Source organism: Buteo buteo, chromosome 15 (genome assembly GCF_964188355.1).
Source record: "Buteo buteo chromosome 15, bButBut1.hap1.1, whole genome shotgun sequence".
NCBI lineage: Eukaryota > Metazoa > Chordata > Aves > Accipitriformes > Accipitridae > Buteo > Buteo buteo.
In genome coordinates, this window is record NC_134185.1 from 4,186,180 (window position 1) to 4,762,895 (window position 576,716).

The 576,716-nt window shown below is 39.2% G+C and overlaps 6 protein-coding genes across 14 annotated transcripts; 4 read left to right on the forward strand and 2 right to left on the reverse strand.

Moving 5' to 3' along the window:
• The first annotated feature begins 1,772 nt into the window (after positions 1-1,772).
• On the forward strand, positions 1,773-206,169 carry COL19A1 (collagen type XIX alpha 1 chain). 2 transcript variants are annotated; one of them, XM_075046427.1, is made up of 54 exons: positions 1,773-2,148; positions 2,743-2,827; positions 3,227-3,412; positions 3,822-3,994; positions 6,003-6,132; positions 14,664-14,738; positions 15,237-15,336; positions 36,768-36,891; positions 37,292-37,567; positions 39,301-39,381; positions 41,458-41,583; positions 42,095-42,157; positions 51,626-51,679; positions 70,908-70,961; positions 76,098-76,142; positions 99,356-99,409; positions 108,944-108,997; positions 109,690-109,725; positions 122,835-122,888; positions 136,888-136,941; positions 145,006-145,059; positions 149,282-149,344; positions 150,137-150,181; positions 151,165-151,200; positions 152,111-152,146; positions 152,251-152,304; positions 153,501-153,554; positions 158,039-158,092; positions 159,257-159,346; positions 159,693-159,737; positions 159,835-159,912; positions 161,232-161,267; positions 161,374-161,427; positions 161,516-161,569; positions 164,365-164,406; positions 165,541-165,594; positions 166,327-166,380; positions 169,490-169,543; positions 170,492-170,545; positions 172,634-172,678; positions 173,305-173,355; positions 173,437-173,481; positions 174,430-174,456; positions 176,674-176,727; positions 179,810-179,854; positions 183,045-183,089; positions 183,198-183,260; positions 184,843-184,878; positions 185,034-185,078; positions 190,557-190,727; positions 191,666-191,732; positions 193,566-193,721; positions 200,342-200,419; positions 200,657-206,169. In XM_075046427.1, the coding sequence occupies exons 5-54, from the start codon at positions 6,039-6,041 to the stop codon at positions 200,791-200,793; spliced, it is 3,420 nt and encodes a 1,139-aa protein (XP_074902528.1). In that variant the 5' UTR covers positions 1,773-2,148; positions 2,743-2,827; positions 3,227-3,412; positions 3,822-3,994; positions 6,003-6,038; the 3' UTR covers positions 200,794-206,169. The 2 variants fall into 2 exon arrangements, with proteins under 2 accessions (XP_074902528.1, XP_074902529.1); XM_075046428.1 differs by lacking the exons at positions 1,773-2,148; positions 2,743-2,827; positions 3,227-3,412; positions 3,822-3,994 and adding an exon at positions 4,526-5,037.
• Positions 206,170-208,994: 2,825 nt separating this feature from the next.
• On the reverse strand, positions 208,995-278,688 carry COL9A1 (collagen type IX alpha 1 chain). 2 transcript variants are annotated; one of them, XM_075046429.1, is made up of 38 exons: positions 278,675-278,688; positions 278,279-278,352; positions 276,805-276,882; positions 276,532-276,664; positions 267,783-268,179; positions 259,279-259,356; positions 258,588-258,608; positions 257,360-257,434; positions 256,777-256,812; positions 256,605-256,667; positions 254,166-254,219; positions 253,518-253,553; positions 248,926-248,949; positions 248,555-248,608; positions 246,781-246,834; positions 245,026-245,058; positions 244,842-244,898; positions 244,068-244,121; positions 242,730-242,783; positions 240,348-240,401; positions 238,844-238,897; positions 238,052-238,105; positions 237,820-237,873; positions 237,642-237,695; positions 237,363-237,416; positions 236,222-236,266; positions 235,361-235,414; positions 235,203-235,256; positions 226,364-226,417; positions 225,524-225,595; positions 221,061-221,096; positions 220,908-220,952; positions 219,077-219,109; positions 216,800-216,946; positions 215,920-215,974; positions 213,680-213,868; positions 211,881-211,958; positions 208,995-210,627 (listed from the first exon to the last, which is right to left on the reverse strand). In XM_075046429.1, exons 1-38 carry the CDS (start codon positions 278,686-278,688, stop codon positions 210,443-210,445), a joined length of 2,760 nt encoding a protein of 919 aa, XP_074902530.1. In that variant the 3' UTR covers positions 208,995-210,442. The 2 variants fall into 2 exon arrangements, with proteins under 2 accessions (XP_074902530.1, XP_074902531.1); XM_075046430.1 differs by lacking the exons at positions 258,588-258,608; positions 259,279-259,356; positions 267,783-268,179; ... (2 more) ...; positions 278,279-278,352; positions 278,675-278,688 and adding an exon at positions 258,645-258,751 and having other exon boundaries at positions 208,996-210,627.
• A 59,332-nt stretch (positions 278,689-338,020) lies between these two features.
• FAM135A (family with sequence similarity 135 member A) lies at positions 338,021-424,257 on the forward strand. Of its 5 annotated transcripts, none has more exons than XM_075046433.1 (22): positions 338,102-338,154; positions 352,114-352,199; positions 356,604-356,724; positions 375,884-375,963; positions 379,171-379,310; positions 379,427-379,497; positions 379,806-379,979; positions 382,571-382,697; positions 383,068-383,221; positions 385,697-385,774; positions 387,994-388,043; positions 389,777-389,932; positions 395,830-395,903; positions 396,209-396,363; positions 397,032-399,348; positions 401,304-401,464; positions 403,788-403,879; positions 405,953-406,050; positions 411,700-411,851; positions 413,848-413,958; positions 421,132-421,245; positions 422,003-424,257. In XM_075046433.1, exons 3-22 carry the CDS (start codon positions 356,648-356,650, stop codon positions 422,206-422,208), a joined length of 4,587 nt encoding a protein of 1,528 aa, XP_074902534.1. In that variant the 5' UTR covers positions 338,102-338,154; positions 352,114-352,199; positions 356,604-356,647; the 3' UTR covers positions 422,209-424,257. The 5 variants fall into 5 exon arrangements, 4 of the variants coding, with proteins under 4 accessions (XP_074902536.1, XP_074902534.1, XP_074902535.1 ...); XM_075046434.1 differs by lacking the exon at positions 338,102-338,154 and adding an exon at positions 351,921-351,970; XM_075046435.1 differs by lacking the exon at positions 352,114-352,199 and having other exon boundaries at positions 338,021-338,154.
• A 2,905-nt stretch (positions 424,258-427,162) lies between these two features.
• SDHAF4 (succinate dehydrogenase complex assembly factor 4) lies at positions 427,163-448,783 on the forward strand. 2 transcript variants are annotated; one of them, XM_075046432.1, is made up of 3 exons: positions 427,163-427,269; positions 429,914-430,066; positions 448,016-448,783. In XM_075046432.1, exons 1-3 carry the CDS (start codon positions 427,230-427,232, stop codon positions 448,078-448,080), a joined length of 258 nt encoding a protein of 85 aa, XP_074902533.1. In that variant the 5' UTR covers positions 427,163-427,229; the 3' UTR covers positions 448,081-448,783. The 2 variants fall into 2 exon arrangements, with proteins under 2 accessions (XP_074902533.1, XP_074902532.1); XM_075046431.1 differs by lacking the exon at positions 448,016-448,783 and adding an exon at positions 432,755-436,593.
• Positions 448,784-456,251: 7,468 nt separating this feature from the next.
• On the forward strand, positions 456,252-544,955 carry SMAP1 (small ArfGAP 1). Of its 2 annotated transcripts, XM_075046437.1 has the most exons (11): positions 456,252-456,493; positions 481,463-481,596; positions 482,283-482,368; positions 486,341-486,416; positions 501,029-501,106; positions 504,826-504,906; positions 524,211-524,295; positions 534,600-534,727; positions 540,443-540,611; positions 541,248-541,576; positions 543,967-544,955. In XM_075046437.1, the coding sequence occupies exons 1-11, from the start codon at positions 456,376-456,378 to the stop codon at positions 544,099-544,101; spliced, it is 1,419 nt and encodes a 472-aa protein (XP_074902538.1). In that variant the 5' UTR covers positions 456,252-456,375; the 3' UTR covers positions 544,102-544,955. The 2 variants fall into 2 exon arrangements, with proteins under 2 accessions (XP_074902538.1, XP_074902539.1); XM_075046438.1 differs by lacking the exon at positions 501,029-501,106 and having other exon boundaries at positions 456,253-456,493; positions 543,967-544,954.
• A 157-nt stretch (positions 544,956-545,112) lies between these two features.
• On the reverse strand, positions 545,113-563,440 carry B3GAT2 (beta-1,3-glucuronyltransferase 2). The gene is made up of 4 exons (XM_075046439.1): positions 562,814-563,440; positions 551,263-551,407; positions 545,628-545,776; positions 545,113-545,549 (listed from the first exon to the last, which is right to left on the reverse strand). The coding sequence occupies exons 1-4, from the start codon at positions 563,360-563,362 to the stop codon at positions 545,463-545,465; spliced, it is 930 nt and encodes a 309-aa protein (XP_074902540.1). The 5' UTR covers positions 563,363-563,440; the 3' UTR covers positions 545,113-545,462.
• Between the last annotated feature and the right edge of the window lie 13,276 nt (positions 563,441-576,716).

A 576,716-nucleotide genomic window follows, 5' to 3' on the forward strand; every position in this document is an offset into this window, starting at 1 on the left:
TGGACTGATGTTTTACTGAATTCTACAAATCCAGCTCTATTTCAGGTCTGAATAACTTAACTGAATTTTTGTACTAACACTTTACAGAGTAATATATGCACAGAAATGTATTTTTCTGGAGTGGTAATGAATACTTTACAAATCATATGATACAGCTGTTGATATGTTCGCAACTGGTAAATATAAGCAATAGATCAAGACATTGATTTATTTACTTTGAAATGTATGTATTTTGGATTAAAATGACATTATTAAAAATAGGAACACTTTAGGACCATATAGCACTAAACATTGTGAATGGTACACCTCCACATTATTTTTTTGACGTTGGGATTGTCAGTGGGATTGGAGTTGGAGGTAAAGTATGGACTTTTTTTTGTTCCTGGACCATTACATGTATTAGTACTTGGTTATTTTAAGGCATGTTATAAAGTGTCAAGAGTGTGGAGAAAATGTCCAAGCCAAGACAACTAATACCACAAAAGTATAGCAGGAAGTATTCTCTCTGCATCTTTTTGACAGTTATTTTGGCCCCTTTACTGAAAATCTGAGTGCTTCCTAAGTATTCAGTAGCAGTTGGGGTTTTTTCCTCTTTTCCTCTCCTATAGAAGATATGAAGTGACATCAAGCTTTTCTGTTGGCTTTGCTGCTTAGGAGTGCTTAGTGTGTGTGCACATGCATATACATAATTCCTTTTTGGTGTAATTTTTGCCAAAGTTCCCTCATTTGAGTGACATTTTTGCCCCATTTACATCAATGTTAAAATTTCCATTAACTTCCCCAAGGCTGGGATTCCACCTGTGTTGTCCAAGTTCATTCTAGTTCAGTCTAATGTATTTTAAAGCATTTATATTTTAATTGCTTCAGTGGAATGCAGCTGTCATGACCAAGAAATCTTGCAGAGGGCAGAAAGGATCATCTAGCAAGGAACAATCCCACATAAGGGCTTACACAACAGAATAGAGATACTAAGCTCTACATTCAGTGAGAAATAGCATGGTAAGGGGTGTTTCAAATTAATCTCCTTTTAAAAGACTGATTTCAAATAGAATACTGCTGCTTTTAAAGAGTTTTGTCGTTTACAGCTTCATTCCTGCATATGCGTTGTCGTAAGAAACACACGTTAAAAATGTGGGTCTAACTAATGAGATGGAGACAAATCTGTTAGCACCGCACAGACAAGAGTGAATTATGCTACTTGGCTGGTTTGGATATCTAATTGTGCCGAAAAAGAAACAAAGATTGAAAGTGAGTGTTGGCGATAACAAAGAATTTTCTACAAAAAAAAAAGTCTGTCCCTTTGCCCCCCAATCCTCTCACCTTTTTCCCCTGCATCTTGCCTGCAACTGCAGTTGTAGGAAAAGCTGTTCAGTGGAGCAGTTCACCCTTGGCGCAGGAGATGGAACATGCTCTGCGCATCTGTGCCAAGTACGGTTTCAAACTTAAGTTTCTCTCTTTTCTGCTTCTTGGTGTATTTGCCTTGGCTCTTGCCTGGATCTGGGTCTAGTCCTGTCTTCTGTGTGCAAGTAAGTGCTTTAGCTAAACTCTGAGATAGCTGGAAAACTGTGTTCCTGCAAAGATAACATGGGATATCATCCATTTGCAGTGGGTGCTTCAGCTCCTATCATTGGTGTTTCCAGTACTTTCTGGGTACAAAGGAGATGAGGTGATGTATAGACAATGTTTCCCTGGCGTGCACCGGTAACTGCGCAGGTGAACAAGAGTGCAGGCTGTTGGGATTTCTAAGCTGTTTATGGTAACAGAGATGTTTTGCCAGTTGTGGCTTTGCTTCTTAGGCAGAGAGAGAAGCCCTTTTTTGGTTCATGACAGAAGTTTGTAAACAGTAAGGTTTTCCTTGTTGCCAATTTTCATGTCACTAGATACTCGAGACTGTATTCGTTAACGTGAACAGCGTTGGCCATAAATACGTATGGTGGCAGTCCCTAGTGTCGAGGTCCTCAACTAGTATAAATCGGTGCAATTCCTTTGATTTATGTGAACTGGCATAATCCTGTTGAGTTGAAGATCTGGGCCAGAGTACAGGAAGCATATGTGTTAGCCAGGGAAGGCTGTAGTTGTTTCTAATTCTTCTACTCACTGCTTTCCTACAGATGTGGAGTGTTTTGAAGTTGACGTGGTCCAAATAAGGTATATTTATTTTTCTATTTGGAGTGTCAATACCTCGGTAAGTGGAACAACATCCTTGGTTTAGGGGTCATGTTTCATTATTGTTTCACAGGAAATGAAGACCCAGTTTGGATCTGGACTTTTGAGCAATACTGAAACTTTGAGGGACAGAAATACAAGGAAGAACTGATTGTATGTGCGAAGTGTTAAACAATTAAAATGTTTAGCTAATTCAGAACTTAAATTCACTGAAATTAGTAAGACTCTGTATATTCATGCAACAACAGCTGAATCCAGATATTTAGGGCATGTACAATGAAGTAAACCAAAAAGATTTTAAGAATTTTGTAGCTTGAGAGAGCAATGAGAAATGCAGTTCTTTTCAAACCAAAAATGATAATGCCTTTCACTAGGAGCAGAGCTTTTACAAAGGGTCTTTCAACTGAGGATCTCGTAACTGTGCTTGAAACACTGACTTAGGGCTCAACACTGAAGCCTTTATCAAATGAACAGTCGGGAGGGGAAGGGAGTGCTCCGATGATTTGTCAGCTGTAGGATTGGGCTCTTGCGCCTCGCCCTGCGAGGTAAGGCAGCTTTACTTTCTATAATTTACAGAATGAGCAAGCGAGAAGTGTGACTTGCCTAAAGTTACACCACAAGTCTGTGGCAAAGTTGTGGAATAAAACACTCTAGCAGACATGTACGTAAGCTGCAATTTCATCTTTCTCTCGTGATTCTAAGTTGGGAAGAACAACAACTGTTTTGAAATTTAAACCAGAAAGATAATCATGTCTTTCCATGTGATTTGTTGGTTATCCTGGCTAGCTACCTTGGTTGAAATGAGGAAACGCTTAAACACTTTTCAAAACGGATGGGGGGGTGGGGAGGGGTGCAAAATGCTAACCCTATGAATTTTCTGACCTGAAGACCAATTGGCCTAAATTGATGTTAAGCTAATGAATTTTCATATAATAGTCACCACCTTACTTTTTTTCCCGTCAGAATGATTCTACTAGAAAAAGATAAAATATGTCTTGGATATGTATAAATGTGTTTAATTAAAGCCTAGTCTCTCTGTCTTCTGTGTATCTATTTCTAGTTGTTTTACTTTCGCTGTCCTTCTATCTGGTTTACATCTTTAAAATGCAATACGGAAAACTGCCACAAGCACAGTTGGAGAACCTGAGAAAAGTGCAGTTTCACACATTCAGATGAGAGCCAGTGGCAGTGCTCAATCTCACCATTTCATCACAGACAGATGATATTACAGTGCAAGAGCGTTGAGGTTTGTAAATGAGAGATTTTAAAAGGCAAAACAAATGTCAGCGAACTGCTGTGCTTTGCAGCATCAGTGCCATAAATAGGTGCACTCTCTTGGTTACTTGGGTGGCTGTTTTTTAAATTTATGATAAAGTATGTAAAATTAATGATGTGTGCTTACACTTAAGTGATAAAAGCTAGTTTCTGCCGGTGTGCTAATGTACATAATTGGTTCTTTACAACTAGAAACCAGATACTCTTTCATTCATGTGTTCATGCTCTGGCAGTTTAATTTATGGAACTGTTTTTTGGCGGGGGGGGGGAGTAGGGGGAAGGAGGAAAAAAACCATTTCTTACCTTGTTACTGGACTTGGGATATACAAGTATGATTATGTAAAATCTGTGTCTGGGTGGCTGTTTGTCCTTTCTTGCAGAGTATTCTGTGCTCGCTGAGTGGGAGGGTCACACTGTGAGACTAATAAGGACAGAGCTGCATCCCCCTCTACCACTCTTTGGAGACTCACTCCAGCAACTCCTCGGCACTACGGCAGCTCTGTACAGGCATTTTCAGTGCTTCTGGGGGACACGCTAAAATAAAAATTAAAAGGTAAGCTACTCTTTATTTGTAGTCAGTTGGCTAAACATCTCACACGCGCCCACGCGCTACGATATTCCTGGGCTGTTTTGTGGCAGGGTTTGTTTTTTCTTCTGAACTGCCATTTAAGTTTATCACTGATTTTGCCAACGTTAACTGTGTCCTATACAAACATCATGTGCACAGCAAGCTTTCGATGTACTGTCACCAGTCTGTGCTGTAGGATTCTGCTGGTGGCTGTGTAAATACATTGTACGTGTTTGTGGGTGACTACAGGTATACGCTAATGAAAACGCTCCTAAATTTGCAGTGATTTTTTCCAAACCGGCTGAAGCGTTGCGAACTGCCACAATGCTGAGCGTGCCTATTAAATGCACGCGCGTCTTTACATTTAAAAAACCAATCTGTTGGTGTGGATCACTTTAATTAGCAGCCGGACGGCGTGGCCTACGCCCGCCCAGCTGGAAGGCACTCGGGAGCCGGGGCAGGGGCGGGAAGCGGCCGGCGGTGCCCTCCGGGGAGGGGGGAGCGCGGAGGCGGCAGCTCTCGGGCAGACGGCGGGGACGTCGGGCTGCCCGTCCCGTCCCGTCCCGTCCCGTCCCGCTGCCCGGCGCGGTCCGGCGGCAGAGGGCTCCCTCGGTCGCGGTGGGCGCTCGGCCCCGGGCCCGCCGGGCTCCCGGCCCCGCTCCGCCCCGGGGCTGCGGAGGAAGCGTCGGCGGGCGCCTGCCCCCTCGCTCCGCTCGCCGCGGTGGGCCGGCGGGTTCCGGAGGGACGGGGCGGCCGAGCCCGGGCCGAGGGGCGGCGGGTAGGAGCCCGGGGAGGGGGAGCCGGGCGCTGCCGCCCCGGTCCGGCGCCTCGCCGCTCCCCCCGCCCGGCCCCGCCGGCCGAGCGACCCGGTTGCCTTCCCGCCTGGCGCTGGAAACCCTCCCTCCAGCAAACCCCAGCGGGTCCGACAGAAACGCAACGGCCCGTCCTGCCGCCTTCGGGCCCGAGGCGCCGGTCGGGTGAGGGAGCCGAGCCCCCCGGAGCGGAGAGGAGCGGAGCCGAGCCCGGAGGTGCGGCGGGGGGCGGGGGGTGGCGGTTTAAGTGGCGAGAGCCCTTCAGAAAATGAGACCGCTGGAGCGGCAGCTCTAGTGAATTACTGAGGGCTGCTTGTAGAGCAGGTGCAGGAAATTAAATGATAATGTTATCTGAACGTGTATTCACTCCGCTGCTGCCGGGGAGGTTGGAAAAGTTAATGACGGTGTAGTCGCTGTCAGTACGGGTGACTGACAGAATAGCTCTGATGATGAATAAGGTGCCTTGCAAAAATAACTGTAAGAATTGCATCCTAGGTATGCCGTTTGGTTTTCTTACAGAAGATGCGATTAGAAAAATATCTGTTGTTTTCTCCGTTTCATTAAATTCACGTGTAGCTGTACGTTGCAGTCGGCTTAGAAGAAAAACTGATGCTGTCTTTAGAGGACAAAAGACACCTTGTTCAAGCCAGACTGTATTTTTGTGAGATTTAAGCTGTGAACTCAATACGGGCTGCTCTAGGCGCTTGCGTATTTAGCAAGGCAGAGAAATACCGTGTTTGGGGTCTTTTTTGCACTTAAACAATTGCGTGTTGTCCTTCTTCGCTTTGAAGACTACTTCGGCAGTCGCTGGCAGTGTTGTGACACCAAGCAGTTTAGCTAATACATTTAAAATTGAAAACCTGGGAGAAAATCAAAGAAAATTAGTCGTCGCTAATGAAATGAAAATTTAGTGCCTTTACAACTAATACCTTTGAGTTAAACTCAGAAGTAACACGCTAGAAATATTAATAAAGAACTAAAGGAGTATGTTTGTCATTTATTTCTAAATTTACGCAAGTCTCTTTGTAGCCCTTTACAACAGATAAATGATACACTTTGCATGTGACTAGCGACTTCCTCTTTTCTTTACAGTTAAGAAATTCTTGTTTGTAGCTTTCTGATGGGGTGAGGGGGAAAGGATAAGACGACATTGTTCTGAATATGATTATTTTCTGTTTCAGATTTGTAGCTGATTGTTCACATGTGTCCAGGGGGAGATGATGTACGTTGGATCCTGCATAGTTCGGCTTTGTATGGCAGTCTTCCTCCTCCTTCCTGTTTCTACTTCTGTGGCTGTCAGTGACCAGACAGGTACTTCCATTTGTCTCGTCCATCACAGACCAAAGGCATAAATCTCATGACTGAACAAATTTGAACAAATAATGATGGTACATGGAAAATAAGCAGTGTGAGCAGATAAAATGATACGAGACTTTTTTTAATCTCTTTTTTTAACAAGTCTAAGTTTGAAGCAGTTCCAAAACAGCCTTTCTGTTTCCTGTGCTTGGAAGATTCCTGTTTGGAAGCAGCTGTAGTTCCTAGGAGTTTTGTTTTGTATTTTTTCAACTTACCATACAAAACAAGATTCTAAATCAGATCTTGCAAAACTTTTGTGAACAAAATTATGTGGCTTTATTAGAGCGGATTGGTGACCACGTTGACCTAAACAGCCTAATGCTCATGTTAACCTCACCTAAACTTAATCCCCTGACCAGGTCGTACATTTCACAGATGTAGAGTTAGACAAAACCTTGTGCCTAAAAAGACGGGGAAAGGAATATAGTGGTATTGTTTAATCTAAAAGCTCTTACCCATCTTCTGCAAATTTTCTCATACTTCTCTGTTTTATTCTTTCTCTTATTGGTCACGTGTTATCTAGCTCTCTCACTTAAACTCTACATTGACTCTCCAGAGTGTGGTAAATTCTGTCATAAAGGCACGACACGTGTGCTTGTAGAATAAGGAATTGTCAGTTTTCTAGAATTGCTCAGCGTCAACACATACTTCAACTTTCTAGAACTTTCCTACAATTATGAGCAAGGAGAACATACTTGTTGCTATTTAAATAGAAATACTGTTGTTGGTTTTTTTTTTTTTGAAAATGAAATTTATTTTTAGTAATGCTGTTTTTCCAGAAATGTGATGAAAGATAATAGATGCTGTACATATGCAACAACTTTGAACAACATATACAACACATTTGAAACTCAGACCCAAGAAATGTAAAAAGTCAATGACTAGGATAATAATCCTTTTACTTCTCCTGGAAACAATAAATAGTAACGTTTAATAAATAATAACCGTAATGTGTGGGCTCTAAGGTAAGAATAATGCGTTGTGAAGAGTCTGAATTTAAATCAAAGACTTTTTTGCCTTATATTTTTAGGGCAGCAAGGCTAAGTGCTCTACTGATGAATTATTCTTAACCTCTGTGAGACAGTGAGCCTACATCATAGCTGTGCAATTATTCTCTTCAGCTGTCTGAGAGAAGCGGAACGGGTTGCCTTCTCAGTCATTACTAGCTGGTGGATTGTAGAAGGGAAGTTTTAAAAGTGCTAAAAGGGTGTGAGTGCACCTAATAATATAAATTAATAAATTGAAACTTGAAAAATTTTGAAACAAAATGTCCAGGAAGCATTGTCTCTTTTTATATATTTTTTTTTCCTAATGAAAAGGTGTTTTAGTAAAAGGTGGACCAGTCATAGAAGATGTGACAGATACACTGAACTGCTAATAAACGGTGTATCTGAACTGTATATTACATTCTGTTAGAAGTTTGTGGCTAGGCGGCCAGCAGGGAAGCTGCAGTTTTCCTTAATCTGATTGCCACAAATGGATCAAATATGGGTCAAATTGAACCGCTGGAAAGAACAGGAGAGATTGAACCTCTCCTGAGAATAACTGATGGCGTGCAATTGAAAGAGGCTTCTGCAGTTTGAGGTGATACAGGCAGATGGTGAGAAATAACAAGTAGATAGCTGCCAGATTGAGCTGCTCTGCCGACAGCAGAGAATAGGCTCAGAGTGAAGCCTCAAGTTGATAACAGGAAAGAGATTCTTTTAGAGACTGAAGGGATGGTTACTGTCCAAAAAAGAAATACAAATTATAGACGAGAAAGCAGGCGCTGAGAAAGTACAGACCCTGCCACAGTGCAGCAGTAAGGGGTACAGGTATGTTTGCAAGCCTTTTATTAATCTGCCCTGTTCAGCTGAATCGAGGACTCAGCAACTCTGCAAAGTTGTCTTGTACTAGTTTGATAATTTGTATGCAAATGCATCTGTTACAAATTGGAAATGTACTTATTTCAAGAAAAGAGTAATATCTACCTTTTTTTTTTTTTTTTTTTTTTAGTTCTTTCTTTCATTAACTGGCTCTTCCTTGGGCCTTTGTTTTCTCTCATGTACCAGTTCTGTTTGGATCAGCATCTGTCCTTCAGGATCTGCCTAGGCAATCTTTTTGGTTTTCTTCCTTCAACAACATACGCATAGCATTTACTTCTCACTGTGTTAATATGAAAGCTTTTCCAGCAAAGCCCATTTAGATAGGATCTTGGATTATTGCATTTACATCCTGAATTTTCTCAACTGATTTACTTGAGTAGCTTTCAAAACGCAAGGAAAAGTGTAAATTAAAGTTAATTTGAAGGGGAGGGGAGCGGGCTTGTGTTAGGGGAAGGAAATATCTTGTGCAAGAAAAAGGATTAACTTGTGTGCATGTGTAGGGGAGAGCCTTCTGAGCTGGCATTCCGAATATACTTCGGGACTTACTCATTGGGTCAATATTGTAATAAATAAATACCAGTATTGGAAAAAAATGTCAGAGAGTGACAGAGTATGCTGGATCTTCTCGGAGCAGTCCTCCTTAGGCTCTGAACGTGTGCCAGTAACCATTAGATTCACATCAAGGATTTCTTTCAGTTCTCACTTGTCTGGAAGTTTTGATACGCTAATTCTTCATCAGAAGGAAGCACTCCCTTCTAATGACAGAATATAGCAAATGTGAGGGCCAGGGTTCAGGAGTTCTCCACAATCATGTTTTTGATCTGACTTCAAGAGTATTTTCTTCATGTTGTCAACGTTTTGGTTTTTCTTTTTGTTGTTGGGAACGTTTGGGTTTGGAGTGTGGGCATGTAGCGTGGATGTGTCTTTCTGTAGTGACACATGGAGTTCTAATTTGATCATTCCTGAATGCTTCATATTAAGAATATTAATACTTTGTCTCATTCCCAGATCATTGCTGCTTTTTCAGCTTTCTTTTACAGTTACTGTTTCTGAAAGTCACTTGCTAACCCATGAAAAATGTAATATAAACAAAGTCCTGGGACTGTCAGGCATGGTGAATTTCCATTGCCTTTTGACGTGGAATGTGTTGTGAAAAGCATTGGCTCTAGATCATAATTTTAGATAGGCACTTTAACCCAAATACAGTGAGTGGTTTCAAGTATGCAAATCAGTTCAGCTTTTTGGTTTTCATGTTTTAGTACGGCTGGATACTTCTCCAAATCAAGATAATGGCTCTACAGTAACTCTCATATACAATGTATTCACGTCCTTCATGTATACAAGTATTAATATTCTGAATATTTAAGGCTGGATCCACAAACTATTGTTAGCATTGCAGTATTTAAGTGATCTTGCCACCCTTGGATTCCTTAACTTGTAGTTAAATACTAAGTCTTCTTGGGCAGTGAATAAGGAGCTTTAGGTATCTACAAGAATGTGGGTCATGAAAGCCTGCACACTGTGGAAAGCCACTTCAGCTAGTGAGTAAGCAGTACATAAGAGAGATCCCAGACCACGAAGGGGAACTTTCTCAGCTACACACATTATCCCAGTGTGAAGCCTGTAAACTAGATCAGCCCCTTTTTTTTTTTTTTTTTTTTTTTTTTTTGTAAGGTAGAGGAAGAAAAAAGCATCAACTCCTACAGCCAAAATATTCACTTGGGATGTCATAGAATCATAGAATAGTTTGGGTTGGAAGGCATATTTAAAGCTCATCTAGTCCAACTCCCTTGCAATGAGCAGGAACATCTTCAACTAGACCAGGTTGCTCAGAGCCCTGTCCAACCTGAGCTTGAATGTTTCCAGGGATGGGACATCTATCGCCTCTCTGGGCAACGTGGGCCAGTGTTTCACCACCCTCACAGTGAAGAACTTCTTCCTTATGTCTAGTCTAAATCTACCCTCTCTTAGTTTAAAACCATTACCGCTTGTCCTACTGCAAGAGGCCCTGCTAAAAAAGTCCCTCCCCGGCTTTCTTGTAGGCCCCCTTTAGGTACTGGCAGGCTACTGTAAGGTCTCCCTGGAGCATTCTCTTCTCCAGGCTGAACAACCCCAACTCTCTCAGCCTGTCTTCACAGGAGAGGTGCTCCAGCCCCCTGATCATCTTCATGGCCCTCCTCTGAACCCACTCCAACAGGTCCGTGTCCTTCTCATGTTGGGGACACCAGATCTGGATGCAGTACTGCAGGTGGGGTCTCAGCAGAGCAGAGGGGGAGAATCCCCTCCCTCAACCTGCCGGCCACGCTGCTTTTGATGCAGCCCAGGATACGGTTGGCATTCTGGGCTGTGAGCACGCGTTGCTGGGTCATGTCCAGCTTTTCATCCACTGGAACCCCCAAATCCTTCTCCGCAGGGCTGCTCTCAATCCCTACGTCCCCCAGCCTGTATTGATACTGAGGGTTGCCCCGACCCATGTGCAGGACCTTGCCTGCCAAAGCTGTTATGTTATTTCCATAACCATCTAAATAGTCACCAGACTTGAAGTTGACTTCCTTCCTATATCAACAAAGTTGTAGATTCAGTCTCCTTCATTCTTCTTCCTACCCTTGTCGTAATTAACATGTATATTGTGATGTAATGTGATGTGGCTTACCAAGTAAAAAAGGAAAACAAAAAAATCACATCTGACTTTTTGGTACTTCTATACATGAGGTTACAGGTATGTAGGAAATCTGAATTCTTGACCCTATTTGAAAGCAGGCCGGGTGGGTTTGGTTATCTTCAGTACAAACACCTTTGAGGTGGGCTCGTTGGATTTCATTGCTGACACTTGCAGGTATGTCACACACTCTGAAGAGGTCCCCTATGCCTATATATTTATGAAGCCTGATCCAGTAAGTGTGAGACAAATCCTAGCTAATACAGGTTTTTGCCTGCAGCCTGAGTCCGACATAGGATGTGGGTATATGTTAGGTGGGACTTTGCTGTTTGGCCACGTTCATTTGGCCGGTCATGCTTACTGATGGAAAATTCAGTGCTCTTGCAATGTGCGTGTGAGTGGTGTTAGATGGCAGCTGAAAACTTCACCTGAACATCAAGTTTAATTATAAAGTAGCAGATAGGTACTTGTAAAGTGAATCTAGCTGTTACAGGTTACACTTGATCTGGAGGAGCCAAGAGTGCTTATTGGAAGCTACAGTTCCCAGTCAGGAAGTGCACACAAGAGATGTCTGTAAGAGTGAGACAGAAGCATGCACCAGAGACTCCTCTGTCCTCGTTTGCACGGAAAGGAAAACTGGGCATGGGGCCTAGATGGAAGCTGCAGTGTGCTTCAACAGGTGCCCTGATCGTTGCAGGAATTCAGAACATGCCATTGCATGTTGCAGCAGATATGTCTAGATGAAACGCCCTTTCTTTTTTTTTTTCTTTTTTTTTCCATAATGCTATTAGAAAACAAAAAAAATGCTTACAGGCATCTTATGGCAGAGACAAAAGATGAGTGGGGTGTGATATATCTGCTTGATCTGCATAAATACATATTTTTTAAATTATTAGGTTGATTTTATAATAATGAGCTCCTATGTAGAGCTCATTGATTTCTAAAGATTAAGGTCTGTAGTTTGTCCTATGGATAAGTGATCTGATTAACTTATATGTATGTTAACTTTAGGTTTGACATCACTATTTTAATATGAATTGTTGACTTCAATCAGACAGACCCAGTTTTATCACATGTAGAGCAGTATAGTGTATAAATGTAAGCTTGTTCTTTTTATTGCTTCATTAGTTTTATAGTAATGTATACTAACAGGGCAGGTAGGTGCATGGTTTCCATGACTGGATTAGCAGTAAGGGTTTGTCTTGTTCTTTTTCTTTCCTCAATGTCTTCATGTAGATCTAATTCAGCTATCCACAGGATGAATGGGTAAACTGTTTTGTCTCAGGCCAAAGAAAATTTAAAGATCTGCCAGCAGTACTAAAAATCTTGGAAGAGGCTAACTACTTGACTGTACAAACTGTAACTTGTAGAAAGAATTTTCATCAGTCTATAGCAATGACAGTTGTCAGTCTTGGTATGGAGAAATTTGGGATTTAGTATTTTAAAGTTTTGCCTTAGCTCTCTGGTAAAAAGAATAACATTGAGCAAAAGGAGTGCATTGGCAGCATGAAGTAGGAGAAGATTCATACTAAACCTTTCAGTTCTTCAGGACATGTGGATTACAACCAAAAAAGTAACACTTAAATGGCCTATGCTGTGACTTTTATGCCACTGATAAAAATAGGTCCACAGAGTGCTGTGGCATGTGAGGAATCGTTGCTATCATCTGGATAACACAGAAATTAAGGCTTGAGTCTTTATTTGGACTTGGAAGAAAGTGACTCAGGAGAATAAGCTAAAACTCCCTAGTCTTTCACTGCTCAGCCCTCATGAAAGTTAATGCTGAAAAAAAAAAAAAAAAAGCATGGTTGTGTCCCAGGTGCTCTAGAGCTTACTATAGCAGTTGAAGGTAAAATCAGCAATAAGTAATATCTGGCTTCTCTTATTATAAGTACTGTAAAGTAATTTAACGAAAAAGGGAAGCTGCCCCATAGTCTTTATATCTATATTAAAAAAAACTTGGTTAGAAAACATGTAGATGTAAGAGAAACGTTTGTCAGCGTGTGTGCGATATGCTGTTGTGGCTTCAGCCATAACAGGCTTCCTTTACACCAATATATTTCTTTTAGCTATACTGTGTAAGTGATTGAAGGCTAAGGTTTGTAGATTGAAGGGTTTCTAAGGTGAGCCTGTTTCTGTCCCATAGCCTCTGTGTGTGTATACCAAATGGTGTGTTGAAATTGCTATGTTAGTATGTAATTCCAGTGAATGCTTTTTATGCTACATAAAACTCCCTGCAAACCAAGAATGATGAAAGATTTCATTTCAGTTTCAGAGATTTCGACATGAGTATTCTTTATAGTTCTGTGTCTTTTCTGGGGAAAGGGAATTTACAGTGTTTTTAATGCATATGTTTCATCTCATTTGTCATGAAACTTTGCATCTATCTACCTGTATAGGTAAATGTGTGTATACACACATATTTATGTATATATATGAAGGAAAGAAAGAATACATTCTCTTAGACCCTTAGAAATAAATTAATTTATGAGCGATGTTACTTGTAATTGTAGATTGCAGTTTAGATATAAAGGACATGGAACGTGATGAATCTTATGAAAAAATGTCTTACACGTGGTCTGTTCTTTAAATAATTGACATAGCTTTCATTTACCATGCTGTCAAGAGGTGTCTTTATAACTGTATTATATAATTTAGTTTCACTTTTACTGGTTATTTTTAATTAGCCATTCTTAATCCAGATCAAATACTATAACATATTTAATAGAATTTAAAACTTCTGGAGGGTAATATGCTTTCTACATTACTACAGAATGAATGACAGATTTCACATGCTTTAAGATTACAAATACAGCTATTTTGAATGCCAATGTTCAGTCTAGATGCTCTTGGAAATGTTTAAATATAGATGATTTCCAGGTTAATGGTTGGACATTCGTCCTTACTTTTTTCATTGAACTGACACTTCAGAAAATCCCCTTGACCTTCTCTGTTCAGCAGCTTCAGATATACCTTGGCCATCTTTTTAGTTGCGTCGGCTCATCATGGAGCTCTGTGCTTGATAAGCACATGGGCCAAATCCTGCTTGTAATCTTCCGTTTGATAGTTTTACTAGGGTTTAGCGGGGCTATTTGTGAAGTTTGTTAAAGAAAGAACCCTATTTCTGACCCACACACAAAAGTGACATTTTTCTGTATTTGCTTCTTAGAAGTGTGTATTCCTGGTTATATATAACAAAAAAAAGAGAAGAAAGGGCTTTATGCAAGTAAATAATACTGCATATTAATAATACAGTGTTTGCTCTAAGTGCTCAGTTAGATTTGACCTTAGAATTTACCATGTTCCAGATTTTAGAACATTCTGTTTTTTTACCTAAATACTTTAGTTCAGATTTAATGCTCTGTAAAGCTGCTTAATTTTCAACCATTTTTTTTTCCAGAATATAAGTATTGCTCACATTGTTTATTATATGACATGATTATATCCTTGTTAATCCACATTCTGAAATTACTGTTCACTGAAGTAACAGTAGATTATTGTCATGGTAATTAAGCATTTATGTGTTATTGTTTCATATTCATTAATGGGGGGAAAGGAGATTTTCTAATAATATAGCCAGAAATACAAAACAAAATTTAGAACAGTTGTTATTTCTTTATAGAGTATTGTAGATGGAAAGAGCTTGGTAAGAATTTAGTGTTTTTCTTCTGATTATATTGTTCCTGTGAGCTTTAATCATAAACACCTGAATTAAAATGTGTTAAAATTTCTATCTGCTTATATTTTCATAAGTGTAGTATGAAATCTGAAATATCATTGCTCTTATTTTGATTTTGTAATTTGGTTTATTGGTGTTTTTCATATCCTAAAGAAACAAAAAAACCCCCATTCTTGTTAATATTACTGTCACTGTCATGATAGTTTGTTCTGATTCATTTTTGTTTGATAGAATTTTGTTTGGTAGAATTTTATGATAGATACTAAGCTGTATTCTCTTGAAGGTGCTGTGTGTCCTTTAATGAAAACAGTTGTCCATCATCTCAAAAAAATCAACAGAGACAGTCTTGGTGTTTCAGGTAAATGACTGCGCTAATAGGGATATCTAAATTTATTGGCTAGTAGTGGATGTAATCGTAGTCCTGCTAAAGCAGGCTTTAAAACTGAAAGGACAGTACAGAATGCAACCCTCATGGTACAAAAGCTGTTGTTTTTAGGAAGGTGGGGTTAAAACCAGAACATGTTGTTCTTGGGAGGTATTGGTTCAAGGTCTGCATTTCTGCAGATGCTCATTTCTGTTGTTTTTCCCAAACCTCCTTCGTTCTTATCAGTTCAGATGGTAAAAGGAAATAACAAATGCATTTCTCAGGTTGCAAAGTCATCTACTGAGTGAATTTTGCAGATAGCTTCTTTGTTGGTAAAATGAATATTGGAAGTTCTCTGACTAAAAGTACTAGATTTCAAATTGGCTTGTCAATGTGTACTCTAGAAAGGCACCAAGCATGCCAAAAGTCAGTATTTACCTCTGTTTTTTAAATTCCATTAAATAAACTAAATCGTTGTATCATATTTCACAGGGTTTGATCTGGCAGAAAGCTTTTCTTTGAGGCAAACATCTTGTGGAGGGGAAAAAATCTGTTTTAAACTGGGAAGCGCACCTCTTGTCAGAGAGACAAAGTAAGTAAGATACTACTTTCATCCTAAATCTTTAAAAGACAGAACTCAAACTAAATGCTACTAATGAAATGAAACACTGAGCAGTGTATGCAAAGGATGCCACAAAGACAAGTCTGTCTGCTTTCAGGCATTTTCATCTGTAACAGTACTTTCTTTGGGAAGCTTTTTGATTCAGGTGAGTTTTTCTTCTGGAATCTGGTAGGAAGTTAATTGTGAATATCTATTTCTCAATTTTTGATTCTGATACTGAAAACTCTGCTGTTTATACATAAATATTTATAAAACAACTTTCATGGTATGACAACAAGTGTTATTATAATCTTCCCTACATGAAATTGGCTGTTCTCTCTCTCATTACTGCTGGCAGGATTAAAAGAGAGAGAGTGTGTCACCATTTCCTTAAATGCTATTTTTTCATGATTATTTCTACACCACCACCACCACCCCCCCCCGTGGAATTGGCATCTTGCCTTTGAGCAGCAACAGAATGGTGGGTACTCAGTGCAGAGGTGAAATGAGGCAGCATCCTGTTTTGACACAGAGAGGGATGAAAGGCAGAGACTGCATGAAAAATCAAAAGGAAGGTGAAAGAGAGTAAGGCACAATAGGATTGGATGGATTTCGGTTTGCACGGGGACAAGGAAATGGCAAGAAGCAGTTAGGAATGTAGTTTCAAGTTCCCCATGCTCAGTAGAGAGAGAGGATCACCTCGGAGCTTCTTGGTTGAGATGTGCTCCAAGTCATGGGACTGTGGTTTCTGTACAACATGTTCCTGTGATGACGAGGGAAGCAACTGCATTCCCATGCCTTCAGGTTGGGTATTCTCTGTTGCAAGAGGTTTGGCTCCAGCTTGCCTAGGAAATAATACACCCAGCCCTCGGACTTCCCCTTTGCTTGGATGCTGGGCAGAGCAAAGAGGGGCTGTGGGCAGCATGTGGCCGGGGAGGGGGAGGAGAGATGAATTGGAGGCACCTAGACACAAAACTAAGTGATCTTTGGGAGAAGAGAATGATTAAAGAAATAGGACCTAAATATTCTAGATTACTAGATAGATTCTACAATTTTTCTGACATATTACATACTGTAAATGCTAAATTTTTATCCTGCAAAGTTAAACAAAGTAATTGCTGGGTTTTTTTAAATACCTTGGACGTTAGCTATTGAAGGAAAAATTACTAGATAAAATTACTTGACACACAGAGAGTGCCCTATTTTTATTAGGGTCTTCTCAGTATTATCAAGATGGTCTTTAGAAGAGGAGCAGGTAAAATTAGGTGCCACCCATACATGTCTATGCTAAAAATATTTTGGAAGTTTGATAGTAAGAAAACTTTTTTTTTTTAAATCCATTATTCATTTTTCAGAATTTTATGGATTTTTTTCAATGGATGGGAATCTGAGGGAAACATGAGACTACAGAAGAGTAGACAATCAAGGCAAGAACAAAAAATGTGGGGCAATTTTCCTCTAGGAATAAGAAGCTAAGTAATGCTTTGTATGCAGTGAAATGCATATTGCAAGCTGACTTACTTTATTCTGAAACTAAAAAAATCAATGGCAAAAATGGAGTGAGAGGAGCTAGAAATTGGAGAAGGGTGAATTATTTAAAATTCATATTTGAGGGAAAACTCATGATTCGAAGGGATTGATTTCTAGGAATTTGGTGGTATTGCAAGGGGTCTGACAGGTGATGTTGAAAAATGTACAGCTTTTTTCCTAGCTTTTACTAGTAGGTCTGAATGCTAATGTCTGTGTTTCATTTTCTTCTTTTAAAAACAGTTCGTTAGTGAAGGCAGTGAAAATGGGGAATTCACATCGTGGCTGATAGCTGTGGCTTAGCAAAGCCTTAACTCTTAGCAGTTGCAAGGAAAATAATTGAGAAAGACAAAATACTTCTTTTTTTTTTTTTTTTAACTTTCTTTATGGAGTGGGAGAGAAATCTGACATCTTTTTCTCTATTTTATCTTTTCAGGTTTTTGGGGGGAGGATGACTCTTTGAGACAAAAATGGCTAGTTTTTCATCATTTTCCACATAACTTGGGCAGGGGATAAAGAATTTCAGGAAAGGCTAAACCTGGAAGGCAGGTGGTTTGGCTTTAACGGTCTCTTGCTTCTCACGTTCCTCTCCCTCCCTATTGTTTTCTTCTGTGTGTCCTCATTAAAGAATTAAAGAGAAAATCTCTCTGGTTTCCCCTAAAAATATGCGTATCTAATGGATGAAAACTTTAGCTGGATGAAGCAACTGAGATGATTATTAATAAAATGCGTAACAGTGCTAATGTATAAGTATAGTTAGGCTGAAAATTAATATCACGTTCTTGATGTTAATAAGGTACAAGATAAGTTTTTTTCAATCAGCTTGCTGTGGAAGTAAATAGTACCTCTTACTGGTACTCCCTCCTGAACAAAATATATCTTCCTGAACAAAAAAAAGGGTTAAGTTGTTTTCAATAAAATTCAAGCACTGCAGAATTTCCATTAAATCCTAGCTCTTCATGGCAATAGTCTTGCTCATGCTTTTTGAACCTTTCTTCATAGAGAAATGCACGTCGTAATTAAGAATAGAATTTACTTTTTTTATTCACTATGATGAATATGTAATAGCTTTCTGTTGTCAAGATAACACTTCAGACAAAATTTTTTAAAATTATTTGTTTAAAGTATTTTTTATACTCTTTTGAACTTCTGAGCTAGTTTTTAAAAATAAGGACAGAGGGCAGTCAGGAGCACAAAGTCAGGTTTTGACGCAGTAGGGTTACAGTGAAGGATAGTCAAGAACTCAGGTATCCGTCATCATAACCTTATAATTTACTTTACCTCAGTTATCCATGTACAATGTCTTGTAAATTATTATTTTTATGTAAATCTCCTTCTCTTACGTTATGTCAGGTTGTGTGGTTCCAGACCCCTTGTGTTATTAGATGCACAGAGGTTTTTAGGATCGTTCTGCCACAGAAAATATTTTAGTAGACGTGGTGCGCAGTAAGCAGCAGAACAGAGTTTGTTATCCATCCTGCAGGAAACTGAGAGTATCTGATTAAGCTGACTAGCAAGTATCAAGTAACTTGGCACATCTCCTCTTGCATTTCATTCATTCAGTTGTAGTGTGGGTAATAGAAAGCTATGCTGTGCCATTTTTCTTGTGTGATGCCATTTTGGTTTTTTTTCAATGGACCTGGAGTAGTGTTGCACCTATTTATATGTTGTAAATAATTTACAATGCAGTGTCAGCTTGGGAAATTGATTATGTCTATTTATGCTGGATTTTAGTTATATCTCTTACCTTTATCTCTTTTTGTGGGGTGTTCTGTAGGCATTTTGTCTTGTGATAGGAGATGGATAATTTTTCTTATACTCCATGTAAATGACTATTAAATATTAATTCTAATAATATTTTCAGGATTAAAGAGTGATTTTTAAATTAAAAAACTCTGAGTTACTTATTGCAATTCTTATATGGACATTAATAGAAGTTATTCCTAGATAAAGTAGTATAACCGAGCCTTTGAATCCTAAAGAAATTCACAGTAAAATACCGTCATGCAGACAATCTAATTATATAGTCATAATAATAGAAATTGTATAATGTTTTAATTTTATTTCAATAAATACATTATGGAGTCATCTTTTGTTCTCTAGAGTTTAACATATACTGCCTATGCAGTGTATTCCAGTTCGGCATAGAGTTTGCTGGCAGAAGGAACACACAGCTCTGTGCTGATGGCAACTCCTTTAGGTCTGCCAGCAGTATTCAGTACTTCTGGACATGAGGCCTTGTAGGCTAATCTTTGTTCTTTAGTTGCCTTAGAGTAAATAGCACTATGATGAAATAATTTCACTGTCCTTGTCTGAAGATGCATCAGGTGTCAGTTGTTTCTTCATTCTCACTTTTCTGGGTTGCTGGTGGGCCATTTTTTTTCCTCCTTTGAAAGCGCCAATAAAGGAGATAGTAAGTTGATTTCAGCTGAGTTTCAGAATGGTTTTGAAATGGATATTTATGATTAGCAAATCTTAATGGCACAGTCATGACTTTCTTATTTTGTAGTTTATTTGGCTTGACAAACCATATTAATTTACTGAGGAGATTATCATAGCTGGCTGTTAAATGATCTCAGAGTTATAGCAGTTGGGATTCGTCTCATGGCTTTTTTGGGAATTCTTCCCCTTTCAGTGTAAGATACTGCAAAAGAGCTTGGGTTTTGACTGTATTTGGACTACTGAGCTCCATCAGCAATGTTATCACTCACTGCTGCCAGAAGAGCTGTGGCTGTGGCTTGGGCCATATTTCAGAGAAAGTGTTTCATCTTCTTGTGATGTCTAGTTACTGGATGCAGAAATACTGTTCCCATTTCTGTCAGTATATTCCAGGCTGGAGGATTCTTTCTGCTAAGAACAGAAATCAATGATGAAAGGATCTTTATGTGGGTTTTTTTGTTTGTTTTTAATGCTAACCTTTTTAATCGCAAAAAATGCATAGGGAATTGCATTTCCTGGGGCATAGGTGGCATCAAGAGAGGCAGTTTCTGTGCTCACCGTTAGAAACCTTTTCATAGCTAGTACTTTGCTCCCCAAAGGCACCTGTCTCTGGGTGGCTTTGCAACCATTTACTTTGCCATATGTTCTTTGGTTGTATCTGCTGAGACTTCTTTCTTCACCAAAATAATAAATACCGAGTTCCTTGCATGTGACTTCAGCTTTCAGTGGATGTCCACGTGGGCATCATTTTTGATTAGTTTTGCCCATGGCATGTGTTTTGGACAGCAGTCGGGTTCAGCAGTCTTCTTGAAAAGTATTATTAAGATATATATTAAGAAATAGTATACCTATTTCTAAAGTACAGTATAGAATGGATAGATGTGAAAATCACCGGTTTCCAAAAGCTCTCATCGAAAACTTTTAAAACATCTACTGAAAATGGCAATGAGGTGGCATCCCTGTTTGGAGACAAGTAGTTACAGTTATGCTAACCAGCTTTCAACTGTGCTTACACAAAGTCCTGCTAGCCTTTGGTCTATTAAAATATTAGATAGTTATGTAAGAAACCACCTCACCCTTCCTATATCGCGTATTTATTTGAGGTCATTTGAGCTGTTGGAGCCAACAATGCTAAGACTGAAATGTCTGGTATTTTGGTTGCAGGGTATTTTCAAGAAAAGGGCCTTGTCTCTGGAATTTGCTTCCTGAGTGTGGGAGCCTGAATTTAGTACAAATCCTGATACTTTCTTCAGGTCTTTCAAAGTAGTGGATCAGAAGCTGCAGTGATACAATCTTTCTTTTTCCGATTCTGGTTGAAAGGTACTGATATTGTGTACTTTGTGTTTCTTTCCAGAAACTTGAAAACTTCCTGCATTTTATAAATTAAAAAAGAAGGATAATGCAGGGATTATTGTTGAAAGAATAAATTGGAGCTGTACCTACCATGTAAATACCAATTATTTCATTTCATAACTAAGGTGAAAACTGGGGCCTCTTACCATGAAAAATGATAGGACAATGCTTCTTTTAAAGAATGAACACATGTGGATGTCTTTTTCTGTGTATTTGGGCTTGTTTCTACCTGACAATTTACAAGAAATATGCCAAGAACTTTTTATAAAATTTAAAATTCAGGCATTAATGGATTTTAATTGCTATATTGGGCTTGAATCATCATGTAATTTAACATGCAATTTACTGTGTGGAAAGAAGTGGGAAAGTAAAAGTAATGGCAGAGAGGAGGCAGAGGGGAAGAGTATATATAAAAATATATAGTACTTATATTGAAAGCAGACTGTGAGGGAACAGAGAGCAGAAAAACTATTTTAATTATGCCACTGGGTGTAGCAAATCTGAATTCTTTGATTTGTAGTGTGTTCTCCTGACAGCAGAGCACGTAGTGTGGCAGCGTCATACCAGTTGAGCTGGTAAGACAATGTAGGATGAAGCAGAGTTTCTTTACCTTTTTTTCCCCAGCAATGTTGTTCTTGCCGTAACGCACTTGCAGATAAAGGGAAGAAGCTTTTGGGAGATGTGTACTTTAAGGGCACTGGTCCACAATGAGAGCGTGCAGGAGACCAGCAGTGTTTGTGTGGATCCCCCGTGTGCCTCACAGTTCAGGATGAAACTTAAGGCAGGCAATAAGCAAATCACAGAAGCACTGGAGGAACAAATAGCAAAGGCAGTTTACTTTTCTTACTTAAAAAGCTTTCCTTAATTTGAAAAACATGTATTTCAGTTTAGAGTAGTGTTATTTTTTCCTGCTGCCTTTGTTTTAAAGGAGAAATGCATCCAGCCAAGATTATTATTTGGAAGAAAATAAAATTAGGAGTTCACCTTCACAGCACTCCTCTCCAGCTCTCCGCCTCATCTCACTTCCTCCACATCAGCATCAGCCTCTCCAGTCAGCGAGGCTGGCAGTTGATCCCCGTGGCTGTGTGATCTCCAGCAATCACAGCGGGAAAGGAGCAAGAGCACACTGCTGGGCAGGGAGCAGCCTCCTGTTAGCTTAAGCAAACCCTGAAATTGCACCTTCAGTTTAATGGTTTAACCTGCCCTGTGGAAAACAATTCCATTGTTCTGATTAAGACAACGGTATCTGCAATATCTAAGCGATTTCTCTTTTGTGATATAATCCTATATAGAATTCCTTTTTATTTTCATCTGATATGGATGCCAAAACTATTTTTCAGTTTTCTTATTGGATAAGATAGCAAAACTTAAAACGTATACTGTCATAGCACAATTGCTAGACAAAGTTACTGTGTTATTAGATTTCTAGATTCAGCACAAGCGATATACCTGCACCCTTCCCTATGGCCTTTGTTCAAAAAATTGGACACAGATTCTGCCATGGGTTTTTCAATTTACCAGTATGTTAGTGGAAGAGAGCCTTAAGTAATGCCAAACTGTGGGGAACTTTCACAAGAGTTTACATGTCTCCTACTCCCTGCCAAACATGCTGACTTTCAAAATCTTTGTAATGCTGTCTTGGTCTTTCTTGGACATCTTTTTTGAAGAAAAAAGTCTCCCAAAAGTGAGTACAAGATAGTGCTATAAATCAATAAGGAGGATGCAGATCTAAGTCTGTAACAAGACCTGTGTTTGATAAGAACACTAGTCAAAATAGTTTTAGAACAAAAATACAGTTGCGGGTTTAATACGGTTGAAGTTTCTTAGAAATCCAGAGTAAACATGGGTATATACAGCAATGCTGTATGCAGCCACACAGAATTCAATGAAATATACTGGATATAATGCATGCAGCTGAGGATAGACTTTGGCCCCCATATGTTGTAGTATAAAATTAGAGATTGAAAGATCCTTTATCAGTTTTGCTGATTGGGCTGAGAGGATTGAAGTGTCTTTGTAAAATGCATATAATTTCTCCAGCTGAAGCAGTGGTGCCATGTGCTTCAGAAGTCATTTATCAGCAGACTGGAAAAAAAAAAAACCCTCTGTAATAAATCAGATTTTTCTTTTTTTTCCTGGCTTTTGTGATTTAACACTTTGTGAAATGTAGTTTGCATTAGCTGTGCTGTCAGGCGTTCTTCCTCTTAACTAAAGTTGTACCTACAAAAGATGTTTGTGCTGATGCATCTGTGTCTACACTGGGGCTTTGTTGTTTAAAGATGTCATAGAGATATTATTCCCTTCCCCCACCTTGCCTCTGAGTATTTAGTTTTTCTGTCTAAAAATAGTTCATGGGCTTGCTCACAGCGAAACTGCCTGGTGCTTTTTTCATTACATCGATTTTCATTTATTTTCAGTTGGTTGTGAAAGATTTTTGGCCTATAGCATTTCTCTGTGATTAGATCTTTGCAGTTTTTATCATCATTCAATGAAACATTTTTTATTTATTGCCAAATTTTTGAATTCTTTAATTCAAAATTAATTAATTAATTAATTTAATTTTGCATGAATAGTACAGTCCATGCCCTGGATTTTTCACTTGGACGTCTGGGTATCAACAAGATTTCAGTCATAAGTGTACAGAGTTTGCTGGTTGCAACCTTGTCTCAAGTGAATATTTGTCATGTCACAAACTCATTTCAAAACTTGGAATGATTTAATAAACTTAATCATGAAGAACAGTCTGTAATCTATAGAAACTAAGTCCTGATGTACAGATATTGGCATATTAACAGGACCATGTGCAAGAGATCGTGTTATTTTGGGGTTTAGTCAATGTGACTAGTTGCAGAATCTCAGAATTCTATTAAAAAAAATAAATCCTAAAAATACCCTGGGATTGAGCATGACAATACAGGCCTTGAATAATAACTTGTTGATTGTTCCTAATATGGCATTAGGCTTTTAACTGTCGTACGAAAATGCATGTATCTCTTATTTTAGGGATTAGGCTGCTGCTTATTGCTACACCCGTATTAACAATGTTAATGTTGAAGCCCTTGATAAACTTCGATTTATCTCTTGTAGTCAGTTTTCTCTGTGAACTCTGCTGAGAGTTTAGTAAGAAATCTGTATGTTCATAATCTATGGTGAGCAGTGTTGATTACTCAAATACTGTTGAATGCATATCCTATAAAATAGTAACAGCTATTTCATGGCTAAGGAACGTGAGGTTTGCTTTGGACCACTCCTGAGACGTAACAACACAGGTAGCATCATCAAGGTGCTGTGACTCCACACACCGTATTTTTTGTCTTACTGGACCTGTCTCTAAGTGAGCAGGTCAGAATGCTAGATGACTGCCAGTTTAACTTAATCTGTGAAACTAAACAAAAAAGATAATAGTATTCACTAGGACCACATACAATAACAGTCCTGTTTGTCAAGACTTGGGGGGAAGAAGTGCACTTCCAGGTCTAATTCTTGCACTCACGACCCACCATGCTGGGTGTGCTTCCTTTGAAGTACAACACATGCAGTTGCAGCATTAAATTATTGCTGTTGCTCAGGATTGACATCTAGCAGCTGACTTTTTGTGGGATTAGTAGATAATGCTCACTCATTTTATAGGTAAAGGTGTTACTTGGAAACAAGGTGTTTTGGGAGGGGAGTCTTCTAGTGCAGTAGATTGGGTTTGGGTTTTTTTTTAAATATCTCCTGTGAAATTAAGTCACTGAGGTTTTAGCATGTGTAACATAGAATGTTTCATTCTATGTGAACTGTGGACAATATTGATAAAGACAGTAACTCGTAAGAATGATCATATGGACAGAGACATTGGAAAATGTACCACAACAGGACCAAACATAGAAGATAAGTTGTAGTGGTAGTTCAGTAATGAAACTGTGTGTGATGACTTGAATGTCTGAAAACATTAGATGCAAGAAATGCCATCTGATGTCTGTGTTTACTCAAAAAGGAGCATAGACTTTGAAATGATTTCTCGTTTTTTATTGGTTACTTTCCTTTCTGCAGGACTTACTTTAAATTTAGGAAGTTATAAATGATTGTATTACTATTAGTACGTGGAGACAGATATGCTGTGCTACCAGGAAATTACACAAGCTTAAGATTGGTTTGTTGTGAAAGTGTTAGGAGCACTAAAAAAACACTTTGTGATTCAAGATAGCTGATATGATTTCACAGAAAGGAAAGTCATGACTCATTAACTGGTAGAGTTTTTGAAAGATTGAAGGGTTATAACACAGCCTTGCTTCATTGCTTTCCTTAAGGACCAGTTAGCACTACTAATATGAATCCTTATTATGCCTAAGATTACATTTTTTTACAGCATCCTAACTTTTGTTATCACAATTAAATTTCATCTCTTTAGACAGCTTATGTTGGATTGATTTTGTTCTCATACACAAGTAAATGTGTACTCCTATCCAACTGGCTCTAGGTGGCCCTGCCTGAGCAGGGGGAGTCAGACCAGGTGACCTCCCTTCCAATTCTGGGATTCTATGATTCTATTATAGACTGTACTGTTAACGAATGTCCTTCCTTAAGAATATAGATTCCCATAATATGAGGTACTTAATTCCATTGTCAGCCAAGTAATTTATAGGGTAAGAGTGAATTCATCAAAATGCTGTTTTCGTCACAGGACGGTGAGGGAACAAAGTATTTCCTTTTTAAAACTTCCAAAATATTTCTTGCATTTCATTGCGTGCTTAAATGTTACAATTTTATACAATGCAAAATATTGGTGATATTAGTGATATTTTCTTTACTGTCATAACTCTTCCGTGCTTCATCTACTAGCCTGGGGTTTGTAGTAAGTAATGTGATGTTCTCAAGAATTTTCATCAGGAGTAAAGACTTCAATCTCAGCCTTACTGCTGAAAAATAAGGTCATTGTTCATTCTGGTTCTGTTACTTTCGCATAGAAGTTGGATAGATGATTCAACCTCAAATGAAGTTATAGTTGATGCATTGTTTCAATGCAGTTTTTGTACTGTGGAGCCTTTGCTGTTTTGAGAAAAGTTTGTAAATTCCCAGCATATCAAGCTTCCTTGTTTGGATACAAGGCATCTGGCCTGTTTCCCCAGCCTGAGGAGGACTCCGGGCAATATCCAGTGTTCTTTCAAGTTGGGTTTGTTGGGTTCTTTTGGTGTGAAGCTTAGGAAAAATCTAAATAAAATGTTCATTGACTTATCCAAAGCTACCACTGCTTGAAGCCTCTTTTCAACACCTCTGTCTTGGGCCTAATGCAAGACCCCATTTCTCTTTACAAGCTTTTTTTTGTTTCTCTCCTAGCCTTTTAAAGGGAATACCTGGCCATTTCCCAGCTGGGTCTGATAGTAACAGGGTTAGCAAGGTCCTTGGCCCATCCTGTTAAACATAGTTATGACTCAGCAGATAGCAATGCAATGTTGATATTTTTGAGCTTGATATAATTTAACCCCATTTAATCTGTAACTTACCAAAAATCTCATTATTACAGAAAATGTGACAGATGCAGGCTAAGCTGTATGTACTCTTTTTTTTTTCTTTACCTTGACTTTAATTAGACAACTCATTTTTGAGTCCTGAGACTTCATAAAAGTGATAATTTCCAGTTTCTGAAAATGCTATTAGGTCTTTCGATGTGATGCAAATGAATTTTTTTTGATCTTTTATTTTCGATATTCATTCGTTTAGAATTCATGAATGTTAACAGTTTTTACAAACTGCAAAAGAGCACGTTATTTATCTAATTATCCTTCAAATAGTAAGCAGAACACCAGGCTTAAATATTCGTAGACTAGTCATGCTGTGTGTAGGGGGTGTTAAAGCAAAAGCATGTTCTCTCTCTGTAGCTTCACTCTTGCAGCTGACAGAGCTACTTATTTCAGGTCAGACCCTGGTATCTGGTATCATTAACCTTCTTTCCTACTCCGTTCTCTCCTGTTGGTAACTTAATCTTCACCACTTACTCCTTCTTTTTTGGGGGAGATCAGCTGGAACTGAGATGGGTGGATATATCCATCTGTAACAGTGTTGTAAGCTATAGTACCTTTGGTGTTGCCTGTGCCTTTTTTCTCAAGCAATTCTTAGCATGTCATGCTTGTGACTTTAGCCTGGAATGAATTTATTTATAGGCAGTCCTGGATGCTGAAGAGGAGGAGGCTAGTTATCCAGGCAATTATTTGAGGAGGTCAGGAAAAAAGCATCCCTTAGTTTAGTTCAGCTGCACTCCATACAGCAGTCCTTCTAGCTCTCCCTTTCCACTGCCAGCCATGCTATTATGTTTACCGTGAGCACTCAGCATTTTCAGAAGAGGGATGCTGGCCTGTGAGATGGTTTGCCTTTTACCATCAGCTAGGGTTGTCTAGGACCTTACAGAACAAACCAGGGAAGGAAGTGGGGAGCCTGTTCAAGTGTAATCAACAGTTCACTTTGCTAGCGCTTGTTCCATTGATTCATTGTAAAAAGCTACTAAAAGTTTGGGATGGGGGTGAGGGGAGACCAAACAGGAAGAAATTGAGGGTTCTAAGGAAACAACACATTTAGGTTGGGTAGCACGATGTCATGCAGAACTACACAAGGTAGCTCACACAAGACCAGCGTGAGAAGTAGGAGGGTGTGAGTCTCTCGGCATGCAGCTCTGCTGGAGCTGACCAGCCCTCCTGTGTACCAAACTGAAAAGACCATTCTGTTTCTGGAATCAGCTGGTGTCTCTCCATGACCGTACAAATGTCTGTACGGTGTTGGTAAATTGGCTGTGAAAACCTCCAAGGAGAGATGCGTACTTAGATTTCTTCCCCCTCTAGAGAAGATTATATGGATATATAGGCCAAGAAAAAAGATATGTCATTCCTGATTTCCTTCCTCCTTTCCAAAGTATGAAGTGCATCATCTGTCTTCAGACTAAATGATCATGGCCTCCAATAGACAAATCCTTTATTGTAGTCTGCATCTGCTTTGCTTTTCCAGACAACAGCAACCAGAGATCTACAAATAATTAACACTGTACCATAGATCTTGCTTCAGGGTAGGAAGCATGTAAAAATGCATGCAGAGCAATTTTCGCTGCCAGTTGACTTTTCAGAGGTTACCGTAATTATTTTTTTCTCTAACATCTTCAGAGGGTTTCTTGATCAGCCAAATAACTCCATTCTGTTGTAGATAGTCATATTTAGCATAAGAATTTAATATCTCATTGACTTTAGAGACTGCCAAATATCAGACTGCTCTAATAACTAGACCTGTTGTCTTTGTTCCATTTCTGGGAGCAAACTAGAAGGACCACATGAGTTAGAGCTGCTCATAAAACATCTAAATAAAGACATGGGTAGGTGTTAAAAGAAGCATGTAAAGTTTCTTTAAAAGTATTTAAGTTCACGTCCTCTTCTCTTGATGGTTGCTGCACTTGAAAAAAAGAATGCCACAATTCGATTTTAGGACGTTCAACAAAGCAAAATGGCCTTGAGAGATTATGTAGAAATGCCAAAAAGCTTGATACAATTCTTGACTGACTTGAAGAAAACTTAAATCTCTGCCATTCTTATAAGCACATCTTAGCTTTAAATTTTGAACAAAGACTGTATCTTAGGAGACAATCACAGACCCACCGAAGAAATGGACAGATCATCACGCTTCTCCAGATTCTGCCATTAATCTCCAAAGAGAAAGTTTTGTTCAGTTTTTGTGGATTGCATATCAGAAATGTGTCAGACCCTGAGTAAGTTTCCTTATAGAGGCAATTGATTTATTAGTGTGGTTCTGAATACGGAAAACCACTGAAGGTTTCTGGGACATTCATGCTGGACAATAAGAGCATATTTGCATGTGTACAGGGAGGTTTCATTCCCTACAGTGGATCACAGGAGCAGAAACCTGTTAGAAAAGTGGGGATGGGGGTGCACATGTGTGTGATGTTCTACATTTAGCTGCAGAAGGGAAAGCAGGATGAGGTATACATCCAGGAAAAGCATGATTCCTGACAGGAGATGGTGAGAGTTCAGAAGAGTTGCTTTTCTTTTGCGTTATTTTTATATTTTCGGTGTAGCTACGCTAGGGGGATGGATGCTAGTACTGGAAGGAGCTCTTCCTAACTGACATTTCTTAATTTTGATACGTGAGCAGATTTAGCATTCATGCAATGCGGAGAAATGCTCGGTGAAAGGGCACTTGGTATGAGAAACATCACCGTATTCACGAGACTAAAACCAGTAGACTGAATGCAACTTCTTATTGTAACGTCCTTGTGAGGAGGGTCTGATGGAACTGGAGGTATCGGTTGCTGATAGATCAGTACCTGCTACAGAGGTGTTACCTGACTGCCACAGCTACTGAAAATATATATGAGAAGAATCAGGTTGAAAAAACAGACTGAGGCAACAGAGGCTGGTTTTGGTCACTTTCTGCCAGCAACATTAGAAAGTCTCTGCGTGTTTCTCAGTCAGTAAGTGGTGCCAACACATGGAAAACCAGTCTGGTTTGAGCAGCACAAGGCAGAGGAACAGCAGAAGGTGTCATGCAATTGCATGAATAGAAGAAAGCAGATGCAGAGGAAATGTTTTTCCCCTTTGTGGAAGACCTAGAGTTCCACGTTTTTGTCATCTGTGTTCCCTGTCTCTCAGACACTGAGAGCAGTATGTTTGCTTGTTCTCTGGTCATCTCCTAAGCAAAAGAGACAGTTTGAATGCAAGATCTGTATTTAGTGTAAGACCTGAGTGAATCATACAGATCAACTTCAGTCTTTGTGAGTCACAGGTAACCATGCCTTAGATGTTGAGCTCAAAAGCGCCTGGAGGAACATCTCAATGCCTTTATACTGCAAAAGCCACCCAAATCTTTCTAGTACCCTATACATTTCCTTTACTTGCTTTGTACATAAAAAGGCAGCTTACTGTAGTATATCCATGCCTGCATCCACTTTGTTGCATTTGGTTTTCTTGAGTCTATACCAGTGCAGGTGCGGAAGGATATTTTGGAGTATGAGATTTCTTTGAGTAAAGTTTTAGCTTGCTGAAGTAGTCAGGCTCTGGCTTTCTCCTCTTCCCTCACTTATCTTCCTTCATAACGTTCTCTGGTGGTACGGCTGTCGTTCTTTGCCACGGCATGTGCCTCTACGTGGAAGGATGCTTACTACTGATTAGAGCAGCTTAATTTACTGTGCAACATTCAGGGTAAGGTGTGATATTTTGGAAGGGGAAGCATACTGTTTGAATATAGTATTTTATAATGTGATACTCTTGCAAGTTTCTGAACCCATTTTGTCATCTTTTTACATTTTAAAATATATTCATTATTAAAAAGGGGAGAGAAGGTGAATGTCTGTGTGCCCAAATCACATGTTCTTGCTTTTTGTAACCTTTGGTCTTTGCTAGGGCTATTTTCATTTTCCAGGTACAAGGAAAGTTCACTGATTGCTCTGAGACCTCTTTGGTTCACAAAACAAATATCCAAGTTGAGGCAAGTGTATAACTGTATCAGAAATGCTGAAAGTTGCCTTCCACAAGATAAGACTCCAAAAGCCTAAATGTTGACCTGAATTTTCTCAAAACTTTGTCAGGCTGCAGAATTCTGCTTAGGAAAATTCGATGAAAAATTATTGCATTTCCAGTGTCTGTTATTATATGTTACTACTTTCAGGTCTGTACTTCTTATTGCTGCTGACGGCTTTTTTTTTTTTTTTCCTGAAAAACTAAAATGCACAGAAATTGGCCAAACTTGGAAAGCAGACATAGTTTAGTTAGCTTGACCTCTTTAAAATCGATGGAAGACTGGCCTTTGATTTAGTTAGGGGCAGGAGTTCACCAATAATTCCTGTAAATAAGGATACAGAATACTGCTAGAAACCCTAGGGGAAAAGTACTCTGCGCAAACATAACAGTTTTGGTATTTCTATTTCTTTCTCAAACCAATCTTTTTTAAAATGCCCTTTAAAATTTTGATAGCAATAACATTGATTTTACCAAAAAAAATTTCTAAACCACCTGTATATTAAAAGTGACAGCTAATCTATACCTGTTTAGTAAATGAAAGCAGAGGTATGTTGAAGTATATGAAATATTAGGTAAATCCCTTTTCTCAGTGTTAAAATAATTTGCAGCTTTGCTTTCAGCAGTACATTTTCTGAGTGGGTTCAGCTCTCCCTAAGTAATTAATAACTCTTAAGCTGTCTGAATAGTTTCCCTTGAGTTGCATCATATAATGTGTCATATGAAAACAACTTGAGGCCTAATGTAACATGAAACAGTATAGTGCATCTTAATGTGATTTGAGGAAGATGAATGAGAAGGAAATTATTTCTTATTCTGAGTAACAAACAGCTGTTCTTAACTTTTATTTTAAAAGAATTTAAAATACCCTTTCTAGGCAGAGAATGGTAAATTGTTCTAGCTAGTTATTTTCCCTTCTCTCATTGTACCAGTCAAGTTAGGCAAAAACCTAGAATCAATAATATTGTAATTTGATGTAGAAATATTGAGAATAATGTGGAGGTTTTTTTACTTGATCACCTGAACTTTACTTTTTTATTCATAACATCTCAGTTTAAATCTCTTAGCAAACATGAAAAGGTTAAGATTTCAGTGTCTCCGTCGATGTCGTACTAAATAAATCATTACCCACCATAGGAAAGTTGTTTAAACTAACTCCTTGAGCTCTGGTCACCAAATTATTGTAACATTGTCAAGTTACAAGTGACATATACCAGGTAATGGTATATGTCAGCTGGAAAAGATATGTCTTGCCATAAACTCTAAACATCTCTCACTTCACTCTCAGGAAATGTAAGTTGGCTCATCTTTCTCTTCTTGGAAGATACTCAGCAAGCTGGAGGCTTCATTGATACTTGTAAATACGGAAGTTTATCATATGCTGTAGTGTATTCTCATTCGATATGGAACAATTAGAGTTCATAAGATTTAAAAATAGATGCTGCTTTTCCATTAGTGCTTTTTTTTTTTTTAATAAAAACAAAAGGTAAATAAAGGATTGCCTTACTAAATTTGATATGGGTAACTCAATGCTGCTTTACAAAGATAGAACTAAAACTGTTTATAGCACAGTGAATACACAGTTAATTCATTCATAATTACTTCTTTTAGTATACTAGCAGTAAGAGAACCAGCTGGTATCTGCATTTCAGAAATTTTCAGAACTTTTGAGGAAACAAATGAATAAGCAAATATTTTGCCAAAAATCAGTCTATACTTGATCATTACAAACAGTGGAAGGTATGCACAAATATACTGGTAAAGTTCGTGCAAAATTCCTGTAACTGCTCTTCTAGTAACCTCATAACATACAGTCTGTGCTGTGCTTGGGCCACAGCACCTGTTTTTAGGAAAAATTATGGCTACATTTAATCCAGTAAAAAACAAGAGAATGCAACAAAAGCCTTTGCAACTCTCGGTATACATATGCTTTGATAGAATGGCATGTAGTTGTTGCAGGAAGGTCAGTGTGTATTTATTAATTTTCTGGATGCATCTGCCTGATGCTTCAACCTGTGGAACATTGAGAGATACCTGAATGTCTGGGTTTGTAACATATATGTGTATGACATAAACCCTTGTATTTTTAGGGATTTTCCTGCTTGTTATCCTTGGTGTCCTCAATCTGCCAGCTGGGGCCTCTGTAATTTACAGTACACCTCAATCCAGCAGGCTAGGGTGGTGTAAATTCAAGCCTGTGGTATTCAGTTCATGTGCTTCAATTCCTGCTATTGTTTTCAGCAGTTTCCACCAAGGGTGTGCTTCGCTTTGAGAACACAGTGCTCCATTCATCAACTTTAATTTTTTATTATATACTACTGACAATATGGACAGAGGGAGAAAATCAAACTGTTTAATTTCCACCTAAAGTATAATTTAGTCAGACTGTGGGCGCCTGGGTCTCAGAGAATGATTCAAATTGCCTCTTCTCAAGCACCACCTAAACCCTGGTGGCACCTAAAATGAGTCATTTTGGACAACAGATTTCCCCCGGCGTCTGGGCATAAGTTGTAGGGAAGCTCAGAAGCACCAGGCACGTTACTCCCACCCAAGTTTCATTGTGACTCAAAGATGTGTGTAGAGATGCCTGAACGCTGCCAGTGTTCCCAGAGGTGCCTAAGCCATTGACTGTGCTTAAATCACACATAATAAGCTTGGAGAGCATTGAATTCAGCACAAACCACAGCAGTCACGAGCGCTCTCAGTGTCGAAGAGGGAGAGGAAACCTCTTCAATAGCCTTAAAGGTTAGAGCAGTCGTCCAGGAAGGATGTCTGGTTTGGATTGTCCTAAGCTAAGGAAGCTCAACAGGAATGAGAGAACTTGACTGTTGTCCCACTGTTAAGGATAATTCCTGGGAGAGGAAAATCTCAGATCCATGGTTTTGCTCCCAAGTCTGATGATGTATTTTGGTTCGGACACTCTTGTCCAAAAAACCATAAGCATCCACTGGTTCAGAGACCAGATGCCAAGGATACCCTCCTTTGCTTGTCTGTTTGAACTTGTAAGTTCTTTCTTGTCATCTTTATAGATGAATTTGCACCCTTATTAATTGATACCCATATTTCTGTAATGTTAGGGCTTTCTTAAGACCTGTCATCTCTCTTACTGCTTTTGGCTTGGACACCATGAGGTATTACCCTAAGTTAATGTTCTCTGTATTTGTGCTTTACATCTGTAGACTTTGAGGTGAGCTTGGTATAGGTTTCTTTCATCCTTATTCTCTCTCCTCGCATGGAAAGGGTAAACACTCTATGAGGAAGTACTTGTTGAGCTGTGGACATGTAGAACAACTTGCATTTGTATTTTTCATTAACATTTAATGCTGCTTTTGTACTGTTTTCACCCTGCACATGACGTCTCATTAGTTCTCTCATTAGTTTTTAAATGTGTGTAGATGCAGTCAGGCAAAACCGCATATTAAAGAACTTCTGAATTTCAAATTCAGTATTCTGCAAAATTGTGTTTTGGCTTTTCTCATGTTCCCATATGAGGTTTTGTGTCCATGCTTCTGTTCTGCCTTTTTTTTTTCCCCATCAAGTGTCATTATATATTTATTGTTTAAACACATGCATACTTTGCCTATTTGTGAGGAGTTTTTAACTGAGCTTTACAGAGTTGAAGGTAATGTGGCAGTAATACTTAAATTTTGCTATAGTATCTTAGTCATTGTCTGTGCCTAAGTCACATCAATGCTAGATACATGCTTTTTATTCTATTACGTTCACTTGAAGCCATTCAGGGAGCAAGAAAATAGGGGAAATTGTGCATAGTAGTAGATAGCATGCTAGTTTTCTGAGTATTTTATCCTTTAACTTTTTTCCTTTTAGCATTCATCATCTGGCTGGGAAGGGTTGAGTGTTAAGTGTATACATTAAAGCATTTGTTAATGAACATTCCTTGGTGACCAAAAAGGCATTTAGTTACACAATGAGAACTCTTCTCAGAATAAAGATATTGCTTCTGTTAAGTTATGTCTTTGGTATACAGTAGTTGGATACCAAATTTGTGCTGTTTATTGGCCAGACACTGGAACAAGTTTCCCAGAGGGTTGTAGAATAATCACCATTCTTGGAAACTTTAAAAACTCAGCTGGACAGGACTTATAGTAACCTGATATAATTTTCAGGTTGGCCCTGCTTGGAGCGGGGGGTTAGATCCATTGGCCTCCAGAGGTACCTTCCTACCTAAATTATTTTGTGAATCTAACTGAAGTTATCCTTGGTCTGATTCTGCTTAAATCTTACCTCTTTAGTTGACTTCACTGAAATCAGTGTAATGCTCTTAGGAATTAATTTGACGTTGTCTGCTTTTCTCATTTCCCCCAATACAGTTTTCTCTGTCAGTTCAAAGGTAAGAGAAGCTAGAGTAAATTCCTGCCCTGTTTCATAATGCTGGTCCACACCTTAACTCTTGTCCTGTTTCCCAAACGGTTTGATAAACAGTTAAGAAGGATAATTTTATATCATGTGCACTCACACACAACCGAATTTTTTGGAGAAAATTCTGAAAGAAGCACTTAAAATTTTAGAAGACTAATACTGTCATTCATTTAGATAGCTCTTAAAGTGTCAGGGAGGCTTAAAGTAAAAAGCAACGATGGTGAGAAAAAAAAAAAAAAAGAAAAAAGTGCTCCATGTTTACTAGAATACCTATCACGTCCAGAAACTACTTCCGTTTGTTTTGCAGACTTATGATGGTTTCCTCTCCTTTCATTTGATCAAGATTTCTGATTATTGCCCTTCCACAGTTGTCTGCCCTTTGCCCATTAATGTAGACTCCTCTGTGCTTCCCAATATGGAACTTAGCTGGGAAACTTAATTGATTTTGGAGAGCTAATCAGATGCTCTGAGAGCCAGATATCCTGTCTATCCAGCTGTAAACCTGAGATGCCATCTCTGTAGCTTGCATGGGGTGCTGTAAACCAGAGGGCTGATCCCATGTCCAGATAGTCTACTGTCCTGCAGAGACGCGCTTATGTGTTACTAATGCCCACTGAAGGTATTTTCTTTATAAATCATAGACGTATTCTTTATGCTATAATTAAAATACAGAGTAGTATGAAATCTAGATCTAAGTCCTGCAAAGCCTATTCACTTTTGCCTTGCCTTTTGACATTGAAACATCTATAGCTGTACAACAGAGCACGTGGGTCCACTAACAATGTGGGAAAGCAGCCAATTTGGTCCTGGGATAAAACAGGAATCAGCTGTGGGAAATAAGCCAAAGAAGTCTATTCCCACATAAGGGACTTAAATAGGTGTTAGTCCATAAAGAAGCTCTTTGGCAGGGTTTAGAGCAGGCTTCTCTGCACAGAAGGCATTTTTCCCGAAATCCTGAGTTAACTGAAGTGCGCTGATTTCCAGGAGGCTTGTGGGGTTATTGTCTTGTCAGCTGGTGCTTTCCTCTTTTCTTTTTTTTTTCCCCTTTGTTTTGTTTTGGTTTTAGGGTTTTTTTTAATAAAGCCTTTATAGCACATTACTGTGTAATTATAATTCCATTTGTGTTTTTTTTTTTTTAAACTAAACCATTTACTTCACATGATTGTGGGAACTAAAATGGAGGAAGTTTTTCTGCTGCATGGGGCCCTCAGGTTTCCTTCGCTCTGATTCAGGGATTGCCTTTTGCAATGTGTCTAGCTGGACAATCCTGACGGTTTTCAGCAAACAGCAATGTTAACACTTCAGCTACTCATATGTTATGTAATGTTTGCATCTGTGGTTTTCATTTGTCTTGCCTCTGTCTTAGAAAACAAATCATTTGAAATGCAGAAGTTCCAAAGGAAAGAGGTCAATTGCACCATCCTAATTTGTTTAGTACAGAATTAATATATATTCAATGATTACTAAAGTCTGTAGACTTGAGTTACAGACTAATTTTTGTTTTTTCTGAAATACAAACTTTGCAAATAGTTCATAGAAGTGGTGTTGTACTGTGTTTGGTGATATAGGTAGCAAGTCAGACTTTTTTTTTTTAGAGGTGTCGACATATCTTAGGTAAGAAAGGAATAACAAAATCAGACAACAGCAAGTCATTCATTCAGGAATGCATTCCTTATTTTTGTTTAAGCCTGCTAAAGTCCAGTTGTTCTGATACTCAAGACGTCCTGAGTCATTGCCCATGGAGGTGACTGGATCTAAGCCCCTGCTCAAAGCAGGACCAATTTAAAAGTTAGATCAAATTATTATGAGCCCTGTCCAGCTGTGTTTTGAAAGTCTCCAAGGATGGGGATTATTGACAAATCCTCTGGGAAACTTGTTCCAGTATCCCAAGCAATAAATTGGAAAAAAAAATATTTTAAAACTTGTTTATGTGTGGCATTTACTTTGCAGCAGTTCTTTTAAGACTCCGATTTATGATAATCACAGATTTTAAAAAAGTTAGAACAAAAAATTAATTAGCAAACTCTTCAGCCATTTATTCTTATAAATAGACTGAATTGTACTTTCGGTAAGAGGCACTTCTGAACGCTGAAGCCTGTAAATTTGTATGAGTGTGAGTGAGCGTTTGGCTCCTTATTTTCACCAGTTATTATTTCTGTTCATTCCTTTTAAGCAGTGTTTGTGTCTGTAAGAATAACAAGAAATCTTTTTTTTTTCTCCCTCCTACTGTAGGCAAGTATTTCCAAATGGGCTTCCTGAAGAATACTCTCTAGTTGCTACGTTCCGTGTACGGCGAAATACCAAGAAAGAGCGTTGGTATATATGGCAAGTTTTAAATCAGTATGACACACCTGAGGTTAGAGTCATCTTTGATTTATTTTTTTCATTAAGTTTCTTTTTTTTTTTTTTCCCCATATAATACGGCAAATATAACTTAGTGGATGTTTCACCACTGGATTTAGCTACAGTTTATATGGAATAGACAGACTGCTCTGAAATAATTTGTGATTTATTATAGGAATGACAGAAATTTAACAAAATGTATTGCGTTAAGACTGCAGACTAGGATAAGAAGGCATGTTACGATTTATAGCTGATACATATTTACAAAGTTACGTAGAAGATTGCTTCATAACATAATTCTTGCCCAATCTATGTAGTTGAAGTATTTTTATCATACGTAGTTTATATATGTGTTTAATTCTTATACTCATAAGATTAAAATGACCATTTCTTTTATTTTATTTTACTTTCAGATCTCTGTCCTTCTGGATGGTACAAAAAAAGTTGTGGAGTATATGACCAAATCTGCTCAGGGAAATATACTGCACTACACTTTTAAGAGTCGAGAAATTTATTCATTGTTTGATCGGCAGTGGCATAAGCTTGGTATTAGTGTGCAGTCGGGGATCATTTCCCTCTATTTGGATTGTAATTTAATTGAGAGAAAGCAGACTGATGAAAAATTCACCATTGACTTGCAGGGAAGGACTCTGATTGCTTCTCGCGCTGCAGATGATAAGCCTGTAGATGTGAGTAGTATGAAAGGAAAACCAGATAACTTGAAATCATGTTTTAGCCATGCTTTTACTAACACCATCGTAAAGAACTATGTAGATAAAAGGTTCAAAACCGGCTATTAATTTTGAGTGTGTATTCTTAATTTGAAGTCCTTAAGTCTTTTTGTCTAAACAATATTCAGTGCTGTAGCATCTGCTAAGGCAAAACTTCTGTTACCAAAGTAACTCAGAAACTTGATCCTGGTTTCAGGAGTCTGTTTTTCTGTATTCGCTTTGAGGTAAGAGCCACATAGTTACTGTAGACCTATTATTACTACATCTAGAGATAACTTCAGTGGTGGGGTTTTTTTTCTTTCAATTTTTATGAGATTTATTTATAAGTTTGTATCAGTCATCTGTTACACTTTGTCTTTCTTTGATAAAGGGGAGACACAAAAAAATTAAGGATTACGTCTGTATCAAGATTGTGCCACATTCCAGGGTAATTCAGCTATGCAGAAATAGGGGCATGTTGTTCATAATTGTTTCTCCCTCCTCTGAATGGGAGGGATTAGGAAGTAGCTAGAGGTGTGTTTCCTGCAGCCTTTGGTGCAAGAATTACCCAAGGCGACCCCATAATATTCTGGGCTGTTCTGTCCCAGAGATGCTCTCGTCTGTTTCCTCATCCACAGAGCTCACAGCAAGTAATTTGAAAGCTCCAGGAAATGTCGGTTTATTTTAAGTACGCTGACATCCATTTACCAGGTTTAAAGCATCTGGCTTGGAGTTTATAGTGACCATCTGAAAGTTTCAGCTATATTATGTAGGGTGTACAGTTCCAGATGAAAATAGCAGATTGTAACTGCAAGCTAGCATTGTGGGAGGAATCAGTCCTGTGAAGCACTAAACACTTTGGCCTGGACTTGGAGCTCTTATTTCATGGGGCAAAGATCATGCTTCATTTTATTTTCTAAGACTGAGTTCAACTTTATTTGAAATGTATATACCATCTCTTCATTTCAAAGTAGCATGCAGGAGAAAGAGCAGTTTCTTTTTATCTTGTGTTGGTTGCATGGAATTTGTCAGTCAAGATTTCCATGTTTGCAGGAAAACATGGGCATAAAGCTGATGAAAGCAACAGAGTAGATCCTGTACCAACAGTCACTCTTCTCAATGCCAAGTGCAAGAGAGAGAATAAGGATACAAAACAGATGCAGAAAGAGGCATACAAGGGCAAAATAAGCTAGTTAAAATTAGATGCTGTTCATCTCAGCAATCCATCCAAAAATCTCTGAAACAGAAGCTTTATGTACAGAGTTTGTGTTTTTCTTGCTCTTCAGGTGATTTAGTGGCAAGGTCCAGGCAAAGGTCTGTCCAAAGTGATAGAAGGTATATGTGAGATGGAGCTTATCAAACCTTTAGCTCTAGTTCACTGCAGGAGAAAATCACGTTCCTGAAAAGAAGGTTTGCAGAGGATGTCTAGAGGGCTAAAATGCCTATGTAGCATTGCAAGAGCAGTACAGAGGGATCCAACTTACATGAAGATAAATTAAATCTAAAATGTGATTTACATCCAAGTAATAGACTGCACAATTTATTCCTTAAGTGAGGAGCTGTGTAATTGTTCTGGATTTGTCTGTTTTTCCAGCATTTCAGAAATACACAGTGTTTCAGAGAGTCAGTCTATTATGCCAAGATAAGAAAATGCATGCCGTCACACACGACTTTTTACATCTCATATTCATCTCTTTTGTATTTCTTAATAGATTGAACTTCACCGCATAACAGTTTATTGTAATCCAAAACTTGCAACGGAAGATAGGTGTTGTGAAATATCTGCAGACCTGGTAAGTTATTTGTTAAAATGTAAATGTTAACACAAAAGAAATTGCTTCATTGTTTCTTTCTAAAGAATTGTAAAGAAATTTCAATAGAAGTATTAGATTAATTACCTCCTAACGATGAATCCTGTGTCTGGAGTCATGGTTTGTTGTTCCTTGCTGCCTAACTAAATGGCACAGTGGAACTTCAGTAAAAGGCACTAGGTGCTGCTAGTGGTTTTTAAATGCATTTCTTAACATTGATTAATATCTAGTTAGTAACTGAGGAAGTCTCAGACCTGAGGGATGGCTTCAAATAACAGAGGCCATTTCAATAACAGTTGTGCGTAGTGAAGCATTACAGATGATAAACAAAGCCCATAAAAGAGCCTGCATGACAGTGGAAGGGAAGAAAAATAGGAAGGTGTTGAGGGTGTTTCCCTCATTTCAGTATACTAACATGGAGGAATGGGTGTTTCATAATTAGCAAATACTTTCTTCTTTATAACACACATACTCAGATGTATATATTGTTTAACAGAAGGGAAAATGCTGATTTAGTTTAGATGGTTCACTTTTCCCTTTTGTTTTGATAGACTGAATCAGTGTGAACTGGAAGATGCTAGAACTATAGAAATGCTTGAAGTTGTGGATGTGATTGTTTTGCTGAATTAAGCCCATTTGGAGAAAAAAAAAAATTAAAAAAACCCTCAGAAAATATGTTAAAATATTGGTCTGCTAGTTATGAATAGTCTCTAAGAGCAGGCTCCTCTGAGATAGCGGGCAGTAGCATTACCACCCGGCCCGCAGTTGGCAAAAAAACCCAGAGCATGCGGAATGACTAACTGATTCCATCTACAAAGAGATGGGAGAAAAGGGTACCTGGAATGGAGGGTAAAGCTGCCCAAGAACAGAGGAGCAGAAGACTTTGTGGGAACTGACAACTGATAGGTGCACAGAAGCATGGAAGTGTCTGGATCTAATCTATTAAGGGAAATTTCAATTTTATATAATAATTTATTGTTCAAATATATTTCAAAATATATTCCTGATAATGGTGCAGGCTTTCTCTTGAATGTATAAGCTCATCGATAAGTGAAATGAATGGATTTTTTTTTTTCTGTAGGTTCCACTTTGTGCATGGAAATACAATTCATTCAGCAGTTATGACACTAGCAAAAAAGTAAAACCCAAATAAAGCCTAATTATATATGAACACAAAAAGGTCAAGGATCAGCTTTGTTAATAGCATCTTAAACATTTATTCAGCTATATAGCTAAAAGCTCCAGCAGTTTCATTTGTACATCTTATGTTGAAAATGTAAAAATTGGTGGACTACTTGTTAATGACTTTCATACTGTAACCAGCATTACATTTTCTGATTTATTTTTTCATTGCTTCCTTACCAATTATAAAGGCTACATTTTCAGTAATTTAAGGGAAGGAATTTATCCTTGCATACAAATTTCTACACTAAGCTGTAAATCCTGTGGGCATTTCCTTGACAGAAGGCTGGCAGGAGACCTCATTACATCTTAATGAGAGTTCTGAAATTTGTCAGGTTCTGTTGACTTGTCTTGTAGTATATCTTCAGGTTGGCTCAGCTCTCATGAGTTACAGACAGCTGAATATTGGCTTCAGGGCTTTTTGTTTGTTTCCAACTTGTGCATGCCCAAAGTATTTCATTACAAAAAAATGACAGAATTTTCCCTTACACTCACTCTGACATTTTGCATTTTGGGTCAGGGGGCGAAGGACGGGATGAGACTGAGAAGTACCCTCTTTTTTTTTTTTCCCATGGAGATTTTCTGCTTCACTACTTCTAATTTTGGGAGACTTTATTCCTCTGTCTGGGCTCTTTTGGAAGAAAGTGGGACAGTCAGAACAGTTTTAACTGGCATCGATTTTAGTACAGAAGGATCACAATGTCTAGACTTCATTTTACTACAGCTTTTTCCTCGTTTGGCAATTGTTGTGGCTTCTCTGTAATATGGTGTGTACAGGAGTACTAAAACAGAAAGTAACTTAAAAATAGTGTTTGGATACTATTTATCTATTAACTAAAGTGGACCAAAAATCAGAGAATCTTGGTTTTGTTTTAGTGCCCACGTGAGGAGAGATTGCTTGCTACAACTTCATCACCAGTGACTGTTCATGCCAGCAAAATATACACGCTTCCAGGAATGCAGCAAGAATCTAGAGAGAGATGCCACTGCTTTCCAAATAAAGTATGAGGTTTTCCTATTGCTTTTTAGTGCATCATGCTGTTTAAACCTGCTAGGCATTAAAAAAAAAAGGTTGATTTTGTTAATTTTTTTTTTAAATGTATGAAATATGAAAAATATCTTACTGGTTTGTAGTATTGTACTTAGATTGTATTTCCCAGTTAAGAAACAGTACATTTTAGATTTAGTTATTTTAAAGTTAGAGTTGCAGAGGTCTGTAAGGTTTAGTTGTTTGAATACACACCCAAAAAAAAATCCGTGGTAAAAATGAGAATTATATTTAGGCATTATATGTAGTGTAAATGGTTTTGCTTAAGAATAAATTATTTTCTACATAATCCTTTTGGTTTTTTGGTTTTTTTTTGTTTTTTTAAAATCCTTCTCCTGAATCTTGCACTATATTTATTCCAAGTCATTTGCTTTGTTAGGCTTTTGTGATAAAGACAAGGAAACCAAATCAAATACATATTTTGGATCTGCTTCTTTGTTGATTTTTGGTTTCTTTTAAAATCAGGGAGAAGCAGGATTGCCAGGAGTAGCTGGTTTGCCAGGCCAGAAAGGAGTTAAAGGTGAAAAGGTAAAATATCAGTTGAATTCTCTCTTTCAAATCTTTATCTTTGGCTTATCTTACTTAAATAGAAGCTTTATGGATTTTGTTATTCCTTAAAGGAATCTGCCTATACATGGGTTAAATCCTTTATCAGTCAGTCTCTGGTTCTGTGTGTGGGCTTCCTGCCTGGCACCTTACAGCTGTCTCACTTCAGGGTCCCCTCAGCGACTCCATGGAACACAGTTTCCCTGCCTGGGAAGTACATGCCCACCCAACCCTGTCAGCCTGTCCTACTGCCTGTTGCCCTTATCCAAAAAAAGAGAAGTCACATATGTCATCTGTGACAAGGATTTTCCTGTATGATGCGTGCATGTCACTGTTGAAGGACAGAATCCTATGTGGTGGATTCATCCTTGCATCATCGGTAGGAGGGTATGAATTCACTCGTAGCACCTCAGCGCTGTATATTCTTTGACATCATTCTTACCTGAAACTTTCTGAATTGTGAAGGGAGAGGGACCTGACATTGACAAGCCCCCAGGACAGGCCAGTTGGTGCTCCTTTCCTTGGGCCTATTCCTTTTTCCTAGGTGGAAAAAAAGTTCACACATGTTAGTTTCTATAGCCCAGCTGAACCTAGAGGAATTGCTGGCAATTTCCAAATATAATAATGATTTTTTGCTGATCCTAGGTCTGAGTACATAGAAAAGTTGTCAGTGTTGGGGTTTGTCCGTGTTACCAACATAGGGAGTTTCCTAGCATTTATTTGGGAAACTGCTCTTCTGCTCCCCATTTAGACTATTACTGCTACTAAGATAAGAAAGGAGACTTCAGAAGTCTAATTTTTTTACCATTCCATCTCACAGACAATTAGCAGTATTTACGATGTTAAGCATAGTACCTCTAAATAAAGCATGTGGGTGCCTGCAGTCACCTCCAGTTCTCTTGTTCTGTTTGTTTTACAAAGAAACCCTCATTGCATTGATTCAAAAACCATCCAACGGTCAGTGAACCCTTTCAACTTCCATGCATCATTGATACCAAATTGCATGGGGCTATGTCTGACATGGTTGGTAATTACAAAGTACAAAATTTTTGGTTTAGGCGTAAAACTGAAAATTGTTAAGCTTGAGATTCACGAAAAAGAAATCTTTCAAGATTTATACAAATCGAAAAATTTTTTGATAGTGGCCTACTACCTATAAGTCCAAATTTGATCTGTTTGTCACCAGCTACTCTGATACTTCACTGAATGTTTAAAGCCTGAGCAGGACTATGTGCATTTAGCAGCTTAGCCTAATGACAGTAAATTGGCATCTGTGAATGTCACTTCACAAAATTCAATGAATCAGCACATTAAAGTCAGAGGGAGTATGGCAAACAGCTAGAAAGCAGCTTAGTTTGAACCTTCCTTATAATTGACCAATACTTGCTGCTTCCTAGCTTTGGGGTGGGTTTTTTTTGGTTTTGTTTGGGGGTAGGTGGAGGGCACATTACTACTGTGATTAAAAGGATAGTCTCAGCATTGACCTTTGGGAGAAAACAAATACTGCCTGGAATAGTGCCTACCACAATGGAGCTGAATGCCATGTTCTCTGAGGATTTAGTACCATTTTTTCTTCGCCTCTGCATTTATGCAAGTTTTCAGTAACACTTGCTCGCAGTAATGGCCTTGTTACATCAATAATTAGAGGTGGAGAGGCAGCAAGACCCCAGACCATTCCAGACATGCAGGATACCTGATTTATTGCCAGATGACATAAAGGAGAGTAACAGACTGTGGCTGGATGGTTTGTAACATGTTATACATGAAATAAGCAGCTTATTGATGACTTTGCTGGCCAGTAACAGAAAAACGGTGTAAGTCGTCTGATGGCTCTTCAGCTTAAGTTTCCTATTTTGCTCATGCTCAGCTCCTCATTTTATTGTTTGCTTTTGCTTCTAAATCATAATATTATTAGCATCCAACTAACTATATTTAAATGTCTTTGCCATGGCAGCATCCAAGTGAAAACAAGTTAATGTTAATTTTTTAGCTTCTTTCCTGGGAAATTTCTGTATCTGTTGATATTATCTCTGTTCAGCACAATATTCCTTACCCTTTTACTGTATGTCATCTCATTCCAATTTCCCATCCATTGTAATTAATTGTATGACTGAATTTACATGTCTTTTTGTTGCTGTGGGATTGGCAAGAAAGTCTCTACATACACAAATTGGTGTTAGGCGATATTCAAGCCTCCCAAAATTGCCCTTCTCTTCAGTCTAACATAGCTGTTCCCTAAGATCAGACTCTGTTTGGCATGTTCAGGAATATCTAAGCTATCACCAATAAAAAGCATGATACCTGATAAACCATTTTTAGGCATTTTGAATGTAATTATTAGCCTGTTTCCACTTCATTCCTGTACACTTGGCAGTACCGTTGGCAGTCCTGGACTCTTGGCTCATCTTAGTACCTCTGAACGGGTCTGAGCCAAAGTCCAAAGTGTATTGTGGGCCCAAATGACTAAAGTGCCGTATTTTCATTGGAACAAGCATTCATGCAAATACTGATGCATCTCTGCCAAGCTATCCATCTGAATGTACAGGAGGATCACTGATCAAAATTATTCCATTTGTGTGAATGACCTTCCTATTTGTATGCCTGGCCTTCTGTTAGGGCTTTGTGAGGACATTATGAGAACAGTTCTTCACTCAACAATAGAACTGTTACCTCTGGTGCTTCAGGGGTGAAGAAGCTGCTCAGTTTCAAGTCTGTCTCCCTTCTTGAATGACCAAACCATTCAGTTCAGTACCATACACCCCTTACTGTGTAGCAAAAGCCGCCTCAAGGGCGGTAGTCCCCGTCCCTTTTGTTTCCTGTGCAAGCTTGCATCCAGGGGTGTTTGCTCTGCAGGATTTTATTTGCTGGAAGATCAGTTTCTGCAGCTATCTGCAGCAAGGGACAACCTCCTGCTCCTTAATGTCTGAATAATTAAGACTCAAAAAGTCACCAGGACCAACCTTCTTTGTTGCTTACTGGTCTCTGCCCTTGAAGCACAGTTTTTGGACTGCCTGATAGCTTTTTCCCATTGGATGAAAACTGGGAGGCAGCAGCAGTCGAGTGTACAGTTTAGGTTATCCATGAATAATGTACTGTGTTATTCTCACTGTAGCTTGATTCTTAGCACAGTGTATTTCACAAGTTGCAAGCGATCACAAGTCAGGTGGAAGTCTCCTGTGATTTAACACATTTTGATACCTGTTCTGTAGAGGGAGGTTTCCTCTTCTGCTGAGCTGAGTGAGATAGTTACTGTTTTCTGTTTTGAAAGCAATTTCTACTACCCAGCATGGTATACAGCTACTCAGACTCTTAAAAATACATTCATTATTAGCAAATGCCTTTTGATCATAAGGTGAAGGTCCTGTTTTGTCCTCAACATGTACAAATTATTCAGAAAGACAGAATATGGATCACAGTAATTGGAATGATTACATATATGTGGAATATACAAACTAATTTTCTCTAGCAAAGAGGCTAAAAAAAGTAATTGTATGTAATCTTTTTTTTTATTTCTGTTAGGCAAACTTAGTGCCCACGAAAGATTTTAAATTGAAATCCAAAGAGAATTAAATATTTTGATATAATATTAAAACATTCCAAGCTGTATTAATAGGTCATTGGTTAATGCTGTAAGTACAGCAGGGAGCAAAAAGCCAGAGGCAGAGTGCTTTCAAATGTCTAAGTGCCTGTTGATGCACACTATGGAGAAATTTATTGATATTCAAGTGAGCTTCATTAATTTAAATTTTACTTAAGGAAAACGATGTTTAAAAGGCTATTTTAGGATTGGTGGAGATAAGTTTATGCAATATATTGTTGCGCTAAGAAAATATTTATCATAGAATGATAAGAAAAAAGAACTTGTGGAGAAATGAGGTGTCTGACTGCTCTTTCTGCCGATTTTCCTTGCTAGTCTCCCTCTCCCCCTCCTCTGCCAGTCCTCTTATAACCCAGGTCCACCTGATTCCACCTAAGGCATATCTATCATATCATGCAGCCTTGAGAATGGTTCCTTTCTGTTCCAATTGTTGTTGCCAAAGTTATTGGTAGGGTCCTAGTAACTGGTATGCATGAAAAAGAAAAAAAATTGGGGGCAAAATGCGGCTGGCTGTCAGTGATGACAAAGTCAGGAATTGCCAGTGTACTTAGACTAAAATTTTATAATGGGCAAAAAGGAACGCTCCATGCCTACGGAGCTAAGAATTTCTTGGTAGTCCTACCTAATGTTTTACCCATCTAATAGTCCAAGTTACCAAATTAATAAGGAAAAACATTAGTAATACAGTTTAATTTGTTTTCTTTAAAAAAAAGTCTTACAGCCAGGGGCTTCTACTGAGAGTAACAGGGATGGTGCTTCCTGGGCTCCATACTCCCTGCTTCTCCTGCAGTGCCAGGGAAACCCTGGAGTGATGCTGCCTGTGGGATGAGTTTTCCTTCTCACCCTTGGCAAATTCTCTGAATTTGAATTTATTGTATTCATCAAATAAAAGTTCCTAATGAGGTGGGGATTTTCCCAGGTCTTCTAAATAGTTCTATCACCATTTTATAATCCTGAGAACTGTTTACCTGTCTGTATATCTAAGTTTTAAATTTTAGCTTATGTAATTTCTTACAGAGACTGCCTCTCACGTTAATCGTATAGATGACGGAACTAGTATAAAGTGTGAGTTCTCTACATTACCAGTTTCACCTTCCAATTCATCACTTTTGGAAATCCTGTCAGTACACTGCCTGCTGGGAACAACTCTTTTCAGAGTGTGCTGGTATTTCTTTCTTGATAATAATACGTATTTTCTTACCTGGACATTTCTGATGCTATTGGCATGCGTAACTACACAGAGATGAAAACCAGGAAAGCTAATTTACTTAATGAAATCTTAGAAAACCAAAGCTAATTTTCATTAAGGAGTGTTTTGACAACTGGCGTAGGTTGCTCATTTTATCTGAACTAATATGTCCCCGTTGTAAGCAAGAGCAATGTTGTAATGCAATTCTCTAGCAGTGTGTGCTCTAGGCTGCGTTAATGTCATTCTTTCTGTTTATTAAGTGCATTTGCTTTTATCTTAGTATTAAAATAATCATCTGTACCTGGTTAGCACAGAACCCTGCTGAGAATATTTTCCACCTCTCAAAATTCCTTGTAGACTTTGTTTTCTAGATTAAATATTAATGTGTCAAGTTAATCCCACTCCATATCACAATGTAAATACATTTTAAATAGATATGCAATTTAAGAGACAAAGTAATGTGTTTAAATAAAATACTTTCCTAAAAGAATTGGTTTTGGTTTTATACTAGAAAGGACCGTAATTTGTTAACTTAAATAATTATCACTTTGTCATTTTCTTTATTGCCACATTTGGCTGTAGGCTATCTTTGCTGTAAATGACTTCAATAGTAATGTGTGGTATAGGAATCAAGGTGCTGTATTTTGTGTCTGCTACTGCCATATTATTTCTATGACAGGTGCATTGAGTAAAGGCTGCATGGTACGAAGAGGTACCAAAGGTCAAGTGCTTTTGAAACTCTGAATCATTAATGTCAAAAAATGATCACAAGTGTAACACTGCAGGTGGTCTCCGATGTGCAAAATTGTTTCCGCTTCAGATAGAAGGCTGATTGGTAGCATTGGAAAGAAGCATGTCTGCTATTTGTGATATCTTTTGAAGGATTTAGTTTGGCTTGGCTTTACGGGAAGTTGATAGAAGCTTGCTTTGCCCCCCGTCCTGACTTCAGCCTGCTGAATTTCCACCCTGTCTGCTTATGATTTTACCAAAATAAACATTGTCAAAAATATAGTAGCCATCCCATTGTTTGCAAGAGATCACCTTCTGAAAAATGTGCTATGGCTTAAATATTTTATTCAATCAGTATCTTGTGCTCAGTTGAAAAGGATTTTCACTGGTACCCTTAGCAGAAAATCCTAACAGTAGACTTAAAGCTCACGGTGCTACCTTTGAATGTTGTTACACTGTGTGTTCCTTGTAACCTATGAATGCCAGCATTGTACTCCTAGTGTTCACCAGCTTATGAAATTGTTCTTCTGGCAGCATATATTGTTGGCTTTGGTAGTTATAAGTAAATGCAGTTCTTTATTCCCATTCTTACTAATTTATTTACATAAACTTAAAAAGTTCAATTACAGTGTGTGTCAGGAGTTAGAATATTCTTGTTACGGCATAGAAGAGATTTATTTAGGGGTAGATGTAGGCCTGATGGTCAGGAACCCTGTTTTTTCATCTCATTTCTATACTTTTGGCATTTACTACATAAGAAAGAGAAAAGGGTGCCTTTTCACTTTTGTGAAGGACTTCGAGGTCTACAGAAGCAAAGGAAAATGCCATTAAACAAAAAGAATAGGCAAAAGCCCCTTAAAAATGCATTTGCTCTTCTTTTATTCTGCCATGCTGCCTGTGTGAATACTGTTATAGGTTGTACAACCTATAGTATCTGATCTTTAAACTCATTGAATAAAAGCATGAAAAACTACAACCTTTCAGACTGTGGCTACTAAAATCACAATTACAAGATAGAAGCATAACTTTATGATCTAATTTGCAGTGGAAAATAATTGTCTTCAAGGTGGGGAGTCTGTTGGCAGTTAGTGGAACAGAAGCGTAAACATACCTTGGTTAATTGGCTCGTAAGTCATATATGCTAAAGGCTTTCTGGCGTGTAGCAGGCTGTGTAATTTTAGACTATACAGTATATAAAAATACACTGCTGGATGTAACAAAGTGGTTCTGGTCTATTAAAATACTGGCAAGTGCCATAAGGGAACAGAGCGTGCATAGATAAGAGAGTCACTCTGTGGGTGATAAGGTAACCAGGGGCCAGTCCTGCTTCTTTGTCCCTCGTAGTGCCAGTGGGTTCATGCTATTCACATGAATAAAAAGGACATAGGAGATGGCTCGTATGCTCCTCCAGAACATGGTTGTGTCTGAGCAGTGGTTTAAACTTACGGCTGGAATAGTACTCTGCACCTGGGAGTCGCTCACTTTGATTGATCCACTTAGCTCATGTGTTATGAACAAAGGAGTTTTGAGCCAGGCTGTACACGTGCAGTTGTTTTATGATGGTTTCTGTGAATAATTGTTAAGAAATTAAAATGGGGGGCAAGGAAGGTAGGTAAGTTTTATGGCAGGTGAGAAGCAACAGATATAGTATTAGGGCATGACAGCTTACTTCAAAATTGTGGCGACAGTCATTAGGAGACATCATTTTGCCTTTAGAAAAAGGTAGCAAGGAAATTTGACCTGTAGACTTTGGGGTTTGGGGTGGTGGTGTTTGGTTTGGTTGGTTTTTTCCCTTCTGTTTTTTTTCCTTGTCTTTTTTTTTTTTTCCTTGAGGCTAGAGACAAAAATATTGAATTGTCAGAACTTAACTAAGAGTGCCATCCAGGGCCCTGGATCTGATCCATAGACTCCCTGGGTAGAGCATAAGGAGACTTAAGCACCTCGGAGTACAGTGTGCTGAGTCAGCAGCTGCTGTGTGCCAGCCTAGAGGGAATGCTGAGGAAAAGCATGTATTGTAAATCCTTCCTTTACCAGGGATTAAATGTTTCATAATGGCTGTTCTGGGATATAGCAAATACTGTTGTTATGTACTACTTGCCAATCTTACTGCTCCTTTCTTAGCTTCAGAAAGGTTAATAACTTCATTTCAGGACAGAGGTATTACATTTATGCTGAAAAGATAAAGGTACTACAGTATTCTGTCTATGAAGCTTTTTCATATTTTTGGTTTTGGTAGGGTTTTTTGTGGTTTGATTTTTAAAAAGCTTTACAGCAGTGTTGTTTTCTGATACTGAATTCTGGGATGCCTAGCTGCTGTTATTGTACCATAACTACATTAATTAAAATCACTTTAAACCTGACGGAGAGACTTAGGTTGTAACTTAAGAAATGGTTATGCACTTTACATGGGGACGGTCTTATGTAAAATGCAGGAACGGTCATCTGGATAGGAACCTGGTCTCCTTGCTCTCAGGCACGACACCAGGCTGCTGGGATGCAGTTCACTTGTCCAGTTCCTAACGTTCCTGTTGTGAACTTTGGAAGAGCTTTAGATCCCATGACCACCAGTGCGCTGGCAGGCATCAGCCATCCAGGCAAGTGGGGGTGCAGGCGGGGAGCACTCATAGGCTGCGGGGGGCACAGAACATGGATGTTCTGTGGCCGAGACAAAGCCTTTCTGCTACGCCGTCGAGTTAAGCATCTCCTGTCTTATAGGTAACAGAAGAAGAAAAAAATCACTGCAGCACTGTGTGTGTATCCTATTGGGAAGATCATGAGAAACTATTTGTTACTGCAGAGTGGGTTTATTGACTAAACTATTGAACTTTGCCTAATGCCGAGAAGTTTCTGCATATGCCGAATGTCAGAATTAGGAGTTTCCAGGATCCTGCTATTTAAAAATTTACACACTTTGTGAGTTTAGAGGTCTTGGGCACTAATTCCTCAGCAGGGACTTTTGGGTTTGCAGTTTCAGATTTGGGCTCCAAACCAAAGTTTACAACCTGTTTTAGGAACCAATTATTTGTGTAAATGTGGCTCTTCTGCTTCTTGGTTCAACCGTTTCTCTCAAAGAACAATTTGATGGTTAATTCTTTTCAAACCAGTGACATTTTCTTCATAAAGAATTGGATTACTCCAAAAAAGGCTGCGGCATTTTCTGTTTGCTAGAGGATGTTCTCTTCTTGGTACAAGTAGACAAACCTAATGTTTTGTTTTGTTTTTAAATTAAGACTATAATACAGTTTCAGTTCTTTCATTATATTCCTCTAGAGTCCACCCGATTTTTATTTTAAATTTTGTAACCCTTGTGCTTGACATTATTAAGCAAAATTTCTGTGTTTTGTTTTCTTCAATCATTTTGAAGACTCATGGTCCAATTTGCAGCTGCTGGGATCTTCCATACCTCTCCTGATCAGTTGGTCATTTGTCTCTTAAAACTAAAATTTTCTTATAGAGTGCTTACGGTTTAGGATTTGGTTTCTCTGGGGGGGTAAAAGACAGGGAGAGAGGAACTGAGCTGAAATAGTGTCTTTTAAAAATATTGTGGGCATGTGACTTTTAGACAAAAAAATCCTGTATTACATAGTGAGCTTCACTGTAGAACACACTTAGGCCAGTGAAAATGGACCCCTTGGTTTCACTCTGCTGTTGCAGTGAATTCCCTTAAAATCAGCAGACCTGCTTTTTATGGAAATGTGCATGTGCCAGTATTTGTCAGATGTGGGTCTTAATTGACATTATAGGTGTTTTAAAATGTATTTATTTTGTCCAATTTTAGTGTTACATATAAGGCATCCTCCTCCACAGTGGTTACATTACGAAGCACAACAAAAACAGAGTAGAAGGTGCTTTTCTGTTGAATCAGATATGACCTGAGTAGTTGTTTTTAACCTCAGAAGTCTTTAAACTTCTAACAGAATAATTTGTTTTGTAGGGTGAAATGGGCGCAAAAGGACAGGATGGCGTTGCTGGTACTCCTGGCGAAAAGGTATGTTCACATATATTGATTTGTAATTTGACTCACAGGAAGTGTTCATTTATGTCAGTGGCTAATCTGTAATCATGTACAGAAATGGGAGGATAGAACTCTTATGTTAGAAAATTAACTTCTCTTACCTGCGCTGCCATGTTTTTGTAGCACACTGAAAAATGGTATACCAATAGTATTCTCTGCAGATGTGCTTGCTTGTTTAATTTTTTTCTGGAAGGGGAGCTATACAGAACCAAAGGAATCCACTAGTTCCACTGTGCAGTTTGTGGTCTGCACACCTAGAAAAGAGCTCTTATGCTCTCAACAGGCCACTTGGTAGAGCTTGAGATAAACAACACTGACTTCTAAGCAAAGATTTGGGAACAGCCATGGCTAAGAAACATGTCAGCCTACCCGTGTAGTCAAGAGGGTAAGTTTCATTTCATTTCAGCATGTTAGTGTGCAAATTAAGGCAGTTGTACATGTTTACTGAGTTTAGAGCTAGTTACCTGTATTAGAGGAAGTCTACTAGTCTAATATTTAGCATCTTCATTATAGAACACAGCCCTCATAACACTGAGGAAACAGTGTGTTGCTGGAGTTTATGGTCGTTTGGCCTCTTGTGATTTTTTTTCTTTTTTTTTTTTTTTCTGTTCCATAGTAACAGTTGAAATAATAGTGGATTTTCTGCATATACATGGAAGTCAGTCAATATATAAATGAATGAAACTCTCCAGATACATGTGTTAGTTGGTTTTGTTTTTTTTTTTTATTTCAGTGGTATCTTTAGCATCACAGTTTAAGTCCTCAACCCTCAATTCTGTCAATTTAGGTTCTTTTTAATCATATACTTCAAGTTTCTTTTCTTTCAGTGCCTTAAACAAGTAAGCCTTTTAAAGGCAGCTGTTGCTCTGAGAGGCTCAGAATTTCAGTGTTGCGCTTTATTGGTTGACATGCTGCTTTCATATGTATGCAACATTTTAGTAATGGCACAGGGTTTGGTTTAATTTGTAATTATCCAGATTTCTAAGTACTGAAAGGAGTAGAGTTTCACTTCAACTGTCAGGTTTAAAATTTGTAAGTAACAGGATACAGAATTATGAAATTATCTTTCGTTTTTACTTACTATTTCTGTCTCAAATTGTGTTTTGTTAAAAATGGGAGGTAGACATGTAATATTACCAAAGAGATGAGTTAATGATATTTGCTGCTGATGCTAAGTTATATGCGGTAGAAAAATGGAGAGCAGGCTGCAAAGATGGTCAAGAGACTTTGCAATGTTGAGCGACTGAATCATAGAGTGGTATGTAAAATTCAGAGGAAGTAATAGTAAAGTGATGAAGAGGAAAACCAAAGCAAACATTATACATTTCATGTTGGACCCTGGACTAACTATTACTGTTCAGGAAAGTGACCTTGGAATTACAGATCAATGAAAACATACGCTCACTGTTAAGCACTGGTCAAATAAACAAACGGAATTTAGGAATGATTAGGAAGAGAATAGGGAACAAAGCAAAAGCATCTTAATGTCACTGTTATTAATGAAACCGTATTGTGCTGCATCCTGAATGATGTATACAGTTCTGTTTCCCACATCTCAAAGTGGATCCGATATTACTGGAAAAGGTTCAGAGGCCCAATGCTCTTGATAGCTCCATCTTCCAATTAAGGTGTGACAATGTGGACTTCAATTTGAAAAAGACACAACTGAGATGAAATATGTCCTATTCTGTGCTCTATGCGATCAGGGATGGAACAGAAAAGGTTAATAGGGATTTATTTTTTTATTTTACTCTCCTTTTCAGTGTGCAAGCTAGACCATCAAACCTATCTGATAGCAAGTTCAAAAAGGATAGAAAGGGCTCATTCTTCCTGTTACATGACTACAGTTCGGACACTCTGGCACAGGGTTTAAACACTCTGAAAATATATTAGAAAATTGATGGAATAAAAATCCATGGAGTGTGTTAGACAGACATTGCTGCTTGTCTGAAAATTCTTGAGCTCCAAGACACTGAAGTGTGGGAAACCCACTGGAGAAGTCTTTATGGTTGCCTTGTTGTTATACTGTTCTGTAGGCATCTGTTGTTGCCACAGTTGTAGTCATATACTTGACTAGAGAAACCCTTGATTTGATTCAGCTAGACAGTTTTTACTTTTCTGTGCTCCCAGATGTGAATTAATGGGCAGAGTTATTCTAAAACATTGTAGATTGAATGAGATTGATCTACAATGGCGCTGTGTTTTCCCTTGGCTCTTTCTGTAGCTCCTTCTCTGATGTTATCTTTCTTTAAAATTACCAGGCTACGTTGCTTTTCCAGTACAAGTTGTTATTACAGTTTCCATGGTTAATACTGTTTGGGTTTTTTTTGCTTAGTGCCTCACAGATTCACTGTCAGGCCAAATCCCAAAGCTCCTGTTAGTTTACGTAAGGCTCAACAGTCAGATCATATTTAATATCAAGACACTGTACTTTTCCTGAACATTATAACTCTCTTAATAAAGACTAGATAAAAGCCATACTATTGTTGCAAATTAAAAATGAACTACCATGGAATCTGAAACTGGCAAAACCAAAAGCTGTTTAAAAAAAAGGCAAACAAAACATTTTGTACATGCATAGCTAAATGAAGAAACTGAGATCCAGCCACCCAGGTTCTGCTAGCCAGCGTTGTCATGTCTATGCAGAATAGTACAGTGCTGTGTGGAATTATTAACTCCTTTCTGGAGGTAGAATCACTATTTTCCTCCTGCTGTGAATGGTGTTAACATGCTCTGTCTCTTGTTGAGGCATCAAGAGCTATGTAAATTTGTGTGCGTCTGTTATTTTTGTGCTCCTTTTTCTGGGATGTTCTAGATGCTAAAAATGTACGTAGATTCAAAGACAACTGAATGAAGTAAAGGAATAAAAATACTCTAAGCACTGTTATATACAAAGGCGTCTCCTATGTTTCAGACTGTGCAATGCTGGGAGAGCATTCTCGGGAGCTACTGCTGTTTGTTTATCCTCTTAAACCCTTCAATATGCATTATCTTTTGTTGGAGCTGTTACATCTGTATGACTGGTCTGGCTATTTTTATGTATTTCTGCACTGTATTTTTCTGAGCTTTGTGCAGACGTGCCCCCTGAGTCACTAGTTAAAAACAGGAAAAAGAACAAAGAAACGATACAATTATTTTTTATGTAAATGCAGTTGGAGGCTTCAGAGAGCAGAGGAGCTCTTTCTGATACACCCAAGACCTATTCACTGCAATGCTCCATTGTCCATACTTCTTTCTCTGGGGAAAGGTTCAGAGAATAAATATGTGGCAGATCTTACTCATGTTGCTATGAGTAAGCAGCAACATCAATGCATTTGACCTATTTTAGAAGTTTACCTTAGAATGAGATAAACTTGGCTATCAGAAGGCCTGTTTCTGTAGAATTGATTAGCTCAAATGTACCTGACACTGTAGCAAAAACCTAAAGTTAAAATAATCCTATCCAATATGCTTTATTACTTGAGAGAATCTTACCAGGAGAATCTCCCAGGAAAATGCTCTGTGGTTGTATACTTAATTTTCAAGATCTGTGTAAATGGTGAGAAGCCTGTAAGGCTTCATATAAGGCCTTCATTTTCAGGGATTTAAAGTGTGAAAATAGATTGTGTACCTCACGTATCTTCTGTCTGTCTTTAAATGTGACACTTGGCCTTCTGTCATTTGTAAGATGTATTACTGCTGACAACATAATTTCCTATTCACTAAATGCTGCAGTGGTTTTGCAACAGTTGTACTGGCTGCTAGGTGCAGATCTAGGTGGTGATTTCTAGGAGGCTCTTGCCATTTGAGAGGTTGGATCTGCTGTGGGCTAATACAGAGAGCAAAGTTTAAGTCTTGATGACTCTAGGGTGACATAAGAATAGCTTTAACCCCTAGAAGAAAATGGATGAGTATTCAGACCATGGTTCTGCATTTTTTGCTGATTTTTCTACTGCAGTTCTTGTAAGCTGCCAAAGTAAAAAATGAGGTTTCCATTGACTGGCAACACACCACAACATGCCTGTCATCTCATCTGCCTTCACAGCAAGAGCAGTCGGTGTGACGGTGCTGATGACCGATCCAGAGAGTCAAGAATCAAATGCAGTCCCTGCGGAGCCCTACTTCAGGCCCCAAAGTCGCAGCGCAGTAGGTTGTGGACACCATCACATATAGGACTCTCTATTTGATGTCTAACTACCTAGTTCTTTCATCCCTGCCCTTTTTCAGGGAACAGTCTTAAGAGATATTTTTTAAATAGTAGTTCTAGGGCAACAGAAGAAATTCTTGAGAGTATCAGAGTTCTGTGGTGTTAGTTAATAGCTTGAAAAAATAAGAGGGTAGTAGTCCTCCCTTTGAAGGAAACTCGCTTCATTTGCAGACTACCAGAAGATAGGGAATACGTTGCCGTGATCCCCTTCCTGCAATCAGGACTGACTTGCAGCTCAGCCTTCTGGGGTCACTTCTTCAAGATACCTGTCAAATCATGATACAAGAAGAGCTAGAATGTTGTGGTAAATCAGAATCACTATGCATGTGAGACCTTATGCCTCAGTCTTCTGGAGGTGTTCAGCAAAGTCTGTGAGGACAGAAGAAATGCATGTCAAGGGAAGCACTGTGTTAGCCTGCTTTTTGGTGATTAGCAAGTGAAATTGTCTCTGGATACACTTCTGAAGCCATTTAGTATAATTGGATTGCAGCCAGACTGCTGGCTGTATGGCCTGAGAAATTAAATCTGTCCCTGAAGCAGAGGTTTGAGGTGACTGGAGTGCTCTAAGGTGTAGGATGACAGTCGCCTGTCTGCTGCAAATCAGGCTCCGCAAGTTAAGCAACCCTGATCTAGCGGTTAGACTAACCTCATTATGACAACAAGAACTGATTGCTCTGCCATTAGGAATGGTCTTCATGCACCATTGCTGTGTGCAGGGTCACACCACTGGTGTAATCTGAGCAAGGTTGATACACCGCTGGAAAGTATTCCTATTAAAAAAGTTTGATTATTTTCCTAGTCTTCCTGTCATACTGAAATGGCGAGAGGACTCTCCTGTTGGTGAGACCCAGAGGCTTCTCCTTTACTGAAGTCATAGTGTCTTATTACTTCCATACAGGTTGCACGTGTGCAGCTCGTTTCCATAGCACCTACTGGGAGATCAATACAGATAAGGATGGTCAACATCCTTAATGCTATGCATTTTGTGTCAGGAGAGAACAGGGTTAGTCTCTCTGCTCTTCCAGCCCAGGAAACAATTAGACTTTACGCGAAGCGTATTGTGTGTTGGATCCTCCTTTTGTAGTATCCTTCTAGGCCTTCCAAATAGTTGGACAACTTAAGGAGGTGTACGCTTTGAACCATGACTGGAAGGTCAACTATTCCAGCCTTAAGAATATGTTCTTAGACCTTTTCTGAGGAGAAGCGGGGGGGAACCAAAAAAACCCACCAGATCTTTTTGTTCTCATTTACAGGGAGTTCATCTGTCCCTTTCCTTTCCTGAGCTTTTTGTAAACTCGAACAAGCTGGGTTTGATTTGCCTCTGTATAGCTGAGATTTTACTGTTTCCTGCACTACTCGTGTCACTCAGCTGAATAACTCAAGTCCTTTCCTTCTCTTTGCTTTTGGGTCTATAATGCCATGACAATGAAGCTCCAAATTGGAAAGTTTATTTATGTCCTGGATGCTAGGTGATGTAGTCCTGTTTGGGGTTGGGGTTTTGGGGGGGTTGAGGGGGTTTTTTGCTGGTCTGTTATGCCTTGGCAGTCAAGATGAACCTCTCAACTGTTTTGGCATATCACATTTTAGGGGATGGACAATCTCTGTGTACTTGAAAAGTTTAGTGGGAGAGTTTCTGGTTCTGAGAGATAGGTTGCCATCACTTTGATACAAAGTACTAAGCCTCTTGGGGAGTTACGGCTTATGTGTGTTGCGGGTCCTGCTAGCCAAAAATTTCTTAAGCTTCTGAGAACATGCTGATTGCAGCAAGGCTCAAAGGACTCAAGCTGCTGAAGGTGAATAATTGGCTCTGTTCTTGACCACTCCATATTTGTCTATTTTTTTCTATTACAAAAATATTTTTTCTTCTTTGTCAGTAGCTACGTTCTGAAAAATAAAACTGATGTACCCAGAAATGTAATTCGGAAAACTCAGAAGACTTAACAAACTAAACTGTTACTGTCTGTTCCCCTTTATCCGAACCTCCATAGTAATTGCTTTCTTATGGTTCATGGAATACAATTCACAGTGGTGGAGATGATGCTTCTATGTTTCTTGAACTACATTTTGTGAAATACTTGTGACACCATTCACTTTTAATACTTGACTTTCTAACGGCTTACCTTTACTGTTGTAGTTTTTTTTCACTAATTTTTTGCAATCTAGATTATGAACAGACATGCTAAAATATTAAATATATTGCATAAGCTTTTAAAAATACGTGGTTTTGTACAGTAAGCATGAAGAAGCAGTGAAATATTCAATAAGCTGTGCATTTACTGCTGCGCTGTACGGGTGCTCCTGCAGTGTATTGATAACATAAACAGTTTAGACAGACTGAAAGGAGAAAGAAATGCTTATGCAAATAAAAACAATGTTTATCACTACACAACTTACATTTCTATTCCAAGTCAGACTAGAGAAAAAAAACCTGAGTGTACATTTCAAGAGCTCTACCAACTGTATGTGTGCTATTTGTACTTCAAGAGTCATGAAAATGAGACTGGCTTTACGTGAAACTGTGTAGTAGGTATCTGTAAAAGGATTGTTCCTTCTTTTGTTCACTTGCATGTATTTGTGATCATAGCCCAACAAAGTGTGCATGAACTCACATATATTGTGAGCTTGAAGATAACTGAACTAGAATATATAATGCTGTTTGTGGTGGTGTTTTTCTCATTTAACTCTGAGATGCTTGTTTGTAACTTTGTTTTCCCAAGTCCATTTTCAGTGTGCTGTCTTCAGTCTTAATTGACTCTGAAACCTAACCTGATGATTTTTATTCTTGTTAAATTTGATTACCCTTTTGTAATAGGGTTCTCTTTATATTTGGTACAGGTAAGGAAATGATTAGTAAAATGGTTCCCAGAACGTGATACAGATACCATTTGTGGTATGTGTCCTGCATCAAAACAGCATGTTAACGCTTCCTGAACAGCCTAGTTTGCATTGCCTGGTGGGAAGAGTGGTACCTGAGAAAATGAGTTCGAAAACTGCTGTATTATAAGATTTTTTTTTTATTTTTTTTTTTAGAGGACATTGAATTCAGAAGCTCAATATAAAACATGGCTTAGAAATGTCCAGTGCTTTGTTTTCCAACATGATTTAAATATATATACATTATATTATACATTAACTTAAAATTTTGGAAAAAAATTATAAATGACATGCTAGTATAGCATGTGACTTCAAATTACTTTCAGAGATGCTTTTAATACCCGTCTCCATACTGAGTTACTCCAGGGTCAGGTCTTCAGGGCCAGCTATGTCATAAAATCCACAAACGGAAACTTGTTAAAAGTACATCCAAATCAAATCACGTTATCATGAAGATCCTTGTGACCATTGACCTGCTTTCCCCATTGCTCCAGCTAGACCATGGAAACTCTGTCTAGAAATTTCTAAGGCATATTTGACTTTGCAGAAGAGCCATGGATATATGGCCTATTATGCCAGTTCAGCATATGCTCCTGGAGCATCAATCACTCATGCAAATACACAAATCTGAGGAGACATTGGTGTTGGGCTTACAGTAATGCAGTCTTTTCCTTGCAGCTGTCTCGAAAGATCTCTGGACACAGTGCCTTCCACATTTCATGTGCTGTACAGATCCTTGACAGGGGTCAGGATATTTCCGAAGTAGCTCATCAGCATCTCTGAGAAAGCTTCCAAAAATGCATGTGGAGCACTGGATAGGTACTGCTTAAAGCCATCTTACTCAGTTTGTCTGTCTTTTATTCAGTGCCATCCAATTTCTGAGCTCCTGGCATTGCTGATCAGCTATATTTCAATATTTTTAGATCAGGTATGGGCATAAATTGTGCAAGTTATGCAGCTTTTGAAAAATCCTTGTAGTGCTTTACTCTGGAGTCTCCCACAGAGATAAAAAGAGTATGATCACTAATATAGGAAAAAGTATTTGACATCAGAAAGCTTTTCAAAGTAGGAGAATTATAAGCTGTAAGAATGCAAAGCTGAAACAACATTTTAATAGGAAATGTGGTGCAAATTTTTAAAAACTAATTTTTTATGGGTAAAGAACTTAATAGATAGCCTCAAAAAAGACAGACAGTGGTTTTCCAATTGGAGACTTTATTACCACTAAGTTTAAAGCCTTGGGTTTGAGAATTGCTGGCAATTGGAAATCAGGCGGTTGGACACCATCTATTACAGCAACAAATTTGATATGAGTTTTGTATTTTTTTGTTTGTTTTCAGTGATGTCTTTATAATTAACGCACATCTGATTTTAAGAGATGGATGTATATGAAAACAGTAGCTCTCAATCACTTTCTGATGTATAAATGTGCTTTCTAAAAACCTTACTGGGCAAATACACTTCAGACCATTATGTTTTCCAAAACTTGTTTCATTGCTTCAGCATGTATAGTTCTTGCTTGCTTTCTCTCGCTCTCTCCTTAGTGTTACAAGGAAGTGTTTTGAATAGCCTTTGATCATAAATTTGATTCCAGAGAGCTGTCTGCTGTGCTGACTTATTTTTGCCTTATTAGGTGATTTTTGCAGTTCACAACTCCAGGAACTCTTGAGCTCCCTGGTTTTTCAATTCCTAAAGCTAAACGACAGCAGTTCAGTTCGGTTCTCAATCGAAAGCTCCGTGGAATCAAATTACCTTGCGTGCAGTGACACTGCTTGGCTGTTATTTCCATTCTGGAGGGAACAGTGCTAGTGACCACTGTAGGTTGTGTAGCTGTTGGTGAGCAGAGACTTCATTTTTAATTAAAGAATTGTTGCTTTTTGAGGAAAAAAGAATTTATGCTTCAGTCTGTCAGCTAACCCGTTTGAGGAAAGTCGTGGCATTGTCTTCTGTCCTCCTGTGGTTTCCCTTAAAATCAGATTAGCGCAATTGAGTAGAACAAAAGCGCAAATGTGTTTTGGGAGCCAGACGCTAATGCTTGTATTGCTCAGCATCAAAGCCATGGGCTCCTTCAGGCGAGTGACACTGGTGAGATAAGAGCTGGGGTGGAAGGGTATACCCGCTGGTATTTGCAAAGAAACGGTAATAACCAGCAGAACGTGGCCGGTCACGGGGGCCTGGCGTGCAGTGGCTGCTATTGTGGTGTGAGGTGTGGCCAAAGAAACCAGAGGTCACCGTCCATTTTATAGGGGTCTGGGCTGCTGGGAGCAAAACTGAGGGTGGCACGCTGCCATGCAGGACAGGCTTTTGTTAGCGTGTTGTGTAACGTGGAAGTAAAAAATAATGTGGCTGTGAAATAATGCAGTCATTAAATGCAGCTCTTTGTTCCCTAATCAGAGAGTCATGAATACTCCAGCTGTGAGCCTGCCTGGCTCTGGGATTCTTAACTGTGTTTGAAAAGCCTCAGTCAGGACCTACGGTCTTCGAAAGGGCAGGGGGAGGCTTGAGGATTCTTCTTCAATTGTTCGTAAATTATATTCATTGGGTTCTTTCTGTGAGGTTTCTGTGGCACACAGATTTTTTTTTTATTTTTTTTTTTTCCTCCTTTAGTTGTGAGGGCTAGAGACCACAGGTTTTGAAACTAATATTCTGAGCTTTTCACATCTCATCAGAAAGTAGGGCTTTAAGAAACATACTCATTATTACAAGACTTGGCGTTATGAAAGTTAGCAGCAGCATGTTGCAGGCGATGGACTAATTGGGGAGGAATAAACTTTCTCACTGTACTGCAGCATTGTACAGCTTGTCTGACATGTTTTGCTTAGTTTTGTTTGTCGTCTTTTGAGGAATTAGGTGTTGGATTTCACCAAATACTAGATTTTGGAGCTGATGAATCATTGATCTATATTAGGATAATAATGGATAACTTAACGTTACTGTACTTCATTTAATTTATATGTAACAGTATTTTCTCCCTGGCTAACAACTTCTATTACAAGTAGTGCAAGAGATTTAAAAAAAAAATTTTTAGCTTCATGCAGTGGAAAATTTATATGTAGTACAAATTGTACAGAGGTTATAGATAATACTGTTGGCTGCTGTGACTTGTGACCTATTAACTATTAACTCTTCTTTGCCCTTTTTTTGGTGGGTGAGTTTTATTAGTCATATAATTATTTAAATAAATCCAGCTCAAATGTGCTTTTTCAATGTCAATGAATATACTTCTTCCAAAAAAACCTTAAAAATTATAATGTAGGTTTTATATTCCAAATTCCATGTAAATTGCTTTTCTTAATTTGTAGACACTAAGTTCTTGGACATAAAAACTGCTTTTTATTCATAAAGTAAAATCATTCATAGCATTGCGAAACAGAATGTATTTATTTTTTTTAATTCCCACTGCTAGCCAGTATTTATCAACACCTAAGATCCATACTGCATGTTTCAAGTCTGAATCGATTAAATCAATGTGACACGCCGAGGCTGGGCCAAGTCTTGTCTAATCACCAGTCAGCACTGTTGCTCTGGCATGAGGCTCCCAAAAATAGAAACACAAGAAGTCAAACAAGTAAGTGGAAGGGCACTAAAAGAAAAAGTGCTGCTAATTCCACTGTTGACTTTCTGTCTAATGGATTCTTGTTCCCAGGCCATGCTAAGTAAAGCAACTGGCGCGGGGTGTGTTTCTGCAGATGGCTCAGCAGTGACACACGCGGCCCAGCTGGTTGACAGGTGTTTGATTTGTATTTAACAAGTACCTCACACAAGCCAGATTTTTTTCTTTTTTTTTCTTTTTTCTTTTTTTTTTTTTTTTTCAGATACTGAGATGCTAGTCAGCTGATGCTCTTTCTTCAGAATTAATACTCCTTTCACTGTGCTCCCTTGTTGTTGTGAATGGCAGTTCTGATTTTCCATTACAAATGAAGATACTATTGTTTTAGTTTGTAGTAAGACAGACACTAAATAGGAGCAATTAATCTATAGTTAACTTTATTTAATAGTTGTAAGCTGTTACCTTTACATGTGGAAGATGCACAACACTTTATTTATGGCTATTAACACTTTATTTATAGCTATTGACAATAAGATCTCAAGAAATGTTTATTTAGCTGTCCACATCTTAGAATGAAAATTCTCTTAGGGAGTATGCATGGAAGGAGAATGCCAGACTCCTGAGGTATAGCTGTTAAACTCTGTGTTCGTGTGTCTTCCCATAACATGAGAAGGTCTTGGGACTTTCTTGTACAGTGTAGCACAAGCCTGGAGTAAAAGAAATTCCCTGCCCAGAGGAGCATACAGTATTGATAGAAACGCACCCAAGGCTGCAAGGGAAGAGCGAAAGTGCTTAACAGATGAGAATAGATAGTGTACAATGCTATTCCTTACTGATTTTCTTGTAAGCTACATAACAGCACACTGCGTAATGGGAGAGAGATTGTCTCAATGGTGGCCTGTTTATTTAATTCCACTTTGGGGATTTTGTTTTGTTTTAATAACTCTGAGTGGAAGAAATTATGATCTTTGTGGCATTTGTTAGTCAGTGCGTGATAGCAACTCTGCTGGCAAAACCAGCAGTGGAAATAGTAAACTATCAGGATGCTCTTACAAATCATCTTTGATTAATGTGAACTCTCAGAGTCTTAGCTGGTGGGATGTGTAAAGTCATGGTGCCTATGGCCACTTTGTCTTCCCTTGCCCCATTTCTTCATACTTTAGTCTGAGCATTTTTCTCTTCTGGTATCAAGTCCATGAGATGGAAGAAGGTGAGACTTCAGGAACTGTTAACAAAAATGCGTCTCTCTTTGCAGTGACAGACTTATAATGCCAGTGTTGTAAAATAGCCAGAAGAAATGCCGCCCTGTAGAATATAGTGTACTGGCAGTACTTCTGCTGAACCTTGGAAGAATGAGAAAGGAATGCAGCTGGAGAAATGGCTGTCAGAGCAGTGTTGATTCTCTAAATAAACATTGGGGTTTAGTGAGAGGATGATTAAAAACTCATGCAGAGAGAGCCTGTGTCCCTTGGATAGTGGACTAGCTTCTTTCTGTCAGGCATCCCAGATGTGGGGTATGGAGTAGACTAGTAAGCCTCAAAGAGGTTAAGCAAAGGGCCTGAAAGGAAAAGTGACAACCCTACTAGGCTGAGATGTTGCTCTTCCCCACAAGGCTGCTCAGAATTTATAGTCGTGGGGTACACCTGGAGGGTTAACTTCAGGGAGCAGTTCCTGGGGCTCCTGTGCTGACGGTAGATCTGCTGACCCCCAATTCATGGGTGGGGAACTGTCTGTTGGAGTCCTAGATACGTGGTCCGTATATCCTCTTCATCCAAACGCTAGCCCGTCTCTAAAAGACATCAAATATCAGAAAGCATTGTTTTTGAAGTGAGGAGATATATTTCCTGGGAAAGCCTTAAACTTCCGAGTGTAAATGGAGACATGGAAACTGTATCTTGAACTGCTTTACTAGTTTATAGGAGGTTTGCAGCTACACAAGCACACCAACAATATGGTATTTCAGAAAAAGTACTCATCTGAGCTAGTTCCTAGATTAGAAATTCCAGTCTATATGTGGTCTATTTATTGTTGATTCACCATAAATCCTTGCCTTGCTACTGTTTTTTTACATTTCATATCTGTGTGGCTAGACATTAGACTTAATAGTGTTTAATGGCCTGTGGGACAGATCTTTGTTAGTGTAAACTGACATCTGTACCAGCTAAGAAAGTACCTCCTGAATCTTCAGGTTATGGAAATGGATGATGATAATGACAATAATAATTCCTGGACTAAAAATGCCTCTGACATCTGAGAGGTTGACCAATGCTGTTTACCTTCCTAATATATACTTGGGGCTCCAATTATTATGGTGAATATAATAGTCATAATATATTTTATTATTTTGAAAAGACCTCGGCAATTCATTAATATTGGATAATGCTTTTTAATTTATATTTAACATTACTGCATTTCAAATAGTATTTTAGCAAGGCTAATTAGATGAATTTCCAGTTCTGTTGAAACTTTAATAGGATTTAGATTCACTTTAACACCCATGTTATGGTTGGGTTAACAATAAATCAATAGGTGGTGTGTAAGTCAGGCAATTTTTCTTTTGACAGATCTACTGTAAGGGAAAAAACATAGTTACAAAAATCTGTCAGTTGTCCATGAGTATAAGATTACTTCAAAAGTTTTCCTACTGTGTTGCTTCAGATGATAGAAATATCCAACTGGCTAGGCTTAATTTTCTAAACTGTTCATCCATAAGACATTATGAATCTTTGAGAACCTTTTGCAGCCAGAAGCCTATTTGCCAGTTGCAAGTACTCTACAGTAAGTGTTCTCATGGTTTTTGTTTGCATTTTCTTTACACTCTCTGTATCATGTTCTAGGTCAAAGGAACTGGATTGTTTTCAAGTCCATGTTCAATTCATGTCCGCACTGCATTTTCAAATAACAATCTAAAAAAAAATAAAAAAAATTAACATTATCCACTTTTATGTAGTACAGTGTGCTCCTTACCTTTCTTACCTAAGGAATGTACCTGGGTGGTGGGCCATTAAAAAATCTGTTAGTTGAGTCATTTGACCCAGGCTGAAAAGTAGAGGAAAAAATTGCAAAGGCCCTCAGGCTCTAGGACACAGTGAGGCAAAATGAGGAGAAGCGGTCATGTTCCACTGCTCTTCCACATTGCCTAGAACTTGCCCCTTGCTTGTAAAGCTCCATCATTCCGGGCCCTGAGTGGCTAACGAGTTTCCTGTCACAACCGAGGAACTACACCCAGAGTACCCAGGGTCCTGGTTATGTGCTGATAATATGTTCTGCCTTCATTTTTCTCCTCTATTTGCTGTTTAGTTCCTTGCAGTCCAGTTCTGTTCTGTTTGAAATCAGTGGCATTTAGGGGTGGTGACTGGAAATGTGCCTTTGGCTTGGGGAAGAGTGGCTGGAAAGCTGCCTGGTGGAAAAGGACCTGGGGGTGCTGGTCGACAGCCGGCTGAATGTGAGCCAGCAGTGTGCCCAGGTGGCCAAGGCGGCCAGCGGCATCCTGGCCTGTATCAGAAACGGTGTGGCCAGCAGGAGCAGGGAGGTGGTTGTCCCCCTGTACTGGGCACCGGTGAGGCCGCACCTCGAGTCCTGTGTTCAGTTTTGGGCCCCTCACTACAGGAAAGACATGGAGGTGCTGGAGCGTGTCCAGAGAAGGGCAACGAAGCTGGTGAGGGGCCTGGAGCACAAGTCTTGTGAGGAGCGGCTGAGGGAACTGGGGTGGTTTAGTCTGGAAAAGAGGAGGCTGAGGGGAGACCTGATCGCTCTTTGCAACTACCTGAAAGGAGGTTGTAGCGAGGTGGGTGCTGGTCTCTTCTATCAAGTAAAAAGTGATAGGATGAGAGGAAATGGCCTCAAGTTGTGGCAGGGGAGGTTTAGATTGGATAGTAGAAAAAAATTCTTCACCAAAAGGGTTGCCAAGCATTGGAACAGGCTGCCCAGGGAAGTGGTGGAGTCACCATCCCTGGAGGTGTTTAAAGGCATGTAGATGTGGCCCTTAGGGACATGGTTTAGTGGTGGACTTGGTAGTGTTAGGTTTACAGTTGGACTTGATGGTCTTAAAGGTCTTTGCCAACCTAAATGATTCTGTGGTTTTGTGATTCTGTGATTCTTGACGAAGAAGGTCAAGAAGGCGGCAATTGTCACTTCTTCAAGGACATGCGATAATGGTGAATACCACTTGTATTTGCCAAATGCAGAAAGAACACCTACTGGCAGTAGAGGCTCTGCTTCTGCTGATACTTTTTTTGACTGTATAAAAACCACTCCTTGGCATCTATCATAAAGGCTTCAGTCAGTTCCTTACCAGTTTTCGAAAGAAAAAAAGAAAAAAAAAGCAATATACCAGCCTGTAGTTACGCATGAAAATAAATTGAGTGATCCTTTCATCTTGGGTTTTTCAGAACAACTTCTCTGACTTCTCATGTTGTGTGAAAATAATTTGTGGGAGCAAAATATAGAAACAGACTTTTGACTCATGCACTTTATTTGTGAAATATGGGTGCTTTATGTATTTGAATATAGAAATTGTGCAAGTTGCGTGCTTTTTAAGACATGCTAATAGCAAAAAAGGAAACAATGCCAACTGAAGAGAATGCAGTCTGGAGTAAGGAGCCCTGTGGCCATATTCTCTGAAGCTCCAAGCTGCCTCTGGCTGCTGACTCATTAGTTTGCATGCAAAGCACCAAAACCTAAATTTTCAAGTGTTGTTTAATTTGGAGTGTATTAACGCCTAGTTGCCTGAACAGATGGGTGAGTCAGAGCTGTCCCAAAGGCTGGTATCAGGAAGGGTTGGGAATGAGGAAAAATTGATGCCTCCTGAACTCCGATTATGTTATGAGGTGCAAATGAGAACAGTAGGGTTATTCTAATTTGCCTTTCTCCTGAGCAGCTACATAAAAAAAGCCACAGGAGCCCTGATCACTAGGACACAATGACACAAGAATCCTCTGACCAGCCCTTGCCCACTTGGCCAAGCCGTGGCGTACCTGCTCTGCGGGGGCTGCTGTGGAAGCAGGACAGAGCAAAGGAAACAAACCATCTACCTGTCACAAGCACTTTTTCATCAAGTCTTTTTTTAAGGGAGGATCTTACGCTTGCTCACATGGGTCAAGTTTGTATCAAGGAGCACTGAGCACGTACTGAGGGAATACTGGTAGTTCAACAGAAACCAAGTGGGAACAAAAGGATCAGTAGATGCAGTGAAACCAAAATGTCGTAACGTTTAACAGAAACTTCCTGACATGACTAATCCAGGAGATTCACAGGGCGAGTCTTAGTAAATATCAGCTGAATATATTTTTATGTGATTAATATTCTATCAGGTGGTCCTAAGCATAAACAGGAGCCTGTTTAAAGAAACAAGGAAATATTCCAGCAGGCTAAGGAAGGTGTCATATAATGGAGTATAATTGGTGTGGGATTTTTATTCGTTAAAGGCGAAGCTCTGCCTCCGCTGGTGGCTCTGGACTGGCTCGGTACGTGCTCCACAGGGGAGGATGCTGCTCAAGTCCCCTGACAGTACGTTGTTGAACATTCCGCTCCATTTCTGCAATGCTAAAAATAGTTGTCCTCATTTTAAAACACCGGGCTATTAGATTATTCCAAGGGTCTGGCATACTCAGAGTAATGGAAGACACGTATCCATAAATTATCAAAACAGTAAGTAGTGTCTGACTGTGCTGATTTTACTTCTAACAAGATGAGTTTCCTTGCTAATAACCCTGGAGTACCAAGCCTATTCTGTAAATCAGGCTCCTGGCAGTGCCCCAGTAAATTTAAAAATAAAAGGAAAAATGTTTGGTTTTCATATTGAGGACGGAGAAGCATCTGACTGCTGCTTGGTGGTTTTCTGGCTTTTTTTTTTTTCTTTTAATTTTTCAGAATCATATCTGCAAAATGCTTTAAGTATTTTACAGTAATTGTTTCTTTTTCCCAGCCTTGAAGAGACTCTCACAAAGTTCCAGCATGTGTGCCATTATAAATCATGTTAATGCCAGAAATGTTCCAAATAGCAAAATGCATTCCAATTGATTGATATAAGTTTCTCTCAACTCTTTTTTTTTTTTTTTTTTTTTTTTTTTTTAATTAGTGATTAGTTAACGTGATGCCTAATTCATTTTTGGCACCATATTGTTTAGTAGCACAAGTAACCAGTGCACTTAATAAAGTTCACATACTTGTATGTTAAGATAGTCTCTCCTTTTTTTTTTTTAATCTTTTTTAATGTGAAAGTCTCCTATTTAGGGGGAAAAAATAGCTAATTGTGGAAGTCAAGGTATAAAAATTAATGTAAATGCATTCTAAGGAACTTGCTAAGTACACAGATACAAAGCATCTTATTTATCTTGAAAACCTTCAGGTATAAACTGAATTTCTAATTTTATAGGGTGTTGCAGTGCTATTACAAACTGCAAAATCAATAAATGATAAATACATTAAGAACCATGATTATAAATACACTGCACGTTTCCGAAGTAGGTAAAGCAACCACAACGTTAATAATTTTAGATTTAATAAGAATCAGTATTGATGTAGGAGGTTATTTCTGCATTGTTGTGTTGAAGGGATAATAATTTGTAGAACACTGATTAAACAGCGCAAGGCAAAACATCTATGACTTGTCTCCACAAAAAAAACAGTGAATGTGTGTGTGTGTGTGTTTTTTTCCTAGTTTACAGTGATCCAATATAGCAGGCAAGATGAAGTATTAATATCTGGTAACTATTAGATTATGAAGAATTTTTTTGAATTCACACTGCAAATCTGGAGAAAATGAAGGACTAAGTATTACTTGTACTGATTAATTAGAATTTTTCCCCAGCACGCTAGCATCTATTTTTACAGAGAGGAGCTGGAAGGAAGATGTTGCAAACTGTGCCATGAGTGGAGTTAGAAATATGCCATTTTAACAAGCTATTTTAAGCTGTATTTTAATTGTTGTGTATCATGAGTGCTTTGTATTTATTTGCTTAATTACTTGTATCATTTTGATGAGTAATTGTTCTTTTATTGGCTCTTTCTGTTGTTAAGAGAGACTGGAGTTTTTCCTTTGTCTCTGTTCTTTTTTTTGCATCTCTGAGGCATTTGTCTTCTGCTTGGCTTGGACTCAAATGAGTGAACTTTCAAAACTTTCTTTTGTTGCTGAATTCTGGCTTGGCTAGAAAACTGAATTGGATGGTGTGCAAATTACTAGGGCAAACTTCTGTCAAGGAATTAAGAGCCATGAATGGAATGGAGAAAGCATTTGATTTTAGATTCCTTTAATAAGTCTCCTAAACTCTCACCCGAAGTCATATGAGCACGGATGAATTCTTCTAACCGAACTTAGCTTGGTAACTTTAGATTTAAGACCAAAATTAACGTACTTCATGGTAGCATGTTTCATGAATCTGTAAATGGACAGTGGTTCTTAGCTCTGAGTGGCAGAGCCTGTTTCTCACTAGGTCTGTAATTGTTTAACATGCTTTGCTAAGAAGGAATGGAAAAAGAAACTGCTGCAATATTTTGTATTTTAATTCTAAATGAGATATTACTAGTTTTTTAACTGTACCTTTGCCTTGGAAAGCCCTATATTAAATGCAGGATTGAATTGTCTGTAGCTTTCAACTAAGAGCTATTGATGTATTTTTTTTCTTTTGCTCAACTAGCCCTTATTCAGATATTGAAGATGAAGTTTACCGTGTTATGCAGCTTGGATGGATACCTTTTAAAAACATTTTTTATTAACAAGGTGCTTCTTTGTACTTATGCTCACTTGGTGAGCACAACTTTTAAGCATCTGGTTTTGTGAATGGAATTTACAAACCCAAATCAGATTCTTAATTTTCATGGGCAGTGCAAGGAGAAAATAATTTGGGGGGCAGGGGCTGATGAACAGTCAACTGTACAGGTGGCTTTTTTGTTCTTTTAAAACATGGGGTAGACGAGGCAGTAATTTAGCAACATATACAGAAAATTCACTTAGGAAGTAGGAGCAACAGATTTTGTGCCTGGTTGCACAGGACCAAGAACTGCATTTCCTCCTGCTGAGTAGGTTGGGACTCCTCTAGAGATGGGGGGAAGATCTGAAACTCCCCTTTGAGCAGAGCCTAGAAATGAAACCAGCAGTCAGCTTCGTACGTACTACTCCCTGTGGGACCTAATGGTTTAAGTGTAGATCCCTGTGGGCTCAAGCACCTAATAGGTATTAGGGAGAGAGTGGGGGCTGTGACACCCTTGTTGGGATTTTAGGTACTTGGCTAGTATGCAAGTGTCTTCTGAAGTATTTTTTTCTGAATCAGGGCCTGAAATAAAACTTTAAAAAGATTTTCACGTGAACCAAACTCTCTAATCTTTTTTTGTTGTCCAGTTGTCTGTAGGAATCTACAGCTATATCTGCTGCATAATTAGATAACCTTTAATTGTTAATTACCTAGTATTTTGAAAGTGAAATGTATTTTAACCAAATAGAAGGCAACAGACATAAACAACCCTAGAAATCAATTTAGCTGTTCTGTAGTAAATGAATGAGAAGTAATACATGTCTAGATGTCTTTTTCTCTGAATTTAGCTCAGTCATGAGTTAGGTCTGTAAAATGATGGCTATGTACATTTTGTTTCAGGGGGAAGTTGGCTTAGTAGGTGCTCCTGGCATGCCTGGTCTTACTGGTTCAAAGGTAAAAAAACCAAACCAACCAGTCTCATTTTATGTATTTTCATTCTCAACATCCTTTTTGCTAGCTATCCAATATGTACATAAATCGTACTTGAATTATATATTCACTTTCTGAGTTGTGTGATGTGACAGAAGAACTTTACTATTACCTTCTCTTTCAAAAGAGAAAGGGCGTGTGGTACGGTAGCACAAACCTGCCTCTCAGTATTATTTTGCAATAAGAGCAGTCGCCTAAGTCTCAGAACTGTGCAGATCTTACAAGCCGCAAGATAGCAGATTCAAGAATTTGAAATTTGAGTCTCATTGTCTCAGCAAAATGAGATGAGGGATGGCACCACTTCTTCCACTCTTCCATTTTGATCTTTTGCTCCTCTCCAGAGGTGGAATATTGTAGGAAGGCTAGAACTTGCAAAAAGAGACATCTGTATTGTAGACCTTGCTGGTAATATTTGTTGAAGTTGCCTGACTCTTTTCATGGTCAGATTTTGTTTTCTATTAATTGCAGCTGTGTTTAACAAGTATTTGGAATGAAATCTTAATGTCACATGTGTCTGTCCAGCTAATTCCTTTTAGAAATTTATAGGGGAAATAGTTCTGCTGCTTCCACAAATTAAGGGACTACACAAAAATAATCATTATTTTGTTCATATTAAAATTTCAAGAAAGTGTTCTGCAGCATGACCTTGATGCAAAGGGCTGATTTGTGTATCTTTAGGGCGGATGCTTCCTGTAATATAGCACGAAGGGAAGGAAGGAACTTATTTTCTGCAGATGAGGTAGCCAGCATTGAGTTCCACAACATGCTTACCACAATCTATCAATTTGTATGTTCAAAGCCAGGATCTCATTGACTTGTACTGCAGGAGTATTTAAAACACAGAAAATCAGATCACCAATCCTGCAGTGAGTATCAAGACGAGCAGTGATTGTCCATGAAAAAGCTTGTGTGAAATATTTTGCCTAATTTAATGTGAGAATTCTGCCACAGAAAGGAGAATTTAAGTCAGTCATAAATGTCTTATTTTGCAACTTTCACGTTTTTATTTCTGCAACATTCAAATTCTTCGAAGTAACTTACCAGTGGCTACCGTTGTTATATTTTTTAATGCTGTCAGGTGGAAATTGCATAAACTTCTTTCTCTGCACTTTCTGTTGACTATTTTTCTTATTTTCTTTAATTGGAAATAATTTTTTAAAAATTCAAATGTGTGCAAAAAATCTGGACACTTAGACTGTATTTCTGAAAAAGAAGGAATTTGTTAGTCACCGCATACATTGCTACAGGCAGAGAACTGACTGGCTGAGCAGCAGCATTGCTGAACAGGACCTGGAGGTAGACATGAGGCTGAATTACGAGCCAACAGTGTTCTCCTATTGGGAATAAAGTGAACCACATATTGGACTATGTTAGTAGAACTGCAGCTGGCAGATCAGGGGAAGATATTTTCCCTCCTTTGCTTGGTGGTGCTGCATCTGGTGTGCTGTATCATGTTTGAGGGGTCTTCATCTTCCACCCTCACTTCTTCAAGAGATGTGGAGAAACCAGAGAGGGTCCAGCAGGTAGCTAGTGTATGCTCAGGGAACTAGAAAAGAAGACCTTTGAGGAGAGTTGCAAGGAGCTAAGATTGTTGAGCGTGGCAAAGAGGAGGCCAAGGAGCAATCAAGACTGTCCTGCAGGCCTAAGGAGCCCAGCTGGTTGATCTTCAAGGACAGCTTCCTAAAATCCTAAGAACAGTCCATGCTGATGTGCAGGGAGTTGAGCGAGTATAGCAGAAGGCCAGCATGGATGAACAAGGAGCTCCTGGCTGAGCTCAGATGCAAAAAGAAAGTAAACAGTGGAAGCTGGGGTGAGCTACCCAGTAGGAATATAGCAACATTGCCAGAGCATGTGGCAATGGAGTTAGGAAACCAAAACCTCACCTGGAATTGAAACTTATGAGGGATTTGAAGGGCAGCACGACGGGCTTCTGTTAAGTGCATTCGTAGCAAAAACAAGGCTGAAGAAAATGTTGACCCACTGCTTAATGGGGTGGGGGACGTGGAAAAGGATGAGAGTACTCAATGCCTTTTTTGCCTTGGTTTTCACTAACGAAGTTTGCCCTCAGGCCTTCCAGGTTACTTAACCCTCCTCGCAGAGTATGTGACAATGAACCATTGCCCACTGAAGGAGAAGAGAGTGTTAAGGAGCACTTGAGCTACTTGGACATTTGCAAGATACCAAAATGTATGCATGCAGGGGTGCTGGGAGAGCTGGCTGGTGTCACTGCAAGGCTGCCCTCTCTCATTATCAAAAGATCATGATGACTAGGGGGAGGTCTCTGGTGACTAGAAACAGGAAAACATCACGTTCATCTTCATGAAGGATCCAGGGAACTGCAGACCAGTCAGCCTCACCTCTTTCCCTGGAAATATTGTATAGCAAATCCTGGAAGGCATTTCTAAACACATGAAGGTGACTGGGAACAGGTAGTATGGATTCACCAAGGACAAATCATGCCTGACCAGCATGATTGCCTACTCTGATAAGATGACTGTCTGTGTGGATTAGGAGGGAGCAGTAGATGTTGTATACCTTGACTTCAGCCAGGCTTTTGGTGCAGTCTCCAGTCATAACATTGTAGTCAAATCTGTGAGATATGGACTGGATAAATGGACAATAAGGTGGCTGGAAGATTGGTTGCATTGTTGGGCTCAGAGGTGTAATAACCGCTATGCAGTCCAACTGCTACCTAGTAACTAGTGTCATCCCCCATGGGGTGACACTGGGGCCAGTATTATTTAGTGTCTTGATTAATAACCTGGATGATGGGATTCTCAGCAAGTTCATGGATGTTATGAAATGTGGGCAAGTAGTCAGTGCACTGGAAGGTAGGGCAGGAATGATATTCAGTGGGACCTCAACTTCCTGGAGAAATGAGCTAATGCAGAAGTCATGAAGTGTTAAGCAAAGGCAAACATGAGGTCCTGCCTCTGGGAAGGAATAGTCTCATGCGACAGTACAGGTTACGTGACAAATTGCTAGAAAGCAGCTCTACAGAAAAGGAGTTGGGGGTCCTGCTGGGTGCCCTTGCTGTGGAGGTGGCCAACTGCATCTTGGGCTGCTTTAGACCATGGCCAGCAGATCAGGAGGAGTGACTGGTGCTTGTGAGACCGCATCTGGAGTTCTGTGTCCAGTTTGGAGCTCCACAGGAGAGGACAAGGAGCAGCTCATTGGAGCGAGCCCAGTGGAGGCCCACCAAGATGGCCAGGGGCTTGGAGCCCGTGATGTATGAGGGGAGGCTGAGGGAGCTGGGCCTGTTCAGCCTTAAGATGAGATGATTTGGAAGGGAGGTGTGGAGGAGCCAGAGCCAGACTCTTGTAAGAGGTGTACAGTGAAAGGACAAGAGGCAATGGACACAAGCTACAACCAGAGAAATTTTGACCCTATCTAAGAATCATTTTTATCTAATGAATTGGGAGTTGAGTAAAGACAAGATATGTAGTCTCACAAATAGGAAAGCTAAATGAAGAAAACACTTGGCTTCTAGGAATTTGTAAAAAATGAATGTTAGCTGTGTTGCATGTCCAACAGCTGGAGAATGGGAATTGCAGAATCATAGAAAACCCAGGTTGGAAGCGACCTCAGAAGATCATCTGGTCCAACCTTTCATGAGAAAGGGAAATTAAAAGAGCAGAACAGAAGTTGCATACATTCAGAAATTATTTCAGTAGTTAACCGCTCATTTTTCGGTGAGGGCATACGGAAGGTTATTTCACTAGATCCCATTTTCCATGCTTTGTCTTGGGTGTGCTTCTAAAATTGAACCCTAAGCTATTGATTGCATGAGTCACCCAGCCAAAGAAACAAACAAAAAGCAGCCACTGTAGGCTGAGTCCAATAGTCCAGAACTATTTGATAATCTAAACATCTGCACATCTCCAAAGCTTTGAATTTAATTCCCAGATGTGTAGTACGTGAATGCTATATGAGTTGAAAGGTTTGACAAAATGCTGCTAGAAATTTTGCAAGTTGTAGCCTGCTGTTCTAGTTAACCTTACTTAAACTTTAGACTTCTATGTAAGGAAATGACACTTTTTGAAGGGTGAAAGAATGTTTAGACGTTGCTCATTCTAATTTTTTGAAAGTAATTTAGAAAACACTATATGCTTTACTTTGGAAATTTTCCAGTCTTTTCATCTTTAGACCTGTAAAAATCATGTGTGTTGTACTGTGGCAGTGAGACTGAATTCTAGAGACTGGCAAAGACATGCAAACCATCTCCTGCTAGATGATTTGAGGGAGAAAGAGAATGTTTGGAGGTTTTCTATTAGGTAGTTTTTGTGCTACAAGTATATAATTTTGGCTGTATGTCTGCTGTATGTCTCACAAAACATACAAGTATATATTAATAAAGATCTAAAGCAGGTGTTAGTCTTGTCATACTATAGCCAGGCAGCAGGCTATTTGACGAAGACATTAACATAGTAAGATTGTACATTAAGACCTTTTTCTGAGCTACAAATTATCAGATTGGAGCTGGAAGAGCATTATGACAGGTCTTTTTATTGAAAGATCATCCAATAAAGAATTCAATCTACTGAAATAAGCTGAATTAAAATTAATATTTCAAAACTCACCCCTTCTGTTTTTTTGGTTTGGGTTGGGTTTTTTTTAATACTTGGGTAATTGGATGTGGTTTTCAAAGGGAAAGGAATGAGGGGGTTTTTTCAGTAAATTGTATCTGTATGGTTTTTTCAATTGTTTTGTGTTTTGGAGGCCTTCACAGCTGACTAGTCATATTTAAAAATTAAAATGAAAGTATTAATAGGAATAAATGTATTAAAACTGGTTCTGCGGAAGAATAGCAGGACTGTAATGAGCAGGTTTAGCATCAATGAATAGTTCCGAATTTTTAAAGCCAAGAAGATCCCTTACACTGAATGGAAAAATGATTGACTACTGTTAACAAAACTGTGGAAACCCATGTAATTTTTTTGCAGAGGTTTCACACCTTTTTGCATGAGAGACAATCAGTATCCAAACGATTTCTTCGGTTTTAATCCCATAATAAAAATTCAGTGCAATAAAGCTATTTGAAAGAATGCAATTATTTGAAAATGTTTGTGTTTGAGATTTTTATTTTATTTTGTGTTCTAGGGTGAACGTGGCTTTGCGGGTAGTAAAGGTGAAGAAGGTGAAAAGGTAAATTATTCTGTCCATGTTATTTATTTTTTTGGTTTAACAATTTGATATATGGCCAACCAAGTTGAGCTTCATTTGGAAGGTCTTCCTTAACTCTTTCATGAATAAAATTCTTGGTTTTGCTATGTAAATGATTCCTGAAATGCTTAAGAACAAGGAGGGTTTTGTGCGTGTTAATCAGTGTCATCAGTGCTTCTTTCAGAAATGCTTTTTTTTAAAGAAAAGATTTAATAATGAAGCCTAGCAGAACCAAACCCACTGGACTTCAGTAGTGTTTACTGTTATCTTATTTCTATGGTAACTAGTAAGTGTATATTTGTAGAGTATGAAATGTATGATGAGATGATGTGTAGGTATTTATAGTACTTAATTATTGCTTTTATACATTACAAATGCACTTTTGTAGAAACTTATTGCGTTGATCGTAACTACTAAATGTTTTACACACTTCTTTCCTAAGAACTTAAGTTTGCTGCCATAGCAAAATCTTAACATTTGCTACAGCGTAACTGACCACCAATTTAAAAGGGTTAATTTTCATTTATATGCTTCTGTGTACCTATGCAGTAGTTAACATGAATTTTGTCTCCTGTACGCATCTGACTCAGAGTGAATTGACTTCACGGCCAGTGGCCAAGCTGAATGCAGGTGCATTTATCTCGTCCTCAGACTGGAAGTTCAGTCCCTTTGCCTGATGGACTGGCGTGTTGCCCTAAGGACATTCTTAGTCTCCCGACAGCTATAAAACATTTCTGAGTGTAAATTCCAGGAGCAGCCTTTCCTTGTTCTTCACCAGTGGGTATCGGAAATGGAGCTTGAAGCAGTTTGTCCTAATTGCAGATGCTCTGCACTGGCCAGAAATAGTTTGAAAGCATGTGCATTAAAATGTGAACTAAACTGGCCCTGTGGAAGGCTGTCTTGGCTGACAGAATGCCAGCTTGGGTTGCTCTAGGTGATGCAACCTAATCTTATGTGGCTTCAGACAAGGAGGTCTTCACAGGTCATCAAAGGCAAGTCTGTGTTGAGGGACAAGTGGAAGGAAGAGCCTGTTCTTAGCCTGCCTAGTGGGAATTAAAGTAATAGTGGTGATAGTTTATGGTTGAAACTTCAGCTCCTAACCATGTTACTTCCTGGTTACTGCTTTTTCACTAGTTTTGGCTGATTTGGCTTAGGCAACCTGGATTAAGAGTCTTCTCTTGCATCATAGATAGTTTCTCTGTGCTTTAGCTCACTGTCTGAAAAAGGTGCAGAAAAACATCTCTGCTGAATTTATATAACATAAAGATGAAGACCGACAGGTATTGCTATTCTGTCAGTATTTGGATTGAAGAAAATGGGGAGTAGGTGGCAGCTTCTGAATTTAAAAAAGTGCAATGTATTTGTGAGTTAGGCTGCTTTGGACATGGGTACATTCACTCGCCCACCACACCTCTTCAGAAGTGTCAGTCAGCTTCCTAGTGTTCATATTTTAAAGAAAGCATGTTATGGTTTAACAGAACTTAAGCAGATTTAAAATTGCAGAGGTTTTTTTAGAAGGAAGTATTCCAGTAACCAGGAAGGAAGAAGTATCAGAAGTAAAAATCAGCATCCATAGCAACTAACATTTATAATGTGAAGATTCAGCCTCCAAAAAAAAAAAAAAAAAGCACTTGTTAGGCTTGAGTGTTTCTAACTCCCCCGACAGATCTTATTTCCTCAGTAGCATCATTATTCATCAGTTCTGAAGGGCTTGTGGATTTTTTTAATTTTTTTTTCCAAAATTGCTCTGCAGCTGTGCTGTGCTTTCCTCAAATTTTATGAATAAATTGTGTTTGGACATAGGCACATGGTTCCAGCTGCTGCTGCCACTCTCTTTGCTTGATTTCCCTTCTTTTAAAGCAGAGATAAAATGACTCAATCACTGATAGTCATATTTTTCTTATGTGGAAGCTGAGTCAGCACGTTTAGACCATTTTTTTTCTTTCTGTCTTGTAACTTCAGAAGTTAGTTAAAAGATTCCATTTAAAAGTATTTCCAGTGTAGCTATTAACAATGGATTCAGCTGTCCTTCAAATAAAAGGAAATACCCAAATGGAAGGATCTTTATTTACCAATGATCACTCAAAAATAATTTGGGACAGTCTCATCAGAAGCTGCACATCATGATTTGTGAGGAAAGAGTGTGTTTTAAGATTATGGGAAGTAGGTCTCGGCCTGGGCTTTAGTAGTTACTCAGTTTAGCCTTAGTTCAAGTAATTATGGAAGAACAACGCCAAGTTTCCAGTTACTGAACTCCAGTGTTAAAAATGTATCAACACCTTTGCATTTTAACATAGCATCACAAAATAAAATAGTTGTAGTAATTGGTGCATAACAAGCATGATTAAAAAGCCTGGAACTTAAAATTTGATTTTTCCTAATACAAAAAATTCTGCCTTATCTTGCATATTAAGGAACAAGATAGTGTGTGCACACTCTGTTTTGCAAATCCCCTAGAGTGGGACACAGCTGCCTAAATGTGGGATATTTGCCATTCCAAACTGTCTGCAGAAGTATGTTAAAATGAACAATATTTTTGTTTTGGTGACCATATCATTCCATAGGATTGAATACTTGAAACCAGCTCAGCCTGATACCCTCAGTTCACCAAATCCAACTAGTTGACTTTGGCTTTTATTGTACTACATTCTGCTTTGGCAGAGCAAGTGCTGGGGGTGTCAGGGAGACATCGGCAACTGAGGCGAAAGTGAGTGATCGTATGTAAGTTAAAGACACAGGAGTCATCTATAATTTAAACTATTGAGGAAAATTCTTTTAGGCTGTTTAAAGGTTTCTTTGCTACACTTAGTTCTCCTTGAGGAATCCAGAAGCCTTGTTCTGCATTCCGCCTTTTTTTTTGTTTTGGTTGAACTTGGTTCTCTCTTATAGAAGCCTGTAGTGGTAAGGGAAGCTGCAGACTGTGTGTGCAGGTGTTATGCTGCAAGTTTTCCCTCCGTGGGAAATATACTTTTATTGTAAATTTGGTTTAATTCTCCCTTGTATTCTATTTTCTTTGTGTTACTTAGATAATGATGTTGTCTTATATGATAGTCTTATAGCTGCAACAGAAACATTGGTCTACCTTTCTATAGCATGACTGAAAAAGTATATGTTGAGAGTGGTTTTAATTGGTTTGCTGCCAGGAAGGCAGACTATATTGTTTGGATCTATCCTCGTTCTGATACTGTTCAGAATTGTCATATTACAGTATGGAATAGAAAGTATGAGTATTACACTTTATGATGATAGGAAGTCAGGAGGGACTGCTAATAACTAGAAGAAAGCTTTAAAATCCAGAATGTTCTTGGCAAATCAGAGATGTAGCCTGAAAAAAATAGGATCCAACACAGAAGGAACAAGTGCAAGGAACTACCTGTAGGGGAGAACAGATCTGAGCTGCGAAAAACCAAATCAAATAGTATCTACTCAGAAATTAAAATCTGAGGATTATTTGGATCAGAAGCTGGATCCAGGTAAATGAAGTCAGGCAGTTGCAAATGAAAGACTCTTACTAAGATGTTTTAAATTGGAATATTGTCTGCAATGCTAATTAAAGCCCTGTGCTATTTGGTATTGGTAAGGCTTCAACTTAAAGGATTTTGAAAGGAGAGTACTGAGAATGACTGGTGCTCAGGAACACATAACCGTTGAGGAAGGATTGCATGAATGAAGATTACTTAGTGTAGAGTCAGCTGAAAAGAAATATGTAAACAGTCTTCGAATTCATAACACTGCTGCGAAGAGGAAGGGAATGGTATATTTGCTGTGTCCATAGTGCATGCAAAGCAATGGGCTGAAAGTGCAGCAAGGAAGATGCTGTGTAGCCATTAGGAAAGGGGTTTTAATTTTAACACTGTTGTTTATTATGGAAGTAATTTCCTCTTCCTGTGGTCTGCACTTTTTATCCCACTTACAGAAAAGGAAATAAACTAAACAAAGGCTTGCTTCATGAAAATACAAGAGATCAAATTATCTTAAATTATTTTATCATTTTCTGTTAATAGCATCAAAATTATGCAAGGTATCACACTGATTTCTAATTGGATAAGCACAGAGAATAGCAAGACAGTTTCTTTTTCGACGTATATCCTGGTTTGTTTTTAATGCCCAGTTAATACTTTTCTGTGATAGGACAGTAAAGCTCTGGAACACATTGCCCAAAGTGGTTTTGCAGCCTCTTTTCCTTGATGTTTTCAAGACCAGCCCTGAGCAACCTGGCCTGACCCCATAGCTGAACCCTGCTTTGAGCAGGAGGTTGGACTAGAGACCTCCTGAGGTCACATCCAGCCTCAATTATTGTATGATTTTAGGAATAGTGAACACGAATGGGATATTTTTCTGATTTGGCACAGCTGTTCTCATTATAAATCCACATTAAAAAGTAGAACAATAAAAAGTGATAATGGTTTGGGGGATTTTCTTCAACTATTGGTATGGGTGGGATGTGAATGTACATTTAATTTACAGTATGTACTAATATTGTTCACCAGAATATGTTATAGGGAGATTTTTTAAGATGCGTATATAACATCACATCTGGGGGTAACCATTGCTCTTGCTTAAATATCCAATCACCTGTGGGCTGATGCTGTCACCCTCACAGAAGCTGTCGTGGAACACTTGTTTGAGTAGCATTGTACATGATTGCTTGGACGATGGGGTGTGTATGCCTTCTCTGGGATGTTTTTAGCTTAGGTTTGCTGAAACTCTATGAAACACTTTATTTTCCAATACAAATAGTTACAAATTAAATTGTTCAGCATAACTGAAATCTAAAGGTGTCTTCAAAATTTGTAAAGTACCAAAAAAAGGAGAATCTTAAAATTTATTAGTATGAAAATTGCCATGCAGCTGTTGGGTTGTCTGATCGCAGCTCCATTCATCTGAGCTGTCGCAATTCCCATAGCTGAAGTTCTGTCCCTGCATCTTCTAAATACAGTTTTATTTACAAGGTGAATCCTCTGGTTTTATTTTTACAGCCTTCTATGTATTGCTGGTTTCTTCTTTCTTTTTCCTTTTTTTTTTTTTTGACTGCTTTCTTCCAGTGTCCCAATGTAAAGCAATTACTTTCTGAAAAATAAAATCAGTGTAAGTCTTTGACAATTCAGCGTATGAAGAAGAGCCAGGCACTGAAATCAGTTACACATAAAATAAAACCTGCCTTTCTGATCAGCTTGTGGTCGGAGTTTCTGAGACAAAGTTCTAACAATTAGAGATCTCTGATCCTGGTTTTGATACCTCTGGGAAATACTATACATACAAAATGGTAAAAAAGTAATAAAATATGGAATAGGTTGATACAGAGGAGTACACGTAGAGAATTTCTGTATAATGCACCAACAAGAACTTGAGCCATATAGAAATTGCAGTGCAGTAAAGTTAAATGTGTTCCTGCTTTGAGCATGTCACAAGCCTCCAAGTTGGAACAAAAAGCACAGAACCCCCAAAACAACAGATTTTAAAGGCAGGGGAAACCCTGATAACAAAAGAGTCCACAAAATGGTCCTCCATTCTAACAACAAAGTTAGAAGCACCAGGTTTTCTTAAAATATATGCTTAAAGCTATCTCACAAAATTTGGTGCATAATTCAATGACTGTCAGTTTACTCTAAATGGAGAAAGCCAAAGACCACCAAACAAAAACAAAGGGCAGATTCTTAGCTCAAGCAGCACTTGGTTTCATTTGCTTAAATGCAGCTGTTGCGGGGGAGATAAGTTACCTAGTTATACCTCATCACTAGCAACTCAAAAAAAAAATTAATGTCAGAAATCTCAATACCCAATTATAAATGTTGTGTCTGTCTCGGGTAACCCTTGCCTCTCCAGCAGTCATCTTCTATACTGAAATTTGTAGCTGCTTAATTTGCTGAGGCAAGATGTTTAAGTGCTTCAGTTCAGATGAATGGCCACATACAATGTTTAGAGCCTGGCAGCTGTTATAAGCTTAACCAAGAAATAGACTTTGAGTTAGGCCTGAGATCTTGAAACCTACAGAGGTTGAAATCTTATTTTTTATTATTTATTTTGATGCTTGAAGTACGTGCATCGCTTGGGAGTTGGAATTGGCCCAAAGGCTGTTAGTTTATCAGACAAATAACCTCTGAGATGCCCTTTTCCTTTGTTAAATCTGTAATTCATTCTCTTTTATCTCCTGGCTCTTGCTTTCTTTGGTCATTCCAGCTAGTACTCTTTACCCAGGTCCCCCATTTTTCTGTCGTCTTGTCTAATTTCTTGGTTAGAATATGTATTTGCTGTAGTATACTTCACAGATACGGTTCTTTCTGTAATTGAGATAGAAAACTGAGAATTCAGTTTTGTGGGACACATGGAACGTGAACACCATATAAACTTCATTATAATTTGACAGCATGTGTGGAGCAGATCTATATTTTATTTGGAATAGTGGTGATAGAAAAGCCAACACATTTACATGTTAGTTATAGCTGAGCAAATGTGACTGGATTATCACTAGTAGATAATAGTGATTTCACAGAGCTGGGAAGACTAAATTCCTTGCCTTGCTTAGCTGCTTCAAAATACTAGTATAAAATCCCTGTTTCTGTTTTAAGTCAGAGAGGCAAGTAAGATATGGTGTTATATAGACTAAATCCCAGTATGGAAGACTTAGAAGTTGTGAGCGATAGAGTAGGAGGATGGCTGTGCTCTGGAGAGGGACGACTCAGCTGCAGTTTTCCGTGACTGGTTGCTTTCCTTTATAAAGCATACTGCCCTCTCATCTCACGCTTGAAATAGAGGATTTGAAAAGTGGATGTCATTGGAGCTGAGCTATGTAGCAGTGTATGTCCTGTGATATGCACTTGTAAACACTTGATCTTTGGTGAAGTTATTATTTTACTGTAATTCTTTGATATTTTTCAGTAAAATGGTATAAATAAAGTTACATGTATTTGACTAAGGGAAACCAAGAGTAAAAGCATAGTGATAGTCATTCATTATTTCTAGTTTCATCCTTTTATCTTTACTTTCTGTATGTTTTGATTGTGCTTTTGCCTGTGTATATATGTGAGAAGAGAGAAGGAATCTGGGGCTTGTCCAGCCTAAATGTAGAAAAAATTGTCATCTGCTTCATTTTCTTCTGAATGCAGGATGTTCTTTGTATATATTTACTATTTTGTGAAGTATAATTTGAATTATCCCAGGAAATAGGGCTTCCTCTATTTCCTTTAGAAGAAAATTCCTAATAGATCTTAGTGTCAAGAAGATTTCCTGGAGGTTCAACATTTTCTACTTCATCCTATCACACCTAATAAAATACTCCTCTGTCTATCTTCCATCCATTCAGAACATGCAAGGCTGTAAACTTCCAGTGTGTACCCAGGTGTAGTCTTTTATTTCACAGTCTTCAATATGCTTTTGTTAAATAAGCATAAGTAAATGAAGAAGGAATCACCTTTCCTTTCTAAGATGCTAGTTGAAGTTAGTCATTATTTAGTCTTTCTAATATTTTGATGTCTGTACCATAAATCTCAGTGATGAAATCAGTCCACATAAAACAGCTCAAGTACTGAGGAAGCTTCCAATCTACTTGAAAAATAGAAGCTGTTACTCATGGATAGAAGACAGTCGTGAACCTCAAAGGTCTATAATTAAAAATAATAAAAAATGACAATTAAGAGAAGCAGTTAGTACCCCTCCTGTGTATTAGTACAGCACTTCTGTTTGTCAACTGTATGTTCTGCTAGAAATGCTTCAATCCAAACAAAATATTAGAAGATTAAATTCAGTAAGCTGCAAATCTTGATATGACCGTGGCCGCTGCATTTAGAGACCTGTGAGTCTGAATGTTTTTTGGACTAATGGAAGAACTTGCATTTTGCATTATACACTAAGGGTCAAATTCCCTAGTTTGCTTGGATGGTGGCCAAGTCAGTGCCACTGTGCTGAAAATGTGGCTCCTTACCTTTGCTAACCATCAATACAGATACTTTATTGGGGCAGGGGGAAGATTTTCTGAAGTCCATTAGATCCTATTTTATGCAGTCAAGACTGGGTGCTTTACCAGCTGGATGTAGATATGAACTGAGTTTTTTCATATTTGTCCCCTAATGCTATATAGGGAAGTATTAGAGTTTTCTCTTTCTCATCTTGTAACTATTTAGTCACCTGTTAGCACCTTTTAAGCTTTGGGGTTGGAAGGAATGTTTTTCTTTGCTTTGCTTGTACAATTGTTCTGCTCTGACACTGTGGATAGCATTTTAGAAGTTTTTTCATGAAGTCATATGAGGTTAAACATCATTTACAAGATAGCCATCTCAATGAATAGGCATACAAGTATTTCTATTTGATAGAATTTTTTTATGACCAAGTAGATCATATACAATCACAAAGAGAGACACCTGTACACAGATATTCTAGGGGAAAAGGAAAAGCCTATTGTTAATTCTACAAGAAGTCTCTACCTGTAATACAAGCAGTCACATTGGCATTTATCCTAGTAAGCTGAACATTACCAGGGCTTATCCTGTAGTTCTGTGGTATTTGGCGTTATCTGGCCATCTTCATACTGTTTAACTCTCTTGCCCTTTGAAACAGACTTAATCAAAACTATCTGTTGAGAATAGTCCCTAGCCTATGCTAACTTTTGAACTGTGCCTGGGAATTATATGGGGAAATGCTAATTAGACTCATTGAAATGTCTGCAAAAGACCTTCAGAGCTGGGGTCTATCACTTTAATGAAATAGATGACCAAGTTCCAGGTCCCAAGTTGTATCATTGTTTAATTCACTTACACGTGCCCATTTGGTCGGATTAAAGGTTCATCAGGCTCAGCATCCTGCTTCTAATGATAGCCCAAAGTGGTGCCCAGGGAAAAGCGTAAGGGCAAAGTAAGCAAGTAGACTGCTTTTCCCCATGTACTCTTCCAGCCTCCAATTATTTGAGACTGTGATCTCAGCCAAATGTGTTTTCAGTGAATTTAGTAGCCTTCAGTGGACTTGCCTCCCATTAGTGAGTGCAGCTTTCCCTTGAATTCATGTAAACTTTGAGCATCTGCAATATCCTGTGGTAAGGAATTATGCTGTTTATCTTTGTGTTTGAAGAACCACTTCCTTTTGTTTATTTGGAACCTGCTTCCTCTTAATTTTGTGTCCCCTACTTCTTCTGTTGGAAGATTCTTATTCTCCTTTTCAGTATCAATCAAGAATCAATAAGCATGTATCACACATTCCTGAGCTGTCTCTTCCAAATTGAAGAATACCAGCTTACTTAGTATCTACTACTGTGAAAACTGCTCTGTATTTGGTCGTCCTTACCCCCTGCCTCTGGATGTTTTTGAGTTCTGTTGCAGTGTTTAAAGATGGTAGAGGCAAGAACTTTAGCATATAAAATATCATAGTGGCTTGCTTTGTTTCTTTCTCTATGCCTTCCTACTATCTCCTTTTTTACCCTCTCTTTAGCTTTGTGTGACCTCAAGATCTCACTTTTGGTCCTTTTGAGCTGACCATTACCAGTCATTGCATTTAGAAAGTTGTGATGGTGTTCACAGACGTTATGGCTACATATGGGACATAAGGATTTTACCGTCTTCCTCATTTTAGATATTCCTACACCGAACTTCATTTGTCCTTTTGCCATGTCATTTCATCTCTCATGCCCGTATTCAGTTTGTCACAGTTCATCCTCATCTGTTTTATCCTGTATAATTTGGTATCATCACCAGATTTAGTCATGTGCCTCAAAATGGTTTTCTTTGTGAGGTTTGAGTGTAAACAATTCATGTCTTGCTGAGAACAAGATTAGTGGAGGAGGGAAGTGACTTTGCCAATACGTAAATGCTGGTGTGAACTCTCAAGCTCTTTCTGCCTTGGATTAGAAATATAATATTTCACAGGTGCATTTTTTTTCACGTTAGAAAGGTATCTTTTTCAGTCTGACTTCTCTCCACCAAGATTTGGTGTAATCTGGAGATCTGAAAATGGCCATTTGCACATACTGAGCACAATTTACTTCAGTCCACAAAGCTCTCCAAATTCCAATTGCTCCCACAGCATAGGAAGCCTCTTGCATGGTAGGCCCAGATGTGGAGCTCTGGGCAAGAAAGCACACACTCTGTGCTCTGCAGAGACAGCCAAGCCTGTTCTGAATGAGCGACCTGGGGTATGCAACTTCATTAGCGGGCACTCTGTTGAGATGTAAGGTTTAATAGCATGAGCAGAGTGCCAGGTCATTTGGATGTACTGTTTCCAGTAATGATTACTTCTGTGCCACCTTGGAGATTTCTGCAAAGACATATCCAGAGTTGGATGACCGGGTGTCATTACAGCTGTGGATGCCTAGGAAAGATGTACTTGTTTGGAAACACCTAAGGCTGTAAACCTGTTGAACGGTAATTTTGACAAATGGTAATTACTTTAAAATTAATGTAACAATTTTTATCTATAAGGAGTGCTGCACTTCTAGCATCTGAGAAAATATTCTGGAGGAGCTAAGAAATTTCCGCTGGCAGTGGTAGAGAGCACAGCATCATCCTCTCTCTACATAGACATGTTGAGGTCCCAGTTTGCATTTAACAACTCCGAGAGTTGTGTAGCACCAGTGGGGTGAATGCTGGGGCTTGGGTCAGGGCACCTGGGTACAGGAGAGAGGGTAGAGATGGGCATGGCCCTTGAGTGGGCTGCTTGGGGAAAAGAAGAAGAATGAGTGGCATATGTACGTGTATTTCTGAGAGATGGAAGAGACTGAGAGTAATTCAGAAGCCAGAGTGGAATACATCAGTACTGGTGTGGGAATAAAACCAAGATTTCTAGTGTGTCCTAGCTCTTCCATCTGACTGCACTGCCTTCCAGAAGGTGTGTGGTCTGGATGTCATCTGTAAGTAGTAAATCTTACTCCTTTTTGGAGTCAAAAGTAGAATACAGAATTTCTGGTTTCCTTGCTTTTTGTTAGGCTGGCTAGTGAATTGTTTGTATTCTGTGATGAGTGGAAGGTGTCCCATGCTCAGCCTGTGCTTTTTGTTCACCAGAAGAGAGGGGTCATCCTCTGCTGCAGCTACCTAGTCTTTTAGCTCAAGTGATGAAGCTTATTGCTGTGAATTGAAATATTTTCTTTTCTGACTCTACAGACGATCTTTGGTGAAAGGCCTTATAATTCATTATGACAGATGATTTTTTTGTTGTTTACCATTTAATAATCTGAACAGACTGAACTTAAAGAAGATGATTGCTGAGTCAAAAGATAAGAAATGGCAGAATAGAATTCATTTGCAAACTAAATGTGACCTCAATTGGATTAGAGAGAGGCCTGGAAATAGCCCATCATATGAGTGTTCCCACAAGATAGTCTCAGAGAAATAGGCCTGACTGAAGTTCAACATCCAGTCTTTTTTTTTTTTTAAACTTATTTTCTTATCACTGTTTCTGGATTTTTTTTTTTGTCTGCTTGCTATTTTTGTTACTTATTCTTGATTATCTGTGTCTTCTCTCTTCTCTTTTTTCTGGCTCATAACTTATTTTTCCTGCTGTGCAGACACCCACTCATGCACATATTTGTCCATTCTCTTTCCCTATTTTACTTTTCCAAAAATCTCTTTACATTTCACTAATACCTTTGCGTAATATCTTTGAGGAAAGAGTTGTCTTTAACTGGAAGTGCTGTGAGAAGCATTGTAGGTAGAGTGTACCATAACATGAGTACTTCAGCTCCTTACAGATCTCATGGGTTCTGGATAACTTCAGGTAGTATCATTGATCTGGTCTTATAGTTAGCCAGGACTAAAAATTAAAGTAGTTTCATATGGCTGTAATTCTCAGTATTTTCTGACAGTGTAGTCCAGGTGGGATATTTTTTTCTTGATCCCAGATCTGGTGACAGGTTTAACTTTGAGTGTATTTCCTTGACTTCCAGGTGAAAGTGGACATTTACACTGATACGCTCATATGTTTACATACATATTTATGTGTAGTAGAATAAGTCATCCCCTTCTAGGAAATATGATACAATCATGAAAATATTTAGTAACATACCAAGTAATAGATTTCTAAATTAAATCACTTCTGACTTAATTCTTTTGATTTACTGCAGTGCAGTTATTAAAGGAAAGCTTTTGTTACCAAGAACTTTAAGCCAGAAAGGAGGCTCTGGAGGAAGAAGGCATTACAGCAATAGAGAGTAAGCACAACTGAATCCTTGCTGGCAGGTGCAATGTATTACTTTAACATAGCGAACTGAATAGAGCTCCTGACATGTGAGTCTCCTTTTTTTCAAACAGGAGGCAGTTCTTGGGAGCTGCTGAGCAAAGATATGCTGTAAGACAGAGCTGGCAGGGTTCCACAGCAGGGAGGCCATCAGTACACTGCAGCTGCTACTATCAGTGAGATTATGTTGTATGCACTGTTGCAGAGGATTATTCTTTATGAAAAAGAGAGTACTGACAGGTATCTAATGAGAAGAGGCAATAGGATAATCTAATAAAACAGTATTGATGCTGCAATATTAGAAAACACCATTTAGCATAAATTGCAATTATGCTTATGCAGCCTTGTAGTTTCTGTAGTTTAGCCTCACATTGTGAGACCTTTTTAAAAATTCTTTTATGTGATATTTCTGAAATAGGCATGAATGCGAGGAAGTAAATTTGCAGATGAAATACATGTGCAAGTCAATGGACTCCCTAAACGGGCTCTTGCAATTTTGAGAGTTGTTTGCAATTAGGATAAGGATCAGAATTCATGAGCAGTGTGTGATGAAAGAAGAAACAACAAAATGGCTGCTTACATTGGTCACTGTAGATCAGGAAGTGGCAGAACCTTTGTTCATGAGTAGACCAAAAATAAAACTCAGTGTGAGCAGGGGAAGCTTTCCACAACCTGCGAAGACAGATGTGGATGTTACTATTGAAAAGTCAGCAACATACATATTTAAGTGTATTTAAGTCTCCAGAGCACTTATTGGTTTGTTGGTTTTTTTTCTCCACTTAGCAGTAGTTGATGTTTGTTAAGGTAATACTGTCAATGATAAAAACAGTCTTCTTCCTCCATCTCCTCCTTTCCAGCTTCTTCTTCCTATCCCCAGTGTCCCTGTGCACTGCTATTGTAACTGTTTGTGTAATGCATAGTAAAGTAAATCAGGGAACAGTTCTGACCCAAAAAAGCCTCTGTTTAATGGGTTATATCCCAGCAGATTCTGTTTCTCCAAACTACTGTCTGGCTTTTCTTCAGCAACTGAGGTATTCCAGAAGAATAGGCATATTTTAATGACCAGAAGGTGTTGCACTCCTATAGATGATTTTTGGGGCTGGAAAAGAACAGTATGATTCCTTTTGAATGAAGGTAAACTGAAGAATGTGCTCCATGAACAAGCCTAAGGTGCTGCAATTGCTAGTGGCTCTTGAGTTCATGAAAACAGACTAAAGATACTCCAAGGTAGGTTTGGAATAGCTCCAACAAAATACGTATAGTCTGAACTAGTACTCTGCATCATTTGCTCCATAGATCTTCTTCTGTTGTGCAGCACTGTTTGCTAACGTAGACATACCTAGAAAATGCTTACTTTGAAGAAGACCTGATGTGGCAGGCACGCAAGTCAAGGGTATTAAGGCTGTTATCAAAGATCTGCACAAGAGTTAAAAAATGGTAAACGGTACAGAAGTATGTGTCTCATGTAGCTAACCCAATCAGCAGCTTTATGCTGGTACTTTGTACAGTACACTCATTGGCCATCTTTGTGTATTCTTAAATTTTAGTTTAAAAAACAAAGAAGCTAGCTTAGAAGAGCAGCTAATTTACAACAGAAGTTCAGAGTTTCTGTGACAGTAAGTAGAGACTGAGTTGTCTTGGATGTCTGCAGGGAGCATATCATTGACCTTCCTCTCATGGTGAGGCCAGTATATATTGTGCACAGATAAAGAAGTTTTGCCCTGTACCCTTTTATGAGTTTTATGTACTTATTGAAGGCCAGTGTTAACTTTAACCTGCTTCTGTTGTCAATAGCCAGCCAGCAGATACAGCTCAAATTTCCCAGGATGCCTTTTCTAAAGATGCTTCCTTCCCGTCAGTAGGCTGCAGAACATTCTCTCACCTATTTAGTCTAGACCAATTTTTTACACTTCACTGCACAGTGCTCCAGCTAGAACAGAAATAAGACAATTATTTTCATGCACAGTACCCTATGGGCTGGTTGTATAGAGAGTTGCCAGGGAAGTGGGAACTGTGGATTTTGATCCTCTCAAAAAGAGAGTAAACTTCCTGCATTAAATCTACAATTACTAAGTTTTATGCAAAAGGCAGCCATTTCCTACTTTTCTGTCTGTGTTTTGAACTGGCCCTAGTGAAGTCTGAGCAAGGTATGCTTATTTTGAACAGGCATCAAGCTGCCTCCGCAGATAAATATCCATCAGAAGACTGAACACATCACACCTTTAGATTGAACCAGGCTTCATCAGAGCTTTACTGAAACCCCAATTTCCTGGTCTAAAGTATGCATTTCTATGACCTTAATAAACTACTTGCTGTAGTCTAAGAAAATAGCAGTAACCGATACTGCTCTCTGCGTGGGCCTGATGAACACGGTTAATAGTCACAGCTACAGAAAAAGCCATTATTTCGGTTATCATGTGACAAATAAAGCTAGAGGTGCAGCCTTTGCAGAAAAAACATAGCAGTCCATCAGCTTGCACAAACACTTGATGTTGCTTTAACCACCTGCAGAACATCTTTTAGAGTCTAAATAACAACAGCAATAGCCTGCCAAAAGCATGAAAGCATGAGTGTCTGAAAAATACTACGTTCTGTGAAAACAGTACTATTTGTCAACTGCTGACAAGAATAGATTGGCTTTAGGTTGCCTTAGGAGACCAGCCTTGAAAAGAAACTAGTTTATTCCTCCTATGGAAAAATCTTTATTCAACACTAACACTAAGGCAGTATAAATAGAAACCTTCCCACTAAAAGACAGAATTTTAAACAATTGTAGCTGAAAGTCATATCCATTTGTAGTATTTACTTAAGAAAGGGAAAAATAATGTACTCATTAAATGAGGCAGTTTTTTTCTTTTTAGGTTTTAATCTCTTGATAGATATGGAAGACACTTAAATTCAAAATTGTTGTGGAGTTTGGTGCTGGAAACTTAGAGCAAAATTCAACTATTAGTTTTGTTCATGAGTGATGCAAGAGCAAAATTCTGTAAAAGCTCAAGTATTTGTGCAAGTCAAAATGTGTTAAGATTCCCTTGTGTTAGGCACAGTACAAAGACAGAGCAGATCATTTATCTCATCCTGAAGATATTATAATTAAAATATAAGACTTAAGACAGAAGATGGATGCCTACAGAACAAGCAGACTTGGTTGGTTAATTAAAAAATAAATAACGTGAAAGATGATGCGATGATGCTATTGTGTAGATTTTGTGCTCGTCGCACCAGAGAAGAATTGGGCTGAAGGGAGAGGTTATTGAATGGGGATAAATGGTATGACTTTGTGTGAGCTTTGCAATGCTGAGTTGTACACTGAGTTTAGTACTTAGATTTCCTAGTATTTAAGTATGTGTGCATGAGAACCAGCAAAGAAGATAAATGATGAACAGAGTTTTAGCGATGATGTTCCTAATGGGTGGGTGAGAGCAGGATGAGGGAGCATTTGTGAAAATAGTATGATCAAGTCCGGCTGAAAGTGGTAGCTCTGTAGATAGCTGAAAAAGGTTATGTCTATGGATGTGGTTTGTATCCGAGACTCACTTCAAGATTATTGCAGTTCTTGGTGACCAATAGAATCAGTGTTTTTTCAGTGATGAAAGAGGAAGCTTTCTCAAGGAAAAAAAATGTTGAAAGAAACATTTAAAACTAATTCAACTGGTTAGATATCAACAAGAAAGTACTGGAAAGTTAAGATGTTCGCTCGGACAGGAGGCAAGTCTGGAGTAGAAGTGTAAATGATGATTCATAGAAAAGATTGTTGATTTTATATTTGCAGATGAGATTAGCAGAGACGCTGTAGAAGGAGAGGAAAACTGGACCATGAATGTACCCTGTATAGCCTTTGCATGGAAAGTTGCATGTATGAGTTGTCTGACTGAATTAATGAGTCTTTATAGTTTGGAAAGCCTTTTGCTTTTGGATTATGAGGAAAGGTATAGCACAATAAACGATGTGCAATACAGCAGTTTTTAAACTGAAGTGATATGCCATGTATAGCATGTATTGTAGAACTCGGCCAGATGGAGTGAGTAAAGAATAGAATATCCATTATTATTCACAGTGGGGGTTTTATAGTCTTTAAAATATATTCTATGATTTCTTTCTGTAGATGCAAATTCTTGAAATAAACATTATATTGATTTTGGGGGGAAGCTTTGAGTTATTTTACAAAGCTGTTTACATCCACTAAAGCCTCTGAACGTAAATGCCAGTAGCATTTGCAAATGAAGATCACCACAAAAAAGCTTAGTGACTTTTCCTTATAAACACATTTTACCTGACTGATTGTACTTTCTCTGAAGAGAGTATTAATATATTTTAGTGGATGTTAAGAATACATATTACCTAGGATACTGAAACTCTGCTTTCAGATAGCTCATGCTTTAGGTTGTATTATTTTTCTTATTTTTATGAATAAAACTTTAATCTTGGGTTAAGAATTTTTCTTTCAAGTTAAGACTCAGAATATATGATTAAATAATTACCAAAAAGAGTGGAGGTTTGGTTGTTGATTTTATTTGTTTTTTCTCCTTGACATTGAAAGATTTGAAGAAAAAAAAAAAAAGTGAAATGGTGATGGCAGGATGAGCCATGGCAGATTAGCATACAGAGGAAAGTTTGCAAACCGCAACATCTAAATTTTATGTGGCAAAAAGCAAAGCCAGCGTGAGCATCTTAAGCCTGAGTACATTCGTTTGGGGCATTTATTATCAAATAACAAAGCTAAATGTTAGATTATGGTTAGTCTTGTATAAACTGTAGCAAGCAGGAGTTATCCAAAATCTCAGTATTTTTTTTCTTTTTGTGCTGGATAACACCTGTCACCCTAAAGGATGAAGTTGTGTCTTTACATTTCTTTTACCCTAACAAGTCTCTTAGATGAAAAGGTATGTTATGTACTATGCTACATAGATTGTTTTTTTCCGCTTATCACAGTATTATTTAATGCCTTTTAGTATTTCATTAATGGTCTTAACTACTAGCTCTCGTCAGCATCAGGGAATGTTAGGCAGTCTTTTAGATTTCCACAAGATAGGGTTACATTGCAGATAAGGACCAACGTGAGATTCAGAGATCTGTACAGAACACATTAAGAGATCAAAGGATTGTTCACTTGTGTTTTCAATAAGGTGTTGCTGGTAGTCTTGCTGTGGCTTTTTCTAGATGTGAAAGAACAGACTTTGAGTTTTCTGAAGGCTTAGTTATTAAGTGTGTCATAGTTCTGTAGGCTATGTAAGAAAAGATTTCAATAACTCAATAACTGAGAACACTTTAGTGCCTGCCAGAGTGCCATGGAATTGTGTTAGAAATCGGTGTTCGTGGATGTTGCAATGTGAGGTGGATGTTGCCATGTGAGAGTTTAGCTTTCATGAAGAATGTAAAAGTATGCCTAAACTACATGACTTGATCGAATGCGGATACAGTCCTTCAATCTAAAGAGGTTGGTAACTCTTCAGAATACATTTATCTGTCCGCTCCTGTTTCATCTGTGTTATTTGTTTTGATTTTTATTTTGCTGTTCTTTATCTCTGAACTGATACTATTCAATCACTCTACTTGGTGATAATGGCATGGTGACAGGGCAAACAGCTCAGTCATATTTTTATCCTATATATTGCTGGCATTTGAATTAATGTTTGTCTGTCTTTCAGTGCCTTCATGAAAAAAGATAATTTATTTATTAAATGAGAGAATTTTGACTCCTTAAGACATGTGCCTCCTGCAAAAACTGTAATCATTACTTAGCAAGGACATCATCCTACGAAAAGCTAAAACTGTTTAACATGTGACTTTGTCACGTTTTCCAAGAGAGAGCAATCACAGCAGAGCCAAGGAGCAGTCTAGAGGAAATGTTATCCTGGAAGAGTGTACATGGCTCTATCTGCCTCGCCCCCATGAAGACACACATACGATGAAGTATTATCTAGTCTGTCTAGAACATTCTCAAGCAAAATCTACAGTTAAGGCAATGTCACTCTATTCTTAGATCATTACAGTACTTCTCTGCCCTTTTAACCCCAATTCCCCCCCCGTCCCCCACCACAGACCTAAATCCCTTTGGCTACAAACTAAACCCATTATTTGTGTATTTAGTATGGAAAACTTATTGTCCTGTTTATAGCATTCTTTCCCATATTTGAGATTCATCAGCGTGTCCTATGTTCACTCTTTCCTCCTAACTTTTTTTTTTTTCCAAACTTTCTACCATTCTGATTTGGAGAAGAGCAGATACCTAAAAGTTGTCACAAGTTCCATGAAAAAGACGATGCCCTGAACTAGACACTGTTTTTCACTGTTCTCATCAGTGTCAAGTAAACCAGAATAATTGGGTTTTTTCAATTTGCATTTGGCAAATGGAGAATGGAGTTGAGCCTTTTAAAAATAGCTGTGTGTTACAGACTCCCGCTCACTATGTGGTCCATGATAATCCGCAGATCCTTTTCTGCAGTAATGCTACAGCGATTCTTCTTTACTTGTTATTTGTGTGTTTGATTTCTCCGTTTGGAGAGCACTAAACTGTAACATTTATTGGACTTGGGTTTTGGGTTGTTTTTTTTTGATTGCTGTTCTGATTGATCTAAGACATTTTGCATTTTAAGCTTTTTCTGCAAAGAATAAAAATGGATGGCTGCCTCATTCCTGTTGACAGGAAGAAGCAATTCATCAGTGCAGTTTTGGAGCCGTGGGCTGGCCTGGCTTCAGATCATTCTGTGCCTAAGATTTTGGACTCAGCTGAGGTGGCAGTTTGCCTTTATATAGCCTCTCTGGCTTAGAAATGCCTAGAGCTTGCTTAGAAACGCGATGCGTGACACTAAGCAGTAGTTGGCCGGTATGAACGTCTTCAGCATTGCTCAGCCTGTGTATGTGAAGCAGGAAAGAAAGATCTTTCTCCTGACATGTTATCTGGCTTACTCAGGCATGACACCTGTAGTCTGGGGTGCTTTCACAAGACAGCGATGGTGCAGTTTGGAATCAGAAGGGTTTTGGTCACAGTTTCTTGCTAAGCGTGTCTACTGAGCTCTCTGAATTCCTGACGCCTATGGAGCTTTGGGATCACTTGCTTTCTTGCTGTGTCTGAGTATCCTAAATAGGTGGGTTTGGGAAGGCACAGGCTTCACAGTGACATCTTTCCAGGTCATCACTGTTGATTTTAATTTACTAGAAATAGAAGTATATTTCTGCAATGTTTTACGCTGTTTCTTTCTGACCCTGCTTAGGTAATAGTCTTACGTGATACAGGGTTACAGTCTGTTTGGAAGTAAGCTTCTTGTGTCACTCTTTTGTTTCCTTGCATAGTTCCTCCCAGTCTGAACTGAGACAAGATCATTAGTCTGCCTTGATTTCCACTCCTTTTAAATGGTATAGTGTCTCAGCAGTCCTGAGGTGCTTCACCCTGAGTATTGCTGCTTTCCTGAATCTATACTATCCCACATTCTATCCCATCCGTCAGTGAGAATGTTATTGGGATGGAGTACTTCATAACCCCAGCTCTCCAGACACCTATCAAAACCAGAAAGAGTTATAGCATCTTTTTTTGAACTGAAGATTCATAACTTATTTAGGAAAAATCAATAAGCATTACTATGAGCTGGGTTCAGTTTAAAAGAAGCTATGGAGAAGTGGTTGCAAGAAAAGAAAATTCACATAGAGCATTCTGCTGAGACAGAGCTGTACCAAAACACAGAAGAATATTTACAAAAAAAACCAAACAAGAAGCCATAACTGTCTTACAGATATGTAGGGTAAAATCACGGAGTTTCAGAGGTTAGAGATTATAAGATATCTGCACTGAGTTAGTGTTATTGTATAGCTTGTGTACTTTAGAGAGTATTTCAGCTATTGTTAATGATGGTACTTTAAAATGCTTGGGACAAAGGATATCAGGAATTCCTGATTAGTATCATTAACAGGGCAGCGCTGTAAAAAAAACCTTTATCTTTTTAGGAGAATTTTTAGGTAGGAATGCATTTTATTTCCAAATACATTACTTTGCCTTTATAATAAGGAGGAAATAGTACGTGAGGAAAATGAGGCAGCCGTAAATTGGAGAAGCGAGTTGAAGGCTGGTACTCTTGTCTTGCAGAGGCCATGTGTGAACCCCTGGATCTAATTAAAGAATGTTACCACTGAATTCAGTGTGTCCGCTATTACACATATCAGACTGAATACCTCCCAGCTTTTATACTGGAGCAACCCCATCAGCTTGTTCCATTGGGGTAATTGAAAGCAGAATGCACCCAAAGAAATGCAAATAGTTCAGTGTTATATTGGATTAGTTTTAGTTATCTAATAAACAAGGCATGGCACTTCCAGAGATTTGTCATCCTGGTTTTGCAATAAATAGTCTTTAATTGTCTCATCTGAATATAGCATAAGCAGGCAGGAACATTAGATATAGAAGGGCATTAACACATTTTTCTCTCTTTTTTGTTAATCTGTGAGGTAAGCCACAATGTTGATTATTAACAGCCTACTCTATGCTGCAGAGTGGCTTCAGCGATTCTGCAAATTGGCTAGATTTGAAGCTGTTAATTATGCAGTATAGTGTGCTCCATAAAGGCAGAAATGAACGTGACTTGGCTCAGTTCTCATGAGAATAAATTGTAAAAATTGGACCTCTGTTTGGTTTGAATTCTGGCTTCACAGAGGACACGGACATTCTGTACAACAGGCTTGGTAAGGACAAATCATTTACTCCATTAAAAAATCAGAATATGTTCATAGTAAAATTGCATACCTGGCAGAAAGCCCATGGCTCTTGGGACTCTGCAGACGTCCGAGGCTCATTAGCACGGGGTGCTTTTTATCATTATGTCTAAGAAACTGTCAAACATCTTAAATCTGAGTATCTTGTAAATTATAAGGAAGACCCTGCATTCACCAACCACACTTGTGTGTGTCTGGAACCGCCCGCTGGTATTTTAAAGTTACTGTCTGCCTGCTGTAGAAGAGAAAGGCATGGTCTCCAACACATGCTGCTCATCTAACGTCAAGGCAAATGATAAGCGAGGGTGAGGGGAGGGTTGTCTTTTGGCTTAGGCTCTCTCTTTAGGTTTTTATGTAAATTTAGATGTTGGATAACAAATTATGACAAGATACTTTTACCTTAAGTTTCCACCTATACATCAAGGAATTTACAGGATGTTACTACTTCTGAAGCAAATCTGTACATATTTATATCATTTTCTCTTAAAGTATGAAAGCAGATAAATCAGAAGAAAAAACAGCTCCATAAATTGGAATGTTTTTTAAATCTTCTAGAAATATATTCACATAAGGAGATATTATGTCAAATATATGGCTGTACCTTTGTAGCTGTTGCAAGATTGTAGCAGTGTAACTGATACTGGTTGAAAGATCCTGAAAGAAGTATTAAATGTCCAGTGTGTCACAGTGATGAAAAGTAAAATGTCATTTTTGCAGTTTCTTTTAAAAGCTTAAGTGAGCTATTTAAAAAAGAACAGTAAGTTTGGGGCTTCAACTCTCATGTTTTTTTAAACTGACAGTGAAAGAAAATTACTATCTCAACCAATGCCTTAATACGTAGAACAAAGAGGACTTTATAGTTTAAACCTACTGAAATAACCAGTGTTAAATTCCTGTAACTGTTTGGTGTCGTTTAAACTTTTGCAATAAATGCATAGATTTATCTGGTTTAATTTTTTTTTCTTTTTTATGACAAGCAAGAAAGGCAATTCTTGAGGAAAAACCTTAACGCTATGATTCAACCTAATGCATAGCATTAGGTTTGTTATCAACGAGATGTATTAAAATGGAAACACTGAACTAGCAAAGCCATCTTGTGCATGGGATTATTAAATTCACAGTTTGCTGTTGCTAATTTGTTAGCAGGCTTCAGTTGTTTGAGAAAGCTCATACAAACTCATTTTGCAAAACCGATTATTAGATGAAATGCCCTCTGTCATTGCCACTGGAGGAATAGCTCTGAATCAGGGCTGTGTCACAAATGGAGTTATCTGGATGATCTCAGTTCAATACCATTTACCTAACAGAATTACAAAGATGATGCTGCCTTAATGAATAGGTTCTGCTCAGACAAATGGAGTCCCCTGGAGATAATGGAAATTCAGTGCAGGGCTGTTCACTTTCTTTGGTTGACAGGAAGAGCTTGGACTCTAGGATAAAGTCAGTCCTTGTGCTTTTATCAGAATTATGTTACTTTTATGATTTGACAAAGTTCAGTCTAGTGACAGGGATGCAATTACAGAGCTGTTTAGACTTGTTGGTTCTGGAGGACATTCTCCCTTACATTATGCTTCTTAAGCAGGTGTATTTTGTTCACTTTGATGAAATATGTGTTAACTGGAATAGCATGGTAGTTAGAGGTAATCCAGAACTGAATCCTTTCACCTATCCTACACAGAATATTGTGTTTTGTAGTCAGTGTTTCATGAGCAAACACAGGAACCAGCCTGTATAGTTGATTCTGAAGGATCATTCCCACCATTTTTTTCTTTTGAGTCATGATGTTGTTCATATTCATACTTATGAGAAAATTTTCAGAACAAAAATTCTTTCCACTTTTCAAATACAATCTGTGAACCATATACTAGTATGAGTCAAAGACAAATGATAATAATGAGGACAGTTCTGTTATCAGATATTTAAAACAATAATTGTTTATTAAAAACCAGTCTCAGAATGAAAGCAATTAATTTAATGTCAATGTTAAGATTTTGAAAAGGAAAACTGTTCCCCAGTGTAAATTTCTGTTTCACCACCATGTTCTCAGAGCACTGTGAGAACCAAGAATATTTTTCTGTGGTGATTCTTTATGCATGTTCAGTGGCACTGTGAAGTACAGAGAACTGTAGCTCTCAGCGCGCTAGACATTTTTCAGAGGCATTTATTTGGAAAGAATTTCTGTTGGAATGTAAGAAATAGTTTTGCTTGTGCAGCCAGCAGTGTATATGTAGCATTTCATGTAGAACAGACCAGAACCGTAAAATATTTTTCCTGTTAAAAAGTGTCACGGGTTAGTATTTGTCTTGTATATATAATGAAATAAATATTCATTCTTTTAGGGTGAAAAAGGAGATAAAGGAGAACGAGGACCAGAAGGCATTCCTGGAAGAGAGGTAAACTGAATGATGATGAAACAGTCAAGTCACAAGCGTCTGGGAGGGTGGTTAAGCAAAGAAATTCAGAATTTATGTAAGGAGAGTGATGGATGTGTATGCCTGGAGGGTTAACATCCACAAGATGATGGGGCAAGAAAAAGAGATGCATTCAGGTGAGATCCAAGTTCTTAAGCCTTCAGGTTGGACAGGAGAGCTGTGGGTAAGGATGCGGTAGGTTCCATGATATTTCTGCTGAGGGCTCATGAGATAAACTGACACAAGCGTGGGGAATAAAGCAACACAATATAGGTGAGAATCATTCCTGGTTGGATAATCTGCTGGAAAGGAGGGCATTTCTGGAGGTAGGGTAAAGCTAGGCCTGGAGCCTTGGTTTCTGAAAGGAAAATGCACAGGCTGTTAGGCATTCCTGCGTGAGAGCCATGGGTCACTCACTGTGCCATGTGGCTCATGTGATAGAGAATTTGAGTTAAAATGTCACTTTTTTTCACTGCCTACTTAGTTAATTGGTCTGGTCCATATTTGAGGTAGAGCATGAATCTGTGTCTAAAAATACTGGATTATCATGATGGCTGAGTTCACATTCTAGCTTGAACCTGAGCTAACACTATAGACACACCCAGTAATAAACCTTACTTTTGCCTAATTTATTTTTAAATTTAAATTTATTTTTGTATCTATTAAACCCAGGTAAGAGGACAGAAAATCAGAATTTGTTTCAGTGCAATACTAAAATGGCCAACCAGCATGATTTGAACAGCAAGATTTTTTAAAAAAGAAAATAAAACCAAGCCAGCAGTTTTCTTTATCCCTCTCTTCCCCTCCTGTCTGACTTTGTGAGGGTCAGCCTGGGTTTAGGTTTTAACGCAGGATACTGTTGGCTCTCCAATTGCAAAGCATCGCAGTTGAAGGCAGAGAGCATCTCACAGAGGGATCTGAACCTGACTGTCCAAATTCTGTGGGGAATGACTGGCATTAGGACTGAAATCCAGATACAGGATTTGAAAAAAAACATTCAGCAAAGCTTTTTTAAGCAACTGTACCGAAAGAGTAAAAGGGTCAACATTTGACACAAAAATGCTACGGCAGTCTAGCTGGGTCTGCTGAAAATGCAGTAAAACAGACTACATAATTATGACACTTTTTATGTCATCTGGCCTTCTACGCACACCGTAACCATAAAAATATTTTTCCTATTTTAGGTTATTATAATTTAATGCTAGATAAATCAGGCTGGTTTTGACTAATACTGGATGTCCTCCATATGAAAACATACACTATGTACTGAGCTGAAACTATGTTTAGGTATTCGAAGAGGTATTCTCTGGTAGCCTGCTTGTCTGTAAAGGTGAACCGTATACTTCTGTCATGCATACATATATGCTGACAGCATGGAAAAAACACATCTGTGTTTCTTTCCATAGCTCTGGGAACATTTCTGTGTTGGTCTTACACGATCTTCTTTACTACATGGGATCTTGTTCCATAAACCTTTTAGGAAGAGTAAGGTATACCAAGTATCTGGTGAACTCTAGAACATATTTGACATAGTGGCACTGTGAAAGTGTAAAATATCGAACCTTTATATTTTGAAATATTTACTGAACTGTTGTAATGTGTCAAGAAATGGTAGATTATCATCATGGGGACTGTCTAAAATATTTTGGAAGTAAAATTGTGCAAGGCAGTATAACATTATATTGTTTGAATCCACACATAATTCCTTTTTAACAACACTTAGATAAAATGCTTTGGATTCAGTTATCACTGTGCATGGAGATGCCAGTCATTAAGTTTAAATTTAAAGGACTGTGTATCATTGACTCTTGGTTGCTATCAGTGTCTCTCAAACTCATTCCGCATACAGAAATGTAACATCTGATATTTCTGCAATAATCAAGTTAATCTGCTTACATGGGTGTAATCTGCAGCGCTGTATAAAGAAAGCCTGAAAACACTTAAAGCTAGCGGTATCGGCTGCTGGCAGCTGTTGCCTCTGCCTGGGGGAGTGAGGGTGTCCGTACTCACAAGTGAAGAACTTGAAAATGATGACTGAACATTTTAACTCGCACAAATGGTAGAAACATATTTGAATTTATTTTAATCAAAATCAGGAAAGTAGGTGTCACAGAACAGTTTTGTTTGCTGTTACTACTTGTGTTTTCTTAGCTGTACAAAAAGTTCTTGCTAGGATGAAGTAGCATGACAGAGGGGAAGCCAGACGTGATTTGGAGACTAGGCTTTCTGTAATGATGAAGAGAGACCTAAAAATTTTAATTCCCTCATCCCTCACTGGTTGTGCTAACTGAGTCAGTTAATCTCATTGAGAACCAGGTTTGGAGGCAGGAACTGTGAATATATTTAACTGCTCTGCACATCTCCAATTTATTACTCCAGGAATCTGAGCCAAGATCTACAATGCCCGTGTCCCAGTCTGGGACATTATTCAGAGTCCATCCGACAACATGAATACTTACTATAAATACTAGTAATGTGGTTGCCATTGTTTTTAGCTTCTTAAGGAGCAGTTATTTATAACTTAATATATTACTAATGTAGTCCTCCCATGGTGTGTGTTCACATTACATCTGTAAGCAGATATTTGCCTGTATAATACAAATAGCCAGTTTGCTTGAGTAGTATCTCTGTTTTATCCCTTGAGACTTTTTTAGCCACTTGATATTAATAATGCTGTCATTTGCATCACTGTTACAAGTGGAGCTTCACAGACACACTGTCTGAAAGAAAACCTGATAAATACAGTTTCTTCTCCATCACACTCGTATCCCGTATGGAATAAGGACAAATTTGCAATACAAATATCCATGAAACTTATCTGTGGAGTAAGAATATGTTCTATTCATACAGTTGCCAGTTGAACTGAAATTGAAAGAAAATCTTTATCATTGAAACTTTTAGACTCTTTTTGGAGTCATGTCATTTTCTTGATCAGTGGTGCAGGTAGGAAATGAATACCACAGGATACTACCAACTAATGTCTTGCTGACAGAAATGAAATACTTCAGCAAAAGTAAGTGAAAACAGAAAGTTTTGTCATATCTGTCAGCATGTGTTATGCATAGCTAGGGGAAGAATAGAGTCTTTCTTGTAAATTGTAAAAAAAAAAAAGAAGTAAAAAATCTGAAATTAAAATTGGGTATATAATCTCTACAGCATTAAGCCAAGTGATTCACTAATTATTTTTTTTCTCCTGCTGGGGAAGGTGATACCCTAAGTGACTTTTTAAAAACTTTCCTACATAAAATGTTGCTATTCTTAACGTACCTGAAGTCAAAGGATGGACCTCTCAAGTTCAGTGAGCAATGAAAAAAATCCCAGGTTTTCAATGGACAGATAAAAAACATATTGGACCTTTTTAGTTTTATGCTTGTGGGAAAAGGGACCCAGTGTCTCAATATGATAGTAACAGTCGTTTACCTTCACACCCTCATGGCCTGTCTCTCTAATCTTGAACTCTCTTAGTATTAGCATTGTAAGGAAATATTTGGATAGGAAGGGAAGAATCCTATTGCTTGAAACTATGAAGTTGGTAATGATATTTAACTATATCTGAAGTTTGAGGATTCTGTTACGAACAAAAGTATAAGGAGATAGTTGGCATTGCTCAGGACCCAGAAAATTCTAGTAGTGGAGCAATTTGAAGTTTTTGAATGACATTAGCAAGAAAAGAGCAGTGGTAATATTTAAAAGTACGAGACATAAACTGAAAAATAGTATGTTGTTTGGAGCTTTGAAAATACTTTGGTAAATTAGAAAAGTTATCCCAGCATATGCAGCTTGGTGTTGTACAGCTGACTCTGAAGCTGTTGTTTTAATTTAGATTTTTAAGGCTGCTCTGTGGAGAAAATATAGTTCTGTTGTCTTACTCGTTAGAGTATTCCCAAGTTTTATTACTTGGTAGAGATCGTTGGTTTGATCTATAATAATTTGGTTGCACATTGTTGGTTAGTGTGTTGGATTGTTTACTGTCTTTTCAGTACTTTAGATAATACATGTTGTTGTAGGAGGTTTTGACCCGATATGAGGTTGAACCAGATTACTCTAATGCAGGGCAGGGAATTGTAAATAATGAATGATGTTTTTCCAAATAAATATCTTTTACAGTGAAAAACCTGTTCTCCTCAAAAGATGATGCCAGTCTTACAGCGTTTTCCATTGCCACATGCATGCAGTGTAGTATATGCGGCACAAATAGGTGCATTTCCAGTGCTGCAGGAGCTGCTGGAGTCCTCTGGTTAAGGTCCAGCTGATCTTTGCATTTTTTCATTGGGAAGAGCACCTGTTGGCAGCTGCCCGTACATTTTACCTCTTTCATCTCTTTTCTGTGATGATGTATAAGCAATGTCTGCTGCTCGCTTGCTCTCTGAGAAAATTTTCAGTGTGCGATACACTTTTCTCAGGCCTCGGTGAACTTGTTAGGGCATGTTAAGTCAGAATTCATTAAGTGAAGTGTTAGGGCACAAAAAGCATGTTTTACTTGGAGGGAACACTTAACATAACAATTTTCCTAACATTCCTGAACTCTAGAAAGAGTTTTCTTATTGATAATTTCATGCAAAGCTAATAATTCAGTTATTTTGGTACTCTTTTTCAGACTTCTCTGATCGAATCCATGTTTGTTACTATGGTAAAAATTTTGTCTCAGGGTGAGAGGTTAATGCACTTCTCAGCTATTTCCCAGCTGTGGATAAGTAAGTAACTGATGGCAGCTGAGAAGAGGCTGTGGGCCCTGTCTTCTAACACTACTGGTGAGGTTTGCGTTATGACTGATAGCTGTCTCTTGGTCTTGGTAGTTTGTCTTCAACGAGCTGTTGAACAGAGCCCTGACTCTCGATGCCCTTGGTGCCTCTGGTGTCCAGTCCGTGTGGAAACCCTTCAGTCCAGTTGTCCGCTGCCAGGCAGCATAAGCCTTAGAAACTCTGGCAGCTCTGTAAGAGTTTCCCAGTAAGCTTCCTCTCCTTACTCTAGCTTTCTGGAGGCTTCTGTGTTTGCTCCCAGATCAGCTCATTGTGAGTCTACTGCTGAAAGGCTTCCTCAAGCTTCCCTGGCCTGTCACTCAAATCCCCTTGTTTGGGCTGCAGAGTTTTTATGACAGTCAGCTAGTCAGTCTCAGCCAGAGAGGTGTCTGCTCATTAAACCCTTACAAATCCCTTGTGTGGCTTTTAAACCCAGCTGAACATCACAGTGTCAAGGCTAAAAGCAACAGACGAGTCTGCAAGAAAATCTAATTTACAGAAGCAGACTCCTTTAAATTACAGGATGCTTTCCCCATCCTGTGCAAGCACCAACACACGTTTCCTTTTTAATATAACCCCTGTATGTTATATGGGAGTACTCGGAGAAGGTGTGTACTTGGTTCAAGTTGTTGCTGTCATTTGATGTCATTTGTTACTTGATATTCCTAGGGCTTAGGAGTCCTTGGTAAGGTAGTTCCTGAGACACTACAGGTGTATGGGATGTGACTTCCCAGCACAAGCAGCAAGGCGTGAATCCTCTGTTCTCTTCATATTCTGTCCTTTTTGCTAGTGATGGTAGTAGTACCAGTTTGCAGTTCAGCATGTTGACCCAAAAGAATTGGCTTAGGGGAAAGTGTTGTTTGGGTTTCCTTTTCTCACAAAATCTTTGGCTGTTCTGATCTTATCCAAATGACTGAAAACACAGGCAGTGAAAAACTGTTTCATTTTCTGGTTCTGGTTATATATGGCACTCCTTTTGAATGAATAAAATGTTCTCAGGCTTGGTAAAGAACGTATTTATCAAATCACTAAGTAAAGTTATTTTTATTTCACCGTGGAACTCGAGAGCACAGCAAATATTGTATGAGATTGTCGCTGGATTAAAAGGATAATTCAAATAGAAAAACTGTAGCCTTTTATGCCAGTAGTGTTGGGACACAATTAATAAAATCCAATCCTTTGAAGAATTTGTGTAACCATGGTCCTTTTTAGAGCTTTAAGGCAGAGTTACTGTTTTGTAATTGTTTTCTTCTCCTAATTCAGTTGGTTTTGTAGGCTGGCTAAGACTCCAGTAAACTAACATCACAGAAAAGTCTGGTTAAATATTTATCAAAAATAGTGTCAACCCATATGGTAACTTCTCCTTTAAATTCTTTCCACCAGAAGAAATACGATTGTCATCCCCTTCCAAATAAAAAGCCTGCCTCTAGTTTAATCTTTCCCCCATTGGCCCCAATTTTGCTGACTTTATGCCCTTGTTGAAATTTGTGATATACTTGTTCCAGTAATTTCTCTATTGGTCAGAAATTGTCTTACAGTAATACCTGTTTTATTATATATATAAAAAACATTTATCATTTTTACCATTTCTCATGTTATCTTGTTAGCCTTGAGTTGGCCTTATACATGCATATCCTAATGTTTACTTTACATTTTGCCATCCATAGAGGAACTGTAATGTAAGGATTCTGACCTGTAAAAAGACCGAGCTGTAGTCCTTACAGAGGAGAAAAAGCACCAGCTGAAGACTGTTCATGAACTCACAAATGTGTATTATTATATGGCTCCCCAAAAGGTAGAATTAGATCAGGATAGAATTCAATAATTCATTCACCCTCTCTCATGAGAACTGCTGGAATTTTTACTCAGTTCTTGAATTTCTGGCAAATCTGGTAACAGACTCCTTAGATCAATAAAAATTAGTTTGTTATTTTCAAAACTGACCTTGTTCTCCTAAAATATTGCAGAAAACGAGCTTTTCTAATTTAAAGCTTAATCTAAAATCATCCAAATTATATCTGTTAGATAACCACATCCATTTTACTGAAGCATCCTGTTCTGGTTTCTGCCAGAGACAGGATACTGTACCGTACTGTGCTAGAAGGAGCTACAGATTTGACTTAGCACAGGAATTCTTACTTCTTATGTCATTCAGAGACAGTCAGCAGCAGCTAAACCTCTCAGCAGCTTTAAAAAGGTGGCTGTAGGGAAGAATAGGCATGGTGCAGTACCAGATGTGGTTTTGCAAGCATTCACTATGTCTGGGACTTAAGATGATATTATTTTTAAAAGATATAGAATGTGTAGAAGAACAAGAAATACTTCTAATGGGATAACCTTTTAAGCAATTTTTTTTCCTGATACTACTGCTCTTTCTTGGGCTTTTAAACTGCAAAGGAAAGCTAATTCAAGTATCGTAAAATAAATACTTCCTATGAAAACCTTCCTGGGCACTCAGAAATCCTGCTTCAAACCCTCTAAGGCTTGTTGTCAAATACGTAGTTTCCCCTTGTCCTTTTTATGTGAGGTCGACCTCTGTGATCATCATCTCTGCAGTAGCTGTCAAACTGCATACCTCACCGAGGTGCACTGCAGGAACACTAGTAAAAGCTTTAAATACACCAGTTAGGAAAAAATGAGGTTCATAGTTTGACAGTACATGGCTTGGGTTCAGTATCTCTCGTCTGCAGTTGTCTTTTCTATTCAGTAGAGACACACAGAGATACATATTGCTGTCTGTGAGTTGCAGATTTTTTTTTAGCCTTATCTTTTCTCTTCTGTAAATATGCAGCCTAAGAGCTAATTCTTAAACTGAAACCTATTGTTTCACTGCTGATTTGTTAATGCTGATTTTGAACCAAATACATACAGTTTGCATACCTGAAAAATCCCTAAAATGTCTTTTTAGAATATGGAGTGGATGTGTTTTATGCAGTCTTTCAGAAGGAGGTGAAAAGTAAAATGCAGTAAATGGAGACAATACTAAAACTATGTCATACATATGCAGATTGTATAAAGAAAGCAATTTTTTGGCTTGGTTTTTGAATCCATCTGCCTATTACATTTTTTAAGTTCAAACAGCAAAACTACTTCTGATTTAACTATTACATATTTGGCAAGCTTAATAAAGGACAAATCAAAGCTAAATCAGGGGTATTTACAACAACCACAAATTTAATCCAAAGTGGGTACTTAAATGCTCATATAGTTCTAAATGATGTTCCTTCCAGATGGTGAATTAATGTAATTTTAGCAGGAAGTGAAGTTGCACAAATATGCAGTATTTAGAACACTCACTGATTTAATGTTTCTGTACCCACCAAGGCACAGATGTTACTTATCATTTTCATGGCAGTTGTCTCTATCTTTCCAATTATCGCAAACTGAGGAAGTGAGTTTGCAAGGGCAAAAAGGGGGCTGGGAAGAACTTAAGTTAGTAAACCCTAATCCAAATGTAGATGAATCTTTTGTGTCCTCGACCTATCTAACCTCCGCAATAATAACGATGGTGGCCTACTTGTAGAGTATCTCATTATGATTCGGTCCTTTATTGCCTACGTTATTGCCATTGGGTTTCTAAGGAAAATCTTTGAACCTGTAGAGCGCTCTCTGACTTACAATGTACATGGTCTCCTGTCACATGCCTCTAAAGCAATGATCAGAGGGAAGGCACAAGACAAATCTCTTGGCTTAAACAAGGAGTTCCTGACAGGTTGGTCCAGCATCAGGATTAAGTTCATTCCTTATTGCAGAATGGCTTGAATTTGCTGGGCATATTTCAAAACCTCTCGCTTTTCCATGTGTTTTGCAGCAAGGAGAAGACAATAAAGAGTATGTGCTGGCTCTAAAGATTTTTTTGGGGGTGCTTTTGGTGAGAGATGTTAGTGGCAGAGCTGTATCGTGGACAGTCTAGAGGGTAGATTCAGACTAGATAGGAGAAGGAAATTTTTTACGATGAGGGTGGTGAAACATAGGAAAAGGTTGTCCACAGAGGCTGTGGATGCCCCATCCCTGGAAACATTCAAGGTCAAGGTTGGACGGGGCTCTGAGCAACCTGATCGAGTTGATGTCCCTGCTCACTGCAGGGGGCTGGACTAGATGAGCTTTAAAGGTCCCTTCCAATCCAAACTATTCTATGATTCTGCGATTGCAAAATTGCTGCGTATGTAACATGTTAAGACTAGGCAGTATTATCTGCTTCTCCAGCTGAAGGCAGAACTAAGAAGGGACGTATGAAGGACTCAATTATTTCTCTAATTGCCTTTTCAAACACTGCTGAAGATGGGAGTGTGAGAGGATGTGCAGCAGCTCTGAGCTATACCCTGCTGTTGCTCACCAGCTCAGCATTGCTACTTGAAACATAGAATCCACAGCTCTCTGTCCACCTCTGCCTCTCCCAATTTTAGCAGAGGTTAAGTGAATGTACTCATACTTTCTCTAGTATTTTATTTTATCTTTGTTGGCCATGCAAGACACGGACCTACTGGGACTGCAAAGGAACTTTGTATTTCTACACGCTACTTGCCATAATGAGGCACAATCAAATAGATAGTTCGCTTTGTATGTTTAATTACATGTTGAAGACAGATGCAGTCTTTGATAGATGCTTCTCTGTTCACAAAATAATCAAAATAAAGAATTATGAGATAGCAGTACTAATAATGTGATAATATTTTAAGGCTTAGTTGGTTAGTCTATACTAAATCACAGCACTACAGGATTTTGTCCAACGCTTTTCACAGATGACAACAAATACGCATTTTTCTTCTTTGCCCAGGGACTAAAAGGTGACCCTGGTAGTCCTGGTGTGGCTGGTCCTAAAGGAGAAAAGGTACTTTTTTTATCCATAAAGTTGTACGTATATGCGAGTATGCATGATATTTCTTCAATATTGAACACATTGTCTTAACTACATGTGATGAACACCCACTGCTGCCATTTGTGTAGTTTAAGGGTTGAAGAATATGAACACAGACTAACTGTAAATATGGAAGACAAGTACTCTTTATCACAATAAATTTTGAATGGAATTCAGAGCAGGAGGCTGAATTCAATGTTCTGAATTGTTCTCTGGGTGCTCTGATTTGCTCCCACGGACTGAACCTGAAGGTCTGAGAGTGTAATTCATGCCTCGGCGACCTAATTCTGTGAACATTTTACACAGTCAGATGTCATTACATATGTGAGCTGTCACACTGACTTCAGTGGCCACCTTGTGCATGTAAGCTGCAGCTTGTAATTTAACATATGCAAATATGTTTTGAAGGATTGCTTTTTTTAAGCTGTGATTCATTTATGCAGATGCCTGCCATTTTTATTCCATTTAACCTGTGGTGAACTGTGTACATCTACGCCATTACTGAAAAAGAACATTGCTTTACTCATATATTTTCATAATCGGAGCATGTTTGATTATTATACTGAATTTACTTCTGCAGTAATGCATATCCTCTAAAATGCCTAGAGGTTAAATATGTATAGCTAGAGAGATTGTTGATTTACTTACTCTTGTATTTTAACTAGGGAGATGCAGGACCTCCGGGACCAGCTGCCTTGAGCGTAAGTACATGTAAAACAAAAACAGACGAAAGAAAATCACTAAGAGATGTTGCAGTTTTTAGCTTATTTGCAATGTAAATACTTTCATTATTAAATTTAAGAGCCAAGTACTTTTCTTTAGAACGCCTCTGCATTTTCTGTATGAATTGTGAAGCAGGGAAAAGGGAATTTTATAAATATAAAGAAAATAAGCATATTTAAAACATCTTGTTTCCCACCAAATGCTAACAAGAATATTGGTTTTTTTCTTCTGTGTATAGATAGTATAGGCTGGTTAAAGCGAAATAATTCCCTTGTTATTTTTAGTGAAAAACACTTTTCAGTAAAAGCTTGCAAAACTACTTAATGCTTTTTCAGATATTGTAAATACTCTATCGTCAGGTTGTTCTATTAAGTACTTAGTTATGCGTGCAATGCCCTATATATGACACAGGTTTCTATATATAACAGGCATATGTTCAAATTTGACACACAAGACCCTATTTTCAGGAAGTTAAGAACATGGGGACGCATCCAGCAGCCAGATAGATGTGAGGCTGCCACAGCTCCTTGCCCTCCGGTCCCACAGGCAGCGGGGCTGAGCGTGCACTCCCAATTGGCATGCAAGCATACATACAACACATATAGACGGGTCTGGCCACACAGGTCAGCACAGATGGGGACACTCAGCACTCCCACAAACACAAACAGCACCAAGGGCCTCATCCTGGTACTCTCTCTGGCTGATCATGATGATGGTCTGGTACTGGGAAATATGGACATATATACAATATGCATTCCTCTAGCATCTGAGCTGACACACAGCCTAACCAGTAGATGCCCCTGCTCCTGGTCTTTCCAGTTACTGGGACCTGGACCTTCAGTCCCCCCCGAGGCTCACAGACCCACTCCAGCTGCGGGTGCAGACCTCCTCACTCACAGACTCCCACGCAAAAACACACGTGTACACACACACACGTATATTCCCCTGGTTTCCAGGTCATTGCACCTACTTGCCACCAGTCCAGCTTGACATTTGCTGTTGATCACACACACAGTCGCATGCTTGTGCTCACTCCATTTGTTGGTACCACAAAGACGTAGACCATTGTCTTTTATGAAGCACGTCATATGCTTCTGGTTCCTTGCATTACACAGTAACGCTGCTACCGATAATAAAAATAATTGAAATAATTTCAGTATGGGCTTAATTGTAGTCCATTTAAATTTCGGTGATTGGACATGTCTAATAATATTTGAGCATAGCATATGCTTCACTATGAAGCATTCTCTACCCAGAAAAAGAGGTTATAAAATTCTTTTCACACAGAATAAAAAATTGTTTAGTTTGTCCTTTCAAACTCTTGCAGAGTTACATGTTGTGGTCTTGACATCCATACAATCTTTTTATCTTACGTAATGATCAGATATGCATAGCAAACACAGACTGGAAAGGAAAAAGAAATGTAATGTTATAATGATGGAAAATCACTTACTAGATTTGTATGAAGAACAATATTTCAATAATTTAGGGGGGGTTTATGGTTTCTACAATTGTCAGAGGGAAAAAAAGCAGACAGGTGTCTGTCTTCTGCATTATCAGACTCAGGAAGCTGCAAATTTGGTCACCAATTCATTTATTCCTTTTCTGTAATTTACCTGCAAAAAGGAATATGTGAGGGCAGACGTGACAATTAGTTATCTTTCAAGTACCGAGGAAAGACTTCTTGAGTACGGATCTAACAGTTTCTTTGTGAGGATTTGGTACGTGCCTGTGCACCAGAAAAGAGAATTGACCTGCGTATTAGTTATATTCTGGCTAGATAGTGCCATAGAGATGGTGGAAGATGTTTTTAATTTCCTTGCAGTGAGATGGTGGAAGATGTTTTTAATTTCCTTGCAATGATCTGTGCCCCAAGCGCGTAAGAAGCCTAAAGAGAAATTCCCCAAAACTCTCCAGGGCAAGTTTTGCTTCATAAAAGTAATGAATTCTGTCTGAACCAAAGTGATTTTTCTCACAAACTGAAATGAGAAGGCCTCCCATTAAGGACAGTCCATTTGAGTAAAAACAATTGAGAATGGTGCAAAAGAGCGTGGCAAAAATGAAAACAAAGAGAAGAGCTCCCAAATTCCCAGGCTGTGGTTCCACAGCATGAATAGCTCTTCCCCCAAACTCGATGTTATGAACTACTTCTACGCTATTCCTATTGCCCATATAATCCTAAATAAACTTCATAAGAACTATCATTCATAGTGTAAATTATTATAGATTGTCTTTTCACTCTCTCCATTTCCAAGACTGAGCAGCAAGGATCTCCATTAGATCTGACAAACATTGAAGGATGTAACCAGAGACCCATAACATAAAAATAAATTCTACTCTAAGGTTTCAAAATTATGTTGCCATCTTTTATGGTACTTGTTTTTGGATTAGGAAATCTAAATATCCGGTGTCTTGATTTCCTGGAGATAAATTAGTACTGTGTCCCAAGATCAGTGTCTGTTTGCTACAGTTCATGTCTTGCTGGAGGTAAACAGGACCATTTATGTCCTTCAGCTCTTGAATATACCACCAAAATGTGTGTTGAAAGAGTTAACAGTGAAATATTTTTAGTAAACAACCTTGATTCTAGGATTGTTACTGCAATAGATGGATTGGAGTAGATCTTGCTTCAGACAGATTCTTACAGGCCTTGAAGGGATCATTGAAATAGTAATAGGATACTTCTGAAGATAAGACACAGGAATTAGAATTGAGGATGCCTATTTTCTGTGCGCTATAGAACCATAGAATGGTCCTTTTGAGCATTTCTTGTGTAAATGATGGAAAAATGACTACATCCATTCAGATAGCAGCAGCTGGGTATGTTAGGCCTGTTTCAAATGCATTCATTGCCTTCAGTTGCAGTTGTGGACACTTAGCTTTCCTAATAGTCACATTCAGAGGTTAGTAGTATGATATCGAAAATCAGACACTGCTTTCAAATTGACTGAACTTACTCTTTCTGTACCTTCAGTGATTCACTTTCATAAAATGGACTGTCAAAGAATTGCATTTCTTTGATTATAAAATGCTGTGCAAATGTTTCAGTTCAGTTGATTCAGGCATAGCCAGGTGTCTCTGCATTGGTACATCCACTGTTGGTCATCCTCATGCTTTTTAAAAGGAAACATTTTAAATTTTAGGAAAGCAGATACTAGTCTTCAGAGGGATGTTAGTAACTGATGTACTGAAACATTTTTTTCATGTAGCTGCTAACTGGGAGAAGAGACAAGAGTGACTGTGAATTGGTTTAGCAGTTTGAAGACAGATTACAACACTGCGGGAATATACGGCCCAGCAGGAAGGCTTTCTCTCTCCACCACTGTAAATGGTCATGTGTTTCTGTTGGCAAGAGCTAAAAGAAGATAAATGACATGAATAGTGGTGGCTCGGGGAAAATCCAGTCTTCAGAGTTGTTTTATTTGTGTGACTTCTGTGTGGCCGTGACTCTTAGGATATATAATCATGAAAGGAAGATGTCATATCTCGCTGTGAATGAGTAGGAGGTCAGATAATATCAAGATTCATGTGTCACTGGATGAGAACTTACTGTGTTGGGACCTTCATGCTGTTAGAGCCAAAATGTGACATCAGTGTTTCAGTTATGAACGCTGTTAAAGCAAAGTTTTTAAATGTTCCATTCATTTGGGACTCATGCATGATGTCATAAAGTTATGCTCTACTTACAGTCATTTTTAGTTTTTCTTAATGTGAAAATGATTTATTTCTTTTTATCAAAATGCAAAATGAATTATTATGCTGGGGGGCAGGGAGGCAAGAGGAGTGCAAATAATGACACACTGTTAGAGCTAAGTCCAAAGCGCATTTGGGCAGGGAGGGAAGGAATATTGAAAGGCACTTGGTTTTGCTCGAACTGGACAACAGGGCCTGGGTTGTCGACCTTCTGCCCCAGTGCAATTGCATATTGAGACCGGTGGGAATCGATGGCATTCCAGAGCTCTGCTGCCCTGCGCAGCTCTTCCATTCCTATGTATTTCCATCAAAATCATACACCGGTGGAATAAGCTGGAGAAGGTCTACCATATATGCTGGTCTCAGTATAAACTAGAGCATCAGCAGCGTTGCGCGGGGCTGGAACATTCTGCCCACGCACAGACCTGCACCCTGGTCTTGTCCTCAGCACGGGGAGCGTGAAGGTGGCAAAAGGCTGAGACTGCTTCACTGCAGTCGTTCCCAAACAGCTGGGTGGTGGTCCTTCGGTCCGCAGAGAGTTGTCCGTAGGTAATCTACAGAAGCACAGAACAGTGAGTAGTATAAACTCTTGGTTTTTCATTTGTCTGTGCTATTGGTACCTGTGAAAGTCTAAAAGGTGTCAGTGACCCTGTGTCTAAAAGTGCTCGGGCATCCCTGATGTGTAGGAAATCCCGTGCTGCTCAGAAGCACGGTAGGCGTGCTCTGTCTTCCAACATGAAAAAATGCAGAAGAGAATGAAGTTATTGGTACTTGGAGGAAAAAGCTGTATTTTTAAAAGTGTTCGACTGACAAATACAGCCATTATAGTCTCTGTAGAAAATGAGGGATACTTGGAGGCAGTATGTGTGGCCGAATTCATAAATACCCAGCAGCTGTAACAACCTGTCAGGTGGGTGAGCATACACCAAACTGCAAAACGGGAAATAATACCACTGCTTTTTTAAGATGCGAAATGATTTTATGAGTTTGAAATGGAAATTTCACAGCTCAGAAAGTGCATTGCTCTGAAAAAAATGGTAGAGCTCTGAATACTCCTGGTTGATGTCAGTTAACAGAAAATCTGTACCAAAATCCTAAAGCATGCATACTTAACAAAACACCTCACTTGCAGCAATAGCAGAGAACTCAGAAGGAAATTGTGTATGCCTGACTATACGTTTCTGCAGTGAAGAGCATTAGAATTGCAGGCCATGTGTTTCTGTACATTTCTTTAAGGCAGGTATGGAAGTCTTGTTAATACAATTTCATCATTCTTGCATGATGAATTAGAAGGAAAAAAAGAAACAGCATTGTAGCGCAAAATATGCTAAGCTGTAAAAAGAAATATATGAGAAAATTCATAGGCTTTATGTAGAATCCTAACGAAATTAATGATTTCAGCAGTTCTAAGTATATTTGATTCATGCATTATGCATACAAATACATTTTAGCGGCTCAGATCATTAACTCTTGACATATATGTGCATATTTAAGCACTTTTAGTAAGGATGTAAAGCTTTTCTATGTTTCCATGGAGTCAGTTAACACTACACAACTCAAGATATACCTATGTATTTTGTCTCCTCAGTTATGGTAGTAGTTTTATGGGAGTAGTCCAAAGTCATGACTGATTCTCATCTTTTCTTTATGCTGTCTTTAATTTCTCTGGTATGTTCTTTCTGAATTGCTCTGTAAGTACTAGATGTCTCTTTTCGTTAGTACTTTTCAAGTTTTTATAATGCATGCTGGGAATATATTTTGAACTTTTCTCCCTAATTATGCCCACTTTGTGCAGGGATATGTTTAGTCTTTAAAAGTTCCTTGATAAATTGTACTGTAGCCGAGGACCCTTCAGAGAATAAACAGGAGGGATTATACTGCTATGTTTTGTGGGTTTGTCAAAATGTGGAATGTGGTGGCAGAAGCTGGGGACTGTTTTCTGCAGGGGCACAGCTGGCTCCGCAACTTGCCCACTCTGGTATCCCCAGCTTAAGGCCGTGCGTGCCGTGTCAGAAGTGCGACAGGTGAGGGAAGGTAGCGCAGCCATTTCTTGTAAAATATATGATAACTATTCCTCTTGACACTCGATACACTGCTTTTAGTTCCTGAGGAAAATGAGCGTCCATACGTACGTTCCTGCAAACCTATCCCTTTCGGGAGTTATAAAATAGTCATCCAGATGGCACCAAGTGTTTACGCAGAAGCCGAGGCTTAAGTCGGTCACAGACAGAAGTCCCCAAGACTTGCTTACTAAACAGATAGTTGGAATGTTGGCTCCTACGTCTGGTTAAATCGAGCCAAAGGAAGCTGGCGCACAAGTGCGGCGTGGAGGCGGCTGCGGGAGGAAGCTGCAGATTCAGGCCCGGGCAAGCTCTGCCGTCACTTTTGGCTCTCCCCTCCCTAAACAAACATCAGCAACAGATTACGCAGCTTTCCCCTCGGAGCCTTGGCAGTTATTCGTGTAAAGCTAAAATTCACTTTCGGCAGCATCACCTAGGAATTTCACAAATTCATTTGATGCAACGCTTTGGTCGTAGTGTAATTATTTGGCATTTATACGGAACTCCGAAGAGGAGGCGTTTGGTATCCTGGAGTTCTTGCTCTTGTAATGGGCAGCAGTATTTTGGATGATTCTTCCTGAAAAACCATGTGCCAGTTTTTGCTTGACTTCTGCACACAATTCCTTTCTTTTCTCACAGTGGAAAAAATAAGTCATCTGAATAACTTGTGTTACTTAAGAAAGGGGCACGTACCCCCATTAGTAAGCATCTCAACTAATATTATCCTCTTTCTTTTCATGTAATCACATAAAGGAGAGCAATTTTAGTTAACTACAGAAAGTATAGACAGAAAATTATATTTTCATTCTCAGTCTTTTCTTTTCATATACACCCCTTGAAGAAAAATCTGAAATTTATTTTCTTGAGCTTTTAACGGAGGTGTATTAATTTCATGAAAATACTGAACTGTTCAGTTGTTTTGCATGAGATACAGTGATCTTTAACTCTCACAGTATAACTTGCAAATATTCTCTTCTTTAAAAAATGCTTTTTAAGTATGGAAGCAGATCCTATTAAGATTACCCTTTTAGCGAAATAGAAGATGTTTTAGCAGTTTCAATCTGTTTTCTATCTTCTTTATGCAGTAATACTGATACTGAAGGCACAAGTGAAGATTGATGTCTTAGCCTTACAGAAAATTTCTTTTTCAAAAATTTGCAGTCTGCTAAATTGGCATGAATGTGATTTATGGGTCCTTTATTAGAAGAATAATTTGAGAATAGTCCCATATGCAGTAGACATCAATGTAAAGAATCATTTCAAATTACGCCTCAGGATTTTAAATGATACTTTTTTTGCTTAGAAAATACACCCATGTCTATTAAAAGTACTTGGTTCATAAAGTGTGAACTTCTATGAAATTACTCTTCCAATTTCCCTTTGAAATGATTGTCTTTGAAGCAAAGTAGATTTCAAGATAAGTTACCAGCGAGAGCTACAGAAATGACCCAACCCGAAGCATAATGAGATCAGTGAGAACATATTTTCTGTTTGCTTCAGTAATAAATTATCATGAAAATGTAGCTGATCATGTTTTCTGGCAGACTGAAATACTTCTGCTACATGCTGTCTCCTTTCCCACAGAAGTAAACGGGTTGGCAGCAGTTCTGAAAGCAAAATTGTGGCCTATTCCACTTTGCACTCCCAAGAAAACAGTACAATTACTGCAGGAGCCGTAAGAGGCCAAACATGGGGTACAAATCTTTCAACTTGCCATCTTGACTGACTTCAGTAAGGATGTAAATGAGACCAGGTCATGTTTGGATATGCTGAAGATAGAGGTATTTCAGATAAGTGGTGCTCTAATTTCCCTCACTAAACGGTAATACAACAAGAAATTAGTCATCCATCTGTGATTTTCCTGTGCCGTTCTTCCCATTCTAGCAAAATTTTGTAACGGTGAGGTGTGTCTGCAGGCTTTGTGGGTTTCCACGTGGGTGGTGATGGGCAGTCTTGTGGACAAGACGAGGAAACCATCGTAGTCATATTTTAAGATCTCTCTTTTCCTCATCCTCCTGTTCAGGCTTCGAGGTAGGGCGGCAGGACAGTCACAGCAAGTAAACTGGCTTGAAGATATCTGGGAAACCAACACTGTCACTGTCTTGACTGCAGGGACGGTATTTATATTTCAGCTCCTTTGATTGCTGAGGGTAATAGTCCACTCTTACATGAGAGGAAGCCATTCACTTCCCCTCAATGTGGTACAAACAGGCCAAAGAGGAAAATATTCTCAAAACAGGATAGAAGGATCACAGTGACAGTCATGACCTGCACAGCAGAACTTGTTGTCTGGTAACACCTTGAGATAAGTAGATGAATTTAAGACCGAATTCAACGGCACCTTGATGCGTCCCGTCGGGGATGCTGGGACATTCTTGCATGAGTGCAGCCACCGCAGTACCACCCATCCCACGAGCAGTATTTGGGTGGCTGGGGAATGCTCTTCAAGTCAGTCAGGCTGCAGCTCTTTCCCGTGATCAGACACTGTGTTCCGTCAGGAATTTGGAAATCTGTGGTCACTTTTTACCTGACTATTGATTTGTGTGATTCTATGCTGCTCAACTTGTGGGTTTTACAGAGGGATCATTGCATATTTAATTCTTCAGTGTGACAGCTTTTCTTTATCCTGGTGAGAACTGTGCGTTGCACTAGGTCAAGCGCCTGCAGTGGGAATTGCCCACCAATTCACTTGTAAAAAGGTTTAAGTGTTAATTTTGTTTCAGTAGGGCTATACCTTTCTGTTTATAAATATATTGTTTCCAAATTGCTTAGCCAAATCATGCCTCTTATAGCTGGGTCTTTTTAAAGTAGCAAGTTTTATCATTATAAAGGCTCATATATTCAAATGGTTAAAAAATAACCTATTCTTACATTACCATGAGGTGCTTCTGCATACCTGATTTTGTCTTTGCTTGACTCATCTCACTAAACTACATACACTTTCTCCCTGTCTAGTAGCATTTATTCCATAAAAATTGAGGTCATGTGTTTGCTGGAATTCATAGCAAGGAAAAAAATGGATGAGAGTAGTTTGTGTATAGAACATAGAAACCAGTCTATAAAGGTTTCTAATGAAAAAAATTTTGTGCCTTAATTAATCTGCCTTATTGTTGTTAGCATTTGTTTTCTATTTCTAATTTGTGTTGAGAAGGAAAGGCTGCCATGCTCAGAACCTCTTTCAGCAACACTACCTATGAGTATGTAAGGCAGCTGTCTACCCTTCTGCTTCAAAAACTATCAGCTGTGTTTTGAAGCAACTTTCTGAATACTGAAAATATACTTATTTGTCTAATATTTTACTCTTTCGGCATCGGCCATAAGCTTGTGGAGGAAGTAATACGAATAAGAACTTTAAGTAACTTCACTCTTCCACTTCAGCCAGGATTTTTCGTTTTGTTTTGTTTTAATTCACCAAGAGGTCACGATAAAAGCTTTGCTTTTGTTCAGAGTGTGTTCTTAGGCAGTTACTCTGAGCTATTAAATTTATGAACCAAGTCTCCACCATGTCTCTGTGGATGCTTGTTGTGATATATCAGGCATTTAAAAATGTTTTTGTACCTGCAGGGTCACATGACAGGATTTTAGCCCGTCTGTAATAAGCAGCTTCTGATAGCTACATGCCAGCTAATACACTTTAAATTGATAGCTTATGAAACTTGAAACAGCTTAACTGGTTGAACTGTTGGCTGATTTTCTATCACTTCCAAACACATTCTTCTTCCAGCATCTCAAGTTTAATAATTCTTATTAGCTTTTATCTCCTGAGACTTGCAAAAAAATATTAACTGTTAAGTATTAAAATGTTAATACCTACAGATATTTTCAATGACATGCAAGTTCTTTTAAAAGCTCACTTATTCTACTGTAGCATTTTTAAACCTGTCATTTCTCCTGTATTCCCTCAACTAAAGCTTAGTCTAAGTTTTGACAATATTTTGTTTAAATATCTGTCAGCATGTGCTTCATAGCATGCTTGCTTTTTCTTTATCTAGCTGCACAACCAGCATCTTTTCCCTTGCCATCACTTCCCTTTATGATTTACCTCTTATACAGGAATTCACAAGTTTCCACTCTTAACTTCATTTTCAAGATTTTGTACAACCCTCTTGTGCCTGCCTGTGCATCATGTTTCTTCTCTTTTCGTAGCCATCCTCACTTATTGTAAGAGATTTTCTAAGTCTCAGACGCACCTGAGCCCATCACCGACTGGTTTTTTTCCCCAACCTACATGGTAATGTTTGAGACATTTCCACTTCATGTTCCTCAAGATCCTTCAGGCATGTAACTCCAAGGGGCTTGCCTGGTCCATGACAGGTACAAGCCCTAAAGACTGCATATGTCGTTTTATTTTGCTTCTCCATGAAGTAGGTAGAAGGATATCACCTTCCAACCTCAAAGATGGCCTGGCAGAGTCAGGAAAATCCTGTGCATATTTGGCCAACTGTAAGGATGCATTATATTTTCCTGCCAGTCTGATGCCACAGGAATAGACTGGTCTTGTACCTCACTTTGCCTTGTGCTATTCTTCACCTCCTGCTCATTGCCATACCCATCCTTTTGCCAGTGCAAGACTATCAGGGTGACACACAGTGAATCATTTTAATTGCTTTGGATGATTTTTACATGTTTACAGGAGATGGTACCTGTAAGATAGATTGTCTTCTAGACATAAATGTTTTCAACACAATTGATGGCATATCCCGTGAGACCACCTGTATATATTCAGTCCATATTCTGTCCCTTTCTGTCTGCGGTGGTGGGCTCCTTTGGTGGGGTTTGGCTACGCACTGTGCCATCCGTGATTTGAGGGAGTCGAGTATCCGATCTTTGATCTCCAAAGGGCGGTGTCCAGAAGTTAAATAGGGATAAAAGCTAAGTAGATACTTTTCTACAAATACGTAATTCTTTTTTGTGCTAAACTGTCACATTTATTGCCATGTTTTATAGGAGTTCAGCAGGGGATGTTTTATTCATCCCTTTAGACAGATTTCACTGTAGACAAAGTTTTCTTTTTCATTCCTCCTGCAGGTTTCCTTTTCGGTTGTTTTTCCAGGATCTCACTCGGTGAATTCTGAAGAGGGATAGCATTGCTAAGTCATTACTGTTGCCAAGATATCAGTGTTTTACAGCCGTGTTAGTTAACGTGGCCCATGTTATGCTATCACCTTTTAAACCGAAGATCCCACTGAAGTTAGCGTGAACTTTTACCTCAGTTTCAATGTCAGGATGTGGCTCCTTGTACAGGGTAGTCCTCCCTGCCTAGTTACCAATTGTAAGCTGCTCTCCTCCCTTTCCTCGAAGATAAACCTCCTTATCTGGTTCCTTTTTCTTGACAATAATATTGTAGAGGGAAGAAAAAGAATAAAAGTAGGTCTTGGACAAAAATGTTGGCTATTAATTATCATTATTGTGCAGTTACATTCTTGTGTAATTCTTGTCCCCTTGGAGCCTTATTGTACAGATATGTGAGGCTAAATATTTCCTCCTCCATAAAACAGACGTTACAAGTTTTCTTCTCATTGCCCTGCATAAAGTTGTCACTAGAAATGAAATATTAACAAAAGAAGACTCCATCTCTTCCTGAATTCCCAGAATTTCTCCAGAAAGGCAGAATATTGTTATTGTAAGTTGGACAGACAGAATTCTCTGCATGTTCCAAACTACCTTGAGGAAAAAGTAGAGAAGGTTTACAGAGGTCACATTCCCTTACTGATTTATGGGTTTGTACATGTATAAGCTACATAACTGCACTGTAATTAACTTACTGTGATTTATTTGTTGGACACAACATTGTCATGCATATTCTAGTCCCATAAACTTTGGGGGAAAGGTAGAAATGGTGCACATCAGTTCTGTAAATGATCCTAAAGCTTATCTTGTTTACATTATAAACTGAAGTGAAAGAAGAAAAACCTTGTAGTGAAATACTGTCTGAGGTACTCTCCTAGCTTCAGTGTTTGAAAGTAGAGAAATAATAGGAATAAAAAACCCCTTGAACTGACTACTTTTATTTAAAATTGAAGTCAGACTTAATTCTAATCAACTTAAAACATCACTTGAAGATATATGAGCTAGCAACTTTGGCAAGCCTGCTTACTTTCTTAAGTTTATCTTGGGAATTAGAGATCATAAATGAACTTTTTAAATTAATTTCTGGAAATCTGGACACTTCTTAAAAACATGATTCTCAGTTTACCCTTATTGGGGCAATAAATATGTGTAATTGATTCTAAATAAGGAGCTCAGAATTTGACCAAAGATATAACTCAAGGTGAAGCAATACCTGAGTCCAAGTAATTTAAATGCTTAATAATTTAATATTTTAATATTTCAAATTCTTAAATAAACTGAACACAAGTTCTTTAATTTTGTGATACCCTGTAAGGATGTGCAACGTTACATTCAAGACTTTTTTAATTATACAAAGTAGAGCTGTTCAGTGCTCTTTGCTGTTTACATTGAAACTGATGTCATATTTCTTGTTGCTATAATGGAAATCAGTTAGCTTCCTCAAAGTAATTTTTTTTAAAAAAATGTGTTCCAAAGTGACTCATAAAGGCGGGGGGTGTGGGGTGTGCTGTTCTGAGTACAGAACTGTTATTTGAAAGCTTTATGATTGTATCGTACGTTAATCAGATATAAAATTAAAGCCCCAAAGCATCGGAAACAGTCTGTGACCGTGAAGGCAGACCTTGCGCTGAGCTCGGAAGGAAGGCTCGCAAGTCGAGGGTATATTCGGAACACCCAGATCTCCTCTGCCTGGTCAGGAGAGAGGGCGAGAGCGAAGTGGCTCTGCAGGGATCTGAAAAGGCGAGCCAGGCACACAGAGGAAGCTGCACAGGGCTGGTTCCTACAATACAGCGAGCATCAGGCCTTCTGCTAAATTTAGTCCCTTTTCCCTCCCCTCCCTTCTCTTTCCCTCCCCCTTCAGTGCCTATATTTGAATTTGAGTTGTAGCGTTAAGTTATCATTCATTGAATATAACTTTTTTTGTCTTTTTTCTTATGGGATCCTAACTTAATAAGATAAATCACTTTTCATATAATACCATAGTTAAATATAAGTATGCTTAAGTAGTGCTGGCTTACCTCTTCTTTTCCAAATGATTCAACCTTTATACGGAGGAATGTGATTAATCGTTATTGTTTGCAGATTTTTTTGCACCTGAATATAACATTATCCTGAAAGAAGTTATTATGAATAACCTATTTTTATTACTAGAAATAAATGCTTTGTCCTGACATCTGGCTCTTTGGCTTCGTCTTACTTCTATAGAATAATAGAGGATGAAAATAACACTGAATGTTATATTTGTTTAATGCTTGTATTTTCAGGGTTTGCCAGGGCTGGAGGGTCCCCAAGGTCCACCTGGCAAAGAAGGTCAAAGGGTGAGTAAACTTGGTGAACAACTGGTGAGTGTGCTAACTGACCTTGATGTGTGACTTCTTCCCAAGCACTAATAAAAAATGGGAAGGTAGCAGCTGAGTATGAAGCATGCTGACAACAAACTGAGCTTTGACACTTGAGGTTTCTCTTCAGTTGAAGGAGATTTAACAATTTCAACCATCTAAAGTGTTTTAATGACTGGCAGCACAGATGTAGATATTGTCACTTGTGCGACATATTTCCGCTGTAATTTTAAGTGAAAGGATATTAAAATGGCCAGAAGTTTTCATTTTATTGCAGGGATAGGCCATACCTTAATATGTCTAAGATTTATAAAAATATGGATTTAGGGTCGTTATCTAAAATATTAACAGAAACCAGTACTAGTGCTCCAAGTTTTGCTGTAGATGCTGTTATGCAAGTGTCAGAGCCTAGCATAGATATACAAAGAAGAGAGATACAGTAAGGGGCGGTGGAGGGGGAAGAGATTGTGCCCAAGACATGAAAGAAACCTTTGGCTATACAGAATTTTAATATAATGAAGTAACTGACTGACAGGTATCTCTGTGTTATATTTTTATTTTCCCTGACTTACTGAATTTGTTAGTTCGGTAGAACAGATAACAAATATTTATGATTGTGGTATCGCAAGAAATAATTCAGTTTTGAGAGTTTATAAACTAATCTGCTCCTAAAAGTTTGGGAAGATATTCAGACTCCAACATTTCAATAGTTTTATGAATTAAATTGTGCCCGGTTTGTAGTTTTGAAGTTGGGTCTCAATAATTCTTGGTCTGTTTAGGCATCTTGATATTTAGTATCTCGGTTAAATTATCTGAAGTGGAAGGATTTAGTATTACTCATCATTGATCAGAGTCAACTACAGTGAATTATTAAAGGCCAGTTTCATAATTCCAGTAATAGTAATTACAATAACAGAAGACTAGTTCTTGAACAAAATGAGTAATGACGTGTAGGTCCTAAAGCTATGTTTTATATTGGTTTTTAAGTTATAAAAATAGTACTAAATTTCACTTAAGCTGAACATGAAAATTTGAAAGCTGAAGTTATTTAAGTTTTACAGGAAGGATTGAGAACCTGTTCAGAAAAAGTCAGTGTAGTAAGGGAGAATCAAAAGTTATGTGGTGAATATGCTATTAAAACATATTTAATATCATATTTAAATGCTGTTAAGGATTTTATAATTACTGTGACTCATACTGTTATGCAATTAAATATCCAGGATGCTGAAAAGCTATGGATATCCAGTTTTAGCATATTTTTTAAGTGTTTTTCTGTGGGGTATTGAATCTGCAAAAACACACAGTTTATTAATAGTGTATTCACAGTTTTAGGAACTGTTATAAATATGGCTGTGTTTTAGAGACATCACTCTTTGGACTTCTCAATTTTTTTGAAGGCAAAGATTCAGAGTTGACACCCTGTATTATATATAATGGTGGATAAATGAATTTGGAAATACTTTTTTTTTTTTTTTTCTTTTCCATTTTGCAGTGGGAATTAGGGGGTTGATACAGTCATCATGGACATTTCCTATTCGCACATAAAATTGAACTGCTGTCTCACTCCAATATCTATAAAAACAGGAGCGCTGATTGTTTTATAATCTTGGCCATGCACACAGTTGCCTTGAGCCAAACAATGGGAACAGCAGAGCGTAGAGCCTCAGCATCTGTCTTTATCTTCCTACCAGTGAGATGCTCACTACAATACTCTTTCTGCTGGCCACCCCCGCCCAAGCATTAATAACATAGTTTGCTATCTTAATTGAACTCCCATGTGCATTTGCATTTCCAATACATTTAATTACACAATAACATACTGTTTGTAGCAAGATCTCTGCTCTGTTTAATGACAAACAGGACAGTGCACGCCTAATGGCTATTAAATATTCCTTTTTATTTAATTATAGATGTCATGTTCCTCTGTACTTCCAGCAGATCCTCCAAATCTTTCACATTATATTAAGTTATTGGGTTTATCATGGACTGTCTTTTGAGGATTAAAGCATAATACTGAGTGTGTAACTAACTGATGATTTTTCTTCAACATATTGTTCAGACCTAAAAGTGATATTGTGCCCATTTTGCAGACTGGAACTGTAAGATATTAGGGGGAAAAAAAAACACTCCAAAACATTTGAAAGTATCTATTCAATTTGGATGCCACAGTTTGAGAGCCTAATTTTTTGTTTAAACTTTCCATTCGTATTGTACTTGTTATATTCAAAGTTTTAATTCCCACTTCCCTCAGGAGCATTTTTAAGTGTTCAACTCCATTGAAAATTAGGCTTAGATTAATAAGGAGTTGAGAGGAGAATCATAAAATGTGTAAGTTGGAGACCTCTCAACACACATTAAAGTAAGGTGTAAGGAGCTGAGGAAATTAACAGTGTTAATGGTGATATTGTCAAAAACTCAAAGAAATGTGTAGAACTCTCATGTTAGAGCTAGTGACTTAGGTAAGCAACAATACAAAATGAGATAGAACGGGAAGAAAAAAAGCCATGCCAGTGGATTTCTTCCCTCTTTGAACTGGTCTGAGCCAGGCATTTTCATTTTCGGAGTGTTTTAAGTGGGATTTTAAGATATCATCCAAGATCAGAGTAGAATATTAGAACTTCTAAGAAATACCAAAGGTGGGACCCTGTCCCAGAGAGGGCACCTGTCTCCCTGTGTTCACTATAGAGGGCACTAGGACAAAGGTACCCTATTAAGAGGAATAAGTCTGGGTAGTAGTATTTCTTTCACATCACAGGAATAATCTGCATCAAAAATTACATAGTAAAAATACATATAGTAATTATTATGGAAATAGAATAAGTATAATTGTATAACATTGTATAATTATAATAAGCATCAAGATCAACTGAATTGTAGATTTCTAGTGCAAAGTTATGTCAACCTCAAAATGCTTGTTGACGTATATGTGAAATTGGCTTACAAGCACAAATTTACAACATCATTGAATTAGATGATGACTGTGTGTTATTTCAAGAGTAAAGGGGGATCAATACATTATTTCAAATAAAGTGATAACAGCTTTTGTCCAATGGATACACTGTAGATTGAGTTACGTGGTATCATTTGGGCCAACACATGATTATTAAAATACTGACTATGTCACTTTCTGTGGCTTGGTGTCTGCTGTATTACTATCACGTGATCATGCTGGGATATGATCTTGCTCCGGCATCAAAGAGCAGTTTAGGTTTGTACACATTTAAATGATGGTACGCAAATAAGTCAGCAGTGGAAATTGATGACAGAAGTGTGTGAAACATCTTCTGTCCGAGTTGGTCTTCCTGGATGCTTTCCACATATCCCAAAGCACGAAAGAGTTTGCAGAAAACAGCGTACGCTAATGTGACATGTTTACAGAAATGTGCTATAGGGAGATCATTCAGAATGAGAGAAATGAAGCCCTGAAAGCTCTTTGACTAGATCTGTGCAGCATTGAAGGATCCTGTATCAGGATGCATGTTCTATTTTTTGGCTTTGCTTAAGAGAAAATTCCAAACTTACTAAAAAATTCAAGTAGTGCAGTCATGGAGAACAATAGTGCAATGATAAATAAAAATTGGATTCTTATGCTTATTACTTCTTTCATACTGCTGTAGTAGCAAAATGCATAAATATTTCTTTTCTAAATAAACAAACACATTAATAGTCTAGCATTTAGCAAATCTACTGGTTATGTTTGTAAGGGTAAACTCATTAGTTCCCATTCTTTCTTCACTTACTGTGACACCTTTTCCTCTCATCTCCCTTGCTATGTCTTCTCATTCTGCGTATAGCTGGCTTATGCAGAAGAAGAGAGCAACCTTCATGAGCAATGAGGTAGTATAAGTAGTGATCTTCAGACTTATATAGCTTGTTTCCTTTGCAGAGCATTAAAAAAGGAGGAACAGAGTTGTGAGCCAAAGTGAAGCAACTGGCTTGCTGTTTACTACCATGCTTCTGTAACTACGCAAAAGAAACTACTTAGCATTTACTGTAGCTCTACAAAAGAAAAAAAAATCAATAATTCATCATACATGGTGCATCATTATTTAGGGTGTTACTTGGAATAGGAAAGTAATGGTTATGGCAGAATAAATAGTAGCTACATGATAATTTGGCAATATCCAGAGACCACACAGTGAACTTATTCCTGATTCTTCAACCAACCTGGGACATATACAATACTCACTTAAAAGTTGTCTTTGTTGTGACAACGTCTTGAGTGAACTTACTTAAATTTTGTATGAGCATGTACTGCCCTTATGTTTCTCCTTTTGCCTTGGTACCAGCTTCTATTCACATGTGTTAGCCAGCGTTGTGTTTTCCTGTGGGTGCAAGGAGTCCTCAAACCTTTGCTGTTCTTACAAAAGGCCAGTGTTTCTCCTTGCTCTACCACTACTCACTTTGTATATTTTACTTCTGTTATCTTTAGTGAAGTGACTCATGAAGACATGAGACCTTGCTAAGTAAGAGCCGTTGGTTTTAGTTCTGGTCACTGTGAGAAGTGGGCCAGCAGAAACAGCTACTCATTCCCTTTTCCTCATTCCTGTATGAGAAACATTAGACCGTTCTGTGGGCACTACGTTCACACATAATTATTCAGTGTCCCTCTTGTTGGCTTCAGGCATTCAGAGCAGCACGTTACTGCTGCAGCAACTTGATACTATTACACCAATGCTCAGAATGACATCAGGATCTTCAGAAGGTAATTAGATGTTACTCAGAAAAGTCCCTGGTCCAATATTACTGACCAACAAAAAATAGAAAGATTGGGTGTTAACCTAGCATTGCGTGTAATTTAAACCACAGTGGACAACTACGCCATCTTCCTGGCTCCCTGTGTTATGCAGGACTTTATTTTTCTCAATATTCCTGCACTTTAGTTAAGTATATCTTTCACAGAAGTACAGTTTCCACCTGAAAGACATCAACAACAGAGACTTCACAAGTCTTGATTTCTTTGTTCCAGTGTTTCTTGTCAATCCCACATTTCAAAATGTGCTTTTTATTTTATGCTTGTGCATGTAGTTTAAGCCTCCAACAACTGGAGTTTTTTTTTAAAGTCTGCTTTACATTAGAGAAATATTTAAAGTTTTTTCTCTGTAATCAAATCACCATTCCATTTTTTTTTGAGAAGATTCAGCTAAGGTCCTTCAGCTCCCCATGTAAAGAATTTTCTAAAGTCTTCAAATAATTTTGTCATGTTGCCGTACTTACTTAAAAATTTGTACAACTTATAATTAAAGACTGCGTGGAGTTTTCCAGACTCTGCCTTTACTATGTTAAATGCAGTGAAATGAAATTTATATTTCCAAAATATAATTCCAAATGTTTGGAAATTAATGCTTAATTTCAGTTGGGTATCTTTGTAGCAGGATTTTCCCTGAACTTAATGCCTTTTTTATAAATACTGTTTTTTCTGAAAATTATTTCATTTTTTACTGTGATATTGCAGTGAATTCCAAAAATTCTCTTAATGCGAAGCATCAAAGCAACTTGTTAGACAGCTATACTATGAAATCTAGAAACAGTCATTTTTCATTCTCGGTTGATCTGTAGAAGAGCCAGGCCCAGCACTCAGCTAACATACACAGCAGTTTGTGCGGCAGTGTCTGCTTCTTTGAGATCGTCTTGATATCTTCTTGACCTTCTGGGCACTTTTTCTGGGATTTGGGCAATTCTAGGAAACCTCTGAGGAAACAGGGTGCCTGCTGGTGCCAGGTAAGGCTAAGGTAAGGGTAGTTCTAGCAGCTTCTAACAAACTCCATCAGCTGTCCCTGAGCAACGGGTGCCTGCAGCCTTTCTTCTAGCTGACCCCTGATTAGGGAGGGTCGAGCTCCCTTTTAGCCCATGCCAGGAAGAGGACTATATAGCAACCAGGCGATGCAGCGGTTTGCGCAGCGATAACAGAAGCAGCCAATGGATGTGCAGCAGTTTGCACAGCAGTTCATGCAGAAAGGCAGAAAGAAGAGGCCAGCAAACTTTCTCTGTCCAGCATACGCATCCTTGAAGACGACCCAGGCACCGCCAAAGTAACTGTTTGCTGTTGGACTCTTGCAGCCAGGTAGCTTCAGATGGAGGGCACAGCTCTGTAAGTTCATGGGGCCTGATGGGTTGCATCCACAAGTGCAGAGGGAGTTGGCTGATGTCATTGCAAAGCCACTCTTGATTATTTTTGAGTAGTCATGGTGACTGGGAGAGTTTCCTGAAGACTGGAAGAGAGCAAATATCACTTCTGTCTTTAAGAAGAAAGATCCAGGGAACTACAGGCCAATCAGCCTCACCTCAGTCCCTAGGAATGTGGTAGAGGAAGTGTTCCTGGAAACCATTTCCAAACACGTGAAGGACAAGAAGGTGATTGGGCTAGTCTGCATGGATTTATGAAGGGGAAATTACGCTTGACCAACCACGTTTCCTTCTACAATGAGGTGACTAGCTTGGTGGATGAGAGGTGAGCGGTGGATGTTGTTGACCTCAACTTTAGCAAAGGCTTTGATGCTATCTCCCATAACTTCATCTCGTCAACTTCATAGATGAGCTGACAAGGGACACGTTAGATAAGTGGATGGTGAGGTGGATTGAAAACCAGCTGAACAACTGGGCCCAGAGGGTTGTGATCACTGGCACAAAGTCCAGCTGGAGATGAGTCCCTAGCGGTGTACTCCAGAGCTCAGTACTGGAGCCAGTACTGTCCAGCATCTTCATTAGACACAGTCCTGGAGAACTGGTCCTGCTTGAGGAGGGGGATTGTAGTAGATGATCTCAAGAGGTCCGATCCAAACCAAATGATTCTGTGATTTTTATTTAGCTAGCTCTAGCTTATTCTCAGCATAGCTGCCAACAACTTCATTTTTATGGATTAATAGGGGTTTTTTAAATGTTTCATATGGATCTAAACAGACTGCTTCTCCACCGTGGTAGTTTCCCTAGTTCCAATGATGAATTCAGTCCAAACATTGACAAATCGTTCTAGGATACCACAGCCTTCCTCTTGACTCTGTATTCATTGGGAAGTTGCAGGTGTCTTGAAGTAAATATTTTTGAAACAACTTCCTTATTTCCAGTTGTTGTGTTTATAATACCAAATACTTCACTTAAGAGGAAGTTATTTTAGCATTTTCTTAGTAATAAATTAAACACCTCATAAAACTGAGTCCTTTGGGTTGTCATAGCTAGGGTTTCAGCATTGCTTTCACTAGAATTATGTGTTTGGAGGGACCTTGTGAAATTGCAATACTTTCCTTATGTTAATAATCAGTTTACTCTGTGACATTACAAGTTTTTCTAATCAAGTATGAATAAAATTATTATGGCACAGTGGAAAATAAGTAAATAAATGGGCGGGGAGCTGTTAGATTTTCTTAACATAATTATTTAGAGTGACATCAAAATTAATTTAAATTCAGATTGCATTTATCTGGTTTATGGAACTTAAATATTTCTTTGACATAATTTGTTTTCTAGTTCAGTGAGTAAATGTTATACTCAATCAATTGTAAAACAAGCTTTACAGAGCAATGATAATTACTGCATAGTAGGTCAGGCTCCTGGCACAGTGCAAATAGTATTTTTCACAGCTACAGCTCTGGAGTTCTGGAATCTCTTTTAATCTTCTCAGTCCTTCTTGACTTTGATGTAAGTTGTTTTTAAGTATGTAAAGCTCCAGCCTGATTTTATCTTTAAGTTGGAGTGATGTACATTCCTTCACTTAGGTATTTAGCAGTCTAAAAATTATTAATGTAAAAGAGGGAGGTAATTTTCAGTTTTTCTACCAGAATGTCTCTACCTTAAAAACAAAGTAAATAACAAGTAAGGTAGGGTACAGCTTAAAAAAAAGTAAATTATATTTTTCCCACTTTGGTATTTAAAAATGGGATGAAAAAGGTTGTAATTTAGAATGCTGAAGACAGATTTGTCAGTTAGAAGATAGTTCTAGAATTATTTTTTTTTTAATTTCTATATTATTTTCCATTGAAGAAATTAAAATCTAACTTCTAATGGAGTAGCAGAAATTATTTCACTTTTAAGATCACATTTAGAATTTTCAGGCTCCCCTCCAAATACTCTATTATCAATATTTCTCTCAATGTCTCTTGGCAAAAGGTATAGCAACATGAGAGAATAGGAAATTATTTCTCATAATTAAAAATTAAGGTGTTCATTATAAAATTATCTAAATGCAGTTGAAAAATATTTCTACAAGTGATTTTTGAATTTAAAATATACTTTTGTGAATACACTTGAAAAATTGGGATGGATTTTGTGTAGGGATTTGTTGGCAAAATAGGTTGTGGCGTTTCACTTGTTGGCATTGCTATGCCTGTTTAAGGACTTTTTTTGACGTTTGTTACATGCATTTGAATAATACATAGTCTGGCTAGGCAGTCCCTTTTAGCATTTTATTAATATCAAAATGAAGAAACTAGAGTTTATTGAAAATCATTCCTAAAACTGGAAAGCCAAGGTTGACTGCAGGAATGCTTCTGCATTAGCGAGGAGCTCCCTAGCGACTTTTCTTCCAAAACGGGGGATTAAGGTCTGTGTGCTCTGTTCTTCTGTGAGCCATGTTTCTGTGAAGGGCTTTAGTGGGATATGAGGGACAGACTTTCACTTGTTTTCTGCAAACGGCTTAATTTCTTGCCTTCTGGCCTTATTTCCTGTGAGTTTATTCAGGTTTAACATTTAATACAGAGGTTAATTTGTAATACACTGGTTACCATAATACATCCTCAAGGCCAAGGTTAATAGGATTGAAGAAGGAATTGTACATTCAAGTCCTAATGCTGTATTACTGAAGTTAAAAAGGTTTCATTGACTGCGACATAGATTTCCAATTTAGGAAAGCGAATATCCAAACTATAAAATTTCTAAGGATTAAAAAAAACCCATGTGCAATTCTGACACTACCAAAGTTAATGACAAAACTCTTACTAACAGCACTTGTGCAGTCATGTGGTTAAATGTCAAAGCCCTCTTTAAAAATTACCATTTTTGGCTAAATGCATGACAGAAAATAATGACTCTGTATTCAGGCTGTGCGTTTGTTGTAGATTTGTAATTTTCACTTTGTGATCTGTCAAATAGTTGACTGGGATCCCGGAGAACCTTCTTCTGTCCCACAAGCAATCGGTAGATGCGCACTGTTGAGTGACTGGGTTGGATGGGTGATTGCTCTGATTTTTGTGATTCGTTCTAATCTTCTGTTTCCAATTAACTCTTGAACTGACTTTCTTAGTGATACCACCATGTGACGTCTGCCTTCGTTGCCCTAAAATGGCAGTCTGGCAAGCTTTCCCTGGTAAAACGTGGAGCAGAGGATTGTCACCAGCTTTGGGCTGGGCTGGGTTTCCCTGGGGTCAGAGGTGGTTGGAGCTCCACAAGCTCCAGGTGAACTGCCAGGAGCACCGGGTTGTGACTACAGACAGAGGGGGGAACCTGGGAAGTTTATGTGGACCAGGCATATCATCTGAGAGGACCGAGATGACCGAAAGCCTCTTTTCTGTACTCTGAATTAGTATAGGCACTGGGACTTACCTGGCTGCTTGGTGGCAACTTTGGGCGTCTGGAGAAACAGTCTCTTAACTGCCCAGCGCTCCAGTCGCACGGCTGCGTTCTGGTGCCCCAGGGGTTGGCGGGGTGGCCGTGGGCTGGGTGCTCCGAGACGGGGGTCGTGACTTTCCACCTGCCTCCTGCTTCGGGTGTATCTGTCCCTTTGTCAGTCTGGTTTTGAGGATTATTCGAGGGAATCTTAGTTTAGCTCAATAAGCAAGTTACATAAGCCCCATTAATCTTGCATAATAAATATGGTAGTTAAGACTTTAAAGCCCAGCTTCCTACTTCCTCTAGAACTAGTTCCTGTTTTGCAATGTGATGATGTGTTTCAGGAACCGCTAATTAGCAGTTTCCCTTGAAAATTCACACAGGCTTATTCTAAGAATTTTTCCCTTCATACTCAAGTGTGGGTTCTTTAAATTATTAATTCCATGAATCATGTCAGCGTTCCTACATAACTCTGCTCGATTTTATTCTAAAATAATCCGCAGCTTATTTTTAGACACTAGGATTAGCGATCTTACTCTTCTATAGTTAGAGATACACGAATAGATGGATGCAACATGATGCAGCGGGGGATTACAATATAGACTTTGAATTCTTGCATTGTGTGTTGGACCTGCAGCGGTGCCCAGGGGCAGCAGTCAGAATCAGAGCACAAGCTTATGGAAGGATGCACAGAGCCTCCCTTCTGAACAGCTCTCTGTCTAATGTAAGGCAAAGCTCGTCAAGTCATTTCGATTAACAGAAGGGGCGAAGGAAGAGAGGAATAGAGTGCAGTTGACCGCGTACTTCAGCTAGGCACTCAGCTGGGATTTGCTGAAGCATATAGTTTCTCATTTATTTTATTTTTAATATTTTGTCTTTTTTGCCCCTAACCAAGCAGTCGTTATTTGACTGATTTGCGTGTGTATCGTAGCTGAAGTTTGTCCTATGGAAAAGAGGAAAGTAGCTGACTGTCCAAATTAGTTGAGGGCAGGCGTTTCATGAGTCAAGGGGAGAGGATACAATATCAGTAACATTTAGACAACTTCTTATCACATTGATTGCCAACAAAAATGTGTGCAGCACAAAGGAAATAACCAGCAACTGTTTGGGTTTTCTTTTCTTAAGATATTATTCTAGGTAGCTTTAGACAACTTGTTGACACCACTTATCCTTTTTAAGTTAGTGTAGGTGGTATTGCGTTTTTTATTTAGTTAAAGGAAGTATGTGATGCCTAGAACATTTATTTATATTATGAGTGGTCTTGTAACCTCAATATTTGCTCAGTGAACTCAACTAAACAAAGGTAACAGGTCTCCTGTGCCGGCTGCCTGCCCCGTGCAGTGCAGCATCAGCGGTGCAGCAGCGAGTAGAGCTCTCATGGGGCTGCCGAGACCCGCTTCCGAGCAGGAGGTGGGAACTGTGGCTTTCCGCTAAGCCCGCTCTGTGAACCAGAGAGGACACCAAGATGTTTTTCACTTCTTCTTTCTTGCCAGAAGGAAGACTCAGAATCAAACTGTAAATATTTAGTCATGGTCTGGCTCATGGTCTGCTGAAGGCAAGGCCATAATGGGCTTATCAGAAACATTCTTCTAATTGTTTTAATTATCCTAAACAAAAACATAAACTACTTTTCTCTACTTACACTCTTACTGTAGTATATATTTTAATTTTTTCCATACTGATGCTGGGAAGTCATAGAGAAGCAGGAGTGCTGGCAAGTAGGTGAAGCTGTGTGTATCCCTAATGTTTAAATCTCTGTATCTGAAAGGCACTGCTGAAAGGTAGTGGCCTTTTATGTATTTCTGTGTTAGAATTCAAATATCAGACAGCCTAGAAGGGTGCTTGCAGGAAAAATAAAAGTACTTTTGTTCTTCTAGAAAAAGCTGACGCTTCATACTGATCTGTGTGATTGTTCTACAGGGGGTTTTGTGCACATGGCACATAGTATAATGACTAATAATATAATGATTGGATAAAAGGTAGGGCAAGTGTTTCTTCTGTGTTTCACCGGGTAAGTATTCCAGTAATTAATAAATGACAGTGAAAAAATAACTATGCCCAATTTTTATTTTTTTTTAAATACATGGTTTTTCAGAAAGTTTGTCAAGTTTTGACTTTGCAATATGTCATAAATCACATTTTAGCTCATCTTGTAAATAGAGATAAAATTTCCTTCCCAACATATTCCATGTTTTCCTGTGTAATTAACACCTCATTCACAGTTGTGTCTGCCAGTCAAAGCCCTGCCTTCTTCCCCCTGACACTTCCTTGATACTCTGTTTAGACTGCTGAGATTTTCAGTGTCATCCTCAGGATACTTTAAATAAGTCCAAACAGGAAAAGGAAGGTGCTTCAAGAAGTCAACAGTGTAGATCATTATAACTCAGAGGGACTATTTAAAAAGCATGAAGCTATTTATCTTTGTTTATTACTTATGTCATTACCTTTCAATCTGGTTTTCATACTTTCTAAGGAAAGTTTACTGTTTTTCAAAAAAGTGAGGAAATACTAGTTTCCATCTGTATTTCTGAAATAGAGCTCAGTCCAAAAGTCCAGTTCCAGCTAACAACAGCCCCCTTTTCTTGTGCATGTGTGCTTTTCCCAGTACTGTGCCTTCTGTCAGGCTGGGCAAGCTACTGGGTTGCCCAGTGAACTACGTCAATGAACTGGTCAAAGTCCAAAACAGCTCTACTTTTTTGTGGGCCATCCTTAGCCCGGATGAGTTCCCAGCTCTGGCTCGTCACAGGGCTGCGTGGAGAGTGTTACCACTGCGGCAGAGGACCTGCTGGGGGTGGGTGGTAAGGGGTGGCAGAGCCTTGAGCCCAAGAGAGGCACCTAGTACTGTATTTTGGTTCTGAAAATTTACCCTGAGCTGCCCCAGTTACAGCCCTGCATGTGCGAGTACTGGCGGGATTAAACAGCTCAGCACATAACACATGTCTCAGCTAGTTAAGACCCAGGAATTTGGCACTCCAAATATGCTGAGGTGGGTTTTTTTTTTTCACGCTGCCCTTAAAACACACTGACTGACTGACGACCTTCGTAAAACCGTGGTGGCACTGAACGTGTTATGTGGCACAGCCCGGTGAATGAAACATCCCCGCAGCCCTTGTTCGGTTCTTTCTTCAGCATGAAGGGCTCCAAATCCCTACCTACGTCCTGCTTCTCGGGAGAGCCCCTGGCATCTAGGATACCCTGGTGAGCTGCAGGGTGTGAGGACGAGGGGCTTTCCGCCCGCACTGTCATCGTCTTGTTTCCCCTCAGCATAGATCAAGATAAATGAAAGGCAGAGCATGAGAGTGGTTTCCTGCAGATCACGGCTCCCAGCTGTGAAGAGAGAAGCTGAGATTTCGCTTTCTGTTCCTTAGATTGCTTCTGCAGTTTGTGTGAGATCGTCATTTAATGAAACACAGAAGCAGGCTTAGAAGTAGGGACCATAGCTTACAGAAATACCCCTATGTGTTAATTGTGAGCTGTCAGCAAGCACTTTGATTTTTTAACTTCTTAAGCCAAGTTTTCACCAGGACATCCCCCAAATGCCTTTTGTTAATTTATGTTTGCCATATGCAAAGGAAAAATTTAGTCTTAATGGATAGAATACTTTTTTTTCATTATTGCACCTAGATATTAGTTGTCCTCAGCTGTTGTTTCTAAAAAATGTGCATCAGATTTCAATTCAGCAATAAAGATGTAAATTACTGTAAATTACTTCCATTTTTATGTTGATCCTCTTAAAAAAAAAAAAAAAAAAGCATATGTGAATACAGCAGTCATTCAGCCGAGCCCTGTAGTAAAAAATTGTAATAGTTACATGCGCATGTTTTTAGAATCTGCGTGGAAAATCTCCCATTAACTTAAGTAGACTTTTATGGACCTTAAGTTTTAATGCAAATGATTTTTCATGTGCATTATATACACAGATGGTAGTAATTGCACGAGGAAGGTGAATTGGTTTTGCAAACAAATCTCTGACTTTTCTGCTTGTTATCACATCCTGGAGAAGAAGGGTATGGGTGTTTGTTAATTGGGTAATATTGCACATATGTACTTACTGTGCAAGTCAGGGTGACTACTGCAGCACATTTAACATTCCAAGCTCTGGTATATTCAGATAAAATATAATTCCTTTACACCTCGTCAAGATGCTCTGTTTATAGCCCTATCAATGTGCACTCACATTTGAGACAAAGCTTTAAAATGCGACAGTAAATGTTACAGTGATGCAAATACAGTTTGTCATAATTATTAAAAGCAATCCTAAAAGTACTCAAATTAGTGTTGCAGTGACTGATACAGAGTATTCATTTTGGATAGTTTTTAATATTTTTTTTTTTTCAAATAAACAAGGCAATAAATCTTTCCTTAAACAAAATTCTTATTCCAAATCAGTCACTAGCCATAGCATTTATAAATGTCTGTTGTTCTTTTTTGTTTCCAGGGAAGACGAGGCAAACCAGGCCTCCCAGGAAAACCGGGGCCACCAGGACCTCCTGTGAGTAACTAACGAGGGGAATGGGAAATTTTCCCTCTACCGTGGAACTTTGTTAGCATTTTTGTAGCAGGTTACTTGATCATAATTAGAGTTGAAAACAATTGATCTGTGTGTAGTCTGCCGTATCAAACAGCTACTATTGCTAGCCTTTTGATACAGCAAAGAGAAAAGGGCTGGGTCCACAAATACGAGGGACTGCCCAGGAGGGAAAGAACAAGATGCACACTTCAGCAGAGGAAGCAGAAATTGTCTGGCGTTTCAAAGAAAGACTGGCCATGTATGCTAAATGTGAATACTGTGCATTCATTCACTTTGCAAAATGCGTAATGCTCTGTAGAAGATGGGATAATTTCTGTCTCAGAGGGGTAATTTGAAAGATGAAGGGCTGTGTGAAGCATGAGCCAACTGTCTGAATGGTGGGGAGGATTATACCCAGCACTGGAATGAGCACTCAGCTGTAGTTCAAATGAGTTTACTGAAGAATTAAAAAGATTAAGAAATACATGACTCTATGAAAGGATTTGTAATATGAAGAACTAAAGCGTTTGGCTCAGATCTAAGAGGTTTGGGATTTTAATTATTTATTTTTTTAATTGATACATGATGTCAAATTTGAAGTCGGGCACAGATATGTTAGTCTAGAATGAGTGCAGCCTTCCTTTGGTAGAGGAAGTCTCGGTCATATTTGTAAAATTCCCTATATATTGTCTTGTAAAAATGCTGTTGTGCACATGTACAAAACAGCGATTTGTTTGTGGGTTAAGTAAATTTCTACTGCTTTACATTCTTAATATCAAACAAGGATTTCATAATTCCTTTTTCTGCTTACCTGAAATAGGTAAAGGCCAGTAGTTTATGCGTCAGAACATTTGATTTGTGTGCTTCAATGTCACTGCAAGGGAAAACTCGTCATATTTGTAGAGAAGAGAATAATGCACTGCTGCATGAAATACAATGACTAAAATTTTATAAATATTTTTCCCCTTTTTCCTTGCAAAATGTGTTCAGAAAGAGGAGTTGATGATGGAGTCCGTTTATCCTGCATAAAACTAAATAGCTAAAAATCCCTCCCTCTCCCCCTTCTCCCATGCATGTACTCATATTGAAGCCTTGCTTATTTGAGTCTTTTCTACAGTTTGGGCTTCCTAATGCTGAAATGGTACTGCAGACTGCGGGAGTCCAAACAGAGGAAAGGAGTGATGCATAATCTTTCTTAACACAAATGCCAAAAATGACCTTTAAAAGAAAAAAAAAATCAAACCATGGCAGAGGTCAATGTTAGAGCTAATCTACTTAGCTTTTTGTGAACAGGTGAAAAACTCTTTCTCCATTACAGATTTCTGCCATCATAGATTTGCTGGCAGGTCAGGTTTGTGAAGATGTGTGACAGACATACCAGAAATCTTGAGTGGAAACTAAATTGCACCTTTATTACTGAGACCTATTTCAGATTCTCTTACAGCAAAGGGAAAGCTCAACTTTGTCAGCATGGCAACATCCGTACAAGGAGCTCTGTATGGGTACTGTAGCCTAGCACTACCTATCAGAAAAGCATTCCTCAAGCAGTCATGGCCTCAATATTAGTTAAAAGTATTTGTTTCCCATATAACTATCTTGATGCAGTCCTTACTTTGGATACAGCTACACCAGCATCTTGTGTTCCTTTTCCAAGACGGAGAATATAACACGTAGAAAAATCATATTCTAAAAGCAGTAATGCCTGCTAGTGTGCATTGGCAGCATCCCCATGTTTAAAGTGCTGCAGCTTGTACATACCAAAAAGACTTTAACAGGATCCATTGTTCCTTTGCTCTTTTTCAAGGCTCAAACCATATTAAATTTTGCTATATTGTGCTTCCAGTTACCCCTTGTCTTCTAATAGTGAGTAGTGGCAGCTTCCTCATGCACATGGATCTATTGTCAGCTTTTACTTTGGCCTTTCCGAAGTGCAGCAGAACTATCACACCTGCAGGGTGGTTCTTGTCATAAGTTTGGCATATACAGGGTACAAAATGCTTAACAGATTGACTGAACATATCAAAATTAGACTCTCCAGCAAAAGTAAGTTTGGTGTTTGGTTGATGTTTTGGAAGAATACGAAATTTGTCTTTGAGGAAAAGGAGATTCAGTCATTAATCGTTAGGGTAGCTACAGTACACACTGCGTGTTTGAAATTAATAAATTTGCCTGATTTATTTTTCGGTTTATGCCATGACATTAAGTACTTAATTTAGGTATTAGAACAGCCAGGTGTTCAGTAATGACAAAAAAGCCTGTGAGAAAGAAAATGCCTCCTGGAGGAAGAAATTGGTGAACAGGATACAATACTCGGGGGATTTGGTATAAAGGGCAGCCCTAAAAAAAGTGTGTGCGGGGAGGGATTATGAGACTGCATTCTGAACAGCCGAAAGGGCTTTAAATTGGATACTATCAAGTGATGTGAGTTTTGATTAATTAAACTAATAATTTTTTACCTTCTTGTCGCATGGCAGCATTTAAGACTTTTCTAACCCTTTCTCAATACCTCATCTTCAACGCCCTCCCCCACCTTATTTCTGGGGGGGGTCAGTAAAATTGATGCTTGTAGTATGTTTCTAGCCCCTTAACATCATTTTTACATCTTTGGTTAAAAAGCTGTATCGGTGTCAGAAACGTAGATTGATTGGCAACTGGTGATGAAACCACTCAGTTAAAGTGGGACTCTCTGTGCAGCTTCTTCCAGGTATCCTTTCTTTTGTGTCATTTTTCCCTTATCCTTTTTTTATGTCATTTTTTCCCTTTGGAGCAAATCCTATGCCCACAAAAAGCAAGGAGTCAATGACGATTTTTATTGATGGGTTATAAAAAATACTTCTGTAAGCCTATGCAGATGATTATCCTCCTTTGAGTATTTTTTAAAGTTTATTAAATATTCTAGACTTTTAAAGTGTTCTGTTATTCCCTTCTGGTTCAGAATTCATGGATTGCATCCTTGCTGTCTGATCTTGGTTGTGAGTACTGTTCTGTTATTTCAATACTGGAGAGCTGAGATGTGTGCTCACACTTGTCTCACTCCAGCGGATAACAATTTATGCTGAAAACAAGGAATCCAAACAGGTTAAGTAGAACAGCAGCTCCCTCTAGTGCTTTTTGGTCCCTTCCCCCCTTTTAAAGAGCCTGGAAAGCAGTTTAAAGCTTCTGTTAAATACACTATTCATTTCACTCTCGGAAGCATTGTGAAAATTACGATTGTGAAATCAAAATCTCTGTGCCCTTCAAATGTATTTCATACATTTTCTTGCTTGCATTTTCTTCTAAAGTCTTCTGAAAGCGATACTTTCTTTCACATGCTGTTATCCTGCTCGGCATGGCTCTTCACTGAAATTGAAAGGCCGATTTTGTGAAACAAGAAGAATACTGTGATAGTAGGATGCTGTGAGGTTGTAAGTACAGCAGTTTGATCTGACTGCAGAACTGAACTGATAGGTTTTTTTCTGCCATAGCCGCTATCAAAAGTATCTATAAGACTTAGCAGCGCAGAAGGGGTTACTGGCAGACCATAGCTTGTTTTGCAAATGTATAATGCATTGGCTTTCTAGTTCCCACACTGGTTTTGGGTTGGGTTTTTTTCAGTACTTAAAAGCAAATATATGGAAGGTGTTTGAGCTTAGTATTTATATGCTGTTGGCCCAGTTCTGCTGTCTTCACTTAGGCAAAATGCTTTTCTGCTCTGGGGTTGTAGAACTACTACCTGACTGGTTTTTGTGGAGTTCTGTTAAGAGGAGATCATTTATTTTTCTGTTTGTCCTGCTTAGAAAATAGCTGTGTGATGTCTGGCACTGTTTTACGTATTATGGTCAGTTGTGGGAGGTTTTGGGGTTGGGTTTTTTTTTTTGTTGTTGTTGTGTTTTTTTATTATTTTTACTTTTACACGAATCAGCAGCCCAGTATTTCTATTTACATAGGTGGGCTAGAGGACAGACAAAAGAGTTTTACTGGTTTCTCCATTAAGGGTTAATTTTATCTTTTCTGTCCCAATTTTCTCTGTCTCTACTGGAACTGTTATGACTGGAGGAATTCCATTTCTTGATAGTTCCCATTTTAGTGGGACATCAGATTGTTTTTAAAATAAGGAGTGCCAAGCTGGAGTTGTGCTACAGACTTCCACCAGTATAACAGCATGCTTTGGGGTGACTCCAAGTACAACTTCTGCCCGGTGGTGTTTGGCAGAAGGGAAGAGCTATCAGTACTGGTTTTTAAAGGTAGGAAACACGAGGACTACCTGATGTGGCCAAGTGCCATCTTGTCCAAGAAGCTGTCTGTAGCAGAGGTGGGAAAGAAACTTTAGGTCTGCTAAATCACAGGTTAGTAAACTGCAATCATGATTATTCATCCTCTTAAACCTGCTATTTTCTACCAACACATCCAGTGTTATTGTTTGCAACCAGAATAGATTTATTCGCGATTGCTATAGCCCTTGAAGCTCATCATTCAGTTCATCATTTATCTTTGCAAAGGGCTGAACTTCATATCTTTTATCTTCACAACTATTCTTGCTTGGAAGATTAGCTTCATGTTACTCCTTAAAGTCTTAAATTAAAATAGGGTTTCATTTTTGTTTGTGTTGCATGTGAGGCACGGACTACTTGAATTTCTTCATTTAATTCCATACACTTTTGGTCTTCTGTTATTCAGTGTGTATGTCAGTGCCACCAAACTAGTTATCTTAAGTAGCCAGCAGTTTGCATTGGAAATCTAATTTCCTCTGCCTCAGGAAATACTGTCATTCCTCTACCAGTATTTTGAAAGTGAATGAATGTTATCAATTAATTACAATAAATAGAAAATTAAAGCAAGGATAAGTGAAAATTGTCAATATTGGAAATGCTTTTGTGGTAGGATGGAAATGGCTGGCAAAGGTCAGTCATATTGCTTGTTCCTGTGCATTTTTTTTTAAATCCATATCAAAATGTAATTTATTTAACGTATTCTTCTGTGGCAGACGTCATGCCTTCATCATTCTTTCCATTTGCTCTTTGGAATAGTTATACAATATTGCACATCTGCACTGATGAGTTTCACTATTTTTTACATTATAGTAATCATAAGAAGAGTATTTTATTTTAATGGGCAGGCACAGATCTGAAATAGATGGATAAAGAGATTACACTGAGTCATTTGCAGTGCTGTGTTCTCCAAAATGGCCTGTTCTTGAGATACAACCAGTGCAATTTACTTGTTACACATTTTACTGCATGGACTCTGAGATTGGGTAGACCTTTTCAGCAGTCTCATCTTTACAGAAATGCAAATGAACTATAGAAGTTAAGGGAGAAAAATACATTTTAAACCCAGTAATTTCACAGTTTGGAGCCATTTACTTTTAAGCACTTACGTTTCTATTCCTTGTCTGTAGAAATAACATCTGAAACCTGTTGGTAATTTTGGAAAACAAGCAGGATGCACTTTCAGTTCTTTTCTTATTCATACAACTGTACTCTCTGTGTGCTTCACTTGTCTCAATTACACAACTTAATATTAAAAAAGAAACCCCGCTCAAGTGAGCTTCAAAGTGGCAGATGTGCAAAGTTCTCATTCAAAAGCTAGAAATGGCCTGTACGATAATTCTTCAGCTCCTGTTAATTCCATTACTTCTCCACTTGCAAACCAATACTACTGGTTCTTTTTTTGTCTTTAGAGACTTCAGAGTAGATTATGCAGCTGTATTAGTGGAGAGAAACAGTGTATAAGGGAAGAAAGAGACTAGAGTTTAGGAAAACACCCTTGAGTAAAAGTATTTTTTGTTCTTGTACACTCATTTTATTAATTTTATTTAAGAAAGAATGATGGAAAGATAAAATCATTAATTTCATGTCAATTTTTGAAAATGGAAAGACTAAAACCAAAGAGGTGGTTTACCTCTGGTAACACAAAGACTGTGGCATAGTCAAGAATGCAACCCAAATGCTTTAAGTTCCCCTTGACTGCCTTTGTCATGAGACAGTTCTGGGGGTTTTTGAGGTTATGTCTGTTTTTCAAAACCATGCATATACAAAGGCTTTCCATTTGTCAAAAATTATTTATTTGATGTACAAATAATATCTGAGAGGTTGCAGTTGGTGGCAGATACAGCATTCAGTCCTTCCTGGGTTGTGTGGTTGCAGCAGTTTCATTTGTGGAAAAACAGTAAAAGAAACAACATGGTGGCAAAGAGAAGGGAGAATAAATTTTTATTTTTGACTGCTTGCAGGATGACAGAATCCTGCAAGGATTCTGGATTCAAGGATTCAACACTGCAGCATTACAGCATTGAAGTTGAGACATCTAATAAGTAGGCAGTGTCATCACGGTTCAGTCCCAGTTCTGGATTGCCATCTTTAATATGGATATCGAAGTAAAATTTCTGCTGTTAACTTCAGAAATGAGAGTTGAGTGAGTGTCTCAGTCAAAACATCATGACTATGTTTATCTTATTTTTCAACACAAATGAAGTGACAATTCACTTTCTAAATAAAGTGAATGGAAAAATCTATGGCCTTTTATCTCTTCCAGCGTTGGAAAACAAAGAGGGAGTGAGGCACCTGTGATGTTTCATGTGGCTTCCAAATCTTCCTGTAACAATGTAATCACAGTAAAATACATAGGATCATATTTCCTAATGTAGTGATGATGTCTCAGAACACGCCTGTCTTGTTCTTGTATGCTGCAATAATGTTCTGCCAGGTCTTACTGATCTATCCATCAGTTTTAATAACTTTTGCCTATTTGACTTTAATTTGGCTTTACCAACTTCCTAGTTTTTTTCACCTTCAGACTCCATGGGAACTTTGCAATTGCCTCTCTTTTATTAGTTACTTGCCATCAGATTGGAAGTGTAGAAAGCTGTTTTCTTGTTACAATGCATAACAGCAGAATATTTCTGTTGTGTGATGTATGTACAATAACAGTGCACATAAAACGATTAACAAAGACCATATACAAAATCGAAATGTGCGATAAAAACTCTGCCTAATCACTGACATAGCATCTTTGACTGATAAACAACCTCCATTTTTTTTGAGGAACAACCATTTTCAAAACTGAATAGAATTCCATTTCCTAAAGCAATCTTTAGGGTGCATGTATGCCAGCTATGTTTTCCCCACTCACACAAAGCTGCAGAGGGTAAATTGTCTGTAAGCCCCAGAGGAGGAGAGTTGCCTTTGTGCCCTGTTTCTGTTAAATGCAGGTCATTCAGACCAAGTGACTTAATCGAGTATGTTGTAATCTTGTTAATGTAGTCAAATGTTTCTTATAGCCATCATGAGTGGCTGTAGTTCACATTGCATGATGTGAAAATTTCAACTTAAAGAGAGATATATGCTAATTTGTAAATTTAACTGAGTTTTAGTTCACAGGATCTTGACTGAATTTTTTGTGTTTTGCCCTGATTTACAACACTTAAAAATCTCACTGAGGATATGGTTTATGGCAGATGATGTCTAAAAATGTTTTATTTTTTCCGAAGCACATGTGTTTTAATCTCTCCATCCTAAGCCTACATTCGTGTAGGAAGTTCCTTCTCCGTTGTTGAAATTCTTGATGAAAGGTGTGTGTTTAAGTATAAACTAGCAATGCTAACAGAACTGGGAAATTAGTCTTTTGGAGAATTCAGGAATTCCTCAATTTCACTTTCTGTACTTCAAATTAAAAATCTCACTGTTTACTTACACTAGGAGCTGCTTCTACATCAAAACTTGTGCTCTGAGTTCGTGGAAAGAGTTTTAAAATGCTGCAGAACAAAGATGCTGCTCATACCAGAAGGGATTTATATTAAAATTGATATGGGTGTCACCTCTGCCCTCTCTCCAAGATCGATTCACTCCAAAAGAAGTTGCCAGTTTTCAAAACTCAGATTTAGAAACTGACTCTCCTTCTCCACTGTGCCTGAAAAAAGATATAATGAACTTACAGAAAATAATTTATTGTATAATCCAATAAAAAAATCTAAACCCATTTACATGACCACTGCTCTTTGAATACAGGAATGTAAACATAACATTAGTTAAATTAAAATGACCTTCTGGTGCATGTTTTTCCATATAGGGTCCTTCTGGACTAAAAGGAATTCTGGATTCATTGAACAAGCATTACAATGAGGTATGGAGATTTCATATAGTGTCTCTGTATGTCTGTTTATGACTAAGAAGTATGTAAGGTAGGAATGACCACACCTTTGATCCCTGTGAACCACATTCCAAATTAATCCAAAAGGTAGATCCTTCCATGTCCCCTTTCTGCATCCCTGTAGAGTCTCAGCCCACACTCCAGTCATGTACCTACTGTGTCATCTATCCTGCTGCCATGTGTCTTACCTCCTATCCATCTTCTACTCACATATTTTTGCCTGGTATAACTCAAAAAGGAGGTGGGCGGACCACCTAGCTGTTAGCCTAAAGCACCAGCTCCCCATTTCTAAACCTCATTGCTCTAAACCATACTTGACATTTCTTCTTTCTTGACCTACTCTGTTGTGATCCTAAGAGTAGAATAAAAAGACGGGGAGGCGTAATATTGAAAGATCTGCTAGCAATCCATGAGAATTGTCCTGATGTTTTTATTATAGACTAATAAAAATACTGTCTTAATTATAGAACGTCCTGCAGCTACAAGCACTTCATAGAAAAAAGTTAAAATTGCGTAGGACAGTGTTCCACGTGACAGAGCTTTCAAATTCTTACCACAGATTTTTCAAATCATTTAAGTGGTGGTAGTGTCTGCCATTGTAAGGGATCGTAATTCAAAGTTCACACAAGTTTTCTTAATTAATGCCAAAGTGAGTATGTAACTTGTCTGATTAGAAAATCATATTTCAAAGATTGATGAAGCACTATTACAGGAATATTTGCTTAATACAAAGGTCACTGTGTGTATCACACCTTAAGTCATGCAGGTCAAGCCTGGAAGACATGCATTTCTTTTAATATTAAAATACAAACTGTAAAGAGCAGGTGAATTCTGGACATTTTTCTTGTTTAACATACCCAGATGAGTACTAAAATCCTTTTTTGAGTAGGGATTCTGGAGTGAAATTTATGTCAAACATATCTTTCCAGTTGCTTTTATCACAGAAGTGATTTCTTTGATATTTCTGATATTTAATCCATTCCAAATCAATATATAGCACCTTTGAACATGCATTAGGAATTCGGCATAGTTTTATATGCTGTCCTGGACAGGGCCATTTTCTTACCTGGAGACTTAGTTTCTGGTTCAGGTCTGCCATTTCATATGTATTTGTTGCAGTTTTCTGTATTTTGGTTTTATACCTTTCATTTTCTTACCAGTTTCTTTTTCCTGCCAAAGACAGCTTTCACTGATATCAACCCCACTCCATCTGTCAATACCATATTTATTGTAACTCGTTCCCCACCTCTGAACTATTAATCTCTTTTACCCTGATAGACCCTTTAAGGTTAGTTCTGCAGGAGGAAATACAAACAGTGGTGATCTTCAGGAAGTGGCAAGCATCTGTCCCCAAAAATTATGGGGTTTATCATTATAAGACTCTAGGAATTCCTAAGGTGTCTTATATTTCCTAATTAACAATATTCTGGAAAAAATGTAGACCAGCTGCTCTGTGTCTATAAATTAATCATCTTTTAAATCCTGTACAGCTTACCAACTTTATTCTTCCTTCAGCTGTCTAGTTTGAAATTTTTAATGACTCTGCCATGAGCAATTAACTGTTCAACAAGGAAATGCTGTTTAGTTTCAGATAAGAGAGGAGATGGCTTTCTGATTCGAGTAGCAGGTTCTACATATGCAAACTTTCTGTAACTACCTGTTCGGATCTTCCTAGAGTCAACTGAAGTCTCCAACTGCTACAGCAAACGTATTAGTTTCTATACATTTTATGATGGGAATGGGATATTCCCATCAAGGACAAGACTAAGACATCAAAGAGGTCATCGAAGACAAGGACAGCTTGTCTGCTTTGCCATTGATTATTCATTAAGGCAGGTGTATGCACCAGTAACTTTCCTTTTTTCCCCACACTATTATGTGGTATGATGAGTGCTGACTTTGTTCACTGCACCTTAGAGGTACCAAGCAATCCTTCACATTCCAGTATATAATTTGCAATGTGCCTCAATTATTTGCATTTGTAAGATGATATTTCAGTGATATTCTGAGGTTTTTGAGATTCCTTACACCACAGGAAACGGTCTTGTCATTTTCCAACATTTTATGCAAGTTCTCAAGGATCTCACAAGGTCTTCTTTCAGTTTTGTTTTTTAAAGTTTTTAAATTGTGACCACATTTTTGTTGCTGTAGAGATTTTAACATCTTTTTTTTTTCTGAGGATGTTAGTATGGCTTCTTCGCATTGGTGTTTCTAGGAATCATGAGAAACTGCTACCAAGAAATGTGGGGGATTGATGAGAGATATCTTAAGGCCCATCATAATTAATAATGTCTTCTTTTCTATAATTTCTCTGTTTCTTAGCAGATTATTTGTGATTCTTCTGATTTCTTAAGGGCGGGAGACAGTGCTGGAGCATTTCTTCCCTCACTGTTCTTCCTTTGTGCCTGTTCTTGCAAGGCGTGTGACTATTTTTATATTCCTTTATATTCCTTCTTGTTATGTCTTTTGTGCTTTCAGAGTAAATTAGATGCTTTGTGTGTGTTCGATACATGCATTTTGTTCTCTTTGTTATGCCAAGAAACTGGTTCTGCCCTGCTCTGTAGGTTACATTCCTTCAGTGATTGGTAAATGATGCCTCATGATTTGTGTTTATACACTCGCAGGCCTCTGTTATCACCCTTTACCTGGGCTTTCAAGGCCTCTGCTTGTCATCTTTTTTACTTACCAGTTTTCCGTACGTAGGTATAAGGTCACTTCAGTCAAACCTGCTTCTAAACATCTTTGGAAAGGGCATACAGATCAGTTTAAAATGTTCTTCAACTCGTAAAAATAAAAATGAAACTGCAACACAAAACAATTGAAACTACATCACGATCTGCTCAGGAAATGTATCAAAATCATTATAATTCATAATAATTATAGATTATTCTTGAATAATTCATTATCACTTTTCTAAGATGTTTTTCTTCAGCTTATTTTACTTACATTTTGTTGTAAAGAGCAAATGACCTATAAATATGCAAAGAGCATAAAAGTAGTTATTTGGTCTAATACCCATTTTTTCCTCCACGTATGTAAAAGAAATGCACAGCTCAGAATAAATCATAACTTCTAGTATGCTCATAATAACAGACACCTGGATTGTTCTCAGTCAAGCAGTAGTCAGCTCCTTCTCAGCAATACTCGGGTTCCCTTCTTCGGGTATCTGCCTCTTGCTCTGGAGCTCATTTTGATAATTAGGGTAGTAACACTGCCCTAACCCTAAACACTGAAGATCCTTCAGGACATTAACATTTATAAAATAATTATGAATTTTATTCAGGTTATATACATTAACAGAGGGTACATGGCACTTTTATTCGTCGTGATGTTTTCCCATTTTAGAGATATGGAAACTGGAACTTGGCGAGGGGAGCTGGTTTGCTCAGGGTTCCCGTTCCACTCAGCAGCAGATGTTCTAGGACTTGGACTCCTTGGGTCCACGCTCGAGCTCATTTTTCAGGGTCATTGGTTTTGTTGCTTTTTCCATTGTCATTAAAAGAAAACATGTTCCCCTTAGGTAGTCTGAGCCTAGCTTTGTGAAGAGGAAACAGCTTGCTTTGTATTTTATTGTGTCTTTACCTTGTACGGAAGAGTAAATAGATGCAGTGCAGTAATACCTGAGCAAGTATACAACCTGAACCCCTGGTCCTCAAATCTGTCTGTTTTCTTTGAAGAGCAGTGTGTGGAGCCTGTTGATCATATGCATTCCCTTTCCTTCTCTCTCACTGCTATAGTAGACTTAAATGAGTTCTATTTTACATTTCATGCTGCTCAAAAGTAAAAAGCTTGTGTTTTTGTCATATGAGAGAAATGGTTTTTACTGTTCTTTTTAACATACTTGAGAAATGTACTGTAATAATGAGCAGAAAAATATATTCTTTGCATTGAGTTAAGACCAAAAAAAATCACAGATTTGCATAGCAGTATTCAACATAGACATTTCCCTTTTATACTTTTGTTCACCTTCTGCTAGTCTGACTGGAGTATGAACGCATGACAAAGGATGTGTTGCTGCAATACATTACTTAGATGTACTGCACAAGCATTTAGTATACCTTTCTAGTAGTAAATGAGGACCTCTGAATTCAGATACTAGTAAATTACGTGACATTGTTGTGGTAAATAAATTGTAACTGTAAATAAATGGTGACATGTTCTTTTCTCTGATCTTTGTGGTAATATTTCTTCGCAGAGTGATACAAGACTACTAGGATTACTTGGGACCCCTGGACCTAAAGGCCAGAAGGGAGATGTTGTAAGCATTTTGGATTAATTTGGAGAAATTTCTAAGTGCCTATCTAACCTGGCTCTGCCACCCTTAATGCAGTATCTTTTATTTGATTTATCACAATGGTCTTTGAAGGAATAGATTTGTAGATACACCTGGCTCTTTGATCTGTGTAGTCCAATATCCAACTCCTCGTGCTATCCTGCAGGTGCAGCACATGACTCTTTCTCCTCTAATACATGATAACCAGAAAGGGAAAATGCAGGAAGAATTGTATGTGGTTTCTATAACATTGAGGAGAAGTCAAATGAGCTGGCCTGCCAGTTAAGGAGAAAAGACTCTAAAATGTTGAAATTCAGAAAATACTTTTAATAGTAAATCATGAATATTTAAAGCAGTTTCTCTGTAATGATGGGACTTGCTATACCAAAAATACTTATACTTGACCTCTAAAAATTACGTGGAGGTCAAATTCTGAATCCATACCATATGACAGTGTATTGTTTATAGGCGTCTGTCCTGTTTAAACACTGGAATGAATTTTTAACAATTGGAAGCCTTTTAAACTTGGAAGAAGAGAGGCAAGTGCTCTGGATGTGTCACAGGATTGACAATGGTTTTTATTGAGAAGCCTGCAGGTCTGCTATAGAAAACAGTCATTTAAATTAATTTGTAGATGTTTAAAGCTCAGATTTCCATTGCAATAAAAGCTAAGATTTTGTGCCCTACACAGAAAAAAGTACAGTTGAAGGAGAGGAGGAGTTTATTTGCATTTGTTAGAATATAAAAGGTTTTAAATATAATTTATTTTGTGAAAAGGGTCAGAAAGGAGAATTGGGAATGACCGGCACAAAAGGAGAAAAGGTAAATTAACTCCTTACTTCTGTGCTTATGTGTGATAGTAGAATGTGGCTGAATGTACTGATTATGAATCAAATCTTGGAAAATATACTCAGGATCAAGAAAATATATTTGGGCATAGGAAAAGCTGTTAGTCTCTCAATGTCCTTAGTAATTTACTCAAGCCCCTCCTTGAGAGAGTATTTTCGTACGCAAATAAATTTCCCTGTTCCAACAGCTCGCAAAGTCCTTAACTGTAAACACACTCAGACTTTTACTGAATACCAGTTTAAAATTATGTTTATATAAGTTTATGACCAGTGATTGCCTCATGAATTAGACGCCATTCATACTTTTTCAAGTTACAAATGTGATCTTCAATATCTATATGAAAAAACAGGAGTCTTTAAATTATTAAATTTCATAAATAAGCTTCCTAATTTATTATCTTTTGGTTTAAGTTTAAATTTTCCAGAAAGATGGCAGGGCGGGGGTGTTACTGGGGAATAGGTGTGTATTGTGTTTTTCTAGGAACATGTGATGTACCCAGTTCTTCATCCACTGAATAACAGGCATTTTGCTATTCAGCTGTTAAGCTTCCAGTTGGTTTCTTTGGTCATATCCTTGTGTATAAACCATTTTCATGCAGGCAGAAACTGTTTTTACTCTGTCTATATGACAGATTCATGACTTTGTGTGTTATAAAGCACTTGTGTTTGAGAACTTGTCAGATTTGTACGCAGCATTGCTCTTTTTAGTTCACGTTGCTGACCCTCCCTTGTGCTCCTGCTTGAAAGGATCACGCATGTCACGGTCTTGCAATTAAATCAGCATCATCTGTCAAGTAAACTTTTGTAGTCCACATACTTGTATTTTATATAGGTTTAAAAAAAAAAAAAAAAACCACCACCACAACATTTTTCAAGGACTCTTCACCGAAACCAGACATATGTACTATTTACCGTTTTAAATAAATCTGTGTTAACCTCTTCCCTATGTTTCCATAGGGAGAGCCTTCTGAAAAAGGGGACAAAGGAGATCCAGTAAGTATAGCTGTTTTTTACTGATGATATGAGTAGTTTACATTTGATATGATTTTCATACTGTATTCATGCTGTAATTCTTTTCTTTGTACACTTTCATTAGATTCAGTGATTATGTAGGATAGCGTATGTATTGTCTCCTTCTTACACACATATCAGGTCCACACAGGTTATAAATAAAAACCAGAAATCCCCTGTTCTTCAGCATTTCTGTAGTTGGTATAGTCCATGAACTGAGTTTAAAGTACATACTTTTTTTGTTCCCTGAAGGTTCTTTCTTTCAGTTATTGGACAAAATTATATGTGGGCTGAACTGCATTATTTTAATTGTTTTACCAGTTTCCAGTGTGGCATTTAACATCAGGCAGTTTTCGTATAGCCATTTTATATGTGCATAATTTTTTTATTTTGGGGGATATTTTCAGAACACTTATTCTGTAAAAGTCAGTTTACATGTGTTGCTTATTTTTAATTAACTATTGTCCTCTCCTATGACATTTGACAAAAGCTAGTTATGTTGTTTAATACACAACTGAAGGTTGCTCAGATACTTGTGATTAACATATTATAATGACCAAAATAAGGCATACTGTAATAATGTGTGGTTTTGGAGACAAATACTGTGTCACTAGTAGAGACTTAGTGGTGACAAATAGGCTTTAGACTGGAGAAGCTCTTAAGCAAACGTGGTGTTTTCAAACAATTTTTCTTTAAAACACTAGGAAAACCTGCAAACAGAATTAGTTTGAAAGAGGAATGCTTTTCAGAGGTTGCAGAAGGCATCAGAAATTCTTTAATGCTTTCTCAATATTTAAGTTTGTAAACTATATTATAATATTTTAACGTAGCAAATTAAACTCTTATTTAAGTTAAAGTTTTAACTTCTTGCGGTTGTATCTGCTATTTTCAGGGAGAAACTGGAATAGAGGGATCAAAAGGAAATAAGGTATTTTTTGACTTGTACTATATACATCACTGGGGTACATAGCTGATCCTGAGGGACATAACAGTAAATTTGGATTTTTTTATTTTCTCAAACAATATCATTAGGGTGAAACAGGAGACCCTGGACCACCTGGTCTTACTGGAAATCCAGGATCAAAGGTAGGTGAAAGGTATTTTAGTAGTATTAACAGCCATTACATTCTATGCTGTTGTATAAGAGGACTCTGAATGCTATCAACTCTTTAGCTGGTATTAAAGGGCAGAAAATGCAAATACTTTGTATCAAAAGTTTGTGCTTGGATCATGGCAATTTTAGTTCATAAAGTTCTTGTTGATCTCGGCATCAGTCAGCAAGGAATATTTATGCAAAACTTAGATGTTATTTGGTCACTCAAGAGTATGAGTACCCATTTTGCAATTACAAATCCACCAGCAGCTGGGTGTATTCTCTTCATCCATCAGTGAGGCAGGGGGTACCACTGCCAGTACATTAGCGGTTCCTATGTTGAATCCTGAGACTGCAGAGTCATTGCCTCTCTTTGAAGAAAGTAACTGAAGCACAAGTGTTCTTGAGAATCTCTCATGATGCCTTGAATTGTATCAAATAAAGGTAGAATTGGAAACTGTGAAAATGTAACCTCCACACAATACTATACACATTGGATGTGATAGTACCCAAGTTCCTTAGATCATCAAAAGAAGTCCCAGGGGGAATAGATGCAGCTACAGGGTCCATGAAACTGTGGTCTTAAAAATGATTCTCCACTCTAACTCCTTAGACTGCTCTTTGGAGGCTAATGTCCTTCCTTGGTAGGAGCTACCGAAATAATTGTTGTTACTGCACTGGAAATCTAGGTCACCCTCACGCTGTATACCTTCCAGAAAAGGCTCATAGAGATCCAAAGGATCATTAGGTTTCCACCAAGTCATCCTTTTATCTCTACATTTCAGTCCCCCTTTCTTTCAATGCTCTGGAGTCCTTCTGATGAGATCTGTTCCAAAAAGAGAAGGAACACCTACCACGTAGTAAAAAAAATCACTTCTAGATATCTCCCTTGAGGGAGGAAATGTTGATTTACTCCTTTTGTTTTGTCTTTCCCTTTAGGTAGTGCTTTTTTATTTACTTGTATTTGCTTTGTATACATACTTTGGATTTTGTATGTATCAGTCCCAAAGATTTATTGGACTAAACGTTAGGTTAAGGGAGAATGAGCAAACTCTGTACTTCTTACTCCATGTAGAAGATAATTCTTAATGCCAGATGTTTTGATCTATTTATATATGAGAATGCTTTACACCAAGTTCCAACAGGTGTATTGACTTTAACCTCAAGCGTGTATTATATCATTTCACAGGGACTGCCAGGACCTCCAGGACCTGTCGGACCCAGGGGACTGCCAGGAGAAGTTGTATGTATTGTGCAGTTTCACCAACCTGGAGAAGCATGGTGTGTGAACAGTTAGCCGGTGAAGCAGTACCACAGAGGTTATCATAGGTGCTCCTCTTGTGCGTGGTACTATAGTAATCAGGTCTTGAAGCACAGTATTATGGGATGCCGCAGGATAGAGTTCTGCCATTTGCTTGTGTTCTTTTTGTCCTTGTGTTACCAGCTGAACAAGTAAGAATGATAATACTAATCTGTCTGATTCACAGATAATTAGCTCTACAAAAATCACTCTTATCTCACAGGAGTAGGTGAAAATTTAAAAGATCTCCAGCAAAGTTTTCATAGTGTTACATCGTGAGCTGGAAGGGACAGTGTGTGTGGAGCAAAATGAGAAGAAACAGGGAAAGTAAGAGTACCCCAAGGATTTAAACACATGGCCTTCCTTATTTCTGTCTATGGTTTTGTATTATTCTGAATTGGTTTACTTCCTTTAAAAGGGGTAAAGAATAATAAGGTGAATAGAATAAACAATTATGTTTATTATCTTAGAATTTAGGTCAGATTTATGAGTAAAACTCATATTCAAAGCAAAATGTGATTCCGTTAAAACAAGAGACAATATTAAAATCCTCAGCCAGAGTAAAAGTATTGGTTGGAAATAATTTCATAGAAAACTCCTTTTTTAATTACTGTTTAATAGATTAAATTACTAAAATACTTATGCAGAAAGTGGAATGAGAGATTATTCTTATGATTGTTAGTTGATATTCCAATTTAATTGTGCAGAGCCTTACTGACAGTCATAAAGCACCTAAAGCCATTATATGGTTGCCACAGGTGAAAAATAGCTTAATTTGTGAACACTGACAGGTGGCAGATAATATGTGTTTATGCGTCCACGCAAGAATGTCAAAACCTGAACAATTGACTTGTCAAGCAGAAGCCTATTACTTGTTAGATGCAACAGTAGGGGCTGCTTTTTAATTTTGATAGCACCTGGACTAAACAAAAGTGGCACATCCCGGGGTCTCCAGTTAATTTAGATGGCGGGAACCGAGGGGTGAGGGCACCCGGAAGAAAAAGTGGTGCCAAAATAGAAGGTTTCCTGAAGGGAAAGAGGTGTTCTCTCCAGAAAGAAAGGGAAGATCTGGTTGGAGGAAAGGTTCTGGAAATGGGGGAAGGTCATGGAGATCAGGGAGATGCATGGAAACAATTGCCAGGGACCTGAGCTACTAACACCTGAGACTGGTAGCTGTGAGCAGCTGCACAACACAAACCAAGAAAACTTGCTGCCCAAGTTGTCCATCCTGGACGAGCAACAATCTCCCGGCTGGAAAGGGAAGTCAGGACCCGACGAACGTAACTCTTAACAAGGGAACGAATGAGAGCGTGAGATAATCAAGGAGGGTAAAAGCTCTCATCTCAATGCTTCTTCAATAAACCCCAATATCCAGATCCACTACAGGCTGTCAGATAGTGTCAGAAGCAGGATACAGATGGTTCATTGAACCTCCAGATCATGGCCTGTTGAGGGAGGCCCTCCAGGAGGAGCGGGGGGGACGGGACACCTCACCAGAGATGTAGTGTGCCCGTAACCTTTATGCATGTGGGTTGCGAGCCGATGGGTTGGGATTGTCGCGGCAGTGGGGAGTCTCAGCAGAGTTTTAATGTGCCTGTAGTTATTATGCTTTCAGGTGCCCCACATTGAGGTCTGCCAACCGGTTGGGGTTTGTCAAGGCGTGTCAAGGCCTCCTTCATGGGGGGTTTTAGTGTGCCTGTAACCATTACACCGCTGGGCAACAGACTGATGGGTCTGCTGGCCGGTCGGGATCCCCCAAACTGGTAGGGGCATCCCCCGAGATCCAGCACATCTGTAACCTTTGTGCCTCCGGGCAGGAAGAGCGCAGGTGAAACTTCAATCCAGTCTGAATACTCTAGGAAACATCTTAAACTATTAGGCATCATTATGCTAAGCTTGAAAATTCCCTGGGCATTTGCCTTGACACCCTAGTATAGCAGAAGGCCTCTTCTGAGGAGGTGGCTGCCTGTCTCCCTTCCAAATTATAGCGCAATCTCTTTTTAGGCATGCAGGCAACTATATTCTGCCTAATCCCCCCTGTAAACTGAAATTAGGTTTGGGTCCACAACACTGGTGGTGTCTCATAACCTAACAAGTGACACCTGGTTCTCCTCCCTCCCTTCCTCCATAAACCACAAAATGGTTTTTAAGTACCATTTTGGAGGTTGGAGATCCAAGAAGTGGACCAAGAAAAGCAGACAGTGGAGAGGTTAGCTTCAGCCTAGCAGTTAAGCCATTCACCTGAAAAGAACTGAGATTTTGATCTTTGCTGTGTGGGTTGGTTTTGGTTTTTATCTTATTTCTACAAACAGAAGCATCCAGGAGCTGGCATTGCTGCGTTTTGTCTTAGGCCTCTCCACACACACTCTGAGACTAGTTTGTGGAAGAGAACTCTTAATTTGAACAGACTTTTAAGTCATATACGTTATTAATATAAAAATACAGTTCTGAGTGGTACACAGCTGGCAGACTTTTTATTGTTGACCTGTTAAAACTCTTAGGGATATAAGCAAAGTGACAGCTGGAGTACAGCATCTTCAGCTCCTGGCAGGGAAAAAAACTAGTATTCAAATCTGCATGTAATCATTTTGTACTGTGTTACTTATGGACTGTTTCTTTATACCTTATTTTCCTACTCAGTTGAGTCATGCATTTTTTAAATTGTATCTAATCTACCTGTCTTCTATAACAATAGTTTGTAAGCCTTTTCTGGTGTGCTTTTCTTTATATATAGATCCCCAATCTTACTGTGAAAGATAATGAAATACTGCATTTCTGGTTTGCTTGTGTTGCCATCATCTCTCTTGAGTTCATAATTGCTGCTTTTGAAACTGCTGTTCTGCTGGATCTTTGATCAAGTGACACTATGAACAAATAAATACTGCATATAATACATGTAGATCCTAGATGTAGATGATCTTGGAGACTCATTTGTACACACAATTCTAGTATATAAAAACATATATTTAAACACATTATAGAAACATGTATTTAGTTTCAGGCTCATTTTTTATCTTCTGAAGATGAAACATGGATTAACAAATATAATAATTCATCTTATGTAGCATGATAAAAATTATGAAAGGTTGAAAATTGTTTTACTTTCATATACATCATCGAAGAGTCATCCAGCTGATCTGATTTGCTTCTTTCCTTTCCTAAGATACCCCTTAATCTTGGTCCAACCAAAAAAAAAATAAAAATCAGAGAAATCCTTAGGAAAGAAGATAGACTGTATATATTTTATGTCGATATCAAAAGAAGATAGGGTATGATGCAATGTCTGACCCATAATCAGTAAATTTAAACTTCCGTATATTCTTATAATGATTTTGTGTTGCTATAAGGAGAATATTCTTCATTAAGGTACTTTCTTTTTTTTTTTCCTTATGCTTTTAATTTGGGTGGCTGGGTGAAACCAGTAGCTGTCTGTCCATATTAAGGAGAAAATACAGCAGAGAAAGCAAACACACAGCTGTTGAACCCTCACTACTGGCATGAAAATGTTGTCATCCTTCATATGTCTGTTCACAAAACTCTTTGTCTTTTTCTCAGAAAGTTCATTTTCCATTCCGGATTAAGTATCATACTTAGATTTTACTGTTCAGTTTTGGCAATGTTATCATTTACTGTGGAAATTACTGGTATTCTTAACAAACTGCTCAATACAATAGTTGGTTGAATAGCATTGAAGGGTTATGGAAGAATTTTTCTCTATTTGTTACAGCCTAATAAGAGAACACAATTTAACCTTCCCTATTATTTAAATAGTTTCTATTTAGATTTTAATCTATTTCATTTCTCTGCATTTCTGACAAATCCTTCATGAAAAGGGCAAGGGATAATGCTGAAGTTAAAATCAAAATGTGAAAGATGAGATTGAGACAAAAGAAAGGATGGCATATATATATTTTGCTGAAAATATTTGACTGTCCATTAAATATCTAAAACATTTTAAAGGAATTTGGTGGATTAAGTAATGTGCAGGAGTAGAAATTCATTGAGGCTTTTAAGGTACAAATTTGAATAATTAACTAGTGTAGGAAGTCATGCAGCCCTTCATAGGCAAAAAAGATGAGACACTTATTTAAAACTCAAGTTTGTACCTGCTACCACCTTCCTTGAAAAAATGATTGATTTTCAAGACTTGGAATTATTTTGAAATTGAAGACATAAACCTGTCAGTCTCTGCCATTCTGCCCTGATAGGGTCCAGAAAATAATCTTGATTATTACATTTCCATTTCAAGAAAAATAATTCACATAGTTGATTAAAGAAGCATTCATTAACTTGTACTGTTTGATGTTTTGGGTCGATACTAATGCACAGTAAATAATCCAGTGTAAACTCATTTTCATCTGTAATTTTAGATAATCTGTAAGGTAATAGCTATAAAAATGTACAGTTATATTTTTTCTTAATACCAGGGCTTACCAGGAGAGCATGGGGTACCAGGAAACCCAGGAGTAAAAGGAGACAAGGTATGTTTTAAGTGGTTTTAATTAAGCTTGATATGTTAGAGCATATTAGACTGTCATCTCTGAAGTAACCTTTGATTCTTCTGTAGTGCATCTCTGTGGCTGCTTTATGAATTGATTTTAAAATGTACAAGCAGCAACCCCCTGCCTGCTGCAGGCCAATTTGGCAACCCAATTGCTCTTTAGATACATAATTTAAGTAATATTTCAAGGAGGTTGCATTGGGCTCTTACATTAAATCTGTGCAGTGCAGAAATGTCAGTTTGGGTCCTGACCACAGAACAGCCTTTTCAGTGTAGTGTCCTAACCAGACTAATGTGTAAAATCCCACTTCACAGTCAGATATATTCCTCTTGGCAGAGCACTGGGGCAGCTGTACTGTCTCAGATGTGAGCCAAGCTCTTTATGGCATTGTATTTTGCTGTGGAGAAATCCCTTAGTTAGAATTCAGCTACATCAGCAAGAGTCAAAAATGGTACGTGTGTCTATATTGAATGTAGAGAAGGGGAGAGAAGAGGATGTACAGGCATACTGTGAGCTGTGTGATGTGTTATGGTATTTATACATTGTGGGGGGTACAAGGGAAACAAATCCATTAACAGCTTGAAGAAATGAGCTGATAAAAAGGTGGGAGAAGAAAATTCAGAAAGAATCACAGAGAATGATGCAGGAGCATGTAAAAGACAAAAGGACAGCATAATAAAGGGCATAAATTCACCTGTGTAAGCAGGAGGAGTTGTAGAGCTGTGGAGTAAGAGATGCTGCATGCATCGAGGTAAGAAATAGAGATGTAAACAGGAATATGGTGAAGACCAGGGGTTTAGCACTAGGGATAGATAGCTGGAGAGAGACAGTTTAAAGCTGTTACTATTAATTAGTTGGCAGGGTTTAATGACGACCTGCGTATTAGGGGCTTGGGGACAAAGAAATGTAGGTCAGATGTGTTGCAAGCATGGAAAACGAAGAGAATGCTAGTTACTATTAGTGGTTGTGTAATCCATGCCTCCTCCTCTTCTGTAACTTTTTGGAGGAAAATGGCAGGGGGCGGTTCTTCTCTATTTCTCCTCAGAGTACTGGCACTTTCTAGGATAACCTTGATAATATTTAGAGTTTTTTCATAAGAGGAAATTCTGACATTTCAATTAGCAATTCAAATTTATCTTGTAGGGGGACCCTGGTGGGATTATGGGACCGCCTGGACATCCAGGTCCAAAAGGTGATGTGGGACCTCCTGGACCAAGTCTGCCTGGAAGACCAGTAAGTCCATAATCTGAAAAGGTTTTTATGACTTTATTTCTTGTAGGGACAACTGTTAAAGAATTCTCATTGTGCAGTGAAAGAAATCAGAACAAGTATTTTTTTGGATGTAATTTCAAAATTGAAATATATGTTATAGTGGTATTGTAAGTGCACTAAAATATAGTCTAGAAATAGTGTAAGGCTCACACATGCTCCTAGTGACAGTGGTATTAACAACAAAGACATATGTAAATCTGTCATAGTTTATTTATAAAGGCTGACTAACTTTGGCAATAAAATTCAGCTAGTCTCTTTGATTTCAAAATGTAATTTGTTTTTTTTCCTGGTTTTGTTTTTTTTTTAGGGTCCCACTGGTATTCCTGGAAACCCTGGTCCACGTGGACCAAAGGTACAAAAAAAATATTATTTCTGTTTCTAAAAAAAAAAAAAAAAGATAGTTTACCTTTTCAGACCTGTTGTAACTGAAAGCCTTGTACCCTTCTCAGGGAGAAAGAGGACTACCTGGTGTACAAGGAGCACCTGGGGAGATGGGGCCCCCGGGAATAGGCATTCAGGGATCACCAGTAAGTATACCAACGCCCAGAATTTGGGCTTTTCGCTGTGCATTGTGGAGAAAGCTGCAACAAGTAAACAAAGGATAGTAAAAAGCCATGCCACGAACTCCCTTCTGACTCGACTCCCAACTCAGCGTCTTTTCCCTTTATCCGGACCCAGAAAGATCTAGTGCTAAGTGAGAAATGGAAGCCTTGGAGAACTGAAAGAGTCATTGGCTACTCTACAGATGAGCTTCCTAGTGATGGTGTTGAGACATCTTCAGACTAACTGTGTCTGTCTGTCAGCAACAATTGTTTGCAGTTGTCAACAAAATCCAGCCTTAGTACTGGTACAAGAGAAGAGGTATACTCGGCATCATAGGCGATGGCATTTTGAAATCCATGCTGGTACTGGAAAAAGCAAAGACACATGGAAGAGATGTGGAAGACTTTGCATCAGCTCCTAGCTTTTGCATTTGTGATGACTGCTAATTACAAGCTTGGGTCTACTGCTTACAAATAAGAATCTTACCGTGCCAGGTACTGGGCCAGGAAATAGTGAAGTCCTGATTTTGCACAATTTGCTTCACACAGTTCTGTGCAGTTATAATTCAAACATGAAGCAAGTTGATGCAGTGTACCTAGAGCATTCGTACTAAACTTGTATAATAGTAACTGTTTCAGTTATTCAGCTTGTTTCCCAGGTTTGTTTCTTTCTTTCTATTGCCTTTAAATAAAGCCATCTCCAGTGTCTTCAGAGTATTCAGTAAAAAAATTGATGATATTGATGGTGTAGATGGTAGGTGGTACATGTTATTACATGAGTTCTACTGTGGTGAACAGGGCAATCTCTCTTCAGTCCAGACCAATATAGTCAGCCGATACAGTTCAATTTATTGGCAGGACTCAGGTACAGGGAGAAAATGTTTGACAAGGTGACTAGAGTTTCACAGTGAGATCTTAATCTAAAATAATTATCCTTAAAAACAATTCATTCAGTTCAAATAATTTCAAATCTGAATTTTAAAAATTACCCATTTATATTTAAACAATCTAATTTGTTTTTATTCAACTGAATATCAACTTTTCTTATGAATCTCCTAGCTAAATAGCAAGTTTCACCACAGATCATTATTCTTTGGTATTACTTGCCCATAAAAATGGGCCTCAGCAAAATCTTGAATTCTCTGATTTTGGGAAAATCAGATTTGGATTTAAAGCCAAACCTTAGAGCAAGTCTTTCTTGCAATGCGAACTGCACCAATATCCCACATTCAGTATTTTTCTATTACTTTCGTCTCCCTTGTCCCAAAAAGTATAACTACTGATTATTTGGAGTTTTCTTGCAGGGTCCTATAGGCCCAACTGGGTCCACAGGTGTGCAGGTAGGATATAAGTTTTCTCTTTAATATTAAAAAAATAATTTAGTTTAAGATGTTTACAGTAAAACAAAAATATTCTTAAATCCTAAATGACCTTTCCTGCTCTTAGGGCCCTAGGGGACCCCCAGGATTACCAGGAACTCCAGGTACCCCTGGTATTAATGTAAGTGACAGTTATCTATATAGACAGCAAGAGGTAATGTGTCCCTCGACAATGATTTAAGGCCATCAAATTTTACATTTGTTTCTAGGGCACTCCAGGAAGAGATGGAAAACCAGGACTACCAGGCCCTCCAGGTGATCCTGTACGTATACACAGAAAGCTTGGGCATTTGCTTTGGTGCAAATATTTTAAATTTAAAGGAGGTGAGAGAACCTACCAAGTTTAGAAGTCCAATTGATGAAATTAATTTGATTTTTCAATTATTAGATCCTTTGTTTGTTTGTTTACTTGATTACATTGCAGTATAAATTAAACTTATTTTAACATATACAGGATAAGTACCTTGTTTTCAGGTGTTACAGTTTGTATACTAGAATTTCTGCCAGACTATAACTTGGCATAGTGTTCCTCAGTCTCAGAAGCAGTTCTGTATAATGCAAATTTTAAGGAGCATACTGTGATAATTCCTGTTAAAAGACTGAAGAGAAAAGTTTGGGGATTCCGAAGCTAATTTTGCTGTGCCACAGAAGAGAGACATTAATTTTTAATGAAATTCTGAGAATAGTTAGTCTCTAAAGCAATAAATTCCCTTTAGCACTAAAGAAAATTTAAGTGGCTGGGTTTGAAAACAAAAACACTAAATAAATTCTGATCTTTCACCACACTTTAGAAGTTACCATCTCCTCTCGGGTATGTATTACAGCAGTGATTTTTATTTAACAATGCTATAGCTTTACTGATTTTGTGAAGTCCAGCACTGCAAGATCCAAAAAGCCTTAATGTGCCTCAGACCAAACCGTACTCTTAAAGATAATTGATTATTTTACTTGGGAGTCAGGAGAGTCTAATGTGCATATCTGCAAAATTGGCATAAAGGCAAAACTTCAGTTGCTATTCCTGCTTCTGTCTGGAGTCCCAACAACTGGAGACCTAACTCTTGGAAAGAGTGGTCTCTCCCATGCCTGGTTCTTGTCAGTGATTTAATTTCATTAGCATAAGTAGATATAAACACTGCAATTGGACTGGGAAAGATTGCTAGCTTTTTGAAAATATAATCAAAACTTAAAATTCAGAGACAGTCTGAAGTCAACAAGATTAAACTCAAGACAGATGAGCATAAAGTGCTTAATAAGAAAAAACAATATCCCTAAGTAGAATAGCTCTGGAAGGCACAGTGCACTGTAAACTAAACGTGAGTAAAAAATCTGATGCCACTGTTAAACAGACAGATCTAAATGGTAAAACTTACTCACAGGAGAATTACTGCCTTTTGCTCTCCTGAAATAGTCTTCTTTTTGGAGAGAACATTTTTAAAGGAAACTCTAGCAAGCAGGAGCGAGTCCGGAGAATTAAGGCCATTTTAACATTTCCAAAAGCCCATCATGTACCATACACTTACTCGGAGCTCAGCATACAGAGCTCTGACTCTCCGGTGCGTGCGGACTTGCTGTGCGTACAGAGCAGACGGGCTGTATGGCACAAACGCAGCAGCCTTGCTCTCGTACCTGGTGTGCCCCTGCAGCTGGATGTTAGGACCCTTTCAAGCTGAGGGTTTGGGGGTCTGTACCATAAAGTGCTGTTGCAGCTAAAATAAGAACATTCGAGAAGAGGAGAGACGGGAAATTACACTTGTGTAGTCCAGCAGAAAGACCAAGAGGTGACGTGGTAATGGCCTGCCTATCTGTAAAATGTTGCCGCAAGGAAAAGGATGAAAAGCCAGGCCACGTAGGGATGTGGTGGTTGGTTTTAAGCCTTGTTACAGGTTTTTAAGAGCAGGTGACACTGTCTACGTACAGTCTACCTTTGTGCAGAGGATGGACTTCATAGCTTACATAGTTACATCCTTAGGTTGTGTTAGGTGCCTATGTCTCACCCCAGAAAACTTCTCAGCGTGCTTTCAAAGGTGGTGATGCTACCCTGTAAATGGGGTACTCCTGATTACACCTATGGTTAAGTACGTTCAGCAGTGCTTCTCTTGAGCTGGTATTTGACACCTATTGCTACCAACCAACAGTTTTTCTAATATGCTACAAAAGTGCTTACATTTTATTTTTCTTCTTCAAGATGGGAATGATTGAAACAGACTGAACAAAAGCGGTAACAAATTTTGAATGTGTCTAATTTTATAGCGTGCGCGGGGCTATTTTTGCTTTAGTAATTGCAAGAAGAAGAAATCAGCATTGGTAATTGAAGAGTCTGTGAGTGAAGCTGATGATAACCAGTGCAATCAGTTTTTACAGGGAGTCTTTAAATATAGGTTTAATGGCAGCATTTGGAAATCTGAGATACATTGCAGTACAGTGTAAACCTATTGATTGAGCTTTGAATGAGTTAGCTTTAGTATTGGTGGCATTTTAGCAGTGGCACCACAGAGTTTTGCACTAATTCTTAATGTTTAAAGGCAGGACAAAATACTGCATACGTTGCTTATGTTGCTGTAGCTGGATTATTTCCAGTATCTGAGCTAGTTTATTGAAGTTAGCTTTGACATCTCCACAAGTCATGCTACAGTTCACAGTAGAGTCAGAGCCTAGGAGAAAGCAGAAGGAAAACAATTGAAGATAATCAGGTGAGAATAGTCTGTGAGACTTTCCAACAGCGGTAAGTTGTTGCTGGTATGCTACAAAAACAACAATATATTATTATTATTATTTTAAAGTGAAATTTACTATGTTCTGGACTTACGCTGTTGTCATGGTTTAAGGAACTTCATTGGAATTGTAAAGAAGAATTACATTGTTAGGTTGGATAGAGAACGATATTTAACTATATTTGAAACCCTGATTTTTCTTTTGATTTTTTGTAAAAAATAGCTTCAACCAATATATATGTAATCAGCTATGTGTGCAACAATATAAACTTTAGAACCAGTGACAACCCATCTGAATCGGTAGTGTTGTGTAAAACATTAACTGCAGCTGCCTTTTTTAATTTCAGATCGCACTGCCACTTGTGGGAGACATGGGTGCTGTACTGAAGGTAAGCGCTTTCAGAGGTTAAATATCTTTGTTTACTATAAGCATTCTTTTTAAACCAGAATATACACTTGAAAGTTTCTATAGGTTCAATTCTGACCTACTTGGCTAGCCTAAAATAATTTTGAGATTTTTGTTGATTTTTGTTTTGCTTTTAAAAAATACTCAAGAAACGCATTTTGTAGGAATTTTGCAAAATAGAGTTTGAACGGTATGTGATGTAGTAGCCAGCAAGTGCCTGTTCAGCACCTCCAGTCCACAGTATGAATTGCTACAAGTATACCCCATTCTCTGCTTTACTTTGTAGCATTAAGGTTGGTAATACACCGAATGGGGAAAATAGTCTAGAATTTCTAAGGTATTATTTTGAAAGATAATGAAATTTGAAGTGGTCTGCCATATTCCAGAATGAAAAGTGTGCTCAGGAGGATTTCCATATGAAAAGCACACATCATTTCTGAGGAGAGGGATTATCCTATTCTGCTGTCCTTTATTAATACATGTACTTAGGGTTTATTGACTTTCGCATTCACAAATTTGATTTCTTTTAGGTCTACCTTTGGGCTTTTCCCTGATTCTTTCTGTTTGCAATTGTATTGTCTTTCTCCTGTACCTGCTTTTCTACCTCTTTACCAATTCTCTCTCTTACTGATTCTTTATGCTCCATTCTTCATTTCTCTGTGGTTCGTAGTTAGCACTTCTGTAAGATTAAAATTTAGCTGGAAAATGCTTCTGTCAACAAAGCAGGAATCACATTTAAAATAACTATAAATTTGAAGATGGTGAGAGTAAGAATTAACTTTCTTCTCTACCTACCCCTTGAAAGGAAGATGGTTCGCTCAAACCTGATCAGAGGTGTGTCTGGGACTATCCACAATGAAGGCATTTATGAGTCCTCTCAAAATGAAGCTAAAAATCTGTTAGCATGGTTTGAGCAGAGTGTGAGAGAGATGGGGAGGGAAGGAAGGAAGGCTATCTGAACAAGTACATCGTGGAGAAGAGAGAAAGGACTGAAGAGAAGGCTTTGGGGTAAAACAAAGGGATGGTCACAGAGGCAGGAAGGAAGCGGTCTGCATCGATCAGACCTTCTGCCTATGTCCCAAAAATGGTTATTTGTCACTTTCTCTCTGTTCCTCAGGGTGATCCTGGCACAAGAGGTCCTCCAGGCATCCCTGGTAGAGAAGGGCCAAAGGTAAGTTTGAAGAGAGTACTTTACATGGCTTTGTTGCTTGTTAAAAGTAAAAGGCCAGACTCTTGCCTCTGAGACTTTTTTGTCTGATCCCTATCCCTAGCATCTGAGCAGCCTAAAGTTTCAAACAATTTTTACAGTTCAGCCCTTTTTCCTGTGTCGCTTTGCCGTTTAACTCAGGACAGTAAGCAAAATAACTTGAGTTGGGTCCCAAGCCAGGATAGCTCTTCTGTGTCTTGCGCCCATTAAAGCTAGCTCAGATCTGACTGTCCGGTAGGACCTTGCAATCTGTAGGCTCGTTTTAGGTGAGTCAGGCACGCAAGAATCCTGCCTTTGCACCGTGTTCCCATGGGACTTGCAGTTTCACTGTCCTCAATCAAAATTCTGCTTCACTGTAATCAGATCAAATGCCACATGGTTTGATGTATAGATATCTCCTGTAGTTGAGCCTAATTCCATGAAAGTGCACTTTCTCCGTTTCGGCAAGCATTTAAGCTCGTTGGCATTAATAAGATGTCTCCATCAGGCCTTTGGGCTGGTTTGCCTACTGGGTAAAAACCACTCGTTTCCTTTCACCCTGATGGGAGGCATATTTTAAAGTTTCTGGTTTAGGCACTATTGCTGTAAGGGCTTCATACTAGCATATATTAAATATAGGTCGTAAAATGCCCTGCAGAGCGTGAAATTCATTGTTCTCTAATAGAAAATATTTGTTTGAATGTTACATTTTCATAGGGAAGCAAAGGTGAACGTGGATTTCCTGGGCTTACTGGAGAAAAGGGCGATGAGGTAAAATTACTTCATTTCTATAGCGGTTGCATTCTTATCTGAACCTGAGTAAAGATCTAGACTGAGAATGAAATGCACAGAATGTTATTCAGTTCTTTAAAACTGCTGAGATAGTAACGTATTACTATAAATAGCCCTCAAGTCTGAATTTTCAACAAGATTAAATGTTATTACTCAATTAAATAACATATTTTTAATTTTTGTTTGAGGATTTCTGCTCATTTGTACATTTTAAAGCCTCACAGACATTTAACTGCTAATTTTTAGGTGTATAGGATAGAGCAATAAATAGGCAAATGCCAAATATTTTCAGAAAATACTTCATGTTTTATAAAATATTTGCTCTCATTGTGTTAGTTCCCCTTTAAAATTCACCTTCAAAAACATTCCATTAGGCAAATACTCTGATGGGAACAGTCATAGCAGCAATTACTATTAAGTGGAAACTGCAAAATATTTGAAGAGACTGAATTTAAAATATTTAAAGTATTTTGCATCATATACTGCATTCTTAGAGTTATTTTTATGTCATTATGGAGAAGGAAAAAAAGCCACGTGACTTGTGGTGCCGAATCCAAAATAGCTGTTGTAGCTTTCATTTTATATTGAAATATTTGCAGTTAACAGTTCAAGAGCAATCTCTGTCCAAAAAAAAAAAATTTAAAAAAAATTACCAAAGCAGAAGCTATTAAGCAAATGAATCTGAGTAAATAAATGAATTTCCTAGTGACCTTAGCCAACTGAAGGAGTTAAAATAAGTAGTCTGTTGCAAAATATTTGGTGAACACTTCAAAATTCCACAATGCTTAAGTGGCACTGTTAAACATGTACTACTCTCTTGTAATTTGGGAGTGCTGGCTACAAGAGAAAGCACCTGGAAAATATGAAAGGAATTTAGAGCTTATTGATTGAGGGTTTTGTAATTCTTTATGAGCGTTTTACATTTCTTTGGCGCTATGGCCATAATAGAGTAAGAATATTCAAACAGTAGTAGAATGAGAATAATTCTCAAAAAAATCTGTGTTCATCAGGATCCTTGGCTTCCTAAAGTAAACAGTTATATGAGGAAAAAAAAGATGCAGCAGAAGCATTAGATATGTATTCCTGCTACTGCTTTGCCCCAGAATTTAGCAGATTGTCAGACTAAAGTATCATGCTTATTTTTCCTCTTTGTTTTTACACAATCTGTAGAGCTCATAATGTCTTTGCTTCTTAAAAGCAAGTGCTTCCTGAGGTTGGATTTAGAACATTGACCTTAAAATGATGGGGCAGCCATATGCGAAGCCCAAGCAGAATTTTACTTAAAAAATAAAAGGGAAAATAACACATCTTTCATGTGCCCTATAGGGTACCTCTACAATTCAACTCTAGCAATTTGAGGCATTAGCAAAACAGTTTCAACAATTAGGATACTATTTGACTGCTGAGAATCAAGTGAGATATTAGAGGCAATTAAGAAGCTAATAAAGGAAAGGCAAGATTGTAACTGGCAGTTAGGGTTTTTTTAAAGGACTCCGGAGTAAATGCATTCTGAATTTTTTTATTGATTCAGTAGGGTGCTGTGCTGTGTTAGCAAGTTAGCTTTTCACACGCTTCTTCACCATTTGATAGCTGGTTAGCTGCCGTAGCTCTGATACTTCCAGTGTTTAGCAGCAGCTTTTGATTATGAATTTATGAGGGTGCAAGCGAATTTATTTTCAGAAACACATATGAAAGAGTTTACAAAGTTTAAAAGTAACTTTTTTAAAAAATTTACAAATTCTAAAAGAATGCATTTATTTTAATTTTTATGATTTGGTTAGCATGGGAACGGGAAGAGAGATTGAGAAGCCCACCTGAAGCTCTTTGAAATACGCTCCTTAACTTCCATGTGCCTTCAAACAGCCCTTTAGTCTTTGTTGAAGCTTAGTTCTCTTCCTTTATAAAACATTCCTTTTTTCAGGGGAGGGTTTTTCTAACATCAGTAATAAGAATTACAGAAAATGTTCCTTTGGTTTAACATTCATTTTCCAGGTGACTGTGCTGTCAGAGTAAAGTAATTCCAAATGAGCGGAGAACACATTAGCAGTTGGACCGCCACTCTGAAGAGCTGCAGAGGTGGATCTGTGTCCTCTGTGTGTAGGAGCAAGAAAGGGAAATCAATGTCTCTCTCCATCTCCACACCTTTCCTGATTTATTTCTGTCAGGAGTTTTTCTCTCCGTCTCTCTCGGAGCCCTTATTTCAGGGTGACTGACCTCTGTGGTTTTCTAGACTACCCCCTTAGCCGTGCCTTCTTAAACACTGCATTTAACATGAGAAATACGCCTTTTCTGAGGTGATTCCTCGTGTCAGAGAGTAGGTACCCTCTGCAGATAAAATGAATCGCTGCTGGGAGGGACCTATTTCCCTTTGTGGATGATGGGGGGAACTGAGAGCGATTAGCTCTCATTAGTGCATGACTTTTACGTGTCTAAAATTGCACCTAAGCCTGCTGTGACAGAGGAGAGATTTCAGTGACGTGCAGGCTTGTCTCAAATCCTACCTGCATCCACTGTAGTAATTTGCACGCCAGTATGTTTAGTAAGTGGATACCAGAATCCATCGACTTCCAGGCAATCAAATAGAATAAGAGCAGGGAAGTAGATCATTTAATACTATGAAAACTGCCATGTTCTGTTATCAAAAAAGCAAAATCTATAAATCAGACAGAAAGCATCATTGCATTTAGATATCAGGTAACATTGAGAAGTCTGAGTAGACATTTTCTCACCAGCAAAAAAAAAAACTTTTAGTGATAGAAAATAGAAAATTAATCTCTAAGGAAAAGCCAGATGTCCTGCTCTTATCTGCACAACTAAAGAGCAAAATTGATGCAGGGCATAAGCTAACAGCGTGAAGGGTTGAAGGACAAGCGTTTATCAGTCAAGCAAGAAGTTGTGTCTAACCTTGTTCAATGACAATCTCCTCCCTGCATAGTGGGGCTTTTTTTTACATTCCTAAAAATAATGCCGACCTTTTAGATGAAAATGCACTTTAATATAGTTATAATACTGCTGGACATGCTGAATACAAGTAGTTTTTTGAGGTATGAGTGGGGGAGGAAATAGACATGTGTTTTTTAATTTCCAGGGCCTCCAAGGTGCTCCCGGACTGCCAGGCGTACCAGGACCCAGCGGACCGTCTGTAAGTGCGTGGCATCGCCTGTGTTCTCATCTCTCCCTGCAGAGGTTGCTACAACTATCTAGTAAAACTTCACCTTCTTAGTTTCTCGTCCCTTCTTTTGGCTTTTAGGAGAGTGATAATAAAATCTGACCCATATTGGCTCTAATAAAAGAAACTATGTTGTGAGTTGATGTTACTGAAAATACTGTCATTGTCTGGGCTCAAGGTTTATGTAACGTAAACGAGTTTGCAGTTTTGGCATTACTAGAGACTCTGTGAGGTTACATGACTTATGATGTGCAAACTTGCAGTTAATTATGTATTTGTCCCCAAGTTACAGTAATAATGTTAGTAATAAAAATCTAAATATAATTCCAGCTAGGCATTCCGAAGACATTTAATGCTGAAACCAATTAATCACTTGGTTTCACAATAAAAAAAGTATGAGAACAAGCTGACAATATTTAAAGTTACTACAAAATATCTTTAAAAAATGTTGGTATTTCTGGGAAAACTCCTCTTGGAAATTTTTTAAAAATTTTATTTTCTACATACTGGATGGGATCACATTAGTTAGTATGATCATTATTCATTCCTAGGTTGCTGACAGTACTAATGTTTCCCTTCTTTCAAAAACTGTAACACAGTTAGGAAGTTTAATGTGGCATATGTAAATTGGCATTTTAGCAGTAAAGCACGGTTCTTCGCAGTATCAGAGATGCCAGTTAAGGTCAGTGCATTTAGCCTGCCAGGGTGAAAATGCAACCGCAAACACAAGTTTTACCCTTCAAAGGGCTTATCAGAAGGACACAGCTGTTGTATCAAACAGAAGTATTTAAACCTGGAGGAGAAGCATAATTAGGTTTAAATGACCTTCAAAAAGTACAACTTTTAAAAACTAAGCTGCAATGCAGAAATACTGTGTTTCATTGTTTCTTAACTAATATAAACTGATACTGTGTTGTGCAGGGAGTCACAGGAAGACCTGGACATCCCGGTCCAGCAGGGTCAAAAGGCGAAAAGGTATTCCTTCTTTTTAGTCTTGGTTAAGATCTGTGAAGGTTTTGCAATCCCATTATGCTCCTATGTTTTGGGGTTTTTTTAACATAGAGTGCAAACAAGAACTTGACATATGCTTTCAAGTTAACTTGTATTTGTGTCTTAATACGAGTACTTTCCACAAACAATGCCATGTATATGGGCTTATATTTTGAAGCATAGTCCCTGTGGTGTATGTAAGTTGCAGAGAATGTTCTCTAAGTATCACATATTATATAAAATTTAGGAAAGTGAAAATACATTTGTGAAATAGTATATGACTAGTTACTACTTGCTCTGCTTCTCATTCTTTTACCAGTATTTTAGTCAAAAGTAATCACATACTTTGCAAGTGTTTCACAAGTACTGAAAGTTATTGAGTATAAGTTATTCTGCAAAAACGTATAAGCTTCCTTTTTACTTAATTTACACTGTTACAGCACTCCTATCAATGTTTTATGTGCTCTTTTATCAGGCACTCGAACTAAGAGGTCAAATTCATTTCTTGGGCACCTCAGATCAGTGAAATACCGCAGACGAACTTACTTTGCTGTAGAATGCTTTCTGGGACAAGTTCTCCATTTTGTATACGAATACACTTTTCTGAAGTTTTTTTTGGCTGTAGCCTGGAGTTTTCCAGGCAGAGCACTGCCACATTAATGTATGTGATCCTACTAATACTCTGCAAAACCTTGGCTCTGGTCTGAGTAAGAAAGGAAACTGTTTTGTAAAGCTCTGAAATTATTTCAGTATAAAAATTGATTGAGAGCTGTCACCTTGCAGACCATAATAGCAAAAACTTACCACACTTGCCTCCTTTTTATGTAACTGAATGCAAAACACAAGTCTCTGTTAGTTCCTTGTTTACAATTCACACACAGGTGGGAATGAGAAGCCACTGCTCTGTAAGTAGTATCTCATAGATCAAAAAGGGCAAAAGTCAAATGGCTGAAGAGTGATGAAGTAAACTGAAATACAGCCAGAGTAATTTCCTCCTCCTTCCTTCACCTGGGGAACATGTTTGAGGAATGATCATATAATCTACTTTCTAAAGTACAGTATTTTTATTTCCCGTGAAGTACTCCAAATCGCTCTTTGGAGGCTGACAGTCTCTATCAATTAGCAGGACCATTTGGAAATTATCCTAGTATAAACATTTAATTACAATTATATTTTTCTGATGAGCTAATTATTGCTATTGAACACTTATCTTGACTTTTGCCACCTTAATAATTTTAAAGATGCAGCCGAAGTGTCTCACTGACATATGTTTAATAAGAGCCAACAAAGTCAGTGAAAAATTTTGGCAGACTTGTTCCAAATTATACAGTGTTTTTAACTGAATCATAGTGATGAGATTTTGAAAAGATCTTGTTTGGGAAACTTGATGTTGAAACCTTTGTAATTCTATACTGTTCTGAGACCCCGCCATTCTGCTGGGACAAAAGCTCAGAAGCATTTTTTTTAATGTAAGCAATTCAGTGCATGTCAGCGGAACAGACTACCGATGCAGGTAACCACAGACTAATATTTTACAGTAAAAAAATAAAAAGGTATTCATTATATCTCTTAATAAAGAAGATCTTCAATGTGTTTCTAAATAAATGGAACTTCTGAAACTGTAGCTCTTTATTTACCTGTGAATGATCAACTGAGGATTGGCTTTTGCAAAATAATACACAAAGCATAAAATGAATGTTAACTTTCATCTGCCAGTTGCTTAGAAATTGATATTGAGAACTCTTTTTTTTTTTTTTTTTTCCCCCTTCCTCTCCTTCCTGGTATATATGAAGTGTTTCACAACCCAGGTTACCACTACTATTTTACCACAAGGAAGTTACTACACATAAAGCATCGAGTAACTAACAAAATAAAAAAACAGTATAAAGTAATGATTAATAACTTGCCTAAAGCTCAAGCAGGAGCTGGGCAGGAGAATTTATTCTTGATATTGCCTGTTCATATTGACTGTATGTCTTGTTTATTGTCATTATGGTCATCATAGCTTGGGTATGGAATAGATCTGGACATCAGTTACAGTAAATGAGTTATATGAATCTCTTGCTGTACTAGGGTAGTGAAGGTTCTCCTGGGAAACCTGGACCACCTGGGCCTCCGGTGAGACATTTTGATTTATATTTTGAATGTTATTTTAGGAACAATATACCTGTGAGTAAAACGTGACGTAATATGAAGAATTGACTGTCAATCTAATACGTATTAATAGTGCAGGAAGACAACAATGTTTTTTTGCAAAAGGTTTCTGTATTCCTTTTTTTTCTTGTGATTCATAGCTGAGTAAGTTCAGATCACTAGACCCATCCCAGAAATTTGGTCAAATAAGTTAACCTTGGTGTCCAATGTTATTAGAGGAATTTAGACAGCTTGGGTACGTGAAGTCAGGGAACTCAAGGTACCTAGGGAAAGTCCGTGGAGTTCACTGGACTCCAAATTAACTGGAATAGTACCTAACACAAAACCAATTCTGGAGAATTCTAATAATAAATATCAAAATTTAACGTACACTGAAATTTACAGGTTTCTGGTTTCATAATTCAAAAAAAAGTCCCAAGCCACAGTGGTATGTATCTTATGTTCTTACTGAAATGTCTGGAGTCTTTGAAAAATTGATTGGAAACAAAAATGATACCACAGCTTTGCTCAGCTGTGGGGCTTGAACAGGGCAAGGGTTCTGCCTTTATAATTTGTAGTTGTGACACTTACTTGGTTTTTATGTTTTAAAGGGTATGCCTTACAATGAAAGAAATGGAATGAGCAGCTTATATAAACTCCAGGTATTTTTCTTTAATGTTAATTTTTTTTTTCAATCAACACCTGATTTTGGCCCAACTCAACTTTTAAACTTGCTGTTGCAGGGAGGTGTGAGTGTCGCTAGTTATCCAGGTCCACCAGGTCCTCCAGTAAGTATTAACAGAAACATAATTTCTAATAGTTAATTAATGTAGTAGCAAAGGGGTTCGTTAGTTACATGCAGTTTGGTAAGTGGCATGGAATTTGATTTTACATGTGAAAGACAGAAAAAATAAGGGTCTGATTGGTATGTAGTAAATTATAAAAGTACATGCTTTTATGTGTTTATCAGGCATTTTAGCCCATTTTGGAAAGTAGTTTATTCTGATTTAAGTATTTCACCCTGGCAAGTAAAGGCTGTGAAAATGGTACATAATTTGATATTGGACTCTTTATTGAAACTATCCTAATATCTTAAAATGTGTAATATAGTATTTATAGTTAGCGGTGGCATAGTTTTATACTGGTTTAAATTTAGTGCTAGAAATGACAAGCTCATGAATTCTGATCTCAGTTCTGTCACTGATTCACTACGTGTTGCTACAGTGCAGAGAAATGTGTAAAAATGAGAATTATATTGTGGCAATAATACAGGGCTGGTGTCTCCAACGCTGCAGAGTGCAGATGCACCACCTTGCAGCTGGACAATGTTGCTTTGGTTCTGTGGAGCCAAAGATGCTGTGTGCTTATTTACGTCCTCCTTCTTGTAGCATCATAGGCAAGTTCTACTGTTTTATGATTGCCATTTTGGTAACCACGTAAAAATGTTGTAGCCATCAGTGAGGACTTTGTCCTTACGTTATGTGCCACTTGTAGTCATGGGCTCGCACTGGACTGCAGAGCTGTCTTTCTCTGTATTCTTGAACAGCAAAACAAAACTCAAATATTACTAAGATTTTATACTTAATTAATCAGCTGGGAGGGCTGAACTTAATACTGATTCTTAATTGCACTGCATTAGCAAAGTGTACTCATAATGCAGTAATACAAAAAAAATATCGTCTTATTGTGTAACTGTTCTTTTTTAAATGTGTTTCCACTTCTTCATTTCTTTGCAGGGCCCAAAAGGAGATCCTGGCACAGTGGTATGTGTGTATTTTTTGGTCATGATAGAGAATTCCCCAAGTAGTTCAACACATGATCCTAGTCACAAGGGTGAAAGAGTCTATTAACGCTGTGTAGCAGGTAGCTTACCTCCTGCGGAATCAGTACCTCTGAAAAAGCCTTTTTAATTGCCAGGCTTGCAAATTTTGCAATTTCTGGTAAATAGTTCTAAGTGATAATATAATGAATGACTGAACATAGTATTGACAGCTCTCTGCTGAGCTGTCCCTGGATATATCAAAGAATAAAGAATGTGAAATAAAGGTAGAAAATACCTTAAGGGCTATTAGATTGTTCTCAACATTAAATTTGAAAGTGATAGGGGAGAAAGGACAGTGCGCTATGTCATGCTAGCTAGTAACAACTAGCATGTTGGTGTTTTCTTTGGAAATGTCATGACGGTTAGTTACAGTATGATCATCACATTGCTTCTGGTGAGCAAGATGATAATGATCATGGTATGACCACTACACCTTTGAACTGTGCAGTTTGACATTCAAAAGCAGATCTATTTAACTTTTTGATAATTTTTTCCTTTAAGCATTGTGTTATGTCCTTTTCATGTGATCTTTCTTTAAAAATTATGAGGAGGGGAAGGACAACTAGTGGAAGAACCTTGACCAGTTGCATAGGGCTAGCCACCAGCAGAACGTAGATCCAGATCCTGACTGGGTGTATGTTTTTCCCAAAGTCCTTGACATGTGATGTAACTTGCCTTTATAATAGAGAAATGATATTTGTCATTAGCTTGCAATTTGTCACTACAGTTCCTAACTTTGAAGGTGACAAAGTTGAAACTTACAGGTATTGCATCTTGATGACTTGATGTCAGTGAAAATACCCAAAAGATAATAGTAAAATTTGAGTATTGATGGTTTAGCCTAAAAAGTATGGTAGTATCAAATGGATATTGTTTTCAAAATTGGATAGGTGCTTCCACAGCACTTAAGATTTCAGTACATTCGTGTACTTCTTTTTCATGTCTAAGGAACATCGCATAACTGCATAATGATAATTACAGCACTATAACACTGCAGGGCAGTGTAACAGGTACTGCTCCTTCATGGTGGGTGTAGTAGAACTGTGTCCAGCAGACCTCTTTCGAACTTCAGGTAGTATGACCGAATCAGGACAAGTACCATGTGTCAGCCGTGTGAGCTGGCTAGGACTTCATCTGTCATGAAGGTGCATAATCTCCACTCAGCCAAGCTGTGCAAGGCCTGGGATCATGTTTGATTCCTTGCCAAGTGATAATAGAGAGCCAGCTACAAGAAAAACTAAACTTTGATCTATGAACAAACCAATGTAATAACTGTGCTCCTCAAGGACATTGAGAAACCCAAAACAGAACCCCTCAGCACTCACAGCAAAACATGGAGTTGTGAGAGAGTTTCCTAAAACAGTTGATTAATCTATTTTCAAGAAAAGTCACAAAGCCTATTTTTGTTTCACCATAATGCCCAGAAGCTGAATACTTCTTTCTGTATCAGCAACCACGTCCTACTCAGGAAGCACCGTCTCCCAAACAGACTTTAGGTGTGGAAAGTGAGGTCTGCAAGGGACTTCATGAAATCCAGATGGGAATTTGCTGTGGCTTTTGGTTTAACTGAGAATTGCTGAAATACTGGGATTGTTGGCTGTAGTTTAAATCTCTATGGTAAATTATTGATTTTCTTTTTAAAAAAAAAAAAAAAAAAGAACTAAAAGAGCCTCCCCACTCTACATATTAAACTGATTTCTCCAGTGGAGCATGTTTCTGATTTTCTTTCAAAACTTGAAGAACTACCCAGGGACCTAGTCTGTGTGTCCCTTCCTGCAGAGTAAGCTTTGTTTAGGGAACAGAGCACAGAATTGCTTGGAGGTTGGTTCTCTGGTTGACAGCACATGCTTATACCCCAGGGCTCTATCACCTGGAGGTGCTTTAGAGCTGGCCTTGGCTTGCAAGAACACTGGAGGCAAGTCTTTTGGATTACATTCTTCATCAAAATTAAAACCGTTGATCCAAATATTCACACAGCATCTCTGGGAAAAGCTTAATTCGCTTAACAGGGCATAACAAAATCTGTTCACCTAACGACTGGTTAGCTGGCTTACTAATTAAAGAATCTGCTGTTGCTTGCTGTTCAACATTTCTTATGTAGAGTACAGAAATTCTAATGTATGCAATCCTTTTTAATTTAAAAAAAAAAATAAATCAGGGAGACCCAGGACCGATGGGATTACCAGGACTGGAAGGACTCCCAGGGGAAAAGGTAGGACTCTTAAAAAGAAGTTATGGCTTCTTAGTGGCAACTATGTGCAGCTAAATGTTTTCTGAAACCTTGTTTGAAGTTTTTTTTGTGTAAGATAATGTTCCTGTGTGAAAAATATTTGCATATTTATCTGTATTTCGGGGGTTTTTTTCACTGTGGATCTAAATCATATACTCACCCAACATAAAATTTCATTTTCCGCAAATGGAAAATTGTGTGTAGGAGGTCTTGTAATATTTTGTTTTCTTAACTTGGTAGAATACTACTATATACTCTATTATATATAGTATATACTATATATATATTACTTGATAGTAATGTAGTTAACATGTTCCTAAGTATGGTCACTAGTTCTTGTTCTCTGTTGAACATCGTCTTATGCTAACAGTCTCTCTTGTTCTAAGACTTATCGCGTCGCTATAGATCTTTAGAGGATTTTGTACCTGAATCAGTCTAGACCTAGTGCATGCAAGACTCCCATACAAAAAAAAGAGACTATTTCAGATGAGTGTAAAAGTATAGAAAAGGGTAGAACTAGAGGGAGAGACTGATTCCCTACAGTTCCTGTTGCATTGCATCCTGCTCCAAAAGGAGCCAAAATCTCTTTTCTCAGACTGTTGCTCATTATTCTAAAAAAGGCCCCTTGGTTCTGTTTTGCTTTTCTTGTACTCCATACTGCCTGTATGATGCCACTATAGCACATCCTGAACCGTATCATATTCTCCAGCCCCTTCCTGTAGTTCACATCTGCATTCCAGCGCTAGGAAATGATCCTTTCCTTCAGCCGGTGGCATGTTTCAGCCTTTCACTTACTAGTTGTGGAGACTGATATGAATGTAGAGAAAAGCTTGCATGAAATGCTAAAAATTTTAAGATTTTGGTATTCATTTCTAAATACGTCAAAGTACAAAAAATTCAGTGGAGAAATGAAAAAATCTGTAAATTTGTTTTCTGTCAGGGAAAACAGTTTGGTTTTGCCCATAACTTCTAAATTTAAGAAGAAAAAGGAGTAATTTGGGGGGGGGGAATGGAATATTTATTCAGCTTTTTTGAATTACATGTTATTCAATGGCTTCATACAAAAATAGTTTACTGATAGTTATTTTTCATCAAAAAGCAATGTAGATTAGAAGTTTCTCTCAATATCACTGTGCGTTACTCCTGCTTGTGCAGAGAGTGGGGAATGACAAGATCTAAGGTAGGTGTCTATTCTAGATGTTTAAATTACATGAGACGATTCTTGCTCTGGAAGACTGCAATTTACAAGCAATTAAAGACTAGTCTGATTTCAAAATGAACAAACACAGGGAGATATTACAGGTCTAACTGAGACAAAGTGGGGACAAGAATTAAATAAAGGGAATAAGCAATGGAGCAGATTGTATAAACAAGCTAAGTGAGTGTTTGGCCCTTTTCCAAAGTAAAAATATCCATTCCTTAACTAAACTTGGTCAAAATTCACATTTCTCGTGCAAATAAATGAACAGAATCCCAGAGTCTGCCTGCCAGTTCCAACAGTATAATGCAAGCTGGTTTTTAATTTAGAGCTATTAGGTACATCTGTGTAGCAGAATGGCATCTTCCACAGACAATGGTGGCTGTAATTTCATGGTAATTTCATGAACCGGCTTAAGAACTTTGTGTCCTTGGGGATAAACGTCCCTTCCCTCCGCTGTGCTGACCCAGTGGTTTGTGCAGCCGTGCTGCGAATCGCGTTGCTGAAAGGACCCTTCAAAGAAAAGGAGCTGCAAGGGAAGCGTTAGGAATCTCTAGCTTCGCCGTCACAGCCAGCGTAGAGGGAGAACACCACGATTCAAGTTCTGGGTCCGGAATAACCCCAGGGACAGAGTGCAGTGCTCCAGGCAGTATGTCCTGCTACAGATACCCAGTGCTGAGCTGTTCCCGAGGTGCGTGTTGGGTCCCTCGCTGAGGGGTGAACTTGCATTAAGTGATTTCTCTTAGCCTCCAGAGCAAGAGAGGTTGAACTGCAGCCTGTAGGCAAGCTTCTCCCTCTGGACTCAAGGTCAGACTTTTAACTTGTCGTCCGTCTACATTTTGTGTAATGGAGTTAAGTGGTTCTGATTACCAGCATTATCATTGTGCTACCTGAACAAAATCATGCGAATGAGACAAATGAGCATTAGGTGTAAGAACAGAAACCAGAAATCCCAACATCTCCTGGGGCTCTTCTGCACAACAGAATGTGGCTGTAGCTGTGTTGGCGGAGCTTTTGCAAAACAGCTCCAGGTAACATAAACTCAGCTCACAAAAATATTCTCCTGTTAGTATGGTTTTAAGAGTGCCAGGGCTTTTCTGACATGATTATAGAAACTAGGAGCCTGATTTTTTCTTATATTTTTAACCAACGTTACACTAGCAGAGCGTACCGTTACGGACCAATACGCGCCAGCAGTGGGTTAGGGCAAATCCCGCTGTGTAGAGCTCTACCACTGGTGAGCTCCATCTGTCTGCTTTGGGTTTTAGTCCTCTCGAGAGAAAGATGAATTTGTGCCCATAACTCATCAGCGCCAGCAAAAAAGGCATTGTCTTGGCTTAAAGCATAGATGAAGGTGGCTGTATGCTACAAGGAGAAACTTTGCCCTGAAAGGACCATGGCACAAGCAAATCGAGGCTGCTGACTTGCAGCAAACAGATGACTGGGTACCAGGAAGGCAAAAACTTCTTTGAAAGATACATCTTAAATATGGGGATGTTGATATGATAGTGAATTACCCTATATGAATTGCAGTCATTGTTGTGACCACAAATGATAATTATTTGGAAAACTGCAGGTTAGTCAGGGACTTTCCATCCCTTTTCAAGGAAGACCTCAAGCAGAGTATGAGGGGTAGCATGGAAGTTATGACGTTATACAAGAGAACCTAAACAAAGGATTTAAGTTACTTGCTCAAGTCTGTAAAATGAGGCAGTGGCAGAGCTAAATATTAGAATTTAGCAGAGCCTGGCTCCTGTCCTCATTTTCAGTTCACTGAATAATCCTTCCTCAGGTTTTAATGGGAATCCACAAACAAATTTCTGGTTTGAGTGTTACCATTTAAGTATAGATTTATCTTTTCTTCAGGGTGACCGTGGACCAGCTGGCACACCAGGAGTAGCAGGGACACCGGTACGTATATTCATTAAAGAAAACTCAGTTTGTTGGAAGCTGAAAAAACAGGTTTAACAAGGTGCTGACCTGTAACCTTGATCACTGTTTGTGGAATGCCAGCGCTTGGCTAATGCTTTACAGGCAGGTATGACAATGATGTGTTTTTCCTAAAGAGATTAGAATTTTAATACCACCAAGGGTTCTTCTTATTATTAAAATGACAGGAGGCAATGGTGTGAATACATGATAAAGCTGGAATTTAAAGCTACATATGCTTAGTTAAGAAAGCATATGAGATTTATCTCATTGCCTCAGTTTAATATAGATAAAGGCATTTTCTGTGTTCCTGGGCGTGCACAAATTTCTGAGCTTCTTTCTACCACAAAGAAAAATTATGAACATTAGTTATTGCAATCCATGAGGATCTGCATATCAAGTCAATCAAACATTTGCTTTAGGGGAATGCTTTGTCAGCTATTTATATGTGGTATTCAGAGAAGTTTCTGAAAGTCATCCAGAAACTGTTGTAGGTGAAAGTAAATGTAACTAATGATAAATTGAAATGACAATTATTCATTTGTGTTCCTAAAGGAAATGAAGACAACTTTTCTTTAGATTGCATTCACAGTTTAATAAAAAGGGTTATCCATATTTCAGGAGGCAATATGGAGTTATTTATATGCAAATACATTTATTATTAAATTTTGGCAGCTACCAATCCATTCAGGAACTGGTTTTAAATTATAAATATGTGTTTCATGAAATAAAGAGAAGTTTGTGTCTATGCACTCCCATTTCGATTAGCCACTGATTTAGCCAATTTACTGTGAGTTCCAAGAGAGTACATCAGCTTAAATAGCTTAATTTAGTTAAGTTCTCCTAAAACAAGGTAAAATTGCACATTTAAGGGTAAAAGAGAAGTATTTCTCTGAGTTTTATAGCCCAAGTAAGAGTTTCAAAGTTTGTTGCTCTGAAATATATTTCATGCTGTGAATCAATAATGCAGTAGCTGATTAGGATGATCACAGTTGTTCATTCCCTGTGTATTTCCCACTGGAGATGTTCATAGAATGCTTTGGGTTGGAAGGGACCTTAAAGATCATCTAGTTCCAACCCCCTTGCCATGGGCAGGGACACCTTCCACCAGACCAGGTCGCTCCAAGCCCCATCCAACCTGGCCTTGAACACTGCCAGGGATGGGGCAGCCACAGCCTCTCTGGGCAACCTGTGCCAGCGCCTCACCACCCTCATAGGGAAGAACTCCTTTCTTACATCTCATCTAAACGTACCCTCTTTCAGTTTAAAGCCATTACCCTTTGTCTTCTCACTACCTGCCTGTGTAAAAAGTCCCTCCCCGGCTTTCTTGTAGGCCCCTTTAGGTACTGGCAGGCTGCTATAAGGTCTCCCTGGAGCCTTCTCTTCTCCAGGCTGAACAACCCCACCTCTCTCAGCCTGTCTTCACAGGAGAGGTGCTCCAGCCCCTGATCATCTTCGCGGCCTCCTCTGGACTCGCTCCAACAGGTCCATGTCTTTCTTGTGCTGGGGACCCCAGAGCTGGACGCAGTACTGCAGGTGGGGTCTCACCAGAGCAGAGCAGAGGGGGAGAATCCCCTCCCTTGACCTGCTGGTCACGCTGCTTTGGATGCAGCCCAGGAGATGGTTGGCATTCTGGGCTGTGAGTGCACGTTGCTGGGTCATGTTGAGCTTCTCGTCAACCAACACCCCCAAGTCCTTCTCCTCAGGGTTGCTCTCAATCCACCCATTGCCCAGCCTGTATTTGTGCTTGGGATTGCCCCGACCCACATGCAGGACCTTGCACTTGGCCTTGTTGACCTTCATGAGGTTCTCACGGGCCCACCTCTCAAGCCTGTCAAGGTCCCTCTGGATGACATCCCTTCCCTCCAGCGCGTTGACCACACCACACAGCTTGGTGTTGTCAGTAAACTCGCTGAGGGTGCACTCAATCCCACTGTCCATGTCACCAACAAAGGTGTTAAACAGCGCTGGTCCCAATACTGACCTTTGAGGAACGCCACTCGTCACTGCTCTCCACTTGGACATAGAGCCATTCCAAGTCTTATTCTTGTTGCTCTCTGTTCTAGCTTGGTATGAAATATTTAATGAGTTCCCTTCATCACTGGAGTTGCATTCTCTTGAATACATTTAATTCTAATAAAATCCACTGAAATAAATTATTTGTATTAACATTTTATGCTAAGCAGTTTTAATTAACAAATTAAGAGACGTATGAGAGACAGTATTTTTTGGTAGTCTAGGATGAGTTTTTGAAATATATCCACATATCTTACAGGAAGAGAATTTGTCCTCCTTGCCTGGCATTATTCCCTAGATTGAATAGCAAACCCTTTTTCCCATTTGGGAATATAAACCTCTCATTTTAGCTTTGGCTTTTTGCTGAGCAGGATTGTCAGGGAAGCTTGGACTGAGATTCTGCAAGAATTGCCACCAATGCCTATTTCCTCAGCACGAATCCTCAGTCCTGTTGTTCTGAGGTTGTCACTGATGTTGATGTGTTAGATCCCTCACTGGTATGAGTCAGCTGAGGATCTGGTCTAAGGATATTTCTGGGAAATGTAGATTCAGGGTAATAGATTCTTGTCTGGGGCTGAACCAGATAGGCTGTTAAAAGCAAGGCATCATTTAAAAAAATAAAGACATTTAAAATCACCAAATAAATGATAAGATGAGAAAGGATTATGAATTCTGGAAAGCTGAACATAAAACAACAATAAAAGTGACCGAAAAAGAGCATGAACAAAATTTGCAAAAGGTGTTAAGTCAGTAATAAACTCACTAAAAAAAAATCGGGACTAGGAAGTATCTGAAGGAAAAAACCCCTTGATTTCACATATACAGTGATAAACTTTGATCTGACTATGACTTCTCAAGAAGGAAATCATGGTGTTGTAAAAGAAAATTTCATGAAAACATTTTATGGGTATTTAGAAAGAGTAAAGACCACCAAGTGATTGAGTTATGTTGTACACAAAAGCCAGATTAACATGGCACAAATACTAAAGAAATCTGGTAAAATATTTCTTTTTTCTTACTTAAAGCATTTAATGAACAGTAACATGAATATTTCACTCAAATATATATCCTTTCTTTTTTTTTTTTTTTTTTTTACTAAAGAGAAATTATGTTTTGCTTCCTAGTTCTTTGAATTTGTAATTTTCTCTTTTTGCAGGGAAAGCCAGGATCTCCAGGGTCCCCAGGGATGCCAGGGGAACCTGTAAGTACAGATTTGAGTTCTGGATTCTTATGATAATACACAAATATTTCAAACACTGAATGCAAGATTTTACATGCAGATTTATATGTGTGTCATCTTCTTTCTTAGGGTGAAAGAGGACCTATAGGAGATATAGGCTTCCCGGGGCCAGAAGGGCCACAAGGAAAACCAGTAAGCAATTTTATACTGAATATATGTTCATTACAAAAGGATGCGTCTTAGTTTATCAAAAGTTACAAAAGAAATGAGATTACATCCTGCTTTGTGTTAGGCTAGGTAACATCTGAAGAATACTTAGAGCTACAGTGCTCAATATTAACCAGGCAAAAATTCCTGGTATTGTGACATTTTAATAGTTAATGTTACTGAGATGTTGCCTTTAAAGGTCTTATGAGGGTCCTTTGGTTCCTGTTGGCATAAAGGATCCTCTCGTATTTTTTCAGAAGGAGAATATTAACCCAGACACTCAACACAGTCTATAAAGGATGGGGTGAGAAAATACGTTCTGTATTTCAGTTTAGATAGAGAAGCGTGTGCTTCATGACTGAATAAACTTCGTAACTCTTCTGTATATGGGTGATGCAACACTGCAGCTGAAGCATTTACTGTTCACTTAGGATATGTCTAATCTGACCTCTTTATTTAATAAAAGTGTGACAGCAGTGTAGTCAGCACTGTCTGAGCTGGTTTAAAACAACCTAGTTTATATTCTAGAAGTGGTTCAGCTCAGATAGTGCAGAACTCATTATCTCCCCCGAAGCTTGGTGTTTTGGGGACGAACATGAGAAGCAGACCGTTTCAGTTTGTTAGCACATCTCCATATTACGCTTCTGTCTTGAAAGAAGACACAATTTCTGTAACTTCAGCAGCAAATTGGCCCAAGGTGCCTAATCTGTGCAAAACTCCACATTGCAGTATGAGAGGGAAGGAAATATTCCTGATGTCTTTGGTCATGCAAGTCCTTCTTTCTCACTCAGTGAAATAGCAGTGAGTTTGCTGCATATGCAGATCCATGTATATCCTAGTAAATTAAACACTGCCAGAGCATCTATCTTGCAATTATCTGGCCTTGTGCGATTGTTAACATATTCTCTGACGTTATTTTGGCCCAACTAGGACTCTCAGATAACGCTACATTCCAGTCTGGGGGGGAAATGTGGGCCTGGGACTGCTTCCAGCAGGTGGCATGAATGAGGCCACCCTCTTTTGGGAAAGAAATACGTTTAGCCCAGGAGGCTGAAGCTGTGCCGTGCCACAAGTCCTAAGGACCAAAGAATGGATCTGGCCCCTTACTATTAAGGCATAATCTCTGTAACAGCAGAAGGGTAATAGGGCATCAGGGCTAATATCTAGAATAAGAGAAATCTCTTCTATGGTTGTATAGTGACTAGCTGGGACTGGAAAAGTGCATGTACAGGTCCACATTTGCAGAATTTCTGTATAACTTGTCATTTAAAGTTGTGTGCTCATTAAAGTTGATGCACATCTTGACGCCAAAGATTTTTTTTTTTGCTCTGCTCTCAGCTCAGATTTAATGTGCTTGCAGTTCAGTATCGCTCTGAGCTCTGTTATTTCACATGTCTCAAGACTATTTGTGAGTATTTCCATATTGTAACCACATAAACTGCTGCCTCTGCAGCTGCAGAATATGTACTGGTACCAGCACTAAACATGGAGCTTTACACTTTATATTTTTAAAATGCGTATACATGAGCATATTTATTAAAAAATTGTTTGGGTTTTTTTTTTATAGGGAACCAATGGAAAAGATGGATTGCCAGGTCCTCCGGTAGGAAAACATGCTTTTGCATACTAGTGTATTTTATTCTTCACAGATACCATAGCTGTTTATCCTAGGTAGTTGCTTTCAGTTCTGCTAACAGATGAATGTACAAAAAAGCCTTTAAGTGACATGTGTATCTTTTTTCATCAACAATTTTTCAGGGTGCTGTGGGGAGACCAGGAGACAGAGGACCCAAAGGAGAACGTGTAAGTCCCTTGTTTTAATAACTTTCTTTTTACTGAGCATCTAAGCACCTCATCAGCGCATAATTTACAGGCAAAAGTAAGAAATTAATTCTCTGTGAACTTCTAGCAGTCTTAGACAGCTAAGAGGTTTAGTCCTAGACGCCACTTTAAGGAATTAGAATTGAATCGGCTTCTGCAGTTAGAGGACAAACACATTTTATAGACTTTCTAACAGAGTTGGCCTGGACAGTGTAAATTGATCAATAGGTTGAAAATTGGAAAGTAGCTAATCCTGTTGTGAAGCTGGTTGTCAGACTTTGCAAGAGCTATAAAACTTGCCCCATCGTCACCCCTGGGATCCTTGTATCTCACAAGCACAAATCATGTTTTATATAAAACAAGCTTGTTACACTTCGGCAGCAGGAATGCCAATGCAATACCTTACTGCTTCCCAAAATATTTAGACAGTTCTGTTCATGGTAACAAGATCATAGTGCACAGGAATCATTACGGAAGGTGAGAGATGATCTTTATTTTGCTAGAGCAAAGAAAATCCTAGCGCACACTCTTCTCCTATTATAACGTTGCTAAAGCCCTGATGTCCCAATCCAATTGATACCACATTTACCTGATGAATCAGAAGAACACCTCCCTATGTAATCTGGAAAAGGAAATCCTGCTTTATGACACTGAGGAGACATGAGGTTTTAACCGCTATTACAATAATTGTCCCTTACAAAAATTAGCGGTTTGGAATGTTCTGTTTTGGCCTTTAAGGACCCAAATAAAATGTAAGAACCTTCTTATTGTACCACCTCCTGGGTACTGCTTTACGCACTCAGCCTTGACATGCAGCTGTAGATGTAAATAGGGACATACGCTTGTTCTCGGAGAGGTCACAGATGCCTGAATCTGCTCTCACTTCTGGGGTCACTGGCAAACATGTCATGATCTAGATCCCTCTGTACAGAGTAAAATAAACAAGTATATAGATATACATGTATAAATAGTATGTATGTGTATAAATATATGTGTACACACATATAGTGTAAGTAAAAGAAATATAGAGATACATGTTTAAAAATAAATCCATTTCCAGAAGTATTTTTGTCTCAAGTGATAATCAAAATCTCTCGCAACCTTTTATAACAGAAAAGTTACAAATGTGCCCAATGCAGTATCTGAATGCAGTTTTCAGAAAGCTGTCAGTTGTTCCTTACAATTCTGCAGGAACAGAAAAAGTTTGTTGAAAACAAGGAGAGATCTGCCTAAGAAATAACAGCAAAATACACAGCAGAAGTCTGCATTTCAGAGAAGAGATCCGTGGGGGAGTTGGAGTTGATTTTTTTTTTTTTTCCTCTGGATCAGGTATTACAGACCTGCATCTGTGAGAGAGATTGCAATGATTACAGAAAATAACACAAAGTCAAGGTTTTCTTGCAGCCATTATTATTACCGCTGTACAGCATACTCCGGTTTGAGACCAGCTGTTGCAATTACAGAAAAGAGAAGCATCAAAATTGGAAGGACAGAATAAAACTCTTGAGATTTTCACATCTAATATAAATACATCTTTGTAGAATTCATTTTAGGAAGGAAGAAGTCACCTGGGCTGAAATAATCTTACACATCCTTTGAGTGACTAAATGCTGCTGTTATTACTACTTTATAAACCTGAGTGACAAATCAGTTGAAAACATGTGTTTTATAACAATCAGAAATACGCCTTTCAAGTCATTTCAACAACAGATTAAAGTCCTGGTGGCTGGCTCATTTATTGCTATTACCTGCATACCTTGATCACAGACCGAGAGCCTGCTGGACTAGACCATGTAGAAACCCAGGCAAAACAATAGTTCTTTCTGCACAGAATTTAGTACAAAATAAAATGCGAGAGATGGGAGAATGCTAGAAAGGAGGAGGACTGAATAAATCAACACCGTAGGCAGAGACAGCAAAATGCAAATGTCCTACCCTGGTTTTTGTAGAATTCATAGCAAAGGAGAGTTTAAAGAGGAATCTGGAGGGAGATATGAGCTAGTTTTATGAATTTTTGCAAGGAGCTTCTTCCAAACACAAAGAAAACACTGGAGGCAGTTAAAAAAAAAGCTTGTTTGAAAAGTGGCTGTAGTATTTGATCTGCCTCCTACACATTGGCAGCCTGTAAAATGGGAATGGTTTAGAATAAAAGCAATTCCAGGATCAGCTTCACACTGCCATAGCACCATGGTCTTAGACAAACCTGCATTTTTCTTTATTTCTAGTAGAATAGCTATCTATACCTACTCTGCAGGGTTATAAAGCTGAGAAATTTTATGTGTATATGTATGCCTTAAGTAGGTTTTTAATGAAGGCTTCTTGTAAGTATAGTGAATCTTCAGACAGCTTTTTTTATATATTCAAGTGCATGCATGTGTGTATGCTCTCGTTTGAAAGCACTATCATAAAAAATGGTGTGTTCAGGGGCTCCCTATACTGGACTTCAGTCTCCAAAAAAGTGACTAAACTAAAAATTATATTAAAGGCTATATCTCTTTCAATTTTTGCAATAGCATATTGGTAGAACAGGAGTTGTTCTTCAATTTTATAATGTTTCAGGTTGCTGTGAGTGAAGTGGGAGATGGAGGATGGAAGCAAAAACTTTAAGGCCAGGAAAGAGACCCTTCCCTTCAGGCTACAAAAGTTCTGCTTCTCAGTCAGAATCCTTCCTCTGCCCGGAATTTCTCGAGGTGTTGCAATACACGTCCTGATACAATAGCTGTATGCAGGACAGAACACTTTTTCTTGTAAAGCTTAAAATTTATAGAAACGTGAAAAAGTATGCCTCTTCCATCAGAACAGTACACTTCCAGTTCCCCCAATGCACATATGCTGCCTCTCCTGCTCCCATTGACTGTTGAAAATCTGAGTCTTTGACAAAGGTTACAGGTGTCTTTTGGGTATCACATCATATCTTGTCTTTTTTCTACTGATTAACTAAATTAGCTCTGTTTGTTGGAAATCATTCATATGCTGCATATTTAGAGTTTTGCCCAAAGTATTAATGTCCAGAAACTAAAACTGGAAATCAGGTGTCTGCAATATCGACAGGTTTGGTCTTTTAAGAGAAACACAATAAACATAACCACACTGGGATTGTTTCCATGTCACGCTGGCTTCCCTGACTATGTGATCGTGTTAGCAGTTTGACAGGTTGTATCAGGTTAACGTGGCAAGGTTCTGGTAATGGGGGCTGCAGGGGTGGCTTCTGTGAGAAGACACCAGGAGCTGCCCCCCTGTCGGACAGAGCCAATTCCAGCCGGCTCCAAGATGAACCTGCTGCTGGCCAAAGCTGAGCCCATGAGTGATGTTGGTACTGCCTGTGTGATAGAAAGGATAAAAAATGCTGTGCAACAGCTGGGAGACAGGAGTGAGAAAACATGAGAACCCCAGCCCTGCAGCCCCCCAGGTCAGTGCAGAAGGAGGGCAGGAGGTGCTCCAGGCGCCGGAGCAGAGATTCCCCTGCAGCCCGTGGTGATGAAGACCACGGTGAGGCAGGCTGTCCCCCTGCAGCACAGGGAGGTCCAGGGGGAGCAGATCTCCACCTGCAGCCCGGGGAGAGAGGAGCCCACGCCGGAGCAGGGGGATGCCCGAAGGAGGCTGTGACCCCGTGGGAAGCCTGCGCTGGAGCAGGCTCCCAGCAGGACCTGCAGATCTGTGGAGAGAGGAGCCCACGCTGGAGCAGGTTTGCTGGCAGGACTTGCGACCCCGCGGGGGACCCACGCTGGAGCAGTCTGTGCCTGAAGGACTGCAGCCCATGGGAGGGACCCACGCTGGAGAAGTTTGTGAAGAACTGCAGCCCGTGGGAAGGACTCCATGCTGGAGCAGGAGAAGAATGTGAGAAGGAAGGAGCAGCAGAGATGAAGCATCAAGGACTGACTGCAACCCACGTTCCCCATCCTTCTGCACCACTCAGGAGGAGGAGGTAGAAGAGTGAGAAGTGAAGTTGAGCCTGGGAGGAAAGGGGGTGGGTCGAGCAGAAGGTCTCACTATCCTGCTCTGTTATTAATTCGCAATAAATTAAATTAATTTTCCCAGAGCTCAGTCCGTTTTCCCCTAACGGTAACTGGTGAGTGATCCTCCCTGTCCTTATCTTGACTCACAAGCTTTTCATCTCATCTTTTCCCCCATCTTGCTGAGGAGTGAGAGAGCAGCTCGGTGAGTACCTGACAGGCAGCCAAGGTCAACCCACCACAGAGCTTAAAATTACTGGTGTGAGATGGTGAGGTCTCAGATTTTGCTACTTGGGGTTTTTTTCTTGTGATAGACTTTCAGAGTTCAGAGCTTCTGCGCTCTTACTGAGGGCAATTTAAACTCCAGTTGGGAATGCATTATGGTTTCAGTTAATGTAATAAAACATTACAGGTTACAGTGGTCTTTGTAATGAAGCTTAGTTATAGTCAGTAATAAGCTCTAACTCACTGGAAATCATACAGATTGGAGGACAGATAGGTGATAAAAATGGTATACAACCTCCTACTTGCATCCTTACCGTACCTTCTTTCTTTTTCAATCTTTACATGTCATGTAAATATGACTTAAGAATGTAACTACACTTTTATTGGTTTATCAGTCACTGATGTTTCAGATCTGAATACAATTTACCAGCACTTGCTGTAGATTAAGGATGCAATTAATTCCATTCATTCACCCTTCATAAATGTAGATTCTGAATTTATCTAGTAAAGATGTAGTCAGTTCTTGGTGCTGTTTGCTGCTTATGGAGGAGCCTAAAATTAGCTTAACCGATGCAACAAGGGTAGTCAGTGACCCTTAAGAACTGCCAGCTGTTCATTTACCATCTGAACGTGTGACTTGTGCCGCTCTGCTCCACAGCTGTAGTTCACTGAACTAATAGCTAATACATTAAGTCACTCTAAAAGATTTCATTCCTTATAAATAAAACAAATTTAAATGCCATTTCAGCCATGATGGAAGCTGTGCTGGCTGGAACATTGACCTTCAATTTATTTTCTTGCAAGGAGTTCACTTATTATATATAGATTTGTGTGTTTGTTGTTTCTTTGATTAACTGAAATCTTGTGTACACACAGAAATAAAATATTAGGCTTCTAGGGAAAGTTACAGAAAAAAGCCTGATGCCTTGTGCCTGGGGGAATTTGAGCACCTAAATTCTGCCTATGCTGTATTTGACTTTTCTAGATCCTTGGATAAGGGCTATAAACTTTCTGCACCCAGATTCTGTCCTTGAAAAGTGGGTTCCAGAGTCAAGCTATTATTTTTTTGTCATTGACTTCAACATTAAATATGTAAGAAAACAAAGCGTTACTTCCTGTGTTTTCAGAGACGAGGGTTAGCCTGTAAAATCAGCTTCCCTGCATGACTCATAAACATTTATTTCTGAACAGGGAAGAATTTTCTCTTTAGCGTGCATGGGTGACTCTTCCTACTTTGTTCCACTGTGTGCAATGGTTTTCTTTCTGCTTTTATTTTACACAGGGAGACCAGGGTATTCCAGGGGACAGAGGTCCACAAGGCGAACGAGGGAAACCTGGCCCATCAGGAGAAAAGGGGGATGTGGGTCCTATTGGGCCACCAGGAGACAGAGGCTATCCAGGATCACCAGGTCATCAAGGTCCCCCGGGTTCACCAGGACCCCCAGGGTTTCCAGTAAGTAAATACAGATTTTCCTTGGTTGCTTGTGAATTCAGACGACATGAAGGTGGCATGTGCTGAGCAGTGGAAATTCAACTGAGGAATGCCACAGTAGCAAAAAAACTAAGATAGCTCTGGGAGAATTTCAGTGTTCAGTTAAGAGGTGGAAAAAATATATCCAGGTGATCAAACAGATACTTTTAAATTCTTTTTTAAACATATGCTATGGATAAACTTTAATTATTTATTTCATTAGCTCCTGACAAATCAGTATGGCTACTCAGTACTGTTCATTTTCATTTTTCATAAGCTTAAGGGCTAAAGTATAAGTCTTTGCAACTGAGAAAGAAAAGGAGTCAGCCAAAATTATTCTCAATAAAAGGGAAATCAGCATTTCAAAAGACAATGAAATGCTGCCCGTCAGCTGTAGATATCTTGGTTTGTCTCCCTGTGCGCACAGGCACACATCCATGTTACAGGGTCTTTATACCCTCAGTCAGATAGAGTAAAGCTCTAAAAAACTTTTCCAGTGAAGTAATTGGTCCTGCAGTGCAGTTCCAGTTGGTCGGCTCTGCATCAACGTAGTTAGTCCCTAGAGGGGATGAGAAGTTGGGAAGTGCTGTGCAAAAGGCAAGTAAAGCATAGCGGTGTCACTGGACAGCCTCAACTGTCTTACACAAATTATTTCCATACATATAATGTGCTGATCATCTTGACAGTTGGGAGGGCCTCTTCCACTTCATGGTATTAGTGGTCTTTATAATATTGTAATGTGTTTGCAATAAAATGGCCTTTGCAGTTAAGTAGATAACACAAATATATTAAAATATTTAATTTTTGGTGAAAGCTTTACATTTTTAATGCTAATTTCAACATTTTTTTATTTTTGTAGCATCACACAATGCCCTTGGTATGTTTCTTCTGATACATATCACCTTTTTTTTCCTCATCAGGCTGATACAGTTTCACTTGAAGAAATAAAAAATTATATCAAACAAGAGGTTCTTAAGGTTTTTGAAGGTAAGAAAATGAAGTATTATACAACTAAGCGTAAATCTTAAATTCTGTTCTAAATGTTTTATATCCCTACAGCCTTTATATACATTTCTTTACATGTCATCTTATGTTGGACTTAGCAGCTGCCTTGTTGCTGCAGCTGTACTTAACTGCTGTTTAAGTCTACTTCATTTATAATTGTTTGAACGTAATTATATTATAGTATCTGTTAACCAGAGCATTTCCTTATGTAAAAGACTAGCATTAAAAGGCAGTTTGTTCCAAATCGTAATAGCAAACACATGCATCTATCACTGTAGATACATATGTCATATATTTTTGCAGATACGTATGTATCTACAACATATCATTAAGACATTAAAGATTTATTAAAGTGGAGACAATAGAAATACCTAATTATTTTGGCCACTTAGTGGATGACTATCTAAATGAGAGAAAGGCTTGACAGCTTTCAGCCACGCAGGTCTAAACTGCTGTGCCTTTGCACCAAACATCCCTGCTAGGCTCCAAAGCTCCCTTGCAGACCACCATCTTCTGGCACAGTTTTAGGCGAGTACCAGATTCAGTCAAAGCCTTTGTACTATGTAAGCGTTCTTAGGTGTGTCCTTACTCTGAAAAGGAAATATTTTTCTTCCCCAGCCTTTTCTTAGTCAGGGTTGAAAAGCAGTGACTCAGGTAGGTGTCTGAAACAAGCTTCTGCTCGAACACCTCTTAACAGTAGCTTCTCTTCCATTGCAAAATGCATTTCTTATGTCTGCAATGTGCTTAGCTATTTTGTCATGAGTATTTGTGGATACAAAACCTTTCCTCTTTTAGGAATAAAAGAAGTCATGTAAAGCTTGAGACTTTTTAAACTCTTCAGGCAGTTTTTCACTTTATAACAAGGCTATCATTTTGTGTATTTTCACCCTTCCCCAGACTGCTACTCCTTAGGAGTTTAACCTACTATGTATTTCAGAGCAGTTTGTTTGCTGAAGTTATCTCCTTGTTACCATTCCATTTGAATGGGAAAAGTATTTAGTCTATGCATAAAAAGGAAGTGTTAAAAGGTGTCTGCCTACAGCGAATATTGGTTTTTGTCTTTACAGCTGTTCAGTTTTCTACACCTCACTAGCGTTCCCACAGATCTTGTATTTTTGGCTTGTTTCACTTTGCCTATTTTCTATCACCTTGCTAATTTTTTGTTTGATGCCCACTCTTCTCTTTAATCTTTAATCTTAAAACTCCACCACAGTAAATACCTGCTAAATTGTGGAATCCTTAGTTAAGTTTTTTAATCCAGTATAAATGAGAGAGATTCAAGGTTAGTACCTATTTTGTCTACCTCTGAGGAACACTGAAATGTTACCAAATGCACTTTATTCCACCAGTTCATGCTGAAATCTCTGCAATTAATAATGTTTGCTGAGCACTTACAGGTTTTTTCACAGCTGTTTCGAGGGTTTCAGCACATTCCAAGAACTGTTCGTGGTACTTAAGCTCTACTCTGCAACGTAATATGAGTTCCAAACGTGTAAGGTAGCCCTTCATAGGGGTGTTAATTACTAATTATTCCGTGTTCATGTATTTTAAGTACTTCCATGAACAGGAGTCAGAAGTCATTTGGAATACATTAGTAAAAGAGAGTAGTAATAGAAATTTTGGTACAAATTCGTTCAGATTATTTCAAAGAAGGCCTCAGTACTTCTAGGAGCATTTAATACCTTGACATTTAGATGGATTAAACACCTTACGTCCAGAAACTTACTTTAGCTGGGGCTTAGGGGTTTATTTATTTTCCCATCCTCTGCTAGCAGATTTCTTACCCACTTTTTCTCATGTCCTTTGTTAATGAAGAAAGGATGGCTCAGTTTGTGTCCCAGCTGAAGCTGCCTGCTGCAATGCTTGCCTCCCAAGCTCATGGAAAACCAGGGCCCCCAGGAAAAGATGGGTTACCAGGGCCACCAGGAAAGGATGGTTTGCCAGGGCCACCAGGAGATCGTGGAATTCAAGGTAGGAATTCCAAAAAATGTTTCCATGAATTGTATCTTGAAATCTTTATACACCTGCTAATAATTGTTAAATAAGCCAGGATTACCTATCTAGCTTCCTAATAATTAACTTTTAAAACTGTACTTATGTTTTTCCAGACTAGATCTAAGTATTAACCCATAGTAAATGTGTGGATTTTACTGATTAAAAACTCCTAATCAGTGCATTTTATTCTAATAAGTGATAAAGTTAATTACTGACAGATATCTAAAGCTGACAGATATCTAGACTACTGTAGCAGTTATTTTTTTCTCCAAAATACTTTAACAAGGAAGAAAAACTATGCCAGCACTCTAATGTAACTATTTCAATCCTGTTCGATATTGAGAGACCATCTTATTTCAGAACCAAAATTACATCTCCAAGTCTGAGTGCTTTCAGCTCTGATCCTGAGACAGCAGAGGGGAGGAAAAACTGAGGGCAAATATTATTCTTTAAGAAGCAGTGAAAACTGAAATATTACCACGTGAATTCTTTTTACAGTGAAGTAATCTATTTTCACAAATCAGTTTCAGAGTAATCGGCTTTTCACTAAACCCCAAACGGTAATTTGTACATTGCAATGCATTTGGACAGTATAGGGTTCTCGGTTCACTGAACTGTCTTTCACTGCAAAATTAGCTTCAAGGGACCCAGGCTCATTGTAGCTGCGCTCTACTGTAGAGTCAGCCTCTCCGAGATTAAAAGGAAGAGGAGAACAGAATAAAAGGAAAAAAGAATTTATCAATTAATAATATTTTGTGGGTGGGTAATATGTAATTTGCAGTTTATCTGGAGGTAGTTCTCTATTATCTTTTGTTAGTTTGGTCTGCTCTGGAGTCAGAGCAAGTCAGACTGGAATGAAGAACATGAGAGCAAAGCTGAAGATGTGTGGATCCTAAAGCTATCAGAAGAATAAAGACTTACTAACATTGATAAGCGCAAACCCCTGACAGAAGCTTGAAAAATGTGATGAGCTCAGAATGAGAAGAACAAGAAAAAAGGATCAAGGAAAACAATAAAAGGCTTAGAATCTTACAACACTGACTTCATCATTACCTAAATATTCAGATCACTGTAAACAACTTCAATGTCAGTGCCAGATTGTTCAATGATGATGTATGTGGTGGATAGTCTCAGATGCTTCTGGGAAGTGGAACGTTGTCCTAGGCTTCATTTCCAGCTAGTGAGCATCAAGAGTAAAGATGATAGCTATGCTTGAAAATAAAAAAAAAAACAAAACAAAACACCCTAAAAAAAAAAAAAGCTGCTTTTTCATGCCTTATGCTTAACTAAAAGTAGTGCCCCATGTATGCAGATTTTCCATTTATTTTACTGATATGCTCAATACTCCTTTTTGATTAGGAAAAGGTAAGCTAAGTGAGAAACATTTACTTTTCTGATACATCAAAAGATATATGAAATCATACTTCCAAGGAAAGAAAACCAAAAATTTGTCTTGCCTCCTTTTTACACTCTGAGTAAGAGATAGTCCCGTGAGAGATGCACGCTTACAAATACCCTTCACACCTTTCCCACTTGTGCCTGCGCATGTTATTGTTTCGTGCCGACAGTAAAAAGAAATTCAAATCTCTGAGCAGATTGAAAAGTATCCTTCCATATTCCAGCTTATTTTCAGCCATAAAAGACATAGCAGACAAGACTTCTTGGAGAAGCACGTTGCGTGCACGTGTGGCTGAAACCATCAAGGTAGCATGCTGTGTGCGCGTACGCCCAAGTCATAATATGCATTCGGTATTGACTGACGGATATCCCTTATTATATTTCTCACTCGGGTGTAGCCCAAATTGCCAACTCCGGGGTTTTGCTGTGTGCTGTAATACACATCTGGACTGGCAGAGTGAAACATTCCCTTGTCCCGTACAGCCAGCGAAAAGTAGATATTTTTGGAGGGCAATTAACAGGACCTCTACGAACACCTCCAGAGCCTGTTTGTGATGCCGCACACTGAGCAGCGATCCTGCCGGAGCCGGCCAGCGGGAAAGGCAGGCGTCGCTCTGGGTCCGGGAAGGTGCTTAACTTCACCCGCGGCTTCGCAGGGGTCCCTCCGGACACCCCCGGGAACTGGTCTGGTGTGACCTGGCCGGATTCCACCAGAGCCTCCTTCTGTGCAGCAAACCGATAGGTAGAGGTTAGTCCCAGAAGCCACAAACATGGATACTAACTTTTGGAAGTGTAGGCATGGTCTTCAAAAAGTGTATTTAAGGAATTGCTAGGCTCTTGGGCGTAGAGTCATTCATTCCTAGTGAAGTCCGGAACTGCTACCTGCTGGCCGTCAGCAAGGTTGTTCATAGTGTACCTCAGGTACTTACCAGTGGTTCAGGTACAAATAATTTTGATTTTATAGGGTGGTCTCAGTAAAAATATAGCATGCAAGCAAAAAACAACAAAGAATTGCAACTTAAATTATGAAACATGCAATTGGTATTTAAACAGACTTTATATAATAGCGATTGGAAGATTTTTTTAATATATATACATTTCTTCATGTAAAAAAAAAAAAATAACCTATGGCATATGCATCAGCAAGCTGATACTGTGAGGCAGTGTTACCAATGAAATGTACAGCATCAGCTTAAGGGGGAGCAGAGGAACTTGTTTACTCTCTATGTGTTTTAAAGGATGCTAATGTCTCGTAGAGAAAGAGGAAGTTTATTTCAAGACTTTATAGACAGGCTATAGCGATGTCATCCTTTTGCAAACAGTCTGTTGTCATGTGTTAGAGGAGCTAGATCACTTAACTCCACTGACCTAATTGGATGTTTAAAACTATAATAAGTGAATTTTGGTCCATTAGACCAAATGCACCTTGGGATAATTTTGCAATCCAGAGATCTTTTATGTTAGTATGATTGGGTTTTTTCTCAATAGAGAAAAATAGATTTCATCTTAGTTAAACTTCACTGTTTCCATCAAATTAAGGAAATGGGGGTTTTATCGGTCCTCCTAACTCACGGTAGCCTCGAGGAATCAAACATCACAGCTCAGGAAAGACAAATACCATGTGATGAATAGTGAAAGTTCCTTATCTTTATTGCTAATCTCTGTTGTAAAATTTGTGTCTCTCACTATAATTATTAAATTGTGTGATGGGAGCATGTAGAAACCTTGGCTGACATCAGGAACCCGTTATAGTGGATGTTGTCCAGAGACAGTCACTCTTCTGAATAGCTGCACTGCTTTCAAGCGTTACGTCCTGTGAAATGTTCTTTGCTGTGGAGGGTGAAGTTAACCTGGTTTACTTTGGTTTCAAACACAGCTACTACCTCTCAGCTGAGAGGGCTGCAACACACAAAAGGAATTCGGAATATGCACTGGAGGCTGGATGAGAGGGCTCGCTCTCAGCACCCTTCCTGTTGCTTTGCAGTTGTTTGCTTTTAAGAACACAGAGTGTTTGCACAGTGAAACACAGTGGATACTTCGGTGTCATTGTTCCCTGTCGTGGTAATGTGTTTGCCTCTTATTTTGTATTAAAGAACCTCAGATTTCTCTAGATACTTGACGCGCTAGTTTCAGGTGCTGCATTATCCATGCGGATGGAAGAGGGTCTCTGTGATATAGGCGGAATAACTTCTGGAGCTGTTTAAATGAGAGCATTTTTTACCTCCAAGTTCACAGACATGAACTTGTGTCATTTCCAAGTAGAGTTGAGGGTGTTGCAATAGCAATGCTTCTGGCCATGATGTTTGCGGAGAGAACCAAACCAAGAGCTGTATTTTATCTATTGTCACTCATCTGTGAGCAGAAGAAAGCTTATCCGTTTGAATACGTACTTGCTACGTACAAGTGTGTACCGTACTGCCCACATTGGGTACATGTTTACATACCACGACTTTTGGGTTGCAGAAATCACAACAAAACTTCTGGAACCCGAGCGAAGGGCTGTGCTAAAGCTGTCGCCTTTTGAATTAAGCAGGTACCTCTTACTGGAATTGTAATTCTACCAGTAAAAATAGACAGCATCTTATATGTGCCTTTATGTTAAAAACAGTAAATCAAAATCCAATTTATGTGTATTTTCCTTTGACTGTGTATGAGTTTGTCACTTTAAGCTCAGAGAGAAGGCGATATTATCCTCTAGAAGTGTAATCATGGCCCTACTTCTGAGCAAAGTATACCTCATTGAAAATCAAATATTTTCCTGCCAGAATTACACATTACATTGTTTGGATTGTTTACATATAGGCCTGTTTACTAATACGCTTACACCCTGTTAAATAAAGCCTTATTTTTAGAAAAGGTATCTGGGAATTTTTGTATTAAACTTCAGTGTCAAGAGAACTTACCTGCCACTGTGTACAACCTACACCTTTGCATGTGTATTCAGATACAGCCAGTAATGGTTTACACTACCCTGGATCATATATTTGCATTGGCAGGCTGCTCTTTGTCCTATTGTGGGGTTTTTTTTTCCTTATTGTCTTGAATTCCAGTGAAGTTGGAATCTTTCAGTCTATCTCAGTCCCTTTTCAATTATAACGTCTCGGATACCTACAGTAATGGTTATCATGGAGATTGTAAATGTGATATATCGTAAAGGTGATTTCTCGCTTTTCCCCATAACATAAAGAAATGCAAAACAAATTATTAGCGGCAGCACTACTTTGTAAAATTACAATTAACTGGGTTTGTGGTGAGAAATATACTGTAACTATCTATTGTAAATTAGGAACCATAGAGGTATATATAATAAATAGGAAATGTATTAGATCCTGTGGTTGTACGATTGAGCTTCTGAAACAGTAGCAACTACTATGCGTTACAGAAGATTTTCAGAGCAAACCAACTTGATGTAGCTGTAAATACTACTATGGTCATTAAAGAGCAAAATCAAGATTCACAGCTGAGTACAAACACCTGCCTATTCCCTTTTTGAGTCTTTATAGCTTGTGCGCCTATATGCCTTGTACAATTCTGCTTAACACAGCTCAGTGACCAGAATGCATGATTAATACTAAGTTTGCTTCTCTGTGAGCTTTTAAACAGTTGATTTCCTTTTGTTACGTTATGCATGTCACTCTGCATGCATTTTCTAATGTTTCCACCTCACTGTAATTTCCTTGTTGGGGTGCTGAGAGAAGAGTAGGGTAACCGGTGCTCTGTTTTGAAACGTAGAATGATTGCAACAGATAATAGACTTTCTACCAAAGTGTATAATGAGCCTGTGTTTAACGGAAAGCTTGAATACTCTGTGTACCATTCCTACTGCGTTGTGTCTGTCATAACAACCCTGAATTGGTACCCACAGCACTTACAATAGTTTCCTTCTGGATTGTAAATTACCAGTGTTGTCATAGACCGCAGCACATTGACAAGACAACTTTTGCCATCCATCTGCCAGTGCCCATTAATCTTCGTGAGACATCAGGTGGATTGGTACCGCTATGTGACTGGTCAGCCGTGACTCTTCTCTTTTAATTCAAACTAAGTTACAGCTCTTCACAAGAGGAAGTTTACTGTATGGCATACGCGACACTGGAAATATACTGGACCCTGAAGCAGAACAAATTTAATTCTAAATGTGACCAGAAGTTGGCAAATTAATCTTCAGCGTATGTCACCCTACATGCCAGCGTCTGAGGAGTTGGGGAGGGAAGAGGTTTCCCTATAATCCCTTTTAAAGTAAGGCGTTGTGGCAGGTGTCACACTTGTTCCTTTAAAAATGCCTTCATCCCCTGTCCTACAGAAATTACATGGTCTAAACAGAAAAGGTACATTTGTAGATGGATTCTTAACTTGAAATATTAAGCAAAATGTTATACTGATAGCCATGAGTTCTCTAAGGCAGCCAGAGCTCTTCCAACTAATAAAACTTCTTACAAACAGTTTAAGGAAAAAGAATCAAGGGTTGCAGCACCCGAGAAGATGGAGGCTATTTAGAGAAATACAAAGCTATGGCCTGTGAAGAAAATGGACACAAATATTCCAAGTATAATTAGTAATTACACCTTGTTAATAACGTACAGTCACTTGGGTCAAAGTAGGTCTTGCATGCTAGAACCCGAAATCTGCACGAGCTCTAAAGACACCTCATTCCACGTGTAATGCTGGAGTGGGAGTGGGTCTTCTCTCACATACAGGGGAATATTGAAGCATAGAACTACCAGTTTACAGTCTAAAAAGTGCAGACGTAAAGATTTCTGTAGAGCAGAGAGGGTGAAATCTCCCTCGGTTTGTGGGCTATCAGAGAAGGGCTGCTCAGACCCCGGATGGCCTTTGGGTCGGGGCTTTCCGTCACTTCATCGAACGGGTAACACTGGAGCAGAATACACATTTGGTTCTTTATTAGAGGAACTCCAGGAAGGTAACTTAAAATCTCGGGGAAAGGTCCGGCTAGTGAACACAGCGAGAGTCCTCTGGCAGAGGATGCAACGGTTCCTGGTAGAGATGCTCATATTTTCCAGAAGGAACTTAAAAACATAAGAGCTGTCTCAGAAAAAAACCACTGGTCTCAGAAAAAGAAGCGAGCATGTGTTTTCCCAGTTACATTTCTCTTGGTAATTTCCTGTCAACAAGATATATGCAAGATCACTGTTCATAATAAGAGGACGCTCTTATTTTCCTGTCTTTATTCTGTGTAGGTTATAGAGGACAGAAAGGGGAAAGAGGCGAGCCTGGAATTGGACTGCCTGGTAACCCTGGACCACCTGGCCCTGAAGGTACAAGTCTCCAGATTTATTTCTGCTATTGTTATTTATGAACTAACAGGCCTTTCTCCTGGTTTTCACGCCGGTTTTAGACCCGTGCCTTTCCTCCCGAGCTCGGTCGTAGCGTGAGGTCAGACCCGCCTGCCTTCTCGCGGAGGAGCTGGCACGCAGCTGACTGCCAGGGACGAAACGCGGGGCGCTGAGCACGCTCTGGCGAGGGCTCTGCTAATTCTGACTTTGTTTTACCAGCTACCGGCCTGCCAGGCCCGCCAGGAACGCCAGGCTCACCCGGACCGCAGGGGCCACCCGGACCCAACGGGAGATGCAATCCGGCGGATTGCTATTACCACGTATCACAGACTCGGTCACGCAGCAGCGGGAAATAAAAACCCTGTCCCCTAGACGCTTGGGTTCACCGTCACTTTTCACTCCTCTCAATAAGTTAATTTAACCTTTGAAATATTTGGTGCATTTTTATTATTATTTTTTTTTCCCCTCGACACTGCACGGTATGTAGATAATTTATAAGGCACGGAATTGAGCCTTTTTCTGTTATTTGCAGTGTCATAATTACGAAATGATGACATATATTTTCCAGAGTGCATTCCATGTGTTACATTTCTCATATTTATTTTGCTTAGAGGAGAAAATAGGCCCAAATAATTTTCATAAGTTTCTTTCTTCAAACAAAAAATACTTTATTATAACTTAAGACAGTATGTATGCCTCAGTATGTAAGCTGGCTTTATTTTTCTTGCTGGTGGTGAAGTTGAAAAGGAGAAAATGCATTTCTGAAGTTTTAAAGCGTACCTGTTCGTGGCGAATGCAGGACCTGAGCTGGAGCGCTGGGAACTCAGTTTAGCCTAAATGTTCGCGTCCCTCGCAGAGGCTCCGGCACACCTTCTGAACCAGGTCTGCGCCGTGCGCTACGAACGCTGCCCACCGTTTCAGTCGCTTCCTAGATGTCAAAGACGGGAACGAAGATGTGTTTAGCATCTCTCTAATCCCATCCGACGTTTAGCTTCAGACTGACTGGAAATCGCCAGATGTAGCCCCGACAAGCTTCTCTCCTGACTGGATGTTGTCCCAGCTGAGGGCTTGTACATTCGTTTAGTCGTGGGTACATATACTCCAGATCTTAAACTGCTAGGGGCTGGTGTTGATGTTCCCAACTGAGAACTGACAAGTCTCCTAACCGTTACGTGGACTTAGTAAGTGTAGTATCATCGCCTGTAATCAAGCTACTCTGCCGTTACATCTGCTACAGCAAAGGCGATCCCTTGCTTTAGAGCAGAGGCTGGTGGGTGCAGAGTGAGGCAGTCAAAGAAGGAACTTCACAAGCCTCTAATCTTACTGGTGGCACAGTTTCCCTCTTCCTCCTGCAATAATCATCTGCCAAAATAAGCCTGAGAAGAACATGGAGACAGTAGAACGCAAGACTCACAGGTCCTAATAACTGGTGTAATAACTCCTTGGAAAGGTGTACTACAGAGAGGACGACTGCCTGCAGTTTGCAGGTATTCACTAAATTCCTACAGGACCAGACATCATCAACAAAGAGGAAAACAGAACAAAGTGTAAATCCTATAGAGCTCCAAGGGCTGAGCAAAAGAAAAGGTGGAGAACATCGATCACGCAGAGGCTGATTCTGAAAAGGAGGGAGGAGAATCAGCCAAAGTTTCACTCCTGATTATTAGGAAACAGATGATCCTACACGAGTCCTACGGAATTTGCTACAGTGCAATAGAAAGTGCAGGTGCTATTGAGGGAACATGGACAGCTGTAACCCACAACCTCAGAATAAATCCGTAGTACAAAAGCAGGACTGAGGGCTCTTGCCCCACCGTTAGGAAGCCGGTCATCCTCTCCCACATCAGGCAGGGAAGTGGTTTTGGTGACTTTGAGCAGTCCTGAGCTGCCAGGGGAGGGCTCCCAAATTGAAGTGCTGCGTTCCAGAGGAGCTGTTGTGAGACACGAATCTGGCTGACTTCTGGGTTTTGCTTAAAAAACAGTAAGGAATGACTGACAGGAGTCTTTCAAAGAAGAAAACCCCACCACGTTGGCGTTTGTTCTGAACAGCGTTCGTAGCCCTTGTACCCAGACCGGAGGAGCGAGGTGAGCGCAGGAGGTGGTGGAGCTCACCCAGGTGGCTGGGGAGCGCAGGCAAGCCTTCAGGCATGTTTTCGGAGAACGAAAGCATACCCGCTCGGCTCGTTAGTCAGTTAGGTGTTTGGAGGCAAGAAGGTGCTTGGCACAAAGATCTTCCAGTAAACCGAGAGGTCTAAACAGGACAGGAGAGGGCAGGAGGACAGCAGAGAACCTGGGGGCTACCGTGAAACCATCTCCTGAAGGGAATCCGGGAGCTGTGATAACGCCCTGCAGCTGGGGACCCCTTGGGGGGCTCAGGCTGCCTTCCCTGTCCCTCGTGAGGATGAGGACGGACGGGTCGAAGCCCACGGGAGAGCTGCGGTCCTCGTGCCTCCTTTTCCACTCATCCCTCAGGAGCCAACACTGGCCCCTTCTCCAGGCCTCCGCTTGGCGGGCGAAGGCATGTTTGGAACGAGTGCTCCCCCCCCAAAAAAAAACCCACACCGCTCCCCGTCCACACCTCCCGTGCCCACGGCAGGCGGTGAGGGAGCCCAGCGCCGGGCTTGCCCAGGTGGCCGGCGAGCGAAGCCGGGAGCCTTGCAGCGACGTACGGGTCGGTGTTTGTACGTACGTACGCACACCAGCGGAGGAACAGGCCCCACATACTGGTTTCCATTCGGCCAAAACGAAATGCTGGTCAGGTATCTTGCATGAATTTTTTTTTTTTTTTCATCGATTTCTTTTTACTTCTCTAGTAATTCCAATGTATGTAAAAATCGAAATATTTTTTTACTTCGTAAGTTAATTTTAAGCTTCATTTTCTGTGATGATACCGAAAAGGGTGCTGTCTTGTCAAGAGCGTCCACGTGACTGAGAGGTTTCCGAGCAGCCCCTGACCTGGAAGGCTGTACATAGACTATTGCGCCGCGTCAGTGGTATGTGTATATTTTGGGCCTTTTAGCTAGCTGAAACCGAGCATCTGTTATCTGCCGGATGCAATTGCTATATGTTAATTTACTTGAACTTATTGGAAAGCAGAACACTTTTTATATTTGAAGAAGTTTTATTTTTTCATCTATGTTTCCTACGGATGCCTTTTTCTTTTTATAGGCTCAAATCTAAAGGTCTTTTTAAAATGTATTTGAACACTTTCAATTGATTTGCAGGTAACTTTGGTAATTATCTTGTTGCATTGTTTCTTATTTTGCTAAAAGCCCACTTTCATTTTCTCACGTGAGAAAACGGGTATTTTTTTATACAGGCTATCTCAATACCTTTTTAAAGATGCCGCATTCTTCGCTGAGGTAGAAAAGCATTAATCCCAGCTTAACTTTACTTCACGCTGGCTTTGCTCCTACTCTATATTTTTAGAATTGGTAGCAGAATGTAGCTGGAAGCATACTTCTGCATGATTTTGACGTTTAGCCCCTGAAATGTCTTTGCAGTTTCAGACTGATGTTGTCTTAGTTTTTGGGAAGGGGGCCGGGGCGGGCAGAGGAGTGCTAATCTGTTTTTCAATTTGCTTTATCAATTTCGTATCTGTTTTGAGCAGTCTGTGCTGCAGTAAGCATTGCAAGGAACTAAACACAGAGGATTATTTTTTCCAGTAGCATAAGGTCTTTTTCTGATTTGGGAATGTTTACGTGCAACAGGACTTTGAACTGAAATATCTTTGTCAAAATGTTTTAAACCTTTCTTAAAAGCTCTCTAAGCTTTGCTCTAGTTCAGGGTCAGACCATTATATTTTACAACAAGTAGCTTTATCACCTACTAAGAAGGTGTTGGGATTTTCTTCAAATAGCTATGTGCAGAACTACTCAGTTTGCCTAAAGAAAGTAGCAAAATTGGTAAGAGGGAAACTTTTTTGAGGCTGCAACATACCTCCGTTTGTCCACACGGTGGAGTTCAAAACGTCTTTTCAGTACGAGGGACAAAGCCCCGGCTTACCTCCCTTGGCAGCGCAAGAGATGCCCCAGTGCTGCGAAGGCTCACGGCACAAGAGTCAGTGTTTCCGATTTTGTTCTTGAGCCTGACTTTTTTTTTTTCTTTTTTTTTTTTCCCCCTAAAATCCATTTAGTTTGGCATGGTAGTATTTGCAAAAATACTGCCTTTCTTGGATTATTTTCAAGTAGTAGGCTTAGATTTTATTTGTGTTTTGTATATATACACACGTTATAGGAGAACATGCGGTAGGTAGTGGGATGTCCCGCTTTCAGGCGTCGTTTATGTCCACTGTAGTGATGTTTGGCTCTAGAGGAGCAGGCAGTCTGCTAAGGTTAATAAAAATTACAACAGCATACTTCGTACGATCAAGTAACAGTGCAGCCTGCTTAGTAATGTTTTAGGAACCAATAATTTTGTCTTAAACTGGATTTGGTTTCCATGCTAAAAGAGCACTGTGATATGGAAACAGGATTGATTGTATCATCCATCCTCCATTTATGTTTTAGGATTGTGGACTATGACAGATGTTAGATATGCACAGCTTTATTAAATAAGTGTATTTTTTAAATTAATGGATAATCACACAAAATATTTTGGCGCTTCTTCTTTTTCACAAGGGTGAAATACTATTTTTCATGTCAGCGCACGCTCAATTTTTTTCTTCTTTTCCTGTAATGCTTACATAAAAGTCTTGTAAAAACCCCATGGGCGAAACTAGCATTTTATAAACTTGTTTCTCTAAATATACTACGTAAAGCCACCCTCTAGCCTCGCATTTGACCAGTGCAGTAGAACGGCTATAACGTTGGCATGTTAGAACATGAGAAGAATCTCAGGAATCAAAACAAGGTTGGTTTGGGAGCAGGGTTTATCATGTTTTTGTTAGATTCTGGATGTACTGAGTCATATAAATTTTCCTTGAAATCTGTTATGTCCACTACAACGAGATTGTTCTGGGTGGATGTTCAAATCCATCTGCACCCATGTAGGTGGCTGTAGGCCACGGAGAACAAGTTTAACCGTGACCTTGCCTGGGTTGGTGTTTAAGTGGAAAACCCAAGCTCCACGATACCTTAAGGAAATGTGGTTTTCAAGTATTAATTGCTAACAAATGTTACAGATTCTAGACCAAAAGAAGTTTGTAGCTAAAAAGAATGTAGTCTACATGTCTTTTAGCAGTTTTATCTCCAAGTCTGCTGTTCTACAAACACAAATGTGTTTAATTATTTACTGAAGTTTCAATGTAAATATATTCTGTCTCCAGTCAACATATTTGAAGGATTTTCAATGACATACCTTATTATTTTCTTTCATTTCTGAGTTATATGCAGCTGTCACTGAATGAATCGCAGTACGTGCGGACTGGTTGCTTCTTTCCTTCATTATATTTTTGGTTTGCAACATTTAAGGTTCGATTCAATGGAAACATATTAAGTGGATAGAAAATTGCTTTTTATGTTATTATGTGGCCATTTACACCTGAAATAGGATTCCAGATGGAAATGGAAATGTTTCCCATACTTTTTGGATGTGGTTCTGTTAGAAACAGCAACCTTTCCTTCCGTGTCAAATCACGAGAGGGAGGATGCAACTGCAAACGAGAGAAAGGAGAGGCACAAAGCCGCCGCAGCGAGCGCTGGGGAGCATTCGGTGCTGGGGCTGCAAGCGTGGGCTGGCTGAATTCGGGGGGTTGCTTTTGACCACACCGGGGTCGGGCTTGTGCTTCCTACGGGTCGGTGAAACTTAGGGCTCCACAGTTTGGAGAAAAAAAAAAAAAAGGTGAAAAACCTTGGCCTTACATATATATATATATATGTAAAATTTATGGAAGTTAATATAATCTCTGAACCAGATGCAGATAACTTTCTTGTCTGAGTATAACATAATCACTTTTATTCAAGAAACTGACTCACTGAACTGTTTAACTGTAGGTAACTTCAGGTATTTTCATTGTTCTCTTGCTGCCTAACCTTCCCAGGAGAAAAAAAGAGAACTCCTACGTCACTGGCATTTTAAAGGATGCTAGGTAATGATTTGACCACTAACTTGATTTTCTTTCTTTAAATTCCATAGTGGCTTCAGCAGGCTTGCTTCATATATCACCTGAAGCTGCCACAGTTTTACTAGTCCTTTCGAATGCAAATACAGCAAGCAAAAAAGAACAGTAAAACAAAAGATTGAGGGGAATAAAACTGAAGTGGTAACAAATCAGATGGGAGTAACGTGCCCTACAAATTAAAGACATTTCTTCTTTACCTGTGAGCCATGAGCAGAGTTGCTGCAGTGACTGTGTTTTATTTATAAAGGAAGCAGAGACTACATGGCCAAAGAGTAATACAGTGATGAGCAAGTCCAGCACACGCATTTCACCCAATTATCTAAGCAATTTAAAAACATTTGCAAAAATGCAGCACGCGTTAGTACATGGAGCGCAATTGCTGTGCTCTGCTAGGAGGAGCCGGCACTGTTGTCTCGGAAAGTAAGGGACTTGGTTTCTTGTTCCCTCTGTCCTTCAAGTAACCTTGAAAGTATCATCTGTTGACACTTTCCCTTTTTGAAGGAAGAGCAAATTTGGTTGTAGATCCGTGTTTTGGCTCCGGGTAAACTCAGATCATGACTAGGGTATTCAGGGAAGCAAACCCTCGTGTAATCCTCCCTCGCCTTGCTTTCCTGCCTCCTGGAGGAGCTCCGAACGGCGCTCTAGAGCTCCTCTGGCTAAAGAGAGACCTCGGCCTTTGTGAAACATTCACAAGAGTTTTTTGGTAGCAGTTCCTACTAGGTTGCTTGAACCCAGTGATGGCTGTGACAGAAAACTTATAAGCTCATACATAAACTCTCTTTCTGTAGATAAACTATAGATGTACAACATATATGTATTTTATTACAGTATTCAGCAGCAGTGTTACTAATACTTATTAGTAGCCTAGTAGGGAAAGCACTGCAGTCAAGATTTTAACATACTGGATGGGTTTGTGAAAAATTGGTTATTATTTTGAGGACAGTTGTTAAACAGTTTTCTCTTGGTTCCTGCCTCCACTTAACTGGGGAGCTAAAAAATGTATTTATCAAAGTGCAGTCACACCTCCAGAATTAGGAGTGGTGATAGAGATCCTGATGGGTAAAAGTGATTTTCTTCAGTCTTTTGTTCAAGAAATCTCATAGTATGTTACGCTGTTGAACCAGATTTACTGAGGACTTCACTGGGATTCCAGGAGCATCTGGTTAGAATGGGCGGCACGCTGTCAGTGGCTTGTGAAACCTCTCAACCTCTTTGCTTTGTGCCTTCTAAATATATTTATTTAAACTACCACTATTTTTTTCTGTATCACCACAGTTGATACACCTTTCATTTAAATTAATCTGTCTTTATTTTCAAAATCTTTATTTACTTGAATGTGCCATTAATAAATTTCAGTTCCTGATATTTTTTTGGTACACAATCTACCATTCTTCAAGTAAAATTTTTCCACTCTTGCACAAGATTTGGGATTGGTAAATACTTAGATTAACCAACGTGTCCCATAATGACTTACAGTAGGCTTGAGGATTTATTCTTTGGTTCTGTATTTTAAGTTAAAACTCACGTATCAGCTTGAAGGCAGAAAATCTGTCACACTCTTAAGCTATCCACTTACATAGATTCTGCATTGAATTGACCCTCAGTGTTGAATTTGTTTGATTGTAATAGTTCTGATTTGTTTTTTACATATGAATGTTTTCTCTCCTACATGAGTTTCTTTCCATTGCGGAATTTTATGCATTTTTCAGACTATATTTTTTAAAGCACTTCACATTTGTATTTAAATGTTGGGGGGGGTTGCTTCTTTTGATTCATTATGTTTATGTGTTACATATGGAAAATAATAGTTTCATTCTGTTATCAGTTGTTTAGTTTTTTTCTTTTCAACAGTTTTACACACTTTATAGTCAAAATAAAAGTTTGCTGGTGAAACTACAGTTTGTCATTACCACTAACGTTTTATTTGTTGCACTACGTAAGGAGTACTTTTGAGGACTATGCCTTAAATCAGTAAAAACTGACCTAATTCTAAAACTTTAGAGAACACCTTTCTCTGTGAACAAGCTAATCGCTTGGTATGCGATCATCTGGATTTGTTTCTTGAGAATGAAATTCTTTGCACTCATCTAATCTCATGACTTCTTGTAGAGTTAAACTAGGAGATGTGGGTTATGAGAAAGTTTGGACAAACGAGGTGCAGGAAAACCGTTCGGTCTCAGGCTTTGCCCAGAGTCTCTGGGAAGGATGACATATTTCTTTATGCCTATTTTCTTCCCCCTTCTCCCTGAAATCTCACCTAGTGTTGCTTCTGTGGAACTAGAGAGAGAGCAGTAGACACTTGTAGATAAGACTTAATTGTAAAAATTCAACCTCTTTCATATTTTATCATTTAAAATACTGGGCTGTGCAAGGGACAGAAAGATTATAAAAATTAATCCCATTTAACTCATTCTCAAAAGTCTCTAATAAATGTGCAAATATACTTTCTTTTAGTAAGCAGCTTTATCAGCCATTTTTCTCTCAAGTGATCTCTATTCAGGCATTTTCTGTCAACACATGAGGTGCCAGAGAAGCAGCTCTTAGATGCAGCTAGAGCATCAGGTTTGGTTTGGGGAAGTCTTATCTATTACTTTTTTCAATAATTCCTTTTAGAGTATGTATTATACCAGTACTTTTCCCTTTAGTGTTGTCTTACACATTACATGCAAAACGCATAGCTCAACTGATTGTGCTATTTCTTTCTATTCTCACATGGCATACAGGTCAACTATTTAGAACAGAGACAATTAAGGGCTAGGAAAAAAAAAATCAATGCTTAAAGCAAGCGTGCCAAAGTTTGTATTTGAAAATTTGGATGACTAATAGTGAAATGAAAGGAAACTTCATAGGATGGTTTCATTGTTGTCTTTGAGAGAGAATACACTTCAAAGAAAGTAAAGTCAAAACCACAAATAGTTTAATTTATACAGAGAGAAACAAAATATCCACATTGCACATTTTCCTCTAAAAATTGAGTTTATCTAAAAAAAGGCAACTTGGGATGTCTCATGGTGGTCTTCTAGCTGTTGTCTTTATTGGTATTGAATGTAACCATACATACAAAAACATATAGGGGGTTAAAACATTATTTATTTGCTTTTTGTACAACCACAGATGTTACTTCAAAATCTGTAATCTCTACTATAAAACTTCTATATTTCTGGGACTTAAAATTCCCTCAACAGTGGCTACTAGCCTTTTATTTTCATTTCACATAGAAGGAGGCAAGCTGGAATAGGCTTCATATGAAATTACAAATGCAACACAAATTGGAGTGGAAAATGAAGAGGTTATTCCACATGGCTTATTCATGACAACCCAGCGATCATACCTTTACAGAGATTTACAGCATAAAAGGTGTCAGGGGTGGTAGGTTTTCCTAAGAACAGCCTCCCAGCTGTGTTTCTGCAATTGAATTGAAGAGCTGAGGGACGCTTAGCATATCCTGTACAGCACATACATACAATGAAATGACTGTGCATGACATGATGTAATTTGCTCGGGCGTGCTCTGGAATTTATTTTATAAGCATAAACGAATAGCTACAACTGAAGGAAATAAACTGTTCCTTCTTTATTTGTTGACTGAAGACATGTTATTTCACTGTACATTGTACATAGGAATTAAGTAGGGGAAGAGGAAAAGTAACAGAAACTCTTTATTAAAAAAAAAAAAAGACAGACAAGTGCCTTTTCTTTTCCCCCAAAGGGAAAAAGCCAGAAGGCATCACCTGTGTATTTCTGTAAGCACCATTGTTCCAGCTTGTGTTGCTAAAGTACACCTTTAGAAAGAATGTACAACCCCTGCGTTAAAAATGCCTTACTGCAACCTTGGTTGAAAGGTTTCTTCTTGTTTGTATTTCTCCTTCGTTCCTTATTTTTTACTCAGCTGTCTGTGCGGGAAGTAAATTGATGCCGACGCTTCGTGGCACTTTCGTTGCCCGTTCACGGCCCTTTCGTGTTCTTACCAGCTCTCTGTCCAGCTTGCATTCTGCAAGACGACGGCTCGCAGTACCCAGGAGGGCCGGGAGGGCCGGGAGGACCAGGAACCCCAGGCTGACCGGCCACCCCAGGGAGACCTCGTTCACCATCACGGCCTTCCCTGCCGTAGCTGGGTTTGCCTGGTTCACCTGGAAAAGCGGATGCAGGTCTAAAAATCGGCAGCATGTGACTTGCTTAGTACGCATGTAGCTTTACTGAACATCCTGTTCTTAACAGCTGTATGAAGATGGGTTTTTACCGCTCTCCGTGGGTTCCCCGGAGAGGCGCCTACTTAGAGGGACGGTTTTCCTCTAACAGACAACCAGGCTGTGTTTACCCATCTACAGCAATGAAAGTTCAGTCCCAGTCCTCTCCAGTTATACTGGTGCAGATGTGCTGCTGTTAAAAGCTATGCAGTACAACGCTGCAGACAACCCTGTTGGTGATGCATAGGAAGGTGTAGATACTACTCACACCTTCAGAGTTACGTTAGTGCTCTGGAAAGAGACATATCAAGAATTTATTTTTATTCTCCACTCAGATGTGGTGGGGAAATAGACGTATACAGCAGAACTGCTGAGCACTAAAGTGATTTTAGTAAGCCTCTTCCAATGATAAATTTTAAAGACGACAACTCTGAGTTGCACAGACATCCTAGGTATCAGTATATACCAACCTGAATTTTTTTTCTTTTTACAAAGAGAACAAATTTTGGTAATTTCTGTCTAGAGAGAGAGAGAGAGAGAGACAGAAACATGCTGTAGAGATTCTGATGGAAATAACGTTTATTTTCATTCACTGGCCACTAGAGGCCAGCTGTGCTTCATTTATCAGCAAGAATCTGTCCTGGACCTCTATTACATGATGCTGCAATTAATTACCACAAAAATAAAGGAGAATTGTACTTTGAGTGTCCTAAATTATGAATGGAGATTTTGAAGGCTGCTGTGGCTGCCAGTGAGATAACCTGGGGTTTGTGGGCTTTTTTTGTTATATATATATTTTAAAAAAATAATAATTGTTTTTTATATATATAAAAATTGTTTTATATATATATTTAAAATATATATATAAAAATATATTTATATAAAAAGAGGCAATTTTATACATATATGTGTGTGTGTGTGACTGCCTCTTTTTTTTTAATGCCTTTTTTTTTAAAATACATTTTTCCTAATTGTTCTACACTGACTTAAAGGGGTGGTACCTCTTTAGTAAAAGAGCTTTTAATTCTGATTTATGACTGTAACAGTAACTATGAAGTAAAAATTATGAAGTACTGTTATCTGGAAGTTTATTGCTTAATGGACACCTTTTACCTTTTCAAGACAGCTTGAAGTATCAGTTCTGAATAAATTTTTACTACATCTTTTCTTCTTTATCCTCACCCTCTTATATTTACCTGGAAGACCTCTTGGTCCAGGGTAACCTTTCAGTCCTCTGCCTGGAAATCCTCTTTCTCCTCTTTCTCCTGGTTCACCTACAGCAAATTCATGAAACATTAGTTACAGTCTGCTCGGAGTATTACTTTCAGTAAGTTCCCTCTCAGAGGTGAGCAGTTAATAAGTAGAGAATTCAGGTGACTGTATATATTCTTAGCATCTTTGAATGATGTCCTGACATTTGTCCTTGTAAGATGTTTGGGATTTGTTTTGGGTTTTTTGCCCCCATTTGAGTTATACTCAGAACTAGACATGTAGGAATGAAAAAAAAAAAACCCAACAAACAACAACACCTGGAGCTGGACAGTAAGTACCACATGAATTATGCCATAGCCTATATAACAGAAATAAACCAAACTCAGAACTAGAGGCTCTTTTGGAATACAGACTGGGTTTACTGGCCGAGGGCTCTTGCAAAACCATGTGAACTCAGCTAAGTAGAAAAAATTCTCACATGCTGGTCCTTGAGGCAGCTAGCACACTGAACAAAAGAGAAGCTGGCTTGCACAGATTACAGTATTCTGTTGACATCCACGTAAGATGTTCATAAAAGTAAAACAACAAACTTTGGTATTTGATGACAATTAAGATAGGAAACAAAGCACCTTGCTTGTTTGGTGGTTTTTTATGCTCTGTAGATTATTTTCTTTTTAATATTAACACAGTGCAGCCTGCTGTGTGCTGAATCAAATTCAGCATATCTGATCAGCTTTGTATCTCCACTTTTCGCTTCTGCGAATACAGATGACATTACATTAAATGAAAACAGTAACAGAGCTCCAGCAACAATGCTGTTAAGGTTTGCTTTGTTTGTATTCTATTCCTTTCTCTCAAAGGCTTTCCCAATTTTACTTCCAAATAAAGCTTGAGACAAAAGTAAACGCTCTAATCCAGCAACAGACCAGCTTTGTGCAGAAATACAATTTTTAAATAAAACCTTCCTTCAAGAAGAAAAATTGAAATCGCTGCTGACTAGAAACTAATACATACATAGTGGTCATAAAACTTCGCAGAAAATTCTACTGTATAATCCTTTGGAGGGGTATAAAACCTCTCAGTCAGGAACAAAAGAGATTAACTTAGATCAAAGATTTTTTGTAAAGTGTAAGGTAAGTCAATTTTATTATGGATTTGTCCTTTCCAGAGAATCAATAGCTTGTGGTACATGGTGTTATGATGTTAAATGGCTCAAGTATTATGCCAAGTAAGAGGCAGATTGTTATCAGTCACTTGTAATGTGAGAAACTGGATAGACTTAGAAAAGTAGGCTAGAGATTAGCGAATGAATCCGACTGTTTACGTTAGCTTTTGGGATTGCAAGTCTTGTGAAAGTGAGGTCCACAACCAGACTGAGTGGAGGAAAGAGAGAATCACTGCTGAAATTTTTCAGCATATGAAAGCCACAAAACTCAAAAGTCCATGAGAGGGGGAATTAATATTAGGAATCTGACTCAGCTGCTTACTTCTAGTTCAAGGCAGATGCCTGTCCTTTCTCATATTAAGTAAGTGAGTTGATGACAAAAACCAGATTTATAAACAAGTCTTGCTGACGCCAGGCCTATGTGCCTTTCAATAACTGGGGCAACTGAGGCAACAAGTTACAGGAAACAGCTTAGGTGCCTAATTCAGGATCTTTTTGGACTTCACATGTGTACAACGTACATCCACAAGCTGTAATCCAAAGGAAAAAAAGAAACAAACAAAAAAATAAACAACCCGGAGCATTCGGCAAATGAAAGCCAGTTACAGAATTTCTTACCTTTAGGACCTTTACGACCAATCTCACCAGGGGGACCTTTAAGGCCAGGCAAGCCACGAGGTCCAAGCTGTCCTGGGAAGCCATTTTCGCCAGCAGGCCCTGGAGCACCTGGTGGCCCCGGTCGGCCAGGAAGACCTGGAGCACCAAATTCCGGCCTTTTAAGACTGGCTGCCAGCTGAGCTAGTTGTTCTGCAATGAACAGGAGGACAGAATTAGCAGTGAGTGGACCTGAATGGAGAGATTCCCATGTTCACTGAAGAAGAATGTATTCTCTGCTATAGAAACCGACATATTACAGTACGGCACCTTCCTTATGTACAATGCTATTTACAAAGTTTGTTATATGCAAGATATTATCTTAGTACTACTACTGGCAAACTGCATAAGCGTACTGTGAAGCTGGTCACTCTGAAGCCTACATCTTAAAAATTTAATGTTTGCAGGCTGAAATGACTCAGATATATATGGTTTATTTAGAAATGTCCTTATAACTTTCTTTATCATTTAAATGTCAACCATCTAGTAAGAAAACTTACTCATGCAATTGCTGCCTCTTAAAAGAGCAAATATCTCTCTTCATTACTACTTGTTAATCCTGTCAAGATGCATCTTCGCAAGAAGGAACAGCTGAAAAGCACAAGGGCAGTCATCTATGTTCGCCTAAGCGCAGGCCTTCTTTTTCAGAGGAAAGAAACCCTCAAATTTGTGCTTGTGAGCTCAAGTTTGATAAATAATTGAACATTTTATGTTGATCTTTTCCTAAGGTAAATCAGCAGGAGCTTTGCTCTTCATTAGGCATAGGATCAGCTTGCCATTCCTTGGAATGGTCTAAGCTAGCTATTCCCTTTCTTCCTTCCCTTTTCAGGCCACTGCTGTAACAGCACATGAGCAGTACTCTCAATGTTTCTGTGCTAGACTTCAAATCCATCTTCCAAGCATGCCTTAGAAATAACTTTGTCTGGATACAGCCATACACAACTCCATATGACATTGCTATAAAGTCTGCATGACTTGGCAAGATTAGTTATTTTGTGTCCACAACCAAGAAGTATTAAGAAGATGTGGGGAAGAGGGGGTGGGCTAGGATCCAAAATAAAATAGCAACTATAGCAAGCAAATATATGAGGAACACTGGGGGTAGCACACTGCAGGCAAAGCCTACTGAGGAGCTGAATTTCAGTTACAGTTGTCTTTAAGCTGACAAGGTTCCAGGGACATACTTGGATTGATTTCTTTTTTTTTTTTTTTTTAACATGATAGCATTGACAGTTATAGGGGCTGTCAAGAGACATGCAATGAAGACAGTCTAGATTTTTCCCATACCCTTCTCTTCACTGCTATTTCTGATGGTTATGAATAAATTCAAGCATCATATCTGATTTCACTATAATCCTCCTCAATATTACTATGTCTTTCAAGAGACTGCTTTAAAAGGCCTTTTTATCCTATTTATAGAACATTTAAAAAAAAAAACCAAAAAAACCTGTTGGGCAGTGTCAAGAACAGGGAAGACTACTGAGAATTTTTAGATTAAATCATGAGCAGTAATTTCATTCTGGTAAACTCTTAACATTACAAAGGCATAATGTCCCAAAGGGCATCTTCAATAGCAAGTACTGAAAAGTCTCTTTTGTGCTTATAGGGCAGCATAAGTTTTTATACTCAGTAAATCCCACACACCCAACTGTATTAGAAAAGCTCCAGATTTCTGTGTGTGTCAAGTAGAACTAAGCAAACATAATTAGCGTATTGAACATCTGCCTATTGCTGTCATTTCATGGTATGTTATCTCCAGAAAGCCTCTCTCTGCAGTCCTTTTTTTTTAACCTATTTTGCATATAGTTTGTTTGCTATAATCTAATAGTGTATGAGTACAAATGGCAAAACAAGCTTTCAGTGAAGTTGTGTACTTTTATATATGTGAACCTAGCAAGTGATTGGTACACAAAATGTATGTATTATTTCATAGAAGTGCTCCAGTCTATGGCCTAGTTATAGTGTGGAATCAGCGGGTAGTTCAATGAGCCTGCAAAGTATATATAAAAATAAGGGACTTGTTTCTCATATTCTCTCATATGGTGTCCACATTCACATGTGGGAAGATTTTTCTGCCACGACCCCTGCTGAGGCCATGCTATTTGTTCTGGATAAGAGTGGGAAAATCTTGGTTGCCTCCACAGCAGTAGATTATCCTGATTTAAATGCACAAGAAACATCAAATACTTTTTTACCATATTTACCTTGCATGACTCTCATGCAAACCTGCTTAATGTGCTGATCAGTTGGTTCTTTTCCCTAGGATTAAAAAAAATAATAGTTTAAAAAAACAGTTGATATCACAGTACATTTTATAATTGTGTCTGATGCAAAAAATGCTGTCTGGTTGTCATGGTTTAACCCCTGCCAGCAACTAGACACCACACAGCCTCTCTCTCACTCCTTCCCCAGTGGGATGGGGAAGAGAGTTGGAAAGGTAAAAGCAAGAAAACTCATAGGTTGAGATAAAAACAGTTTAATGAATAAAAAGAAATAATAATAATTATTATTACCTTGTGTCCCTCCAACCTACTTACTGATGGGACCTTGTGAGGAGTAAAGAAGCCCTTGACTCTGTGTAAGCACTGCTCAGCAGTAATGGAAACATCCCTGTGTTATCAACACTGTTTTCAGCACAAATCCGAAACATAGCCCCATACAAGCTACTATGAAGAAATTTAACTCTATCCCAGCCAAAATCAGTACACCAGTCAATAAAAGGTGTTCCAGTCCCTGCAAGTGTAACTATTCCAGCTGAAGTCAATTTGACTAGCAAGGTAGATACTGCGTGATACACCCACGTATCAAACACGGTCTCACGTGCACTACAAGAGTGGGGCGGGCATAAAAAAATGGAACTGAGCTGAAAGCTGAGGACCCAAGGACCTAACTGTGTACAATCCTAAGATTTCTCTGGTGCACAAATGTGTCTGTTGTGAGGTACAGTGTATTTCAAACTCTACTGTGGCACTTGGGTTTTGCATCCGTATGTATCGCCTGATGCAAAAAAAAAAAAAGGAGTGGTGTGAGTGACAGCTAAAAGCGTTCAAAAGATACCAATTATTACATGAGAACAGTACTTACAGCTGGACCTTGGCTGCCAGGCAGACCTGGGGCACCCTGTTCACCCTGCAAGCCTCGCGGTCCAGGTGAACCTCGTGGCCCTTCCATGCCAGGCAGTCCCCGACTTCCCTCAGGCCCACGGGAACCAGGGTCTCCAGGATTACCAACCTGACAACGAAAGAGAGGAATTTCAATGGACTGGTGTACTAGCGTTAGACTCATTCTGACATATCAAAATGGTGACAGAAGCTATTTGTAAATGCAAAGCAATGAATGCTGGGATGTAGAGTTGTTGAACAGCTTCTTTTTAAATAAGCGACTGGAGTCAGTGGTGTGATTTATAAACTTAAAATGAGGTCTGTATTCCTCACTTAAGGGGGAGAAGTGGAAAAATAAGGTACTCTGTGGAAAGAGGCAAATCAGCACCCATAGTGACATGCACAAGACATTGGCTTTTTGTCAAGGAACAACAGATACTTGGTTTCTAATTCTACCCTCGTGCATGTCACATGCAACTTTTCTAGACATTAAGTGCTCCTTAAATAACAAAAATTCCAGCTTCCTGCTTGCTCTAAATGCCTTTCATGCCCTTTTGTAGAGAGTACTACAGTATGAGCCTGTATTGTCTGGCCCCAGTCTGCTTGGGAACACACATTTTTGCTTTGTTTACATCTGTCAGAGCCAGAGCTCACTGCACACAGGTTCTAATGCCTACGCTGGATTTTGCTGGCATAGGGGAGGGAACATCCTCACACAAACTGATGTTGACAAACTGCCTGAACAGATGCAGTGCCAGCTTATTTCACTCAGGGAAGGGGTAGAAAGAGCTTTTCTACTGGTAAAAGCATCCTGATGCCTGGGGAATGAAAGGATTGATAAAGATACATCAACATGTCCACTTAAGTACATTTAGTAAATAAAGCTATAGCTTCCACTCCAGTAAATTTTCTAAAAGTGATTAAATATCATGCAGAGTGAGACCTATGCCAACAGGCACTTCTAAGTTACTTTCAATACAAGTTATTTTACTATTAATCAATAGTAGTACTAAGAAAGAAAAAGAACACCCAAAAACCAAACAAACCCCCAAAACACCACAAAACCCAAAGCAAGCAGAAAAAAAAAAAAATCCTACATACTTATGGCTTCCCAAATCTGCTGGGAAGTAAAAAGAACACCCGCTGAAAGAGATGCTCAAGAACAAATTACTCAACTGTGGTATCAGTTAGATCCACAAGATGGAGCCATTTCAGTTCCATCTGTGCTGCATCTCAGACAGCTGACTGCTGTCCCTGTCAGAAGAAAACCCAAAGAACATGCTTCCATAGATATATTAAGAAGACAGCAAAATTCTCTTCATGGACTATACAACCAGGAAGCCATTATTGCTTTCTTACCCATCCTGGTGAGTTAGCAGGTTCCCTAATGGATTACTCATCCCTGTGTATGTACTTATTAGAATGGCAAGCACTTTAGGGCCTCATCAAGAGAAGAGGATTTTAAAAACCTAGGGGGATAAAACTATGGATTTCTCCTCTACTCTATCTCTTCCTCATGTCCTTCTTGCAAGATCTTGATTAGCAGTAAACACTCTCTAGCTTGCAGTGGCTTAGCCCCAAAGTCACACAGGCCACTGAGAACACAAGCATAGCTCTTTCTGTTATGTTCAACCTCAGTTCCCTGTAGACAGAACTGTTCATGTGTTAGTATCACGGCCCAAACTGTCAGCTGCTGTTATAATCCCACTCTTCAGTGATCCTGAAATAAAAGAATGCGTTCAGCTCTCAAATTCTTTCTCTTATGTGACATACAAGCTTCTCTTCACCATCGATATCAAGACCATCATTTTGTTATTTCTAAAAAAAAAAAAAAAGGAATCTGGGCCAGAAATACTTCTGCTTTCACAGACATCACAGTCCTGCTGCCAGCTTTTTCACAGTGTAAAGATTACAGGCTGTACACAGCCACTGCACTGAGCCTCCTTTCTATACAACACCTACTGTACAAAGGGTGCATTCATTTCCTCAAAAAAAAAAAAAAAAATAGATGGCCAGAAAACTGCTGCTGAATGATGCTTCTCTTTCATGGAACTTAGAATTCAGGACATGAATTCTTTTCCAAAGCCAATTCATTTTAATATTAACTGTATTCAAAATTTAAACAGAAGAAATGCTGTTGGAAGTCATTCAATTTAACTATGATAAAGAGCTCAGCTCATTATTTGTATTTTCTTCCTTAAATCAGAATCTGATCTACCGATCTCTGTATTTCTGTAACAATGCTATTCATTATACTTACAGCTCCCTTTGCTCCTGGTAATCCCATATCACCCTAAGCAAAAGTAAGACAAATGATATTAGAAGAGTATCTATTATCATAGACATTACAAATGCAATAAACATGACATGATTTTTTTCACTATAAGAAAAAAAAAATCACATATTTAGTTGATTTACACAAAGTTGCACCTCAAATTATTTAGAATTCATTTGGAAATAAAACTTAAATTTTAATTTTTTTCCTAAAATTCCCTCTCAAAAACATTTCTGTAAGGTGCAAATAAGAAAGCATGTTTATTATAATTGTTTTTTTATTGCTTATCTTAGAATTAGACACACGGCTCTAACCACTCAAACCACAGTTACAGCACAGGACAACATCTCAGACAGCAGATTACTTGGAAACCTTTAAAGGAAGCATTATTTAAACAGGTTTTTCTAGCGTGACAGATTTACAGGTATTTTACAGTGTTGTGTTAGCCCTGACAGAACTGCAACAGAAATGAGGCAAGAGTCTACCCAAGTGCTGTGAAGAAGCCAAATCCCGAGAAGCTCTTGTTCCCAGCAACCTGCCTCCTGGCTTGAACAACCCCAAGATCCCTCTATCACTTGACTGAGAATTGCAGTCCCACTATTCAGAAGTTTTTAGTTTTCCCTCTGAAGTGGGGGAAAAAAGGTTTCAAAATCTTGTAATCACCTACAAAACAGATCAACTCTTCTCCTTCAGTGTTTCCATATTAGTCTTAGAGAGATTTCTGAAAATTCTATTTTCCCAGTTCCTAAATTTCACCATTCCTAAATGGTGAAATAATTGGTTTCTAGAGGTCAGAAAGGCCACCTTGTCTGTTAAGGAATAGGCCATAAATTACACAGAAATAACAACTGTTATCAGTTTAAAAACAGACTAACTGGCAGCACACTTGAACAGCCTATAGTGTTGCTTCCTGGGAATCTGCATAATGATGGTAAAGCTGAATTACTGGACATCTAGCTCACTAGGACTGTTAATTAACTTTAAAAGCCTTTCAGAATTGCAGAGCGTAGGAAAAAAGTGCTCATTTCTACCACACAACCTGGCTACCATTTTTTAAATAGGGAGCAGTTTACTTCCTTTTGAAAGATTAAGTTCTGGCTTTGCTGGATGGGGCCCCACAGAAGCTGCTGGACAAGTGCTTTTCTCTTTCTGTAGAAAACAAATCCTCATTACCCAAGGGCACATGACCCAGGCATTATCCATGTGAATTCACAATATACCACATTCCTGTGGCATATACATGTATATGTATTCCTGCAGCATTATCACAGTGCCAGAGCCTCTTCCCAGACCGTTCTCCCTCTCCCAAACATCCAGTTGCTAAATCTTATTTCCAAAGATAAAGGGAATACAAAATATTTCCATCATGTCTGAATTGTTAAGGGTATTTATTATCTATGCTCCTGTTTCACCTGAATTAAACTACCTCCTCATCCTCACTGCCTCAAACACCAAGAATTTTTGTGTGTGTGTATATGCATATATATGTATTTATATATAAACGCTTAGTCTATTTCTACGTATGTATCTATATATGTAGATAGATACACACACCCCCTCTTCAAGGCAGCCTGTACTGTGTATAATACTATACATCTAATAATAGAATATGCGTATATCAGAGTGCTTTCAAAACAGCAGGAATAGCGTGACCAGGCTAATAGAACTGCTGTGCTCTGCAACGCCCAGTTAGTATAAAACTGAAATGTGATCTTCAATGATCAAAACATATGCTTGAAGCACTTCAACAATACTTCAAAGTTTTAATTTATGACAACAGAATATTAGATCAGGTGAAGAGAAAATAATTCCTTACTAAGTCACCCTTTTCTCCTCCATCTCCTTCTGCTCCAGGTGCACCCTATACCAAAAAAAAGACATACTGTCAGCCTTCAGATCTAGTCAACATAATGTACTGCAGCATATGGCAGTGTCACTTGAAAGTACCATGATCTCTAGCATGACTTACTTGTTCACCCTTAGGTCCTGGTTCCCCCACTGAACCCTAAAAGGTTGAAGATTAAAAAACAGAAAAAAAACCACAAACATTTCAGAATCTGAAACTGCAGATTCAAAAGCATACTAAATTATCTTCAATCCTCCCTGCCATCTAGCATTAATGCAAGAGACCCTTAAAGCTGCAAATTTTTAAGAATGACAATGAAAGCACTTAAATCTTACTACATAATTAAGTTGACAGACTGAAGGCAAGTAATAGCATGGAACATATAGTCCACTGCCACACTGGATGGTACAGATTCTGACCGTCAAACAGTAGATCTCCCCATTACATGGCAGATGCTCTTGCAGCTGCTACAACTCTGCTCTGCAAATTGATTAGAAGTCATAAGTAAAAAATCCAGTAAGCGTATCAATTTTTCTAGCCCTATTAAGTATTCCGTATTGCTGTAGGCCATACCAGCCCTGCTAATGTGGGATAAGCACAGACATTCCCAAGTTCAGTCACAATCTTTTCATGCTTGCTGTTTAATTCTCAACGTTTTTTAGTAGAACTGTCTCTAGAATTTTATTCATTACAGTCAAAGCTAAATGGCTTGTATCTTAAAGTTGATATTCCTTTTAAAAAAAAATAATATATTATTATGTTTCATCTTAGAATCCTGTAACAAAACGTACCTGTGTGGACAGGCAGGAACCAAAGAGGAATAACTTAATGACCTGATTAATTTCAAACATATGTATGTAATTTGTTTCTATAGGAAACGTATTTCATTTGTAGAACAGTGTATTATTTAAGAAAACCTTAGTATTTGTGTTCTGTTAGAAAACCAATCACACCATCATTAGACGTTCTTTGCAGTCTGTGCACCTTCAAACATACACATTCCTAAAGAACTATAACTGTGCATTAAAAAATTTTTCTAAGATGGAGATACAGCATTTTCTCTCCCATTTCAGAGATCCATTTAATTCACATAAGATACAGGCACACAAACAGGTGTAACATCCAGAATGTAATGAATTCAGATTTGTTCTTATGTTCCTGAGGACAAAAAGCCAATCACAGACCAACTGAACACTCCAACTTTGTCAAGCAACACTGAAACTATTTTGTCTGAGGTGTTCTCAAAATCATGCCTTATTAAGGTTTTTCTAATTACTCACTCAAAAAGACATTGACTTCCAACCTAACATCATTTTGGGGGTTCTTCTTCTCCACCTACTCTTCTTTAGAGCAACAGAATTGCCAATAGATAAGGCTGAGATAGGAGAAGCTTTTGCTTTTGTGAACTTGGCCTGTAATATTTTTATTAGCAAACATAAAAATCACAGCTGAAACTATATGAATCTATTCTACATTGACTCCCAAAATATCAATGGAGACAATAGGGTAAGATGTCAAAATATGAAAATATCCACTTTTTTGACATACTGCTTATGTATTTGTAAAAATCCCTCTCAAACCATGCCCAGGAATTGTTTGCAAAACTGCCAGTCAGCATCAGCCAAAACTGTACCAGGGGCTACACTAAAATAGTATAAAGGATTGTGTTCCAGTGCCCACATTTCGGTCTTGGCCTGGTGCTGCTTAATTTACTAAAACAGACAGAACTAGAGTTTCTGAAACCAATTCAAAAGATGTGAATTAGAAACAGTATAAGTGGTGAATACTGGCGTTCAGCCATTACCCATAACATATCTGCGTAACCACTCTGTAAGATTCACTGACGCGTGATCCATTGTTGTAACATTGTTTTGCATTGCTGTCTCTGCTATAATATGTCAAGTGTGTGATGGATGCACTCGACTCCTTGACCAAACTAGAGGCAGTTTGGTTCAGGTTCCAAAGGAAGTAAAGGCCTAGGCCATAACCAGGCCAAGAACTTCTCCAGTTCCTATCTGTTCTCTGAAAACCCACACAGGAACAGGGTGACATGGTAGCAATTGATGCATAGGGGCTTGGAAACTGGAACATTGACCATGCCATTAACACATGAATAGCAGGTGGTTCTTCCAAGACTCATTTGTCAGCAGACAAAAAATGTTGTGTGTACAAGGAGTCGCATGCCTACCTTTTCCATCACACATAATTTGACTTCATTCCATAAATATGACAGCCTGAGTGAGCCTTCTTTGAGCTCTCCCTGCTAAGCAGTTGGCTGCATGGCGGTGATCTCCTCTTGAGCTGGGACACCTCTCAAGGATCTTCCTCGAGGCTGAGAGACCCCTTACCAACTGCAGATCTTCAGTAAGCGACCGATATCACGCATAACCTTGCATTATAGTACACTAAGATTTGGTGTTGGTAACTTTGATTTTGTGTTGATAACTTTGAATCAGTGTTATATCCTTGGCAGTAAGTAATAGAGAGAACTTTGCCATCAAACTTTGTTAAGTCTCACTTCTACAACATCTTACTTCAATAAAACCACTTTGCTGATACCTTTGGCAGAGGTTCTTTAAGCGGTCTAAAACACCTGCATGTGACAAGGTGCCAGCAGATAGTACCCAATATCTAACAGCTTTGGGATCAAGAATGACTACTGAAATACGTTTTTTTATGAATTCTACTTGGCTTCTGGTTGCTATTTACATCAACTTTTATCACGCATATATGGGCTTCATAACAGAACTTTCTAAGATCCCTGTGTACAAAACCATGAAGTGTTGAAATCAGCAAGAGAAGAAAGATCGCTTCAGCTGGAACTTATTGATAGCAGTGGTTGACCCAAAGACTAGAGATAACAGGCTACAGAGACACCTATTTCCAAACCCTGACAAGGATGTTTGGCTCTCTGTAAGACAGATGCAGTTGCAAATTGAACAGGAAAGAGAAGGGATAGAGTGGCACAATGCTCTCCAGGCTTGTGACTTGGAATACATACTGCAGGTCAGTGCTACTGGCAAAGCTGCAGCCATTTTAAGCCTGACCCAGAAAATTCACTCCAGCCTCTATGCAACTGAAATAAAAAAATTAATCAGGGATGCAAGCGGACACTCATCTCAAAACAGGAAAGCTAAAAAGCAATCACAGGATGAGATAATTGCTAGCACAGCTTTTTAGACTTTGAGGTATTTGCACAGGGCATTAAACTAACCCTAGGATTTTAAAGAAAGCTCCAGGCATAGGATACTGTCATCTGCCAGTTAGATGGACAGTAACCTCCTGGCTGTAGCCTGAATCTCACTGGGTCTGTTTACAGCATCTAAGTTCTGCTCTTTTCCTAGAGGTCCAGACCCTTTATACAGTAAATGAGGAAAATCAGGCATCTTCGGTGGGAGACTGTCAGCACTGCAACAAATACTAGTTATTTTCCTTCCAGATTTGCTTCCTCGGGTACCTTCAATCTCCCTCTGGAGAATTCTAAAGTATGAATCATTACCAATCTAATAATGCTTTATGTCAACACTTACATTTGACTAGAAACATACGTTCCTGATCTCAGCATTAAAAAACCCCAAAACAACAAAACAAACACACAAAAGAATACCTCAGCAACAACAAAGACTTAGAAATGTGTTTGTAAGTACCTGGGCAGCTTTTTAAAACTGCCAAAAACTGCAAGCCCTATCTAGCCACCCTATGACGTATACTGGGAGCATATCAGGGGCAAAATTCCTCTGTGCAACTAAAGACATCTACAGCAGCAATACCTATGTCTGACTAACAGTCCTGTAACTCTTTGATTGTCAGTGGAAAAGTAAGAGGAACTTCACAAGTGCAATTCATTTAATATTGAAATAGCTGCCTCAAGTAAGAAGGATGAAACACAGTGTAGAACTGACTATTTCTATAACAAAGATGTCTGAAGTTTGGTGAGTGAACTCCACCCTCTGTAGCCTCCTATAAGCAAATGAAAATAAGGAACATTTTGGGGTTTATATACTGTTTTCACTGACTTTTATTCAGCAAAGTAAGATATCTTCTGCAGGTATCCTGAGATCCCCAGGGCCCAGTTCTACCCTCTTAACAAAATACTAGAAGAGGTACTTATATCCTGCAATTGTGCATATATGCATAGGTGTCTCAGTAGCTGCATTAGCCTGTGCATTTCTATAGCAGGTCCTAAGACATATGTAAAAGGCATTGCATCTACTGTAGACCAGGGCTGAAGTTCCAAAGCTCTTTAGTGACCAGAGACCCTGACTTAGAGCTTCAGATCTGGCTGCATCAATGATTTGCAATATGATTTAGGCCTTTAAATCATTCAAACTCCTAAAAAAGGAAATATTTACGCCAGCAATCTTATTTCAGTCCCTTAAGTAACACTGTCAAGAGTTTTCTTATATATTTTATGAGCTACAAGTAGTTAATGGGCTCCTAGAGCACCACTTTCAAGCAGTTAACAGATCTACATAGAAAACAAGAAACCAGACATTAATTCCTGTAAAAACTGAAAACAATGCTCCAATTATTGTATTTACTCCTGATGTCAAACTGCAGTCTGTATGTATGAGTGCATTTCTTACCCGGTCACCCTTACCACCAGGTAGGCCTGGAGGACCTGGCAGTCCAGGAAGTCCAATATCACCTTGGGGACCCTGTGAAAATAAGTCAAGGATGTAAACTTACCCAATCTGTTTTAGAATGAACAACTAAGGGTCATACCCTGACAAGCAGATTGGGCAGAATCTTATTCCCAGAACAGTACTAACTTGATGAAAGAGGATTATCTGATTAAAATAGAGCTGATCCAAAATAGAGCCCTTTAAACAGCGTCTTATTATGATTTTATTGCTGACAAACACATCAGAAATGGCTTACAGGGCTTTCCACCCTCCAAGTCCCTTGACAACAGTCTGGTTCTCTTGAAAATACTTCCTAAGATCTTGCACTTTGTGATTTGCGCATTCCTCTGTAACAGCAGGCTCTTTCAGCCAAAACCTCCCCAGCTAATGCTTCTGACTGTTACTGTGTAAATACTGCTGGAGCACTGGTAAAAGGTGGCATTCATAATGTGCTCCATTCATTAGTTTCACATAGCTGTTAGCAGAAAGCCAGTCTTTCACTGCCTGCATTCCCCAAGTACATGCAGCCCACACAGGAGTGTGCAACCCAACTTCACACATCACAGGATTTATGGGGTTTTTTTTAAATAGAAGAAAAAGTCCCACACATCTCCATATACTTTACAACAGCATTTTCTAATATTAGTGCAGTCATAGAGGACTGAAAAAGAAACTCAACAATCACTTGTTTCAATGTTATTTTCGGTTCCTGCATGGATAAATGGGTAAGTGTACTTACAGATGATACCATAGTTCCTTGAAAGTAAACATGAGCACTGAATATGGAAATAAACTGCTTACCCATTTTCCTGGTAGACCTGGAGGACCCACAGGACCTGGCTCCCCTCTGCTACCCTTATAGGAAATAGAAGGACATAATTACTTCCTGAAATATTTCCTGTGAACAGGGAATAAAGTAAGATTTTTTTTTTTTCTTAATATTTAGTGAATTACACTACTTAGCAGTTGGCTTTAATCAAGACTTCTGTTTATTGGTACAACAACACCATGCATTAAAAACAGTGAAACTTCCTGAGAAATGTAAACATTTTTAGTTAACAACGGCATACAATACTTAGTTGGCATTAAATGATTCAACTAATTCATTCTGCTGAGTGATTATGCACAATCAAGTCCCCTTCATGGGATCATACCTGGGAGTTACCTGTCACACACACATTTACTTCAAGACAACTCTGACGCACATGCTTAGCTTTAGGCTTTTGCTTAGTTTCATCAACTGAACTACCACAACACCACGTACTTAAAAGCCCATGATCCCACATGGACAATGAACAAATGTGAAAAATGTGTGCAGAAGTCATGCTTAACAAACTCCTTTAGGTTAAAAAAAAGTCTAGGCTGTTATATGGAAGGATAACCTTTAAAAATCCCCATTTATAATAGTGCTAAGTATAAATATGCTTTTTACTGGATTTTTACTTTATATCTTCATTTCAGTTGTTATCCTTTCAGATCATCATATTCACATTAGTGTTATAATTCCATCTCTTAATGCATCCATTTGAATATATACTCTGGGTAAACCTGACAGTCAGATTTTCAAATATTTTAAACAATTTTCAAACTCAAGTACCTTTCTCAAAAGGGTTTTGTGTCTTATGATTAAACCTTTCAGAGCAGCTCAATAAGTTTTATACATTTACTCTGACCTGTACAGATAAATTCAAACACTGTCCCAACACAAGCCTAAGTCTCACTTGAGACACTTTTACTTCCACTATGCGAAAGGGGTACTTGCTATAAAAGCATGATATAGCATTTAAGACCATAAAATATCAAAGATTGAAGTTATTAATTAGATATGTTAGTATATAAACTGTTATATATAACTTAGAAAATTTTGGATAAAAGCAGATCTAAGCATTCTAGTGCTGTATACAATGGATAATTTTACATATAGATATTTTCTTCATAATAAGAAAAATATTGTGAAATATTGTGACATACTGAACAATAAAAGGAGATGGCAGACATGGCCTTTTATGCCAGGTCAAAAATGCAATGACAACTTCTCACACAAGCTTAGGAAAACTAACTCTACAATTCAAGAAATAATTAGACATCCTGGAGAGATCAGAGAACCAAACATGAAAAGACTTTCCATTCATTTCCTTCAACATAGTGTTAAAACCACTATCCTTTTAAAGCACTCTGTATAATTTCCAGAAGCTTTTTTATGTATAAAAAAAGAAAAAAAAAAAGAAAAAAGCCCCCCCCCAAATCACCTTCATTTTACAACCCAGAAGATGCATTAACCTTTTTGAAAATCTGTTCCTTAAGCACATAATTCTGTACTACATCTCTGACCTGTAATACTACTACATTTCTGATGCAGGAAAGAGAAGGATTAAAATTATGATCAGTATTAGAAACTCATCTCCTCATATATGTCATAACATTCATGTCTGATTGTTATACAGCTATAAAACAAAAGTAATGTCACCTTCCCTAGAGTTAAAATCATATAATAAACCTCTTAAGCACATCAAAGGTTCTGCTGGTCATAAAGAATGCAAGAAAAATCTATCATTTTATTTTAAATGCAAAAAAATCTTTTGTCACATATACACTACAGGCACTATTTCAAACACCAATGCTTTTCTAAGGTGGTAAAAAAGGTTAGTATACAGAAGACTGGAATACAAAAGGGTAGTATTTCCCATAAACATTGACCTTATGTCTGTAAGGACATATTACTTCAGACTAAGGGCCACCACTGCAAGATCTGCAGGAGTGTTGTTTTAGCTAGTAAGAGAGGAAATGTAACTCAAAGAACAATCAGGGATCCCGTTGGCCCATGGCATAACCTAAAAGACTGTAAAGCTTCCTCCAAGTTATACCTGACTGAAATGGCCCTGAGAGAGGATTTACATTGAGCTAACTACTTCTGGTTCCCTTCATAGGGGATGAAGGAAAAAAGGCATCTTGAAATGTCCTCATGTAAACATTTAAAATACATCACAAGTCATGTCCTAGAAGCATCTATGTTTTCCCCACAGCCTATAAAAGGGTTTCTGTAATAACTGGTTCAAGTGCTGACATCTGTACTTGGTCAGATGAAACATTCCTCTATGCTACTCCTAGGCAATAATCAGAAGAGAAGGTGGTTTGGCCATGTCCTCAGCCTACCTTTCTTACACACCAGCCCTATATATAACACAGTCCACAGTTGCTGGCCACTCACAAATCAATGGGCATCCTGCACTGGGTTTAACAAAAAAAGACCAGAATCTGTATGTTTTATGCACTTGACACACTTCAAAATTCCTACTTTTCCTAGAAGTGGAATGGTTGAAAAGTGTAAGTAGCTACTCTAGTTCAGAGTGAGTTGGGACAGACTGGCTTGCACCCGTGATGGTAAATTTTCCTGGTCTACAATGAAAGGAGGCAGCACACAGACTGTTACTGCAAATGGCCCCTGAAGTATTCCAAAACTTGACCACTGTCTAGAGATTGTTGCAGTCAATGATGTTGGACAGTGTGGACCAAAAGCATGTCCAGGACTGCGCCAATAATTTAACAGTATAGATAATTGATTTCTGTTAAGTATACTATTGCTTAGCATGCGAGTACTGCTGAGGATAGGGTCATTTTCCCAAAAGACAGCAAGGCACATGTGAAATGGTAGGGTGTGAAATGGTAGTACAGCACCGCAGTACTGAACAATACCAGGATGCAGCCCTTCCACAGCTGATGTGCTAGACTGTGGTTACAACAAAATCTACCTTCCCTTTGTTCCAAGGCAGGATTGCTGGACAACTCAATACATTTAAATGAAGATTTAATGTCTCTCTCACAGTTCTGTTAGATTTATATTTACCCTTTGAATGTAACATATGTAAGGGGACGTAACAGGATTTACAGTAGACCTTCCTTTAGGTTGTCTGGGACGGTTTTCATCATCACTGAAATGCTGAAGACTTGATTCTTTTGTAGAATTCCCACAAGCAGTTACAGAATGCATTCTCATGCTAAAACAGTTTAGTTCACTGGTTTATTGATTTCCTGTTCATCAATTAAGTGGAACAATAATAAGAATGAGACTACGTCCCAGGTAATTTGCATCTCACTTAGTTGCCCGCATAATCAAAACACTAATTAGAATCTCTTGACAGGTAATTCACAGTGTATACTGTAAAAAAACCTCTCCTCTAAAGAATTTTGGTTTTATAATATATGTCATACCAATTTTAGTATATTCAATAGCAGTGCTATATAGAAATAAACCTGCAGAATAAAAAAGAATAAACAAAGTACATTTTGGAATGAACTTTTTTAAAATTAGTATTGCAAAGTCTTTTGCAAAATGTAACCCATTTATCAATTATATGCTTGCGAGACTTTAACTTATCATAATTTTTTTTCATCCAAAATCTCAGAGGAATTAGTAATTTAAGTTCAAGGATTTATCCATGGAAGCATCAACAGGATTCCTGACCTTCAGTACAGTACTAAAAAGCATCCAGAAATATAAACTATTACTTGCTAGAAGAGTAAATATACAGCAAACTTTCTCTGAGATTTTAAATCCACCTTTGCACCTTTCTCAGGGTAATAATGAAATTTCACTGCTTAGGGTAGCGATAAGAGATAGTTGTAGCATGAAATGTACCTTCCTCCTAACTGTGTCATGCTTTGGGCACAAGCAGCAGCCCAATAGCTGCCATTCTCTTCAAGGGTGATACTGTGGCCAAGTATAAAGGACAGAGACCTTTCATACTGGATGCATCTGTAGTGTTAACTGAAGTCTGGGACAGCTTTAGTACACTAACTCCATAACAAGTCCATTTTTTACCCACGTTAGTGTCTACACTGCTTAGAAGCCAACATTGGGATATCTGCTGACATCCACAGGTCTAGCATGCCCAAAAGTCAAAGGAAGCTGTTGTTGAAGGTGGAGGGGTAAAGAGTGAGGGAGCAGACAGGAATCTGACCACGCAGTTTGGAAAGACAGGGGTGGGTAGTATGAGAACTGAAGAGGCTTGGAAATACTAATCAGGTTTGGCTGGGATATGTAGTCTGTGAGGGACAAAGTGCTACCCTGTACAAACCATGCTGCAGAACTGTGCAAGGACAGAAAGTTTAGTCACATCCATGTAGAGGCTTAGGTTTACTGGATAAAAAGTGTACCTGGCAGGATGGAAATAGACTTTGTTCTTTTGACTCAGCTATAGACTGTGCAATGCTAACCCTGTATTTAAAGCTGTATCTTAAATGTAAACTACAACACGCAACTTGTTTTCTATATATAATTTCAGAGGTGTTCCACATGTCCACTAATACCTAAACATATCTTATAAACTGAGGCAAGGACATTTCATCCTACCATGCTACCAATACCACTACATCATTACCAACCACAGAAAATGACCCATTATTTCAGTTGGAGTCATGTAAAAAGCATATGATAGAAAAGCTAGATTTTAGTTATAATTGTTAGGGTAACCAAAGATACATTTCAGGGTAGGTAAGACAAAAAAATCTTTAAAGACTCAGAAAATTATTTAGCTGAAAATAAAATTTAAGATGCTGAAAACAGTATTCTCATCTAACTTTAGGCTGACATTTTAGTACCAAACCCAAGGTACTCTCCAGGCTCCCTCTTTATAATGATCAGAGAGACAAAAGCACCTCCAGAGCGCAAGTCAGCCCAACCAACCAGGGCCCCTCAGAAATCTCTCAGAGGGGGCTATGGTATCAAATCTTAGGCAACTCGATACTTAACGTCTGCTGCTAATGTTAGGAAAACACATATTGCATCCTAAATTCTTAACAACATATATATGCTGGCCTGCATACACAATGAGTTTGCTCAATTTGCTAGGCAAGTATTGAACTTTAAGTTAAATGGTTACTTAAATGTTCCAAACTCTCTTTTCACTGCAAAACCACAGGATGGGATATGTGTTCTCCAAATGCTAGCAATTTAAAGGTTAAATAGCTGAAGAAAGACAGGGATGAAAAAAAGCAGGAGCAGGGGTCAGTATTTTCTGCAGACACAATATGAAAAATTAAATCTTACTAAATCTCAGCAAATATGAAAGAAAATGGTTAAGCAGCTTAGGGAGCATGGCTAAATTCCACTGATTAGGAATGACACTGCTGTTTGAGAATTGCTTCCTTTGGGCCACCTGCCATGATGACTGGCTTACAAAGGTTTAAATCACAAATGAGTTTGGTAATTACTTGGATTGGCTAGCATAACATGAAGCAAACATAAGGTTAACCAACAAAACAATTAGAATGGAATGGAGAATATGTTTGATTTAGAAACAAAAGACAAAATTTCCATGTTGCTCCAGTTGTTTTTCTGTTTTACTGAACAGATGGAATAGTAAACAAAATAAACAAAACTTTTTTTTTCCTAAGGAAAAGCAATGATAGACTGAAATGGTATTTTTGAAATAATTTTCTCCTAGGGATATTTGTCAGCAGTGAGGTAAAAGTCTCCCAACACATGAGTTTGCCTATTTTTAATTAGAGCCAGTTATCTTGTTTTTAACCATTTAGTATCTTCCCTGTGAAACTGTAGATGTTTACAGACTTGCAAAAGGCCCAAATTTGAATCTGGTCCTTAGTAACAATACTGTTCCAATTTCATTCTAAAACTTGTTTAATAATGAAAATAACATTAGAATAAAATGGTTTATGCCAGAGGATACTATAGGCTATTTGGTAACCAGGATAGAAGTATTAATTTGTCCCACAGAGTCACTGATGATTGATTAGTAAAGCTCCATTGTGTAACTCCTCAAAAAACTACACACTAGTTGAAGTGAAGATTCTCTCTCAAAAAGATGTCTTTTGCAAATAGCTAAAGCTGAAAAGTAAGGCAATTTTTTAATGTAACACAAATGTAGGCATGTTGGTTTTCCCTAGCGCAGATACCAGCCTGCTGGCCATATCAGCAGAGTCAGCCTTGTTATCCCCCCACAAACCTTCACTGGAGGTCCCTTCCTCTACAGTTCTGGCCCTCCTGGGGCTGCTAGCCATGCTGTCTTTCCCCAGTAGTGATGTGAAGAACAGGGGTAAGTGAAATGGGAAAGTGAAGAGGATCTCTCATGTGGCTGCTGCCATGCAGCAACAAATTAAGGGACTGAAGTTCTCCGAGTTCTGCAGACATCAAGGATTTTTCCAACTCCAAGGAAGAAGCCCAGCCCCTCTTGACTTCTACTGAGTCTTCTATACCAAGAGTGAAATGGAACAAAGGGTAAAGGAGAAAGAAAAGAACTGAGGTGAGTGCTAAAGAGGATAATTCAAAATAGGACGGAAAAGGACAAGAAAAATACCTGAATAGCAACCATAAAATCCTCAGGCTTTGAAAGTGTTTGGTTATAAAACTTTGGTCAAAAACTATCAAATATATTAAAGTTGTGAGAAAATTTCAAAATCTGAAAAAAATACAAAAATATTCACAACACAAATCCTCTTTAGAGCAATTATAAAAGCTTTTCTCAACTTATTTTCAAAATTTCTAGTTTTAGAAGTTTGAAATCACAGCACGTAGAAATATTTAACTGGAAGTTGGTTTTTTTTTTTGAAATGTAGGGGCAGAGTCCTAAAAGCAGAGGCTCAAATATATCTAGTACATGTACATGCTGCAGAAGAAAGAGAAAAAAACCTCTTTATTCTGCCCTGAAAATAAACACAAACTCAACTTGGACCAAAGCTCCCTGAGGTTCAATAACCCAACCCCGTGTCCTTCCTGAACAAAAAATCCTGATCATTCCAGTTTTTTGTGTAGAAGCAATGTTTTTTCCCGTGCTCCCAAAAAGAAAACAGAAAGCCATTCCAGTCATATGCTGCCTGTAGTCTTGAGCAGAAGGAAGCTAAACATAGTTGTTATTCAAGGCTCTTTATAGCTTTCAAGGAACTATAGATGAGAAGTAGATTACTGTTTAATGTTCTACATGCAAACTTACTTTTTTATCAATAATTTACTTCCTTTCTCCATTTTGTTTACACCAAAATTTTTTCTTTCTATGCTTTTGTTCTAATGTTCACGTTTTCCAAAATGAGTGGACTTTGTAAAGAAAGAGAAAATAAAGGCAAGATATCCAGATGTCTTGCTGGTCTCTAGAGTGATAAACAGAAAAACCATTGTATTTAATCTGCATTAAGTATTTCTGTCCAACTACAGGGTTATTAATAATTAACCTTGCATGTCAACTCCTGTTCTATGGACTGCTGATTTTGTAAATTCATGTTCACATTGAGAGGATTAAAAGCATAGTTTAGCAGATTACAGTGCATTATCAGAGTGGGCAATTACTCTGGTCTGATTCAATTATAATTCTTATTCCTGTTACAAGTATACAAAATATCAGCTCAAGAACAGGGCTGAAAACTTTTTCTAGTGCACCCAACACTTTTAAACACAAACAACAACAACAAAAATGTTTATAAATTGGATATATGGGAGGCTGAAGATGATACCTGTATTCCATCCTAGTAAGTGTATGCTCATATAATCCCCTTAATGTATCATTCATAGGCAGCTGTGGACACAGCACTCATACAAAGAGTCAGTCTAAAATAAATATGATGTCATGAATTAATGCATCTAGCACATGATAACGCAAACCACAGAAGAAAACAGAAGAAAATGAAATCTGCTACTTGGCTGACTGCTGCTGTGTAAGTTAATTCAGAGAAGATATTCCTGACCCGTGAAATACCCCTACAAATATATCCCTATCTGTAACTCTCTAAGCCCTGTATGAGGATAACCCTACAACTCCATAAGTAACACTGTTATGTCACTGTATGATAGCAAAAGCTCAGAAAATTCCAGGAAAGTATCCCTAGGATATCAGTGGCAAGAGAGAAGCTTGCAAAAGCAATTGGTTACAGAGCCTGGAGCCTTGTCAATGCCGTCAGACTGAATTTTGGTATATGACAATTTTCTTCAAATCACTGACCCTCTCATCCCTCACAGAAGGATTAACAGCAAAGGGAAATTAGATCAGCCTTATGTAACTTCAATCCATGCCAGGTCCACTCTAGAGGGAATCAGAAATCTGTACCCAGCAGACTCTCTAGTACCCCAAGCATGCCTCAGGAACAGTTGTCCTTTGTCTTCAACACTGAGCCTTAGCAAATGCCATCAGTTCATTTTCCTTAGCACATTTATTTCCTGCAGCGAGCTACCTACCCAGCAATAATTTTTCCAGTCTTCCAAATCTTTCCAGTGTTAAGGAAAATCTCCAGTGAAAGAAACTACAATATCAGTGTTTCCAAGTAGAGATAAATGCTATACTTCACATCACTATAGCTACAGGAGTTTGGTTCCAGCTTTTTGTCACAAACCACCCTCATTGCCTCTGTTTGGGCTTTGACTCAGCATATTAAAAAACAAAGACCAGAAGAATACAAACAAAGGTTTAAAATTTAATTTATCACCAAAGCCAGAAACAGTCATATGTGCTTCTGGATTTCTCTATGTGATGATGCACATCCACCTGGTACAGAAGGGGGTTAAAGAACACCTAGTATTTACCTTAAAAATTAGTACTTGAGCTGAATAATATTTTTACCTCATTGTTAGCTTCAGCAACCATAACTTGAGACACTGCAATATTACATATGCTCAGTAAGAAATTTATTCAATACTTACTGGTGGTCCTCGGGGTCCTGTTGGACCTGCTTCTCCCTCTGGTCCCTGTTCACCCTGTTTTGGGGATAGGAAGAATGCAACAAATTTGAAAAGTGATTTTTTGCACAATGCAAAACTTAATTTTTCTTGATCTTTTGAAAAAAGATTAATGATCTTACCGGTTTACCAGAATTTCCCATCAAACCTGGCACCCCAGGGGGACCTCTATTACCCTGTTGGACAAAAGATGAAAAATATTAGCCAAGCCAATAGTATACTGTTCCATTTTAAAATAAAAAATAAGGAAATCAAAAAGGTCTACAAAAAAATCAGCCTGTATTCATTTTTAACTTCCACCTTTATTTTGGTTTTTGTTTAACTTTCACCTAACTCCTCCTATTCAATTTTTCAAAAGCCAGGTTTCAGTTCTTTTGTTGTTTACATACGGACAAATCCCAAATAGACTTGATTGCTGTTCTCAAATCACAGAAGGATAATATCATTCCATGTAATTTCAGAAGAAATTCATGTCTCAACCTAGTTTTCTTTTTCAATTATTTAAAACTAAACTCAAACATTATTGTCTGAACCATTCCATAGTGTCAACCATACAATACTTTTTTAAACTTAATTGGAATAGATGCTGCAATTGGGTAGTATGTAAATAGAGATGACAATCTCTGTGATTCAACCAACTTACGGCAGCTATAAATATTATCCTTATTATGGGATCCCTCATTTCAAACTGTACTGAGGTACCCATGTCACATGCCTCCTCTAGCAATGACTTCCACATATTTAAAAGGAAATGGCCTTTTTTAAGTATCATTTAATGCCTAGAATCATGAAAACCACATAATGTAGAAAAAGAATCATGAAAAAGCACAGGATTAGAGTTGATAAAAGAATATATTTAATTCTTTCAGCCAAAGGCTTGTCTCTTACCAGAAGGAAAAGTCAATATAATTCCACTGAATACTTTAGAACTTGATAAGCACAAATACAGTATTGTAAGAAAGTCAATAGTCAGGATGATTTACCTTTGGGCCAGGAATGCCCTTCACACCTGGAGAGCCTGGTAAACCCTGAAAGAAACAACATTTGCAGTGTTTATTTCCTGTTAAGGGGATTGGAAATGGTGTTAAAAAACATCTTTCTCATGTTAAAGTATTTCTAGTCCTTTTACTTGATATTGAAGCACTTTTATCCAATAACAGACCAAGCTTGAATTCTTTCTATTTACAAAGTAACAGATAAGGAGTATTATCCCTGCTTCATAAATTGGCAAAGGAGCATGGAAAAGTGAGGAGTTGTGGCTTTTTCTGGCTTAGACTAGAAACAGATTCTCAAGACTGGAGGTAGAGAGTTTAAGAGATATTTTTTGTATACATTTCATCCCCTCCTCACTTCTGTGCAACACCTCATAGCATGCTTTTACCAAATTTTCTTCCAAGCTTAAGAGCTCACTTCGTATTACAAATTTACTTCCGCTTCTGTTTTAATACAGCTCCTTCACTATATCCTCACAGCAATTACTCCTATAGCATAGTATTTCAAAGAAGTTTCTATTTAAGCTTTTGACAGTTGGCACATTTTCAAACTTACTCAGTTAATACGCGAGGATTACCTTCTAAAAAAGTCCATAAAGCACTACTGATTCCCTGTAACTTCACCCCAGGGGATACACTAGAAAACTCCCTCCCTGCCCCGCAGAAAGAAGTATAAGCGTGATGCATTCCAGATGTTCTGAGCCAGCAGAATATCAAAAGGAGATGATTGTTCATCTAAGGTATGTTAGACTAGCAGGTTGGCTCTTCCAGCTCACCCTGGGAATAGGTTTGGCCCTAGTCAATACAATGAGACCAGCTCCAATTGTGGGGTCACACCATAATATCCACAGAATCTCAGATATAAGAAACCCTAAAAGAATTACATACTGGCCACAAATGTTTTGTAAGACCAAGGTCCTCACTACAGTACCATGAGGAGATTTAGGCTTTTGTGCAAAAGTTTTGGATACACACAGCAGAATTTCCCCTTGTGTTACTCGTAGTCTTCCTGGGCCTTCTGCTTAGGTTTTCACTTAAATTAATCCAACACCAACAACAAACTAACCTATATATGGCCTTTCTGTGGTTTGAACTGAGCCTAACCTTCAAAGGTAAAATACCAGATACTTACTGGCAGTCCCTGAAGCCCTGCATCACCTGGAGCTCCAGGTTTTCCTGGTTCACCCTGAAAAACATTTTAAGTTGTAATTTATGCAAATCAAACAAAATGGAAAATTTTATTTCTGGAACACAGAGCTGGAGTACTTTTGGATCTGTAGCATGGGAAAGTTCATTCAATTACCTTAATGATGCACATGAAGCCACAGGCAGCAGCACAATAAAAAGCCACAAATGAGTGAACAAATCTAGGGCACTACCAAAGCTCAGATATATGCCAACTGTGCCTTACTTTTGCTCCAGGCATTCCAGGGATCCCTTCCCGGCCATCAACTCCTGGTAAGCCCTTGAAAGAAAAAAAAAAATGAAAAAAAAACAAAATTAATGTGGTGTTGAAGTTATTTCACCCAAGCAGTCTGATACAAAAATTAGCATGACATGAAGCAAATGAAGAAATGAAATATACATACAGACTCTCCTTTAGGCCCAGGGAGACCATTTATTCCTCTTGTACCTTGAGGGCCCTAAAAATAATAACAATTTTAAAAAATGAAAATAAACACATTAAAATGACAGATGCAAAGAATGTCAACACGTACTCATTCAGATATGCATTACTTTAGGAGTACCAATTATGCTGTATGTTTATATAAGTAACCAACATTCGCAAGTCAACAGGAGTTGAAATTTGTCTATACTCACTCTTTCACCCTTCGGACCTGCCTCTCCCAGTGGACCTCTCTGTCCTTGATCCCCCTACAGGAAAAAAACCAAAAGATTACTTTAGCAATAAACCCAGAATAAACTTACTTGTATTTATTATCTGAAACCTCCAGTAAATCAACAACAGTACAATTCATACTTGGTTAAAACAGACATCTTAAACCCATACTATATTTAAAAATGCAGTTTCTTAAAACTGCAGCTGACAGCTACATTTTAAAAAACACAGTTGAAGCCATCCCTTCCTTAGGAATCCAGGAGTGTCTAAGCAAAGGATGTTGCACTCACTTCTTCAACCCATACAGTTACTGGCTATTCCAAGCATAAATTCCAGCTGCGAGGGCAGGGAGTGGGTAAGAATTAAAAAAAACAAACAAAGAAAATACCACCAAATAAAACAAAACCCCAAAAAACTCCACCACAAACAAAAGGGCACAAACTGCCCTGTACAGGTTTTGTTCTAATGAATGAATATTTTCCAGTTTAAAACCTGAAAAATTCCAAGCCACCCTAATGCACAGTAGCACTCAGAATGACGAGGTAACAATAACATACTAAGAGGCTAAAATGTGTTCATCTACCCCATAATTCCTTGGGGACAGTAAGAGATTCTGGACTTGACATCACTGTCATATCATTTGTTCACCTGTGGGGAATCAATAGAATTGGATTAATCAGCAGCTTTTCTGATTCACAGCCACAAAGTTTCAGGACTTAGTATCTAACTGGGTAGACCCTGGGAAGTGTTTGGCTAACACACACTCTACTTACAGGTGCACCAGGAAGACCTTGGGGCCCAGGCTCACCATCAAGCCCACGAGCTCCCTACAAAACAAGTAGATAACACAAGACATTAAAATGAAGTGCTGAAACACTAACAACTTATGGTCCCTCCTGGTTTGCTGGGAGTTGCAAATCCTCTACAGCTGAGGTTTTTTTAAAGCTCTAATTTAAAAAAAAAAAGAAGCAAAACAAAAGAAAAAAAAAAACAAAACAAGAAACCCATGAAGGAACCTTGGAAAACTTTTTTTTTTTTTTTAAATATACCTTGTTTTTTTGTGGAGTTATGAAAGCTAATATTTTTTAATTATGGAAAAATGTCATTCAAAAAAAGACATTCAGTTCATTCTCTAAAAAATCATAACAGACAGCAAGGAGGTAGACCTTTTCATGCTACTTCAGAAACTGTGTGTGTCTTCCTTAATAATACTATATCCTTTACCACATAATAGAATAGCATCTAAATGTGAAGAGAAATTATCAAGTGCAGTGCAGCTATTTTTATCACCTATGTTTCAAGGAAATGATGTAATCACTACACTGTAAGTAATTTTAAATGGATAGAAAAAAAAATGTTTTCTAAAAAGATTTACAAAGAATAAGGAACTCCTTTGTCAAACAGACGTAGTAAATATTTCAAATAAATAAAACAGCACAAAAATGTAGGCAAATAACTATGAAGAATTGAAAGATACAAAGAAGGTCAGAAAAGCAAAGTAAGATAGTAACAGCTTAGCAAATGTGTCCGAGAGGTTAGGAAGGAACACTCATGAGAAGATTTATAATCAGGACAAATTTGATGTTGTTTCTGAACATAGACAATCATAGAATAAGGTTTCTGTGATTTCATTTCTGGAGAAGGAGACAATGGCATGATTGCTACATTTTACTCCTTTCAGAAACTTTTACCATATAGATTTAGCAAGATCGTAAGAATAGAAATGTAAGTCAGTTTTGAAATAAAAGTTAGAAACACTTTGATGAACAGTAGGAAAATTACCCAGCAAAGTCAGAGCCCATATAAACATGAATCCCACTGGCAGCAATTTAAGACACAAAAGATGCAAGAGAGAAAGAATGGAAAAAGAACAAACTCTCAATAAAAAATCCTGACAAAAATTGGGACAGTGGAAGCAAAAGGCTTCAGGAAGATGCAAATCACAGGAAGGAATACTTAATAAATTTTACCTTTAAATAAAACATGCCATAGTTTATGACTGCTATAAACTTGCTGTCTTGCTAACTACGTACTTGCACATATGCCAAACTATTATAAATCCAAGGACCAGAGGGAAAGGTGTGAAGAGTACGTGTACTTCATTAATCAGAAGGACCAAGCTTCCCTCCTTCCTAACCAGGAGTAGCTGTAGCAATACAGCTGGTGGGGAGAGAAAATGCAGGGGAAAAAAAAGAAATTTAAATAAGCTTTAAAAACATTCAGGGTTGTACATTTTTTCATCCAGGCCATTTTATGGAAAGAAACGTTAATACTCACTTTGGTACCTTTAGGTCCCATTATACCTGTTATACCTCTGATACCTAGAATGCCCTGAAAATGAAAAGTATATTCAAATTATGCTTAAATCTTTTCATCAGAACTGTCCTAGTTTTCAGATGGGAGACTTAGAGTTCTACATGCTTTCTTTATGCTTATTTTACTATTTTCTTAGTATAGTATAAAAGGAGAAACCCAGCTACATCTGTATTAGAATATTTAATTTATATGGTAATTTGATATTTTACTAGTTTAAGACTTTTTAAAATAATAACAAAACTATTAACTTGAATGCTACAACCACAAATATGCCTTAAGGACTGCAAATCACACTGATTTCTCTTCTTGATTACCACAGAGTTGAAGCATTCTCCCTGTGCAGCTTGTGTGAGAGGAACACATGAAAGCCAGATCTGCAAAAGTGCTAAGTTGTCTTAAGTGGGGTATAGGACAGGTGCAGGAGAAAGATACCATCAGACTTTACAGAACCCTAGAGGCAGACAAAATTGGGCAAGGTTTTTGAGAATACAAGTGCCAGGTTTATATGCCTGCTACACCCGAGAGGCTGGACTGTGTAGACATCCCAGTGCAGCAGGATGTATCATAACTATCATCACTTCGCTTCAAAATACAGTCTCATGGGAAAGTTGGCTTTAATTTTTTCTCTTCCTGAGAGACTGAAACTACATTACATGTCTGCAGAGACACCAAAGCCTCAGTCATAACATGTTTGTCCTGCAACAAGAAGAATGCACTACAACTGCGTTACAAGAAGAATGCACTATAACTGTGTTAATGAAACAGCTACAGGCAATTCAACGCAGCATAGGCAAACCTACTCCTTGACCAGGCTCTAGATGGGTAGCCCTTTTACTTGCTCCTAACAAAGTTAGATAGAATCTTGCACAGAACATAAAAAGCTTTGTCAGCCCGAAGGTGAGAAAAATGACGATAATGCAACAGTGACTACAGCAGCCCAACAAGTGAGAGACCCACCAAGATGAGAGATGGAAGTAGGCACATTGTGGTACCCACTACTTTCCATCAAAAGCAACACGTCTCCCAGAGGTGACAATCTTATGCAAGTCTTCTTGTCAATGCATTACATAAAACTGTTGGATGCTGCTGTGGAGACCAGATTCCTAATCCCTTCTATGGATCTGAGCCTTACATTCATTTATGTAAGAAACATACAAGAAAATACAACAGAGTATACAGCCCCTCCATCTGTGCCTCTAACACATTGCCTAGCCCCTTTTCCATACGTTGTCTATCTGACATCACTTTCTGCATATTATGAATCCTACATTTTAATAAGAAACAATTCTTTTAAAGCTTGTTTGTAAGGTCATCAACTGGTTAAACAGTGAAGTGAAATGAGTAATGCATTTTAAAAAAAAGGGGGGGGGGGGAGGAAATTCAATCTCTAATTGGTTTTTAATTCTACTGTGTTATTTCACAGTGACTGAAGAACTTTACCAAACCAAGTTAAATGTTGTTTTATGTTCATAGAGAATTCTGTAATTTCAGATTTGGATATCATGTGCATCAAGGTAAGCTCCTGTATAATATCACATCTGGACACCAATGGCATTAAAGAAATAGTTTCACACCTCAGGGGAAAAAAAAGCGTAAGACTCCATCAGAATATAAACTATAGAAATTAAATGTGTTATGTCTATGCCTATTTCTCTTACTTAGAATGACCCCTTTATTCTTCTCCCTATTGCCTGTTCAGCTGTGGTAACCATAAGAAGAGCTCCTCACAAGGAAACAAGCTGAGGCGGTATGTGCCAGAACAGAGAAGTCAAGTGAAGCAGGACAAGAAAATAATACAAAAATCATAGGTGTGATTGAAGGATGCTTCTTTGGCATGCAAAAAGGCAAAAAACTTAAGAAAAAAAGATTTTAAAAAATAAAAAAATAAAAATCTGTTCTTCAGTGGCTGCTACTTCATCCTCAAGTCTTACCTAAGCCTGAATTTCACAGTTAACCATGTTTTAAACAAACACTAGCTTTGCAAGGATGAAGTCAGCATTATCAAAATTATGGAAAAGAAGGCCGAGAAAAAAAAAACAAAACACCAAACCAAAAAAAACCCCAACTACTTGCACAATCTAAGCAAAACACAAAATTTAGGACATGAAATACTTTTTAAAATAAGCCTTTCCATAGAACTATTTAGAGCTTTGTGCCAAGTGATAATGTAGCTTTTTGGAGGGACTTAAATAATTCTACTTTCACTCACAGACAATATGGCAGAATAAAGAGAAAGGTGTGTGGAGATTTTATAATATCTGGTTTCCTACAATAAGAAAGAAGAAAAAAAGATATGACATAATAAAGCAAATGGGTAACATTATTTAAGAGGAAATACTTTACTGGAGGGCCTTGAGCTCCCACTTCACCACTGGGTCCTTGGTCCCCTTCTTCACCCTGGGAAAGCAAAAGGAATACATCTGTAGCTAATCCACACGATGCATATTGCTCTCTTATCGTAGGAGGTACATTTACTACTTATTGTTTTCTGTCACCATGTCCTGCTTGAAGGAAATCCAAATGAAGTCACACTACTTCCTCAGAACGTAGACAGATACTCATTTAGGTTCACATTCCATTCAACTATTAGTCAAAAGGGTAATTTCAAAGCAACGCCAGTAGAAAGAAGAATAATGATATTTTATTCTTAATCTGTCATTCCTTTGTTTCTTGACATTAATCTCTCTAGTTTTCTTGTTCTTTTAGAGTAAAAGTGTAATGAAGGTATACCCATATATGTGAACAGACTGGATATGCTAGTAGCTCTGCATCACAATACCACATTGCGCTTCAGAATCTTTTGAAAATTAAAATGGAAAAATGCCTTATCTGGTCAAACCTCTCTCATACAATGGTAGTGCATGCTAATGGAACGACAGTACTTACTGCCAATTTAATTTGCAAAAGGGGATTCTGGAGCATAAGACAACTGCTCAACATCCAGGAAAAAAATACGCAAGCTGTTTCTAATAAATTAATATTCCTTTCAATACGCTTAGGAATAGAGAGCAGGGTTTTTTCAAAAAACTTTTCTCTGATGCTTTTCCTCCACAGTGAAGCATGGAGCAAGGCTGTGCAAATCTTCCGAACTTTTCTTATAAATATTTCAATATTAAACAAGGTTAATTTAAATGAAACACCTTAAAAGAGTTCACATTTCAGTCTTCAAGCTGAATCGGACTTGGCCTCTTTACTATAGTTATAATCTTTCCTTGCCTATGAACTTGTACTGAGACAGTACTGTGTCCTTTCCCTCTCAAATATATTTTTCCCTCTCATTCTTCCTGTTACTACTACTCATCTGTGCCACAAAACAATTTACTTGGAAAATCCACAGAATTCTTCTGATTTAAATGTTTGGAAGTTTTCCAATTAATAAATTTTACTTCAATTTTTGCCATGAATTCCATAATAATTATAATTAAATCAAATGATCAAAATAAAAAGCAAGAGGAGTATGACTGCTGTATCATAATAAATACAAAGTACAAGTCAATAAAGAATAGAGATATGCCTTTGGTCACTCTGGAGCATTATGATATGTAGTATCTCTTCATGTATTCTGGTAAAACAATTAATAGTTCTAACAAAATATAATACTGTTTTTGATGAAGAGGCTAAACTACTACTAGCTTGCTAAAAACAACAGCAGTTTCTCCTCCTTTTTTTTTTCTTTTTTACCTTATAACCTTGTTTTCCGGGTTCACCAGACTCTCCTTTTGAACCTTTCTGTCCCTAAAAGAAATGTGAAAACCATAATAAATAAATAATTAAGAGATTATTCAAAATTAAAATACTGAGTTTTGCGAAACAGATGCAGACTCCTCAGAACTATCTTGCTGTTCCCTCTGCAATCCCCATTCACCACTGCTTCCTCACCTATCCAGTTAACGCCACATATTAAGTACCATGTTCAAAAAGATCTGCTCCTGGATCTAACAAGGCTGTATTTCTAGACAGGTTAGTATTTTTTCTTATGTTACCCCATAACAATTTCCTCAGGCCAACAGTATTCCTAGAAACCAGCAAAGAATACATTAAAAAAAAAAAATCTTAGCTAAAATGAGACTCAAAAAGTGTTCATTTCAATTTAGTATGTTACAGGTCTCCCAGAAAGACAGAAAGAAGGAAAAAAGACTAAGAATTTGGGAGAATAGAGTTTCTGGAGTCAGACTACAAACGGTGCAGAAAGTGAACGAAGCAATCCTTCACATACTCTAATCTTTTCAGGACCACACATAAATTTTACCATGAAGATTACAGCAGTAGTAAGAGAGATTTCAAAAAGAGGTTATTTTGGCAGTCAAGAGTTGAAATAACCCTAAACATCCACACTGATGCAATGTTTTTTGAAATTAACAATGAACTGCCCTTCTGTCAAGCTAGCAATTACCCTCCCTAGCGCTTTGAGACAGTATCTCTGTAAGGAATGCTTGAACAAACAGATTCTCTTACCTTCATTCCCATTAAGCCAGCATGTCCTGGGCGGCCAGGTGGACAAGCATTGGGACACTGGAAAAGCATCCACATAGTTACTACCACATAGGTTGAATATGGTTGTCTGAGATTACTTTAAAAGAGAAAAAAAAAAGAAAAAAAGAAAAAAAGAAAAAAAAAAAAAAAAGGAAAACTCTCTTACCAACGGGTCACCATCTTGCAGGCCAATTGTTCCCTAAATTAGATGAAATTAATTAAAGTCACTAAAAGAGTAATAACCAGACCTCACTCATTAGACAATATAGGCATCAGACAAAACAGAAAATACTACTATCTGAAGCTGGAATCAGAAGTATAATCAACCAAAGGATCTCCGACATGAAAAGCACCTAAACTGTAGGACTTTATTGTAGGATTGCAGGTACCTGCAAAATCCTGTCCTCTAACTTAGATCAATTTTTTTGCAAAACAAAATATTTCTATTGGTTCTTAAGCTATCTAAAGCATATTTTCTATTAAATATAGAGCAAATATATCCAAACCCCATGAATTTCCAACAGAACCCAAGACAATTTCTGTAATAAGGATAACTTTTACTTTTCCAACTTACTACAATTCAGCAAAATATTCAGATCTTTACAGAGAAAATAATCTTCCCACAACACAATTATTGGTAGACAAGTGAGATGTCTGGCAGTTAATGGAATTGCAATAAACTAAGAGATCAGTGTACAAGATGGACTCAGTCAGGGGAAGACCATTTCAGATATTAAATCAAATACTTGATGGAAACTAACGGGAGGCTTATGAGACACAACAGGGAGAAATATGATTTCACAGCAGCAGCTGGATTCTCTACAGCCCAGTGGGAGAGAGCACACTGTTTCAGAGAGAAGCACAGGGGAGTTTAAGGAATGAGCTGGTCTCCTTTTATACAGAAGGCTTTTAAAAAAGCTGAGGGTATGTTTGGGTCCATAATATCATCAACTGGAGTGGGATGGTGGCACTTCAGAAATCTAAAAAGGACAAAACTGTCAAGGAATAGAAGCAGCATATGCCATTACTGAGAATTTGTTTTTACTTGTTTCCTAAATACTCTTCTCCACTTTACCATTCACATTTTTTACAATGCCTCTGACAAATCTCTGGCAACTTTCATGAAAACAAGAGACATGGCATAAATAAAGCATATGGATTTAGGGTCTGTCCAGCAGAGGAACAGTACAGCTTTTAAAAAGTTGCTAGTATGACACATTTCCCAGCAGTTTGCATTTCACAGCACCCAGCCTCTGATGTGTCTGCCAAGCGCTCCATTTTATCTCTCGGGGCAGGTAAATAGCCACAAGACAAAGGCATAACACACATCCCTCCTCGCAAGAGGCTCAAAGAAGATAACCATTCCCCTAGAGAGGCAAAGCACTGGTGTAAAGCTTTCTACTATCCCTTGCAAGTAGTCAGCCCAGTTGCAAGAAAGGCATTAGAACTTAACCCACCTGGAGGCATATATTTCTGGCTCATGAGCCAAATATTAAATTTTTCTCCTCCTAACAGAGAGGTCTACCTCTGCTGAAGTCCTACCAGTGAGGCCCAACAAAGACTACATTTACAGTAATACTATAATTCACAGGGAAGTTTAAAACCTGTAAAAGTTACAGTTTTCAGACCATTTGCAGAAATGGGAAGACATCATGACAGAAGTTTTCACAGTTTGCATTTCAAACTATCTTTTATAACCATAAAGACTAGAAACTTGCTTTCTAAATGGAAGTTCAAATGTTGATATGATTAAATGAGTTGTATCTCAGGCTTGGAACACAAGCCTCTACACATTATGAATTAATATAGCCTGCTGAAATCCTGAAGTCAGTAGTGAGCTATAGGACTTAAGGAGAAGTTTTGTTCAAGCAGCAACAATACATAATTCATACATTAGCACATATTAAAGGCAATCACTTACCCGAGGACCTGGTGGTCCTGGTGGCCCTGGTGGCCCTCTTTTTCCTGGATCTCCCTAAAAAAGGGTAAAATAATTTTGTTGATTCATAGTAATAATGACAACCAGCAGTTGCATATTCATACCACACAACAACAGTGAGAAATTAAGTAAATACAGAACGACAGGCGAGGTAGCCAACTAAAATATTGACCCACAACATGGCTCCCATAGTAGAATAGGAAAAATGATTTTTTTAGTAGAATGGAAGCCATGTTGTAGAATAGGAGCCACAAACAAACATTAAGTTTTCATCTGCTTTAGAAAGCTGAAACATCTAACCACAGGATCATCTATGCACTCCTCTATCTTATAACTGCTAATTAAGTTCTGAATTAAAAGAATCCTAGTAACTGGCAAAAATGCTCAAAGCACAGAGAGGAAAAAAAAATCCCCTTTTTCAGAGCACAAGATGAATTTACCAAGTTAGAATCTTCTCCTGTTTGTGAAGTTTTGATGTCCAATGCTTTCAGAAGTAAAGACAACACAGAACCCCTGCAAATTATTTTTTCTGAATGCTTTTAATTAAAATAAATCTAATATTCTGACAAGGACCATCTTTTAACTTAATACTGTCATTTCAATATTATTTTTATATGTTATTAAATCATAAATGAAATGAACAAGATTAATATAGAAAAATTATTCACTAATCCTCACAATGCATGAGCTATAGAGCCATAGGTTTAAAAAAAACTAAAAAGGAGTATTTCTTTTCTACACAATGTATAATTACGTTGTGGGACTCATTATCACAATGTGTTGTGGAGGCATGTAATATAAATGGATTCGAAAAGGGACTGACTACATTAATGGCAGATAGCCTCATACATAGCTTTTGAAAAAGGCAGCATAGATGCAATTTCTGATTCAGGTAGTCTCTGAACTGCCAACTGCCAGAATGTGGGACAGTAGGACAGAAAAATGCCTTTTTACAAATAACCTGTACACTTCCCTAGGTATCTATTATTGCCTTTGCTACAGACAAGACAGTGCACTAGATGGATCATGTTCTGAAACAAACTGGCAGTTTTTAATATTCTTTTTTTAATTCATTTATATGACTGAGCGCAACACACAGGGAGAGGTATGCATTAAAAAGTAGGCTTCATTAAACAAAATTTTAATGCTATTTCAGATTTCAAGTAAAAAAATTAACAATTGGTTTCAATTTGCATTTCAGTGGTAACGTACGGAGTCAAAATATGACAGTGTGCTGAAACTGAGCGCACAGTTTAGCAGTAAGGTCAACAGATAGAGTCACACTTAAAATGAAACTAAGAAGAAATATTGAATGGCCACGTTCACTGATACACAAATGAAAACTAGAAACAGTATGTGGTCACGTACCGTAACATGTATGTGAGAAGACAGCAGTAAAGCTAAAGGTCTGCATGTAACGTTAAGTTTTACATTTCTTGTACTTCTGGTGGGTTTGCTTTTTGATTTTGGCTTTCCTTGAATAAGATGAGAAGTAGAGTATAGGACACTATATAAAACAATTAATTCTCATCTAATGGGTGGCCCTGGCTTTGTGTTATTCATTGTTCATTATTTCTGATGCGCTTCAAACATAATCTTTCCTCTACCAGTGATAACTGTAGAGAAAAAAATACATTTTCGAGTGGTGTTATAACCCAAATAGTGTTTGGATGGCACAGCAATTAGTCATTTTTTCCATAAGTACCTTCTAGGAATTGAATAAACCTACATTTTTAGCAAACACAGTAGTACTTACAGGTGGACCAGCACGACCTACTTCCCCAGGAAGTCCTGCTGCACCAGCTGGACCCTATAACAACAAAGTTAAATAGTATTTTTAAACCATACAATACCTCCATAACAAGCATCCAAGGCATGAGAATATGTAATTCTCTCGAACAACAAACTATGCCTTCAGACACCAGTATTCTTGCCCCGTATACCACAGACCTAAGCAACCTCAATAGTAGCTGAAGAAAGCACACATTATAGACATAGAACATCAGGATTAAAACAGTCTCTTTTTTCATTTAATTACTTTTTATTACAGTATAATAGCTTTATTGAATATTTAAACAAACAGATTCATTAAACAGTGTATTTACAAATTATAAAAATGATACTTACAGGTGGTCCAAGAAGCCCCTTGCCCTGTGAAATATGAAAAAAGGTCAGAAATGGGGGGAGAGTTCCACACCTATTCAAGCTGTTTGCCAAGAACAGAGTATTTGGGATAAAAAGGTACAAAAAACCTGATGCTTGATTCTGCAAAATCATTTTTAAAACTTGTTTAACTAATGTTAAATATCAATTTTATTATTAGGTAATTGATATCAGGCGAAAAATTAAATTATTGATTAAGTTGCTTTGCAGTAGCATTTATTTACACATATATACAAATACATATACTTCCACAAAGGAATAAAAACATTAAGGCCTTTGGGTTTAGCTAATTATCAAGTACCATGATAAACTCATCTATGCTATAATCATTTCCTTCTAACAGTGCTTTTAAACAGATAATAAAAGAGGGTTGGTTTTTTTCCACCAGGTCTAAATCCATTAAACTAGCGCTTTTTAGTAATCAGAAAGAATACCAAACTGCTCCTGTTTACATTTTCCATCAGTATTGCTCTGAATCATTTTAATGAGAAGTGTCCAAGATAAAAATGTGTTTCTGCCTATTTGGACAATACACTCCCTCTTAAGACAACAGATCCCTCAATCTTGCATTACTAAAGCAAATGCATAATGTTATGGAGAACAGTGTCAATGATATGTAAGAACCACTGGCATATAAAACCACAAAAATACTTAAATCTTCAGGGGATTTGATGTAATAAAGCACCTGGGCTGAGTGGAGTTTAAAAGCCACAGAATATCATACCAGGACTGTATCAGCAAGGTTGTCTTTAGATGCTTGAGATTTTCCCTGTGTTCTATCAAGTTTTCTATCAAAGTCATTCTATTTGAACCATTTAACACACAGCAGAACGTAAACTTTTTCACCTTGCATAACCTACATAATTCCTTTGCTATTACTTAATGCTCCCTTGCTGCAATTCATTATACATGTCTATACATTTGACTATACAAACCAAACTTTCACTGCATCACATATCTGCTATTATAATATCACCTGCCTCTGAAAGAAGGAAACCGACTACTTGCAGGTTCTCATTGGAATACCCCTTGCTAACGTGCCCCTAACAGCATCAAGGAAAGTCGGTGATACCAAAAGCAGCTACAGCTATTGTGTCCAGCCCACACACAGGCCCAAGAGAAGCCAGTCTCCCCTTCTGCCCACTCCATTGCATCTCCTCACCCTCCTAATTAGGACTCCGAGAAGCAGAGGCTGTCCCCCAGCTGCCCATGCCTCCCCCTCGCCCAGCTTCTCCACCGTTCTGGCCACAAACTCCCTGTAAGTGGACCAAGTTGCGGAGTTGAGAGCTCCAGAGCTATCAGCCAGTAAGGACCTACACAGAGCAGTTAACGATCCCAACCAGTTGCCCATGTTCCAGCCTCTGCCTGTGTCCTAAAGGGGAAGCATCTCCACACAGCCTGAGACTCCAGTCTTACATCCCCAGATGCCTGCTGCCTGTTTGGAGGTGCTTATCTGACCCACAGAGCACGTGGAGTGCACAGGCATGGGCAGTAATCCACAGTCTGTAATCACCTGGTACAGAGACACTCACCCTGTAGATCTGGTAAGGACCTCCCATTGTCAGCACAGACCTGCTGCCATCCACCACGAAGAGTCACATACCAGTATTTGTATGTGTACCCTGTGCCAGAAGCTGTGCTTTAGTAGACCTTAAAATACTTTCAATCTCTCTATCACTAAATACACACAATCTTACCCATATGTCAGATCTGTAAAACACTAGCAATATTATCAGCTAACAGAAAAGTTAGAGGGAACTTAGAGAGAATGGACTGAAGGGTGCAATACATGCACTGAATGTAGCAGCCCCAGGTCCATTTACCAGGGCCAGATCAGAGACATCAGCATATTTGGTGGTAAATTACTTGAAAGAATCAGAAGTATTCTACTAATTTTGTGAATCTGTCATTTGAGAGACTATCCGCAAAAGAGGTGAGACAAAGGGAGTAAATTAAAGCTAAATGGTGAAGCAGGAAAAAATAGAGGAAAGAGAGAGTAAAAGAAGATAACTGAAGATTGCCAGGATACATTCTGGGGAAGAAAGAGTGACAGGAGCAGAAAAGCAAACGTTGTGTATAAAACTTTAGATACTTAATATTCTTTCTTTCAGTTACCCTGAAGTCCTAACTTAGCCAATAAATTCCACTGAAATACTCAATTAATCATGTAACTAGTATGCAGACTCATACACATGCTTACTATATTTCTAGTAAATGAGGTCTCATGGTCTCATCAAACCAAAGACCTGCAAAGGGTCAACAGACCCATTACTTCACGCTTGTAGTAAGATCTGCTCAAGAAGACTCTGAATCTGAGAATTAGAACCATCACACTCCAGCACTACCACTTCTACCCTACTTTTTTTTTTTTTAATTAGGTTTAATTACTCCAAGTTTAATCTCACTAAAGGTGGGATGACCAGCGTTGGCCATTTTGAGAAACTTCCACTGCTTTATTTCTTCAGTAGCTTAAAGCCATTCATCAAAAGGAAAGCCTCCATAAATGGAATTTTCCTGAGAGACTTACTCTGAGCATTAGTCTTTCCATGTGGATTCAGCACATACGGGTTAACAACCATAGAGCTACAAAATCAAACACTAGGCTTCTTCCTAAAATGTGAGGTCTAAGGATTAATCTGAACCTTAATAATTACTAGGGTCATGACACAAGGTGACTAAGTATATCTATCTTTTCTTTACCTTTAAATAACTAAGAATTCTCATTTCCTCATTATAAATATTCCTGCAGATTCACCTTTAAATACAAGGTCCAGTGGCTTATTAAGCAGAGGCAGAAAAACTCCAAAGGCAATCCCTACTGAGGTTCACTGAAGCATTATCACCTTAAGGCTGAAGTCTCAGGGCAAACAAAAATTGCTCAACTTTGAAAAATGGTCCAAAATCTCTTCAGATTCATTGCTTTTACAGTCTCAAAACATGGTCACAAAAGTCCTGAACCAGGTAAGTGCTGCTCTGAACAGAATGAGCGTTCTACCTTGACAGTTAGCCCAGTTTGCTGCTTTCCCCTAGTAACATCTCCACTTCTAAGTTGAGATTAACCTTGTTTATGTATATTTTATACACCCACTTTTTCCAAAGGTTCTTAAATTATTTGTTCTCACGTTAGTCTGTTAATGGTGATGTAAAATCATGTATATTTTCCCCAAGACAGTTTTTATTTCAGTTGACAGGCTAAAATACTACAGTATTTTAACCTAGTGTTTCAGTAATTCAGTTTTAATTCCCCATTTTTTCCTCTCCCATAGTAGTTCTTTTCATGTATGCTTTTTTCCACATCATCTGAGTAACATATCTGACAGTTAAGCTATCTCTTCATTCCAGCTACACATTTTAAAATGCATTGCAAATGACCCAGAAATTATTTCCCCATCTACTTGACAGCAAAAAATGAAAATAAACAAACAAAAAAACTCAAATCCCTAACAGAAAAATGGAGGGCTTTCAGTCTACCTAGAAGCTACCTCAGTTCTGCTATTTTCTGTGACTAAATTTAGCTCATATATTGAGTCTACAGATTGACCACCTGTTATAAAAGCATTACCTTTTTCCAGATTTTTGGGTAAGAAACAGCATGCATGAAAATTAAATGTAAATGTCCACATCATAGAATGATTCATCGTAAGTTTGAACGTGTCTATAATGTAATGTCTTAAAGAATAACATTATCATTTCCTCTCTGGCCAAATATCAAAGTGATTGTTTAATATAAATTTAATGAAAGTTAATGGGACAAGGTCAAAAACACAAAGACACAGTCAAAGATACAGAATTTCACAGCAAGGAGTGCTATATCAGAATACAATACCTATTCTATTTAATTCCAGTAATTTCTCCAAAATGAACCTAATTTTTAATTAAATTTTAATTATGTGCAGCCCTATTACAATTTCACGCCAGTCATCTTGTTCCATTACTCATTTTCCTTGAGGTTTTTCCTGGTTTCCTATATAATCTATGTCTCTACATGCCAACCATCATTCACTTCTTCAACCCTGTAAAATTCCTAAAATTCACAATTATTTTCAGCCCCCAAAGACAGATGTTAAATTCATCTGCATGCCAACTGGAACAGTACTCTTTGCATGTCCTTTCTCATATTTTGTCATTTTCACATGGAACAGCACAGGAAGTCCCATATAACATTTACACTTCAGTGATCCCATTTAAACACATGGCAAGGAGCAAAACCAGGAATAACTATAGACTAATTTATGCAAATAAAACATGGGCTCTCCTGTCTCTACAGCATTTTCACAAAGAGATAGAAAACAACGGTATGCATCCAAAACTTGTGACCACATCACACATGCTCCTTTCTTTTCTACATACAAACCAAACATGTCCTTTCAGTAATATCTGCACACTTTGATACAAAGACAAAAAGGTTCCTTAATGTACTACTTTAATATCTTATGAGTTCTTTGAAACCTCAGAAATAGTTTCTGGCTTTTCTTCACTACATTTAATGGTAAGAATCCTTCATATTGATACTTAAAGTCTAAAAAGTCTCTTCATATACTAAATGTATTACTTACTGGAAATCCACGAGCACCTGGCAGTCCTGGCTCACCCTTTAAAAGATAAAAATTGAGTTTTTCAAGAGGCATTAGCATAAAGCTTTGTAAACAACATACAGGAAGATGCTCTCACCTTTTGGAAGGTATCATTTAGTGGACATATTCTGCAAGTATTATTTACTTCATTAACGCTATGCTGGTTTCAGTGAGACTTGACAGAAAGGAAAGACTTTCTCAATATTAAAAAGATACAGCCTTAGGCCTTTCCCCCCCCCCCCAAAAAAAAAGAGAAATTCAAACAGGCTGGTTACTCTGACTTCTGATGTATATTTCATTTGTCTGATTGCTGATGAAGTCAGGTTTCACTGTTCTGCTTCCCACTGTGTATTACTATGACATAATTATGGTACAACAAGATAGAAAGAGCCTCACCATTACTGAAGACGCTCAACCTTAATGTCATCAATGTAATGCCACCATTCCTTACTGCTGGCTGGGGGAATGAAAGTTGCTTTGTACTGTGTGAAAAGGGCCCAATGGGTCTGTATTCTATAGATGTTTTAATATTGTAAGAAAGGCTGCAGCATCTCATTAATTGCATAGAGACAAACAAAAATCCTGCTTTAAAAAAAAATCCCATAATTTCATGCATAATTTTGTTCTTACCTTCTGACCTTTTGGTCCTGTGGCTCCACGTGAGCCATCAGGTCCTGTGAATCCCTTTGGAAGTAATGTATACAATGTTAATGCAAAGGTTACATGGTTTTCTTAATCACAACAGAAAACATTCTAAAACATAGAATAATGAAGTTATTAAATGAGATAAGTAACTGAAGGAGACTTACAATTCAAATGCCTATTTGCATGTACAGATAGAACTGCCCAAGTTCCAAGTACTAGCTTCTGGTGACAAACATCAGTGCCTGTGATACGTGTCCTTCAGAAATTATTCACTTAAATCACAATTAAACTAAACACATGATTTCACATGATCTTATTTCATCTTAATGGGAGATTGATGAATTTAGTTCATGGCTCAGGTTGAAAACAACTGTCAGTGTTTTCCATTTCAAATAAACCATTTATTGACCAAAAACAAACAAACAAAAAAATCAACAAAGCTGCCGGGCTGGATTTGAGGTTAGTCTTTGAACCACACTTGTCTATCTGGCTAAAATTAAAAACCAATCATGATATTATAACTATGAATTCCTTCGGAGTTCTTTTGTTTTCTTGTGTTTCCAAATTTTTAACCAGTTTATATGGCTTAGAAATTTCCAGATATCCATAAGAAAAGCCTTGCTTTTACGTCTGTCCAATACTTCTCTTTTTTGGTACACTTCCAGCAATTTAGTGTTGACCCAAAGGGGTGTTTTCTCTGATAATTTGCTTTCGAAAGCTTACATGATCATTACAGGCAATTACTGTACAGTATCTTTACTCAGTCTATTAAACCTGACACTGAAATAGTTTGTGAAAGAAAAGTGAGATTTAAAAAGTCAGAACTGCCTCACCAATTAAACATGGAAGAAGGTATTATAAATCTAAAACCCTAATTAAAAGTTGAATGCACAGTGGGAGTATAATAAGGTCCCATGTTTTCTCTTCAATTGAAAATAAAAAAGGTTCACCATTTCAGAACACAGTATTCTAGTACATAGTTTCACTCATCCACTAATATAAGGAAATATGCAAGTGTAAACAAATATCAAAAGCTGAGCTGAGTTTAAAATGTCCTGTTTCACCTGACTGTGTTACTACAAATTCTGGCAAGGAAAACAAAACCAGACCTTAAGTGAAAATTACAGGAGGCAATGATTTTTAAAGATCTGCTTATGGGTTTTTGACATGTACAAATGGGTTGCAGTCCTTTACTGTTTTCAGGAAAAAATCAACTGGTATGAGATACCACTCATGGCAAGCCCATTTCCTCTTACAGACTTGAAATTTGAACAATTTAACTAAAGGCTGTTTCAGCTCCATGCCCACTAAATCTCTTTGCAAAAGCAAATTAAAAATTAACCTCTAACAGTATTGCAATCTTCCATAAATATGCTTTTTCATTTACATAATTTGCAATATTCTCTAATATAATAGTTTGTTGTATATAATCTTTATTTTTGACATTTAAAATTATAAAACTATTCTACCACTTACATAAATTAAACATAAGCTTGCCTGCCTCCTGGCATAAGATCTAAATACTAACGTAACAATCTTGCTTCATAGCAAGAAATGCTTTCAAACGCTGCTCTCGAGAGAAATATGAAGAGTTTCCCAGAAACGTATGAAGGTGTTTTTATCGCCACTAACTTATTCAAGAGATAAAACCAAACAGGCCCTCAACACTGGATGATGTTGAAACTTTATTATTCTGTATTATTTTCCACAGAGAAAGGAAGATACATTAGCAGGTACGAGCTCTGCAGTGGCTGAAGTCTGGGAGGTTTTTCTTTAGAATAACAGCTCTATGGAAATCACAGGGTTTCCTCAGAAACCGAGTTAAAATTCATTTTTAAGCTTCAATTTAGTAAAAACTTAACTGTACACTTTACCATCAGGCCTACAGGGCTGATCTAAATGATTTTCTTCCCCTCCTGCTTTCTCCGGGATAGGGAAGGAGAGGCTAACAAGACCTAAAATTACTAAACACAAGCCCGCCACAGGCCCCTTAGGCCATCAGACACCAACTGCCCAGAAGAGGCAGTGACCTTGCTGCCCAGCTCTTCATTCCACAGGGAGCAGGGTGCTGACCCGAGGCTGCTTCCCGAGGATGCAGCATGGCCTCCTCCCCACAGGACCGCTGCTCAGCACCCTCTCCAGAGCAGGGTGGCAGCACCCCACAGCCCTTGCGCTGCTCCTCAGCTGCTGCCCCGGCCACTCTCAGCCCAGCTGTGCTCCGCCAAGAGAGCACCTTTTAGCTTGGAGAAAAGCACCTCTCCCCGAGGCGTGCCACTGGCACGCACTGGCAGCTGTGAGGGAGCCAGGAACCACAAAAGGAGGTCATGCTTCTATAGAAATAGACTAAAACCAAGTATTTTCCTTAAATTAAAAAAAAAAAAAAAGAAGAAGAAGAGGAAATTCCAGAAAGTCAAGCGTACTCACATCAGCTCCTGGCTCTCCAGGCAGGCCTGGGGATCCTGGTTTGCCTGCATCCCCATCTGGACCCTTCAGGATTTAAATGGACAGTTAGGCATGTTTCAGAGAGGGAAGCAGAAACAAAACTCAAAACCTCTCCTCTTGCAGGAGCAAATGCAAAGTAGCTGAAATCACTTACCGGTGGACCAGGGGGGCCGTTAGGACCTCTCTCCCCCTAACAAGATATGAAAGGGAAGGTTTTAGAGCTACAGGGACTTTTCATGGTTTACATTTACAGATTAACAGGAATAATCCCAAACCGATTCTTATTGTAGGAAATTAATAGTAAACCCACGTGATCTCTATTATACACTAATAGAAATAATCACAGAAACTTCTGACAGGAATTGAGGGAAAATACATAGTAGGTCCTATCAGGATTAATGCCACAAATCCTTATCATGCTTTAGTATGAGTGATACTACGTAATCCCTTTTGAGATTAGAATTATAAAATCCCTACACCGCATTTAAGGCAAATAATCATAGCATATGATGACGATTACATAAAATAAATAATCCTATATTTTCCATATCAGAGATAATCTGAAAGGCCACCCTCTCCCCCTGCCCCAGCCCACTGCAGAGTATGAGACACATCAATTCCTATGTGGATCTGCAGCCAAATTCAAACACCTCAGGGTCAAATGCTGACAGTGAGGACAATGTAGGTACACCTCAAGGCATCTCCTATTTCCTAGGCAGGGCATGGGCAATACTTACATCAATGCCATCAATACCGGGAACTCCTGGTGGCCCTGGCGGACCTGGGGGGCCTGGTGGCCCAGGGAGACCTCTCTGACAAGGAGTAAGAAAGGAAAAAAAAAGGAGCAATTAAAACCTGGCAAACCTGCGAGAGCCAGTCTGGGGGGACTAGCATAATGAGAGGGGGCTTCTATGGGTTGGTTGGGGGCTGTGGGGGTCAGAGCTGATGAGGAAGAGCTGTGTCCTCACACCACAAGTGTCAGGACCCACACACCCTATCCCATCTTAGCTGTGACAAGGATGACCAGCAACGCTCCTCTCACAGATAAAAGTGTAGATGAGGTGTTAAACTTCCCCTTCCCCAAGCCCAGCCACCCTGTGATGCTGGCAGGGCCAGGGCAAGGTGGAGGGGGCTCAACTCCCCAGCCCAGAAGGCTCTGAACGCCCTATGGCAATGACCGGGTGGTGGAAACAAAAACAGTGATTTTTGCAAATCGAACACTGAAATTCACTAAGCTACTCCAGTTACTCATTCGGCCAACACAAAGGAGACAGTCTTCCTAAGAGTTTGTGCTAGCAAAGAAAATTTAAAACAACCCTTTCCCTACTCCACTGACAGGCTCAGCGGTTTCCCCTTTCCTCAGGATTACATTAGCATCTACAGAGGCGCTTTCTCAAAGCACGGGGCTCCCGAGAGGGCGGCGGGAGGTGCCACCAGCGTGTGGAAACAGAGAGAAAGGCTTTTACAGGTCTCCCTCCCTATAATGGGGAGCTCTGTTCTCCTCAGAGCAAGCTGCGACCCTGGCCCCACAACAGTGCTCAGTGAGCGAGAGTCCGGCCCCGGCCTTGCGGGGGCCCTCAGCCTGGCCCCTCGCTCCCCACAGCACCGCTGCTCTGGATGCTTTTCCACCCCACACCAGTCTTCCCAGTAACAAGCTATCCGGTGGTAGTTGTCGATGGAGCTCAAGCCCCTCCGTATCACCGGGCGCCTGCCTGATGCCTACCAGGTAGCACCTCATAGGCACACACACACAGGGCACCCACCGCCCGGCAGCCAGCTCGCCTTCCCCCTGCAGAAAGGCCAGGGCTATGTCAGGGTCAGCTACAGCTACTTCGGGGGAGAAAAGCGTCGAAAACCCTCCAGCGGGTCGGTGGCGGGGCGTGACAGAGAGCGGCCTTCAGTCAGTCTCTCTTCACCCGCACCCTTCCCCTGAGCACGGAGCGCCGTCCCTTCCCTCACACTTACCTCGATCACCGTCTGGCTTATCTGCGAGGGAGAAAACCAAAGTCAGGATAAACTTACTTGAGCCAGGCAGAGGCAAACAACCTGCAGGAAAAGCCCCAGAGGCAGGAGCCCCCGCAGAGCCCGCGCCATGGCGACGGAGGGAACGGCCTGCGGCTGCTGGGGCCGGCGGCCGGCCGAAAGGTGAGCCCCGCCGCAGCCCCTCAGGGCTGCTCGCTAACGCCTTGGGGAGGGTCTCGGGGATTGGAGGAAAGCAGAAGGCTGGGAAGGGGAGGACGGAATGCCGGCAGCGCCTTAACCCTTTGCCCTGCTGCTGTTGCTTCGGGCACCGACCCTCGCCTTCACCCCCCGCCCCGCCGCGGCCTTCCCGCCGCCGGGCTCCCCGCTGAGGCGGCTGCGAAAATCCCTCCCTGAGCGTTCAGAAGTCTCCCACCCGAGCAGTGGGTGAGGCGGCGGGGTGGGGGGGGGGACGAAAGTCAGTCACGGAAGGGTTAAAATGAGGCTGCTGCTGCTGCTGCTGCTCTGGGGGGTTGGATTTCTAAAGGCACCGAATTCCAGGCGGATAGGGTAAAAACAGGCAACTCGGGCCAGAAAGGGGGAGAAAAAAATAAAAAGAACGAGGCTCCTGAGGGCTGGCGCTGGCCGGCAGCGGTCAGGGGTTCGAGGGGAAGGGCGGGAAGGGCAGGTCGCTCACCCGGGCCGGCAGCTCGCCACAGCCTTCGCGCTGGGGTCGCAGGGGGTCGCAGTGAATCACCATCCACTGGATTTCGAACTGGTGAAAGAGATAAAGATCACGTTAATTCGGGTCGGGGGGGTCAGGCTGGCCGAGGGTGGAGTAGGAGGGACACTGGTCAGCTAACGGCGTGTTTTAAAAGGTAGGTATTTAATGATAATAGCTGTGGGTGTACGGGGGAGCTCAGTCCGGAGCAGGGCTTCACCCTGCGTTCCCCGAACTGTGGAGGTCTTTACAATTTAGAGGGGGCATAAACCTGCCGAGGGGTTTTAAAGGGAAGGCAAGATTTGTCATGTGTCATTTTTTAGGTGTTCTTTATAAGCACGGGCATTTTTTCCTCAAGCTGTGTGGTGGTTTTGTGAAGCACGCCAAAAGATTTGCTCTAGGTGGATAGTTGCGCCCATGAAGAATGGTAGGTCTGAGGACAGAAACGTGGTCTAAGTTCAAAAAGCAGGATCTTATGCACACTGGCAACAGTCTGCAACTGAGTAATATACATCTGTGAAATTTCACATCTTCTTTGAACGTTTGTATTTGGCACTGGAAAACAACACGGGACTAAGGCAAACCTCTTCTCAGAAGCTGCAACTAAAACCCACTTGATGTGCTATATAGATTAAAAACCATACCCTCTCCTGAAAGTTACTGAGTAGCCCAAACATACAGCTTCAGGGGTATATCCATTGATATACAATGCATCATGTGGAATTTTAAGTGCCAGAAGCACATTAAATTGTGCATATTTATTGTATCTAAGTTTTAAAGTCTTGGGTTATTTTCCCTTCCCAGATATAGTATCAGGTTGGCTTATGAACTGCTAATGAGTGGTTTATCCATGGATTTCTCAGTTTGATGATAAAATTCAGAGGCTCCTATCACTTTCTTTTCATTATGGAAGGCTGAGAGGTTGAGGGGGAAGAAAGTTTGGGGGTTTCTTTCTTGTTACAACATAAAGCCCTGGTATAGAGAAGACTCTGATTTATTTTTTCTGAGAAGCTGAAAATAGAAGTGAGTGTCCGGGAGCTTTCACTTCTTATTTCTTTGCTTCTCTGAGTCTTTCTTCTTATTCTGTTGAGCTAAAGTAGCTCCACACCATCCCTCCTCCCACAACATAATGTCTTGGTGCTTCCTGGCTCCCTTCTGTGCTCCCTCTGGGATATCTCATTGCTCTCTTCAGTCCCAACCCGTAACTGATGCTGAAGGCAGACTGTCATTCTGAGATGCTTTCCTCTCCCACCACTATCCTTACATTGACTAAGTTGTGTACTGACTGCTAGAGCTAATAAATGCTTTGAGTCTGAAGTCCTTTAAGGTCTCTGCAAGACACCACATATCCACAAGTTGCCTTTTTTTTTTTTTTTAGCTTTCACCTTCACCATTTCAGTGCTGCTACTCCTGAAATCCTCACTATCACATCTCTACTTTGCAGTCATCATGGTTTCCAGAGGGCTGAGACTAGACCACAAAAGAGGCAGCACCTCGGGTTTTTTACCTGTTATCTGACACCATGATCTGTGAGTCAATTCTCTACCTCCTTTATTCAATTCTCATTTTAAAACCTTTCCCAGCCTGTAATAATAGACAACTGAATGTCATATTATACATATAAAAGAAGTGAATTTATAGTATAATTTAATACTACAAGGCAGCAATACAATAATAAAAATAAGAGGCTACTGGGAATCTGAAGATGAGGATATATTAAAAGGCATAAAAATGGGGTCAAATGATACCTATATGATAATTTATTTCGTACCATACAACTAGATTCTGAGTCCTGAGTCTCTACATTATTCACCTCTGAAGCTCACTTGCGGAGGGAAGGAGGTCCATAACTGCCTCTAAAGCAGTTTATAATCTATTTTTTATTTAAATAATAATCTATTTCTGATTTAAATTGATAAACATGGTTTTAAGTGGCAGAATTTCTACTTTTTCAGTTGGTCTGTTTAATATTAAACTTAAAATTATATTAAATAAAATTAAAATTGAAAAGTCATCCATTCAGTACTTAGGGAATACCATGATTAAGGTTGCCTGTACAAATTTAATCTGAATGTAATCCAAAATCGTGTGATTCCACACTTCTTTCCTTAGAACGCTCTGCTGAGTCACAAGACGGAATGAACAAGGCCATGGAAATGGTTCCCATACTGCAGAAACTGTAAGTTTGGAAGTGAATGGGGTGAAATTTGGTAAAAAAAGAAAGGATGGCTTTGTGGAAAAGACAGACACATGCCACTGAATGAGCCTGCTTTTGCTTCATAATTCTTATGTAGTGCTGACAAATTATTTAAATCAAAATAGCCGCATTAGAGAGCATTCTGCATGGGGCAGGAAGAGGGAATTGGATGCCTGAAATGAAGTATCTGGGTACAGGTTATGAAAAAAGGCTGATCACTAACAACTGTAGCTGAAATCAATAGTTTTGAGCTGTACTTTCAACTTATAACATGGTAGAAAATCTGTAAACACTGAAAAGATTACTTTTGAGTGTGTGTGGTTTTTGGCTTCTGTACTAAGGTGAGAAAGATTTGAGATGATAAAATGCTAATTACTGAGTTGTGTTAGATTTTGATGCATGACTGTCCAAGTGCCAATATCTGTGCCTTACGAGAATACTACTAGCAAATGCATGTACATTTTTTAAGTTTGAACCCAGTTTTTCAACTTTGAACATAATCAATATTAAAATAGAGATAAATTTATTAATGAGAATATAAGATGTGATTGCTTGCTGCAGTGGGAACTTGACTCACTGTGCCAGGAAATCCTTTTAGTGTCTCATATATTTTCTTCCAACGCTCTTGAATGGCCAAAGAGAAAACCAATCACTTTGTTTTGTTCAAGATGGGATTTGAATGGTGAGCATTAAGGCCTGGTACTCTCATGAGTTTAAGACACACACAAAAAAGTCTGAATAAATGAGGCAGGCATCCTATGCAAAAAAAAGACCTAACATTATTTACAAAAACATTATTACAAAACATATACAAAAAATAATGTGAATGTAAAAGGAGTTGAAATATTTTTAACATGCAGCTTTAATTTGACATTTTTTGGTTCACAGTTGGTTAGTCAGGCAGCATTATTTTTTTTTAAATAAACTGTGATTACTGTGTAAATTTTTTGCTTAGAGCTTTTGTTACTGTTTTGACGCTATATAAAGCAAAAATTGAGATGAAACCTGTTTGACTTTTTTAAAATGAAGAATAAAACTCTTTTGTTGGCAAGGTAGTAAAAGGTGTGACTGGCCTCCCATTGATTTAGGAGAGGTGAGGGAAAGGCAAATATGTCCTAGCCTTGCTGCCAAGGTACCTTTTCCCTCGCCAGTATTTCACAACGATCTTGTTGATTATATTAATCTGATTTAAAGGATGCCACTATTTTGAAGATGTCATGGGTAGATGTTCTATCGATATCAGTACAAAGTGTTATTAAGGATGAAGTACAGGCACAAAGTTCTGAGAACTGAACCTCAGATAAATCAGGGGTAATCATAAAGCAAAGTTATTAAAACGTAATCCTTTAAGACCCATAGGTCAATATTTCTGACATCCATTTTACAAGATTCCTATAGGATTTCTGTTTCATCTTAATTTCTTAGTCAGCACAGATATAATTGGATTAGTTATGTCTGTCTGTTCCTGTTTTGTCCTCTTAAATTCATTGGAAATGCCACAGCTTTGCACATTTCAGTATCAGCAGTGCAATTCAGTTGTCTTATTAGTGCTTTAGATGAGAGAGATGAAGGTTAAGTAAGATGTAAATAAGACCTAAATATCTAGGGTAGTATTTTCAGTATAGCATCAGTCATTTAGTATTTAGCATTTAGCAGTACCATAGGCTTTAAGGAAAACCGTGACACTCTGAGCACGTTTGCAGGTCCCTTCTGGGAGAGCTGGCTCCCTGTGCCCCGCTGGGCTAGTGCTGCCTCAGGGATGATTCAGGGGAAGTACAGCTCAGTTGAGTAATATTCAGGTGAAGGTTTTCTACAATTTTTTGTCCATGATATCTATGTTTGTTCTAAGGGAATTCTGCTATCAACTCTTTGTACATTTCTTAAGTGACCAAGAATAAGCTACACATATTTAAACATATCTCATTCTAGAGCTATTATAAACATGTTTTATCCATTTTCCTACATCTCTGTAATGGGTTTTTAGAGCTTCACTTTCTTTGCATCTTTTTTTCAAAGCCTTAGAACAGTACTGGCAATTTCTGGTGTTATTTGACTTTCCATAACAAGGGTTCAGCCTTCTGAATGTGAGATTTCACAGCGTGAAAAAAACCTGAGATGTGACTTCTTTACAGTACACAGACACAATCTGTTCCATGGTGTAAATTAATCCCTGTTCAGCAAATATCGATAAGCAGCTTCCTCTTAGACATTACAAGTCACATAGCTGCCCTGAACTAATAACAGCATTAAATGTCAATTAAATAATGACCAAGGATGACTTCTGGCAAAGTGTTTAGTGTCTATGATGAGTAAATCAGCGTAATGCCTCTGAAATCGCAGAAACTAAGGGAATTTATATCATCTCACAGCAGTTAATCTTTGAGCAGTAAGAAATGAATGCCCTTAACTTTCTATAACAAACACATGATTTAGGAAGTAAGTTCCTTTTCAGTTTTGAGATGATGATATATCTTGTATTGCTTAGAGTTTATAGGAGATTATTTGAATTACTTTTAGATAAAAAGAGCTATTTTCTTTTTTATCTAAAAAAAAAAGATAAAATGCAGCTGTAAACCTGTATAAAAATTTGCCCTCCATAAAACATTCCAGAAATCCTGGAATAAATCTTTGTAAAGGCTCAAAGGCAAGCCGTAGTTTCTAATGGAACTCTATCTATTACTCTCCTAGGCAATCATAGTAACAACAAGCAATAAAGAATCTCTTTTCAAATGACATGTATTACAGTGCATCTATAAGAAGTTGACCTATTCTGCAAGATAAATAGAGCACTCACAGAATACTGCAAAAAAAGAAGAATAGGAAACACATAATTTATGTCCTTTAAAAATTATACCACGGGAAGTGATATACTTTAACAATGACTGGAAATAAATTAGAAATTGTGCCTGGGACATATTAAATAACCAAGGCTGTTGAGATGTTTAAACTGAGTATAGACAAGCAAGTTAAAGTGTAAGCCTAGAGTATCCCCGAACATAAATTTATTTACTCGATTTAAAGAGAAACTAAATGCACAGGCTAAAACAGAAACTTGTGCAATATAAACAGCCATTTTAAAATTATTAGTCCATCAGATTGTGTAATTTCTTTGTCATCATTTCAGAGAATATGGTCTTCATAAAGCTACGTTTTTATCATATCAGGTTGGACCACTACTATTGTCATTTTTGGCTTCATAGCACAGGCCATGCAATTCAATCTAGGGAGTCCTATGTCAAACCACAGTGAATTAATATGTATTTTTAGACATCCAAACTCTGTTTAAAAATGTAATGTGATGCTTACCTTCTTCCTTCCCTGATAATTTCTTCTAGTGCTTCATTATTCTTCTTGTCAAAAAATGTGCATCATATTCCTGTTTTAAGGCCTACCTTATGCAAAGATTTGATTTTTTTCATAAAATACACTAAATATGACTGAATCTTCCCAGAAACTTGCTAAGGGTGTAAACAAATGTTTTGTACAATAGGTGGTGAATTGTAAAAAAGACTTAATTCCATTTTGTCTTTTCATCCTTGAACAAGGGTGTCCTATACTTAACGTAGCTTTACGCTAGTGCCTAATGATGTACGTGCTTAAACATAGATGAGGCAGAACTTAATGCTAGACACTTCCCCCACCAGGTGCCTGAAAAGCCTAGGGTAATCAGTGTTCCTCATCAGTATACCTTGCTGAAAAGAGCAAGTCTCTGCAAAACACAGACTGGAGAGGAAAGGTGATAAAATTCTGAATTCCCTCTGCTTCTTTCCCTGACTTCTTTAATGCTAGCCAAAGGTCAGCCAGAGCACGAACAGAGAAGGGGGGGAAGTCCGAGTTCTTGCCAAGATGACCTTAATACCACATCTCTCTCCTCGTTTGTAGGCTGTTGTTTCTAATCATTGCTTCAACAGGCAACAGGAACCCTCCTCATTTTCAAAGGAATGACTCTGTGCCTAACTTGAGGGCATGGTTTACTGTAGCACTGTATACTAGGTGTTGTAATACTATTACATTAATACCTGTAGCTCTCTGTGCATTTAATCTAAATATCTTTCCATCGAGGAATACAATATTGAGGTAGAAATGTTTTCATCCAAGTAACTTGCATAGAATATGTAATGTTTTCATCATCCCATCCATCCATTCATGCACCAGTATCCCTCAGACCAGTTAGCAGAGCTAAGATACATATGCAGCTAATCATTACATTATCAGCTCCAGCTGATAACTTTTGAAAAACATTTTCAAAGACTAACTTTTGTTTTCAACAGAATTAGTATAATTTTTCAGCTATTGATACTTTCTAATCCATGTCTATAGCAACGTACTAGATAGATAGCCACTTTCAGACACCTGGGGCAGCTTTCTGTCATCATTTTTCAGGTAAAACTGATATCTATACAGTGCAATATAGTAACCTAAACATACAGAGGTGATGAAGCATGAGATGCTTCTGTTGTTGCAACATTTCCCCTTTCAAGTTTATACAATGCTGGTTATCCTGTGGCCACATTTTTTGCAAACAACATGAAATATAGTTAAAAGATTATATCTCACTTCACTCTTTTTATTTTAAAGTTGATGCAAAACCTCAGTGTACGGATGTAGAAAATGGCTACAATATATTAAGTATCTGATTCTTTTTGCCATTCAACTCATTTTGAAATGAGTACCCTATATATATATACACATATATATATATATATATATGGGTATCTTACCATCCATATGTTCCTAACACACTTAAAGAGGATCCTTGGAAAAGGAACAGGATAATATATGGAACTTCACAATGTTTTCTGCATTTTTTTCAATTGTGTTTTGAATCCTTTTAATCTATGAAGTGTATTCAGAAATAGCCTTCCCGAAGTCTTAAATGTCATTTAGTGCCACCATGGGACAAAATTGTTATATTATTCAGCATTAAGTGCAGTATAACTCATTAGCTGAAAAAAACACTAACTGAGAAAACACTTTCATGGCTGTCTGAAAGGCAAAATGCAGATGTGACAGCTACAATTTTTTTTTTGTCAGAAATTACAGGTCTGTCACTTTCTATGTGCTTTATATTAATTGCTCATCTCAGAAACTAAATCAAATAATCAGATAATAAAATCCCTGAGGTTTTTCATATTCAGTTTTCTTTGTTGAAGGGCACAAAAGCATTCAATATTTACCATATGTCACCCCCAATGTTATTTTCTCCATCAAAACAACTCTCCTGGCAATGTAGCAGCATGAAGAGGATACTTTCAGCATTAAATCCAGTAACAGTATATAGAATAAGCATTTCACTGCCTTCTCCAGCTACACAGAATAAAGGAGCACTCCACAGTGAGTGTAGGTGTCTACTACAATGCACAGGGGAAGTTAAAAGTCTAACACAGGGATTCACAGCAGCCATGATATGGGGGTGGGATGTCCTGAGCTAGGCAGGAGAAGGTATTGTGAAGATGGGCAGGCTTTGTGTCTCAGCTCTGCTGGGCCCTTTGCTTGGATTCATTCTAGTCTCTGATGCTACACTTATCCCTCACACGATTCATAAACAAGAACCTTCTTTAAGAGTTCACTGCCTACTCCAGGCCAGTCTTTTTCAAAAAACTCAAGCTAATTAAAGAGAAAAAGCGACTGTTAACATGATCATACCAGGTAGCACAATGATTAGAACAGTCTCCTGAGGTATAAAGTACTCATGATAATCTCTGATTTAGCACTGAGATGTAAATGTGGGTCTCATTTCTTGTGTGAACAACACAGTAGATCAAAAAGGACCTCTGTCAATCTCCCTTACAGGAGATATTTCCTTTGTATTAATTATTTAAAATATTTATTCTGCCAAAGACACATGTAATTATTTCTAGCTGATGGTTGGTACATGCATATGAAAGAGTGGTCCCAGTTCTTGCTCAATGAATGTTTTGCTCTCTTTGGTGTGAGGTGCAACCCACACTAGACTTCATTCTAGATCAAGCTCCACATATGAGATAAGCAGAGGAACCCCCAGCTGATACAACCAGACAGAGCAGAATCCAGTGACAGAAGTGTGGATGTCTGAGAAATTTCACTATTGAAACTTAGATGTAACCTGGGTCATCTCTTACCTTACACAGTATATATATGTGCAAAACTTAAAAAGCAAAGCTAGTACTTACCGGCCAAGAAGTTGTTATTTTCTGCCATTTCTGCTTCCAGAAAACATTCGATGATGCATTCCACAAAAACATATTAAGCGTAAAGTTCCTATAAAACACTTTTAGCGGTAATAAAAGATTTTGGAACTTACCGGAACTGAAATTTCAGGATTATTTTTAAGTTTTCCAAGCACAGCAAAGCCATCAATGCTGATTTTCCCTTTTGGTTTTATGTTTAAGGATTCTATTTTAATACAGTCAATAAAAAGTGTGATGCTGTTTGCTTCCACACTTATCATAAGTTTGTGCCATTGGGAGTCAAACAAGAAAGGCAAATGCAAAAATGATGCAGTCTGGAGACTTCCATCCACTCCTTTATAAGAGAACTCAACACTTTTCATTTGACCATTAAGATTCACTCCAACTTGTTCTTTTCCTGAAGAATCCTGAATCTGCCAAATAGTCCAGTATTTCTGAAGCGTGGCCCCAGTCATCCGAAAAGTAGTTAGAAACGAATATTCATCAGGCAATCCATTGGAATATATGGCACTGTGTAGGAACAAAATACAGTACATTTGTTGTGTATTTGTTGTGAAAAACTCCACATATCACCACAAAGTAATGAGAAATAGTTACTCAGTGGAACCATATTTCAACCATGCTTTTATCAGTGCTCTTCTGCATGCAGAGTCCTGAAATGGGATGTCCTTTTGAGTCATTAATATTGCTAATGGCAAAAGGAACTGGTTCAGAAATGTGGGTTCTTCCAACATTGTACAATATTTATGATAAACCTTTCCAAGTGTAATAGTTGGAGCAACAACAAACTCCTACTTCACATTTAGAAAGTATATCCTACAATTATACTGTTTCCTACTATTGGACTTACAAAATCAGTCAACATAGTGTGACTTTATAACTAATTGACCAGGTAGGTAGTCAGTGCAGATCTGATTTGGTTTTGAAGATGTAAGAATGCCTTTTGTAGATGCATTTCCTTGTTCAGCCTGACAATAACCATTTTGTTAATGTATTAGCTATCACTCCAGCAGAAATCATTCAACAAATCATTCATTGACACACACACGTTTAGTAAGAACCCACACTAGAAACGTATTATGTCCTGCGACATTCAACCACAAGACTACAGGTAGCAGGGTACAGATTTGCCACATATAAAATGTTTCATTCTTTTGCAACTCCTATAACATGTGAGATTCGGAAACACAAACAAGTACTACTGGCTGTGTCACTGTGCAAAACAGTAATGTCATTTTTTATCTCAAATGTGTCAGTGAATCCAGTAGAATATGCTGTTTCATATTCTATGGATCGTAAAATTGTAGTGTCATAATCCAGTTGTCATCAATACATTACTTGCCATCTATCCACATTTAAGAATAAATTGTATTTGAATAAATTTCTGAAGTATGGAGACATGCAGAGCTATTTTGTCACCAGCATTCATTAGAATAACTTCTCAGACAAGTAGGCATTTTGAGCAAAGATTATTGTTGAGTGGCAGATCAGTCCTATCTCACAGCAGTTTAGCCAGCATTAGTGAACCTCAGGCTAAGGGAAAAAAACAAAACAAAACAAAACAAAAAGGAATAAATTAGTTCTTATCTGGTGTGCTTGATGGCTACTGATTTAGTAAGAGAGTACTTCCAGCTAAAGTCTCCACAGTTTGTAGTTTGGTGTTGAAGTGTCCAAAGCTGTAGTGCAATCATATTCCAGCAGGCGACGGCACAGCCTCAGCAAGATTTCAGTAAGGAGTGGGGCAAGCCTGGCAGCAGCAGCAGCAGCAGCTTCACCTTATTAATAAAATACCCGAACTGCTGATGTTTCTCCTTTTTCCTCATGAGCCTTTACATACACCTGAAAGCTGGTGTATGAGGAAGGGGAATGTTTAGCTGGAAGATTATCTCATTACACAAGGTGTGGAGATATGAAAAGGTGGAAAAGGGGGTTCCTTGCCAATATCTTTAAACCATCTGTGATTTGCTATGACTTATGTCTCTGATGACTGCAGATACAGTAGTCTGTCACAGCTGGGTTTGTTTGATAGGATTTTGTCTCATTTCTTGTGTTCTCTCATTGTTTTGTTCCAGTTTGTATCTTGCCATCTCAAATGCAAATGTCAATGCGTGGGTATTGTACCTTTCCTCCTGTTCTGAGCACTTTCCGGTGTTTACTACTGTGCCTTATACTTCCTTGTGTCAGGCTTCTAGCTTACGCAATATGTTTATATATTCTTTCCTACTCCAGGAAGATACTCCCTCTCCCTGTCCAGACAAACATTCACTCTTACTAAGCTCCCGACCCAGTTCAGCATGTCTTTTATGGCCCTGTGTGTCCTTCTTCCTCTATAATATCTCTTAAACAAGTATTTCAATCTCCTCTACTGCTAAAACCTTAGATCATCTGAGTCATTTATCTTTTTGGTTGCTGAATCCCACTGTTTGTTCTTGCACAAGATCTGGTGTTACTACTACCATACTGAAGGTGGTATTGTTAGGCAATTTTTTAGCTGGCCTCCACGTGACATTCCGCTTTCTCTATCAAGTTCAGTGACTCCAGGGGATCTGATACACCAAGCTCCACAGCTGAAGGAAGCAATACTAATCCCAGATCTTCTGAGGAGAGGTTTTCATTCTTTCTCTGCACTGATAAGTTTTGCTGTAATGGCAATACTGGTTAAAATATCACACACGTTCTCACTCCACCTCAGCTGACATAGTTATGCTGGCAAAAAAACCTGCCGCCCGACTAACCAAAAAAACTAGTAAGTAAACATAGTTACACTTTTTGATTAGAAGATTGTTTATACCAGATTGGCAAAAGGATTCCTTGCCCCATATTTAGCTATAGAGTTAGTCCTTTACAAGCCATCATATGGGTCTTCCTTCTTTTTCAGAAGTTAAAATAGAAAAGAAGTGTGTTAACTTTTTCAAGCAATATACAAAGAAGAAGAATTGTGTAAAAGCTGACACTGGTAAGGGAAAATTAAATTAGAAGAAGTGTATAAAGGACAGTAAAGAGAAAAAGTCAGTGCACAAACATGGCTATTTGCATTTTAAAAAACTTTTAATAACCAGTCAGAAGAACTGCTGCCTTTAGACTAAAGTGACTCAACATAACGAAGCACAGCATGACCCATCACCAGAAAGGTACTCTGCAGGGGACTGTTACTGTGCAAGATTTAGACCTAGAATTCTACAAGTAAAGCAGAGACAAGATTCTCTTCTCAGTTACTCCAATGGTAATGAAAAGCAATTCCATTGGCTTTAGTGGTTTCAGTGCATTTCAGTATACAGTTTTTCCCAAAGCCTGTAATCCTTACATAGGCAAAACCCTACTGAAATCAGCAGTTTAAAATGCTAAATATTTGGAAACCATGGCAAATTTATCATGATATTTAAATGAACAATTGTAGAGAAGTTATTCCTCCATCTCATTGCAAAGTGAAGAGTGCTGGATTCTGTAATCTTGAACAGCTGATAAGTATATAAGCACTTAAATTATTTCTGTAAATTATTTTTAACATACATGTTTCCAATTAATTTATGAAAGCGAATCAAGCAATTTTAAATTTAGAATCAGGCAAATAAGCAGAGGAAGAATTAATATGAAAAAATATTTCAAGCACAAATTCAGTCCTGGCCTATTTCTTATCCACTTAAAATTGACAGGGATATAAACCATCAGAGAATTTTATTTGTTTATTTTTGTATCTTAAGTTTGTAAGATAGCAGTTGAGTCCTGCCTTCCTTGTGTACTCAGACTATTATTAACTGCTTTAATTGTACAATGAGTGCAAGGTCAGGTCAATATTTTATCAGATATTTGAATCCTTGCTTAATGTTTTTAAATACAGTGGTGGTGGTGGGAGTTTGAAACATTTGTAATTCATCTAAGGGAACTTCTGAAACACTACTTTTTTCTTTTAATCTTTTTCATAAATACCTAAGACTCTTATTAATCCTGTAGCTTGAGTGCTTACCAGGAAGATTTCTTTGAGATTTCAAGGCTGAGTCCTACCAAGGCATCAATATAGCCAAGATAAGTCATCTGACTCGGTGGTGGAAGCCCTGAGTAGTCCCACTCACTTCAGGATCCATCAAGAGCAACAGAGTATGCTAAAAGGTTAACTATGTTCTGATTTGAATACTACAAAGTAACTGCTTATTTTATTAAACCTTTTTCATTAACAGTTAATGTCTTAAGTGAGCTCCATTGCCCACTGAGATAACTTACTCCTTGCTAAATGAAGATTTTAGAAATGTTACTACAACCCACTAGAGGTGGCTGTAGAAATTCCCCTGGCCGACCTCATGATAACGCAGTATCATGTACCCAAGAGTGGGAGTTCTTTTGCTCAAGCTGGAGACACTTGTGTCTTCACCTCCTGAAGCCTCCTAGAATCTCAGCTGACCTGGCAGGCACTATCTGGCAGCCATCAAATAAGCAATAACAATAAAACCTAGCTAAGCATTTTTAAAAGCAACCGTCCTAACTCATTAGCCAGAAGTAATTTGTTAGGATTCATTACCCTCAGCAGGTCTCTATTCTTCAGAAATATCCAGTTCTGAGCTAATTATTTCTCTTCTGAGCTAATTAGCTTCTTAGGTGCATTTTGTCTTTTCCATTACAGTGTCATCATCAATATCTATGTAAGATACCTTACTTGTAATGCAAAAGGAAAAGCACCTGAAGAACTTTGGTGGCTGGATGTAGAAAAGCCAGACTTTTGGGCGTATGCATTTGAGGAGCATTACTTCACAGAGAAGCATTATTCCCACAGGAAAAAACCAGGAAATCAGCCTATGAAATTCTCCAGATATTCCAAGCTTACTGCTAAAGCTTTATGAACTTCCTATTTTCATTTTATAATTTCTTATCATAATGTGTTTGTCATGTCGCCTGTTAAAGAGGTCTGTAGTACACCACTACCCCAAATATAAATGCTGTTCAAAAGGCAGCTTCAATTTTTACATTGCTCTGCTTTCTACTGAGATGAGGATGCAGGCATGGAGGTATCATTTCCAGATTTATAGGCTACCTTCATGCTACTAAATTCAATATGCCCAGGACTCTTCTCTGATACTAAGTTCAGCTGGCATGAAAAAGTTTAAACCTGCTTACTTCCAAAACATGATGACTCTATGCAAGCCACGTATAGGGAACGGTCCATGGCCTATGCTAGCTGCCAAGCTGTGCCTACGAATTGTTTAAACGTTGCTAATTAGTCTGGACCCACACCATGCCAAAGTCTTGTATGATATTTTAACAGTATAGACGATCAAATGTGAATGCCTTGGGATGTTCCCTGGCATTATTTTATCCATGTGGACACAGGGGCCTTGCGATGTGACAGCTGCATCTATAAGTCAAAGGGTTAAGATTTCATCCAGTGCATAAAGATAGTGAGCTCTTTTCCCCACATGAAAATATATCATGAACATATTCCTTTGTGCTACTATATATTTTTTTAAAGTCTGCCATTAAACATCAACACAATTATTATCCAAATTGCCAGTATTAATTTCATACTTACTAACTGGTGGACACCTACAACAGGTACATAGATTAAAATGAAAAATGACAGGTTCAGCATGTCAGAGACAAGGGGTATGAGTCATGGCAATTTCATGGGTCCTTATTACACAAAGAACACTGTATTGATTCTTCAGGGGATTTTATGCTAGAAGAAGCGATAGCCAATGGGAATTCATTTGGATGATGGGAGAAGCTTAAGTCAAGACTTGTGTGCAATCATTTCTGTTCATTCTGGGGTGTACTTCTGGGCCTTGGCAAGCATGCTAAGCAGCAAAAAGACCAAGCTACAATTTAGTAGCGTTTTAAGGAAGCTATGTAAGCTTTTCAAGGCATAAGCTATTGCTACAGGAAAGACTGAATAAATACGCAAAGCCTTGCCCATCTAATTGAGCTCTCATTCCCATGCCATAGCCACTGTCTGTGTTAGTATAACAATCATACGCTAGTCTAAAAAATTATTTTACAGTTCCTGATAAATACTGACGGAACAGCAACAGCACAGCCTCTGTGCCGATACTGTAATTGGCTTGCTTGTCATTTCTACGCATGTGCCCACCTCCCCATCAATTCCCCAAAAGCCTTGAAAGCCTGACGCCAGGGAATGGGCTTTCTTAGGGAGACACCCCCCCCTATTTCATAAGGCAAGAGAAGAAGACACTGTCCATGGCTGTCGGGTTACCAGGTACTAATATGGCTGCTCATTAACGAAGGTGTGAGAGGAGATCTCTGCAGCGGAGCAGGCACAGAGCCTGCCGTTGCCTGACGTGTTTATTGAGGGTCCCTCCCCAGTGCTCCTACAGCACTTGCGCCTTCCTGCCTATGCCAGCCACCCAGCTCGGGAAAACAGTGCCGTGTACTTTTTCCAAACTCCCTCTCTTTTTGCCTCCCCCATCTCCGGCGAGGCAGGAGCTCACAGCGCCGGCGGCAGGTGCCGGAGGATGATCCCCTCCGTGCGCTTGTCCGCCGGCGGCTGCGGCGGCCCCCGCGGCGGGGCGGCGGTTCAGCACCGCGGGCACGGACAGCTCCGCGGGGCGGGGGCGGCGAGGCCGGCCTTTCCCTTCCCTTCCCTTCCCTTCCCTTCCCTTCCCTTCCCTTCCCTTCCCTTCCCTTCCCTTCCCTTCCCTTCCCTTCCCTTCCCTTCCCTTCCCTTCCCTTCCCTTCCCTTCCCTTCCCTTCCCTTCCCTTCCCTTCCCTTCCCTTCCCTTCCCTTCCCTTCCCTCTTCCCTTCCCTCTTCCCTTCCCTCTTCCCTTCCCTCTTCCCTTCCCTCTTCCCTTCCCTCTTCCCTTCCCTCTTCCCTCTTCCCTTCCCTCTTCCCTTCCCTCTTCCCTTCCCTCTTCCCTTCCCTCTTCCCTTCCCTCTTCCTTTCCCTCTTCCTTTCCCTCTTCCTTTCCCTTCCCTCTTCCCTTCCCTTCCTTTCCCTTCCTTTCCCTCCCCTCCCTGCAGCCACAGGATGCAGCTGCTGCCCACTGGTACCCCGGGAAATATTTACATTATCGTTAAATACTCCACATGTGAATAAAGGATAGCGGGGGCTTGCTGCAGGGAAATGCAGCAGGAGTTTAGGATTGCTGCAATGCCTGGGTCTGAGACAGCCAGAACTACACCCATGCCATTAAAGATGCTCAGCCTTGCTTGAGGTGCTCTGCATAACTTACTAATTCCTGTAATGCTTCTCAGGCATTTCATCATCCCAGATTCATACCAGTAAAACCCACCTACCATGCCACATTATAAGGATTTTGTGGAGACTTCTGGTTTAAAAAAAAAAAAAAAAAAAAAAGATTGAAAATGGCCTAAAGTGTGCCTCTCCTGTGCTGTTAGCCCCAGCTGCTTACTGCCAACTTCACTCCTTCCGAGTCAGCTTAGAGAGGGGCACACTGTAAAATAACTCTGGAGCAGAGCAGCAAGATCAGGCTCAGTGGCAGAGGAGCAGAACGCTGATGCACTAGAGCACTCTCAGGACTCAAGCCTCAATCCATTCCCTGGGACAAGACACAGCTCAAGTACAGGTGACTTTTTAGTCAGGGCCAAATTTCAGGTATAACATGAGGTAGCATTGCAGTGTAACAGCACGGTGTTGACTGGAAGTACCAGTGTCTTGAATGTTGTAAATTTGTGATACTACAGCACCATACCCAGCCAGCAGCCCAGTGGCAGTAGTCAGCTCAGATGCTGTAGTGTATTAACGCAGCTGGTATAGGCTTGATCAGGAATAACTTGTGTGTATTGAGCATATACCTCACTAGAGCCATCTATAGCAGTAAGTCTAAACTTTCTTAAAAATGAAAATATCACCGCTTTGATAGCTCAGACTGTTTCTGAGCTAAGAACCATGAGTTGAAAATCTGAGAATCTCCAACTTTTAGTGAAATGAAGATCCCATTTACTGTCTGTGGTTGGATTCACATTTATGCACTAGCAGCCTTGATTTGCCACTGGGATGGAAAGTAGTCATGAGTCCAATGTAACCAACCAGTTACACTGTAAACTAGCTTAACCTGGTGGCTATGAAGGTAGAAGCCAGGGAGGACTGCACCAAGCAATGTCAGTGATAGTCAGAGTATGACAGAAGCACTTTGCACTCCAATTATTCCTAGCTGAAACAGTAGTCCAATTAAAGGTCTTTCTAGTTAGTTGCTAAGTAAAGGCATTCTTAATTAAACAAGGTGCTGGACCAGAATCCAGGCTTGCCAAAGTTTGGCAGAGACATGTCTACCCTGCTGTACTGTCTCTATTCCTTCACTAACAGCAAGTCTGGCCTGTAAAGCACAAACACAATTAGATTCCTAAATCCTGGCTCCTATTGCAACTTGCCTATGACATGTTAAATAATAGTTTTCATCTTTTATAGATTACGTGACCATAAAGCAGCCAGAAACATGCATGTAACAGTTATCCAAAAAGCAAAAAAAACCCCTTACCGTACAATTAATCTTTTATCCTACCTTGTCTCTGCAATCCTTACATGATCAGAAAGATCCCTTTGTGTCAATGTTTTGAGAAAACTTTCCTCGCTCTCTTCATGTTATCTTTTCTTTGCCTCCCTATCTCTTTTCAAGTCATCAACAACTTTTAGATTCACTTCCTAGAGGTGAATCCCTTTCTATCGGCAAATCTTGAGGCACCCTGAGCAATATCATTGGTAGAGGAAAGTGGAAGTCCCTGAAATTGCTGTTACAGAATCAGTCTGGTCTGGTGGTGGCATGAAAAAATGTTGAACTCCTCTTTTCCCTTCCAAAAGCTGTGCAAATGAGGTGATCTAGCTGGGGAGAGGATCCATCTCTTAAATGATAATATTGCAAAATATGTATATCTTAAAGTCAAACAACAAAAGGCATTACCTGGTTGGGATCCTGAAGTCTACGTTGGGTCCCAATTTGTAAGCCACTTGGAGAGAAGTGGAGCCCACTACTCTCTGGATTATTCCTTGGGAAGCAGCTTTTTCTATTTGGAACTGAGAAATCAGGTCAAAGCCTACAAGAAAAAATATACATGTCCAGAATGTAACTTTCATCTTAGTTTAATTAGAGAACTGTGCAGTCACAGAGCTGAATATAACCTGATAAAGTTTCTGAACAGCAGCTTTTTCCTGAAAAAGTCAGGATGCTACTTGCCTGGTAAGTCATCTTGGCCAATCCTGATTGTTGGGCAGAGATCAGTTCTCTGACTGGCACTCAGAATGACTGGTAGTCCTGCAAAAAAGGGTGAATTTATTAACCATGTGTCTGCACATTGCCTCAGATCACTTTAAAAAAATTAAGTGAAGCCACTGTAAAAATATTATTAATTAAATATAGCTATAAATAGTAATAATAATAATATATATAATAATAAATTTAAACTGTACTCAGTGAAGTCAGAGATCTAAGAAAATAAGTATCTGCTTCTAGAGAGCTCCAAATGTAAAATTATAACTTGACTGATTATTTGATTTTTTTTTCCCAAGCCTTTAAATGAGAGTATTATAATAATTCTTCTCTTTCAGAGCTATGGAGAAATAGTGGTAGCATAAGAAGGCCTGCTGTGTAAGGATTTTTGGTTTGGAACTTTGGTGGTTTAAGCAAACTTCAAAAAAAAAAAGCCAGTTACCTAAATCAACAGTCTCCCTAGTCCCAAGGAAACTTAAACAAACCTCATGCCAACTAAAGAGACTATTGAGAAACTGTTGGCATCTTTTCCATCCTCTTTGGTATTCCAGGTGTTCCCACCTTCCTCTGTGCCACATTTGATCAGAGAATGATCATTCATGAAATATAGGGTGGGGGCAAGAAGAACTTACAGACCTTTTTTGTTGACCCAAACAAGAATGTAGAAGAAATTTGTTTGAGGAAATCAAATGTAAAAAACTAATTTTTCAGAATATGATCTGTCAAAAAGCCTTGTAATGAGCATGAAAACCTACCAGATTCCCCTAATTTAAGGAAGGAAGAAGGAAAAAATAAACATTTATTTGAAGAGTTTAAGAGTCATGTACAAGTCCAGTATCAGGTCAATCTGGAAAATGTTAGTAGAGTCTGGATGGGGAAGAATGAAGCGTGCAAGTTGGAAGGAGATGCATTTCTAACCTACAGAGAGCCTCTTGTGTGCTGCAAAGGCTCAACCGTAAATGTGGGTTTCCTTCTGACAACATAGACTTAAAGGGAACATTCAGCTTGACATATTACACCTTAGAAATGGCCTCATTCTATATTATTTGATGAGCCATATGGCTGACATCCAGCCATTTATATTTTATGCCCAGCAAATAAAGTAGAACTAGTTTGTTGCCACACATAGCAGAAGAATCTCTAACTGGAAGCACTGAAAGACCGGGAGAGGTTTGTGTCCTGCATCTACCACCTATATGCAGATTTTAATCCTTACCTTGAAAATACATCTAATAGGGAGTCTAAAATAACACACAGAGCTCTTGCTTTTTCCCCTTTTTCTCATATGCATATATACATACATCCATACATACACATAGAAAGTTCTCCCTTTCTGTCGTGGCTAGCTAGAGAGGACTTTAATTTTGACTAAGCTCAGAATAATTCTTTTGACAGTCAAAATTACAGAAAGATGAAATGCAGATAAAGTCTGTCTCCTTACTTGATTGTTGCTGGATGGTGGCTGAGATGAAAGACCACAGAAAACTACACAGGTAAAAGAAAGCTGTAATTTTCCTGTAAACAGAAAGAAAACTCCAGTATGAATCTATAGTTTCTGACAGATTCTGTTATTGACTTTCTCCTCTGAGCCGTGCATATTAAATGTATAAAAGCCCGAGTTAAGGATTTACTAACAGATTTGACAAGACAATTTCTTTACATGAGAACTTTTTGTCTTTGCCTTACAATAAAACGTCAATAAAGCTCTTTCTATTACCATTTCCTTCGTATAATGCTGCCATAAAACCAAACAACAAAGGCGGCAGCTGGCAAGGACAGCTTTAACTGTTCTAATCTCTTATTTACAGATTTCCCTAAATCCCGCTTGTTCTCTTACCAGTTGCTTTTCATCTTCACTGCTGGCTTTCTTCACTTCTCTCATGTGAATACGTGGTGTATATAGTCACAGTCCCTGCCTCCCTCTCATGAGTCCTGTAGCAGAGTGGCAATGGGTGCAGGCGGCTCCTCCTGCCCCATGCAGGACCCAGCAGGAAGGGAGGTGCAGGCTGCTGGGTCCGTTTTAATCTTGCAAAGGGAAGGAGGTGGAGGCTGGACAGGCATGTGTGTCCTGGCAGGCTCTGAGGGCGGACCTCTGGACCCAGTTGAATATAAAGAAGCCAAGAGAGCAAAGAAAAGGCTGCTGCTGCTTGCGCCAGCATCAGGGCAGGGAGATTAAGAAGATGTGAGTTCAGCAATGCCAGTCACTGCGTGGCGGGGTCTGCTGTTCAGCCAGGCAGATGAAAGAATAATGTGTACCAGGGGCGCTGAGGAAGCTGGTGGCCCTGACGTGGTGTGAAGACTCAAAGCTTTGGGCACAAGGGAACCCCAGTCCTGTAAAGAAGGCATTTCCATTTCTCACTGATTTACTCATCAGGTGGCCTCAGGAGAAGCCTAGCTGGTCATGTCCCAGTTGGTTCTTCTGAATAAAAGCAATTATGTAAAAGGGTTTTCATTGCTTAAACTCAAACCTTTTCAAGGAATACACATAGGCATTACTAAGCAGACTCCTATTCTTCTGCTGCCATTGATAAAGCACTCACTTTCCATAGACTATTAGACATGTTTGGACACACAAATATATTTATTCATATTTGTTCGTGTGGATGTAAAAAGAGAGAGAGAGAGACTAAAACCTGTGTGCATAGCAAGGAAAAGAGGTGAACAGCCAGAATGTCCCGATAGTTACCACAGTCAAAATTCATGTATGTATGGAAAAGTATGCTAGGTTGTGCTAATACATCACATTTGTAAGGTTTTATCTTCTCTGGACTCTTAATATTCTACAGTAGTTTAAATTTCCAGATTATTTTTTTTAAGTGTGGGATATAGCAAATGCAATCATCTCTGCTGTCTGCTGAGAGTCTGAAGCAATAACTGAGTAATGAACTACTCCATTCATCCCAATTTGCTGTAACTCACATTCCCAGTATTGGTAATTCCAGTGTTAACGTTGTTCACGCTTTTATGTCTATTGTTAGAAAGGGAGGGGCTGGATCATAGACATGAACAGTTTGCAGTGAACAATGTCACATTTTAATGACTAAGCAAGCACATCTTGGGTGATACCACTTTTTGCCCTGTCAAGAGGAAGGTATGCTCAGGGAGCCTTGCCATCCAGCATCACGGTAGTGAACATATGGTATCTGTGCCAGAACTGGCACATGAAACCACTGCCAATAAAGAAAATTAAAAATCAGAGAAATATTAATTTGATTTCACAATAAGTTTGCCCAAGTCACCACACAGCTGACTCACTCAGCCCCCGTGTGGGTATTACCGTTGTGTCATGCAGTGATATTTGTAGGGCACAAGAGGATTCTATAAGGAGCAGGAGGCAGAGCGGGATATGGAAGTCACCTGAAGCTATAAAGAAGGGGAAGGGCATGGGAATGTGGCATGGGAAGGAACAAGTGAGTGCACACAGGGCTTAGAAGGAGTACCAGAAGGTTTGTGAAGGAATGGAAAAGATCCAGGTGCCAAACCATCTCTTTTGTCATATATAAGTTGTGGCATTAAGTTTGCCTTTGAGACTGCTTAGTATTGCCAATTTATCTGGGGCAACATTAAGGAAGAAAAAGCCATCCCAGTAGTTAGATATGGAGCTAAGTGGTACTATCTTTGAGTAAATTAGCAAATATTTTTTGGTACATGACGTGAAGATGTCTGCCTTTGCTTGTGTCTGGGGTTATTGACAAACACATTATTCTCTCCAAAGAGGGGGAGCCTTGTTCCAAGAAATTCAGAGAACACATACTCTGTTTCTGAACAAACTGTAATCTATTTTCATTTGCATTTCATTGCAGCAATTCTCATGGGTGTAACTTCTTTTAAGCCTGGAGTATTTTCCCAATCCAAGATCTTCAAAAGCCATGCTTACTGAAAAATTCTTTAGCAGACACTAATAGGCTCTGGTTGTCCTGTGTGCATTTTGATGTCTTCAGCTTGAAACAAAACTCATAATCTATAATGAAATTCCTGATTAGATGTTCTACTAATAATTACCATATCATCTTCAAAGAGAGGGACAAATATTAGCAGACAAACTGGTGGTAGCTGGTTTATTAGCCCATGATCTAGTCAATATTATTCCCATTTTATGCAGATGTAAACTGAGATATATGGAGTAGGTACCTTATATATCTTGCTGAGGGTCACAGAGACAGTCCCCATCCAACTAGCGCTCAGGTTTAGATGATCTGACTACTTTGATGTGTCTCTAAGTCACTTTGTATTTTTCTCTTTTTATGAATTGCGCTAATACAGATTTTTTCAGAAAATCCCAGTGCAGTGATTGCTGTTTAGCCACTTGCTCAGAGATTCCTCACCTAAGCACTAACTGCTCAACTGTTGAAAGTAGATTAATTAAACAACATAGAACAAGATTCTTCAAAAGATCTCTGTTCTTTAGCTAAGGTATGGTGACTTTTCTCAGATACTCGCTCCTGAAAACAAGCTATGTACGAATGTCATCACCTTGCTAGCATTTTAAAGTGTACTTACACATCTGACTTCACATTCCTCTCCTCACATATCTGATTCCATATTCCTGTTCTTCTGTGTAGCTTGGGTTGGAGAACATGTACTCGTACAGCTCTCTGGTGAGACTGCGGCTGGATTGGGAGGAAATAGCAAATAAATCAGGTGGACCCAGCTTCTCTTGCAGATATAAAGCTTGCTCTCTGTGATGAAGAAGGTTGCGCTGAGATGGCTGTAGTTAGACTTTCAGAAGGCGTAGTCCAGTACAAACCGCAGAAACCAATGTTTGGCTCAGAAGAAGCTGTTAAATGTGACAAAGAAGGTTCCTCAGTTCAGGCTTGGGCTGACAGCAACTTAGCATGGCTAAATTAAGCCAACTCCTCATGTTTATTGTTTGACTGGGCTTGAAGGAGCTCAATGTCACTGGCTTGTGCTTTCGAGCAGGATTTTTAGGAGGGACTAGGCAAGTTTGTTCTTCCTCTGAAAAGTATTTGCAGCATATATGCAGGCACTGAGGGCTCAAGAACAGGCTTTGGGACTGGAGGAACAAAAGTCCAATTTGCTCTGTTCAAGTGGGGCCTCTGCCCACGTGAGTGGTCTCGCAAGGGAGCAGTGGTTGTGTCCCCAGCCCTGCGCCGCTCTTCCACGCACGGCCGGAGGGGAGAGAAGCAGCAGGGAAGGCTGGAGGGAAGTCACTTCTTATTTATCTCATATCTCCTGGAAAGTTACTTCTGTCTCATGTGGTCTTCTCTAAATTGTGCCCTCAGTCTTTTCATTTTAACTTCAGCTTCTTACGGCCACATTCTCAGTTTGGTTTACAATATATACAACTTATACATTTCAACCTTCTTTATCCTTTCCTATAGTACAAGGGTCACTGCTCTCTTCACAGTTTAGCAGACCCTAGGATAAGCGCATACCACTCACTTAACTTGTATGAGTTTGTTGCTACGTTGTGTTTGGTTGTGATAGCTCAAAATTAACTGTGTGTGGCTGTGAGTGATGGCGTTTCTGAAAGACCTGCTCTTTATTAATCACTCTAAGAGTTAAGACAACTTGGACCTGTGACTGATCTCATTGACATCAGGGGCAAAACTTGCACTGACTTAAGCGCCTTTTAATTAAAACAGCAACAAATAATTAAACCAGCATCCACACGCATACGGTAATTGAATTGACAGTAAAACTATAATCCTTGTCAGGCTCCAACACATCATTGAAATTTAACAAATAATTTATTATCCAATAAATTCTTACCTTCACCATAAAAATGTACTTTTCTGTCCAAAATCTTATGAATTTTGGCATGGGAAGAAAAACAGCTTTTCTTTCCAAGCTGTCGGATGCCGTTTTCCATAAAGACCGAACAACTTCTTTCCAGAAGAGGTCGCTCAAAGAAACCTGGGAATACATGGGGCCAGATCCTCATCTCCTCAGCACAATCCTCTTTCCAGGTGAACCTCACTGTAATGGCATTGCAGCCAGTTTGTGAACACCCAGGCTGTCCCAAGGTAGTCTCCAAAATTCAACAAATCCCTCTGGAGTGTTCTTGGAGCACAAACAGAGATGGTCTATACAAGAGGCCAGACAAACTTGCACCATAGCTCCACATCCCCTTGCCATAGTAGTTCTTTCTATGGATGAGGCTTGCAGTTCCCATTACCTTTGGATGAAAGTCTAGAGTGTGGTATCTTTCCTATTTTAATTTCTTTCAAGGTCAGAAGATTTGTACTTTGTCACCAGGGGTGCCAGACAGCGATTATCCCCAAATGTTACAGTCAGTGATTCCAATTATCTTAAATACAGGTGAATTTATTTTCTAGTGGAATGGCAGAGAAAATCAAAAGAAAAGTTAAGCAGACTTCAAGCAGAACTATGCTAATATTACACAGCTGTGTTTCAGCAGAAATTAGGACTCTAATCTCACTTAACTTACATCTGTGTCCATCTACTGATCGCACTGATTTTACTGATTCTTAACAACTGAAAGAAGATCAGAAGCAGGCTTTGCCTGTTTGTGTTAGTTATTTGTTGAGCATAAAATGTAGTGAAGAATTTCTCAGTTATAATACCAAATAGTATTACTAAAAGCTGGGTCCAAAATTCACAATTGCATCTAACTAAAAACAAAACAATCCCCAAAATTTAGAAGTATTTTAAGTCACAGTTTAGTAAGTCTTGATGACATTCATTTAAAGACATGAATACGTAATACGTAACACAATGATTAAATACTGTGAAGTATAATTCTAGCTGTTTGTAAGTATTTGTTATAAATAACAAGGCCTACGTCTCCATTGCCCTGATTTTGCACTTCCACTTACACCTGGTTATTGACCTTAGCAGAGCTACTGGGTTGCCAAAAAATGTTCTGGCCAGAAGTTCATTCAGACAAAACTAAGATAACAAAAATTTGTTAACATTATTCCTTCCATTTTCTCTCAGTGAATCCACCGTTACACCACAACTGGCAGCTTCTGAGCAGTGTGCTGCCAAAATGACAACCGCAGAGTAGAAAACAAAGGGTAGATTTAATGATCATTTTCAAAGCAGAAGGTGGCTTATTAGTGAAGACCCACAGAGATTTGTACAAAGGCCTGCGCCATTCAAACTATTCATAAATGTGATCTGGAAGGAGTGTGAATAATGGGGAGGTAACATCTGCAGACACAAGGAAGTTACCTGAACAACAAAAATGAAAGCTGAGAGTGTAAATTGTGGGAAGGTCTCAAAACACCTAATAAGTGTTTTGAGAAAATAGCAGGTGAAATTCCATATAAATAAAGAGGAAATAATTTGCAATGAAAAAGCAGTCCTAAATTTATGGTAGCTTCTACCATTCTAGAAAGGTATCTGTCAGCTATAATAGGAAGAGCTATGAAAACACACCTCAGTGCTCAGTAGTGGGCAAAAAGCAAACTGCATGTTAGGAGCAATTAGGAAAACAATAGTGAACAAAGCAGAAACCATCAAACTGCTGCTGTATAAACCATGGTCAGCAGGGATGATCTAAGGTTTGCACTGGTTTCAGTAAGAAAAACAAATAGATGAGGATTCTTCAACCCTGAAAAAAATGAGATCTAATGAAGTCTAAGCAGAATGGAAAAAGTGAATAAAGAACAATTGTTGCTCTCCTGCAGAACATGGACTAAGGTTATCAGCTGAAGCTGGAAGCCAGAAGTTTCAAAACAAGCAGCAGACGGCAATTCCCCATACAATTAGTAGGAGCAGTGTGGTTCTTTTCCACCACTTTTAGCATTCAACCACCACTTTTAGCATTCACCGTTGCGAATGCTAGAAGTTGTATGTGATCAAAAAGAGGCATGGCAGATTAATGGAGGAAAATCCACCAGGGATCACCTCCAACTCACAAAGTTCCTGGGCCACAAATCACTGCAGACTGGGAAAATACATGGGAGAAGTGTTCCTACGTACTTGTTCTATTCCTACACACTTCTCTAGGCATCCACTATTAACACCTTGGCCAGAGAAAGTATGGTGTACCAGATGGACCTTTGATCTGACCTGATACAGCTGTTCTTATCTTTTAATACTTAAAAGACTTGCAATACTGAAAATTCAAAAAGGAAAGACTGCTCTTCTAATACCAGAACACATTTCAGGGGACTTAAACCTAGCAGCACTCCTAAAAGAAATGCCAGCAGTGGTCTGAGAAGGGAGTTTCTTTCTGTTGTTACCTAATTTTTTCAAAATGCAAGGTACTGGGATGGAAGTTTTGTTCTTGTATATGGAGAGGACCCTCAAAGATCACCTCACAGACTGGATGTTAGAAAAGAATCCAAAAAGCACAGAAGCATAGAAAAATTTTGACCAGGGAGGACCTGCGGACCCGGTCCAACCTCCTCTCAAGGCAGACTCACACTTCAGAGTCAGAGCAGGTTGCTTAGGGCCTTACCAGGCTGGGACCTGAGTATCTCCAAGGACAGAGACTCCAGAATCGCCCAGGGCAACTGCACCAGGGCATAGCCACTACCACAGTGGCAACTTTTTCTGTTTATTCAAGCAGAATTTCCACTGCTACAACTTACGAACACCTCGGTACCTGTGTTTGTTAGCACTCAGAGCTTCTGGGCCTTGTTCCTCACTCTGTTGCCCTTGAGAATGAATGTGAGAAGGACTTTCACTACCAGGAACAAGTGATTTGATAATTATTTTCTATCTAGTTTGTATAGCTTTAAGTAGCTATTTGTGCTGCAAGAATGTGAAGAATCAAGTGCTCAGATAATTTAAAAGCAATTTAGGGCAAGACTGCATGAATTCAGAAAAGAAAAATATCTTACAGTGGTATCTGGGGGATATTTCTTCTGGAAAACTACATGAAGAACTTCTCTTAAGAAACAAAACCACAAAAATAAAGGCTGAGCAGGAAAGTGTTTATTGCCTTGATTTATTTTTTAATGGTTGGCTTTATAAAAGATTCGTAAATGTTTTACTGCAGCTCACTTAAGAAGGCATGTAGCGTGCCTATAAATAAATCCATGTTGATTATCTAGTGGCATAAGCTTCTCTGTCTCCCATGTTACTGAGGCAATGCTCTGAAGTGTATCTCATCAGACATGATTAGATATTTCCTGTTGTCATGTGTAAATTAGTCACTCACTCCTGCAAATGTCACAGAACTTGTTTTGCTGCTTTCTCATTTATTTTTGTATGTCCTATAGTTGGATTGCCCAAGACACCCATTGTTACTATCATATTTTTATTCCTTGGGGGTTTTTTGCCACTGGTGGGCTTCTTGTACAGCAAACCTAAAAAGTCTTGCTATCCAAAGAAGCTATACTTTCTGGATCTCTTTTGGTTAAATTTTGGTATGTAGGGTTGAAGGATGTATTTTTAACAATCAAACTTATTGTAATATACCTCAAGATTTTTGACCTTTGCTTACAGCTGAGATGGTACCTGTGTTCATATGCTTTCCTAAAACTAAGTACTTTACAGAACTTATGTCCTTACAAATTATGGACTGAGAAATCTGCAACGTTTATAACATGCGACCAACTATCATTTTTTTGAGGGAAGATCTTTTTTGTAAAGTCAACATCAATTAAAAAAAAAAATCTCCTGCAAAAGTATTAGGAAGGTGATCTTGGAAATTTGGTTGACATTGTAGCTGATAAATTAAGAGTCAAGTGATCACCATGAAAACCAAGTAGGATTGTCTCCTCTGTATGGGATTCTCATCTCCATCCATGGGAGCTATGCACAAAAATGGGAATAAAAATAACCCAACTACAACGCTCTGAAGTGTAAAACATGTTCTTCCCAAAATTTGTGATCTTGCCTGGGTTATGCAGACTGCATTGCATGCTGCAGCCACTCTGGAAAGCAGCCAGTTGCTGCAAAGATTTACAGCATACTTTAAATAGTTGAGAGGGAAAGACACATGTTCAAGGGGAAGGCAGCGGCGCAGAGGATTAGCAGTGGGAGAGGACTTCTGTCACTTCTAGGTCAGCGCTCTGAGTCAAGCCTTGCTCAGAGCCAAACAAAAGTTGTTACTATCTCAGGTCTGCTAGTCCGTGTGAAATGAGTTAATGATCACAGGCCAACTCTTGGCAGACAAACATCCCACTGCAAAATCACTCTCCCTTCTGGAAGCCTTGTGAGAAAACCAAGGACTAATTGGGCGTGGAAAATGAACTACCTTGTCTCCTCTAACCAAGGTCTTTCCAGGCTAAGGATGAAACCAGGTGGTGGGGAAGGGTGAGCAAGCAGCTGCTTCCCTGGCACTAGCAATTTTGAGGATAATTGGAGGACTTTACAGGAGCGCTAAATCAGTATCTTTCAAGCCCTTGTAAACCCATCTGGAAAACATAGGTACATATGAGCAGCACTCTCTTCGGTACTATACTCAGTATTTGAGACAGATAGTTAGGTTTGAATTCTTAAGAATATTTAGATTTGTTTTAAGAATTTGAAGGACAATTTTAGGTGTAAGCTCTCTTGAGCCAAATCTTAAAAAAATTAAGGTACTGGACAGAAGAGCACTAACATCCTGTTTGTGTCAGGGTGTACTGAATTTATCGAAACTGCGACAGAGAGTTACACACTAGTTCAGCTTTGCAGGGATTTCTGGAGGTCCTCTGGTCTGTCCCCTGCCCAGAGCAAGGCTAACCTCAGGTTACTGAAGACCTATCAAGTTTTGATTATCTCCAAGGATGGGCAACTTGTACCACCATTCAGTTACTGTCTCACACGGTCACTTTGTAAATATGCTTATTTACAGCATTCAGGCTGAACTAGTTAGCAGTCCTGGAGCACAGAAATGCCAGCAAAACTGCTTGACAAAATCAGCATATAAATACAAGTGAGAACCTTTTCTACACATGCTGTCACTCAGGCTGTCTCCTGTACCTCTAGGACATTTCTCAGAGTATTGCAGATGCTTTGATGTAATTGGGAAGAATACTCCAGGGCACTGAACACAATTTTCAAGGTAATGCAGCTCAAATTCGACACAGAGTGTTCTCTGGTTCTGTGAAATTTCCATATGTTTTTTCAGGAACTTTCCTATTTTCAAGCTATCTGTGTCTTTAAGCCTCCTCCGTAATCCTGTTTAATGCTGCCTATGGGAAACTTTTTTTTAGGATGAGTTCAGGTCTATACTGGAGAAGCCTTTCCTGGCATAATAATGACAGAGTGTGGGATTTCTTGTGACATTTTTATACTGGAAAATTCCTAGTATATATATACATTTATACCAGATAAATGGGCTTTCATCAGCATAGTGTATTTATTTCACTTGCTGAATTGGCATAAGCCAGTCCAGGAAAAGCAAAGCTTCAGCTGAAGAAAATAATCTAAATTGAGAAATCTTTTTCCAGTGTGAAGAGGGCACAAACAAACTGTGGCAACGCGATGGGTGAACTGACTTTTCCATCCAACAGGTGGAGTTTTACAATCACCAATGCTCAGATTCTCACGCTATGCTGTTCATTCACTATAAATTAAATTAGTCCTAACCACATATTAGTACTGTTTAATATTGATAATGCCAGATGGATGCATGCATAGATGAACGAATTATTGGCCTTTTCTCCCTTTATGTAGTATGGAGGTTGTTAAGACACCCAAAGTCACCAGTGCTATTCCTATCTTTAGTTATATTGCTGAGATATTCAAGAAATGGGATTTTTAATTTTTTGCTTTCAAGCACTCTAACATTACCTACAAGACATACACCTTGTTTAAAAAGAACTTTTCTGCAGAAATATCAGAACATTTTGTTCCATCACATATTTATAAGTTTTACATTCTTGTGTTATGTTGCCTGTTATTCATCTGATGTAAATGACCTTTCAGTCTTTTCTGCATTCTCTGCATCTTTGGTAGAATTAGGAATACACATGTCAATGGTTGTCCACCTTTTAATTACATAAAGACATTTTGGTAACTTCCTCATTGTGATCCCATGTTTTTGATAAGCGGACATCTCATTTGTGTATTTGCTTAAAGCTGTGCATTCTGCAGAGTTTTCATTCATTTTGCAACACGATAATCCTCTTACTGCAACTGTAAAAACACAGAAAAACAAATGCAACTGCAACAGCCAGGAGAGAGATCATGGACCGAGCTGGGATGGATGGATGGATGGATGGATGGATGGATGGATGGATGGATGAAGAGCTGTGGACTGACAGCTGTTGCCCAGCCTTATCAGAAATTGGATCCATTCCTTTGGGGTTTAGTTCCAAATTCTCATGTTTAAATTATACTCCTTTATTGTATGCTCTCCTTCTGAACTGATGAATCTTGCATCACTCTCTGCACGTAGTATAGCCAGGAGCACACCTGGAATGGCAAGACTTCAGTCAGTCCCAACAGATGGAAGGAGAAATTGAAGCTTGATCTCACATATGCTGGATGTGTGTGCAAGACGGTTTGTTATTACACGCAGAATAGGTGTGGCGGTACCATTACCTGTAACCATCCTGATTATTTAATTTGAAAAGGTTGTGCCCTGATTATTCTTTCCAATTTGAGGTGCAAAGGCCTGATCTCCAGGGTGGACTCTATGTTCTGGATCCCAGAGGCAGGGAGGAAGCTTCCTGAAGCCTTGAGTCAGATACTTGGGCACTAGGTGAGGATATTAAGCATATTCCTGTACCTACCATTTCCTGTTGGTTCCCCATTTTTGGGGAGTAGGCCTTAAGGTATGCCTACCTCTCTGTGCTCTGTGTAGGAAATGTAGGTGACTAATTCTATGACCTAGATTCTGTTTGAGGAGGAGAGCTCTAAAATTAAAATGTTGGGTATGCATGCATTTAAATCTCTTGCTTAGTCTAGTCCGTATTTCTTTTTGAAATCTTGCTGGGCATTTCAGTCATTGTATAATCTTGGCATTTACTCTGGGAATTGCCTGGGAGAGTTATCTTCTGCTACATTTTTGTCCTGGTTTCAGCTGGGATAGAATTAACTGTCTTCCTAGTAGCTGGTACAGTGCTATGTTTTGAGTTCAGTATGTGAAGAATGCTGATAACACTGATGTTTTCAGTTGCTCAGCAGTGTTTAGACTATAGTCAAGGATTTTTCAGCTTCTCATGCCCAGCCAGGGCACCTGACCCAAACTGGCCAACGGTGTATTCCATACCATGTGACGTCCCATCTAGTTTAGGAACTGGGAAGGGGGGGGCAGGGATTTTGCCACTTGGGGGCTGGCTGGGTGTTGGTCGGCGGGTGGTGAGCAATTGCCCTGCGCATCATTTGTACATTTCAATCCTTTTATTACTACTGCTGTCATTTTATTAGTGTTATCATTATCATTATTAGTTTCTTCTTTTCTGTTCTATTAAACCGTTCTTATCTCAACCCAGGAGTTTTACTTCTTTTCCTGATTTTCTCCCCCATCCCACTGGGTGGGGGGGGAGTGAGTGAGCGGCTGCGTGGTGCTTAGTTGCTGGCTGGGGTTAAACCACGACAATTTTGTACAGATACATTAAACTGGCATGGAAAAAAAAAACCCACACTGAGATGGGCTTTGTGGAACACATCAGTCAGGTGCGAGAGAGCCTCTAGAGTTTCCCAATGCTGGCTGTTGAATTAATCCTAAATTTATTCAACCAGCTATTACAATGTGGTAAAAAAGCTAAAGAAAATAATTAATTGACTGGCATTATCCATTACTGACCACGTGTTTCCCTGTTGCAACCCAGGTTGAGAAATTGCAGCTCCAGCAGTTTTTTTAATTTGTGGGTGTCCTCTTAAACGAGGTATATTCAACTGGATAGAAGCGAAAGGTAGAAATGTCTGTAAACTATCACATGTTCCAGAGCAGTAATAATTTAGGAGTCTCTCTGACATTCAGAAGAAGAAAATATTATTTGGCTAGAATTTTCTATCCCATAGCAAAGAGGCCAAGAAAATATTGTAAATGCTGCAGGCATAAGAAAATTAATAAGTACATACCATGCTATATGCACATTCAAATGCTATGGTCTGGCATGTGGTTACAAGTAGTAAAAAGGAGCTAGAATTAGGTTCTCTTCACTAAATTATAACTGCATTTATTAATATTTATATAATCTCTCAACACTAAATGTCAGGATTATTTCAATGCTGGGTTCATCATTACTTACTCAGTGGAATAACATGTTGATAACTGAAATGGTGATCCATTATATTTTTCTTCCTGGGTGAATATGGATTTAGCTGTGCTGGTGAAATCAAATCACCCATAGGGCAGCAGCTGTCAGAACTAGGGCTGGCTGTAGAACAAGAATTACCTTTAGGTAATTCAGGGTCATCATATTTTTATGTTGGATCTCACTGAAACCAAGAGAGAAGACAGGGGAAGCACACATCCTACAATAGTCCAAAAGCAGAGGATGCTCCAAAGGGGGATCAGCCCTTTTCTTGCCCTAGGCTTGCTTATGGGGACAGGGGGTTGCTGCCTCTTAGACTCAAAGGTGTCTCTGGGGCTACAAGGCACTTAAACAACCCTTGCCAGCTTTGTGCTCAGGCTGACCACAAAACCCACCTGATTTTCTGGTTGCTACAGGAAGATGCCACCTGCTCTTGTGGGAAAGACCTAGGTCATCCTTTTAGCCCCACAGTAGGTGTCACAAGCGCAGGCGGGATATACGGGGCAACCTAGCAAACCAGTGGAGTCGTGGCACTTCTACACTGTGGGTAAATAGGCAATCAGGACTGGTGCGGATACGGGTTTTCTCTGGTATTTCCTGAAAGCCACTTTTCTACCATTGAGAAAGATGGTGCAGGTCCAGACAAAGTCAGCTGTCGCATAGGATGGGACATGAGTTTGTGCTCACACCGCACAGTGTAGGTATATCATGTGGATCCCCTGAGCACTGGTACATGTCCATCTTTCAACTGCATAGCCGTACAAAAACATTGGACAGCCATACAAATTCAATGGACATTCTTCCTTACAACATTATCAGTCAACCTTAAAAAAGATGTTCCAAAGGACACACAACATTACATGATGCAGCTGAGATTTCCATTTCTCTGGACACACTTCTGGAAGTAAAGTGGAACTGCTATGTGTTAAATGCTGGACCATGACCCTGGGCTGCAGTACTCAGCCCAGAGCACTGAGTGCCAGATGCAGATGGGAGGACTATGGTTCTCCATAGAAGAGCAGTGCCCTTCCTTTAGGGAATCTGCCCATCTCTGTACCAGCAGGAATGAGGAAAGTCGTATCTTCTCTTATTCTTTAAACTCTCAGGGCTAGAACAAATTTTACACATCATTTAAGCTAAGTGCTTTGTAGAAACCACATAAAATGCAACTCTTTTTCCCAAAGGCTAAGATTAAAAAAGAAGGAAAAGATTGACGGTGCTGAGTGTTTAATGGGTTGCAACTTAAGATCTGATTTGGAGAGGACAGCCATTTGACACTGGTTAGGGAGCATGGCCTTCGAAGGAGTCTGTCTGGGGTAGCGAGGGCTGGCGGCTCCCTGGAGGTCCCCCGGGGCAGCAGGGCAGGTCCTGGCACTGCTGTGGCATCCCTGGGGCAGGGACCGATGGCCCCAGGGGTCTAACATGGGGTCCTGGACCAGGGCAGGGTGGGAGGAGGCCAGGCAGGGAGAGTATGGCCCCATTAGAGCCCTCAGATTTTCAGATGATATATCCAGAGTCACCAGATCTCCATTAAAACCTTGGTGCCAAAACCTAAATGACGACTGTAACATGCAAAGGAAGCTACTCTACCCACAGGGAATGGCTTGTCTAGGAGGCACTTCGTCTGTGGCTATACCGACTCATTTTAGTATGTGATACATCGTGAGAGTCTGCAGTCTTTTTGCTGTTTAAAGCCTGGAGAACAAGGAGGAGATATAAGTCAACATGCAGGTCACTAAGCAGCTGTGGGAAGTAACTCCAAAAGGGGCTGGTGTTCTCGAAGCAAAACATGCGGCTTCAGTATCTGGAATGGATGGTGATGAGAGGGGTAAATGTTAGTATCAAAAAGGTTAGGAGATTGAAACAGTGGAGTCACAAGAATGGTCAGATCAGGAGATGGTAGATTGAAAGGAAACACTTTTTTCTAGAGAAAAAAAATATATTTTTGTCAGAGCATAAATACGAGAGAAGTAAGAGAGAGAGAAATTAAGATGATCCCTAGGATGTGATTCATGCTAGGGAATGGAACTCTGGAAAAAGGGTATTTACTCTGTGTGGGACACCTTGAGTTTGAGAAGTTTGTGGCTACCCAGACTGTAATGGAGACTTCCCCTCTATATATTTTAGGGTCATTGTCTTAGAAGAGCATCTTGGGCAGTACACTAATGTCCATGAGTTGCCTACAAAGCAATGGGGACAAAAATGGAGCTCTGAGGGGTGCCAAGAAAGATTGAAAGAATAGCTGGGGGGTAGAAGGAGACCCAGGTGAACTGCCTGGAAACCATGGGAAGATGGAACATCAAGAAGCAGAAAACCATCCAGATTATAAAAGTCAAGAAGTATGAGAGAAAGAAAGCATAAAGCCCTTGAAAACCAGCCAGGAAAATATGTATTCAGACTCTTTGCACTGTTTGCACAGTTGTTCTGTGAATAAATACCAGTTTCTGGCAAAATCAATCCAGTTTACAATATCTATACAGATTTATACATTTCACAGAGTGTAGCTAGACATTTCACTACTGCTTGCTTTTATTTTCTTCCTAAGTTAGTCTCCATGATGTCTACAGAAATCAATGGAAGTATTCCCAATTTTCAGAGATGTAGACAAGGCTGGGATCTGGCCCAGGAACATATATTTCAAAATAGCTGATTGACACTAGATATGAAAGCCCCCTGAATAAGTAATGGACTGTTTCAGTGTGCCTGCTTGGTCTGTGTGCGTCCTACCTGCTGCTTGCACAGCACTGAAAGAGCTGCTAGAGGAAAGACAAGGACAGTAGACAAGTAGGTTGAACATAAGCAGTGATACCAGCAGGGCTCGGGCAGCACCTATTCAGTGAGCCCGTTAACTGCCAAAGGCACTCCACTATGAGACAAGCTTACGTCTGCCTAAATTTTTTTCGCTGAACACAGAGATATTTTAGAATTTGTTAACGGTGTTCCCATGGAAACTTTCCCTGTGCCACGCACGTTTTCCTTGCTACAGGTCACATCCTATTTCATCTTCAGTCATTATTATTATTAATATAGATGGCAGTTGCTTTATGACTGCCTTGCAGCTCTATAGCTTGCGTACTCCTAAGACCACCCTTTAAGATAAAGATTTAATTGTCCTAATTGTTAGGATTTAGTCTGTCATTTGCTTCCTGTATACGATATGGCAAGGAAAAGATCCTCATGGGCTCTATTTGCCAAAGCAAGCAGGCTGTTTCAAATAAAATGTTCTAAAATAGTATCTGATGTGGTTTGCATAGGTTATTCTCATTCTGATGTCTATAATGTTCTGAACCCCTAATACAACTAGTGAAGGGTCATTAATTGTAGCTTTAATAGTCGGGCCTATTATAGGGCAGTATCCATAAGACAATTTGCTGTTTAGTGTTGTAAAAACCTGTATTTGGGAAAAAAATGGCCTGTTGTGCTTTTCTTTATTTTGACTAGTAACATTCTAGCTGTAAATGTTTTCAGAGAGATGCTGTAGTGCTCCCATTATGATCTTCTTTTTTCCATATATTCCTTCCAGAAATTTTTACCTGTTGGACCCAGGTCACTGTAGCCCAAGATAAAGTAATTTTGGATCTTGACCGAGTAAAGAAACATTTATGTATGTATGTACATATATACATATGTATGCTTTTAAACAGCTGCAGTTCTGCAATTGCTTGGCTAGAAAATTGTTTTTTAGCAAAATAGCCCTCAAACAGGAAAAGTATATGAATGTGTTGATGAGAATCAGTTTAGATCTGGCCAAGTTACAGCTTGCTGAAAATAACACTTTGCGCAAAAGCAATCTTTTTTTAGAATGAGCACTTAAAATTGAAAAAATACTGCACGAGTGCACAGCTAATACAATGACATATTTTCTCCAATAACAGCTGTTTCTCAAACAACTCACTGCAACATGCAGGTTTTTGCTGCAGCTCCTTCCAGTTCTTTCTAATAAATAGCGTTCTATGTTTCCATATGCCATATGTACAATATGTAATAAGGTAGAGGAAAACGTTATACATTTATATTTAAGATATGGAAACAGCGTGTCAGGGTATAGCTGTGCGATCCTAAATAGCTCATGGATCAGACAGAGATTTGGTCAGGACCGATGCCCCGTTTCCTCCTGTTTCTACAGGAGGATTTATCCTGGGTCCTTTATAACTTTAAGAGAATGGAAAACTCTACGTGCCCCTGTTGGCAACGCACTATTGTCAAATGTCTGCCTGGTTACAACTTCTTGTCACCCAAAACATAGCGTGAGAAACCTACAGGCAGGGAGTGAGAAGTTAGGCAGCAACTCCAGCAGTCCTTCTTTCCCTTCGGTGGGCTGAAAAGGGGGAAATTAAATACTGAATTGTCTTCTTGATCTTTCACTATACTGCAACAGGAGAGGTCCTGACCTACCTCCCTTTTATATGTGCTTTTAAAATACTTTTGATCATGTACCTTTGTCTTCTTGCTACAATATGCAGTGCCAGTATTTTCAGTCTCCTTTCAGTGCAGAGACACATTGCTGCACCCTTATAATTCTTATCATTCTTTTCTGAGCTTATATAAGATGCAGTTTCTCTGAGGTAGATGGACCTGCATAGTACGGCATAAGCAGGTGAAGCTGCACCACTGATTTGACTAATAGCTCCCTTCTCTTCTTATTTGCATCTTTTTTCCTCCTGCATCTTAACATGGCTTTGTTTTTCAGTGCCTAGCTGCTCGTGAGCATGATACAGCTTTTGCTACAATTTGTTCTTCTCAGGATGAGATGTTGGTCTCTTTGGTTGGGTTGATAGAAAACGGTAGGCAAGGTTGTGACTGCAGGCAGCTTTCTAATATCCAGCCACAGAAGAGGGCATCCATGTTGACAATGCCCCCTTAATTCTAGTTGGCTTTATTGTCAGTTGTATAATTCTAGTGTTCCCTGAATGTATCTTTGAAGCAATACAGAAGTCATCACAGTGGAAGAAAAAAAAAATTTTTTTCAGAGAACACTTCTTTGTTGGAATTCATGCTTTATCAAAATTATCAGAATAATAAGATCAGGATGGGAAGCATCTCAGAATTTTGTGGATCTCCTCCTCTGCAATAATGTCAGCATCTTCAATCAACTAGCTGACTTAGTGAAAGAGCATTTTCATTAACAGAAAGGAAGGATGACTTATCCCATACTCTTTTTGAAATTGTAATAAAACAAAAAATAATTTTTAAAAAATGTAGTTCAGATAAAAAGCAGGCAATTACACATAACTGGTTCTGTAGGTTTTAATCTCCTAAAGCAGTGACTGGACAAAACACACCACCTTTGCTTAGATCTAAGTCTCTCCATCTGACTGCAGTAGAAGTAAGATTATGTCTTTTAAATTATTTTTATATCTCCTGAATTGTTTTAGAGAAACATCCAAACATACTCTCTCTAATTTCCTCAGGATATAGTGTCCACAAAACATGAAACTGCGTCCTCTGTGTTAGGATGCACAACCCATCATGCAAGATAAGACAAAGGCATGTAATTACAAATTTCTGTTCCATAAATAGAGCTTCACCACTGTATTACCTTTAAATACTCATCTTTATCGGGACATAAGACAAGCTCAGGCACAGACTGAACAAGTTAGCTACAGTGTTACTCCAATTGCTGCAGATCCCACAGTATTATAAGAGGGATTCATTATAACAGAAATGTTACCTCAAGCCTCCTGCTGTACTGCTGTATTTGTCATCTAAATTCAAGGTCTCTCTTAAACTTACAGTTTTGCAGCTATGGAGTGAGTCAACCTACAACAGACCATGGGTGAGAATAGTGTCCAGGCAAGGAAAAGAGATTCAGAAATAAACTGGGATGATTGTAAGAACAATTTAACTTAATGAAAACAAAAAGGCTCCTGAACCATTTAACTTCCATTAACTCTAATTAATCAGAATGAATTTTTCCTCATTCTCTAATGTGTTTAAAAGTCAGGTTTTCTTTTAAAATCTATTTTAAATGCCACTCCATTTATCTTAGATGCCCAAAGTCTGCCAGGTCTCTGTATTCACTCCAGATCCACTGTGGCTGTACCCATTGATACATACCACACCCCGGGTTTGGATTGTAACATCCTCCACTAAATTTCACAAAAACAATTTGCACAAACTTGCATAGCTCCAGGCCCTTATTATCTATGCATGACCATCTAAGCTAATTTTAACTTGCAGAGTTTCTTGAATACTCTGCAAACCTCTAGTTGCCATGGAAACCCCTGCACCTCAGCATGCACGTATAAAACTTCCACAAGGAAAACCACAGAGGGAAATAGTGCCTGTTTTCAGGTTAAAGGCTAGTTAGAGTTTACAAATATTACATATCTCTAAATCATCAGTATTTATGCATTTCAGAAAATGATGTGGTTTCACACACAACAGAATGCACAAAGGGAACTGGGTAAATGTCCTACAAAACAGAAGGAAAAGCATGCTTTGCTATTGTCAGCCTGGACAATAACAACTTTGTGAAATATTCCTAAAAAATGATCAGCCCTTGTATAAAAGTTATCTTGTCCACACTTATGGTGCTAAGGATAAGGATTAAAAAGTATAATGATGTTTTTACTTGTCCTTATAAAAAGAGACTTCTCGAAGGCAAACAGGCAGCTGGAATTTTGAAATGTTGTCTCAATAATAAACTCTTCAATAAACTTTATAATACTAATCTGAACAAAAATCATCAGCTGAAATAAACAATGCACATAGAAGCACATTAAAGCATTAGTCAGTGGCCATAAATGCATGCTATTTTTGTGGGGTTTTTTAGCAAGGGCAGACTAGCGATAAGCAAGAGAGACATACCACAGGAAAGGGCAAGAGAGAAGGAATATGAGCCAACTGAAATGCTCTTCCAGATGTAGATTATAATGGGGCATCTTTAGTGCATCTTTATTCTTTCTGTATTGATTGTACCAAATGCTGAGGTCTGGGGTTTTTTTACTTTCCCTTTATACTAGAAAATATAAAAAATATATTCTAAAACATTATAAGCAGAAAAAATCAGTTAACCAATGTAAAGGTCACAAAGGATGTCCTATATGCTTCCACTCCACTGGTTATAGCTAATGTTGTTTAAATTATTTTGCCTCTTACCACCCCTCTGGACTTTGCCGTTGTTGTAGTGGGTTAAATCTAGATTAGAATTGAGGCACGCCTGACTTCTGTTCCTGGTACTGACACTTTCTGACTGTTTCAGATGGTTCATTTAACCCCTCTCTCTTTGATTTCCACATTTGTATAATGGGAGGTCACATGATCTATTTCCAGTGGGCACTTTTTGTTTAAATTAATTATATAGCATTGCAAACAGATAAAACAATGTCTATACTAAGCGTCATTGTTATGCATATAAATATTATGGCCAGATTGAAAAATGTAGAAAAAGAATGATATCAAATGAAGAAGCCGCATAGAATTTATAGTTTGTGTGGTTCTGATCCCAGCTTACATTACTTTGTAAGCTAACGTATGAATTTTAATCAGAATGGTTATAAATATTTTATATAAAATAATGAAAGAAATATCTGTGGTGCAGGGCTTGCTAAGATCCATTACAAAATAACAGAAGAGATAATCTTCTATCAATTTCACTAGATTACCTCTTCCTGATAAAATACTTCTATATTGATTTCTTGCCTATTAAACTCCCCAGGGTCTCTCCAGGAGGGATGCTTACCAGCTTTTAACTAATAGCATTACAACATCACATCCACCTTCTCTGTCAGTAATAAAATGTAACAAAACAAATCATCTGCAAGGGAACACCTGCTATGGATTATGAAAGTGCTCTGTTCCCTTTATGTTAATGGGCAAAGGTCATAAAAACTGGAAAAGTAATCGAAAGTTTTTAGCAATTTTTGTATACATCCCACCTGATTCGAAAATGGGCTCACTGTTTCAAAAGCATTTGGTTTCTTTCATACAGGATGTGTTTATACAGCTGTTTTTCAGTCCATCGGCAGATGATTGCATCAAATAGAACAAAACAAGAACACACCATCAGTAGCATCATCAGCTTCTTTCTTACATTTGAAATTATTGTAATTCCACTCTGTACCCCAAAAAGAGATGTAAGGAGAGCATTCTGAGATGCTGAGCATAATACATGTTCATTTAGAAGTTAGACTTGATTAAAAGTCCTTATTCAGGTCAGGTGCCCTCTTTACCATAATGCTACAAATTCAATCATCCAGCTGAAAAAACACAATGTATAATAAATTTATAAACTTTATAAAGTTCTTTTTTTAAAAAAAAGGGTGACTAACCTGTGCAGGCCTGAATCCTGACTTGATAAGGGTTGCATTTGATTGCTTTGCTATTAACCATCCGATGGAAGAGCGTGACTCAGTAAGTCCTTTGACAATCCAAGAGTTTAGAAAAGCAACAGTGTCTAGCATGATCCCACCTAATCCCTTCAGGGTCTTAGCAATTCCACCTAAGACCCTGAAGGGATTTTAAAAGCAATAACAAACCACAACAGTATAAGAATGTGTCAGGGAGGTGCATTTTATTTTGGTTTTACAGATGGAAAAACATAGGGAAACTACTGCACCACAGATCAGACAATGCATCAACAATAAAACAGAAGCCCAGAGTCCTGACAACTTGAGTTAAGAGAACAGTAATTTGCAAATTCATAGCATGGCCGCATAAGTTGTGAAGGAGTTGACTTGTTGAATAATGCTATGAAGATGCAAATTATTACTTTCTTAAAACAAGGTATTAGGACACTTGGCTTCTGTGTTGAAGATGCTAATTTCCTGCAGGTTTGAAAGATTGTTAAAGGAAAAAAAAAATATACTAAAGAACATGTCAGGAGATATCTTAGTGGCTTGTGGACATAAAACTATTTTTAAGGGGTGGGAACTTTGTTTGTACTCTTTTCTCATGTGCCTGTGCCTCAGACAGGATCTGGAGTCAGGTTGCAAAAGGAAGGTGACAGGCGAAGAAGAGGAAAGTTCTTCTCCCATAAATGTTTGTTTGGTCCAGTAGGATGAGGTTGAAAGAGGAAGTGCATACAGTCCTCCCTCTGTGAAGGCTATTTTATTAACTTTCCTAATATTTTTCTTAATGGTTTCTCAGGTTTTTGTCTGTTGGTCTGGGGATTTTTTTGGTGAAATCACTTTGGTAGAGGGGGGGATGGAGAGATGGAAGATGTCAATGGAAATCTTGCTGTTGTGCTGTATTGACTGTAGCTGCTGTATTGGATGCTTTTTTTTCTGAACTGAGGCCAAAGTGAATCCATTTGGAGGGTATGATCTTTATCTTTTGACAAGCAGCTACACTGCTGCCAATACCAATTTGAATGTTAGCATATGGTTTTGTGCTTAACGTCTTTAGGTATATGCTCAGCTAATTAAATTCAGGTATCTTTTCACTGTATGCATAGACTCTTTTGAACCCCTAAACATCTGAGCAGTTCCCTGGTTCAGAAACAGTCATGTGCCAGATAGTATTTAGTAACTGCAACCACAGGGTACGTGTCACAGGGCATTTAAACAACCTCAGCATTTCAGGCTGCAGTGCTTGTGAAGCTTGTCCCAAGCAAAGGTGGGGAAGTCGGGGCGACTGCGCCAGGGCAAGCCAGGTCCGAAGGAGGGTCAGGCTGCGCAGTCAGACCGTGCCAGAGGAGGGGAGCACCAGATGCAGCAGCTTCCACGGAACCCTTCACTTTGGCACGAGTAGAGAAAACTCCCTCTTCCCACTTTTGCCACAGGAGCTCTTGCATGTGCTTTGCATCCCAGTGATGATGAGCCATCTCACCAGCCTTTACATCCAGTCTAGACTGGAGATGTTTTTTTCTGCCTTCCTCTATCCTAAGTGATTGATCACTCTAACATCCTCATCCTCTCTCATTCCTCCTTTGCCCCTTCCTTCAAGGTTATTGAAATAACCATTAAGAAATATGTCACATTTTAATAGTCCTGAGTCTAACTCCTGATTTCCTCCCACTCATTTTAAATTTTATAAAATATTGAAATTTTAAAAAAGTCAAATCCTTCATTTACATAATAAGGAAATTGGGTATCAATATTGTAGATTCCACATACTGTATTCCTCTGAAGGCAACATGTATTTGCAGTGCTTGTTTTGCTATGTACATATGTATATAGCACTCTAAGGCCAGGAAATATCAACATGATAAAAGCTGCAAGTATGTAATAAAATTTAGAATGTAGAATATGTCTGAGTATTACTAAAAAAATTAACAAAAAATCTGATGTATCCATCAGTTGCAAGATATTAAACAATATGTTGGTGGCTACACTTACTCTGCAGGCTATTGGGAGATCGCATTTAATGCCTTTGCTAGCTGAAGTAGAGCTTGATATCTGTTCAATCCAGTTTGCCTTTCAGGCATTTCTAGAGATACTTACGGTCTCTGCACATATATATTGCTTTCTGTCTGAAAATGAAACCATTATCACAGTGAGTTTTCAAAACTGCTGAAGTCTTAGGCATCTGTGCAGCCTGCAGTATTTTGAGGAAAAGTCATACTATACTTGTTCTGCGTTTTTGTTTTTGTAAGAGTTGTGAACAGTTCAAGAGTATTTTTGTGAACACTGAGATATGCAAAAGGTACACATTTGTAATACTCAAAACAGAGAAGTATACAGAAGACAGACTAAGGACTATATGCTATTTTCTCTTTGTTTATATGGTATGGAATTGTATTTAGGATTTTTGTTAGCAGCACTGCAGTTAAGTTATAAAGTCTTTAAATCAATGTGACAAAATAGCCCAGACTTACCCTGTGTTGTAAATGCCCCGCTGGGCCTCCTATTCTGTTAGTTTATTGGAGGCATAAAGGAGCTGAACTTTTAAATTCACAATGTAAAAAGAAGGTCTTCAGAGTATGTCAGATATCCTGACTTTTATAGTTTTCTGAAAATTACCCATCAAACCTTAGGATGACCTATTGGAATTGCTGTTACGTTGTATTCTTTCTACATTACCATAACCATAGTTCTGCTATAAAAACTATTTTTTTGCAGTAAGTACAATAAAATTTTTAAAGGCATGATGGACATAAATTAGGGTTTTTTAGATCCAAGTCTCCTTTTTGCACAGTGTAATATTCATACATACAGGATCTGTCCTAAAGATTGCCAACCAGTCTACTCTTGCTGGATCCTCTTTTAATCTTGCAATTCAGTTACACTCTAAAACTTTCTTTATCATACTGACATTTGAGGTACACAACTCATGGCACTGATGTTTTTCTCCTTTACTTTAAGGTGGGCTACCACATTATGCTGTTGATATACCATAGTAGTCATCCATGAGAGCTGTGTTCCCCTTAGCTTTGGAAGAATGTTTCTCCCCATTTTTAGAATTGAGATTTGGTTGACACTCCAGATCCCATATAATATCTTTCAGAAATGTTGAGGAAATTCTGTGACTCCTCAGGGAAAAATCATGCCAAACACTGCCATCTGTTACTCATTTTTTACAAACTTAGCCCTTTACCTGTCAGCTCATTGCACATCCTGAGAATTCACTACAAAGGAGGAGCCACTGTTGACTGGGGACTTGAACTTCGGAGTCTATGCAAAGTGTAAAGGGACATATTTGCTTCCATACTGAGAGGGATCCTTATGCAAATCACATGGTAGACAGAGAAAAACTGAAAAATGGCTGGTTTATTGGAAGAGACTTGGAGTGATTTTCTACTATTACCAATCTCACTCACTGTGAAGCTGGTGTTTATAATCTCGATGTTGGCATTTTTATCAGTCTGTTAAGGGGTTTGAAAGTTCTGTTGTCATGTTTGCTCATATTCCATAATAAGCTTTGGATAGATGATTCCCACATGCCTAATCCATTCTTCTCACTCAAAGAAAGGGCAGGATTACCTGCTTGAGCCAAAAAGGATATGCAGCACAAAGATGTGGGAAAACAAGTGATTATGGAGCTGATGATCCTGCTAGCGTTGTAATGAACTTAGCATTACTGTTTTTACCTAAGCCAAGAGATTGAGATTGTTTTCTGTAAACTGAGATGAGAAAATTCACAGCCTACACTTATGTTCCAAAAACAGAGATTTTTTTCCAAGTTTGCTTTTTAAGTATATAATTACTAAGTTCATCCATAATAACCAGAGATAGATTAATTTGAATATAAATGCTGAGACAGTGCATCTTGGAGCTAGATTTATTGAAATTGCTGCCCCAGTTATTACAGAATTCGTAGCTGACATGTTTAGCCTGTCTTTTGCAGTGGTAAATTACCATTTTGCTTGGCAATGTATTGAAATTAAACTACTACATAGAGAAGCTTGTCGTCTCATTTAAGTAATTATTGACCTACTTCTTTTTTTTTTTTTTTTTTTTTTTTAGTGAACCTGACGGCAAAAACCGCACACTGTCAGTAACACAGAGTTATCTTTCTGCATTTTAATCTGACTGCATTTTAATCAAGCAGAGATGAAAAGAGTTCAGAGGTAAGTGACAAAAATAATTAGATTCAAGGGAAGACTTCCATATGAATAAGAATTGAAAAGTTTAAGTTTGAAAGGAAATTAATAAGAAGAGACATCAAGAAGTGGACTGTTAATTATAGGATATTTGCCAGCTGCAAGCTGTGGGGATTCTCCCACCTTCCTTCCTCTTAAACATCTTTGTGGGAATCCAGAAACTGAAAAAAATGCTCAGTCACTTGCCTAAGTCTGCTGTGTCAGTCCAAAATTTGCCTAAGTAAGTCCCCCTTAACTTAAAATGCATACACATGCTGCACCTTTTACCCCCCAAAATCTGCAAGCACTTTGTTACCCCCTTTGTAAGCATTTCCCATGTTTTAAACATTCACCATTAAGGTTAGTCAGGGAGAATGAACAAGCTCCCTCGGAAGGGCTGGGCAGAGCCCACAGGCTACATCAAACCTGCCTGACAAGTGCTGACCGAAGCCTTCGTAAAGGCGGCACTCACTCCCTTCTCCTTCAGCTGGACTTAGAGATGATGACACGGAGAAAACAGGAGCAGAGGAAGGGAGAAGTGGGTCCCAGCTTGCCCAGTGTGGAAAGAGCCCAAGGACCCTTTTTCCTGACCTGTGGGCATGGCCACTGCTCCCTCTACCAGGAAAAATTCTCCACTGCGGGTCCCCAAGTGCTGCAGAGAATTATCACATGGCTAGTAGATACACAACATAATAAGTAGAATAAGGACATACTCCACATGAAAAGCTGAGGCAATAACACACCAGAACACTGTTTCAATGTACTATAGAAGTCAGAAAATGAGCTTTGTTTCACCAAGAGCAAAGACCTTTCTGGCCTGAGCTGTTCCTTTTACAACTACCTAAATGTGCATGTTTCTGTGCAGTCATTTCGTTGGTGCAAAGAAAGTACGGAAATCTTTTTATATCAGCATTTTACTCATGTCTTTAAAACACTGTGTGCTGTACAAGAGACTGTTTAAGAAAATGGAACATGGAAAAGCAGGAGGACAAAGATAAGTGTATGAAGGAGGTGAGCATAACTCCGCATCCCTATACTGTCAGCATTTACAGTTTTTCCATGGTCCCCGTACCTCCTGTCTCTGTCAGGGTACTATGCCGCACCGCACCGTGCATATATGTATACACATGAATAGGTGTACCTGCGTGGGTGTGTAGGAAGCAACAAATATGAGCAGGACAGTTGTGTTGATAGTAATGGCAGGTTTGTGTGGGTGAAGGTAGATGTACTGTGTGTTACAAACCTAGGACAACAGGAAACAATGGCTCATTAAAGCCATATGTAAGAAACAGACAACACATCTATTAAGTCATGATTGATTCATGTTCCAAAGCCCCCATATCAAAATTCAGAGTAATTATAGTTGAGTCATGCAGGCAAGGAGATGAACTCAAAGCTGGCGTAGGTATTGCCAAGACATGATACAGCAGCAATCACCTGGGGTGGGGAGAAGGGAGGTGCTGCTTCAAAATCTTGGGCAGGGCCCAGGGCCACATGGTGAGATCAAAGTATTGGTATTTATTTAAAAAAAACACATTTCTGGTTCTGCCTGGATATGAAGAAAACCTTAAAAATGTAACAGGCTACCTGTTGGCTTTGCACTGCAGCCTGAAATATTAGCTTCATTAGGAGTAAACTGTCCTGCTGTGCCTCCCTCTGAAACGTGTTGCCAGCTGAAGGAGGAGCGTGTTCTGTGGGGGCGAGGAGGAGCAGGAGCCAGAAGAAGGTCAGACCATGCAGTTGTATGCAAAGCTTGGCCTTCCTTTGGCTCTGGAGGGGCTCTGTCCATCCTGGGTGTGATCATCTTTGTGAAAAAACTCTCTGCTCACATTTTCTTGCTCCCTTTCACATGGTGATTTCATGAAACTGTGAAAAGATGATTTATGCATGAAGTACAAGAGGGCTATGAGTCACAGTCAAGCTGTACAAGTTCATTCAATGGAGTGCTCCACACTAGACCAGCTATTATTTGAAATCACTGCCTTGGTTGAAGATTCCTCCGCTGCTTTGCACAGCAAACAAAGCACATAGTTAACTAAGCTACCTACTGGGAACACAGCCATGCGTCTTTAGGAGACTTGCCCTGACACAGCAAGGGATCAAATAAAGTGCACTTTGGGGAGATGGTAGCCCTCAGGAGAGTTCAAAATGTCAAAGTGTTCTGTCAGCACTGCCTAATGAATAAACTATTTCCAGGCTTCTAGTCCCTGCGCAGTGCAGGTGCAATGCTGATGTAGTTGCAGGGGAGAGAAGTCTCACCCTCAAGTGCAGAGTGCTGCATTTCTTCCTTGGCCTGTTGCCGCTCTTGTAATGTCCCTGCGTGCCAGGACGGAGGCTGTCACTGCAGACTAGGTTTTTGTGGGTCTTCAGCCTCTGTTCTTTTCTCTAGCAGAAGTGTGCCAGTACTGTTGGCTATTTAAACCAGTATTGATAGACAGTTAGGTTTCTCCTACACGTGTTTACTGCGGCAGCTCCCCCCTTTCTTATTTAAAGTGTACAGAAATTTATAGAAATACATATACCTTGACACAACCACCTAAATAAAAAATCTTAACACGCACCAAATATATAACATATTGGAAATACAACAGGTTTAGTAGGATTTTTTTCTTGTTAGTATCTAGGTGATTAAATGTATCTTTGGGTAATAAATTTCCATTATTACTTTGAAAGAAAAATTAATTCTCTGAGTCACTAGCTAAAATAGAAGCGGTATTGTTATTTCCTAAGTAACTCCGACTCTGCAATCTTTGCTTAGGCAGTATTGATTTGAGATTTTGAGAATCTGGAAATGAAAAAACTACAAAATAAAACAATGCATTGAGAAATGCTTATGATTAGCTTTTCTTTAGTTAACACAAAAATAAATACAAATACAAAAATAACATTGCTAACTTAATATCTGCACTGTGTATCATTCTGTGCATGTTGCCTTTTTGGATGTATCTGAATATTGGTATAATGATCATTGATGAAAAAATTGCAGAGAAGTCTTTTTGCACTTGGACTAGAACTAAGTTCACATGCTGGGATGAAGGTGAGGCAAAATGGCTTGTTTCATAAGAGCAAAAATTACCTAAAAAGTCTAAAAATCTATAGTATAGAGTAACAAAAGCAATAAGCCAAATTGGAATAGCTGTTGCCCTTGGAGGCTGTTGTCTCGAGCTGGAGACTGGTTAGGTCATGTTGGTCTGCTTGTTGGACATTAGGAACTACCATGACTGGAATCAAGCAAAATAATCGCCATTACTAATAATGACTATTTTATTATTTAAAAAAGGAAAGGCTAATTCAGGAGGAACAAGAGTGCAAGGAACAGCTAGTTCCTTCTTTTCCATACCCCTCTGTATAAAGTTTGTGCTGATGATGATGCCTTTGAGATTGAGTCTGTTCTTGGAGGGGCCTGACAAATCTTGGTCTCACAGGGAGACAGGGGGATAAAAGCTGTAAAGCTGAGGGTGGGACAGAAATCCAATTATTGGTTACTCTAGAGGACACTTCTAATCTCTTTGCTCCCTTAATAAAAAGAAAAGTCTCATTTGAACGTATCACAAATACCTGAAACAATGTGTAGAATGACTGATAGATTCTTCTGTGGAAAGATAGATCCTGCTTGGTATATTACAGTTAATCTATACAGTTTATTATCTGTATGCTGTTTATTAGCTGTATAAGTTACCTATGGTATTGATAAGTGAGAGAAATCATGTGAATCAACTTCTCGGTAAACCTCCTTCATCTAAACTGCATTCAAAGGAGCAAGTTTTTATATTTTCAAAGTTAGAAATCTGTTGCAAATAAATGCAAATAACATTGCTCATGCAAATCTTTCATCTCACTAAATTAATGAAGGGTTTCTGACTTTTAAGTATGCATTATCTTGTTTTTATAATCTTTTTTCTCTTAAAAGAGTGGGTGTCATGTGAGTCATTTCTTTTTTGAGTTGCATAAGCAAAAGGTTTGTGTATGACAGCTGGCCAAATTAACTTCCCAATTAATATAAATATTCTAACATAAATAGCTACTTTTCTCAGTAACCAGTGTAGCACCTTGCCATACTGTACATAATATGCATTCAGACAATAAGGGTACCAATAAATTACTACCTGGCATGTGTTAAGATATACAGCCTTTGCACCTATAATCTGAAGAGAGACACTGTCTCAAACATTTAAGTAAACAAGGTTTTCATCCAAGAAAGAGAAAACAAATTATACGAACAACCTTGGCAGAAAATTTTGAATGGTCAAGGCTTGTTTTGAGACGAAAGCATTCGAAATGTTCCCAGCAGAAAATGTTTCCAGCAAGAAAAACCTCAGCACCTTTTGAATGTATTTAAATGGAAAATTGGTGCCATGAAAGAAAGCGTCATGGCCCTGAGGGCACTGCTAGGACATCACGTCCCTGGCCGGCTCCTGCCTCGGGGTTCCCCCCACCTGCCCACAGCCCAGGACCCCATGGAGGTGCCCGCTGCCAGCCCCCCGGCCGCCCTGCTCCGGCTGCCGGACCCTCCTTGGGAGCACCCACCGCTCCCGGTCCCTGACCCCATGGAGCTGCCCTGGGTGTCCTGGCAGGATGGCTGCATCACAGGGCTGCTTTCATTTCTGCAAAAACATTCCTCAGACAAATCTCTCTGCAGTGTTTTTTTTTTTAATCCACAAATATCTGTTTAAAACATAAATACGTTAGAAAGCCTGCCTCCTTGAGATAAAGAGCATATGCCTGCCAAAGCTTGAAAGGCAGAGATTTCCCATTCTTCCCTTCAGTCAGAGGAACAGTGGTTGTCGGATTTTACAGACTGCTTCTTGACCAAATAGCAGGTACCTTCACAATCTGCTTTTTTAATATATTTTTAACTTCCAGCTGAAGACTTCCAGTAAGTATGTCGTAGGAATCACAATGTCCAAGGTTTACCTAGAGTTTCTAACACAGATGGGAGAGAACTACATGAAAAGCTGAAACAAGTAAAAACTGTAAAATACAACAATATAGAGTACTCCAGATGCAGCCTCAGAAGCACTGAGTGGAAGGATCCCCTCCCACAGCCTGCCGTCTGTGCTCCGACCACTGCAGCACAGCGTGCGGTTGGCCTTCACCACGTGGGTTAACTTCTGACTCCTCTTCAATGTCTTGTCTGTGAGGTCCCCTTCTGCAAATCTGCCTTCTCTCCAGTCAGTGCCCAGGCTGCATGGTTGCATGATATTTTCCCATCCCAGGTGCAAGACCCTGCATTTGCCTTTGGTGAACTTCATGAGGTTTCTGTTCATGAGGATTCCTCCAGCCTGTCAATGTCCCTCTCAAAGACAACTGTCCTCCAGCGTACGGACTGTTCCTCCCACCTAGGTGTTATCTGCAAACTTGCCGAGGGTGTGTTCCACCCTATCATCCACGTCATCAATGCACATGTTAAATGGTTTTGACCCCGGTATCAGTCCCTGGGGAACATCGTTCATAACTAGACACCAATTGTGCTACAAACCCCTTGAGCCCAGTTTTTCACCCGTCTTCCAGTCTACCTATCTAGAACAAAACTCCTCAATTTGGCTATTACGATGCTATAGGAGAATGTGCTGAAAATCTTGCTAAAGCCTAGGTCATCTGCTGCTCTCCCATTATCTACAGGGCCAGCCATTTCGTCACAGAAGACAGTCATGCTGATCAGGCATCATTTGTTGTTGGTAAATCCATGCTGGCCATTCCCAAGCCCTTTCTTGGCCTTCATGCACTTGAAAATGGCTTCCAAGATAATTTGCTCTGTAAGTTTCCCAGGAACTGACTTGGTGCTGACTGTCCTGTAGTTGTCCTGTAGATAGATCTTCCTTTGTGCACTTTTGAAGATGCCTTTTTCTGCTCACTGGGGACCTCCCCTGACCATCATGGGCTTCCAGAGGTGATAGAGCCTAGTTTCGCAGTACAGTTGGCCAGTTCCCTCAACATGCTGTCTGGACCTGTGGATTTCTTTATGTCCAATGTGCTTAAGTAGTCCATAACTCAATCCTCTTTTACTATGGGCAGTACTTCTCTCCCTCAAACTCAGTCAGTCAGCACAGAGACCTAGAGATACTTGAGGAAATACCTGCTTAGTAAAGACTGAGGCAAAGAAGGTACTTCTTTGTGTTTTCCATGTTCATTTTCAACCACCCCATTCAGCAGCTGGCCACATTTTTGCTGATCTTCATTTTGCCGATGAGGTACCTATAGAAGACCTTTTTACCTTTCACATTTCTCACCAGCTTCAAATCCAGCTGAGCTTTGGCTTTTCCCTGCATGCCTGGGCAATGCCTCTGCACTCCTCCCAGGTAACCTGGCCCCACTTCCACCTTCTGTATATTTCCTCTTTGTATTTAGACTCAGTGACGTGTTCTCCTTTCAACCAAGCTGGCTCCCAGTCATGCCTGCTAGATTGCCTGCTTAAACATATTTAGGATTTTCAGAAAAAAACTATAAACTTGTTACATAGTCCAAGAATCTTGGTTGTAAAATATGTAGGTATTATCAATAGCTACTTTGAGTAGCTTTGATGTGCATGAGTCAAGAATATATCTCCTCTGACGTCTAGATTCATCAATAAAAAATAATTTTAAAAAAAATGAAAATATCTATCTAAAATTTGTCTTCTTCCTAGATTTCTTATACTTATTTCTCACAACCAATTCTCTAAGATACTTTCCTGCTTCCTTTCTGTACAGATTTATGGATAAAGTAACATGCCATCAGCCTGTATATTTATTGTGTGAGTAAAAGACATGGTAAGTCATCCACTAAATACCACTCCTGTACAGTAGTCATCTTAACTATTTTATTGACTATTAGAAATTCAAATTGCTTAATTGTTTTATCTTTATTAGTCATCTATTTAATTTTATTCTAATATGTCTTTTATTCTGATATTTATTTTATTCTAATACACCTAATGCACCTTAGTGTATCTAATACATCTTAGTACAGATACAGGAGTTGTGCTCATAAAAACTATTGAATCACAGATTGGTAGAATCACGCACATCTTTATGCTTCATCACAACCATTGTAACTCATACACAAATTACCTCCTCTCATTTACTGCTTTAACTGCCATGTAAAATGAGAAAAACCCTGAAGAAAGTCACAGAAAAGAAACAGAGATCACAAAGAATTTACTTACAAGTATTGGAAAAATCCTTAGAAACCAAATCATATAAATTGAGATAACCCATAATTATCTTTCAGCTCTGTTATTGTCTGTGTTTATGGCATGAAATATATTTACCCTATCAACTGTAAAAGTCTTTAAGCATGCGCTCCGCCTTCTATTATCTCCTCACATCTCACAGACTGAGCAGGAGGAGGATGTGTCACTGCGCAAGCTACCCAGGTAGTATTTAGGTGAGGACAGCAACTGGGAGGATTAATTGTTCATACGTGATGTGTGGTGACTCAGTGCCTCTGGTTGGAAGTATTCCACCTTTGAGATGAGAGAATGACAGAGAAATCGTCTCTCCCATCTGAGTGCCCATGGCACGTAGCTTCGTAATTATGGTCAGATTTGCGTTCTGCTTTTGGTTCTGCTGTGTCACATTGGCCCCTAATCCCGACAGTCCCGGAGGAGTAAAGGAAGATACATAGCCTAACCCCCCTGTTCCCAAGACTAACACTGATTTATTAATGTGTCATATGTAATTCCTTTAAAAGGTACTTACAATATATGGGTTGCAAAATATTACAAAACCCAGATACTTTCACAAGGCAAGCTTGTAGCTGCAAGTCAACTCAATGCGTGAGCTAAAAGACACATGGATGAAAGAGTCAGCCTTCTGAATCCCCTCTACTTACAGGAAGGGAGCGTCATTGCCAGTCAGCCTAAAGATGCCTCATTTGGATTCCCATTGCAGGTCTTGAGGCATTAATATCAACTGTTTAGTAAACGAATATTAGTAGATCCACTCTTTCACCCCTTGATGTGCTTTGGTAAAGATCAAAGATGTGTAAAACACAGAGACAGAAAAGGATTATCATCAGATGTATTAATGGCTGACTTGTTGAAATGAAAATTGAAAAAAAATTAATAATGAAAATGTACGTGTTTGTGAATTGCAGTGGGTATCTGAGACCCACCAATAAAGACAAGATTTTTCATATGCACTCTTCAGAAATTTATGAAGAAATTATCTCTGGAGTGTTAGTTATGGGTTTGCTATGTGTTTGTATTTATTATTATAGCTGAATCACTCTGAAATGTATTCACATATTTTCCAGATCATACAACAGAAGATTGTATATATTAGGATAAACACTGATAAGAAACCAGACAAAATTATTGAGGTTATCAACAGTGTAGGCTATGTTCACCCACATCTTTCTCTACTTGCTCATAGTGATGCATCCCAGATCTCATCACCCACTATGCATATATCTGGGGCACATCAGCCCGAGCTGTGGATTCTCCCGGCGGGATCAAGGACCTGAAAGTTCAATGGTGCAATTATTTCCCAGCAATCACGATCCTAAACAGTGCCAAAGTGCATGCGTTGCTTTCGGGAGCAGAGGGTAGATCTGTATTCATGTTATGAAATCTCAGAGAGAATATGCATACATACACTCTCCAGCAGGAAGCTGGATTTCTTGAACATGCATGAGGTAGAAGTAAGGCAGATTCCTAGCCAGTCTCCTCCTTGCAGGATTAATTACTCTGTTCTTCTTCCAAGTATTCAAGTAGGATAGACTGTTGACAGCAGAGAAAATAACTAAACTCTTGATCCCTTTACCAGTAACTTCACAGGGTTTGAGCTGCAGAGCTTATGCTGGTGTAGTTCACTGCAGGTTGACAATGGGACATCGGCACCTTGTCCGTGTCACCTGGGAAGGAGCTGGTGCAGATGAGGAGCAGCTGCTGGGGTGGCACATGGACCCCAAATGCCTGGAGCCTCAACCTACACCAGCACATGCTGGGCATTTGGTCCTGCTGCTGCTCTGCAGTGGGACAATCCTTGCTTCCTAAAATTGGCATCTGATTTCCATCCTGGACTCAGTGGTGCTCCACATTGCTCAGAGAGCTGGACACTTCCAGGGAAGGCTGATCCTGCTGTGTCTGTGCAGGATCAAGAACACATGTGAACAGTAAAGCTGCTGATCCCAGAAAGCGCCAGAATGACGACGCGTGCACAATTAGCTCATCCAGTTGAAAGAGTGACGATGGTGTGAAGCATCCTGGCTGGGATGGTGCTGTGCCCTGTGGCAGTAGGGCCAAGGGCCAAGTTTACCTTCAGACTGACTTGCACAGTGGCTGAATGCCCCCAGGGACATAATCTTCATACTCATCAAGTACTCATCAGGAAATACATTTGTAAAGAATTCCATAAAATTATACTTTTCAGGACTCAAGTCAATTATTAAACAAAAGGAGAAAATAAGAATAATCCCTGGCTATTGGGTGTTAGGGTGCTGGATAAAGCTTTTAAAATTCTGCTGCAGCTTTGGTGCATGCCATTTGCTAACACTGAGGTATAAGGGAGGTAGGAACCAGAATCTGAACCAAATTCTGGGTGCAAATAGTAGTAGTTTCTAAAATTCGGGCTTTTTAAGCAAGTTATGGACTCAAAATCTGCTCAAAGTCTATTGAAAGATTTTCTTTGTTAGGATGCCTTAAATTCCTAGTAGTGTCAGTTTCTCTGTTATCTGGCTGTACACATTATTTATTCTTAAGGGTCCATTTTCCCTACTCCGATTCTCTTTTGCAGGAGAGTTCCACTGACTAGGAACTTCCAAACCAGTTTGTCATCTCTCTCAGTTCTGATACTTAACTTAGATTTAAGGGTAAGTCCTGTGCAAACAAAAGTATTTCATTGTGGAAACAGAGAAGATAGAAAGTTGCTGATATGGTTCTATCATTTTCTAGAACAATCATTGCTTTTGGTCTGTCCTACTGGACAAGTCTGTCTTTAAAATGTTCATATGCTTATACTCACCTCCGGCACTCCTTGTGCTTACCTCATTCTTGTGGTGGTTGTTTCCATCTACACCACACTTTCAGAGACTACTGGGTTTGGATTCGCTGTTCAGTTGTGGTTAATAATGATAAACAGCATGTGGTAACATCAGAAAAATATCTAAATACTCGTTGGTGCCTTAGAGAGCTCTGGGTTTCCCCAGAGATTCTATGTATTTCTTCCACTGGGCCGTGAAAGTCGTCATGACAAATGCAGATATTCTTTTGATGGGTGTTACATGCACTCTTTGAAAAGAAACTGAATATATGATTTCCAAGAATAAAAAGGAATCAAACACATCATCTTTGGTAATCAGAATGCATCTTTTAAGCTGATAAATATAAAAAAAAAAGGCAAAAATCATCTTGAAAATTGCACCTGAAACTTTTTACACATGGTTGTTATAAATACTATGCAAGATTTCTGACAGTGAACAAGATGAGAGAAAGAAGTCTTTTTTTTTTTTTTTTGCATTTACTTCATGCTGTTGACAGTATTTAGCTGACTGCTTTTCCCTAGTGAGGCCAGATCAAGCAGATACTTGCTTAATTTTACAGACGTGAGTAACTGACTCCACTTGCTTCAGCACCACCAGGCATTACAAAACCAGGGTTCTCACCAGCTTGTGGACAACATGGATCACCTTTGCATTAGGTCACGAAGGACAGTGTGACATCAGAGACCTGCTTAAGCAGACAGCATGTATTTTTCATGCCAGTTTAAGTGACCATCAGCCGCAGCTGCTCAGGGCTCTCCTCCCAGCCCACGCACTGGCAAACCACTCATCGGACATGGGCACTTTGTATAAAGAACCAGTAGAAAACTATTTGCTTTATATCTTTAGAAAGAGCCATTCTCTGATCATTGATTTCCAGGCATGAGCTGCCCATGGAAGCAGGAGGAGCCAGGGCTGTGGATGATGTGGGGTAAGGGGTATTTACGGCTTTGGGAGAGGAGAGCAGGAATGTAATAGCCCCACCTGAGGTCAGCTTAAGTCATTGTAGTACCACACCCGATAGGCAAAAATATTACCTGAAATTACTTTCAACTATTATTAAACTTGATTAACTTTCATACTGACAGTTTCTCTGAAATACCAGCTGGCTTCTTTCTTTCTCCCTGTCTATAGAAATGATTCTGAGACGTTAATGTAATGAAACCAAACATGCTGTGGGGAACATTAATGGGCTCATGAATACAAAAAAACCCTTGTCTCTTAAAAGCTCCAGGCTGTTCTAGCGGTAGTGCAGAAGTGGTTTGGGTTTTGGTTTGTTGTTTTTACAAGGCAGACTACAATATTAAAATAAGCAGATCCATCAGGGGACATGTGTCATAATGTATCTCTGGGGTTTAAAGCATGCAAACAAGTAAAGCAGCTTCTTGACCTAACAGTGTTCTTTCAATTTTATACTAACTTTGATTTATAAGAACCAGCTGGTTTGGCTCCAAGGCACTGTTAGAAATTATTAAGCCATTTAGCGAAATTTGAAATGACTACATGAAGCACAGAGCAGTAAAGGATCAGGGGTTTGGGTCTGAAACCGAAAGGGGCTTTAAATGCCTTAAATCAAAACTCAGTCAACAGTACCCTCCGAACCCCCACTCTGCTTCAGCGTTTTTTTTCTGCCCGAAAGACTATTTATTCTAGATTCTAGAGTCCATGGGTGCCTAAATTTCATACCTTCATACAACCCCCTGTGCTCCTCCACACTTAAAACTCAGCAGGACTCGCAAAACAGGCTGTCCTCTATCTGTCTTAATGCATGACCCATCTGAAAGTCATTCTCAAAGCAGTGTCAGTGGTTTTTTTCTAAGCCTTAACACTTGGGCTGCCTAGCCTAGATGGCCTCTTTCTTAGCTTGCTGGGTTCTTTCAATCCTGGTTTTAGGACCTACATAAGCACCTACAAGCTGAAAGTGGGGCTAATGCAGAATTCGGAGGCCTAAACTCAAGGAGTAGGTAATCCCCACCAATCTTCTTATTTGTCCAGAAGTCTTTGGGCATGTCTGTTTTCACCAGAACAGTTCCTGAGACACCTATAGTTGTTACTTTTTGTGGACTAAACTAGGCTTCTCATTACCTAAAATTGTTTGGATCCACCTGCTAGTAGTCTTTCCATCTAAGTCCCAGTCCAGTAGGCAGGTGCAGAAGATGTTTGCTAGAATCACTTCTCTATCTTACATCAAACATTATTACAAGTTGCATTATTAAAAGTCCTTCTGTGGCTCTGGCCTCTGATCTCTCAGACGTCCATAGTTTTCATGTCCAGGCTAGGCTTCTTTTTAAAGAATGTTACAGAAGTGTGGTTTTGTCATGTTCTTAGCCTTGGTTTCCTTGTATCATTTGACTTCCAGAGAAAAATTGGCAACTAGAAGACAGTGCTACCTGTATAAAAATTTCTCATAAATTACATCCTTTCTTCACTGTTTCATTTCCCTTTGACACCTTTCAGGTACATTATTCCCCTGCTTTTGCATTTGCCTTTAAATGCATCTTCCTTAAAACACGGCAATACTCCCAAGGCTCAGGGTTCCCATGCTTTTCTTCACACTGCATTATACCTACGATTTTAGGTATTCTCATAAAACAGATAGAGTATTTGTGCTGAAGAGTAGAGACCAACAGAAATACGGATATCAGAATTGGGAACAGAAATATCATCAGGAACCAAATCTTCCTTTAAATGCTCTCGGAATGAGGTGCAACACACTGATTGAGGAGGACAATACCTGTTGCCTAACCATGCTGTAGACTTTAATAAGCCTTTTCTTTCCCCCAAATCCAAGCTATTTCAGTTCAGCTTTCAAAACCGAATATGATTTCTCATATACTTATGTGACTTTGCAGTGCTTGGTTTAGATCTCAGCTACAGGCAGATTAGCAATTCTAATGCTACAAGGACAAAAACCATGTATGCAGGCAGAGAAGGTTAAAATTAGATGGGTTGTTTGTTACTTGTCACATGCTGTTGTAGATTGCATCGGCTCCATGTATGTTATACTATAAAAAGATTAATCAAAGCCAATGAAAGGAAAATAATGAAACTTTAATACACTGGAAAGGAAAAATAACTGTGTAACAGTAACAGTCCAAGCCTTACCCTCAAGCACAATTTTTTTGTAACTTTTTATTGGCATTTTGCCCACTTTATAAATAAAGTTATAGCACGCCTTTAGGGAAAGCAACTAGTTTACAAGATTACAGCATTTAATTATAAACCAAAAAAGAAAAAAATAAGTGAATATAGTAGAGCAAAATGCTTCCATGGAAAGGATAAACAGTTAAAATGAGTGCACATGATTATCCAAAAAACCCTATGTTTGAATCCCAGATTCTATTAATAAAAGAGATGTGTACAATAAGACCAAGCCATCATGACGTATGATTACATTAAACAGATACAGTACATCTCTCGCAGCAGCTGTAGTTTATAACACTCACGAGAAGTAAGTGGCCTTTTTAGTAAAGACTTTTCAGATGATGACTCCATCTTCCTCTGTTGCCCTTTTTGTATAGCTGATGAGTGCAATGGCAGTGAAAGGATCCTGAATAAATCCATGATTAAGTACCAGACTCAGGTTTGCTCAGAGCATTGGGAGGGATTGGAGCAGTATCTTGACTTGGCAGAGTTCTGCCTGCTTGATAAGTTTGATTTAGTTAGAAAATAATTCTCAAACATTAGGGAAGATTGTTCACATTCCCATCCTATATGTAAAAAAAGCAAACAAAAAAGTGGTTTGAGATGATAGTATTATCTAATTTTCTATCCTTTCTGAATTAAAAATACTGGCATTATATTGTAACTCTTGCAATATATGGATTTTTATTAGCATTTGATTAACACACAAAAAATGATGAATAATTTCTGTGATTATTGGATGATATTTCAGAAATCAGGTGTTAAAGTATCTTTGATAGTTAGCTCTAAGATTTTTTTTTATATCAATATCAATTTTCACTTCAGCAGAAAAAGTGTTGGCCAAATGTTCTAATGAACAATTAATTTTTTAAAAAAATGAGTTTTGACCAAAAGAAAAGAGTGTTTTCTAATGTAAAAAATGAATAGTTAATTTCAGAAATACAGAAACTCTTTGTGTAAACATTTTTAAATTATTTTATATCTTGTTACTCTTCATTTCAAAAACAAATCTTTTTTTAAGAATGTATCAAAATTTACCAACAAAAAAGTTAATAGCAGGAAATGATCCACAACTAAAAGTATCATTTCATATTCAGTTAAAAGAATAATTTTGAAATAAATTTTAAAAAATTTAAGGATTTTTTTTTTTATCAAAACCAGGTATGTGTTTCTGTTTCACTTGACCTAAAACAAAAAATTCCAGTTTCTCTGGTTAATTGAACAAAAAATACTCAGGAATTTCTACTGTATACTTTACATTCAACTATTACAAAGGAAGGGAAACACGTTTCATGTGTCTTACATTGGTGGTTCACTGGTAAGCTTTTAAGAAAAAAGATAGACAGTATAGCCAAAAAACAAATGCAGTTTACCAACATAAGGATTAAGGATGTAAGAATAATGTAAAATAACTAATGCAGTTTTTCTTAGAGTTCTTGGAAAGGTATTCATTCATGAGTAAAACAGAAGTTGCAGTGCAATTGGTATGTGATAAACATAATGGAAATAACTGGAGAAGTTGTTGATGAAACTTTGCAGTTGTTTGTCAGAATAGAGGTAATAATGTTGGTAAATCATATGTTTATTCATATTATAATAAATAATATAAAAATGCAAACAGAAAACCATATTATTGCAAGGGCCAGCAAACACATTCTCTAAAATCTACATTTTATGTTTGTGGCGATATGGATAGAAGTGAAAGAAAGACAGAACTTTATTTACCTACTGAATACAGACATTTTCATTGATTGAATATTACCCTTCCAATGCTTGGCAAAAGCATTAGAAAACTCCATATTTTTCTTTTCACAAGGATGAATCATTTATTTGAAAAAATATTTTTTGTTACATTTATAAATGGGCTACAAGTAAACTTTATGCATTTACTTCTGACTTTTCCTAGTAGGTGGAAATAACCAGATATTTCTGTCCAAAGTCCACAGTTAATCAGAATGTAGAAGCAGAAGAAGGGCTCACTGCGTTCAGTGTAGTGGGAATTCAACTTCATCACTGAAGTTGTTTCCAGGAAGTGAACAGATGAATAAACTAGTTTCATGTAAAAACAAAACAGAATTAATAAAGCAGACTGGCCATCCAGAGAAACCCATGTGTCCTATTATAGGCTGCACCCAATCCCTTTATAAAGAGATGTCCCTGAATAAAAGTTGTAGGTCTTGCCTGAACAGCTAGAGATTTTAAGGAAAAGACTGAAAAGGATTCACAGTGAGAGGAAGAAATTGGAAAGGCTCAGATTTGTCTTGTTTTGAAGAAAAAGAGGTTTATTGAGTTTGCATCATCTGACAGAAGAGATCTGCTTTCTTCTACAATGTTCAGACAGTGCATGGAAATGGTAGAGGGTATTACAGATTGTTCCCACTGCCTGTTTTGCATGATATGAATCTAGATCCTTACTCAAGTGGACTCTTCCGAGACTCGGGTGGAAGGCGGGATCTAAAGCTGAGTAATGATATCTAACATAGTCTTCAAACTGAACTCCTTACATCCTGACCGGTTACCACCCAAAACCTCCACTTACAAGGGTAACCAAATAGCATGAAAATATACTTCTACTCATAAATACACGTAGTGGTTTTTAAACTGAAAATGGGAAACTGCTACAGGGATTGGATTAATAAAATGAGGAAAACTTGCTGTCCTTTACCAGACTACAGTAAGCTCTTTCTAAAATATCCTGTCTTGAATAGTAAACAGTTTCAGAAGCTTCAAAAATGTCTAAATGAGAAATGGGAAATCTCAGCGATTTAGAAAGGGAAAATAATGGTAACAAATTACTTAAATATTTATTGATCAACAAACTGATAACAAAGTCTTCAACTGCATATATCATGTTCCCTATTTCCAATCCCATTATATAATCGAGTCAACAAATCTTAAAATATGTGCATGGTCAAGATTAGCAGATGGCCATCTTTCTCTGCTCAGAAAATGCCTTTAAAAGCTCATCTCTGAATAGCAGTTGGCAGCAGAAATATGCAGATGGCAGAAGTAACTTTACATATATACATCCATTACTGATATTAAATTAAATGTGATAGATAATTACACAGCATAATCACTGATGATTAATTGCAAACAACAGACATAAAATGTATATATTTCATATGCTAGTTCTTAAAGTGGACTGCTGAGGCAGCTAGGCATTGAATAAAAAGATTAAATCACAGATTAGATATGCTCTTGGCAAAAACAAAACCAAGGAAAAAAATCCATAACTAGTCAATCAGCTGCTCAATAAAATAAGCGTCTCTTGCACTGTGCCCTGAAGGTCAGTGGCCTGTGACTCTGATGGCATGTCAAAAAGAGTGATTTACTTCAGCTGAAAAGAAGTCTGCACAGGACACAGCATTCAAGCTTAGGAACTAGTCAAAAGAGTATCTAAACAAATCTGAATTGCCTTTTCCAGGGCAAATGCTATCATCATTGAAATATAGCCAGTCTGCTTTAAATTTAGATCCTTTTTCCCCTCAGACAAACAGGACATAATCTGTATTGTGTACCTTACGGGCATAATAAAGAGCTTGATGATCAAGCACACATCAGAGAGCTGAAGTAGCTTTCAGCTACCTTTGCATCCTTCTCAGCTTGGACTGCAGAAGTATGGCAGTGCTTCCTAAAGCCATTCAAAATGGGCATGGAGGCCACTGAGTTACAAGTTGCATTCTGGGCTGTCATATCATCTATAGCACTGTGTCTATGTAGCACTTTTGCAGAGCAAAGACTTCCATCCTTTACCTCGAACGACTGGCCTCCACACCAACACTGCCTCACGGCAACATCAGACACTCCTTTAGGGTCCTCCGCATCCTCCTCCAGGCTGCTATTAGCAGTCTCGGAGCTTGTGTGTCCCTCTGACCCTTTAACGTGATGGAGTTCTTTCCCAAGATTGCTGGATCTACACATAGATCAAACACAGCATCAGCATCAAGGTGATGCTTCAGCTAAAATAATTTGCTTTTCTGATGAGAGGCTCATAAACATGCAGGGATGATAGTTAGAACCCAGAGGTCACATATGCAAAAGATATTAGACGGGAAAATGATGGACAGCAAAACTACAAGAAAAAAAAAAAAAGAGATAGTCTAGTAAAGAGCAGCCATAATCATTTCTGTGCATTATTGTTAGAGAATTTCCTATATTTTCGGTTAGCAGTATCAAGAACAGAGGCAATAATAGATTCTGTATGATGCATTTTAATCTTTTTATTTATCCTCAGTCCTAAATATTATTGCAATCCCAATTTCGTGCCATATTCTCTACACCCTTATTGAAATACATGTTAATAGAGAACAAGGGAAAACATGGGGGGAAAAAACGATGTCTTTCACTACTTTTATTAGAGGAAGGTTCAAAACAATATGCTGAACAATACCACGTTCTCTTTTTCTGGAAGGATGTTGAGCTTTCCCTTTAACAAGCAAATGTTAACTATACTCATCAAAAAGAGACCTAATGTGTCTTCACCGCTTTATTTATTCTATCAAATGACTTATCTGTGGCACAATAATTACTGCAGTATCTGAGTACAGCATAAGCAATGGCAGCTTTACCCTAGTGTGATGAACAGCTCGTCGATCAGTGATACGTACCTCCGCCCAAGCCCATTTCAGATGTTTACTCGCGGCTTCCTGATCACCAGCCTCAATTCGTAGTTCGGTTGTTGTAGCTACAACAGTTACGTATTGCAGTCCCCAAACATTTCATCAACAAATATTCCTGTCCTGGTCCCGTAGGAGTCATCAGTCTGAGTTTAGGATTCTTCCTTCAAATAAAACTCTAAAAAAGCAGAGGTATGGATGAAGATAGCGCACATGGGAGCTGCCAGCAGAAAAAGATGGTTCAGATACAAAGAGCCACAGTATTTACCTGTCTACCAATGATGTATTCTTCCTATGGGAAAATCACGTTTCAGTCACCATAACACTAGTAATCAAACCTTTCTTAATTATAATGAAGGCAAAGACGTGACCCTGCTTCAGGTTTAATCATTTTTTTGGTTTTGTTTAACAATGGAATATCTTCGCTTTCTCAGATTATAATGTCTCATAGCCATTTTGTCTATTATTGTTTTCCATTCCCCATCAGTCTATGCAGATTTACAATAAAAAGCTTTCTTGGGAAACTTCACTTGAGAAACATCAGGAAGATTGAATGTACCTACACTAATCAGGAGAGTAGGATTACACCACCTCCACAAGGTTGGCAGGACTCTAGTTTTGAAGGAAGATAGCGGCTCAGAATTTCAAAACCAGCTGGCCTGTTGAACAGTTTTACTCTAAAATGCTGGATTGACAAGTTTTATATGTAATTTTGGTGGATTTAAGCTGGCCAATGGGACCTGTGGCTTATAGCAGTACTGCATAAGAGTAATTGTACATAAATGACATATTTTTCTGGTGTACTATTGTAGTGTGCCAATCTCTTCAACTGCCAGATGATAGGAAAATAAAATAGGGGATATGGAGAGGAGAAGCAGAAATTGGGTATTTAAATCCCTTGGACTGTATTATCTTTCTGACATTTTAAGACAACATGTATCTGTGAAATCTGAATTTCATGAAAGTTACAGCAGCTTTGCAATTTAATTTAATCTTTATGATTGGTGAGGACAAAGCATGTTACCAAATGTATTTATTCCTTAAACAGTGGTTTATTTTTCATGACCTCTCGGCATAAAGGAGAGATACAATTTGTGCCTATGGACCTGAAACAAAAATGTGTGTGTTGGTCTTGAGAATAAAATATATTTGAGGGTATTCAACGTCTAGACTTATTTAAACTGGCTTTACATATTATCTCTATGACACCTTTATATAATTTTGCCTCTCAAATTTATAATACATACAAATTTCCATGAAAATTTTTATTAATAAGATAGGACAATCTTTGTGATAGATAACCAGTTTCACTAAAAAGCATTAATGATTTTATGCAGAAACAGATAGCAGTGATCAAGTGTAATTTAAAAAATTATGAATTAAATCATTATGAGTTAACCTTAGCCATCCAGAATTTTGATGTAAGAACTCTATTAGGGAAGTGCATTGATTTAATTGCACTTTTTATACTCTTAGTCAAAATGTCAAAGGTATGCTCTGAATTGTGTATTATCTGAGGGCTTGATTACTTGCTTGTTAATAATTGTATCACTCATCTGGAAATAAACATTTCTGACATTTAGCTTTACTCTGCTTTCTAAACTGAGACATGATTTAGCTAAGGCAAAGAAAAGAATACGAAGCAGGAAGCATATGGAGTTAATTAATTACAGTGTAAAACTACATTTACATTAAACTGTCTCAGACCAGATCAGCTGGGGTTTTTAAACGCTTACTGGCTGTGGCCGTGGATGATGCCCTTTTTGGATTCATCTGCCCTGGTGTATGCAATCGCTGTGCTCTGCCCTCTGCTCTGCCTGCCCTCTGTGCTTGCTCCCACCCCTGCCAATCTGCCAGGAGAGCTCCTCACATTTCACGCAGAAATTCCAGTTCAGCAATGACTCTTTGAATAGTTTAAGCTAACAGTTTAAGCCCCTGCATTGTTTGGGCTGATAAAAAGATGCAATGCTAATAATACATAACTTAGGCTAATACATGTCACTGCAAATTAAATGGATTGAGAAGTCCTCAGGTGAGCTATTGCTGCTCTGCCATACGCAGAGAGGTTTTGGAAAGGATCCATACCCACAGCCAAGCTTTTATGTAGTCTTCAGGGTTCGGTGTGCATAGGTCATACTCTGGCTAAATCACATCTTTCAGTGATGGTGTTCCCATCTAGACATAAAATGCTTTGATCATACAAACCCTGACAACATTGTGCAAGAGCTGGGTCTGAGCTGGCTCCCAACGTGAAGAGCAGAGCACAAATCCTAACACGCTCTGGGTTCCTCCGTACTGGATGCCTAACCATGCTGAATCCAAGCTAGTTTCTGCTGCTTTGACCTGTCTAGGCTTGTTCAGCAAATGGAGGCTGAATCCAGGAGAAACTGGGCTGAAGGCCTGTTGACAGCACAGATAAAATTTCATGACTGGATTTGGTTGCAACACATACTTTGTCTGGGGTAATATCTTCATCGTGATAATGCAGTTCCATTTGGTATGACAGAGTAGACTGCCAGTAGTTATCACTGGGCCTGGATAAACAGTTTTCAAAAATAATTCCCTATCAGGTTATAGACAGACTGTGTTCTATTAATTTCACTGTGCATTGGTTAATATTAGCAAATAGTTTCTATTTCCTGGACAATTAGGGGAAAAAAAGTGATTGTAACATACCATTTTTCCTGTCACTGTAAGTTGTTCCTGCATGGACAGACGTGATAGAGGGGAAACATTGCACTTGTGCCCTTAAAAATATTACTTCTAATATTTTATGTAGCAAATTATAAACATTAATGAATTGTCTCAGCGAAGTAAATTGAGTGTCTTCAGACTCTTTTAGTCATGCCTCGCTTCCCACGAGAGCTCACTCGATTAAAGATCTTCAAGTTTCATCATGATGCATGTTGTCCAAGTCCGAGGCAGAGAACGCCTCATGCCTGATTGCCAGAGCAGAGCTCCTCACCACCGCGTTGTGCCTCACCGTCCGAAAGGTGCAGAACTAATGAGTTGTTTTCCAGTAATGTTTGGACACATCATAGCGAATTATTGCAATTTAAATATTTCCTATTATGCTGAACACTATGGACGTGCAGAGCGTCAGACAGACAACGGATGTGCTGATTCTCCTGTTCCAAAGTGCTGATCCCACATTCATGCCTCTCAGCGAGAGACTGGTGCTGCGCTACCACAGCCTATTTGAACACTGTCAATAATTTAAATGCCGTCAGAGCCCAGATAAGATAAGAAAATGGGCAGAGTCATGTTTCGAGTTGCTGCTTTGCAAATCACAAAGCAGAATCTGTTGTTCAAAAGTGGGGGGAAAAGCCAAACAAAGCAATTAAAACAAAAAGGAAAAACTAGAACAGGTATGGCCAGGTCCCAGAATTACTGTGTCTGTCTGAGCTCAAGTGCCAATGTATGTCACCCAGCAATTTCTGCACTGCTTCCTCCTGCTGCTGTTCACCTTCTCCCAAGACCATGTAGGCCAGAAAATCAGGCCCAAGGTTTTACTTGGAGAAATACAGGAGGACATATATTAGAACAGACCAACAATACTGTCGCTGAATATATTGCTCTGTTTTTTCACCTGTACTCAATGCTTCAAAGCTGTCTTTAAAGAACTCGGATTACGAGTTATCCAACTTAGCAATATTATGGCATGGGTAAAATTTGTTCCCGATACTGTGAAGTTTGGGGATATAAAAATATATTCTAGTTGCTGAAAATCCGTGCACTTTTTGTATTCCTAAAATAAACTCTTTTCCTGTTAGTGGAGACCAACCTCCATAGCAGAAGGAATTCAAAATACACTGTGATCATGATTGATAACAATAATTGAAATAACCCATAAAAAGTGAGAAGAGAAATGTAGTGGATATAGTGATTTCTGTATGTTTCATAGACCTTTTTAACATATCCTTCCGTAAGAAATAACACAAAACATTCAGACGAGCTTCATCATGTATTAGAAACAAACTATAAACAAACACTGGGTTCATGACGGTGAGCCTTTAAGCTGGCACTCGCCGCCAACAAACCCCGCAAAGCAGGAGCGGCACTGGGGAACCGCGGTGGGACGCGACCTGCCATGGGCACCTCTGTGAGACTCACTGCTGTTCGGGCAGTGCTGCAACCCCACAAGTATGATGACAAAGCTGTTATGGCCTGTAAAACGTCCTGTTAATTCCAGTTATTCATGGGTCATTCCTATTTTCATAGCACTATTTTGGGGAACATTTGGATGACGTCATTTTACCTACAGCGCGGTCGTCTTTCCTTTTTCCACTAAGCATTTTACCTTGAGCCTTCTACAGTTCAAAGGCCAGATTTTTTTTAAGAGGCCACTGAAATCCTCACTGTGTGCTGTAGGTGTACATACATGTTTACGCATGACTACGTGGCATCAGAGGTGAAGAATTAAGTAACTGGTACTTGCACATGTATTTCAGTGCCTTTGCTTAGCTAAGTGAAATGCTGAGGTGCTAGAGCTGGCACTACTGCCATTGCTCAGTCTCACAGGGGTTTTATGGTACCTTTTCTGATGTTTTTGTCCTGTCTTACCTGGTGGTTTTGCTCATGAAGTCATGACAATCTCACCTTCTACTTGCGGTACATCACGTTTGTGGCTTTTGTGTTACGGATGTAAGCTGGAAGCAGCGATTTGTAAAGGTTCAAAACCTGGGGAAAAAGATTAATGTGGCACACAATAGTTTATTTTGTTAAAACCTCAACATTTTTAAAAGGTCAGTGTTGGTAATTTAAGGAACATGTATTTCAGGAGGCAAACAAGGGTTTTCTGCTTCCCTTCCTACCCATTTCCATATATAACAGCCAATAAAGAGGCCGAGAGGCTTAGGGTCCATCAGGCAAATTTTTCATAGCATAGAAGAAACCATAGTATTCGCTTTGTTTAGCGGGAGCAGATACCAAAGGATTAATTGAGCAGGAAATAGAGGCAGAAGAAAAGAAACACCTTACAGAAGAACGAAATCTCTGCTCCCTGAATGATTGCTGGCCATATGTATTTGGGTCTGTGTTCTCCTTTCTTTCGTAAACCTTGTGTTCTTGACCACCTCACTCCAAAGCGCAGAGGACCTTACACAGTGGGACTAAAGGGAGCATCAGCTCTGAAAAGAAAGTAACTGAAAACCTTCTCCTGTTCCCTCCCTGCCTTCCTTCCTTCCTTTCTTTCCTCCTTCCTTCCTTCTTTCCCTCCTTCTTTCCTTCCTTCCTCAGAAGACATTCTTGGGCTGTAGCTGAGTGAGGTTCTGATAACTGGCCTCCCCCTCGGAGTTCAACTGCAAGTGCACGCTAGGAGTCCTTTAATACTAACTGCAGATTATTTAAGGCATGGTGGCCTGATCCACTGCAGCAGGACCACATCGTTAATGTAAGTGCAGTGATCGATATCAGCACTCTGTATCTACGTTTGGCTTTAACAAGCAATTCAGCTAAGAGAGTGCATGTTCTCTAACCCGTGGTATCATCGTTCATTGCCTTGCTCTAGGTGAACACTTGTGGAGTGCTCTCAGCCAACGTATCGTGAGCATTAAAGCATGAAATGGTCTAAGACTTGGAAACATTTCCTGGAACAACTCAAGCTGATGTGGTGGGGAAGGCACACTGAAGGTCTGTATTCTTCTCCCTTTCACTCCTTGCATTTGGAAATATCACAATGGGATACGAGCAGCAGTGGGGTCCTGAAATTTCTGCAGTGCTGAAACTTTTGGGGGGTTTAACCAGTGTGCCAACTACTGCTCAGAAATGTGTTGCTCTCACTCTGTGGAGCCTGGCAAAACAGAAAGAAGTGAATCGGCCATGAATTGAGTGTTGGCAATTCAATCGTTGGCCCAGCTGTCACAGAGGTTATCAAGGCAGCTTGTGCTGTGCTGTCCACAAGCATAGTCAAAACCTGAAATGTTCCCCCAACAGTTGTCTTTAATTGGATTTAAGTGGATGGGTTATGGACTGAATGCCTATGTATCACCAGATATGAAACAAGCAAGCACATTAATAGAAAAAACATTATTCAGAAACTTGGGGGCTACTGTTCAGTGTGAATGGGTTAACGGGAAACAGGATGCCTTCATTATCCAGAGATCTGCTATTACACGCATGCCAATATTTTGTTCTCTCTTAGCAGCGTCATAAATGATGTGTCCATGCCAACCCTGGTTTTAGGCGACCCAGAGAACCATCTGCTGCCTTGATTGCAGACGCCTTGTCCTGACATGTGCCAGCAGGACAAGTGGCTGCATAATGGTGCTCAGAGCACCATGGTGGAATGTGATCCTGGCTGACTGACAACAAAAGGAGCTGTTTGCTTTCGTGTTTGGATACTGGGCATGTTTTCCTCTTTGCGAACAAAGAAACAGCTTTGCAGCCACCAAATACATAAGGCTGTCAAAGGTGCATTGCCTGTCTCAGCAAAGACGATAAGGAACACCTGCATGTATTTAAATTCTCAGGCTTCTCAGTAACATGTTGAAACTCGGTCAATGAGATTAGAGTTCGCTGGTGCACTTGGCTTGTATTTAAATCCAGCACTTTTCCAGGCATTCAATGTGAGTGAAATACCTGTCCAACTGTGGTGAAAAAATATGAAAACTGTGTATAACTTTGTCACATCCTGGTTTTCCATTATTTTGACCTCATTCTTTGAAGCATGCCACTAACATTGAAGGAATTGATTCTGTGAACCTGATAGAGGAAAACACAGTTTGGAAAGGTATAATGTAATTGCCTACTTGCAATGCGCAGCCATAACTGAGAAGTAATGACTTTTATCTAAAAAAGAATCCATTGTGCTAGCTGAATCTCCAAGACACTAAATTTCTGCATATTGTGAAACTTTGTAATAGAATTGTTTTCCCCAGCAAAGCAACTGGAAATTTAATTATTAATTATCTGTAAATTATCTTTCAAAAATATAAATTAGTGTAATGATAGGGTCTAGATCTCAGACATGAGGAAGAGCAGTAACAGTTTTAAATCCTTTCTAATATGCTGCAACTTCACAAATAGTGTGCTGTCCAGATATGAGCATGGAGGAAAGCTCTTCCTTAAGAAAGGAAGCCATCCACCTGTGTGGGCACATCTTGTCATATAACTAGATATCGAGTTGCAGGGATAGTGAGACACTTTCTGTATCAAAGAAACTCAGAAATGCATTGGAATTTTTGATGATTCAAGAACTATATTTTATTAATCTCCAGTAACAGGATGAGTAAGAGCAGCACTTAAGGGATAATGTGTTAATACCTCGAGTATGGAAATGTCTCTAAGAACCGTTACAGTAAGTCATGCTTTGCTGGGGTATGCTCCATGAAGCTTTTTATTTTCGCATTAATGCTTTCCATTAAAAGATACTATTGCATTCAACCACTGTCTGCTGCCAGTTTGCAGGAAGTTTTTTTCCCATCACCACTGTAAGCAGAATAATAGCATGAGCAAGGAATAAAGGTCGAGCGGAGCTGGCCTGCAGTGTAGGGAAGACATCCTCTGACCATTGCTGCAGCAGCAGGGGACTGTAGGACAAAAACCCACCCACAAATTTCACATTCTTTGTAGAAAATATATATAGGTGAGCCTATCATATGCCATGGTGATGATTATTTTCCCCTTCTCTTCTCCCTCAAGCTCATTTACGTTCTCCCTTGTCCAAACCGAGGAGGAGATCATTTGAACCGAGAGTGATCTGATCAGCCTTTATGGGGGGCTGCACAGAAGGAGAGGCTGGGACATACCTTTGCAGACATCCCAGTTTTGAACATTTTACAGCCTTCATTAAATGAGGCTCCTTGCTCACAGCGCTGTAGAGCCTGTGGCCTGGTTCAAGTTGCTGAGGCTGTATTGGGTTTCTAAAGGTGTATCTACGAGCAGCAGTCCTGAGGGTGACACATTCATGTTAACTCACTGCACACCCCAGCAAACTAGACCCATCAGTGCTAGCTCACAGATCTCTGCACCCCACTTCAGTAAGTAGTATAGCTGTATCTGTATATTATAATTATTAATCTTCTGATACTTTGCACCCTCTTTACCCAACTCCCGCACTCATGTCTAGTTGCCTTGACACCATTATAAGCCCCTAAGTGTGTAGACCTAATACTGGACAATTCAGTGTTGCACTTTGAAGAATTAAAACCACATTTTCTTTCTCCCTTTGGTCCAGAGTTGTATCTTGGGGTCATTTTCCAGCAAAGTAGTTGCATGGTATTATTCCTGGGTCCCTGTACCAGTGCACAGGATGGATGTACAACAACTTGTGAAAAGACACCATTTTGATCTGATTTTAGCAACAGTTAATTTGATTTAGCAGTGGCAGGATAAGCTTTTTTGGTGTCTGGCTTGTGTATACAATGGTAGGGTAGCTTTAGCTTTGCAAGCATTCAGAAAAAGACCTTTTAATGCAGACTATACTACGCAGAAGACTAACCGCATGATGTCTGCAAAGAAATGAACACATCTAGAAACACCTGGATGTGATGGGTTGTGTGTGTAACCTGCATCTTACCTTCAGGTACTGTAATTTGCAGAAACCCTCCTGGTTCATTTATCTCCTTCTACATATTCTCTGAGAGGTTGACGGCAGCCTGCTTTGAATCTGTACCAGCAGTAAAAACAGACACCTGCTGCTGGCTCTGTTGTTCTGGATAGGGAGCAGGATGGGGAGAGCCAAGGTGCTGCCCATTTCAGCTCCACCTGCTATGACAAAAATATAAGAGAGATGCTTATACCCAATGTCTGGGCAACCACAAACAGGCAGAAAAGCAGTTACTCTCACTGTCTTGTCTAGACAATAGTAAAAGCCATAATCTTGCCTGGAACTCTTTTGCTTACCTGCAAAAATATATTATTTTTTCCATAGTATCACTTCAATCATCCAAAAGATAGGGCAATTTAAAAAACTGAATTCATGGATGAGTTTTATTTGCTTTGTAGCTTTCTCAGCTTTTGGAGCTTATATTTTCCAGCCTATTTTTATAAGTCTAAGAGCAGAGACATTTGGTTTACTCAGAATTGACATGACCTAAAACTGTGTGTTTATATTCATATTTCTGTGAAATGTGGCATTTAAAATCCCAGATAATGTGAGACTTATAATAAAATAATGAGAAAAAAATGATATATGGTAGCAGGCATGGTAAAGGACAAGGACCTTTCCTTCATTTTATTAGTTAGTTGCAAAATTAATTGTGTGTCAGAACTGTCTGAAGCAATACAGTAGCATAAATTTGAGCAGTAACCTGCAAAACACTTTTTCTCCCGTATTTGTAAGCAGCAGTATTTATATGAGTTTTGGTCGTGAGTAGAATTTGTGATGTTCTTGCTCATCCTTCTTTATAAAATGAGTCTTACAGCTTTCCGATTCAGCAGATATCTGAACCAGCTCATACGTGAGGTAGCTGAAGAGAAAAACGAATAAATGTTCTTCTGTTGGAGACAGAAGATGGCCCACTCAGACACAGCATCATCTTTCTTCTCAAACCTTATACTCACTTTTCTCCAGGGCAATTGAAACCTAAACCATTTTCAGAGTCACAGTGGAGATGGGAAGACTTCAACAGTTAGTTAGAGAAATTTGGAAGCAGACCATCTGTAGTAATAATGAAAGTATCTGCCCTCAGATGCAACTTCCCTTTCATCTTGTAATGACATTTAATGCCATGCAAAGGCCAGAGACCTTCAGAATATTTTTTCTCATATAGTAACCCTGACAAAGACAATATTTTATTGCAAAAGCTCTTTATTTCCACCTAGTCTGCTGAAATGCTTGCCTGATAGCAGAAAAAAAAGTCTCTCTTGACTTAACTGTTTCAGGACGGCATTTCACCTGTGAATATCCATTTTCATACCTTTCAAATTGTTGTGATCATTACAACCTTAAACCCCCAGCATTTCAGAAGTTCCTATTTAACCAATTCTCTCTCTCTCAAGATATATTTTTTAAATCCAAAATATAGGTAGTAGATTATAGGAGGTAGATTTAAATAAGTGACCTGACAGTCCCAAAATTGTGCGACATGATTTAGAGTCTGCAAGGATGCATTTTTTTTAACAGTTGAGACTGTAAACTGGACAGTAGCTTTGCAAAAAAATCCATGAAAGATCATCAGTACGTCTTAGTGAATTTCATATTCTAACTAAAAATAAAATATGACAATTTAAATAAAAAATAATTCACAGCTGTTTGTATAAAACCCCTCATATTAACACATTTTAAAATCAATAATATCGTAGATTTGAGATTATCTACAAACTATCTTTCGACTTCCATGCTTTAGAAACTTCATTGTTGACTGAAAGAAGTTAAGACACCCAAAAGGTACACACAACACTCTTAACACATTTCTACTAACAGAGCTGCATTTTCAGGAAATCACGTAATTAACTAAGGCCTATGCTTTACTTCACCTTGAAATCTCAATAAAGTCTTTTTTTGTCTTTTTTTTTCTTTTTTATTTTGTGATTGCAATTACAATGGTGGAGATCTCTTGTACCAGTCCTATAACGAACCAGTACAGGACTCATGTTCTTTAAGCCCTGGCCCCAGGGCATACATGACTGTTTAAGTCCTTGACAAACACAGAACAAAGGACTGAGCAAAACATGGTTGAGTCCCAAAAGGTTTTTCTTCTCTTTTCTTCATGCTTGTTACACCATACCTCTCTCTCTCTCCTCTTTTCAAGCTTATTATGCGAGCTGAGAGCTCATTATAACCATCAATCACATGCTGTAGAATAAATCCATATGGATTTATCGTATTGCTGGGCTCCCCAGCTCTCAGAAATATATACTCTCATTTAAAAAAGAATAACAGTAAATCTTATACTACATAATCAGACAGAAATTTGGGAAAGATACTGTACACAAAAGACAAGGATAAATAGCAACATAGAAACTTGGGGAAAAGCATCTAGTTGAATATTTTAACCGTTGTTTTTAGGCTTGGTCTTAATTAATGATTTTCATTTGTATTTCAGAAGCAAAATCAAACAATACATTAATTAATCTTAGAAATGATAGCCAAATTAAGAATAACAATCGGCACAAAGAATAGCTCCAGAGAAACGAGGTATAGGGCTGGCAAAAATAAGCTAACACTAAGCTCAGAAAAATGCGAGCAAATACAACAAGAAAGAAAATACTCCAAAATACTGTGGAGTTGATAATGGATAGAAAATTGTTCGTGAAGACCTCATCCAATATTGCCGAAACGCAAATTAAAAAGTTGTGGGGGCATTTGACTTGTATACACAGACCGACCCATTGGTACATAGTGGTCTCTCTCCATCTGGCACCAGTGGGGTTATACCTCTATTACTGTGTTTTCCTCCATACGAATACTGCAGAAAATTGGAAAGAATTCACAGACCATCAGCTATGGAGTGAAGTTATCTTATGGGAAGAGCTGGTAGTCCTAAACTTGTGCAGCTCAACATGATAAACAGTGATTTCTGATGGGAACATCAGTATCGATAGTACTCGCCACAGACCGTAATAAGAGAGCTGTTAGTGCTAAGTGCAACCTAAGACACAGCAAAATGTGATTTGAGCATGAGGAAATACTTAGTTTTAAGGTGGGACCTGCTAGGCTACGGAATATCCTTCCAACAGCCAGGTCAGTAGGCTCCAAGGCAGAAATCGTTTGAGAGGCGACCTGACCACAGGTGGGAGCGCTTTCTGCACAGCCGGGTGTCAGCCCGACCCGGCCCCCCGTATCACCCAGACGGACATTTCGATGGGGGGGCCAGAGACACGAGAGCCACGTCCCTCCCCGACAGGGCCAGGGAATGACGTGGAGAAAACTGTTTTCAGAGACTCCACGGAAGAGCGTACCCATACCCTGCAAAGAGGGTACTGATGGTCTCATCCCTGTCTGAGAGAACTTGCTCTGAAAGTACAGCTGCAGCGCTCTGGAAGGTCTAATTAGTTCCTATTGCTGCTTTCCCAAAAAGGATGAGAAATGGTTAGATGTCAATATGATTGTTAAGTATTACCGCATTGAGATATTTAGGTTTGACACATCATAACTTGCTAAATAGCAATGACGGTTAATGCAAATGTATTTTCTGCACCCTCTTTTGAGTTTTTAAAGGAAATCTTTAAGTAGACTACTTTTATAAGTCCTAGCTAAGAGACTTAGAATTATTTTTTTACATCTCCTTTCCTCATTGGCTTTCATTTGATGAACACTGATATAACATATGCTGTGCCCTTGACTCTTGCAGTGCTTTCTTATTACACTTGCAAAGAAAAGCAAAACCAAATGCAGTTTTCTCTGTAGAATCTGTCTTCCCCAGCATTTCTAACTAACTGACTGTAAGTATTTTGTTCCAACATCCTATGGATTATATTTCTTCCATATCCTTGTTTCTCCTGTTTTTGAGGGATAATTAACATGCTGTATTTAAAATCTTATTCTTCTGCAGGCTTCACGTTGCCATCTTCTAGTGGTTTCTCTCCTTCCCTTTTCCCTTTTGAATGTACTTCCACTTTCGGACCACTTCCTCTGCCTCTACAACTTCAACTTCTTATAAATTGATCTCCTGGCATTAATTCTCTTCCCATCTTTACTTGCACATTTCCAACACCTAACCTGTGTCCATTCACTTAATCATGTTTCTAGCCACTTTGACACCTCCAGAAGGTCCCCAACTTAAAGTCAGGGCATCTAAACCTAAATTCCTGTTGCCTCCTCTGAAACCACTGACTATAGCAGCTGCCTGAAGGGTTCCCTATATCACTGTTAGCACATTGTGTGTTAAAAAAGCAAGTTCCTTATTTTTTTCATCAACCTTACAGCGTGCAAACTGAAGGTAGGTAGCTACAGCACTGAGTTCCCCATTTTGAGCAGCTTTTTGAGAGCCTCTGCTGACAAGTGGAGGCTGACCCTTTAAATTCTGTAGCCATATTTTTATATCGCTAGTTTGTTCTCTATACATGATTCGTGATTCTTCACCCCTTTTGCTTTGCAATCCCCAAATGACCAAAAGATCCCAGTATTTGTCATATGAGGACGTAATCACGACTGTTAAAAAGTAGCTTTAAACCATTCTTCCGTGAATCCTACAAATATATATTGCATCCATTATCTCATAAAGCTTAAAAGCTAATTTTAGACTGTACTGATCAAATTCTTTAAAGCAAAAAATAACATTGCAATCGTAACACTTTCTATTTCAGTAGCATACTAGTTTAATTATGGTTTTGTGATTATATATTCTAATGAGAACTTCGCAGTCCCTTGCAGTACACAAAAGTATCTTTTCATTGACTGTTTTCAACACACAGTTATCAAAATGCTCTCAAGAAGTAATTAGTTTCTATGTTTTCTTATGATTAAAGCCATTGCAGAGGATGTTTCACACAAATCTGTTATCTGAGAATGAACATGCTTAGTGCTGTGTATCCTATATCTGGATATTCATTTAGGGCACACAGCCAAATCTGGCAGTTGTCTAGAATTTTATTTTCATTGAGCAATCAGTTGAACGTTCATTCAGCATTTTTCCATATTTTGACAGCAAAGAAGCACAATCAACAGCTGCTTCTCTGACAGGAATCGTTCCTCCACTCATACTTGCTCGATTTTAAAGCCTAGAGGCAGTAATACATGAACCATCCCCGCGATATAATGTTGACTCAAAACCTGGCAATCTGTATTATCCTATTCTACGTCCCGTTTTTTCTTCTTTGGTAATTTTTCTGAGATTCAACCTTTCTCTTTGCCCACCTATATAGATTTCTCAGAAAAACTGTTTTCTCTCCGTTTATTTACTCCAGACTCTTCTTGAACAGCCTCCTGATACACCAACCACTTGTGCAGAGTTACCAAGCTTCCTTGCCAGAATATCCACTGTGTTTTCTTCTCCCAGGAATCAAGACTAACCTTCACCCAATTTTCGAAGACTTACGTGGCTCCACTCTACCTCACTGGCCCTCTACCACATCTTTCTTCTCCCACTGTGTTCTTGCTACACTACACACCGGAGCAGTCTGGAGAGATTCCCGGGCTATCACTGGTCAGAGCTGCTCTGGAACTGGAAGCAGCACAGTTGCTTTCATGTGGTATCGCATCTGGCTTCCCCGTCCTGCTTCTCAGTTCAGCTGCTGGTGGCTACATGGCTTTTGTTTCCTAGTCTGCATGAGTTTGGTGTTAGCTGGAGGATACAGACCAGTATTAGTGCTGTATTGAGCCATGCAGACATACCCATAAATCGGTGAACTATTCTTTTAACAAAAACCTGGGCTAGTAAAAATGCTCAGCAATACAAGCTTAGGATTTAATTTAATTTCCCGTGGGAAAGACAGCTTCGGCCGAACTCAAATTGCAGAAGTGGGCTTCTAGGGTCTCCTGCATCATACCTGAGCAACAAATTACTTCGAGGCCTCTCTATGCTAATTATTAGTGAGGATAATCCATAACTTCCCGACAGGCATCTCTAACCTGTAATGCTTACCAGTGCATCCAGTCTTGAACGGGGTACCCATTTTGTGGCAGATTTTACGTACAGCACCCAAACTTTAAAAATCTCCTGGAAATGAAGGCAGCTTTGCATAGAGGCTGAGAGAGCTGCTGTTCCAGAAGGTCGTCTTCGTTCCGAGGGGCTGTCAGACCATCCTTCTTTACATGAACAAACGGGGAGGCACCAGAAGGACACGCCGGGAGGTCAGTGGACCCCATCCCATAAGACAGTACTCACTGCCACATGCAAAAAAAAGGGCATGGTCGGCAGTTGGGTTGATTGATGATAGATCCTCACAAGTGGATTTTGGTGAGGGAGCAAATTAGATTTCTCTAATGGGAGCTCTGCCATTTATGAGAACAAGCTGCCAGTTTTCTGCTCATATCAGGGGAAAAGACTGTTGCCAAGAAGTGCTTCCTCCATTTAATGGGAAAGAAGCCTGCAAGATACATTTTCCTAATAGCAGAAGTCCGGGCAAGGTTTGGGAGAGATAAAATAACAAAAATAATGAAGCAGACAAGTATTTATCTGTGCAGATATATAAAGCCCATCCAAACTGTCAGCCTGGCCTTTTGACTATTCAGAAACCAGAACATCTTCAACAAAATCTGGCCCTTGAGAGCCATGGGCACTACCTGGTGCTGAGCATCTTTCAGTGCAAAACCACTGTATTTCTGAGACAAGTTTGAGGTGTGTTGTGTTTAGGCCTGGTGGGTCCTTTTGTCAGCCACGCATGAAGTGCTCTAGTATTTTTTTGGTATGTCAGAAGTGACTCTGTGGGACCACGAAGCAGTTACTCAAGCCTATCCTGAAATAACCAAGGGTAAAAAAGCGAAACGGCAGCCATGTGTTTCTAGGTTCAAAGATCAATACCGATGCTTTCAAAACTGCCTTTTTAAAAAGAGACACTCGCGTGGTCCTGATAAATGAGATGCAAGTTTCATTTAAACAATTACTCTCGCATGAACTGAAATTTCTTTTATGAAAATTAAATTCCCAGGCAGCCGTGAGTTCAGCCCCCGGTAAGTTTCTGCCGGCAGCAATCAGTACAATCTCAGTCGGATTTTAGAGAAACAAGCAGGTGCTGAGGACTCACAAGGATGTCTCACAAAGGTGGTCTGGGTACTCCATGGCAATCAGCTTCTCATGCCTCTGTCATTTATCCCAGCCCAGCACCACTCGGGCTTCCTGCTCTCACGCTCTTATAATTTTCTGTCTGCATTTTCGGATGCTAAACCACTTGGTGACAAAATTACTGCAAGAATCCTATCCAAAGACTAACATCAAATTTAACGTTGGTGGCCACCTGACTGGCCTGAAAGGCTCCCTAAACTAAAAGCCAATCTACTGCTTTGTAACTCCTCTTTCCGCAGAACAGCTTACAGGCTTAGGTTTGGCTTTCGGATGGGAAGCTTCCTTTGGGAGTCTGAACACCTATCTTTATGCAAGTTTTCTTCACATCCGAGATATTTTTGTTTTTCAGATGAAGGCAAGCAGATAGAAGGGGAAGAATAAGGCTTTTTTTGTTGTTTCCAGACAGCCGATCATCTCATTTCCAGTAGTTCTCTGAACCAACTAATTTTTGAGCTACGTGCTGCACTTGTTAATGAGACTGTATCTCCCCCCCAGCATTAAAGACGGTCAGTTTTACTGGTGCCTCTTACAGCCGGTCTATTTGTGTTCTGCTACCACATATCGCTACAACGTCCTACCCCAGAAACGACAACTTTTTTCCCCCCCGGAGGGCTTAAAAGCAGCTCACCACCTCCAGCCCTCCACCCGCCCAGGTGCCCCACAGCTCGCCCCCAAACCCCCTCGGCCAGCTCCCCGCACCGGCCTGCCGAGCCGAGCCGAGCCCCGCCGGCCGCCCCGGGGTCTCCGCGCCCAGGCCGGGGCGAAGGAGGGCGGCCTCCTCCGCCTTCCCGTCACGCCATGACGGGGGCTCTGAGGAGAGCGGCGCGGCGGGCGGCAGATACCCGAGGCGGGGAAGCCCCGGGCGTGGGTCACGTCCCTCCCGCCGAGCCGCAGGACGAGCCCGACCCCCGGCGGGGCGGCAGGGGGAGCAACAGCCCGAGGCGGGCGAGCTGTGAGGGGGGCTGCGGCCGCCAGGCAGCCGCCTCAGGAACCGCGGGGAGCCCGCCGCAGAGAGCCGGGGATGCGGCGGCCGCCGGCCTCTGCCTAGCCGCGGGCGCGGCAACGCTCCCCCCCCCTTCTTCCTCCTCCTCCTCCTCCTCCTCCTCCCTCCATCTCCGCCCGCCCCCGGCGGCAGCTGCGAGGCTGCGGCAGCTGCCAGGCTCCGGCACCCGCCAGGCTCCCCTCGGCGCCGGGGAGCAGGAAGCGGCGTTCGGCCGGTTCCCAGCGTCCAACCCCCCCCCTCCCACACACACCCCCCGCTCCCTCCCTTCCCGCTCCCCGCCCAGCGCAGAGCGGGCGCCGGCGGCACGGGCCGCCGCGGGAGCAGCAGGCGCCGGCCTCGGATGCCTGCGCTACGCCATCCCGGTGCTGCCGCGGCCTGGACTCCGCGGGGAAGGCGGGCGAGGAGGAGGCGGCGGGCGGCGGCGGACGCTGCTTTTGTGTCCCAGGTCGGTGCCGGGGAGAGGCGAGGGGACGCGGGTCGGGTCGGGGGGGGCTTGTTTGTGTCGGGCCGACCCCTCACCGCCACCCCCCCCCCGGCTTCTTCTCCACCGCAGCCCAGCCGGCCTCCCCCCCTCAAACCCCTGTCCGGGGGTCAGCTTGCGGCTGGGGAAGTTTTCTGGCCGGGCAGCCGTTTGGCCTCCGTTGTTGATTGTTTATCGCTGTGAGGCGGCGCCGAAAATAGGTCAGAAATCATGTCCACCTCGTCCCGGCCGGGGCGCTGGGGCAGTCGGAGGCGTTTGCTGCCCTTCTCCCTCCGGGTTCTCCCTGGGTTTGAAAACGCTTGTTTAATTTATTTTAGTATTTTTGTCGTCTGTCGTGTGGAAAGTTGCTGGCCGAGCGGTAGGAATAGCTCCCGGCTATTTCCTGGTGCGCGGAGGGCGGCACTGGCGGCTGCCCCTTCCCGGGGGGGGCTGGCCGGGCTCCGCTCTCTCTCCCCCCCCGCGGTGTCCGAGCGAGGAAAAAAAGCCCGTTCTCCCCCCCCCGAGGCCCCGTTGCAGGGTGTACGGCAGGGCATTGCAGTCGGACGCTCCTCGGTCCCGTTTCCATCCCTAGGATGTCTTTGGGGGTGGGTTAACCTTGGGACGCCGACGGCAGAATGCGGGCGGGCGGGCGGGAGCTCCCGTGGAAATCATCTTTCCTTTCTGTCGCGTGTTATTTTAAGCGAAACTTTCCACAGGACTTGTTTGAAAACTGTATTTAATGATTGTATGGTGCAGGCGTGCCACTTTGGAGAGAAATTGCGTAGCGTAACGGATTTTAAAAAATTATAACTGGGGGGGGGGGTGATTTACGGTCATGTTGCTATTACAGCTAAAGAGGTGTTCGTGCCAGAGCGTTTAAGTCCACTTCCCCTTTTTGCTGGTCGCAGTGGATCTTTCTGATTGAAAGGTAAACAGACTTCTGTTTGAAGTCTTACACTTTATCAAGTAAGTGGGTGTAAATGTCTGTTTTGTTTTACTGGGTTCTGCTTTGTTTTTTAAGGAATTCAGTCAGCTAGCTTAATTGTGGTCTTATACGTGGGCAAAGCCTGAACTGAAATCCACACACACGTACCGCCTTTTAGTTTGCTGGGCCGATAACAAGTAGAGAACGCTACTGGTGTGATCTTTATTACTCTGGAAGGGAATGTATTATGTTTTCATCCATAAAATATCTCTTACTTAGCGTTTTGATTGTGAAGAAAAAAACTGCTTGGCCCTTGCTAAAGGATAACTGGCAGAGTCCAAACCTGGTTCAGTAAAGCGGTGTTTTGCTGGAACATTATGGCTGTTTCAGGGTGAAAGAATTCTGCATTCGTGGAGGAGCAAATTAAGTACTTAGGCATAGTTTTTATTATTCCATTCAACAATTCATTGCCCATTAGAACGGAAAATACTGCTTTGTAGGAAGTGAACAATAATCCAAGCTCTGGCTGGATCTTTGTAAATACTTTAAATGAATGAAACACAGGATCGTCATCTTGCTCTGTTTCTTCCATACGACTGTGCCAGTAGTCACAGTCTGAGTACCTGCATTTGGTATGTCAGAGCACAGCTATAAATCTTAGTCTGTGTTTTCCTTGGATGGACCAACTTGTTTTCCTTTTCCTACCTCTCATTTTTTCCCTCTGTAAGTAGCATAAGTCAATTCTTCGGCTTTCCTTCAGTAATTGATAAAAAAATCGCAGAATGTGAATTTGAGCTCATTCTTTGGAATGGTTTAAATTTCCCTTATGTGAAATACAATCCTACAAAACGGGTAAAAGTTGACTGATATAATATGTGAAAATACTAGTTTTGTTCTTAAATTAACACTGTATTAATAAAATTGATTTGTTACCTTCACTTTAAATTACAGTCGGTACAACTGGCCTGGGTAAGGTTTGGCATGAATAGTAATCAGTAATAGTAAAGCGTGCACAACAACCGAAATCTGTCTTCAAAAGTGTGGTTTTCAAAATGTGCCAGACAACCCAACGCGTTTGTTGATTCAATTTAATTCCATTGCTGTAGAATTTAGTTCTGAGTTCAGCAAAACCTCAAAGATAACACCTTGGGTTCCGTTCAGGTTTCAGAAGAACTAAGCCGTGGTGTCTCTTCTGAAACCCCAGTGATGGAGGAGTGAAACTGTTACCTGGCACTCTAGGTTTGTGGTTTTAACATTTCCCTTGGAAGTACCTAGGTTCCACAGCTCGGTTCTAGGATTGTCTCTTCCATTTTTATCCTATATAGAAGAATTAGTGCATACAGTTCCCAAGCAGGGAGAGATGTGAAAATCGAGATCCCTCGCTCTCTCTAGCGTTCCCTGTTGACTTTGCTACTCAGTTCTCTGCTGAGGAAGACTCTGAGAAAGTTCTGGTGGACTTGACTGTTGTGGTTTTAAGATGTGAGCACCCTGCGACAGGATGTTTCTGTCAGTATCTCGCTCTCAACAGGTTACGGTCTGCTGTTTGGTGCGAGCTTCTCTTCAAGGGTGCTGGAAGTGATTAGGATGGGATACGTACGCCGCAGCCGTCTGGCCGGCTGTGGAGGTGGATAGGAAAGCAAGTTCTGCCAGAGGGGTGAGGCAGATTACTGAGTGGCAAGGTTTTGACCTACTGCAGGTAAAGATATGGGAGCCCTGTCTGAGCGCTGACTCTTGTACTGTTATTTTATTTCTTTGAAGAGAACCTACCTGTCTACGCCAACCTAGGAGGCAGGTACGTAAGTGTTTATTAATGTAACGCTGAGAGTACTGGTGCCTGTGTCTCTCTCTCTTGGCCTGGGTGCTGTCCTGAGCAATTGCGAAAGTTAAACTGGTACCAAAGATGGACCTCAGTGTGAGAATTATAATAAATGGTTGTGAATTCTTGCTACTGTTGACCTTGTTTCAGTGTTTGAAGTTGTTATTGATACAGACCAGTGCTTCTCATCCTTGCTTGGTAAATGATTCATCTTTAATGCTTTGTGTTTTGTCTTGAAATCCTTTTGTTCTTTTTCAGCCCCCTATCCCTACAGACTACCGGCTGTAGGGCTTGGCAGAATATATCCTCTCTTTAACCAAGGAGGAAGAGTTGCATTTTTGTTGTGTGGGGTTTTCCCCCTCCCCTTTTCCTCTGTATGGAAAAATACAGTCTCACTAGTGCTTTAAGCGTTATCATGACAGGATAGACGAGTAGCATCTGCGTGTTGACCAGCAATTGTTTGTGATGAATATTCATTTTGCCAGCTTACTCTTGTATGTCAGGTACCTCTGACAGGCCATCGGCTCAGAGAGCTTGTAGCCAAAATATGTATTCGTGTGAAGTACCAGCACATTCAGTTTCTCTTTTGGTTAAACTATGAGCATAATTTAAGAGTTTCTTGAATTACAAATTACTTAATCTTGCATTCATTTTCCTTCCTAGTGAAAAAGCTTGGAAAATGTGATTTTTTTAAAAAAAATTTTTTCTTTTTTATTTTTTAAATGTGAAGTTTGTTCATATAGCAACCTTCACATGCTTTATACGTAGGATATAGGATCCTATATAGGAGCCTTCAAGTCACAATCTTGCTGTTTTAAATCAGGAGCGAGAGGACTGGGTTTGACTTGTTAAATCTGCTCAAAAGCCACTTTTTCTTGTCCCTGTGCACTTGCTACAATCAGACTATGTTTCTGAATAGCTGCTTCTGTGTTTTTCTGCCACAGCTAGGCAAAACAGTAAAGTATGTCCTTACACTCTGTCGATGTTCATGCACCATGTGTTTTCTGTGTGGCAAGACACGTGCTTTTACGTTTGTTGAGCATCTGCTGATTTTGGCCTACTCTGGCATTTTTACTAAGCACCTTCTGATCACATTCATTCATGGACTACATCTCATGAAGTATTGTGGATAGAAAACTACGTCACTGTAGAAGTATGAACATAGCAGTTCAATATTTATGCATTCATTTCTAGCAAAAGCAGTTGGTATGTTGGTAATGCGGTGTCGCTGATATTTGTAGAAGTCCGTCGTACAAACTGTCTTCCTCAAAGAACAATACGTGGAACATTTGTGGTAACAAGAGTATACAACAAAGAGTATACAAAAAAAAAAATATCTGAAAGGGAGGAAATAAGTTTGCCATAGTTTGGGGTCAGGCAGAAGTCAGGTGAGCAAATGGTGTTTACTTCAAGCAGGAAATCGGTGACGATGCTATTCTTGGAAAGAACAGGCAGAGAAATAAGGAACAGAATGAAACCTCACAGAGTTCAGCTTACAAGCAGAACAAAAGTTGAAAACGCTAAAGCAGATTGAAATTACATCAGTTCTATTTTTCGTTAGATGGTTTCAGTGCTATTTTTTTAAAATTGATTTTCTTGGGAGGTTTTGGATTTGGGAACATTTTCAGTGCTAAGAATCTTGAACTTTATATTTTGCAAGCAATTTTGTTGGAAACAAGATACAAAGTCTCCCTTATCAATATTTCTCACTAAAAATAAATAAAAAATTTCCTCATTTCTGAATTGCATGGCTTGTATCAGGAAAATTGAAAGCATATACCTTTTACTATTTTTAATTTTCAAGTGAGAAGTTACAAATTTGTTACCTCTAATACTATATAATTATACATATATATATATGTATATGTATAATTAATCACAAACCTGCACACACCACACCCCCAAATTCCTAGAATTAAGAAGAAAAAATTTGCAGCATTCATCAGTTGTGCAGTAAGCCTTACACTTGACTTCTGACATTTTGAAATAATAAACTGGCTTGTTTCTCAGATCTAGCTCTGCTTACTATAATCACAACTTTGCTCCCATGTTGCAACCTCATGAATCTATCCCTGTTACTGATCATGACATAGATCATTCATTACCTGTTGCATGCAGGATGTCAAGCTAGATAACGCTTATCACGCTTTCTAGCTAGAAAAGAAATTGATTCTCTTTATGCTTTAGTTGATTTTCTGAAGTTAATAAGCAAGGTTTCCCTTTAAATTTTGGTATCAGAATAGCTTGCAGTATATCTTTTATCTTCTTTCTATTTAAACTTACAAGAGAAATGTAATAGTATTTGCTCTTCTGCAGGTTTAAGAAGTATTACTCAAAGAAACTGTACTTTCTTTCCAGGCTGTCAGTTCAGTTGTCACTTGATGATTTTTCTGCATAATCATTGTATATTTCCATGTAAAAAAATCCCGTCTAAATAGTGTAATTAATGCTGCTGTCTTTTAGTAGTAGAGGTATTTGCATATCTAGTACTTTTAAACTACAGTCTATATTGTTTGCCTGCCTATTTATATGTGGCCCATCTAGCTTTCTATAACTGCATATGTATCTATTTTAAAGATTTTTCTGGGAAAATTCTGAGATTATACCAGCTATCAGATAATTCTAGGGCCTATGCTTTCGTGCACCTCTAACCTTAAACCCCTCACCTCAGTGAAATAATTCAGATCAAAATGTGCCAAGGTGTTGAGGAGATTTTTGTTGAGGATATATATTGAGTGCCAAAACAATGAGGCATAGGTAGTAGAAAACATACATTTTACTGCTTTAGATGTAAAACAGCTTAGAGGAAAAAACCTTAAAATGGTTGAGGTCAATACTAGACCTATAAGTGGAAGCCGAGACTTAGATCTCCAAGTTTGCGGCCATTCTGTCAGGCTGGACTTCTTTTTCTAATGAAAGCCCTTGCTGCTGGAGCAGAAGCTCTGAGCAATCGGGTTTTACCTGCTACTAATTTTACTTTGTGTATTCTTCAGATACGACCTCTTCTGTGGAAAGTACGTTGTATGGCTCTGAAATTAATTTGAATGCCAGCCAGTGCTACAAACGTTTGGTCTGAATTTTGGCAGGTGACTAGAACCTCTAGCACATCGGTACCTGCCTTTTGACTTGTAAAAGGTGTAAAAACTGACGGAGTTTAGATGGAAAGATGAATTTTCACGGCCAGTCAATATGGTCAGCTGTTGGTTTGTCCTTCTTGGGTAGGACAGGAGGGAACAAGGACCTGTTTGAAAACAAACCAGCTATGCTATTGGCAGGGTAGGGAAAGCTTCCCATGGCTTTGGTTCCTGGTTGTTGGACCTTTTCCCCCTGGACGTGTTATGTTGTATTTAGTCGGTGGTTTTGCTTGTTCTAGTTGTAGCAAATTTGAATGCAGCGTATAAGGGATTTAATGATTACAAAACGTTGTTACAAGAATTTCTGACTAAATATGACAAGTAAATGGTAGGAGAAAAGGAGCGAACAGAAACTGTTCCATATAAAACATTGTCAAAAATTGTTTGAATAGCGTTGGTGACGGTTCAGCCTAATTCAAAAATCAGTTTACTGCTTTGTTTTGATGTAACCCTTCAAGTCTACCTGCTGAAGCTACTGAAGGTGATCATTAGACTTACGTTATTTTGAATGCATTATTTCAGAAACAGAGCGATGCCATTTTAGGTTTGTGTCAGTTTTTTAGCGGCTCCTCACCCATCAGCGTTGTTCTGTCAGTTAAATACCACGCGGGGAGGGGGAGGTAAGAGGGGCAGTAAAGCCTTCGAGCTGCAAAATAAACAAAAGCAAAACTTGAATTTGATAAGGCTGCTATATTTGTCTGTTTAGTAGGGACTCTCTAACTTTTATTTCAGCACTGTAGCGAGGGGGGAAGCAACGCCAGCGCTGTGAGGTTGCAGTCCGTGGAGCTCAGGGGGGTGCCGGGCTGCAGCAGGCTGTGGTGAGCAGGGTGGCCCTGTCCCTCTCTTCCTCCATGACGGGGAGTGGAAGAGCCTTCTTCAGCAAAAATTGTTCCTGTCCCCCGACGCCAGATCTGTCAGTCGGGCGGAGCGTGTTTCTGGGCCTGTTGGGACAAAGCCGCTGGAAGCTGCTCGGCTTTCCAGCCTCCCGTGCCTCCTTCGGGAAAGAAATAGCCCCGGTCCGGGTTGCCAGGGAGGGTTCCTGGGCGAGCGGTTGTCTCCCTGGGAAGCCAGGCCTGTGAGGAGGGAGGAGGACGCGCCGTGCCGAGCCGGGGAGAGGTTGGCCTGGGCTGGCGCTTGGGCTGCGGGGCTGTGTCCTTCCCGGGGGGGTAGGAGTGCTGTCTCCTTCCTCTTCCAACTTTCGAGGTGAATATAAGGAAGGAACGTAGGGTATTTTACCTCAGGAATGGCCGTGAGAAGGGGCAGTTTCTCTCGCTCTGCCACTTAAACCTCTTTGCTTTGCCGCGGCTGACGGAGGTGGGCGCGCTGAGGGGACAGCTAGCCAGAGGAACCGCCGTGCGGTGCCGCCGCTCACCTTCCCTTCCCACCGCTGCGATGGCACTGCTATTTGTGGAGCTGTGCTTTGAAACAGGATAAGGAAGTGCTCTGATCAAGCCCTGCAAAAATAGATTATTCTAAAACGGTAACTAATTCATTTTAAAATGCTGTCCCACAAGCGCCGTGTTGGCAGTGTTGCGGGGGCGGTGTACTGATGCTGTGAAGATGGGAATGAGCACCTGGGGCAGTAACTTCTGAAGCTGTTGCTGGTGTGGAAGACTTTGTGTAGTTTGACGGGCAAAGTTGGTTTAAATTCTTGGCATGCCCTTGCTCACTTCTTCAGGGTTACATACTAATATTGGCATACTCTTTCAGATGTATCAGTGCAGCTGTTTGTGGAGTCCTGCTGCATTTAAATCGATGAAGTGCTGCAGTTTAAATAAAAAAAACCAAACCCCCCAAACTTACAAAGTAACCTCCAAAATACCCGTAAAGGTTTGTTTTGGTGGTGGTAGGTTTTTTTCCCCCTGCAACTGCCAGCACAATTGCAGAGATAGCTGTTTGTGGGGTGGGTGGGAGCAAGTCCCCAGAGATATTGGAGGGAAATCCTTTAAAGACTTTGCTGCTGATAATATAGAATGTGCTATTTTCTCATGGTGCTCACTGACGTCTATTCTTTCTATAGCGTATATGCTGAGTTCTGCTCAGTTTGTTCAAGCTGCCATCACAGTTGTCCACCACTGCTGATCAGCGTCTTCTTTCCTTGACGCTTGTTTCTTCAGAAACTTCTCGTGCTGAGCATTTGTTGATCAAAAAGCACACACAGTACTCTGTGTACTGTGTTTAGTCCCTGTTCTTCTAAAGCAGATAAAGGAAAGCAGGGAGTGATTTTAATTTTTTTTTGTTTTGTGTTTTTTTTTGAGGGGGGCGGGGGAGCTGCTTGTTTTGGGTTTTTTTTTTTCTGCTAGTAGCTATTGGGTCAGGTCTGGTTTGCTCCAGGCTTCAATGGTAGAAAATAGAGTAGGGGACATCAAGGATAGAGCATTAAAATCCGGTGCTTGACTGGTTTTGGAAATAGCTGAGTAAACTTAAAGGTTTAGATATGTTTCAACTTAACTGCTCTTAGATTTGGAGGCGGGTAGGAAATAAGTTGCTGGAGGTGCTGCCTGAGGTTGCAGAGAAAAGTATGGCTCTTCCTCACCAGGTCAGTATGAAGATAAGCAAGCAGCAAGAGCTTAAAGTCTTAGACCAAACTGACATGCAGATGTTTGTTTGCTACAATATGTTTTTGAAAAGCTTTAATGCACATTCTGAAATACTTTCCCATGACCACGTTAGGTTGTTGCTTGCAATGGCAATCTGCTTAATTGTCCTTCAAATTTACGCTTGTGTCATAAAACAATAACTAAAGTGCACTTTGTACTAGAATAGTACAGATTTGACTGTAAAATTAATGCATGTTTTGCGTAACAGAAGAGTTGCAGGGAGGATCTTAGAAGACCTGTGGTCAGAAAATCATTAATGAAGGAAGAACAAAATAAGAATCTATGACATTTCTCTGGCGGGTATTGAATAAAGGCAGTGGACAGAAATTACAAGATAAAAACAATGTTTTATATTTCCAGAGTTTTTAGATATTTTTTTTTCATTGAAGAGCAAAGAATCAAACTTTTAACCTAAATTTATGTGCTATAATGCTTGTCTTGATTTGTTTTGTTAAAGTGGTAGGAAACTGGAAGCCCAACCACAAGGAAAAAAAGTGAAATAAAGGATTATGTTTTTAAAGACGTACTGTAAAACCAGCCCCAAATCAGCTGACTTTATATTAGGTTATTAACATTAGGTGTTGAAAAATAAAGCAGGCTTTGGTACAGCACTGCCATGCGTTTCTAAGATAGCTAGTATCTGTATGAAAGTCCTAGCAGAGTCACTGTTTTTCCGTGTTGGCCCACCCAGCCTATCACCACAGATGATACTAGTGTAGGAACTACCAAAGAAATGGTTTTGTGACCACTGATCCTGGATCAGATTTACTATCAGATTATGTCCTAATGTAACTTTGATCAGGCAGGCAAACTATCACGTTTCTTAAGTTAATAAGAGTACAACAATGTATCATTTGCGCTGACTTAATGCCTACTGTGGGAGGAAAGACAGTAACTGTTTGGCATAAAGCCTTCCAATACAAAATCAACCTGTCAAATCTAAACTGTATTTATCGTCTTATCAAACCATGACCTCAGAGCAGATATTGGAACAATGACTCAACTCTAAATTGTGCTCTGTTTTATTTACAGAGGACAATAATATGGAATTATTATCTATTAAAAATAATTTACTGAGCATGTACAGTTAGATTTATTTTTATTTCTCTTGTCAAAAAAATAAAGCTTTGATTTCAATAAGTTTACTTGAGGTGGGTGAGAGAGAAGTTGCAACAACTTTTTTTTGGACACGCTTCTGATTCATAAAATATGGCAGAGTAATGACATTAACAGTCATTGCAGACATTTTAATGCCAAATTCATCCATCCATGTGAGAGTTATTTTTCATTTAATGGCATTGCTTGGGCCGTGGAATTCAAAGAGGTATCACTTTCTTCCTTTGTGTAAGTAGGAAAATGAAGTATGTTTTAAGTACACTCCTTAATATTTTATGAAGAACCTATTCACTTGGGCAGAATCATATTATTTTAGTAAGCTTCCCTCTCCTACTTTATTAATTCTTAGCTAGTGCGTCCTTCATAAATTCTTGAGATTATGAGAAGGTGGATGTATTAAGCTATGCAATGTGTTCTTTAAGCCAAAATACTACAGCTTATAATTTATATTTTTTCAGTTTACTTTAAGATGATTATATACTTTTTACATAAAGTTCCAGAAGACTTTTAAGTATTTAGAGTAAGCACTTCATTTTTCTTGTTTTGGGTTCGGTATGAGAAGAATGTTGACTCTATCCCAGCTGAAACCAGGACACCCCTATATTGCTCTTCTGAAGAGATTGTTAGGAAAAGATTGATGGCATTAATTGAAAATTATAAGCAAAGCAATTGATTTACAGATGTATTTCTAGATACGTTACTTCTGCTTTAGTTAGAAGTATTTATTTTCATCACTGTTGTTGAGGTAGCTTGATGGCGAATGGACAGCTTAACTGCTGATTTACACTGTCCACTCTCCTTGGTTCTTAGCGTGAGAGTGTAGTAGTATTCGGTTCTTTTTTCTTCCTCAGCCAGTATGCAGCACTGAAGTGGGACAAAGGGCTGGCTTAATGTGGTAGCACATGCCCTGAACTGCCACTGCTTTTCATCAAAATGCTGCAGTTTGCTGGTTCTGTCTCAAAGACAGTCACATTTGTGCCAGTTATTTCATACCCTTTTAATCATAACTTTTAAAATGTGGGTTTTCTTTTTAGGGGAAGTCTTTGTAAACAGCAAATAAAACATTCAGTTTGGTTTGCTCATGTTCTGTTTCCTCTTTCTTCACAAATTACTGTTGAAACCATTGCTCAATTCAGCCTAATGTGGAAGAGGAGAAGGGACCTCGGAGGTGATGAAGTTTTTGTGTAGTGTGAATTGGTGACTGAAGAGAGAAGACACTGAAGTTAGTGCCCATACTGGAGGGAGGAAAATACAGAAAGTCAGCTAGCATGAGGTCTGTTTTGCAGCAGCTGGCCAGTCGCTGTGGATATAGCTTCACTGTACCTGCAGGATGTGTGATTTTTTGCCTAGTCAAGGGGCCATTAAAGGTAGGAGGTTATCGTGGCGGAGGGAGGAGGACACATCGGTAGGAAAGCAAGCTTTTAACTGTGCTGCTCACAGAACTTTTCCTGTTAAACTTTTTAATGAGGAAGCTTAGAAATAACATGTCATTTGTCAGACAGACAAAGACCAATGCTAGGCTAGAAGGGAATAAGCCTAATAAATGTTCAAGATGAATTACTGTATCACATACATGATCTATTAGTAGGGGAGAAGAAAAGAAATAAACGCAACATATTAATGAATTCCATGCTCAGTGGGAATAATCAAGTTGTCAGCTGAAAGTAGTGAGTATGTTGTTTTTATCAGTGTGCTGCATAGAGGACCAGATATCAGTGCTAAATATAAAGCAAAAAGTAGGAAAATTTGAATTTTAATGCTTGATTAAGCTGGTTGTTTATCTAGCCCATTAAAATGTCATAGATATCTTGCATTAGCTTTGTTAGAAATGGTGAATCAAACCTTGTAATGGCTGTCTGGGAAGTAATCTAGGCTTAGAGAACCAGGCAAGAAGAAAATTGTAATAGTTGAGTTTTGCCCTGAGCCCATGAAATTAGGGCATTGTTTAACTATATTTAAGTAACTGTGGTTATTTACATTCATATAATTATTTATAACTGTGAAGCTTTAAAAAGAATTTAATAAATAAATCCTGACATAAAGCAGTCTATTCTGCTGTCTTTTTCTGAGTGATGGTCATGTTACCTTTTTAAAATTGGGATAACAATTTGAATAAGGTATCCTAGATACCTCTACTTAAGGAGATTTTTTGTTTCTTTGTTTCCTTGTTTTACAACATGATGATTATTGCAATCCAAAATTAAGTTAGCATTTCTTTTCCTACCCCATCACTATGGAAAGCCAGGGTTTATTTGTAGTGCTGGGAAGCTCTAGAGTTCAACCAGAACACTGTGATACCGAGTGCTGCACAGCTGCGAAAGGATTTCAAAGGAAGACAAGAAGGTTACACTTGATGCAGTAGTCCAGGCTCTCTCTGCAGGAGATGCAGAGAGAGAGGTGACATGATCAAAATAACAGGCTGGTTCTTTGCAGCACCATGCTGAACTAATACATGCAGTGAATTATGCTTTTTCAGCCTCACAGTAATTAAAACAGAAGAGGATATTAGCTTGGATGAGTTTTGGCTGTATGGATAGAAGGGACGTATTTCTAATCACATGCAGAAAAATTTGGCAGGTCTTGTTCATAGGCTTGCCAAAGTCTATGAGAACCCAGAGAAATCTAAATGAAAAATACTGTCTAGGTTTACAGTCAGATTATGCTATTGTGCACGCTTAGAAAGTAGGTATTAGGAGTGGCCTTGCAGGTCAGGTCAGGAACTCTGTTTTCACCACATTGCATTTCAGCTGAAGGCTGTGTCCAAGAAACAGCTAAAATTGGAATTGAAGACAGTTCTCAGGTGGGGGGACAAACCTGTGAGTCATCAGCACAGAGATAGATGGTGGCTGAATTTGTGTTGGCAGCTGGTGGATCTCTGAGCATAAAGGAGAAGAGGACAGGAAAAAAAAGGTCAGGGATGGAGGTGCACAAAGCTCCTACAGCAACTTAGAAGAAGAAAATTATCTGAAGACTGTATTAAATGAGCAGCTAGAAGAAAAGTGGAGGAAAATAAACATTTTGTTCTATTTTCATTTGTAGGATTCTGTATTTTTGCTTCTGACTTCCACTGAATATAAAATACTAAATCTAAGGCTAGAACAAGTTCAACTACTCAGAATTTTCTGTGTTTTCTCTCTCTTTTAAAAAAAGATTAGTCCTTGTTAAAAGAGAACTGATATGACACAGGCTGTATTGCATTGCTAAACAAATGGAATAAATGTTGGTGCCATTTTGATGCAGCATTATGGTATCAGGATTTTACCAGTGCATTATTGGTAACTTGTGGTATCAAAGATGTAGTTTCACACATGACATGCACAAGTGATTTCTATTTTAAAAAATTCCAGATAATGTATTTTTTATGCTCTACTTTCTCTGTTTTCTTCTCTCTGAAGCTAAGGCGAAACCAGTTTAGTTTCATGGCTTGCCTGCACAAGCTGTGATAGATTTTGTGTTTGTATTTCTCTGAAACATAGGTACAGAAAGGATGCAAAGTTCCTCTAAGAAGGGATAACTAAGCATTCTCTTTTCTTTTGTGTCCGAAATCTAAAGGTCATTAGATAAAAGGGAGACTTCGGTTATTTTTTAGGGTATTTTTTAAAATACCCTAATGGTTTAAGAATACAGGGGAGATAGACTGATTCTTAGCAAACATTTTTAAGGTAGTGGTTTAGCAGGAGCTTCAAGGAGAGTTTCAGAATATTAGGTGGCACTGACCTACCTGTAACGTTTGCTCTAAGAAAGTGGGTTCTTAGTCTTAGGACTCTCCCCCTTTTCCCCTGAATTTTGTCTCCTGAGGAGAAGGGACATGAGATTTAGCAGGAGAATTTCATCTGACCTATTCTTGTAAGTTGTCTCCTCCCTGGTAGCTATGTAGGACTGCGTGGGGGCATGAGCTGTATTTGATGACTCAGGCCAGAATGTCCTCCCACCTCCTCATTGCTACGTTGCTGGTGGTGAGCTGAGAGCCTCTCTGGAGATTGGGGTGGCTGTGGGTGTACTGGAGTCCTCCGGGAGCTGGATTTTAGAATTCCTTCGTGAATACAGGCATAGTTTGGCTGAACATGGCAATGTCAGCTTTGCCAGAGCATGGGCTTCATGAGAAGTTTTATTTTTTTACTTTATTTTGGAAAAATAGGTATCAGACTGCTACACTTGCAGAAAGCTGAAAACTGCAGTGCAGGAGCCAAGGGCAGATTGGAGAATGCTGGTAGGCAGTACATGTATGATTGTTGGAGAGGACAGGATGGGGGCTGTTATTCAGATGCAGGAAAAGAGAATGAAGAACATGAGTACTGAAAAGTTCTAGAGATACTGCTCTTAGTAAAACATTTTTGTTTGTTTGTTTTTTAGTTCAAGCAGTATGTTTTTGACAGCAATAGCGAAGAACTGGAAGACTGGTTAATTAACATACTAAAATGGAGTATTTACCAGTGGAGGTAAGACATTCTTCGAACGTACTGCGGTTTTGTTTCTTAGCATTGTCTTGCAGTTCCCAATACAAGTAGCTAGATTAATGGCACTGTTACACAAGCATTTCTCTGAGAACAAAGCTGGTTTACGAGGTTTCTGTACACCTCCATCTGTCTTTTCATTGCACTCTCAGGTACTCTGATGCAGCAGCTGTAAAGTATCACTAAAATGATCAATTTAGAAAAAAACAGAATCAAGAAACATTTTTTCCTTCTGATGGTCTTTTAAAATCTCATACCCTGTGATCCATTTTGTATTGTGGCCTCGGAAAAGCTTGGTTTGGATAACTGAAGACGTGGTGAGCTAGTGTGGGGACAGCATCAACTGGCTAGGATATGTAGGAGACTTGCTAACTTAAGAAAATAGATAAACCCCCAGAAGTGTGAAGAAAGGTAAAGTTTTGGACCTCAGTATAGGATCAAGTGGCTTTAACTGACATTTTAACTATCAGAGATGTTCAGTCTCAGTGCTTAAGTATTTTTGAATATGGAAGTGCTGTTTTGATTATAAGTGTTAAGTAATTACCAAAAGTTATGAAACCCTCTGTTCTAACCTGTGTATTGGGTTATTCTCATTTATTATTAGATCTTCTGATACATGTTTATATGCTGCATTAACCTCTGTTGCTCATATGTAGAGAGCTCCTGCTGAAGGATTCTTCTGCTTTTTACAGGCAGACAGAGCAAACGTGCAGTTCAGTAGTTTGGTTTCTGAATGCTAATTATATACTTTAAAATACAACAATAAACTCACTAACTATTGAAATGAGTTGTGAATGTTTATTGTCATTGAAGTTAGTGAAGTTTAGCTGTAAATTTAAATGGAATCTCTACAAATAAATACTTCTACATGATTTTAACTTTTTTTGTTGGCTTTTATATGATTAGCGTACAAAAATTAAAGACATTGTCCAAGTTTGAGTTTCTCCTTTAAAATATTTAATCACTGCATAACACTTCCTATTATATAGTTCAAAGAACACTGTTTTCCTTTGCACTGATATGAAGGACTTTGACAGAAAAGTAGTGATTCAGTTGATGTCAGCCCAGGGCATTGAATGCTCCCCTTCACCCAGGTTAAGCTGCACGTGGAACAAGCTGATGCTTGGCAAAGAAAAAGCCATCTTCAATGGTCTGCTGACAGACCGCAATCCCAGCTACCTGCGGTGGCATGCAGCATTGCTTTCTGGATGCACCATTTTGTGAACTGTAGCTCAATATTTCTTACTAGTTTTGCAGTTGATACTGAAGCAAGGCATGGGTGCCACTTTTCCAAATACTGTCGATCGCTGAGCAAGGACTGTGTTAACTGGATTAAAACACATGGTGCTGTGTTGTGCAGGCCTGTGTTTGCTGGACCCTGTGTTTGCTCTGCAGGGATCGCCTGCCTAGGCAATTATTAGTGGGCTGGCTTGGGATACTAAGTCAGCTCGACAAAGGAGGGAGGGAGTGGCCCCAGCTAGAGCCCTGTTAGACACAATAGAAATACCACAAGTTCACTGGACAGCCCTTTGGCAGTAATGCAAGATGTGGCTCTCCTAGCTTTTTTTGTTGCATTAACTCGTTCATAAAATGGACCTTTGAACTTGTCGAACTGGGCTAGTTCTGGATTGTTCTGAGTTTTCCTACTCGGGACTTGAGGGATCCTGAAGCATTTGGAAGTAACTGCCTCGCCCAACAACTCCTGCAGGAAGAGTTTTCCCTTCTCTTAGTGGAGGCAAACTGTTCAGGGATGTAGACAGTACCGCTGCTTGTGCTGTGGAGTCAGAGGGGTGTGATGTCTTCCTCCCTTGAAAATGTAGTTTCATCAAAATGTAGGCTGGATGAGACTGCCCTATGGCATCCTTTGTCTGTTTAAGTCCTTTTGCTTTTTTCCTGAGTGTTTTAAAGTGGGCTCCTTTCTGAGGCATTGGACAGTTTTGTCACAGGTTTTATGCACAGCCCACAAGGTTTGTTGCCCAGTGACTGAGTGTCATGACAGGTCTTGGATCTCTGCTCAGCGGCAGGTTAGGTTCCAAATGCAGAAGATATGCTTGCATTTTGGTAGGTGGTGCACATGTGATAATGCAGTATGGCAACCCCAGAGAATTAGAGTGTAGAACTTCTTGATTCTAGCTTAAAAGACACTGTGGACATCCCTACACAATCCTATAGACAAAGCAGTGGAAGAGGGAGCTGTTGCAAAGCCTGTAGGTTATCAGTGACAGTCCTAACGCTGCATACTGTAGCAAAACTTGTGGCATCATTCAATTAATCTGTTGAAGTCCCTTGATTGAAATTTGAATGATGACAGGATTTTTAGACAAGCTGGGTTAATAGCATCATCTAGATGCTGTAGTTTTGATCTTGCAGTAAGGGCCCTTGATCTGAGTTCTTCATATTGTCATAACTCAGCTTCAGAAGCAAAATTCCTCTTACCCTGTCCCCTGTTACTTCACTAACATACTGCTGCTGTGTTTTTGTAAAGTGCTTGCAGAGTCCTCGTATTGGCTGTTAAACCAAGGTCAGAATTAACTTCTTGTTTATAGTTAAAAATCTAGACCTGTGCTATGGTGCTTGAAGCCTTCCAGCTCCTCTAGAGTGAGTACAGAAAGGTAAATCTTATCTTGAGTCATATGCCAAGATAATATACTTAGTAGGCTAGAGGTAGTCCCTAAAGGCACCTTTGCTTTCAGGTGAGTGATATCTGCTGTGGTGATGACTTTTTTTGCCAGCTACTCTGTTTCAGTCTTGGTAGTACTGCCTGCTGCTTCACAAACATGTTCAAAATTTTGGAAACAAAAAACCCCCATGATCCATTCAAGCTCCAGCCAGGCTAGCTTTTTTATGTTTACTGCTTCTGCATTAAACCCAGAAGATGGACTAATGTGCACGAAGGATAGTCCGGTTTAGATATTTTGGTTTGCTTTTTCCTCAAACCAGACAGTGCTTGCAGGAACTGGGAAGTTTGAAGACAAGTGTTTGCAGAAGTGTTGTCTATTTTATTAATCTGGTTGATATTGTTGGAGGAAAAACAGCGGAACTTGATGAAGTCCTGTTGTGGTTTAACCCCAGCCAGCAACTAAGCACCACGCAGCCACTCTATCACTCCCCCTCCTCAACTGGACAGGGGAGAGAAAATACAACAAAAGGGTCATGGGTCAAGATAAGGACAGGGAGAGATCATTCAACCAATTACCATCATGGGCAAAACAGACTCAACTTGAGGAAAATTAACTTAATTTATTGCCAATCAAACCAGAGTAGGGTAATGAGAAATAAAACCAAATCTCAAAACACCTTCCCTCTACCCTTCCCTTCTTCCCAGGCTCAACTTCACTCCTGGTTCTCTCTCCCTCCTCCCCTGCAGCAGCGCAGGGGAATGGGGAATGGGGGTTGGGATCAGTTCATCACACCTTGTCTCTGCCGCTTCATCCTCTTCAGGGGCAGGACTCCTCACGCTCTTCCTCTGTTCCACCGTGGGGTCCCTCCCACGGCAGACAGTCCTCCACGAACTTCTCCAGCGTGGGTCCCTCCCACGGGCTGCAGTCCTTCAGGCACAGACTGCTCCAGCGTGGGTCCCCCGCAGGGTGACAAGTCCTCCCAGCAAACCTGCTCCAGCGTGGGCTCCTCTCTCCACGGGGCCACAGGTCCTGCCAGGAGCCTGCTCCAGCGTGGGCTTTCCACAGGGTCACAGCCTCCTTTGGGCATCCCTCTGCTCTGGCATTTGCTGCATAAACCCAATACAAGTCTGTAGGATTTTAATATAAGTATCAGCAGGCAGTTGTAAATTAGCGGGAAGGTGCCAGTCTGTGACTGTGAAGACGGCATTGAGAATTAACACTTTAGTGCTAATAAAGACTGACTAAAAATGGGCATGTTGCCCTCCTTTAACTCCTGCCTTCCCTCTAGGATCTCTCCATCTAAAGCCCTACATGACCTGGTCTGGCACTTTTTCTGCACTGTTTGGCCACACTGTAATTCAGCAGTCCCTGTCCTCATGTCAGAGTTGAGGCACTGCTGCCTGCACAGTCATTCTGCTTCAACAAGAGCTGGAAGCAGACTATGCTCTTTTTCTCCTTGTCGGCAGTATTTTTCCCTCTCTAGCCAAGTGCCAGAGCAGAGCTGCAGTACGTAGGTATCAGTAAGTGCCAGGATTGTATTATGCTGATGGTGTGTTGTGATACTTCTCTGATAACATTTGATTCCTTCACAACAAAGATAGAAGTTATTGTGGGCCAGATTTGGTACATCCTATATTCTTGTTTACCTCAGGGCCTGTATATTTAAGGAAGCTGCACAAAATTGTGTATAGCGTTGTCCTTTTTAAGGACCAGATAGACATTATCCCCAGTTTGTGTTCTAAAAAGTTTGTTTTCTGTTTGTTTTCAGTAACTAAGGTGCTGACAAGTTTTGACTTCTTCATCCTCATAAACATGAGTGAAGTTCAGGCTATGGTAGAATTCTCCGTGGAGCTCCACAAATTCTTCAATGTGGATTTGTTTCAAAGAGGGTAGGTAGTGCGTTCTTTCAAACTTAACTGTGATGGATGGCTGATGTTTGAAAGACTTTAATGGGTACTGTCATGTAGCATTGCTTCATGTATTGTTGACTATTTCTATAGTGATTTCAAAAATTTTTTATTCATTATTGGAAAGGCATATATTTTCTAGGAATTAAAATTAAATACTCAAATAATTTGGCCTAAAACTTAAGTTGTAATAAAACAATTTTGTCTAATTGGTGAGGAGGGGAAGCTCTGTTGATTTGGAGGGTAGATTATATTCTTACCCAAGCCTTTACCCTTTCATATCTTAATTTCTGTAATCCCTTTTGTTTGAAATACGATAGGTGTTTTTCTTGAATCTTAAAAATGTTGATGCCCCAATTAACTTATTCATTTATCAGTTTGTCACTGGAGAACTTCACCAGCTTCTCTCCTCTTCACACTCTGCTGTGCCTCCACAGTTACAGAAGACTCCATACTGCCTCATTAGACTCTCCTGACCTCTTCTTAATCCACCTGGTCTCTGTAGAAGGCTTTTTCACATTCCTGTCGTTTGATATTACCCAATTGTCCCCAGATTATGTTCTAAGGTCCTCCTTTCCCATGGCTATGTAGGAAATAATCCTTTGTAGCTTATTTTCAAGTTATTAAAGATTATTTGTCATCATGTTGTGGTACATTGCCCTTCTGCTAATCTTCTAACAGACTACCGTAAAAATACATGTCAGTGTTGCAGTTCCTATGATGTTTGTTTTAGATAAATCTGGTTGAGGCTGTGTCAGTGTTTACAGACAGGGAACAATATATATCATTGTTGATTTATAATAGCTCGTTTTTCCAAAACATTGTAGAATAACTTTCCTTGGAAACATTTTAGTAATAGGAAAATACATTCTTTTTTTTAACCTTGCCATCATTCAAGACAGGTGGGGGCAGTTATTGGTTTTGGTAGGGCTGGTTTTTTTTGGTTGGTTGTGGGGTTTTTTTGACAGGGTGAGTTGATGAAGGCAAAGTAACAGGAAAATGTCATTGCTTTGGGATGCACATAGTTCCTCCACCTTGCATTAACCCTCTGAGGTGCATATTTTGGGGAAGAGTGATATTAAAAAAAAAGGTAGGATTGGGAAGGAGCTCAGCAGAGAGAGGCATAAAATACTGTTATAAAACATATCTTGGCTAGCTAGCCTCTATCTTTGCTATGTTACTGTTAGTTTTCATCTATATTTTATAAAAGCTAGCTTTTCTCTGAATTTGACCTGAAGCTGGTACTGACAGAAGTGATTACCCATTACACTTGCTACTGTTTGCAGTCAAAGAATAGGCAACAAACTGTCTATGTCCTCTTTTTAGGGAAAATTGTAATTTCACTCTTTATTGGAAGAGGAGGATTAAGGAAGGCTTAAGAGGTCTGGGAAAACGCTGAGAACATTCTAATTACTTCAACAAAAAAGCACAGTCTGTTGAACTGTAGCCTTTTTTAATATCTGAAATGGGTGAGGAAGGATCAGGTAGACTATGGCAGCATGTTAACTCTAACACAGAAGAGCCTGAAGAGAAGAAACTCTTTGGGTTGTCTTAACCTTACAATTCAAACAAGTCCTCAGAAAGGCAGTTGAAAAGCAAAGCACAGCAGTATAATTAGCAGTGCTCTACTTGGCATGTTTCTTTTTAGCTTACTGTTTAAAAAGCAGTGAATTCACAGGGCAAGTTCAGAGAGGTGGAAAGCTGACATAATGTGGAAAGTGACATGAGCAGATACTACCTCTCTGGTTTCAAGCTGAACCTTTAATTCTGGACACGTTCCCTTAGAAAACAATGTTGGGAAGGAGAGGGAGCTTCCAGAATAATTTGAAAGAGTGTGTATGTGACTATGGAAATAATTTCTGTCAACTTGGGTAAGTTCTAATATTTTTCTAGGGAACTGTCTTTGTATTTATTGGAGACAGTATGTAATATTTACATTGCTGGAGGAGCTCTTGGATGATGGATTGAATCAGCAGAACAGGAAATCTTTAGTTTCATTGTTAGCCTCCTATTTTTGAGCTACCACTGTGTTTAGCATGGTTTCTCTCACCAAAAGTCAGGTGTAGAATTGATTGTATTCTGGGTTTGTTTAGGATTGTGTGCATTCAAGCCTACCCAACTTAGCATGCCTGTCTCATGGTGTTAGAAGCATAACGACCTTCTGAATTGTTTAAAATAAAATATCGGCTATTGCAAGTAACCACATCAAGCTGATCAAGCTCCTTCTTAAAACTTTGCAGATTTTTATCCAAACTGTTTGGCTGGAGAGTGAGTCCAGATTCTCACTCTTCTGATTATTGGAGACAGCATAATTTCCAGCCTAAATTTCCTTCTGTTCAGTTTTTAGGTGTTTTTCTTAACAGCTCTGTCCTATGCTTTGAATTAATCTTACCGGTCTGAGTGTTCACCCTGATGTATTTTTAGATGTCAGTCTTTTGTCTCTTTCATAAAATATGAACTAAGTCAGTTTCGTCATTTGAATTTGTGGCACATTCCCTCCCCCCATTCTGTAAAGTCCACATATCCCAATAGCCGGTCAAAATCATTATTATCTCTTCATGGTTTTATAACTATCTGAAGAAATCTGCCAGCTATGGCATCTTGGGTTTGTATCTGCAGTGACACTATTGCCAGAAGCACTTATGAATGTGTTTACATTAACAATTGATTTGGTACTTTAGGAATGAATTACTAGAAGCAGTGTTGACATCCCTATATCTATGTGGTTCCAGGGTTACTTCAGACTAGATTTAATCTTGTCCTCTGGACCAGATGTTTTGCATCATGAGTGTATTTTGAAGTTGTTCATACCAGTAATTGGTTCAGACCTTTTTGTCCCCTGAGGGTTGAAGTGCATTTTGTGACATGTAGGTCAGAGCCTGTGGTTTAGCTTTCTCCAGGAGACATCTAGGCTATATACATGGAAAGCTCTCAGTGAAATGGACCAGCATGCAGCAAGCCAGGATCATTGGGGAAAGTGCCTCAAAATGACTCTGGTGATCTAAACCAATCAGTAGTGTGGACTCAGCCAAAATTTCTCATAGTATTTCACTCAAGGTCAAATTTACCTGAAGGGTCCTCTAATGGACTCACTGTTATAACCATGTTATTCTCCTAACTGACCCTTTAAAGCAGACTCTTTATTTTCTTTACTTTTAGATAACTGTTGTTATTCTAAGTGAAGGAGAATTACACAGAGCAGACACTTAATTCTAATACATGAGACTTGTCTGTATGTGTGGCTCCCTGCTTCTCATCTAGTTTAAGAAAGGTTGTTCCTATGTCCGTGGTGAGTCTGGTGGTTAGCTTCTTCTGAAAGTTGCACTCTAGCTGTAAGTTGCAGAAGTATGTGGTATAGTTAAGTAGTATCCTTATCTAATACAGCTATCTCATTACATTTTCTTACAACTCTATGGCACTTCCTTAAAACCCAACTTGTACCAGGTAGCTCTGTTGGTTTAATTTAATCTGTTGTTACATTCAGATAAGGCTTCACATAATTCTCCTTTTTGAACTGGTGGGATGGGAATTTTTTCCCAAACAGTGATTGATATGTGAGTATTGTGTGACAAAATGAATAAAAGAAACGCAGTTGTTTGGGACCTCTGAGAATGATAGTCTGAGATAGCGAGGCTTCAGGCTGTTTTGTCATCTTAGCTCATAAAAGCTGCAGTTAAATTTGGGCTCCGTAGTGCTGACCTTTTATAAATACAAAGGGAAATGTAACATAAGCTTTAGTGAGATGTGGACTGCAGAAGTGGAGAATGAGTTGAGAGGAAAACTGGTTGGATGATTGGGCTCAAAGAGTTGTCAGTGGTGCAAAGTCCAATTTGCAGGTGATGACTGATGGCATCCCTGATGGATAGATACTGCGTCATCAGTTTAGTGTTTTGATTAACAACCTAGACAGAGTGCCTTTTCAGCAAGTTTTTGAATGATAACAGATTGCTGGGAATGGTTAGATACCCTGGAGAACGGAGCTGCTCTTTGGAGGGATCTAGCCAAACTGGAGAAATGAGCTCATAGGAATCTCATCAAGTTAAGGGCAAATGCAAAGTCCTTCAGATGAGGTTGAATAACCCTATATGTCAGTGCAGGCTGGGTATCAGCTGGCTAGAAAGCACCTTTAAAAAAAAACCCACCACCTGGGCATCCTGGCAGACAACGGGTTAACCATGAACCAGCAGGGTGTTCTGGCAGAAGGCCAATTGCATCCTGAGCTGTAATAGCCAGAGTGTAGCAGCAGTCATAGTTTGGAAAAGCAAGGTCTCCATCCTTCCTGTGTTTTACTGCCTGACTCCTACCAGCAGCTTAGCAGTACTGTCAGGCTGTATTTCCCCCTTGATCAATTTTCAAAGCAGGATACTTGTCTCTCTGTACTGATTTTCCTCTTTGAAAAATCTGCAAAATAGATACTCAATAAGTTTGTATTTTTTGCAAAAATATTGTCACAGACGCTTGAGAACTATTAGAGATACAGGGTTTCTCTGTGATGAGACCAGAATCTGGGATTTCTGGACACGTATGATCAGTTTAATATTACTTTCTGTGCTGGAGATGGGGAAAAGTTTTTGGTTTTTTTTTTTCTGTTTGGCCAGTATCTTTGGACACAAGCTGAAATAATTTTCTGCCACACTGACAAATACTGTGTCTGTGTTACTGTGCTTCCCTATTTATATTTCCATTCACATGTTGTCTCTTATTTCTGTAAGTCCTTTAGCATAAGGACTCTTCTCTGTTCGCACAACAGACAGCTAGTTAATTTATCAGTTCATTACTGAAAAGCCTATACTACCTACTTATAATAATCATTAATAAGAATAACTTTTTAATACTTTGTTGACAAGCTTGTTCCAGGGAACTGAAATGAAAATCAGTTTCGGACGTAGAACAGATGACAATGTTCTCTTGAAATATTTTCATATGCACTTAAGAGCATTGCATGCTTGTTTTTTGTAGTGGTGACGACATCAGCTCTAGATGGACAGTTAGAATATATGATGTCCTGGTAATGTGATTTTGACCTGTATTTTCCTGATGTTTAAAAGTTTGTGTGGGTAGGAGGTTGGGGGACACCAGTGGCAATTTTAGCACTGTTTGTAACAGAAGTTTGGGATACTTACAACACTTCCTACTCAACCTCCTGCCACTGCCTCCTGATGATTATGAATGTTATTTACAATGCTGTTCTTCGAAGATGTTACTGTAAGAGCAAGTTGTCTCTTACTCGTTTTTCTTTTGTAGACTGTGGATGCTTACCCTCCACATTTACACGCGTGTTTTGTATGTGTCAGCATCCTAAAGAGAGATGTAAATATATTGAGCATTTCTGAATTCAAACAACTGGTTATTGAAAGTGCCACAGTACTTTGTAGTGCTCAGTTTAAATTGCAGTGTTCCACCACCTGATGATGAATCATGATGTCTAACTTGGAATAGTTACACCTTTCTTGTGGGTAGCAAGAGAAGTTTCCTGGTAACCCTCAATTGTGAGAAGATGAGGTTTTCATTTCTCTGGAGCTGTGTGTTGCTTTTTCACCTGTGAAATGGCAAACCCAATGAGCTAAAGAAACTTAGCTGATGATTTGTAATTTAGCATTGCGCACACATTGCTGCAAGATCTGCTTTGAAAACAGCTTTAGTCTACGTCTTCCCTCTCTCTCTGCATTCTTATAATCCCAATGTTAAATTCTTACTTTGTCACTAATCATTCATTATTTTGTCAGTAATATACATGTACACAACTGGCCAAAGCTGGATTTAGACAATTTTCAATATTAATGTCTCTATGTATGTGCTTTGTCTTTATTTTTTGTAGCAGTTTTCTTTATGAAGTAGAATATCTGCTGTTTCATTGTGGGTTTCAGAAACAGAACTTGGTGATGGTTATTCCATCTAAGTGTGAATTTGTTGTTAATTCAAGTAGACTGTGAATGGTGCAAGTAAAATAAAGTATTGACAGTAGCTGTTTATTATAGCTGCAGGTTTACATTCGTGCTCAGTGTGTCTAGTTTAATCTGTTATTCGACTTTGTTTTCGGTTAAAAGATTCTTGCAAAAGCATATGAAGAATTTACATTAGTAATGTAAGTCTGCCACACTTTTAAAAGTGTTTTTGCTTTATAAATACTGGTTAACAGATGGAAGAAGAATATTAAATACCTTCCACAGAAGAGACTTTAGCAGATTCTAACATAAAACACATTTTTGGAGGCGTATGATATCTGAAATTAGGTTATTGGTAAGATTTCAGTAGCACTAACTTGCTTGTGAACCTGAGTCCCACTGGAAGTAAAAGGAATTTAAGCTTCAGACACTACTGGAAATTTAGTCTTATGGTATTCTTCTGTTCCATAGATTTATGTTTTTCCATGTGCAGATACTTACTGATAATGTCTGAGCAGCATTGACATTTTATGCTTCCATGTGTGGTTGTGTAGTGTAGCATAAAAGAAAATACGCTGAATCAGAGTATGAATTTTAATTAATCTTAATATGGTTACACAGTAATTTCATGAGAAATAATGCACTATATGAAAAGTTTCATTTTTTTCTGGATCCAGTGAGTTGTCTACATTAGTTTTATAATTTGTTAACAGGAAATTAAAACTTGAAGAGTCCCCTTATAGCAGGATCACTTTTCTTTCTCCTGGCTACATGAGGAATGAAAAGGTTTTGTCCTTAAATAAAGAAGTAGCCTCTGCTAATGTTTTGTGTTGTTAGCATATTATCAAATAACAAACTCTTAATGAACAAGGAACATTCAGGCTCACCTGTTTGGTTTTCTTTTTAATTCATACCGCCCAGTCATACTTTTACTTTCAAACCATGTTTCTGTATGACATAGCTTTCTGGAGATAAGTGGTGTGAATTGCCTCCTGACATGTAGCTTATCTTCTGAAGTATTGTACTGTGATCTTTACGTAATACAGTCTTTACAAAGGGAGAAGCAAGCTGTCAAATTTGTCTTAACAGTTGCAAGATGAGCTCTGTTCTGCAGCTTATGGTTTTACAGTCATACAAATAGCAGTAATACAGGTTTAAGATTTGGAGGGCTGGGCTGTAAACTCAAGGGAGTAGTCTGTCTAGGAAAAATAATGCGAATACTTTTCTTTTGGTTTTATTTTTATTTTTTAAAAGTGGATCAGTTTCTGATTCCAGTTCAACAGTGCATGCACACACACAGGTCCTGCTTGCTTCGAGGCAAGAGTGTGTAAGACTGGGAATGAACAGTGGGGAAGCCATATTTTAAGTTGGCATTGCTTCAGAAATTAAAAGTTAGTATCATCAAATATCCCATTAGCCCTTCTTATGCAGGGTGTCTGAGAGACCAGTAACATGGTCTGGTCCCAAAGAGCAATAACAATTTGAAGTACCATATGATGGTACTTCAGAATCTTGTCTTCTAAAATAAAAAGCCTTGTATTTGTTGAGAATAGGATTTGAAAAAGTAAGTGGAAAATTAAGCACTGCTTCCTTTCAGTTAGCTGATAAATTAAGGCTTTTGAAGTATACTCTGCCTTAGCTATGTGAGTGGAACTGAAGACGTGGCGAGGTTGTACTGCTTGTCTGCAGATATCTGAGTACAATGTCTGTATGAGGAGACTTTTAGCCATGCAGGGAAGCTTATCTAGGTGTCACCTAGAGCCGTTGTAAATTGGGCTTCTACTCTGAAGCCTAGAGAATTCTCACCCCTCCCCGCCATGTTAATTCCTGGAAGACTAGCCTTCACCTTAAGAAACTAAATCAGATCCTGAAGCTACCTGTTTTAGGTATGTATTCTGATGTGTAAAGATGATGCTACAGGTGCTTATTTCTTCAGTCATTATTCATAGCTGTATAGCTAACAGTTGGTAATTGTAGTTGTCCTGGAGGTATGTTTTACAAAAACTTAGGTAGTTTGGGTTTTTTTCCTGCATCCCCCCCATATTGGTTGAAAAAATAACCTTAAATTTTGTCAGATGTTGATGGGTACTCGTTGCATATTCTAGACTTCTCAGATATTGGGTACAAATTCCAAATCACCTGAATTTTGAACCTGTTGTGAAACAGTATTCTCATCTATGGATTTGTAATTGGCTTGAGCCGGTACAACTGCATGTATCTGCCAAAAGGGGTGACATGCATGGTCTTCTCCTGTTTTGTTTGCTCTTGCAGTCGTGCAGTTCTGTGGTCAGTAAGACAGGCTTGCTTTTGGCAGCAGTGTAGTCGGAGAGTGGGGTTAGGCTGGCAGGAACGCTGGGCCAAGGGTGTAGATGTTACAGGTAGGGAGATCTGTTGGATAGCAGCTGCCTGAACAAGGTGGTCCTGCTTCTAGTGCTTTCTGTGTGCCTCCAGTAATGCTCTTCTACCTTATGGTTGGTCAGCTCAAGACGGTAAGCCAGCACAAAAATAAAAAAACCCACAGAATATGATTCTGGTTTTGCCAGTTTTATCTCCCTGGCACACATCAGGGTCAGATATTCTGTCAGTGCTGGTGCAGGAGGAGTATGAAATACACAGGAGGAATGGGATCCCTACTTCTGTTACCAACTAGCTTTTGGGTTGGTTTAACTGTAATATGGGACTGCGTCCTGAGAGAAATGTCTGTAAAAGTTCCAACTCCTATGTTAGGAAGACATCTCTTGAACAGGAGAGGCCATTATGTCAGTATGATCTGCTGAGTGAGAGAGCCCAGAGATTAGTATGTTTTGAAACAAAACCTCTGTTTGAACTTCTGCCTTCATCTTGGTTGGCATCCCTGCCCGTAGGATACAGAGTTATGACAGACGTCAGGTATGTCAATTCTAATTTCCCTAAGCTCTCATGTAGAGATACAGAGCTTGCCTGGCAATGCCAGTTTGCAGAGTTTCTGCCTTCGTTGCTGCTGGCTGCTTCGTGCCGCTGCAGTGCACTGCCCTATCGGTTGTGCTGGCTGAGCTGCTGTAGTGGCCTGCTGTAAGCTGAGCTGCTGAATCGGTCCAATTTGCAGAATTGCTCTGCAAGTAGTGCATCGGTGTAATTGAGAAAGGTGGCAATGTACTGCAGCAGAGGGGCAAGAGTGAGTGCCTGGGAGGACAGTGCAGAGGAAAAGGGGAAAACAGAACTCCTTAAACTTGATTTTTTAAAAAAATCCTTATATTGTAAAAGTATAGTCTCATTTTCAAGACATTATTCTTGGTATTTCTTTATTATGAGGAGGGGCAGGATTTCCCAGATGCCAGCTTGCGTGAGTTACAAAGAGAAGGACTCAGACAACTGCAGAAGACAGAGGGACCCACCCCTGATATTTGTTGGGGAAAGGGCCCTAATCACCCCCAGAATGCCAAACCCCTTTCTGTACGTCAGCTCTGAAAGGAGGAAAGAGATGGAAGAAAGGTGAGTCTGCAGGCATCCAGAGCAGCAGAGACCCCTCAGCTTCCAACTCCCCAAGGAGAACTTGGATTCTTCTTCAGTGGGTTTTACAGAACCCAGCTTAGAGGCAGCAGTGGTGGGAGGTGAGCCTCATAAGGGGAGCAACAAGGTTTCAGATACCCATCCCTATGGAAAGATTGAGGCTCCTCAGTGTACATATACAGTAAATCATACTATCGCCTTGATGATCATCTTTGCACTTCAATCCTATTACCGTGGTTAGTGCTTCTTCTATGGACTTTTTCCCTTTTCCCCATCATACTGTTCTGCCCTTCTCAATTTTCATCTCGTAGTATTTTTGCATGCCTAACCTTCAGCCATTTGTTTCCTACCTTTCCTGAATACATTCCTACATGCAACTTATTTCAAACTATTTTGGATACCAAGTTTTCTGCAATGCTCATTACAGTTTTCTCAAAATAAAAGCCTTTGACAAACTGTAGGCTTTAGAAAAAGAATTATGTTGTTTTGTTTGCTTGTTTCATTTTTTAGACTCGTTGAGCAGGTTCAGTGGGCACTGCGTGTCTTTGGGGTATCCAGCTTGTGCAACCTGGTAGGAGAAAAAGGGGTTTGGCTACTTTGTTTGTGCCCATGTAATTTGTTTAGTTTATTTAAACTGGCATCAGAAGGTTAACTCTTTTGAGTTCAGATTTTTAACTTCGTTCTTCTAAGGATATATTTGCTGCTGTGTACTAGATGGGGCAGGTGTTGGGAGATCGAAGATATTTTTGGTGTAGGAAGTGGCTCTGCCGTCTATTCAACAACACCAACTTTTTCCTTTTCATGAAGGGGTAAGAAGTGGAGTGTTTGGGATTCTCTTGCTTTCAAATCTTGAATGCTCACTTTACTCTTTGACATTCATGAGCTTTTAGGATCATCTTAAGAATGTTAATTTTGGAATTTAGAGAAACAGGTCTTGACTTCTGCTGCTAACTTTTCATAGCATGCTTGTAACATTATTCTCCTAATATTTTCTGATATTATTCCTTAAGAATTATGTTAATAGTGAATGCATAAATACAGTACACAGTGAGCAGATCTGCTTCTCTCAGTCTTTCTAGAGTTGAAACTCTTGAAGTTGAGGAAAAAAATAGTTTACAGGAAGTGGCAGTACAATTTCAAATTATTTCTGAACATGGCGTCCCACCAGTAGCTCAACCTGACCTAAGCCCATGTCATGTCACTGAAGGGAATGGTCCCAGTTTCTTCCCTGGCTATGTGGTCCTGCATTCTCTAATAGCCCCTACTGGATTCTTTTTCTCCCTTTCCAGGTGGATGAGCGTGTTGATCTGATTTACTGTACAGTTGCTGGAACATCAAAACTTGTTTGAGGAGGGGCAAAAACATTTAAAAGGGGTTTTGGACTGCAAATTGCTCCTACTGGTGGCAGCACTGTCTTAAGCTAACTTAAATGAATCATGAAACTGCGTCTTGCTTGAAGGAAAAAAGATAGATGCTTCTGATACTGAAAGACTATTTTTCTTTCTTAGTGTCCTAATAACATCTCAGAGCAACATGTTATATTTGAAGCTATAGTGATTCAATTTAAAAAATTGAACTAGAGGAGCTAATGTTACTTCCTTGAATGACGTAGCTTTCTACAGGGGAAAAGATGAATATGTTGTTAAGGGATAAGAGTGATGACCTTTATTTGATGTATCTTGCATAAGACACAACAGTTCACATGGGCTTTCTTGTCATGATTTTTTGCAACAGTTTTCTTTGTCGTGCCTGAATTTCCATCTCTGGTTAAGTGTAGGATGTATTTGCTCTTAAAACAGAGATTGCCTTTCATTAAAATAAGCTGTAAAGTGAATTGTAAGGCTTGTATACATGATTACTGACAGATGAGAGGAACAGAATTGCACAGCTGCAAAACTTAAAAAATTGGAAAGACCAGTAAATGCCAGAAAATGAGTTGTCAGACTTGTCTTCTGGTCTCCCATCTGTTGTGTTTGTTAAACCTTGATTTCAAAGTTAACATGTTATGATGTGTCTGAGTATAAACTGCTGCCTGTTTGCAAGGGGTGGGACTTTGAAAAATTGTGACCCTGGTTGCCAGGATAACCTAATGTCCCATACCTTTGTCCCCAGAAAACCAAAATGTTCAAGCCACTCAGTGGTTAAACACTTGTGATATGTGATTTGCGAGGCTAGTGTGCTAAATCAAAAAGTCAAATGAAAAATACTTTCAAGCTAAATAAATAGAGCTTAAAAGTTGTCATTTAAGAGAATATGGGAAATCGTTAACCCTGAAGATGAGTTTCACGGAGCTGTTATCATTTAAAGATGCAAGGTAATTTAGTATGATTTCTTTCTTGTTCCCTTCAGTAATAACAGGAAATAAAAGAGAAGCTAAAACTATAAACATAGACTAATATAAGATATATTTGATTAAGTAAGAGCTGATCTAGTATTGTATCTTTATATGGCTCTTTAAAAAAAGCAGTACTTATTTGAGAGTATTCCCCTTTCAAGTTTTGAAATAAATGTTCATAACCACTGCAGGAGTTCTGCCTGAGTGTGCCTGTGGTAAGAACATGGAGAAAAGGCTTTTGTAATAATAAGGCAAAATCCCCAGCTGCATTTACTTTCCCCTCTCTCCTGCCTTATGTACTTAATCCTGTTTCATAACAAGCTGCAGTGACTTATTTGAGGTATTAGTCTCCCAAATAATTCCCATCGAACTTTTGGTCTAATAACTCTTTTGGTTATATATATCTTTAATTGTCAGAAGTAATGTGTGCCATAGACATGTGAGGTACTTTTGAAAAGTAATTCACTTTCAAGAAAACTTGCTTTCAAATAAATGGGAACCTTTTATCTATTTCCTCTAAGTTTGCCCGTTGTTTTATTTATCTTAATAAAAATATGTTAGCCAGCTGGGAAATACCTGCATTTTTCATAGAAGGGAGTGATAGAAGATCTTAAACAAAGTCTTTTGGGCATGATAATTTTCCTGCTGCTCGAGTATCTGAATTAGAATTTGTTAAATGAGATAAACCCCACAATTATAGCTGAGTGTAATCTCACGTTGGTCCATATTAGAAGTACTTATTACAGAGTGATTGCAAGATAAGAATCTTTTTGTGTGTTCTATACCTGTGCTAAATAATTCCTTGTCTAGATAAGCCCTGTAACTAGTTTGGTGGCCATTTGGTAGTCTGTGGGCTCCAACTGTGTTTGGTAGTATTAAATTTTTATAGATGACTCTGCATTTCTCCTGGTGGGGAAAATTAAGGAACAAGTCTAACCAATTCTCTTCTCTTTTTACATTTGTCGCTTCGAGAATCAGCATTTCCTTGTCTATGCTTTATTCTGTGTCTTCTTATATTCTCTTATTTCTGTTCCCTTACACCTTATTTTACTCCCTTTCTGATTTTCCTCTTTGCCCCTTATTTGTGTGCCTTTGCCTGGATTGCCTTTTTGCAGAATATTTATGAGGTTACAAAAAAATTCTGACAAATTTGTGGTAATGTTTAAAATAGAGTATTTGTGTTCCACAATCATTTGAAATGCTTGAAACATCAGAATGATACTCAGATTGCCTTGAAAAGTGCATGGATGCAGGCTTGTGACTGGTTGTATGAAATGCTGAATATCTTTACTGCTCTTAAGATGGATTTTTTATAAATCCGTGAAAGAATTAGTAATGTAGGGTCTCTGCAGTAGCAAGGGGCTTAGCTTGTAGGAGAGAGGGATGTTGTACAGAAATAAAAGAACGTTCTCTCTGATTTGACACTTTCAATATTTTGCTGACTCAACCTCTCACCGCAGCAGGAGTTTCTGTTAGTACATGTTTGCTTCTGTGGGAAGAGGTGTGATCTGTCAAAGATCTGTAGAAGACACAGCTCTGCCAGGATCAGTCTGATGCAGCCATTACAATGGCATCGCTGCCTCCAGAGCTGCCTCTTCCTCAAGAGACTCGCTCCTCTGTCCGTTTTTCTCATGGTTCCTCATTTCAGTGCCGCATTCCGTATTTACAAAGCAGTGCTGCATCCCCAGCTCTGTTTCTCTGTGCGCCAAATGAAGCATGCTTGCATGAGTTGCTGCTCACCTTGGAAAAAGGAAGAGAGAAGTCTTACTGGTGGTCTGCAGCAGAAGGTGTGTTTTCAATGGGCCTTGCATTCGGTAGATCCCAAGAGCTCTCCTGGGGTTTTGCCTATGCAGGGTCACAGCTGTTCGTTCATTTGGTGACCTGATAAATTTAGAAGCCGCCCTGCAGGTGACCCAATGTGCCTGTCAATTTTGCAGTCCACCATGTTCAACGCTTGCTCTTGTTAATGGGACTAGAGCGTATTTTAAGTGTGCAGTGAGTGCAGTGGGATTCAGGGAAGAGGAAAGGTCAAACTCTGCTGTGTGCACTTCTACCTTTCCTCTGCCTGGCGAGAGGAACTGCAAAAAGTTTCACCTCAACAATGAATTATATTATGAAGCTTTTTCAGGGCATACATTTCCCTTGGAATGTACTTTAGCTGGCAAAGTAAGTGGTTTTTCAAGTAAATGCTCACGCAGCTATCTGTAAAAGCACATATGCTTTTTTAATGCATGAGATTTATTTTTTTTTAATAATGGTTATCCTTTATGACTGCATTTACATACATTACTATCTGTGGTTCCATGTGAGAGCATTAAAAATTCAAATAACCACTACTTCCTACATTTCCTTTTTTGTTGGTAGCAAGATACATTCCGGTTATTGATAAACCTACTTCTTACTCAGATTATAAATTATGTTTTTCAACAAACATGATGAAAAAACTTAATTATGACCATCTAAATGATGATTCTAGTTTGAAAAGAAACCTGTCAATTTTCCTGTGTGGGAAAGCATTTTCTGGCACATGTCAGATTTTGAATCATCAAGATTTTAAGGCAACTCGATGGAAAAGATTTAATCCTTCATACAGGACGTACAGTAGAGGTCTCCTCTGCCTACAGGAGAGCAGTAATTCTAACTACCTTTTTCAGAAGACCTTTTCTTACAAGGTCTGTAGTAAGGATGCTAAGCTCCAGATATCCTTGAACCTTTTAATAGCGTGTTTATGGATTTGCATGTGATTATATTGGGGACCAAATGAGATAAATGGACATCAGCAAGTACATGCATTTATTTACTGAAGAAAGACTGCATAGACTAGGGTTGGCAGAAATCTCCTGGATATTTATAAGCTTTCCACTGGTGACTTCAGCTTTGCTTGTGTTTGCTGTCTCAGTAAACATCTCAACTATTTAGGCTATCTCGCACATTGTGAAGCAAATGCAAAGGTACCTCTTGGGGGATGGATGTGGAACTGTTGCAGGACAAAGCTTTTAAGCAGTGCGACCAGAGCAAGAGATCTGGTGTTCATCCCCAACCTTGTGTCTGTGGCCAAGATAAGTAAGGGTAAATGCTGGAAGCATTTAGAGCAGGAGAGGCTGGCAAAGTTTCAGAGGTAGTGTTGTAGATTGTCTTTTTTTTTTTTTTTCCTCAAGTCTATGACATTGGAAATTTGGTAGGAACTGGAAGATGCTGCCTTTCAGAGAAGCAAGCAAATCAGCTGTTGCAAAGTAACTTGACTGTGTACACACAGGAATGTCTTCCTGAGCTTAGACTTGGAAAAGCCAGTAGCTGGAATATGCTCTGTTCAGAGATGTGTCTCCAACTTGTTTGGAGTACCAGCTCCCAACCACATGCACCGCTTGCTGCGTTAGCTTTTGGTCATCATGTTGTAAATCGCTGAACCCTGTTTTATAGGTTTCCTTTAACCTCTGGGATCACAGACTGATTCAAGGTGGAAGGGATAGTAACATGTCCTATCATCCACCCTCATCCTGAAAGCAGGGTCAGCACTCAATCCAAACCATGTTGCTTGGACCTCTGTCCCCTCAGGTCTTGAAACCTTCCATGGGTGGAGATTCCACAGCTTATCTGGACAACCTGTTCCAATGCTTAAGTATCCTTAAGGCTGCTTCAAGTCTCACTTTACTCAGTCTCCCTCTGGAGACTGTACTTCAAATCACTCTTGCATCAGCAAATGAACATCAAGCAGTTGCAACCTGCTCGTTGTCTTGACAAAATAGTGCTAAAGACTCACTCAAAATCTTTTCATTGTGTGGTGTCAGACCTTCATCCAAATGTCAGTCTGCTGGTTGTCTGAAAGCTGTTCTCTGCACTGCCCGTACTGCAGTGACTCACGTTAAGACTTTATTTCATTAGCTGCCATTGTAGCCTAGGCTTATAAAACGCCTGATTAGGTCTGCACATGCCACCCCTTGGAACGTGCTGGACTGGGGTTTGAAAGCTTTGGTGGACCCAAGCTACTTTGTCTGTTTGGGCACATTTGCTGTACCATTGGTGGCATGTTCTGTAGCATTGTTATTGTCTGGGATTTTCCACTACCCAGGATACCTGCATTCTCTCATTACATAAGATAATGGAGAGTTCATTGTATTCAGATCTTATTTATGGAGAATTTTAAGGATATTAGGGATAATTGAATATGATAGGCGAGTGACAAGTCCTTGATACTGAATTGTTATGTGGAGGCCCAAGCAGATACAATAGAATAGATCAGGTTTATGGGCCAGTTATTGTGTATATGAGAACTAAATAGTGTTTATGGTACAGCTGGGAAGTAGTTGAAAGTGACTTGGTTCTGGGTTTTTTGGGGGGTTTTTTTGTTTTTTTTTTAAATAGAAAAGGACACATTGCGACATAAATTGATCAATGAGTTGAACCAGAGATGGAAGGAAGATGAGGAAGGCAGGACTTGGGGGGAAGAGTGTGACGAGGCTCGATGCTTTTTTTTTTTTTTTTTTTTTTTTTACATTTCTTTTAAAATTTGCTGTCAAATGAGGAATGGGTACCTGAACTTCAGAAAGCATTTCCTTATTTTATGTATTACAAATGTAATTCCTTTGTGAATAAAGTACTCTCTTTCAGTATCATAGTTCTTCGTTTGCAGATAGATCCTTAATATATACAGTGTTTTAAGATGAGTGACAGTGAATAATTTGGGTAAATACTGTGTAGGAGGTTGTTTTTCTTACTTAAATATCTCAATGCAGTTAAATAATTGTTTCAAAGATCTAGACACAAGATTTTGAATTAATGTTTACATATTTGCCCTGAGCTGAACTTCTACAGGATTTTATTATTCAGATTAACAGGTGAACATTTTATGTTATAAACTGCTTGAAGTCTAAAGCTGCTGAAAATCGAGCCACTTGTCTCAAACTAGCGAACAGTACACCTTCATCTCCCCATTACCTGAGTTAAAATATATCGGGCAGGTAAAGGGTTTACTGGATAAAGTGTAGAATAGACTGCTTTTGATTAATTGCTAGCAAGTAATAACAGGAAAAGGAAGGATGTCCTAACAGCCTTTTGGTTTCGCAAATTACGTTCTAAGCACGAATAATTCTATTGATTGCTTTCTTTGAGGCCCAGATTGTAAACAGTCACTTAATAGCATCTTTAGGGCAAACGAGTCTTATTGCATTAAGTAATAGGAATATCATGTTGCATGTTCTTTCTGTTAAGTGCTCGGGGGTTTTTTTTTTGCCTTTGCCTTTCATTTTACCTTGTTACAGTCCTAATTCATTAATCTATCCACATTCAGTAAAGTTGTTAAGCCTTAGTTAAATTTATGCTCTGTAGAGCTGTCACGTGGTTCTAAACATGAACTGAGAATTATGCAGATTTTGGATATTTTAAAGTCTTATAAAGCGACCCAGTTTGGTAAGTTAGGGTGAGATGAAGTAAAATATCTGGCATGATATCTCTGAACTACTGAGACATAATACTTAGTATAAACCGTACCAACGATTTTTCATTCTTTTCTTAATACCTTAAGTAACAAGCAGTATGCTCTGTCATGGCAGGCTGGTCATTTGGATCATGGGAAGATGCAGCTTGTAGTGGTAGGGTGTCACGCTCTTGATAAATGTTTATTGTGGATCCAGAAATGACACTGGGGCTGGTGGAAAGTATCTCCTTGCTGAGGCTATTATACATTATAGTGGATCGTGTGTCCTCAGTATAGGTGAAATGAGGAACTAATTGAATGATGGAAATCACATCTGACCCAGAGAAAAGGAGTAATCAGTGTACTAGATTGCATCCTCCTGGATTAATGTTGAGAGGGCTGTGTTAGTCTCCTCAATTCCTTACACTCTTGGAGAAGATGACAGTGAAAGCTTAATGTTTTGTTGTGTTTTTTCTTTAATCCAATACTAAATGAATTCATTTACTGTTTATGAATCAGTTAAGTATATATGGAATCATGTTTGACCTGTGGGTTTCTAAAAACAAAATATGTAATTATTAGTTTGCAATAGGTTAAATTTTATTCAATCTGTAAAAGGTAGGAGTCATTTTGCTGTCATCTCTTATCTCTAGCAATATCACTGGTTTGTTAAGTATCTTCTGTTATAAAGCATCCTTTGATATATAGTTTTGACCAGGCTAAAGTTGACTTTTTAATTTTGTGGAAGGATCAAATTAAAAATTTTTTTATTTGTTGATTATTAGGCTAGTACATGGTTGCATCAGTTGCTAGCGAAGTCCTGGATGGTCAGCTTTAGGTGAAGTGTTAGAAGCCAAAATCAGAACAACACAACAGAGTAGTTTGGATTTGGATAGTGGGGGTGATAAAAATGAACCATAAGACCGTGTGTGGGTGTACACCATGAGTGGAATACAAAGGGTAAATTGCATACTCATAAGGGCATTTAGGACCATGCTTCTGCCTAAAAAGGTGTTTTTTGTCTTCCTACTCTCTACTTGTGAATGTTCTTGCTCCCTCTCTTTCGTTGGTGTTAGTGGAGTTGTGTAGTGGGTATGGTAGGTCACAGCAGCTCACTGAGGAGCTGAAGCTAACCCCTTCAAGCAAAAATAAATGATCTGAAATGGGATGAGATGAATAGAATGTGTCACCTAAGTGTATTTATAGGTGTTTGTGTTATGTAAAGACTTCCATAAAATCAGTATGGGTGACAATTAGGGATTTTTCATAGATGAAAATCAAAGTTGGAAACAGTATGGAGCTGAATAAGATTAAAAACTGTTTAAAGATGGGGGCAGAGACCCAAAAGACTTTTGTGTTGCCTTTTGAATTTTAGGCTTTAAGCCTGCAGTTCCTGCCTTTGATAGCATAAAGGCAATAGTACTGTGTCTTAACACTGCAAGTACTGTCATATTTTGTCTAGCGTGATCCTTAATTTGCACTTTTTAATATCTGGTGGCCACAAGCAATGTAGAGAGTGTCTGCTAAGCAGTGTGTTTTCTGGGGATCCGGCGGGGTTGGGGGGGGTTAGGAGGGGGGGTGGGCAGGCATGTTGCAGTTTCACAAATAGCTCCTTCAGCCACAGAACTGGCTACAGCAGCCCTGTAGACGTGCTACATGGTAGATCATTCTGAGATGGTTGTAGTGTAGCGCCAATCCTGATTTTTCATGTGTATCAGTTCTCCAGTGTAGTTTACCATGTATCTCCATAAATATTTGCCCCAACACTGTGCGGCATGGAAAGACTAGCTTTGTGTTGAAGCTTCCTTCTTTTATTCACGTTTGGCTGCTACTCTAGTTAATGATTAAGAAAAAAACCCCAACAGGATGAAGAGTCAAAATAAGACCATTTTAATCTTTGTAGACTTCCTTGTGCTGCTCCTCCTTCCCACTCTCCATTCCTGCCTTTGTCATTGTCCATATCTGTATATGGTAAATGAGATGTACGCATGTGTTGCAAACCACTGTCTTTTGCTTTAGCTTTTACCAGATTCGCGCATCCATGAAAATCCCTCCAAGAATTCCACACAAATTAGAAGCTAGCTTGTTACACGCAACTGGTAAGTGCAAAAACTTTTAGTGAATGAGGTCATTATCTTGCCTTGCTGATTACAGGAGTGTGCTTTTTGTCTTATATTGTTATAACTAATATAAAAGTGTTTCTAATTTTGTTATTAACACAATAAAAATATAAGTTGTTTCATGATGACCTGCTGAAAAACTAGCTTGTTCTTAGCAATGAGACTTAAAAGTTGATCACAGAATTTGTGTTACTGTTTTTCCTCTGTTAGTTCCCTTTGCTGGTAGCAAAACATGGTGATTCCTTTATATTAGTCTCTTCTGTTTTTTCCACTGATCTGCTCAGCCTTCCCCATGTTTCAGGCTAAGATGACCATGGGCAGATCTCATTTAAGTAGATACCTCAAAGTAGTGGAGGACTTCAGATACAGGCTCTTACACAGATTGCTAAGCCCATTTTTTTCCCTAAAAGACAACTTTGAAAGGATCCAGTCTTGCTGTTTTCAGACTTGCTCTCTTGCTTTCTGATGGTAATGTTGAAAATTGATTTAACCTCCTGAATAGAATTACCCACTCCCTCATCTTTTTTTCTGTTTTTAACCTAGCGCTCACTTTTGGTTTCTTTGTCCAGGCAAACTGAACCTGGAGAAACCTGTTAGTGCTCTCCTAATTCTGTGAAGCCCATACCTCTGCATGCTGTAAAAATGTGAAAAGCAAAAAATGAATTAAGTTTTCAAATGTCAGGTGGAATTCTTGGAATTGCAAGGAAGAAAAACCGACTACAATCTGAGAAAATGTGATACGAGATTACTGAAACCTGAATTTTTGAGGCTATTTTAAAAGTAACTCTGAGTAGAACAACAATGTAGATACTGAATTTTAGTCAAGCTTCCTGAATATTTATTGGATTTGTGTGAAATAAATAAATTACTCCACTTTAAAGGCAAAGTTTAGTGTGGTTTAGGGAATTTAGCTCTGCTAAAGTGATCCTTTAGTAAAACATACTTTTTTGATAGTGTCACTTAATGATATGTTTAGTATTGCTGAAAAAAAAGTTTTTCCATTTCATGGTATATTTTAGAATGGTCTTCAGTTATTTTTTCAGAAAGCTGCAATCTTGTTAGTAAATTGTGACATACGTGTTAGCTTTTTTGTCACTAGGCATAAAGGATGTAAACATTTAAGACTGCAACTTGAGGTCCTGTGGTAATTTAAATCCAGTTTTCTTCCGTTTCTATTTCCCACGTCCTTTAGTAGTTCACCAGAAGTGCTCAGGACCCAGAACGAGTGTCATTACAGAAGTGATACAGCAAGTCACTTGCTTTAGCTCCAGCCTTGTGAAGGTCTCCTGGTCTACATTCTTGTAATTTAAAGGGAGATGTAGTCATGCTCTAGAAAGTTAAAAGAAAAACGTATGTAATTCTAGCCTGTATGAGGTTGTTTCAGATTTAAGGCTGTTCTGAATTCTTCCTCTTATCAGAAACTTCTGGCCGGTCTTTGGAAAAAAAACTGAAACAAAACAAAGCCCCAAAAAAGCAGGCTAGGAATGAGGTGTCTGTTTTTACTATGCAAGAATAAACTAATTCCACACTATTTTTTCCCCTCTGTTGTTGAGATGGCTTTTTGTGTGAATAGAAGCCGAGAAATAGTCTTGGCTAGTCAGTGCGTAGTTGACTTAAAAAATAGTAGTTCTGCCTTGTTGACTTCACGTTGGTGAGACCTCGCTTCCCACGTAGATGTGGCTCAGCCTGTTCCTGGCGTCAGCTTTTCCTCTCCGACTCCTCTCTCACTTCTGAGGGTGCAGTTTCACGTTACACTGAAGTCAGCAGAACCGAGGGCTGTAACTCGGAGTTGGACACTGCTCAGGAAGTGGGACCTCAGCCACGTGTCTCCGTTACTTCTTTTGTGTCAGACTGGAGTGGGAGATCCCTCTTGCTGATGCTGTGCAGTTGTTTCAGATTACATGTCATGTGAAACCATACCCGCTCTGCCCTTCACCTGCAACAGATGACACGGGTGGATATAACCTGAAAGTGGCATTGTACATAGGGGAATTGCACTTCAATAATTCAGCCTTTGTAAGCATTTTTTGTCCAGGACACCTAAATTGATGATACGTATGAAAGCACTTCAGCAAAACCCAGTATTTTTACTTGTTTCTGGTTTCGGAAGGGAAGGTGAACTAAGGTGTTCTGAAGACTATAGAGTGAGAATGTTTGTTAGGTGCAGTGATTTTTCTATCAGAGGCCTGCAGACCCCAAATCCGTAAAGGGCAAACTTTGCAGATTTTTTTTTTCCTCTTATTTTATGGATTCCTTTGAAGTAATCTATTAAGAAGAATCAAAAGAATTTAAAAAAATCTTTTGCACCCCCATTTACACAATTTCTAAGACTTTGTATTCTGGAAGATGTTAATGTTATTGAGCCTGCTTGTTAGAGGAGTGATAAGAAAGTGTTGGTATTTCTGTTACTTCTGTTCTTCCAAATTCCCAACATCTTCCTGTTGTTTCACAGGATAATGCCTGTCATGGTATTTCCTGTGTGGTAAACCCTTGCTATTATGCAAAATACTTCCTCAAAAACTGTTTTAAACCATGCCCTTTCTCATTTCTTCTACAAGTCTTTTAGCCTCTTTGGCAAAAGATTCCCCAACCATTTATCCCACTTTTCTGAACTCTTTTTGATGAGCAGGGTCTGGACTGAAAGCAGAAGTGTCGTATCGAATGAGAAATGTAAGGTTCAGGTCATACGCTTGGAACTGGTCTGGCCAGAGTAGTATCCAAAGATCTGGAAGGAAAGAAGGGAACCACCTTTGTTCTTGATTAATTCAGTGGAATGGTATATGTCATTTAACCTCTTTGCCTCATCTGTAGGTAATTAAGAGCTCTCAGTGTGGTTAAACCTTGCAAATCAACATGAATGCTGGATGAAACAAGACAGATTTCAGGATTTTTATTAGAATTTTTGATGCCTAGAATGTCTTACTGCAATTTGGAACAAAGCAAAAATTTTTCAGGCCAGAACTTACATTAAAAGCAAATTACACTAAAAATATTGATACAGTATTTCTTTGAAACAAAATGCACTTCTTCAAACAGTTGCTGACTGAAACGGGAACTGCTGACATTGTTGGTGTTACAGTTTTAATAGTGGTCATGAAACTGATAGGAATGATAGTTCCACTTATTAGCTGCTCTGGGGTTTCCAAATTCTAGGCCAATTATATTAATACTTGTTTCTCTTTTCAGGTGCAGATCTTGCCTTTCCTGCTTCAATCCATGACAATATAGTTTGCAGTAAAACATTTCAGATTCTTTACAAAAATGAGGAAGTTTCTGTGAATGACGTGATGATTTTCAAAATAAAAATGCTGTTAGATGAGAGGAAGGTAATCTGCCATTCAACTTTACTATATTCAGATAATTAAGTCTTCGTTGTGTACAGTTTGGATTAGTATAAACAAGGGACCTGAAAAGATTTCATGCTTCTACAATTTCTTTTTAGATTGAGGAGTCTCTTAATGAAATGAATTTTCTGCTAACATTAGATCTACATTTCACGGATACAGACTATTCGTAAGTTTAAATATAGAAGATTTTATTAAAGCAATGATATATGTTAACTCTTTAAACTGATTAAATCTGTATTATATATAGGCATAGTGTGATCATATTAGACATATGTGAGAGTAAAAAAGAAATCCAATGCTGAAGTCTGTTAAGATTTCATAACTGGTTTGTCTCATTTTGATTTTTTTTTTTCTTCTTCCTGGGGGAGATGTCATTGCATTCCAAAGTATAGACAGACCTATGCTAAATTGCTACCTTGCACTTTAAATATGATTGTTCTAATTGTATGTTGTTTTGTTTTAATTTCTTTTTAGACCCGATGACCTGAGCACACTACAGCCAATTAGTAGCCGAACTTTAAAGTTGCACTTTAACTTACACCGGGGCCTTCATCATTACGTCAATGTTATGTTTGATTACTTCCACCTTTCTGTCATATCAGTTATAGTCCATGCTTCTTTGGTTGCTCTGCATCAGCCATTGATAAGGTAATCTCTTGTTAATAAAATACAAATAAATTATTGAGTGTCCAAATGGAAATGTTATAAAAATAGAATACTTGGGAAGGAGTTAAATCTATGGGCAATATAGTTTTCCTTATGATGATATTGGAATTCAGGGCCCAGAGGGATGAGAAACTTCTTGTTTCAGAGTTACCTGGGACAAATTTTGAGTTTGTTTTTGTTACAAATAAGAGCATGTAGCGTAGAAGAATAATACCCAAGACCAGAGAAGATGAGGAGTGTATAAATATCTGTATTTATACATTACTATTTACATGTACAAATACTTAAACATTTTCTTAATAAGGAAGATCTGCTGCTCACTCTAGTTAGTGACTGAAATAGGTGCCATTAACACAACAAATAGGGCATCTTCTGTTAGCTATCTTCACAGTTTTCAGTTACTACTGTAATGGCAATGATGTCTGCAAATGATGCACTTAGCAATTTCTGAAGTAAATGGAACTGGAGAATTTAATTTTCTTTTTAAAATAGCTTTTGCTTAATTTTTACTGAAGCCTTTTTATTTCATTCACTTGTGTCACCCTTTGCAACCTCTGTTTACCTCCCTTCTCTATCTCAGAAGTAAGTGTGAAAAAGGGCCATACAGTCAGTCACACATATGAAGTGTTCTTTGCACAGCTTTTTCTTTAGCATATCCATCTTTGCCTTCTTTCATGGTCTTCAAATACTCCATGCTACTTCCCCCAGGTTTCTTCATATTCAAATTCAGTCCAAACTTTTAGCCCACTGCTTGTCCCTGTCTTTATATCATGGAAAGCTACGTCTCTGTGTATGTTAGACGGCTGTTCCGTGCAGTAGGACTGTGCTGGTTTGAAGGATTCAACTGGCTTTTTTTCTTCTTTCTCTTTTTCCCCCTCCAAGTTGGATTGTTTTGGTGATGTGTTTTAGGCATGGTTATATAGTAACTGAACCAGCACATCTGAAGGGATGGCGCAGCATTATTTGGGAGAGGAACAAGTACTGAGGAGGTGGGAATTATCTTAAGCTAGTATTGTTGTTGAAGACTTCATCTGATAAAATAATGCAGTTAAAGTAGCAGCATGTATGTAAAGCATAAGTTGTCACACTGTACCACAAGTGAAATTCAGGCGTTTCACCTGTATTGATCCCATAGCTGTAGAGTTGAACTTCCCTTCATTGTCAAAAAAATGAAAACCAGGTTTTGTTACTAACTATCAGTCAGAAATGTTATTGTCCCTGCTGACTTTTTAAAAGGTTGCAGAAAATCTGAGGGTTTTCACACATTTTTTTCCTGTTTCTGGCTTTTCAAGTGATGATACAATAAGGCTATTTGATTTTAAACCTCAACTTGACATAGCTTGTGTGAGGAGATACTGAAACAAAATAGCAACTTCCATGCTTCTTCAATTATCTTTAGAGTAGAATGTTACTGGTGTCCACAAAATTATTTTAAGGATCCAAATTGTCATTTGAATCAGTCTGAGGTGTGGGGAGAGGAAGAAACCTCCAAATTGACAGTGTTTCATTTCAGCTGAGCTACCCCATATTGTAATATTTAGCGAATACTTTATAGTTGCCTTGTCCATATCAGGCTCGCTTTTCTGGAGCACCTCTTTCTGAAAAACCTGAACGTTGCAGACTTCACTCCACTTTGTCCTTTGGGCTTTCCTGGGTGACAGTTTGCTCCTTTGTTTGGGTCACGCTCACATTATTGACACCCCTTCCTTTCCAAGGGGGTTACTTTTTGAGTGTTTTCATTTTCAGAGTAGCATCCAGGTTCACCTTCTCTTGGGAACAGCCAGTATTAACGCCTTCCTTGAAAGAGAGGAGATAATTCCACTTGGTTACAGCCCTGGAGTCCTGTACAATCTACTCTTTTTAACCTGTCATTGCTTATTTCTGCCCATTACCTAAAAGTCTGCACTTTCCGCGTTCATTCATCTTTTGTTCATTTTTCCTGGTTCTTTCTTCTCACAAGGCTACTATTGCAGGATGCTCTGTTCTCCCAGGGGTTCAGGATGGGCTCTCCTCCTCAGTAGCCAGAGGTCAGGCATCCCTTAGGAAAAGAGTAATGGCAGTTTGTGTGACAGCTTTCCAGGTGCTTGCTACTGCTTCAGCAGCAAAGTTGGCAGAAAATGAATGCTTCTTACCTGTTACAGTTCAAAATTTATCTCTATGGCTTAAACTTTCAGGAATATTGTTTAAATTAGTTGAGGTTTGCATTGGAAATAATGAGGAAGAGCTTCTACAATCTCCTGGCACAGTCTGCTGACCTTCATGGTGAGAGATGGCAACAGAACAGCTGAGGGTAATAATTTCTTAAATTTCTCCAACTAGCTGGAGACGTGCTTTGAAGAGAATTGCTTTAGAAGCACTGCTCCCCTAGCACAGCACCAGAAACTTAACTGAGGTATCTGGGCCGTCCTGAGGGGTTTTAAAAAAGCAGCCCACCGTGCTAGGAACTTCCAGGATCTTACTGAGGGTCCTTGTCTCTACTGCTTTTCAAGAAAAAATCAAGAATTTGTTTTAACTATGATAGTTTTGTGACATATGGTATGTTCAAGTTATCAGTTCATTTGTGCTTTTTGCAGTTTTCCTCGCCCAGTGAAGAATACGTGGTTGAACAGGAATGCACCAGCACAAAACAGGGACTCTGTGATTCCTTCTCTTGAAAGTGTGGTCTTTGGCAATAACTACACAAAACAGTTATCAGCAGATGTAAGAATATATCAGTTTAAGATTTTATTTGTATTTTGTTGGGCAGTGCGAATTTTATCTTTTCTGCAGAAAAAGATAAAGAATGAACTCTGTTAGAGTTACTTTGGTGTGCCATATGATACAGGAAATGAGAAAAATTGTTCCAAAAGGCTATGTTACATGTTTGAGGAACATGCAGATGGAAAGCTTACAATATTAAGTGTTTAACTTTCTTCTTTAATATATTGCAATCCATTGAAAATTGCAAAGATACAGATGAGGTTTGTGAAAAGAGGCAATTTGCTTATCTGTCTTTTTAGTTATTTAGTGTTAACACTTCATTTACTGTACAAAATTAATATGTGCCTCATCTTTTTTCCTGTTTCTTTAGGGTTGCAGTTTTGTTGTTTCAGAGTCTTTCCTCAGCCATGCCTATAATTTCCACTACACTCTCTGTGCCAGTTTGCTGCTTGCTTTCAAAGGGTTACATAGCTATTTCATTATGATAACAAAGGAGCTCCCCTCTTCTCACCGAATTGAACTGGGTATGTTGAATTTAATAAAATGTATCACTTTCCTGTCGATGTTTATTAAGATTACCCCTCTTCTAGACTAAACTAGCACTGATTTCATACATCTTGTATATCTAAAATCTTTTTGCTCGAACTGAGCTGGAATTTAATAACTCACAAAAAAAAGAAACAAGTACTGTCACGTCACTAATAAAATTAGGAGATAACAGACTGAATTTATGGAAATATATTTTTTCTTGTTGGTCTTGATTTGCCCTGTTATTTCAAATCACTGTATTTAGTGGTGAGAAATTTAGAGAAACTCTTAATCCAAGTAACATGCTGCACTTGTTTGTTATAAGGAAACATTGTATATTTGTATAGAAATTGGAACTCGGTAAGCTTTGATTTAAGATGAATATTACAATGGAAACTTATGTGAAAAAAGACCTACAAGAAGAAATTGCTGCTGGCTCAGTTCACAGTGTAGCTTTTTAAACAGACTTAGTTACCTAAGAATTAGGAAATTATCTGAATAGGCAAGAACTGTTTCTATAAAACTGAGCAGCTGAAATAGGCTTTCAGAGCAGCTATGTCTTTACTAAAGTTAAAATTAAACTCTTACAGGACAGTCTTATAGAAAGAAATTTAAGTTTTATGGCAGTGAAGACTTCCACTAGCTACATTTGTTAAAAGTAACTGTGAAAATATTACATGAAATGTAATGTATGGAAACGTATGTTACATTTCTGTAGAATGCAGGTATATTAGAGAGCCTAGCCTCAACTTGTGAACTAGGAAAGCGGTAGAAGTAAAAAAGGAAAATACATTGGCATTATAAAGGATGATTTAGACTTTTTCCTCATCCAGCATATAACTTTTAATTATGTAAAGTTCTATTTAAATGCAAAAAATAGATCTTTTGGAATTTACATTGCTTGTAGACAGCATTTACTGATTTTTGTATTGTTTAATTTTACCAATGTTAAAACTAAGCATTATGAAACAATAAGGTTGGAAATTGAGATAGGAAAGCTATTTTAAAAATGTGATGTGGTCAATTAGTGATTCAAACAAAGAAAGTTTCACTTGTATATTACAAAATACAAAGCTACTTTTTGAAAAAAATTTTTTTTGGAGGGGGAGAGTGCATTACAAATCTGTGCATAGAAAAATATCAGAAACAAAAATTTTCTTTATAGAAACAAAAATACTGCTACAGTCATGGTGCAAAAAATATTTCTGTGTCAGTTATCTCAATCTTGATATGGAGGGGAACACCCTACTAAAGGAATGACTCAACTCTTAGTCTTCCTTTTAAGGACAAAATGTGCTTTTTTCCCAAACGCAATCTGTTGGCACTATTGTTGTTGTAAGGGTAGGCTTAGACTAAATCACCATGCTTAAATGTTTCAGATAGGACCTTCAATTCCCCTAAAGCATTGCTACAAAATATATATATAATAGAAAAAAGCCAGCCATTGAGTTGCATAGTTGGGTTGTATCTTTCAAACATGACTGAAATCACCAAAATCATTTTCATAAGCTTCAGTGGAACTTGAGTTAGACCTTTTGTAATTTCTGTGGGTAATTTAGCTTACCTTTAGGAATGCAAGCTTGAACAGAAACGCTCAAAATAAATATATCAAGAGAAAATTACTACTTATATTTAGCATTCATTGTACATATTCTGCTGACAGTTTGTTTCCTGTGGGGTGGTTTTTTTGTTATTTTTTAAGTCTCTGCTAGAATTACTTTGTTTTCTTATTTGTAAATCTTTTTATTTATTTATTTCAGTTATTTTGTATATACATTGATTGAGACAATGATATAATAAAAAGGACTAATGCTACTATTACTCACATTTTGCTCTTGAAAAATAACTAATGCCTACCATTAACACTAATTTTTCTAAAATCCGTCAACAGTAAGAAATAAAAAGCTGTGTTTCTGTGATGTCTGTAAAGAGATTGAAGCTCTTTGGACTTTACGAAGTACACAATTGTTACTTGCATTTATTTTTAATTTTTGAAGTAAATGAACTGTTTTATAGTGGAGATTTTATGTGTGAAGTTTAAATGGCCATTGCAGAAGAGAATCTCAAGTCCTGTTTGAATCCCAGAATCGTCACTTTTTTGTTTTAAATTAAATTATGATATCTTTAATTTTGTTTCTTCTGTTTGCTTTGCTATTGCTCTGTCATATAATTTTAAGGCAAGACAGTGATTTTGCAGAAGCATGTGCAGACAACTGTTGGACTCGATAACTGTAATTGAGCATTTAAGCGTTATTGGTTTCAGGAAATAAAAAATACTAGCTTAATGTATATCACGAGTGATATCTAATCTGGAAACTACACTAAAATTATATGCTTTCATGTACTGATCTAACTGCACTAATTGCTAGGCTAGCAATAAGCTTTTTTACTAACTTTAAGGCAAATAATAAATCACAGATGAAAAAAAGGAGTGTAGTAACTAGTCATGTGTGTGCAATCCCTATAACTAGCCAAGGCCAGCATGCAGGTCCTTTATGAACGCCTTCTCAGAAGAAAATATCCACGAACCCAGAGAGACGCCTACCTAGGTATGTTATCAAAGCAGGTGATATAACCCCTCAGATTTTTATTAATAATATAAAATATTATATTCTTATTAATAATACAAAATATTACATTCTTTTGTAAACAGGATCACTATTTCACTATTCAGGCATAGTGAACCTATGCTGAACTCTGATGAAGTCTGCAGAATTAAGCTACTTATTTCTAGGCTGAATATAGATAATAAAATGAGAAATCATTACTGGTTTTTGGTTTAGTGTTGTTCTACTTTACTAAAGAAGAATGATTGAAGAGTTCAGTCAGTTGTCACCATTTAAATAAAATAGCTAAAAATTATAGTTTCATTTAATTCATCACAGACTCTATTTTTTAGATAGTTAAAGACTAATACCTTTTCTTGCTGAGAAATCTTCAGGTTGCTTCTGGTATCTCAAGGCTTGATTCTTCTAAACACTACACAAGACATTCTCAAAGCTTAACGTGCATTTGTCCATATCCAAATGGCCAGTTCTCCCTTCGGAGAGCGTCAGTGTTGGCCTGATGCTGGACAAAAGACAACAGTGCTGTTTAAGCACAAGGAAGTTTGTGATGGGAAAAGAATGAAAAAGCAGTTCAGTCTCATAGTAGGTCACCAGCTTAATCATCTATAACTGCATTTTGGTTTTGTTTTAAAAAGAAGTCAAAACTGTTTTTTAGCAGAGCCTGCAAAATTACATCAGATGTTTGCTGGGTTAACGTTACTGCTGTAGAATGTTAGTATTTAATTTCCTTTTGTCTGGTATTGTCTATTCTGTCTTTTTTTTTTTTTTTTTTTTTTTTAAGTATAACATTGTAATTTGGGATTTTCCCTAATGATTTTAGACTTCATAGTTTTCAATGTTGTTCAAAGCCTATTCTCAATTGCAGTGTGACAAATAAGATAAATAATCAGTATTGTGTTTCATAAGTAAACCATTTAATTTTTTCACTAAGGACAAAATTTGTGTGGCCACAAACACACCAAAAGTAGTACCATATCTTAAGCTGTTTTCATATATTTTCAGAATAATTATCATAAAGTACTGTTTAGCTAACACAGGTGTATGTAGTTTCTTTCAAAAACATATCCAAACTTGTTTCTGAGAACTTCATGCATTTCTGCAATTTGCATATTTTCTCAGAACTTTGAGTTGTGCGAGTTAATTTGTTTGGCATTAAGTTTAAACCCAAGTATAATGGATGCAATTAGTTGAAAACCAATATATGTTTACCAAATCTAGGTGGTATCATTTGAAGACAAGTTGAGTAAACACTGTTGCCGTTGTAAACCTATGTTCATTACCCGTGTCCTAAATGTATTTTTGTGAGTTTCAAGGCATGTTTGGTTGGTGTATGTTTTCAAGAACATTGTAGGTTTTTTCCTTAATACTGTGTTTCAAAAATGGATTTAATTATAAATACTTGTTACAGACAATTTTAGGCTTTATAAATTGTTCCCTTATTACTGGTACCTCAGATGTAGAAGGAAATCAAAACATAGTACTAAATTATTATTTAATTGATCAGATTCCCTTAAGCAGACTAGGAATGATTAACAAGGAAAAACATCGTACGTGAAGGAATAAATCTGTTTTCATTGTAAGTCATTCAAGGTTCACATCCAGTTTAAGCTGCCATACCATGAAAGACTGATTTGCTCTTAACATTGAGCTATTGAAAGATCAATTGAACAACAGTTTTATTTTAGTCAAAATCTAATTCCTCAGTTAATTAAGGAATTGAATTTATATTCATGTAGCTTGCAAATCAGTTAAATAATATACCTTTAGAAAAATGGTATTGGAATAAGATATCTCTGGAAAATCTGATGTAGAAGAGGAATTGTATTACCTTGGTTGTGAACTCTGAATAGCTGAGCAGCTGTCAATGGATAATCTGCAAACTGTATCATCTAAATTATAGTATTTCCAAGTATAATTCTGAATGGAAAATCGGTATCCTTGATACTCAATTGCAAAACTTTTTTTTTATTAGTCATGCCCTGTCCTCAGTCTCAGAAATTACTGAGAAATTATTTCAATGGGAGTTTATAATTTACTTTTATAATTTACTTGATTTAAAGTTGACTGTGGCACTTAATATGGCTTCAAGTTTTATTTGGTGGGTTCTTTTTTGTGTTTTAAAATTGTTCTGTGAGATAACTGGTTTTACTCTGCAACTTGGAAAGTACATTTTTCATGAATATGTCCTCTCATCTTTCCAGAAAACATAGATGTAGAAGTTCGTCTTGCAGAATTGTGTGAAGAAGTAAAGGTACAATATTTCCATGTATTTATTAAGTGAAATAACTATAAAAGTTGAGTATGCTCATTTCATATGCTACTTGGGAATAAACTGTTTCAGTGATAACATCCTGTATGTGGTTTGCCAACAGTTATTTCAACTCTTCCTCATTCAAAGAGAAATTGCTCAACTGACTCCAAAACTTAATTATTGATCTGGTGGCTTGGCATGTCAAAAGTAGCCATAGTAACTTTTGTATGTCATGAAACTGGAGATTATAGAAAGGTGGATTACTTGTATTAAAATCACATTTTTAATTTTCTGCATTTATAATTTGAATTATTTGTTTTTTTATGGTATCAAATAACAATGTTAGAAGATCAAGCAGTAGTAGTAAGTTGTACAAAAGCAGATTCTCCAAGTCATCCCCTCATCTGGAAGGACTTGTCCTGATGCTGTCTCCTTCTCCTGTTTTCCCTACATTCTCAAGGAAACACTGTCTACTTCAGATTCTTTAAAATTTGTCTCCCCAACTCTCTCCTTAGTCAGAAGTAGCCCCAGCTGAATAGCTAATTTCCTTGTCACAGCGAAGTTTAAAGCACAGGTTGAAACTTTTTTTAAAGATTGTCCATGTTTTGCTGTGGAGTGGGCCATCTGACCAGCTTTTGAAGAACAGTAGGCTTACCTTTCATTACTGTAGTAGTAATATAACTGCAAGGAAATGTAACACTGGCTTTAAAAGGATATCATTTTTATAACTGGAGGCAAAGCCAGCACAGTTAGCTCTCTATGGGCAATAGAGATTGCTTAATAAGATAATCTTACTTTAAATATCAGAAGTTTTTTTGCATTTGCATAGTTTCTGTGAATTCTTTAGTTTCTCCCTTAGCTTGCTAAAGTATATTTGTATTTTTTCCATTTTCTCCTTTCTGTTCTTCTGTGCAGTTCCTCTATATCCACTCTCGCCTGTTAAGTTGGTGTTTCAGTATTTGCAATCCTTTTTTCTACTTGCTCTTTAATATTGCTGGAGTTGCGTCTTTACTATCTTTGCTTTTTAAACCCTTTGGCTCAGTGCCTTATGTGCCTGCAATGAGTTTCTGAAAAACTATTTTTTTTTCTATAATGGCAGAGGACATAAGCCTAGCAGTCTACAGTTGGCTGGCGTGGGACTATATCACAGGATTACAGTACATTGTTAAGAAATAAAAACTTGTTTTGCACTGAATTTGTCTTGGTGTGATCTGGTTCTAGGAAACCTATACTGTAACACTGCTTCCTGATTATGCTTAAGGTGTATGTAGATATATACCATCATATAAATGTTATTGTGAGTTGTGAATATTCTGAAATGGAGATGTCTTTATTAAATTTTTACGACTGTATCAAAGTTGGACTAACATAGCAAGTATTGATTTTCTGTTTCCTGCTTCCTGTTCCTTTCAGGCACGCTGTATTTTTACATGTTAGAAAATCCAACATTTGCAACTCAGTTATTGTTGCCATAAATGGAATTGTTGCTTTAATTTAAGCTCAGGAGTCCTAATTCTAAAAGACAACTGGATAATATTTAAAGCAACATAAAATAATCTATTAGTGTTGTAACATAGATTAATTCAATTCTGATACTTAGACAAAACAGTTCTCATCTGGAAGTTACTTTTTAAATTAAAATTCCCACTAAGATAAAATACACTTTTTTTTATTCTTGTCTGTACATTACAGTCTCATCTGTTAATCATGTAAATATTTTTTCCTGACTTCAGAAAATGGAAAATCCTGATGAACTGGCAGAACTTATAAATATGAATCTTGCTCAGCTTTGCTCACTTCTTATGGCTCTCTGGGGGCAATTTCTGGAGGTCATTACCTTACAAGAGGAGGTCACAGCATTGCTAGCACAAGAGCATCACACGTTAAGAGTAAGTATTGACTGTGGCTTTAGGAACTCTGGCACGTTTGTACTTTTACTGGGACACATTGTTATGGAAATGTGTATCAAAATGAGACTCCAGATTCTAATTTTTCTACTTTTATTTGGGAAAGTTAGTTGGAATCATAAAGGGAGCAGTTGTATGGCATTTGTTAGCTTGTGTATCGTGTTATTAGAGCTTATTCTTGGAATATAATACATAAAATGTTATTTATGTTTATGAACCAACAAATTCATTGATCTTTTGAATAAGAAATGCAGTTCAGAAGGCAAATTGCAGTCTGTGGAATAACGTGTATTTGTGCAGAATGATGTATTTTTCTGCAGGAGCCAAGCCTAGTGGCCACCTTGCATTTTACTTCCCTCCTGCACTTAGGCTGCCTGCTTACATCATAAACCAAAGCGTACTTTCCTTCTGAATTAAGAGTTTATAATGTTCATAACCTTTGAAAAGTCTCTTAAGTGGGATTTTTAAAAAAGAAGAGATGTATTGGAAATTATCTGGCATGTGAGTATGTGTATATATGTATAAATATATATATAGTGAGTACCTACACACACAGTTGATCTGTATATGTGCATACACAGTTGCTGTGGACTTTCTACACGCAAAACTACAGCAATGCTGGTTCCCGTAGTGAAATATTCTCAAGTATGAACTAAAGCATTACCTTTACTTTCTACTAAAGATATTTTTCCCTCCTGTCTTTTGTGGCCAAGGATTTGAAGAAACCTAGCATTTTAAAGTTTTCAGAGTAAGATTCATTAAAACAAAAACAAATAAACAATGACACCCACCACCCCTACTCGTCAAACACACAGCATGATCTTTAGCGGGCCTGGCATCGTTACTGTCTGCCATCACCATCTGTGTATTTATCTCACGCACATTATAGAATAGGTCATTTTAAGAGATTATCTGGAGGCGCTTCTTGGACAACCATTTACAGAGAGCTTGTTAGAAGGTCTGGTCAATGTGAACACATGTTAGTAGTGCTTTGTAATAGTCACAGTCCAAAACAAAGTCTGTTTTAAGGCTTTAGTTCTCAGGGAGTTGATTTGTCTCACCAGCATTTCTGTCACTTGCATCAAAACCATTTCTCTTTTGGTTCTGGAGGGGAAACCTGTGAAGGATACTTGGGCTGTGGTCTTATGTACAGACTTGATAAATCACATTGTTTGATGAAGGAATCATTGTTGTGGAAGTGGCCTATTCTGGAGAATAAATGGAATCTTTCAGAAATAGCACAAGGCTTATTTGTTAGACGAGCTAGCTGTAGGAAAGTGTGATCATTTTACTGGCTATCTATGAATCTTACTTAGCTTTCTGTGCTTTTCATATGAATTCTGGAATCCTTCAAGTTAACTGGTGGAAGGTATGAAATGAGAATACTGTTTCACTTAACCTGCACTTGCATTCAACTGCTGGTATGTTAGTGTTTGTACCAGTATATATTTAATAAAACCAAAAGAAGTATGAATATTTTTACTTTTAGTGCTCCAATGTTTTAAATAAAAGATACTGCTAATGATTATCCTTTTGAGTTGCTGTTATGCCCACTTCTTTTGTAATACGTCACTATGCATAAATAAACTTCTTTAAGTTGAGCTCAGAGGTGACCCTTCTTATAATTGAAACAGTTGAGCTTATTTTATTTCTGAAAGAAGTGGCTAATTGCTATTTCTTATTGAGTTCTGCAGTTACTGGATGCTTCATTATGTACCCAAACATCAAAGACTGAAAAGGAGATTCAAGACATGGGTAATCTTAAACTTACCTTTTTATTTAGGGCCTGATAGCGAAGAGCAAGCAGGCTGATTCTTTAAGAATCAAGTAATATGGCATCAGGAAGGAAATTTTACCTGAGCCAACTTACAGACAACCAGCAATGTGATGTTACTTAGTTTTGCAAACACTAATTTGCAAATATGACACTTGTCTTCTGTACTCCAAGATGTGAAGAGCTTGTGCAAATACTTTGCAAATATAGGTAATTAAAATATAAATAAGAAACCATAGCTCCACTGGGCTTCCCACATGGCAGTAGAGCAGGAGCCAGCAATCCATAAATTCAGTAAACCTTTAAATTAAAAAGAGATGGTAAATTTGAGCCTTGTCATTTCTAAGAGTGTTTTTGGTTGTTGATTTTGGATCCTGTTTTGCAGTGCTTAGTATAATAATTTGTCATTTGTCTTAATAATCTCTGGAGAATTTATATTCTGAGGGTTTGTATAAACTTCTTTTGGGAAACCTACAATGATCATGTTTCACTAGAGGCGTTATCCGCACATACCAAATGATGCGGGTTTTCTGGTTACTGAATTTAGTTGAGATTGAGAGATGACCTACTAATTCTCCTCTTGAGAGAATATCTGTCCTTTCTGGAATAAAATTTTTGCACTATACAAAATTCTATTCTTCTAAATAATCATTTCTATTTTGGAAATCGATGCTATGATACGTTCACAACTGGATTTTAACTTTTCATCTTGCAATATTTACAGACTATACCCTCCATGGGAAATTCATCCCTGGGAAAGTTTAGTATTAAACTAAGATGAATGAACTCTTTTAGAGAGTCATTAATCTGACTGGTTTAGATATTTGTGTTAAAATACCCCCTAGAAATGCCTGTCATCTGAATTTGGTCAAAGGACTTTCACCCTCTTTGTGTAGATGCTTATGAAACAGCTATTTCTGCTGAAGTGTTGTTAGAAAATAAGGTTATAATGAAATAATATATTTTTAAGTTTTAAAAATTATTATTTTAATAATTTTACTTATTTTTTTACTTCATTTACTTAAATATTTAAATATTTAACTATTTTCAAATACTTGGAATATAAAGCTACATAAAAGAATCAGGAACACTTAGGTATACTAGAACATCCATCAACTACATTATCACACTGATAAAGTTTACAACTGCGTTTTATTGAAAAAAATGCTTAGAATAAGTTATTTGATTTTACAAAAAGTTTGCACACTGAACTAATTCACCTCTTTGTTCCATAGTGACATCTTCTGGTAGGTCCAAAATTCTTTCTTTCAGTTTGATTAGTCCTAAAATATGAGAACTAAGAACTAAGATCTCAGACTGCTACTCGTAAATGTGCAGGGACTCAATCAATATATGTTCCACAGCAGTTTTTCTATCTGATATTACCTCCACTTCTGTTTACAATGGGAGGACCATAAAAACGTAATTTTGGGAAGTGTGTAGGGACTAGGAGTAGCTGATACAATTTCCTCCTGCAAAGTCATTGTAGGGTCGGCCCAAGTCGGTACCACCAGAGTCCCTGGCACCAACCTGTAGTTGTTCTGGTTCTGCAGAGCCTGTTTAGCAGCATCCTAGCAAATGTCGTGGTCCTTCCATAAGTTAAGCACTGATTAAACATAATAAACTACTATTGGCTTGGGTTTTTTTCTGTCCTTAATATTGATTTATGTGGGCTTTCGGAGCTTGCTTTGAACTAGTTTTATACTGTTGCTATTATGCTAAAAGCTGTCTGGAGCTGGTAATCAGATTTTCTTCAAAAGCACTAGAATTACTTAAACAATTACAAACGAGATTTATTGCAAACAAAAAAAGCCTTCCTTTTCTATTTGAGAGAATGGCAGAATTCTAAAGATCTGTTCTCCATGTAACGGCAGTTACCTTACGTGGTAAAGTGATTGCTTGCATCTGAAGTCAAAACCATCTTGCTTGCCTCCTGGGAAACAGCTTTATGCTCTCTTCTTGACTTGAATGACAGACATCTACTAATTGGGCAATATTCCTGTTACCGTTTTATTTCCTTTTACCTGATTGATTAGGCTCTAATTTATTTTTTAATTGCTTGGTTTAGAACAATAACCAGTCCACTCTTCATGATCAATTGTTCTAAAATCTAGTTTTTAACTTGTAAAATTGTCTCTAAGTCTATTTTATAACAGTCTTCTCCCTTTCTGAGGGAGAGGTTGGGGATTAGCTCTGACAAAATCACGTATTTGGAAGGTGGATGTCTGTTTAGAAAAGCCAGCTGGGAAAACGCAGAGGACTACTTAGGAACATTGATTCTAATCCCACATGTGTATGCATGAACTCCTAACATAATTTCTGATGGAAAGCGGGTAGGTCTTTTGTGTGTATGTCTGGTCACTGCTGAGACTGGAAGTTGCATTTACAAGAAAGTATCGAATTTAGTCTTTTCTTTTTACTTCAAAACAGTTTATGTGACTATTCATGGATGATGTTATGACTGAGATTAATTTTCTGTAATACAATAAAATGAATTCTGGGAGGTTGGGACAGGACTTTCAGCTTCTAGTCCAGGTTAGAGAGAGATTGGGGGTTTAATGTTTGTGGTTTGGGGTTGTTTGTTTTTTCTTAGAGCAATTTTTTCCCAGTTTTTCATTTATTAAAAAAAAAAAAAAGAAGTAGAAGCTACAGAATATAAAACTTCATCCAAACGGTACTCTCTCAAAGTATACTGGGCAGTGTATCGGGAGGCAAAGCTAACTCCCGTGCAAGTGCTTATCTCTGAACAAAAGTTCACGTGGTCCTGAGAGTCCGATGTTTGCCAGTGAATGCACAGGGTTCTCCTAGTGCCGTGTCTCTGCTCGGGCTGGATGTGGATGCTGATGCTGGCCACAGCTCTGAGTGAAGTGAAAGAGCTGAGGGAACTGAACTAGGTCTGATATCTGCTCCACCAGCTACACTGCAAACTCACATGGTCTGCTTGGGGAATTAGATAACTTAAGAGGAAGACACAGGGTATACTGAAGAAATAAAGAAGTAGGGGGCCAGGAGATGGTTGGTAAATAAATGATTAATTAAGTAGATTAGCCACATATGTGGTCTCTAAGTGGGATAGAAATTTTATTTTAATTGATATAAACAAATTGATGTTTATGCCCGTTAATGCACAAACAGTTGCCAGCAGCCACTGTACAGCACATTCTCTTTTTTTGTATGTGTTGTTACAACAAACAAGATACTATCATACTGCACTGAATTGCCTTTTTTTTTTTTGATGCAGGTAATTGGGCGGCTGCAAAAATGAATGTTCTAAAAATGCATCTAGATTGAATTAATATTTTTATAATACTGGAAATATGAGAAATATCATCTTGCAAAATCTTAACGTTGGGTTTTCTAGATACTGCATTTTCAATACATTGATTATGTTTTTATTTGTAGTAAATTGCTGTATAGGTCACACTATTTCCACAGTATGTATTTGATGATTAAAAAAAATATGCTCCCCTATGTTATAAAATACCATTTTAGTATTGTATGGTTTATTGACTTCAGGCATACAATTAAGTCTTGAATACAGTGCTTCTAGTTAGCATAGATTTTTTTATTGTCTTTGTCATTTGCAGTCAAAATCTTTACAAACATTTTTTTTGCACAATAGTTTACTGTGGGCTAAAGAGTATTCATGGAAAGTTTGAAACACATACTTCTCTGTATTTTGAGACTGCAGAATATCTAATGGGTTTCTACTTCTGAAAGTAATCCTCAAGCACGTTCAGGAGTGTCCATCAAACAGTCATTGCCTTTCTTCTCATTGAAATTTCTCATAATATTTTTGTGTGTTATTGTTTCAGGTGAGCCTGATTTGGATGATTGATTTCTTGGTAATCAAGTTTTTAGCAGGCAGTTGAATCTAATATAATTCCCCTCAGTCATCCAGTGCAGAAATTAAAATTCTCATTTCAGTCGCTAGTCTTGTCTGTGGCATCCTTTTCCCTCCCACTCAGACTGAACATTTTAAAAAAAAAAGTATCTCTCTCTATAAGACATAAAAGTTAATAACATTGCTGTGTAGAAATGCTTGTGGATTTTCAAAAATTGTATATAATATAAAATAAGCTCTAACTTTATTTGGATCTTGCAGGTGCGCAGATTTGCAGAAGCATTCTTTTGTCTTGAGCATCCTAGGCAAGCTGCCCTTGCCTATCAAGAGCTACAGTGAGTAGCCTTTTGAAGTGCACAGTATGTAGCATGTAGTGCTATTATTCTATACCTTATGTTGTGTAGAAGTACTGTCTTGCAAAAATACTTGCATAACAAGTTCAAGAGAAACATACGTTCTAAATATAGATTTGAAGTTTTTTAATGGAAGTTTAAGAAGTTATTAAATAACTATTAAAGCTATTAAATAACTAATTAGTAGAACAGCTTCTACTAAAGTGAATTAAACTACTGCTGATTTCTGTTAATATAAAAATGAATAGTTCTATTTTTTTCATGTAGGACTACTTCCTTTTTTTCAGTGCTCAAAGTCATCTACAGATGTGTGCAGCTATCAAAAACACTTCCTTCTGCAGTTCTCTTCCACCCCTCCCTATTGAATGCAGTGAACTAGACGGAGATATGAACTCCTTGCCTATAATCTTTGAAGATCGATATTTAGATTCGATTACTGAAGGTAAACACACTTCACAGTGCAGTTTCCTTTTTGAAGAAATGAACAAAAATTATGTAAAACCTGAGTATTTTTCTTTACATTTCTTGCTGGCTTTAAAGGAGTGCATTTATTTTCTAAGAAATGTTTCTTTAGTTGGAGTTTTGAGGATGTGTCAAGGGAAGGGTCCAGAGAAGGGCCACAAAGATGATCAAAGGACTGGGAGGCCTGCCATAAGAGGAAAGGCTGAGGGAGCTGGGTTTGTTCAGCCTTGAAAAAAGAAGGCTTAGGGGAGACCTTATCGCCATGTTCCAGTATTTAAAGGGTGGCTAGGAAGAAGATGGAGACTCCCTTTTTACAAGGAGTCACATGGAAAAGACGGGAGATTCCAATTGGACACACGGAAGATTTTTCACAATGAGAACAATTGACGATTGGAATAATCTCCCCAGGGAAGTGGTGGATTCCCCAACATTGGATGCTTTTAAGGTGCAGCTGGACAGGATGCTGCGCTATCTTGTCTAGACTGTGCTTTTGCCAGGGAAGGTTGGACCAGACAATCCTTGAGGTCCCTTCCAACCTGGTGTTCTATGATTACTAGTGTTTTATAGCTTCAGTTACCTGCATAATCTTGTTGTAAACAATCCTTTTTTTTTTTCCCCCCCACTGCCCCATCCCCTTTTTGGTGAAAGATCTGGATGTACCCTGGTTGGTAGTTCAGAGTCTTCCAAGGTCAGAGTCCAATAAACTGGATAAATTTGAAGCTGAAGAAGGTTTTGTAGCTGGTTTTACTAGCCCGGAACTGAAAATAAGACCTGCAGGTGCCTCCAACCTTTGGCATTCAGAAAGTGAAAAGATGCTAACAAAAACTTTGAAAGGGAAAAATGAAGATGCAAATAAATCCAAGGTTAAGGTTACTAAGCTCATGAAAACGATGAAACCTGAAAACACAAAAAAAGTCGTAAAACAGAACTCTAAGGACTCTGTGGTCTTAGTAGGCTACAAATGTTTGAAAAGTGCACCACTGGAAGATGCCTCTAGAAGCTCAGAAGGCAGGCCTTCATACAATGCTAACGAAGGGCTGGACCCTACATTAGGTGGATTTCCTTGTGATACAAAGACCTGCACCAGGCAAATAAGTCAAAGGGAACTTCTATTTTTGCCATCTGGAACTGAGGAAGAGACTGCCAAGATTGAAGGTGTCCAGCCAGGTCCGGGTAGCCCCGTGCACTGTGAAAATGCAGCTATTTTTGGTAGACTTACTATCTCCCAGACAGGTTCTGGAACTGTACACGCAGATAGTGGTCTACAGCCCAGAGGTACACTTGAAGGTTGTCATGGCGGTCAACCAGCTTCCTCAGGAGTCAGGACAATTGAGGTCAAACCAAGTAATAAGAATCCCTATGAAGGGGAGAAAGTAACTGTTCACATTGGATCGTGGGCTGAGTTTCCGCAAGATGGAGTGCAAGGAGAGAATCTGCAGACACCCAATATTCAGTCTTCAGAATCTGGAAATAAGTTGAATTCAGGAGAACAGGAACCAGTGCTTGAAAAGGAAGACATCCACGAAAGAAACTTCCGACATACCAGTGACGTCTTGACAAAAATGAAAAGTAATCAGCCTACTCTTTCTACAAAAGAAAGTCAAGTTTCTGCAAGTGGAGACATGACTAAATTACCAGATGTTAGCATGACATATGCCTCTTCTAGGTTTTCAGATTCCGGTGTAGAAAGTGAACCAAGTTCTTTTGCAACTCACCCCAACCCTGATCAGGTTTTTGAAAATGTTCAAGGGCAAAGTGCATACAATGGTGAAAGAGTATTTCCTCAGCTTTTACTAAAACCAGACTGTGCTATAAAAAATGCAATAGAAGGCCACTGCACTGAGAGTACCAGCGCTGTAAGTGAAATACAGTCATCCCTGACATCCATAAATTCTTTGCCTTCAGATGATGATGAGCTGTCACCTGATGAGAATTCAAAGATATCTATTGTACCTGAATGCCAGCTAAGTGACAGTAAAACGATATTGGATCTTGGAGCAATTGACTTGCCAAAATGTGATGACAGTAAAAAATCAAACACCACTTTGCAGCAACAGTGTGTTATATTTTCAGGGCACTTGGATAACAAAACTCTGTCTATACATTCCTCGCTCTCAGGAACAAAAGATCTTTTACACTTAGTTGTTTCAGATGAGGATAAGTCTACTGATGTGAAAAGTTACAGCCCACAGGCAGGCCTTGGCACGACCTGCAAGGACTCTCAGGACCTTGAAAGGCATCTTAACACTACAGAAGAAACAGTTAAATTGCGTTTGGAAATTGCTTGTGTGGGTGAGCCATCTGTTGTTTCAGGTTCTTCATCTGTAAATGCAGTGTATGAGGTTGAAAAAACAAATGAAGGAAAACATAATGAGCCTTTAGAACTGAAGATGACAACTGAAGAACTGTCAGTAGCTAAAAGTGAAACTGGTACAGATAATCCTTCCCCAACCAGTAGTACTGACATGGTAAAGCAAGGGCTTGTCGAAAACTATTTTGGCTCTCGAAGCAGCACAGATATTTCAGATATTTGGCCTATGGACAACAGCAATCCTGTTAGCCCTCAAAGGGAAACATATGAAAAACAAATTATTTGCTCTTCCCAGCAAGATGAGGAAGAAGAGGAGGATCAAGAAATGATTGAAAACGGGTATTATGAAGAAACAGACTATAGTATATTGGATGGAGCTTCCAGTGCTGACCAGGATCATGGCTCAGCAGAAGAGAGAGCCCTGAGATCTGAAAGGATTGATAGTGGACATCTGCGAGACGGAATGACTGTGCCTCCTGTTTGTACTCCTGGTTGTCTGTCTTTTCCCTCTTCTCTGAGAGACTCTCCTTGCAATGTTATCTGTTCTTCAAGGAATAAATATGATGCAATTACACAACAGCCAGGCAGTACATCCTACAGCTCATCTTCATCTGTCTCCTGGTATGAAAGCTCCCCAAAACCTCAAATGTTAGCGTAAGTGATTGTTTTAAAATAATTTTTTTTTACTTTTAGAAATGATGTTAATGTAATATAGAAGGGGAAAAGAAGCATGGTTAGGCTCTAGAATGACCCAGGACTGTGGCTTGTGGATTCTGCACGTTCAAGTAACATCACATTTTAGATGTTCAGATAGAAAGTGTGTTAGCACTGAAATCCTTCTATCAGTTGTCTTGTAATTTCATGTGGTTTGACAAAATTCAAGCAAAACACAATTTTTTTGTTTCTCTAATATGTTGCTTTTTAAAAAAATAAACATTAGGCTGAAAAGTGATGTCATAATGGCTACTGAGCATAAAAATGGTGTTTTATGAAATGCAAGCTGTTAAAATAGCAAGCATAGGAAAGTATGCTTTGAGTTTAAACAGGTAAAACCAAAAACATTCTGTAACTGGTTGTCCATCTACTTAGTTAAGTGAAGGAAATGTGCAATACAGGCCAAGGTGATGGCCTTATTTTTCAATCTTAAATTCAAATATCCAAAATGTAACGCCTCAGAGACCACAGTGCTCTAAGGGATCCCAGATTGCACCTTCTTTTGCAGTAAACATAGGAGTCCCTGGTAACCCCCTGCTGCTAACTGAACATGGGAAGCAGCACCTTAATGTGTCGTATTGGAGGTAAAAAGTTGCTATCAGAAAGAAGAAAGCTTAGAAGAGAGGTAGAAACAAGGAGAATGCCAAGCAGGCAGGAGAAGTAAAGGGCAGCTGAGAACAAGAGGAAGGATTGAGCAGTGGTGGAGGAAAACAGGTTAGAAGTGGATAGAAAAGTAGCTTCTGAAATACTGGAGAGTGGGTACTGGAGCGGGAGGGGTGAAAAGCAGAGACTGTTTAGCATGTTCTGTAACAATAAAAGAAAGAGGGAGCTTAGAGTAAAATCAAGGACTTGTCCTTGGGGCAGGCAGAGTCTCCCAGAGCGTGGGATAACTGGGATTCCAGAGGGCACGATCTGCTCCATAGAGAGCCAACCTTGGTACGTTCAGTTCAGAAAACATGCCTTGAGTACCAACTCAGTAACTGCTGCTGCAGAGTGATAAGACCAACCGCCTGCAGTGCTTTCTGTTTAGGCTGACTTCCTTGAGGCTTGCTCTTGCCAGTTAGTGAGGAATGAGCTAAAGATAAAGCTGGGGAGAACAAAAAGTAGAATGGGAGGAAAACGGTGAGCAGGCGGAAGAGGATGGGATGCAGCGTGACGCTGTGAGGGATCACACAGAACAGACGGATTAAGGAGGGAAATAAGCATAAGGAAACATAAAGCTTTAAGTGCTGCAGGGAAACTGATATGCTATTAATTAGTTAGGAAGGTCATACACAAAAAACTAAGGGAAGTGGAAGAAAGGGAGGAACGCAAAGGAACTCCTAGCATGTGGGGAGCTCAGCTATTAGAAACTGTATAGCGTGTGCCTTCATATAATATGTTAAACATAGAGGTCTGGATCACCAGAGGGGCTTTCTAGTGAGCAATTACAGCACTGGCTCCAGCTCTCTGCTGACCTAGGAAATAGGCTTGAAGTTTGGCAACAATCATCAAAAGGCAGTGGAAATCTTTACCTTGACTTCTGATTGGTAATAATTCCTGTAATTTTGTTACTGCATTTAAACAAAGCTGTTGCTTGCTCAAGACCAGAACTAAGCCAGCATCTTCAGTGGTTTCAGAAATACTTCAGAGTTTGTGGAGACGTTCAAAGGAGAGAAGAGAGTAGAGCTTGGGATATGGATTTTGTTACACAGGGGCTGTAGGAAGCTGCAATAAAAAATATTTTGAGGAACTGGCTTGTTTTGTGAAGATAGTAGTTGGATAAATATAGTTTCCTTGATATCAGTTATATAGAAGACAAACCGAAAAGACAGTAGAAGACTGTATCCTAGGAGACCTTATGTTTGTTTGGCAATAGTAAATGTTGCTTTATCATAAATACGGTTTCGTTCCAGTTTCCAACAGGCTAAAGAAGAATTGAAGCAACTTAAACTTCCTGGATTTATGTATAGTGATGTTTTCAAACTGGCTTCTTCAATACCTTATTTCAGTATGGAAGAGGATGACTGTTCAGAAGAAGGAATACATCTTATAGTCTGCGTTCATGGCCTAGATGGTACGCTGGGAAATGTGATACTGAATGAGATAGCAGTTCACGTTACCGGTCAGGTTTAGCTTTTGTCATTTGAACTGTGAACTGAATGCTTCTGAAGTAGGTTCGCTGGAGGGAAATGGGAATCTGACATTGTACTGCTACATTTGACAATGTGTTCCACAGAATTGTTTAAATTAAGAATTTTATCTATGTGTGGTTTAACCCCAGCCAATAACTAAGCACCACCCAGCCGCTCGCTCAGTCCCCCCCTGGCAGGATGGGGGAGAGAATCAGAAGGGTAAAAGTGAGAAAACTTGTGGGCTGAGATAAAGATAGTTTAATAGGTAAAGCAAAAGCCACGCATGCAAGCGAAGCAAATCAGGGAATTCATTCCCCAATTCCCATGGGCAGACAGGAGTTCGGCCATCTCCAGGACAGCAGGGCTCCAGCACGCCGAACGCTCCCTTGGGAAGACAAACGCCATCACTCCCAACGTCCCCCCTTCCTTCTTCTTCCCCAGCTTTACACGCCGAGCATGACGTCCTCTGGTGTGGGATGTCCCTGGGGTCAGTCGGGGTCAGCTGTCCCGGCTGTGTCCCCCCCCGACTCCTTGTGCCCCCCCAGCCTCCTCGCTGGTGGGGTGGGGGGAGAAGCAGAACAGCCCTTGGCTCTGGGCAAGCACTGCTCAGCGGGAACCAAAACGTCCCTGGGTTATCAGCACTGTTTCCAGCACAAATCCAAACCACAGCCCCATACCAGCTACTATGGAAAAAATTAAGTCTGTCCCAGCCAAAACCAGTGCAATGTAACATTTGTGTTTAGTAAAACTTTAATGCACATAAACCCATTTTATGCCATAGTTCACATTAGATACATCTTCCATTTTTTTATGTCATACAGGTATTTGTCCGTATCGTGGTAATAGAATGGAGTTACTAACAAAACAATTTTGTTTAGGATTTGTAATGTTACGTTGTCAAGGGAAATATGTGTATCTTGTTAGGAAAAAAATAGTATATGTAAAATGCAGTCAAGTGTTTATAAGGGTCTGAAAGGTTAGATTGCTGAATCATAGAATGGTTGAAGTTGGAAGGAATCTCTGGAGATTGTCTAGTCCAACTCCCCTGCTCAAAGCGGGGTCACCTACAGCAGGTTGTCCAGGACCCAACCCAGTTGGGTTTTTGAATATTTCCAAGGACAGAGACTCTATTGTAGTAGAGAAAATCTCTTGGTAATTGAAAGGATCGGAAAGTTTAAATAGGTTGAATATATTCACTTGATTTTAGTTCAAAGCATAGGTGCGTGTTAAGAAATAGTATCCCCTCTAGTTAAGATATTCAGAGCTTTTTGCCATCAAATATTTTTGTCTTTTTTTTGAGAAACTTCTTAAATTAACAATGTCAGGAAATACAAGAAGGCAGTAGGATAGAATATTGGACTGGACCAACACTGCACAGCCTTCTTGTTCATTTTTCAGATTTCTAAGTTAAAAAAAAAAAATTAAAATAACAGAATAGCTTTCCTTTCTTCCTCTGGGCAGAAAGCAGCCTTTGTTAAACACTTTTAAAACAACTCAGAAGTATTCCTTCTTACTAGCGTAGATGTTCAAGTGCTGTTGCATGCCTAGAATTGACAAAAAAGTTGGCCAAAAAACCTGTTGTTTAAAAAAAGTCTTTGAAGCCTTAGAAAAATCCATGTAGTTAGAATTTTCTTATGAAATGGCAAGTTCATACAAGTTCTTTCCTATTAATAACAGATTTAAACAAAAACCTTGTTCTCTAATTAAGGCAGAAAGGGTACTCTTTCTTCAAAAGCTTACATGATCATTAATATAGAGAAATCTTCAAGATGCTAGTTAAACTAGCATTTGTAGCCTTGGGTACCAGTCTGAATGTATCTTTATCTGCTAACAGTCCACTCTGCGTTTTTATTCTATGAAAATGTTTATGACTTGCCCTTATTCCTTGCTCCTTCACTGAATTATTTAAGCTAGCTCTGAGTTCTTTAATTGACTTTTATCAAAAGTAATTACGTTTTCAAGAATGTAATACTCACAGTGCTATGTATCTGTTGGATGCTAAGACAAAATCAAACATGACTTCCTAAATCCTTGCCTTTTTAAAATGGTGTCTGCATTGAATGTCATTTTTACAGACTGTTTTGTCACTGCATTTGGCATTGCAGTTTATCTTCCCAAGTCTTACTGAATTTTAATTAGGGCTGAGAATATCGTTAGCCGTGTTTAAATATAAAATTGTGCTGTAGGTTCATTTCAGTATTCTAAGTGCTTTTATTGCAAGTTAACTTTGCAGTATCTAATCTCTTGATTGTTTTTCCTTTTAAGGTAACAGCGCAGATCTAAGATTAGTGAAGACTTACATTGAGCTAGGGCTGCCTGGAGGGAGAATAGATTTTCTTATGTCCGAAAGGAATCAGGTATTTGCCAACAAAAAAAGAATTTTTGTAAAGCAATAAACAGTGTACAACTTCAGACATGTTTACTTAATAGCACTATCGTGTTGCAGTTTACCACATTTGGTATATTTTCATTGTATTCTCACGGAATCCATTATTTGATCTGTGGCTTGCGTTAAAGTAATTACAGAACCTGGTATGATATTGAAGGTAGATACATAAAGAGTAATGTTTGCTGCTGCCATTTTGTTGCGTGTACTGATATCTCCTAAGTTCTCAGCATAATCAGTTAGGATTGTAGGTAAAATACCCTCGACATTAATGGTAGAAATGGTGATAGTGAAAACTGGTGTGGCAAGCAGGGAGATGTGTTATTTCACAGGATCTGAGAAATACAAAATACCTGTCTCTTGTTCTTTTGTCAGTGTACTGTGAGGTCCACGTCATGGCACTGAACCAACATCAAATTACCTCTGTTAAACTTTTGTGAATTTTATTATTTTCAGATGAAGTAAACTTGGCACAGCACAGAAGACCAATTTTTACTTTTTTTGTGTGTGTTAAATATTGTATTAGGCATACTTCAGGGATGAATTAGAAGAAAGAGTCTCTTCAATGGCTCAAACGAAAGGTTCGTTTAGTGCAGTAGTGTTTTTCTGGCGATAGCTGCTGGGATGCTTTGCGAAGCAGGCTGGACAGGCACCAAGCCATGCTTCCTCTTCTCTAGCCCTATAGGTTTTGGCAGTCAGCAGTTCTGAAACTTTCTGATTTGGGAATTCCATTGAGACCACTGAGCCTAATAGCTACTGACGGACTTTTCTCCTTAATGTTTGCTGATTCTTTTTGAATGTTTTTACTTCCAGTTCCCACAGCATACAGTTGAGATTAATTCTATGGTTCATGTACATTACTAATTCAGTTGCAAACAAGGAAATTTAAACAAATCCCCCTACAGCGTGTTTTGGAAAAAAAATGGTCAATAATCATTCCCCATTTTCTGCTTCAGTTAATCAACTATTTTATAAACAAGTGTAATTTCTCCCTCGGGAGGCAACTGAAGAGACTTAGTCCATTCAGTATTTCTCAGGATCACATGTGAAACAGTTTCTGGTCATCCATGATGCTCTTCCCTGCCCACTTTCAAACTTCTTATCATTTAAAATAGGATGATCAGAACTAGACAGGGCATTTAAGATGCTTGTGCACTATGGACTTACAAAATGCGATGGTGATATTTTCTGTTCTCTCCTTGCTTTCCTAATGTAGCTGATTATATAGAGTGCAGATGTATAGGTTATTGTTCGCATATATGTTTAGGGCTTTTTTTCCCCTATGTAACACTGTTTTGCATTTCTTGCCGTTTTATCACCCTGGCGTGCAGTACTATAAGATTCTTCTGAAATTCTGGTCGGTTCTAGATTTGACTATCCTGGATATTTGGTTTTGTCTACAAACTCTGACATCTCATCTCCTTCTTCCCTTTCCCAGATCATTTATCAATATGTTGAACCCTACAGATTCTAGCACAGATCCTTTGGAACTTGTGTTGAAAAGTTTTAGGCAGCCTTTGTCTACCTCTTTTTTAATTTCTTACTGCTAATCATTGTAGAGAATCGGCTATGAACTGATCCTCTATGAATAAGGCTTTAAGGATTTTTTTTGTTTTGTTTTGAATAAACAGTACTAATGTAGACTCTTTCTGCTGTTGCAGTAATTGTCTCGTTTCTATTTCATGGGCAGTGTGATTTAGTTCTGAATATGCAGTTTGGTCTTCTGTTTCACTAGAGATAAGATTATGTGTAGGGGAAGGCTTAGAAATAAGGCTGGCTGTGTAATGTTAAGATTTGTTTTGGTGTATTAGAAGCAAGTAGTGTTACAGTAAAATGTGTATCACTTTATTCCATGTTACAGGAAAAAAACCTTGAAATAATTATAATAACTAGCTGTAGTGTTTGTATTCAACGTTAATATGGATGCTTTTATTTGTGTGCTGTTGATCAAAACACTGGGGAATAAGAATTCAGACTGAATGCAGAATGTATATTGCTGCATTAGAAAATACAGTTATTATTTTTTATTTCTTTTATTTTACAGAATGATACCTTTGCTGATTTTGATTCCATGACAGATCGCCTTTTAGATGAAATTATACAGTATATACAAATTTATAATCTAACCCTTTCAAAAATCAGGTAATATCTGTTCTATACTATTTATAGACATAAACTTAAAACTAGAGCCCTGTATTGTTCTGAACTGTGATGCTCAGGAGCACGCCAAAAGAGAGATGGGAAAGAGAAATTCAGGGAGGGGGGGGAGTAGGGGAAAGGAGGACAAAGAGAGAGGGAATTCCTGGCTGAAAGAAGACTGAACAGTGTTGTAAGCTCACCTAGTCCTGTTGGTGGGTTTACGGCAGAGTTAAGCATTACATTTAAGGAACTGCTGTCCTGTGCTTCCTCAGATCCTGCATGGTAGGGTTCTGCAGAAAAACAGATATTTTGAGAAAGTCAAAGGAAACTCCAATAGCTCTATGTCAAGATAAAGTTAGCTTTCTTCTGATTTAATACTCTCTTCACCAAGTATGACATAGCAGACTGTCTAGCTTGTCATTCCTACAGGGAAATTCCATCTTATCTGTGACGTTGAAAGGCAGCTGCATGAAAAAAATATTTCATCGTTTTGACATTTTCTGATTGTTTCATCTGCTAAAAAGCATGTTTTACATCTTAATAGAAGGCTCACCCCAGTCTACATATTCCTGTTTCCTTTTTCAGTTACTTCCAGGGAATACCTGTTCCATTTATTTTCTCAAAGTAGAGTACACCGTTTAGGCAGACTACCTTACTAACTCAGCTGTGTTGCTGGAGTTAGCTCATCGATAGATGAAAGGAGCAAATTCAAGCCTGACTTCATCCATCTGTTTAGGGATCCTCAAATTATGCATCTGGAAGGTTTCTTTGACTTGCTAGTCACATGCATTTCCTACAAGTTTCTGCATACTCATGTGTTTGGTAGGCCTTACTCAGCTAGAGAAAACATCTAACATGTTTAAACATAATCTCACTTTTTAAACAAATGTTTCTATTTTGAGCTAGGCAAGATTTGACATGGTTAATTTTGTCTAAATCAATGATTTAAAAAAAAAAAAAGGGCACTGTGTGATTGTATTTGTGTTACGCAGACTGCACGTTAGCACCCTCGGTACAGGAGAGGGGAGTTCTGTAGCCCACCAGCACACACTGGTATCTTCTCTCCCATGCTGTGGTCTGAAGCCTGTAAAGAGCAAACCCACCCAGCTACCTTCTCGATATTCATACCTGAGAATTGAATTCTGGTTTGCTTTTGGTTTGCTTCTCTCATAAGACTTTTAATTTGTAAATATTTTTTCAGTTTTATTTATTACTTGTCACTTGAAAGAAAAAAGAAATTACCCATTTTTATTTTAGTTTCCTTTTCAAGGTGTACACTTGTCTTTGGCCCTGCCAAAGCAGAAGTTTCCATCTCTGAACTTTAGCTTTTCTTATGAGAAAATGAAACCTATCAGCAAATCCTGCAGCTGTTTCCTGATAGCTGCACGAGAGAGCTTTCAGAAAGAGATGTGCTTATATGCAAGTCCTTGAAGGGATGATCCAGAAAGCCCAGGAAAGTGCTATTGAGAAATCCTCTCTGTTCAAGCAGCCGATGCATTCCTACCTCATTTTGGCTGTCCCACTGTAAAGAAAGCGGACTTTGTGCTAGTTAGCCGTGCTCTCCTGAATGATGCTAGTTTCTCCTCATGAAATATCCCTGTCTGCTAAAAGAAATATTCTCTGTACAAGTGCTGTACAAGTGAGTCAAATTAGAAATCAGTTGCCAGACCTATAATGATTTTGTATGGCAAAAAAGCCGACAGCATTGTGTGTTGGAAATACCTGTTCGTTCCCTCTTTTACACTCAAAGTCTTGTTACAGACGAAAGAGAACACACTTCATATGCAGGCCTAAGAATTTATTGTTAGCCCAATTAGTGTTTTAATAATCTCATTAAAAATGCAGCAAAGAATTACTATTAGGCTAATTACAGTACTACTAAAATTCATAGTCCAAATTAATGCTGAAAAGTCCCATTATTAATATGTCTAAAGTTGTTATACAGAAACTTTCTAGTATCTTTTCTCAGGTGGTAGGCTCCCCTTCCAGCAGCTATCTAGGTCCTAAGATTGGTGGTTTCTGTCTTCCTTAAGCAGTGGGATATCAGCATCCTGGGGCTTCAGTGTAAGGAGAATGATGTTCACAGTGGGGGTTTCTGCCTCCTTCGCCTTGGGTCTGCCTGGATTTATTTTCATACTTTCATATTTTCAGTCTGCCCACGTGCTTTTTCTTTTGTTTCCCATTTACTCTGTTATCCCTAATACTGGCTTTCTTTCCTGAGTTGTTCTTCTGCAGTGACCATTAAAAGACTGTTGGGGACCTCTGGCATATGACGCCCATGCCTGCGCTCTTCCACGCCATGCTTTATTCTAGCGATAAACAGTTCAAGCCACACAGAATAACTACTTGTTATTTAATAGAAGCTATAGTGAAACTAAAGCAACTTTAGGCCTGACGTGTTACTTCACTGTCAGATGATTGTTGTCACAGCTAAAACAAAGGAAAATCGGCTCAGGCCAAGACAAGTCAAGAGAAGTTCTGAGATTCCACGCTTGTCAGGTCAATGCACAGCCTTGTGCCTTCAAGTAATGGCAAAATCCTATTTATTGTGCTACTTTCTTGTACAGAGGTAAGAAAAGGCACTCCCTGTACCATCAGAACCCAGAGCCATACTATAGCATCAACTTCAGTGAACCAACATTTTTGATACTGCCAAAGCTAATACCAGTTATTGCACCAGTACGCTACCCAATGTGCGTTTATCTCCTCTGAACAAAATCTTTGTGCTCACTACAAGTGTGTACCAAGCATGAACTGGAAGCTTGATTCAAACCAACAGCAATTTGTCTGTAAAACAACTGTTTGGTAAAGAATCACAGAACACTTTAGGTTGAGAGGACCACTGGAGGTCATCTGGACCAGTTACCCACTCATACCAGTGCCAGCTTCAAAGTTAGTGCAACCTTGAAGTCAAATTGCTCAGTCATACTTGTTCAAGTTTGGAGTATCTGTGGGGATGGAAGCCTTTCCAGGTCATCGCATAGCTAGGAAATAAACCACATGCTCTTACAGTGTAGTTTCGGAAACCATTTTCCTCATGTCAGGTCTTACATAAATTTCTGATGACCTGTATTGGACTTTAACCTCAGTTGGATTATTTAGCTTGTCTTCCTCTTCCCTAAGTAACATTGACTCACACAAAAAAAGAGGCAATTTTTAATGCTATGCATATATTAAAACATCTGTTCATTGTTTCAGCACCTTTTTGATTATGGCTTTTGATGGATTTTTTTTTTCCCTGTCATAAATTTTTATAGTTGGACAGGATTTTTCATTTGTAAGCACCGAATAATGAGGTTTTACTCTGCCTAATTTTCCAGTAAGATCTGAATTGGTAGACTTGTGCCATAAAATGCATATAAATACTACAGTATAATTCTATAATTTCAGCGTGTTGAGTTAATGATACCTTGTATTCAAAAGACGGTAGTATTGCCACCTACTGTTCAGAAATGCATTGGTTTTGCAGAGCATCCCACAGTTGCAGGTATCCGAAACAATGAGTAGGATGGGTTACATTTTTGTCTTACACTTTCTAAACCCTTTTTGAAGGATTCTCCATTTCCTCTCCTTTCCTTTTTGAACTGAACAAATCCTTAAACCCTTCTCTATTAGAAAATAATATTAAAGGCTTATTATGTGTTCACCTAAACTTCTGAATTTGAACACAATATATTACTATAACCTTTGTTGGTTTTGTAAGTCTTTCCAAATCAAGAACAAATGTTTAATCTTTGAGGTACATTCACATAGGTAATTGTGAGCACCTTTTTTCCCTCAAATGGATCTTTCATGTTTCTGAAATTTTGGTTCAGGTGTGCCCATATTCTTGAGGATGATAGGATTGATGGAGGAGTGTTGATCGAGGGATCACTGTTTTTTTCCAGTGGTGAAATTGTCCTTTGTTGTGGTGCAATGTAAGAGTTTCTCATCCCTTTATGATGCTTAGTAGATAGTGGATGAACAGTCAGAGAACTGTCAAGAGAACATATCTGCTAATGTTTAGATCTTCTTTAGAAAATAATCTCTTTTACTCAAGAGCAATTATGTCATGCAGATCACCTGTAGGATAAACTCACTCAATTTCTGTGGACGTTTTCTTCTTCCTAAAGAATCTATGGTTTTGTTTTTCTTGTGTGGACTTTATGATGTACTCTGAGAGAATGGTTTTAAATTTTAGCATTCAAGAGAGTTCAGCAGCTCAATATTTTGTTTTGCAAATGCACTGCTGTTGTGCTGACAGCACAGAGGAGATGTATCTTTCATTTCTAAATTAGTTAGGCAAACATAGCAAGCTGTGGCAAAGAATTTCTGATATTGTAGTAAAAGCAAATGGGAAGAATATACATACGTGTTTAAACTGTGTATTTGTAAGGAACAAATAGCCTATTCTGTCACAGAAATGTATAATTATGTCAGAGTTTAGGAGTTCAGGGGTGGCCCTGCCATTCTATAACCTAATGTTTGAATTTTTTCACATAGCTTTAAATTAAAATTTTCAGAGTCAGTTCTTGCTTGGGAAGCAATTAAATAGTCAAGTAATTTTTTAGCACTGTATTTTACAGATATTACTGCTAGCTTTGTTTTAGCTATTTTTGTTGATGAATGTAGTGATACAGAGCAAACGGGAAGGATGATCTTATGGGTATAATGTTGTGGCACGTATATGATCCAGCCACAATACTTCTACTATATATTTTTGGATGGTTGTCTGTTCTTTCCATGTCCTGAGATTACATTTGTAAAATGGGAAGGCACTTTTTCCTTCTAATTTTGTAAGTCTTGTCTCTACCATATCCTCTTTAAGTCAGTGCCTAGGATGGTGTGGTCCCTACCTCAGCAGGGATCTGTAAGCATAACTGTGTAATAACTAGAATTGCTTTATTTTGTAGTGTTCCTTCTAAAGAAATGCTTTATACAGACTTGTGGATACGACAGTAGGCACCTCAGATTAATTAATAATTATTCTTAGATACATGAAGCTAAAGAGTCCCATCCATCTTTCTCCTAACTCACTTAACCAGGGAACCAACTAAGTGTAATATTCTCCTGGCAGACAGATATTCTTCAATTGCCTCACTCAAGCTGATAATCACTTATTTTGGTCCAACTGCTAAGCCGATTTGAGATGTTGCTTACATTTTAAAATAATCAGATTCAGTTAAGTAATGGTTTTCCCCCTTATAGGAGTACTGTTGGAATCCTCTAGGTTGTTTCAGTAACTCTCATGCATTTATCATATTGAATGCCATCACATGCCAAAGTAGTGATTTATTCAGTCATGCACAGCTCATAAAATATTTTCTGAATACTTGGTGCTAAGGGAAATACACCCAGAAATAATCTTAGTTTTGGGTGGGGGATGCTGGTGGAAGGATAGTTTGTTTTCACTAGATTTTTCAAAAGCAACTTATAAAATAATTCCAGAGGAGCTCAGAACATGTTTGTTATGAGTTTGTGCAGCTTGGGAGATTTGGATAAGCTATTTTTTCTGTGTTACCTAAAATACAGACTTCTGAATGGAAACTTTTAATTAATTTTTTCCCTATGCTCTTTCAGCATTTTATGACACTAGTTTTTATTTTTCTCTGTTTAAAAGACAAACAGATTGCCATCAAATTCTATGTTATACTGTTTTTTCTTTTTAAACAGCTTTATTGGACACTCACTGGGTAATTTAATAATCCGTTCAGTGCTTACGAGACCTCGATTTAAATATTACCTCAACAAACTTCATACCTTCCTGTCTCTGTCTGGACCACATCTTGGTACCCTCTACAACAGCAGTGCTCTTGTTAATACAGGTAAAGTATTATTTTCAGTAGTATAAGTTTAGGGGAGATTTTTGTCTTTGAAATGCACTTAGCAGTTTCATGTGGGGTGCACATTTCTGCATTATTTTGTTTATGAGAAAGTGCACTTTTCACTGTCACAAGAAGAGAGAAGGGTTATAAAAATAAAGTGTCAATAGAAGGATGTGCAAGAGGTGATTCACATAAGTATTTCCCAGTATGTTTGATTCAGGTTTTCTGTTACACCATAAATAAACTCCAGTTTTACTGTGTTGAGCTCAATTTATTATAAACTGATTTTTAATCTACTTAATCTGCAAAACAAGTAGGTAAGATGCATTAAAAGAATTCTGAACTACTAGTAGTGTCTTTTCTCTCTCAAAAATGTCTTACAGCCTGCAGTGCGTTTCTGCAGATGTGTTTGTACCTTATGAATGTCTGTTTTTCTAAAGATTAAATGTAGCTGTAGGAGAACTTGTAGAAACTGCTGACTTTTGAAATAAATGTTAGAAAATATTTTCAGGCAGCATCAAATGAAAACTTCTTTCTGAGATTACTACCTACCTTGGAGAACCCAAACCCAAAATGAGTAACACTTTCACTAAATAGAAACATGTTCATTAAACTCTTTAGAAACACTCTAAAAGTCATGAATTACTTTGTTGAGTGCCAGTTTGTTTCTTGATTGTTTTATTATTTTCTTTCATACAAAAATGAGGAGGAAAATAATTAACTCACATGTGTTGAGCTTACGGGAAGTGGACAGGAATTGGTGGCTAACTGGAGTTATTGTTGGAGTTTATAGAAGCAGGGGCAACATGAGAGCTGTTTGAATTTGGTTTAAATGGTACCGTTTATAGCCCTCAATACGCTACCAGTGAGGTTCACTTCAGGATGAAGACATCTACAATATAATTTGCTATGGGCACCTACTGGGCGTTTAACCTAGTATATCTGAGGACAGTTTCTTTCAAGTATTTTAATCTGTAACTGATTCTCACCCAAATCACCCAAAAGCATTAGTATTACTTTGCTTTTAGAAATTGCAGTTTCCCAGGATACAAAGAGGCAGGGCTGTTTGCTTATTTATATAATCACCAGCAAATGACTTTCAGTTAACTAAGGTTAAAGTTATCAAAGTATAATCCAGAATATATTAACTGAAAAAATAAGGATTTCTGGAATATTTAATCTCTTTTATAGTTGAAGACTGTACAAAATGTCATTTTCATATAATAGTCTTCCTCTACATTTCACACTCTCTAAGGTTTTGGAAAATACCAAGATAATAATAAGTAATGGGTATTGAAGTCTAAATGACCATAGTGTATGTATACATTATTAACTGCCAATAAATTGCTATTTAAAAGATAACTATTTCTCTGAAAGTTGAATCAACACATAATGACATTCTTGAGGCTGTGAGGGCTTGGTTGCCTGCTCTTTTGCTTGACGAGGGAGGTAAGATTTCCTGAAAAGCCAGTTAGCCAACTGGCTCATTGACTAATAAAGAGGGTTCAGCATCATAGAAAATGTTATACTATGGTATTCCTCTGAGAAAATTCTGCTTCCTTTTTTCAAGTTATATTTAATTAATTTGATGGTTCTATAAAGTTACTTTTAGAAATCTGAGAAGTAATGCTTGTTGTTTAGTGCTACATATTTGAACATCAAAATGTTTTAATATTCTGGAAAGTATTGAAATAGAGCTTGTATATTGCCTCATAGCTAACATGCTCGTGTGTTCTCACTTTTTGCAAGTATAGTTATTTTTTGTAGGCAGGCATGTACATAAGTGGAAATAACAGCCTTCATGCTTTATTATATATATAGACAGGAAATAATAATCAGCAAAAATTTAAACTTTTTCTGGACATGACAATGCTGACATGAAAAATAAAATTAACATCTGATATGCTGAATTTATGGACTTTACATATTTTACTTATGTTAATTAGTTTTCATATGTTATTGTGGATCTATACTCATGTTGTACTTAACAATGCAGGACTGTGGTTTATGCAGAAATGGAAGAAGTCTGGTTCTTTATTGCAATTGACATGTCGAGACCATTCGGATCCACGACAAACATTCTTATACAAACTTAGTAAAAAAGCAGGTAAGCTTTGTTAATACTTACTGATTTTTAAAGGCCACTGTATATAAATGTGAATAGGAAACCTAAAAAAAAAAAAAAAATTGTTTCCAACAAGCTCTTGTTTAAGTTTATTTAAGAGTTACTTTGGCTTTAGTCCTGTATTCAAGTAAAATAAACAGTAAACCATTTTTATTGCAGAGGTGGACCATTACTTTGAGACTTTCCTTCCTAACTAATAAGCAGAAGTTCTGAGTGCAGCCACTATACTGATACATATATGTACATATATCAACTTCCTCTTGAGCCACTGAAGCTAGTGATTTCAGTGTGATGAGTCAAGTACATATACATTCATTTAGGATTACCTGTTTCTGTGTCTTTCTCATCTATTCTATAAATGTAAAATTCTGCTTTAAAGGTTTTCCTAACTAGTATTTATTACCTCATTAAGATGGTCAGGGAAAACAAAAACTCATTTTGATAAAGGAAGGAGAAGTTGTACTCAGCATGATAGCTAAAAACCAGGTTGGATTACTCACATGATATCGTTCATACAGTTTTCTCTGGTTTGAATATTCTTATTTCAGCTGTTGGCTGAGCGCCAGCTTTGCCAGTGGATAATGTGCCTATTGGGGGTAGTTTCCATTAAGCATTATAAAGTTATTGAGAATTCATCTGACAGGTATTTCTAAATGCCTGTCAGCCAGGCAATTGCGGAGCCAGAGATGCTCATGGTGTTTTGTGAAAAATCCGGGCACGTTTGTCCATCAAAATATTTGTAGGTTGTCACAGCTGAAATTTTGTTGAGAGCAAAGCAGTACAAAGATACAGGCAGGAAAAGACTGACATCAAGCTCTTGAGATGTTTGAATATAAAACTTACAGGACTTGGAAGATGCAGAAGAGAATAAGGAGCAAAAAGAAAAACCATGGATAAGATATGAATGTTGATCAAAAACTGATTTTAGAAAAAAATTGAGACTTTTTTCCCCTTCTGTTCAAAATCTACTATCACAAAGTGATTTTGTTGCTGATAAGGTAATATGTAATGCTGAACTGGTATTCAAAGGTGAACTGTGAAGTTTAAAATTACTGGAGCAACTGGACCACCATCAACTGAAGTGCTCTCAATCTAGCTTACAGTCTTTTAAAAATAAGTGTTTGATCCTAAACAGAAGTTACAAGCTTCTGAGAAGTTACACAATGTATGCTGGGTAAGACTGTGGGACCTGTGCTATGGACATAATCAGATTAATTTATAAGTTGGCTTTAAAGAACTTGGTATTCCTTGTTTTTATGTGTATATATCTCAGCATGACTAGAGACACTGTTATTTGAGTATTGTTGCCTATTCTAGAAATATGACGTATTTTCTTATGACAGGCCTCTACGACAGGCTTTTTGAAAGACCTGGATAGCATTGTCTTAAGAGTCACGACATGCGTTTCAGTCTTTGTTCCCCATAAACTGTAGAAGGAGCCTAAAAGTCATAGGGCTCAGTTTCCTCTTTCTACCTTCTTACTGAAGAGATGGAAAAAGCTGTATCGTGGGCCACAGCCTTATACGCTGTCTCGTTTCCAGGTCCTTCAACTTGAGCTTGTCAGTCACTTTAAACAACATTAACTGAAGACTCTGGACGTAGATCCCAATTTGATATAAATTGTGATTGATCATTTGCAATTAAGAACTTGGCGAGTAGACTGACTCCGAAACTTTGAACAGAACTCGTTCTCCTATAATGAATAATGATGTGTGTCAGAAGCATGGCTTACTGAGATGGGCTTCCATAAAGCAAACCTCAAAATGCTGTTTTCTCTCCTGGTTGTGAATTGTTCACTCACTGGCGGGAGTGCTTCCTGCAACAAATTTTGGGCCTGCAAGTTTTTCTGCCTCAGCTTTAGTTCTGAGCTTTTTTTTAAGTCCCATTTCTCAGCTCTGGAACGTGCCCACATTAGCACTCAGGAATGCATTCAGAAGCAAGTCTCTTCATGATCCCTGTTTACTTCAGAACACAATGAATGAGCTTTAGCAGCCAATGCACGTTGCATCCACAGGATCAGACTAGAGCTAGTCCAAAGTAAACTCTCCTGAAAATGGCATTGTGATGGATGAGGGATTCTTAATACTGACAGGTTTGCTTTGCAGTTCTGTTCCTCTTATGCCAGAGTTCACAAATGTGAATGTACAGCCATAGTCTCTTCCAGGATGGTTTTGTACTTACATAGGTAGGCTCAGATTCATATCTCTTAGTACTTCCACAGGTCTTGATTAGCGGAATTCTGATATACTTGTTTCTTGCCTTACCTCCCCCTTTAAAAATGTGCATTTTCCTAATCTCTGAAAGGAGGAAAAGGCGTTCATTTTGGTTTTTGTTTATGTGTGTGTTAACAACAGATCAGCAGTGAATAAGCATGGTTGACATTTTGTTCTTTGAGATGTGTGTTATGTACAGGATGTCAGCTTAGCTTGCTTGGTGCTGTTTGGCTTTGTGGAGGGAAAAAGCATTTCAGCTCTTGACGTGAGGGAGTGCCTGTTTATAACTCATGATGAGGATGAGACTAGAATTGAAATAGCATCCCTATTGGTAGCATGGCATGGAGACTAACCTAATCACTTCTGCTAAGAGCAAGGACTTCCCAGCCCTCGGTAGCTCTGTTCCAACAATGTTGGAAGAATCTGTTAGGTTCTATAGCATCTGGAGCCAAGTTCTTTAAAGTAAAATCTTCAAGGTGGAGTTTGAGCTGACATGAAAGTCTTGAGTCGATGTAAATCTAGCTCCCTAATCGGTCTTCTTGTGGGACTGCAGCTGAAAGTCTGAGCTTCCTTGCATCTGTATTGTAGCATGTTAATGTGAGACCTCGGCTGACTCAGGATCTCAGTGTTTGAATTTTGGCTCTGTATGTGATGTGTTAACTTCGCAAAGCAGTGTGGAAGACCAACTGCAGGAGGTGGCTGCCCTCCAGGGCATAATTTTTGAAGTCCTTATTTCCAGACTGCATTTATGCCAAAGCTTCCAGATCCCTATTTCCAAACAAGTATGTAAATGGACAGGATTGTAGAAGACATTGGGAGTATTGTACCTGGACAAAACTGAGACATTGCCTTCAAGTGAAAGCAACCAGGTATGACTCTGAGGTACCTGATCTAATGTCAAAGTTGGCCCTGCTTTGAGCAAGTGGGTAGGATCAGATGATCTCCAAAGGTCCCTTCCAACAAAAAACCACTGTAGTATTCTGTGAGTAGTATATTCCTAAGGAAAATGGCAGCTTACTAATGGAATCAGATTCTTGTACTCTTTAATAAGTGATTTTGATGTGATTATGCTCAGGAATTCTGTGGTATCCACAGTGAATACTGTCCATTGCAAATAATTGAAGCCTTGTTTTGAATTAAAGGGGGTGGTATGGAATTTTGTCATCCTTTTTGTCATACAAGTCTCAGAGAGTATCAGCAGCCCATTGTATCAGTGGCTCCATCTCACATTCTCTACTTGGATGTTGGCTATAGCTAGAGGACAGACTTAACCTCCGATTCTAGCGCCTGAATGTATATAAAAAAATATTCTTCTGTGATTGCAGTTAGTTATGAGTTACCAGGTCTCTACACCTGCTGTTCCAGACACATTTTTCCACTTGACATGCTATTTGGAAAAATTGTTCATGAATTTATAGATACCACTAATTCAATAATGACTAATGCTGTTATTCAGAATTTGCTGATGGACATGAATGGCACAATGGTTAAATGATAGCAATTGTGCTCTCTGTGTATGCATAAATTCACTTTGACTGAGACTGAAGTTCTATTAGGTGATAAGGATCATGATAAAAATTTGGAAAGCCCATTAAAGGTTCGTTACTACAGGAAAGAACGTTCTGTTATACGGGACAAAGCTTGTTATTTCAGCAGTGATCTTTCACTTGGATTGTTCTTTTCCAAGCTATCTCAAGTCCTGTTGAAAAATTTAATCAATACTTTCTAGTTAATGACAAAATCAGTGGTTTTTGTAGGGCTCTGCAAAAATGAGTGATCTGTTCAGTAGATGATGTGATGAGTTCAAATGTATTTTGTTCTGATAGAATTAGGTTTTAGTATTCCAGCATTTTTGCCTAGCTACAACAATCTGGAAATGTTTGCCTGATTAGATTTTGGAGTTGGTTTCTTAATTCAGCAGCTGAAAATCTTGCTGCACAAGAAAAAATGGTTCATTAATTACTTAGACTAATTTTAAGCTTGGGATTTTTTTTTTTAATACTTACAGTATGCGTGACAGATCTTGTATTATGTGTGGTGTGGGAAAACAAAGATGTGGATCATAGGAATTAACTGAGCTGTGTCCTTGTTCACAGTTTATTCCTGAATTTTTAATTTAATTAAAGGCAGAATTTATTTAAAGTCTAGGAACTAAGTGAAAGAACAACGTGTAAAGATGACTGGTGGGCCAGTTTTCACTGCTATATGAAAGATTGTGATAAGTTGCTTCTTTGTCCACAAATACACTTAATTTAGCTGCAAGTTTAGCACTGCACACTTCCATGTTAGAGATCACTCTCTGCCTGTGTTGTGAGTAGTCCCGTAGCCTGTCTGGAGAGCAGAAAGGATGCTGTTGAACACCATGCAGTTCCTTCTCATTGACAAAAGGTTTGAGTTATCTCATGTTGTAGAAATCCAAGGGGTTGCTAGGCTCTGTACATTTATATACACCATTTTGACTCCTCTCTTTCCCATCCATATAGTCATATATGGTCCATATATATATCACATGAACCATGTCAGAATAAACAACTTCAAGACATAAGACTTGGACTTTTTTCTTCAAAATAGGCACAAAGAGCCGTCCAGAGAAAAACTACCCAAGAATAGTTAAACAATAAAACTCATGCTTATTAAATACCCTGTATGCCTTCTTTGCACCAACTGAAGAGTTCCCTCAAATGCTTTTTTGTAATGAAATATTCCTGATATTTATCATGCCTAAAATGAAGGGAAGCCCAAGATGTTATTTTATGAACCAGAATATAAAGCATAAAAATGACTCACTGTGACCAAAAGGGGATGCCTAATTTATTAGACTGTCATGTCCTAAGCCTGGGTTTTGGGTTTTTGGTTTGTTTGGGTTTTTATTATATAGCATATGAGGATGAAGAGAGTCTGTTTAAATGTTGATTGATATAGACTGATGTTCCTCTAAAAGTTCCCCAGGATATCTCTTCCTTCTTCAGGTTGATTAAAAGACCTAGGCAGACCGCTTCCTTTGTACCTTTTACATGAATGCTAATGGATATTTCTCTAGGGGAAGTGCATATCAAAACAAACTTAATACAAGATAGACAGAGTCCCAAGGAATTTACAAAACTATTACAGATTAGCCTGCAGAGAATTCCTGTCCTTGATTTATTCCAAATGCATTCTTTTCAACTCAGTACGAAGTTTTGGAACTGGCATCTGCATCTTCATGTAGTACTTGCTGCAGTCATTTTTCATCAGATGTCAAATAAAATACTCCAGTGATTTAGCTGATCTTTGGAGACAGTGTTGTTTTTCAGTGGGCACAGGCAAAAAAAAAAAAGAAAAGCCAAACAGATTTTCTATTTGAAGAGGACTGGAACCAGGATCTAGTTTGGATGCACTGTATGTTTTTATAGTTTTACAGAATTTTTTTTGTTTTTCAATTTTCCTGTGAAATCTGGGAAGATATGTTTACTTTTTCACATGCTAAAGTTGTTCAGCGTTGTTTCTGTAACTGACTTGGTTTGGAGATGTAGCCTTCATCACATGGAGTGTACAAAATATTGAAAACTAGGAAACAGCCTCTGAAAAAAGGAAAGATTTTTCACTTTGGGCTCCACTGATGGCTTTAGGAACAGGTATATATTAATACTTAGTATGTATTCATTCTGAACAAAACAGGGAAACTAAATCCAGAACTTTGTCCTGGCAGTATAGCTTCTGCAAAGCAGATAGCAAATAATTTCTTTTTTCTACACAATCGGATCTCTCTCTTCCCCCCCCCAATGAAAGAGAAGTTTGATTTGTGGAGGTTGACACAGAAAATGTTTGCTGCAGATTCCAGAAGCACCTTTGAAGAGTGACTTTGTTTGCAGTATTTCTGTAATTCTCAGAATGGACTAAGGACATTCCATAAATTAAAACCCAACAGTTACAGGATCTGACCATTATTCTCTGGAAATGAAAAGTCAGGCTAATAGCACCAGTGTAAGACTCATTAGCACCGGTGCAAAAAGTTGGATCAAATGTACCAGTGATAAGATGTAAGCACCTGACACGTAGGAGATTGCCAGAGAGCCATTCGGGCTGCTTTTCAGTATAGCTTACCTTTACATACACGTAAACTGTTCGAGCATTTTCTGGTTTTGCCTAACAGTTGCCTTTGCATTTAACTGTAGATGGCTATGATATTCAGAAGGGGCTGTTCTAAGGCAAAGGCAACCTATTTTCCTAAAAATGCTCCATTGTATTTGGCCTAAAGCAGGTGGGTACCATCAGAAATCTGCTGAAGCGTTTTCAAGAAAACGTAACAATTAAATGTCTTAAGGACTGTAACTCCATCATTACTGGGGGTTCCTACCTTTGCATCATCTTACTATTAAAAAGCTTGTCCAAGAAAGAGGAAGTCTGGGTTTAATTATAAAGGTTTAACTATATTTGGGGAGTTGTGTTGGGTGGACCTCGCACCTGTGCTTGAGCTGGCGAAACTTTACAGGGAGGCGGTGCCTAATACAGACGCTTACACTAGGTGGGCTATATTGGGTACTCGTTGGTGCTAGGCATTAATCCTGGTGCAGCTGGGCTGTTGACAGATACATCAATGAAGACAAGGCACCATCCATCTTCAGGTTCCTTTAAGCAATGCGGAGGCTTTACTCCCTTCTGTCAGGCAGAAACCAACCACTTTATTCACAAGAGGCAAGACAAAGGTTTGAACCAAACTCTGTTTAAATGGGAAACATCACAGTTGGGTCAAGCCCATATGTATTAAATTATGTACAGAGGAAAGGCTGGTACCCAACATCTCATTATTCTGTAGCACTACCTATTGTAATTGATTTTTCTGCCTTTTTGTGCAAGATCTTGTAATAGATTGGTGCCAAATTTCAGCTGTAAAATGTTTAATTTTCTGTAGTAATTTCCAAGGGATTGGTTATAATAGATACCTTTTTCTCTTTTCCTGTAGGTCTTCATTACTTCAAAAACATTGTGTTGGTAGGATCTCTGCAGGATCGTTATGTTCCTTATCACTCCGCTCGCATTGAGATGTGTAAAACAGCTTTAAAGGATAAACAATCAGGTAATAAATATCCTGCAAAATAAGCAGATCACTCGGGTTAAACTTCACAGGTCTCAGATTCATCCCATTTAATTTTGGGCGCTTAGCTGCGGCACCTCTGTTATGCCTTTAGACATTCTGGGCTTACTTTGTAGTAACTGAGAGAGAAAATCCATGTGGGAGCTGAATTGCTTTCTGGATCTGTCCTGTTCTATGACATGCAGAAGGAGATGAGACTGAATAAATTTCTAGCTTACAGACTTTGCTGAAGGTTAGCTGGGATGAACACAGACCCTGATGTGTTACTCCACGAAGAGGGAGGACAAATAGCTTTGATTTTTGAGGACATCAAGCTGCAGCATCGAGCACGTGGGCTGTATTTAGTTGAGGCTTAATATTAGCACTGAAAGAAAAGGTGGTTTTCCCATTTTCAGTGGTGGTTGGTAGTTGTATTTACTGTTGAGACATCCCAGCACAACTGCATTCTAGCATTGTATATTGACAAATAATACCTTTTATGTAGTGCCATTACATAAACTAATACTGATGAGCACATTCTGACTACAAACATACAAATACTAAAATGTATAGCTTAAAATTATTTTTCCAATGTTTCTGGGGAAAATAAACTTCCTGTACATTCTGTCTTTACAGAACAACAGCATAACACATATCATTACCTCTCCTATTCTGAAACGTATTTGTTTTGAGTTCAAGGTCAAAGAACTGTATTTGTTTCTGGTGATTCACACAGTACAACTTTTCTTTTCCTCTACAGGACCAATTTATGCTGAAATGATCCAGAACCTGCTTCTGCCAGTTCTTCAAAATAAGGAATGTAATTTGGTTCGTTATAATGTAATTAATGCATTACCCAATACAGCAGATTCTCTCATCGGGAGAGCTGCACACATTGCTGTTCTTGATTCAGAAATATTTTTAGAAAAATTCTTTCTTGTTGCTGCCCTAAAATATTTTCAGTAGAGAAAAGCATTGTAAGAGACTTGGTTATTACCTCATTAACAGAAGAATCAAATAATGTGTGGTATTAAAGTATAGCTGCAGCTGTATTTTAAGAGATATTTATACTTTTTATATGGAAGATAATTTATATCATCCACACTTAGGGCTTTTTAACATCAACTTTACTTTCTAGGTAATGTGGCTGTGCAATATTTTTTTATTTCGTTCTTTTTACTTTTCTATTACTTTTTCTTAATTTTGGGTACCTAATTATTTGGAGATTAAAGCACAGTGCGTACTTTTGGTTCGTTTATTATTGACTCTTAGACTACAGAAGTCAATGTTACTTGGCTACATTTTAAAAGAGGCTTTAGATGCCAAAATAAATTGGATTTTAAAATTCTAATAAGGTCTTACACGTTCAGTTGTCGTATTTTAGCACTGTAGGAAGTTTAACTGGAAACACAAAGAGCTGCTAAAATACTGGATATTTGGAAATTACTCTATCTGTGGGTCTCACAAAGACCGTTACTGAGTTGTCTGTTCTACAGCTTAAGAGTTTTCTACAAAATCATTATCATCATTGTTAAATATGTTATGCCTGTGGGAATATATTTTCTACTGATCTCAAAAACATGTTAGTTTACATACTCAATTTTATTACTGGAACTTTAGTTTTCAGAAGCAAATGGCAACTAAGGATTTTTGAATGTTTAATGATAGCTGCCTTCAAATAATTGGGGTTTTGCAAACTGTATTAAAATTGCTCCTTACTCTGTCAGTTCTTCAGATGAACGTGGACAGTTTTACATGGACTTCCTTGTACGTACGTAAAATAAGTAAATGTTATAAATTTCTGCAATACTTTTATGAATTTAAGCAATTTTTAAATATTGTTAAAATGTTTTATTGACTACAAAGTATTGTAAATATAAATCAATCCATCTTCAAATGGGATAATATTGTAAACTTTACCTGTTTAGTGATACAGATAAAATGTTTTTGATATACAGGAATGTTAAAGGTCTATTGACTTTCTACTGGTGCTGAATAGCATTAAGTTTGGTTTCTCCTTCCTTCCCTTTTCTCTGTTTCAAACAATAATTCACTAAAGGTGGGGGAGGAAGAGTTACATGTGCATTCACTAATTGTAATGAACATTTTTTGAAAAATATAAATTTGTTGTATAATGCATGTTTATTTTTAGCATTGTGTTATTGCATCTGGTGTTAATAAAATGAACAAATGACTCTAATGGAAGCAATTAAAGAAACCGAAATGTTCTGCTAATTACGAAAATTCTGGGGAGGCTTTTTTGTATATAATTAATAATTTTGTATTATTTGAAATGAATATAGCAATAATAGTTCATAATGAAGTGATTTTGCATTTGTTGTATAATACAGTCTTTGTAATATATTTTTTTTCTGTAGAGCTTACAAGATGCTCAAATGAGCATCTACAGTTTGACAATGTACACACGTGAAAGTATTTTATCAGAGTTGTGTTAGGCAAGTCTTTATGACACAAAGATATCTTAAATACATTCCCACTATAACAATGTCTACTTTTATTAATAATTTTTTATTATGATGGTGCTACTAAGTTCTAAATATTTAAATTATGTTCTGACATCTCAACTGTCTTTTATTTAAACAGTGTTACAGTAGTTGGCCAGTGGCTGAATTTTGAATATCAGTTTAGGGAGGTAGGTCTACACAATTTTCCTTGATTCACAATGAGGAAGTTAAACTACTCGCAGTACATAAGTATTTAGATGTTTCTGTCAGTATCGAAAGATGTCTGTCTTGTTGTGTCTTTCTGGAAATCTGACAGTGTAAAGCATGCTTTTGTGATTAGCAAAGCAGAAATATCCTGGCAGAAATAGCCAGATGATTCTTTTTTTTTTTATAGTAGATCACATCCAGTTAAGGAGGCTTGAATTTGGTTTGTGCTTTGAGGAAAACGGATGGTGCAGGAAATCATGTGATATTTGCATGTAAGTTTATCAAGGAACAGGGCAAATTAAGAGAACGTTAAATTCATTTTCTCCTTGCTAATGTGTATTGCCCAGTGCAGTCCCTGTGTGGTCTGGTAGCCCTCGAAGCCCCAAAGGAATGAGCCGTGAGACAGTAGTGAGTGGCATGATGATCCCAACATGTCCTTGAAGCATATGAAGTTCCCATTTGCAGTTGCAGACTGCGTGGTACACTTGCAGTTGCTCTATGAACAACACATGCCATCTTGGATGTTTTGGACAACTGTGCATGTGTTGCATGGCGTACTCTCCCTACTCCCACCTATTTCTGCCTTCTATTTACTAGATAGAAATATGGACTCTTACATACGTAATTCAATGTCATCTGATGCGGTGGCAGCTATGAAGTGCTCCATCTCACCCCTTTTCTGTTTGAATCAGGGCTTCATCTCCCTGTAGTGATAGTGATCTCTCTTTCACGCAGGTATCCTACAGCTGCTTGAAAGAGAATTATGCTGCTTACAGAACGAGATAAAAATTAAGGTCTTAACATTCCTTTAGAAAGCTGCCAGTCTCTTGTTTCCCTGAAGGCAGTAGGCTGCTACTGTTATTTCACAAAGCTCAGTGATATTATTAGGAGGTCACTGCATAAAATGAGATAGTGTCTAAACTTCTGTTTGCACATAGTGTATATAAATTAATTCCATGGTTTGTTTGAATCTTCCATCAAAATTAAACTTTCTGATCCTGTAGATCTAGAAATTGTTACTAATTTGGAAAAAGAGCTCATGTTCTACTGTGGAAATCACCAGGCTTTGCAGCAGAGCCAAGAGATTTCACATTGGGGGAAAACTTACTCTGTAACTACAGAACACCCTTCGTTCCAAGCCAATCTTATTTGCACAGCCCTGACCAGGTGTGTTGTTCAGATAACCAAGCTGCTTGACATGGTCAGAGAGGAAGAGGGGGCATTTAGGCAGAAGCAGCATGCTTGCTGCCTGGGGCGGTGCTGGTTGTGGTACTCTCCATATAGCCCCCATGGCCAGCTTACGTTCGGCTCATCTGAACTGACCTCCTGCAGAGTTTGCGGTAGACCTCCAGGTCTTTTATTCCCTGCTTTTTAGAGCAGCAAAGCAAAGTACAGTATCATCTGAGTCCTCCTTGCAAGGTAAGCTGCAGTGTAAGAGATAAATGATCAGTAAACAGAGGGAGGAAAACAAAAAAGAAAACATTGCATTTAGTCACAAAGTGGAAAACTCCTGTGGCGTGTGCTACATTTGTATTTACCAATGTTCGGATTTATTACCTCCTCAGCCACAAGATCTAGAAATACATAATTCAGGAGTTAAAAGTGAATTTTGCATTTTTATAGCACTACAATAAATGAAGACCGGGGAAAAAAAGTTTTGAAGACCTCAGCTTACTTTAAGGGGGAAGAACAGTTCCTAATTAATCTTACATTGCTATTTCATCCTTACCATTTGAGGTTGCACATAAGCACGATTTTTCATGGATTGTGGTAAGCTGTTTAAGAACAGAGCTTACTGTTACTTGGTCTCTGCAGACAGCTTGGTATGAATATTTTTAAGGTAAGGATTTCTTGATAGTTTTTACTGTATTGAGCACGTGCTTGATAAGTTCTTGACCTTGGCATAGATCTGGTTATTTTTCCTCACTGCTTTTGGGCAGAAGAATGTTTTTTTCTGCATGAGCCACCAATATTCCTTTTTATTCTCTCTGATCTAGAGGTCTGGCATCTTGCTGCTAGAATAAAGAAAGGGGTTTCCTATTATTTTTGGCCTCTAATGTCCAATTAACCATGTTATAAAAAGCTGATTGAGAAAATGTCACACATAAGGCAGTCAGTTAAATTTAATCACTCTCAGTGTGTAGGCATTGCCAGATGTAGTGCAATAAACTCAACAGAGCGTTGCTGCTGTTAATTTACCGAGGAGATTTACTTTCTTAAACTCTTCAGCTGTGAACACAAAATGCTATTTTAGACTCTGATCTCCAAGAACAGCTGAGTGAAAGTTATCTTCTGCAGTTTAGTATCTGCGGACAGAGTGTTTTGAATTCTGTTTTACAGAAGAGCAAGGTTAGCTGGAGCAGTTTGAGGAGTGACAAAAAGCAAATGTTGCCATATTCAGAACCTTAACTGGAGCTAATTAACTGGAGCTCCACCCCATGAGCCCAGGTGTTAACTTATGCCAGGGTTAGGTTTATACTGAGAGAGAGTAGAGAATGTTAAAAGCACCTTCATGGGGTAAACTGGGAAACTGAAAAGATGGGTTCTGAAGTCCTCTGTTTCAGCACTTGGGTTTGGTCGCTCAGTTTCTTGCTGCTTTCTTCCTGGGAGGGTGAATAATGCCTGTTGCAAGTGCAGAAGGGGCGACAGCAGGGGTATAGGACTGAGAGGGATAAAGTTTATTATTTAATAAATAATTATGATATTTAAATAATATTCTGATAACTTTGAAGTTATACAGCGTTTAGTTTGGAAGGGCAAACACTGGGTCTGTACCTCACTATGGCATCAGCCTAAATTCTTTCATGTTTTAAGTAGTCTTTGTGTATCATTTCAACATTTTTTTTCATTATTAAAAAAAAAAGGCTAGCAGGGCTGCACTACACATTGGGGGAAAAAAAATAGGTCTTTTCAGCGGTAAACTTCACTGCGGGGAAAAGCCGAAGACGCCTTTGCTCCAGGTTGGGGGGGGGGGGGGGAGAGGGGAATTGTAGCTTATTTCTCGAGCACCTCGAAGAGCCCCGAGGCACCTTCATCAACAGCTTGGCTCCCAAGGCGCCGTTCGCCGGAGAGCGGTGCGGGGAATTGCGGTTTTGTTTTTAAGGCCGGTGTGAGCTGTCCTGCCCGAAACCGCCGCCCTGACTAAAACCGCGTTTCCCGCCGCTTTTCCCTCAGGCGGGCGGGCGGGCGAGCGGGGGCGGGGCTCGCGCGGCGTCCAACGGACGCCGCGCGAGCCCCGCCCCCGCTCGCCCGCCCCGCCGCTGGCGGTTGGCGCCTGCGCAGTAGCCGCCTCACGCGTCCCGGCTCGGCGCCGTTATGGCTCTGCGGCTGCTGCGCGGCGCGCCGAGGGCAGCGAGTAAGAGGCGGGCGGAGGGCGGGAAAGGGGGCTCGGCTTTGCCGCTGAGGGGTTTCCCACAGACTCTCCTCCCCGTCTCTCACTCAGGGGAGTTGGGAGAGAGGGGAGGTTACCGGCCGGGACTGTCGGCGCTGGGGTTGCTGAGGGGTGCCTAAGATGGCGGTGGGTGATGGAGGCCGTGCGCCGCCCGCGGTGAGACCCCCCGCTTCTTCAGCCCACGGCATCTGTTAGAAGCAGTGGGGTGCCACAGCTTTTGCCACCCCCTCCCCCAGTTCTCTACAGGTTTCCTGGTTTTATTTTTTTTCTTCTCTAGATAGTAATATTTTCCCCTATATTGCAAACCTACTGCTATCGGGGCTCACTATCTGTTCCGAAGGTTTTCTTTCCCTGTCGTTGCTGCGAACTTTTAAACAGTAGTAAAATATTAAGCTATGGTTTAATATTTGCAGAATAGCCGGAGGGAACTTACTGTGGCCTTGAAAGTTACTGGTCTGTGCCCTTTACGTGAGGAGACTCAGGTGATTTGTTTATGGGAAACCTGGGCTGGAGAACAAATAAGGTAGCCTGCGTAACAGTGTCTGTCCCCACAGGCACGCTCGGCTTAGGCTGTTCTGTAGGGCTGCAGGTCAGGCCACACTTCCTTCCCCATGCAGAGTTGAGATTTCGGTGAGCTGGTTGATGGAATATTCCTGAAACAGACTAGTACAGTATATATTAATAGAAAAGCCAGGAAAAAAATGTTGTTAGATGTTTGTGGTCCCTCCTAGGCTCTATTTGGCTGTTAGGTTCATGGCAATATTTGGCTGATGCTTCTGTCCCCTCAGCATCCTGATGAGTGCCCAGCTCCAGCTGCACGAATGGCTTTGTTATGCTAAATCACGGTCTGTGGGCCACTTCAAAAGACTGGATGTTGCAGATGTTGGCTGCACAGCAACTTTAAAGACTCAGGATTTTCAAGTTCTTTTCAAAATCAGCTATATAATTAATAAATTGGATGGCTTTGTAACTGCCCATAAAGGACGAGGGAGTCAAAGATCAATATGTAGAATATGGCTTACTGATAAAAGTTGATTGTTCATTTCATGTTTTTCAGAGGTACTTAATAGTGAGCTTCTGTCATCTCTGTGTCAAGAAGAATGTATTTTGGTCAATAAAATCAAGTATTGCAAATAGGAAAATAGATTTTGCTGCTTCTCTGCTGACTGAGATAATCAATTTCATTTCAGTACCTTAATCTGACTTATTTGAACTTGGGCTAGAATATCAGCTTTAATTTAATTTTCTAGCTAGCTTCTCTTTCAGCTTGCTGAAGAATGGCAGGATGTTTGGCAGGAGTAGAAAGATCCAATGTTTGCAGAAGGATTAGATTCTTCACTGTTGGTAGTCCCTTATGTCATGCTTAAAGCAAAAATAATAAAAAAAAAAATTCCTTTGGGGCATTGGCAATAGTTGGCAGGCATAATACAGTTTATTTGACTGTAGGGTTTAATCTTAAGGCTGTGGTATTTTAAGATGAATGAGTATGCTGATTCTGGGAATACAGGTGGATTGTTGGTTGATGTATATATGGGTGAGTTTAATCCACATTGCTTGAGAAGGTTTCCTGATATGATCTCTTCAGTGAGGTAGAATAATGGTTCTTCCCAGTACTTTGTTCCCAAGCTGGTACAGGGAGGATTTCTGTTTGAATCTTCCTTCTGAAGAAAAGTCAGAGCTGCTTTAGGCACGTGTCTTAGCTAAATATAATAGCTAAAATATTTTTAGAGGGTAGTTTATGCTCACTGTGGACATTTGGCTTTTTAACCAAATGCAGAAGTATCAGTCATTTTAAGAGATCTTCATAAGTAAGTTTTGACTAGTTTATGACTCTTGAATTATTTATGACTTCTGATATCTGTGCACCTCCATTTTTATACTGCTTGAAAGAACTGTATGGGTATGGGTATTAATAGGCTTTCTCCTACATTTATGTTAAAAAAATGTTAGTGGAACTTTAAAGGAAAAAAGTTGATGCTTTTAATGAAAGCATTTGCATGCAGTTATATAATTGAACTTGAAAGTGCTCAAAGTTTGTCCTGCTTTTGACTACCAGCTGAATTATTTTACCATCATGAGGAAAGCCCAACTATTCTCTACCAACATTCTGGAAAACCTGTTACTAAGGGAACAACGTTTTATTTTTTAAAACTTTCCTTTGGGAAAGCAGGAGCTTTTTCTGACTCAAAAGCTGCTGGAAATGAGCCAAGACATGGAAATCAGCAGGTTTCTTGGGGGAAGTTAGGAATTCTCCAGGAAAACAGAATGTACTGGTCTATGTTAGCATAATTACTATTTAGAGTCTAAAATACAAGAAGATAAGAGTGAAGATAAGTTCAAGCAGTTTAAAATACACTGTTTATGTGAACTAAGTTATACAACTAACACAGTTTTGCCTCCATATGTTTCTAGGGCCAAAAATAATTATCTGTGCTGATTTCTTAGGTGTTCGTGAGTTGAATGTTAAACTAATATTTGGAGTTTGTTTTCCTGTCCGCCGCTCCCTAGTTTCTGAAGAGAGGGTTTTTCAGAGGTGCTCTGAACAGTCACAGAGCTACTCAGTATTAAACTCTCACATTTATGTTACACATATCTGTTTGTTTGATAGAGTCATCGCTGCTTTGCAGCTTTCTGAGGAGCACCAGCTCAAAGACAGGAGGAAGATCTGAACCTGCTAAGCAGTCACTTAAGAAACCGAAGTTACCAGTAGGTCGATTTGATGAACCAGAGGAGTCCAGCATAGAGAGGGAACCCCTGGAAAGTAAGTCATGTTTTACAAAATTGAAAGCCATGTTTTAAAGGCAAGACCCTGAGATGCAGTGCTGATGTCAGTTTAAGAAGAGGTGTAGGCATTCAGCACTTCAGAATTGCTTTCTAAGCTTACTGGTTCTGAAAAAAACGAGAGGCAGCGCAGCGGGCACAGGTTACAGCAAATGGTGCATGGGGGAGAAAGTCTTCGGAACAAGGGTGGTCAAACACTGTAACAAGTCACCCAGAGGATCTGTGATCCCTCTCCTCTTGGAGATACTCCAGTTCGCCTGGGTGTCCTGACCTAACACCAGCTTTTTGAGCAGGGTTGGGGCCAGGTGTCTGCCAAAGGTGCCCTCCACCGTAAACCACTGCACGATTCTGAGAAATGTAGCTGGTACTGGTCTATTAAGTACAGCTATAAATGGTGGTAGTAAACTCATGAGGGCACCAGCTACTTCTAATTATCCAAAAAGCCTGTTCTGTTCCTTAGCCCACAAAAGATTTCTGATTCATGCTGTATTTCATGGTCAGTCTTTCTCTCAGTCTTGTAGGTAGTGTTTTGAAAAGCAGCAACAGATAATGAGTTTGCTGAGCCACTCGGTGGGGTCCAGGGAGACCTAATGAACTGCTGTTAGTGTTGCATTCCAGTGACCTTAGTGGGCTGCTTTCAGAGGACCTGACAAGATTGAGGCACAGATATATTGCTGCTGAAGTCACTAGGAATGTATACTTTTTTTATCAGACAGGAGAAAGATAGAATCTCTTTTCTTCCTTCTTTTTAATTGGCCATCTTCTCTTAACTAAAAGTGTTAGTCATGCTTTATCTTATTCACCATAGTGTGATATTCTGCTACTGTTTACCAGTAGTGATAACCATGTTTATCTATTTTGAGGTCTCTAGGATAAGCTTTTTTAATATATCAATAGATTACTATGACTATCCAGATGACAAAATGACTGAAAAATTATAGTATCATCTCTGAAATGGTTGCAAGCAATTTCAGGTTGTGACTCACTTGAGAACTGACTCAGAGTTGGAGTTACTGTATAAGCAGCTATTTAATTCTTGTCCTTTATTCCCAAGAAAATAAATGCCATCACTGCTTCATTTAGAACAAATGCATAATTATTATCTTTTGCTTTTCGCTTGGGTGTTCTAGGTTTAGAGCAAGACTCAAGGTTTCTTTTGGCTTCAAATGTAGTTGTATATTCTACACATGTAACACCAGCAATAGTTTGTTAGACTGCTGACTGCCTATTGTGTTGTTAGGAAAAAACGTAAGAGTTTAAGCTGGCTATTTGAATTGCTGCTGCTGTGTAGCTATTGCGGAGAAATCTTCTGAGCTTCTGCATCCACTGTCAGCACATCAGTAGTGCTTGGATATTGGGATGATGACATTGACAAAATAATATTAGATGCATTTGCACTCCTGCTGCTGCCAGAGGTGCTCAAATAATGACATTTCCTATCCTGGTCTCTGCATGAATTTTTAAACAGGCATCCCAATATGTCATTCTGTATAGCCTGTAGCTACGTGAGTCTCCCTCCATCACTGTCCTTTTTCTCTGCTCTCCAGGGTTTCTGCTGTTGTCTTTCCTCATTTTCAGCCCTGCTCCTCATTACTTGTGTTGCCCACCAGGGCTGAAGTAGGGATACGACTGAGGGAGCCCTGAGTTACATGTATATATGGGAGGCCCTGGAGAATCAGCGTGTCAAGGGGATGTGTGGGGTACAGTGAGCTTCAGGGATACCTGCAGTCCAGTGCAGGGTGAGAAAACACTCAGCCTTGGATGCTGCCGTGCCAAAATGTACTTCGTGGCTTGGCGATGCCTAGTGGGGTGGCCATTGCGCAACATGGGTGGCCAGAGTTACTACTCTTAAGAGACAGCCCTGAGTAAGGGAGCACTGAGTAGCACAAGGATGTTGACTGTGAGGTGCAGAAAGCTCCGAGTAGGCAGCATAAGCTAGTAGGGTGCTGGGAACAAAAGAAGCACTGCTAATGTGTAAGCTTAGCACGTCACTTAGAGAGCTGAAAGTCCAATCCATACCCCACTTAGGAAGAGTTTCCCTCTCCTGAAAGGGTGTCACAGTGATTTAGTGAGCTTAATTTAAGCTTTAGAAGGTGAAAAGTCTAATTTTAGCTATTTGGGATGTTACAGTACTTCCTGTGACTGTGGTATCTAGTCTGGTGTTGATGAATATCAACATGCTACTTCTTGAAAAACGTACCAGTATCCGTGAAAACATGGTGTTTTAAATACAAGAATAATAGAATTTTAACTAAAATTCAAGCTAAAAATTAAAAACATGAGTGCTTAAAATTAGAGACCTAAACAAACACAGAAAGTGACCTGGTGTATTAGATATAGTGAACATATGTACAGCATACCTGAATGGCACAAGTTCTCACTAGGAATTGATGAGAAACTGCGGTGCTTTGGTGCCTTTGGGCATTGAGTTGCTTTTTTATTTGCATAACTGGATATGATCATACATATTGCTGCCTGTAATTGAAACACTCTCTGAAATTACTTTTGGATGACTCTGGGAAATGTTTAACTCCAGGTTGTCTTTAAAAACAAAAGAGAATTGATTTTGTATTTGAAAATTAAACTAAGAGGCAAACATTGTAGATGGTGACATCTTTGTGTTTGTCAACCTTATAGGCATTTTAATGAACTTTCCCTGTCATTTTAGAGTTCCCTGATGGAATCAATCCTGCTACAAAAGAGAGGGGTGGACCTAGAGGCCCTGAACCTACACGTTTCGGAGACTGGGAGAGAAAAGGACGTTGTATAGATTTTTAATGCATAAATGTGTCTGTGTTGCTAGTGTTTCTAGTTGTTAAAAAATATAATGTGCAGAAAAATCTTGCCTGGATTTGTTGTGAAGCTTCTTGTTTCTGTCATGCTTGTGATGAATTTTCTGAGAGATATTATGTAAACAAACATAATGCTGCAGCTCAAATTTTGGAGCTGTTATTTGCTCAGTGTAGACCTGATCTGTAATGCTGTTTATCCTATCCAAGTATAAATGCAAGTATAGTGATGTGAAATGGATAGTTGGGATCTTACTGAGATGTACAAGGGCTTGGATTTCTTTGTGTATTTAAGCATTTATGTAGTGTCTTAAAAGTGCTGAAAGAGCTTTACAGTTTATGAACCTTGACACTGTTCATCCAAAGTACAGCCTCTGAGGAGGAGGAGGAGATCGGTACGTGGCTGATCTTAGCACAGTGGGTCATTGGTAAAAGTCCCCTTAATCAAGAACCATCCCCTCTGCCTCCGTTAGAGTGGGTTGGGGTTCCTTTCCTGTTTGTGGAGAAGGGATGGAAATGCCGTTTTATCTCGTCTCAGGCTGACCGCTGTAAATGGCATGACAGAAATGCAGGCTTAATTCCGAGAGGGTCAGCCCGTGATTGCAAGTAGTGTTGGGGTGCTCTGTATGCAGTTTTAGAATACTGTTCGTTATAACCTAGCTTATTACATGCTATTTGCATTATCTTTTCCTTGATTCATGGAGATGCCTGTTTGAAAACTGGCTAAATGCTGCTTGGGGAAATAACATTACTTTCTGACACCTTATGGTCGAAAGGAGACTGATTACATTAGATGATCTAATATTGCAGGTCTTAAAACTAAGTTATCTGGCACTGAACTAAGTATCTTTCAGTCAGACTGAGCTCAGTTCTTCATTCAAGAATTTGCCTAGTTGTAAATAACTGTAGCAGAGTGTAAATCTACCACCTGTGGGGGTACTTATTAATAAGAATAAGCTGTCATTATTAAAATGTGTGAACATATGGTCTGTTTCTGTGCAAGTTCTTTTTGATAGCCTAAACAAATGGATCTTCTCCAGTCTTCAACTGTAAATGTTTTCTTCACCCCTTTGTGTTTCCTTCCTGGTGTTTTGCTGTTTTTTAACCTCTTCTCTTTTACTCTAAGTGCTCCAGCTTCTGTATTCACAGTTCCTATTAGCTGCTTTTGCTGGAGCACCACAGTGGGCATTAAGACGGAACAAAAGTTTCTTGGAGAGCCCAGGACAGTCTCCCATTTTATCACCTACATTTCTTTTTCCTCTATGGCTATTTTTGCCTTTTGCTATGCCAAAGCAGGTTGTACCCAAATGAAATTCAGCTTTACTTCATGATTTCTGTTGCTTTGCATTACTCTGGCTCTGTGTAAGAACGCATGGCTTTGCCTTTTGTATGGTTTTATTAAAGCACTTAAAGTGTGCTAGTCCTATCACAAATCTGTACAACCTCCCAAAAATTCACCCGACTTGCAGCCAGTGGGAGAGCTCCTCACTGAGATCTGCCAGTTTGTGTACCCAGCGTGTGTTTTACTGACATAGTATCATGCTAGTTGTGAGTTAAGATGTTTGACTCGCTGCGATGATGCCCTGCAGAAGTATTAAGACTGTTCAGTTAGGTTTATCAACCAGGTACCTTGCTGAAGAGCAAAATGAGGTTTACTAAAGCCTGGTTTTGATAAAAGATGTTAAGTGGTGGTAATTGCATTTTGAACCTTTAATCTTCTATAAATTTAAACTGCAGCATGGTTTGGATATTGGAAAACTGGTCTGTATTTATACCCAATTCATTCTAGTTTCCCTTCTGTAGTGCGACACTTGAGTTTTCCCAAAATCTATTGGCATTTTCAGTTACCCAAAGATATGCTGGGTCAGCTATCTTTAATGTATGCTGCTTATTATTTCTAGTAATGCTTTGCCTCCTTGGTTGCTAGTGGGTTGGAAGATCCTTCATCACACAATACACCACCTTTTCAAATAGGAAGCAGGAGTTTTAATTGGAAACTTGCCTTTTCTGCATCATTATTAATAGGCTTAACATCTTAATTAGTGAAGAGGCAGTAACGCTACCATGGTTACTTTATTTTTGAATTCCAATTCTTACTCTCCTTATCCATGGATTGTTCCATGAGTTTGTTATCTTCTCTTACCAGGTTTTACCCTTCCCAGCGTGCGCTCCATGAATGGTTACCCAGTTCCACTTCTTGGCGTTCCTGATTTTCCATTCTGATTGCTCCCTTCAGCATAGACTGCCCCTGCAGTCCTCCCTGGCTGCTGAATTGCACCTTTTTGATTTGGCATATAAGGAACTGGTCTTGCTTTTCCATGGTTTTCTTTCTGTTTCGGTTAGTTACCTTCAGTCTCCCCCTGATTTGTGTTGAAGGGCTGACCCAAGCGCTGTCCAGGCCCCTGCCTCTCTGCTTTCATGCGGGTGATGACTGCCGCTGTTGGAGCCGCAGGCAGTCGTTCCAGCCTGAGCTCAGGCAGGTCCCTGCCCATATCTATGGAGGACCTGGGTTTGAAAGATAGCTCGGAGACCGCTGTCTGTACCGACAAGACAGAGTGCCTCGTGAAGGCAGGGATTTTGCTTTCTCCCGAAAAATAAAATGGCTCTTGCTAACCAGTGTTGTAAATAGCTGCCAAGGAGTTGGCACTCAGGAAACAGAGGATACCACTTCCGTCCTGAGGACCTTCAGGCCCTTTTTACCACCTCCCAGGCCACTGCCAGTAACAACCAAGTACCTGCTTAATTTGGTTATGGAGTGTGTCAGGAAGAGATAAGAAACTGAACATTTGGGCAAAATAACACGTAGCAGCCAAAGAGTGAGTGCCAGAGGGTGTTTCTGTGGGGTCTGCCCACCTGGCATTTGCCAAAAAGAGGAGCCCTAGGCTCCCGTAATGTGGTGCTGCAAAATCACTTGTGGTACCTGTCAAAACCAATCATGGTTTGAATGCAACAACCAATACAATGATATCGTAGGGCATAAACGATCATTTCTGTTTTGTTTTCTTGCACTGTCTGCAGTTAGGAAGGAAGCACTTCAGCACTTTTTCAGTGCTGTCTTCCTGCTCTTCCCAGATGATTAATATTAGCAATTCACTGGGATATAGCATTAGGGTAAAGCGATGGCTTGTGGCAGTAGCCATTAGATTAGCTACAGGTATGTTTTTATCATAAATACTGATTGAATCTATTTTTGTAGCTCTTTTAGTTAGCAAAACAGTGTAAAGCAGCAGGGCTTATACCCATTTTCTTTTAAATTTCTGGGAGACAAAGGAAAATTGTTCTGCCTGTGTAAGCAAATTCTTGTAGTACTGGAGGATGCTTGCTCTGTTTTCTCTACTAAAAAGCTCTATGTTGCGTTTCTGTAGTAGGTTTTCTCTTTTAAAGTTAAACTTGTTTCTGCTAGCTTGCATAGCTACATTTGGTACTTTATTAAAATTATGAAGCATTTATTGTTTGAAAGAACTGCTCTGTAATTACTTTATTACAAATTCTATAAAGTTGCACTCTACAGTTGAAGAAGTTGTTTGCTATTTATTGCCTTGTTTGGAAAGTATGTATTTCAGTGCCAATTTTACTATGTTAAAATACAAGGTTTATTATATAGGTGAATCAGAGTAAAATTACCCTTTATGATAGCAGATGTTTGTAAAGGACCATAACGTTGTTATAAAACTTTACTACTTCTTCAGTTGACTGCAATAAATGATCACAAATTCCAGCGATCTGTAGTGACAGATGTGTTACATGTCTTTTTATGACACTTATTTTGGTATTGTTATTTAAAAAGGACCACAACACCTTGTTCTGAAGTGTCAGGAAAATAGCAGAACTGTGTATCATTTATAAGAGAAGAGGATTTGTAAGTTCTGTGGGTTTTGTAATTGTTCATCAGTCACTAACACAGCGCCGAAGTGTATCAAAGCATAAGGAAACGACGTGAGATGTTTTTCTGTGTGCTGACCATGATGAAAATTTGTGGTCACTTTTATAACACACAATATGAAAATACCTTTACTTAGCTGGTGGTTGGTGTTTCATAGACCAGCTGAGATGTGCAGCCTACATTCTAATGTCAGTATGGCTGTGCTCCCTCTTACATCTTTGTAACTGGTGGTAGGGGGTAGTCATGTGTAATTTTCCCAAGGACTTTTGTTGCAGAAAGGGTGGCACAGTAGAAAATGAATCATAGTTATAAAATTAGGTTTTGGCAAATCCTGAGAAAAGAGCTCAATTTAAAACGAGTGCTGTGAAGAGCAGAACTAAGGAAGTCCTGTTTCCTATTAATGTGTTACACCTCTGGTAGATCCAGTGTCTTTCTCCATGTTTCCTTGTTGGGAAGAGAAGAGGGCAAGAGAGAGGGCATCTTTCTGCCCATCATTTCGCCCCTGGGGGCATTATTTGGACCTCTTTCCCAGCCACTGATTTTCACAGAGCTTGCAAGAACTTAATTGCCTTGGAAACTCCTCTCTCCTTGACACCTTTTCAGAATAGGTTGAAGTTAGTCACTAGCTTCTAAAGTCATAAGGCTACACAGATATTGGCCTCCCATCCTTTGGAAATCAAGCTGATGAATAACTTCAACCCTATATATTTTCTTCAGAAATGTTCAGCATCTCTCTGCATTTTTCTACTGTAAGAATGGAGGAGGTTTTTTCCCCTCAAAGAACATCAAAAGTGCCAATTAAAGCTTACAGCAGTAAGACTTTGACATGCATTTTCCAGGCATTAAGCCTCCCAGTCAGCTATAGTCTTGGGCCTGTAAAAAATCACATTTTTTAATGTTGCCATTTTTAGAATGAGAATGTTCAAAGCAGCTCTTTAAGGTCCTTACTTAACAAATTAATTCATAATAAAGCTGACATACCTGGCCATCAAAATGCAGTTCAAATCAGTGTTAGTCTTTGACAAAATTAGGCGAGTTATGAAATGAACAGGTGGTCAGGTTAGTTCCACAAGCCAGATATGGAACTATTACTTACACTGGGACTCTCTCCTAAATTAAGTGACTTACCTAGCCGTCTGTGCTTGTTTCGTAAGTAGTTGCAATGGAGGGAGGTGCCTCTAAAAAATAGTCTGTCTTAGTAGGGAGAGATTAATTCTTCACTACAGATGGTGAATGGGAGGAACTTTTAAGTGTGTCCTCTCCATTAACTTTCAAGGCTGTGTAAATAAATGGCTGTCCTAAGCGAGATACCATTAGATAGATGTCAGCTTCCTGGTGCTGACAACAGAGAAGCTGCGGTGTCGGTGACCATGAGGTGTAAACTACTTGCTTCCTTCTCAGAGGACCTGCAGTGCTTTTGCTGCCTGTGCCCTTCCCAGACGCTGCTGGCAGCGAAGGGGACGTTCAGGGCCAGCTCTTAAGTGCCTTGTAAAAGGGAGTTTGCTTCCCTTAAAGTGAGAGGAAGAAGGCTGAAGCAAAGACTTTAAATTCCTTCTGCCTGTCCACCTCCCAAACATGCCTTTGATGCTCCCTAAAGCATCATATAGCCAAGAGGGTAACACTGGATATATTTATATCAGGTGACAGCAAGTATCTCAGACCTAGGAATTTGGGGGTTTTTCTTCCCTAACAAGGAAAGGGTAAAGTGCGTCAAACTAACAACTGTCTTCGTCCAATGTGCTGCTGAAAGAGGGAGCCAGTATCAAGATAAAACTGGCTGACTAGAAAAAAATTAACATATTTGCTCAGCAAACCCTCAGTCTGTGTGACTTCCTCGTGAGAGCTTAAAGAACAGAGGATGGTGTGTTTCCAGTTTCCATTTGAAAGCTGGGGAAAATTTCACTGTCTCCTAGAAGATACGTGAACAAATGTTGCTTAGCTCAGGAAGCATCCTGCTTCTCGCCTATTTTTTCCCCCCCCAGGGCTTTCACTTGGAAGTTCTACAGTGTGTATGTGTGATTCTTAGACAGATTTTTTTTTTCCAGATGTTTTTCTTGAAATAGGACTGCAGTATAATGACAGGTAACTGTTTGGTCTGGCAGGCATATTGCTTCATCCTCCCTGTATGTGGTGATGTCATTTTTTTCTGCCTCATAATGACAGCTATAGCTCTATTATTATTAAATTGTATATTATTTAATCCTGCTTTTAATTCTTGCCGTGCTTGAAGCCATTTTTTGATAGGTACCCGTAGTTCCTTTGGAGTAGTAACATGATACGTCACAAAATTAATTACAAATTGCAGATGTTTCTCCCTCTCCCTCCTTTCTCTGAAGGAAATCTTTTGATAATTTGTATTTTGTATGTGAAGATCTTGTTGACAGTCAAATAAAAAAGGTAATCCCTGTGGATTGGAATTCCTCCATCCCTGAGTTGCATCTGACTCTCACATTCAGGTTCATTATTGTAGTAAAATGTAGCTCTTTTGGGAAGTCAAGGGTGCAAAGAGTGAGAAAGAGATGCCTCTAACAAGCAGCACCAGTCTCCCTAAAAGTTTTACACATAAACCCAAACTCATTTTAAGGCCTCCTTTAATTGGGCATTGTTGAAGGTGGCTTAGCTGTTACAGTTATGTTATTAAAACATTTTTTCAGAGCATGTGGCTGTGGTCCAGTCTGTCCAGTACAGACACACAGGTACGTCGGGGCAGTCCTGAAACAAGTCACTTAGGTGGTTTTTAGAGGTTGATGGCTTAGTTTGCACAGAGAAACCCAGTGCTAAGGTAGTACAGATCTGACTGGCAGGTACATTGTTGGCTCAACTGTGAATGGCTGTGGGTAGAAACATCTCTTAAATGGCACAGAGCTTCGGGTAAATGGGCTTCCCAGAACATAGTGACATCATCAGTGATGCGCATGCCTGCTATGCGTGATGTCGGCTCAGACGCTGGACCTGACCTTTCCATTTGAGCAGCAGTTGCTTGGAATAACACGAGGTTGATCTCTGAGCTAGGCAGTTACCTTCTGGTCCTATACATGGCCTCCATTTTGAAGATAAGCTGGGATTTATTCCTCCTTAAGAACAGAGATCTCGGAGAGGCATCTGTGCCTGCCGCTGTTCCGGGAGATGTGCTGTGTCCTCTCGTCCCCTCGCTCAGGAGGACCTCTGATGGGAGAGCACCTGCCAGGGAAAGGCTGAATTACACACTGAACAGGTGGAGGAGGGCAAGCAAATGCGCATTTGGGCAGCTGACGACCAGATGGTCCTTCCTGTAAAACTATTCATAGTGAGGTGTGGGTAATACCAGCCGTATCGCAGAGGCCTGCTGTGCTCCGCAAACCCTGTGCAAGGAGAAAAATGGAATACTCTAAGCAGGATTCGCGCAGTGATTTGGTGCTTTGCGGGAAGCCAGAAAGCACAACAGTACAGGGATGCAAGGGAATAAAAAGTGTTTCATCTCCCCATATTATTGAAAACAAGGGGGGAGAATGAGATGACCAGAGCGTTAGCGTGCTGTGTCACTACACCTCTCTGAGGTAACCCTCTGTGTATTACTAGCCAGTTGTTACATTTTGCAATACTTGTGTCTTAAAATGCCTCATTTTGTGTTTTCTGGCCCGCAGCCTTATATACTTTGGGGCTGAAGAGAACGTTTGGATTGTTGCCACCAGCGGCAGCTTAGTTGTGCCGGGGCAGACGGGCACCCCAGGAAGCGTTCACAGCCATTCACCAAAGGAGTGTTGTGGGAGCACCTCTGCTGCCGGCCCTGCGTGCACAGCACTGAGATCCACGAGCACTTTCAGCAGCGGGTGGGCTAATCTTTGCCAGCAGGCGCTGGCTGCGGGCATAGAGGGAGGGGAGGCAGGAGTAGGTTTCCACATCCAAACTGGCACCGGGATTTTCCCCGTCACAGCAGTGCCTGTGTTTTTTGTTTTGGTTTATGGGAACAAAAAAGGGTTATGTCCTTTCAACCAATGGCAGAGCACCATTAATGATGGTGCTGGCATTATTTTAGACCACAGTGGCACCAGAAAACAGGACATTGGTTTGTTATCCCTCAGCAGAGGAAAGAACAATTGCTCCTGGTCTTTGGGAGAAAACTTGCTTTGTCATCTGCTGATTGCTGGGAGAGAAATGGCAAGGTATGGAATGACATGATGAGTCAGGGTGGGGAAATTTGTCAAGAAACGCCTCTGACATTTTGGGCTGCCTGGTCTGTAGGAAATTCTCGTACAACCTAATTTGGGAATAGCAGCCCAAATTTCACTTTGTAGTCCACAGAACCCTTTCCATCTGTTCTACTTCAACAGCCAGACACATATTCATAAAACTTCAGAAGTGGTCTGGATGTCGTACTGTTCCTGGACATACAACAAACTTCTTCTAAGCCTGTATTTGTGTTACTGGCCTTTTTTTTCTTTTTTTTTAAGTTAGGCTGTCTCCAAGGAAGTTGCCTTATCACAGCCAGTTTTAGCATGACTACACTGCTTTGCTAGACTCAAGGACAAGAGGCCTGGATTTACTGTGGATTCTGGGAAGAGTTCAGCGTACTGGAGACTGGCCACTGATGCCTTGGTAATTTGCTGACATTGATTGGCACGCAGGGGTTATTTTTACTTAGTACATGAGCAGCAGAATGTACTACAGTGCATCACTGGTGGCACACATCAAGAACAAGTTATGTGGGAAGCCAGTCAGCTTAATTGCCTGTGAACAGTAAGAAATCATAGAAGCATTTAGGTTGGAAAAGACCTTTAAGATCATCAAGTCCAACCGTCAACCTAACACTGCCAAGTCTACCACTAAACCATGTCCCTAAGTGCCACATCTACACATCTTTTAAACACCTCCAGGATTGGTGACTCAACCACTTCCCTGGGCAGCCTGTTCCAATGCTTGACAACACTTTCAGTGAAGAAATTTTTCCTAATATCCAACCTAAATCTCCTCATGTGCAAGTTGCCCTCTGAACTACCTCAGCCACCACGTAGCTAGCAGTCTGGACTCAGCATTTCCTGCTAAGTACTAGACCTCTGGTCTTCTCTGGCAAGACAAAATGTGTATGTTGTTCCTCTCCATGGAAGGAAATTATTTCAATAACAGCCTCCCACGCAGAGCTGAAACTGAAAACTGTAACTGTTTCTAGAACATGAATATCTACATACATTTGCATATCCTTATTCACATATATATATACCTAATACAGAAATGTTTGCAGATTTCATCCCTGTGTGGGAGGTTGGCGCTTCATGAAACCATTTCACAATGCATCAAAACTTGATAGATAACAATTATAATAATATTTTATGTAGTAAAACTGCAGCTAATAGTGTTTCTTCTGGAGTTTGGTTAGTTTATAAATATTTTATATCATTTTGAAAACTGAAAAAGTTACAGGCAGATCAAGACTAGTGTAAAAAGCAAATGCTAATGTCTCATCTCCACTATGGAGAAGCTGTTTAGCAAATGCACATTTTTTGTGGTCATGAAAGAGGCATCCTGATGGGATGCACCAAACTGTAAAAGAACTGTTAGCATCTGCTGGAACTATACCCAAAATCCAGCTAGGCCAGTATCCTTCACCTGACAGAGGTACCACCCAGTGCTTTGTAAAAGTCTCCTCGTAGTGGGCACTTTGGAACAATGGTGGGACAATTTTCTGTTTCAGTCTTCCATTATCTCTTACCATGGTCTTACAGTTTAGCCTTTAAGCTATGTAGTTTTGCAGTACAGTTCTCTTTCAGGCCTCGTGTTTCTCAAGCAGTCCTATGTCTTGTACACAAAATAAATTGGCAAGAGACAGAACTAATATACAAAGGTATAAATTAGCTTTGCAAACAATTTAAGGAGCATTTGATCAGCTTCTCCTCTAAAATTGTTTCTTACAGTTGATTTTTTAATGCTCTGATTAGTCAAGAGGACTTGTAGTGTTTCCTAAGTGGAAAAAGATAGTCAGTAAAAAGATAAACATCATTAAAGAAAGTAATATAGAGAATAAATTAGAGACCTGATGAACTGTAACATTTCTACTGCATGTGAGACTGAATCCAATGTGAATAAAGATTTTTTTTTTCCTCATTGCAAATATTCAACTGAAGCCATGTTGGGTATTTCCCATTTGTAGTAACAACATTATTACGCTTTTAGAGTAATGGGAGAAGAAAATTTGAAATGCTCTCAGATGCAGTTATATTTCTCAGTGGAGAAATCTCTCTTGAGTATATCAGTCTTTTGCTTAGTTCTGTTTTCAAAATTTACACTCATAGGTGAATCCTTGTGTTTGCCTATTCATACGGCATTCAATCCTATTCATATACGTTATTTTTTATGACTTTTATTTCCACCTGAAATTCAAATAGGAACAGCATCTAATTTCCATCTTCTGTATCCCACCCTCTAATTGCATGTGCCAAAACAAGAGGTTGGAGGCCTATGTCATTCTTAGTTTCTCCCCAGGTATGCACAGTTTGCTGTATCCCTGACATTAAAAACAATTCCTGGCCAAATATAGCCCATATTTCTTAGTCTTCTTATCCAGCTGAGGCTTGTGCAGCCTCTGTGCCTCGTGGTGTTTGCTCTTCTACCTGTAGGCTGTATTGCTGTTCTGCAACAGTCACAGAACTGGCACAAAATGCTTCCTTTGCATCATCAGTAAACAATGGGAAGAATTTGGAAAATATGTAGAGCCTAATACTCAGTAATCAACATTCTCTCAGTTTATGGTCAACATGAACTAAACCACGTCAGTCGTAGCTGAAGTGTGTTTAAGAACAAGAAAAACAAGGAAGAGTGCAAGAACAATGAAGACTGTGTATGAAGGGATTTATTATAGTTGGCTGATGGTGGGGAATGCCAGTTACTGCGTGGAATAAGGAATCAGGGTCTGCAGAGGACAATAGTAATTAAAAATTTCTTTGGAAATATGCTTGTACATATACCCCTTACATACTTCTTGAGTAAGAATCAACTCTAATGCGATATATTCACATAGTTTACCTCTCTAACAAAGTGTACAGGTATTGATACTCTTGGACACCAGTCTGAGATATTTTTGAAGGCAAAGAAACGTGGATACTATGTGCAGCCTGAGAAAGCATCAGAGCAAAGACTAAGTGCTGAGGTCCCATTCTGCTGTCCAGGCTGCTGACACTGTTGCTGTGGGTTCATTGTTACATTAACATGTGTCTGTCCTCTCCCTCAATGAAGAAATAGGTATCAGCAGAATTTTGGAGAAATTATTGATCTAAACCCTTACAGTAAGAAGAAAGGATTATTTTCATTGCACATACAAGACAATGCGAGCTGAAATACATGAGACAATCAATGAGGAACACAAGCATCCGAGCCAGGACGACACATAACATCAACAGTTTTCACAACTGGAGATATCTGAACAAAATCTGAGGTAACACCATTCAGCCAGGTGAAGGTCAACCTGTTTGTGAAGGAGTCCGTTTCTCAGACTCCCTAGCCGTCAACATCTGCAGGCTATTTCATTACAGCACAGGGGCACATGTCAGAAAAAGCTACGTAACTGGGCTCTGCTGGAGGCCATGCAGGAGGAGAGAGAAACAGGAGAAGACTGATAAGCTGCATCTATCAGTTAGAGTGTGGTGAAAACAAACACACACTGTCCTCAGGCAAGTGACCTCTTGGCAACATCAGCTAAACCCCTGATTTTAACACACTAAACCACGTGTGTCACATTCAGTCTCTCTTACAGTGTGTGGATGTGGATACTTTGTCAGTTCTTGCGCGTCTTCCTCAGAACAAGTATGTCTGCATGTGACCGGAATAAAACTTCTTCTCAGAAGGAGCAATCTCATCCGTGCTTGTGCAACACCTTAGGCTCTTTTAACCACTTTAAAGCAGTTCTCTCCTGTAGCACTCAATACTTTTTCTCAGTTTTTACCCTTCCTGGAGATCTTTTTTGTCGGGGTTTCATTAACATTAAAATCACGTTAGTTGAAGGAAGAGAAATCCCATTTCTTCCTAATTTCAATTTACTATCAAGTTCTTCACTTTTCTAATAACAGCCAATATTTTTTCATAGTGTTTATGCTAAAAGTACAATTTAAACAAATTGCATCTATGGAAGTTGTTTATCTTTGAAATTTTAAAGCAAAACAGTAGGACTCCTCACATCAATCATTCACTAATAACAAAGCTTCACATTCTACCAACCATGCAGATTACATCTGATATATTTTTCAATGTTTTCCTTCACCCACATTTGAATTAATAAAAGTAAAAATACTTAAAAAAAAATTTGTTCTCTATTTTTAGTTTACTAAAGAGGGGCTTTTCCACAGCAGAAAATACGACCTTTTGGTTCTGACCACAGATGAAAGAAGGTAGCTTTAGGACTAAAAGAGAAGGCGCCTCCACACATGTAAGTCCCACAGCTAAAGCAAGGCATACAGAGCACCCAGTGCATGCGTTTTCAAGCCCAGCTGGTATGCACCAGCTGGGCACTTCTCAGCTGGAGACCAGCTCTGCAGGCTCTGCTGTCTTCACCCTGGTTTTATGAGTGGCAAGAACTTCCCAAACTTCATGAAATATTGCTGGCTGCAAACTGGCTTTAGCTGTAGCTTAGGGTCCCGCAGCCTCCTCCCAGATATTTACCTCAGAGTCTTGGGGACTCGCAAAGCCTCTTGCTGTAGATCTCCTGCTTGAGCTGGCCAAACTGTCCATGCATCATCAGGCAGTAGTAGCATTTTTCTATCATCTGCTATTTCTCATACTGATGGCTCTTGTAGCATTTCTCACAAAGTACTCTGGAAATACGCATCAGGCTGCTTTCTAATGCCCCCAAACTGGTTTGTGAATTAGGTACATTAAGAGTACTAGTCTAGATACAGAATCTAAGACACATGGGGTATTTTAGTCTCAGCCAGAAATTGGGTCAGATGTGGGAAAACCTGCTTACCTTCCAGTTCTGCTCCCCTAATGTATCTTCTTGGGAACTGCGATTCCAGGATGAGTCATGCCAGAAACTCTCCTGTATCTGAGACAGCTTGATGCTGTAAAGGGTCAACAAGGTGAGATAGCTGCTCTCCAGTGCAGGAAGCAACTGTTTCCTTGAACCTCAAAATCCATGCCATCTTCTAAAAATAAATACAAAGCAGATATAGTTATTTCAGGAAGAACAAATGAGCACAAAGCAAACGCCTTCACCTTAATCCAAGCTCCAGGGATGCAGGACTTCATAATAAAATGTTCTTTAGCAGCACTTCACCTCTATAAATCTGATATCACTTTAAAAAGGAGGCCAGTACCTTATCTTCATCTTATAGATGGGGAAACTAAGCCCTTGGAGGTGGAACGACTTAGTCAAAACCAGACTTGGGTCTGCCTGTATTGGATTAGACCCATTTCATCCAGACAAAAATGCTACCTCTACCACCAGGCACAGCACAGGAAGGTACAAGAAAACCCACATTACAGGTGTTGACACATCTGCCTGTGTGGTGCAGAAGTGAGGCTGATGCAACTGGGTAGTTAGATCTTCAGTCCAAAAAAAGCCAGCGGAAATTATTTTTTCTTTCCTTTTATACAATACAAATAGGTTATGGAAATGTGTGCTACAAAAAAGATGAAAAAGCTCAGAATTGTAGTTTTAAATGATGCCATCAATGTCACGCAAACCACCCTGAAATTAGAGAGGCACTTAAAAAGCTTAGTTATCTGTCATGTCTCTGAATGCTGCAACTCCAAGGACATGAAACCTTGTCTTTAACTATTGAAATGCAAAGAGGGAAAGTCACAGAGAAAATAAGGAACTTGTATAACACTGACATGGATAAATTTCAATACTGGTGTGACACCCAGGGAAATTTTCTCCTTGGTTATCTATCTGAGGCGCAGGCAGGGTGATTCAGCTGAAACCAGAGGAAGCTGTGAATTGCTTGCAGTGTTTTGACTTACAGGGGACTTCAGAATCATCAGGGAGACAGAAAAACCCACTGCTGTTCTTGAGAGATTTCATTGAAAACAGACACAAACTAGAAATGAAATTAAATATTTATTAACATCCAAGTCTAATCAAACTAAAAAACACCCTCTCCCATGGAAATAGCAGAGGAAGACACCTGTCCAACACCCTTCCCTTGGATGCAATTTTAATCCATTTTTATTTTGCATTCTTCCATTGGTTAAAAGTCATACTATCATCATAAGTCTTCCCTGAGTGAGTTGAAGGGGTTCAGCAGTCCATCTTAGCACTCCAATTAGGATTTCTACTGAATAGTGTGTCAAAAGGATGACATTTTACGTAGCTGCATGATTATCAGAATTTAAGAACCGTTGTCGTTAGGTAAGATCTAAGATTTGTTAGAACTATACATTTAATTGACACTACTTAGAAGTACACAACGATTTTATTTTAATCTTAACTATTGTTAATTCACTTATTAAGAGCCTTCTGCTAAGGCTGCCGACTTGTACTTCATAATAAAGAGAACACCAAAAGTCTTATCTGGCATTAAAAAGCTGTCATGGACATGAATGCTTTATATGTGGATATTCAAGACAATTCCTATCAGACTATATGATAGTAAGAATACATAGAGATAATGGCTGACCTTGGGTATGTCATTTAAACTGAAGATTCAGAGATGATCTCACATCATCAGAGTTGTAAGGACAACATTGCTCATTACAAATTATCCTTTAGAGAGCAAGTGATTATGTCCTGCCTAGCACTAGACTATTATTAAATGTGCTGTATTAACACAACAGCATTTAAATAGAGCTCTGAGTCTAAATTATCCTGACAAGTGTTACACTGGACACCTGATTTCAATAATCTGCATGTTCCAGGTCATTCCTGCAACTGGTCCAATTAAGAAAGGCCCCTTCTGCACAGCGTCCAAGAACGTGAGCAGGGTCTAGCAATGTACTAAAGCTATTTGTATGAAGCAGCAGTGGTTACAGCATGACTTAAAAGTTTTTCTTGCCTTTCCTGCAATAGGAAAGGTAGTTAGCACTCCATACTGTGGGCTCTGGCCTGCACTTGCTGAGGAACAGAAACCGTCAGTTCTATTGCTCCATGCACTTACTCCTGTCTTCACCGAATCAAGTATGGAAATTTAAAAAAAAAAGCAGTGCTTGTTAAATAATGATCCTCTTTAGTAGACTCAACATGACATAAAAGATACACTTACATCTACTTTTTTTTTTTTTAGCCTAGAATCTCTCTGCTTTCTTTTTTATTCATTATTTTATAGTACTCGGTAACATGCTTCATATTTTTCAGGAGACAAATCCCTCCCTCAAAGACTTGCAGCGCATACTGGAACTCTGCATGGGAGTAAAGCCTGAAAATAGACCATCCTTCTGCACTTCAAAGGCCCTAGAATAATCTGACAGACAAGTGACATTAAAGAACACAAAATGAAGATTCAGAAGAAAGAAATGAGTTATGGAAAGTAGATCTTGATCTTGCAGTCAAACAAATGGACATTGTGTAGATTGTTTTTAGAAATGAGACATAGGATTTGTCTTGGAGTCTCTAACAGTCTTATTACTACAAACTGTTTTTAAATCTGCGCTGTGATTTTTACATGATTAATCTTTTCCTTTTTCATCTCTGTAACTTCTGCACCCATTAGCTAGCTGGACTTTTTGTTCTATAACCTTCTCCTTTTACTTCCTAAGTGAAAAGATTGTTTCATATTCAGTAAATTAAACACATGGCTTTCAACGTACATCTCAGGACAGTATACTTTTCTTCAAGAAAAAGAAATACGGTTTCCAGATAAAACATCAGAATGAAATAAACACAGAAACAATGTGCCTTTGGGGAGTAAGAAAACACTCCAGGGCTGATTATATTTGCCAGAACATTGAACATGGACTCATCAGATTGATTAAGTCTGTCATAACAGCAAATCATTAAGCCATAAAAGAGAAAATTCAATATACTTTCTAGAGAGAGAAGTCTATTTTTAAATAATCAAAATAATATGGCTTTTAGAAAATGCCCGTTGCTTTACTGTACTAGTATTTTGAGCAGGACTTTGATGTCAAAGATGCTATAGTAATAAAAGCACAGACATTGCAATGTTAATTTTTCTTTTTTTATTACATGACATACCTATCGGGGCCCGTGTCAGTAAAGACAAACATGCCAGGTCAGGCGTAACCAGTGCCATACAGCACAACAGGGCAAGGAAACAGCTGAGGGGCAAAGGACCAGCATAGATTCTGTACAGAGAGAAAAACACTTGTTGAAAAGCAATGCAGTTACAAGGGGGTTTCCACAAAAACTTCCCTATTCTGTGAAAACCTGATCTAGAGGGAATTCCAGAGTCAGCCTAAAGCGAGGCAGGAAAAAGATGAAGCAAGCTAGCGAGCTGGAGGGAATCCCAGACAGTGAGACGCTTGTCCAGAGAGATCCTGTTCTCTTGCATACACTGCGTAGGGCCATGCAGCTCTTCAAGAACTGCAAATTCTTGGGGTCAGAGCTCATATTCTCCTGACATCCCACTTCCTGTGCAGTATGACTGCAAGTTTTGTACACAAAACAAGGAAAACATCACAGCAACCATCACTGATTTCATGCTTCAGGAGGCAGCCACCCAGAAGATTTTTTTAGCTGCCAGATGTAGCCACTGCCCTGTGAACATATCCAAGTATGTTTCTCCTCAGGTGATTGATCACAGAAGGGCTGAAGGAAGAGATTTTTTTTTTTTTTTCTTTTTAACAGCAAATCACTTTTCTCATTTCTTGAGTATCCAGTGGCTGAGAAGAAACATGTTCTCCTGCAGATATGAGCTCAGCTTGTGAGTGCTAGGGACATTCTTTTATTGATAAAAGACTCCCTGCTCACTAAAAATATCCAGCTTTTGAAGTAGAAATGATCCTTCTTCAGCATCTCAGGACTTCAGAGAAACTCAGAAGCCAGTATGATTTGCTATGACCCCACCCCCTCAGTCTCCCTTAGTATGAAATTATCTTGAAGGAGAAAAAATAAAATCAAAGTGTTTAAAACGTTTCTCCTCAACATTTCCACCTCTCTGAGGAAGATTCTACTAAGACAAAAATAGGTAGCATTGGCAGGACCACTGCAGACTTTCAAACAGGCAAGATCTAACATGCAATTATTAGTTGCTCCTTATCATAAGGGGCATTGAAAAGATACACACTGATTTATTTACACTAGTATTTAAACAGTACTCCAGAAAAGAGAAGGAAAAACATACTGTTACAGAGGAAAAAACATCTCAAAAGCTATGTATATATAAATTCTCTTCTGTCTGCAACGGTCCGAAGCTTGCAATTCATCAGCTAGTCTTTTACCTGCACTCTCTGTAAGTTCATGATTTCATTGGGGTGAAAAAATGGGCTAAATGAATCACAGTTCCTATTGTTGAAGAGCTAAAATTAAGATTTGTTCTACGTGAAGCCAAGATCAAAAACTGTCCTAGCTTTAGCATCTATCCTGTCGTTTACCCAGTCAACAAAACACTTTAAGCTTCAAAGACTACCTTTTGCACAGTAGCACATGAAACAGTAACAATGATGGAGCTCAGCTGTCCCTCCTTATATTTACTTTCCATATTTCTCCCTAATCTTTCAAATTTATGATTTTGCAACTGATTTTACATCTGATTATTGCTCTTCTTCTTGGCTAGATATCAAGGACTACTGACACCTAAGGCTGGTATTCTTATCCTCAAAGCCTGAGTAAGCCAAATGCATGACTCACAAAGTTCCATCTAACAGTCTCTCTGTTCAAAAAGCCCAATCTTAGAATGAGATAAATTGAAATGAAAAGATTCAGGCTGAAACACACACATAGCCTTAAATAGCTGAAAATACACCGTGAGCTTGGAAAGTGCAAAGCATTTAATTTTTAAGATCTCTTCCGTGCTTCCATTGGAACCATATGGAGCTTCCATTTCCTTATATTCTACACCTACACTATCCTACACTATAATCCACACTAGAATATAGTGGCCAAATACATGCAGTAGTTTAAAACATAATTGTGTATATGCATATTAGCTCTACAGTATGGTATTTTTTTTTCTGAGCTTACACAATTATGACTGACAGCAAAGCTCATTGAAATGTATTTAGTCATTTGTATCCATTGGTTTAATTTATAGTCACCTCCCAGGTGCTAATTTGTATTTACAATTACAATGCAGATTTGCTAATGACTCTCAGGAAAACAAGATTGTTGGTGAAGCATCATCATGTGCTGGGATGTCACCAGATGATGCCACTTCATAAAAGATGGAGATCCCTTTCTAGTTTCAAGAATTTCTGTCTTAATTTTCAGGAGTGCAAACACACTGCAATCTTTCGATTTCAGTGTATTTCAAATACTCAGCACCTATAGAAATTAGACTGCATTATCTGGCATGTCATAGTGTTGATAATTCACTGAATACCAGGTGCTCCGTCTCTGCATAGAAGTAAAGGAAGAACCAAGAAACTGGAAGAAAAATTTAATACCTCTAATATCTCTCCAGTCAAGCTGCTGTACAGAAACTAGAAGAAGTCATGGAAAATGCAGCCTCGCCTATAAATCTTGCTCCTTTTATACTTTTTAACCATCTCGGCACTGACACTGTAACTGTTTGCTTCACTGGCCAGGCAGTTAAGTGCTCAAACTGTAAGAATACATGACTTATGCCACTCCTGGAGCAAGCCCACGACGGTTATCGATCAGACTTCCAATTGCAGTGACCCTACAAGGCTGTCAAAGATTTAATACCCATTTTGGGGATGATGAGGTAAAATCTTGTTACTCCGATGTATCGTAGTATTTTCAACTATGGTTTAGACAGTCTTGTCCCTAACAACTTTTGCATCGCATAAGGATTCTTTTTATAGTATCAATACATTCTGTCCTGTATAGTTTAAGTTTTGTAAAGCATAAATTAATGTAAGTATTACGTTCAAATATACACATAGTTTGTATATTAACATTAAAAAGGTTTATCAAAGCAGAGTTAAAATTGAGCTTTGAAAACTAAATTTTCTGATTTTCAAAGGCTGGGGCTTATTGGGTTTTTTTTGTAAAAACATTGTGGTTTTTAACACTCTGTTGAATTTGTTTGTGAGGCTGGATTCTTCTTTTTAAGCAAAGAATAAAAATATGAGGAAACCTTTGGTATAGTTTTGGATTCCCTGATACAGATGCTTTTTCATGTAATGTCAAGTTACTATAGCTTTCTCTCTTTTTTTTTGATGGAAGATATCAGAACTAGAGCTGGGCAGGAATTTTCCTACACAAAGTACATTGCTGAAAAATTCTCATTAATTAAAGACAACACTGAGAATTCATTTCTTAAATGTCTAACTTTTGTACACTCAGGTAAGAGAGGCGGTCACCCTCTCTACCCTTTAGAGTCAATGAGGAGACACAAACGATCCAGAAAAGTGATTCACCTCCTTCTAACACTGGCCCTTCCAGATGGTAATTCAGCCCACCCCAGTCAGTCAGACACCTGTCTGAGAACAAGACAAACCACCTCCAGGAATGTCTGTTTGCCTCCACTGGCTATCAAGGGTAGACAGGGTGACTGGCTCATAGCTCAAGATTTTCTTAAGTCTGTGATAGAAATTCCATCTAAAGTGTTAGCTGAAATACAGTGGTTAAGGCTAACTTTTCAGGTTCTGCCGTTCTCTGCCAGCCAAGGACTGTAGGTACCACGTTATCTGACCCCACGGGCTGCCCAGACTCCACGGCCTGCAGAGCCAACTCGAAGAGTTGAGTTTCAGGAACATTATTGAAATGTCCATTTCCCAGGAAGTTTTTTTTTTATATATATATATTTGTCTGTTTGTTTGTTTGTTTGTTTTCTTAAGAGCATGAAAACATCTGAAGCACCAAGGTTTCTTATGAATCAGAAATTCTCAAACACAACAACTCTAACTGGAACCCTGTTTATTTCTGGACTTCGATATTTGAGGATGAGGCATTAGAAAAACACAGCTATTTTAACACCTGGTTTCAATCCAGTTAATAACTTTGCACCTGATACATTCTCCCCCATTAAGTCAAATTTATGCTAATAATGTCCTGATTAGCAAATACTATTTAAAGCTGGTTTATGGGATGATTTCTGAATAAGGTAGGTGTCTAGTTGCAGCGAATTTCAGCCAGGAAGATTATATTCAGTGGATTTCAGCTATCAGATTGTAAGACAACATGAACTTCACAAATTATCTATAGGTATCCCTGCAAAACAGTGGAATAGCCTACAGGATGACAAGTAGTGACAGCTAGGAATAAGTCTTTTTCATGCTGGGTAAATCTGTGCTTTTACCGAACACAACACAATCTCTAGTATTGGAAACTGCAGAATTCCCGTATTTAAGTTACTTTACGGAAAATTCAGTTAGCCACATGAATCTCACTCGACTCTGAAGATACAGGTCTTGAAACACAAGAGTATGTACTTAAACAATTCCAAAGCTGGATTGTATAGGCTGTCTCTGCAGGGCTTAATGAAAGGTGAAGCAAAGGGCACCAAGCTGACGGGCTCAGCACGACAACTGTGTATCTTCTCCTTCTGAAGGAGTCTTAGGTGGTGACATCTCTGGCCTCTCTGCACTGTATTTCATGGCATGGTGTGGGCAGACCTTAACCCATTCTATAAATCATACTGTATCCTGAAAGACATCTTCTCTTTTTTTCTCCCTCTGAAAAATGCTTCAGGCAATAACTTCTCAACCACAACACTATTTCTCTTTAGGATCTAGAAAAAGCAGCAAAGGTACAGAAAGGATACACTTTTGTCTTCCTTAGATTCATTTGAGTTCTCAGGGAAATACCTAATAGTGCATTTATAGCATGCTGTTTTCAAAGCACTATCTATTAAAATATTAATAAGCTATTCATTTCAGCCCTATAGTGAAGCAGGTGATTTCATATTTCTACTACTTTACAGAAGCACGGATAAGTACCTCGAAGGAAAGGATAATTTTCAGAGCTGAACAGAAGCAGCACATCATGCTCAACAGTTAGAACAGGATATCCCATATCAATCCACCCAAGCATGCGCACAAAGCGGGAGTTAGACCCAGGAAATAACGCAATCAGGACATCTAGTTTTAAGGCACTAAGGGCCAAAGCACACACCAAACAATACACTTACTCTGCACTTGTGTAGGTTTTTTCAAGCACAGGAGCTGGATCAATAGCCACTTTTCATGGCGAGTATCACTGTATTAATTTTAGAATCAGAGAAACTGATGCACATTAAATTAAACTAATTGCTCAAAGCTATTTGATACCTTCTGGCAATATGGTAGAGAGTTTCAGACTACATGTAATTTACACATCAAGTCTGTCACAACATGCAAAAGCAACTATTTTTTTCTAAAATGGCAGTGCTGCTGCTTACCTAGTGTATGAGGGGCAAGTTCACCTACTTTTCTCTCTCAGGGAATTCCTACCCACAGCTCTTGCCTTTCTGAAAAACATTGTGTTCCTTAGAGCCCTGGGATGATGGCAAGGAGTAGAGGTATTTGCTGCTCTTCTAGCTGAAGCTAGTTTTCTCTACAAAAGATCCAATAATTAAAACCACTTCGGGCTAGAAAAGGAAAACAATTGTATGCTTGTAGGTAAAGTATTCAGCTAGAAGTCGTCAGTCCTGTTTAATGTCATGTTTAAGCAGCCAGGACTTCTGTGCCCCAATAATTGAGTGAGTCCCTAGCCAAGTATGGCTAATATCAGTCTACATTAACATTTGTTTTACACTCCTTCTGGTGCAGTAAGTCTTTGGAATTAGGCACGGCGGTCAGGCAGCTGCAGCTCAACTTTGTTATGCCACTCTGTATTTTTAGTTTTAACCCTTAATGCCCACCTCCAAGTAGGATGCTAAGCCATCTCTTGGAATTATGCATCAATACCACATCCTCATTTTGCAACCTCATACCCAATAACTCACTGGCCAGGACACTCTCAGCCTATGGGCAGACCTTAACTCCCTGCTTTATTTGAGGGAGATCTAAACACATTCTCCCATGTTAGATGCTAGATTAACTACTAATTAACTTGATGTGCAGTATTCTCAGTTCTTTCCGTTATAACTCTTCCAAACTTAGGGGATGTTTAGTTCACCATTGGATCTGAGAAAAAGAAAGATATAGAGAATGATTCAGTAATTTAATGGCTGAGAGCGAAAAGACCTGAATTTCCATCTGCCTCACTTAAGTATTTTATAGGCTATATATAGGCTTCAGCTCTTTCCAGAAGGGTTGGATTAGAGGGAAAAAAACCAAAGCAAGCTAGAATTGAGCTGACAAAAAAGATGTTACCGGTGAACAGACTGAAAAGAGGACTCAGCAGAGGCAAAAGGACCCAATACAAAATGGAGAAAGGGGAGACTAGAGGCACGGTACTTAAGAGGGGGAAAGTGTAGCGGTGCGCAGCTTTGGCCGCAGAAAATCAGCCTGGGCTACACCTTCGGCAAGTACTTTGGGTCCAACTCACAGAGCAGCCCTGGGATCCAATTCCGCTTTCCTCGGAGACTCACACCACCTCAGCGGGGGTGAAAAAGCCCCGGTCTCCTTATTGCAAGGTCTCTGCTACCCATAATGTTTTTTTACAGACAGAAACACGTACTCTCGCAGAAAGTTCAGAGGGCAAATTAATGCTATGGCAGTGCCCATTCAATCAAGAGGCTGTAACAGCTTTTTTTTTTCCCCTCCCCAGCACTGGTGTGGGGAAGGAGACGCCTGCCCCAAGGACACAGGACTACCTCATGCCCCCGACAGCGGCCGATCGCTTGGCTGTGCGTTTTGGGGTATTTACCACCTGCGGGTTCCCACCTGGAGAGGGACGGGCTAACCGCTCCCTCGTAGTCCAAGGGTAAAACAACTGCTTTAAACAGCCGGAGGCGCAGATCCACCTTCCCACAGACGGAGCCTAGGCTGACCACACCGAGGAGCCCGACCCAGGCAGGTCTTCCCGCCTGGCGTTCCCTCAGCGGGGGCGAGGCGAAGAAGGGCGGGTTTGAGGCCGGCAGGGCCCGAAGGCAGCGGCGCCGGCCCTCACGGCGAACCCCGGGACTACGAGAAAGGCGCCAGCACCCCAACCGGGTCGGAACCTGGCGAGGAACGTCCCGGGGTTCGCGGCCGCCGCCCGGCCCCGGCCCCGGCCGTGAGGCGCCGTCCCTCAGAACTCCCTCGGGGCGGGGCCGCCCCGCCCCGCCCCGCCCAGGTGCTACCTGGAGGGCGGGGTCACCCGCCGGCGGACGGATATCAGTTTCTCTGACAGAGGCGACCCTTCGTTGCGGGGTTAATCCCCTCCGTGCCGCTTCCCAAAGCCGAGCCAGGGCGGAGCGGCGCCTCCTCGCCTCCGCTGTTCCCCTTGGGAAAGCCCCGCGAGGAAGGGCGGCGTGTCGGCGGCGGCGTTAGGACCCGGCGGACTATTTTTTTCACCACCCCCCTCCCCTCAATCTTCGGCGAGAGGGGGCACGAGCGAGTCAGTCAGTCAGCGGGCGGGGGAGGCGGATGCGTCTGCGGCCGTAAGTAGTTCCGGTTGAGGAAGTCGGCGCTGGCGGCCGCCGGTTCCCGTGGCTGCGCCAGGGCAGGAGCGACGCGTCCCCAGCGGTGCCGAGACCGCCCCGGCCCCGCTCCAGCCCCGCCGCCATGGCCACCCGCTCCTGCCGGGAGAAGGCGCAGAAGCAGAACGAGCAGCACCAGGCCATCCTGGCCAAGCTGCTGCGGGAGGAGGACAACAAGTACTGCGCGGACTGCGAGGCCAAGGGTACGGCGGGGCGGGGGGAGGCCGGAGGCGGGAGGGCCGTCCCCCCCCCCCCCCCGTCCACCACCTCAGCCCGGGGTCCCGGCTCCGGGAGCGGGGGTTCGGCAGCGAGGCCCGGGCGAGGGCCGCCGCCCGGCTCCACGTCCGCAGGGGCGGCGGCGGCGACCGGCCCTTCTCCCGCAGGGGCGGCGGCAGGGAGCTGCGCGGCCGGGGGAAGGCAGGCAGACCTCGGGATCGGCCGCCGGCCCGTTCCCGCTTGTCCGCCCTCCGGCCGGGAGCCCCTCGCGGTTTGGGGGTCCGTGCGGCGGCTGGCCTAGCCCGTTTTTTCCTGAAGTTTGACGGGCCGAGTCTTCCTCCCGCCCCGGCAGGTGTGGATCAGGCCGGCCATCTCGCCCGGCCGAGGCGAGGGGCAGGTGCCCCAAGAGTTGGGTGTCGGGCGTCCGAAGCAATGCCCTTCGGTGTCGGCTCGGTCCCGTCAGCGCCAGGCTCTGTGAGTCTGGACGTTAATCGTGTCGGAGATCCGGCTTTGGTGGTGAATGGGATTTTAAAGATCGTATCGCTGTCAAATCTTAACCTCGGGTTGGTCTGGTAGTTCTGTTCTGCACCAAAGTACACCTGTATTTGCGCTTGTATTTGGCTTGGGTTCTGTGGCTCTGAAATGGAAAAAATGTAGCACATCCCTCTTTCATCTAGAGTCGATTCATTAAGATGTTACCCTCAACAAGATGACTGCACAGTAAGTTATTGTTTTAAGTATAATACTTCCTGAACAACAACCAGGTGTTCGCACTGTATGATTAGCTCCACAGTTGCCTTGTTCAGTCCTTCTGTGCCTCAACGGGAGGTTAGCTATGGTGAGCTAGTTTGAGCAACCAGAAATGGTACTATGTAATGTCCCTTTCCAATCTGTGCACGCTACTTTTTTCACCACGGACATAAATTGTGCAGTGCCTTGCACAATGCTGTTATCTGATACACCAGAAATGCAGAAATAAGACTTCATTTTCCTAGTATGTAGCCATAAGAAGTATATAGTAGGGATTACACCAAAGATAATAAATCTTTATATTTTGCAAGTAACTCTTCTTAATCATTTTCTAGCACAGCTGTTCTTGCCCCCAGACTTGTGGTCACTGTGTAAAAGGCTCGTAACCGGTGGTTTTCTGGAAAAATCATGCTTGTATGTTTTGTGCATTTTTGGCACTTGAGACTTCGATGCTGAATGCTGCTCTGAGTTGCTTGCTGATGGAATTCCATACGTGTGTTGTTCATAGTGTGGGCCTTGGAGCTGGGTTGCTCAATAGCAGAGTCTGGAATTCTCCAACTAATTTTTGTCCTGTCTTCTGCGTTCCCTCTTTCTAATCATCGCCTGGTCAAAGTATCGTTTGTAAGTCTCTGTAGTCCTTGGTATCTTTTGGCACTTCAGTTCAGCAATGCTGATGGTCTGAGCTTCCTCCTCCTTATATTTGTATTATTGAGTATCTTTATCCACTGTTCTTTTCTTCGATACTTTCATACCTCTCTTCTGTCACAAGAGCTTTCTTTCATAAGTTCAAGCTTTGATGTATCTTGAGTTTGGGTTTTTTTCTATTCAGGTTCTGGAGGACCTACCAATCTCTTGACCAGGCTGTCTTTTGCTAGTACCTGTAATTCAGGTTCCATCTTTCTAGTAAATTATTTTACTTGGCCACCTTACTGAAATCTGACTGCACTTCTGAGGAATTCCGTTTTCTCTTTTGCTCAACCCCACATCTCCCTTGCTGTCTCTCTGTATGCCAGAGGCATGGCTTGCTTTCACCGTGTCCCTCAGGAAGGCTGACATGAAAATACCATGTGATGCGAGGTGAGCTTACAATGTTGAGGGAATTGTGTGGTTTTTGGTTTTATTTTTATTCTCTTTCTCCCTTCAAGTTTAATTTGCACTTGTCTCATCCTGTTCTGGCAGTTCTTAAGTCTTGTGTTGTATTAGCTTTGTAATGCCATCTGCCTTTGCCTGTACTCCTGTAGTTAAGTGTATGGTTTTCTTATAGTTGGAGGGCAGAGTGTGGAATGATGAACTTATTTTAGTTTCAGCTGGTCTAGAGGCACTTGACTTAGAGATGGTCATTTATGGACACTCTGTGTAGATTCCTTTCCCTAAGTTTAGGAAGTTTCCTTCTAGGAAGGAGAGTTGTGTGAACAATCTTGAGATGCCTCTGCTCTACCCTGAAGTCTAGACTTATGTATACTTCCAGAAGACATGTGGCTCAGAAGAAAAAACAAGATCAGTTGTTTAGTTGAAAATCAAGCTTGCCATGAGCATGTAATGCCACTGTTGAACCCTTCCTCCTTTTATCAGTCTTTGTTGAAACTTCCTGTTGACCAAAAGAAAAGGAAAAGTGAAGGATACTTCTTTCAGTTGCAGCCAGCTGTTTTTTCCTAATATGTTTCACACTTAATCCATGGTGCTTGAGTGCTCATGACTTGCTGGTGTCTGGCAAAGTTGTAGTTTTGCTAGTCCTGGTATGCAGTGATGTCTGAGGCAGCAATTTTTAACATGGTTCTATTAGCTAACCAGAGTCTGTGAGCTGTCTGCATGGCTTTCCCCAGAGTGTGACAGTCTCCTTCACCTCTTGCATCACTAACAGCATCCATTTCATCTCTGGTCATGTTTGTCATTAGTCTGGAGTTCCCTATTGCTAGTTCCACTAGAGATTCTCTTCGTCCTGGGTTCTGCAGACATGAACATGAAACTGTTCATGGCAAAATATTTAGGAATTCTCTGGTGTCAGTCCTACTTCAGAACATATGTTTAGAACATATGTTTTTCCTTTTGTTCATGTAATTGATTCTTTTTTTTCAAATGCTGTCCACTTCAGTTTCTGTTACTTTCGTCTTTTGTGTGAGCTTTGCTTCTTTGTCTGTCATCCTCCTTTCTGTTGTGCAGTAGGAACCCCTGAGTTCTGTTTTTTGCTTTAATCCTGTTCACGTAATTGTTGGCTAACATTATCTTCATGATTAACTCTGGTTGTGTTAACTGAGTTGTAGTTGTATCTCGGGTCTTATTCTGGCAATATTTAAAGCCGTTGTTTTCAGTATGGTCTTTCAGATAGCTGGCAGTTCAGCATGGGTTCTTAACCAAAGCTAAGAGGCTATCATTGCTAATTCCTTCCTCTCACCATAGATGTTGTAGTCCATCTTAAACCTCAGGTATTATATTTACCCTAGGCTTCTGTTCAGATAGTCACATCCAAGGGATGTTGAAATCTTGCAGATTGTACTTGTCTATCTGTTTTAACTGCTATTCTTTCAGGCTCTGGGAATTCTTAGGTAGCTAGATATTTAAAATCTTACAAACATCCTTTTGACCCTAAAAAACTTAATGTGGTCCTATTTGCATATTTATCACTTACTGCTTTGATTGTATCTACTGTAAAGCCACTGTTGAACTCTTCCTTCACATCATTAAAGCTTCTCGGCTGGCTTTTACTTATCGCATCAAAAAGAGGCTCATCAGAACTTACTGCTGTCCTACTGCTGATTCAGTCTTAAATTACTGAATTAGTTCTACTTGCTCTCTCAGCTTATGACCGCTGTCTGCATCGCTTGTGAGAAATAGGAAAGCTGCATACTTGAAACTATTGTTGCATGCTTGCTTTGTGTAAGAATTAAAAAAGCTACCTCTTGGTCTTCCTCAAAATAATCTTGCTGTTGTTGTTAGTGGTCTTGTATCAAGAACAAATCCATCCTTTGGTTTCTGGCCTACTTTTTCAGGTATGAGGTATGCAGATACATTAGACAGCTTTGTTCTGCAAGTCTTTTGGAAGGTGGAGACCACAGCTGAGGACACATCTGCCAGAGTAAGCATTAAGCAATAATGAGGATTGCTGACTTTGGCAACAGTTTCTGGTAGTGCTTTTTATTCTGTATTTGCCTTTTAAACTGTTGAAATAGCTGCTATGAATCTGACTGTCACTGCTAAAATGTTGGAATCTACCTGCTGTAGGGCCGCACGATAGTTACCAGATGTCATCTTCGAAGTGTAAGTCTTGCAGCTACCAGAAAGACTAGATGGCACCTCTGTGGGGAAGAAGCCTAAAAATCAAAGGTTCTGGAACTGTCTTTGCAATCACTGAGGTTTTTGGAAGAGTGATGAAGTTGGAATGACATTTGACAAGGCAGGGCTTGTCTGTGTACTGACTGTTCTCTACATCCCTATCTGAACAGCCATCTACATAAGGCAGTAGATGTCTTCCCCGTGTTATACTAGTGAGATGTAGTTATACTACTATTTCTAATGTTTGTAGGAAATAGTAAGGCATGTTGGCAGTAACTTAAGTCATCCTGAATTTTTGAAAGAGGTAAGCAGCTGAAATTCCTTTGTGTTCCTTCTGTGTGTGTAACTAGGTAAAGCTAGCAAGAATTGGAAGTATCTGGGAGAAAGAAATAGCTATAGATTTGTCTATCTGTCTTGTCTGTAGACTATGCTGAAAGCTATTGTAAAGCATGTGACTTTTTTTTTTCCCCCTTTCACTGTAGAGGGAGACTAAAGGCATTTTTATTGTTGTTCTAAAGCTGATATTTGAATCTCTTAAGCAATAATGCCTCTTAGAGATTTGTCAAATGCAGCCAAAATCAAAAACTGTTAATTTCAGTCAGCAACCCTTTGACTACAGGGGCTATAACTTGCTATTTCTATGTACTTAGTATCTAGTTATAACATGCCAGAAGTCTCCTAGGCCTCTGTTACTGCTTGGCAGCAAGGCTGGTATTATTTGGGCACTGATAGTAAACAATACAGAACTGAGTACTTGGAAGTTGAAGAGTTTGATGAAGCACAAAGGGACATGTTTTTTCTTAGAAGGGGACAAGATATTCAGCAGTATCAAAGGACTAGCCATTTAAGCAAGTAGGCTTGTAAAGTAAACTGAAGGCAATCAATCTTGGTCTAGTGTGACTGTCTTTGCAAATGTGGGCTGTGAGACTCATATTGATGTTTCTAATGATGTTTGAACAAAAGAGGTGTGTTTGAAACCAGTGTGACTGTTGTCTAATGTACCTTTTCTGTTATGCTTGCATTTGGATGTTGGCTTCAGTACAAATAAATTGACTACTGAAGTCTGCTTGTAAATTCATCTCTCTGTCAAGAAGGCAGTTACCCGAGTTGTCAACTGCTTTAGATTTTTTTTTAAACTGTAACAAAGTTAAAATAACATAATTGGAAGCTTGCAGAAGTTTGTATAGACAGATGTCTTGGGCATTCAGAAATGGTGAATAAATTTCTGTATCAGAAGAGGTGCTCTGGGTTTTTGTTTGTTTGTTTGTTTTTTAATGTTTGGTTACTTCATGCCTGGTAGTGCTTGAAGCCTAGTTAAATTATCTCTTACCAGAATCCTAGTATAAAAACTCACTTAATGTGTTAATCACTGTTGTTCAACCAGATTAAAATTGTCTTACTTTGATTATAATATTATTGAAAATACTTTCCAATATTTATAGTTATACTATACAATTCTTGGGTATCTGTATATGACTGAAGACTTGAAGACTTGGTCTTTTCTGTCTGAAGAGTAGCAGGTACAGGGTCTTAGGAGTGTGGGGAGAGGCTGAACAGGAAAGATTGCAGTATTGAAATTTGCATAGCCAGAACCATTTATTACAGTTTTGGCTCCAAATAAACCTAACTTTAACTTGCCTAGCAACTTGCCAATCTCAAACACAAAGTCTCTTAGCAGTGGGGGAGAAAAAAAATCTAGCTTAAATTGAAATGGGCAAACTAGCTATTGAAACAAACCTGAAATATTTCGTGGATCTTTATAGCTGTTCAGACTCAGGTTTTTTTTGTAGACAATTGAGTCTTGCATATGATCTTTTCTGTGGCTGGGAGACCACCTTAAATGTCTATGAACATCACTTTTTGTGAAGCTGCTTTTGGTGTTACTTGTTTTGATGGCTGGTCTTTTCACTGTGTTGATCTTGCCTGTATACTTTAATAAATAGTGTACTTCTTCCTCAGAAATTAACCTAAAGCAAACAGATGACTCTTATAGCTCACTGCCTTCAGCCTGTGCAAGGCTTCAGCTTTTGCCTCTGACTGTCAGTGTAAGAGTGCTTTGGGTCAGCTCGTCAACAGTATTAGCTTGCTCTAGGACAAGGCACCGGCGGCTGTACCTCCCCAGGTGAAGACCTTCCCTGTCTTCCTCCTAGGGTGAAGAAACTGCTGAAGTAGCACACCAGGGGAGATGGAACACAGTTGGATTATGTTGGAGGTCAGTTCTGCACATCAGCTCAAGTGCAACTTCTAGCCCTGTACTCAAGTTCAAATGCAGAGTAGTAACCAACTAGTAGCTGATAACTGCTCTATGGATATCTTGTACCAGTGAATATAGTTGCAAATATCAGATGTGACTTCAGGTTATTTGGATCAAGAAATTGCTAGTACATCTCTGTGTGATTCTGTTGCAAGCTTGGTATTGCTGCTGTGAGATCAGATTCGTAAAGATCATATGAACGTAACAGACTAGAATATGAATGGACAGGTACAACAACTGGAGGCTTCTAGCTGTCTGCTGAGGCTTTGCGATATCCTTCCACAAGGAATAATGAAGGCAAACTGCTTTGATTCAGGGTGGGTCTTGCTTAAGCTTAGCAACTGGAATGATATATCTTGACCTGTAGTAATAGTAAGAAGCTGTATCACTAGAAATCCTAGTGATCGTTTTGTACTTACACCTGTTATTTTACTGGCCTCTTTGTGAAGGATAGCACCTTCAAAGACCATAAGGGACCAGAAACTCCCTTCAGTCTCTCTCGGCACTGTGTCACCAGGACTTTTTTCCTGCTTCCCTGCTAATAAATAAAACTACCCCAATGCTTTGTTTTTGTACTATACCCTTTTACCTGTTGCTGATGCTGGTTGCATGAGACTGAAACTTTGTTAGGAATTAGTTGCTGTTGTGGCCCTAAGAGCTACAATTAATTTTCTCACCCAAGAAAAGAGCTCTTCACCTCTCTTGCTGGGAGGATGTGGCATCTTTAGCTTAAAACTTGTAAGTGGGCAGGGTGTTGTAGTACTGGGTGACTCTAGTGTTTTTTTTTCTGCCTTAAGGAAGGGATTTGTTTCCTGCCTCTTGTAGTGCAGAAAAATATTCTGAAATAAGTCACAGGAAATCTGTTTAGCTTGTAATAGAATAAGGTTGTTTGCAAATGCAGGTTCCTGCTGTTGAAATTTTGTATACAGCCTGCAGGCTTTTTACCAAAGCCCTTAAAATGGTATTTGTGGGTGCAATCTCCATTCTTCAGGACTTAACTGAACTTGATTGGATGAGACCCAAGGTGGCATGATGTAGCTTTGAAGTTAGCATTGCCTTGACAGGAGGCTGGGCTAGATGACCTCTGGAGGTCCCTTTCGACTTAAATTTTTTCTGTGACCACTATTCAAAATATTAGTGGGACTTGGGTGTTTGTGTGGGTTTTTTTTTCAGTTGTAATTTTTTAGGCTCTCTGACGTGGATTATACAGATGCAGAAATCCTTACGTCCTTTAGCTTGTTGCCCTATGTTCAGAAGTATAGGCCTTGTGATATAAGCTGTTTCCTTTGTGTGAACCATAAAGGTGGGACAGTTCCTGAAAAGTGATTATTAGTATTGATGAGACCATGTTCTTACCTTTTGAAGTGTGAGACACCCTAGTTCTTTTGGTCAGGGGCTACTGGTGTATGTCTCCTAATGGTACCTAAGCTGTGGTTCTGCTACTCCTTAGTGATATGAAAAAGATGCCACTGCAGGATGCCATTGGTACCAGCTGTTGATCTTTGCTTTGTTCCTAAATCTCCTTTTGTGGAACTGAAACATGCTGTCTTGTAAATCTGCCCCTCTTTGGTCTGAATGCTGTAAAGAGAGCAACTGTGCTGCAGCCTTAAGAAGTCCTTGTCAACAATACAGAGGAAGCAATTAGATACATGTATGTGATAAGTAGACTTTTAGGGAAGTACCTTTTTCCTGGAGGAGTGACTCCTTCTTTAATCCATGTTCCCTATAGGATTGAAGAGTCAATTATCAGCCATTACTCAGGGAGTAGTCAGCAATTGGTTTAGCTCAGGTGTCATGTTGTCCTAGACTGGCTCACTAAGGTTCATTTGAGCATGATTCAGCTTTATGCTAGGAACTTGGATGCTTGTATTGTTCTCTTGTGGCCACAACTAAATTCCCCCTAAGATTTAATGACTTTGCCTTGTGAACAGGTAGAGTTGTTCAGTGATATTCTCACATTGAGGTTCTAGAAGAGTAACACTGTTGAATCCATCTCCACTGTTAGGTATTATGGAAGAGTGAAAACGAGTTAAGACTGAGCTATGATTTTGTTGGCATCACAGAGTGGGATAGCTTGCACAACTGGAGGACTGCAATAGATAGGTACAAGTGCTTTAGGAAGGGCAGGTGGGGATGGTGATGAGGGGAAGTTGCCATTTTCTGTGAGAGCAGCAAGGCTGCATGCAGCTTTGCCCAGAGATGGCTGATGAGCCAGTTGAGAGCTTATGGGTTGGGATTAGAGGGCAGACCATCATTGGTGATGGTGTGGGTATCTGCTTCAGACCACCTGATCAGGAAGAAGTACTAACAAGGCCTTCCTCAGACAACTCAAGCTTGATATTCACAGACCAAGGTGCTCATGGGGGACTTGAGCCAGCCTGATATTTGCTGGAGGGACAGCACAGAAGGGAACAAGAAATCTAGGAGGCTTCTGGTGTGCATTGATGATCACTTATCAACACAACTGGTTGAGGACAAAGGAGGATGCTCAGGTGGACCTGATGGACCTGTTCCTTACAAACAAGGAAGGACAGGGTGAGTATGTAAAGGTTAGGAGTAGTCTTGGCTGCAGAGACAGTCAGATGGAAGAGCTCAGGATCTGAAGAGGAGGGAACAAAGTGGAGTAGAATCACAACCATATCTTTGGGAGAGAAGACTTTGGTCTGTTCAGGGATCTGCTTGGAAGAATCATTTGGGAGATGGTTCTAGAGAACAGAGAGGTCCAGGGGAACTGACTGATTATTTTTTCCGCAAGGGTCGCTCTTTTAAGCTCTTGGGTGGCACATCCTGATGAGCAGGAAATTGCACAAAGGCAGCAGGAGGCCTGCTTAAATGAACAAGGAGCTCCTGACAAAACTCACATAAAAGGGAAGCGTGTGTGGTGGAAGCAGAGACAGGTGACCTGTGAGGAACATGGAGACACTGTCCAGGCATGTGTTTAGGTAGGAAGGACAACATCCACATGGAGTTGAATCTGACATGGGATATGTGAATGGCAACAAGAAGAGCTTTTACAGATAATTGGCAGCAAAAAGAAGACTGGAGAAAATGTGGACCTGCTGCTAAATGGAGCAAGGGACCTGGTGATAAGGGATGTGGAAAAGGCTGAGGAGTTCCATGCCTTCTTCACCTTAGTCTTCACTAGTAAGACGTATGTTCAGGAATTCCAGGTCCCTGAGACCAGTGGGACAGTCTGGAGCAAGGAGGGCTTACTCTCAGTAGGAGAGGAGGATCAGGTTTGGGAGTGCTTACAGAAACTGGATGTACACAAGTCTGGGCTCTGATGAGATGCACCCACGAGTGCAGATGGATCTGGCCAATGTCATTTTGAGGCCACTCAAAATACTGTAGAGTCATAGTGACTAGGGGAGGGACTTGAGGACTGGAAGAAAGCAAATGTCATTCCCATTTCTGAAAAGGGCAAGAAGGAACATTTAGGGAACCACAGGCCAGTCAGCTTTCCTCGGTCCCTGAGAAAGTGACAGAGCAAATAATCCTGAAAACATATGAAGGAGAAGATGACTGGGAATAGTAACTGTGGATTTACAAAGGGGGGTATCATGCCTGACTGCCCTGATAGCCTTTTACAATGACCGATGCACCAAGCCAGTCCCCTGGCTGAGAACAATGGGTGTTTTTTACCTTGACTCTAGTGAGGCTTTTGAAATTGTCATGTAGCATGCTCACTGATAACTTGATGAAGTGCAGTCTGGATAAACAGACAGTGAGGTGGATTGAAAATGGCTGGAATGCTGGCCTTAGTTGTGATCAGCAGCTTAAAGTTGAGCTGGAGGCCAGTCTCTACCTCAGGGGTTGATACTGAGGCCAACATTTGTTAACTTCTTCATTAATGACCTATGTGGCAGGACAGACTGCGCCCTCGGCAAACTTGAGGTGAGGTAATACTGGGAGGAGTGGTTGATATACTAGATGGATGTTCTGCTACTCAGCAGAAAAATTGACAGGCTGGAGAAATGGGCCAACAGAAGCTGCGTGAAGGGCCACAAAGGGAAATGCAAAGCCCTACCCCTGGGGAGGGGGTGCTGGGGGTGCAGAAGAGGTGCCGAGGGTCTTGTGGATCACAAATTGGTCATGAGCTAGTAATGCACCCATTGCCACAAAGGCGGCCAACGTCTTGGACTGAATTTCAGGAAGAGCATCGTTAGTGGCTGGAGGGAGGTAATCCTTCTCCTATCCTCAGTACTGGTGAGACTGCATCTGTAGTGATGTGTCCAGTTCTGGGCTCCACAGTACAAGGGACACATGGACAGACTGGAGCAGTCCAGCAAAGGGGCACTAGAATGAAGAGGTCGGTGCATCTGACATACAAGGAGAGGGTGAGAGAATTGGGATTGTTTAGCCTGGAGGAGAGAAGGCTGTTGGGGAGATCTTATCAATGTGTATAAATACTTGGTGACAGGGAGCAAAAATGGCTGAGGCAGACTCATCTGTGGTATCTAATGATGGGACTAAGAGGCAATGAACACAAATTGAAACACAGGAAATTCTGCTGAAACGTAAGAATAATTTTTTTTACTCTAGGAGAGGTTGAATGTTGGAGCAGGTTACCCAGAGAGGCTGTGGAGTCTCCATCTCTGGAGATAACTCAAAACATGACTGGGAACAGCCCTAAGCAGGCTGCTGTAGTTTGCTCTGAGCAGGGGTTTGGGCTAGATGGTCTCCAGGGGCCCCTTCTAATTTCAGCTACTTCAGATCCATTTCACTTATGAGCCAGTATGGAGTCTGCCCACTGCAGATACCACTCAAGTTTTTATTTTTCCAGTGCAAGCATCTGCATACATAGATAAGAAAATAGATTCTTTGTTTGAAGTTGAGGTCCTTTATGAGAAAGGAAAGTGATTAAACAGCAGTAAATACAGGGTGTAGTAGAGTCTTGACTTTTCTTGAAATAGCTGATATAGAAGTCTCGTTGAGGTAAAAAGAACCAAATCTGGCCATTTGAAGCAAGTGGGAATTGAGTGGCTACGTAGAAAGGTTATTGACATCTTTTGACTGAAATGCTGTTTAAATCTAGAATACCTTCATAACTTAAACTGCCTCCTAGAGCTGGTAGAAAGTTGCTTGGAACTGGAGTCCCTTGTGTCAGAAATCTCCTTGTATCTTAAAACTGCTGGTTGAAGCTCTATATTATGACTACGAATGACGTCCCCTGGAAGGCTGGGGCAAAACAAACTACTACAGGTTTCTGTTCTCCTCTCATTCTGACTTCTTATCTGTTTAATATCTGCTGAGAGCTTGAGCAATATTACTCTTTTTACGTTTTTTCTCTTGAAATGCTTCACAAAAAAAACATTCACACACAACTTTAATTTTCTTTGTGAAAACTTGGCAAATAGATTTGAATGGATACCTGTTTCATATTCATCTTGTTTACAGTAGACTCTGATTACGTGGTATAATGCTAACCCTTATTTATCCTCCACTCTCTTGTCTTGATCACTTGTTGCTTTCTAGCAGGTGATAAATGTATATGTCTGAGTATATACTGTCATGGAGTTCCCGCTTGGCGTTATGATACTTGACCCGCTCTGGAGAACCTGAATTTCTGCTTTGTTTCCAGCTTATCTGAAATACTTATGAGTAGATCTGTGTTCCTCTCACCGGAGGAGCTAGACGCTTTTGTGTTCTGGGATTGCAGCCTGAAGAGGAGGAAGAACTTGGAGGTTCAGAGAATCTCCTGATGCTGCAAGGCTGTGGTAGGTGTGGATATAGAGAGTGCTAATTCTGTAGCTTACGGAGATGGTGAGAAGTTTTATGGGGGAATTGAAAACTGCACAGGTCAATGTACTGCTGATCTCAGTAAACCTAGACTGTCAGTTGCCCTCTCTCTTGAGGAAAGGTATTTACTTCTGACTGACCGTGGAGGAAAAAGAGGTAGAGACTGTGGCTCAGTCCCTGTCAGAGTGGAGCTGGGGACAGCCATGTGTGATACTTGGAGGCAATGTTGCCAAGCAACTAACTTTGCAGCTGTGATTTGGTAAAAGAGCAGTTCTGTTTCTCAAAGCTGTGCCTGGCTCTGATTTTGTGTAATAAAATGGATATATTGACAAGGAGTGGGGAACTGTCCCTCTTGTATGGATGAGAAAAGGAATGTGATATTCCATGTTTGGCTAGTGATTGCCAAATTGTTCTTGTGTACTACCTCCTCTTTAAGGAGGAGTGAACAAGAATCTGTAATGCAATTTTACTGAAGTGCTTGAATGAAAATGGATAAAGCTTCATAGTACAGGACTTCATTAGTAGGATTAAAGGCAGTAGTAGTCCTGTAAGAATTTCTGCAAAAGAAGATGGAAGTGATTCATTTGTGTAACCTATTATTCTTGAATGCAGCTGAACTTGCAGGTGGATTCAAAACATGGCAGAAAGTGGCAATTGTGAGTGATTATTTTAAATAAGCTCCTTGTAATGTGTGTTCAAGTAATTTGTGTTTAAATTTGTCATTCACAACAATTTCTAGAAACAACCAGTGTATCAACAAGTAATGATGCTTTTAAGTATAGGAACTGATTTTCCCATTAGGGTATGTACTTATGGGATATTTATTCAGTTGCCTGTTATCTGTAGATGATGACAAAAACATCCCCTTCTTCAAACATGGTAAATGCCATACTTAATGTTCACCTTTATGTCTTCATTAGAAATGTGCTCATGCATTTGAGGTCCCCTCCTAAGCAGTGGTTAAACTGAAGAGACATGCCAATAACACATTGAGTATAGGCTTTCTAGTCTGTGTTCTCATTGCCAAGTGATGCCTCGGTGAGATATTTTCTACTTTAAATGTACTGAACTGCTGTATTGGGTCTGCCTGGGATGGAGTTAAAGTTAACTTCCCCATAGCAGCCCTCACAGTGCTGTGCTTTGTATTTTTAACTAGAATGGTGTTGATTACACCCCAGTGTTTTGGCTGTTGCTGCGCAGTGCTCACACAGCATCAAGGCTGTCTCTCCAACCTCCCTCCAAAGGCCTCTGGGCTGGGGGTGGTAGGCAAGAGCTTGGGGGGGGACACAGCCAGGACAGCTGACCCAAACTGACCAAAGGGATGTTCCAGACCATATGATGTGTTCAGCAATAAAAGCTCAGAGAAAGGGGGTTGGGGAGGCCATTTGTTGTTAAGGTGTCTGTCTTCCAGAGCAATCGCTGTGTGTACTGAGGCCCTACTTCCCAGGAAGTGGACGTTGGGACATTGAAGTAGAGAGTAAATCTTTGCTTTCTTTTGCTTCTGCACATGGCCTTTGCTTTTCTTTATCAAATTGCCTTTATTGTGACCCATGAGTTTTTTCATCTTTTCTCCCCCTTGGTGGGCATGTGGCAGCCAGCCAAGGTTAACCCAGCACAACTGCTGAGGGTGTCTTGTGTGTTTTAAGTAAAAAGTAACTATCATTCCCTTTAGTAAAGGTTCTGAAGCCTTGGCTCACTTTTCTGGGTGTTTTGTAGCCCATAGCAAGCAGCCTCTGAAAGAAGCGATGCTAAATGCCCCTTCACATGTGTCTTGTTCACTGCCATTTCTGTGGAGTTTGGATGTTCATGTTCCTGTTTAAAAAGGTTACTTCAAAAATATGTTTATACAGCGAAACGATTCTGTCAAGTGTTTGGTCTTAAATAAGGCTTCAAAAAATACGACAGATCCAAGGTCACATGCTAGAGGATCCTGCAAAGTTTTGGGAGTCCTTTTTGAGAACTGGTACTTCTCAAGCAACCTTGATTCCACTCTGAACACTTAGTCACAATTCTGTATGCCAGACTAAATGCAGCTGAGTACTTTGGTATTGTATTCGGTTTCTCTTCCTGCTTCTGAAGAAAATGGTATTTTGAGGAAAAATATTTTACAGCCACAGCTTCTGCAATCATTTTGGAAAAAATAACTTTCAAAAAAAGGGAGAGCAAGGGTTTTCTTTGTGTAACACAAATCTAGTTAAAACAGCTGTGAAGAACACTACTTAAAAGTAAATTTGTTTCTTCCTTTCCCAGTTGGATGTAGCTGATAGAATGGCATATGATGTCTGAGTGTTGATGATTGTCTGTCATGCTGGAATGCTTAACTGTGTTAATTTGAATTATATTTAATTTAGTATCATCTCAGAGCAGACTGCCATAGTTTTAGTAAGCAAGAAGCTGCCTTTAGAAAAATGCAAAGCACATTTCAGCCTTGTGTGGCATGATGCATTGTGATTGGATATAAAGAAGTTTTCATTTTTTAAACCATGAAGTGGTCAAATACTGGACCAAGTTTTCCTCAGAGAGGTGGTGGAACATGTTCTGAATACCTCTAAGGTAGCTGAACAAAGCCCTGAGCAGATTGGTCTAATTAAACCTAATCTGGAGCATCAAGTTAGCCTAAATGACCTCAGGAAGTCCATTCACACCTAAATTATTTTATAGTTTTTATTCCCTCGCTGAGGAAATACAGTAGCTGTATCTTTTAAATAGCAGATGTTAAACATCTCACTGAGCACATACCTTGTGTTTTGTGGATTGGCCCAAACCCAGCTACGAGGATGGGTATTGAAGGACTCCAAGGTCTGAGCTGTTTGCTGGGACTTTGGGAGAGTACGGTATTGGGGCGCAGCTAGGCTGGCATGCAAGTCCTGGGGACTTGTGGAAAGGATTTATGTCCATGCCACTGGAGTTTGAAGTGGGGGAAAGGCTTGATTCTGTCTGTCCTCTTCAGCCTGTTCTTTCCCATGGTCTTTGTTAAGTTAATACCCTGAGGTCCACAGAAAGTGCAGCTCTGAAGATTAATAATGTTGTTACAGTAAAACTCAGGGATCGTCCAAGAATGGGATTGCATTTGCATGGTAGGCTGTTCCCGTGCCTGAGAACTGCAATGTATTAGTGTTTGGGGGTCGGCAGATAGGCTTTCTATAGGCAAGAGGGGTGAATAGTGCAGCATAAAAATCTATTTGGTCTGGTCTCTTGAATCCACAAAGGAAGTGAGGGAAGACAGCATGTAGGGGAGGAGAGTAGGTGAGTAAGTCTGCAGCAAACATGGATGTTGTGGCTTAATCCCAACAAGCAGTTAAGCACCACACAGCTGCTTGCTTTGTCCCCCCCTGCTAGTGGGATGGGGGAGAGAATCAGAAGCGTAAAAGTGGAAAAAACTCGTGGGTCAAGATAAAGACAGCTTAATAGGTAAAGCAAAAGCCATGCAGACAAGCAAAGCAAAACAAGGAATTCATTCACCTCTTCCCATGGGCAGGCAGGTGTTCAGCCATCTCCAGGGAAGCAGGGCTCCATCGTGCCTAATGGTGACTTGGTAAGAGAAACACCATCACTCTGAATGTCCCCCCTTCCTCCTTCTTCCTCCGTCTTTTATTGCTGAACACGATGTCGTATGGTATGGGATGTCCCTTTGGTCAGTGGGGTCAGCTGTCCCGGCTGTGTCCCCTCCCAGACTCATACCCACCCCCAGCCTACTTGCTGGCAGGGCAATAGCTCAGCAATAGCTAAAACATCGGTGTGTTACCAACGCTGGTTTGGTCACAGATCCAAAACACAGGACTCCTCTGAAGAAAATAAACTCTACCCCAGCACAAACCAGCATAGCAGAGAGGGTTGGTACAAGAAATTAACTGGCCTGTCTTTACAGATGGTTTTGGTGTATTTCTACAGTCCAGAGCCTGAAATTTGGCACTCTGCTTCTTGTCTACAGACTTGGATCTCTGGTTTCTCTCTCTGTATCTTTTTCAAACATAGGTTCACGTGGGAGAGGTCATGGAGGTGCATGTACCTGCTTTGAATGTACAAGGAAGGGCATCTCTCAAGTCACTGAGGGCTGCACAGAGGTTGTATAGTTTGGGGAGTGTTTACTTAAGAGTCTCTTCGGTTGTATTTGAGTAAAAATGGTAAAAGGAAGCTGACTAATGCAATTACTAGGTAACTTGTCTCTGATGGAGAAGGGTAACCTTTCATTCTTGTTTATGGCAAACAGGCTATATTATAAACCCATCTCGCAAACAAATTTTATTTCTGAGGTTTTTGTCATCATTAAAGGAAGAAATTCAATTGCTGGCTGAAGACTTTTTTTGCAGCAGCAGATGCTTCTAATAACCTTTATCCTGTGCCTGGTTATGCAGGGGGGCTCTTGCTACATCCTGACAGAGTAGCATAGATCTACACATGTTTTTTTCTCTTATCAGTGATGCTTTTACTTGATGCTTAGCTATCAACTTAAGAAAACATTTTGTAAGAGCTCTCTGTTCCCCAGTTTTCCTTTTATTTCTGCATATAAAAGGAATATAAATTGTACACTTAAAACAGTAAGCCTTTTAGCAGTTCCTTGCTGACAAAGGAAAAATTGCAGTCAAGACCAGCTCCAGAAGCTTCCTACTAATACTGTAAGACACTACATAACCTTGTCTTTTTTTAGAAAGTACCAAGTGCTGCTAACAGGAAATGATGCTATTGAAGCAAATGGATCAGTAAGCTGAAGGAATAATTGAAACTGGTTGATACATACTTCTCCCTGACTTCTAGAGGTGGGACAGGTTGTGCAGGGGAAGAGTTTTATTCTGAATATTTCTACACAGCCTCTTTGGAGTTATGAGTAGGACTGAGCTTAATGGATTTGTTGATGACTTCTTAATGAAAAATGGTTATCCAGATAGAAAAGACAAACTTGCCAGATTTCTGTCCCTGAAACTCTGTACCACTTATCAGACACTGGCTAAAAATAGCCAAGTGATGCTTCTAAGGCTTGTCTTCCCACTGTTCTTGCAATATACCTTGAACCACACATCTCAGCTGTTGTCAAGCTGGGCTCTGGAACAATGTGTTTAGTTGCTTGAATTGTCTGCCTTCAGTGCAACTTCATGCTGTTGAGTTTGATTTTATTTATAGCTACTAAAATAGCCCCTCTTGGTTAAACTCCTCCCCCACTTTTTTTTTTCATATGGCAAATTTTAAGTTCTCAAATTCTGGCCTTGACTATAAAAACACAGGCTTACTAAGCCAGCTGTAAGAGACTTCTAAAGGCTAGAGATACGTTTAAGCTACGGCCTTTTGTTGCCTTTGCAGCAAAATACTGGTTTATATAAACATACTTAGACTTTGACATCTGAAAAGCATGTAAAGACTGCAATTGCATAGTTTTCCTAGTCTTTGGGTGTGGATGTAAAGGAAGCCTGCTCTACTGTAGAGGAAAAGAAATCAAACTTAATGGGGAGTAGATGTGACACAAGAATGTGCTTCAGGCTGTTTGTTTTGCTTAATCAGAAACTAATTCAGTGGATCAAGTGATGGGTAAATAGTCCCATATCAGTAGTCTCAAAAGACTAAAGGTTCAAGGACCTGGAAGAACATTTTATTTGAGAATAAAGATTCTTGTGCTGTGGTTCTTGCAGTTTCCTTTGCTTCAACGTCTCTATGCAAGATCTGCAAGATCTTTTATTCTTTCTAAGAAGATTTGTTCTTTAATTCACAAACTAATTCAGTGGACATGACTAACATTGCAGTTAAGCTTTTTGTGTTGGGGGGGGGGTGTGTGTTTTCTTGGATTTTTTTTTTTTTTTTTCCTCTTCCCCACCCCACTGAGAGTCTGTGAAAAATGGTTGGAGATGGTGGATGTGATTCTACCTTTCAGGGGGAGGACTAAGCTGCCTTCAACAAAGTTAGTAGGAGATGGTCTTTGAAGCAGCAGGATTAGACTGAAAATGGATGATAGTAATTGTATTGCTTTTGAGCATTTTAGTATCACCTTGACTTAATCCCTGTCTCTAGTGCATTATGTTTCAAGGAGAGAAGCTCAGAGGAGTCACTACAGTTCTGCCTTGTTCTTTTGTTCTTCCCTGGGTAGCTACTGGAGGAGGGACTGTGTTACTTAGCTCTTCTTGTGTTGAATTACACAAAATACAACTGCTGCTTGCTCATTTTCCATCTTTTCTGTGTATCTGATGTACAAGAGTGCTTGTCTTCTCTTCATGATCTTTATCTGTATCTCAGCTTGTAGGAATTAAAGAAGTTTCTGGAAAATATTCATTGATAACCTGGTTGAAATCTTGAGTAGCAGAACACTTGTGCAGTATGAATCGCGTGGGGGAGTAATGCAGAGAGAGTGAGCACTGCATGGGCATGCTTGTACTGATGCAACCACTAGGGCTTTTTGGTAAGTCTTTGGCCAAAAAGTGTTAGTTTTTTAGGAACTGGCTAGCAACCACTCAGGATGAATCAGAAGAGACGTGTAGATTTTCTTGCAGTTAATTCTCTGTTCCACAAGATGGAGCCAGTTATTTGACAAATAAAGTCTGTCAACCAGCAGCAGAATTTGGAGAAACAGAAGAGAATTAAAATTACTTCACTGTGCTTTATGGTCAGAGGATAGGCAGGGTGCAGTTGAGTGAAAGAAAGAATTGTAGTCAGTCAGAAGTCTTTGAAGATGTTGGCCCAAGATAAATTTGCTACAGACTATATTGAAATGCAAAGCAGTTAGTGCTCTGTTATATGTAATACCTGGCTTCCTTCCTTGTAGAATTGCTAATTGGTAACTGCAAGAATGTAAAGTGAAAACTAACTATGTTTTTATGTGCCTCTGTAATACAAACCTTATTTAAACTTAGGCTTGACAAGCTTTCTTCATTTAAAACTTTTGTCTCAAACTTATTAGTCTCTTGGCTACCTGGTTTTATGCACATAGTGTAAGGGGTTCAGAGTAGTTTGCTGAGGTGTAAAAGTGTCACCCTTCCCTTTGATGGCAAATATGAAATTGAAAGGCTGTGTGCTTGCTCTTTTTACCCCAATTCTGACCTCTGTTTGCTCTCTGTAAATTGAGATGTTTAGTAAGAGTGGGTACCACCTGTGCTGCAGCAAAAGGAAGTGTTTTTGTATTAACCTGCAGTTACAGGAAGCTGAACAGATGGTAGTGGAGTGATGGAGGGAAGGAAACTCTGAATTACTGCGGTAAGGGAGGCAACCACCATAATTTTCCTACTTTGTACTCATATCTGCAATAATCTTATACTTGCTCCTTTGTGGACATCTCCCAATTCAGTCATATCCCAGTACTTTTGTTTCCTTTTCCCTCTTTTTACTTTGTGCTGCTCTCCACTGCCTGTTTTTGATGTGGTCTTTTTTGTTTGTTTTCTTTTTTTTTTTAACTTGTTTGCGTGACAGGTACTGCTACTCCTGCCCAGTCTGGTAGTGTATAACCTTTCTCACTAATTTCTTACTGCAGGTAGAAGCTGAGTGTGGGATGGAATGTTGACTGAGAAGTTTAAAGCAGTTAAAGGATTTTTATACAAACTAATCAAATAGAAAGCTAAAGCAATGTTTCACACTGTATTGACTGCTTGGATTCATATACAGTTAGTATATGAGGCTTCCATTGTTTTTGTAATGCAGGTAAAAGTACCTTTTTCTCAGTATTTTAAATGAGCACTATCATGTAAGCCTTGTTTTGTACATGGTACAAGACTGCATCCACTGAATCAAAATAAAATTTGAGCAGTTTGGAATAAAACTTAAACCTGGGACTTCTAAAAACTAATGTGTTTTGTCTTGTGTTTCCTTTGGAAATGCACTACACTAGCTTCAGCATTACCATTCCTTTCATTATTCTTGCCCAAAGATCTATATCAGCTGTACCCACAAAAAGTTGGTTTTATCAGCTCTAATTAAATTAGCAGGGTGTGTCAGCAATGCTGTGAACATTTATTGCAGCATCTTCTTTCTTGCAGTGTCAGCTTTCTAGTATAATGGAGTAGAACATATGGCCCAAACTGAATGAGTTATGCGGATGGGGAAGAAAGGGATATAAAGGAGTATATGCACACACTTTAAGCATGTGCAAGGTACTAGTCCAGTTTAAATAATATGGAGGAGAAATACCTCATCAAAAATGATATCCTGAAGAGGGGAAGTGTGGGAAAATTTTTGAAATACATTGGGACAAAAGCTTTCATCTCGCTAGAGAATATGTAAAAATGATACCTTTTTCACAAAATTCACACTTTGAAGTGCATTTTAGAATAAAAGAATGTCATGTGAAGATGGATAACTTTTTCAGCATTTTAAAAGTTGGCTTGAAATCGACTTATGTGAAGACTTGTGTCTAAAATTATGTAAATGATTTTCAAGCTCTTTATTGCTTAAGCTTTAAACAGCTGAAGTCAGTTTTTGAAATGTTCTAGGATATTTTAGTAGCTGTAGATATTTCTGCAAGTAGGGAGAATGTTTGTTCTGTACAATAACTATACTGGCGTGGAAGTCTACTGTAACTGGAAAAAGCTCTCTTCAGGTTGTTACTTAAATTTACAAGTTACCCAGCAATTCTAAAAACTTAAAGACATACTGGGAAATGTTGTCTTGTGGCTACATATTTCTTTCATTTTTAGAGTCTAGATTGTCTTTAATAAAGGACTCCTTAAATACTCTAAATGTGTCACAACTGGTGCTGTTCCTGAGAGTTTAATTGAATTCTAGTTTCCATTCCAAACTTGGTGTACAGTTCCTGAGCACAAACTAATGTAGTAGCGGATGTGGTAGGTTGACCCCCCCTGAGCAGCCAAACGCCCACCCTACCCCTCATGCGTTCTCCTTTCCTGTGGAATGGGAGAAAATAGAAGGAAGGTGGAAAGACCTGTGGCTTGACATCATGGCAGTTTAATAAGGAAAGCAAAAGCTGCACATGCAAGTGAAGCATAAAAAGAAAGTCATTCACTCCTTCCTATCAGCAGGCAGATGTCCACCTATGTCCTGGAAGGCAGGGTCTTGGTATGTGTAAGGGTTGTCTTTGGGTTGCTGAAGTTTTTTCCTTGGTTCATCCAGACAGTGTTTCAAGGACTTCACAGTATCCTAGTATATATTCTAGTATAAGCATTGGTCATTTTCAGGACAGCACAAGTCCTATTGCTTTTTCCCTTAAATTAACTTTAGCAAAGGATGAAAGAGGCTGAAAATATTTTTAAGCAGTGAAATTATTCATATCTTAAATGACTGAAGAAATTACTTGAAGTGTATTTTTATATCAGAGTGGCACATTGATAGCAGTGCATCAAGCTGCTGAAGTGCAGCTCAGCTCTTCTAGTAGAAAGTTTGTATTCAAATGGCTTTCAAAAGAATAACATTACAATTGCATTAAAATTTATGTCAAGCAGTATTTCATGTTAATATTGGCTGATTGGAGTTGCACTGTATAATGCAGTTCTTGTTAGGTAGGCATTAGTACTGACATATAAAGGTGTCTTAAATAGCATAAAACAGCAGTCATCAAGATTCTTAACATCCAGTCTTCATTTCTGAAGCCAAGTGTCTGTCATCTTAATTGGCTAGCAAAATACATCCAGCAGATAAACTAGGTTACTTTCTAAATTTTAATGAAGAAAAACAAATGTATCTTTAAGGACCCAATGAGAAGAAACGTGATTAGTCCTATTAAGTGCAAGATATTTCCTGTGTACAGAAATAAGGATCCTGACTTCATACAGAATTGAGATAACTACAAATTGTGTATTGAATCAGTCCAAATTACTGTTAAACATTTCTCACACAGGATGGTTTACAGACTAAGATTTAGTTGACTGTTTGGTTAAGTGAAGCACAGCTGCTTTGATGCCCACACAGAAAACATTTTGTAACTTTTTGCCTACTGCTTAACTGTGGCTGTAATTGATTTGTATTAATTAAAACATTTTTCATTTGAAGTGTTTAATTTTGCATATTGTCATTAGTCTGAAATACAGATATTACAAGTGAACTTTTTTTTTCTGGCCTCAGGTTTGTCTGTTACTCCACTGCTTAATTTTTTACTTTATTGCTTAAATATATTTGATTTCCCTATGTTATTTCAGAAATAAGCACAAAATAATGAAATCTGAGCTTCTAGGAAAATAAGAAACTGTTCTTTTCCAGGAGAAAACCAGCTAATTCACAAGTTGTGTTATGATCTTTCTTCTTGTTAACAAAATTCTAAGTTAAAATATTAAACGACAGAGTTAATGATCTCCCTCTTCATTTATTAAGATAGTCTTCAGTCATGTCAAGCCCTCATTCCAGTCTTGTCTCATTAGTGTAGAACTTGCCTATCTGGGATGTCATAGCTGAGGAAGAACCTGAAGAATAGGAAGATCACATGATGTGTAGTTGTAAAAACTCTGTTGTGGTAAAAACTTTATAGTGGCTGTGTAAACACCCAATAGGATAAAAATATGGACAGCATATAGATACTACAGGTAAATACCTCCTGTCCCTATAGTAACCTGACCAAAACTGGCTTCCTTCTAAAGAAGGCACATCCCTGGGTTGGGTAGTTTGGGGGAAAACTGGAGTAGCTGTTGGGAACACAAGACCGTGCCTTATCGTTTTGTTTCTAAACTGTCATGGCTACATTAAAAAATTGCATAAGGTGAGGTACTTTATCTACAATGGAGCGGCTAAGGAGGTTTTTTGGTTAAGTTTCTTCTGGTGTGCTACTTTAGCTGAAACTTAATATGTTGAGTCAAATGGCCTGCAAAACTCTATCCTGGAGCACTAAAACATAAAGCAGTATAAATTGTACGTGGGATCTTCCTGTACTATAGATCTACACAGACTGTAAGGACAGGGTGACTATTTTGTGTTTGTAGTGTTTCATAGTGGAAAACAAAAAGGCAGGTCAACAGGTTGCTAGCTGTTGAACTGTTTTAAGACACATTGCAAACAGCTTGACTGTTTATTCTTACCTGACAAGTAGTAGTTTTAATGTAGAAGTGCCATGTGGGAAATGATGTGTTGGTTTCAATGAGTAACTTAGATCTCTTGACCCCTGAAATCTAATCTTATGATGGTAGCACTTATTTTGAGAACTGCCAGTCATCTTAATCATTTTGGTCTTAAAGGTCAAGCAGTAGGCATCAGGCGGTCTGACTTTTTGAAATCTTGTTCAAGACAAATTAAAGCAAGGTGGCTACCCAAAACATAGCCAGTATTTCCACTAGTAAGAGCAAGGCTTCTTGCAACAAATCCCGGGAGCTGTGAATGTGTCTTGGGATTTTTGAATACCAATTCAAAAGAACGGAGTCTTAACTGAAAGGGTTTCTCCTGCTTCTTTGTTTTGGCTATTGCTGAACAGTGCTTGCACATTATCAGGGCTTGCTTTTTTTTTTTTTTTTCTCCTGTTCTGCACCCCCCCTGCAGATAAGTAGGCTAGGGGTGGGTGGGCAAGAAATTGGGATGAGACACGGCTGGGACAGCTAGTGACTCTGACCATTCCATACCATATGATGATGTGCTCAGCACTAAATGCTCAAGGAAAGGAGGAGGAAGAAGGACATTCTTGGTTATGGTGTTGTCTTTAAAAGCAAGTTGTGTGTGCTGAGGCCCAGCTTTCTAGGAAGTGGCTGGACACCTGCCTGATGATGGGAAGTAATGAAGAAATACCTTTTTTTTTTTTCTTTGCTTATGTGGAGTTTTTGCTTAACTTATTAAAACTGTTGTTATCTCAGTCTGCAAGTCTTCTCACCTTCCTTCTCTTTTCGCCCTGTCCAGCAGGAGAGGAGAGTGAGCAAGCAGCTCTGTGGGTGTTTGGCTGGGGTCAACCCAACACAGTCCTAAGCTAAAGATCAGAAGAGGGAGGCATAAAATTCTTTTCTGGGCTCCAGGAAAGTGTTTGTACAGTATATTAATATCGGAATGCAAACTGTTGTAGTTGCATGAGTGGTCTAAATGCGGATCTGTCATACAAAGTTGGAAAATAATTGCTCAAAATGTTTTCCAACTCTTCAATGCACCTCCTTGCTTTTGACGGTTAAGTATTACTTAACCATCAAAACTTAACTCCTTAGAGCTCAGAACTAGATGGACTTTAAAGCAGTGCCTTTAATAGTGGTGGTGTACAGAGCTGGAATAAAACGATATAAATGTGTTTAATTTGAGACTCTGTAGTAACTTCAAGTCAAACATCCCAAGTGTCACAGTGGGAGTTCAGGCCAGCATACTTTAGGTCTGTCTCAACATGCCAACACACATGAGAAACAATGCTAATGTTCATAAATCAACCTGATTCTGTGAGAAAAAGCATTGAGCTGTGAATGGCAACTCGTGCTGTAGTTTAGTAATCAAGGGTATTCAGTTTTCTACCATTCTTAGTAATGGATATTTTCATCAGTTGGTTTTGTAAATCTCTGTATAATCATTCTGTAAGAGTTTGTATGCTACTGTTGTAAAGTCTGTGCTGTATGAGGTATTAAAGGATTTGTTGTGTTAATGTAAGCTTGTCCTGCATTTAATTTCAAGTTAAGTACAGATGCATGTCTTAGGAAGCTTCCTAATTGGAGAAAAAGGGGCAACTTCTACTGATTTCTGTTGATGCTTGCATCTGATACGTAGCTGTAAGGATTATTCAAGATGTAAGCAAAATCTTGTTGTTAGTAGTAAGCCACCTTTCTAAAGTTAGTTTGTTTTTTTTGGGGGGAGATGGGGGAAGTGGGAGGTGGAGGCCAGTGGACACAACATATGACTTCCTACCTTAATCTGGCTAACTCTAATGTTATGTGACATCACTTAGAAGTAGAAAGCTGTAAATAAAATTGCTAACAATGGAGACTGTTAGAAGTAATAGATATCCTAGACAAAGAGCTGTAAGCCTTTATTCAGACTTATTTGTTCCTGTTGTCAGTATAGAATTATGCCAGAAAAAATGTTCACAGCATATGGAATTTTGAAAATAACTAATTTATTTCCCCATTCCCCTTAGGTCCAAGATGGGCCTCTTGGAACACCGGTGTTTTTATTTGCATCAGATGTGCTGGAATACATCGAAATCTTGGGGTCCATATATCAAGGGTCAAGTCTGTCAACTTGGACCAATGGACACCAGAGCAAATACAGGTAAAATATCCTAAAATGTTTTCAGTTTGGAGGGAATGCCAGGAGTCCTTTTGAAAAGATTTGAGTTTATTGTGATGCCCCAACTTAAACGTTTTACAATCAAAGTAGTTCTTAATGTGTTATATTTCTACTGTAATGAGTTTAAGTTCTGAAAACTCACTTAAGAAATTGGTTTAGCTATCTTTTTTTTTTTATATTGTAGATGTATTGTACCTTGCCATGGGGACTCTGAAAACCGCTTCTTTGTTGTATCTGTAGAAAATATGTTGTAAGCCTTTTCCTTTTCCATAGGTGACAGTAAGGTAGTGTTCACACATCTGATTCTTGATTACATTCTTTTAGTGTACCAAGTACTGGCTTTTCCAGGTATGCTCCAGTCTCTGAAGCCTCTTTCTGCTACCAGATAAATTTTCTTACTCCTATTCCTCCTGGTCTGAAGAGCCATCTTTCACTGGATGGGTTAGTTTATACTGTAAACAGCATCTATGTTGTTAGCTTTTGTCCAGCAAGTCTTGGCAGGCAGCCCTCCTGTCATGTGGGAGCATTTCCCAAGACGTAGGGCAGCAGAGCGGTCTCTAAGTTAAAAACTTGCAGTGTCATTTAAGCACACCAATAGCATTCTGACTGTTTCAGGATTTAAAGTATTGATGGACATGAACTAACTGTTTTCTACTACTTTCCTTTAGTGCATGCAGGAAATGGGAAATACTAAAGCAAGACTACTCTATGAAGCTAATCTACCAGAGAACTTCCGAAGACCTCAAACAGATCAGTATCCTTTTTGTTTTAGCTTTCACATTGAAATGACTTTTAATGCAACTTAGGTGTTATGACTGTTTCAAGGAACTGGTACATTTGGCAGCTCACCTTATTTATTTCATTGATATTGTTGTATAAGAAATGACGGTAGAAGTTGGGAATGGTTCAGAAAAGGTTTAAATTACTTCAGTTATAGCAAATCTACTTTGTAATGAGATTTGGCAAGACCCATTTATTTTTGCTTTCAGAACAGGTGACTTCATAAATTCCCTGTATGTAGGAGTTTAGAGTGATACTAGAGAGCTTTTGAATATTCTGTCTTTATCTTGAATAACTGCCAGCTGAAGTTAGAAGCATTTGAACAGGAAATAATGAGCTGAATGGTGAAGTAAAATAAGCCACTGAATCTTACTCAAGTGAAGTATGGATTTTTTTCCTCTAGATTAACTATTCTGTAATGTTTTGGAGTTGAAGTGTATACATTCTATGAAGTGGGTGAGCAAAGACGACTAGCATGGGAATATCTAAATAAACCAAACCTTCCTGATGGCCACCACTTGTGTTGGTGTGTGGTTATCACCATGTACACGAAGGAGAGGGTTGGAAGAAGAATTGTCTACTACCAATAAATAGCTTTCCTCAAAAAATACCTTTTTTGAATGTACTGAATCTTTAGGATAATGTTTAACGGCATTAATTTAGATTTGTATTAGCTCCTGATTTAGTGAAGTTACTCCACAGGTAGGATTTGCTTCACCTGATCTTACTGGAACTCTTTAACTGTAATGACATCCTAAACACCTACTGTTAAGTGAGCTGAATCTTTCCCCAGCTCTCTTAGCCTGATGATGATACAGGCTATGGAGGCTGACAAACGGACTTAATCGTAACTGGATCTGAATTTTCCTTTTCTATATCCAAAAGTGATTTTGGTTCTTCTGTTTATTAGATGCTATGCTCAATATGCTATGCGCAGAAGATTATTTTTTGTAAGGGTTAGACTCCATTATAAAATGCACTTGAGAAAAACAGATATGTTTTTTCATATTGCAGTAGCTTTTAAATTAAACATACATATGCATAAGAACAAAGTAACTAGAACCAGATAGCACTGTAATATTCCAGCTGTAATATTCTAGAACTTTTTCAGCCATAAGACTGAAATACTTTGACTAAAACTTATTCAAAAGTGGATCTTGAAGATGTATATTTTGTTCTTACTGCAGCTAACTTGAATTCACTGGTGCTATTGCAGGAGAAGCAATAATGCTGTACTCTAAGCTTTTCTTGTCAGATCGGAACAAAAGTCTCATTTTTAGACTTCCAAATAATTCCTTTGTTGACACTGTATACCTTGAAATAATTATATAGCTTTTTGAACAGTTGTCTGTTTCTAAGTAGTGGACTTTGTCAGTTGAATATATTCCATTGCATGTGTTTTCTTTATTAAAAATACAGTGCCAGGAGAGAGGATGCCAACATTTTTTGTTTCATTTCTCAATTTCCCCATAACTTTGGCAGCTACTTACCTGCTTGACATTCATGACAAGCTGTTGTGTTATGGGCTTTTTTGCCTTTCCTCTTTGCCCTTTGTATCACTACAAAATCAGCATTGCGTCTCATCAATATTTTGGTTATGAATATTCTGAATATTCTTTTGGATGAACTCTGAAACCTCTTTGCATGTAATGATCACTTGTGTATATGTTCTTCTACATTAGCGCTTAACTTCCTGTAGCACTATAATATACTTATTTCTGGGTTTTGGATAGTAGAATGGAGACACAGGAGAAACGTGTATGTGGGATCTGCCCAAAATGTCTGGCTAAAGGTCCCCCATCACTTCTGCTTCTTAATCACAAGACTGACCTTTCTGGGCATTTTTTTTTTTTTTTTTTTTTTTTATTATTCTTCCCTTGTACTTCACAGGGATGCTGTGGTGTAGAAGCTAACTTTGAGGATCATCTTGATGGTTTTTTGTATGGCAGCTTTAGCTTCCTGTTTGAAAGTGGTTTTTTTCAAGAGTGCACTGAATCATTTTTTTGTCTCTTCATTTTACTCACTTCTTAAGACAGTTTTGGCATGTGTTGTGGTTGTTTTAAATTCCGTTGTTAGCAAGAACATGGTAGGATATTGCTCTAAAAAAACTTACGTGGTCAAAAAATTCATGCATATTGAAATGGGGTAACTTGAATAAAGTGGATATTTTTCAAAATGCATAACTTAATACCGCAGTGTAATAGCATCCTGAAAAACTAAACGCTATGAAATTTAAATACTTATGGTTCTGTGTTAATAATTTTCAAATTAAAACTTTCTAATTGTCTGAAATATCAAGTGTGCATTCTGGGAAACTGCTAAAAATAGGGAAATATTTATGCAAAAGAACTAAACTATCTAACACCAAAATCTGAGCAACAAAAGCTTAGAACACTTGACAAAATAAGTGTGCCATCTGAAAATGTGAATTGTGGCAAATAAGTATAACTTTTTATTTGAAGAAAGAATAGGTTGTTCTAAGATATTTTATAACAATCAAGTTTTGAATCATTTTTGTTTACATCTAATTTAGTTTAATACAGTTATCCAGTTACAGCCCAAAAGCATGGGAAAAAATTAAATTCACTTTCTCTGTCTCCTCCCCCCAACTTAGATTATATAGTGCAGTAATTTGTACTGCAAGTTGAAAATAAACTTTCTGAGGGAATCTTGTTTAGTCTTTGCTAAATTTCAAAAGTTGTGGGAGTTGCATATTATACAAGTTCCATTCATCTGTAATTTGATTATATACATTGATTTTTTGGCAAAATGACAGTCCTTTGGTATGTGTAAAGAATAATGCGATATTAGTACTGAGATAGTTGCACGTTCAAAGTGCTCAAGATGCCCTTGAGAATGTAGATATATTTGGAAAGAGGTAGAAAAGAATGTTTTGGGTTTTGTAACTTTTACGAAGCAGTGTCTTCAGGTGACATTTGCATACAATTTGAAACTAATTGTGATTGTTGATGATATAATTTGATGCACAGAATGAAGGAACTGAGTGCTCTGAGTTCAGTGTTAATCTTAAGAGACAGTACGTGGAGCTAAGGTATCTTTCCATTGATTGAGGAAAAATTGCTACGGAAGTTTAAGATGCAATGAATCAGAGCTTCCACAGTTGCAACTTCAATTTCTGAATGGATAATCACATTGCCGAACAAATTAGTTAGAATTTATTCTACAGGTACCAGAGAATCAGCTTTAGTAGAGTTAAACGTATTCACACTGCTTTGGAAGAGCTGCTTTATGAAGCTGAGGGAATAATTGAGGAAAACAACTAGTTGTTCTTTTTGTGTTTGAGCTAGTGAGTTGTCAGTTCTGATCGTCTTCATCAGTATGCTTGCTGCTATTTCCACCTTTGCTTCAGTATCTTTTTATCACTAGTGTTTTAGTTTTCTTTCCCTTCCACAGAGATGTTTGTTAGAATAGGAGGCTCTCATGGAAGACTTAATGTTCTCAGAGAACTGTTTATGATCAGCTTTTGATGGATGATATAATTTGTGCAAATCAGAGAACAGGTACATGCATTTCACCTTTAATCTGAAGAGAAAGTGTTTTTTCCCCAAGTTATGATGGATAACTATAATTATTTACCATATATGAATACCTTTGTTCAAGTATTTGCAGTACTGCAGCCCTGTATCTTATAAATACCAAGTGAAAATATCCTAACTGGAACACTGAGTTACTTCTAGTATATTTTCCTCATATTGTTTCATTAAGAGATTAAACTGCTTAATTCTCTGTAGTAAAAATAAGCTCTTTTTGGATACTGCAGTAGCCATTTTTCTGCGTAGAGCTGTTTGTTTTGTTGTTTTAAAATGACAAAATGAGGTGGAGCAAGAATCTGGTGCAATTCTTTAATTTGAATAACCCGTCAGCTTTTTAGATTAATGTTGCTATTTATCTGAATGTGTGTTTTCCTTAAACTAGCTACTTCCAGAGCTGTGGAATTTTTCATCAGGGATAAGTACGAAAAGAAGAAGTATTATGATAAAAATGCAGTTAATGCCTTCAATGTAAGTAAACAGTTTCACCAAGAATTCTGTCACTTTTCTTTTTTGAAAGCTACATAAGAGAAATGTAGAAAACATTACATATGTTAAAATGTCTTTTACAGTCAAAACCTTTTTGATACAGAACTAAATGCTTTCTTTTGTATCTCTTGAAAGCTATTGCTAGGTTGTGTAAGTTCAACATACGTTGTCTATTACGTACATAACAGGAAAGTGTTATGATCCAAAAAATAGCTTGCTTCTGACTCTTTATATTGTGTTTTTCTGTTTCAGTGATGGGTAGTTCTTCAACAGTGTACTTTGAGTCCTTTCTGAGTATATTTTTCTGTGTTACAGGGGTAAGATAGTTACTGTTTCTGGTGACTTTGGCTTCCTTCATTCTCTGTAATACCTTGATGAGAAGTCCTAGGGTGCGTTGGGCCCCTCTTTCTGAGGGTGTAATTGCTCTGCTGAGTTCCAGACTGTTGCTTGCAGTGAGGTGCACTGTAGTAGCGAACACAGGCAGTATGGCAAACCAGCTGTTTAATCATGTAGCTGTGTGTTCACTACAGTAAGTTGGTGAGTGCTTTTTCTGGCAAAGCAGTTTTGAGAATGTCAGCCTTTACTGAAGTTCACAGCCTTGTTCGTTTTTTTGGGTATGGCTATTTCTGGGGCATACAATCCAGTTTATATATTTTTATTTATATAGGTGTATTTATGCTTAGACACACACTCCTCTATACCTACATTATTTAAGTATGGCCTAACATGTAATTTACTACTCCATCTTACTAGGCAGTGAACTTCGACAGGGAAACGAGCGCAAGGGTGGGCATAAAGAGTAAGGGTTTATGCGGCCTTTCCCATCTGAGAAAATGGATCTTTGAACGATAGTTTCATTTTAGAAGGAAAAAACCCCAAACTTGGAAACTAGAGAAGTGTTGCATTCATTAAGCATTGTTGAAGTAGGGGGAAAATTGCTTCATTTAAGAGGTAAAATACAATTGTGGTTTGAATTACACTGTCAGTTACCCTTCTTTTATTCCAAAGTAGAAAATAGGAAGAATTGTTTAAAATTATACTACTTTTAAAAGTTCAAAATATTCCCAAATCTTTGTAAACAGAGAGCCTAGGTGTCTAATATAGTAGTCCACTGCTGCCTTAATATGTTTGAAGGAGTAATTGGATTTTGCTTTATTGTATTTCAGACTAATACGAATTGCTTACCTTTCATAGCAGCAAGGATAGAATCCAGACAAGCTGAAGAGATGCTTGTTACCGCTCAGGAGAGGGAACACCATTTTATTTCTTCCTACTTGGGGTTTTCTTTCATTGACTAATGTAAATGGCATAATCTCTCTGAGATAGGAACAAAATGCAATCGTGAAATATTTTAGCAATAGATAACTCATGCACACTCACATTCACCCGCCTTTCTTCAAGGCCACCAAACATCAGGTTTGAGGTAGGCAACCTGAAATCACAGTTATGGCAAAATCCTGAAAGTCCCAGTCTGCCGCTTGAACTGGGTTACCCTCCTTGGCTCTGGCACCAGCCCAGCTCCCATCCACGTGTAGTGCCGTGACTGGTACTCGGTGATCATCTTTCGAGTGGGCCCGAGACTGACAGGGAGGAGGAAGAAAAGGGGAAACAGAGCCTCCATTCTGCATGTCCAGTACACTGCTTTTCTGCTCCTGGCTGCTGTTGGCAGGGAGGAGGGGATGTTACCCTACACGTCAAGCACATGGAGGTCCATGGGGAGTTTGAGAAGATCGGGCGGAGGAAGGGAATTCTGTGGAGGTATGCATTTCTGTGCCCCTGTGCAGGGGGTGGTGACGGTTTCTAAGGCTTTCCTTTTGCAGTCCTGATGGCATTTGAGACACCTTCCCTCTTCCCACCCTGCCAGGAGGTGGCTAAGATTCCCGGGGAACCGAGGGGCGGCTGTGGACTTTCAGCCCTCTGCCAAGTGTCTTGGTAGCATCAGAGCACTTGCTAGCACGATACTTCCATGAGTAATGGTCTTGTAGCACAGACACCACACCCGAACAGTTCACGTCATGGCAAGCTCTTTTCTTCTGGAAATTTCTTTACCGTGCTTACTTTTGCAGAGAGCACCGTGTCCTATTTTTAATCGAAATCAGCATTGTTGGGGTGACCTGTGACCTTTTTAGCACACTTATATTTTGTTATCACCTTTGAAATAGCAATGCCTTCTGCTTGGGTTAGGACCAGTTTAACTTGGAGATGCGTATGTATGTTGTCATTTGGTAAAATGAATCCCTTCTGGGTATCAGCAGGTAATACAGAAGTGCAGAAACAGGCTTGCTATGCCCTAAGGGTTGCTTTCCTTAACCAGGTAATTTCACTGAGGTGGCATTTAAAAATTTAAGGGTCTTTCCCAGATTTTGTCCCCTGTTACATGTTGCTTGAGGTAAAAGCTTCCCGTATCATAAAACTTGTTTTCAATAGATTCTCTTAAAACATGCAATACAATATTTCTCTTAGCTTAATTTTGGCACGATCATAAGCTTTTCAAGTTTGTCTAACAGTACAACATCTGTGTTAATGTATTCTGTCTGTTGGAGCCCAAGAGTATATGTCAAGGTTCAGTTCTTGGTTCTGTGATGCTTAGGATTCATGTATCTTTTCTTTTGTTACAAATTTTTTATTTATAATTGTTAATTCTATGAGATATTTTGTGTTCTGACAAGACTGTTGTATTACTAAATTTGGCTTTTAGAGATACACACTATAATAACAAAATTGGCTAGTGCAGAGACCAGTACTGCCATCAAACATGCAGACTAAAAATAGGCAAATATGAAAAATTAAATTTTTTTTTCATGGTTCACTGAAAAGCAATGCAGGATAAAGTTATGGGCAAAAAAAGCATTTGTAGTTTTAATGGCTAGTTACATTTTAAATAGAATAATGCATTTAAGTAGAAATCAGATATACATTAGAAAAATCTAATGCTGACTGGAAGCAGCCTGACTTTAAAAAATATTTAAAATCTATTAAAATGCATAGATCTCAGAGCTTTCTGATCCATCATTATTGGGAAAATGTGAAATGCTGTTTCCGTATCACTGCTCAGGACTAAATGAGTGCTACAATTTACTCAGCTATTCTAAGTGGGTTATCAGTAAATAGTTACTCTTGTTTTCTTGCTCAGACTCAGTGCAGGCTTGTGACTTCTTTTATAGAAAGACCTGAGAGGCTGACACCCTTGAACAGTGGTATATTTGGTTTTTTGGTTTGAGTTGTTTTTTGGCTTTTTCTTTGTTGTTTTTGTGGTTTTGTTTTGTTTGGTAGTGGGAAACACTCTGGTATCAGTTAGGCCTAATTCTTTACCACAATCTTGGGCTTTAGCCTTGAGAAAAATCTTCTGAATGTAGCAGGAATGGTAGCCCCAGGTAGGCAAACTACGGTGCTCTGGGTCAAGTTAGATGTAGGTAGGGAATTTATCAAAGTGATCACACTATGCTTGTCCCTTATTTTCACAGATGTACTTCACATGTACTTTAGGTGAAACAAAAAGCAGGAGCTCCAATTTAGAATAAACAACATAGCTGAGGGGGGAAGCCTGGGAAAAAATATCAATGGAAATTATGTATTCCCTGTTTTTTACCAACACTGATAATACAGTTAAAATCAATCTGATATTTTAAGGAATATGTTAATGTGGATGAGTTTTATGGGTGCCTTTCAGGTTTTTTGGAATATATATACTTTTTTAGATCTTAATTGGAACAGAAACCTTTTTGTAATCATTAGAAAAAATTTTAACGGTTATATATGCATTTGCTGCTTCATTTCTTGTAAGACAAGAAGAAAAAGGTTTTGGAAAATGTCTAACAATGCATTTGTAGAAATACTTTCTTTCCAGAGTACTGGAATATTGCCATTTTAAAAAAATTTTTTTCCATTTAGCTGCTGTTAAAGTACCAGTATTTACTTCTAATTTTTATCCTGATCAATGTAAAGAAGAGAATATTGAATAAATTAGCCTACGTAGGGAGGCAAACTGATTTTTTTTTTTTTTGTACTCCATGGAAATACCTTCAGATGCATGTCAGCTCTTTGAAAAACTCTTATAGTTGAAATGATCTGTAAATGCTTAGATACAGTTGTAGGGTTGTCATGACTGAAACTGTGAAGACAACTGTATGGTATTTATGATATTTAGGAAAATGTATCCTTATTATCAAAGTATACTCCATTTAAGCAGTGTAGCTGATGACAGAGTTAGTAGTATTTCTCAAGCCACTGCCTGCCATAATTCTTTCCCAACATTAACAAGAGTCACACCGGTATAAAAGATAACACTTCCTTTCTCAGAAAGTAGTTCATAGTCCTACTGTGGTGAGACCTTGGTTTGTCGAGACTTCTAAAGACCGACTGCTTGAGAAACCCAAGTCTCTTGATCTGGCCAGCTGCCTTCCTGTTTTCCTTTGGTATGATGTAATTTTGAAACATTCAGGACTTCATGTTTTTTTATGCTTTTTATGTATGCTTAAATTTAAAAAGAGGAATAGTACAAATGAAAACACTTGAAGCTGACAGGATATTACTTGGAAAAAAAAATATATTTGCTCTGTGAATAACATGTGATTTGGTACTATTAACAGCAGGAACTTTTTATGCTCTTTGAGTAATCAACTTAGGAGCAGCAGTAGCTGTTAGTAAAATCAACTTGTTTTAAATATCCTCAGCATAATACTGTCCTAGAATTAATTTTCTGCCAAACTCTCTTCTCGATTTTTAGGCATACATAAGCTGTGAATGATGCAAAGTATAGCATAGAGTCTAATAAAACAAACTTCACATAGTAGTGAAACATTTAGGGCATCTCTATAAATGTGATGCATCTAAGATATGGTAGCATGAGCAATTTGCTGTGCAATATGCTATGCTGTTTGACTTGATCTATCCCTGAAAGTTTGTACAATGCAATTGAGAGCTTGCATCACATCTGTAGTTAACTACAGATAGTTACTATAGGTCAAATGGTGTGAGGTAATTTTGTACGTTGAAACTCTTCTTCAGGTGGGTGCTGACATGAAACTGTTCAGGAGTATCTTTCCACTTCAGACTTGTACCTGATTGTCACTTTCAAGCATATGCAAATCCTTTTATATTCATCATAGGGGTTTTTTTTGTACACAACAAACCCAGAACTGAAGGGTAAAGCATGCAAAGCAGTTTCTCCTCTAACAGTCTTAGTCCTGAAAGACTGTTGCTTATTAAATCTTTTGTTTGCTTTGGACTCTCATTAAACTCTTTGTGCGCCTTTTGTTTACTATCTCCTGGAGCACACTTAGAAGAGAACAGCTTGCAATTATACAAACACCTTTCCCCAAGAATCTGAACTTGTATGCTTAAATAAATGACTTGAAGAACTTTTTCAGAATTGTTGCAGTAAATACAAGTGGAGCAAATATGAGCCTTGTTGGAGACAGACTTTGGGATGTTTGTTTTTATGAAAGTAATATCTGAACAGAGCATTCATTTTGACTGATGATCTCTGTATTGAGTCCCAAATACTTGTAATCAAAGCTATGCAACTGGTAAGGTGGAGGGACAGCTGTTAATGAGGCTCATGATCTTAGATGCAGTGGCCAAGTAAACGTTGCTTGTTTTACATTTTTGGGAGTTGGTAAGAATCTCCCCAAATTACTAGTTAGAGGAAGCAAGCTTTGAAGTAGATGATAACGTAGTTTGCCAATAAGCCAAGAGAAAATGTGTGATTTTTAGAACCGTAGTTCCAGAAAGAATAAAATCTGTCTAAAATACGCTATTGAGTAACAGCTGCTGGGGTGATTCTTTCAGACACAGGACTGCACTAATGAAGGGGTTCCTGGTACCCAATCCAAATCATTTAATTTGACTGTACACGCTGCTAAGTTACAAGTGCACTAAAGTTGCCCAGAGGTTCAGGAAATCGTTTGAAGCAATCGTGTTTTCCACATTTTTTAAAAACTTAACACCTCCTCTTTGATGTAAAATAAAAACTGTAACAAGACAATCTCTCTTAAACTATTGTATATTTTTGTATCTAATACAATGACCCTTAAGCCATACAAGTAATGAGGAGCAGCAGTGAGGTCATTGTGTTGAGTGTAGATAAAGATAAGCTGTGTAGGTATTATCACAAACAATCTCTGCAGCTTTTAATATAAATAAGTGTGTAGGAGAAGAAAGAGCACAACTTCTCAGAATGCATATGGAAATTGCCTTGTTCAGGGTGGATGGTGAATCAACTTAAGCAGATTTCAGATACTTTCAGTCTCAAAAATTATGAACTGGCACAATCTATTCCACTACATGAAGTGGGAATATATTATCATGTCCTGACAATGGTTAGAGACTAGTAAACAAAGTTTCTATATTTAAGAAAGCGTGTGAATTATGTATGGAGCAGGAGTTTCATGTAACTCAAGTTCACTGAAGGAAAACAGTAATGGGTCTACATTTTCCATGCTTTCCTAAGACATTGTGTATAATTCAAGAAGTATGAATTTAAGACAAGCAATTGGATAAAATGTGATGTGAATTTAGAGATTGTGATGACACATTTTCCAGAAAGTTATCTTAAAGGAGATTAAATCCATAATACATTTACCGCACTAGAATATGTCACTTGGGCACCTTAAGACGGATAAATTGGGGTGTGATAGGGTACATGAACAGTAAGTTTATAGTAGCTAGCATTCAGAAGCATTCAGCCATTGGCCTGGAGAGAGGTTACCAGTTACCCTTCCCAATATTGCAAGAACGATAGTGAATTTTTTTTAGTGGTGTGTGAAGAATTTGTGAATCAAGTGATACGAAGTACTTTTGAAAGATGCTAATGAAGATAGGCATCAGTAGGAAGCACTGAAATACTGTACGGGAATTATGACTTGAAGGCAGGGATAGTGAAAGTGCGATAAATTATTTTGTAAGATCATACTGTTAGAATGGTTTGAATTATAGAATCACAGAATAGCTCAGCCTGGAGGGGACCCTTGGAGCTCATCCAATTCTCCCTGCTCAATGTGGGGTCAACTAGAACAGGTTGCTTGGAGCCATGTCCAGTTGGCTTTTGAATATCTCCAGGGTTTGGAGACTCCACAACCTCTCTGGGTAACCTGTTCCAGTATTCAACCACTCCGACAGTAAAAAAAAAAAAAAAAAAAAAAAATTGTTCCATTTCAGTGTAATTTCTTGCGTTTCAATTTATGTTCAGTGCCTCTTGGTCCTGGTTCTGGATACCACAGGCAACAGTCTGCCTCACTCTTTGCTCCCTGCCACTGGGTATTTATACATGTTAGTAGGACTTCTTCCCCCCCTTAGCTTTCTCTCCTCCAGGCTAAACAATCTCAACTCACTAAACCTCTCCTTGTCTGAAAGTCCTTTAATCATCTTGGTGTCCCTTTGCTGGACTTGCTCCAGCCTGCCCATGTCTCTCTTGTACTTGCGAGCCCAGAGGTGGCCGTGTTGCTAGCTCATGTCCACCTTGACCTCCAGGTCCTCTTCTGCAAATCTGCTTTTCCAGCCAGCTGACACCCACCCTGTACTGGTGTGTGGGGTTATTCCTCCCCAGGTGCAGGACGTGGCGCTTCCCTTTGAACTTGGCGTGGTCCCCGTTGGCTCAGGCTGTCAGTGGTGCTCTGAATGGCAGCACACCTACCTGCTGTATCAGCCACTCCTGCAAACTTGCCGATGATGTACTCTGTCCCATCGCATGGGTCATTAGCGAAGAAGTTAAGTAGTTTTGGCCCAAGTACCAATGCTTGGGTACACCACTAGTGACTGCCCTTGAGCTGGACTTTGCCCAGCAATGGTTAAATGAATGAGTTAGAGAAGCCAGGGTGTGGATTTTTCAGTGTGCTGGCTGCATTCCCAGTAGCTCCCATGTTGCAGGGTCTTGTTTTCCCCGCTTCTATAAGTACTTTGCTTTGAGGAGTAGTTCACACAGCTGGACTGCCTAGCTAGCTACAAGTCGCTATGTCCAAGTAAACAAAACTGCCAATGCTGAAATCTGTAGTGACTGCATTGCCAGTTTAACCTGGATCATGAAAATCTAAATGAACCTGCATGCAGCAGGGCAAGCCACTTAGTAGAAAATAAGTGTTGTTCTGAAGTGTTGGGAAGCGCTCACTAAAGACAGTTTTCCCTGGAACAAACACAGAAAACATCGGTTAGGTTGGACAGGGGAAGTGGAGGGCACTCCAGTAAGTAAGATTAAAAGCATCTGTTTTGTTCATCCTGTGTCAGCCTTTAATTAAGCCATGGTGACTCTCCGTAATACCTCAAGAGGTTGTTATCTAAAGGAGAAGCTAAATAATCTAAAAAAAAAGTGGGCAACAGTAGGTATGGATGCTCTTGGTTACTTGGAAAAAATATTTTGTGCTCAGGTCTAATACTGTTAAATATATCTGTATTTCCCAGAACATTGAGTAATTGCATCTCTGCTTGATGTAAATTTTATGAACGTCTATAGCTCTGCACACATTCAAAACTACAGCTAGCTTGTGCACAAGCTTCACCGTATTTCTGTAACGAGATATGGGCACTCTGAAGGGGTGGAGGAGTGGTGAGCGTGTTCAGAATATTGATGGAAGAGCAAGCAGTACTGGTTTCTTTGAAAAGCCAGGTACTGCTGTGTTTTGTGAAACATGGGACACAATCTTTTTTATGCGGTGTACAGCAGTTAGAACACTGAATAGGGGAGACATTTTAGTAACTTTAAAAAAAGCCTTGCCAGTTAGCCTAAAGAACTTCCACAGAAATGCATAGATACGTGTTATTAATAGTACATTAGTATTCTTACACTCCTTTCAGTATTTCAAGAATAGGCCTCTCTAAAAAATGGCAAGCAATCGGTTGTGCGTTTATATGCATCTACTAGCAGTCTGTAATTACTACTGCTTTAAAATAAAATACTAATTTTAGTGTTGTCAACATTTGTTAGAGATGTACAGTAATAAAGTCAAAAGTCTGCTGAAATAAGAAAAAAGTGTGTAGTAGCTGAATTTAAAACCTGTCAGATGAGTGTAGAGTAGTCCTCTTTAGGTTATTTCCCTATATATTGTGTGCATATAAAATGGCCACTCGAGGGCACCTTTGGTTCAGCTGCTGATTTCCTGAATATATTGACATGGTTTGATAACGCACTCATTTTTTAATCTCTTGAATGTTCTGAGTGATAGTACCCTGAATTTCATATTTAAATGGAAGCTTAATATAGGTTTTTTTAAAGCTTTAACTTGAATCCTTTTTAATAAAAGGCTAAATAATAACATGCATTACATCAAGAGCAGGATTTTGGAAAAACTACAAATAAAAGTTGGTGAAAACTTTATTTAGTACGTTGACCTTAATGACCAATAGTATTTGTATGACTCTTATCTACCATCAGAAATATGTTAGTACAAACTGAAGTAAAATCATTCTGAGATTTTGTATCTTACATTCTCTGATAGCTTCATTTAATGCTTCTTTTAAGCTTACTTTTTTTACTTGAAATAGTAGTCTGGTGCCCAGACTACATCGAAGCTATTGGGCCAAATACTGTTTGTATTGATGCTTTTACATGAAATATTATAATATAGTGCGTATTTGGATAATGCCACTACTAAGTAATAACTTAATAAATACTACAGAAGTTTTTAATGGAGAAAATGGGGACAGGTAACACATTGCCATGTAAGAGGGGCAGGGAACTGTAGTAATATTGTAAACCTGCAGATCCTTTCTTTTCGCAACTTACATTTTTTGTGAACCAAAGAGTGAGTCTCAGAGCATAGGTGAAAATGAATCTTACAGTACTAATGCACATGTATGTATTTTCTTGCTCAGCACTGGACATACATGATGCTTTAAAGACGGTATAGAGTTTCGTTATGCAAAATGGTTATTTTTACTTTATCAGCTTTGTAAGAAGGAGTCCCAAAACACAAACAATGGAAAGAGATTCAAGAATTGCTAAAAATGAAATGATTACAAGTCTTTTGGTCTGAAACACAATTGAAATTTTGTGGACATAGGAGTATAAGTGTGGACACTTAAGAAACAGCTCCTTGCTTTCATTCCCTATTCTAGGCAATCCTAAATTCAGTCCTTAATTAAAAGACCCGACTACTCTTAAGTTACAACTAAAATGAAATATTCAGATGCTTGTTGTCAGTTTGCAGTACATTCTTAATGCACACAAGCATGTCAACTTTATTCTTTCTCTAGCAGCATGTATGGCTGGTTGCAAGGGTTGCCATTGGTTTTGTCTGGAACTTTAAAGCTCCAATAATCAAGGACGTCTTCATTGTAGAGCGTAGTGCTAACATACGTTCTCAGAGTAGATCAATGTGTGCTTCTTTACTTGAATTCTGGAAAATAGCTGGAAGTTTCTTTTTGGATTTTGATGTAGAAATTTAGATTAATGTATTGCTTTACACATGGCCAAAAGTGGGGGAGGTTTTGGTCGCTTGTCTTTAGCGGTTGTGATGACAAATATTACTCTTAGTACCTGCTTGCTCAAATGTCTTTTTCCATTGGATCTAAATTAAACAAAGATATTTTCTACCTTTCCTGCTGTCTGCTCTTCAAACTTCACAATTGGCCAGTCTTTCTAGAAACCGATACTTTAGCTTTTTTCTCTTTGTTTCCACTGGAATATAACAATTGCATTAAAACTGACAGATGAGAAAAGTGTTAACAGAAGACAATTATTGCTGTGGAATAGTGGGTTTTTTGCAAACCAGATTTTTTTCCTTTTTTTTTTTTTTTTTTTCCCCTACACTAAAGAGGGAGTTGTAAACAACAGTATTTTAGGTACTCGGACTTGGACCCAAGCATGGAGTAGATCTTCCTTTACTGATGCTTCTGATTTGTCTTACAGAAAGAAGTCATTATTAGTAAAGGCTGATAAATACCCAATAGAAAACCCGTATGTGACTTTGTGGGATTACATAGTGCTGCTTTTCAGTGATCTTGGTCTCCTAAAAACCAGTTTTTAAATTATTATTAAAACCTTGCTTGGCAATCCTGAGTGGTGATTAGGGTTCTGCTATAAATATTTAAAGTGCATTTGTGGCTTTCAACTAATTAAAGGCAGTTTCCCCAGGCCTGAGTGCAGCACTTACTCCTGGAGAGTTGGATGCACATACCTGTCATGGGTGAGTGGTTTGATCTGGGAGTTAGTCTACTACTGGCCACGAATGTAGAAATAGGTCACTGAGCAGATGTTTTCTCGTTTGCCATTTCCTGGCAGGCTAATGAATCTCTTTTGGCTACAAATGGGAACAGCTTTATGAGCCGCTTTATCACTGCAGGAGTTTTGAAAACAAAGATTTACTGGAAATAAAAGCCAGCAGCGCACAACTTGTTGTCAACCGCTGTTCCTTACCGGTGTTTCATCTGTTCAATAACTAATATTCCCCATAGCTAATGGTACGTCTGTGCTGCAAACAGGACGTAGAAGGTATTTATACTAACTTTGAATGGTCTAACCTGGGCTTTGGCAACAAAGTCATCAGAATAGCATCAAAGTTGTTAAGGGTTGATTTATGCTAATGAGAAGGATTATTCTTTGATGTTTTTGCTATACATTACACCTGTAAAGTGTGCTGCAGTTTGAAAATATGAACATACCACAACCTTTCAAAGTAAGAGTTGGGGGACGGTACGGGGAAAAAAAAATCCGTGAGGTTTTACTGACACCTCAGAATATCAGGCAACTTCACTGATTTGCCAAAATATGGGGTTAGTTTGGGTTAAAAAGGAGCGTTTTGAAATCTCCTGAAAACCATGCACTTAAGGACTAAGGCGTTTGGTTTCTCTTCATGCTTGAAGAGAGTATTAGCCTCCACAATAATGACTTGGATATTAGTGAAAATGCAGTCTTCTAACTGAAAAAATCCCAAGATACCAAAAGAATACCCTTACATTGCAGCGTTACTCTAGTTTTTAGTTTTACTTGGTGCTAGTTCTGGTATACGGACGTGACACAGTATGACACCCGAGCATGGACGAGGAGCGGAATAGTTGGCGCTGCGGGGACTCAACTGGAGCTGGAGCTGCATCTGGCTGAGGCTCTGCATCGCTCCGAGGGCAGGAGGCGGCTGGTTCCGTGCCAGATGGGAACCTGAACAGGGTTAACGGGTCAGCTGTCCCTTAAGCATCGGTTTGTCCCAGTGGCAAGTCTTTTTCCAGGCTTCTCTGTTACCCTGGTCGGCTCTGGATGCTCTGACTGCTTCACCAGTCGCCGGAACGGACTGCACCAGCCTCTTTTAATCCGGTTTTATATTCAGCTTTATCCGGCCACTCAGTTTGACTTGATTGGATTTTTTCGTTCAGATTTCCTTATCTGGTGCAGCATGGTAGATAAGATATTTAACATGACGCAGTGGTGATAAAGCTGTTCAGCAGCCCAAATTCATGCTACTGCTTTCATTATATAAACTTAATCAGTTCTTTATACATTGTAATGTGTCTTCTCTTAAAGATTAGCTTCAGTCATATGCCTTTTGTACTCTTGATTAGTTGAATATTTGCATATGTGAAGTGTGGTTTCAAGTGCTGTTTTTTAGCCTGAAGTGAATGTAGTGTTGCTGTTTGTCTTTAAACACTACGCTTGGGCAATTCTCAACTTGCAAATCCTGTTCCATATTCCAGGCTCGGCAGCAACTGCTTTTCACTGTCTCCTGCTTATAGCTTGCATGCCGCTTCTCTGTAGATTCTATGATTCCACTACTTGATTGGCAAAACTATAATAATTACTTTCAGGCCTTCATAGGATTACCTTATCCTAGGTTAGATAATCTCTTAATTCATGAATATGATATGCAGATTGAGAAGAACTGTTATGGGAGGATGGAAATGTGACGCAAACATCTATAGTGCTGATTTCCCCCCAGCCCCCAAATGAAATTCCATTTACCTGCTTCTGTGTGGTCAGTAGCTGCTACCTCCTGTTCACCTGTGAAAGCTATCAAGCTTAAATTCTCTTAAAATCTAAAGCATACCAAAAAAAAAAAGAAAAAAAAACCAAGCTACAAAAATCCCCCTTTATCTTTAGAAACTTGAAAGTATTCCTAAGATGTTCCGTTATCACAATTTCACGCATTTGCATTTAATTGAAATCTTAGTAAGGAACATAGCGTTAGAGCTCATAGTTTAATATATGTAGTTACCAACTCATTTTTCTGACATCTTTATTTGGTTACAATGTGGTGTCATCGGAATAAACAGGATCCCTGTGTTCCTATAGCAACAGAATGCTACAGTTTGAGAAACTGCTTCATTGCAGCAGATGTATCTGTAACTCTTCTAATAACCTGAGGATTTTAAAACAGTAAATTTAAAAATGAGGATCTGTTTCATATTTCTGCAGGTAAAATTTGGTTTAAAAATTAAACCTTATAAATATCTTCCCTGAAGCTCTACACCACCTTCCAGGATAGGCATAGTTTCTGAGTTTGTAGTAATACTGAAAATATATATATTCTATGAATATTCTAGCTATATAAACTATGGTACTGGTAGGATTTTCTGTAAGAAATATGGGGTATTTAGACATGAGGTAGGGGGTTTTATGCAGCTTTCAGTTTCCATTTAGTGTAAGCTGTTTTTTTAAAACTAAGTAAAAACATGTCGTCTAAATTGGATATTTTGATCCAACATAATGACCTGCTCTGTAATAGCTTCATTTATTTTTAAATTTTCTTTGTAGATAGTAGAGGTAATACAAGACAGTGTCGAAGTGTCAGCTTTATAGCTCTGCAGATCTTCTACACGTTTGGTAAATGTAATCCAGCTGCATTTTTGTAGTAAGGGGAATAGAAAGATAATGTTTCCATTAAAGTGATCAACTATGCATAAAGAAGTAGGATAGGAAGATGTATGGAAATGCATTTAGAGAAATCCTATTTTCTTGAGCAAACTGCATCTGTTGCATATATAACTTAGACCTTTTGGATAATTCTGGAAGCGCTGGAAGTCTAGTGGTGCCAATAGCAATTTTACACACTGATTCCTAGGAAAGAAGTGTCACCTGTCTGGAAGGTCTGGCACCTACTGCTAGAATGCGGCTTTATATTAACCCTAAGCCCTTTACTCCTTTGGAGTGCTCTTAGAGAAGACTTAATTAGAACTTTAATTAACGTATAACTTTCAGAGTTATTTTGCATTCATCTTAATAAAAATACTCTGTTACAGTGAGCAAGAACAAAGGCACTTGCTTTTCTCCCCCTCCTCTGGGACAGTGTGCCTTCGTGCTTCAGGACATTAATATTTCAATAGTCACATGGGATAAAATTGAACAATGGATGAAACCTAATTATTTTTCTTAGGCCTGTGATATGATCTTATCTACGTTCATTTTCTTATATTCTATTCTAGTGAATTTCATTATAAGTCCCTTATTCCTACCTGACAGATTTCCTTTAAAAATCATACTGATAAAAAACAAAGAAAAAAAAAAATAAATACTTTGTCTCCTCTTTTTGTTTCTTTTATGTTGTGATTTTTTTCCCCCACCTCCAAAATTATTGAAAAAAAGAATGAAAATCATGTCTCTCAGCTGCCTCTGCCCCCTCCCTTCCCAGCTGTTCTTGCTTATTTTCTTTCTCATTTCTTTCCTCTGTTTTGTACAGATATCCTCTTCTGATGCTGCTCAGCCTTTGGCATCCTCTCCTTCTCTGCAAGCTGCTGCTGAGAAGAGCAAAGCAGAGGTATATTGGTTTTGGGTGTAACTCTTGTCAGGTTGCTGCTTTGCACAAATGTTTACATTTCTATAGAGTAATTTCACTGAGTTACCTAGAGAATTTGAATGGTAATCCTTCAGGCATTTAAAATACTTCTCTCTCTGCTTCCTGGACTAGATAAATGAAAAGAACTGATACAGCGGGATAAAGCATCTGCGTGATTGTTACCTCTTGGTGTTTATATGTCAAAATTCTGGTTCTGCTCTGGTTTATTGTCATAAAACTGTGGAAACACCATTTCATTTCCAGCTAATGGGCATGAGTGACATTGTCCTGTCTACTCAGGAATAATTTTTGGTATCTTTTTTTAATACTACTTGCTTGTTTCAGAATCTAAATTATCAGTACTGTTCCAGCCATTTAGTTCAATCTCCTTGCTAATAAATACAGAATTAATTTGGTGACACTTCTGTTAATTCATATTGGGTTTAATATCCTTCTAGCTGGGATATATGTGTATGTGCTGACATTACATTTACTGTTTAGAAGGGCCTTTGAAAAACTTAACACACAAACAAGTAGTAGACGAGGCATCGTTTGTATGAACTTTCAGTAAATGTCACAATTTGCAACAATAATGGAATGCATTTTTTTAGAATGTGAATGCTCAATGTTAGGCTCTTTTGGGTACTCAACTCTAAATTGAGACTGTGTACAGTATATGAAATAACTTACGATCTAAACATAAATGATATTTTTTCTTCTAAATACAGAAAATGTGGACAGATGTTATAAATTATTTAAACATTAATTAAAATTAATATGACAATGTCATGGACTGGACCACAGGCCTTGGTGAATTTGACATGTTTTTTAAGTTGTACCAGGAATAGCCGCAGCCACTTACAATGAAACTCGCCTTTCCTTTCTTACCTGCCTCTCTTGATGCATTCAAATTTGAAAGTTCCTCTATGTAACTGGTATGCCATGTTGTTTGAAATGAGTCCTTGGGAAAAAAAACCTGAATAATTTTTCCTTAGAATTTAAGACCAGTATAAAGCCAATTTAATTTTATTATCTTCATAGTGCTTTTTTGACTGCTTTTGCAAGTAATGAAACACTTGAGTTGAAGTTCTGGCATGAATACAGTATCTGAGAAATGTTTTTATTTAGTCTGAATTCATTTTTATCTAATGGAGCTGAAGCAGAAAGCTTGCATATTGAAATTGTGAAGTGTGAAGATGAAGGACTTGTGGGTTTGCAAGTCCACCGTGAAAATGAAGTGAATGAAAATAAAGTCTCTGGGAATCAAGAGAATTCCTGTAGGCTTCGTGAGGTGTGGAGGCAGAAACACCCGTGAACAGTTTATTTTAAGTCTTCGTATATTCACTGTGAGGCTGTCAGGGATTTGTTAAGGGCAGTGAGAGGCATTTATTTATATTTGGTCACCTGTATGGAGTGTTTGCCATATGAAACTTACTGCAAGCCCTCCTCATTCTTGAAGTCCTGAAGAATAAAAGTTTCCAGATACTTTTTTCTCTAGAAGCGAGGTTTCTCTAACAAAACATATTAAAAAAAAAAGTTGAAGTCAAACTGGAAATCCGAACATCCTGAAGATGATCATATGCAAAAACTTGAACTCCGCTTTCACTTAAAAATGTTCAAGTAAACTTAAGGTACTGTGTTTGAAAAGTAGATGTACTGTTAAGAGACTTCCAACCACCTTTCCCAGGAGGAGAGGAAACAAATCATAGTTGTCTAAGATGTAGAAAAGCTTCCACAGGAGAAGAGATTAGGTTTATTTGAATTATTCAACTTGGGAAGGTTGGAGTGGGGAGCGGGGACAGGGAATGAAAGACTTTTGGAAAAGTTACTGCTCTGACAGTGTATTTGTGTGCTGTACATGATTAAGGTCACAGGATTTTGGGAGTCTTTAGAATGCAGGCTGGTACTATGAGCTGTCACACAGTAATGGAAGGAAGGCTAAGCTTCACTTGAAAGGCACGGCTATGCATTTGTAGTCTTAGTTCAGTAAGCTTGCAAGTCTCAGGTTATTACGATGACCTCAAAATAAAACACTGCTCTATACTTGTCCCAGTCATACAAACTTTTTCTGGAACACCTGGCATTGCCACAGGTGAGATACAGTGTTGGCTGGACCTCTGGTTTGGACTGCTATGCTTGTTTTTGTGTTCTTAATGTTCACTAAAATCTAAGTTGGTCTCTGTTTCTTTTCTTCAAAACAGACATTCCAAATTCCCCTTTACTGCAGTTGCAATGAGTGTGGTTGTTGTTTTCTGTTGCTTGTGTGGCACCCACATTTAGGCAGGTGCTTGGTGTGATAGTCTCACTTTCCAGGACCTGAGTGTTCAGGTGAATGCCTGATTAAATAATTCACAGGTGTTAGCTGGGACTTGAGTAACCTCAATTGAGTAACCCCAGCCCATCTGGTAAATATGGTGAAAGTTTTGAAAATTGATTTAAGGTTGTGAAGAATGTGTTACTTGGGTCCCCCCATGCCCAGTGTCCCCCCGTCCCCCCCCCAAAAAAAAACCCAGAAAAAAACCCCTTCATCTTAGTAGTAGAACTATTTTAACCAAATGTCATGTTACACAGATTTAAAAATCACATATATTGGATATTAAAAAGAAAAAAAGCCACCAATCGTTATTGACAGAAACCTATAGCCTAGTAAGCTGTTTTATTTCTAATACTGGAGCTGCATGGACGGTTATCTAACCTCTCAGTCTAACCTCTCAACCTTCCTCCTAATATTGGGAAACTTGCTAATAGTGTCTTGTGGAACAAAGCTGTTTCGAAGCTTTGAACAAAGGGATCCAAGTCTAATGACTGAAAGAACATTTAGGAGCTACTGTCTCATTCCTTTTTTACAGATGGTAAACTCTTGTTCCATCCATTTAATGTTCAAGTATACTCACTAGTACTATACTGTAGTTGTACAAGATAAATGCAGACAGATTACTGGATCTAAAAATCACTATTAACACTTTGTCAAAGCAATTGCTGGCCTAAAAAGTCTGTATCTTCTGTATGTTATGATGCCTTAAGGAATATTTTATGCTTTTCTTCAGTGAGACTGGGTCTGAAATATTGCCCCATTTATTAATTCAAAACTAAAATGAAAAAACTTCTGTAGTGTCATTATAATGCATTCAGAGTTAATGGATCTCTTATGTTTTCTCTTTCTGGAGCAACTTAATGTCTTATGACTCAGCGGGTCTGTCATATGGCCCAAGTCAACTTTTTACATTCAGGTTTGTTTTTTTTAAGACTACTAGATTAGCTTTTAAAAATTAGTAACTCTCTGCAGAAAGCTGCATGCAAATTACCTTACTATAGTTCTTTGGTCAAAGAGACTGACTGACTGTGTCCTAACAACAGTGGTTATCAGAGTTAATGGAGTACTTGTAGATGTTTTTTTCTTTTCAGATCTGCTTAACTTAGGACAAGCAACACCGGTTCTTTTTTCCTTCTGCTTATAAGAGGAAATGCAGATGAGCAGGTGAAATAGTGAATTTCTTGAATTCTCAGAGTTGCAATATTTTTTGTAGTACTATTTGAGCAAAATGAGTCACTTCTGGAAGCAGAGCAGATAGAAGCATAAACTCTGAATTGAAAGGGAGTAACTGAAGATCTCTGTTTATATTCTATATGACTGTGGACATTCAATATATTTGCAAATGCATTGTTATTGAGTACTAGCAAAATGCCTTTTTTTTTTTCAGAAGGAAAAAGAAAAAAAGAAAGAAGAAAAAAAGAGAGAGAGAGAATCAGAAAAACCATCAAAACAATTAGCAGTTGAAAAGGTAAGAACAGGGGTTTTTTTCCAGTTATTTAAAAATTATGGTATTTATATACACAAAGATTTGAAAAAAACAAAAAAAAAGTGTGTGTTTGTCTATGTGTGTGTATATATATATATACACGTGTGTGTATGTACGAATAGTAATCTGGATAATCCACGTGAATGGTTTACTTGTGCTGTTGCTTGCATACAGAGGTTGGTTGACCGTATGATGAGGAATGTGTTTGGGGGAAGAGGAAAGTAAGTTAAGATTTGTTAAGATTTAAGCTCAGGTAATTAAGGGGTTTAAGGTGTACCATTGCTATTCTCACACAGAAAATTTTCAACTTTATTGAGCGCTGTATGGTCACTTAATACTGTCTTTCATAAATGAATCCGTTTTAAACCTAAGTGTATAATTTATAGAATTGAATTAATAACTCTAGTCTAGCTAACTTGGAAATATTCAACCAGATTATGTCACAAAACGTGACAAACAGACCAGTTAAGGTGCTTCCTTATGCAGCAATATTAAAGCATAATGAGCAGCCTTAGCAACATAGGTACAATTAAATCACGTACACTTCTGTATAGAGTTAATATTAAACAAAAATTGAATGGGTAATTTGAGTATTAAATGCAATAATTCCTTCTAAGACAGATGTCCTCTCTCAGATGATGTGAATCCATTAGTATGTTCTGATCTGCAGTGTAGTCCACAGAACGCATCGGAGTCTCCATCTGTCAGTTTATTCCCCCATAGTGCTGTGTTACAATTATGAAAAATGTTGTGTACTCATACATTATGGTTGCAGATGTATTTCTAGTTCAGTTTTCAAATAGAAGTTGTTTATTTTGCATAATAAAACAAGATACAAATATATGTGCACACATGGAGGGAAAAAAAGCCCCTCCCCAAACCAAATGTCTTTCTTCTGAAATTGGAAAGCAGTTTTGGAATAAGTTAGCGCAGAAGCAAACTTTGTTATGACAATTTATGTAGCTTCACTGAGCTACTGGAAAAGGATATCCTTATTCATATGGTAGGAGGTTAAAGCATATGTATGGATGACAATAAAAATATTAAAATTGTTGATTATTGAAGTTTTACAAGGGCATCCAGTCAAATGTTTTATTCTGGTCCTTAGAACAATGTACTTTAGTTATAAAGGCTAAAAACATTGCTGTGGTTTGGAAGTCTTAACTTTCTAAAACGCAAAGGTCTAGTTTTGGTCTGGAGGAGAGAGGGTTTCCCTTTGCAAGGATGCCTGAACCTTGTCACATGGCTGGGAATACTTGGTTAGGTGATGAGAAAAGATGACAGTTCATAGTTACAGCTGAGGAACTACCCTAATACTTGAAATATTAACCAATTCAAATGCCACTGATTAGATTTACATTTGAAATGTCATTAGATTACCAGTTAATGATTAAGCAAGTAAAAAGAAGTATTTTGATTTTAAATGCTTGTACTACAAAATGTGGAATTTGGTAAATATATCTGCATTAAATAATAGTGCTGTTGTAACAGCTGCAAAACGTTTGAAATACTGCAGCATATTTTATTTCATTATTAATGTGTCAGCACTGATTGCTCAAATGGAACTCATCTATGTGTCATCTTTTTAATTTAAGAGATTCTTTAAGCTCAGGCTTTTCAAGGCTTTTAAAGATCATTCAAAATGAACTATTTTTAGACACAGCCTGTAAACTTTACATATTTTTAAATCGCAGTCACTTTCTAGAATCCAAAGGAAAGAGACCTATATCAAATGCTTGCATTTTCATTGCAAAGTGCTGGTGAGATAGAGGACCAAAAGATTTTATTTTTATGTATGTAATAGAGCATTGCTGCTTTTGTGGTGTGATTCTGCTTCAGGGAGCTGATAAACATTAATATTCTTCTTAGTTTGACTAATAATGATATACTTCACATCCAGTTAGAGACTGTCTATAGGATATTTTAAATATTGTATGTTGAATCAGTAGGGGAATGCTGGCATCTTGACCGTAGTATCATGGTTTAAGCCACTACATCAAGCAGTAGATGGCTCTTTATCCCTGTTCTCAGCTTTCTGGAGAAGGAAACAGAATATGAGAATTCTTTGGAGACTTCATATGTGAAGTCACTGGTTGCCTTTATTGCAGGCATGGTATATCTCCAGTCTAGACATGCCGGGCTGGGGAAGCTAATGAATTAAAAATACATGACCAAGCTACTGGCAGTTCTGCTACAATTTTGAGACTTCTCTTGATTAAGGAAATTGAAGCAGTGTTTTAGCCATCCTGTAGAGTAGATGGAGTCAGTAAAGATGGAAAAAATGACAGGCTTTAAATTAGTAAAAAGTTGAAAATGAAGCCATAGAGAACTTCAGATCTCTTTACAAGTGTCATGTACTCCTACAAGTCTTAGGTTTCTAGTGTTGTCCTTTTTATATCTTATATTGAGTTTGTTTCTTAACTCTTAAAACAAGAACATGCATCCTAAAAAATTAAAATGTTCGCATTCAGTTCTCATGTTCTGATCTCTGCTTCATAGAACTGACTAATCTGTTCCTACATCTGTGTAAGAGCTTTTTTCCGGTGACTAACTGATCTTTAGCCTTTAACAAGCTGAATGTCTAGCATGATTTCTGTTGCATTTTCTAATATTGCTGAAAGCTTGTAGCATTGATTTAGTAAACTGCGTTATTCCAATATTGCATTAATGTGTCAGGTAATTATAGCATAAAAGATACTTTGTTGATTAGCATGCTTTTATAAGTAAAAAGAACAGAAAGTCACCTTTTAACTGATTTAACAATAGTGGGCTTTCTTACTGAAATTGCTTTTCAGTAAGAATCATCATGTCCTTAAAGCGGGTTTCATGGGAAACACTTTTTATGAACGTTTGAGTTGGAGACAGTGATTTCAGATGTAGAGTAGAATTTCCTCAAGATCAGAGAGGTCTACTGCAGAGCAGTGAGTAGCAAGGATGCTTGTTTAACACTGTTTTTCTGGGCTGTTCCACTTTCTGTGACAAAATTACTGGGTAATTTTTAATATAACAAGATTTTACTATGTCAGCTACAGACTAAGTCTAGTCCAGTGATTAGTGTTTTATTGGAAGCAGCCAACAGTGTGATGTACCACATCAGATCTGCAGTATTCTTTAATAAAATAAGTGACATGGCAAAACTACTGGCAGCTCTAATGTTTTTTTCAGTCTAACTGAAGAAAGTTGAGAAACTTGGATAACCTACCCAGGGTCCTTCCTCCCCCTTTCCCTGTGCCATTTCTACAGTTACAGACCTCAAGTTTCCTTAGTACTCATGCTTAAAATAACCTTATCTTTACAGTTACTTTGGAGGAAAAAAACCACAAATTGCAAGAAAAGTGCTGGAACAGTTATTATATAGTTCTTCATGACATGGAAACTGGGGCCAGGTACTTGGAGCTAAGATGTCCAGTCAAAGCCCAGCTTGTTTGCAAGCAACAAAAATGCCAATTTTGGCAATATAAAATTTGTTGAATTGCAAGAATAAATAATCAAACTGAGCTGATTGCATGCTTCTTAATCATTCTTATGAGCCAATAGCAAGAATAATAGCACAAGGCAGACTGTCATGCAGTGAAAGCAATTTTTAGATGTTCTGTATACCCAATTAAGAGTAAGAGAATCTAAATTGGCTAAAAAAATAAATCCAATACTTTAAAAGCCCATTTCAACAGTGGGGAGGGAAGAAGGTTGGTAGTTTGACCACCAATCTTACCTGTTTTGTTGATGGTAACACATACGAATTTTTAATTTGTAGGTGAGAAGAACCAGCTAGGCTTTTAATAGCTGGTTTTTATACTTCATCATCCTGCCCACCCTTTCATCAGCTGCTGACAAGCTTTTCCTTCTTATTAATTTCTCCTTTGCAGAGCTGAAGTTGGTGAAATTTCCCAAATCAGCCATGATTTTCTGTTTTTTTTCTTTCTTTTCTGCCTAAGCTGGCTGAACAAGTTCTCCATTTGGGAACAGAGTAAAACACTGAACTCCTTTTCATTTCTAGTATGTCTACTGAGTAGGATTTTTGTTCATCCTTTGGTAATTGAGTGTGCTCAATTTACAGTCATTTGGTGTCTTTAAAAAGAGTATGTAGCCTACTTATTCTGCTGGTGTGTGAGGGAGTTACTGAAGCCTCATAGTAGTTTTCTGAATTAAAATTTAAACTGTGCAGCCATTTTAGGTAGAGTTTCTGCTCGTAGCACAGAGGAGCACTTTAGGTCAGCTCCGTGCTCCTGCTTCACGCAGCGTGTTGGAGCAGCGTCTGTGTGCGCTCCATCCACCTTGTACCTGTTTTTCCCTGAAAGAAAGCGTAGAAGGGAAGGAGATGGGGTGCAGTCCCGTCACCTGGGCTGGAGGGTCAGGACTAGAAGGGAAATGGCCGGTACGTGAGCTGTGGAGTTTGGGTGCCCCAAGGATAAACGAGGCCGTTAGAGCTGCAAAGGATGGAGTGAGGAAGACTGTGTGTGCAGGCGATCAAATGGTGTGCTCTTTACAGAATGGACGGCAAACTCTTCGTGCATTTGGCAAGACTGCTAATAGAAGTGGGTTGCGTTAAGTACTTCATTTAGTAAAGTACCTCCATTGTGCAATATTTGATTTAGAACAGAGAACTTGAATTGAACTGTATGAATGAGACTTCTTGAATTTCAGAGCAACTAGGACAATTCTGGGTTTGTTTTTTTTTGTTTTTTTGTTTTGTTTTTTTTTCCTTCTCCCAAAACATACCTTTTTTAATGTCCATCTGCAGTACAAATTCGGATTAAAATGGCATAACTGGGTATGACCTATTGAGGCTTTGGCACACTCCAAAAGTAAAGGGGGAGAGAATTCATATGCCTAAAATTTTCAGATTTTTGTAGGATTCAACTTTTTTATATAGTTTTACTTTTTAAATAAAGAAAATCTTGACGTGCTTCAGTGCTAGCAATCCAGAATTAAGCCAGAAGTGTTTTGGAAAACTGTCCCTGGAAAACTTGACAAGTATTTCTGATATCCAAAATGGTGAAGTTCAGCTAAGTCTATGGCACTGAATGCTTTGACAGTGCTTGGATTTAGCACTGTGTAGCTTTCTGTGGTGTTTATTTTAGAGGTTTTGCATCAGTTGAAGACTTTCATGAAAGCATTGTGATGGTTTCACTGTAAAATACTGCATATTGAGGGCCGTAGTTATTGTGAAACTGCATCTAATTTATTGAAAGTAAGCCCTTTTAAGACAGATTGTGTTGTATTGGGACAGTAAAGTTAAATGGTTAGGATGTAAAGAACAAACTATTTTTTCTTCACAAACTGCTTGTGCTTTTGCAAACTAGTATTGACATTCAAAGTTAAGACTTTTTTCATTCTGCTGAACATATCATGATGATGAATGTTTCTGAAGGATCACAGCAGTTAAACTTGATTAACTGAAGTACTATTTGACACTGTAAGTTTAGTTTGTTTTATTAGATTGCATTTTGAGTTTGAAATTGGCTCTTTTTTCTGTGTAGAGTTGATTTAAGTGACAAGAATGGGTCAGTTAGAGGTTATCTTTCAATGGTAGTATATCAAATGCTGTTGTTTTCCCCCAAACTGGAGACTGAATTGCCAGCTTAAACTCAGCAATAAAAGTGAACTGCTGCCTCTCACTCACCTGGTACCAACCAGCACCAGATAGCCTGCATTACGGAGGTACTGGTGTAAGTTGTTTGCATTTAAAAAGTGCTAGAGAACCCCCCAAATACACGTGAGGGCAAATCATATTAGCAGCTTTCTCCCTTCATATAGGAAAATCAAAGTGTCCAAATACTCATTTAACCAAATAGGAAGAACTTAATGTAGCCTTTTAGGGCATTTGTTTTGCCCCAAAGACAGCTAAAACTCCCACAAAAATCAACCTGTCTGGGCAAGTGAGACAAGAGGAACTATTAGTCCCAATTAGTTCTCTGGGGATTTTTTTTACTTACCCAAAGTACTCCAAATTATCTTCCTAACCATTTTGTACGAGGAGAAATGAGCTGGAGCAAATAGTGCTCTAGAGTTCTTCGCTTCTTTAAAACTGAGTAGCATTGGGAGAATGCGTGGAAGAATGAAAGCCCACAACGTTTTTGGTGTCCACTTAAACACCAGTGTGGTGGAAGTGATATATTTAGGTGTTTACTTTTAAGTTGTAGGAATAAGTTGACTCACAAATATTGACCTGATTGATTATTTAAGTACAGAATTGCATTATAAATATTTGAAATGTTTTCTTTATTTTTGATACCATATTGGTTATATATCATTTGAATAGTTGTTGATATGCTTCCCTAGACTTCTGAACATTATTTGCCTTTCTGAGTGATTTCGTTTTAAAATGTTTTCTTTATATTTTTATATAAAATGTAATATAAATTTAAATTATAATATGTAAGCAATCAAGTGTTTATCACAGGAACAGAAAAATAGAAACCTGTTTTGCCCTCTGGTTGAATACAGTGTTATACTCTCAGTCCTTGTTTTCAGAAATTCAGACTAAGTAGATATGAGTTAATGCTCAGGATTTAGGAGTATGTGGTAAGATGTAGGACAACCTGTTTCCCTGTGTCCTACCCCCACAGAGGGTGAAGGGTTCTATGGCTTCTTGTTCTCTCGGTTTGCTTTTTATGGACCTGTCCCAGCCTGGTTTTACATTTCTAATCATACCTTTTCAGCCTTACGGAAAAGATCAGATTATTTTGGGTTCTCTGGTTGCTTCTAATGCTAATCTGAAGAAAGGCAAGTCAAATTAGATTTTTCCCGAAACTGTGCGATTCATTCCTTTTGCAGGCAACAAAGGACTCCTTATGTTTGAGGACTGCCTTGAAAAATAGTCTTACTTAATGGAATTAATCTGTCATGGCTCTTATTACGTATTGGGAGTCGTAGACAAAGAAATTAAGAAATAGATATTGCAGGTAGAAGCAATTGAAAGAAAACCCTTTTTCTGTCAGATGGGAAGAAGGGTATTTGTCTTTTTAGTGTTGGAAAAGGAGTCAACCTACGGGAAGGGTATCACGTGTTTTTTCATCAGCCCGGTGCGTGTTCTCTGCATCAGCTTGATCCTCTCATCTCCGGTTTGCAGCAGAACAGTATTTTAATGTTGGGTTGTGTTTGGTTTTGTTTTGTTTTGTTTTTTAATTCTATAGAAATGGAATCTTAAAACTTATGAGAACAAGCTTGGGTTTTGGCTGCTTTGGTTAAATTGGCCTTTGTTTAACTTGCCAAACTGTTTTTAACAAAAAGGTATTGTTTGTGCTTAGTTTTAATTGATCCTCAGTTATATTTTTGCTCCATGCAGGGTCAAAACCTAAAACTTCCCTGGGTTTTCAGTTGATAATATGCATTAACAGATGGCATTTTCAGGTTTCTCCTGCATGCTTGTGATAAGCTTCACCCTTTTTCCTGGTGACTTTGAGACAATTAGGAAGGCAACATCTACATATACTTATGTGTATATTGGACAAAAAAAAAAGTGGGCACATTTAAATAAGTGTGAACTAAATCGGCCTTATTCATGGATGGATGCTGTCTTTAGATAAAAACATCTATATGACCAAGACGTACTCATTCTGAGACATTTGAAACCACAGCATGCATGACTGAAAGTGCAAATATACAGTCTCATCTAAAAAGTTTTATAAAAATTATAGTACTAGTTAGGAGATTGTGTACAATCAATCAAATATGCAAGAACAAAAAGCATGACATTTTTACAGAAGTGGTACTGATAACATAGAACTGAATGTAAAGAAGTGTAAGGGTTGGATGAGATGAAGTTGATAACAGGAAAAAGACATTTAATTTAAATAATGTCACTCAAAATAATAATCTTATCTTGTTTTGAATAATAGGCTTCCTTTGTTTTCCTAAAATAATGCAAGTATTGGAGCATGAGCAAAGCAATCAAGTGTCTTTGTGTGTTCTCTTTCATTTTACTGTGCTTAAGCTAGAACATGCTTAAACTCCTCAGGGCAGAGATCTCACTCCAGTGTGTGACCATTGAGATAGGGCAATGGGGTAGTGGGAGGCACTGTCAGATGTGCAAATCTTACTAAACAGTAAAGATAGTAACTCTCTTTTCCATAAAAAAATAATTTTAGATGCCACTGACAATATTAAAAGCTCCAACATTAGCTTAAGCTTTAAATTGTTTAAAAAAAAAAAAAAAATGCCATAAGAGATTTCAACAAGCTTCCAAACAGTCATGCAACTTTCAGTGTCTTCCAGTCTAAATCTGTATTAATTAATTTATTTACTAATTAAAATAAAGCCCTAATCCAGAGGCAGCTTATATGAAACAATATTAAGTGTGATGCTGTAGGACTATATGACTAAAACATAAAGAGTGCAAGAATCAGAGGAACGGCAATGGGGTGGAGAACCGGAGTAACCTAGTGAGTAAAACCAGAGCACAGCGATCTGCTTCTCCTGGGTCCGTCAAAGGAGAGTGGTGAGGTGGGTCAAGGAAAGAGATTCTCTCCCAGGAACCCCAGGCCAAGTAAGGGGTGATTGCATACTAGGCTGTGGGACTTATTATGGGATGCAGAATGAAAAGAATTCAGGGATAGGGCAGAGAATATTGTGTGAAGGTCCATATGGGATGTTTAGGTGACAGACCAAAGGCAGGGAAGTGGAGGAATCAAGGTGGATTGGGGTGGAACAAGCATGAGGAAGCAGTGGGGAAGGGGATAAGAAGGGGCAGTCACGTATGTGCAGGTTGCTGGGCAGTATGCTTGTCTGAGCCCTGCACTTGATCACCGCAGGCTACCGTATATTCTTGCCAAATTCTGTTTGCAACCATGTTGTGAGTGCGTTGTCTCCACTGCGTCTGTGTGCGAACACTAGCAAACTTCCAGTTGGAGTACCAGACGAGCTCTGCAGCCGCAGAGACCAGCACCTAGAAGCCAACTATTGCAAAGGTAGCGTGTCTAAGACCACCTACTGGAGACATCCGTATTGTGCTCACGCACGTGTGTAACAGCTACCAAATTTCATGCTGGACTAGCCAGTGATATCAGGATATCAGCATCTAGAGAGATCCAGGGTCTGAGCCGGTGACTGGCTAAGGGTGTAGGGACATGATATTGGATGACGTTAAGTTTCATGCAAAAAGCATTTTTCACCCAAAAGCACTTCTGTTATAGTTAAGGAAAAGATTGCAAAGCATACCTTCATGAATAGGGATGGAAAGCTATGCTTGTATTGAGGGTTTTTTTCCACTACGAGCTCAGTCAGTTGCCATGCCTGAAACAGCTCATTCTTGTCTGGAGATGTATGAAGAAAGAATTACAAATACATACCCCTTAGTTCTGATTGGGTACGCTGATGTTGTATTATGTATGACTCAAATGGTTTTTTAGAAGAAAAGTTACAAAAGAAAACAATTTAATGAGGAACTGGAACTAATATAGCTGCATTATTGTAATCTTGCCCAGGCTAATGAGGTCAATAGAAATGGAGTAGAAATATGTAAGCTGAGTTCATGTAACCATAATATGTGGTTCTAAAACTGAAGATGTATTTAAAACAGCTTATAAAAATAAAACCCCATGTTTATTGCATTTCACAGCTTGCAAACTGAGATGCATTAAAACACTCTGGCCCTAATCCAATTTACGGATATTGTAATGGGACACTGGATCAGCTGCAGCTTTAAGATGGATCTGTCTAGATTTTCTACTTCATAATGATTTATTCTAAAAGAGTAAAAGAAACAGGTTTTATTTGATTAAAAGTAGAATGCTTGTGTTTTATCTAAATCAAATTCCATGACAAGATAATACAAAATAGGAAAAGGGTTGATAAACAGCTTTTCCCTCTGCTTTCTGTGTCCTTGTAAACAGGTCCTGGCTTCTGGGGTCAAACACAGTCATTTCAAAGATTTAGAGATGCAGCAAACTCTGCTCAAATCCTTGCCCCCAGAATCCCTAGAAAACTATGATACCTCTTCACTCAGGCTGCGTGCCTATCCTTCTCTGCAGTCTTGCCATCTCTAGCTCGGCTTCAGGTTCCTACTTCTTGTTGTGATTGTTACCTAGCAATCATCTTGTAGTCTTTTGACGCTTTTCTTCAAGTTCCAAACTTAGGAGAAAGAGCTTGCCCTCTTTTTTCAGACCCTATTCTGAACTCGTCAGCTTTAAGAACATAATATATTTGAAAATAAATGCATACAACTAGTATTTCAAATATGGTTGTTATAGTATAGATTTAATACATGAAATACAAGAATTTAAAGGGAAAGATTTAAACTTTGCTATTTTGCCATAGTCTCAGCACTAAGTATAAAAAGAAAGACAACTTCATTTTAGGAAATTCTTCTGTAGTTGCATACCTTGTTTTGAGCAAGGTAAAAGGGCCTCTGAGAATGTCTGATGCATTAGAAAGGAGCTAAACTGATTCAGCTAAGTACGAGACATGAAAGGTTTTAAGCCTTCTTGGAATACATTGACTAAAGTAAATGACATCTGAGCTAATATTTTAAATTCGGTTAAAATGATAGTACTGGGTGGTCAATAAGTAATAGCAAAGGAATAGTCTTAATCCACTTGCCGTATAAATTATTACCATATTAGCCTAGACCCAGATAAAATCATATTAATGGATAACATTATGGTGCAGGTGTCTGTTAGTTCTACTATGAAGTTTTTAGTTCAAATGACTAAAGATATAACACATTTTACATAATCTTGTAGAAGAACCTTGCCCTAACTGTGAAAATCTAATGAAAACCATACACCCAGGTTTTTAAAGTGGAGTTGTAGATCAAGGACCACTTAAAAATGCTTTCCTTTGGGAGTGTGTTTCAACTGAATGACCTTCATGTGTACAGAACTCTATTTAACAACAACAAAAAAATGCAATTCAGTTTTGTAGATTTGCTTGGTATAAATGGCTTAAATTAGCTTACCCACATCAGTGTGAGTAGTTCAGTGTCTGAGAGTGATTCATTGGAATAATCACAATGGACTCTTGAATAATAAACTTACATTTTCCCCTTGGGTTAGGTGTTTATTTGAGGTAATTCTAGTTTTATAAATAAGAGTGCAGCTTTTTTCCTTGGTTGACATGCAGTTTTTTCTCTTGATTAGAAATGCATCAGAGTTTGCTTGCAGAGTCGCTGCAGTCTGTACAACTTCATAATGCTACCACTGTAGTACATCTTGTGATTCAATATAGTATACTTGTTTTCTGGCTTTTTTGCTAGTTAGGCAAGATAGAAGTTCATCACTGGCTAGAATTATCCTAAGTTTTGCAGAGTTAGTCTGATATCTGAGTTTCTTCATATTTAGTTGCAAGTCTGAAAAGAAAATGCTGGTATCTTATAGGAGATACCTGTAACAGAATAACACGTTTCATTTTTAACGTGATTTAAATTCAATATTATGAAAGCATTAGTTTTTACCTATTTACGTCAGATATGAAAACTGTAAAAATGTTCTTTAAAAATTCTAGGATACCTGCGTGAGTAATGCTTTAAATAGGTACGGACTAAACTAACTTGTATAGTAGAAGTATATGAGCTGTCAGGAAAAATTGTATCTACAAACCTGTTGCAAGCTTATAGTAAATTACTGACATTATTTTCTCATATGGGAATTCTCAAATGTTCATGCTGTCTTGCAAGTTTTATTGCAAGCAGGTAATAAAGAGGGAAGGAATCTGATTACTTTATGTGCAAGGCATACAATTCCTACCTAATAAGAGCAAAGGAAGACTTTTGTTCAGTAACCACAGAAGCGTCTATGAGCTCTAGTGAGTAAACTGGAAATTGCTTTTAAGTAAGTTAGAAGTGCTTTTCTCTAAATTATTTGATGGATCTTCAGCTTTCATAAAGCTTCTTGTAGTTAAGGTAGAGTGTAGAAATAAGAAATGCATGGCTAGTCAGATGGGTATGAAACAGACTGAATTCTAGATTCATATGAATTTTTCACTGAAGTAGAAAATTGAGGAAAATCTGCAGAGAAGTATTATTTGTGTGTAATATTAAAGTATGAAAGAAAATAGGAGCAGATCACTGGACTGGACAGCTGATGGATCAGATTTTTGACAGTGACTGATATCTTGCTTCAGAGTAGGAGAGATATTTACAGTATTAACTTATGACTGCTCTGACTGAAGAGTTTTTCTACTTCAGAGCTATTAGTCATGTGGCTTATGTCTTGCACCATGTATGCTACCCCTTCTAATACTCTCAGGTAATGTAAATGAGAATAAAGTCAACGTTAATCCTAAATGCTGGTGTTGAAACTTGCTAAATTATTTACATGAATATCTTGTAGTAGTGAATTCAGCAAACGTTCCGCTTGTTTTTAAAGTGTTTTGAGGGGGGTGCATTTCTATTGGGTGTCATATGTCTTTTAGTACTGTTAAACCCTTAAAGTTTGTACATATGAAGATAACTGGCATAAGGTAACAGAAGCAGAAAATGGAAACTTGAATTATCTAACACTATTCTTTTTTCCCAAAGTCACTCATTTACAATGAAAAAATAACCACAGTATTTTCACTGTATGCTGGCACTTTTGAACCAGGCTTTACCAAACAAATTTGTTTCACCTTTGTCAATTCCAGTGCAAAATGCCCTCAGCTGCCTCTGTCAGAGGAGAGTAATCTGGTGAACAGGGATGTGCAGAAGAGTAGCCCATAAATGCAGAGTTTAGACTGACCATAGGGTCTGAAGTGTGATCACATTAAAAAAATGTTCTGAAAGGATGGCAGTGTCCTTAGTCATTTCACAAACTTGGATTATTTTCCGATTTTGCTACAATAGTAATTAAAAACAGAGAATGGGTTAATTGCAGAGCAATGTAGTTGCTGCTAGATCTGAATATTCTTTTTTTTTTTTCTCCTTCAAAGTCTAACACGTATCAGAAGACCTCATGTATGTTGTCAGTTCTGTCAACCAAGCAAGCTGGTGTAAAGCTTTCCACTCCCCTCTTGTCTTCCCCTACCTCTCTTCTACCTCTAGTAACCAGACATGCGTATGGGCACTGTGCTGAGAGGTTATCGCTGTGCTGTGGTTATCTCCAAAAATAGCTGCCTGAACTAAATCTGATGAAATGCCTAGCTGAGACACTGGACTTCCTACAGTATGCCACTTATGTTTCAGGTGTTACTTAATGTTCATCACAATCCCATCTCCTGCAGACTTGCTGTCTAAGTCTCTGAGAAAACATAGCTGCCTGTTCCAGGGAGTGGGAGTTTACCTTTGGATGAGTCTGTGGCAAAACTGTGATGCTCAGATTCAGGGCTTTGAGGCTTGTGTACACTAAGCTTCAATGGGAAGACAGAACTTGGGAGTTCACTGTGGTTTGTAGGGCAAGTTCCATGTATAGGTTGATTCACTTTACTAATGTGCTGCTTGTATCTGCTTGGCAAAATCGATGGAATGCTAGAGAAAGGGAAGAGAAGGTGGTTATGAAGAAAGTGGACCAACAGTGGAGAAGTATTGCTGGCTCTATGTGTATATGTATGTGCGTGTGCATGTATAGTCCTTGAATTTATTAAACGAGGTGCTTAGAGGTTGGCTTGCTTTAATTAGCAAAACAAGAAATATGGTTGTGCAAAACTAAAATTATACAGTTATCAAAAGTATTAAATCAATATGCCATGTGATGATGGGGAGAAGTTTAGAGGGCACAACATCATATGGCATGGAATATCCCTTTGGTCAGTTCAGGTGAGCTGTCCTGGCTGTGTCTCCTCCCAACTTCTTACTCACCCCAAGCCTACTTGCTGCAGATGCAGAGTGGGGAAAAAGAAAAGTCTTGATGCTGTGCAAGCACTACTCAGCAATAGCCCAAATACTGGTGTGTTATCAGCAGTCTTTTAGCCACAAATCCAAAACATAGCACCGTACCTGTTGCTGTGAAGAAAGTTAACTCCATCCCAAACAGACCCATAGAGGCAATTAGTTTGCAAAATATACGGTATAAAGTGGATACCAATTCTCTTGTCCTTGTCAAAGAAATGTCCTTATTTACTAGATAATTTTAGTAACATCTAAGAGAGAAAAACAAGCCTGTAAAATCAAGTCTAGAACTTAATGTGTCAATAGAGTCATTAACACTGTTACTTGCTGATTTGTTTTATTTAACTCAAGAAAAGTGTTTCACATGGATTGGGTTGAACTAGAATGGTGTCACTAGTGGTATATTGAGAGCAATGCATTGTGAGAGCTCAATAAAAGGTAGTATTGGTTTGTATAAAACTGAACTTTGTTTTTTTAAATTGAGACCTAGTAGGGACAAAAAAAACCTTTTTCTTTTTTTTTTTTTTTTTTTGCTGGCCTAAACTAGTGTTCTTACCCTATTTTTCAAATTAAGGCTCAGATAACTTTTATTGTTGCACAAAATGACTAAAAAAAGAATAAAGGGAGGGGGCACAGTAATGATAATGCAACATTAAATGCAGGTTGCTGAATTAAAAGATACTCTTTCACAATGGAATGGAAAACTCTATGTAAATTGGGAAGTTTTCAACAGTGATGTTCTTTCGATCTTTAAGGATGTAGTCAGAATTTGAGCAAAATAAAACTGAAAACTTTGGTACCAATTTTTGTAACTTTTCCACCAAAACCTGATCGACTGGAAATTACTTTAAATCACAGAAGTCATTCAGAAGTGACAGAAGAATATAATTAAGTAAAAGGTTAAAAGGACAGCATTGGAAAAAAAAAAACCCCAAACAATAAAGGGTTACTGTGTCCCAGTTACCAGTCATCTATGTGATTGCAAAAATTTATGATGCCCGTACTGGATCTGAATAATGAGTGTGTCCCTGCTCCTCTACAGAAGAGATGTTCTTTATAGGTGAAAATATTTGTAAGAGGTTGCCAGTTTAATTCTTTATTTGCCTCCTTAAATTGGCAGAAGTACCTAATACCTGCTGAACAAGGGATGACTTAAACAGGTTATTGTGGCTCTTTTCAAAACAGGGCCTCAGTTTTTCTTAGGGCAGAAAATCCCAAGTCAAGCTACATAATAAGGTGATCATGTGGAGGATGCAGAAGAAAGGACTCCCTAGAAGCTTGTTCTGGCCTCGGTTTCTTTCAGTGATATTTGCAAATAAACTGGTTTCAGTAATCTCAGAATAATTTAAGGCAGAGGACATTGCTTGCTTTCAACAGGTACTCCCAACGTGAGAACAACCTTGAAGAATAGTCTAGTGGCCATTAGTGACAACTGTGAAAAATGGCAATGTAAGGCTGCATATCACAGGTGTTCTGATGCTCTGCTGTTGGCGAGGACAGTGTTTCAGAAGAATGTACTAGTACCATAAAGATGATTTTGAATGAGAAGCTGTTAATATACAACCCGAAGTAAATATATCTAGGAATTGCTATAACCATGTACTTTACTTAATAAAACAACATATGTTGCTAAGCCAACCTTGAATGTTGTAAAAAAAATAGTAGCCCCAGTAACCTTGAAGGCTCCACTTGAAAATGAATGCACAAAATCATGTACCGGTTCCCTTCTACTTGGCTTGTTCCTAGCAGACTTTTAATGCTATTTTTAGTTTATTTAATGCTGCTTAGTCTCCTGTTTTTATGCAGCCTTTTCCAAAGGACTTGACAAAGAATAGTTTATCTAGTACTGGTGTCAATACTTAAAAATAATTGCTGTGGGAGTCAAGCAGACTAGTAATAGAAACAGATGAATCCTAGTGCAGCAGGATTCCCAAGCATTTGTCATGCTATATTGCACCTCTACAAAATGCAGTAATTTTTAGATAAAGCACAACACTAAATTAAACATTAAGTTTAAGAAATGTCAATGCCTTGTTATGGAGGTTTTTGCCTGTTGCACACTTCTGTGTTTACTGTGTGCAATATTTAGCTTTAACATCTCAAAAGACCACTCTCTTCTTAAAGCTTAGTTATGTATGAGTCCTGTTGGAGCAAAACTACTAAAACGAAATTAAACATCACATTTCTCTTTATGATTTGGAATAAAATTTTCAAGTGGCTCCAGTGTGTCTTCCCTTTTTGTTCTTTTCTGAAAGTTTCAACACCTTGTTTATGCCAGAACTATGTAGGCTGGAAGGGACCTCTGGAGGTCCTTTGGTCCAGACCCAGAAATATGGCATGATCTCTGCTATAGAATGCTTTAGTTAGTAAGGCATTGCTTTTCCATTATACCTTCTTCAAGTGGACCACAGTACAGACAGGTAGCCTAAGATTCATGGGGCTAAAGAGAGAACAAGACTGTCTTAAGAAGCAGCATGGTAAAAGGGGGTTATTTAGGTATTCTTAAAGTAACAATAATTGCATGCATGCAAGTTTCCTGTTCTAACTCATCCCATTAGTGCCTGCCTTGCTTAATTTATGCCTAAGTGTAGTTGGCTTTAGAGAAGTCCTTGTCCATCTCTGAATCATGGCAGACCTTAAACACCAAACCAGTGTCTTCTGAATTTGCACAAAAGCCCTCCCTCGTATGTGGCATGAAACATCTTAACCAGAAATAAAGGCATACCGAATTTTAAAATTGTTTGAAATCTCAGACAGGAGGATAGGAAATTCCAGCAACTGGGTTTTGTTATGGTGGGAGAATGGGGGGAACAGCATAGTATTGCAGGTAAAATTAAGGGTAAGAGGAAGGGGTTTTGTTCCAGATAGCTGCTGACTATTTCTTTGTGTGACTACTGTTGTACAGATGAAGTATTGGTGAATTGTTAAGTGACTAATAGCTTTTTTTCATTTTTCAGACCAAAGGTTAGTATGTTGGTGAAAACTGTGTTACTTGTAAAGGAGCTGAATAGTGCTTTAAGGAGAAAATCTCCATCAGGGAAACAAACGCAGTCTTAATGTCTAGAAATATTTGCTGTACTAACAAGCTTGAAAATAATTTTGCAGTCTTTCTTAAAGTAACTATGAAGTAACCTTAAAGCCTATTAGTTTATGTACTGGCAAGGAAGCAAAATGGGAAAGAAACTGCTGATAAAGAAATATAGTAATGATATTGGAAAGGGGTATCTTAAAGGATCTTGTTTTTATGGAAATTCATATTTTTATACCTTGTATCTTCATTGCCTTAGAGAGTGATGAAACAGAAATAAGCATTTAATAATTACTGAAAATATTCATTTGGCAAAGCAGAGGACTTAAGTAGATTATTCCTACTATATTTTTAAATTTTTAGTTTAGGTAATGAGATCAATTTCCTGCAGTAATAAGTGAGAGAGTGCTATTTGAACTCTGTTTAGTTCTTACTAATGTATGCAAAAGTGTTTTGGTTTCTGCGAACAGTTTGCATTCTAAACTAACTCTGCCAAGCTTTAATTTATTTCAAACCTGTGCTTTTAGGTAGTTATCATAAATCTAATCTGGAGTAATGAAAATTTGCACATTTAATATAATTCTAACAGTTTTGCTTTTCAGTTTAAATAAGTTGTTGTTCTATATTCAGAATTGTTAAGCTGTGTAAGCAAAAAAAAAAAAAGTCAGTTTCATGAAATCAAGCAACATGTCAGAAACGCTTCTTTTTACAGCTTCTGTGACCTGTGGTGTTCCTTACAGAGTTGGAGAAGAACCAAAAGTGCAAATTTTTATGATAAATTCTGTTCTGAAATACTCACTGTTAATTCTGATTGATGTTCATAATAATAATTTAAGTTTTATGGCACAGTTACTGAGGTATGGTCAGTTGTAGAAAACTTTATTTTGAACGGTCGCTTTTAAAAAATTCTTGATATGCAAAAATTTACCTTCAAAAAACTTACTTTTTTCTCATACCAAATACAAGCTTTTTTCTCTGCAATACTGAGTAGCATTTCGAATCAGTGTGCTATTCTTCAGATCACATACTCAGAGATGAAAGTTGTAATACAATACAGAATCAGGGAATCCATGGAATATTTTTCCAGCAGGTGGTTTTCCAAACAATTTTGGTCTTGAACAAGGTATATAAAGTCAACATAAGGATTTTTGGCAAGAGGAAGCAAGTATTTCTCCGAGACATTAGCAGAGATCAGTTTGGGAAGTTACCTGTTCCCTGTAGCTGCAGAAATGGAGTTCAGTTCACTGCAGCTCTTTTCTGGAGGTTTTCAGTGGGGGCTTGCTCATGAAAGAGGAGCGTCAGTAGGATGGTAGGCTTCTGTTCACTTGGGCCATCTTTGAATACTCTTGAGTTTCCTCACTGGTCTTTATAAACACCAAGCTCGTTGCTCTTTATCCCCAGTTTGCAGGAGAGGAAAGTAAAGGATTACCTAAATGAGAACTTCATACCCATGTGTTGAACCATAAAGTTCTCCTAATACTAAATACTAAGCTTTAAGGACTTCAGCAACCTCAGGAGCCTTGGTGACTCTGTCAAAGCCATGTAATGGGAGTGATAAAGGTGGGAGCGAAGTAGGTTCTGTTGGCGTCAGCCCGGTGCCCAGCCTTACAGTGCTCTACCGCCGTTATTCGGTGATCTGTTCTAGTTACAGGTTGTACTCATTGATAAACCAATCCACTTCATGTTTTTGTGATAAGTACGGAGCAAATGCGTATTAAATGCATGGAAGAGAATGCATTTGTCATGTCATTACTGCAAACCAGTTTGTATTCATTTTAAAAATTGATGTTTTGATGGATTCAGGTGATAAGCCTGAGATTGGTATGGGAAGAACTATAAACAGATTTATGAAATAATTTTCATAATCAAATTTCATGTCAATACCATCTTACATTTTGAAGTCTCTAGGCAAGAAAAGACTAGGAGCTACCTTTTCCAAAGGAGAAGAATGCTGTTATTTGCCTTCAGGTTTACAAAGGAAAAGATTATGAACACAGACTGTGCCCATTGGCGCTTAGCATCTACAAAGTCTGCATGTTCTGCAGATGCTCTTTTCAGGAAGGCTAAATAATGTCATTAGTCTGTTTCTAATTTTTAAATTCCAGCTTTTAAAAACTTGAAGATTTTTCTCTTTAATGCTGCAGAACTGTATAGTTTGGATGATTAATTTAGTCGATAAATCAAATTATAGAGAGCTTTTTGCCTAGTGCGTGATATATGGTGGTTCAGTTTAAGATTTCATCTTATTTTTAACCTATCCGGGAACTTAGGTTTATTTAAAAATTGATTACGTACCAGTGAAGGTATAAGGATAATTTTTTACAGTCATGTTCCGTGTCCCTTATGACCATAACTGCAGCTTACTTCCTTACAAATCAAATTCATTATGGTAAACAAATATAGAAAAGGGCTTTTACTTCTGATACTGGAGCAGCATCTTTAATGAGAATTTTTTAAGCACTGTATCTTTTTCAAAAAGGTTACTTGTGTTTTGGTTTTTTTTTTTCCACTTTAAAGCCACAGAAGAAAGAAGATCAGCAATCAGAAGCTAAAGCAAGTCCAAAAAAGTCATCGGAACCCACTATTGACCTTTTAGGACTTGGTAAGCAATACATAATTACCTGTTTTTAAATCAAACACAGATAACGTCATTTTAAATTTTAATAGATATACTTTTATTTTCTCTATGCTTACTGGTAGTTAGATGAATTTGAAAACCATAAGGTTGAGTCTATGAATTTGAAACTATAAAGGAAAATGCCATGGGGATCTGGGTATATCAATACTTGTGTTTTGCTAAGGAGAGTAATGAGCTCCTGTGGGAAGAGGAAGTTATCAAAGTGATCTTCAAAGGGCTTGTGGATTGTGGTATTTCAATGTTTATGGTACAAGTGTACTTTTCAATGAAAATGCTGAGGTCATCTGAATTGTATATCCGTAAAATAACTTATATCACAAAATTCCTATATTAGGTAAAGGAACACTAAACGGTCTGACTGCAGCTGACTAGTATCTTGTAAAACTTAAAACATTGGGCATTTCAGCGTTGCGTACTGACTGTGACCATCATTCATTTTTATCTAATATACCTTTTCGTTTTCTGACTGCAGGTGACTGTGTATTTGTCTTGTAAATAAACTGGTTTGGACCCAAATCATTGAATTTGCACTGTCTGGCTATACTGTTGTGGTTTTATTCTTTTTCTCTGCTTGTTGAAGGCCATATTCATAAAAATCTGTCTTTCATGTATCTAGTGTTACTGCAAGTGTGTTTTTTCCATTCGATAGAATCTTAAAATGGAACTGGAAGAATGAAATATTACAGTAACTATTTTTATTTCCTTTTGTTGATCAGTGTTAGGAAAATTTTCTAAGAGTTGTGAGTGGATATTAAGAGTATTCAATTTATATCAATATAGTGGTTATTCTTAAATTTCTGCATAATTTTTACAGGATATTGGAGGAGGCTGATCAGTCTTCTAAATGTCATTATTCTAAAAACTTGAACTTGTAGAAAAATGCTTTGTTGTTTTTTAATTTTTGGGTTTAAGGTACAAATAATCTTGCAACAAAACAATAAACGTCTTCTCTGGTTTAGAATTCACACTGTCATTCAAAATGCATGTTATTTTCCCTCTGGATGTAGAGTAGCTGTAAAATACTATTTTCGTACCGGTTATGTATGTGTTGTGGTCCATATCTCATTCCAAGTAATCTGGTACTGTAGGCAAGCAAATCTTAATTAACACAGTAGAAGTTAGATTATGGCTGTAGAATGAGCCTATTAAAAAAAAAAAAAAAAGGCAATTTAGTCTTCATGGAAAGCTGATTCTCCTTTATTTTCTTTTAGCAGACCAACAACCTAATTAAGAACTAAAATTTAATCAATATGTGGTTTTGAGATTGCTAGGCTTCTGTATCCTTTTAGTCATAATTTGAAAAGAATCTTGGTAGCACTGTGTTATGATATGATAATGAACTCAGATTGCCTAGGCTAACTTGGGATGTAACATGCAGTAGAAAGTATTCTAATTGGTGTTCAACAGCTGTGTTTCTTCAGTGAGATACACAAAGGGCAAAGTTTATAATTTGTATGTTAAAACCCCATAATTTTAGAGGAGGGAGTGTTTAAAGATCTTTTAAATAACAAATTGAAAGGCAGTGTAATAAGCTAGTAGCACTTGGAATCACTGAGCTGCAAATGAGATAGGTATGTGTTAATGAGAGCAGACCTGCATATTTCATTTGGAGAGTTATCCTTTAATTAATACCTGCAGTAGACTACTTCAGATAGTATTAGAAGAAAGATCACTTCAACCCAATATATCGTAGAACCACAGAATACCCCAGGTTGGAAGGCAGCTCAGAAGACCGTCTGGTCCAACCCGTGGGAAGGGGAGCCTGGACCAGATTCTCTAGCGTTCTGTCCAAGAGCATCTTCAAAACCTCCCACGACGGGGACCCTACTACACCCGTGGGGAGGTTGTTCCAGTAATTCATCTCACTCTAAAAAATTTCGTTCTTACGTTGAGATGAAACCTCTCCTGGTGCAACTTGTACCCGTTGCCCCTTGTCTTCTCCATGTGGCTCCTTGTGAAGAGAGAGCCTCTGTCCTCTTTGTAGCTGCCCTTTAAGTACTGCCATAGCGGGACGAGGTCCCCCCTGAGCCTTCTCTTCTCCAGGGAGAAAAGACCTGACTCCTTCAGCCTTTCCTCACAGGGCAGGTTCTCCAGCCCTTTGACCATCTCCATGGCCCTCCTTCGGACCCTCTCCAGTCTGTCCACCTCTTTCTTGAATCGTGGGCACCAAAGCGGGGCACAGACTCCAGGTGCAGCTGGACAACGCTGAGTAAAGTAGGATGATCACATCTCTGCCTCTGCTAGTAATGCCCCAGCAGATGCAGCCAGAATCCCATTTGCTTTTGCACTGTGGCAGCGTGCTGCTGATTAAAATATTTTATATGCCATATCAAACAATACTAAAATGGGTATGATTGCATAGCTCATTCTTCTTACTGAGTGGACGTGTTTCTAATGAGGATTCATCCTCTTAGGACTTCATTTCTGCAAATGAAGAACAGTAGTAGCTTTTACTAGGGCAGATCAGAATCACTTGTGATAGCAGATTAAGTAATTTTAATGGATGACAATTCATGCTAGAACAATTTTGGCTTTCAAAACAGCCCAGCTTCTTGAAAAGTATTTTCCTGAGTAAGCCTCAGTGCTAGCTTTGGGTATGGGGTTAACCTCTGGGTCATTACTCTTTTTGTGTCAGTTGAGTTTGTAATAGTGACTTCATCGGAAGGTAAACATCCTGCGAGATAGGACTTACCCAGTGACAATTGTATCTAAACAAGATAATCTTCTAAAAATAAATTGTTTTTTGTTTTTCTTTACAAATGCCAAAATTTTCAAGGTAATATGCCTAGGCAAATTGTATCTTTAAATCTTGTAATAGTAGAAGAGGCGTAATATCCTCAGGGACTATACTATCATGTTTGTGTTTCTTCTGAGCCTTTTTAAATAGATTCATGTGGTTCCCTTGAGTTCTTGTTTGGGGGTTTATTATTGAGGTGCTGTTTGGATATTCACTTTTTGATGATCCAACAACGTTTGTGGCTTTTGGCCTTCTGATTCAGAGTAGCAGATTTTAGTTCAGTACTCCATACACACAAAGGTGGGGAAATGGACACGTACAAGCTAAATATTCTTATGTTCTCCACAAGCAATAGTGTTAGTGTTCTTGCCATGCAACCCCCAATTCATTTCTTCTCTTCCCAAGCTGTGAGAAATCACAGCCTATTTCTGTAGGATAAAACTGAAGCTGCTTTTTTAGTGATCTCTACAATTATTTGGATCTTGTCCGCACTGAAAGAGTGCCCTATTGAAAATGTGGAGACTTAAAAATGATGCGAAAATCAATAATAATGGGATTTTATAACATTAATTTTTAATAGGAGAATTATAGGAAACATTTTTCAGTTTGAAAGTTACAGTGTGTAAACCATAGTTCTTCAGCACTTAAGTTATTGGCAGTGCTGTATTTTCATCTCTTTGGTGTTAACCTTGTGCTCTGTGCTCCTTTTTGGGGTTTTGTCTTATAAGGTAGATGTCTCCACTTATGCCAGATTGATGTAAATACAGGGGTTTTTTAAAATACTTGTAAAAAACCTGTATGATATCTATGTATGATAGTGGGAATCTTTTCTTGGAATATTACACAGGCAGTTTTGGATTATTCTGTTTGTCAAGGTATGTCACTTAGAAATTATTTCAACATACAGAAAAAGATGGAAGAGTACTATTTTTAAACTATATTACCTTACAGAATTACCAGTAAGAAGGAAAGTGCATTTTACATATTCTGCATCATTTACCCTGTTTAGATGGGCCCTTCATAAAATAGACAATTGCACATTCTGGAATAACCATTGTCGTAAGTTACAATGAATGACCAGAAGAGAAGAGATTTATTGTGTTGTTACTATTAACTGAATGTGATGTGTGGGGCATTCATCCAGCATGGTTGGAGGTAAAGTACGATATGCTAAATGCTGCTTATCTGCTTGTGTGTAGGAAATGTTCTCTGAAGGAATTCTGTGAAGTTTTGAGAGCTTAATCATGGTATGAGACATAGCTGGATGTTGCTTAACTGAGAAACATACTTTTGTCGGTACTGTTTGGTAAATACCAGAGCAGCATGGTTGGCCATAAGTTGGAAAGCTGCATTTAAGAAATAATAAAGATGCATTTTTAAGTATGTAAGTATCATATGCGCATATATAGAAATCACAGACTTGTAGAATTATAGAATAGTTTGATTTGGAAGGGACCTTTAAAGGTCATCTAGTCCAACTCCCTGCAGTGAGCAGGGACATCTTCAACTCGATCAGGTTGCTCAGAGCCCCGGCCAGCCTGACCTGGAATGTTTCCAGGGATGGGGCATCCACCACCTCTCTGGGCAACCTGGGCCAGGGTTTCAGAACCCTCATTGTAAAAAATTTCTTCCTTATATGTACTCTAAATCTACCCTCTTTTAGTTTAAAACCATTTCCCCTCGTCCTATTGCTATAGGTCCTACTAAAAACTTTGTCCCCATCTTTCTTATAGTCCCCCTTTAGGTACTGGCAGGCTGCTAGAAGGTCTCCCTGGAGCCTTGTCTGTTCTCCAGGCTGAACAACCCCACCTCTCTCAGCCTGTCTTCACAGGAGAGGTGCTCCATCCATCTGATCATTTTTGTGTCCCTCCTCTGGACCTGCTCCAACAGGTCCGTGTCCTTCTTGTGTTGGGGGCCCCAGAGCTGAAGGCAATATTCCAGGTGGGGTCTCACCAGAGCGGAGCAGAGGGGGAGAATCCCCTCCCTCGCCCTGCTGGTCACACTGCTTTAGATGGAAATGGCCTCCCTATGAATGCTTTTTCACTTCTGCAAAGGTTTTAGCAGTAAATAAAATTTTACTAATGCAGTAAATTCCACAATAATTTTGGACAGACCTACCTTGTTTGTATCTTTGCCCCAGATTTTGTTTAAAGTATTGAACTATTTCTCCCAGTCCTGCCTTTCTAGTAATTTGATGTAATAATCATATGCATATTCTCCCTCTATTGCACGTCTTGGTATGGCTCTCATAAATGATGATATATATATAAGAATACATGGCAGCTTAGTAACAAAGTTCTTGTAAATAGTTTGCCCCATAGAAAATGAGTTTCAGAAATGTAACGCAAAATTTAAGAGCAGATCTTTCTTGCTGTTTCCTTTTCTTGCTGTCCCTTTGAAGCTCTTCTGCTGGTCATTCTCACTGTTGGTGCAGATAAATATACCAAGGATTCCTGGTGTATATGAAAGCTTTCATAACAAAAGGCAGCACTGAATTGGAAATTATCGTGTCAGGCATTAATAAAATATGTACAGAAAAGCACTGTAAAGGTAAACTTCACTGGAACCCTTCACGTACTAAATATATCCTGGCAAATAGCTTTTGTTTCTGCTATCACATTTAAACAAGACTTCCTAATCTGAAATCAGAAGCAGCATCTGCTGTTGCACAGCATGGCAGACAGCAGTCGGATATTATCCGTCATATTGTCATAAATGGAAGAGGAGGAGTTTTGGGACCACCGCTAGGAGGAACGGCGCAGAACCGTGTCCGTTGACTTCCCACGTTCCATCCCTGGCGCGGGGTGGAAGCTCTGCCTTGACTCCGCTCTCCCTGCAGCGGCTTCTGCCACATCTGCTGCGTCGTTCCTGGCTGCGGATGTGTTCTCCAGAAAAGTGATGGAAGTACTCTGGATTAACAGTTAGTTGTTTCAAAGTAATTCTGTGATGGTTGAAGCTATAAATTTCTCAAAATATTCAGACAGGCCTGTATAACTCAATCTGATTTTTACCTGTTCCCTGGAAAGACTACAGCCATGTTTCGTTCTGTCAGATACACACCACCTCTTCTAATCAGTTTGTAATGGTAGGCGGCACAAGTTGAATGAAAAGTAATACACTTAGAATAATTTAGAACTCAGAGTTCCACTGGAGTATCTTTGTTATACTACAGAAATATTTTAAAATTAGGAGGGACAGGAGGAAGTGCTTCCTAATCCATGACCTGGTGCCTTGAAGTTGAGAATATCTGTAATCTCTATATAAGAAGTGTGAACTATTATGTTGAAATACAAGTCTGTGTATGCCTGCGTGTGTGTGTATAGATGTATTAGTAATATTGCTACAAGTAATAAACAGGAGTGAAAACACTGTTAGGTTTCTTCTCTATTCTGAAATTTAGTTCTTTATGGCATCTTTCAGGTTTTGGGGGCTGGGGAGAGCACGGAATGTTTTCAGAGTTGCTTTTTAATGGATATGAGTATTCCAACTATTATATTTTTGAGAAATCAGATAGGACCATCTGTTAATACCATTCATACAGGCTTAAAACTGTGTTGTAAACAGTAATTCAAAATGCCTGGTTTCTGCACTGATACAGACAGGGAAATATTATTTTTAGTGTAAAATTCAGTAAGAGATGAAAGGTATGTACATTACCAAATAACACTCTTACAGAAGCGATCTAGCAAAAAACTGTTTCTTTAATAGAATTAATTTATAAGCAGCATATTAAATACTTGAAAAATAGTTTGTTCTTGCAAATGTGTTCTCCCATGAATGTTCTAAATATGTGAAATGCTTGTTTTAGTAAATGATTACATTTAAATTTTCAGTCTTAGATGTTAAACTTTTTTATATTTAGTGAAACTGAACTGCTTTGGAATATGACAAGAGAGGTATTTTTTTAATACATGTGCCTCACTGAGAAAATGAGAACATTAAATTATTAATTCCACACAATCCTTTTGCATGAAAATTATGCATGGTTCATTCCTAAATTTATCTGAAACAGTGAACCTTTGGGGAGATGTTTTTGGAACTGTCTGTCTGCAGAACGACCTCAAAAGCAGCTTGTTACTTAACTTGGCGGTATATTTATTTATACACATCTTAAATTCCTGGTGTGGATGGAATGGTGGAGCAGATTATACATTTTGCTGTCCACTGACTTCCATTCATCAGAACAGAAATAAGGGAAGGAGGAGACCTTTGTGCTAAGATGTAAGTAGCTTTTTCATAATCATAGATGAGTTTGTAACTTCACTTTTCAGAATTGTTGGAATGGCAGTCCTCCCAGCAAAGTCAAATCATGACATAGTAATAAAATTGGCTGAGGTGGCTGCTTCACTCCTGTGGTCATTGTTCAAGCTACTCACTGTTTACTCAGCACAGAACATCCAATATTGCCAAGCCATTCCTATGGCTATTTTGCCTTTGTGGAGTTGTTGGATCTTTCTTAGTCCTTGCAGACAGCACAGTTAGCCTCACGAACTTTGCACAAGTTTGGGCAATAAATATACTTGCTGAGATTCAGTTTCTTGCAAATGCCACTCACTTTGTCCTTCTCATATCCCTGCCTTCAAGGTATTTTGGTCCTTGTTATTGGGTCTGCTTGCCATTGCTAGCATGCACAATTTGGTCTCAATTTCCCCTTGACATGAAGTGGATTTGAGAATTAGCAAATACCAAGCTATTAAATGTTAATGTTTGATACTAAATTAGAGAATAAAATAATTTGTGTATCTGAAGTAGTCACAAAAGCAAGCATATAGCTCCTAAAGAATTGCAAACCAGCACCCTTCTGCTTGGTTGTTTCATACTTCCCTGTATGAAAAAGGTGCAGTAAGCGCTTAAAAAATATGCTGGGGATTTTACATATACTGCAGGCAGTTGAAAGTTGTGGTTTCTGTAGCAGCTATAGCTGTGCCACATTTCCTATATGTACTAAGGCAGAAAGGTTAGCATCTCTACAGTAAGACTGAATTCAGATATGCATGGATGGTGGTAGCTTCTGACGTGTTCCACGTTGTCGGCTTGTGACATTCATGACTTCCGTGTCAAGTTTTCAGATGTATGGCAGTATCTTTAAAATAAATACTTTCATGCAAGGCAGTAAAGAGGAGCCACCTTCCATTGGAGTTGGAAGGCAGACAGAAATGAGAAAGCATCTCTGAGCGGTGATCTTCTGAACGGATTGTTTCAGAGTGCAGTGCTGCCTTGTAGGACTTAACAGCCAAAAATCTTGTTGGTTTTCTGTGATAAGTTTCCTCAGGTGAGTGATTTCCAGGCTGGTGAAGTGACTGGTGCTTCTTACTGTTTCTGCTATTTTGTTCCAACTTGTCGATGTCCTGGGCTACTGGGAAGGTTAGTCTCCAACTGCAGTGAGTTTGCATGTGGCAGAACAAAGTAATGAAAAATTATAATATTTGATATGCAGGGAGACAAGTCTTGCTATAGTCTGCCAATTATTTGTCTTGTCAAATAAAAAAGTAGAGGAGAGCAAAGAGAGACCTTCTTTCTAAGTAATAGACTTACTCTTTTGTTCTATTATGTCTTTTTTCTTAGAAAAATAAAATACTAATTCTTTTGTGATTATTCTTCAGCAAATGGGAAAGAATGTTGCAATTAGGTGAGAGATGGCATTGTATTATTTTAAACAAGTGTTGGAAGCTTCCTGTGATTTAATTTTAATTAAATAATGCATCTTGACCATGCTCTTTACTAATTGGACCACTTCTCTGTCCGCATTAGAGTTCTAGAAACTTCAAAGTGCTTAAAACTCCCATCTGCCTTCAGCCTTACATGTTTCTGTGAGGTAGTAAGACAGAGGTTTCATGTGGTATCACTACACTGCTAATGCTGATATTCCCATGATTGACCTCTGCTCTTGAAGTGGATCTTTTCACTCAAGTAGATAACTGCCGTGGGTGCAGGGCACTGGAAAATAACTTCTGACAGTTTAGTAAAAGGAAGAATTGACTTTTTCTGAAATATGTAGCAACTATTTTTTTATGTCCTTGATGCATTTTGAAGTTTAAAGGTGGCAATCTGTATTCTGTTGTGTTTAAGATTTGGAATATATTGCTATATTGGTTTGTAAATGTGTGTCTGAAGTTTCGGATAGATATATTTGAAGTTAGCTACCTACATGTAATTGTGTGACTTTAAAAACAAACAAACAAAACTTTTAATTAGGATGCTAGGTAAGTTAAAATTTGCTTTACAGAAACTTACTCTGAATAATGAGAACAGTGGATACAACACATGCAGCTAGAAGGATGTTTGTTCTTTAAACATGCCAAAGCATCAGGTAGAAATTGTTTTATGATGTTAGTATTAGTTTTTTCAGTGTACTGTAATCTAGGGATTTTAGAATACTGATCCTCCCATGATATATAAACAGCTGTGCCAGTTGTCATGGCAGTGTTTCATTTGGAGAGAAGGTTTTGACTTAGTTCAGCTAGTTTGTTCTGCCAGAGAAGCCCGACTTCCACAGTGAGTATTGGATACTTTGAGACTTAACTTCCTATTTTGCCTAAAAACGCTTTCTTAAATATGCTGTTAACCCTACGCAGTCATCATAGTGTTCATCAGAATCTAGAGTCACCTGTGTGTTTGCTGAGCTCTGTGTAATGGCAACCCACTTGTGATATACTTTAGGAATAAAATTTATTAGCCAATTCTTTCTAGTTGTTCTCGGACAGCTTAAAATCAAAGGAGAAATGGTTGCTCTATTCCTTAAAAACAGTCTGTGATATTTTTGTCCCTACATCTTTTAAAGTATTTTTTTGCAGTTCTTCTTAAAGCATAATTCTTCAGTTCTTTTTTGTCCTGCACATACCCACTTCTACCTAGATCACTAAATGTATTCCTGTGTTAAAGTGGTTACAAGCACCAAGGCTGCAGAAGGTTAACTCTGTACAGCGCAAGAGCCGTAGGTTCTTGGGGATAATTAGCCCAGTGTGCCTGGCAGGGGTGTTCATGTGGAGCTATAGAAAAAGTCAGTGCAAAGTACTTTTGAAAAAGGGGGAAGGATGGACTTTTTTTCCTCATGCAAAGTTTAATTATGTACCCTTGAGTAAATTAGCATATCAAGAATAACTGTATGGATTCTAAAATACAACTTTTAATTCAAGAGCACAGATCAGTGTATTTTGATATGTGGCTACCATGTTAGGGCCCTCTCAGTAAGGCATCTGTTTAAATTCTCACTAAAAACGTTTCTGTGCTTGAAAAAGACACTTGAAGAATGATTACTGTGTACTAGTAAGTTGGCGTGGCTGTCCTTAGGGAAGTCTTTAAGTGTGTTGATTGGTTGTTGTTGCTTTTTTTTCTGAAGCACACTAGTATACCATCTTTTTAGGGAAAGAAGTCCTTACAAAATCTGAACAGTTTGAAAGATGTCTTATCTCAGAAATTGAATACATCTTTGATGGGGGCAGGGTAGGAGGGAATCGGCAGCTTTAATTATTCTCATGTTGTTAAGATCTTAACAATTTTCACTTAAATGTGATTCTCTTGTCTTTTTAAGATGGTCCAGCTGAAGCATCTGTTACAAATGGAGGCACTGCCGCTGTCACAGCGCTGAATGATGACCTGGATATCTTCGGTCCAATGATCTCTAATCCTTTACCAGCAGCTGCTGTACCTCCTGCTCAGGTAAAATTTATTTAGTTATATGTGCGTGTAAATATGTGCATGCACGTGCATATTTTCCTTCAGGGAATTGTTCATTCACACAGAAGGAAGGCATGCTTCTCAACACTCATGGCTGGAGACTCTAGCTGCAGTGGCTGTATTTTTCTCACCTCTTCAAGCTTCTGTACTGCTTGGATATGGAATTTAGGAGATAGTGTGGTCTTCCCTTCTGATTTCCCCTGGTTATCCAGCTAAATTGGGTTCTGTCTTACCCTAGTGATGGTAGTCATGTTTTCTTTTTAATTTATGTTCTTTTGTCTTGTTCTTTTTTTAATAGGTTCTGCTGAATATATTTTTACTTTATGTTCTCAGGTTATTGGGCTTTAAGTCATACTTTTTAAGACCTCTTACTGCTTTGTGGTGCTGATATTTAGGAAAGGCTACAGCAGATACTTCTGTCTCAGAGCTGCTAAAAAATTGGGGTCTGAAGCTTCATACTCAAAATCAGGAATGGATATCAAGAAAAACTGATATTGCTACCTGGGCCAATCTGTCTCTTGTCTCATCTTGGAACCCGTATGCCTTTCTTTCCTCAAGGAAGGGTAGCATAACCCCTGCACCCAGCCTGCTCCCTCTCTTATAGCCATGATAGTTTGGAAGCGAGCCCATTGCCGTGCCTGTTGTAGCTGAGAAAGGCAGCTTTGGGGGACACAGAGAAACTGCTTAAAACTGCAGGTCTCTTCAAGTAGCCTCGAAGAACAAGGTGTTGGTGGTGAACGTGGCTGGTGCAGATCAGAATGCACGTGTGCAGGCTTCCTTGCCCAGACTGGCTTCTGAGAGGGAGGCTTTGGAAGAGTACTCACCGAGCTAACCTCCCCATCTGTGGGGCCCTTTTAAGGTAATTCAGAAGCTTATTTTTACAGAAGACCTTCTGTCTCACTCAGCTGAACCAGAAAGAAGTGTATGTATTCTTGAATTTATGGCTTGAGACCTGTGATCTGTACTAGTTTCTCTTTATCCAATAGTTTGCATAATATATAAAATGGAAGGGATGATGATGGAAAGGAGTTCTGATTGAACTGGCATATTGTAATTTTGTTTCCAAATGTTCTGTTGATCATTGTGGTCACCTCAAAGCGTATCTATGTTGTTCAGCAGATTTGATTGTAATTTTTATTCTTCATCCTTTACTCTCCCTTCGCCTACTTGTTGCTGAGGACTGACTTTGTGCAACATGCTAGGTAGGGTTGTAGAGACTGAAATCACATTTATTTTTAAACATAAAACTACCGAAAGCACAAGCTTCCCACCATGCCTTAAGCCACCCATAAATGCTGAGAGAAGTGAGCTGTATACAGGCATTTAGGTTTGGATGTGTTAGCTAGAATTGCAAATGAAAGTGTTGGTACAGATTTTCTTGTCTCTTGTGGAAGTCTCTGTTGAAAGTACCAGAAGGAACAGTATCTGAGTGCTTGTTATCTGCTATTCTACTGCCTTATGTCAAAATTGATCTAGATGAACCTACCTGTAGAGCTAGATGTGAAAAGCAGTAGCCCACTTCCAGCTTCACTGAGGGTTTTTTAATGTATCCAATTTGGGTGTGTAGATTGAGTAAATTGAAATCTAGAATTGTGAAGTTTCCGCTTGGCCCTAAAATAAACGGGCCAGTGGTAGTAACGCTCGTAATGGGTAGGGTTGACCTCCTCCAAGCTCAAGAGCGGTCCATCCTAATGAGCAGGAAGTCAGACAAATGATGCCAGGAGGCCTGCATGGATGAACAAGGAGCTCCTGCCAAACTCACACACAAAAAGGAAGAATACAGAAGGTGGAAGCAGGGAGAGGTAACCTGGAAGGAATACAGAGACACTATCCAAGCATGCGGGGATGGGGTTAGGAAAGCCAAAGCCCAACTGGAGTGGAATCTGGTCAGAGATGTCAAAGGCAACAGAAGGACTTAGAAGTACGTAGGTGACAAAAGGAAGAGTAGGGAAAATGTGGGCCCATTGCTGAAAGGGGCAGCGCCCTGGTGACAACAGGACATGTGAACGTGAAGACTGAGGTACTGAATGTCACCTTGGCCTCAGTCTTCACTAGCAAGACCAGCCTTCAGGAGTCCCAGGGACCAGGGGTTAAGGCTGGAGCGAGGAAGACATACCCTTGGAGGAAGAGGATTGGGTCAGGCAATACTTAAGCAAACTGGACATAGATCAAGGCCCTGATGGGATGCAGCCGCAAGTGCAGAGGGAGCTGGCTGATGTCTTTATGAAGCCACTCTTGATAATCTTGGAATCATCGTGGTGATTGGGAGAGGTGCCTGAGGGTTGGAAGAAAGCAAATGTCCCTCCTGTCTCCAAGAAGGACCAGAAGGAGGACCCAGGCAACTACAGGCCAGCGAGCCTCACCTCGATCCCTGCGTGCTGTGTCCAGTTCTGGGCTGCCCAGTACAAGAGAGCCATGGACATACTGGAGAGGGACCAACAAAGGGCCACTAAGATGATGAAGGGACTGGAGCATCTCTCCTATGAGGAGAGGCTGAGAGAGCTGGCACTGTTCAGCCTGGAGGCTCAGGGGGATCTCATCAATGTATATAAATACCTGATGGGAGGGCGCAAAACGGACGGAGCCAGGCTCTTCCCAGCGGTGCCCAGTGACAGGACCACAGGCAATGGGCAAAAGCCATCTGGGCTGCTACAGCTGTCAGACCAACTTAAAATATTGAGGATGTCATGATCTTTACCTGCTGTTTTGCAGTCGTTTTGGCAATTAAAAGTCAAAATGGAAATACTTATTTTTAGTCTCATGCCTTAATCTAAACTTCTTGTCAGCCATGTGCTGTTTGTGTGGTCAGATGGCAAGTGTGAAGTGATGGATTCAGCTCCTGTATTTGTGGTCCTGACACATCTGACCAATATTTCACAGTGGAAACTTCCTTTGGATAGGTATTGCCTTTTACGGGTAATACATAAGCTACTGATGACAAAAATTAGTTATGTTTAAACATGAAGCATATTGGAGATGATTTCTAGTAGTTCTGAAAAATTCTGTTACACTGACATGAAACTGCTCAGCAGTATGTTCTCTACCCACCTGACAAGCGTTTAGTTTTGGTATAATGACTGGTTGAGAGCACTATGTGTAGCCTTTCTTAAAGGAAAGCTATTATACATATGCCAGGTGTGTGTTTTTACAGGGGTCTCGGATAGCGTGAGAATGTTAGATATGTGAAATCATGTCAATGTTTTTTGGTTTTTGTTTTTGCTTGAATGCCACCTGCTGTTTTCTTGCCATGTATTTTGCATTACCTTCCATTTATTAGCTGATGAATACTTTAGGGAGTGCTTGTTCAGTGCATTGGTTCCTCTCAGAATCTTCCAAAAACAAACTGAATGAAGAGACGTTAAGTGAATATTTATCTCATGACATAAATGTAATAGATGATCAGTCCTCTGGGTCTTTGGCTCTCCCTTCTCTTCTGTGCACGCACGTAGTGATTTGCTTTATTTTGTTAAAGCACCTATAGTAACAGTATTTCATAGATTTGGAGACACTTCAAACTGTGGTTCATCCCAGATGAAAGCAGTTTCTTTGATGCTGTTATTTATTAAAAAAAAAAAAACAAAACCAAACCAAACCAACAACAAACCCAGCAGACAAGTCTGCTCTTCTCCCTTCTAGAGGAAAACAAACCCCTTACCTGCTGAAACCACCTCTATTAACTGGCTTTCCGTGCTTACGTGTATTTCTCCAGTCCGCTGAGCACGGCTGTCGTACAGAGGCTGGCTGAGGCAGATGCCATGGTAGGAGGACCATGTCAGTATGGAATAATTCAATATTGGGTCTTCCTGGGTACATGCAACAGTAAAACAAATACTGCTATTTAGGAGGGGCTTTTACCTGAATGTATCATTGAATCCAACTCTGGTATTTTTAAAGACTGGTTATGCCACACAGACAAAGAGTTGTCTCAAATGGAGGGGGCTTCCTCTACCCATTAAAAAACATCAATCTTGCTTTGCAACCAGAATTTTTTGTTAGTAATAATCAAGAGGCAGTAGCTTTTATAATAGGTACGTAAGGATGTTGGTATTTTAAGTGTACCTTGGCCAGAGGGAAGGTGTCACAGGAGCTGAACAATTCCTGGTTCTGCCTGCTCTCCCTTTGTAGTGCCATCACCCTCCCTTCTGTTGCTTACTGCGGTCTGGTGACCTTGGCCCGCATCAGCTGTTGTATAAATGCAGGGTTTTCATTGCCACCGAGTTTCCATTTCTTGTTCTTTTTCTCTTCCCTTTCCACGGCAGTTTTAGAGATTTTTCACCATCAACCATGTGAACCTGCACTCCTGATGGTTTCTGGCCAATTTACTTGGTACCAGAATTGTTTTGCAGGGGTTTTTTTCCCCTCCAATTTATAACACTGAGCTTTTTAGCTTTTTTGAGAGCTTTTTAGCACTTCAGGAGTCTGATGTGTTTTCTGAAGCTGCGTACTGAATGTTTGTGTTGTGGTGTTTCTACAAACCCAGTGTGACCGTAATGGACTTCTCAGCGCCTAGTCAGCAGCCTGCCAGCAAAACCAGGAAAGGTTTGGAGGTTGTTGCTTTTGGCAACAATACAGGTGTGTTACCGTATCTGCGTATGTCGTGGTGGCTTCTTGTCTGTCTGACGAACTTTGGTATGCGACGACAGCAAGCGGAGGGACCTGGTTGCAGATCCAGTCCGTTCACGGTGGTAGAGCAAGAAGGATTTTCCTTCAGTGCAGGACAGAGTCGAAACCCAGAGGTGCTGCAGGATTAGGCAGGTGTACGCTAAGCAGTTGGGCGGCATTTAGCTGGACTAAAATAAGGCCGTAATTTAGGTCTGCATTGCGATCCTGGCTCTTTTTCAATGCCTATAGAGTTGATTCGCATCGAAAGTTCCCACTGGTAACAGGATGAGTTGTGTATTTTAAGAAATGCAACGAGAATGCAGCGTGTGGACTAGTTCCCTAGGCAAGCGCCCGTCTGGAGCTGTAAGTGCATGAGCAGCAAAGCCGCAGCACTGAAAGACACCTGGATGTAATCTGTTTACCCCACATTCCGGTGCAAGAGCAGTAAAAAGCCTGACAGTCTGGGCGTATTCTAGTTTTTCAGTTGTAGGCTACAGTAAGTTTTAGCTAATTACGCTTTCTCAATAAATGAAATGTGCTTAAAGAACTCTAAGCCAGTTACAAACAATGTGTTTTAGAAATGTTACTGCTTTAAGTAGATGAACTGAAATTCTACTTTTGCCTTTTCTCCAAAAAAACTGTTCATCTTAGTATATTCCAGAGCACTTAATCTTTTGTTTTCGCTCTTCTCTAATCTATTCTGCCTATGCGAGGGTTAATGAGATGTGAATTGTAATCTCCTTATTGATTTTCTAATTATTTTTCATAATCTAACCACAGCTCATGATTTACGCTTCTCACTGATGAAAAATGTAGGAGCAACAGGAGTGGATAATCTGTATGTGTGCACCCTGGAGCTGGTTGAGGTTTTAGTTTTGCGTGTTTTGTAACCTCCGTCTGGTCTTTCCATACCGTATGTACTGCTTTTTTGTCTTTGGTCATACCACAGCTTTTAAAATCCTCATTCACTTCAAGTTAATTTCTGTAAATGAACTGGTTTTTATTTGGTTCAGGAGTGAGGATGTGCAGTAAATATTGAACGTAACATCTTCTGCCGGTTTCATTCAGTCGTCTGTCCTGACCTTTATTTCCCAGAGCACTTCCACTAAACCAGCAGCTGCCACCTTGTCTGCGGCATCTGGGGATCTTGATCTGTTCACTGAGCAAACAACAAAATCCGAAGAATCAGCAAAGAAACAACTCTCCAAAGACTCCATCTTATCACTGTATGGCACAGGAACCATGCAGCAGCAAAATGCTCCAGGTAAATAATTTTGTAAAGATTTCTGTGCAGTCCTGTTTAAAGCTTTACCTAGAAGAGTTTTGTCCTACAAGTATAAAATGTAAGGTTGAGTACCCCACTGCGTATATTCAAGCAAAGATTTTTATTTTTTGTAAAAATGAGAAAATTACTGAAATGTAATACAGAAGCTCAAGAAAAAAATAGTATGCGACTTTAATTTATTTATAGCTGTTCAAATTATCAAGTATACAATTTTCTGAAAGATTTGTGAATTCAGCTTCTGCCATCTAATTCATTGCTCGAGGTCTGGGTCTCCGCTGTGCCAACAGCGGGCTGGCCACATCAGCACAGAGCTGTCATAGCTTCACTTTAGCTATGTTTGTGTGAAAACAAAAACCTCCAGTACCGCGACTAAAAGACTGGTTCACCGCAGGGATTTGCCAAACTCTTTTTGGCAGTTAACCTCTGGCAGCGAGTCCCTTTTCTTTGAAAGCTGTTAAGCCATTTTTTACTTTCACCAGAGACTAAATTAACAGCACTGACGTACAACTGGACAGAGTTACCCTTTAAAATCCTTTTGGTGCGCTTCTGACTTACGGGGATGGGGGAGAAAAATGACAAAACGCTTTTGCTGAAGTCTTCCCTTCTCTGGTTCAGGTATGTTCATGGGGTCGTCCTCTATGCCATTCACCACACAACCATCCACTCATTTTCAAGGCTTTCCAGCCATGGGAGTTCCTGTGCCTGCAGCAACTGGGATGATGGGAAACGTGATGGGACAGTCGGTGCCAGTCATGGGACAGAGCACAGGCGTGATGGTAGGAATGGGAATGCCCAATGGATTTACTGGTGCTACACAAACTGGTGTGATGGGACTTCCTCAAAATGTCGTTGGACCTCAAGGTGGAATGGTGGGACAGATGGTCACACCACAAAATAAGTATGGATTGCAACAAAACCAACAAGCTCCATGGAACCTCTCTCAGGTAAAGACTTGCTATTATTCCCAGACAAGAGTGCTTTAGAAAAACTGCTGCTTTTCGGACACAAAATGTTTGGCTGTAGTTGCGGTGTAGCCACATTACAGACTGCTGGACTATGAACTGCTCAGAGGCACCGGGAAAAAAAAAACAGTGAATAATTCAATTAGATATAACTAATACATAAGCAGAGAATAAATTTTGCCAAGGTAGACCAGTTCTCTGCTTCTGTAGCTACTCTCATCCTGGCATCTGAGCTAGCCAGGTAAAAAGCTAGCTTAGCTATAGTTAGAGGGTACCGAGATGTAAACACAGCCTTATAACTGAAAGCAGAATTTAATTGCTTGAGGATAGCTCTTAACAATTAATACTTTTGTTTACAGACTTCAGGATAAATTTCAGTGGAATGTGCCATGCTTTGCACTCGTAACACTCTCCTGTAGATAACTTGCTCAGGCTAATCTGTTACTTATCTGTAGCATTTCCATGCTACTTACAAATTTCTTAAACATGTTTGAAAGGTTCTCTAAAAGTGTTCGTGGAGACTTAGTGCTGTATTTGTACATTATCCAGTGAAACACCTTGAAATCTAGTACTTGAGAGGTTACTGGGGGGTGATGACAAACCTAAGTGATTCCCTTGGAATCAGTATGGATGATAGCAACTTTTTTTCATGCTATAATTTGAATTATAAGAACAATATAATAATTCCATGCTGCTTACTGTAGTAATTCAGGAGGTGAACCTTAGTGATGTACTTAATTGGATTATATTAATTTTTACTGTTCTGCTCAGTCTTGTGGTGTAAACATTGATGAAGGTAAGCAGCATTTCTTACATGGATAAAACAGCCCTAATTAGAAAATACAGGCTGTCATTCTGCCTTGAAAAGTAATTTTTAAAAGGTGGGAATTTCAAAATGTCAAACCAGAAAAATCTGCGGATTTACCGCTAACAGTCTTTTTCTAGGTATCTAACTTTCAAAAGACCTGTATAAGCTTTGAAATTAAAATTGTGCTTCTTCTCAAGTGTATACTAAAAGCTGGCTCACAGAACAAGCCCTTAACGAGTTTCTGTACGCCTTGCACATCAGATGTCACCAGCGTGCTGACGTTCCACAGTTTGCAGGGGAACTGTGATCTCATCTCTGGCTCCAGTCGAAAGGGGGAGAGCTTGCTTTACTTACCAGAATAGCGTGCTTTATATAGTCTGCTTCCTAAGAGTTCTACTCCAGAAGAGATTAACAGCTAGGTAAAGCATGTGTTCGTCAGCTTTTTTTACATTTCCACAGTCAGTGATAGGTTTGTTTTGCAGATACACGTGTGAAAGCACACAGTACTGAATTTTACCCTGAAATACTAGTTTGTGACTTAACAATTTTTTTTCACCATTTTTGCTTTGCAAGCCAGTATTGTTGGCTCATGCTTACATGAACTCTGATTTTCGCCTAATGCTGTCTCTAACCTGGATCTAATGTTGCTGTTACAACATCCCTTTTCACCAGCTCTGGTTATTGATTGCTCCAAGTGCTCTTTTGCTCTCGGACTCATGAGAGGGGATATCTTTACTCTGTGCAGCTAGGTTTTTGGCTTGTCAGTAAGTGTTCATTTTTCGGAAGGCAAGTGAGAGTAACCTGAAGAACGTTTTTACATTGCGCACTGAAAATCAGAGTGGCTAGATAATATTTGCAGAGAGTAGAAATATTTTTGCACCATGCCTGAATTGAATGTGTTGAATTTTGAACTCTTTCCCACCTTTAACTAGATATCGTGTTTAGTTTCGTGTGAATGATTTCACCTGTTTTTAACAAATTATGGTATCTTGAGTAGATTGTTTAGCAAGAATAGTTAGATTTAGGTAATCCCCACGTTACAAATCCACCTCATTCTTTGTTGATTGCCACCTAAATGGACAATTTCTATAAAAACTTGTGTATTCAAGATCTTAGGTCACCAGAGAAATATTGCTGGAACAAAAAACATCTGGAGTTGCAAATGCAGACAAGGCTATATTATTTGGTGTTCCTTTGTTGCGGTTGCCACAGTTTTGTTGGTCAGCTTTGAAACTGTGAAAGCAAGCTCTTACTAACTGAGACACATGGGGCTCCTTCATCACACGCTCTGTAAATCCACTAGTGGAGTGTTGATTTGGACTTGACCAAGTGCTACAGCCAGTCAGCTGATGGATAATGGCGACTGAACGGTTCCAGAAAAGCTGCTGTCTTAAAAAATGCTGAGAAACTTACACTGAGTCAGTATTTTTATTTAATGAGAAATATTAATTTTAGGGAAACGTACTACAACTGGGTTGCTAGTTGGGGGCGTGACTGCTTTTTGGCTAGCAGCGTGCTGTGTTTCGGCACCAGTGCTAACTAGGCTCGTGTGTGTGCCCCACAGATGAATCAGCAAATGGCTGGAATGAATCTCAGCAGCTCCAGCAACGTGATGGGCTTCGGCCAGCCCCCCAGCACAGCGGCAGGGTGGACGGGAAGCTCCTCCGGTCAGACTCTCAGCACACAGCTGTGGAAATGAAAGTTGCAATAGAAGTCTCGCCCAGAACGGCCACCTAACATTCCTTGTTCAAATGCGTTTACTTTCGCTGTTCCTTCCATGTACATACTCTTTTTCTTCTTCCCCAGCTGTTCAGATTAAGAATATAACTGACTGACCGTGTTGTGGTCTATATTGATTTAAATTTGATGTAGTGAAAAGCAGATCAAGAATACATTTATACATCCTTGGCAGCGTTTTCATACAATGCATATGATTTCATAGGCCATATATTTAAGAAGCTGCTTAACCACATATTGATTTATTTTCCCTCAAAATTCTAGATCAAATGTTTGCATATAAGGGATGTAGCTATCATGTTAGTAATATCCAAAAATATGAACCCTGACCCCCCCAAAATCACCCAGTAATCCTGTAGAAGGTACTGTATGAACAAATGTTTAATCATATATAAATAGAATGTAAATGTATCACTGAGCAATGTTTTCTAGTGTATCAAACAAATTTTGTTTCATCATACATTTCACTGTGATGTTATTATGGTGTGCATAACAGGGAATACGGTTATCGAGAGAAAGATAAACCTGGATGTTGCTGTAGTTCTACAAATCAATAGTTTATTCTTTTAAAAATGAGCATTTGATCCGTTTGAGGTCGCTGTGATAAAGTATCCAATCTGGCGCTCGAGGCACGTACACAGTATTAATGCCGAGAACTAGTGGCACAGTATGTACACAAGGGAACTCAATGTGAACAGATCTATTTTTCCTTGCAGAGATATCCAGGTTTATGACAGTGATTGTGTTTACATTTTATGGTGCCTCGTAATGATAAAATGTTATTTCCCTATATTAAAAGGATAAATCCATAAATGGTTGTTGGTTTTTATTTCATTATCATATGACCTATTTGACTGCTGTTTCTTCAAGAAGTCTACTTTTAATGAAGGAAAACATGTTCAGTTTGGAGGATCCATTTATGCAAATACTTAGATCAACAGTTCGTGATTTAAAATCAGTTTATAATTACACCATTAAGCTGGATAAATACAAAAAGTATATACATAAATGATGATTTTGAAAATACTCCATTGCAGCCACGTTTCTCGTGATTATTTTTACTATGTGGAAACAGCCTTAAAACAAAGGTAAGTGTCAGTTATTAAGACAAGAGTTCAGACATGCATGCAAACAAGTTAGAACAAAGCACACCCACTTGATTTCCTTATTAGAGTATCTGACCAGTTCCTTTTGTTTCCACAGAAGTCCATCAGATGACCGTTAAAAGGTCTCACGCAGAAGTAGGCTCTTTTAACTGGCTGAACTTAAACACCTTCTGACCCAGCCGTTGTGCTGTACTTCCTGGGTAACCGTGTCTCCAGATCATACCTCAATACTGACCGTGTCCAGGTGGTATTTTGGCTCATTAGCTAGGTTTACTTTTTCTGTTCGTGTGTGCCATACAAGAACCTATAAAACAACATTTGCGTTAGTAGTCATCTACGGAGGCGATACGAAAAGCATTTTAGTAAGTGCGGAAATCAGTACCTTTGTGCAGTTGTTTGCTTTTGGCTCCAGTTCCTCCACTGTTGTTATCTGTTTCAGAAAATCAGATTCTTGCATTCCTGGTTGAGAGCCACGGCGCTTGAATACGGCTTTCGGATGCGACAGAATCACTTGAAGACTCACAGCAAATCCTTGGAGAGAGGGAGCAAAAAAAATGCTAAGAAAAACCTTCAGGCTTTACATTTTCACGCAAGTCACGCTTAAGCCTAGAAATCTCCCATCCTCTTTTTAAAAAGGTGTAGATTTGATTATATGGATAGACGATATATTTGGAAGGTTTGTAGATCCTATCTTGTTTTGTTTTGCCCTGAAGGTGCAATTGCATTTTTTTAATTGCACCGTATTTTCAATGTATTTAATCCATTTCCCATCGTGCAGAGAATATACGCTTTTTTGCCTGAAGAGTCAGGTATTGCTAAGATCTCAGACTATCCTTTCTTTTTACTTTTAATTAAGAAATAAAACTGTATTTTAGGTAAAATAAAGTGTATAAAATTTATATTGTACAAAAACTTCTAAGTTTAAAGGTGAGAGTCAGAAAAAAAGGTTAAAATACGTTGCTTAGATGTAACAACTGTGGTCTTTAGAGATTTTTTTAGCCTTTAGAGAGTTCTGATGTTATTGTTGCTGAAAGACAAGTCCTACTCATGTTTTGCCTTGCGCACCGTGTAGTTATTGTGGACTTGCGAATCGTTTTCATCAGCAGCAGTCTGCAGGACAGCCTGCAGCTGAGCTGCGCATTGCACAGTGCGACTGAAAGGGCTTCATCAGTGCACATGCCTCTCTCTGCAATGCGTTTCTCTAATAACATATGTCAGGTCCCTCAAAGGGAGATTGCAAACTGAGAAATCATTAGTTTGAACAAACTCACCCTCTCTGAAGCAGCTCTCATGAGTCTCCAACTTGCCATTATTTATAGAACTCTCCAGTTTTCATTCAGCAAGGTTCAGTCGCATGTATGCTGCTTTAAGTATGACTCAAAACTCAACTGATAAAACTTGTAAAGAAAAATTATGTTTGTGACTCCTCATGTCTAATTGCCAAACCTACCAAAGAAATCCTTTTTTTCATCAGTTCAGAGTGGTTCCAGCTGTCCCTTTATGACAGCAGTAGTAACAGTTTTGACATCTGTTCTGGAAAACTGTAAGAACATTTAATTCCAAAGCCAGTATTAAAATTTTCTCATTTAAAAATGAGTGTAACTTTCTCTAGTGGAATATAAATCTATCCCCTTTTTTACTAGAATTACCTTGCTGCTCTATTTTCCTTGAATGTATCTACGGCTTTTATGGGAGCCTTTTAGAGAGGAAAATACAAGGAAGTAATTACTACATCACATGTAAAGGCGGCATACTGAAACCACTTTTTATCTTAACTATTGTGCTCTTGCTTGTAGCAAAGCACAGGAAGATACCAGATTTTTTAAATTTTTTTTTTTTTTACCATAAAGATTTGGACACTGCAGATGAAGACTACAGGTTCGATGTAAACTGAGGTCCCAATTCACTGACAGACACGGTTGAAGAAAACACATTTCAGTTTATACATTATATCCTGCCTAAGATAAAAAAGAATAGGTGTCTGGATGGAAAGGCCTTATCCACACCCTGCAGATTACTGAGTACAAGACTTCCAGGAGGTGTGAGATTTTGGCTGTAGCCTGTCCTCACTCCATGTGGTTAAGCTCTGCAGCCTGCACCACCTGCTAGCAGCAGTGCTGGGATGCAGCAGTGCTGGGATGCAGCTGCTCCCTGCTGCAGCTGCTGGGTTTAGGCAAGTGGTACCAGGCAAAAGAATGGCAGTTTGGACTTTTCTTCCCAGGTAGGTGTTTGTCTTCAGCCGGCGACAGGCCTTTCTTGCTCCCTGTGACTTGTAGCCTGGCTGTGAGGGAGCACAAGGTGGGCTCCATCCCAGGGCTGTTCGTAGCCATGTGTAATCATTTGTGAAGAGCTGAGGTTGGGAGTTTGAACTCCCTCAGCAACAGGCAGCTGCAGTGCATACAGCCAGCTTTCTGCACTTCGAAAGATCACCATAGGCTTACCACTGATGAACAAATTGGCCTGGTTCAGTTCAGTATTTTTGGTAAGGGGTTGTTTGGGGTTTGTTTTTTTTTTTCCTCAGTATAAATTTTTGGTGCAACTGGGCTTTAGTATGGTTGGTATTTTGGGCCCCTCAATCAAATGTTTGCTTTGCAAGGGAAGGCATTGTTGGAGCCCTGATCAGCTGTGTGAGCTGCTGTTTCTTTTTAAAGAGATTTAAGATGTAGTTTTTAAGATTTAAGCTGGTCATCCATAAAGGAGAAAATGAAGTAAACGCCAAAGTTAATGTAGTGCCCTAGTTTTTAGAGTGGAGAAGGAATCCCATTCTAAGCAGAAGAGACATGCAGATTTTCTGCTGCTTATCTTGGTGTGTCTCAGCTTGGCTCCCTCACCCCCATACCCCATACCTTAATTTCTCCTAGGTTCTGGTGTTGCAAAGCTTGCTCCTCTGTTGAGAAAATTGGATTCAGTTCCTGAGGGTAGATTTCTGCTATGCACAGATCTTCAGATGTGCCATGCCCCCTGCACATAACATGTGCCCTTGCTACCATGCTATTGCAAACTGCCATTTTAGGGTGCTATCAAAAATCCCCCACATTTTCAGGCATCAAATAAAAGTCAAATTACTGAGTGTTGCACACATGGCAAGGACATGGACTACAGTGCACTGACTGGCCTGAGGTTTGTTTCTTTGATCAGTGGTCATGCAGTGTTTGTTTCTTAAAAGAATCCTGTAAGTAAGTCAGCCACTTGAAAAGATAAAATAGTTCAAGGAGGCTTATCTCCTGGCTGTCTAGTTCTGAGGAGATGGCTCAGGTTTTGACCAGACTGGCACTAGTAATTTCTCTCAGTAGATAATGATCCTGTAATAATAGATGAAAAGACACTGTTATTTTGAATTCTATCCCCAAACAGGGATTAATCTGGGATTACTGTCTCCACCGCAGCATAACTGAACAGTTCTACACACATACAATTCTTTTACATGACTGCTATTCCTACAATAATAGGGCTTAAGTTCACATGAAATGCCACAGGGCAATTTCATAGCCGGAGTATGAAGAGGTGTCTTGGGTTTTTTGTGTTTAATGCAGGGCTGGAAATTAAATCTAATTGGCTGAAGAGCCACCTAGATAAAAATTAATTTGTTGGAGGACAAGATACCTGGGAGACACGGCAAAGATTACATCTGTGCTTCTGTCTACGGAAGCTGTTTCTGTTAATTCACACCTTGACTTGTGCTAGACCAATGGCTTCTGTTAAAAGGCAGAACCATTTTTCTTCATCCGGTTAGATTGAGCCAGCCTTTAAAGATTTTGTTGCTGTGATTAATGCCTTTACTTCCTGAATGCTCTAGATAGGATACTAGCTGAAGGCAAGCTAGAAACTGAGAGCGTTTACCATTTCCAAAGTGTGTAAATGAGCACCAGCTCAGTGCTGATGTTGAAATGGATATACTGGTTTCCACATAGTTCAAGGTACTACCTTTGGCTTGTTGAACATGCCATGGCTTAGGATCCACTTCTTTCAAGTTACCTTCTCCCCGTGACATACTATGTATGTGGATTGCAGTAAGGCAGAGATGCTCAACCAGAAGTTTTTGCAGTTCACAACAAAGGCATCCGCTGACAGTTAATTCACCATGAAAGAGGCTCTCAATTTCAAACTCCTTATGTGCAGCATATGGTATAACCTAAACTGCTTGTATATTTGGCACCAGCAGATAGCAGAATGCCAGTGATGTACTACAGCATGGACTTAGGTTTGTTAGCAAGTCCTCCAGGTCCCCAGGGGGTATGTTGGGGAGTTGGGGTGGCAAGGGTGGAAAACGGAGTGTTAACACATCATCCTGTAGACTGCACCTGTTCAGACACCTATGCAGTTCTGGATTTACAGGTTCTGTTCTGTTTGTCTGTGCCCTTCCACTGTATTCCTGAGGAAAATGAAGATGCAAACTTAACATAACTTTTTACCAGCCTACACAGCATCCATTTCTCTCCTTGCTGAAATTAAAAATGTAATTTAATTTCTTCAGTTATTTTTTGAAGGCTAATAGAAGTTCTCTCACAAAGTAGTAACTCCTTGTTCATGGATCTGTAATAACTCCTACACTCTCAACACTTGTATCTTTGTCTCTATAACCCTCCCTTCCGTGGCTTCGGTAAAAGTCTGAGCAGGTGATGCTGCTAATGGAGCTGCTATTCCCTCATGCCAGTGTTTCAGCCAGCAACTGCAAAGCATAAACAACAACTTAAGAACTTTCCACATATCCCTCTGTGTCTGGGTTAGAGTCCCTCAGCTTTTTGCCTGCTGCTAATGAATTATGAACCATGCTATCATCTTTATAATGCCCATAAGTAACCACTTCTACAGCATAGTATCAGTATGTATCTATATATCCACAGGCAGAGACTGTTAAAATGCACAGCTGCAGTCCTCAACAGGCTGCACAGGTTTGGGGATTGACATACATACTTCTCCCCTGAGGAATGCCTCTAGCTGGACACTCAAGTATTTATTTTCATGCCAGGTGATACTATTAACTTCAAATGCTTCTACAGTGCAGAAAAGTTCACCTGTTCATGTTTCTGTCTTTGAGGTGTTAACAACTATTAGTTCTCCTTTACTCTTCTAAACTAATTGTACTGTAAGTACTGTATATGTTTTTAATCAAACATTTCAATCCATATAAAAATATTCTCTTGAGATGAGAAAGCACTGTCCTTTTCCCTCCCCCAAAACCCATGGGTATCAGAAAAAAGAAAATGGCTGGCTATTTCTACCCTGTTCTTGCCCTTGTATTCCTACTTTTCCCCTTCTCTCTCCTTCCTGAAAACAGAAGATTTTTAAATGCAAATATCGTATCATTTGCTGGGAAACCAGCTGCTGCTACATCAGAAATTGGACTTCTGCACAGTGGTGATTCATGTGGCAGTTGTGAATATATACAAAAGATTGTCTAAGCCTGGACTGACAGCAAGACAGAGCTATGTGGTGTGCTAACTTCACAGCAGAAGATTGATTAGATCCATTTTGAAGCTTTTCTGCCTTCATCTACTAGGCTATAGCTGTCAGTGATTTTTCCCCTAAGCTCAGTGTTTCAAACTATATCCATCTACAGTTATCACCGTCATTCCAAATAAACAATAAAAAATGAGTAATTTCATGATAAAGTAGCATTTTGCAACACGAGGTCTAAGAAGGGTCTGCATTTATACTGCCTGGTGTAGATTGATGACACAATGAAAGGCATGGGCTCCTTGCAAAAATTAATTGGATGAATTAGTTTACAATTAACTTGTTTCAGACAAACAATTTACACAACATAAAAGCCACGTTGCCACATAAAATTAAAAACAAGTGAAAGTAAGTTCAGATATCACCAAGCAGCAACTTGATTAGACGAGATGGGCAAGCTAAGACTTCAGGATATTTAGTGCTGAAGGGCTACATACAGCGGATGTGCTTCAGAAGTTTAAAAGCTGCCTACACCGAGCATCTGTTTCTGTCCCACTCATAAAAAATGTAAGAACAGTTATTATGAGAAGCATTCATGTATCATGAAACCTGGTACTTACCTGCCATGTCAATAGCAAAGGGCCTGTCAGCTCTCCAGCCAGTGTACCAGCCAACGACTTTGCCGTTTTCCACGACTGGGCGCTCGTACCGTCGTCCTCCTACCAGTCCCACGGGCCAGACCGACACTTTGCGGGTTGTACGCATCTGCAAGAGGCAGACACAGTGTGAGTGCATGCACGTTTTCCTAGTAGGCTTTTTTTGTACATGTTGGTGGAAAGCCTACACATTAATCATCAAGACTAGGTATTTAAAAGCAATTCTAGCTTACAGATTTCAGCCGAGCAGAGTAAGTATTTGAAAGCTGCATGTGCCCACTCATTTTCTGTGAAATCTCCAGCTCTTTAGCCCAGAGGCACGTCAATTCTACTGAAAACATCCTATTCATATTATTTTTTATAACAAAAACTTTAAAAGCCATGAAAAAACAGTATTTGTTTTCTTGTTTGTTTGGGTTTTCAAAGGTGTAGTAGATCTTTTTTGTCTGCAAGACTATAGCATTCTTGCAGTAAGCTTATTTCTGTAGATTGCTGATGTATCATACAAGCCCAGCAAGAGAGAATATTACAATAATGATTAACAAATACACACTTCATTAAGACAAGTACAATTACTTTGAGACTGGTAACAAATACACCGAGTACAGGAAATTGTGACACAGGACTCCTACCTGCAACATACCAGATTTGTACAATAGATGCAGCTCAGAGCTATTAAAGGGTCACAAAAAAAATAGATTAAGTTTAGGCTAAGCCTTTTTAACTTCTACATCTTCTCTTGAAAAGCTCTGCTAAGTTTCTGAGAAGGACAGAAAGCAGGTCGGGCAGGATGCTTCTGGTAGTTTGCCATTAGTAACGGGAGTTTTTCCCAATGGTGTAACTGTAACTAAATGCAATTCTGGAAACGTGATCCTCATCTAAACTAGAGAAATCTACAAATACTAAAAAATTACTCTAGTAAAAAGTGTGCATGACTGGGAGTCAGTGAATCCAGTTCACTGGTTAGTAGACCATTTTCTTCAGTAAACGGGAGATAACATGACACGAACCCTGATGTGCTGATCCCCATGGGAAAATCACTGACAGTCTGGCGTGAGAACTTGAGAAGACGAGTGCACAGACACAGCAACTTGCACAATTTAACAACACCGATTCAAAAGCCACTGTTTTAACTATTGTGTTTAAATATGCTCCTATTTAAGCAAGTATTAAACTATTTCAGTGTAACATGGGCTTAATTTGATGGATTTTTAAAACAATCTCTTGTCTTCTGTTGTAGTTGAGGCCTATTCCTTAGGGAAAGGTTATCCCTTTCTCCTTCCAAGCACTCCTCTTAGCAAAAACAAACACAGTTTTACATATTTGTAACTGCAGTCCCCTATCGATAGATGTTGAAGTAAAAGACAACCTTGGTTAAATATTAAACACTTCCCTCTCTTTCTGCCAAGGTGAAAGATTTATCATGCATATCATCTAGACTCCCAGAAGATGCACCAGAAAAAACAAAGACATCACGTCACTCTTGTTCACATTTCTAAGCTAGAAACATCAGCAGATTCTTAGGAGAACCTTCACATAGGGAAGGCATACAATACTTATTTAAAAATCCACAAACTTGTATGTGCACACAGAAGAGAGGCATGCACCTTCTCCCTTTGTGTACCTCTAAATTTGTTTAGCAAAATTTTCTCACTTCCATCCTAGTAACTGTTGCAGCAAGTCAGACCCTCTCACTCATCATCAGCAGTCCATACTGTGTAAGAACAGGGTTTGTATACAATTGGCAATATAGGCATTTCTCATGACAAGGATTCTATCCAAACCATTGACTATTTAATTGCCAGTGAGAGACTGCCATGAATCTCTCTACAGATGATTGTTAAATGTGTTTGTCTGTAACTGTTCTCCCTGCTTAAGATTATTTTTCCAATCTCTCCCACTCCTCCATTTAGGAAATGCAGAGTTAGCAATCAACTGCTTGGATATGGAAATCGGTCAAATCTCCTCATGAAGAGCTTTTAACTGTGGCTTGAATGATACATTCATTTTGCAAATTTTTCTAACGGTGATTTGTATTAACATCCAAACACATCAGACATGGACACAGGGCATCACCCTGTTGGGCTTGTCTACACAGGCAAGTTTCCAATAGGTTTTCAAGGGCATGTTCAAGCCACATACACCCAACTGTGCTACACCAATATTAACCCCAGGACGAACACAGACACCCAGTAACTTTTTTGTGTTGCCATTAATACTTTCTGGAGGGTATGGATACCTGAACAAATTACTACTGTACTGATTTACAGCATTTTAGCTACCCCATGCCAATTGCCTGTACCCATGGTAAACATAAAACGCCTCAAGACAAGAGCGGGCACGCTCTGACTACAAGAGGGTAGCTAATGCGCGGTAAGCCCGTACCCTGCCTTTTTGCACAGTAAGCATTTGGGCAGCTGTGCTGCAAAATGAGCCAGATCACAGGAGACTTCTGAATTGGGTCAATAGCAGCCACAGCATTTATGCTAGGAGAAACAGACTGATTTACGGTAATACTTTACCATACACAGTGTGTAGGAAAATCTTGTCAAGGAAAAGTATCTCACTGACCTCATGAAACCAGCATGAAATGACCCAGAAAGTTTTAATTATTACAGACTTGGGTCCATCTCAGTGCCTACAAGTTAAGTCAGTAAAGTCACCACACATCAGAGGGAAGTAAGTAACCCTTTACAGAGCTCTGTATTTTGTCCTTGGGTTTCTTTATTCTCACAGGTTACATTTCTGGAGAATGAAATAAGTGGGTGTCAAGAATACAGCAATCCCTTTAAGTAAAAACTGAACGAGCACATCTAGACCGGTATTTATGCTAATTCTGAAATACCTTACAGCTGCAGGATATGCTAGGCAGATGAAAGTAGGAATATTTCTTTTAATCTTCTGAGAATAGCATTACTGCAGTTAACATACTGATGCGTTAAGGCTGTATTTATGTATGATGGGAAGAAAGCTATTATTTGGATTAAAAGGCCAGCTTGCATCTGGAATTTGATGCTGCTAATCATTGGGACACAAAAAGGTGATTCAAAAACATGTTAATTCTAAATAGCTTTATTGCTGTGGGTTAAACAACTGCCAAAATCCTATAACTTACAAACAGCTTCCTAAATTACTCTTCCATCTGTCATTTTAATGTGCAGTAGCACATGCTGTCTTAATACTCAGCATTTTAAGCCCTAGTAGCTCATGAATGGTTATTCATCTTACACTTAACTCTCTGTAAGTTAAGCATCTGGTCTATCCTAGTTAGACTTCTATAGTTAACAAACAGAGATAGGAACCTACTGACGCGATTCATCCTGCCTGGTTTAGAGAGCTATCTTAAGATAGGATGAATATCCTTCTGGCAGTGCTTTTGTCCTCTTATTTACTTTGTGGTTATTTGAAAGGGGATCTTTGGCATAGGAGAAGAGTGATGTACTGGATGGAGGAAGATGAGAAAAGGACTCTGTAAGATGGTAGAACAAACCCAAATGAAGCAGGGAGGGACACAATTGGTAAGGAGCGGGCAAGGAAATGACAGAGGAGAGGAGTAACAACTGACCAAAGAAATCCCAGTGAGGTGATGGGCATGTAACAGTAAATACAGTAGCAACAGAGGAACCACTAAAGAATAACAAACGAAAATGCGGAAAATGTAGCTGAGCAATAAAAGACAGTGATAAAAGCATTGCCAAAAATAGCATCTCATTAGTCAATCAAGAAAAGCTGCTTAATGGGATGCGCCAGACTGATGGATAGGGAAGATACCAAGCCAGTAACAAAATATAAAAGCCCAAGGGGAACAAAGGCAAATGACAAACAGAAGGAAACATGACCATACTTCCTACAGTGAAAAGGCCTCCAGACTGGAACAACCACCCTAGTGTTTTTGCAGCATGATGTTGATGCGTTTCTATTTGGGATTCAAAGCTCTCAGCAAATGCAGACCTCGCTGCCACATCCAGTAAGCTTTTTTTCTCTCCCCATTCTCTATCACTTCAACCCCCGTGTAATTTGTGATCTGCACTGGTCAGGCTACAGGTTATCGTCCAGGCTCACCCCCCCCACTCCCCAGCACTGCAGGACTCACACACATTCCTATGCAAAATTCCAATTTATTATTACCAGAGATGGGATCTAGAGCTCCTTCACTACAACCCTTCCACAGGGGAAAGTGTTATGGGTTAAAGCACAAGCACAGCCAGGTTCCCTGTCAGGTCCCACACAGGCATCCTGCATTACTCACAGGTTATTTAAAGCCAAATGCTTCAACAAAACTTACGTGACTGCACTACAAGACAGAGGAATAGCTCAGCTGCAACAACGCTATGCCCGTTTACTTAGGCATTAAATGGAGCTTCTGGCCCTACTTACCATTACTTCAAAGGAGGTACTGAGTCACAGAAAATCTGTGCCAGTGTTTTTTGTGGTTCAGGGACTGCGATGCTTAGGGGATAGTAACTTCTAAAAGCAAGTTTGTTGTCAGTGAACTTGACTGTAAAAGGTATGTCTCCATGGGAAAACTTGTAGAAAGGGTCTAGAAATCAAAAAAATTGTCAATCATTGATTTAGCCTGCTCTGCAACCCTCGCAGGTGATGTGATTTAGTGCTTCACCATCCTCACTATTAGAAAGCTTTTTTCCAAACATCTGCCTTAAACCTCCTTTGCTGACTTGTACCCAAATCTACACTGCAGAGGGAGGATACATTAACTCCCCCTTCTCTCAAGCAACATTTTACATATCGGATACAATGATTAATGCTTCTAAATTATACCAGCATCCTTGGGCACAAATGTCAATATTGCCTCCCTACAGGAGAAAACTGTACTAAATTTAACTAAAGCAGTTAGGAGCCAATTTCTCTGGATTGGGAAGACTTCCAAAACATTTGCTATTCATGTTTCCTTTTGGCCCTTCTACTTACCAATTCTTTTTCTCATCCTACTTTCTGTTATTCCACTAGGTCGTGTTCACTGTACCTCTGAACAGCCGCTGACCATTCGTAATTAATTTCACAGTAACAGTATCAGTTTCACAGGTAAGAAAAAGACTGCTGTCAAACTGCAGAAACAGAGAGTGCTTGGTATTTTGTAACCCAGAGTCCTTCGCTTGGATAAATCTGTTTCAAACAGCTTTTTCTGTCACTGTTTCCTCTCATTTTTAAGCTGTTCCATTGTTTCTCTACCAGTCTTTTCTAATCCAGCCTCTTTAGCATAGGTATTACATGTCTACGTGGAAGGGGAATGTCAGTGTGCATTTAAAATCTGTCATGTATTCTTACATCATTTATATACTAGAAAGGTATTTAATGCACTGCTAACTCATATTTAGATCCTTTTTTATTATGAAGAAAATAACTAATGACTGCCAGCTAATATTAAATTCTGTCTAGACTACTGTTATTTTTAAGACTCCAGCAAAAACTTGATTTTTCCAACCAGCTCCAAGAGATACAATGAAAGATATCTCCATGTTTTCAAAGATAAACAGATTCACTTATACTACTTCTAAATCTTTTGCATAAATATATCCATTAAAAAAAACCACAGAAGTTAGCTTAATACAGTGTAAAAAGATTAGGACAGTTATGTGAAAATTATTAAAGGAGAATTCACCCCTCCCTGGTCAAAGCTGGAATACATACTAAATATTCACCTTTTCTGTAATATCTTTTTTTAGTTGCTCTCAAAATACTTTACAAAGACGATCATGGGGAAACTGAAGCCTGCGTGACATGTAACGCCCGCAAGTATTTCTGTTCTATTTTTAATAACAAAGATTTTTTTTTCGGGCTACAAACTGTTAAAAGCCATTAGAATATCTGCTACCTTCATACACACCTTCTGGGAGAGCAAAGGGCAGGGGCATAAGAAAATGTTTTCAGTCTGAATCACTCACACAACTTGCCCTCTGCTCTGCAGTGCCACTGTGAAAATTACCAGAGTTGGACAGCCCTAACCTTCAATGAGGTGGTCCCATCCATTAGCCAAGACAAAATGTTTCCTATTTTCCCCTCAGTTCTTCATGAATCTTTGTTCCCATCTGGCTGATTTGAGGATGATCCTACCTGGACAATTTAGGCCACTACATAAGCAATAGCATACCTTCAAAATTTTAGGGAATTTCTGTTTAATTTGATGTTTAAGTTACTCCTGTGCAGAGCAATCCAGCTGACTGTCCTCTTCACCGATCATATTCTTACCTTCTCTGTGGCTCCGTGAATCTTGAGTTACCTGCAAAGACTACCTCAACTTCAGGAACAGGGCTTGAGCTCTCTCTCCTCCTACCTCCTTTCCAGCTTCAACTCTACCATCATAGCCAGGGCATTCTTGTGCAGGCAACAGCTACAGCAAATTGCATTCTGGTTCCCAACTCAGTGGGCAACAGGGCTAACTGCTGAGCTCTTAAAACAAAAGTTTGCAGTTTTTTTCCCTTAGAAATGACAATTCACGCTGCAAGGCTGTATTCAAATTACACCTTATAGTGTGGCTTCCTCTAAGGAGACTCAGTCTGCAAACCCTTGCCTTGCACTCAGACCAGATAGTGGTATATGTCACACTTGCATGCTCTAGGCACCCAGTGAATCTTGTTATGAAATTTTAGACACCAATGACCAAAGGGCTAGGGGTGGCAGTAAGGCAGATCATAGTTTTAAATATGAGCATTTTAATTTCACATACATCTCAGTTTAGGTGTCTGAGCAAAATACAAGCAAAGGTGACAGATATAACCTAGGCAGGAATCTCTAAAAATCAATCCATTTCTGAATGCAGCAAGCTCGCTTTCTCACACATGCTGAAGACCTTTACTCGTGTTCTTTGTACTCCTTACGCAGCTCACCCCTCACCCTCAAAAGCTTCAGGGGAGGCTGCACAATCAACAGCAGCGTGGACCTCCAACACTAATTCCTCCAACTTGCATATGTATCCACACACAGACCAAGGAAGTGGTGGCCTTTGGCCAACTACTCGAAATACAGAAAGGGCAGAGAAAATACCCAACATGTAGAAACGCATGAATGATGCGAAGAATTAAGGGAAATGGAACTTGACTATGTCTATCGTCGGTTTCAAGCACTTAAGCTAATCTTGTTTTTAAAATTTCTCTATGAAGGTGGAATGCCAGTTTTCTGTAAGGTTTTCTTTCCGGCAGTCTAAAAATATGAAATTGGCAGTTGCTAGGCATCAGTCACAATATTACAATAACTTGTATTCAGGAATAAGATGAAGCACAAACGCAACAGAAACTGTAACAGAGTCACTCCAAAAAGAACAGCCTATAGTAAAAAATAGAAGTTATGACGACTCATGTAGAAACATCTGTAAGGCATATCAAATACAGTAGTTGGGATTTCAGGCCTCTCAGTGGCTTTTTTTATGAACATAGGCTGATGTTCAACTGACAAAAGATACTTTCAGAAAGCGGACTGTTGTTTTTGATGGAGAGATGCAGATGGACCCCTCCAAGTGAACAGATCATACCTGAGCAGAAAAAATAGAAATTATTTTTGAGGTCTGGATCCCAAAATAATAAATTACAAAATACAATATGCCAGAACCACCAGCACTGAAGTAAAAGCATCGTTTTTCACCTGACCACCATTACATTCTCAAGCAGAAACACCTGGGAATAACTTAAAAGGCCACACCTCCACTCCTGCAAATATTTCTTCATGGTTGCTGCAGCCTCACTTAGTACTCTAAAGAACTGCACAATCACTAAACAAATTGGTGCTTTCCCTGAAGCCTTTCCGGGGAAGGGGAGCCTTTCATAACAAAATACTCAGTTAAGCCAATGCTGAGCAGAGAGACAAACCAGGCTCTCCACCTTACCCTAGAAAAGACAACTAAACCTGCTCACACCCTACCCAGTTTGACTTTGAAGACATAGTTTTTCCAGTCAAAAATTAAGTAATATGCCCATATGCCATTGTACGTCCTAGGAAAAAAATTATAAACAGCACCAGGGGTTCCAGATGTACTACAGATGGTGACATTTTCCAGAAAAACACTACTGTAAACTGTTGGGGGTTTTTTTTCCCCTGATTTCCATGAAACACATTTTGCCCAGGTCTATTGGGCCCAGCTCATTCCATATCAAATATAAGTTACTCATTCCTGTAAGTACCAGACAAAAGTACTTTGGACAGAGATTAGAATTTCCTCATCAAAAACTCTTAGAAGTATCCCATGGCATTTCATGTCAAAGCACACTCCTTTTTGATCATGCCCTTACGGTTTACACACCTCCACTCACAATAAAGCCTTTGCTGATTTTGCTTTGTTAAAAAGGTTCCGTTTTCTGTAAGGGCACTAGGGAAACCCACAGCAAAGGAGCTGCCTTAAACATATTCCTTCACTGACATGCAGTTCCCTGGCACGCCTTCTGCTCCATAGTCATGCTTTTTTGACCTCTGAGCAAAATGTGCCCCTAACACCAGTGCTTCTGTCATGTTGGTTTTACGGTCCTAACTAGCCTTGATTCCCACCTTCCCAAGCCCTCACTGCTGTTACTGAAACCAACTTTGATGCAGAAGAGAGCCATTACAAACAAGACAGACCTACTATTTCGTAAGCCAGCAAATATAGATAACTACTTGTGGGCAGATGTTAGCAGACATTGCTGCTGGCAGTTTGGGACCCACACGTCCCCATGCCCGTGTCAGTGACACGCTGAAGGTGAGCCAGCCAGCACAGGATGGTGGTAGGACCAGAATTCAGAGCTCCTGTCTCATCCCTCTACGTTTATACTACCCTCCCCAGTGAGCAGACTACAGTTTATCAGACCTCCTTTGGGATTACGTGACTGCAGGTCTGGAGAATTGTTCCTGGCAGGGTAACAAACTGAAAAGAAAAATCCCTCTCAGGTATTGTTACCACCGCTTTCATGACAGGAATTACTACCAGTTTCCATCTGCACACCTCGCGTTCCGAAGCTGTTCTCTTCATGCTTGGAGAAGACAAGCATAGTTCACCCTCATAAATCAATCAATTCCGGAAGGAAAGATCAGGATTTACACAGACCCATCAAGCCAGAATCCATAAAGAGAGAAAAGTTTTTTTAACAAGAAAAACCAAACAACCCTCAAGCAGTGCCTTGACTGAAAACGAGACTACTGGTTCCCTCCAAACACAACCTCCCACTCGTCGTAAAGGTGCATTCTGCTGACAAAGCCTGCCAAGGGACTTCCCTTAACTTTGCCAGATCGACAAGGCATTCCCCGTGTTACTACCAGTGGCATCCCAGAGACCTTGCGTACGGCTCGTTAGTGACCCCAGGAAACAGTCACGGGAACTTGCAGTGGTAACTGAAGCAAAAGCTCCTTCTCCACTCCTCCAACAGAGCCACCTTCCAACCACCACTTTTCACAGGGAAAACTCATTCATGCACCTGTGTTTGCCTGCGAACACAAGGCTCAGCATAAACACCTCTTCCCCAGCAGCTGAACCCTGATGAAAGAGAAGCCTTAGGACTGCAGAGCTGCATGCTGGAGGTTACCGTTCTTGTTAGCAAAAGGAAACACAGATTGCCTGTTGTGCTTGCAATTTTCAAGGTTAACCCTTCAGACAGATTTATCCCCTTTCTTTCCTGCATTTTCTAGCCAATTAGAGAGGCAATTTGTACTTTTTTGTTTCATCACTCACAGCAATTAGAAGAATAATACAGGAAACAATAAAAGAATAAACCTGACTGAAGCCCCTTTCAGTAGCTGTGGGTCACAAGTGATATGCTTGCCAATACTGTTCCTTTAGCTCGTCCCTAATGTTGGTACTCAAAAAAAAAAAACCAACCCCAAAACCCAAAACAAAAAACAAAAGCAGAGGTTTGTCTCCAAATATCTTTTGTCCCACACTACTCATTGTGGCAAAATGTATTTTCTGCATCAATTTACAGACTCCCTAAGATTGAATCATATTAGTTCTACATCCCCAAACAGAGGTGGACACTCCCATCACATCAAAGACAGGTACATGGAATTACTCTTCATTATAATGCACTAAGCACAGCCATGAGATTTTAAGAAAATCAATTACAACAAAGGTCTAGCCTCCAGGCAAAGGTCTTCAAATTAGCAGTTTCAATGCTGAATGCCAAATGGGCAAAGCAAGTAGAGGATTCCTGCTGAACAGGGACCCTGCACCTGCCCACATACTGGAAACTGAAAGGGACGCGTTACAAATCTAAACACAAACGAACGTAAGCATTTCTAAAATAACTTGCTCTAGGGAATTTCACGTGCTTCACGTTTCTGTGTATCGTGTTCATTTTAACCTACCGACTGTAATGCATGTGAGGAAGCACAATGCCTCCAAACTGCAGAATATGGGCGTACACCGCGAAACACAGTACTGTCCACCAGCGGAAGACATGGACCGCAGTTTATCTGAAGTCCTGTACGTTTCCTAGCTGCAGCCAGTCTACTTTTCCATTTCCCTCCCTCGTTTCCCTGCCAAGGTTACTCTTCTAGCTGTCACGGAGGATGTATACGATCTTTCTTCTGCTGTTTTATGTCCACTTATCAAACACCCCTCCTTCCTGTCAGGGGGAACTCAGAAAGAAAGCTGGATATCCTCTCCCCCCGAGTGCTTGCCAATTCCCACCAAAAAGGAGCAAAGCCCTTCACCAGGGGGCTGCAATAAAGACCAAACCAGGTCCCTTCACAAAAGAGACTCCTGAAAGGGTGTTTAGTTACTACACAAACGATTCGCTGCTTTTAAGAGTGAAAGGCTTCAAAAAGACGGGGCAACTCCACATGAAGGAGTCGGCTGTGGATTAATTCATTCGCGCCAAGGAAAAACTACGAAGGATGGCGACTCTTGATGCGAGTTTGCCCTACAGGGAGAGGGACGCAGCCTGAAAAAAAATAAAGTATCAAAGAGCGCTTTTCATCCTAGTTTTAACAAAACCGCAGGATCCCTTATAGCAACACCGAACTTGCCTCGCTCGGCAGGAAAGCGAGAAAACAGCAGTACAAAGTTGGCGGGGGGGGGGAACGTGGCAGGGAGGGAAAAGAAACTCAAAATGAAGAGAGGGGCGGCCACGCACAGGCAGCGCTGGGGAGCCCGGGTGAGGGACGGGGCGCTGCAAGGCGCCCGCGCCGGGAAGCAGCCTTGGCTCATCCCTGCTCGGCTTTTAGGTGAGGGGCACCGAGGGCTCCGCAAAGCGGGGACGGGGCACAGCCCCGAGCAGCGAGGCGGGACGGGCGCCTGAGGTGGGGGCGAGGAGAGGAGGGAAACGGCGGGCGCCTGAGGAGAGGCGAGATGGGCGCCTGAAGGGAGGGCGAAAAGAGGCGGGAAACGGCGGGCGCCTGAGGAGAGGCGAGAGACGGCAGGCGCCTGAAGGGGAGGCGAGGCGGGCGCCTGAGGGGAGGGCGAAAGAGAGGCGGGAAACGGCGGGCGCCTGAGGGGAGGCGAGGCGAGGCGGGAGACGGCGGGCGCCTGAGGGGAGGCCGGCGGTGGAGCGTCGCTGCCGCGCCCGCCCACACACACCCCCCGCCGCCCGGCACGCACCTCCTGGAAGAGCTCCAGACTGTAGGTGTTGTCGTCGTCGGCGAAGAAGAGCACCCCGGGCTGCGGGGGGGGCAGGTGCTGGTGCCGCTGCCGCAGCCAGGCCAGGCCGGCGTTGCGCTGCTCGGTGGCGCGGGGTAACCCCGGGCGCTTGTAGCGGCGCGGCGTGGGGACGTGGAGGTGAGTGCAGGGCAGGCCGGCGCCCGCCACGAAGCGGCTGACCAGGTCGCTGCGCGCCGCCGCGTCCTCCACCAGGATCCAGTGGAGCCGCGCCACCTGCCGGAAGGTGTTGGCCAGGCGGGTGAGCTCGGCCTTCTGCACCGGGCGGCTGTACGTGGGCGTGATGGCATAGATGGTGGGCAGCGCCGCCTCGGGCCGCCGCGGGGCGGGCGCCCGCGCCGCCGCCGGCCGGGCTCCCCCGCTACCACCGCCGCCGCCGCGGGGGGCCAGGGCGGGCAGCGGCGCCCGGCTGCTGTCGATGTCCAGCACGATGATGACGATGAGCACCCAGGGCAGCAGCAGGAGGAAGCGGCTGAAGAGCAGCGACTTCATCCTTGCCCCCCCCGGCGCCCTCCCGCCGCGCCGCCCCTCAGCGCCGCCCCATGGACGGGCGCGGCGGCGCTCAGCGCATGGCCGGCGGGGGGCGGCCGGCGGCTGCCCCTGCGCCCCGTCCGTCCGCGCTCCTCCGCGGGGCGGCGGCGGCCGGGGATGCGCGGCGTTCCCTCCTGCGGCCGACGGGGGCTCGCCGAGCGGGGCGGCTCGGGGCGCCCCGCGGTGCCCTGCGGCAGCCCGGCGGGGCAGGTGCCTGGCCCCGCTTATGCCGCGAGCGGCCGCCCCTCCTCCTCCTCCTCCTCCTCCTCCTTCTTGTTCTTCACCCTCAGCATCGCCGGGCCGGGCAGGGGCAGGGGCAGGGGGGTGCCGTCGCGGCCGGAGCTCGGCGGGGGTTGCTCCGGGGAGACGCTCCTTCTCCTCCGCTTCCCCGGGCGGCTCTGGCGGTGCGCGGGGGCGGGGAGGGGAGGGCGGGGAGGCGGGAGGGAGGGTCCCCGCGGGCGGGGGCCGGGGGGGTGTGTGTGTGTATGTGTGTGTGTGGCGAAGGGGGGGGGAACTCCCGCCCCGCTCCGCCCCGGCTGCCGCCCCCGGGCGCCGCGGGGAGGTGGGCGGCGGGGTGGGGGGCTCCTTCCCCCGGCGGCGACTTGGGCCGGGACGCCTTGGGCGGGACAGCGGCGGCCGCCCGACGGGCCGGGAGGCGGAGGGGTGCGGTGCCCGAGTAGCGGCGGGCGGCGGTGCTCGCTTCGGTTTTGTTGTTCGGGTTTGGGGTTTGGTTTGTTTGTTTTTTTTTAACGGAGGAATATTTTTGAGCCCCGCAGGAGTAAGGAGTTGTAAATAAGGCGGCCGGTTTGTGCGGCTCCCCTCGTTTTCCTTCGGTGTCTCTTACTCGGTGTCGACCTCCCGGCGCGCCTGCCCTCCTCCGAACCGCGGTTTCCCCGTTTTTCTACCGTGCTGCTTCCCCGTAGATCGGACGGACTTGAGAGCTCCTTTTTAAAAAGCAGTCGTATATGAGAATTTCGTAATAATCCACCTGTCTGTGTTTCGAGACAAAGGCATTCGTCAGGTGCAGCAACACACGTGAAATGCACGGTCTAAAACCTCTTACGAACCCTTTCCTACCGGGGAAGTTTCCGACGCATTTTTACAACGCTCCCTGCTGTCATAACTAAACACTTACTTAGAGCTTGAGTTACGCTTTTAAAACTTCCATGTTGCATAAAAACACAGAGGCACAGCGCTGGTATTCACAAATTACTGAATTCTCCATCACTCTCTGATTAAAACATTTACCCTTGTATAGATCAGACGATGGTCTCGCCCACTTGTGGACTATTTGAGATCAGAAATAGAGTGATTATTCATCACTGATACATTGACTTATTGGTAGGAATAGCGCAGATTAGAGAAATCGGTCATAGTTTTCCCCCCAGCCTCCTTGGCTTAAAAGTACTGCTTTCGCTTCTGTTTTATATGCATCCTTCACATTTGCATGTGTATAACAAATGCAGATAATGTGGACACCATGTGTATCTATCATTCACATCTATCTGCAATCCGTTTGTTATTCAAAAGGATATATTAACCCAGAGGGCTCACACACAGAAAGGACACTGAAGTGATGTAATAGAAGCTGAAATCCCTGTGAAAGTGAGGGTGACACATGACCAGGCACCCAACATCTAAATGAGGAAACATCTGTGTAGCAGAGAGCTAATTAGAGTTAGCATGTTTAGTGGAGGAGTGGAAGGGTTGTTATGTGATTAATGAAATAGTACGGAGGAACGCAGTGAGCATAAATAGTTCAATATATCCAAATCAAAAACATCTCGGACATGAAATTACAGTTGCCCATTTTGTGCTGATGCAGTTTATCTAGAGGACAATCATCTAAACACCGTCTCTCTCCGATGGCTGAACATACCATTGTTTTCTCATTTACAGTACAATCCTATTTACAGAGATAATTCGTTCAAATAATGCAAACATATGTATCAAAGCAACATACCAAGAAGCTATTGCCTGTTCTCATTTGAAAGTCAGTAGTCATTTGGAAATGTTAATTCAAAGCTAGTCACTTCTAGATATTACATGACACCATGTCAGGACCCTAAAAAGCTACTGGGGCAGAACCCAGAAATGGAGGATTGCAAGCTGATGTGTTTGACATTCTTTATAGCCAAAAATATTATAATATTTAAAAATACTATTTTTAGCTTTATATTCTTTTTCATCGAAAAATACTATCTCTAGTGGTCTTGCGTGTCGTATTCAGAGCTTAGCCTAGAAAGAATACTTAATAGCTTATGGCTATAAGACCTTAATAAAGCCAGCACTAAGAATAGCTAAACGTAATTGCAGCAGTTTTGGAAGGAACACAAACACTAACTCAGCACCAGGAAGGCATCCTGATGAACTGTTTGGTGTTCTTCCGTCTCTTTAATTGTGTTCCTGAAAGCTGGTAACTACATGTTTCTGTACACTTGCTAACATAGTATTTACTGCTTCTAACTGTACACAAGATCTGTAACATGAATGATATGAGACACTTAGCTGTTTGATCACAAATCGCAATAACTACATTTTTACCCCAGAACCGTTGTAACATGTTTTCATGTGCCACAGAACAGACTCCGGAGGTCATGAGTCAGGTACATCAGGTGTGGTATCAAATAATGCAGCAGCATTTTCTGTTAGCTTTAGGTATAGATTATCTTAGATGGAAAGGTAAAAGATAATGAAAGCACTACATACAAGCCAAATGTTATTTATTAAACTGTTGTTTCTTGATAAGCAAAGCGAAATGTTCTTCCTTTGGAAACTGGAGGAACCCAGTCAAATAACCACTCCATCTGTGGGGACAAACTGTCTACAGAGATAGTTTTTTCTGCCAAACACCTTAGCACTGCTTATTATAAAAATTGTCAGATTTGATTTGAGGCCTCAGGTGCAACTTTGAAACAAAGGACGAGTTTCTAACTTGTGATGGATGGTACCAATCATTGTGTGACTCAGGCTGTTCCTATGGTTTCACACACAATATGCAGTACAGTGCATATTCTGGGTTGTATCAGAGTGTGTGGGCAGGCTTTTCTTTTCAGGATCTGGTCCAGAATTGTTTGTTTGCAGTAGTTTATGGCTTGGCTTATCTATTATGGTATTGCTGGTTGCTGTGCCTGTCCTCCAAAGATTTTTGTCAGAGATGTGTCAGGACTTGGCACCCAATTTTTCATTTGTTTTAAAAAAACCTACCTCTATGTCGGTTTCTTGCACTTCTTACCAGCGGAGGATGTCTGGCTCTGGCAGGAGAATGCTTGACGTAGTGCTAGAAAGCAGCGCGTGTGTGCAAGTGTGCATATGGACATATATACGGAAGAAATCTCATCCCTGGGAACATTCTCTACAGGCCCACGGGGGCTTTTTTCAAATTGGAGCACACTGCAGACTCTTCGTTTTGCACTGGCTGGACACAGTCATAAGGAATTGCAATGCTAGCCAGCAATTGTGTGCCCCAGTTTCTTTCTTCATTGGTTTCACTCTTCCCAACATCTGTAGAAAAGGATAGGCATGACAGGAGAGTTGCTGTAGCTGTACTGTTCCCCTTCCTCTAAAACAACTCAGTTCTTTTTGCTTTTCTCCCCCTTACACCTTGAGGGTCACCCACCCATCAGGCAGCTCTGTCTAGAGGCTTCTACTGGGACCCTGCCTACCTACCCAGCCTCTCAGCTGGACATGCCCAGGGCAGCGCGGGGGGGGGACAATCTGGCCAAGCCTTTTCCTTGCTCCCATTTGAATTTCCCCTCAGTTTCTGAACACCAAGATTTGCTCAAGATAGGTACAATATTACAGACTGTTCTTTTTCAGATATTGGAAAGATGGTCAGACTTATGGATGGCATTTGAAATAAAGCTATTAAAATTTATTGTTTTGTAGGTTCTGCGGCTGATGGAACTATTACAGTCCTGTGGGAAGCAGAAGGAAAACCAGTTGGATAAAGATATAAAAATGTGCAATTATTTTTAACTACTGGATAAAAAACTGCAGAGAAATAGTTTCTATTTCACATGGCTGTAATTGAATAGATTAAACCCAAGGATGGTTCATTTCTTTGGACTGTTTTGTGGTTTTCTTTCAACAGCAGTGACTGGTGATAACTGAAGGTGGGTAATCAGCTCTGGCATGCAAAGGTGGCTCATCAGCCTCATTTCTGTGATGGGTAAAACCAGATACCAGGTGACTCAAATCATAGCAGGCAAAAGACTAGCCTGCCTGTCTGAATTAAATATATGCAGTGTGGTTTCTAGTGTTTGAATTTACACCTTTTGGCATTGCTCAGTCAATCAAAATGTGCGATTAGCCAGGAAAAACGCATTGGGCCTGCATGTCACAGGAGTGTCAAAGAACATCCACTGTCTACCGAGCAGTCTGAAGGGCACAAGCCTGATCTCAGTGGAGTCACTCTGTATCTAGGGATTCAAATGAGAACGGGTTTATTATACGTTAGTGAAGGCCCAAAAGCCCGATGCTTAAGCCAGGCATCCTACAGGAAAAGCAATGTTCTGCCATCTGACAGGCACAGATCGCCACCCTAAGTGTCTGCACAGAGGTATCTTGGCATCAGCAAGGGGCAAAGAAAGGAGGAAAAAAAGGAAGCAGCAGCACAGCAAAAGCATAATTTCTGCTGTCCTCTTTTGCTCCTTTAGACTTATTTCAGCCTCATTAGATCACCTAACACTTTTTCTACGAGAGCACATTTTCCTACACTATCCAGTTGTGGAAGCCCCCAAGAAATTTAATCATCCAACTCAGGAGTGAGGGCTCCACACTTGCCCACTTGTCAGAAAAGACAACACAGGCAGTGGAGACTGGGCTGGGCTGACTAAAATAATGTATATGGGGTCTGTGCTGTTCCAGGAACAAGAAACCAGCTGCCCGAGCTGACAATGAAGAACAAGATTGCATGTTTATGTATGCACACAGGCCATTTTGAAATAATTTTCTCTAGTGCTTTGTTCCCTTTCCTAATAACCCAACTTGTTTATCACTATAGCAACCAGCGACAGATTCCTGGAAAGAATAACTGCAAATGCCCGTTTGGACCATTGTGGTCAGAGGCAGTTGGTAAGATCAAGGTGTCATACCTGCCTCCCAGAGCTCTGAAATGCCACGTGTGGATAGAGCGGGGTGAGGCAGGCGTGACATGGTGTGACCTAGTGCCAGGGGGACATGCAGACCGAACAAGGCTATGCATAGCTTGACGGAAGCCGTCACAAAAATAAAAATTGTTTTAATTGAAAATAAATGCGTAAGGCAAAATAAGTTTGAAATGCAGAGCTGAATCCTCAATGCTGAAAAGATTCAATTATCCCTCCGTGCCACAGGCTTCAGTGATGAAGACTGGAAGAGGTGGGAAACAGATGTGCAAAGAATCTGCTCAGGGGAGGTCCTCCAGGCGCGGGTACGGATGGAAATCAATGCTCTCACCAAACATCTGCTGCCAGCAAACACCTCTGAAACCTGTGCCAGTGAGGTCCTGAGCCACGTTCCAGGCGACACCTCACAACTACAGCATTTGCTCAAGGGGCAAAAGTCGGTGGGGCAGAGCAAGAGATGTAATCTCTGGAGATAGCTTCCAGGGGTAACATAATTACACAGAGGGGAAAGCGCTTATTTGCTTTTCAGCCTAGAACACGGCACGCACAAAAAACCTATGTTCCAGGAATATTAGCAGAAATGCAAACTCAGGCATTCAAGAATCAGTAGTACTACAACTAAGATTGCCTGCTGAACCTTAAAGTGGTGTCTTCAAGCACTTGCCTTACGATTCAGCCTTTGTATCTTCAATCCTTTTTTAAATCTACCTTTTCAGATAATATGAAGAGATCATCCTTACGCTGTTTGGCTACCCATCCCCTGTATCCGTATAACTCATATCAGAAACCCCTGAGCTCCCCCTGAGTCCTGGCACCTGGTCAGTTTGCTTATACTTTGAGTAGGCCCTGGGTATGAAAAAGTTAAAGTTAAAAGCCATAAGGTTGAAAAAGGCTACTTGACCCTTGGTCCTGATACGAAGAGGGCTGAATGTTTTATTCCATGTTTTGTTTGTAATGTAATGTTATATTAATGAGATAATGTTGTTGTAGCACCAGTGTCCTAGCATATGTCAAGCAAGCTTGTAAGGAGACAAATCTTCTAGTAGACTACATGATACAGTAAAAAAACTCCAAGCAGACAAGTGCTCAGGGATAAAGCTTTTCTTTGGGTCTGAAACAGTGACTTACTGAAATGCCCTCAGAAAAGGAACCACTCCAGGTTATTCCCTGGAGTTATTACTCATAAAGAAAATGTTTGTTTTCACCATGTTGTGATTTTTTTGTAAGAGCCTCAAGTTAATGATTATTTTTTTTTGTCCTTGAGAAGTCAAAAGGTCTGCTCCAGTTTCTCTTGAAATCATAAAGGAGCCTCCCACACCTTTATGTTTTAGACCTACATGAAGCCTTGTTGACAGAATTAATTGTTTTAGCATAATCAGATGTGGGCTTAAACCAGCATTGTCAAATGCAAGGAAACTTCTCGGCAAGCACGTTTTGCCCTACTTGAAGACTCAATCAGCCCTGCGTGAATCTACTATTTTCTATCTCACTGTCCAAACCCTGACCTGGGCTGACAGCAGTGACACCGAGACAGCTAGCAATCACCGTGGTAAGTGGGTACTGTATGACAAGGCTTGCAAACCATCTTGCAAGGCAGCTGCGTGACACCTCATGTTGTGAACCAGCAGACAGGAAAGTTTCTTGGTCTTGGCTGGGGACTTGGTTTCATAGTGTATTTAGTTCTGGGTTGGCCCTTGCCGTATGGAAATAACTGGCTGACACAGCTCTGGTTTTTATGAAGATGTATTTTGAAAACTGGTGTTCAGAGTGCATCTCTGAGGTGATAAGTGGTTTATGGCATCTCTGAGGTGATGAATGTTTTATGGCACTGGAGTGTCTGAGCAGTTGGAGATGGCAGATCACTTCAAAGAGCTAGACCATATACCTGCCTCCCCAAACCTCCAGGGAGTTTGGGGAGCTGGCTGGCCAAATTGGGGATATTTCCTTACCATATACTATTATATGTGTGGTATGCAGTAATTGTATAAGATTTAGGAGACAGTAGGGAGGCGATGTGAAACGGCACATCTCTGTCCCATAACCTTACAGTCCCAGAACAGCTGAGTATTTATCATGGCTAGGGGAGAGCAGGCACCTTTTCAGACCATCTCCTCCCTAAGCTCACATTTTTTTCCTTGAGACAGGCTTGCCTGTACAGATCCAATACTGAACAGAAAGAGGAGTTTGCTGCATCCTGGTGCAGGCTGTGAATGGTGGTACTTCAAAGACAGTGAAGATGGCATCTTTGTTACGGATAAGACAGGCGGTGGAAAAAGAGTCACGCTATATCAACACCAACCAGAAACTCAGGCGCTGGGAGTGTTACTTGAAACTCTGCCTCTTTTTTTCCTCTCAAATAGACTAGACCATAAAAAGGGACAGCTGGGCTTGGTCAGCACCCAGTTGGCCTGCATGCTTCGTCAATATGTCTGTGGATTACTGCTGCCTTTCCATCTGTTCATGGTGTCTCCTCCCACACTGAAATTCTCATTAAACCCTAGCAGTGGTCATGATACCGTAAATATACATGTTACACGGTATCCTTGTGCTGAGCTTGCAAACTCAGCCCATCATTAGCTGGGCTCGACGACACTGAACAACTGGCTCTACATTGGAGGTATTTGTAACACTGCCGCCGAGCCGCAGAGCTAATATATTCCTCCTTCCCTTTTCACTCACCTTCCCAGTATTTCTCCTCTGCATTGTTCCAGCAGGATGTCCCCGGAGCCTTCCAGCTTGTCAAGTACAGCACACTGCTCTGTGCTTGAAAGCATATGGCCAACAAAACAAAGAGCTTGCAGCTGGAATTTGAATGTGGCACAAACTCAATTGCTTTAAAAATCAAGGTATGTGCTAGGAAGAAACAAGCTGTAGAAATGCCAGGCACAAAAGGTCATGTAGTCCAACCACTGATCTCAAGCCAGGAGACATTTGTCTAAACTTCCCATGATGATAATCCAGCAGCCATCAGGATAACTGTCCTGACGGTAAGAATGTTGTCCTGATTTTTAACATAAGCCTTACTGTTACTGTATGTTCACAGGTTACTGTCTCAGTGCAAATGGAGAATAACTGACCACTTTCCCATTTATAGCAACCTTTTCCACAGCTAGCAACATTAGCTGCCCTTCATCTCTGCTTTTCTACAAAAAGCATTTTTTTCCTAGAAATTCTTTTTTGAATTCATAATAAATAAAATCTTCTTATTACATCTGTGTATGCCTTAAAATGTGGACTCCAATATTGCTCTGATCAAGATCTTACCAGTGTAATGTGAAGGACAGTATTTACCACCCATGCCTTCCATACGATACTTGGAACAGTTAGATTCATTTTGTTATCTATTATAGGTCCATTTCTATGGGACTGCTCCCTAGCCAGGTATTCCGTACATAATCCTACTCCCTCCTTTCTGAAGGTGATAATAAGGCTGTCCTTCTCAGGGTTCTTCTTGCCCTTGCCCTTGTCCTTGTTCTTGTTCTTCAGGATTTCCCCCATTCCCCACAAACTCACAAAGTACTCAGTGATTTCTGAGATTTTGTCACACGAATGGTAATTTGAGTAATTCCAGCTCATCCAAATATTCCTTAAAAGATTCTTTTCCTGTTCTAGCCTGTTCTCTTGTTATTCATTTTAAAGATTGTTAGGCAATAGATCTTAGTTCACCATTTAGGAAGGATTATGTCATGAGAAAAGACATTGCACATTTCAGTCTTTTTTAGGCTGTCATTTTTGTCAATCTGTTCTTAATATTCTTGTTAGTTTAATGGAATTATAAAAGTCTTCTAAAATCCCTTTTTCATTACCTGAAAACAATGGACAAGTCACGATCTTTCTCCTCCTTGATAAGTTATGATTTTGAAAAATTATTGTAAGCTGACTGTCACTCTGAAATATGATCAACAAAATGCCCCATGGGATCATTGCTCAAGGTGTGGTGGAACAAAACGCACATTTTTCACGAGCAGCTGTGATAAAATACAGCAGCAGAGACACTTTCCTTAGGCTGCTGGTAAGCTCATACACTCACTTCTCTGGCGATTTGATTTGACTCTGTGCTTGCAGTCAATGCATGGGCGCAGGAAAAAGTGGGAATAAGACTTTGGGCAGGATGCAGGAATGCTCATTGGATAAAACAGCAGACCAGGGATGGGAGAGGTATCGCAGCCTCCCAAATCTGCGGTGCCCTGGCTGTAAGGTGGGAGGACATTGCTGCATAGATCCCCAAAAACAAGCTGCTGAATGCCTGCAACAGATTAGCGGTGTAGACCCTGGCTCTCCAAGGGAGAGGGGGCATGTCTCATACCTCAGAGGGGATCAGGAATGGGAAGAAAGGGCTCTTCTTCATCGCAAGGCAAAGGATGAGGACACGCTATTATTCCCAGGAGTTCTATTTCCAAGGACAGTTTGCCCTCAGGCACTGTTGTTTTGTTAATAAGGATGTGGCCAAGCTAAGCAATTTTCTCTAAGTCATTGTGTGCATTTCTTTCTCAAACCATGTCCATGGCAAATTATGTATAATTGGGTTGTAAGGCGCTCTGTGTCCTGCTTAATCTGCTGTTTACTGATATGCTCTTTATCAACACTGACAATTTTTTTCGTGATGATTTTGTCACCGCTAACAGAATGTAAACAGTGATTATGTAAACAGCTTGCACTCCTATTCACCATGTTCAAACACTTTGATTTCTTATCTTTTTAAGGGTGAAGGCTGGATACAGAAGCATGGTAGCATACACTGCAATTTAATAATTAGGGCTGGATTGAAGCACCATCCTGCATTAGCGATGGGCCACCCCTGCTGTGCTTTGCTGAGGCTTGCACATAGGACTGTAACTTCAGATAGTGCTTGGGGCATATTGTCAGCGGGATCAGTCCCCTCCTTCAGAGAGCGGGGCTGTGCCAGGCATTTGTATGCCAGGGGATTCCTCTGATAAACACAAGTAGCAGGTCCCGAGTAAAAATATGCCCTTATCCAACTGTGTGCGTCAATGTAATGATACTATAGCTTTCACAGACGTGAAGTCCCAAAGCATGAAATTTAGGTCTTTCCACAGCAGATTTCTTGCGCTGCAGCTTGAAATTCAGTACATATCAGTGAGATACCATATGCAGAAACTTTCATTTCTTTTCTTCCCTGGCAGGTGGAACTTTAGGATTTGGGTTTATTATATTGTTTTAAGGAATATTATTCTTTCAGAAATCCTTGACCGGTTTTGGCATTTGAGAAGAATAAGGCATCTCATCCTTTGTGGAAAGACAAGGCAAGTAGTTGTACCTGTCACAACCTTCCTCTCAAATTACACTATTTGTGATTCTCAAGAAATCCAGTTTAACATAGTTTAGCTATTTGCCAGAAGTTTTCACTAAAGATGAGATATCGTATAATTCTCACATGGCATAGTTGAACACACCAGCTCTTCCAAACCTTCACTGACATTCTATTAGGTATAGCATAAAGAGAAAAGCCTCATGAACTTGTTCTATCAGTAGTGAATACTGGAACTATATAATTTTTTTATCTATTATTTGTTCTTCCATTTTTAGTCCTGCTGTTATTCCAAAGAGGAGTGAAATTATTCCACTACTTCACAGAAATCTCTGCAGTGTAAGGTTGAAAATGACCTCAAGAGGTCATTCCATCTAATGATTTCCACACATTTTCAACCAGTGGATCAGTGCCAAAGTTCAGAATATTTCCCAGGCTACCATCCACCTTTATTAGCACATCTTTAATGGGGAATAGCTGCATCACGATTCTGTAGGTCAATTATGAAGCACTGAACCCCAGGCCCACGGACCACCTGGTGTCCCAGCACCTCAGTATGCATATCTTGAGACCAGGAACAGCTGCTCAGTCATCTCCTTCTGTCGCAGATTCGGGTGTATACTGCTGCCACCCTCGTATTTCACACAGCCTATACTTGGCTCCCCCATTTTCAAGGTAATCCTCAGACCTGAGCAGAGAACGAGCTCTAAGCAGACAAACGGTCCTGGCAACAGCCTGCTCCCAACCACTGTCCTCCTGGAATGGCTCTGGTCCTTCTCTGGTCGGGGAAGCTGACATGCACCCACCATATAAGAGACCTTTCTGTGAAGCTGTGAGCCGGGCAGAGGCTGCCACCCCCAAACTGCTCACCCAGGTCACGCTGGCTTCTTGCTGGCAGCAGGCTGGGGAAATTGTCCAAGCAATCTACTGACAGTCAGCAGAACAAGCAGCCCCGATTTAGTCTACTCCCATCCTTGAGACAAAACCAAACAGATTTACACCATCCTCAGCTGCTCTTAAAATCTTTCAGTGTAGAGGGTGCCGGCAGTGCCTGGGGTAACCAATGCTCAGTTGTCCTTTCAGTTAAAACAACAACATCTAATCTAAATTACCTTTGCTCTTAGCAACTGAGATTACTTGTTTTCCTCCTGATTTTGGAGGAGGAGTACATATTTTGTGCATGTGAAGACTCACATCACCCTTATCTTCTTTCTAGAAAAGACAGCCTTAATTCTTTCACCCATTCCCAAGAAGTCACATTTCTTACCATTTGTGTTGGTCACCTCTGAGATGCGTGATTCATAGAGCTACATTCTTCTAAAAATACCCAGCCTAAAAATGGAGACAGTTTTCCAGCTGAGGTCACTAGTGCCAAGCTGAGTAAAAGAACCGCTTCCTATATTTTATACCTGTTAATGCATCCCAGAAGGGCATTTGAATGTCTTGCAACAGGGCTACATTTTGCACTTTCAACTGCAATCCATTGTCATCTTCTGGATCCTTTTCTGCAGCAGAATAAAACCAAACAGATCAGAACAAACTTCTACAGGGCCCCATCTCTTGTATCATCACGTTTAAGAAACCCACTAATGACAAACTCAAACAGTGGTTCACAATCAGTTGTACCTCCCCCTCAATTTTTGGGGGGGGTCATTTTCCTTCGGCTTGCTTATAAGAACATTGTATGAGAGGATTGTCAAAAGTTGTGGTATGGTCAATATAAATTCTACCTGTTGTTCTCCATGTTTTTCCTATGTTTCTAACCAAGTTAAGGAATTTTGTTAGAATGTTATCATGTGATTTGCTCTTAAAAAATATATATTGTCTGTTTTGTTGGTTATTAAGTGACTGTTTAGTGACAGCATTTCCAGATATGGAAGCTAACCTCATACATCATTGTATGTCCCATAGATTTCTTCCTAGTCTTGCTCTTAAGATAGATTTTGTTTGAAATTTTCCAGCCCTCTGGGATGCCCTGTCCACCTGCAATTTTCAGAAATCATCATTAACAGTTCAGAGGTTGCTCAGAGTAAGTCCTAAAATACTCTTGGAGAAATTTCCTCAAAGCCAACTGACATGAATACAGCTAGCCTGTCTAGATAGTCCATCCTCTGCTCTTGTGCTCTTGTTGAAATTAATTGCATGAAATATCTGGTCAAAAATAGCTTTTTTTGTGATTAATAAAGGAAAAAAAGGAACTTCATGGAAGGTCAGTCACGCATATCGCTTTTGAAATGCTATGCATATTTGGGTAGACTTTTCAGAAAACCTCATCTACAATGCAATATATAAACCCCCACGGACCAAGCACAGCACAGTGATTTCAAATTCCACCCTGAGCTCCATGTGACAAATATATTAACTTCACTATTATAACAGTTGCTGGCTAGATTAAAATGTAGAGATGGAGTCACAGTCACCAAAGTCATTCCATGAGAAGATCAGTCCTTTATAGATGACTATTTATTGTAAAGTCTGAATCATTTCTCTTTCTCAGAATCCTTTAAAGGATTAAGTGTTAAATTATGTATCATTTTAAGAGCTGGGTTTGCTAGTCCTTTCTCTCCTCATAATTCATTGCCTTCACCTCTACCTGTATTTATAGCGTGCATGAATGAAGTTTGCCCAGGCAGAACATAAGATAAAAATACTTTTGAAAGCTAGTTAATATCTGTACTTGGATGCATCACGTAGCAATGATCATCCTTATTTTTTCATATTCCTCTTGTTCTTCCAGCTTTCTCTGACTGATGTCAAATTTATGCTTCTACTTTTTTTTTTAATGCAGAATTTTTTTTTTAACAGGGCTTCTCCTTCTTATGCCAGAGTGTTTTCCTGTGATAGATGCAAAACATGCACCTGAAATCCTGGGTGTGCTCCTTTTACTCACACATAGGCTCTCCGTACCAATGCAGATTCACCCGTTCACAATGTCAGG

Excerpts from the sequence above, each read along its gene's own strand:
- COL19A1 (XM_075046427.1), top strand. The coding sequence starts at position 6,039 with ATGATGTACGTTGGATCCTGCATAGTTCGGCTTTGTATGGCAGTCTTC. Across the intron at positions 99,410-108,943 it reads AAGGCATTCCTGGAAGAGAG|GGACTAAAAGGTGACCCTGG; the intron begins GTAAACTGAATG and ends TTCTTTGCCCAG. Across the intron at positions 159,347-159,692 it reads CAAGTCTGCCTGGAAGACCA|GGTCCCACTGGTATTCCTGG; the intron begins GTAAGTCCATAA and ends TTTTTTTTTTAG.
- COL9A1 (XM_075046429.1), bottom strand. Across the intron at positions 256,813-257,359 it reads CCGGTATTGATGGCATTGAT|GGGGAGAGAGGTCCTAACGG; the intron begins GTAAGTATTGCC and ends ATATCTTGTTAG. Across the intron at positions 235,415-236,221 it reads AGGGCATTCCTGGCCCAAAG|GGTAATAGAGGTCCCCCTGG; the intron begins GTAAATCATCCT and ends TTTGTCCAACAG.
- FAM135A (XM_075046435.1), top strand. The coding sequence starts at position 356,648 with ATGAGTGAAGTTCAGGCTATGGTAGAATTCTCCGTGGAGCTCCACAAA. Across the intron at positions 382,698-383,067 it reads CAAAACAGTTATCAGCAGAT|GGTTGCAGTTTTGTTGTTTC; the intron begins GTAAGAATATAT and ends CTGTTTCTTTAG. Across the intron at positions 396,364-397,031 it reads TTTAGATTCGATTACTGAAG|ATCTGGATGTACCCTGGTTG; the intron begins GTAAACACACTT and ends TTTTGGTGAAAG.
- SDHAF4 (XM_075046431.1), top strand. The coding sequence starts at position 427,230 with ATGGCTCTGCGGCTGCTGCGCGGCGCGCCGAGGGCAGCGA. Across the intron at positions 427,270-429,913 it reads CGGCGCGCCGAGGGCAGCGA|AGTCATCGCTGCTTTGCAGC; the intron begins GTAAGAGGCGGG and ends TTTGTTTGATAG. Across the intron at positions 430,067-432,754 it reads AGAGAGGGAACCCCTGGAAA|AGTTCCCTGATGGAATCAAT; the intron begins GTAAGTCATGTT and ends CTGTCATTTTAG.
- SMAP1 (XM_075046437.1), top strand. The coding sequence starts at position 456,376 with ATGGCCACCCGCTCCTGCCGGGAGAAGGCGCAGAAGCAGAACGAGCAG. Across the intron at positions 534,728-540,442 it reads CTGCTGTACCTCCTGCTCAG|AGCACTTCCACTAAACCAGC; the intron begins GTAAAATTTATT and ends TTTATTTCCCAG. Across the intron at positions 541,577-543,966 it reads CTCCATGGAACCTCTCTCAG|ATGAATCAGCAAATGGCTGG; the intron begins GTAAAGACTTGC and ends TGTGCCCCACAG.
- B3GAT2 (XM_075046439.1), bottom strand. The coding sequence starts at position 563,362 with ATGAAGTCGCTGCTCTTCAGCCGCTTCCTCCTGCTGCTGCCCTGGGTG. Across the intron at positions 551,408-562,813 it reads GTCTGGAGCTCTTCCAGGAG|ATGCGTACAACCCGCAAAGT; the intron begins GTGCGTGCCGGG and ends TGCCTCTTGCAG. Across the intron at positions 545,777-551,262 it reads CTTTGCTATTGACATGGCAG|GATTTGCTGTGAGTCTTCAA; the intron begins GTAAGTACCAGG and ends CCTCTCTCCAAG.